Source organism: Semicossyphus pulcher, unplaced genomic scaffold, assembly GCF_022749685.1.
Source record: "Semicossyphus pulcher isolate SPU_LCO1_2020_fin unplaced genomic scaffold, fSemPul1.0.p SCAF_5, whole genome shotgun sequence".
NCBI classification, from domain to species: Eukaryota; Metazoa; Chordata; class Actinopteri; order Labriformes; family Labridae; genus Semicossyphus; species Semicossyphus pulcher.
The window spans coordinates 13276748-13849062 of NW_027211726.1; the positions used below are offsets into that span (position 1 = coordinate 13276748).

Sequence of the window (572315 nt, forward strand, 5' to 3'; positions counted from 1 at the left end):
CTCAAATGAGAATCTGCTAACTGAATCATGAGAAATAATGGATTTTAAAGGGGAGTTATCATGCTAATTTCAAGCTTCATATTTCACTCTGTGATACCTGTGGAGTAGCTTAGCATATATACAGTTAAAAATAAATCTTAATTTTTCTCACACTGGTGCTCTGTGCAGGCCCTCATACGGCCTCTGCTCTGTCCCTTTAAGAAACACCGCCCCTAAAAGCCTGCTTTCTCCTGATTGGCCAGCTCTCTGAAACCTGGTGAGGCTGAATCCTGGGCATTACTCGAACATACTTTTACCTACAGATTTGAAACTTTTAGTTTAGTCTGGATATCCAACATTGTAAATTGTCTTAAAATATGAAACAGCATAATACCCCGGCAATTCTGTGTATGTAACTACTTTCTGTGTTACCCACCATGCTACATGTTCAGCCTACTACTGACAGACGGTTGGACGATTGGACAGTAAAGTACAGTAATGGAAGGATCAATTTTTTATCTGCTTCGCTGTAGCCAATCCATTAAATAAGGCTGGATTGGAAAATCAGCTTGGGAAATCTCTAATTTATACAAAGTACTTGAATGCACATTAACTGTAAAATACTGACAGAAAATCTTTTTCTCCCTGCAAAGTCAGTGTAACTGGTCCTTTGTAATTTGCTTTTTCGATTACTGTACATTTTCTCTTCTGTTTTGCTTCCTTGGATGTAAACTTGGAAAGTGACTTGTTTTCTCGCTGGCCAGCGCCCCAAAACAGACATTCAGTTAGACCTTTTTTAACCCCGTTTAAAATATTTCCCCTAAGAAAACAGCTCAATGCGACTCCGTTGTAGCAGGGGTTATGTAAGACGTTGTTGTGTTTGAGATACATAGTTAAGGTTGTGTGCATCCTGATGACGACTTACAAATTTTAAGCCCAAAATCCACTAGTACAACGCAAATCCTTGCAGCTTGTTACTTGTACTCTCTTCTAGTCGGAATAAGTTGAAGAGGCTCTCGTCTCACACTCAGCTCTGCTTACAGAATGATAACTACACACACATGCCAAAGGCTGAGTTAGAACAATATACTGACTGCAAGATTGTGTCCTCTGTGTGCTTGTCTGTGTGTGGGTGTGTGTGTGTGTGTGTCTGAGGTATTACTCCAGACATGCTTGGGAGGTTTTCATCTGCTCAAGTCTGTTGCCTAAATCCTGCCGAGAGAGAGAAAGGGGAGGGGGGGAAGGGGGAGAAAACGAGAAGGTGAAGCGAAAAGAAACACGACAGTGGGGGAAAGTGAAGAAGAGAGAGGTGGAGAGAGGTGTTTTTTGTGGAATTAGATTGTTCCTGAGTGTGAGTCAGGCTCTGTGCTTCAGCCTAATGGTGATGGATGGTACACCACTTTGAAACAATGGGACACACAAAGATGTACAGCACAGCGAGGCGTACACACACACACACACACACACACACACACACACACAAGCAATACACACTTTTACAACGTGCAGGTTTTACCACTGAGATTTTGTTACCTGATAAGGGTCGAAGAGTTGGGTTCTTCCAGGCTTGATCTTTATAAATCAATCATAATGACAAAATTAAGACATTAAACAGGATATTTGAGACAAATCGTGAAGGAAGGAGATCCTGAAACACTTAGAGCCTATTGCAACTCTCTCACTCTCACATTGAGTTTGTAGTTTACTAATCTCTATTTACAGATTCTACATAAAAAAGGACAGCATCTGTAGGTGTGCGACTGGATTTTAGTACAGGAAGTGTTCTGGTTTTCCGTTTGTGGTATGTTTCTAGTCCGAGTAGTATTAACCAATCACGTATTAGCAGGCTTTGGCGTATGCAGGAAAAACAGTCCATGTGCAGAGCAAAAGCAGGCATACTGCTGTAATGCCACCCGGCTCCAATCGGCGGTCATATGTCAGCGATTTAGCTTTATATTTATCTCTATAAACAGACATCTGCATGCAAGTTTGGCTAGTAATCCGTTCTACATCAAAAATTTCGACTTCACACTTTTGCTGTGATCAGTGTTCGGATTTCCAGACTTCCCCCGAATGCATCAGAAATTATTGATCCAACCTCCGTTCAATAAACGAGCATTTTAGAAGTAGTTTTCGACTCCTCTTGAGGACAACAGCTTGCATTTTTACTTTTTACAAATCTGCATCGTGATGTTGTTATTTCAGCAAAGGTAAGAATCATTAATTGCAAGTAAATTACAGAATATCTTTTTCAGGTTTATACCCAAGAAGTAAGCTAGAGTGCAGCCTCTCTGGAACTTTTCAGTGGAACTGAGACTCACTAGAAACAGATTAATGGGCACTGTAATGAAGCAGGAAATGATGGCGTTTATTTTGCCGAGATATCTGTAGGGGCCAAGTTGCAAATTGGACTGTAAACAATACAGCACACGGAAAAGGAAGTTTTGACTGGAAGTCCTTATTGCTAACCGCAGGCTACACTGGCATGCCCATTAAACTCCCTCCCAGAAGCTATATCATGAGACAATAGCCAATAGGTTCAGAGACTTGTGTGTCTAGTCTGTAAAATACCAAAGTACAGCTGATTGAGATAAAAAGCAATGACTCCCAGGATTAGTCCAGCTGAGGGTAATTTGTTAGCCACTACCAAACGTTTTCTGTTTGCATGTAACTCAACCTTTGTCCAAACCTGCTTTCACTGCGACTACCTACATCAGGGGTGGGCAACCATGCTCCTGGAGGGCCACCTTCCTGCATGTTTTAGGTTTCTCCGCACTCTAACACACCTGATTCCAATGTTTCGCTCGTTAACAATCCCCTGAGATGCTTCAGTTGGTTGATAACGAGCAGATCATTCAAATCAGGTGTGTTAGAGTGCGGAGAAGCCTAAAACATGCAGGAAGGTGGCCCTCCAGGAGCAGGGTTGCCCACCCCTAACCTACATCCTCTCTCTAAACTTCACCAGAGTTGGTTTTTGGAGGCGTAGTGTAAGTCAGATGTTCATGTTGCATCACCTTAAGCTAACCTGAATGCCAATGGATGGAGTTTTTCTTCTGAAACATCCAGCACAGACTCAGATATTACTTCTGTAAGGTTTAAATGTCAAAACCTTGCAATCTTTCAGACACTGGTATTGATTCATACTGGGGGTTGCAAGGATAACATGTTCTATTGTGTGCCAAGCTGAAAACCAAAATGTACCATTTTAGATTTTGCTACATTTGATAAACTGGTCATCATTATAAGTGTTTCAAGGCCAGTTAAGTTGACAAAGAGAGGAAGTGCATTAGATTTATCGTACATTGAAATCACAAGGTTTTTAGGCGACAGAGCTGAAATGAATAAGAACGCAGTCATAATGATCCATTAGTGTAAGAAAGAAAACAAAGAGCTTATTTCTATTGCTGCAAAATCCATTTGTATGTAAGCATATACAGATACAGGCTTCTACCTGTATACCCTTGAGGATTTCTAAGTACCAAACCAAGTAGCAGTAGTTGGGTAAGGGACCAGGTCACATAACTTACGCGTATCCTACAATGGAGACTCTATTCAAGGTCTAGTGTGTACGTTTTTGAGTCATTGTTTGAGTAATGTAACATTCCTCGTGCACCCACGCATGGGTTGTTTCCGGCTTAAGTATTTTACATGCACCATGTCAGCCGTGACCAGGAAAAGTGATGTCTGGAAGTACTTTAACAAAAAAGACAACGTGCTGTGCAAGATATGTGGTGTTAAACTTGTAGATCATAGAAATACTAGTTTGATGCTTAAAGCACACGGAGAAGCCAGCAGAGACAGACGGCAGGCAGTCTCCCATCACATCATTTGCTGGCCCTGTTAGCACACTCCGTTGAGATGATACCAGAGCGGAGAAGATTAGCCTGCTAATAACGGACATGGTGACTGGAGATATTTGCTCCCATTAAGTTTTGTGGAAGGAGAAGGCTTCCGTGAGTACAAGCCATCATCACGCCGAACAACGGCTACGAGAGTTGAAAACGTGAGTTACGTGTGAAGCAACACAGAACAGAAGTCCATATAGTCTGCTACCGCTGTGACATTTGACAATGGCATGTTACGACGTTAATTGAAGGGCCTGTTAGGGTTGTTCAATGCATTTGTAATTGCACTTTCTTTCTACTGTTGGCAATGTATTTACATTAATGTGAAAGTGTTAGATGGTAATGTTCTCTCAGGCATATAGCCTACTATATCCGGGCTGGGACGTCCATGTCCAACATGTGTTTTTTTAATGGTAAAAAATATTTAATTTGCGAGCACTCAATTGCTCGAATATTGAGATTACTGGAAATGCCCATCCCTACTCCAGGTCAGACAGACACCCACTACTGTAAGGGAATTTCACCAGAGTAGCATCCTGCTATCTGCTTGAGAAGTAAAATACTTCTTAAATCTTGCTTGATTGTATTGGAAATAACCTGATCTGGCTTTTGCAAATTCGCCAACAAACAAAAAAAAATAGTGCCCAACTTAAAAACCATTTTCCAAATCTTTAAGTGTTTTTATTAAAGCTTGGGCATACTTAAAAGCATCGATCCTTCTCAGAATTGGACTGATACTTTCAACAAAATGGTCTTGTTCATCCTTGGGCTCTTGCCTGGCCTGAGTTCTACCCAACACACTCTCCTCAAACCTGCTCTCTTCAGCAGCTGCTCTCTTTTATCTTTTTTTGGTCTTTCTTCGGGGCTGCTGGAGGCAGGCCTAAGGGTCTGGGAGTCCTCTATCTGCCTCACTTCTATCAGTGAATCCTGTATCTGTGTATCCTCTACCTGTGTTTTCTCTTCATCTGTCTCCTCCATGTTAGATGAGGGTGGGTATCTCGCAGTTACAGCAGCAGGAAGGACATGATGTGGAAGTACTTCGCTTACAGTGAGTACCAGCTGCTGCCCAAGTTTTCGTTCCTTTCTCGTATTTTATCTCTGCTTTTGTTAGAAAATGTAATACATTCAAAAATTGGCAACAGGAAACTCTTTTACCACCGTCTCCTCAAACTTAAGAGTGAGAGTGTAGACGGTGAGCAAAGTCGTGGTGGAATTGACTCAGGCTATCTTGGATTTTCTTCTAAATGAGCATATGCAACCTTCCACCAATGCAGGCTGGAAAAATTTAAAATGTGTCACGGGTGGAAAAGCATATTAAACAAGCTCCAGCACTATCCGGTTCACTGTATTACAGCTCCAACACTGTTTCTAGAGTTTGGCATTAAGCAGTGGTTGATGAAGACTTGTTTCAGTACCCAATGGATGGACTCAATTACAGAACTGCACAACTCTAAATTTGGTAAGGCACTCGGAGACGGGACCTAGGGCCTATTCATCATTTACTGATGGACAGACGAAGCAGCATTCCTCCTACAAACTGGCTTATTGAGACCCAACCCAGGGCAACCTGACAGAAAGAGAGCAGGTCTTGATCAACTGCCTGTCAAGAGCGTGAGGCATTGCGGAGGATGCTTTTGGGATCATGGCCTCCTAACATTTTTTCCACAGGCAGTTGCTATGGATCACACCAGCAAATATAGACATTTTTAAAGGCTACACAAGTTTACTTATTTGCTAGGAGGCTATTCTCTACTACCACAATGGCTCCACCAAAAAAGACAAATCCAGAAGGGGCTTTTCAGGGTCCAACAACAGGGGGACGTATGATTCAACAAGTACACCCTCGTGCACCCTGTTGGAATGAAATATCCGAGAGCCGTTTTCAAGCTCCTAAATCTTCTTTATTCTTCTTCTTTTCATATTTATTTTTTCCTACAATCACCCGCTCCTATTCCTCCAATGCCTGCCCCCTTCTATTTGAAGGCACTGCTTGCCGTGCCTTATCCAACCCATGATTCACATTGGGGGCATCTGCTTCCTACCCCTAATGCCATGATTGAAACAGATTCCCCTCGCCGCCTCCTCCTCTTTGAGACGACTTGGAGTGCAATTTACCACGTGGCTGTGTGAAAGCCCCTGTAGACATTGTGGACCTTCATCCATTATCTATACCACTTATCATGTTCATGGTCGCAGGGGGGCTTGAGCCTATCCCAGTTATCATTGGGCGAGAGGCCAGGTACACCCTGGACTGGTCGCCAGTTAATCACAGGCAGCCTTCTCACACTCACACCAACAGTCACCAATTAACCTTACGAGCATGTCTTTGGACTGTGGGAGGAAGCCGGAGTACCCGGAGGGAACCCACACATCGTCCGAACAGGGATTCAACCCAAAATCCTTCTAGCTGTGAGGCGACAGCGTCAACCACTTCACCAGTGTGCATCCTCCATGGTGGACCTATTTGCTGCAAAAACACACTTGCCTGTTCCACAGTAAGAGCACAGTAATCTCCTAGACAGTTCCCAGGACAATGAAGATAAAGAAAAAGTTTGGACACCAGTCGCCAGAGACGATTCAAAAAGTTAGACTCTCAACAGTATCTCCAATATATTGCATTCTATAGGTGCATATGAAATGTGAAAAATCATGATACTGACAATAGAGGGCTGTATTCAGTGGAAGGACAGAAGCATCAGTGTTATGAAACCAGCTAGGAGAAAAACGGCAACACAAAGTAAAGCTCTCTGACACAAAGGTTCATGCCGTCCCAATCATCTTCACACTGTCTGCAAGAAACATCACCGCGGTGGAAAGTTTATGAAAGGTATGCATGAAAAGTTACTGGCCTTGCTCGGTTTTTATTGAACTCATAAATGGTAATATAAGTCGCATAAGCTGTTACCTTGATGTGGATAGGTCGTATTCTCTCTCGAATGTAAAGATGACCTTGGTTCAACTGCCTCGCTGTGCAGTTTCTTTTCATGAAAGGAAATCTTGCTACATAATTGTACAGTTCAAGTAATATAACAAGCTTTTGCGTGGATAAAATTTGCAGAGCTAACGTATCAAAAAAGCAAAACATAATCGTCAGTGTTTTTAGTTGTTTCTTATGATTAAAAAATGGAAAATATATGTGCAGAGGAGGAGAGTTTATTGCCTCTCTGTACCTGTTTGATGGTAAACCCAGACTCAAGTCCCTCAGAAAGTCAGGACATCTTCCTCCTTCATCATTCCGTGGTAGTGCCGCAATAACGAGAAGAGCAGGGGTGGAGATACTTGCTGAGCTAAGAGCAAAAAATAAAAATATGAAGCTACACAGACAGCATTTTCCACATTAGTCATAGTTTCCATTTCAGTAGCTGACATTTACTTCACCTGAGAAAGGTTGTGAGGTGAAAATATTTTAGTGATTCAACAGAAATGTAGTCACTTCAATCAATTATAACAACAAAGAGGCGCCGAGCATAAAGAACATTTTCACAGCTTGAGTCATGGTGGGTGTGGGAGAAATCGCGCATTAAATTATTGGAAACAGTCGGCTGAAGGCTGGGCCGCTTTTGTTCTTGTATTAATATTGATTTATGACACTTTCCAAGAAGGGATCTTGGTAAATAATCTTTCAGTACAATAAAAGGTGTGCTCGTGTCTGCACAGCTGCATAGTTTTTATCTGTGCGGTGCTGGAAAGTTGCAGGACAAATTACTGTGACAGTGCTATCGCCCACCAGTCCTCTGTGAAGTTTTCTCTTTTTATACATGAAATGAAAAAATATAAAGCTGAAGCTCAACTTGGGTGTACTACTTTGATACTTTTCAAAACTCACCATTTCATAGAATCAGTTAACCTTGCTTTTCATGTTGTCTTTGTGTGATATGATAAAAAAGGTATATTGGTATGGAACATTTAGGACGAGGAGCGCTGATAAAGAGTATAACGGCACTGGGACTTTTAACTTATACAACAGTAAGCTCCAAACGAGTACATTGATTGGACAAGAAGCTTTCCATGAGTGCTGATACCGAGTAAAACAGCCAGTACAAACTACTTTATATAACTTTTAGACCTGTTGTATATAAACAATATCACACTCAATGTCGTGCTGTTATACTGAATATAAGCACAGCACCTCGTCGCTATGACCGAATCACATTCATGCTGATATAACTGCACTCAGTACATACAGGTATATTAATGACAACTTTACATTGTGTTATGGATATTTCAGATTCCAGCAGACTTTTCCCACTCAGCTGTGAATGTGCTGTTTGTGTATGCATCATTTTTTTTTCCTCCCTCAATTGTGTAGAGAAACACTGTCTCTCAGAGGATGCTATCAATGTCATAGCTTCCACAGATGTTAGCGCTGGCTGACGTCCTATCTGACACGGTGATTCCGCCTGGCAGGAGATGCAGGTATTGTCCTGGCTTCTGTCGATGTCGGCTGAATGTTCAACTGTTATATTATCTCATTGTTTGTTTGTGTTGTTTTTTCGGGTGAGTTTTGCTGTTTCAAACTGGATATTTCTTGTATTTTTCTCTTTGGATCTTTCCGTGTCTTCTATGTGGGTTTGAGGTCCTTTGTGGATTACACTATATTGCCTATATTTCTGTCCTGTGATTTTTTTTTTTTGGTAGGGAAATCCGTGTTGGCAGTTTTTGAGATGAAGCAGGGACTTTCTTACACCTTTTCTTTTCCAATTTGAGTACTGTCTGGCAAGATGGCGCCACGGATGGCAGCTTTGGTACTCCACTCTAATACTTTTTGTGTTTTTGTTTAGTCTTCTGCTCTCCTTCTCTGGTCGCATTTATCTGAGAGGAACTGCTAAACATCGGGTTTTCCTCTGCTAAAACTTTTTCTCCAGCTTTCTTTGAACCGGAACGTTTTACGAGATTCTTGTCGTAGGAGCAGTAGCTCTAAATGGAATCTGCCCGGAGACGCCGACTGGGGGAAGCGAGCAGGAGCGCTTATGAAACTGAGGCAGCAGGGATTACGCACTGCATTTAGTATGTGTGTCTGTACATTTAGAGCACAGAAAACCTGGAGTCATCCTTGTATGTGCCCACATGGTTGGCCAATAAAGCAGATTCTTATTCTGATGCAAGCCTCTCAATAGGTTACTCTACCTACCAACAATCTGCTCAGCAAATCCCAAAATGATCTGCGTCCCACTTCTTTAGATATATGTCAGATTACAACACAATGCAAACCAGCCTCCTCTGCTTTCCAACATAATAACATCAATTGGCGAAAGCCTTACATTTAAATATAGTTCCCTAATATGTCCATAGGCAGCTCAAGCAAGCCGTCCGCATGTGTTAAATTTGGGCCTTGATTCTACAGACACAAGGCAAATTGGTAATGCGCCCTCCAGCAAAGTACACTTTGTTTTAAGGGAATGTCTTGTTCAGTACATGTTATTTGCTGACTGTTCGTCTCTTTCTCTCAATCTCTCACTGCAATTTATTTTCTGTTTCACTTGCTTCTTCATTGATCCAACCCGACCGTAGGGTCGGCTAAGTAGATGCCCATGCTGTCAGTCACAATATCAGATCTGTGACAAACCTGTGTTGAGAGATACAGAGGCAGATGCATGCATTATTCTCTAAGCCATTTCGCCAGAGGCTATGTAATGCGTAACCTGAATGTGCGTCTGTGTGTGTGCGTGTGTTCTGCCCTTTGCAAGTGTATGTCTTATGATTAATTCCTGTCATTCATCCCCATATTCCCAAAACCCATTCTCTGTGTCTGGCTCTTTATCTCCCTCTCCGTCTCTCTCCCTCCGTTTCTCTTTCTTTTTTCACACTCATTTGCGCTCATCAGTACCTCAGATTCTCCCTGACATTTTTCCCATAATCCTCCAGTACCAGGAAGTTAAGCCCTGCAGGGGCCAGACTGACATTTAGGGAACTGCACTCTAAGCAGGATAGCTGAAAACTTTTACATAGGGAGGCACACTCACATTCATGCAGACTCACAGGCGCATACTTTTCGAAACATATAGCCACATATTCACACAGATATATGCAGAGGAGCTTAATTATAGAGCCACATTAGAAAACACATGCTTGAGGAAATGTAAGGAAGAATAAGTTCCTAATGGTGCCCATTTTTCTCACAGTCCAAACCCCAGACAAAGACAAGCTGTTGGCAATATTTAAATGTGAATCATTAATTCAGTGATTCATTTATCCGTCCCCACAAGTGAAGAGTCGCGTCCCTGTACAGTGGGAAGGAAAGCAACAAGGGAAATAGGTCAGTTTGTTGGGTATTCACAAAAAACACGCGAGTTTATCCTCTGACATTGTTGAGAGTTTGTGAGCCAATATTAATGTTATAAATTCTTAAATGAGTTTTAAGCAAGATTATAATCAAAGCAAATTACATTTATGCAGTAAAATAAATCTCTAAAGGAGCTATGGCTGCTTATGAATCAGAATGTTAACAAACCAACCATGCTGCGAAAAGTCCAAATGTGTCTTCCTGCTATTTTCCATGTTTTTGTAATTTGGGTTCACAAATAACGATTTAGACATTTCCTCCTAAAAGCAAATGGATTGCACGTCCTGTGAAAACGAGAAGTCGCCTCTCAAGATTACTTACAGTGTTTCCTGTTGAGAAAATCACAGCAATGTTTAGCCTGAATGGGCTCACAAGACATCGTGTATTGAAAAATGGTAAATGGACTTAAGACCGCTTAAAGCGCTTTCACACTACGTGTCCCATTCACCCTTTCATACACTTCTGTAGAGCCATGCCAGGCAACTGATCTGTTAATCATTCACACACATTCACACACCGCAGGATATGCCCCGGGGAGCAATTGGAGTCTTGCGTCTTGCTCAAGACTACTCGCCATGTAGACTAGAGCAGGGGTTCTCAAACTTTTAATGGGCCAGGGACCCCTTACAGGGGAGAACATTTTCCAAGGACCCCCTCGTAAGCGTAACACCTTACTGCCATCTGCACTCTTAGATGCCATTAGAACAATTTTTTATTGTAAAACTGATCAACCGAAACACTTCAGACCTGTTTCATAGTGATTAACAGAAAAACATTTCAATTTGAATCATGGTAATACCACTTATAAGCTTTAAAACAGAGGGTCATTTTATTCAAATTGCTTGTGGACTCAACTTGACAGCTTAATACTTTTTAAGTAATTGATCTTAATAGCTTTCAGAATATTAACAGTAGCAAGACAGCCACAGGAACGGTTCATTGCGACGTGAGTTGAGTGATTCATGACCACAGACTGTATAAAAAGTTGGACGACATGACAGCTCCCTAAAAGTGAAGCCAAAACATTTTGGGCGCCCCCTGCTGACTGGCTGCAGTATAGGTCATAAAGCCCTCCTCCTCCATGTCAACAGATGGGACATGAGTCAAACTATAAAATCAAAATACACGCCCGATAAATTTCTCAAACATGGTTTCTGTCATTATAGTTAGTTCTTAAGTGTAAATTTTTCTGACAAGTTTATTTTTAATTAGTTATTTGATGCTGCAAAAATGATGATTGACAGCTCCGTTAACAAATTCAGCTCCTGCAGCCGATCTGTTCCGGGTGAGCAGAACGGAGGACGATCCGCGAGTGGAAATGTAACTAAAACAATCACTGCAGTCATTGAAGTTTCCATACCTGTGAACGTTAACCTCAGACCAACACAGAGAAGCTGTTCTGCTGTTAAACACGCCGGCATGCGGGATCCTTGCTGTTTTTTCGGGAAGTTAAGTGTGTGTTTGGGTTAGCGGAAGTGGCTACCACGGCTCCACCCGCCGATCTCTACTGCGCAGACTCTGGCTCCATATGACGTCACCATCGCAAGATGGCAGCGCCTATCACAGGGACTATTTTGGCATCAATTACATACAATGGGAGCAGATGGAGATGCGTTTTCCATCTATATATACAGTCATTGTTCATGACATATTGACTTGATGTGTCACAATCAGTTTCTATTGGTCCAAAGCTAACGTGGGTGGGAGTAATGGACACAATATGCTTGTTTCATTGGCGCAAATGGTCCTCATCTGTAGACGTGCAGTTTTTAATGCTGCAGCACAATTTGATCATTTATTATAATTATTTCGCGGACCCCCAGGCAATGGTTCGCGGACCCCCTGGGGTCCCCGGACCCACTGGACTAGAGGAGTCAAGACATTTCAAACATCAGAGAAAGAAACCACCAACGCATCCTTCACAATCAAATCCTTAGACCACCGTTGACCAGAAGAGAAATTATAAATGGTTAACAAAAATTCAAGCAAACGTAACCACGTCCATTATAATGTTTATTCGGGCGATTTTATTGAACATGCAGTCTCCTCAATCTTACGGGAAAATGGGACTAACTTTCCCCGTCATCCAAATCAAACAGCTCACACAACAGGTTGTCTTTATTCTTTAAGAAGCATCCCTCTCCCATCCATCACCTCTTGTCCCTACTTTGAAAGTTTGTATGTTTGTTTGTAATTTCTAATAGAAACTCTCTACAAAGTGAATTTTATCTTCTCAAGTTTAAGAAAGGAATATCAAGTCTTGAAGCTTGATAGAGCCTGATTGGGGATTACGAATTCTGTGACGAGCTAATAGAGACTCCACGTTACCCGCCTGTCTGGCAGTCAGAGCCGTGTGGTCTCCTGGGACCCCAAACAGTGTTAATAAAGGTGCTGGGTTACAAATCAATTTCTAGACCTTTCCAGAAACAGCAGCCCCAAAGTTATTTAAGTTTCTCACAAAACAGGACATGTACACTAAGACTGCAGAGGCCGTTGTTGTAACCGTTGACATTTGGGTAGATCATGCGTCGCTAAGGTGGGCACACTGCAGGACTTTAAATTGTATAAGCCCGAGGCCTGAGCGGGATGTTGAGAAATATATCCTCTTAACTGCTACATCCCAGAACTCATCTGGAAGTTTTGACCCCAATTCAGCTCCCTCCTGAATATTTCTGAATCCAGCAACCTCAGTGGCCAGGGGAAGAATCCCAGCTCTCAACCGCGTGACTAAAGATCTGCGGCTTCCAGATGGACAGGGTGTTACTTATGATTCAGGACCAAACTTCACTTTTGACTTTGACAGAATGTTTTGGGAATCTTTCAACACAAACTTTGTCCGTAGATGTACAACTTGTCTTCCTTTTTTACCCATGGAGAGCTGTGTGATTTACTCCACAGAGACAATTTCTTATTTATCCATCCTCTGACTGGTACTGATCCTGGCACCCAGCCCATACCTCCCTAAACTGCTGAAATTGGGGTAAATATCTTGCCCACAGAGAACATCATATAGCTCTATTCTCAAAGGCGTCCACAGTTTTTGGACTACTTTAAACCCCATGTCTCTACATTTAAGTATGTGGAAGACAAATGCATCTTTAAGTCTGCTACATCTAGAGATCATTCTACATTCATTTTTACTACTTAGGACTAAACGCTGACACAGTAGGGAAGAATCCAGGAGAAAATGACACGAAACTTGGAGAAAATGTGCAGCAGAAACCAATGTAAAAGACGATAACAAAGATGAACGACCTGTTTGAAAAGTAGAACAGTGTAGGGAACAGTACAAAGAGCAGTCGCAGGTTGGTAAAGAAGGTAGAAGCAGGTGAACATACAGAGTGGAGTGAAATGTCTGCACAAATTAATTCTTAAATCTATTGAGCTTGAAAAATGATGTTTTTTCACAAACTCTAAAATGTGATTTGCCTCCACTGTTTCATTTATTCAGCTGTGGTTTAAGAAGAAGCTTTCGGCACCAGCTTTACTGGGTCAGATTTTCTTGGCCGTCTTGCCTCTGTTCTCAGAAATCTTTAAAATGTTTGTCCCCTCCTCGCTCTCCCTCTCAATCCATCCATTCATCCATCCTCCCCAAATCCCCTCAGCTTTTTTAGTGTTACCCTTAAAGGCTTATTAGCGCTCCTCCTGTGTGTGTACTTGCCTGTTTGTCTCTCATGCACCCTATCCTGCCTCCTCCTCCTCCTCCCCTCATCTCGCACACTATCTCCCTGCCCATCTCCTGTACCCCCCTCCCCCATCCCCCCAATAATAGCCTCTGGCCATGAAAAGTTTTACAGATGTGAGTTGGCAGACCTTGTGTGGCTGGGTTTGTGTGTGTGCGTGCCCATGTGAGTGTGTGCGCATGCTGGCAGACCTTGAGACCTGTCAGTGTTTCACTGTGTCAAACGAGGACGCTGGCATCCTGCCGACCTCTCATCCCCCCCCTCGCTCTCTAACACTTTCTCACGCGCATACACACACACACTGCACACACACACACACGATCGTGCAAACTCACAGACAGTGAAGAAATCCCTGCCCTGTGGCCCGCACTGGGCACAGATCAGAATGTTGCAAACTAGTTGCTAACTACCCTGCAGATACTGTTTTTTCATACAGGCTTGGGTTGGCCCTAAAAGCCTGTTTTGCTGCCTGGCTCTTACTTTGGATGCACCACACGTCTGCCATAGCTGCCTGGAAGACATGCTAGTCAACAAGTTGCCCATGCTCTGTATTTTAGCCAGGAGTTAACTCCTGTTTGTTCTGCACGCTAATTCACGCTAACTTTTACCTTTAGGCTCGCTGTACAAACCACCTCGCTGTCGAACCGCTTCAACAGAAGTGCATGTTAGAGGGTCTGAGATCGTGTGAAACCTTCCTCCCCCAAACCTTTTCCATATCGGAATCAGGGGCACTGTGTTTGTTGGTTTCAGGGAAGTTACAAAAACTTCCAATCTGACACGCACGCCAGCTAAACGTGGTGATTGGGCCGGTGTGCAGGCGGGATTTGAACTTCTCTATCAAGCTCTTGAGTCACATTTTATATGTGCAGCGTGCAATGCCATTTGAAGAGCACTGTTACCATCACGTATCATCTGTTTGACTCTGTCCACTCAAAATAGTACAAAAAAATAGTATATGAATGCCGTGTAAAGTTTGATCACAGTTGTTTTGGTTTTGTTTATCATTTAATTTCATTGCTGTTGGTTTTGGGTCTTTATTCTTACTTGCAGTAGTCTACAGTCACAAAATGTTAAGTCTATCGCAGATGATAACAGAGAATCAAAGCTGTCAATCACCTGGACCAACTGCTCAGCTCCTGCACAGCATCAGCCGAACACGACGCCTCTCGCTAACCTCAGTGAACACAACATTTCTCTTTTCCTCTCCCTCTTAATGTGGCTCTGCTTTACTGTCATAACAGGATTGAACTTGTCAAGGTCCATGTGCTTTGTTGAACAAAAACATGATCACCACCACTACCGCTGTGTTAATCAAATCAATGGAAAGATCTTCATAGATTGACTTGGGGGAAATTAACCAGGTGCTTCTACCGACCTGCCAAGCTTCGCTCTCCATGCCAGGTGAGAGACGCTTCAGATGGCGACCAAAATGTGCTTGCACAGCTGTTCTTCCAAAATTTTTACGAGCTTTAATTCAATATTTTTTAACCTGTAGCCTTTTTAATGTGTTTCCAAAATTAGCTTTTATGTGTTTTGGACTCGTGTGTGAGCCTGTGCACCTGCCAAATTAGTACATTAGGATATTTTACAGCCTTAATATGCAGTATACACACTGCCATCCTCTAATGGTAGAGGCTGAAGAAGTGTGCTCGCTTTAATGGGATCACATAAAGTCGATTAACCCCTTCAGAAGTGATGTTCCTCAATGTCAACAGGTCTTCCGACCTATACCAGAACATAAGTTGTTTGTTCCTACCCTCTAATAGCACGCATTGGAGCTATTCCTAAATTAGCGCTCCAACTTATAAGAGGCAACATGTCCTTATATGTCTCTACCAGGACATGTGATTGGGTTCGGGCACCAGAATTGCTCAGACAAGTTAAAAAATATCATGTTTTGGGCAAAAATAAGCAGCAAAGTTACATAAATGGGTTCATGTGTGCCGTAAGTTACACAAGGTAAGAAATCAACAATACCAGTTGTTGCATAGACAAACTAAATGGACATTTGTTTTGGTGTGAACATTCATTTAAAGGAAGGATGTGGCATAGTGATAGAGCAGGATGTTTCCAGTTGGTAGATTGGAGGTGCGATCCCCGGCTCTATAAGTCCACATAGGCAACCCCAACTCAATCCCAATTGCATAGACGTCATTTGTTTGAATGTATGTAATCTGTCTTTACACGCGACCTGATTTTAGGAAGGCAAGAGTTCTGGTAGAGTTCCGCTTGTAATACGGGAGTAGTCCAAGTAATACTGACCAATCACTTATCAGCAGGCTTTGGTGTAAGTAGGAAAAACGGTCCATGTGGAGAGCAAAAGCAGGCTGAATGCAATCCACAGTAACTCCATCCTGGCTCCCATTTGACGACGATGTAGCTTTGTATTGATCTCTATAAGCAGATATTTGCTAGTATTCAGCTAGTATTCTATTCTAGATCAGAAATTTCAACTTGAGCGGCATTTCCCTGAGCTCTGTGTTTATTTTGTGGGGGGGGTGAATTTTGCTTTGCTTTTGATGTGAACACGGTCGCTTCTCAAGTAGCTAACAGGAGTGTAAACAAAGCAGCGCACTAAAAAGAAAGCCTTGGCTGGTAGTCTTTATCGCTGACCGCTGGCTACACCGGAATGCCCAAGGTTTCGCCGTCACTACTAGAGGGTATGTCTTCAGGAGACAGCCGGTGGGCTCCAAGATTGGTATGTGTGTGAATGTGTGTGTGAAAGGGTGAATGTGAGCGATCGAAAGACCAGAAAAGCACATTATAAGTGCAATCCATTTACTGCTAACATCAGTGTAAGTTTCTGTGTGTTGACAACAGACTGGACACTTGCTAGCCACCGGTGCTGCTAATGGAAGAAATACACATATGCAGATTTCTGTGCAAGGAAACTTAGCCGGTGTATTTTAGCTGATGAAATGCGTACACTTACATGAGCTTGACCTTTATTGGAGATTAAAATGTTATACACTTCAGAATGTAATTTATTCTCGACAAGCTCCCCCTCACTCGCTTACTTTAACATCATGTGACGTCTGGACAGTGATGTGACCTTCCAACATGAAACAGACAGTTGCCACGGGGAAAATAAATTTATAGTCATCATTCTCTCTTTAAATCTACTTCTCTCTCTACAGTTTCTCTCGACTTTGTTCTCCAGTCTTCCTCTTATGCGTATCCCTGTCCCTTTCGACCTTTTTCTTTGTGTGCCTGTCACCTTATCTCGCTCTGTCTCGGTTTCTCTCGATCTGGCTGCAAAGGGAGCAGATGGCACTGATCCATAACTTAGTTAAGTGACTGACTTTAATGAGGAAGGACAGACACGCAGAAAGAGAGAGACGGCGAGAACGCTGGAGATTAAGAGGGGAAACCAGTTGATTTTCCAGCGTGTGAAGCGAGGCTTAGGCAGGAGACAAGTTTCAAACGTTCTATGTCAACAAATGGAAATGAAGAATTACCTGTCCTTCAACACTTTGCTCTTCAGTTTGACGCACACAAATCAAGCAGCTTAATGAAGACTTGGCAGGAAGCTGCGGTGTGTTTGTAACTTTTACACTGTCAATAACATCTTCACAAGGCATGATAAGAAAAGACATCATTCCACAATGAGAAACAACACGGTTAAAAGGTTAATCAAATCAGCTTATGTTGTGAGGTAAGCTTCGGCAGTGTGCAAAGTATATTTAGAGGCTGCATCCGCTCACTGTCATCCCCTAAAGCCAAAGGTTCCCAACTTTATTGATGGCTCAAAGAGTAAACAGTGCTTCCATGCTCGTTTCTCAGCAGAAAACTGTCATCACTGTGTCATTATAGCTTTCTTGAAACTGTATTATTCACAATGGAACTTGTTTATTTTGGTATTTGAACACGTAATTCAAGTGTTGTCATGAACGTCTACTTTCTCCTTGCATTTTTACCAACAACACATTCAAACTGGGCCCCTCCTCCTGGGCTCTTTGACACCAGAAGCTCACTCTTGCTCTCTCGTGTGAGAACACGCCCACCCCGCTGAGCTAACACCGACATCACGGTTAGCTCTGCGTTAGCATGCTTACGCCGGTTAGCTTGTCCTACCCGGTTTGAGTCACTTACCTGTCCAACAGAAAGAAGGCCAACTCTGCATCGCTCTTTCACCGTGTCCGCAGGTCTGAATGGGGCCCAGTTGCTAAATTGAACCACTCCCACACTCACCTATACGCTGTGATTGGCTCAGGGAACCACAACAGCGCCCCTACTGAAAACATCCCGTGCAAAGCAAAACAACAGAACAGATGCGGAGGGAAGGGTCTCACAAGGGTCTGCACACACACTCACCAACACACATATATAGAGGCCCATAAGTGATGATTTATATTATATTGTATTTGTCAAGGTCTATATGAAAATCCTGCTTATTATTCATTTAAGTGGATGTCCAAGCTGCCATAATGCAGTTATATTAACCAACCTTTGGTAAAGAAAAAGGATTGTAGAGAGGTCAAGGAAATGCTTGACCGATGCATGATACAGGGATGTGCATTACCAGTGTGTTCGATATTCTCTGGAGACATCATAGAATGAATAATTTCATACCCATGATAACAATCATACCTGGAATGTTAATGTTCATGCAAATGCAATGAACCATTCCAATCAACCCTCCCTCAGACATGTTGATGAGGGTTCAAGATCATTTCTATTTGCAATTTGTTTGCATATGCTTGATGTTTGAAATGCATTGAAGAAAACTACATATACACAGTATTGGAATTTTCCATTAGTTTTAATTAGGTGTGCTGAAAAAAACTGCCCTTAAAACCGCCACAGACTCTTAGAATTCTAAGTCAGTTGAATTGAAATTAAAAGTTTTCTGCTCTCTCAACTTTTTGCCAAGAAGGACCGTTAGAGTTGATTGTTTACATCAGATTGGGCCAGTGTGGAACTGCTCAAAGCCTCTGAAGATTGTGGAGTTTGTAGCAGCTTCACATGCTGCAGTCTGGCTTCCTTTGCTGGATACCACGGTTTAGTTTCGTCTTCCCCATTCTGCTGCAGAGATTTACAGACCAGCGTCCCATGGGGACCAAACAGGCAGGGGCTAAAACACTTTCATTGTGGTGTCTTTTTTTTTTGGATAATAAGCCTGCTGTGTGTTCTTTAGATCTGATGTGCTAAATGTACAATAACTGTTATGGACCCAAGCTGTTTCTTTGGGATTTGGTCAAATTCCAGTCTCCATTATCTGATCACAGACAGGTCAATACTTTCATCGAGACATTAGACAATGACTCTGCCTCAGGGGGGCCACCCGGCCTTCGGGGGGGCGCTTTCAAATGTACTCCAACTAATGCGCAGACTTTTTCATTTCATGTTATTCTCATATGGGCTGACATATTGCACAGTTTTTCTTGCCAGGTAATAAAAAAGGCAGAAGGTTGCCGTAGAAAAGCTGTTCTTTTAAGCCTTATTTTCTGTTTTTCAGGAAGTCTAATCTAATGAAGACAAGGATCAAACTTCATATCGCTGCAGAACAGAAGATTAAATAACAAAATGTGTATTTGTTGATTCTTATTGAAATATCTGAGACACAGTGGTCACTGTGTGAGCTCTGGATACATGAGTTTGTCAAAAAGACTGTTTCTTACCTTTTCAAAGATGTTTAGAGGGACAAGAAGAGTGAACCGCAAACATTTTGCGATGCAGAGACATGATAGAAAAGTGAAAAGGTGTGCTGATAGAGTAAATGAGGAGCAGAGAATTAAGAAACTCTGTTTCTCAGGGAAGAAAATCCCTGACCAAACTGAAAACATAATCTTCTTATCTCTTAATTTCCTTTCTTGCCTGTTTTTACCATCCATTTCCTCTTTCCGATCAGTTTTCTTTCAGTGTCTGTCTCGCTTCTAACTTTTTAATCCCCCTTTTTCTGTTTTTACTCATTTTCTTCTATTTTCCTGTCATCCGCCACATATCCACAACCCTTTTTCTTCCTTTACCCCAACAATTGGTAGTAAAGTCTTATATATAGGTCTGTATATCTAGTCTTAGCTGTAAATTGGGAGCCAACAGCTGTTCTAACCCTCTGTGTCAGCCCGTCTCAGTACAAACTTGGAGGTTTTACAATCGTGGAAGGCTTACCTTACGCTAACTCACCACCAGCTAAAATAAAGCAATACATTTCGGATTGAGTGGCTTTAGAAATAATTATCTCCAGGATCGAATGTGAAGCAAGGATGAAGATGTAATGGTGCTTTACCTCAGCAAAAGACGGCGGACATGTCAAACACAGATATAAAGATATTAGACTAACGGAGAGCCGTTTATGTTCCGATAAACACTCCAATTTACACTCGTCGAGCTTTCACAATAACTTCATCTAAGTCAATTTGAAGGGTTCTTGCCTTGTGTGAGTCCATAATTTGTTCACCTCATGTCAGGCGTGTTCAGGCTGAAGGAAAACAATTCAAACCCAATCTATGGCAGCATCATTTCAGCAGTTTGAAAAATGAAACATCTTAAACTCAGGAAACGCTAACTTTTCCCGTTGCTGTATCAACATCGTCATTCGCAACCCAAGAACGCAGTTAAAATGTCAAAAGGGTGCTCAGTAGATGCAGTCAGGCCCTAAAGTGGTAAATGGTTGGGGTTGGTTATGCATACAAAATATTTCTGAACACCCTCCAAGCTGGCAACAGCTGATGCAGCTGCTGATTTGCCCGGGAGGAAGTATTGTCGGGTTAGCGGGTAGTTGGCAAACTCATAACCTGATGGGCTTTTTGGCAAAGCTTTGTGAAGCGCGTCTATGGCTGCAGGTCCTGGACTGGAGTGACAGAGTGTCATAGAGAGGGGTGGAGGTCATTGCATTATAACGGAGTGTATCTAACATCCTTTCTGCCAGTAAGTCAGGACTCAGTCAGTTCATGCGTCCCCTGAGTTGAGACTGCCAGGCCTGCAGCGAACAACAGCACAGAGAAGGACACTGGCTGCAGCAGTGTGATAGAACACGCACCGCAGAGCAACAGACGAGTTATGACAGGAGCCTCCTTCAGAAGACCGTCCTGGTTATTCGTGTAATCCTTTTTTCTGTCAAACTGCAGCTCGCTTTCACTTACTCTTACCTTGAAAGTTTATCCTCAACTTTCTTATTTCGTATGCAAATCAGGTTTGCACAAAAACTTAAAGACAAGTATACACAGTCTCCGATGATATTGCTCTCAGCTGGGAGAAGCTTACTCCAAGGATGTCAACAGTGATAGATAAAATCCTGAAATTTCATTTTAAAGCACTACCCTTTCATAGGAATGATAATATGTGCTTCAGTGTGAACACTAATATTGGTCTGCCCATCCTGTGTACCTAACAGGGAGACAGAAGATAAGAGGAAGAAGAAACTTGTTGGATGACCTTGATGTACTTGGTAAGTCAAAGAGGAAGGCACAGTAAAAAAAAAATGTGTTTGCTTTTGGTGTTTAATTTGCTTTTGCACTTTCTTTGTACATCAGGAACATAAGCTTGTACAAAGGCTAAGACACGCTGCCTTTCCCTTTTATGTAAGAAGTTCTTGCATTGGAACCATTCAGATGGCCGCTGCTGATTTTGAATGACTCCAACTGGCTATGGCGTAAGTACTAAACAAAATGGATTAAAGTTACTTGTTAAAGGTAAGTGTCTTCTATTAAGTCCTGTCATGCCAAATGTCAGTGTATTTTCTTAACTATAAGAGTTCTGTGTTGGCAGGATAGATAGCTAGCCTAGCAACCTAATGCTACATCACATGTTTCTGAACTCATCAGTCACGCCGCTTGTAAATCAAAACTGAACTCATAGGTTCTGACTAGTTAGCATTTGCATGTTGATCTGACAATGTCAGACTAGAGAGGTTTCGTCAGTCTTGAGTATTTTAAGAGAGACAGTTGCTGTGTTCAAAATGCCATACTGTATTAGCAGTATAATTTGGCCAAAGTGTAGTATGCAGTCGGCAAACAAAAGCAAAATTTGCAGTGTGCCAAAAATACCCAGATGTTGTACTGATTGGGAAAAAATCTCCAGAATCGGACCAGTCTACCTCGCCTACTGTATCCCACAATGCAAAGCGCTGAAACGTCACAACAGCACTTGAAATGGCAGACGGCAGCAGAAGAGCAACAGAGGGCGCTATAGCTAAAGAAGCAGCTTTTTGCTACTTTGTTTGTTTACTTCCGCTTTCCAAAACCAGAAACTGCCGCCTGGCGTTGCTGACTGCAAAATAAATTTGAACAGCTCTGTACTACATATTACCGCCTAACGCAGTATGCAGTATACAGTGTATAGTATATAGTATGGCATTTCGAACACAGCCAGTGTCGTTGTGTTTGCATCCACCATTTTTGAATTATTCTGATTCATGACTCCTGCCAACCGCTGAGCGTGTTTTTCTTTGCCGATGATATCCTGAAGCAGATGCCACTACACAACAGACGTGTATTGGACACTCTGCATTACAACGATTTCCTTGCACCATATCTGCCAGAAATGAAATTCATTTGAATAAGACGACAAATCCTGTTGAGCTAACAGCATTTACACTTTAAATCTGCATATGTTTCAGGGATGTAGACTCTGCCAGAAAAACCTGTAACAACTACATTGTGTAGTAGACATGATGGCTGCTGCCTCCTACATTTCAATGCCAAAAATGATTGAAGGTTTATCCTGGATTCATAATAACGATATTGCACAGAAGGAGCACACAATTCATTTGCATTTATGGTTATTCGTGATTTCAAGGTTTTAAACCGTTTAGATCTCCAAGCTTTGAGTCAACAATGAAGTTCTTCACATTTAAGGACAGAGATGGAGGTTAGTTGAGGTAAGGAAGTGAATCCATAGTGAATTAAGCCATGAGTGTGCATAACCAAAGGAATGGAGGCATTATGCTCAACACACAGATTGTTGTTTCACCGAGTGAATGAATAATGGATCCGTTTTAGGAATTACCCTGACGTGTTTTTTGGTTTGCTTGAAGTTATTGCTTTTATCAGAGAAATATTGTTAATAATATAAAGGACTTGATTTATTTTTATGTCTTAATTAAACCCCATCAATCAGGGGAAATGAAGCATACACTGTAAAAAAAAAAAAAATCAGATTGTATTTTGTTATGTGAGAAGGTAAGGAGTTGTTTTATTCACCTAAATGGCACTATTTTGATCTCAGAAAGAGCAGCAAATACAGTCAGCTCCTAAATGAAGAGATGGTTGACCGCATGGATAGGATAAATATTGGATTCGAAGGCAGTCTGAGCGAAGCATTTGAAATATGGACAGATGGCTGGATGTACGGGTGGATTGGGCGAGGAAGCGAGCTGATGAGGGTAAAGTAGGGATGTATGAATGAAGGGATGACGTCAGATGGTTAGAAGCCGGGGAGATCAAGACGGAACCACATCAGTGGAAGAAAATACCCTCCGTCTGATCGCTGCGTCTCACATTCCTTTGTTGAAAGGCTGACTTTAAGATTTGACCTCTTTAGGAGTCAAGAACGACATGAAATATCAGAGGAAAACTGCATTTGTTTGAAATACAGGGTCGGTATCTCTCGACGAAGTGGTGTAATTTTTTTCCTGCTTTTAGTAATCATTAAACTAGTGCGGTTCTTGCCTTACAGGAGGAATTTTACAGTGTTTTCCATCCAGGCTAATGAAAAATAACTCAAATGCATGTTTTATCCTCGCATCTGTGTTAAATTCAGCTTCAGAATAAATTGAGAAAAAATATATTTTCACCCAAGTTTGAATTTAAAGTCACAGAATGTGCAGATTATCGTCTGTAAATTATAATGTGATGCCTACATTTTTATATATTGTTGCAGCTTTGACATGCTATTTATAGCATTGCTCTGCCCATAAGGGCAGACAGCCGACAACCTTCAGCATTTGTATGAATTATTAAAGGGTGGAAAGAATGAGAGACAGCGAGAGAGAGAGAGCGAGAGAGAGAGGAGGGAACATATTGCAGACTGTGATGAGGTTCAGTCTCTAGAAAACACATAGTTATTCCAGTAGACGGGTTCTTCAGCATCTAGGACATCACTCAGTAACCCAGTGTTATGTTTTTTTAACACAGGATAGCTGTGTTACAGTCTACTCTAAATATTTAGTTTTCTAGAAAGAGAATGTGCTTCAAAATTATGCTCAATTATCAGCAGCAATGGTTCGGAGACAAAGGGTGGCCGCCATTTAGAACTTCAAAATAAAAGCTTGTTTTATTTTTATTCTGGGGAAACTGCTTAAAGCACTGTTTTTGTACACGATGATATTGTGCTTTGTAAGTATACAGAGGGTTTACGGTAAATGATCCTTTACATTGAGATCAATGTAAAACTTTGTGCAAGGTGAAGCTACAATCCGCACCTTTAACGAGCGCCCCTGTTGCTAATTACATTTATGCCCAGGGCAGCTTTTTGTAATTCCTGCTTACAAAAGTAGATTCTGTCTCTTCATACTGCTTTACAGAAAAGTCACTGAGTTTCCACACGACTTGCATCTGGACCACGCAGTTTCATCTCTCGTCGTTCTATTATAAGCGGCCTGCATACTAAGGCTTCAATCGAGATTGAATGCACATTGATTCTGAGTCTCGTATCATCTGAAATAAAACATGAAAAACATGAGAAACAACTTGTGGGGGGAAATATAAGAACGGATAAATGGTTTCTGAGGTGTAACAACATGAAAAGAATGTTTAAATGGGTTTTGTTGCGGCCAGGAAGGCGCTGAAATGGAAACCAAGGTACAACTTTGACACCTTGCAAACCGAAGCTTGGATTCAAATGATTTCATTTATATGCTTGCGTTACATTGCATTGTGTCAGCAGGTATGTGAGGTTTGTTAGGTGTCGAGAATCTCTGCATCAGGTGCCACACAATGCTTGGACACACATACAGGTCCCCTGGCTTGACATAATAGCTGATATGCTGGGTCACGTTCAGTAGACACTGCGAGAGTGTGTGCGAGTCTGATTTTGTGTGCGAAAACAAGTAGAGGACATGCAGCCTGGAGCAATGAATTCCAATAGGTTCCTACCCCAAGGATACACATATACACACCTACGAACCCGCACACACAGACTCAGCACACACGCTTGTATACAGCTGGAAACGGAGGAATGTATTATTCAGAACAATGCAGGAGCCTAAAGAAAATGCTAATGAGGAACTTTAGGATTTCTTACACCCCGCGCACTCAGAGATGAATTGATTTGTTATGTGAGTTTGTAAGAGTGTGATTTTTTTGTGTGTGCCTTGCATTATTCAAAGCAGAGCCAAAAACACTCGAGAGGGGCTGCAGGACAAATAGGAATCCATGACATTGCTAAGAAGGGCTTTGGCTTTGTTGGAGTCATCGGGGTTAGGTTCTTTGCTCAAGGACAGTTAGGGGAAACTTGCTAATACTCTTAACCTGTCTGACTACAGGCCAGGATTACATTTCAGCTGCTGTCATTCCCAATAAATGTGATAACAGCAAAATAAATGTACTTATATGCTCAGGTGAAGCATAAAGACTTATATATAATGTTACAATGTTGGATGTCCAGACTAAACGTGGGTGAAGTTTCAAATCTGTAGGTTAAAGTATGTTGGAGTAATCCCCAGGCTTCTCAAGCTCAGGCTGCGGGCTGCTGTGAACGCCGGGTTTCACACAGTTTTTTCTATACGCTGCACTTTGTGACATCAGCAGGCTTCAGCGAGCTGGCCAATCAGAAGAAAGTGAGCTTGTAGGGGACGGGGTTTCTTAAAGGGACAGAGCTGACAGGCAGAGGCTGTATGAGGGCCTGCACAGAGCACCAGTGTGAGAAAAATTAGTTTTTTTTAACAGTAAATTATGCTAAGCTACTCCACAGGTATCGCAGAGTGAATGATGAAGCCTGAAATTAGCATTATACCCCACCTTTTAAGCAAAAAGACATTGGAAGTGTCAACTACAAGGTAAGAGAGATTTTTTTTTCCTTTATGTAAGTTGTTTTTTAAACTTTTCATTCTGTCTGTTTCTTTACCTCAACTTGCATTTCAGCATTCTTTGTTTGGTTTTAATTAACCTTCATACAGTACAATAAAAAATGACCACTGACTCTGACAGGCAGGCAGAAGGCCAATCAGACAGATACATGTTCAGACGATCAGACACGACCAGATCAGCATCATAACTGTCCCATATGGAAAGCTGGTGTGGGAGGCCTCACCTTTCCATCACTTAGATTTATAAGTACAGCGCGGGTAAAGAGGTTGTTTTAAAGGTCAGTTATTGCGGGGCTTGGGTATGAAGCTGTGGTTACAGGCGAACTTAAAAGGTAGGTAATGCATAGATGATCAATGGTCTTCATAAGTGTACAAAAACAGACGTGTGTGTGTGTAAGTGTACGGCATAAGATCATACGGCTTGAGTACCTCAAACATGAGCTTAACCATGATGCTGATTTTATTTCAAGCTTCTTAGGAGGTATTTATGTATGACTCATTAATCTGCTTTAAAGTATACAACCAGGAGTCACGTACGAGTTTGATTTTCCATTTTAACACGTTTTCACTCACATGCAAATACAGCAAGTACTAAACTCTGACACTGTAAGTCAATGTTAGGTTTTGATCTAAGTGTTTTTATTCCAATTTGCTTGGCCCACAAGCTTGCCGACAGCAGTGCCTCCAGCTGTGTGCCTTTGATTTAAATGAGGCATGCTAATAATGCCAAGAGGCCATTTCAGGCAAAGTGAAATGTCAATTTTTTCATGACTAAAACAATTTTTTTGTGAGGGTATTGTGCATCTCCTGCTGCATCCTAGTACCCTGCACATCTTTGCACGTACCAGCCTGTATCTGTGCGTATGCTTTATTCCCCCCTCCGAATACAGTCTGTACCCACAGTATTATGTAACAATTCAAATCGAAATGAAGTTGATTTAAAGAGAAAGCAGAACCTGTCTTACAAACACTGGCGTTCATATACAGTATGTCTTTTCTTGTATGCGTGATGACTTTAACTCGTCTCTTTCTCTTTGCCAACGCAATGGAACATAAACTTCCCAAAGGTGTCATTTACCTGCTCAGCGCATACAGGTATGTTTTTAAAATGAGCACCCAGCCCAACATCCTCCCCTGCTGATCCCTTGATCTCTAACAGGATGCATATAGAGCTGCCTCCACTTCAGCCATGCTCTGGTCTCTCAGAAATGTTTGCCACTGATCTTTGCTAACATATTCAACTGCCTTGAGGTTTCTGCTTTTGACCACTGCTGCACAGAACTCCCCCCCCCCTCCAAGGGGTTGTCTCTACGGGATGTGAATCAGCCACATTTTTTAGTCAGCTGTCTGTCTGTACAGAAGCACTTTCATTTGAACAAATGTTGCTGTCTGCACCCGCTCTGTGCCGGCTGGAGCTTCGTCAGCTTCCATCACTCATGCAACGGTTAAACGCCGAAGCATTGTCCTATTCTTGAAATCTAGTTCTTCTTTTGCTTGTACTCATAAACCAAAGGCTCTGACCTTCATTAATAAATCAATATTCTCTTACATGAAGTTGATGCTGTAGAATAACAGATTTCAGTGTGTCATGGTGAGGGCAAGTGGGAAAGATGGAAGAAGAAAAGAAACGCAGAGAGAAGATGATTGAATTGCTTCTGTGTTGGTCCTCAGTGTACACTGCAACGGTAAACACAGAATGTGTGGCTATTGAATTAAAAATCTGCCCAGCTTTTCTGCGCTGAAAATCTCAGTACAATGGGATTTCCAAAGCCAGTTGACGTCAACAAGAGACACCAGTGATTCAACAGGGACCTTGGTTCTGCTAGCTTACATGTCTGGATGTTCTTAGAGTCTTTAAACCACAGATACAAGGCTTTATTGGATATATCGAATGGGAAAGATCCTGAGCAAAACATAGTCGCTGTCTGGACACTAAACCGGTCAAATCATTAAATCAAAAGAAGTCAGTATTCATGAATCAAAAACTCAAGGAGGTCACAGCCAACATCAAAGGGCGCTCTGTGTCTTCCTTTCCCTCGCTCGTCTCTGTGAAGTCGTAATGGCTGTCCTAAATCTATGTCCTAAATATTTGAGGGACCAGGCACACGCTGCTCATTCCTGCTTTCATTAGGGCGGGGTAACACACCGTAGAAGTTAATTATTGCATGATATGTAAATCTCTTGTAAATCCGGGAGTATTTTGAAGGCCTTGTTCCCAAATCCTTCCAAATTGCTTCTCGGTCAAGAAGTACCTATTGCCTTCTCACAATTAGGTGGCACAGTGTGGCCACTGCTGATGATAAGTAGATTAAATCTGCTTGAATTGACTGTAGCAAGATTGTGAATAACAGACCCTTCCTTCAGCCTGCTTTCTAACGTCATACAGATACCAGCAGATATCAGATCCAAGCATTGAACGCTGTACACCTTTGCGATGTTTTACCCTGTCAAGTTACCTGAGACATGCTGCTGTTCCAGGTCTAAACCGCAGGTCATCGTCAGCAGTGCTGAGACATGTTCTGCCAAGTCAATACCTGAGCGGTAGAACTGCCTGAAGTATTAAAGTCAGTGTCTCTCTTGCACCAGCCCCCTGCCCTCGTGTACTGGCAGGTATAAGACTGCTCTCTTAAGACGGTCTCTGAAGCCTGAGCAGGAGGGTACTAGTTGGAAACTGCCAGCTGTTGCCACAGTGATGTTGCTGCCAAATTATTAACAATCTGCACTCATCCTCTCTATGACATTCTGGAAAGCAGCCACTTTCATTTAATAAGTTAGGAATCCAGAGGCTGTGACAATCCTTGTAGTTCTCTTAGATCCAAGCCCTTTAAGCACTGGTGCAACCCAAGACCCTTATCCCCTCTTTATTCAACTCTTGTCCTATTGGTATATCAGGCACTACTTAGTCCGACTACCTTTGCAACCTCCCTCCCTAAATGCTTTACCCCACCTGAACAGACCTACTTAGCCTCCCATTTAATAGACATGAGCAGCATTCAATAATTCATCCCATGCAGTGACATATTTGTTCTTAAACCCAAAATAAGTCGAACAGCAGAATAGGCATGTTACACTCTGTTCGTGTTACACTTGGTCAGCCCGTGAGAGTAACTTTTTGAAGCAAAATCTTTCTGTACTTCCTGTAGCTGTTAAAAGTAAACAGCCTGCGGCACGTCCGCTCTGTGAACGGTCTGTTTATGTAGCCGCAGCGCTAACGTGCACCGGGACGAGGTGCCGCTGATAACGGGAATACACACACTTATTTCCACCTCACGTAACTGCCCCTCTGCCTCGATCATCCCGCAGGCGCATCTGTGGCGGCAGGAGCATCATGTACAGTTAACAGGCAGGTGACACACAGACTTTGCATGCACACAGCGGTCAGTTCACTCTGTGCTCTCACAAAAAGCTGCACTTATGTGATATCAAACGGACTTTTAATGTTGTTATGTGTGTTGGAAACGCTGCTATGGGTGTTGCGTGGGTCATCAGCGTTGGGGGAAGTAAATCTCCCTCGCGTGTGTAAGAAAACTAAAACGTGTGTGTTTATACTAGTCCCCGGTAGCTTGGTAACGTCAATTAGCGTGTTCTAGAATGAAAGCTGCTCTGTCGCGAGTGCAGCGAGTAGCGTGTAACGTGTTGTTAATAGCAGTAGCCACAGTGCCTGCAGTGATGCTGACATCGGATGGAGATTACCGCAGGGTTCAGCGATGAAAGTAATCAGTTCCATCCATTGGGACTGTGAATCTCGGAAGGGCTACTATATTGTTTACATTGTGGGCTTGCATGTATCGCAGAAGATGATACATCATTTACTGTAGGTTGAACCTAAAGGTGGTCTAGATTTCAGCTTTAGGTCTGGGATTTCACACCTGGGAAGAGTCAGATAGAGCCCGCTGGATACATGACGGGAACAAGAGAGCTCATTAGCCAAAGCTTTGCCTTCAATTAACAATGGGCATGAGACATTACAACTTTGAAGCTGGAGCAGCTAAATCTGATGCCAGCACAGATATTCCCTGCTTTGAAATAGAAAGTGAAAGTGTTTGTCAGTTGCCTATAACACTACCTCTTTTGTAGCATGTTAGAGGCCATAAAACACCCTTCACCTTCACCTTGCAGGTTACATCAGTGTACCACTTAAACCCATATACCTGAACACTGTAATTCCGTACGTACAAACTGGATCCAAACCGTGGAAGGAGATAACACAATTCCTCCAAAAGAATGGTAGGGATTGATGCTTGGCTCCAACATCAATGGGCACTAATTAACTCCATCCTCCACAGATGTCTCTCCGCTCTAATACAAGCGCTTTTATTGAATGATACCTGGCAAAATTTGTCATCAGTCATAGTGTCTCTGTCTGGCTCTGTCTCAGGAGATAAAAGGTAAAACATTAACTGCAGCTGGAACACGTGACCTTTCAGTAGGAGACTCCCCTCATCCATCCATCATCTTCTTTTCAACCTTCTGCTCCACGCTTCACTCCCTCTCGTCTCTCTCTCTTTCCTAGCAAATATCGAAACATACCTGGAGTAAAGCCTTATATTCCCCCTTTCTCCTTTGTCCTTTTTATGAAGCTAACTGTTTACGAAAAATGGGTGATTTATCAATCTACAGTTTCATTTATTTTTTAAGAGCTTACTTAAAACGTAAGTCCTCCAATGCTACAATTCAGTGATCATTCTTCCCTCTGTGGAAATGAAACGCTTACATAACAGGAACTAGTGTTTCCCTACAACTTTTAAATCCAAGTAGAATTTATAACCAATAAATGGACTGTACTTATCTCCAATCAGGATCCATAGACACTGAATTCGGGGTTTGTCTTTCCCAAAGACACTTTGACGTCGACTGTAGCAGTCAGGGGTCGAACCCCTCAACCATCTGATTGAGAGGCGACCGACTCTACCACTGAGCTACAGTGTAATGTTCTTTTACTTTCTGTTTCTTCAGATATTAATCTGATTTATTGCTCCGAGTTTAACATCCAGATGGAAAAAGCACATTATGTAGTAACATCAGTCTTTTTTGTTTATGTGTTGGCTCCCTTCATTTTACTGAGAAAACTTCTGATTGCTCCCCTGATTGCCAAAATGTAATTTCCATTGTTCCGCTAAGTGACACTAACTGAAACGGAGAAAGCTATCTTCATTTCCTCGGGGCTGTAAGGGGCTCCTGCTGAGTGGTACATTATCGCTCTGCTGACCACGTATCTATAGGTGTACTTAACATTAGCAAGCCTTGTAGCGCTCCAAGTGAGACATCAAACACTTTTTTTCGTCTTGCACATTTGGCCATATTTGAGGAACGTAAGAGCCTGCATTCAACATTGAAAGCTTCTCTAACAAGAAAGATAAAGGGTTGGTACTTTTGCATCCATTTGCTGGATTGAATTGTTCTGAATTTCGGCACGAAAGCTGTTAAGTTATGAAAGACTTTACCCATATTTTACAATTCTGAATTACTAGTCTCACACAATTTAGCTCAAGGTCCAAGCTCTCTTAACTTCTACGATAGAGCTTCCCCGTTTTTATTACCCAAGTTCCATTACCAGACTGGGTATACCATCATGTTAGCCATTCATGAACTTGAGCTAAGGGTCTTTCTCAAGGCCCATTTGACGTTAAACACGGTTGTTGATGGATACCAGGCATTTTTTCTGCGATCAAACCCACGACCTTTCAGTGATTGGATGGTAGCTTAAACAACTAGGTCAACCTGCCTCTTTGCCCATCATAATACCCTCTGTCACCTTAAGCACTCCATCTTCCTTGATATAAATGTCGCACAACGCACGAGCCAACGAAGAAAACATCAACTCTCAAGTGCTTTTATGCACACTCGTTCGCCCCTAACATCCTGTTTATTACACTCTCCATCTTCCAATGTTGCCTCCTGACACTGACACTGAGATGATGTTGCCGTGGTGTTTAGAGAGCTGTATCGACTGGTTTATTGCATAAAAACATGCAGAATCTTGACCTTCAGAATATTTCAGGTGTTTGTGAATATTGTAGCACGATGCCTTCAGGCTTCTCAACGTGCTTTCAAGAGGTGCCCTCAGGAGAAGCTGTAGGTTTCTTGTCTTTTTCTGAGACATGTACATCTAAAATATTCAAACCTACACGAATCTCTCTCCATTTTCTTTCTCATTACGACACATTCACACCGACTCCCTCCCGCACATTGCGTTCATTTGCAAATGAACGGAGAGGCTTTGATTAAATGTGATTAGGATAGTATTTCCAAATGTCATTCGTTTTATCCCGGCTGTGTGAGAAGTGTGCTGTTGTGAGATAATTAGATCAATTATGTGTACTCTAGCATTAGCCGGTCAACATTGCTGTCCAACGGCGACACCGAAACGCTGAGCACCTGCCTCTTTTTTTTGCCGCTTGTGACTTTGTTCCTGTTTCGCCGAGCTGCTCCTTTTCCGTCAATCACAGACTCAACTACTCCACTCCACCGCGACACTTCATCTACTCCGTTTCCCTCTCCAGATAATTCTCACAAGCCCCTGACACAGATACAGTAGGCCTTAGTGGAGGACAATTCAATGTGCACTGTCCTTCACTTGATTATGTGCTCTCTAAACAGTACCGCCAATGGACACCATAAACGAGTGTAAAATATATGTGACAGCAGGCCTCAAATCGGTGCTCAGCAACACTGGATTTCTTCTCTTTTTTGTGATGTTTATGGGGGACTTTTTGGAGCTGCAAAACAGTTCCAAAGTTTTGTGTTGAAGGCACAGATCCAGATACAGATCCATGATGGCATTGTTTATGGGATTGCAGGAACTATAGGGAAAAGGATTCTGTTGTATTACACCACAGAATAAAGTGATTTAGTTGCTGCAAAAGATATGTACGACACAGAAAACTAGCAACTTCAAAAATTAACTTTACAAACATCACAAGAAAACAAAGCAATTGCAGCGTATCGGCATCTCTTACCCTTCTCAAGAGTACAAAAACCACATCCCAACATGAACAGCTTTTCATAGGATTCACCACACGGTTCCTTATCGCTGCCTGACACATGGGCACACTTATGCTGACAATCATGGGAGTCGCAATGCAAGATCTTTGCAAACACAGTAACGTCCTTGTGGCATCTTTGTAAGCAGCTTTAAGTCTTTGTACCTACACTGCAGCTGAGCAGGGGGCTACAGTAATCCCTCAACTGTGAGATCTTCACATCAGTTGAGCACCTAAAGTATGAAATGTATACATTAGCATATTGCCCTGAGCACATGCTGTATATTTTGTATTATTATTGGTATGTATTTCTATCACAAAAAACTGATCACAAGATATACAAAAAATATAAAAAGCCTGGTTCAACATGCAATTAACTACGTCTATACAAGTTAAACGTAAGTTGAGATAATATTCCACCCCTCCTAACCCCATTACTGACAGAGAAGGAGTCTACGACAGCACTGCCCCATTGAACCTGCGTGGCCTGATAAGCACACTCCGTTAACACTCATTTTACAGGAAAAAAAATGTCCATTATAAACACAACTCCTCTTTGAAAAATCTCATTATTAGGTGTTACAGAAAAGCTTAAAATGCATCACTCGGGTAGACGTACTGAATCCGTTCAGCAAACCCCTTGTGACACACCAGAGCTGTGGATAAAGTGCTTTCCATTTTCCACCGGCAGCATGTTGGCTCTAACCCTGCACCATGCCTGTTGCTAGGTAACTTGTTGTCCTGTGCCCGCTGATCTTTACAATGCTGGTCATCTGGACATGTGGAAGTCATTGTTGGCTGATTGGAAGTTCTTGGAGAGGAGAGACTGGACAGTGATGCGGTTTTCTACAGTACAATGTGTCTGATTCACAGAGCGTTCAAGCACACTAAAGCAGAGAAACCTACAGCTGATGAGCCTTCATGCGCGTGTAATGAGTGTCCTCAGTCTACTGGCTGAATCTGGTAAATATTCAGGCCTGGAATTTGGACCTTTCAATCAACTCAGGCTTAGTTTTTCTGTTGGGGCAAGATCAGGCCAAGGGATTTCATGCCAAGCCTGTAATGTGAACACAGGGTCTCGGTAATGAGCAGGAGAAGCTTTTTACTCTGAGATCCCCGAAAGAACAATCACCAAGCCAAGAATAGAGTGGGAACACTGGTTCTTAGTTATAACACACTGCTTCTGCTTCAAGTGCAAATTAAATTAGCTAAACACACTTTTTTATTAAGCATGAATCAAAAGACTTGAATTAGAAAAACGTCGCTTATAAGGAAAAAAAGACGACACAGTATCACCCAGTGGTGTGGCTCCCATCAACAGAGTTCAGAGTCTTTCAGCTCATTGTTTTGACTTAACCTGTGACTTGGTTTATTTTCACTGCTATCATCAGCTTCTTCTCTATCAGCAGCAGCAGGTCGCTGACATTCCATGAAAAAGCCCTGAAAAAGACGTTAAATGCTACCTGTCCATCAACATACACAAAAGAGATAAAGTCAGCGACTGGCTGATAAACATAGCATCAGCGGATATTTGATGGTGGAGAACAAAAAAGAGGTAAAAGTAGAGCTAATATTCAACTAACATAAACAAGGGTTGTAGACACATAGATTAAAATGATTGCCAATGTTGCTCTGCATGATTAAGTTGCCAAATATCGTATCTTTTATTAGACATGTTCCGATACTATTTTTTTTTATGGTATCGGAACATACCGTGACACCTGATGCTTACCTGATGCTGATTCCGATACACCAAGTATTTCTATGATACTGTCATGATTAATAAAACAGACATTACCACAAACATTACCACACACCACATCACATTATAATTTACCTGAAACTTGTAAATCAACCTGTTATCGGTCCCGATACAGATACTGATACTGGTACCGATACTGATGCCAATACTGGTATCGGTATCTGATACTTATATCAGTATTCGAACAACCCTATTCTTTTCATCTTTTTTTTAAAGACTAATTTCATCAGATTAATTTAAAAAAAAAAATTATTGCTATCAAGCTCAGATTTTTATTTAATGCAGACAACATATTGACAGGCATCTTCCCTTTTTCGACTTGGCATAATAGATGGACATGCTTGTAGTCCTCTGTGTTCACTGTCATCCTTCTTTCCTTTGATGATTTTCTAAGTGTGACCTCATTGTTCACTTCATTAAACTGAAAGCCATAAATTTAACCCCCCTCGTCCCAAACACACAGACCCACACATGATCTACAAACTCGCCACATGCACACACTCACAGGAGCTCCTTATTAATCAGGTGTGGCCGCTGACAGCTTCTCGGTTGGAGCTGGATTTACAACCCAAAAAAATGCCCTGCCTCTGAACGTGTGTGTGTGTGTGCTTGCAACCGTGTGTGATTGAATGTGTGTTTGTGTCCTGCTCTGATACTGGAGGGAGGAAAGAGGTAGTGAAAAGAGGGAATGAGATGTAGATAAATAACCGTTTTAGAAGATTCCTCCTTTCCTGCAGGCGATGTGTGAGACAGGGAGAAGAATAAATTGGTGAGAGAAAGAAAGAGAGAGAGAGCGAGTGTGTCGGAGCGGGCAGTACAATACTTAGATTCAGTCCATCTCTCTCAAAATGGCTGCACACCACAGTCCATCACTGCTTTATTAGAGATTACACACCGAACACCTCTGACCACACACGCATGCATGCTGCAACGAAGTGCAATAGATTGCATCCAAATCACCACTCTGTGAAAGTAATGGGAACTGGTTGCTGAGGGCCACGTTCGCTTCACTCCCCTAAAAGCCAGGCGCCACATCAATATCTCGCTTCTATGTGCAATAACACCACCGGGATTGCTCTCAGACCTGAGCCGTTAAATACTCCAAAATTCACATTTTCCGTGTCATTTTCTGTGTCACTTCAGGCCGAACAAACTTCTCTGATGAACCAAAAAACTTCAGGAAGATAAATGTCACTTATACACACAGTCAAAGGGAGTAAACAAAGTGAAGCTAGTATCTGAGAATGAAGAGAACTCCTGTCAAGTGAGCTCACAGTGCAGAGGAAATTCCCATTATGGCATAAAATATCACCGCTTTTACCATCATGTGACTTTTTGTATTAATAAATTACCATGTCTGTCATGTCGTGAAAAATGCTTCCGTTCTGACCAAACTAGGCCTTCAATTATTTACCGTAAATGTCAGAAGACATCTGTATCTGCAGCAGACATCTGCTGTACTACACTTTATTGCTTTCTACAAGTTTCTTGTTTTGACACACAAGTTTTCCTGCTGCCACGTCTGGGAGTCAACTTTCCAGGAATGAAGAAAAATGGGGCCATATTTTCTTCAATGCAGCCGCCGGGGGGACTTACTCAGCACATAAAGTACTATGGTAGCCTCGAACTCAACACCAACAGAAAATGTAACACACTGAGAAACCTCATATCACCGTTGGCTGCCTGTTGCACTTACAGGTTTTCTTCAGCACGCTGACAGTAATGCCATTCCTCCCCTCATCCTCTTTTCAATCAGGTGGCATCTGTACCCATCCTCTCAATAACCGGGGGTAACACTCCTGATGTTCTCTGCCATGTGTGAAACTAATCAGAGCCAAAACCCGGAGTGTGTGTTTGTCGGTGGGTGTGTCAGCATGCAACTGCCACTGGCATCTTGTTGTAAAGTCAATGACGCCGCTGCTTGTTGTACATTTCCCCCTTTCACAAAGACGGACACGCACACTCGGATATACAATCTGTCTATCTCCATACACGCCCCGCAAGCAGCATTGCTTGTAGACAGACAGCTGGTAGTGAACAAATATTCTCTCTGTTGTAAACGTGTGTGGTCGTAAATTTTTATGTGTGTGTGTGTGTCTGCAAAAATGGGAATCACTCGATTGTGTCGAAAGCAGCCGCCTTCCCACCCTCCGGCACTGTGGCTCCTGATTGGATATCTCGTTAGTCAATTACCTCATTAGAGCATATCCCATTGAGGGACCGTGCTACGTTGACAAAATAAATAAATAAATACGTCTTTTTGTTTTGCTTGAATGATTCTCTTCACAAGACTCCTGACAAAATGGGATTCTTATATTCCGCAGCCGCAGCTAAGCCGCCTCAGTCGTGACCGCTTTCTGCCAGTCCCAGAAGGGCTCAAGTCAAATAGTGGCAATCCACATCTGACAGGGTCTTGTCGCCACCCCATTGCGAGGATGCTGCCGTCCTGCTGTTCTCCAGCACAGCTGCTGCATCTGTAGGGAGTCCCCTTTGTGACAAATATGCTGGATGTTTGGATTCTGTCACTGTGGACAATGGCGGGGTAACATTCAGCAGTTTGTGAATCTGTGTGAGGCAACTACCTGAGTGTCTCTCTCCAGCATATCGGCTTTCTTCTCCATTGGGTGGGTGGATAAAAGGAGAAGAATAAAAGAAAGAAATGGAGCCGGAACAGGAAGAAATCATGATTTTTGGATAGGTGTGTAAACTTTTGCAATGTGGGACCCCGTGTACCTCACTGCTCTTGCTGTATGTGTCATATTTCAATGTGAAGAGGACAGTTAACATATGAATAATAACCATGGTTTATGAGCGGTGAGTCTTGTGGAGTCAGAGCGGTTCAAGAGAAGTGCTTGATTGACAGAACTGCAACAATCCCACACAATTCCGACACCTAAACAAGTGCCTGCATTTAAAATGTGTGAAATATTTTAAACATGGCATCCACTAACACCGCCTTATTTGCTGAGTGGGAAAGGCTACAATCGGCGTTCAGACCCGGGTCAAATTACTTTGCAGTAGACCCGGGTAATTATTGCCTCGGTTGGGTTGGTTGATTGGAACACAAAACCCGTGTCGACCTGCTAATCTCCGCCTCCTTTCTGGCGCGATGCTATGCTCCGTCGGTAACTTCTGCGACTCCTTGTCATCTCAGCTACAAATTAAGTAATAGATACAATAAAGACCTAACCACCGCAACATCTTCACTGTTTACTAACCCTGTTTCGGGCGTGTTTGTGACGTCAGACGGTGACGCAGCAGAAAAGAGACCGAAAGCAGTATACTCCACTGGCAATTGGAAAAGAGACAATTGGCGTCTCTAATAAGCGGGTCTTCCCAGGTCTGCAAAACCCGCGTCAACACGCTAATTTCAGTTTGAAAGGGGTAAAGGATTAGGCTTTCGATGAATGGTTGTCCCAGTTTCACAACTCTCTACGATAGTTGGATGCTTACCAATACACCTTCAAGAAGAGCCCTTTAGACCACCTGAGACTTTCAACAAATTGGGAAGACATGTCCTTCTAGTTCATTTTGAACACATTGAGGATTTTACTTGAAGTTTAGCCTGATAAGTGTACAATATAAGGTACCATTAATGGTTGTCCACAGCTCACACCTCTCTACGATGGCCTGCTTTCCAACCCGCCTTCAAGAAAAGCCATGTCGACCAGTAAGACTCTCTTGCGACTTGCAACAATGTGGGAAGACGCATCATTCTGGTTCATTTTGAGCGCATCAAGGACTTTACTTGAAGTTAAGCCTGAAAAGGTGTGCAAGAAAAGGTACCGTTAATGGTTGTCCACAGCTCACACCTCTCTACGATGGCCTGCTTTCCATCCCGCCTTCAAGAAGAACCATTTCGAGTGCAATTGAATTTTACCTGGTAAGGTACAACTACATGACAGTCCAACAGGTAAAAACAGTTCCCCTGACAACGTCTAGCACTAATGCTAAATTCTCCCTCCACTCATGCTGCTTTTGTCTCCGTCAGCTATTTCAGACTGAAAATACATCAGTGCATGTGGTTGCATAAAGACAGGACAGTCCTTCTCTCTTGTCGTCAACTAATGAATACCGTCCATGCTGTGCCGGCTGCACTGTGCGCTCTTGTTTCAGAAGAACTCACAGACATGACAAACACAATACAAAACATAATCTGTGCAAAAGGGTTGTTAAAGGATTTGGCATGTTCCATTGTGCCATCCATAATTACTTCAACAAGTATTGTTAGAGAGAAGAAATTGCAGATTTATTTAGGCACTTGTCAGCTCTTGGATTCGAGATCCAACAAGACGGGATGTGTCGTCTTATATCATAAAAAATAAACTGATTGCCGGGATCAGTAATGGATGTAAATAAATAGGTTTCTGGAAATCTAACGGAGTTTTATGTAACCTTGATTGAACCGGTGATTCCAACAGGGATAAGATGACAGGTTCATTCTGTCAGCATCATTACTTTGAACTACACGCTGATGCCTGTACCTGCTCGCTGCGCCAGATGAGGATTAATACATAGTAGGCAAAGTGAATGTGAACTTTAGTTTCCCGGGTTTCTAGGACATGCTGGAATACATTACATCCGCCTGTTCACTTTTTGGGGCGACTGCAAAGAACCATTCAGAAAAGTGGATTACTCATGCAAGTCCCTCCAGCTCGACCGTCTCATTCCTCTCTCCCCCTTTCACACATACAGTACATTTCCATTTTTTTTTGAGGGAACACACACGCGCCCCATCCCCCTCATTTGTCCTCCAACGCCTTTCCTTCACTCCCTATCTAGGACTCTCTAGCCTTAATGTTTTACATCTTGTACCTATTTTGCCACCTCCCTCCTTCCCCTTCTTGTCCTCTCCTTCCCTTACATCCTTTCGCCTCGTTTCCCTCATTTCCTTCTTCCCTCAAATGCTTCTCTCTTTTCTTGATTTACCGCCTCCTCATCCCTTCTTTCCTTGTCTTATCCTATATTCCTCTTCTTCCTCCTGCTGCTTTACACTTCACCACCCTCCTATATCTCTTACCTCACACCCTCTCCTCACATAGTCTCTCTCTCTCTCGTTCTTCCTGTCTCCCCCTCTCAGGACACCAACCTCACACATGGCTTATTGATTTCTGAAAAGCAGCCCTCAGACACACACACACATGCCTATGTTGGGCCCACAAAAATCAGCTTGCAGAGGACTCGATGCACACATGCAGTTAGGTACATGCAGACAGACGGTTTGTACAGCATGCGCGCTCCCAAGTCGTGCCGTGAATATTTAGATGATGCCAGAATGATTAACGCCGGGGTTTGTGATGGAAGGAGAAAGAGAGAGGGAGGGAGGAGAAGGGAGAGGAGGATGTGCCTGTAGATGGCAGAAGAGTGCTTTAAGGGAGCGTGTGGGAGCAGATTTCACACACACACACATTGAGGCACACTCAACCGCACATACTCTCATTAACCATCGCAGAAGTGTATTTATATAGCTACACCTACAAGGATAGTCCTCCGCCTTACAGAAATCCCCTATTTCAGACACGCAAACATTGCCCTACTGGACCTTTCAGCACACACAAACATGCAAACGCTGTAGTTTACATTGAAGCTGCCTTCAGACTGAGAATGAAGGATGCAGGAAATCAGAAGCACTGCTGCTAATTTGATACTTTGATTATGATTTTGCAATGAAATTGACCAACAACACGACTGGTTTTCCAAATGAGGTTTGCATATTTCCCTCTGGACCGCTTAGAGACGAGGCTTCTTGTGAAAGTCTCCAACATTTAACTTGATATTTATTTCTGTGGGCTGCATGACGGTGCAGTGGTTAGTGCTTTTGCCTCACAGCTAGAAGGTTCCTGGTTTGGCTATAAGGGGCTATATTCTGTGTGGAGTTTGCATGTTCTCCCCCGTGCATGCGTGGGTTCCCTCTAGGTACTACGGGTTCCTCACACAGTCCAAAGACGCGCTCGTTAAGTTCATTGTTGAATCTGAATGTGAGTGTGAAAGGTTGTTTGTCTCTATGTGGCAGCCCTGTGATTGACTGCTGATTGGTCCAGGTGTAACCCCACTTCTCGCCCAATGGCAGCTGTGATAGGCTCCAGCCCCCTGCGACCCTGAACAGGATAAGCGGTATAGATATTGGATGGTTGGATATATTCCTGTCAATATCGTGCTAAATTGCTGCTAAAATGGAAATTTGAGTGCTTGCATTTGTCGGTGTCATTAGTATGTTGTATCTGTTCCAGTTATTTCATTAAGTCCTTAAATGAACTTTACTGGATCAAAATACATTTTATTTTCATAAAGAGAGAAACAATATTAAAGATGCTATAGCACCCCTGTCTTACCTAAATTTGGCGTGTTATAAGGACCCGCTTATAAATGGCGATTGTCTCTGTTCCCATTGCCAGTGAAGTATACTCCTGTTGGTCTCTTTTCTGCTGCGTCAAAGGCGCGCCTAAAACAGGGTTAGTAAACAGTGAGGATGTTACGGTGGGTAGGTCTTTATTGTATCTATTACTCATTCAGTCTGTTTAGCAAACTCGGCACCGACAAATTTGGAACGATGTTCGAGCACTGCTCGGACGGAGACGGGCGGAATTTGTAGCTGAGCTGACAAGGACTCGCAGAAGTTACGGACGGAGCATAACATCGCGGCAGAAAGGGGGCGGAGATTAGCGTGTCGACCCAGGTTTTGTGTTCCCATTAATGCCGATCGGTCTACTGCAGAGTCATTTGACCCGGGTCTGAATGCCGATTGTAGCCTTTCCCATTAAGCAGAAAAACCGAGTGTTAGCAGTTTTTTTGACCAGTGGGAAAGCGGCTTATCATTAAAGATTAAAAAAGTCATTATTTAGATTTAATGATCACAAAATAATAGAAATACACAGAAAATTTCAGCTTCACTCTGGCATTCAGGGCACAGTACTAATAACTTCTTATAGCATAATTCCAATAGTTCTAATAACGTAACTTCCTCCTGGCCTGTATTGACTAATGACCAGCATATTTCAATTATGCAATAGCCTCAAATGACCTTTCCCTCTTAGAGAAGTAACTTCGTTTTCCTTTTCAGTGATGACAAAGCCGCTGTAGGTGATTCAAACTCTGCTTCTGCAAACAGCTTGATTTGATTATCTGAAAAGCTACGCCCACTGGCTTCCAGCTCTCAGACGGCCTCGGGACCGAGGACTCGTCGTCATATTGAATGCGAACACGGCATGTTCTCAACCTTGCGGGAAAAACCGCATGCCATGCGGCGAGAAGCTGGTAGAGGAAGCTGGGTTCTGAAGCGAGGGCTTCCTCTGAGGGTAAATAAAAAATGGATGTATGTGAAAAATAGATACCCCGACAGATGCCCATTTTTCTGTCTCTGTGAATGAAGCCGTGATAAGATTAGTTATGAATACAACTTGTTTTTTTCTTGCAGTTCTGAGAAGGAAATCCACACGTATTAAACTCAACTCGCTGCAACACACTGGAGGTCTTTGTCGTGAGATTGCATTCCCCTGGATGTTTGGTTCTTGTACAGGATGTTAAGTTCACCGCAGCATTTTAGCTTCTTGTTGCTATCGACTTTATAGCTAATGTATCATCGCCCCTTTTAAAAGATGAAAACCCATGTGCCGTTTAATTCTTTGTGTGAATATTTTTGAGAGCATAAAAGAAGTAATAGTCTGCCTGACTGACTGACAATAAAAAAGAAACAAGCCACTTACAACACTTTAATTGATATTACTTTCAATAAAAGTGAAATATGTGGTAATATTTTGAGTTGGAGGTGAGAGACGACAAGCTTCTTTATAGCCTCCATTATTGCTGCCGGCAGGTTTTAGATGAGATTTAATTTAACTGAATGAAAAAAAAAAACATCTTCCGATAAAACAAGTAGGATTGTGTAATCGCAGAAATTTCTCGGGTAACAATAGTGGCCAAGATGTGACATTTAGGGTACAACAGGCATATAGGACCTTTGAATGTCATATGAATAATTAATACTGTAATCATTCTGTGTGATTTTTTTTCATTTACCCTATGGACTGTGTTCATATCACGGCCACAAGTAACATTCGGCGCGCTATCGCTACTGGACATACACAAGTATTGGCGAGAAAATCAATTAAGCGCCATCAAGAACTCAACAGGACCGATAGATCCGCTAAAGTGTCGGCGTCTATCATGTGCCACCAAATCCCAAACTCGTCCTTGTATTGATTTCATCTCGGAGGGCAAGTGGAGCAATGAGTAATGACCCGCGGCGAGCCAGTATTGGTCGGTCCCGTGTGACGATTGGGCAACGCTCACCACGTCATGTTGCTCTGCTTAAGGTGAGGTATGACTTCCTTTTAGTTTCACTTTAGCTTCAAGGTTGATTTATAAGTTTTGTTTGCGAGTTCTCTTTGTTTTGATCAAATTTGGACATCCTTTAATAAAGTTTTGGCGAGCTCTCGAGTGCCAGAGGACGCCCCTGCATCTTGTCCTTCTTCTGCAGCAATCAGAAATACATGAGAGGATGGTCTGCGTAGCTTGTTGTTCAAAACTCAGTCCTTTTTGTGCTATTATTGTAGACCAATAAGCACGTGAATGGAAGCGGGAGCTTACGAGCAGCACTTGAAGGCAGCATCTCAGTACCGGCTGGGAGAAGGAATAGACGCACCAGCCGCTACACCGGGAGGAAAGAGCTCAGTGTACGAGGCAGAGGGGGTGATACATGTCTCCTCTGCTTTCTGACAACACGAGGGATTGTCATATTTTCTTTTTTCCCTCGTTGGACTTTATGTACAACTAAAGGAGGACGGTGTCATCGAACCATGAAGCTCTGGCTCGGCTTGTTTGGTAAGCATAATTAAAAGGAATGACTGCTTTTTGGTGATCATGTGGGAAAAGAAGTGAAATTGACGACAGAATAATGACAGTGGGTGATGATCTTTTTTTCTCTCTCTCTCTCTTCTTTCAGGAGGGGTAAAGATGCTTCATTTTCTCTGTCGTTGTTTGTGAGAGGAAAGGAGGAGAAGAGGAGGAAAGAGAAGAGGAAGGTTTGACAGACGCACGAGTCGAGAGACGGAGGAGAGAAGGGTTTATCCGGCCGGAGAAGAGATACAGAACAGATTCCCCTGTTTTTGAGAGGGGGAAGAAGAGGAGGTTTTTATTTAGAGGAGACAGAACGACACAAGAAGAGGGGGGGATATAAGAGCCTGTATAGAAACAGGATGAAGAAGGGATGCAGCCCGGTGGAAGTGTGGATTTCAAGCTCTCCCTCCTTCTCTATCACTCTTTTGCAAGGGGACGGGACGGAATAGAGAGATATTGACGACAAGCATCGCTAAAACCCAGCGGAGAGTGGATTTAAAGACAGAGAGGCAACCTGTGTGCCCGTCCCTTCTCCCCCTGTGTCTCTGCTTTTCTCCCTGTGGATGTTGACTGAAGTCATTTTTCGGATATGAAGGATTTATCTAGTCTATGTTAGAAGGAGGAGGCGAAGAAACCGCACGCGTCTCCCCCTCTTTCTCTCTCTCTCTCTCCCTTTCTGTCCCTCTCTCTCTCTCCCTCTCTCCCCTCTCTCTCTCTCCCTCCGTTTTCTGGATGTGAAGCAGCATGCGGCCCGGTGAGAGCTTAGAGGGCTCGCGCTCGGCTCGCGGAAGATGTATCGATGCTAATATTGTTACTCATAGCGGCACGGAACGCTGTCTCGCGCACCCCTCGTCGGCAAAGAGGAGGATGAAGAGGGGGACGACGATGAGGGGGACGAACGAGAGGATGACGGACGGAGGAATGACGGTGCTGCGCTGTTTTCTGTGGAGTCTCGTTCTCTGCTCGCTCTCCTCGCGCGCGCAAGGTAAGGGGATGCGACACGCGCACACACACATAGCCAACACGCAGTGACAAAACGCCCTCACTCACGCGCGCAACCAACGGTTTTTTTTTTGTTACTGGTTGCTGGAGTTGTTTTGCACTGCAGTCATGAGAAAGACGCTGCTTTGACTGTGGAGGTGGATTTGAGTGTGTGTGAGGGGTGTCTGCGCGCGCGTGAGGGGTGTCTGTGAGGTGTCTGCGCTTGTGTGTGAGGGGAGGGGGGCACGTGCGTGTGGGCGCGTGAGGTACGTGCGTAGTTGTGTGGTGTGTTGCGGAGGAAAAGCGGAGAAATAGAAATTGGCTTACAGGGAGGATGAAGGGAAAGGAGAGGAGGGATGGAGACGGCAACAGCCTCTTTCCCTCTTTTCTGCTTGCTTCAGTTTGCTCTCTCTCTCTCTCCCTCTCTCTCTCTCTCTCTCTCTCTCTCTCTCTCTCTCTCCCTCCTCTTCAATACAGCCATTGAGCCGGTAGCCAATAAATATTCTTGCGGTAGCTCTTGGGCTGTGGCAGCGAACGTGAGCTGCTTATACCAAAGTGTGTGCAGGAGTGTGTGTGTGTGTGTGTCCGTGCATGTGTGTGTGAACGTGAGTTGTTTATAGTGATTAGGCCTGAGCCTTACACAGCATTTTATTCCCAAATATCTACCACACATACGCACATGCATTCATTTTCTACTGTGTGCCAGTGAAGAGATGTCACACAGCGGCGGTGTCTCCCCCTCTCTCACACTTTCTCCCTCCTCTCCCTCTCCGTCTCCCTCCTCCTCCTTGAGTAAAATAGAATGTTAAAATATTCACAGTATAGCACACTCACTCCCGCTGTCTTCGTCTGTATCTTCCTCCGCCTCCCATTTTGAGTTTCTCTCTAAATGCTGGAGGAAGACACGCAAACGCACTCATTGCTGCACCACTTTGGACTTTTGGGGGTAGAAACTAAGTGACCATTCATCAGTGCGTCTTGGGGAAGCGGAAGAGAGAGGAGGATGGATAAGGGAAAGCGAAAGATGGATTGGGAGGAAAAGAAGGGTGACAGAAAAAGAGAGAAGCAGACAGAGTAAGCTTAGAGACACACGCAGGACTAGGTCTCTAACTTAACATCCGCCAAGGTCTCTGAGCTTCTGACAACACCAGGCCTGGCTGACTTTGTCAGAAACAATGTGGGTTAAGGTTTGACGAGCAGAAAGATGGAGTCTTGAGTTTGGAAATTGAGCATTAGGCCGAAAGAAGCCTCAAAGAACTAACTAGTGTGGAAGCCATTGAGAACCATTTGTCATTGTCATTGTGAAGTCTGCGTGATCCTCCAGCGTGGGGAGATCCTGACTGAGCAGAAATGCGTTGGGTTGCTACAGTGATTAAATAAATCAGCGGGAACGTCTAGACACGGCAGACACTTTAAAGAAAGAGTTTGCGTATCTTATTTTGAAAGGGTTTGTCCACGGTGGACACGTGGGAGATTGTGATTTGTAGGGTTTCCGCTGAAGTAAGACGAGGAAGGTGGGATTTCCTCAGGCGCGGAAGATCTAATTTTAAACCCTCTGGTGCACTGATCTCCGAGCTGTCAGAGGGACCTCATAGTATCAGATATTGTAAAAATGGAGGAGAAACTTTTGAGAAAGATCCCTTTTTAAGATTCATAAAATGTCAAAAGGCAGAAGTTGGCAAAAGGAAGCAAGCTAGCAAAACTTTTATTGTGAAAGGCCGGACAAAAATGGTGAATAAATGTGTAATTAAAAGTCCCCTTGATCAATGCTGACATTTTGGGGACCAAGGTTTTTAAAAAAAGGAGGCAGGGAAATTAAAAGCAGCCGCCGGCCAAATGCGGTCACACTTTGGCTGTGGGCTGGTATTGGTTACCGGCCATTGGCAGGTAGCCAATCATCGTATGGGCCTGTGATTCTGTTTTAATAACCAATCTAGGTGTAAAGTGATGGAACAGGCGGTAAGGATTCAAGTGGAGCCACTTCAGCTCTACTGTTTTAAAAGCATCTTTTGTTGTGATATAAAGTTCCTTTAAGCATTTAAACTCCTCGTGAGGGAGGAACTTTAAAAGCATAATTTAACGTCAACAAACTCCCCCCCCCCAAATGAAGTTCCCCTCTGTGTCAGCTGCTGAAAAATTGCCGCACTTGTCCTCTGCTCTCCCTCTTCCTTCCCCTGATCCCCTCCTCGTCGTTTCATCTCTTCTCCTCCTCCTCTGCTGCTCTGCTCAGCTTAACTCCACCTCTCCTCTCCTCTCCTCTCCTCTCTCTTTCCCCTTCTCCTGTCTCCTGCCCCTCTGCTTTCCCCTCTCTTCTGCGCTCTCTCTCTCTCTCGCACACACACACACACACACACACACGTCTCCTCTCGGCTCTCCCTCCTCTTCTTTCCCTTTTCGTCTGTCAGATTTGTCCCGTGGCTTGCAGAGGCTTAATTTACTCACCAAACATACCAAATCGCAACATGCACACAAGGAAGAAAACACAACCCACGCACATTTTTTTCATTTTTCACCGTCTCCCAGACTCTAAATGTATTCTGGGCTACATTCAGCCTGTCAGAATCCAACCTGGCAACCTGCACCTTTGAAACACGTCTACGTCAGAGCTTCTTTTCTGCTCGAACCTTGCGGCAGACTTTTTACTCCCAGTATAGATCCCATCCTCGCCCAATCAAAGGACTTCCTGATCAATCATCTCGCACTAGTTATTAATTAGACAGCAAGTTAATCTATTTTGGTCATCTTTGGGGTGATGGAATATCTGCTTCTCCTTAAGGCCAGTCTCCAGCACGGGACCAAGCAATTAACCCAAGAGGCTAAAAATAGATCATTAAATTTATATTGACGAGCCATGGAAATGCAGCGCTTTGTTCTTGCAACACGGCTAAATTGAAATTTATCAGTCGTCCCCCCTGGTGGCGTCCAGTAATTTAATGCTGGTCATCAGTGCTAAATTGGACGGGCTGTCGGGCGCAGTGAAGTGCTCCTCCAACCAGGTTTTATAACCCATCACAGGATATCAGAGATTGATTGGTGCGGTCTACAACTCTGATGCTCATTATGAGGCATTGATGGATGCTGTCCATTAATACGCCTCTGCTAATCATTTACCTCTATTAGTTATCGGAGTGTTTTGGTAATTATTCTCTGCTGTCAATTATCGATTTATATCCACGTATTGTTGAGCTAAAGAGGCCAAAAATTACCACAAACACAGGCGCGTAACGTCTCCTCGTCTCGTCTTTGATTAATACGCACATGCAGGCCGCAGCTCTATAAGTAGCAGAGGAAAACGGGCACCCTCGCGTTGAACATTAGCGCAAACCAGACTCTCTAACGCGCGTTTAATCCCGTGGCTTATGGCTGCTTTCTCAGGCAGGGAGGATGCGCCTGTCGCAGAGTCAGCCTCTTGATCATATAAATACTTTTTACTTACCGAGAGAGGGAGAGAGGAGACGGGAGCAGGGGGAGACTGAGAAGGAGAGGGGTGGGGTAAGAGGAAGGCAGTCGTGTGTTGGGGTGGGATAAGTGTGCAGTCGCAGTAGCAGCTAGTTAGCGTTTTGATCCCCAGGCTTTCATATTAACCACTTCGCACCTCTCACTACCTCACTCCCTGCGCTAATGTCTCTGTTCTTTATGCATGTACATACTTATGGTACTCATTTTGCACTGTTGCATCCTCAACTCTTTTCTCTCCTCATCTACACCTCTTGACTTTCTTCACCTAATCCCCTCCTGCATTTCCAACGTCTATTCAGTGAGTCTGTAATGACTTTTATTTTTCTCTTTGTTCTTCTACATTCCTCTCCTCTTCTGCTTCAATGCCAACATAAAGTATCACTCCCTGGAGTTGTGTGACATAACGTAGCGGAGGGGAAATGTAAATGTCTTTGACACCGGAGACCAGAAATCAAATACCAGGTTGTTTCTCAGGCTAGTGTTGACATTTTTTATATTTAACCCTTTCCCTAACCTTAACCAGGTGGTATAGCACCATAAACGTAAGCCTATAGCTTAAATGCCATTAACCCAATGCTTGAATCAACATTGACAGTTAACATTTCGCAGATATATTGTGTAGGTCCACCAAAACAGCCCTGACCCATCACGGCATGGACTCCATTAGACCTCTGAAGGCGTGCTGGCAGCAGATCCTTCACGTCCTGTAAGCTGCGAGGTGGGGCCTCCATGGATCGGACTTGTTTGTCCAGCACGTCCCATAGACGCTCGATTGGATTGAGATCTGGGGAATTTGGAGGCCAAGTCGGCACCTTGAACTCGTCGTGTTCCTCGAACCATTCCTGAACCATTTGTTGCAGCGTGGCAGGGCGCATTATCCTGCTGAAAGAGGCCACTGCCATTAGGGAATACTGTTTCCATTAAGGGGTGTACTTTGTCTCCAACAAGCTTTAGGCAGGTGGCACGTTTCAAAGTGACATCCACATGAATGGCAGGACCCAAGGTTTGAGCCTTGGCTGCCCATGACCCTGTCACTGGTTCACCAGTTTCCCTTCCTTGGACCACTTTTGGTCGGTCCTGACCACTGCAGACTGGGAACACCCCACGAGAGCTGCAGTTTAGGAGACTCTCTGACCCAGTCGTCCAGCCATCACAATCTGGCCCTTGTCAAAGTCGCTCAAATCCTTACAGTTGCCCATTTTTCCTGCTTCCGAAACATCACCTTCAAGACCAGTAAGTTCACTTGCTGCCTGACAGGTGCCATTGTAACGAGATAATAATAACAAGCAGAATAAGCATGTGTGAGGGTGTGTTGCTTAATATTTATAATGAATCTGAAGCCTTAGACGCTCTCCAACATTAGAGGGCATTGCACTTTCAGTAAGAGTTTATTTTAATTTGTGCTGTTTCTCACATTAAGCCTTAAAAGCACTACCGCTGTAGTGTTACTACAGTAATTGCACAGGAAACTCCCCTAATGAGTAGTGAGCAGGTAAGTGCTTTGTTGTGTTTATTAATAATCTTGATATTTAGCTGCTCCGCACTCACCTTTTTTCCCTCTCCATCCATCTGCCTCCACCTCTAATCACCCATTCCTCTTTTCTCCTGCCTCCTCCTACTGACATTCACCCGCCGTGAATTTGTTATCACCACCTTTCTCACATCCCACACCTGCCACCTCTCCTCTTCCATCCTTCCTCTCCTTTCTTTCTTTCATCCATTAGTCTTGCCTGTCCTTTTCTCTCCAGCCTCTATCCTTGGCGGATTTGTAATAAGTGTTAATTGTAATAGTTAGCAGCTCTGCGCGTCTCTGATGTGTGTTTTCTCTCTCCGCCAACAGACGCGTTACGCGTTTAATTCCCGCGCACAGACTGCCGTCCAAATGGTGTGTTTTTAAACCACCAGGGAGAGAGAGAGCCAAATCTACTCATGTATTTCACATTTGTGTTTGCCTTGCAATGATTTTAGAAACGTCGGCTCGCACATATTGAGCGGGCTGCTAAATTGAAAGAAGAGATAATTTTGTCATGCAAATTGGAATAAAGAGAGAGATGGCGCTCGGCTTTGCTGTTCCAGCTGTTCCAGGGGCCCTGTGGATCCATAGCAGCTTTTTTTAAAATATATGATTGCTTTTTTTTTCACCCTGCTTTGAGGTCTGCAAATGTGCATTTACAGACTGGTGTCATGAGGGTAATAAGTAAAATCATAACTCAGTGTAATTGAATGCAAAGACATGTTAGATTCCTGCAGGAGCCATCAGCACCGCGCTGGACTAACTGTAAAGAAAGTATGTGTCTAATTTATTCTGTCACTTTAACTGCATTATTTGTAGTTTACCCACACGTCCGCTAAATACACAAATATGCAAATCGAATGCAATGCTCAAATCACTACAAAGCATCCCAAATATGAAACAAGATTCTGATTAAAGGCCCGGCAAATTGGGAGAATCAGCTGTGTTTCTCGATTGCTCAGAAGGTGACCTTATGGAGCTTTTCTGAGGAACACTGCAATTCTCTCACACACACACACACAAATGCACACACACACACACGAGCAATCTGTCAGTCTTCCACAGGCTCTTCATTATTTCAAAGATGATAAGAAGTAGACATGACGTGAACATGTTGAGTCGGCAAGCGCACACACGTATACACACATGCAAAGCACACAAACTAATAAATACACAAAAATATGTTGGGCACACAAAGACAGCATGTGTTACCCTGAGGGTGTGACCGCAAACACGCGAATGTACAAGCACGCGCACACGTGCACTGGGACAGGACTCACACACACACAGAGTCTCTCTAATGCGTTATGTGAAAGACAGATGAGAAATTAACAAAGACAGACAGTCTCATATCCAGCTGGTGCTCCCTGTTTGTTTGTGTGTGTGTGTGTGTTAGATGTTCTAATCTACATAAAGAAACCTGCGACATGGCCAGTCTAGGAAGAGGTATTTCATCCAAGATGGAGGCCTGGAGTCAAAAGGAAAATAGCGTTTACAGCAATCCTCCTATATAGACGGATGGACACATAAACAGCCGTGTCGGTCAAAGGTTCGATCCCCGGTGACAGCCAGGGTCTGTCCCTGTCACCCCGCCCTTAAGGATACTGATGCCCTTAATGACCGGCTGCTCTCGGGGGGGGATACATAACAGTAGCTGACATGGAATTTCAACCAGGCCGAGAATACAACACACCAGGAGTGATATGATGCAAATAATAATAATAATAAATAATGCAGAGTAGAAGAAGAACGCAACAATGTCTAAAAAAAATAGAGGGTCATATGTTGTGCCCCAATCCAGCGGCCGCAGCTTTCAAAGGCCGCGTTTGAAGGCCGGTAGCATCACAGAAGCGCGTCAAAGGCTGTCCCAATTCGAAGGCTCATTCAGATGTGGCCGACAAATGCGTCCCCCGTTTCCACCGGCTCTATCAGATGCATCCTTCGCGGCCCACCGTATCTGGTGATGCATTGCGCGCCAATTCAAATGAAATGGTGGACTTTTACGCGGCCGAGGAATACACTTTAAAATGTCAACATTTTTGGTTTCAACTCAGTGGAAAAACTAGAGATACACATGTTTAAGAATACAAATTATCTTTGAAATAATAGCTTAACTTACACAACATTAGTTATGCTAGCTAGTTAGCCCGCTAGATACCTGTTGCTAGGCGACAGGAGCGGCGTTTGGTGACGCAAGGGTAGAACAGACCGTCTCATTTCAGTTTGGCTTTAACGGTGTACGCAGGCTATGAATGGAGCATCCTCTGTGGACCGCCTCCTTCGAAGGCTGCAGCCTGTGGATTGGGACTCAGCTATAGAAGAAATCAAGTGATGTCATGGAAACCCAACAATTTGCCAATTCTCAGTAAAGTCACTTCGCCTCTGATTTGTACCTATGTCGGTAATTTGCCTGCCTCTTTCTTCACTATTTTCTCTCTTACTCATGTCTGCTTAAGAAAACCCTGACAAAGCAAGCAACATTTCTAAAGCCAATTACTCAAATTATAAGCCTCAGCCAGTAATAATTATTCAGAGTCTATTTTAAAGGTTGCATCAAGCGATTTAAATGGGCAAGAAATGAGTCGAGTATAGTGTTTCTTCTTCCAGGGGGCTTGCAATGCCAATTTTCACAGCTGGCTTAAAAACACCTTTTGAATGCTTGTCCACAATAAATGTCAAAGCAGAGGCTGCTAAAAACCTGGCACGCTCTTTAACAGATAATTAAAACCCCACCAGGAAAACATTAGTTAATTAAACATGAATGCAATCTTTATTAACAAGTTATCATTCATCAGTCATTTTGTGTCATATCTTCACCTCGTTTTGGAGGGCGATAGCTGGGAGTTCTTAATGAAGGCGCGTGTACTCACAGATGTATGAACGTTTTTGTAGGAAATAGTTGTGATTATCTTTCCTCACGATGATATAACGTGATTAATTACATTACTAATGATGCGCCGTTCTCATTGAGCATGTGTAGAATCTGATTTGTTCTTCATTATTGTAATTTAATTCAACATTCCACAAGCTTTCTGTTTTCATTTTACAAACACTGTCTGTTCACTTGCTCTGCTTGTTGTTTTCGTCTCATGCAGCAGGATTTTATGGATATCAGATTTTTTGAACAACATATTATAATAATATGACCACTGACAGGCCGAGTGAATAACATTGATTATCTCGTTACACTGAAAGTGAATATTTTGTCCTCTTTGTTGATGTGTTGAAAGCAGGAAAAATGGGCAAGTGTAAAGATGTGGGCGACTTTGACAAGAGCCAAATTGTGATGGCGAGACGACTGGGTCAGAGCGTCTCCAAAACTGCAGCTCTTGTGGGGTGTTCCCGCTCTGCAGTGGTCAGGACCTACCAAAAGTGGTCCAGGGAAAGAAAACCAGTGGACCGGCAACCGAGGCTTATTGATGCGTGTGGGGAGTGAAGGCTGGCCTGTGTGGTCCGATCCAACAGAAGAGCTACTGTAGCTCAAACTGCTGAAAAAGTTCATGCTGGTTCTGATAGAGAGGTGTCAGGACACACAGTGCATCACAGCTTGTTGCGTATGGGGCTGCGTAGTCGTAGAACCGGTCAGGGTGCCCATGCTGACCCCTGTCCACTGCTGAAAGTGCCTCCAATGGGCAGGTGAGCATCGGAACTGGACCACGGAGCAGTAGAAGAAGGTGCCTGGTCTAATAATTCACATTTTCTTTTACATCATGTGGATGGCCTGGTGTGTGTGCGTCGCTTACCTGGGGAAGACATGGCACCAGGATGCACTATGGAAAGAAGGCAAGCCTTGGGTCCTGCCATTCATGTGCACCACCTACGTCATTAAAACAGTATTCCCTAATGGCGGTGGCCTCTTTCAGCAGGATGATGCGCCCTGTCACACTGCAACAATGCTTCAGGAATGGTTTGAGGAACAAGACGACGAGTTCAAGGTTTCAACTTGGCCTCCATATTCCCCAAATCTCAATCCAATCGAGCATCTGTGGGATGTGCTGGACAAACAAGTCCGATCCATGGAGGCCCCACCTCGCAACTTACGGGACTTAAAGGATCTGCTGCTAACGTCTTGGTGCCAGATACCTCTGCACACCTCCAGAGGTCTCGTGGAGTCCATGCCTCGACGGGTCAGGGCTCGGCGGCACAAGTTGGACAGACACAATATTGGGCAGGTGGTCATAATGTTATGGCCCACAGTGTATATTCAGATGTCCTTATACTGCATCACTTCTGCTACGAATATTTTAGAGGCAAATGAACACCAGTTTACTGTCTTATAATTGTAGCGTAATAGATTATGTAATATACAATATAGCTTGTAATATTGATAATAACAGGCAGTCATCTTCTACAAAAAGGCTCGTGAGTCGTGATTTGTACAAGTGTAGGTGTAAGAACACATCTCTGAAGCGTTCATGAATTATCATAGAGCCTGAAGGGACTTGTTACTAAACACTTCCGGGAGTTATTTTAAGTGTTCGATCTTTCCAGTAATTATTCTCATGTTTACAGAAATAAAAACAGTCGGTTCTCTAAAGACACAGACAACTGCACAACACACACATGCATAATGCACGCCGGCTCACGCACATTAAGGTAATTTGATTAGTCAGCTTGCTACACAAATGAACCTTCTGTGAACCTCACTGCTCTGTTCGCTGTGAAAGATCTCTCAACTTTTCGACAACTATAATTACCGTCAATTACAGATTCAAGTTCATGTATTTTTTAGGAGAATAGACTAATTGGTTCTGAGAAATCAAAAACAAGAAATGTTCAGTTTGTTGCTGCTAATAGACGAGGAAAATAATGTTTCTGGCACAACTGGGTTTCAGAAGGGAGAGAAAGGCAGGGAAACAGCGGGCGTGTTTTTGTGTGTGTGTGTTTGGGCCTGGTGTGTTATGACAGGTATGCCCATGTGCCCCAAACCCTCAGAAACATGGCTGTCAGCAGACATGACACACGCACACACCTTACTGTCTAAACACACACAATCTCACGCGCTCCTCGCCTCATGCTGCTATGCTAGGTAGGATAGTCTAAATATGCTTATACATTAAGTGTCCTTTGTTTGGAGATTTTCATGACATGTCGGAATATTTGCAAGAAAGAAAGTGCTCGGATTATCTTTTTACACGCTCAGTCATGCTTGTGTGTTTACTCGTTCTCACCTTCTCCTGCCGACTTATTGCCTGCGAGTCTCAAAGCTCTGCAGGTGATGCATTTCCTTCCTGAGTGATGATGCATTTCCTGTGTGAGTCTCACGCCTAGGGAGCTTCTTTTTTTTATTTCACTGTTTCCATGAATGTGTGTCTTTTTGTGCACTGATGCCTTTCTCTATTTGTGCATGCACGTGTGAAGAGACGACTCATTTCCCCAGCAGGCCCTGTCGGCCTGTTTCTGGGTGCACTCAGTTCACAGCTGGAGGCAACTGCTGTCACCTGCTTACCTTACTTCTCTTCCTTTCTTTTCTCTCATCAGTTCTCCATTATCTACTTACCTTGTATCCCCATACAACCCTGAACGATCCATTTTGGGACAGCTTTATACCCGAAAAAACGAAAGCAAAGATGAGCCGGTCCTTTACAGTTGGCAAGAACATTACTCTAAATAGAAGTCTGCAATCATAAGATTGCACTGAGTCCTATTTTAACGCTAGTATTTAGCACAAGTCCTCACTTAAATTGCTGTTTTCAAAAGCTTTCATGCTTGGGTGGGTACCAACATGGCCCAAAAAGGAGGACACCTCTGCAGGGCAGGCAGGGATGGTAACCAAGACGGCTATAGTCACCGCTAATGTCTGTGTGTGAGAGTGTAGAGGCGAAACACACACACATATACGACAAAAATAACTCAAAGGCACCAATTTAGCATCTGCATGTGGACACAAACAGAGCCCAAACAGCCCAGAAAGGATTTAAACTTTAGAAGACAGAAAGCAAATGTCAGCAAATAGCTAGCAATCAATAGTTTTTACTGTAAATATATGACTAAACTTTATTCTGAAATTTGCTGGCAGATACAAGCTGCATCCCAGGTGAGGCCATGCGGCCTCCGTCCAGCTCGCAGACAAAAGCTCAGCAGGGTGTTGCAGTGGACAAAAGTAATCGTTTTGATCTTTGACACGGGCCGTCTGCTTCTCCCACACCCTGACCCTGTCCCGCTCTCTCCTCCTCTCTCTCTCTCTCTCTCTGTCTCCCGTCCTCTCGCACTCAGGGTCACTGGGTCAGACAGAGAGCAGATGCTTAACCACGCGGCCGCAACCAAACCTGACACCGCAACACGCGTACTCCCATTCTGTCATTCCCCCCCCTCCCCTTGTTAAATGTGTTGGTCCCTCCGGAAGGTATTTGTCGTCTGTGTTATTGCTCCATCTTGGATTTTCATTGACACGGATAGAAAAACAGTGGAGTCTGATGAAACAAAAGATGGATTTTACGCAATGTAATCCAATTTGACTGATGTAATTGGTATGTCAAAGGCTTGTGTTGTCACATTTTGATTTGGTGTTTACTGGTGTTGGAGTTGTTGGGAAAGCTCCAGCTGGGATTGGGTGGTTGAAGTCAGTCTGGACTGTCTTGGTCACATGTTCAGCGTTGACTGATCGTAGCTGTACTAAATCATTTTCCAGCCTGCAGTGCTGTTATTATTCTTAAGCCTCATTGCCTTGACATTGATAAAAGCTTATGTTGGAATGACTAGACTGCTTTGTGGCTTTAACTTCAATGGAAGTCTTTTATTTGAGCTGTTAAATGTTTTTTGTCAACATTTTCAAATCTATCATCCAAGTCAGGTAGTTGCACTTTGGTTAAATCAAATATTTCCATCCATGACCTCTGACAAACCTCCTAGTCTTATGTGCAACTTTTTCATTTACTGGATTTTTTGTCTTCTTGAGAAATCACTGGCAAAGTTAAGGACATAGGTAATCATTAAGCAAAAAGAAGTCTCTGTCAAACCCTTTCCCTTTAGAATTTACCTGATTTTACAACAAAAAAAAAAACAGTAGCAAAGTGCCTCCTTGACTTGACGTCATGGCAAGCAACAGTGTTGTGACCAAGTCATCTTTGCTCAAGTCCCAAGTAAGTCTTGAGTCATTTGGTCCAAGTCTCAAGCAAGTCTCGAGTCATTTTTTCTTGGCCAAGTTAAGTCACAGGTTATGTCAAGTCAAGTCAAGTCGAGTCACTTTTTTTACACCCAAGATACAGCACTCTTACCTGTAGTATCCGGTCTTTATAAAGAGAAAAGACAAGGTGTTAGCAGCCCGTCTAATAATGATATTATTGGACAATTTATATAACCTGTTCAAAAAGAATGACAATGATTGTATCTGTATTATCTCGGCACGGACGCAGCCATGATGATGGTCTGCTCTGAGACCTTATTGAGTGGTAACGAGTACGACTGATGAGGCTTCTCTTTGGAGCTTTTGATGTTGCGTGTTGCCATATCGAGGAGTTTGACTGACAGCCAGTCATCCGATCAAGACAATCACATACGTGGGAGCTTTTTGAGTCATCCAATCATGATTCCCAGTTTGTGCTGCATACATACTTGATGGTTAGACAGAAACATGACAACATTGAATTCTACCATTTTATATTTAACAGCTAACATTCAAACTTATGAACACACGTGTCATCTGAGTCATCAGGCCTCAAGTCAAGTCTCAAGTCATTTATTTTTTGTCAATTCGCAAGACATTAAAACAGTGACTCGAGTTGACTCGAGTCCAGGCAACCATGCCTGATGAAGTGGAAGAAGCAAATGAAAGATTAAGTATATAAAAAGGACCATATCATTAAGAAAAGCCTCATGTCAACTTCTTCTCAGTTCTCACTTTGTCAGTTGCTTTCACCTTGCCGCTGCAGTCTTTTCAAGGTGATTTACCTTCAACAAACAAAGGAAGCAAAAGGCTATTTGAGTACTAGTCAAAGTCCAAATGCCTGGCAGAGGTTGAGCTGGAATGAGTTCCTGAGATCAAAAGAAACAGAACTATAAAAGGATAAAAGGGATGAAAAGATAAAGGGATTGGTGTCACCAGATCTGGATTGCACCTTTACAGAACGGGAATCAACAGAATTAAAATCAATTCAGCTAGAAGGAACACTGGGCTCCTCATCTGTCATCAAGGTCACTGTGTTGAAAAGACTCTCTCGACTTCACGCAGCTGATCGGATTCAGTTTCCACAAGAAAATATTTTCCTTGTGCTGTGGAGAAGCCTTCAAAGCTGCTGTCCACAAAGCATCTGGGCTCAGGCTATCTATCTGAGGGGGAAAGATTGCGCTGCTCAGTTGACATGATAGAGAAAGACGCGATGATGTCACACATGTTACAGGACTTAGCGACCTTCTTTTACAGCCAAATGATATTTCCTCTGCCATGTATTTATTATTCATAAGGGTAGGTTATACTGGCTGTAGTAACGCATACCTAAAGGCTACATTAGCTAAGAGTGAAATGTGAGTCAATCTTCCTCACAGAGAGGAAACAAGCTGGCGTCTCTCTCTGACCAGTTTGAATGCCACTATGGCTGTTAATTAAAGAGGCCGGGAACATTTGGAAAACCCTTCCCACAAGGGTTTAAATATTAATTTGATGCCCTTTCGCTACTTAACTGATTCCACACATTTAAACAGTCACATTGGTCGGGTTAAGCCATTAACCTAGGACAGTGATTTATTCTGTGTTTTCGATTACAGTTAAAAATACAAGCCGGCTTTTGTCCTACATAGTGTAATCAAGGGGGATTTTATGGATTAAATGCATTCAGTTGTTCGTTGGTTCTTGAAATGTATGTGACACTGCTAATTGGAGTTTGAGAGTGATGCTTTTTAATTTTACACAACTAATCCAAGAAGGGGCTACAGTTCAAACTAAACATGTACGCAGATGACATGTTGGTGTCGAGCTATGTTTGTTATGTACGATGATTAAGGTAGATAGATCTGTTGGGTTCAACTCAAAGACTTTTGAGCTTTAGATTAGTAGCCGACACTCTGTATCATATGATTCTCCATGATGCAAATGGAGTAACATTTTGCTGAACAGCCCGGGGAAAAAACGGGATAAATCTGCATCAGTTTGAATCTCGTTTTTCATCTACTGTACAGTATCTACTTTCTTCTACATAGCACAGTTACACCTTACTCTCTTTTTATAACCTTGATTTGTCAAAGGAGATTCATCATCTTTCATCATCATGTTTAAAACAACTCTTCATTGAGTTTGGGATCAACTATTGGTTAGGAGCAAGACTAAAGAGAATGAAAGCAAAGGTACATTGATGGGTCAAACCGCATTCAAAAATTGGGTTATAATTAAATAAAGGCTGCATTAACGAGTCACAACTTTATTCATAGTAATTAAAAAGGACATGAACAAAAATGATTAAGTTCAGTGAAGGAGCGTGAAGTAAAGAAGAAGGAGAAAGAGAAAAAGAAGGAGTCTACTCGATGCATCGTGTTGACAACTGAGCGTGAGCTTTGGGTAATCTCTGCTTGATCTGCAGACTTCTGAGAATCAGTTGGCAAACATGACATTTCCATCTTTATGCTGCTTAGTTTAAACAAATCAGGAAGCTGAGGGATTTAATGAAATGGCGCATGAACCATCAGGGCCTGAGCACCGACGGGTACATTTAAATCACATATTTGGTGGCATTAACATGGCTGGAAGTTGACCAAACTTTGCAAAATTTGGTTGCTGTATGTATCATGTCCAGACCGACCAAAAAGCCACTTGCACCCATACCTACAACCCCACAGGAAGTCAGTCATTTTGCTTTGAATTTCAAAATAAGGTGTATTTCCAGGGTCCATACTTTAAGTAACTCCTCCTGGGGGCTTCATCTGATGTTTTAGGCTTGTGATTGACAAAGACAGTCTATGGTCGGGGCACAGGTACGTGTGTCCATCCATCCGTCCACTGTTCACTGTGTGTGAACATACCACAGTTAGATCTGCTGGCTTGTTATAAAAGTGCTCTGGTGAAGTGCTTAGCATAAAACCAGTGATTTGAGTGCAGCCTAGTTGGAGACTCTTACCTGCTTTCATAGTGCATGTTTTTTCATTGCTCTTACTTTTAGTGTATTTGATTGAAAGAACATGGTCAAGAGTCGCCTTTTAATGGAGTACCTTCATCTTTCCTCCTCCTTGAAGCTTCAATTTATTTATGTTCACTTGGTTTGTTTGATCTTTTTCTCTATGAAAGCACAAGGCGCACGGGGAAAACCACCACATAACTTTGGACAGTCAAGAAACGCTCCTAAAAGAGGATGATATTCTTTGGAAAAGTCCATATGAAAACCAAAGGCTTCCAACTTCAAAACATGTACAAAACCTCCTCCAAAGAACCATGACACTGGCGACTGTAAATGTAATTGTGAGATGCAAATCTACAGTTCTCATTTTGAATCGAATGAAGCTGAACAAACAGCGCTTCCCGTGTGCTTGCTGATGGCCTTAGTCGTCCCGTCTTTAATTTGATCTACACGGAAGCAAATTGACTCCCGACGTTTCCGTCTGTCCCCCTTTGAGAGAAGAGTTATGAGTAAGAGCACCGGGGGAAATAGGTGTAGCGGGGTTCTAAGTAGCGATGTAACTGTGGTGGAAACAGTGGGGCGCCGAAAATTATAATCGCACCTCCTCTTCACAGCTCAGCAGGCTTTCAGGAACCTGCCAAGATCACATTTAACTCACACAGATGGATCGACGGACACACTTGTACACGGCAGACAGTCTCACAGGAACACGTGCGCACAACACTTGCACAGACTAAGACTTACTGCTCGATTGATTCAGTTGTTCTGGCATATATCTATTTATTTCATTCAATGCTGCCAATATGGCGGTAACTCTGATTACTCTAAGCTGATACATGCTTAAATCCCCCATTATAAATCTGTTTATTCCCATTATCTAAACCATATTGCGTAGGTGGATGTTTTTAACCACATTTTGCTTGTCAAATACATGTGTAATTGCAAAGTGCCATCAGACGCTGCTGTTTGCATTGTGGAAACCTGTCGGGACGACGTGTGCAGCTGTTGCACATCCAGAAGCATTTGGTGTAAGACACAATGGCGTAGTGGTGATTGGTGAGGGCGGGTGTTGTTGACGATGCAGAAACCCCAGTTTCTTCTGTGTAGCAGACAAACCATAAGCTAAAAAATGTACTGTCTTAATAATTATGTTTAGTCCTAACACAGCAGGCCAGTGGGGATAATTAATGTTAACATGAAGGATTAGCTGATAAGCGCAACGAGAGAGAAACATAAAGGCATCCTTTCCAAAACAGGACTATGTTTTGTCTTGGAAGGATATTATAGAAGCAACAATTGTTTTTTTGATTCCCTAAAATGAAACGAGTTTAGGTAAAACCCAATCAATACCAAAACAAAATTACCTGATGTTATTTACGACTGAAAAATAAACTGAGTGCTGCTTGTTACCACATCACTTCTAATCGCGTGTGTGCCAAAAACAGGCCTTAGTATTGATTTTCTCTAAAAAAGTGGAGTGTGTTTCTGTGTGAGTGGCTGCTTCTATATGTGTATGTGCTGGGAGTGTGTGTTTGGGAGTTTGTTTGTGTGTGTGTCAGTCAGGTGGTTTATCTCGGCTTTGTGAGAGAGGCAGCAAATCTCCCTGTAATTACAATCTGAACGGCCCTGACATTTTACCAAGACTCCCCAGGTGTGTGCATGTGTCTATTTCTGTGTGTGTGTGTGTGTGTGTGCTGAAGGCCTTTGTCTAGTGGGGCTGAAACAGCTGGGTGCTCCTCGCTAATTAACGAGAAACCTCATAATTACTGTTAACTGGCCTACTATAGCTGACAGAGAGAGAGAGAGAGAGTCAGGAGACCGAAAGACAGGAACAGTGAGGGAACGTTGAAATAGGCAAATATTTTAACAGTGAAGAGGCGGGAGAAAAACTACAAACCATTGAAATGTACCTGCAGCCATGTGAAACATTCCAAATTGAATTTCTGAAAAGAAGCAGAGTGGTGCTCCAAAAATGTAAGGCTTCAGGTTGATGAAACTCTAGAAATACAGTCATCACTCCCCAGGAAGATAGTTCCAGTTTAAAGTAGTGAGGTATGGAAGCCCTTAGCGGACATGCATCCATTCATTTTATTGACTCAGTTTTCCCGCGATAATGAGCAATTTTCAGTCAATTTTTTGAGACTTCTGGTCGGATCAGACAGAACGCGTTTTAGCAGCTTTTTTGTCATTGTTTTCAATGAGAGGGAAGCTTTGCGCGCTGCTTTTGCATTGCTGAGCACCCTCTTTTTTTTCCGCTCTGTGCGCCTCGAGTTGAAACATCAATTCAAAGCAGAAAAGCGCCCAACGTCATTGCCGTTTTTCCTCATTGTCCAATCGGATGAATGGAGGGGCGGGCCTTCTGTCAGTTTACAAAACAACGGTTAGGTTAATGACAGCCAGAGATTCGGTGGTTGCCTTAGCAACAGGCGAGCAGCGAGCTGCTCTTTTTTTAACTGTAGGCCTCAACAGAAAAGTGCGGCAGTGCGGTGCGCCTCGTGTTTTATGCGCAAAATGCGCTCTGTCTGATCGGGACCTTATGCTGCACCGCTGCAACGTCAGATGATCATAATTGGTGTCCCCAGAGTTGCAAAAGCAGAAAATGAACATATTAACAGGCTGAACTTACCTCATTAGTGTGGTCAATGGCAGCATGGCACGTCCTGGTCTGTAATATCACAGTGACCAGCGAGAAAATTACCCCGTAATCACGAGAAAACAAGCTTTGTTATCTCGAGATAATGGGGCATATTAATCTTAATAATATATAATGGGAAAACTTGCATTGTGATCCTGAGATAACGGGAAAAATATGTGAAGTTCTCGAGAAAATGAGAAGTAAAATGTATGGATGCATGTCCATTAAGGGCTTCTGTAGCTAGGATAACATCGTACTCTGCCAAGTTATTACAGAGATCTACAACATTGCTCCGTCAAAGTCAAGCCAAGAAGGAAAGGGGTCAGATGGTTTTACCCAAGCCACCCAACATGGTTGTATTATGTGTCCTTTTATTTTGATATTGAACAGATTTTGAGCATACCTGGTTTGTCCCTAATAATCCCCCACTGAAAAGGAAAACTACACCAAGGTCAGTAGGTCAAAGTTGAATCCGAAAGTCATTCTCAATACTGACACTTTGGTTGCTATTCAGTTCATGTTTGTTTCCAAATAATTAGAAACACAGGCCAGCCTCCACCTGGTGAAGATAAGCATCCAGGAAGTCGCTGCATCCAGCCAGGAAATAATACCCCATAAACCCACATGAGTAAATATTACACTTTGGCTTTTTTCAAAGTAAAGATATGTATGATGTGAAACTGAGAGTGTGAACATTTAGGTGACTAGAATGGTGTTGGTTAATTTCTTAACGTTTGGACAGCTAAGTTTGGCTAGCGGCGTCCATATTTTAAGCCAAGCTAAGCGAATCAGCTGCTGGAAATTTCGCACGCAGACAGGCGAGTAGAATCCCATGTGAACATGGTCAAAACAGATCAGTTAATACTCATGAGCGGGGTGCTATTTGTCTGGTTCTCTGTCAGCAAACTGCACCAAGAATATCTGAGACATTGTATTTACATCATAACTATTGTATAACTATCCAAGTGCAGCTGTTGTTGTGATGCATAAGGGGCGAATACAGTGCTGTAGAGAGAGAGAGTAATACATAATAAACAGACAGAGACAATTCTGAACATCGAGATGAGACACAGGCAGTGAGGACTGTTTCTTTTCCCATATGGACTAAATGTCACTGCTTCCACATTATTTTGGTCAGTTAGAGCACAATAGCTAACCTTTAGTGTGTGTGTGTGTGTAGTATGCATGACTGGGATGTATATGAGATGGCATGTCTATCTCACTTACTCTCTTCGGTTTACTCTGGAAGATTCTTAAACTCACGCAGATCTGCTTAAAGACACACACACACATGCACACGAGTAACAATAACCTCGCATTCACTTCTCTTGGAAGATAAACTCCACATACTGACAGCCGCGTCTAAAATAATGTACATTTTCCTTCAAAATAAGAGGCCTAGCCTTCGCTGGTTCCTGCTGGTTCACGTCAGTAATCTTAATTACTTCGTCGCTGGGGTCATGTGTGTGTTCTTTGTTTGTCTCTGCTAGAAGCATGGGCGTCGCGGTTCTTTGGGACGTCCTGGGGGGGAATTTTACACATAACATTTCACACAAACTGGGGAATTTATCAGCACTAGTTTGCACGTTTCTGACATCAATGTACCGTGTAAATGAGTCCTCTGCTGCTTTATGTTTATGGGTGGGACATTTGCATGCGCTGTAAATATCGTGTCCCATGAGTACCCCGAGAAGCTGTACATTTCAAAGGCGGTACCATTGCATTCAGTTTTACTCCGCCTGTGAACTGCATGCAAATTGCTACTGTTGTTGCGAGTCAAAGAGAATGCCTAATCATCAGTGACATCATGTATGTGTGTATGCGCTATACGTCAGTGTGTTTGCTTTTTCCAAATAATTTGCTTGGGGCCTGAGCAGTTGGCTATTGATCTGTGTGTATGTACGGTTGTGTGTGTGTGTGTGTGTGTGTGTGTGTGTATAATGGTCATGACACGCTGTGTTGATTTTCATGTCAGACAGCAGCGTTCTCTCCTCACTCCATTACTTCCCATTCTGTCGTGTCTGTAAGTGTGTGTGTGTGTGTGTGTGTGTCTGTCTGCGCCTGTGATTTCTCGCCCAGAACACTTCCTGTGCTTTTTTTTTGCTTTCTTCAAAGCTTACAGCTGTTTAATTGTTCCTTTACCCGAGTTCACACACACACACACACACACGCGTCTCCAAATAACAAGGTGATGAAAATGAAAAGCCAGAAACACCGCTGCACATCATTATGCAAGCGGACCGGGCACTGTCACTGGAGAGTTGCGAAAACTGCTGGATTCAAACGGTTCCCGGACAAAAAATAAGCGACTGTGCGCTTAAACAACGGATGAAACCTGCCACACTGTATCCAAACACAGCGTAGAGGCGTTTTAAAGCTTAAAATGATGCCCATTATTTTTTAACAACTTAAACTGGTTTGTCCTTATTTTCCCCTCAGGATGCAACATCCATTGCAATGTCAATTTGGAGATTTCCACTGATCTGTTTCCATATTTGAGGCAAATAAAATGGTCTCAAGGTGAGTTAGATTCAAACAAAGATTATAAACTAGAAGGATGCCAGCCGTTTGAAGAGCTACGGAAGAAATTAACAGATCACAGCAAAAATATGTTTTTCTCTCGCTCTATGATTTATAGGTTACAAATATTTTCATTTAAATAAATTTGCATAAAAAGACGACTGCTTAATAAAACCAAAAGACATCGTATAATCCAAAGAAAACACGCTCATGTTCATTTTTAAACAACAGATTACTCATGTTTTAACATGAGACATCAATATTTGGTGGGATAACCTGGTTTTTGATTACAGCGTTCATGCATCTTGGAAGACTGTCACGTTGCTGTGTAGTGTTGTTATGCCAATTTTTGCGCAAAGATTCAAGCAGCTCTTCTATGTTAGATGGCCTGCGACCATCCATCGTCCTCTTGATCACTTTCAGGAGGTTTTCAATGGGGTTCAGACGTAGAGAGAGATGCTGATTTAAGGAACATTTGGAGTGGTCTCAATTTTTCCCTGAGCTGTATATGATGTTGTTGGGCTTAGAAAACAAGCACGTTTAACATGTAACTTTTTGAACTTCCTTAGTCTACTCCATGTACATTTATACAAATTTTTATCCCAAAAAATATTTAATTTACTTGAACCGCAGTTTGTTTGTCATAACTACAATTCTTTACCAACCATATCTACCTTGTCATGCACATATATTGTAAAAAGTAGGAAGTTTAATAATGTTGGTGTGTAAAAAGAGTTGTTTCAAAAGTTGTCAGAAAATAATCAAGGATTAATTGAGTATTTCAATTTATATTCTAATGATTAATACCTGGATTTTTTTAGTGCACATCACTCAAAGGTATAATAAGTACAACACGTTCAAACTGGGTCCCTCCTCCTGGGCTCTTCGTCACCAGAAGCTCACTCACTCTCTCATGCGAGAACACGCCCACTCCGCCGAGCTAACACCGACAGCATCACGGTTACCTTTGCGCTAGCATGCTAACCGCAGGTTACCGTTGCACTAGCATGCTAACCGCTAGTTACCTTTGCGCTAGCATGTTAACCGCTAGTTACCTTTGCGCTAGCATGTTAACCACTAGTTAGCATATCCTTCCCAGTTTGAGGCACCTACCTGTCCAACAGAAAGAAGGCCAACTCTGCATCGCTCTTTCGTCGTGTTCGCCGCTCTGAATGGGGCCCAGTTGCTAATTTGAACCACTCCCACACTCACCTATACGCTGTGATTGGCTCAGGGAACCACAACAGCGCCCCTCCTGAAAACGCCCCGTGCAAAAAAAAACAGCAGAACAAATGCAGAGGGAAGGGTCTCACAAGGGTCTGCACACACGCTCACCAACACAGTCTGTATTTTATTTTCCTACTAAAATCCTACTTATTATACCTTTAACTCAATCCATCAAATTGGACCAATGTACATAGTACACAGAGATATTTTGTTTACCTTACATGGAAACGCCACATCTGAACTGAATTCATGTTTTGCTTTAGTCAAGTCAGTATCTTTAAACAAAACCTTAAATCAGAGCATCAAGTCTTGAATTGAAGAAGTCTTCAGGTGACAAGTTGGTCTGTAAACACCCGACCAGTAAATGGTTCATAGAGGGTTCATAAAGCCTTTGTTTGATGTTATACATCCAAATGAGTTTAATTTAAATGTACAGTGATGCTTACCACTGTGACTCATGAAAGTGGGCGCTGTCATTGAATCCGAGGACTTGATCCATTATTCACTGTCTGTGGAGCAGCTCCAGGATTTGTCTCAGGGCGACATCATCACCACCGTCTCTCTTTCTCTTTGTGAACTCCGATGCCTTTCAGGAGTTCTTTTGTGATGAAATGTTGTAATTTACTTTCATGGTGTACCTTCTTTCCCTTTACCGGCCTCGTCTACTTCCACTTCACTTAGTGATTGCCTACACTGAACGCCTTTCAACAGTCCCCAGACAATAGTCCTGAACGTCTTCTATTCAGCCGTGGGGTTATACGTGTGGGTGGAAGGAGCGGTAGCAATAGACTGCAAGTGTTTTTTTCCTTCGGTCTAAACAAAGCGAGAGTCACACCTACCATTTTTGATATGTTTCATGGCTGCGGTGCATTCAGCACTGTGCACACCAAAGTCAACGGGGTTGCATTTTCCTGTATGATTCTCGAATATTGGTATAAAATGATAAATCTAAGAAGAATAGGGCTGATGCCTCAATATAATGTTGCCCTTTTAACGTCTTTAAAAGCTAATGTCCTTGCACCTCTTCAGCTCCGCGGTGGTCGTGATAAAAACTCCATGTGTAACTTCTTACGCTTTCCATTTATTCAGAAATCAGTCGAGTTGAAATAAGACAAAACACCAAACTAAATGGATTCAAAAAGGCAATGTACTTCATTCAGAGATGTTTCTAAGAGCGTGCAAATGTTTTAGGGGGGCATTTTCTACGATAATAACCCATCCTATGGGTCTAACCCCTCTATTCACCAATTTGCAGAGCCCTGTTGTGGAATTTTAAAAGCCGACTCCTCTAAAACCTTTTCAGTCGGTATCCATCATCGAAGGGAATGTAAGGTCGCCGATCTTAGTTTCAGAAACTTTTCTAAGATATAGCGTTTCCATTTTTGCACTATTGACATCCATTTTACTGTTTGTGCTCCTTGGCCCAGCAATAAAATCTTGTTGTAGCGCACCTGAAAACGCTCTGAGTTGCTCTATACAGAAGATTGGTAGGGTTCCAACAAAAGTGGTATGAGTGTACTCGGATTATTAACCCTGGGTTCTGTTGCTTTCTGTAAACGTAAGCCAGAGAAAAGTGAAACTCCTCGTGGAAGTACTCAGAATTATGAGCTCAACATCTGCTTATTACCTGCGTAGAGCTGTAGTTAAAATATGATCCTGCACTTAACATCATAGCGCTTTTTTATTCGCCGCCTTTCTGACAGCTGTAAGGGATCCCGAGCACCCGCTCCAGTATCTATACACAAAGCACTGCTAATGTATAGTGATTCCTTCGCTAAGCCCTTTATCGCAGCAATTAGCTGGATGTCTCTTAACGGCCAGAGGAGAGAAGGGCTTTAGAAGGGCCGGCACAGGTGTGAGGGAGAGGAGGGAGTGAGGAATGGATGTAGGAAGGGATTCATTTCCTGGCTGACTGGCTGACTGAGTGATGCAGGAGCGGGCTAGCCGACTGACTGAATAATGAACAAAGTAGATTGCTGATTGTCTGCTCGCCTTGTGCTACATAGAGGTGCTACTAAATGCAAATACAATTTGATTCCGAGCAGATACTTTAAGCGAGTCAAAAAGGCCTCAGCCAATGGGAACATAAGAAGATGATATTAAAGAGACTCTCTGCTTTAGTCTTTTCTATGAAGTACAAACCAGAGCTCGACTGATATCGGATTTCTGGGGCCGATACTGATTTTAGAGAGAAAAATTCACTGATTAAGAATATGGCAGCCGATATCCTGATTTATTTATTTTTTTAGGTTTGATTGATAACAGATCTTTTTTATCTTTAATTGGCACCAATGGGACTTTGCAAAGACACTCAGAAGGTTGTTTTCTTAAGGAAGTACCGAAATCAAAGAGTATTTCATCTAGTGTGGACTAGCATCTGCTACATTTGCCGCAGAGATTTTTTTAAGTATTGATGGCAACGCTATGTTAGAACAGCATTTCTAAATCACTCCAAGATATGTTTTAAGAATTACAGTCTGGTAAAAACCTACCGATAAACCAGATATACGTATCTGTGGCCGATAACGTACACTGACTGATATATCAGTCGGCCTCTTGAACAAACAGGACACAGCACAGAAGGTGGAGGTCAGCAGCTTTAAGCGCATGGACGAATGGGCCAGTGAACTCTGTACATTACACGGGGATGAAGAGATGTGATAGAAACCATAAATGTACATGTACAATGATGAAATTACACTGCTGAGGTGTGCATTAACTCCCAGCATCTGGGTTCTATCGCAACCACACAAAGTATTTTTTAATATTTCAAAGGTTTTTGTTTGTCTGTTGGGAATTTTTGTCTGCATGAGTGAAGCACGGCGTGTGGGGGGGGGGCAAGTGAGCGAGCGAGGGAGTGTGTGCGTGCGTGCTTTGTTGGTATTGAATCAGGTTCAGCCGAGGGTAGCCGTTTTTCTGGGCGAAAGCACCCTTAAATGCTTGAAAACACACACACACATATACACACAAACATAGTCATTTGGTATACCGGGGGGACTATACTTGACTAAGAGACAAACAATGTTTTCTAAATGTGTGACACCACATTGCTGTTAACACACGCCCTGCTTTTGTACGTGTGTGTGTGGGAGTGTGTGTACTGCGGCAGACAGCTGATGTTTAAAAAGCTCTCTAATGCTCTTTCTCCAATCTGACAACAACATCAATGCAAATTGTCCTTGGAGACACATGCTCACACGCACACACACGCCGACACACACACACACACACAGGCTCTACTTGGGGATTTGAAGTGATTTGTTTTCACTCCACTTCTTGAACATAGACAGACACACAAACAGCCACCCTGAGTGAAACGCTTTAACCTACACACACGCGCAGACGGGCACAAAAGATAGACACACACACCCACTCAGCCAGACAGGCACACGGACCCACAGAAAGGAGATAACTTGAACTTAAAAGCGAGACACAAAGAGAGAGACAGAAGAGGGAAGGGAGAAGAAAGGCGAGACAGACAAAGAGGTGCGTGTGTTGTTAAACCACAGCGAAAGGAGGGTTATATTTGTGCGACGGCTGCGGAGTCGCGGAGGAGATGCAAACAACAAACAGAACAGATAAGAATGCAGGTTGACTGGTTATCTGTGGTGAGAAAGAACTCTGAGACAAAGGAAGAGACTTCTTGTGTATTTGCTCTGTCAGGCATCTGATGGTGCCTTCAGGTGACGTTCAGTGTCGCTGGCGGTTTGTCGTTTAACGCTGGCCTGCTGTTTCAGTACTTTCAAAGATCCATGACAACACAGTGACAGGCTAGATTCATGTCTCTGGAGTCAGTTTACTGCTTATAAAAAGATTAAAAGGGATTTTAAATGTGATTTATTTTAGTGGACGTTTTCAACAGATGTTTCCTCATTGCAGCCTCATTGTTAATTCCATTGAAGTGGTCTTGTTTGTAACTCCAGTCAGTATCCTATCAATCAAGCTAGTGTCAGAAGACACACTCATATCTCATTCATGTGGCTAAATCTTGAACAAGCATCACATGTCTTGATTAGGACTAAAATTAGTTTTATATTTAGTCATGCCGCACAGGTTCAGCTGAACTGCAGCCATTCTTTGTGTATAATGTTATCTGATATTAGCAAACCCACACACAGATGATTCATATAAATGCAGCAGAATAGAGCTGTGATTTCACCTGAAAATGACAAATAATGGATTCAGCTTCAGACTGACAGTCAAATACAATCTGCAGGTACTGGACTCGTGTCGCTGCATTAGTAAAGTTACAAATAATTTACCCTCTTTCTCCCTCGCGTCAATTCCAAATGAGGCAGATGCGACATGTAAATACACAACATTAAATTACTTGGGAAGTTACACAACGATAGTGTTGCCGTTATGATACCATATAAGGTCAAAGATGTTAACTTTTTTTTAGAAATAAAAAAGTTGAAAGTTTTTACAAAAGTTGTCCCGTTAAAGCAGCAGGTTCAAGTGAAACCCTCGATGCAGTTACAAGTTTAGAATAAACCACACATCCTGTCTCCTAAAAATGATTCTAATGTGAAACAAATTTGCAACAGCAAACTAGGTAGGAAACATACAAAACAACCACAACTCATTTTTAGGCCGTTACAACAAAGGGGCGGTTGGTGGTTTGATCCCCAGCTCCCGCAGTCTACATGTCCTCAGGCAAGACCCTGAACCCCAAATGTGATGACTGATTGACACTTTACGTAGCAGCCTCTGCCATCAGTGTGTGCATGTGAACGCTTTGAGTGGTCGCAACACTAGAAAAGCACTGTATGAGTACAGTCCATTTATAACACTTGGTTAAGGTTAGTGGAAGATTATAATCCTTGTTTAAGCCTTTGAACTCTGCAATGGCTGCAAGTATTCCAGTATCAACATTGGTATTTGTCTCTCTCTCTGGGAGTATTTCCAAATGCTTCCCTTCTATCTGAACAACCTACATTGATAGGTAATGCAAATCAATAAACCATTATAACTGATTAAATTGTTAAATTCGACATGTTTTCATCTGATTTAGCAAAAGAGCCACACACAAATAACATATTGACCCAAAACAATTCTCAGTGTAGAAGCATGAACAGAATATTTCTCGAGACGTTTTTTGATTTGTTTGACAATTTAATCTGCAAAAGCAAGACAGTACTCACTAAGTTGTATTTATTGTGATGTCATTTACTTCAAAGGGTTAATTCAGCAAAAGCTAATGGTGACTTTAAGCACAACACACATGCTTTTGTTTATTATAAAACGTTGTATCTTCTCAGGTTTAGACAGTATGGAAAGGGGCCACATTGTTCCATCGTCTGAGCCACCGTGAATAATACGATTTGATCATTCATATTATAACATAAAGCTAAGAGACGCTGTCAGGCTTTAAAGATAAAAAGCCTTAGTGCTTACAACACACCCACTATTAGAATACTGTCACCCTTCTGCTGGCTTTGTTTACATTGTGACTGATTGGATCGTCTCTCAATCGATTGTCTCATCTGACACCAGGAACAACAGGAAAGTCTTCTGAGAGCGCTCTGCATTGATTTTGAGGCTGTGCAACCTGTGACTTTGTCAAGTTTGTAACCTCTGGAGTCGAATGAACGTCTATTTCGAGCTTTGATTCGTTGCAAACATATGAAACGTATTTGGTAAACATTTGAAGAACATTCAGAAAACACACCTCAGATTTACATCTTATAATCCTGGATTTTCCAATTAACCAGAGCCATAAATACGCCGTTTATGTTCCTGTTTTCCTCTCTGTCCATCTGTCGACTGGACTTCCAGTTTTAAACTTGACCAAAGTCACTTCAATAACACAAACACACACATACACACACAGACACACACATACTCCCCAGTTACATCTTATGCCTCCTGCAATACACTGATAAGGCCCTCTCTGTCTCTCTCTCCCTGCCTCTCGCATTTTCTTTGTCTCTTGCTTTTTCTCCATCTCTTTTCCATTCTCTTCTGTTTTATTCCATCTATCTCTCTTGTTCTATGTCTCTCCGTCTGTATCTCTATCTTTGTCTCCCCGTTTTCCCTCCTCTCCTCTCTCTCTTTCTTTCCATCATTCCATCCCCAATGTACTATTTGTCCCCATATCTTGATTTTTTGTCGTAATCTAAAATCACCCCGTCCCCCTTTCTTCCTGTATTAAACTTAACCACATCCCCCATTATATTTTCATATATTTGCTATAAAATGTGCAATGTTCAGTTTGAAATTCCTTTAGGCTCGGGGCATGTCAGTTTTATGTCCATTAAGTACACACATATTTTTAAACATTATCTACTCTAGGAGTGGAATTGAGTCCTGTTGCAAAAAAAATGTGCTGAGCGCTATAGATTCATCAGACTGCCCTGAAGCACCGCATTTTAATCGCTGTTACACCACAAAGACGAAAGTACGTCGGCACGAGTGCTGCTATTTACATTTCAAAAAGGGTTTTACAGTATTTACAGAAGAGCTTTCAGATAAAGATGAGTCCTCCAAGGGCGTAAAGTCATCTCTGCTCGTGTGCTGTGCCCTTTTCCACTTCATTACAGAAAACTAGATGAGCAGAAGTCAAGACGGCATATTATGAAATAATATTTACACAGTGAGTTGATTCAACAAGGACACTCTTTCTCCTGTGAAAATTATGAAATAGAGATTAATCTGTCTTGGCTTGAACTGGAACAATGTTTAACACCCGGCGTGCACTATTATAATCACTGTTTCACTAAATATATTACTTTGAAGCTAAATAATATTCTACCAGCAGATCGCAGGACGGTGTTGTTAACCGTGATTATAGGTATTATAGAAGAAGGGGAAACAGGCTTTTCCGTCACTATGCTAACATTGGTAACACTGATGTCAATGTAGTAATACCTACAATTGCTTCTTAACTCAAATTGTAGTTCTGTTGTTTCACCTTCATACATAATACCTATAATCACCGCTAACAACACCATCCTGCGATCTGTTGGTAGAATGTAATTCAGCTGGATTGAGTGGAGCTTGCAGAAAACACATTTTAGAGCTTTGATGCACTTCTTTCCAAGTTAAAAAAATGCACTATTTTTTAGGCCCCAAAGATGACTCAAATTATTTTGACTACTCTGATTATTTTGTCTGCAAGGGGCAAGTGCTGGAACAAATCACGCCTTCAGTTAAATGCCAATATTTCGGCGTTTGCACATCAGTTGAAAGTTGCATAATAGTCCAATCCTGGCCTTGTTATAATGTGGAGTGTGTGTGTTTTAAGTGCATAAAGACATCAGGGTCAGTTGTATCAGTTTGCATGTGGCTTTAGCTGTTTAAAGTCCTTTATATTTGCCTTAATTTGAAAGGATAAAGTCAAGAGGCGCTGGTTTAGCTCAGCTGGTAGAGCAGGCGCCCTATGTATAGAGGCTATAGTCCTTGACGCACAGATCGCAGGCTGCCGATCATTTGGTGCATGTCATCCCCCACTCTCTATTCCCCACATTTCCTGTCTCTTCAGCTGTCCTATAAATAAAGGCAAAAGCTAAAAAAATCATCTTCATAAAATAATCTCTAAAGTCAAGATACGGAAAGGAAAAATTGAAAGACAGATGGGGGGTTATGATGCGAGACATGCTGTAAACTCTTGTACATTTTTCTTATATGAGGTAAGTAAAAAAAATCTGATTAAATTGAAAGCAAAAAGGCCCCTAATGGAGCTCTTTAAGTCTTCAATAAACTTCCGATGCACTTACATTAGTGGTAAAACAGGAAAGTATAAGAAACTTCTACCAGAGGAAATTTCAAGGACAAAGATGCCTTGTAGTGCACTGTGTGAGAGTATCAGATTTCTCATATAGGCTTCTTTTTTAATGGAGTTATACTGATATGGACGCTGGTATCGTATCGTGATCTTAGAAAAGAGCATTAGTGTTGGAGAATTTCACAGCTGTGAAATCAGATAGCAATCAGATGTAACAGAAAGGAAAACGAATGCAGCTGACTTAATTTTCTGTCTTTTTCCACAAATACAGAATCACTCTAATGTAAGAAAATGGTCATTTCAGACTAATCTATAAGCCTCTTAACAGTACAGCACAACAGTGAAATTGTGCTGTTAGTGCAGAATGTCAACCAGTGTAGAGATTACTATCTGAAATTGATATCATAAGTCATACAGTCTATACCTTGCAAGTAGGGGTATGAATTGCAGGGTAACTCAGGATACGATACGCGGCCTGCGATAATGATAATATCACAATACAGCTATTCTTCGATAGTAGATTTATTCCAATCATATAATGACACATCATGATATCTGATTACATGAAGAATACAAAAGGCCCTTAAAACGGTGAAGTTTAGGAGTGATGTATTTATTTGCTGCAAATTTGGTGTCACTTTCACTAGAGACGCAGGGAGTCAAAATATCAGGTGCGATAATTGTATGCCGACGATATATTGCAATATCGATATTTTGTCCCATCCCTACTTCAAGCACTACGTCGGTGTTTGCACATGGAAACAACATATGCAATTGACCAATAACGATGAAAAGCTACCACACTATCACACTACTTATCTTTGCCGCTTGCCACGTTTTGTATGTGAACACAAGCACGTCCTCGTCTGTATACCTGCGTGTGTTCGGATCATTCTTTGTCAGGTCTGCTCCTCTGAATGTTCCTACGAGCCAATAAAGTTTACTCGACGTTACGATGTTGCAGCAGCTGTTTCCTGAAGAGACGGAGTAAATTAAATGGGCCGGGTGACTCAGCAAAATGTTCTCACACCCTCTGACGTGCACCTTGACAGAGATACACACACACACACAGACAGACACACAGGCATATGCTGATGTGCTCCGATGTGTCGTCACTCCCACTCAAATGTTGCATATGCACATAAACAACATGCAGACACGGAGCACTGAAATACTGTAGATGTGTCGCTCTGCAAGACCAGGCACCATCTTTCTCTCTCTCGCGCTTTCTTACACACACACTTATACAGGTTTACCTTACCAACAGTGGACTGTCGGGCTAAACTGACGAAGTGGGGACGTCTATTTCTAAACATTTCAGGATACAAAAGTTGATTTGAACACCTACATTTTAGATCTTTAACCATAACATTACTTGGTTTTTAACACAGACACACTCACTTCAGCTCTCAATGTGGCTCATGGCAGTGAGAACAATGACGAGTGCAAAGAGTGGCATGTACGGCTTAACTTGAGCTTTAGTGTGTGTGCGTGTGCGAATGTCTTTGTGTGTAAGCGTATTTGATGTCAGCAGGGTTGATTCACACTCACTTACCCCCCGACAACTGGAATCATACCACCCGCCTCTTGATGAGCTCACATCAACACATACACACTCGCGCACACACAAAGCTAATTAGGGTTCTTCATTATTGTTGGATTATGCTGTTCAGCTCCGCAGCTACAGGCTTTTCTTTATGGCTGCAAAGGAGCTAAGGACTCTTAAGTACATTTAGCATACTGCTAGTTTGACTTAAATAATGGATTTGTGCTCAAGAATACCTAATGAAGGAGAGGAGTGTAACCCATATCCAAGGCAACAGAAGACTCCTGTCCTACTTGTGGTTTCTGTGTTGTGGTTTCTTCGTATTTTGATCGTAGTTCTGTGCGATGAGACTTTCACTTCACCTCCAATTAAGATCCCCCACAATTCATTTTCTACAGTTTAACCAGGTTGAGGTCGTGGTGCTAGCAGGCTAAGTAAATAGCAAATGGCTGGGTTTATATTGCACTTTTTTTTGCCTTAGTATTTTGGGATTCGCTGTCCTGCTCAAGGACACTTCAACATCTGGACAGCAGGAGCCGGGGATCATATTAGCGGGCACCCCCTCTGGCTTCTGAGGCTTTCCCCAGCCATGTGCTCAAGAGTTATCCTCAGGCATTCCCAAGCCAGATTGGAGACACCCCTCCAGTGTATTTCTGGGTTTACCCCAGGTGTCTTCCCAGTTGGATACAGAAAGACTTCAGAACGAGGAAGGAAGGAAGCATCAAACTGAGCCATTTTAACTGACTTCTTCCGGATGTCAACACCGCTAACTTTGTTCCTAAAGTAGTCCATCCATCTTTTAGAGGAAACTTCTCGCAACCTCTTTTCAAAAATAATGTCGTATTGAAGATCTGACTGAACAGTTGGCTTATTTACAGCCTGTCTGGAGTTCTGAACACTCTTTAAAAGACTTATTTGAAGAAAACTCAGCGAGTACTTGATGAGCATGATTATATAACCGTTTGAATTGACGGCCAAAAAAAACTATAAAAGCAAGTCCCAAGGTTAAGCTGGAATTTTTCTTGAAATCCCACTTAACGAGAACGATCATTAGCTGACAAATGGCAACTAAGCTAGAAATGTCCTTGTGTGCGTTCCAAGTTGACACCTACCTTAGGTGCCATTCCTCAAGGGCACTTTGGAAATATTTGGATATGAACCTTTTCATTATGTTGGCTCTTTAAACCAATCTGCCACACTCAACTGATCCTCTTATTGGCTCTTTAAACCGCCCCACTCCTCTTCACTCCTCTCCTCTCCTCTGCACTTCGCTCATACAAATCCAAAGTAAAGTATTTTGCATTTTGCGACTTCATGTGTGTACATGTGACAGTACGTGTTAGCGCAGATGTGTTCGCCTGTGCTTATGGCTGTCTGGCTGGCGTGTTTTGCGTGGGTGTGTTTGCGTGTGCACTTTCTATGTGAATGTATTTCTCTTGGTCACGAATCTCTCCTCTGCTGCCTGGTTGCTGCCTCCTTACATCATCAATCCAAAAGATCTTTAAATCTCTGCAGCTACCTTTTATTAAAAACGGCTATGCATGTAGCGCATACTGCAAAGGTTACTTCAAATCTGTCAAGACAAGAAATCCTCCACACATTGTGGTTTGTTTTTCTCGTGGCCTGAAGGTGGTGAGACAGAAAGGTGGCGAGTTCAACCAGACACTGACTGAAGGATGTACTCCAGCTGCATGCTGGGGAGGTGGCTGGTATTACACCTACGATGCTTACTACCCCTGCCAAAGTGCCCTTGAACAAGGTGTCTAAACAGCCGCTGCACTGTGGATGACCCTGCGCTCTGACGCAGAGATATTTAAACTCTCCAAACTCGCCTTCTGGGCTAAACAATGTGTTTTTTAGAGATGTAAAACAGCTTAATAGCACCTTACTTTATGTAACTGCGTGACTAACAATGCATGATAAACTCCAAACAGCTATTTTAGTCTCTGGCTATGATGACAATCAAGCTGTGAAAGAATGACAGCCATGCCGTGCACAGTCCAGCATGACTCTCAAGACACTAACAAAATTAGCATTAATGCCAACAGCAACATGTGCTTTGTTATGCTTTTGATTATAATCTTGCCAGCGTGATATTTTTATGGTGAAATATGCGTGCTGCAGTCTTTGCTAGCAGTGTGTGCCAAAAACAGCCACAGTAGAGAGCGAGGGGACGAGCAGCTGGCTGCTGAGCCAGATTCAATTTGGAGACAGCGGCGGCTTGAAGAAAAATGTCTCCATGTCGCTCCAATCGATGGACTGATCAGTCACTTTTTTATGCCAGATTCTGAATTGTTTTAATGGTGTAAGTGCTGTTCCAACGCCGTGCTCTGTGCTTATACCAAGTGTTTTGGATCAAAGTGGAAGAAGTGCTCGCTTTTGTTGAGAGGAAACTTATATCATGCGAAAGAGTCGGGCTGTCTCTTGCAGGATGTACTGATGCTGATTCAACCCAAAAACCCTTTAAGATCCAGCATGAGGGATTGCCACGCTCGCAGGGTGGATTACATTTTAAGACATTCACATTTACTTTAAACTTAAAAAAAAAAAAAAGAACCCCGCTTTGCATGTAGAAGTCATTTATAATAATATAGGATATTGAGCGTCAGGAGAATATGGAATAGTGAGACAAGCTTTCAGCACGGGCTGGGGGATGAAACATTTCCCTGCTGCTCCAGTGTGTGTGTGTGTGTGTCTGTGTTCGAGCCTCGGGTATCAACTACCCCAGTTTGAGGTGTGATGCGCACACAAGCAAGGCGATAGCATCGTTCCTGAGGGGCAAAGTTGTGCTGACCAGATGAGTTGTTTTTCCTTTTATGCAGTACGTGTGTTCGGCTGGTTGCGGTTTAGGCGGTGCTCGTATGATTTTTCTCCTCTGTGTGCATGTGTGCTTTTTCTTTCTGTTCCACGGGTCCTATAGGGTCGTGAAACTTTGAGAACACTCCTGCGAACTTCGAAAGGTGCTGCCGCGTCTTCTTTTGTTCATTTCACTTAGCCAGCTGAATACGATTTCCACACTTCTTTCTCTTCTAATCTTTTTGAAACAGTTTGAATCATTTTGCTAATGAATTAAAACTGAATAGTCCTGAAGTAATTTTCTCATTTCATGCTCATGAAGGCCTTTTTGCCTGAAATGCACTGATCAAAATTCCATTTTTTACTTGATTGTTAATTTATTTTAACTCCTTATTCAGGAGCTAAAATAACAACTCGTGGTCTTTCAGGTTCAGTTTATAGGGAAATGTTTCAAACCGCCTGTTTCTTCTGTATGATTTTTTTCCTCCACAGTATCTGTGTGTATGTCCTGGTGTTTGTGTGTGTTTCCTTTTCACTATGTCAGAAAACTGCCGCTGAGATGAAAGACATTAAAAGATGGAAGAGAAATATTCATTTAGTCCTGTCTCCCACAATCCCTCTGTCTGTTTCAGGCCCATTGCCAGCTCCCTCTCTCTCTCGCTCTCTCTCTGTTTCTCTGCTCCCCTTTCTTTGTGTCTTCAAGGTAAAAGCTGCTCCATCTCTCATTGTTTGTGCGACTCTCCATGTTTGAGCGTGTGTGTGTGTGTGTGTGTGTGTGTGTGTGTGTGTGTGCGCGCGACAGAGACAAAGAAAGATAGTTTGAGCCTGCGAGTCAATATTGCTGACCTCATGCAGTTATGCAGCTTCTCTTTTTTCATGCTCAACCTATTTACTGTGATACACATGCACATACAGTATATTCAAACACAGCACACGCATGCACTCATAAACAAGTCTGCGGCTTAAGATTGCAAGAAAATAGGTCTAAATAAATCTCAATCTTGAAGATTTTCATTTAAATGAATGTCTGTTAAGTCACCATCTATCGCATAATGAGGTAACACAATGGTGATTGAGCCTACAGCCCACTGATTTGCATTTGCAGTATTACAGACTTGGTGTCTGGTGCGACTTTAGCGGAAAAAATCCCAAGCGGCGCCCAGTTAGTGACGCGCTTTCCATCACCCAGCAGTGGTTGGTCTGCCAGAGAGGGTAGGCGGAGCTAAGCGGCTGCTTTTCCGGTCTCTGCAAGTGTTGCGAGTAAACAGTAATCTACTATGGCTGAACAAACAAAGAAAAGATCGATGACTACAGATACAACTTCAAAAATAAGTGAAAATCCAAAGACAAAGAAATACGACGCTCAGATGAAGGCAAACAGTCTGAAAAGGAAAGTGAGGAAAATCAAGAGTTACAACCGTGGACGTCCCACATGCAACACTGTCTGCATATCTGGAAGGTGGGCTCCCGCAATTACCGCTTATCGCCATAGGCGCCGCCAAAGAGAACGACACTGAGATCTTCAAGATTATAACTTTCATAAATGGTTACTGAAATCTAGAATACTTAAATGTTGGTGGTTTGAAAAGGAAAAATATTTTCAATTTTTATCAACTAAATACGTATATAGTGATACCAGTCTGGTATCTGCCTCCAATACAGCCTAAAATGCAGGATCGGTATCAGGGAATTCGCCATTCAATGCACGCATCAGATACCAGAATTTATAAGCCCTCCAAAATATGTATCGTGTAAATTATCATGTTAGTCAAAGCTAGCAAAATGTCAGCAATCTGTGTTTTTCCACCAATATTGAGTTGTCATTTTTCGCACAGGAATTGGTATCGGCAGATAATAGTCTCGCTAGGTATCGGAGCAGCTTTAATAGAAATGTCAGGGAGGAGCAATCCTTCATTTGCAATATTACCACATTTTAACAGCCTCTGTAGCATTTTTAGACACGAGAGGAAAGAGGTTAACACGATTCATAAGTAGAATTTATAACAATGTGGAGTAGATTTGTGCATGAAAGAAGGAAAAGGGCAGAGGGGGAAAGAAATAACCGAGGAGGATGCACTCCGCAGAGGAAGAGAACGGAGCACAGTGCAGTATACTCCAGAGAGAGAGAGAGAGAGAGAGATAGAGGAGATGGAGAAAGACCACAGTATACTCACGAGACAGAGAGGGAAAAAATAAGGAAGCAAGACGGAGTGCTTTGATTTACACATTTAAACATTAATGGCGATCTTCAGGGAGGAAAAAAACTCCACAATGCTGTTAACATGTTGCTCCAGAGAGAGAGAGAGAGAGGGAAGCCAGAGCTTGTACATACCTCCTGCTAGAAGCCCCCAGCGGCTCAACACATCTCCCACATAGGAAATCAACCCAATAGCTCCAGGCTGAAAAAGGATTGACAATAAGGGCTCTGCATTCTTCAAAAGCTGCTATTCACAGAATCTCCATTGGAATTGAGTTGGAAGAGCTTAATGTTTTTTTTTGTCGAATGTCTGAGAAAGAAGAGAAAGAGATATGAGCGGAGGGAGGGGAAAAAAAGAAAAGGTGAATGTCAGTGGAGGGAGACAACGTGCTTACAGTGCAGCGCGCTCCTGGGGCCTCGCGCACATTTGCATGTTTTGGTTCACGTGCACACGCGTGATCTTTGCAAGTATATTCACTCAAGTGTGGAGTGCTTCTCTTATCCGATTCTGCATTTTAAGTTGTTTTGAGCTGCATAATTTTTTGTGTTTGTTACCCAAGATGCAAATGGTTTTTTTTTCTGCTTCTCCGAGTATTTTGCAGATCACTGACACTCCTTCACGCTGCATTCGAGCATAGGTTGTTAATTTTTGACACTCTGCTCTCTCACGCCCCCGACATCCTCGCGCGCAACTTTCATCCCGCTCTGCACAGAGAATATTTTTTGGGTGTGCGAGATGACTTTTATTTTTTGTTGCATGCTTTGTACTCTAATACCGAGAGCTTCCTCATTATCATTATTTATAAGACCAGTTCTTACTACCCGTTTATGAAGCGTTCAGTCAACTTAGGGGCTGCATTGTGATCCGATTTCTCTTACGATCTATCTTCTATTTTTTTGTGCTGCGTTTGTCATCTTCCCTTCCCTCTCCTCTTCATGCTGGGAACTTGTTTCCTACCCAGCTCACACCATCAGTGCTTCTTAACTCGCCCTACCTCCCATTGTCTTTACCTCTGTCTCTCTCTGCATGACCTCAATTCACAAGCAAGCTCCCATCTATTGCTCTCTCTGCGTCTCACTGCGTCTCTTGCCAGGTGTAGCTGTGCTGAGCTTCAGGCTAATGTGTGTGAGCAGAGCAAGGTGCGTGTATCTGTGTGTGTGTGTGTGTGTGTGTGTGGCTTTATGATGCATGTTTGTAGTATGTGTGTGTTTGCAAGACCTTCTGTTTTCTCTCCTCTCTCTGTCCTCGATTCAGACCCCCGCCTTCTCTTCCCCTTTCTCCCTCCGTTTTGTCTCTTCCCTGCATGCGTGTGTCTCTCTCACCAGGTGTATGTTGTTATGAGCTCGAGGCTAATGTATGTGTGCGAGCCAGAGAGAGAGAGGAGAGAAAACAGGGAGAGTGAGAGGGAGGATGCCCTAGTTCTTGCAGTAAAACTAGGGGGGATAAAATAAACTGCAATAAAGGCAATAACAGTAAAAATCTTGATGCAGAAAACTGTTAAAATGTCTTATTTGTGTCTGCGTGTGTCTGTGTATCGCTGGGATCTTAATTGTGAACAAAGTGCACACCCCCTCCCTTCCAGCTGTCCTTGCGTCTCCTCCAGAATCACTCAAAGGCAGCTAGCACCCTAGTGGTGCAAAAGTAATTGAAAGAATTCAAATTATATTAATCAAATGATCTGCTTCCTGGTTTTATTTGGCCCCGTCTGGGAGGTGCTTCTGAAGCATTTCCCACCATATCTTAAGAAATCCCCTCCAGCAGATACATCAAAGAGTTGTGGAAGGGGAATGTAACGGAAGCAGTAGATGGAAAAGTGAAATTAGTGCCAAGGCTTCATGTGAGCCGTTTAAAAGGCCTTGTTGATATGTAAGAAAAGGAAACTCTACATTGGTTACTTAAAACCCAATTAGTTAGACTGTCAATTAAACCGGTGTCTTTGTTCAGTCATCAGTGGTGTCATTTGGCCTCAGCAGTGGTTTATGGATCGAGTGAATGTGGTTAGCTTGAAAATTAGCCGTCAGACGTATTTACTGACACTTTGTGCCAATATGTGGTTCATGACAAAACCATGGTCATTACAGAAGTGTTATATAACAATATTTGTTAGCTTTTTGTTCCTTGAGTTTGATAAGAAAATTACTACCACTCTCATGAGGGGTAATATTAAGTTACAGCCATGAGAGGGTTAGCTTAGTGTAGCTAAACAGCTGCAAACAGATGAACACAAATAGGCAGTTTCCGAAGGTAACGAAGGTAACACTTTAAGCTATCACGATTAGAGTGTTAGCCTAGCTTGTCTTATATGCTAGATGGCGGTAATGGAGGTAAATTGTTAGCGTGGCAGTTACCAAAGGTAACATTTTGGTTTGTACAGTTAATATTAAGCTACAGCCATGAGAGTGTTAGCTTAGCTTGTCTTATATGCTAGAAATTGAGTTACATTGTTAGCCTGGCAGTTTCCAAAGATAACTTTTTTGTCTGTAGGCCTTACTGTTAATATTTAGCTATAGCCATGAGTGTTAGCCTAGCTTGACTGTTAAGCTGTAAACAAAGGTAATCTAGCCTGGCAGCTTCTAAAGATAGCATTTTGGTCTGTATAGTTAATTTTAAGCTACAGCGACAAGCGTGGTTGCTTCGCTAAATGGTTGAAAACCGAGGTAAATCGCTAGCCTGGCAGTTTCCAAAGGTAACTATTTGGTTTGTACAGTTAATATTAAGCTACAGCAATGAGAGTGTTAGCCTAGCTTGTCTTCTATGCTAGAAACTGAGGTAAATAGCTAGCCCAGCAGTTTCCAAAGATAACTTTTTGGTCTGTAAAGTACATATTTAGCTACAGCCATGAGAGTGTTAGCTTAGCTTGATTGATAAGCTGTAAACAAAGGTAAGCTAGCCTGGCTGCTTCTAAAGATAGCTTTTTGAAGTTATCTGTACAGTTAATTTTAAGCTATAGCGACGAGAGTGGTTGCTTAGCTTAGCTTAATGGTTAAAAACTGAGGTAAAACGTTAGCCTGGCAGTTTCCAACAGTAACTATTTGGTCTGTATCGGAAATATTAAACTACAGCAATGAGAAAGTTGGCTGAGCTTAACATAATGACATAAAGGAGATAAAGTTTCCAAAGGTAACTTTGTTTGTCTGTATGGTAAATGTTAAGCTAAAGCTGTGAAGTTTTGGATTAGCTTAGCATTACAACTGAAAAAAGTGGGGCGCAGCTAGCCTGACAGTATCCAAGATAACTATTTGATGGGACAAATAATCCAACAAATCTTTCTAAATTACCTGAAATGATCTTTGACATGAGAAGTTTATTTACTTATCGGCAGACAAATGTATACCAATAGCAATTTATCAGCAAACAGCAGATATGAGTCTAGCTCTAGTTAAGACCGATCTGCTTGTTTTTGTCCATAAAGTGTACAGGGATTCTCTTCACCTTTTCTTTCACATCCTGTCTTGACAAATGCTTTTAAAAGCTTGGCAGAATGGCATTTATTCATTATTAAGGCTCATTTTGACAAACAGTGCAGACGGTTTAATTATTTACGCTTGAACTTTGATGACTCAGATTGCAACATAAAATAACTTTTTTGAACTCTCGTAAACACATCCATTCATTGTGGTTTGAAATGTGTTTCCTGTGAGATTTTATTGGTTTTTCCCAGGAAAGGTGCTAATGCACATCCACCATCAGCTGACAGGGGGGGCCGTGTGAATGATGCAACCCGGAGTAATATCAGCAATCTGGGGAAGCGGCTGTCTCTCCTTCTCCCTCTCTCGTCTCCATCTTATCGACTTCGTGTTCCTCCCTCCCCTCTGTGCCTCTCAATACTCCCAGTCCCTGCTCTCCCCTCCCATCATCTTGTCTTTTTCTTACTCTCCATCTCATCCATTTGTCCCTAAATACTCTGCTCTCGTTTTTTAAACCTCTTCTGCTCTCCTTTCTGTCTGTTTTTTTCCTCCCTTCTTCATCTTCTTTTGTTAGTCACTTCATAAAGCTTTTCAATTTCCCCGAGCATCTCTATTTTCTCCCCCTCCCCCCTTCTCTTCCTTGCGTCCCCTTCTTTCTCTCTCTCTGAGAGAGATTGGAAAGAAGATGGGATTAAAAAGAGAATGAAAACCTGAAAAGGATGGATCGAAGAGGGAGGGGGGGGGACAGTGGAGAAGGGAGGGAGGGGAAAGCGAGGAGATGATCAAAGAAAAGGAGACTCCAGAGAGAGTTCCTTGAATTAAATAGCAGATTAAATCGAATTAATATTGAATAGAGAGATAGGAAAAGAGAGGGAGGAAGACGGAGGGAAGGGCAGGTGGATGCTCCATGTAACATATTTAAAGTGACAGGTTAATAAAAACATAAAAGACATTTAGCTTCACGTACCAACAGGAATGACTTAAATAATGCACCCTAACGTCTTCTTAACTGATAGTAAATCAGATGTAAGCTGCTCTCTTTGGCACCTTATCATTTCTCGAGCAGAAAATGTGCAGTTAACGCGGGCAAAATAATTACCGAGCCGAGGCAGCGCATTCTCAAATAAGCATTTCAATGGCAGCCATTGCCAAAATTCACTGGCAATTTTCACGTGTTGAGAAGCCAAGTTTACATGCTGAGGTAGCTGGCAGAGTCAACAAACTCAGCTAGATTTTGCCAGACTTAATTTGGTGACTTTTGTTGAACTCCTACTCTTCTTTCCATAATTAAAACAGCTCATACTGAGAATGTAGACGAGCAAACGTCGAGGGAATTTATCACAAAATTTGCAGTTTACCGCAAGCCAGAGCCTATGCAGTAAAGTGCTTACATTTAATGGCTATAATCAGTATGTTTGTAACAACAATGGGCCACCTGACTTTGATGAAATTGGGTCACTCATACTGTAGTGATGAACTCCAGAAACTTTTTTCTTTCCAGCTAAAAAGCCAACTGTATGCTACACCAGCCCAACATCAAGCGGCAGATAAACACTTCTTGTGACTTGCGAGTTCATATAATTGAGCATTTAGCAGCTAGGGAGACAAATATTTCAATCGGTTGCTGGTGGAGACCAAAACGGAGATAAAAATGCTATTTACTGTTTTGATGAGTTAGTTGTTCTCATGCTTACATTAACGAAATGGCCAAAAATACATGTCTAAATAATCAAAAACGTTAAGTTAATTATATCAACTCCTGAAGTTAATGTCACTAATGTCCATCCATCATCTATACCGCTTATCCTGTTCAGGGTCACGGAGGGCTGGAGCCTATCCCAGCTGTCATTGGGCATGAGGCGGGGTTACACCCTGGACTGATCACCAGCCAATCACAGGGCTCACACATAGAGACAGACAACCTTTCACACTCTCATTCACACCTACGGGCAATTAAGAGTCAGCAGTAAACCTAACGAGCATGTCTTTGGACTGTGGGAGGAAGCCGGAGTACCTGGGGAGAACCCACGCATGCACAGGGAGAACATGCAGACTCCACACCAAAGTGACACTCTGTATTCTAATATAACTAGATTAATATGTTAAAGGCTACAAGTTCTCATGCCTTTCGGAATCTGGCACACAACAGGTCACTGCATCTTGCTGTAGCCTCATGTTTGATCTTTCAAACCGCTATGCAGTAAATCTCATCATGTACAGTTGAGATACGCCCCATGTGGCAGGTGCTCGCAACAACCGAGCCATGTACGGGCATCTAAAGAGGCCATGTCTGTCAGAGGACAACAAACGCCAGCAGTGTCTGTTGACTAGAGGTCGGACAAGTCGCCTCACCACCTGATAGCTGTCAGTTTCACAGCCAGACTGTCTGCAACAAAGTGAACTGTCTCACCTTTTTAACTACCTCTGTGGAGCGAGAAACTTCCACAAGCTTGCTCCTCAGCAGACAACAGAAGAAGACGTTCTTTTGTTCTTGGTCTGTCCCAGGGGTGGACATGTGTATCTCTTCCTGAAAACATTTCCCTACCCTTCAAAGGTTCTTACAGGACGAATCCCCCCAACGTCTTAGTAGGCAATCTCAAAGCGATTTAGATTTTTTCCTAAGTCCTTCACAATCAATCATGGAGTAAAGCCCTGATTGACAGCAGACAAACCCTTGAGATGTCAACCTGCCTGGAGTAATGGTCTTTCTTTCATGCTTGCCTTTCCCTTCCTTCGTCTCTCTCTCCTCTTTTCTCCTGCCTCGCCCGTTCTTCGTATTCCCAGCTGACAACCAGCCATGTAACCTCCACCTAGTCTTTCCCCATATGCCTCCATTTTAGTCTCCTGCTTTATGTAGATCCTCTCTCAGAGCATACATGAGCCCCTTTCTTCATCCTCTCTGCCCTCTCTTCTCTTCTTTGGTTTCCATCTTTCTGTGATGACTTTAGGGAGCATTGCTCACTCTTTGGCCATCAGATAAGAGTGTCCTTGATTGATAGATTCTGCGCGTGCATGTGCGCACGCACAAATATGTGTCTGCGGGTTTGTGCTCGAGTGTGCCGTCAGTGTGTGTGTGCTAAAATGTGTGTATAGCCTTTTAAGGCCTATCTCTTTGGGATCAGCATGTGGCTGAGCATTGAGCTTTTAATACCCTTGCCAAAGCTATGGGGGCCAACATTTCTCTCCGATCGGCCTCCCTCCCTCCCTAATTAAGCTTTTAATACAACTTAAAAACCGTAGAAGACAACATTACTATTCATGGAAAGAAAAAGGGAGGAAATGGGTGATGGAAAAAAAGGAGGAGGAGGGCGAGGAATTAGAAGGAGGGGAAGAAATAAGGTGAGAAATATTGGAAGAGGAAAGGATTACAGGAGGAAGAGATGGAGACAGTTGGCAGTCATACCGATTTAAAACAACGCACAGTATTTTCCATAATGCTGACAGTTTTGAAATGCTAAATTAGCTGGGAAAATGTCACAAGGTCTCAGGGGATTCTCTGAGTGCAGATAGACGGAAATTTTGACTACATTTCACTGACGCTGAGTAACTGACTAACCCAATAGACTTTGGGGATGTCAGTAGATCCCCCAGGATAATACTGAGAAGCAATACAGACAGCAGACGTCAACTAATCTCAACTATAAGTGTTGCGAATGTAATTTGACACGTGAATTACAGGTGTGTATTCATATTTTCGAAAGAGTCTTGGATTGAAATTGATTTACGGCCGATGAGAAATCGACAGCATAATTCACCTTCGCTGTAAAGTCACCTCTTAAATCACCAGATCAATCAATCATTTGGCACACTGCAATTACAGAGCAGGTTTTAAATTCTGAATTGATTGATTGATCGTTCGATGGATGGATGGATTGATTGACTTATCCAGGCGGAAGTCAGAGTGGTGCCAAATCACGGAGAGGAGGAATCTCCGAAACACATGGACAAAAAATAAGAAGAGCACTCCCTGGCTTTGGAAAATGATCCCCTTTCCGTGCTTGATTTGTTTGGAAATAAAAGTAAGTTTGATAAAGTGCAAAGTAGACAAGATAACACGATGAATCTCACCTCGAAGACAAAGTAAAGCTAACAGACACGTTTTCCCTCTGTTACTCGTGTGTTCAAGCATGCGCATCCATTAATGCGGATGGAAGGCCCGTGCTCGTGTGTGCGTGTGCGGTCTTCAAAGGGTTTCTTTTAGGTTACTTTAGCAACAACAGGGGGTAGACGAACAGGGTTCAACTTTCATCGCAGCTGGATGCTGTTTGATCAACTTACTCATCTGTCTGTCTCGCCCCCCTCCTCGCTGTAACATCAAAGAATGGAAGTGTTCGTGGAAGTGTTGTTTCCCCCCCGTGTGGGTTTGTGTTGCTGTTGTTTGTTGCACAGTGCGCACCAAAGGCCCATGGACAGCTGATAGTGGAGTCTAAAACACGACAAAGATGAAATGTGAGCTGTTCTCAGAGTAAACTACTGATAAACTATGCTAATCGAGTCACGATGAAATGCTGGATTTAGTTCCTGTAATGTCGCTGAACGGCCTTTCCTACCTCTGTGCATCACGTCTCACTCCGACATCCAATTTAAACATGCGTGAAATGAAGGAAGCAACTTGACTTAATTAAGGCAGTTAGCCCCATCTTTAATCCACAGTGTATTAGGGACCATATGGAAATTATCAGTGCAGGGAGAGGTGTAGAATCTTTAATTTATTTCCATAAAATAAGCATGGCTCTCCCCAGCTTTAGCCATCTCTTTGTTGGACCTTTTCTTTTTTTTTTTAAAGATTATTTTTTTGGCCTTTGGCTCTATTTATAGGACAGCTGAAGATAGACAGGAAATGTGGGGAGTAGAGAGTAGGGGATGACATGCACCAAATGATCGGCAGACCGGGAGTCGTACCTGCGATCAGTGCGACGAGGACTGTAGCCTCTATACATGGGGCGCTCTCTAAGACTAAAACATGCAATTACCTTTCCCTAACGCCTCAACACAATATGCACTCATCAAGAAAATTAAAGGAATAGATATAAATGTAAAAATGCTTCCCTTATTTATTTTATTTTTTTCAGTGGAATATAGATTATTGGCAAAAAAAGGCTTTGTCGGAATAAAACCTTAAACCAAGGTGGCAGAAACTTCCCTTCACCCTCCCTTTAGCACAAAAAAATAAAGTACCGAACCCTCCCCCTTTTCTGCCCGGCCCTCCCCTACAAATCATTTCTACACCGTCCCTTGCAATGTGTGACAAGCTGCAGGTATGGCGCCATATTCCACAAGACCTTGACAGGTATTTAATGTCATTTAATGTTGACGGATGGTCGCTGCAGCATTCAAACTTAATGCATAAGTCAGTTCGACCTTTAGGCTACTCGAGCACCGTTAATTGATCGAGTGTCCCTTGGTGTGATCAAATACACCTGACCGTCCTACGAGCTGCACACTCGACTCATTTTATCGCACACATTTATGTTACCTCTAAACATGACAAAGTTGTAAATAGATAATAATCTGTGTCTTTTATACAGTATATTCTTTTTTTTATTAATGACTTCGCTGTGATGCGGCCTCTGGGGCTGCTGCGGATGATAATGATGATTATGATGATGAGAGATGAGCAGAGCTGAAAGTAAAATTACCTAAAATGGGGCTACTTACTTTGGATACTCATCCATTATGTTACAGCTAAAGGGGGTCACACCAATGCATCATGAAGCAATGTTTTTAAATGTAATGATTTAGGCCAACTGTGAGTATTTTTTAGTTAGCTTTTAGCTTTTACCTTGGCTAAGATAAGGAGAGACTTTGTTCACAGGTGTCCTTTAAAGACAGGAAGCTAGGGAGGGACTTGTCGGGGATATTTTTTGATGTTTACAGCAGCCAATAGCACTGAATGTGATGAAAACTGAGCCCATAACTGCTAACTAGCTAAGGCCATGGGGGAGTGGCATATTTTTTTGGCCTTTTATGCCTTTATCCCCATTAAAAGTGAGGACAGTGGATAGTGTCGGAAACAGGGGAGGAGAGACACGCAGCTGGAGGTCGAACACGGGGGCCGCTGCGTTGAGGACGATGTGCCTCGGTATATGGGCCGCAGATTTAACCAATAAGCTAAACCAGCGCCCAAGTTTAAGAATATGTCTTTATCGGACGCAAACTGTTTTTATGTTTCCAAATAGTACATTTTAAAATATCATTAAGAATACTTACAAAACAGCTTTTTTGGACATTCCTCTTGCAGATACTGCCGTTTAGGTGATGATGAATGCAATGTTCCATATCAAATGAAAGATTGTGGCCAATTACTTGTAGAAATTCCCATGAATTAGGTGTCAATTAAAGCCATAAAGAAGACCTCGCTGTAAGAAAGCCACTTGTACGCCATAAAGACAATCTCATAACCCACAAAGACTTGAAAGCTTTTCTGACCTACAGGTTCGACCTCACTTTATCACCACGGCCATTATAACGGGGCAGATGCTTTGAGTCGTACTGAGAGGCTTTCCATTTAAATCATTCAGGGATTCAAGCCACCAAACGCAAACAAAGTTAAACAGCGAAGACGGGGGGGCTGTTTAATTATGCTTCACCGAAAACCTCCTTCCAGCGAGTTTCTCCCACAACGCAACAGATTAATTGGCCATTATTCAATAAACGGGCATAATGAATTCTTACTCTTGCCAGAGCCGTAGGTCCACTCGACTACAAAACACTTCAGTCAACATTTAAAGCTTTAAATGTGTTTTGCTAAATGCTATTTTCTTTATGTGTATATTTAACTCTTCTCTGGGTTGTGACCCTGCATCGAACATTATTGGCGAAAAAGAGCTGCAAGCTTTGGGCCACTTTTAAGACTCTGACTTGACACTAACCCCTGACATTTATCTGTGACAGTGACTCACGTTTAACACACGCACACACATGCTTGGTCTTTTTAAGGCCTTGTGGTCTAATGCGGGATGTCAGCTCTGCTACATTGTTTTGACTTGTTACAGCAGATAGCGCTCGAGGGCGGAGGCCGGCGTGTGTGTGTGTTTGCGTGTTTCTTTATGTACAAATGCGTGTGTACATTGTTTCCTGCCTGTTTGTGCGTGCAATGCTCGTCTATACGCTCTCAGGAGATAATTAATTGCAGAACCAGATAACATTATGTAATTGTGCACATGTGTGTAAGCTGGTTGTGTCTGCGTTTGTATTAAATGTTGAATGTACACAAAACTGTGGGTGTGCGTAACACTGCAGAAAGATCATGCTATCCATGCTCGCTCTCTTCATCCTGTTTCTGTTCTTTCCGCTGAGAACAGATTTGACATGGCCCGCACACACACATGTGCCCATATACGGTAAATACTCCCACACACACGCATACTCGTAAGATGCCTTAAAGGCAGATTATATCAGGTTTTTGATCGGTGTTTGAAAGAGAGCATACGTCCTCTTTACTGTAACATTCTCAGATTGGTCATCTCACATCTGCAGTCACCATCAGATAAATGCGGACGTCTTCCTGCAATCGCCTTCCTCCCAAACGTGCTAATTTTACAGTCTGATAAAGTCAAGCGGAAGGGGAGAAGAAGCCCTCGAGCGGGTTGTATCCATCTGTTGTCTGTTTCAACAAGCTTGTTGGATTTAAAGAGCGGGGACGCTTCTGTAGCAGCAGACTGAGCGACAAGTCGTGCAGATGTTGGCGCATGGCTGAGGGTCGGTAATGTTGATGTCTCAGGCCTGCAAGGTGGATGCCACTTTTGGGTTACATGCCTTTGAATGTCAGGAAGATCGACACATTTTTTTAAGGTGAAAGTGTTAAAAAAAATTCTATCTTTGGAAATACAAACATTTTTTATTCTGTTTTAATTGCGACACCTCCAAGGCAGGCAAAAGGGGAAAGGTCAGTCTGTGTTAAGAGGTGGTGCGAGGCAGAGAAGGACAGGCTCCTCATGCCTTCCTAAGGGCGGGAAATCTCAGCCATTTAATGTGCCGTTTAATTACATTTCTCTCATGCTAATCTGTAATTAGCCAAAACACATAAAAATGATGCTTCAAAAGAGGGATGTCCTCCCTCACCTATTACAAAATCAAATTGGACCAATAGTTTCCAAACTTCCGAGTTTGACAAACCTGCAGTCAAGTGCTGGATACATTTGTACAGTCGCCTATTTAAGAAAATCATGATTTTCTTATTGCAAACTACCTTTAACGTGGTAATCTCGAAGATGTCGGTTTCGTTCTCTTTGGCGGCTCCTATAGTGATAAACGGTAATTGCGGAAGCACACTTCCCAGATGTCAAGACAGTGTTGCATGTGTGACGTCCACGGTTGGCTCCGGTTGTAACTCTTGATTTTCCTCGCTGACGGTCGCTTTCCTTTTTAGACTGTTTGCCTTCATCTGAGCGTCAAATTTGTTTCTTTTTCTCTGGATCTGTAGTTTGCAGATAGAAGTTGTATCTGTAGTCATCGATCTCTTCTTTGTTTGTTCAGCCATAGTAGAGATTGCATCCATTGCAGAGACCGGAAAAGCAGCCGCTTAGCTCCGCCTACCCTCTCTGGCAGACCAACCACAGCTGGGTGATGGAAAACGCATCACTGACCACTTGGGATTTTTTCCATGAAAGTCGCCACAGACACCCCGTCTGTAATATTGCAAATGCAAAGGCTTTCATCAGTGGGCCATAGGCTCAATCACCGTTGTGTTACCTCATCCGGCAATAGATAGAGACTTAACAGACATTTATTTACTTGAAAATCTTGGAGATTATTACTTTAAACACAACACTTAGAAGATGACATTGTATTCATCTTTAGATTTATGTTTTCCTTTTCTATCAAGAAGTAGTGAGCACATTTCGTTTTGTTCTAATTTAACAGTTAGCTTGTTGAACCAACCCTGAAGCAACGGTGAGCTAACAATGGCAGCTAACGGTACGCTAACCGCAGCTGCAGGAAGCAGCAGGTTGTTGAACACTTGCCTGCTCTTTGTTACATCACTTTGATGAATACTCTCTCTCTATTCAGCCTGTACTGTTAACCTGAAAACAAAAGGGTTGAATAAAACAATGTATCACTGCTTCACTTTTTGTTGACGATAAGAGAGTCGAGATAAGTAGCCAACAAGTGGAAAACAACATGACAACATGGGTTGTTTTCCTGCTGTTCTTCCCAATTATTTGAGCGAACAGCCGCTATTGGTCAACATTAGATACACTTTGTATCTGTCAACTTATTTTAAGCTCTAAGATCAAATGAAACTGCAGCTCCCACCAAATCCAAGCTCCAACATGCGCTCATCATCAGGCCGATGATGCAAGACGTGTAAACCCTGCTCTGACTTCAGAGCGTGTGTGGGAGAGCGGCGAGTGGGTGGAACAGGCATTGAGAAAACTTGTGAATTCTTAAGGAGAGTGGGAAAATGTGGACGCGGCAAGAGTCACTGATCCCTTCCCTTACCAGTGACCTTCAATTCGCCGGCATGCTTTGGCGATGGCGTATCATTTCAAAGCGATGAAAACTGCGGTTCTACCGTGGAAATACCAGGTCTGAATGTATTAAGCCATATTTCAAGAGGCAGGGATTTGCCATGTAAGGGCACTCATGTTGAGCGAAACGCTTTTTGGGATAAGTAACACTTAAAAAGCAACTGTGCGATCGAGGTCAGGAGTAGAAAGAGATACCTGTGTGCCAAGGAAATGTTGGCAGCTGCGGTTTTGATTTTGCCCTCAGAAAACACGCTGACTTTTAAGATAGAAGAAGAAGTCGAGTCTTTATCTCGCGCTGTCACTCTTTCAGCCGGTCTCTCGCTCTCCCTCTGGTACTCTCATCATAGCAGCAGCGCCCTTTGCTATCTCTGAAGCTATCTGTAATGGGCGCAATGTTCAAAGCAAAGCAGTGGTGTTTGTGTCTGGGTGTTAAGTGTCTTGGCATGCCTGCCTGTGTGTATCATTGTAAAATGTCTTTCCCGTGGCCTTGCCTGCTTTCTCTCCTGCACCGGTCTCTCTCTTCCTCCGCCCTCCAGAGCAGTCGAAAGCTTCCTTCCAGTCAATTGAAGCAGTTTTCATGTCTAGCACCCCGCGCCGCTGCAGGCAAGTAGGCATGTGTGTGTGTGTGAGTGTGAAAGGGGTCTGAATTTTGTGTGGGTTCATGTGTGTGCTGCAGGGTAGCCATGACTGTGTGATGCCTTCATAGCGTAGAAGGAGTGAAGGCCAGTCCTACTGTCTGTGTGTAAGTCGGCTTCATGGTGGATGTGTGATTAACTGCATACTTTAGGGTACGTTTAATTATCCTGTGCAGCGCGTGTGTTTGAATAAGGAGCCTAATTAAAGCTGGTCATGTGGATCCTTATTTTCCATATGATGACTATATTAGTCTGTTTTTAAATAGCAGCATAAACTCATAATTCTGCCAGATTGTGCGCGCATGTGTCTGTATATTTGTACTGTTTTAAATAGCTCCAGTGACATTTGTAATTACAAGAACTCAAGTGAAACAAACTCCTCATATTAAACTTACATTTAAATATACTGCCAAGTTAAGCCAATTTACACCAACTTTTAATTCATCCATTATCTATACCACTTATCCTGTTCAGGGTCGCAGGGGGGGCTGGAGCTAATCCCAGCTGTCATTGGGCGAGAGGCGGGGTACGCCCTGGACTCATCGCCAGTCAATCACAGGGCCGACACACAGAGACAGACAACCTTTTTCGCTCTCACGCTCACACCTACGGGCAATTCAGGCTGCTTTCAGACCGGAGAGCTTTTAGGCGGACTTTCGGACTTTACTCGGAGAGGCCAGTACATTTGGACAGGTGAGAACACACGTGGCGATCCAAACCACCCGGCCCAAGTCCGCCAGAAAAAGACAGGGACTCGGTTCGTTACCAAGTGAATCACGGTCCGGTTCGACTCGACTAATATAGGAAGCAAACCAGAAAAATCGGTGCATTGTGGGTAGTTAACGGATGTTGAAACTTGCAGAGACAGCCACGCAGCGGGATGAGTAGAGGACAAACGTGGGGGAGTGACGAGGTGAGGGCTCTAATAGAGATATGGGCTGACAGTGTCACAAGTGCTGGTGAAACGGAGGTATTCAAAGTGTTCAGAGACAAACTAAAGGACAATGGAAGTGAGTGATTGAACTGTGGAACAATGTTGGTTAAGAGTCAGAAAACTTCAACAACAATTCATTAAACTGTGTGATTCTCTCTCCTCTTCCCACATGGAAATTCTGACCAATCAGAGAGCAGTTTCCTTGCGCATCAAACTTTTGGTCCGCTGGTAAAAGCTGGCGTTTGAAAAACAAATTCTCGGCAAAATGCAACATTGTAACAATTTGGTTTTTGATTCGGATCAAACTAACAGACTTTAGGTGTGAGAGTCGGCAATGAACCTAACAAGCATGTCTTTGGACTGTGGGAGGGAACCCACGCATGCACGGGGAGAACATGCTATCTCCACACAGAGAGGCCTACATCGTCCAAACCAGGATTTGAATTAGGAACCTTCTAGCTTCATGTGCATGAAATGTGGTCTAATTATGTTGCTGAATCTGCCTTTATCGTGGGTTTCAGCTTATAATACTGAGCATATACAAAAAATAAAAAGGCTGAAATGGGCCTACATAATGCAGAACAAAAGAACGTCACTAGAAAGTGTTTAAAACTGAAATATTTACCGCTCAGTAATTTCATTCAGTGTGTTTACATGCACCTAAAAAACATTTACAGTTGGCTTTCCCAGGTAGGTTGATCTCATCGCTGTCGGGTTAGGGAGAAACCTGTTTGTTGTAATTGAGGTAGGGAATTAAAGAACCTGATTTCCCCAGGTAGATTTCTCCCGGCGTAAAAAAAAAGTCTCTAATGTATACGCATAAGCAGTTTTCTCATCAGCTTTGTACAAGTGTGCATGTGCACAACAAAGGCATGAGTCAATGGGAGAGTAAGCGAAAAGATGAAAAGGCCGATCATGGCATAAAAAGAAGGTCGGGGTTAGGGGGGGATCTGATAACTGTAATTTTGCACGCATATATATGCGGATATTAACATAAGCAGGGATACAAAGTGCGTTTAATTGTTTTCCCCTATTACCCGTGTATGTTACTCATGGGCACATACAGTAGAATCAATATTCATGTACAGTCAGACATAGTTTGGCAGCATTTGGCAGCTATAGAGCCAGATTTTCCCACAATGTTGGATGTACATTGGCAATTTAGTCAGAGACGAGACTCCAAATATGCTGCATGATGTGTAAATAAGCAACTGGAGGTTTGACATTGCATGTTTGAGTGCATGTTTAAGCAATTTCAGCTGCACTACTCTGACATTGTGTTTCAGTTCACTCGGATGCATGTGTCAGTTCAACACGGTGCACTGTAGCAGTCATGTGAGTAAACCCAATCATGTACGAACAACTCCCATCCGCACTGCGCAATCATTTTCACCGTAATGATATTGGCCTTAGGTGTGGCATTTCACAGTTTACTTAAGTAGCTTCATCAGGTTATTAAATTAGATTTCAGGCATGTTCAGTGTCATACGGGGCAATGTTGATGCAGTTTAGTTCATTAGTGTTTGCTTAAATGAGGATTTTAAGTATCTCATTATCTAAATGCTATTTTGGAGTTATTTAATTAATATAGGAATCAACAGAAAGTGTAATGATCTAAATGCTGTTTTTGAGATTTTCATTAGCATTGGTGACACACACTCTAGCCTGAATGTCATTTGAAAGAATTTCATTAGTATTTGTTTAATGGGGGGTTTTAGTGTGTCTAAATGCTGCTTTTAATTGTTCCGACTGTAGTGGTTTCAGAGGGGCATTAAGGCGTCAAGTAAGCAGCTGGAAATTGCTACCAGCCAAAGGCTAGTCATTTCTGGTTTGTAAATCAGTCAGTTTATTTTTTCTAGTCCAGAAAAACCCACCAAGTTTATTAAGATAGAATAATTATAATTAAAAGGGGGGTATTATGCTAATTTCAAGCTTCTTATTTCACTCTGTGATACCTGTGGAGTAGCTTAGCATAAATTATAGTTAAAAAACTGATCATTTTTCTCACACTGGTGCTCTGTGCAGGCCCTCATACATCCCTGTCCCTTTAAGAAAAACCCCGCTCCTGCAAGCCTACTTTCTTATGATTGGCCAGCTCTTGTGACATCACAAAGTGCAGCGTGTAGAAAAAACTGTGCGAAACCTGCCGTTCACTGCAGCCTGCAGACTGAGCTGAGAAGCCTGGGGATTACTCCAACATACTTTTACCTACAGATTTGAAATGTATCATAACATCTTATATATGTCTTAAAATGTGAAACAGCATAACACCCTCTTTAATGTCAAACTGTAATACAACAGGATGGTGTCGGTCATTGCCAATGTTTAATCTTCAGTTAACTGTAGATAACTCATCGTTTGACTTGAAAACACATTTTAAATGAGCTAATTGGTTTAATTCCCTGAGATGCTCTTTCACAAGCTTTTCCAAGTGAGCAAGCATCGCATCAGCAGCAGGATGCTGGACGCTCATAAAGCAGGTGTTTCCACACAGGTGTGGTTTCTGACTTAATTAAGTTAATTAAGTTAATTGGATGATTAAACAATCAATTATCCCATCATCCCCTCCCGTATGCCATTCCGGTCATCACACTACACTCGGCCTCTGTCCAAATCCTCCACTTGGTTTCAGATGATTTAAATGAGTGCATCTGTCTCCAGGATGGATGGATGGATGAGAGGAAGGATTAAATGATGAAATGAAGGAGAAAATGATGGATGTGCGCGCAGAGGGAGCAAAGACGAACGCCCGGATGGCGAGATGGATGAATAAATGCATGGACGAAAAACAGCAGGAGGGGTTAGTTTTTCATGAAAGGCAGTGATCCTGGACCGATTCACTGAAGTACTCCCTGTGCTCATCAGCAGGCGGATTTACTAACCTTTACTCTCTTTTGATGTCACAGCTCCCAATTCTTTGCCATTTTTAGGTTAATTAAAATGCCGCTAGCTTTGTGAACATCAACCGTACTCACTCTCAAAATTATATATATATATATTTTTCCAACTGCATGCGTAAAATAGTTCAAATACTCTACATTTCTAGGTTTTGTAGTGTAGCTACCAGGAAAACGAGGGCAAAAAAGAGGAGAATGAAAATCCCCCAGACTACTGTGTGATGAAGATGATGGTAAAATTAGCCACGTAAGTGTAATTAAAAAGGATTCATAACAGATTTTGAGCTTGTGTTTTCAAATATAACCAGAGGGAATACATTTGATTTGTTTTAAAATGTTGAATGGTTAGCTTTTTATGAAACGCGATGAGTCACTTGTGCTATTTTTAAGCAGCATTCTACATGCATTTTTTCGAGGGAATCATCTTTAATCCTCTCTTTTTCTCTGCACCTTTTTCTCTATTTCCTCCCTCACACACGCAGACACACACACACATCTCACACCCTCCTCTCCTCTCCTCCTTCTCGGTATCACCCCTGTGGATATAGTCATGCAGACAGCTAATGTCAAACCACCAATTACACAGTCAGTCGCTTTTCATCCTCTCCCTCGCTCTTGTTCTCGGTCGTACATACCCACAACCACCCACTGGCACACACGTGGAGACACACGAGGAGACGCGCACAAACACTCACACATGGGTTCGGATGTCAGGCACTTCTGTTTATCACTCATGTAAACAACTGTAATAATATTACAGCATTTTAATTACCGACGGACCAAGACCTTCCTTTTGGTCTGAACATCAGCTTCAAAGAGGAGATTAACCCTCCATACATGTTGTATATGTTGCTGTTGTCATCATGAATAAAGCCTCCTCTTACAGTTCTATCAGTTCTCTCTATAACCCTCCCTCACCCCCTTCTTGTTGAGAAATACACATCTGAGTATGTGACAGGTATTCACATACCCAGCGGAAGAGGCGCCTTGATAAACATTAGAAAGTCTCCTTGTGATGATATTTCTGACTTAACAATCCTACATTTCAGTGCTCCTGTTATTACTTTGTCACTTGAACACATTTTTTATTCAATTAACGTCAGGCAAAATTCCCTCGGTGCTGGAGACTTTCTCAGATTCTTCTACTGCGTTAAGGCGGTGACCCAAACAACTATCACCCTACAAGCAAAATCCATTTATCACCAGATAACTCACAGTTACATGGCTTATTGGATGATACTAACACAGACTGTAACACAGCAGTCAGGTTTTAGACCTTGATATGGAACAGTTGCTGCTTCAAGTGCGGTTTTCAAACGGCATTGTGGAGTCACTTGAAACAAAGCAGCATTGTGTTGCACTCTTTTTAGGCCAATTCAAAGCTTTTGTTACTGCCGATCACACCATTTTCTGTGGGTTTTTACAATTGTGCTTGCAGCTGGTTGAGATCTCTTTGGTAGAGTTCAGTGAGTGGCAATGGTTTTACATCAAGCCCAAAAATGGTTGACAAAGGTGTCCCCCAGGGATCTATAGTAGGCCCACTGCTTTTTACTCTTTATATGAATAGTATTTGTTTTCCATCTCAGCTCTACATACCCTAAATTTACACTGGTCTGACTTTTCTGTATGCCCTAGGCCCTACTGCAAGCCAACCTTCCACATTCCAGTCTTTAAATGATCTCCAAAACTTTTCAATTGAGAATAAAAAAGACAAAATTTTACAAGAATATGGATGTGTGCAGAGTATATTTTAAATTTAAACCATGCTCTATATCTTATCTAAATGATAATATAAAGCTTTATGGAAACTGGGGACTTTGGTTAGACACAAGTTGTCTTGCTATCCGAGCATATTTATTAACTTTATTTGAGTGCAGGGCACCATGACACCAGATTGCAGAAGAAGTCGGTTTTAAAACTTCCTTATGCCATCATTGAACTGGGAAAGATCGGTTTTAATACACCTTACTACTGGAATAAACTGCACCACTTCTACAGCTAAAGTCTCCATTCCTTTTATGGACTTAAAAGCTTTAGTGGCTTATATATTTCGAATAATCATAATCATTTCCTGAAGCCTGTACATGTATTTATGTAAAGGTCGTTTTGAGTGAATATATTACCTTGTGAATTCAAGTACATGTAATTTATACTATATTTATACATTTGCAAAGAAATCTTGATCTCATTGAAACTTCCTGAATACACACAGCTTACCTCTCTGTCACACATGCTATGCTATCTCCCCCAAGCTCGCACTCCATCTCTCCTTCTCCAATACCATTATTGGAACCATCAGCCAGAGTGGTGGCATCTACTGGCCCTGACGCTCCCAGACACAGACACGCAAACACACACACACACATATACACATAGTGTCTACCCGGGCAGGCTGCCCACTGCATGCTAAGCTAATGAGATTGGCAAAGTGCCACCATACCAATATCAGCGGCAACCTTCCCTCTATTCTCCCTTGAATGCGCGCACACACACACATAAAGAGACACACACAGATTCACGCTCTGAGAGACAGAATCAAACGGACGCAGACACACCGACAGACACGGGTGATCACACAAGAAGAGAAGCTCAACCACGTGGACACAGCTAAAGCCCAAAAAGACAATTTTTGCAATTAAATACAAAACAGGTAGATAGAAAGGAGGCATAATTAGCTGGCAGCAGCTTTAAATGACAGGAAGGGACCGAGAGATGATGGATTGAATGTTTTTTACTGGATTCAAAACAGATTTAATGGATGTGGTGGTAAAAGTTTCAAAGAGGCAAGTTAATCAGGAATTTAGCAAAACATTATTCATACCGTCCATATTTGTTTTTTATTATACATTACCAAAATGAAACTTGGTCCCATATGCGCGTTTTATGTCTACATTTGCTGACGTTTCGGATTCGTTTCGTTTATCCTGTCATCTTTTGAGGAAGGTTTGTTACACTCTGCGGGTATCCTTCTGTCGCTTCTCCTTTTTATCCCCTTTATCCATCATTGTCGTAATTGGGACTTTAAGAAGTGCTCCATTCACATACTTCCACATATTTTTTATTCAGGTTTTTCAACTTAGAATACTTGGAAGTTATCAATGTCACATGATATTTAACTGTAGCTTTGACAGAGCGCCTTTATGAACTTTCTCTCCACAAACGACACCAAAAGTGGGTAGAAATCACTCTGCATCTGCTTCAGTGTGCCGGAAAAGCACTGAAATGAAATTTTCATGTAGTGGTGGCCCAAAATCTATTAAATTTTAATGGTGAACGATACACTTGTTATGGATACAAAGTGCATTTTGACTTTGAAGACGAACTAGGCCGATTTCCAGAGAAAAACTGAAGACCTGTCTGTATTGTTGTGTTCAGGTTCATCTTTTTTGTCAGACTTTTGTTAGTTTGTGTGTGTTGTTGTTCTGTGTGCATGCTCATATGTGTCTAAACAGTTTTGCAAAAGCTTTCTGCGATGTCTGTCTCTTTGGCCGGACCAACAAAGATTCCAGCTGGGCCATTATTCATAGCGTCGTTCATCTTTCGCTCAATGAAATGAATTTTTTTAGTTGGATTTTGAAAAAATAAAAATAAAAGTGAAAGTGTTCCATTTCTTCAGAGATGTGCGTGCAATTCTCTGAAACATGAGGTTGTGAAAAGACTGTATATGCCAGGCTTGTTCAGACCAAAACAAAGACGTGAGGTCCACACATGAACAATTTAATGAAGCAAGTACTTTTATCAGGACACGTCAGAGTAAAAAAAAGGTCATCTTTCAAAACATGAAGTGCAGGTGTTGGGCGCTATGACCACCGGCCTTGGTGAAGAAGGAAGAAAGCAAACTTGGTGGAAGGGTCCAGGCTGAAAGAGGGAAGTGAGGAAGGCTAAAGTCACAGGTCAAAGGTCAGGGCTGTACAGTTACATGTGCTGTGATTTGACTGTGAGGTGACGCTTTTTTCTCATCGATCACAAGCTCTCTAGCACTGCTCCCGAATGGTCGATGCAATGACTAAATTGATGTATGGAGTCGTAGTCGTGCCAAGACTTTATTTATCTGGTAATCGCAGTAAGTAACAAAATGTAAGATTCTTCCAGGTGCTGCACTTTGTATGTTGCAAGTGTCCATTAGACCTATCTGTTGTGTTACCGGCTGAGCCTTCCCCTTTAAGGAAAGGCGGCCTTGTGTATAAATTTATAGTTCTTGCAACAACCCTCCGTCCATCTTTCTCCCCTAACTCTCTTCATCTCTGTCGCTCCTATTTTTTTCCCCTCTCACTTTGGCAACCCAGACTTCTGCCTGTTGCTACGGTTACCATAGAGCAAGGGATGTATGGAGGGAAAAAAAAGAGCGAGGAAACCAGGAAGGAGAGAAAGAGACTTTTAAGAGGGATGAGAGATTCGGTGTGTGTGTGTGTGTGTGTGTGTGTGTGCAAAAAAAAGGGAAAGAGAGATATGGGGGATTTGAAATTGTCACAGCGTGGGCTTGTGCTTTCTATTTAGATTAAACAATCATGACAGTTAAAGTAACAAACTCTCAAACTTTGCTGTTTTTAAAAAGAGACTGAGTCATCAACTTCAGTTTAAAAACAGACACTCAAACCTCTGCCCTGAATAATTCTTGATATGAACTCATCTGCTTAGTCTGCCTACATTCTTCTGTCAGATTGTCTTTGGGGTTTTTCTTGACTGGGCTTACTTTGAAACACTTTCATAAATGTTTTTTTCAAGTTCTTAGACATCGCACGAATAGTGTGACTGGAATTTTCTAAACTACAAGACAGTAAAAGAACAGTAAATAATACAGTACAAAAAAGCACCTTGGGATGAATTGCAGCACCCACTATTGCATTCTAACAGCCACTGTTCTCTCGGTTGCTGTCCATGGTCCTGAAATGGCCTTGGCTGCATTCTGCATTTACATATAAAAGGTGCAATAAAACTCAAGGAAAACTCCACATTGCTGGGTCATTTCTTATGTTTATATGACTTTTTTTTTTAACTGGCTCATTAACAGGACCTTCAGCTGTACATTATTGATCAATCTTTTTGATTGATTCATTAATCGTTAAGTCCACAGCATGTCAAGTTAAGAGGGAAGTGCCTGTCACAGTCTGCCAGAACCCAAGGTGACACATTCGCATTGCTTGATTTGTCAGATCAATAGGTCACAACCAACATACTTTTAATTATTCGTCATATATGACATGCGTAAGAAGGAAATTCTCATTTCTAGCACAGTGGAGCCTGCAAATCTGTGGAGTTATTGCATGTAAAGTGGCTAATAGATATTTAATAGTTGGGGAGTGCTTTATTTTGTACTTATAGTGTCTTATTTGAGTGTTTCAGCTGCTCTGGTAAGATTTTGTTGTCTGTATTCCTGAGGTATTGTGAGGTGAGATGACCACATACATTTTTCTGTACCATTATACCTTGTTGTACTCTGATCTAGGTTATTTCTGCTCTCCTGTATTCCTCTTTCTAACACAGGAGCGACAGAGGTAAACATAATTTCCCTACTGAGATCAATAATGTCAAAGACTTCTCCGAGTTTGTAATGAGCTCCCTATGGCAGAGGTCCCTGGGGTAACTAAATTTGATCCGGCCCAGCGAATTGTTCAATTTCGTCGCTGCTCTCTACTCATTAACCATATCACTGTCATAATTCATCGCTTTGACATGGCTGTCTTCGGGTGTTCATTTTTTTGTATTAATCATTGCCTGGAAACAATCAGTCCTCCGTCTAGACTGTGTGTGATCAATCACATGGGCAATGAGTTGCTTTACCCATGTGCAATATGTACACAGTGATTGGTGGATGCCAAGATAGTCTAGCTGACGCCCCGATTGGAACTACTTGTGGTGTTGGAAACCAGAGATCAGTGGTCACCTTGTTAGCGAGACATCAGCGTAAATATGTTAGCCATTGCTGAACCTGTGATAAACCCAGGCGCGACATTGTTTTTGTTTTCGAACACTTTTATACCTGCGTTAGAAGTTGGCATCAAGTAAACAAGGATGACAAAATGTGATAAAAGTCTGGTTCACTGAGAAAACTGGGATGTTTTTGTGTTCTTAAGTTGATCTAAGAAGCATTGAAATGTCATAAATATGTGTCTTTCCCATCAGGCTGTCTTGCCAGAGTTACTTCTGCAGATTTTTTGAAACTTTCTCTCTTCTTTTTAACGGGCTTTCAGATCTTGCCAGGTTTGAGCTGAAGCGACAAATAAAAAAATCTCACAGAAAAGAGAACAGATCACGGGAAGTGCTAGCATGGCCTAATTATGCTTTTCAGTTGCCAAGAAAGACTTCTCGGAAACAGACCCAAATATAAGAAGATGATGGAAGTGTCTGCCCCGAATGGCATCGCTGGAAAGAGGCTGGGGAGTACAAATAAGTGTAGATAAGCGACAGCGCTGTAGGTGAAGTGGGGATATTCAGCTTCCTGTCCTGCTGAATCGTCCTTGATCAAAGCACTATAGTGGAACGTTCACTCATAGAGCATATTATGGTGAAAGCTATAACCTCATTCTCATTCATAAAAGGGCTTTGGACAAAGGTTGTCGGATGTATAATAGCTCTCATATGGTGAAACATGTTCTGCTGTGTCTTCACAGCAGATGTTCGGTGTTGTTAATTCTGCATGAGGTGTGTTGTTGTTGTTACAGTAAGTAGAAAGTACAGATGTACCCTTTAGTGTCCTAATCTCAACCCATCCTTGAACTTACAGTGGTTGTGTTTGTGTCTTTATATTTTGCCATGTCCATTTGAACAAAGCGAGTTCTGTCACTGTGCGTTTAAGTCTCGACGAATACGTGGGTGGTACGAGGACTTTCTTTTTATGTGCACACGCAAGAACAGGGAATATTCAGAGTGTGAAAATGACGGGTGTATTTCAACCTGTTCAGATGAATACTTTCTGTCTTCAATTTACCATATGTACCTTTACGTCACACTTCCTGCTGGCCTGTTCAAAGAAAAAGATTAAGCAGCAGAAAAAGCAGGGAGGAGAAAAGGAGTGGGTAGGTTTCCTAAATCGTTTTCGTGTATAAAAGGTTTAATTTCTTTCACATGTGAAATTTGAGTCTCTTAAGGCAACTCAAAGTTGGAACATTTAAGAAACCAATGTTAATCTATAGCGAACCAAATCTAATCAGGTATTTACAAATCATCCTAAAAAGTATCAATATGATGTATCCATCCATCTATTATCTATACTGCTTATCCTGTTCAGGGTTGCGGGTGGGCTGGAGCCTATCCCAGCTGTCATTGTGCTCGAGTCAGGGTACGACCTGGACTAATCGCCTGTCAATCAAAGGGCAGACACACAGAGACAGACAGCCTTTCACGCTCACACCTACGGGCAAGTTAGAGTCACCAGTGAACCTAACGAGCATGGGAACCACGCAACATGAAAGCTCCATTGAAAGGCCCTCTTCATCCGACTGCGTAGCCTATTTCAAATGTTCAAACTGAATGATGGATGATATTGGGTTTGATATGATGTATCGCTAATAATGTTATTTTTGTATATTGTCCAAATACTTGATCACTTCGTACTTTGACACTTGAACAAAAACATGTTCCTCAAAAATGGCTGATAAAGCCATCAAATAAAAATATACTTATATATATATATATATTCTATAGACAAGTCCATCAGCTGCGTTTATATTGAAAAAACTCTTTGGACACAATGACAGCACCAGCGGTGACTTTCCTGGCATATGGGAGGAAGTCCCAGCTGTAAGCCCCACAGTCAGAAACTGTACAACTTATTTGAAAGTATGATCTCAAAGCAGCATTTTATGAGCCCTCAGAATCAGTTTCCAATTCACTGTCAGTGGACCACCTCCAAAAACTGTCACTTGATGCGACTTGACAATGAATTTAGACTTCAAATATGTGGAACGGTGCCAGGTTAAAAATGTAGGATGGCAGTAGCCTGAAGATTAGAAGAATGGTGAGTGACACAAACCCTCCACCCACTCACGACATGCTGCTCCCTTGAGCTAGCATCTTACTGCTCCGGCAGATGTGTTTAATGGCAGTTATGACTCACCTGCTGGATGAGATTATGTGGAGCTGCCATGTGGATTTTTATGGAGGGTTGGTGTGGGGGAAACGTGCGCGTGTGCTCGGCTGGATCCCATCTTCAAGTAAAGAAAGACGGAGCTGTCCTGTGGGTGACACAATTTCGCTCTGGGACACTTTTCCATGTGTGCCACTCAGATACCAGTCAGCTAGCTTTAGCACTTTCACTTATGCATTAAACATTATTTCCAAGCAGCATCCTCAGTTGTCCTCGTATTGTGGCACAATGCTAAGGAGTCATATTGTTGTGTAAGATGCACAAGATTCTAAACTACAGATGGATTGCTTTAATGGAAACACTTGACGTGTGCATTAAGCCTCTTAAGAGAAGCCCGGCTATAAGAAAGGACAAAATGTCCCCTCCGTCTTAAGACTAAAAAGTTTAAGAGTAGCTGGAAGGTATTTTATGTCTTCCTATAGCTGTGTTCGGCTTTATTATCTTACTAAATGATCATGGAGTAGCACTTATTGGCAGCAGCAGCCAAAATGTTGTCTGAGAGGGAAAACCTTGGTGGACATATTCCATCTGCTCTGCATGATGCAACTTACAGTATAGGCCCTTTATGACTGTTGTGAGTGTGCGTTAATGTTCAGATTTATGCTGCAGTATGAAGGAGAACAAAGATTACAGATTTTGGCCGGGTTGTACCATATACACGGTGTTATTGTTTCTATTCTAATTCCCCTTTCCTAACTGAAATTTTGCGTTTAAACGCTGGTTTTTCAGACCTGCTTATAAATGCCGATTGTCTCTTTTCCCATTGCCAGTGAAGTATACTCTTTTCTGCTGCGTCATCGTCAAAAACGCACCCGCAACAGAAGTTAGTAAACAGTGAAGATGTTTGCGGTGGTTAGGTCTTTATTGTATCTATTACTCATTCAGTCTGTTTATCAAACTCGGCACCGACAAACTTGGAACGATGTTCGAGCGCTGCTCGGACGGAGATGAGCGGAATTTGTAGCTGAGATGACGAGGAGTCCCAGAAGTTACCGACGGAGCATAGCATTGTGCCGGGTAGGAGATTAGGGTGTCGACACAGGTTTTGTGTTCCCATCATTGCCAATCGGAGCCGAGGCGATAAATACCTGGGTCTGAATGCCTATTGTAACCTTTCCCAATGAGCAAAAAAGCTGAGTGTTAGCAGGTGCTAGTGGGTTTTTTGACCAGTGGGAAAGCAGCTTAAGAGTAGGTGGTGCTGATGGACCCTTTTTTTCTGCAGAATAAAGCATTTTTAGTGGATTAAAGTTCATGCTTACACCATGAAGAATTATCTTCTACAAACATATATCCCAGCATAATTCATACTTTATGGTTACAGGCAAGTGAGAAAAAACTTTTAAGTCCCATGTGAGGTTGTTGAAACAATGCCAAAGCAAGACACTGGATTTCTCTCAGCTCTGGAAGCAGTCTTCAGATTGAACAAAGAAAAAGCCTGCCTTTTGTATTAAATCTCCTGAAGTCCTTTAGGGTTCTACCAGCAACATTTATAGAATTCACAGAAAAGTAGGGCAAGGAAAATGAAGACACAACAAACAAAAGATTGGCCTGGGGCCTGTTTCACATGCCTGTAGTTGCTAATTTTGCACACTCTTGCCCTTTATGTCACTAGTGATCAGAAAGCAGAGTTACATAAAAGAGTAATATGAGGAGAACATGATTATATGCATAATTAGATTTCTGTTCAGCACAAATGACAATAATTTGATGCGTGTGTGTGTGTGTGTGTGTGTGTGTGTGTGTGTACGAGTTTGTGTTTCGGGATTGCCAACTTTGGTACTGAAGTGTTTCATTGATCCATTCTGGCAGGGAGAGGAGCTGGATTGCTGCTAATCTGGCAACCCTGGAAATGTCAACTGAGAAATCTGTGTGCGTGTTTGTGTGTTTGGCAGACTGAGAGTGGGGCAAGCATGCACCTATGGATATGTGTGGTTCAGAGGGCCTCCTCCATCTGCGAGATGAGCAGTGTAACTCTACACACACACACACACACACACACATACACACACACACACACGCAAAGACTAGCTGAATTCCACATGATTAGTTGAGTGGAGCGGCCTTTTGTGTAAAAGCTGAACACTCATCTTGACCGAGGAGATTGACAGGGCAAGGTCAGAAAACAGTTTGGAGTACTCGTGGAGCTTCGGTTAGATGAGTGCTCTCCACAGATGAATGTGAAATCAATGGAAGAAAACTGAATAAATTAGTGAATAATGTGCTGCAGTCACTATATCTCAACCCAACTGAGCTATTTGCTGTATTCACATGGCGGCCATTTTTCTCTGATGTCGCTCTCTCGGCGGGAAGCTCGGATACTGCTTTGCAGTTGTACTGTTGCAGTGCTTTGGTCCAGGTTTGCAGATAGAATAGCTAACGTTAGCTTATGGGCGTATTTAATTGGCCATAAGCTAACGTTAGCCTTCACCCACTTCCTTGCTAACCACCAACCACTTCCAGCTTCCTAGCTAATGTTACAGTTTTGTAGTGTTACATGTTTGTTAGGTAACAGAAAGTGTTGGGACCATCATCATCTTTACTCAAGTCCCAAGTAAGTCTCGAGTCATTTGGTCCAAGTCTCAAGCAAGTCTCGAGTCATTTTTTCTTGGGAAAGTCAAGTCAAGTCAAGTCCCAAGTCAAGTCACTTTTTTTCCACCCAAGATACAGCACTCTTACTTGTAGTATCCGGTCTTTATAAAGACAAAAGACAAAGTATAAGTAGCTCGTCTAATAATTATATTATTGGCCAATTTATATAACCTGTTCAAAAAGACTGACAGTGAATTGTATCTGTATTATCTCGGCACAGACGCAGCCATGATGATGGTCTGCTCTGAGACCGTATTGAGTAGTAACGAGTATGACTGATGAGGCTTCTCCTTGGGGGGGGAAAAACATCAGATAGCTGGGGGCTTTGATGTTGCGTGTTGCTATAGCGACAATGGTTGGACTGACAGCCAGTCTTCCGATCATGACAATCACAAAGTGGGGAGCTTTTTGAGTCGTCAAATCATGATTCCCAGTTTGCGCTGCGTACATACTTGATAGTTAGACAGAAACTTGACAACACTGAAAAAACACACACAAGTCCCAAGTCATCAAGACAGTGACTTGTGTCGACTCTAGTCCAAGTCGCCAAGTCTCAAGTCCACATCTCTGGTTATAGATTCCTAGCTTACGGTATTGTTAGCTAGTAATCGGTTGACTGCTAATGTTAGCTGTTCTTACTTAAGCTGTAGTGTTGTCTTAACCCTAAAATATGTTTAGATGTCCCTCCAGATTTTCACTTGTCTCTGCAGTTACTGATGATTCAGGAAGTGGCAAAATGTTAAAAGTCGCCAGATTTCCCAACAATTATAAGACTTGCAACCTGGAACAAAGCAGTACGACAATAAGATAGCATTTTAGCTTCCTGAGCTCGACGTTACAAGAAAATGGCTGCCCTGGGAAATTAAAAAATAGTCATTTATGACAGATTTTTGGACTACTTCAAGCAGTGTTCTTTAACTCTAGCATCAAAACGGCAAGTTTAAAAGCTTATCCCTGGATTTACAGGAGTAGACTGAACAGGATTTAGAACACATATTAACATCATCTTCTTATGGCCTTTTACCACTTAGAATGCCTCATGACAAGGACATCATTAGACATAGACACCATCATGGACCATGAAACTTAAGCTGGCATGCTACGTTATTACCCAAAGCTCCACTGGTGGGGTTAATCAGTTCATGTTTGAACATGAGGCTGGAAAGATGATTTTCCCTGGACGAATAAAGGTGACGAACTGTCGCTCAAAGCAATGCCAGGTTGTGGCGTGCCGGTCCCATGTCTCTCCATTGTTTTTTCATGGCCCATAATGAGACTTAATTTCCTGAATCCTCGTCTCTGTTTTTTTTTTTTTTATCAAAGGTTTGTTTTTATCCCCGTCTCCCCACGCTCCAAGGCCCCTCAGTTTGACAGAAAGTGTTCACTGAATATTCATGGACAGAAGCATTTGTGATGCACTTTTGCTGTTGAGAGTTGACTGGATGAATTCCAATGGCATTGCTTGCAGTAGCTATTTCATACAAGATGAGCCTTAACATGCAATACAACAAAGCGTGGCCTTTTAAATGACTTCTCAGACTGGGATTAAAAGGTTTTATACATGTTACATTTACTGCTACGTGTACTGTTTTTGTAACAAATGTATTCATGTGCAACTTCTGTGTTCAAATTTGAAGATATCATTGAACAAAAACGTATTTTTTTAGGTGTTTTTTTCTCTCTAAAGACGACAGGATTCATTCTTTAAAGCAGCCTGGTTGTTATATAACTGGTTATTCAACTAATTGAGCCTCCTCTCTATTAACTAAAGTCTCACAATGGCTTAATGAGAGTGACAGAAGTGTGTGTGTGCGTGAAGAAGAGTGTGAGGGAAACATTTTAAGTAGGATTTCCAGTCCTAACCTTAGTGACAAAAAGAAAGAAAGGAGGGGAAGAGAAAGAGATGAAATTCATCTAATGATTATTATTCTAATGAATAAGCAGGCGTGTGTATGTAACCTCTACATATGACCCCCACAGAGACAGATAAACGTTACACATCCCCTATTCGTTCCTGTGTTACATTTTCCAGGACACGATATTTTGTGGAGAAGCCAACTTAGAAATTTTGGAAAACACTTCCCGCTTTGATTGCTTTGTATGCATTCCTACCATGACATCCATTTCCACAGCTGGCCCACTTTACTGTGAAAGCACGGAATGAACTTAGCTATCAAAAATTCATAATCCAATATACCATAGCTACAGAAGATGTGAGGCTTTTTCTCACCAGAAACAGCAGCTGCACTACTCATGTGTTTGAATGGCCTCTATTATAACAATTTTCTTACAAGCACAAAGATGGAAGTGGCGCAATATTTTATGGAGGACGTCTGAGGAGGTGTTTGGGTCAACAAAGCGTTTGCTGGTTTCTTTTCACTTTGATCACGACCTGTCCCTAACCTTACCCGTATAGTTTTAGGTGCTTAGGTTGAAATAAATCTTTACCATGGGGGCAGCAGATACAGAATCGTCATTGAGGTTGCTAGCTAAAAGCGCTTATATAGCACTTTTCTAGTCTTGCAACCAATCAAAACGCTTTGACACTGCATGTCACATTCAACCTTTCACTCACACATTCATACACTGATGGCAGAGTGCTCAACTATTAAAGGGCCAGTTCACCGATTTTCAACCTCAGTCCAATCATGCTATTATATTGGGGAGCTAATGCCTTTATGGTTTAAAAGCACTTTGGTTCTGTGCCTTTGGAGGACGCTATCCGCGTCTCCAATGGGCCCTGGAAAACCTCCGCCAGGCTACGTAAAATGCGTCATCTGGCGGAGGCCAGGGAGCTTGCTAAACTACACTTCCTCAATCTAGGAGGCCCGCCTCTGATGTCATGTCTCGTTCAAAATCATCAGGTTTGAAATGTAGACGATCCACCGGTATATTCTCGTCATATTTCCGGATTCTGTACCGCTCTGACCCATTGCCTGCAGCGATCAATGTCCTTGACTGGTAGTATTTCACTCCAGCGTCTCTCGCTGGGCCGTTCCTTTCAGAGGCTGGGGCGCAATGCATGCTGGGTGTTGTAGATATGAAGAATGGGCAAAGCCAATTGCTCCTTTAATCAGTACGTATCACACTCACACACAGATGGCTATGCCACCGAGTGCAATTTGGGGTTCAGTGTCTTGCCCAAGGACACTTCGCTATGTGGACTGCAGCAGTCAGGGATCGAACCGCCAACCTTCAGATTGAGAGATAACCCACTCTATCACTGAGCCACAGCCGCTCCCCTAAGTTGTTCTGATTGGCTGGACACGGGTTGTGGCAGATGGCCATCCACCCGCTTTCACTAAAGTGCTTTCACTTAGTGCTTTCTTATTGGTGGATTAAGTTGGGCCTCTGTTGAAAATAAAGAGTACGATGTAGACCTGTTCAATGTGTATTGTGTCATGAGATAACTTTTGTTGTAGTTTGGCGCTTTATGAATAAAACACTATTGAATTATTTATTCAACAGGACACCATAAACATAGTTACAAACCCACACAATGTGAAAGATGCCATTCTTAGTAGGTATCAGGAATAATAGTTCAATGGTAAAGGTTTAAGGTAGGTTTGAGATGGTTGTTTTTCTACGGCCTATTAGCTTCCAGATGTTTAAGCGGCCTCCCCTGGGCATGGCAGGGAGGAAACACAACGGTGAAGACATAATGTGGAAATAAAACAATAACTGCTATGGGAAATCAGTTAAGGCGTGCCCTGCTGGCATTTTTTGCCTCCTCTGCTCGACCTCTCTGTATACACTGTATCCAGAGACAAGTGGAAATGAAATTTGAATCCTGAGAGTGAATCCTGTAATTGCCCTCTTAGTGCACTCATCCCGCTGCGGCTGTACATATAAAACCAGCTGTGGCTGCACCGAGGATGGATGATGGAGGGATGGGGAAAAGAAGAAAAAGTAAGGGGGGCTTTGGGTTTGCGTGTTTGGCTTCCTGTGAGGACAAAATTGCATATCCTGAGACAATTTTTTTCCTCCTGAAATCTTTTCTTTCACACAAGGACTGAGTGAAGAGGAAAAATGAGGGGGCAGAGAGAGACGACGAGAGAGGCAGTGAGGAAAACGAGGCAAAGCATAACAGAAGATGGAGAAGGAGAGGGCGACAGACGGAGAGAAAGAAAATATAGGGCAAGAGAGCAACAAAGGTGGGATGAACATGGAGAGAGTAGTTCTTCAAGTACAGTTGGATTCTCCTTGTTTCTACAGTAACAGACACAGACGGAGAGGACGACACTCAGCAGACACTAATCAATAGAAAGCCCCTTAGCGTTTGTCTCCTCTTTTCTTTAGCTCATTAATCCTTTATGCTGTGTTGTACCTGCCAATCAGTGAGGGTCTCATGTATCTACAGTGTTGTCTATGTGCATGAGAGAGAGCTCATTACATGCACTGAGTAATTAACACTCTACTGCAATAATGCTCTTACTGTCTATTTCTGTATTACTCTGAATATGTAAATACAGTCAATCTTCCTCACTCACTTCCTCTCTGCAACGCTCACACACACACCAGCTTGTATTTACAGGGGGGAAAATGCCCTCTGCTTAGCATTCTTCACCCGCTCTCAGTGACCCACTTTTCTTAGAAAGCAGATATTTTTTTGAAATTTATTAGTGAAAGCGAGAGCTTGCTTATTCCCATCGCTTCCTGTCCTCACTGCTTACTGCTCCTCTTCCCCCTCCTGTTCGCCGCTGTGGTCGTGCAAAGCCCGAGGTCTCTTAATCTGCCATGCAGGCAGACGCCAACGAAGCCAGCATGCTGCGCTTCGATACAAACCCTGCACATCATTGTCATTTTACGTCATTTGGCCTGTAATTTGATTTGCATAATGTTATTTCTTCCCAATGCATGGATACATAAGACGTCCAACAATCTAGCAATCCCTTTGTTTGAAGCATATTGACTCTTTTTAGCCTGGACCATTTCTAAGCTTGGTACCAGCTCTAGTCAGAGATGTGTGCAGACCATTTAGTGTCCTTGCTAAATTTAGACGTCCATCTTTGTGCACATGCTCACACACTCACCAAGCAAATGCAATTGGCAAACTGTAACTCCATACCTGGATGAACATTTACTCGAACAAAAAGTAATATAAAGGCTAGATGCTTCTAGAAATAACAGGGTTGGAAGAGAAGTAGAGGATCCATTCATCCATTATCTATACTGCTTTTCCTGTTCAGGGTCGCAGGGACTGGAGCCTATCCTAGCTGGCGTTGGGCGAGAGGCAGGGTTACACCCTGGACTGGTCGGCGAGTCAATCACAGGGCTGACGCATACAGACGGATAACTTTTCACGCTCACAGTCACACCTATATAAGAGTTTATTTTAGAGTCACCAATGAACCTAGCGAGCATGTCTATATGTCTATGGACTGTGGGAGGAAGCCGGAGTAGCCAGAGGGGGAACATGCAAACTTCTCACAGATAGGCCCACTTTGTCGGAACCGCGGTTCGAACTAGAAACCATCTAGCTGTGAGGCAACAGCGCTAACCACTGCACCACTGACGAGCCCGAAGTAGAGGATACCTGGGTATATTACATAAACCAGTAAAACAATAGAGAATTTCTGTAGTAGTCCTTGAAGCCCCTGGAAACCCAAATCCACAAAATCATTCTAACTATGTAATTTAGGGTCTTATGTACAGACTAATACGCATCTAAAAAGTTTTAGAAATTAGTTTCAATCCAAACTCGAGTCCAATCCAAAATGAAGTTTTATTTACATAGCAACAAACTTTACAAACGGAGCCCGTCTAGACTGTACTCTTTTATACTATTTAGTGAGACCTGACATTTATCCACCATGAGCAATTACTTGGCAAGTCTGGCAACAATGGCAGGAACCTTGAGCAGAACCAGGCTCATGGTGAACAGCAATCTGCCTTGACTGGATGGGCCGAGAAAGTGGGATAGAGGGAGAAGAATATGCGCCGCATTAGTGGTATTAGCATGAATTATACCAGTACATAAATATAAGGGGTTTGGTCCAATGCATGTATCTGAAGAAGCAGTTATACTAGCTTCACTTAGGCTAGTTGGAGTAGGCCTATTATCCTGGGGATATCACATCACTGAAACAGACTTCAGTCGCCCTAACCTAAAGTTTGGAGCATTAGTAACTTATAGAAACGCACCGGTTCAGGAAGCACACTAAAAGAGCAGGTCATCTGAGGATGTGTGTTTTGACTTTGAAAGCCTAATTACATTTAAAATGAAAAACCATTAAGGTGAAAGTAACAATGAATCTGGACGACGTGGTATAATTTATGGCACTTACATATAATTTCCTGGAAGGGTATAAGAGCCCTTCAGAATATTAAATGGCTTCAACTGTAAATCTATGTTTCTACAAAGCACTAACAGTATGGCATACAAATGATTCCCTTTTTAATTGAATACGTTTGTGCTCGACAGAACACTCAAATGCCCAGTCCTGAGTCAGAAAAAAAAGGTGGTATTTGCAAGTTAAGTGATAAATGTGCAGAAGTGTAGATGGCTGTTAAAGCTTTGTAAAAGGCTGGAGCAATATTCACTATGACACACAGTATATTTCCCGAGTATATTTTCTAACAAGAGCGTTATTCTTTTTAGGTCTTTTTTTGTAATAGCTGTTATTATGTGTTGCCTTTACTTTACTACCACAAAGGATGTGATGTAACTATCCTTTGTGCTATTACGCTACTATGGTTGCCCACATACTGCAGCGGGCTGGTTTTTAGAGCAAAGGGATCAGCGAGGTAGTGTATGCCACTGGGTTACAAAGGTCCCTCACATTTATTTTGTTGAGGAATTAAACTCCCACTCACTGTTCAACAGTGAATTCCTGGCATCCACAGACTCAGCTTCCTCCACATTTCCTCTCTCTCCCCGATAATCAGACGCGCCAACGCTGCGCTGCCGCCGCCCAGACACCGCACCATCACTTGGGCTTCAGCTTTACTCGCACCTCACTGATTCACTCCATCCATCAGTATAACTCTGTACATCAAATGCCTTATGTAGCAGCAGAAAGCAAGCAATTCAGAGACGGCATGTGAGGGAAAACCTTGGTATCACCTTGTTCACACCGTGGCCATTTTCCTCTGACATCACCCCAGTGGGGAAGCTCAAATGTTTTATTACAGTACTGCTGTGTTGTAGGTTTCCTAATGGTACAATCATGGGAAATTTGACAATATTTCATCATTTCAATGCTTCTCGAGTAACTGAAAGACAGCTGATAGCGAAAATCCGGAGGGACATCAGGATATATTACAAGTTAAAACAATAACCCATTAGCTAACATGAGACTACAGCTAATGTTAGCAACAAACCCTTTTTAGCTAACATTCACCTTTGAAAGTGTTACCAAATACTGTGTGTAAGTGTTACAACATACAAAAGGAAAGGCATACAAAACAGTAATGTAAGTAGCATTGAACCCTTTTTAGCTAACATTCACGCTTGATAGTGTTACCAAATAGGCTGCTGTCTGTGAGTGTTAGAACATACAAAAGGAAAGGCATACGTTCCTAGCTAACAGTAATGAAAGAAGCATTGAACCATTTTTAGCTAACAATACTGTTTGATAGTGTTACCTAACACTTGTATGTTGTAAGACTCACAGACAAAGGAAAGGCATACTTTCCTAGCTGACAGTAATGAAAGAAGCATTGAACCCTTTTTAGCTAGCGATACTGTTTGATAATGTTACCTTACACTGTCTGTGTGTGTTACAACATACAAAAGAAAAGGCATACATTCCTAGCTAACAGTAATGTAAGCTAGTTAACGGTAATGCAGAGAAATTCGGGCCATATTTCAAGGTAAAACTTATTTTGTAACTTAGCAGCTTAGCCACAACAGCTAGCATTTAACCAATTCCTAGCTAACAGTAGGCTGCAGTTTACTAGCTGACATGAAAAATAGCTAGGATTTCACTCTTTTCCTATCATATCATTTGACACTTTCAAACAGTTGTGTTAGCTAGGTAATTCGACTGAGAAGCTTCACAATTTTTGCAGCTGGTAGTGGTTGAATGCAAACTGTTTTCTAATCGTAGCTGGTGGGTTAACAATTATATTGTTTAACCTTAGAATATGGCTTAATGTCCCTCTAGATTTTCACAAACCATTATCGTTTCAGTTAGCCTACTGTTCAGTAGGGAATTGGTAAAATGATAATGACTTGTCAGATATAATACATTATAAGAACCTGGAACACAATAGTACAACATTATATTAGCCATTGAGCTTTACAACCTAACTCTGATGCCTAAGAAAAATGGCCACCGTGTTAATATGGTGAACAGAAAGGCTGACCCTGTTGCCTTAGTTATACTCCAATTGAATGGGTATTCTGTAAGATAACTGCTGATTAACAACTGAATTAAATGTTTTAAGTAAGCAAACAGCTGAACCATAGACTTATTGTTAATACCACGTATCAGTGGTTTATCACAAAAACAATCACTGCGGATCATGTATCTACTTTTTAGCACATGTTCAAACATAATCTGTGTTGGCACGAGCAGGCTCTCATGCTAAGCCACTATCTTATTTTCCTGCTCAGCCTCAAATTTCAATATAAATCTTTAATGTTTTACAGCACTGGAGTGTGATGGTAATTCCGGCTTTAATTTGATGTTTATCCCGGTTTTTTATTGTAGTTTTTGCTCTGGTGGAGAGGCACTAAAACTCTTTCTTCTCTGGACACTTTTATTAAATTCCGAATGCGTCCCTTTGTGTTTGGAGACAAGTTGGGATAATTAAAATGTCTTCTTTAGTATCTCACATTTCAAGTCACTCGAGGCTGTGTTGTATAATGAATTTAGCAATGAAAAAGAGATACAGAAAGCCTCCTGTATTAGATTTTCTTAAAGTAGGTGAGTAATAATTATAATTACAATATGTTATCCCTCCACCAGGCACTTCTAGAACAATGGTGCAGTGATTAGAAATGACATGTGGATAGCGGCTACAGGTTAGCTTATTAAAATTCAAGCTAATAGCTATGCAGTCGCAGCATGTGTTCGGAGAATTTAAACAGTGGCTTCAACATGAAACAGTCGATCAGTGGAAAGTCGTAGCCACCTGCAGTTGCATCACTGCATGTTTCAGAGTAACGTGTGTCCGTCTGCATCTTTCCCTCCATCCCTCTCTCCTTCAATACTTCTTCTCTTCACCTCTGATTCCCTCAGCGCACAAAGCGGTTCCCATCTTTCTCGATCAGTCCCATTTGTTTACCGCTTTCTCAAATCTTTGTCCTTCTCTTTTGTGCGTGTCTCTCTTTCTCACGCCACGCGCCTCCCTCTCTCCCTCTCTCTTTTTTTTCTCGCTCCTCTTATCTCTATCCCATCGTCCCGTTCTGCCTCTGACTGACAGTGTTATAAATTGATTTTCAGCCCGGTGTGTTCCCGCTGTCTCTCTCTAGGCATTTCCCTTATTTAGCCTCCACCACTCCAGGGTGTAGTCAAGACCGCAGGCCAACTGTCAGTCAGTGGCAGCGTGGAGCAGTCTAATTCTTGGCTGACAAGCGTTCCTGACAGCAGGAACCAATGGGACGTTTCAAACACGCTTACTCTCTCTTGGTCTGTCTCTCTCTATTGCGTTTTTTGCCCTTTGCTATCTCTCTTTATTCTCCCATTCTTTTCCTGTCGGCCCCCTGCTACACCTCTCTTCATTTGGTCCCCCTTCCCTGCTTTTGGTTTGTCTACCTTTCTGTCAATCTGCTCCCAATTCCCCCCCCACCTGCTCCTCTGCATTTCTTTCTTTCCTGCTTCAAAAACCACCTCAAGAAAATTAACAGATACTATCGTTTTCAAAACACATGGACAGCTTATTTAAATTAACAAACACTGCATCCATGCACACGAGCATGTCCACAAATACACACATCTCATTCCCCCCCCCCTAGAGCTCGAGTGCTGCTGTGATCTGAATACTGATTGGCTGGTTGTGTCTGTCTGCAATAATTCGATTGGTCAGTTTTCTCCGCCGGGAAAGCCATTCTTTAATCATAAATGAGAGCGTGTGAGATTAGACGGAATAGACCTTTAAGCGAATCTGGTATCACTGGGGTCCCCGGTGACAGGCCGAGACAGAGGGAGAGGAAGAGAGAGCGGCGGAGAATGAAAGGAGAGACGGACAAACAGAGCGAGAGGCAGAGAGATGGGAGAGAATTTAAAGTGTGTTTTTTTTTCTCCCCCTGAGTTGGACGGGTGTAATGTCATTACACTGCTGAGGATAAGAGGAATATTTAATATCGCAGTATGTGTGCGCAGCCACACAGATCGGTGTCATATAGAGACATCGCTGCCCCCCCAAGTAGGAACTGGGGACGCCCTGCAACCTTGAGGTGGCGCCGAGGGTCTCATTTCAATGAGGAATAGGGTAATTTCACTGTCCTCTCATGTAATAGTCAGCACCATGAGGAAATGGCAATATTGATCACGGGGTTCCCTGTGGAAAATGACAAGTTAGTAATTGATTTCACCTCCTCAGAATCATCAAGCCTGGTGCAGGACGTGTGAAGTCATTATCTTACAGTGCAACGGCAGATATTTATCGATTCATATCTTCACTTTGGTTGGGTTTTAATTATTTCTCTGGCTTTATGAGAATGATCTACTCACTGTTTTTAAAACATTATGCAAGAAATTGTGCTTAAAAACAACAGGGGCGCTGGTTTAGCTCAGTTGGTGGAGCAGACTTGACTCCTGGATTGCCATTTGGTGCATGTCACCCCCCACTGTCTCCTCCCCCAATAAATAATTAACCACTGAATCATCCACTGACAGGAAGTGACGAGCAAAAGGCTTGGACTGTTTTTTTTTTTTAAATGTCATTGGCAGGACCATAAATTGCACTCCGCAGCTGTAGGGGCGCCATGTCGACAAAATACCAATTCTAGCACAATGTTGCTTTAAAGGCTTTCGGGCGCTGGAGTCTGTCAGCATGTTTGAAGCTTTAGGGCATAAACAAAGGGCCTCAGCGTGGGTGTGTTGTTACAGGTACTTGGAAAATATTAAATGCACTCCAAGTCAATTTTGAAATCTTGTTAGATGCTAAAAGGCACCCGCTTGTGTGTATTACGCAACCTTTTTTGGGCCGGATGACCCTGCGTTTTATAGCTACATCCTCTGTGGCAGCTCCCATGCTGCCCCGTCATACTGCTATTGAAGCTGATGAGTGGCTCTGACCCAGAGAAATATAAAATGACTCATCGCAGGCTAACACGGGCTGTAAAATATCCTGCAAAGGTCAACAGCACACGTGGAGAGGACAACATAGACAGACATTCACATCCACACCTACTGGCAATTCAGAGTGCTCTTTGCATTATTGCACGGTGCATTTATGGTTTAACAGTTCCAATGATCATATGGCTGTGCAAAGTGTTAAGGGTGCATTGGTTGCTGAAAAGTTGCAACCCTAAAGTGCACTTTATCATGGTTAATCTAGCGTAGGTGCTTCAAAGAAAACACCATCATTAAAGTCATGACATTAGCCCTGAAAAGTTGTGCATGGACGCGTAACAAGTTGTACTGTAAAAACTGGACTCTCTTAAAAAATGGTGTGACGAGTGCCAGCATAAGCCACTTGTTAAGCTTCTGTTTTTTTCCCCCCTGCAGCATATTATTTAAGACATTCAAGATGAGATGCCGCTTTGATGAAAGAGATCAAGCCCATATAGCAGACCAGGGTTCATTAAATCCACTCAATTCAAGAAGCAGATTTTCTTCTTTGTCTTTAAGCTGCTTTTTATCCGGGGAAGGTTTTGCTGAGCATGCATGCTCTTTTCCAGCTAAACCCTGTTCCTCATTAGTACCAGTGCACATATTCACACCTGGGATCTACCCAGTCAAACCACAAATCCTTCACTGTTTGCCAATTAGCATCTCTATTTAAGTCTTCAGGGGGGGGGGAATGCCTTGCTTAAAGCGGTACTCCACCCGTGCAAAATCTTTTTTAGTATTAAGCAGACATGCCCTGTAGACTTAAGAGGTGGCTCTGCAGAGTTTGGCTGTCTTCTTTGTGGAGGGCTGCGGCTGTAGTCGTTTTGAATTAGCTCCATCTGTGGACTTCAAAAATATTTGGATGAATAGCATCACAACCACAGAATGTATACAATAAGTGGACGTAGCCTTGTGTTTTCAGCAGTGGAGCCAATGCAAAAGTGGATTACATCTGCCTCGTTCTTTTGGCCAGCTTGTTGAAAAAGGAAGTCTCCATGGAGACCCTACTTCTTGATTGATTTATACTCTTAAGAAACATTTTCCTATTGAGTTAACGGTCTCAATTACTTGTATCAAGTCTTCTTCAATTCAGCATGACGTCACTTGTGTAAATGGTGGTCCCATTTAGTGTAAAATTGACAATGCTCTAGGGCAACGCTGACAGGTCACTACCAAGGCAACCTTTAACTAGAATAGAGACATAGCAATGCCAGCCTGTTGCCCATATATGGTCACTTCCGGCTCCAAAAAACAAGATGGTGACGTCCAAAATGCTGAACTCAAGCCTTCACACTGGCTACGTCCACTTCTTATACACAGTCTATGATTTAAGTATTCAAAAAGCTACTATCTATGACACTGAATAAATACAAAGGCGCACAGAGGCTTCAGAGTGTGTTTTTATGAATGGGTTATGGAGCCCAGAAAGTTGTGTAATAAAAGGAGAGCAGATACAGTGGGTTCTTAGAAAGGTTTCAGCTATGACGTAAGAGTAAGCAGAGGTGAGGAGGGTAGGAAAGGTGGACAAGGCGAGTGAAATTTTAACAGCATGTTTAATAAGTGCGTTTGTGTGTGTGAAATTAGGCACGGACTTGTGGGCATAGCCTACTAAATGTGCCTGAATCTGTATGCGAGCATGTGTGTCCTGATGTGAGCGTGTCTGTTGGAAGCTCAGTGTGTGTATGCCTGGCTTCTTGTGACCCTGTGCTTTCCTGCGTGTGCGCGCGTGTGTGCGTGTGTGTGCAGAAGGCCTGTCAGTTTCGGTCTGGTAGTCAGCATAATTAGAAGTCTCTCTTTTACCCCTGTCTCCTTCTCACTTTCTCTCTCCTCCCCCTCCTCCTCCTCCCTCTACCTTCCTCTCTCTCTCTCTCTCTCTCTCTCTCTCCCTCCTACGCTCTCATGCCTCTTCCCCTCTGAGTGATGAGTTTTAAATCATCCTTTCATTCTTTCCGCAATGATGAACGAGGGGGAAATCTGTCCTTTTCTCTCTGTTTATTCTGCTTTCCATCTCTGTCCCTCTGTCCCTATTTGGCTCTTTATTCACCCGACCCCGTATCCTGGCTCTTCCGTTTAATGAAGTTACCTCATGTGGACTACGACACCCTCCAGTCTGTTGAGTGCAGATAAAAATGTGACGGACTTAGTCATATATTCCTGGGTTGACTTCAGGTAACAGATTGTCGGGGTTCTGTTTGCTGCTGAGGTTACACAACTTTATGGTGCTAAAACATGCCTTTTTGTAGCCTTATTGGGAACCAGATCACCACCAGGTATTTATGAATCAATGCCCTCTGCAAAAGTATACCCAAACCACTTGGGGGATCGTATATTTAAAAGACCGCGTTAAAAATACTCTGACCCAAGGGTGAAAGAACAGAAGACATACACCAAGCTCCCTCGTTAGCATTTTCTGATTTAATAAAAAAGGATGATTCATTTGTAAAAGATTATTCCAGATGACTTGCATAACAAAAATTCCTTCTGGCATCCGACTCCATCGCCTCAGATATTTATAACATTTGACCTCTGCCCCCCGTCGCTTTAAATGCAGTGTTACTACCACGCAGGTGGTGCCCTGGAATCACTGTGAGAATTGCACCATGCAGATATCATGTCGCTCAACCTCCCTCATACTGCTAATTCATGATTGGTGTAAAAAATATTGCTTTTCACAATATTCCCATGGTACTCACAGTGTTCACAGAATATTACCCATGGGTTGCCAAATCAACATGTCCTGTTTAGGGGCTGTAAATAACTCCTAACTAGTCTAATTGTGAGTGCATAACTAAAAGTCACCCATGGGAGTAAACAGTTAACACCTCATTTAGTGCATCATCACTCTAAATAAAGTCCCCATTGCACTTACTATTATGCTTAATTTGCAGCGGCGCTTCTTCAACATGACACAGAATAAGGCCTTTGTGCGAGTTCCTGGCTATTTCCTGGCAGAACAATTCCTTCTCCTTCATAATAAGGTTCCATTGTGAGCTTAATAGTGAGTCTTGTCCTCCTAACACTTAGTCCTGAGGCAATGCAGCATGTTAACAAAGAATATTGAGTGCCGTCACACATGTATCAGTCTGCATCAGTTGGAATATTGTAAACCATTGAGTGATATCCCAATCCAATCTGTGGCTTTCCCACAGGCCCAATTGCAATCCACCCTGTGGCCTCACCACTTTGCCCTCCTTTATTCAGGCTACCATGTGGGGTATAGGGTAGGGTCACCTAGCCTTGAATATTGCCCTACATTAGCATTTTACTCCAACAAGAGATTTCCCAGAAATCTTTGTGAACTTAGGCAGCGTAAATTGGAACATGGCTACTGGCAGTGGGAAAGAAGCCCATGTGTTTGCAAACACTCAGAAATGCTGAAATCCACTTGTACATCTTTGATAGTTGAATGTAGAAATTGAACTTTTTGTGCGACAGTGCAGTTATTTCTTTTCTCAAGATTTTGTTTTTAGCCTTTATTAGATAGGACAGTGAAGACAGACAGGAAAAGTGAGGAGAAGAGAGTGGGGTTAGACTTGCATCAAAGGGCCGCAAGTCGGAGTCGAACCCACGGCCCCATTCCCAATATTTTAACCCATACCATGGGCCACTTTCCAATGGAAGGCTCTCCTAAACTATGGGTACTGCAAGGGGAATTGGGATTGGGCCCAACAGATAGAAACGTAAGAAACGTTTTAAATCAAGTTTTTGCAGACGTAACACTTTGTTTTATTCACATAGGTAAAACAAGAATCCTAAAGCTCCTCTTCGAGAGGAGAATAAAATTATATAGTCGGGCGCTGGTTCGGCTCAGCAGTTGAATCGCCAACCATTCACAGATGCTATAGTCCTCGATGCAGCGGCCCTGGGTTCAACTCCCGCCCTCGGTCCTTTGCCGCGTGTCATCCCCACTCTCTCTTCCCCCATTGCCGCCACTATCCACTGTCCTCCCTCTAAATAAAGGCAAAAAAATTATCTTTAAAAAAAATAAAATGATATAGCCGATGTACCATCTGGAAGGATAAAAGTACAAAGTAAATGCATGGTTAGCTTCATGCAATCATAGCAGTTTCTCTTTCTGTCCTTAAGTAGACCCTTAAATATCGACAACATTAAATTCAGGTTATAAATGTAGTTGCTTCTGCTATAGGTGATATCTGAAAGTCTTCATGCTGGGCATTGCCTTGTAATGAGCCCACTTCAATAACTGAATGAACCACTACTTAGATATCCATGATTTAATTTGGAACCTCACCACTGTAACACCACAAAGACACTCGTTCATGTTTAAGTACACTGGACAGAGGGTCTGATATCTCTGCAGTTTTCTTGGTAATCGTCAGTATTTGTTGTCCTCAGGTGAACCACCTCTTCATGGAGCATAAATCCCACTTAACTTGGATCATAAAATTTTATTCCTGTAGGCAAGCACGTGGATCCTCCCTTTGTGAACTGGGCCAAAATGGCAGCAGGTTGTTTTCTTGCTGTGCTCTGCACAATTTCTTTTTTCTGCAGTGTCTTATAGAAGAGAGAAAGCAACGTGGGACGTGGACAGCTCTTGTTTTCTTACAGTCAATTTTAAAGAATCACAAAGTTGATATTGATGTTGAGTGTACATGTCAGTTAAGTTAGTTTTGTGGGTCTGTGCATGCACATACTATACTGTAAGTTTGCGCTCTCTTATGGCTCTGCCTGTCCCTTTAAGGTTCCTCAACATCTCCGCTCTGATTGGCCGTGAGCGGACGGAGATACAGGCCCTTAATTGCAGCTCAGTCTGCCATTGGTCATTACGTCTATCACTGTGATGGTCTTAGAAATGTGGGTTTAAATGAGGGTTTTGACAAACACACATATGTAGACACACACACAGTTTTTTGGGTTGGGATTTCGTCTTGGATAATTGGTTGGAAAAGCATCCAGCGGGAGGGCCCCCGCGGTCCCTGTGGCCCCGGCTGCCATGATAAATAACGAGGCTCGTGAACATGAAAGGCAGGGGGATGATCATCCTGATTTGAGCTTTGCACTCAGAGGAGATCAATTAAGGCCTTGGAGTCGAAGGACTTAAAAACATACAGTGAGAGCCATTTTGAATTAAACACTTAGATTTACATACACCAAAGGCACACTGCTTTGGCATCAAAAACTATTGTAGGGATTATCTTCTTTTTCTTTGTTTCTGGTGATTTAACGCTGAGTTGATACATTTTATTGTGCGTGATTAAAAACAGACTGAAGAAGATGCAGCTGAAAGAGAATGACAAATGCTCAACAGGCACAGAGGCGTAGTGATTTGCAGAACCGTCTCCCAGCAAGAAGGCGTAAGATCAAGCCCAATCTAACAGCGAGTTTCTTCCCTGCTGTAGTGTCCTTGTGCAGGATGATGCTAAATCCCTCCCAGCTCTGAGGGTTTCAGCGCCTTAAGCTGAGTCTGCAGTCCGACTCCCCCCGTGGAGTTGAAGAGCTTCTCCATCCGGGATCGATAAAGCATCACAAAAAACCGAAGTTCACTCCTGGACACTGCGAGGTTTTCATCTAACACCTGTGGTGTGTTTGATATAAAAGGATCATTAAGATCAAAGGGAGGAGATAATGATCCTGATGTGAACCGTGAAGTCCGAGGAGATCAATTACATTTACATTTTACAATTTAGGCATTTAGCCGGCTCTGTAACCCGGAGAGATTTGGAATAAGTACAGCAGCAAGATTAGCTCCACTTCTTTTTATCAGTACGAGCAGCCTGTGAAAGGAAGTTCAAAGGATAGAAAAACATAATCTACACACTCCTCCTCTTATCGACATAAAAGTTCCCTTTTAAAAATATGATCAAATCGATAACAGGCAGCCACAGATATTTCTAATCCCTGTTTCTTAATACTGTATTTTTGGATACTTTCCATCCACTGATTAGCAACAACCCATGAACCCATTTTGCACTGAAGCAATGACACAGCTTTGAAACTCGTTTCAGTCACTCGTTTTCCACTTTTTTTTTCTTACAATAGATCTGATAATGTAAACCATATAATCATCAGTGTTAATATGTCCGTCTGAGTTGCCTTAAAATTATATTGAAAGAGGAAATTGTGTTCAGGTTACAAGTTACAGATGTCTAACTAAGATATACACTCACCGGCCACTTCATTAGGTACACCTGAATCTAACCCAATACACCAGCTCAGCCATAAGGTTTGCTTTTATGTTGCCTGTAATGTACAGGCTTGTTTCTAAGCTGTCGATTCAATGATACTTCAGCGTCAAGGTCATACCTGGTGGTGGGGCTGTACTGAGCTGCGTTATATTCAGAGGTGTTTCTAATTTAAAAAAAATTAGAGACACATCTCAATATAATTGTGTTCAGTACAACACCACCTTTAACTACGGCCTCAGTAATAAACATCATTGAGTTTACACACTTTGACTCTCAACAAAACTAAAGTCAACAAAATCTAAACTTCATAAAAGCAGAATCCATGTCAGTGCTGTTGTATTGAATTGCACTAGTGCAGGTTTACCTAATGAAGTGGCCAGTAAGTGTAGGTTAAACTGCATATAAATATACTATATATAACCCTTACTCGATCCTACATATAGTGATGGCTCCATATGTAAAGTAGCCATGGCTATGTAAAATCACTGTATCGTGATAATATCGTTATTGTGGGCCACGTATCGCGTATCGTATCGTGTATCTTATTGTATCGTGTAATGTATCACGTAACATGTCGCGTATCTTATCGCATATTGTATCACATATTGTTTCGCGTATCATATCGCATATCGTATCGCGTATGGCATCCAGTATCGTATCGCATGCCCTGCGAGTCCCACCCTTATATTGAATTGAATTAAATTAGTCCTAATTATTCACACTAGTATTGAAAACATTGTGATTTATTATTCATTAACATTCATTAACATGCAGAACTGTTACATTCACTTAAAATACACTTATTTCTAAGCAGCTGAATTACTGTCTCAATTCAACATGTTGCCGATCAGTTAGCTGCTCCTCCTACACTCTTGCCTCATGTACTCCTCCACCAGCCTGCCACCACATACATGGAGCCATAATGAAGTATATACAGCAGCTTATTTAAATCTTTAGTTTTTATTGTCATGTCCTTGATGCTGCGTAGCAGATTTGTATCATCACTCGTTTCTCATTCACATTGACACAGTGGGAGTAGATATGTATCTCTTTAAAGCAACACATGCTGATGTCCTTCAGTTATAAATCGCTGAGTCATGTTCAAATGCAGCGTTTAAGCTGACTGACACGGACTCATTGTTGGCATGCACTTGACCAGTCAGTCATTGACAAGCAAAAACAAAGGAACGAGAAGCTTTTGATGTTCTTGACGTTCATAAGGTGAATTCAAGATTATTCTCCAGTATCACTTATTGATTTCAACGACTAAGTCAGCTGGAAGGAAGCTCACTGACAACTTAGTTTCCCCTCAGTCGGGGGGACGTGGGTTCAAGCACCCCATGCTGAATGTGAATACGAGCTCCTGGGGTGCTTCTCCAAAAACACACTCCGCCCTGTGCCCTCGCTGTGGGGGAGGCCAGAGAAGAGATTATGTTCCTGGATGCACTGCACACTAGACATGCATGGAGCTATAAGACTGTCTGACAAATACTGGATTCGCTGACCTATAGATCAAGCCTACGCTGATGTGAACATATCATTCTCTGCAGTACTAGTAAAGTACGCTTTTTTGGCCCTGTTACCTGTAAGAGAATATGAATAAAAAAACAGTTTGAAAAAGAAGTGTGTCCTTGGGTTTTGGAGGGATGCAGAGTAGAAGTGTGTGGGTGTGAAAGTGTGTGCTTTTGTGTCAATAATAGTGCCGGCTTTGTTTTACATAGAAAACCCTGCAGTCTCTGTTAAAGCTGCAGCACAGGCTTCTGGTAACACACTGACTGCATGCACGTAGATGCACTTGCACACATGATCCCTTTGTTTTGCAAAGATGCACACACACACACACACACAGACACAGATGTGTTTTTTACTTACTTTCTCTCATACCTTCTCTAACATTTACACAATGTTAAAAATACTGCAACTCTCTCCCTTCTCTCTTCTCCTCAGGTTTCATCTACACATGCGGCGGTACGCTCAAAGGCCGAAACGGCAGTATAGAATCGCCAGGCTTTCCGTACGGCTACCCCAACGGGGCAAACTGCACCTGGGTCATCGTCGGGGAAGAAGGAAGTAGAATCCAGCTCATGTTCTTGTCGTTTGCCATAGAAGAAGAATATGACTTCCTGTCCTTGTACGACGGGCACCCACACCCTGCCAACTTCAGGACCAGGTAGGATTTTGGGGGTTTTTTTGTACTCAAGTGGTCAAATTTTCAGAGCATCGTCACAATCATCATCGTGTATTGTAGAGTACGGCAAATTGAACCTGTTTTCACACTTTATTTAGACCTCTTTCGCAGCACATGATTTGTGTTAGTCATCCTCTAGTCTCCATGAAAAAGTAGCACGGCAGTCACAGCCCAAACACCTGTTATGGCATGCAGCCCGTTGCTTATTATTAGGTTACCATTGATGTGCAGCCAGTTTCCCCGCCTTTAAGCTGAAGCTATGAAAAGGTTCCTCTTTGTGTTTGTGCCAATCAATGCTGAGCTGTAACGAGCTAATATGTTTACATGATCAAATATTAGAGATCATGAATTCGAAAGGAAACAAGCGCAGACATGATTGAATCTCATGTTGAGCTTTTATTTTTTTAATTTTATTTAATATTGTTTTATAGCAGCATAAATTCTCGTCGTTCAAACATGCGGAGATTTTATCCACGCTGAGCTGGATTCTCTAAAGCAACTCCATCGCAGCGGAACAAATGACCCTTTATAGCACCAGGGCACCGTCCCGCTGTACAACTGCCAATTGCCGAGGCTCAATCAGCGGCACTGCGGCTCCTCTTTAGTTATTGAACTATTTCATTGAGCTCCGGTTGCAAGAAACACAATAGGAAGAGAGAAACTCATTTTCAGAGAAGCCATTAAACGCTCCTTGCCTTATGATTTTATCAGGCAATCAATAGCGCCTAATAGCATCTGTCTCTGACTCTATTCACATCTGACGTGTTCTTTTAACCCTGCAATTACAATATTATTAAGTTATTAAATTAGCTGTGAGACATGAGAGTGCTGGCTGTTGAATTTTTATATTTGTTGTCATTGTGAAACATGGAGATCAGGTTGAAACTGAAGTTTTGACAGTTGATTTAGCAAAACTTGCAAACAAAGGCATTTTCATCATCTCCGTACAAGTGGAAAAAGAAGGAATATACATGACTGCACAGAGACTTTACTCGCTTAATGCTCTACTGAAAAGCTTTTGGCCCCTTTGTCTTGCAAACATGTCGTTCTATGGAACAAGAGTATCCAATTTAAAACACAGGATAGTTTGATGAGGGATGACAGATCCTCACAACAACAGATAACTCAACTGCTAACACATAACTTAAAGTTATAATAATTCTTATTGGTGGCACCCATGGCGATAAACGATAATAGCAGGAGCACACTTCACAGATATCCAGACAGTGCTGCATGTGTAACGTCCACGTTTGGCTCCGGTTGAAACTCTTGATTTTCCTCGCTGGCGGTCGCTTTCCTTTTTGGATTGTTTGCCTTCATCTGAGTGGATTTTCACTTATTTTTGAAGTTGTATCTGAAGTCATCAATCTTTTCTGTGTTTGTTCAGCCATAGTAGATTACTGTTTACTTGCAACACTTGCAAAGACCGGAAAAGCAGCCGCTAAGCTTCGCCTACCCTCTCTGGCAGACCAACCTCTGCTGGGTGATGGAGAACACGTCACTAACTGGGCGCCGCTTGTGATTTTTTGCTTGCTTTATAACCCTAAACCTTGTTCTTATGTGAATGAATTGTACTTGTAAAAAGTGATTTGAAGTGGTCAGAGGAGGATTTAGAAATATGAGTTATCCCAGGATTTCTTCCCTTGAAATTTAATGTTGATTGCTTCCTAAAAACATTTAATGTTGTCAAGGAAAAAACATAAGTTTTTAAGGGCTCTAAAATTAAATCATATTTATATCTCAGCATTGTGCCTTTTTCAGTAAGGTAAGAGTGCACACAAACCTGTTGCACTGAGTATATCTCTGGGCAAAGTACAGCCTGACTATTCACTGTCACCTCAGGAGATTATTTTTAAAGCTTGAACCACACTGTCAACATTATGCAGGAGCTCCCTCTGTCGATGGGGTTCTGGCTAAGGTCAGAAATTATTTCTTTAATTACATCAGGCAGGGGTAAGGAAAAAAAAAACACTCCTGTCGTGCTCGGAAAGATAACCAAGTTTGCTGTGTTGAGGAAAAAGGACCCGGATCATGGAGAGGCCTCACAGCATTTCTACTGCTGTGGTGAATGAACAATATTCCTGCAGTTCAACGGGCATAATTTCCAATCAGCTAGCTTCCATAACAACCTTTTTTTTTCGGACAATCTGGTGTCTTTTGATGCTCAAATTGCCATGATGGGTTAATTAAACGAGAGGGCAAAAGAATGAAAAAGGGTGACGATGAGATTTTCCTAATTTTTATGTCGTTCTGAATCCTGCAGAGAAAAAGAGGGAGAACAAACAGATACGAGGAGAAAGAAAGCAAACGATGACCTCTACACTCTTTGATAATGATTTCCTGCTTATCTGAGATAACAGGAAAAGATGTGTGTGTGTGCGCATGCATACTCTGTGCACGTGTCTCTGTGTGTAAGATTTACGGTCGGCATAGTTACAATCGTCCAGCTAGTTAAGCCAAATTACCTCTGCTGTCTCCTTTTCTCTTTCTCTCCTTCACACACACATGCACACGGACACGCACGCGCACACAGACACACACTCACGTGGACTCAAACATGCACGCAGACAAAGGGCAAAATGGTGATTAAGAGGTCTGATCCATTAACAGGAAAATGGTAATTATAGGGAGAGTGATTAACATGGATCAGACACGGACACACACACATGCGTGTGCATACACACACATTACACACACCATCCAATCTCTTTCTCTCATTTTTGGTGTTATCGAAGGTCTTGTGTTTCCTTTAAGACTGTTCATTGCCCTTTTATGCGTAGATTAAATATGTTTCACAACATAATCAAGATTTAATGGTGATTTTTCCACACATTAAAGTGCTGTGAAATACCGATTCCTCACAGTCCATCCTTAGCTTATTTATTGACTGGTTCCAAGCCCGAGTCATTGGCTTCTACAAACAGGGTGTGTTGAACTTTGGGTGGTTCTTGTCTCACCTGTCCACCCTCTTTATGATGTCCTTGCACCAGGCAGATATGATAAATGGAGATGGCCTTGTTCGTACTCTCTTTGCCTGCAGACCTTGGAAAGCCGGGATCCTGACCCCAACGTCTGAAACACATTAATATTACATAGGTCTATAAATTACAAATTTCATGTGTTTCTTATTTTTTGTTCATCAATTATGTAACAGGAAAGGTCCCATTGAGATATAATTTTTCTTCTACCTGGGAGACCGGGTCAAGAAAAATTCAAACGAACAAATAAATAAATCATGAAACATCAGAAAAACATACCAGGGAGTAGAAAAAACACAAGTAGACGCAAAGAACACAGGGATCAGGAAGTATACAGGTGTAGTTTCAATAGGTAATATTTAATAAGTTAATAACTTCCTAAATCAAACTACCCGAATACTCAACCAAAATGTTTGTAATACCTGGAAGAAATATGAGCTAATAAATATTTAATCTGACTAACAATTTCCACTCTCCAAGGGCGAGTTTTCCCAATTAATTTCATAAAATGTTTTAATTAGGGCGATTAAACCAATAAATTATTTTTTTCTCTCATTAAAATACATATGTAATGGTTGTGTTCTTTCTTAGTGTCCTAATCATTATTGTATATAACTTATTCTACCTGCATTTATCAGGAAATCTTAATGAACAGAAAACAAAGCATTAGTCGCAGGTTAAAGACGGAAAGCGTGTTGTGACCATTCATTAGATCAATAGATTTTTAAATACATAGAAGTGTATGACCTGATTTTAACACTGACCTGTCTGTATTTTGTCCATATTGGATAATTTTGCAGACGTAATAAATGTCTTTGGTTTTAAATGAGTGCTAACACTAACAATTAAAAACTAAAGACAGGAGTTTTTCTCTCTGCTTTTAACCATTTTCTGCTTTAGACAGTTGTAAAATGGTAACAGCAGTACAAATGGTAACAGTAGGCAAATGGTAACAGTCGTGGAGGATGGTAACAGAAGTATAATGGTAACTGTAGTGCATATCGTAACAGAAGTATAATGGTAACAATAGTGCATATGGTAATAGTAGTGCATATAGTTACAGAAGTATAATTGTAACTGTCGTGGAGGATGGTAACAGAAGTGTAATGGTAACAATGTGCAAATGGTAACAGTAGTGCAAGATGGTAACAGTAGTGCATATGGTAACAAGTGTAATGGTAACAATGTGCAAATGGTAACAGTAGTGTAAGATGGTAACAGTAGTGCATATGGTAACAGAAGTACAATGGTAACAGAAGTATAATGGTAACAGTAGTGCATATGGTAACAGAAGTACAATGGTAACAGAAGTATAATGGTAACAGTAGTGCATATGGTAACAGAAGTACAATGGTAACTGTAGCACAAATGGTAACAGAAGTATAATGGTAACAGTAGTGTAAATGGTAACAGAAGTATAATGGTAACTATAGCACAAATGGTAACAGAAGTATAATGGTAACTGTACCACAAATGGTAACATTATAATGGTTACAGTAGTGCAAACTAGCAAAATACCACAGTGACCTGTGGATTTTGATCATGTTTCCTAGGCATTTCCTAGGATATTCCATTAAACAAAGCAAAATGTGACGCTAGTCTTCATGCTAGGATAATTATTAACAGTGAATTCAGAGTCACAAAAAGAAATGAAGTAAAACAGGAAAACGGTGTTAAGAGACAAAGTGAGAATGTGTTTGTATGTAATCCTTTTAAATTAAATAGCAGCCTCCTGAGGTGTGCTTGATTTATCCTGAGAGACCCTTAAACAAGACAGTGTGACATTTTGAAATTAAATCTGTTAATAGTCTTCATCGGCTATCAGCTTGTGGTTACTCTTTGGTTTGAATGCCTTTTCGTTTTTCATTTAATGGAAGTGCCAGCTGACTTTTTTTCATTTCTGATAATATATCAAGTGCTTAACACAGCTACACTCAAGAATGTCAAGGTAATTTATTTCCCGGCCTTAATAAATACTTACATAACCTGAGATAAATGCCGACTTAAGTGGTGGTTCTTTTCATGGATTATAGTGTGTTTGCTAATGAATACATTTAAATATGTCGTTACCAAAATCATGTTTATTTTTAAATTTGATTCATTATTGTTGTCTCATTTTTTGTGAGACTGACAGACAAGTGCTGATTGATTGGTTTGATGAAAGATTTGCATACACTTGCTCTCATCCTGTCACTGTGCTCGGTTGTAGCTGATGTCTTCCTGTTGCACAAGCTGCCGTTTGGCTTCTTGTCACTCATAGATGTGAAAGCCTGTTGAGGTAGTGGCACATAAATTGTCTGAGTAGAAGACGTGAACGGGACAACAAGGAGACTTCAGAGAAATTAACAGCTGCCTGAGAATTAATAATGTGTGAGCGCCAAGAGAGCATCTGAGAGATTTTGGGGTGTGGATGGAAAGATGGGTGAAATGCAAGTACTAAACGATGGGAGAAACAGTAGGCCATCATTTTTACCAGACTTTCAGGATTAAAATAGGAAATGACCAGATTGAGGATTTGGTATGTGGAACAGATTCCATTTCGCTTACAGTCAAAAGCTTTCAGACAACATGCAAAATAAAATCAAAAGGCATCATTTTTGGTAATTGCATCAGAAAGCAGGTCACAGAAATCTGATATAAAGTCATCATAGAGTTTTGGAGTGTGATGAATCAATCCACAGTAAACAAGGAAGTGTCTCAGAAGAATAATTGACAGCAATTCAAAGGCTTTGAATGCACCACTTACTGAAACACACTCAGACTCTTTAGCGAATAACACCATCCTCCCCACCCAGGCTGAAGAATCTGCTCTTATTTAAAAATGTATAACCAGGGGGTGATGCTTCGCTGCGCAGGTATTTGCAGCAACCCACATTTCTGTTATAAAACAAATTCAAGACAGCATGAGGAAATAAAATCATTTCACACATTCAGGGCACAGGGAGAATCAATGTATGAAAGGTTTAGTGAAGTGAGAGGCATAGGCTCTTGGACTGTTATAAAAATACAATATTAAAAAGAGAGTCACGACAGTGAGACGCTAGTTTATACCATAATATTTCAGGGAGATATACTGTAAAGTCCCTGCTAATTGTCTCTATATCCACCTTCATCATTATACTGTATGTCAGTCTCTTTGAGATTTGCCTAATACCCCTTTTATGTGAGTCCTTCTAATCTTTACTTATCATTAAGGCTGTGTTCAGTGAGGTGGGAATATCCATTGCTGTATCCAAACAGACGCCTTTATGGTGTTGGATCAAACTCATTAGAGGTTTGTGCTGACTTAAGATGCCATTATAACTGTTGCCTTAATATGTGTATAGTTTTCTTGTAAGTTTATGTTTTGCAGGAGGAAACTACAAAGTCATGCTTCCAAAAACAGCTACTGAAGCTGTGTTAAATCACTGTATGAATTTTTGATCGATGCAATCTGTCAATCTGTCTGTTCCATCCAGTGGTTTTATGCAAGCAAATCTTTTCTGAAACCATTTACTAAAGTAAACACAGTTTATGTGGATGCATTTCAACAGCCTCACTTGTTTAAATCTAGATCATCTCAGACTGTAATCATTGGTTAGAATGTCAGAAGTATATCTTTTACAAAGGTGAGGAATGAGGGGATATAAATGTAGCACATACAGTGAAGATTCACAATTTAATTTTAAATTCTTTAAATGTCTAATCTCTAAAATTTTAATGTGACTAAGCACTTATTTCTATTTGTTCATGCGATTCTTCCATTTTCACAATGTAAAAAAGTAGTTGCTGTCATTTATTGACAGCTGATGATGAAACATTACAGCTACTGTTATTTCTTAACTATAACTAAGACTAAGAGACCTCCCCAGAACAGAAGGTAGGAGGAAATGCAATTTTTAATATATGATTTAGATATTTGCTTTAAATAAAATACATTTTTGCATTTGTAGAAATTTCTAGAAATATGTCAATTTTCCGAGCTGCCCTGAATGCAGCATTAACGTTTTTGCTTGTTAACGTAATTAACAGCGCAAATTCAGGTGTGGAAAAACACTTCTCGACAGGAGGATGAATAAAGCTAAAGTTTGGACTTACGAAACTCTAGTAAGTACTGTTATCGAAACAAATTCCACCTGTTTGTGTTGTCAATACTTTTAGTTTCATAGTTAAGAAACTGCCATCCATAGATGTAAAACAGCATGCTAGGTCAGCTGCTTCTGTATCCTGTTAGCTATCTCTGTATTAGCTAATATTTGCTCGCTCAAGCTAGCGTAGCTAAGCTAGCTGTGTCAATTAAAAGGGGCTTATCAGATGTTGTATGCTGTTATTTGACCCTAAAAGCTGATGTAATAGTGACCAGAATCGTATTCTTCATATATTTAGTGAATTGTCAAGTGTGGTCAAGTTCAGGACAGAACCAACAAAATGATTTATTTCTGTGTCACAGTTGTAAAAGAAGAAAAATAGAGGAGGCTTCAGAAAAACTGGGGGTCTGGAAGCTTATTTTGTCAGGTGTCACTGGAACAGCGGTGCGTTTTGTGAGTTAGCTGAGAGTCCTGGGGCTAGTGGATGGACTGATGCAGGGGCATCTGCTGTCTTCAGGCGGGTCAGCAAGTGAGAGACCGAGGTTGCCATGGAGGAAAGCAGGACTGTAGGAGAGGTGAGAGGACAAGGAGACCTGTCAGGGCTCTGGCAGCCTGATCTCTGTTGCTTTACTCTGAACAAAGCATAATGCAGTGTGACTTGAGTGTAAGGCTTTTCTAACCCCGACATCACTATGCCAGAATTTGCTTTTATGGTAGTGAATAGGATTAGATTGACTAGCTCTTTGGGATAGTGTTTATTTGGTGTGGCAAAGCAATACTGCCGCTCTCTGGATGCTTTTTTCACCTGGTTGGAAATCACTGTTATTGTGTATTAAGCTGTTAACCTGATTGGTGCATCAATTTTTTTTTTTTTTTAATAAATGAGTACCACACCATACATGGAACATTGGAAAATAAGTCAATGTAATACTGTAGTGCTAATGTATCTCTCAGGACAGACCTAACATTTTGTTATTCTCTGCTTGAGTAATTCAAATTTGTTTTTAGAAACTAAGAATGTACTGTCGATTACACAAAGGTGCAATGCATATTTCATGACTTGTGTGAGCTTAAGTAAAATATAAATTTAACCTTCATTTCTTGAACTTTTTATAATTCAAATGCACCAAATGTAGCATATTTTTGTTTGAGACAAGCTTCATGTGTTCATTAACTTGGCTGATATAGATTTAGTATTAGCAACGACCTCAAATCCTTCATACGTTATACGCCAGATTGCAAACATAGAAATCAAATATAAAGAATCCTATTCAGACTCATAATCCATTGTTTTTAACTATAACCTTTGCAAGTATGAATCTAGGTGAGTTTGCAGAGGCATATAAAGAGGAGAGGAGAGGAAAGTCTGGAGAGTAGCCGAGGAGAAATAGAGGATAGAAGTCCCTAATGTGGTGAGGTGTCCAGAGGAGGCGGAAAATGGATGAGCTAACAGAGGAAGCCCCAGAAGAAAGGACAGATGCTCAGGTAACCAATGTAGAAGCAGTAGAGAAGCTTTCTTGGCAAACCATACATAATACTGATGTATATGACAAAACAATGTGCATAATACAAATGATTTATAAAGTTTAGGTCCTGTAAAGCCCAGCTGCTGGGGTCTAATATGATGATATAGTCTGCAGGAGTTGTGCCATAAAAAAGAGGGGAGAGGAAAGGAGAGGGAAATCGCCATACAGCTTGTAATCAAATGTTTGTGAACTTTTTAGGCAACAAATATGTATATAAATGTGTGTGGACAAGAATGAACTGAATGCACATGATTTACAAATCCTGCTACTGAACCTCAGACAAAGTCGCATCCTACATTGTCTCTCTGTGTTGTTTTGCTGCTGTTTGTTGGATTTTGCACGCAATTTGTTCGCTTGGGTTTTGTGTGTGTATTCACAAGTGTTATCGGAACAATCTGTGTTTCCCTTTTTTTGCACTTTAGAACACTAAACTGCTCCTTAGCAAGTGATGTGTACAGCTCGAGGCAGCAAGCAGCAAGTGACCTAGAAGGGATTTGGTTTTGTGAGGCAAGTTGCAGCTTGAATCCAGATCATTGGTCGCACTTCAATGTAGTCTGGCCCTCTGATGACAACTAACTCTCAGGGCAAATATGGCTACATTGAGAGCTGATCTTAACAGTAGTTACATTCTGTCAGTGACGTGTGGACCTAAGCATTACCACAGACATGTTCTTCATTTATTATACAGTTTTTGATATTTGGTTTGTTAATTTTGCAGTGGAGCTGTGTCTGTGAGATTTGTGGTGTTAACTTATGAAAGCACTTAAAAAACTGTGTTATACTATACTTTTTACCTGACCCTGGTATAGGCTATGAGTTCTGTAAGACGCAGTCTCTTTTAGGGGTATCTCAGAGGGAAAAAGGCTTTCTATAGCGATTTGTTAATAAAATAAAACGTGTAAGTTATTTCAAAACCATTTAAATTTATTTTCATTTAAGACACATTCAAAACACAGAAATTACGGCCTACCATCTGTTTTCGCCGTTTCGAGTTTGCAATCCTGCTAGCTACCAGTGCTGTAGCTAGCGGTAGCTGGCAGCCTACAGTAACGACAATCAAGCACTGCAACATATTGTAAATAGGAGACTTTGTCGCGCTTGGACCTGGAAACAGTTTAATGCGGAGGTGTTACGTCACCACAACCAACAACTTCAGCGAGATTATAGTGCCATCGTCTGAGTAAAATAATGTACAATAACATACCTCTCTCTGCATTTTATACTGGTGTATTGGTCGCACCGGTACTGTAGGACACAGCCCACTTTTTAGATGAAAAAAATACACTGAATTTTACGGTAGTTGAATTTCAATGAAAATCGCTCACATTTTTCTCACTGTGCTCACTTCTGTAATAGCATAAATTGAAATGCTTGGAACAACAGTCTACCAATAGAAAAGCATTACAGTATGTCACAACAGGCAGTGTCTGTTAAATCTATTTTTGGGGGGTTGCCATATACTGGCTAGTTTATTCCCGCATGCCTGTTACTGCCCTGACCCAGTTAGTATCTGCAATCCTCTACAGCACCAATTTTACACCTGGCTAAGTCACACCCACACCTCGTACACACATAGGAGACAAGCACAGAAACAGAGACACACACACACTCACAAACTAACACACATAAGCACACAGATCAGACATGCTCAGACTACACACAAGCACACAGAAAGGAAAACACGCACATGCATAAAGGGCCATGGGGAATCAGCAGTGTGTGATTGGTGTGAAAAAAAGCAAATACGGTCTTTGATGTTGGGACAATATTCCTGAGCGGAATCGAGTTCGCTTTTTGTAAAGAAGGCAAGAGTTGTATATGTAGATGGAGCTTATATGTGTGTGCGTGAGAGAGTGAGTGAGCGGTTTGTGCAAGTGTGAACTGAGGTGTGTTTACCCCTGAGGTAGTGGTATTTCATCTCTTCCTGCATCAGTTCTGCCCTGTAGGGGGTAAGAGGTGTGTGTGCGTGTGTGTGTGTTTTTGTTCGGAGAATAGCTTTGCTCAGGTTAAAAAGACAGGAAGGAAGAGAAGAAGAATACCTTCTCTTTCAGGGGCTTCTTTTTAAGGCGTCTCACCCTGCATGCTCATGTCTCATGTGTCTGGGGCTCAGACCAGCTTTTTCTAACTAAATCAGCAAAGAATCTTAAAGACCAGCTCCAGTCATGTTTTAAGACATATAAAATGCTCCGCTTGAAATAATAAATTGTGTCTGATATGTTTTTTTTACGCCAAATACATTTAACCTCCCAAGGCTAACCTCCTTCTCCCTCTTTAAAAATTCTCCAATCTGCATAGTCCCCGCCCACTATGTAAGTTTCCAACTGCCCGCACTGCCGAGAAAACAAAACATCTCTCTGCCATCAGTTAGTGGCAACTTGTTGAAACTTAACTACCTTGAGATTCAATAATTAGTAGTTGTAACGTTAACGTTAGTAGTCAGTTGTGAGTTTGCAAAAATGATGATGATGGTTACAGCTGGCTTGCGCATCGCTGAAGTGGTTGCCATAGGTTGCACATAATGATATGCATAGCGTCACCCCGTACATTAACGGGATTGGCTCCTGACGTCTCAAACCTGCCAATCTGAAAACGTGATGTTCAGCCTGTCCTTTGTACACTGCAGTTTAAAAGCAGCCATGGAGATGACTGCTTATGTTGTCCCTGATATGTCTTGTAGCACATGAAAAACACCACATGGAGATGTTTACAAGGTTAAACACTTGATTTTCACTGGAGGGGGTCTTTAGTGACTTCGTAGACAAACATGTGGTGCCTCAATTCATTAAACTGACTCCCATGGGAACATGACATAAGCTCTTGTACCAAGGGAGTTGGACAGGCGTTTGTTTTGGCAGTAGTCATCTGAGCGTACATACAGTATATGGTAAATTCATTCAACTAATTGTGTGCATTCTGTGCGTACATTTTTCTACATTACTGTTCAACATCCTTTTAAACGTAATACACACTCTGTCAACACATTTTTGCTGCACCAACTTTTAAAACAGTACACAACATTTTGGCACAGCCGATGTCCATCAGGTGTCCAATTTGTTGTAAACGATCCCTGTGAGAAGACTTTGAGGTGCGAGAATGTTGTGTGGACCTGCTTTGATTTGTGCATAATTGCTAAGTCTGGCACAGTGTGCAGGGACACGCTGTGGGTATGAGTGTATTTGTGCTTCGTAGATGGATGCTTTCACTGGAAGTTTCAAAGCTATTTTCAGACATTTAAGAGATCAGTAATGTTTCTATTTAATGTGAATGCAGGGCTGTGAAAAGGGCACACAGCATTAAATTTGCGGCTCTACAGGGATGCTATTCAACCATCTGAGACTACAGACACATTTTTTCCCAATAACACTTTGCTAAATGCAGTTTCTTTTGGCTGCTTTTTGTCTGCTTTTTATGTCAAAGTTTACAGAAATGCAAAGGAGGAAATAAAGACTTTTATATGTTCATTGAAATATCATTTCCTGATGGATTCAGCTCATCCATCATAACTTTTGTAACTCTTTCAGTTAATTTCTCTTTCCCCAAATATGTCTGTCTTCTGTCAATGTCTTCCTTTCTCTAAATGATTTTAATTCATTCTTTCATCTCTCTGTCACTTAATATCTGTCTCTCAAGCCTTCTCTGTGTCTCTCCTTTTCGCAATATTAATTCAACCCCCCTCTCCTCACCCCATCTGTTTCTCTCTCAATTCTTCCTATAAATGTCATTAATTCAGTGCCGATAACCAGCTCTGTTCTTTTCAGCTCAGCCTGCCGCAGATTATAATTAGAATCATTACAATAACATTAACAGTTCAGTACAATATTCAGGAGTCAAATCCCCCTGGTGATGTATCTCTCTTGAGTCTTTGGAGCTCCTGTGCTTTGTGTCATATTGTGGCCACCGTAGAGATTATGTCTGCGAGCAGTTAATACACCTGGGGCTGGCGTTAATTGATTTTTTCCCCCTTGGTTTCTTTGAGCTGTCTATTCAGTCTGATGAGAGAAAAGGGGTGCTGTTTTATAGTGTAACAATAACCAATCCATTACAATGAACATTTGACACTACCTACCCATCAGTGCTTGGCAAAGGTAAAACTTGTACATTAGAAACTGCCAGATGAAGAACTTCATGTGTTTGCTTTTGTGTTGTTATTTCACTGAGCCTAAAATCTTAATAAATATAAAATATAAGGTGAATCAGCCGAGAAAATCTTCAGCCAGTCTGCGTCAGGAATGTTTAAGAGGATATTGAGCCAGATAAAGTGTAACTAATAAAAAACAGTTCTTTCTTATTAATGTCTGTGCCCTTGTTTAATAATGGGGGTACACTTGAAAAAGTAATAACTGAGAGAAATGTTTTACTTACATTTTTACCTTCTTTTTCCGAGTCTTGTAACTCCATATTTTTTTATATTCTCATGTCAATGAACTATTTATGTCCAGTGTAAACAAGTCTTTGGAAGGACAAAAACGTATAGGCCTATACACAGCTCTTATAAATTTCATAGGTGGCTTTACATTGTACGAAAAAGGCACATGCTAACACCTAGAGCAGTTGGTATTGAAACCTTTAGCTTTTCATTGCATGTCGGAGCATGGCAAAAATGAAGGAAAATGTTTGTGTGTTGCCAGAAGTAATGCTCTCCAAACAAAAGTTCTTCTTGGCACCAGTGAGATGTGCCTTTATGATTACAGCAGCAGCACTGAACGGAACACAATAAAAAGACTTGCAATAAGAAACATTTGATATTAACAAACTTGACAAACTAGGATTTCAGTCCAGCATAAGGCAAGGCATTATGGGAAAAGAGATGTAAAGTTATAATCTTCAAGATCTCAGTTCTGTTCTCTTTGGCGGCACCCATGGCGATAAACTGTTATTGCGGGAGCACACTTCCCAGATATCCAGACAGTGTTGCATATGTGACGTCCACGGTTGGCTCTGGTTGTAACTCTTGACTTTCCTCGCTCGCTGTCGCTTTCCTTTTTCGACTGTTTGCCTTCATCTGAGTGGATTTTCACTTATTTTTGAAGTTGTATCTGTAGTCATCGATCTTTGTTTGCTCAGCCATAGTAGATTACTGTTTACCCGTAACACTTGCAGAGACTGGAAAAGCAGCCGCTTAGCTCCGCCTACCCTCTCTGGCAGACCAACCACTGCTGTGATGGAAAATGAATCGCTAACTGGGGAGCCGCATGAGATTTTTTCCGCGAACGTCACCACAGACACCCAGTACGTCACCACAGACACCCAGTCTGTAATACTGCAAATGCAAAGGCTTTTATCAGTGGGCCATGGGCTCAATCACCATTGTGTTACCTCATTCAGTGATAGAAAGTGACTTAACAGACATTTATTTAAATGGAAATTCTAGATTATTACTTTAAAAAACTAGGCACTCAGTCCGGCAGAAGGCATTATGGGAAATGAGGCATGATTGGCCATCGCTACACTATTTTTGTGCAATAAATCGGTGATGTATGACTACATTGTACTGAAAGGGGTTTCATTACTTTGTTTGTAACGCGTTCATGACACTTGATTGTTACATAACAGTCTGATGTTCTTTTCAATTTCAAATTGAACAATTGATACCCCAAATATATGGACCTTTCTTCTGTGTGCTGACCCTAGTGAGACCCACTTAGACTTGGTCATGGCTGAATCTGTTTGACCCTGTTTGTCTTGGATGGTATGCTAATAAAAACCAGGAAGGTGGAATGGGTCAACCAATACACCTCGGATGACTTAACTGGGTAATATTGACAGTCCTGCGTGTATATGTGGGTGTCTGTGTGTGTTTGCGTGTGGGAAGTTCCAGTAATCCCAGTGGCTTAGCTGGTAATCCCCTCAAGCTGCCCATTAGCCCCTTGACACACACATACGCAGACATATACACACACGCACAGCTCCTTCAGGGCAGTCACCCAGGTGTCAGGCAGACTGTTCCTCAGGGAGGGATCACTATGATCAGCCACAGAGCTGGCCCACTGCCCCTGGAGGGAGAAATAGAGACACTGGCTGACAATACATACAGATTAAAGTGAGGGAGACAAAGGCAGAGGGAGAGATAAGGAGAAAAAACACAGGGCATGGGGAGAGGAAGGGATGCCAGACTGGGAAGACTGGAGGGGAGAAGAAGAAAGGAGAATATTGGAAAGGGGTAAATGTGGAAAGAGCTGGGAGGTTGAACTGACGAAGACGAAGAAAAGAAAAGTTATATTTCTGTCACTTTCTGCTTTATTAACTTTGGTTCAGAAGAAGTTGAAACTTTGGGACAATTTCTTCTCCACAATTTGGACATGAACACCAGATTTCTGCCATGCTTGGCTGTTTTTTTATAGTCTTGCACAGTGCAGTTTTTCCACGTCTGTGCATCCTCTGTCGATGTTTCTGCTCGTTTCTGTCTCTGAAATGGCATCAGCTGATCTGTGCCGCACTGTTTCCTTTGAGTTAGGATCCTCAAACAGATGATTCACCTGAGCCACAAATGGACTCAGTGAAAAACACAAAGCCTTTGTTCATATGGCGTCTTTGTTCCTGAAATGCTTTTTTTCCCCTCTCTCAGTTTGCTGTGATAATCACTGTTTGGACTCCTGTAAAAACCATTGATAGTTCAAACGTATGCCTGTCAGTGATAAAATAAGCCTTTTTTTCTACTCTGTAAAACAGTTTTTATAGGTATGTGCTTTTTGTTAAGACAGCAGTGTCTTGCCGGAGTCTCGTAGCCTCCCACCTTCCCTCTCAGTTTACTCGTGAACTGTGTGGGCAGGAAGAGACATGCTTCTCTCATTATATGACGATTACCACACTGAAGCTGTGCTATTGTGAGTCATTCAGTCTGAGCACTGAACCATCAGTACTGTACGTTGACGTGGGACGACATAGGAAGGTTCCCTTTCTTATGTCACATAACACAAACGACAAGACACAGCATCAATGACTCATTGACATTGTTGGAATGTTTTTCTGTACTTCTTTCCTGTCTCCACCGCCATCTCTACATGTAATGCCAGAGATGGTTTTGCACTTGTTTAACAGTTAATCCAAACATCTTTGGTTTAGCATGCATGCCTGCAGTATTCTCTCTTCATGTACTTCTCTTAATACCTGTTTTTGCTCCTTATTGGAAATATGTGGCTTAACATTTTAGTTCTTCTGTATTGTTAGTCACAATAAAGCATAAAACCAATATTTAATAGTATATTTAATAAGTGATATGAATGCTTAAAATGAAAATCATTTGTCATCTCTTTTAAAGGAGACAGACAAACAGTCAGGGAGGAACAGGTATGCTGTTTCTGGCTGTCTGGACACTTAAAGGAGCAGTTCTCCCCTGGAAAAAGCCACTGTCAGTCAAAGCTGGTGTTCTCTGTAATCGACAGAAGCAATAATATTTGAAATTGGCGCCACAGATCGTGGTTTCGCCCATTCTACATTCCCACAACACCCAGCGTGCATTGCGCCCCTCCCTCTGAAAGGAACGGCCCAGGGAGAGATGCTGGCGTGACATACTGTTTTCGCTGCAGGCGACGGCTCAGAGCGGTACAGAATACGAAATACGACGAGAATATACCGGTGGATCGTCTAAAAACATCTTCAAGTCTGCAGTCTACATTTCAAACCTGACGATTTTGAATGAGACATGACATCGGAGGCGGGCGTCCTAGATTGAGGAAGTGTAGTTTAGCAGATCCGCCGATGACGTGTTTTACGTCGTCTGGCAGAGGTTTTCCAGGGCCCACTGGAGAAGCGGATAGCATCCCCCAAAGGCACAGAGCGACATTGCATTTTTTTTTCTACCATAATGGCATTAGCTCCCCATAATAGCATGATAGGACTGAGGTTGAAAATCGGCGAACTGGCCCTTTAGGCTACGTTCACAATTATTTTACTTATTAGAAGTTGATTAATTGACAAGTTTGTGACACTAAAGCTCTCAGCTTGCTGTCCTGTTTAATTTGATGAGATTTCTATTCTGCCTGAATACTACTCTGTATGTCAGGCTGTGAAATGCTGTCAAGGTGGGATCTTGTGCTGTGGCATCCTGTCTGGAATCTGGATTCTGTGCAATTGATCATTGGACTTTGGAGCATCTGTCAAGCTGCACCAACATGCCTAAAAGTTGGGAAACACAAAACTTTCCTAGAGAGTCAGATTCTGTGCGGATCCAGGTAATTGGGTGTCTGCGAACATGTCTAGCTGTACAATGTTACTGATCATTGCTTTTAATGAAAATGTTGTACGTGACGGCCTAAACTGCAAATTGACAGCCTAGTTATGGTAAACAAAACAAGAAAAGGTATGTGTGTGGCTTCAGGTAGCGCTTGGGCCAGTTTTCCCTTTCTTCTTTCTTTCCTACCTGACATTACAAGCCCATTCACCTGTGACGGCTGATTAAGACATCAAGACATGAAATAACCTGTGATTATTACCTACCTACAGTCTTGCGAATGGTGACTTATTTCATTTACATGTGTCTCTTCATCTTTATCCTTACCTTGCCTCACCTCGCTCTCCTTACCTTACATAAAGTATTCCCACATCTCTGAAATGATATTAATACAGCCCATTTGATTAATTACTAGTGTTCACACATGAACATGTAAAAGTACATGTTAAAAAATTCCATTTAGCGGCCGTGTAACTCTTTCAATGTCTCCCCCGCAGGGAGAGTCGGAGAAAAGAGCAGAGACAGACACACATAAGGAAACATAAAAGCTCAGAGGATGAGAGAGCGAGAGAGGGAGAGAACAATGTGTTTCTCACTGCTCTAATGCTCTCTCCATTATCCTTCAAGACAGAAATACAAGAATTCAATTAAAAGACCATGTAGTGACCTTAACACACATGCACATGTGAACACACACAGGGTTGATATATCAATTAATCACTGTCTGTCACTTGACCATTATTGCCTGTGTATCCTCACTGGACCATGGGCATTATATATAGTGTGTGTGTGTTTTTAAAATGTCACTCCACTCCATAATGACCATTGTTATTCCCAACTTTGAAAATGTTGTAAGCTCCAACAGGCTCTCTAATGGTTCTCTTTGAGTGGTTTTGAGTGTGTGTGACAGTGTGTGTGTGCGTTTCTAGTCATTAGTATGCAGTACTGTGTACTCGCCTTGTGTTATTAAACATTAAAACTAGATGACAGAATATGCCCTGAGCCCTGGGGCTAAAACTAACATAGTAGGACACACAGTGGGAAACACACACATACGCACTGCAGCCTGAAGACATTCACACACAAAAAGGCATTTCAATGGCCATTGGAAGCTAAAGCCATTTTATAGTTGAGTCTAAAGTATTTTAAATGACTCATTTATTCTCACACAATAGCAAATTCAAGTTCCTGACTCTGCTCCGTTTTTGGTCTTGATGTCATAGACGGCGAAGGACTAGAGGAATTCACTGGCTTTGTGCCAGATACTCACTTCACCTACCACTTTGTTAGGGTATAGACTCATTCATTATGTAGTGTGCTCCAGTACATGCAAATGCTTTAACTCAGTGTGTGCCCGATAGATTATACCTGTCGTGTGTCAGTCCAATCGCACAGGCTTCTAATGTATAATGCAGACCTGAGGATGTGCAGCTGTCTGTCTTTGCTTTCTGATTGAGTGATTTTCACACACGTTCTTAGAGTAAAATGCGTGCTACAATCTAGCAACTGATTCAGCATTGAGTCTGCTGTCAAGATGTGCTCGACATTACAAATAGATTTTGAAAGAACAACCTGTAAGTGTAACAAGAAGTTGTCTGGCTGCTTTAAAATAAATTAATATATATTATATGTGCATAAATCAATCAGTTTTATTGTATTTGTGAACAAAAGAGAGTTTCATCACAAAATATTACTAATATACCATTCCATTTAGGCTGAGACTAACACCTAAGTAACATCAAGTTTCAAACCATCATTTCAATGCCCTCTTAGTTTGTCTCACCTCTGAACTAGGGATGCACAATATTGGATTTTTTGCCGATATCCGAAATGCCGATATTTTACAACTCATTTAGCCGATTACCGATAACGATACCGATATTTTTTTCCCGCACACCTAATTGCAGAGATCATCAACTCTCTTCTGTATTGGAATTAGCGTACAGTATAATGGTGATACTCTTATCACATTTGTTACAACGGTTGGGGTGACGGGTCTTGAGATGGTTAATCAAGTTTGTAGTGTTGAAAGACTTTGCCTTGGCTCCTCCTCGCATCACCGAAGCTGAGCAGTCATTGCAAATAGCAGTTTTGCTGTCTATTTCGGACACTTTGAAAAACTTCCACACCACGGACATTTTGGCTTCTAACTCTCTCATGCTGCAGGTAGACACACGTGACGTCATCACGCTGCGCAGCGCAGGTCTTCTTCGCGCCGGGGACATTGCGCCGAGGTCGGGCATTTAATCAAGTATGCAGCAGCCCATTATTTTATCGTTTAATTATATCGGCGGATATCAGCGTGTCGGCCGATACCGATAACGTGCCGATAATATCGTGCATCCCTACTCTGAACACATGCAGCATAATTAGTGTGGTTTGGGGATGTGATGTCATAACATACAGACATACCCAGCAGTGAATTTCTACATCAAATGTTTAACCAAAAAAGAGCACAAGCAAGATTTTAAGGGGGTTTAAAGTTGGTACAATGTATTTTATCCAGAGGATCCACCAGGCTTTGGGGAGTATGCCTGTGGTTTTGTTGTCTTTGTTTTTAATTTAGATTTGTGTTTTCCATTAAAAGAAAAAAAGATTTTTCATGAACAGGAAAACGAGCCAGAAGCCTTCAGGCAAAGAGCCATGTTAACACACAACCATTTCCTCAGTGCATACATGTACATACGATTCTTTGCCAACATTTGTTGTCTCGCATGTGTATGTAGGTTTGTTACTGTGTGTTTGAGTGTGTGTGCATGAGTCTACTGTTTTGCTGTGAGGTTGTTTGTAGCCTCTCAGATGTCAAGGAGGTAGTTATTACTGCAGGCAAGGTTATAGACCTCAGTGCAAACAGACACACACACACACAAAGGAAAACAAAGTTGTTTATTGAAGTGTTAAACATGAAAAATTGATTAGATGACAGTGAGACCCCTAGCCGACCTCGCCAATCTAACATTTCAAAAAATACCTGACATTATCTTCCACAAGGGTCTCACTGAGAATAAGCCCCTTTACAGCAGTTGCCCAACAAGCTAGAGCTTGCCATCACTTTAGTCAAGCATGATTTATTGATAAATCCCATTGCACATTAATACATTATTGTTCGAAGGGTAAATAACCTGTTTCCAACACCAGAGTCGGAGGGCAAGGCGGGTATGTTTTGCAGGTTCAACATAAAATCTTTAACAAGGATTTCAGGCTAAAGGTTCAAGGTTGATTTATTTAACCTTGTACAACACAGCGTTGCACAAGAAAAGGCAGGCAGTAGTCCTTTTATGCTTCACATCCAAAACAAAACAAATCGAACTCTTGTATGGTGAAATACAGAGGATACAGAGGATGTATTTATTCCTCACAACCTGAGGAAAGCAAAAGCATCGCTTGCCATACAACTGCAGCGTGACCAGGCTGCTGCTGGGTTACATATATGGTATATATGATGAATTATGTGTGAGATATTTGTGTAGGAAGGTGCTTTTTAGATTATCATAATTTATTTACAAATCAATGAAGACATTTGTATATCTTGTTCTTAAAATACACATAGTGTAATTGGAAATTAGATCTATTTGATCGTGCTACATGCTTGAACCCATCTCCAAATTGTTGTTTATGATTAAGTTGAAGTTAAATATTCAGCATCGTAAAATTACATTTCCTTTTTTTATTTAATAATGTCTACAAATTTAATACACTCACACACAACTCGCACTTAGAGTTGGCAGCAGATTGAATATTGCTAACACACTAGACTTCTGTCTTATAAAACATTATACAACAGTCTGTGAACAATTAAATCAAGTATGTCAACACAAGTGTGTGTGTGTGTGTGTGTGTGTGTGTGTGTGTGTCCTCTCCCATCATATTTCCTCACCTACATCCTCCCTCTGTCTCTCCCCATCCCTCTCCTTCTTGTCTCCATCCATCCATCCATATATATCTCTCTATTGACTGTCCCTTTAAGGTGCTGTCAGCCCTGACACCTCCCCTTTAAATGCCCGCAGACATGCAATCTGTCTCCTCCTATCTGCAAAATACAGGTGCACTTGCATGCAAACACAACATTTTTGTGCACCCCGCATTAATGTGTGCGCCCCTTCCAATCTATTCCTTCATGTGTTTGTTTGCCCCTTTCTCTGTATGCGTGTCAGGTTTAATAGTAAGTGATAGGGTAGCCAGCAGCCTAAACAAGCTTTAGCTCAGGGGGGCAGCACTCACTATCTATCTAACTGCCTGAGAGATGGGAGAGAGAGAGGCTGAGAGAGACAGAGGGAGGGAGGGAGAAGGAGGTACACAACATTCATCATTTAATAGTGGAAGCAACAACTCCTTTTCCAACAATGGAAGGATACTGTTTACTGTTACGAGTGAAAGTCTCGTGAGATAAACCAAGTCTGAGAAGTTCGGCTTTAAAAATCCAATTCTGTCTCCAGCTAAGCCCAGCAGGCATTGGCTTGCGTTTCAACCAGTGACATGACAGTTTTATAAAAATGAGAGGATGGTGCAGGGCAAATATATGTGCACATATTGGTCTATATTGCGTAAGCATGGAGTCTTTTGCGTGCACTATATTGTTTCTTGCCTAGTTGATGCATATATCTGTGAAAATTACGCCTGATCTTTGCTTTAAAGTGTGTCAGGGGAATTTTCCTCTTAGATTTGATTAATGAAATGGAGAAAAAAAGGCAATAATGAATGTGAAAAAGTTCCAATGCTCCTGCTTGACATCAAATTATTAAATATATGTATCTTAAACATAAATGAAATACAATAAAACAAACACGAAGTTGATTAAAACCCTGCAAAATCTGCATGGACAGAACATTGGAGGAGCCAGTACTCTTTTCTGCTATTTCGGTTGCGCATTTAGTGTGCGTCAGCTCATATCAGTCCGAGTCTCTGCATGTTTGTCTTCGAACCTCTGGGGCTGACGGGGGTTAATCCACTGTTCAACCCCAGTCAGAGTGTCTCTCCTCGGGGGTGCACTGAGAGCAGCCATGTTGCCCCTGTCACCACCAAAGCTCTGAGAAACCCTCCCCACTCCTCCACGACGCACCACAAAAGGCCTTATCGTCCCTGGGCATCTCAGCAATGCTGAGGGGGATTGGAAGGGATGGGTGTTTGCACTGCTTGGTGCCAATAAGTGTGACAATGAGCGACACACAAACACACACACACACATATGAGCAGGTAGACACACACACTGCAGACATATGCCAAGATAAAAGGAAAGGCTGCTCAAACACACACACACACCCAGAAACACATGCACATTGTTGAGGACGCTTACGGACTGACGGACAAAGCCATGCTAGCAGCACTGAATGCTATCTGCGGGAAGGAAATTGGTTTTCTTCCATTCCGACCCAACAGTCTTGTGTGCATCCAAGCATATGTGCATGAGCGGTGACGAGGTTTACTCTGCTTTTTTTCTGAATCAATGCGTGCATGTTCATCTTTTGTGTTTATGCGAGGTCATTGAGTCGGAATATTTGTTCTTTGATTCAGTGCTACGGTTTAATATTTTAGCTTTCCCTCGCTTCAATAGATATAATATGGTTTTATTCAATTTTCAATTGTCAGTATTCAGTTACACATAATGATTCCCTTTCACTGGGTTTTGGTGAATTAAGTGTTTTATTCAGCTTATCATACATTTCCGAGACTTTAGGGAGCAAACGTTTCTGTCCGTCTTTCACTCCCCTCCCCTCCCTCCCCCTCCCCCTCTGTGATGAATGGAGCCAGTCAATGAGTGGGGTGTAAGGGTGACCTGGCCCATGTGTGTTTATGTGTATCAGTATCTTCTGAATTTACGTGCGTGTGACTAATGTAATGGATAGCATGCCACCATGGTCAAGGACCCGGCGACACAAAAGAACACACAAACACACACACACACAGGCACGCTGAAATACACACACGGAGTTCAGGGTGGGTAGCGAATGAGTGATTTACAGGACAGACCAGTGACTATTCACCACATATACAGTAACCTGAAAAATGACTGTGGTGTGTGTGTGTGTGTGTGTGTGTGTGTGTGTGTGTGTGTGTCACTGCGGCTAGTGTTGCTAATCAATCACTCACTACAGACCCTGAACTTTGGACATGAGTGGGGGAAATAAATCTTCTGACATGAAGTGGAGGAGTGGGAAGTGGGAGACCAGCTGTTTCTAACAAAGAGAAAGAAGCTCTTATATCACGTTAAATATTTCCCTCATGTTGACCTACATGATTTAAATCGGTTATATTTATGAATATATATATTAATTTGAATTTGGATTTAAAGAACCTTATTACCTCAAAAGGTCAGTAAACACTTTTCAACCGTTTTCAATCCATTCTTTGGACCGTGATATCTCAGAAACGCCTGGAGGGTACATTTCTAATTTGGCACAAATATCCACTCGAGGTGGGTGGAATTATTCGATTTTGGTAGTCAAAGGTTAAGGTCACTCTGAGCTAAAGTCCCTTCAGTTCTCGAGAATGCAGCGTCCCATCAATGCCAGGAGAAAGTTTTAGAATATCTCGTTAATTTTTTGTTTTTTAATCGTGTGAGAGTTCAACATGTGTGATCGTTTGTGGACAATCTCCCCAGAGAGAGCAAGAAAGAGACGTTCTCTTACTTCTTGTTAAAGATCCAAAAGGCAACTGGACTTGGTTGAATATAGCTCCGTCCATCAGCCAGTTTAGAACTGAAGAAGCCTTTCGGATGAGAGGTGAAACGTCTTGAAGAACTTCAGCCAAGTCCAGTTGCCTTTTGGATTAAGCTTAGAACCATCTCCATGTGGTGTTCTTCATGTGCTACAAGACACATCAGGGACAACTTAAGCAGTCATCTCCATGGCTGGGCCTGTCTGCTTTTAAACTGCAGTGTACCAAGGACAGGCTGAACAACACGTTTTCAGATTGGCAGGTTTGAGACGTCACAACCCTAAGGAGCCAATCCTGTTAATGGACAGGGTGACGCTATGCATATCATTATGTGTAACCTATGGCAACCACTTCGGAATGCGCGAGCCAACTGTAACCATCATCGTAATTTTTGCAAACTCACTTCTGACTACTAACGTTAACATTACTGCTACTAATTACTATATATCAAGCTGGCTAAGTTTCAACAAGTTGCCACTAAACGATGGCAGAGAGGTGTTTTGTTTTTGCGACAGAGGGGGCGGTTGGAAATTTGCATAGTGGGCGGGGCCTATGCAGATTGTGGAATTTTTAAAAAGGGAGGCCTTGGGAGGATTTTTACAAGGTAATTTGTATTTTGCAGACAAAACATATCAGACACACTTTATTATTTCAAGTACAGCATTTTATATGTCTTAAAACATGACTGGAGCTGGTCTTTAAAGATTGTGCTGTCTAATGTAGGCCTGCTTATGCTGCTGTTTTGTTATTTAAGGGTGTATTTCAAACTGTCAACCCCAACCCCCTGGCCACAGTCACACTTTCATTCTGTGGGAAACACTGATGGCTGTTATAATAGTTTGAGCTATTATGTTTGTTTTGTCAGGTCTCTGCTAAATTAGCTATTTTGTGTCACAAATACAGTATAATCATGGATTATACACAACAATAGAGGCTGAGAAGAGTGAGAGAGTTCAGTTTTGTTGTTCACATTGAAGACAAAGACTCTTTGTGATTGTGATTTATGTTCGGTCTAAGTGCAAAGACAGGTACAGAAGAAGTATGGAGAGAGGCAATAGGAAGTGTACATGTAGAAAGCTACATCCCTCCTGGGAAAGGGAGACAATCGGAAAGGGAGTAAATGGCCAGGAAATTGACACAGTTACCATCGTCCCAATGGAAAGAATTGGGAAGGTTGAGAGGAAGGGAGGGAAAGTAATGGATAGATAAGGGAACATGGGGAGATGCTGGTGGAGGAGGTTCAGAGCAGTTTGGTTTGTGGGGTCAGGCCTCGGGTCAATAACGACTCAATAAAATACACACACCCATTCACCCACATCCACAGATGTACACAATTTCTCTTGCTCAGAGACAAACACGCCCAGGGGTCTCTTGGTGCTGCTACTTTTGTGGTTTGGGACCGACAGACTACACAAAGTGACACTAGCTTAGGGGAAATAAACAGCTTTTAACTCTAATACTGAGCTTCTCTACCCATTAATTCTGGAGAGAAAATAAAGGACTTTGGCCTTAATTTGGGTGAAATCAGCTTAGATTAAGTTACAATGAATACAAAAATATATATTCAAGTATGAAAAGCTGTAATGTATCAGAAGTATTCCCTTGCAGCCTAACCTCCAAGACCTTGCTTCAAATGTCACTCTGCCTTGTGTTCGGCTTTTGTGTGTTCAATTGCAGTAATCTGTGCTTCTGCAAAACATTTGACTTAAAGTTTTTAGCTATATTTTGACCTTGCTGTTGTCTACTAGTGAGAACAATGTCTCAGTGACTCAAGACATAATTCAAAGAGTACTTTTTGTTAAGATTAAGGTGCTCCTAATTAGATGGTTTGGTTTCATTTGTTACACACCATTGATGACTGTTTTTGACCTGTGGTTGGATGCTTGGTTAGCCTGGATGCTAATAATTAATTTAAATAATCTAGATCCCTGGTTCTCAACTGGTGGGTCGGGACCCGCGGGGCAGTTTAAAGTGGGTCTACGCTACGCTTTTATTTTGAAGGACATGGGTTTCTTTGCTGTAGTAGTGTACAGTTCTTAATCTTACATTTACATTTTTGGAACTTGATGAGCCTGACAGTAGTTGCTTTAATGTTGCACTTTTTTTTGGTGTTTATTTCTGTTAAAAAAAGGCTGCTAATTTCATGGATTGTAGAGAGAATATTTTCCTCTTATGACCTGCTGGTCATTTTGGTCAACACAATACTGTTGTGTTTTGTGATGTTTCGCTTCAACTCAGGTCCAAACTGCACAATTTGTATTAAATAAATATGAGTGGTTAAAAAACTTCCTGAAGCTAGACGGTTGAAGCCACTGATCTAGATAATGCATGTTTTTCTTTGTTGTTTAAGTTAGTTTGAGCAGTACTCCACAAACACAACCAACCCAAACCAGCTCAAACCGTCTGGAGTTACCTTATTTAGGTTGCCAGACTGATGTCTAAAAGATGGAGATATTTTTCTGTATATATTATTATGTAGGGCTTCACGGTGGTGCAGTGGTTAGCGCTGTTGCCTCACAGCTAGAAGGTTCGAATCCCGGTTCTGACGAAGTGGGCCTTTCAGTGTGGAGTTCACAGTCCAAAGGCATGCTTGTTAGGTTCACTGGTGACTCCAAATTGCCCGTAGATGTGGGTGTGAGTGTGAAAGATTGTCTGTCTCTATGTGTCGGCCCTGTGATTGACTGGCGATCAGACCAGGGTGTAACCCCGCCTCTCCGACAGTGACACCTGGGATTGGCTCCAGGCCCTTGAACAGTATAAGCGGTATAGATAATATATGGATGGATTTTATTATATATACACATATGGGCCTGTTTTTTAAGATGTCATTTACATGATGTAAGTGTAAATCATATCCAAAAGTCAGTCAGTAAGACAAACCAATTATGCCAGAAATAGTTGCTGACAGTGAATTGAGCTGAAATGTAGTCGACATAACCCGAACATGAAACTAGTTAATTTCATGTTTCACTCACATGAATATTTCCCCTAAGCACATGTCAATGCACGCCGTATCACCGTGTCCGATAACTCATTGAAGCGATTAAAGAGTGCAGGTCAAATCGTGTCTAATTTGATCGGAAAATTAATTTCAACACAACACAAAACCTCAACCGTGGAAAAACTTCCTTTTGTTATATTTTTACAGTTCATCTCCTCAACTCAGTCTCTCCTCTTTCATGGCAGTAATAATAATGAAAAATCTCTTTTGCCTGTTGGCAATAAAGAGACCATCAGATACAAGAGAAGGAGGAAGAGAGAAGGAGGAAGAGAGAAGGAGAAACAGAGAGAGGGGGTCTGACAATCGCATTAGCCAGACTGCATGGTTGCTTTTTGGGAGAAAATAAAGAGAATGGCGTGTCTCTATGTGTGTCTCTATCTGTGTGTGTGTGTTTTGCCCTTTACGTTTGTGTGCGTGCGTTTTTTTGTGGAGTACAGAAAGCACTCTGCTGATATTAGCTAGATCTTCATTCACTTGCTAATGTGATTTCACTCTATACATCACACACACACACAAACTCCCACTAGGATAGACCCTGAACATCGGACTCCCTTTGTTCTATCCCTCTCTCATTTTATGTAAAAGAATTTTGGTTTTACCTCATAAATCTCCAAACACATACATCCAGAGATAAATGGCTTCACAGGAAATAGAGTATACAGAGTGTATATGTGTGTGCATATGTGTTGGAAGTTTGTTTGTGCAGGCGTGAAGCATTACAAATAAGATATTTGAGAGGAAGCGGAAGAGAGGGAATTATTCAAGGTTTATTTACATATCACAATATTTGCTGTTTTTGCGCTGGCTGCGTTTTATCAAGAAGCTTCGCTCGCTGTTTCAAAAGGATCTGTGTTTTGGAACAACACGTTTTGTAGGATTATGATTTCACAAAGATATGTCAAGCTGCACGCACAAAACTTTTAAAGCATTTAATATTAAAAAAAGTAGGTATGAAAAGAGAGACTAACCAAGAATAGGACGGCTGCAGAAACAGACAAATAAAGATCAGATTTAGATTAGAAACAGAGGAAGAGATTAAAAGAAATGGTTTGAGGCTTTTAAGAGAGTGGCTGCCATTTGTTCTCTTTGTTCTTTGTGTGGTATTGGACTATATCAGAGAGAATGAAGAAATAGAACGGGAGTAAATCAGTCGGGAAACAATCACGGCGGCAGGATGGGCCAAACAAAAGAAGATAGAGGAAACTGCAAACAATGGAAAGCAAATGTGTTGCAGAGACGGAGGCACGCATGACGGGCTGATGAGCAGCTTCCACCAGCAGAATGGAGCGATTTGGAAGAAGGGCACCTGCATGTTGGAATACATTCAAGTTGCGATTAGAGACAAAATAGGAGGCAAAGGGAAGATGAGACAAAGGGTCAGGAGGGGGCAGACAATGACCGCAATATGAAAAGGGCCATGTGAGAGGGTGAAAGAAGCAAGGAGGAGGAGCAGAGAAGAAAAGAAGAGACAAGAGCGATAAAATAGGTCTGTATAGAGAATAAAAGCAAGGTAGGAGGGAAGGATGAATAAGAGTTGAGAGGAAGAGTAGGTAGAGGTCAGAGAGGGGGCAGGTTTTTAAAGAAACTACCGCTGTTGGAGAGCTTTATAAATTAAAAATGTTGCTAGTAGAACATTGAAGACCTCTCCTCTGCCAGCTATTTTCTTTTGATTCCGCAAGTGTCCTCTTTGTAATATGAAATATAAGAAGAGAAGCTATAATGAGTGGAGAGGAAAATACACTTTAGAAGGCACTCTGACGACTGAGTTAGGATCCATCTAGAAAACACAGGCCATATAGAAAAAGGATCATGGATGGAGAGGAGAAATTAGGGGACAGGGTGGAAAAGGAAAGGATGTGAGAGAAGTGAAAAATAAAGGCAGGAAAAGGCAGGGAGATAAAAAGAACTGCATAGGAGAGAGGAGGTGCAGAGATTGAGGTGGATAAATGCCACGGAGAGAAGTGCAGGAAGGAAGACAGGGAATGGGGAGGAAGTATGTAACAGTAAAGAGCGAAGAAGAAGAAGAAGTAGTTGTGTGACTTAATGCCAGAGGAAAGGATGGAACAAGTGGAGTAAGGGTAAGAAAAGAAGGAGGAGGGATGAAAGAGGAAGGGAGGAAATGGAAGGAAGAAGGAAGGAAGAACTGTAGCTGCAGGACAACAACAAAATGTCGCAGTAGCAGGGAGAAGGTTTGGCTTTTTGCCACATCTGAAAAAAAGCACAAAAAAAAAAAAGCCAGCTGCCTCATTTCATTCAAGGAACCTCCGAGCTGAAGGCACACCTGGGCATGTGTAGGCTTACATTTGAAGGACACTCTCAAACTTGTGTAGTTCAGGTTTAAGGCACTCCTGCCTCCCTACTTGACTCCAGTTTTATTGTTCACCTGTCTGCACACAGACCCATTTCAGCAGCACTGCTTAGCTGACCACGGCTCACTATGCTCGTGGCTACGCTTTGATCCCGTGGCCTGATTTATTTAAAAGCCCCTATCGAGTGGTGTGTTTTAGTGCAGCCCTTCTTTATGTTTTCAAATAATGGAAAGCTGTTTGTGTTCTGCCTCAGAGGTCCCGCGGCAGCCAGTGGTAATGGGTGGAGGAAACATCAGAGATGAGAGTGTAATCAAGGAGTGTAAAAATAGTAGGAGAAAACACTGGGAGTCTTTCTGTACGGCTCACGTTGCACACAGCATCGTGTTGTCTGAGGCTTCTTGTGAAAACACAGCAAAGTTTTTGTACAAAGATTTACTAAATTAAAGACATTAAAAGTTCAAGTTTTGTTGTCTGAGTTGACAACAGAAAGTAAATGACTTAGATTGCGGATAATAGCAAAACTTTAACTACATAACTAGGCATAGACCGATTATCGGCCGGGCCGATATTCGGCATTTTGACGCATATTGGCATCGGCCATTTTTTTATTATTATTTTTTTTTATCCGACGGCCGATAAGAGATCAATTTAAAACTGGGTTATTTTGGCTCTGATGCATATGCTTAAAGGCATTTAAACAAAGTTAAGTGTTGGAGTTTGTATTATTACTAAAATTTTGACGCCAGTATTTTCACTTTTACTGCAAATGAATATCGGCTTCAAATATCGGTTATCGGCCTCCTTGACTACTAATAATCGGTATCGGCCCTGAAAAAACCATATCGGTCTATCTCTATACATAACCCTCATTTCTGTATGTATAACAAACATTTTATAACTAGTAAACAGAAGGTTAAAATACATAGTCAGTGTCTCCTATATATGTTTGTATTTAATTGTTGAATGTGTCGGTTTAACACATTAATATGCTGATCCCAAACAAACTGTAAGGCCTTTCATGCACTCAACAATAGAGCGGGCATTGTTTGTTTCCTGTATGTTTACTGGTTGATAATGTCAACACTTTTCTCCTCTGTGTTTCCACAGGCTAACAGGCTTCCAGGTCCCTGCCCCTGTCACCAGCACAGGAAACGTCTTCTCTTTGAGGTTGACCAGCGACTTTGCTGTCTCTGCACACGGCTTCAAACTCAACTATGAAGGTCAGAAAGTATCTTTGTGCATATGTGTGTGTGTGGGTCCTCAGATGGAAAAAAGCAATCCCTGATGATATTTGGTACACCCATAATACATAGAGAAGCAACATACCAAACATAAAACCTTTTTTACGCTGGTGTTGATATAGACTGCATCCTCTCCTTTCAACCCAATTCCTTGGAGAGGGTATTCAGATTCCGAGAGTTTTCAAGGAGAACTGCCGTGTGTTTGCCTCCTTTACATCCAGCACAGGAAAGGACTCCCTTATGGGTGACATGTTCATTCCTTTTCAACATTGGAGGCTGTCAAACCTACCAAATCCAGAGAGAGAGGAGAGCATGAACACAGCGTGACATGAAATGAGAGCATAACTCTTTGTTATAGCAGCGCAAGGATGGAGAAAGAGGCATTTTGTGGTGAAATCTATGTCAAAGGAAACTAATTTAACACATCTTGCAAGATAATCAATTTCGACTCTTAAGGCAAATGATTGGATCACAACTTCAGCTCAAACCATGTAACTTTTTCTCTCTGAAAAACGGGATGGTTAGTGCACACTGGATCAAAAAATCTGTTTTTAATATGAATTAAACTTATTAATGTTTTTCCCAGGGCACTTAAACATTTTATCAAACAAAATGTTGGGTTTGCTTCCGGAGGACTCTTGGCCCAATCCAGGGGTAGCTAATGCATCCCCCCTTTTGCCCTCTTCCTTCAGGGCCTGAGTAAACACCATGGTACCATTTCCACAGATGAAAGAAGAGATAGGGTTGGCTAAAATTAGGACCCACTATGTATCAGCACCATGTCCTGTGTGCGGTTAAGATTTCAGATTAGATTTAGATTAGAAAAACTTTGATGTCCTCATCGAGGCTGTTAGTTCCGGAGCATAAAACAGAGGAGCATAAAACTGTCTACCAGAGGCACACAGTACACATCAACCAACCTAACACAACAAATAAGTACACAGATGTATTTCTTTGCTGTTCACTGTGCATGTCTTTGTGATGTCAACAACTGGCAAGGTGAAAGAAAGGACTCCATGTTCATGATGTTCATCTTGGCTGTAGATGACACATTAAACATTAGGTTTTACAACAGGCACTGTCATTACACTGTTATTTTAATTATTTCGATTCTTTAATTCTAATATTCTAACAAAATAACCTCCCTCTGACTTTTAGCACACTTGGTTCGGTCCTCTGTCAGCCGCTGTCTGACACTGGCATGGGCAAATATAGAAAGAGGACAGGCACTGTACATGGTTTGCAGGTGTCCTGCTAAAAGTAAACACTCCCTGTCACGAACGCTCCTTGGACAGTCCTTATATGTACCAACATGGTGCCGTATATGTCGCTGATAACCCAAATACACTCACTCAAAAGTAGCCTTGCCTTCATTTACTTTTGAGTAGACGACATTATGTGACAGTAGCTGTGTCCCATGCACGTTTACAGGCACACAGACTCTGGCTGCACAGGTGGTGAAGGGCTGCACTCGTAATGACCTTTAAGCTAGACTTTTCTTCTAGGTTGTAGCATGAAGTAGGGATGCACGATATTATCGGCACGTTATCGGTATCGGCCGATATCGGCTTAAAAATGAACTATCGCATATATCGGCCAACATGCCGATATCCGCCGATATAATTAACCGATAAAATAATGGGCTGCTGCATACTTGATTAAATGCCCGACCTCGGCGCAATGTCCCCGGGGCGCGAAGAAGACCTGCGCGGCGCAGCGTGATGACGTCACGTGTGTCTACCTGCAGCATAGAGAGAGTTAGAAGTTTTTCAAAGTGTCCGAAATAGATCGCAAAACTGCTATTTGCAATGACTGCTCAGCTTCGGGGATGCGAGGAGGAGCCAAGGCAAAGTCTTTCAACACTACAAACTTGATTAACCATCTCAAGACCCGTCACCCCGACCGTTGTAACAAATGTGATTGGAAAAAAATATCGGTATCGGTTATCGGCTAAATGAGTTGTAAAATATCGGCATATCAGATGTCGGCAAAAAATCTAATATCGTGCATCCGTAGCATGAAGTGTTTCAGTTAATTTGACTGACATACTCTCATTACCCATCAGAAGACTCTTTTGACTAGTTTCACAGGGACACTGATGGTAAGAGTGATCTACTAATGGTCATTCACTATTTATTTAGTGGTGCACTGCTGCGATATTAATATTGAATGTGGATTATGGTTTATTACAGAATGTTCTGTTTCCAAAGTAGCACTATTGAAGTACTTAAAACTATTTGAGAGAGTGTGGAGAGAATATTCAATAATAGACACACATACTTAATTCACTATTTTGTATTACAGTCAGCCATTGAGTCCCGTAGTCACGAGAAGGGAACGTTCTCCAGAAAGAATTGGTGTCCTATATTCGGGCTTTGGTGCAGAATGTGTGTTAAATGTAAGCCTGCCGATTATACCAGGGGAAAGCAGTGGTAAGCACTTTAAGAATGGAATACACCTGGAGGCACCAAACATCACCATAGTGTTCAGGGTTTTTTTTGAGATATGTATTTCAAAGGAGCTACGGAAGTACAGTAACATAGCCTTTTCTCATAAAAGCAATTTTAGGTCAAAATGGGGGAAAAAGCTCAGGTGTTAGCAATCAAATTCATGAGGGCTAAATTAGTTAGTGAGTCTTGGTATTGTCCAAGCATTGTCACACTGTCATGGCTTATTGGGACTCTTGCAAACAACACAGGCATCGTTAACATGATTAGCAACACCTGCTACGACAAGTCTAAATGCCTGCTGTCAAAAAGGCCCGTTGAAAAGGACTTTAGCTGGTGTAATGTCTACGAATTTAATGCTTGTGTGCAGACTTCTAATCACTAACTTTCAGATGACAGCTTGTTTACATTCTCACTTACACACACACAAACAAACAACACAAGTGCCCAAACACACATTGTTAGTCCCAGCTGGTTGCTGTTGAAAATGATACACTGTTTAACAATCGCTCTGTGTGTCCCTCTGCATCCGTCTGTGGGCCTTTGTGCTGCCTGTATGTAGGTTGGATGGTTGGTGGGTGTTCATCTTGTTGATATGTGTGTGGTGCACTGATAATGACAAAACCACTGATTGCAAAGTGCCTGGTTTTAAGTCTGCACACATTTTGTGTCTAATTTGATGTCTGTGTGTGTGTGTGTGTGCGGCTTGCACGTCCAAGCAGTTGTCCCAGATTTATTCACTGGCATGAGTTTCTACTTTCTACTTAGCTCATGTTCATTCTGTGTGATTGTGTGTCTCTGCTGTGTGTGTGTGTCGGACGTGTTTTCTCTCGGTTAGAGCATCCAGGGAACTTATCTGAAGCCCCTGCTGCTGATTCATTCAGCTGTTTAACTAACTCTGTGCTTAAGTATGTGTGTGTGTGAGGGAGAGGGGGTCTGGGGGGGTCAGTAAGACAGAGAGGCAGACCACTCTTGGCATTTGCTAAAATGCAGCATTAAGTGAACATAGTGTCTCATACCGTCCACGACTCACAGCCAGGCTGTAAATTTATACAGCCAGCAGGAGATTTCCTCAGAAGCAGCGATCCACCCAATTTTTGGCAAGTCAGCCTTAGTCTGTGTAATCCGTCTGCCTAATCTTTCACTGGAGCCATTTCAGATTTGAGATTTACGCAGGTAATGCCTCAGCATTGTCATTATACATTTTTAGAAAGGAACACAGAAATAATACCTCCTCATCATCGATGCAAAAGTATTTTTTTGTTTACAGGCACAACTCAGTCCCTCAAACACACATTATCTACACGTTACAGATGCAAATACATTCGCTTTTGTTTTATTTTTAATGACTTTAAAATCTGGTACTATCGTTTTCATTAAATATTGGATTTTTCCAGAAAACCAGACTTAATTTACCTGACCTCTGTGGCTGATTATTTTAGACTAGCAAGAATAACATTGCGCATCCATTCCCGAATGTAAAATCAAGTTGTTGTTTTTTACATAAGAAAGATCTAAAAAAGTTGTAATCTCAACATCTCAGTTTCGTTCTCTTTGGCGGCACCTGTGGCAATAAACGGTAATTGCGGGAGCACACTTCCCAGATATCCAGACAGTGTTGCATGTGTGACGTGGGTTGGCTCCGGTTGTAACTCTTGTTTTTGAAGTTGTATCTGTAGTCATCGATCTTGTCTTTGTTTGTTCAGCCATGGTAGATTACTGTTTACTGGAAAAGCAGCCGCTTAGCTCCGCCTACCCTCTCTGGCAGACCAACCACTGCTGGGTGATGGTAAACGCGTCACTAACTGGGCGTGGCTTGTGTTTTTTTCCGATAAAGTCGCCACAGACACCCAGTCTGTAATACTGCAAATGCAAAGGCTTTCATCAGTGGGCCATAGGCTCAATCACCATTGTGACTTAACAGACATTTATTTACATGAAAATCTTCAAGATTATTACTTTAATGAGATAGTTTTAATGCTTTCTCGTGTCAATGCAATAACCCCGGTTCAGATGTCAAGATGTAAGAGATCAAGATGATGCAGATGCAGATACAGGCCCACATAGATGGATGTAATGCCGAGTTGGCAAGTTTAGCGTGCTTTCATTTAAATCTAACAAGGGAAGAACTTAATTTATTTCTATTTATTTTGACACAAAGATTCATCCTGTACCAGAAGAGGAAGGTTGGAAGACGAGAGCAATAAAAAGATGAGTGCAGCATGAGAAGTGATGCAGGCGTTCTACCACCTTGCTGTGTAGAGGGGAAACAGTGGAATAACCCTTAGATGGACGCTCCAACCTTCACCTTTGATCATGAGGATTGGGTGGAGACTGAAAGAATTTACAGCTTACATTGTCACTGGGCTTGGAAGGGGTGAGGACCTAAGAAATATGACAGAAGATCGAAGTCCTTCTCATAGAGAAGAGCTGACATCATTTGAAGAAATGACGAGGCGCCTGGACGTCTTCTGTGGGGTTATTATATGTAGGTAAAACCAGGAGGCGACCCTTGGGAATCCCCAGAAGATGCTGGAGGGCTTTCATAACCCACCTGACCCGCGATCGCCTCGGGACTCTTACCTCGGGAGCACAGGAGGAGCCGGGGGACGTCTGGGCTGCCCTGCTTTGCCTTCTCCTACTGCACCTCGGAGCTGGTGGATATGAATTTGAAAGATAGGGTGAGAGCGTGGGTGGATTAACATACTGTACTCTGGGATCCAAGACAAAACCAGCGGTACAGAGGTGTCATTATATCCACATAATACAACAAAGAGCCATGAAAAGAGTTCATTGTTTGACCGCTCCATAGGAAGGACGTTTGCATTTGGCAGGCAAAGGTACCGTGGTGTGACTCTATTCTTTTTAGTCTGTCTGCTCTGAGGGATTCACTTTGATGTGATTGTTGGACTTGAGCATTTCTTCCTCTTCCTCTGAAGACTGTCAGGCCATAACTAATTCATACTCCAGCGTATACTATACTACTGTGCATGTGTGTGTGTGTGTGTGAAACAGAGAGAGAAGGAGAGTGATGTATTATTTAGAATGATGTTGAAGGCAGTTTGATATTGTGCTGATGAGAAGGAATTACAGATTATCACAGCACTTAGACAACACACACGTGCACACACACACACGCACATACTGTTCTGTCTCAGCATGATTATTGTTGAAGAGCTTTTATTTTGTCACCTCTTCTTCTGTTCCTGCCTCCCCTTGTTCAGCTTCATTCATCATCCGTCAGTCTAAATTTATACAATTAGATTCGACCTTAATTGTTTATTATCATAACTGAATTAAGACAGAAGTAAATAGTAAATAAAATAGGTGTAAAAAAGCCAATAGAAAAATAGGAATGCAAGTGGAGGTAATGGGTTTCAGAGCACCTTTTTATATTGACCAATTATCAAAATGCCCCTGATAATCGCTCTTATTAAAGCTCCTGTGAGGAGTTTTTCACTGGTTATGAAACAGACTGAAATTAATTCTGATGACTCTATATGAGCTACAAAAGCAAACAAGACCATCAGCGACGAGATTGATTATTTCTGTAAACTGCTGGCGGGGGGGTAGGTGTCAGACGAAGCGATTAACTGCACGCTGCCTTTGTTTACATTTTCCAGGGTCAAAATTGAAAGTGAGTGATACATATGACTGTTAAAGAAAGCAGGATGAGGTTTTTGTTAAAAAACATTTTGTCTTTGTCATCATATGAAAGGTTTGTTGCTTTGGCTCAGGGCTCTGGCCATTTTGTTAAGAATTTTGCACCCCTCATTGCAATTGGTATAATATCATGTTCTTGCCACACAATATCATTGTTGTATATTGCATGCCATTATGCAACACAGTTATCCAGAAGAGACCTGATTATTAGATTAGCTTTTTTTTTTTGTTTTATAAAAAGCTCTATTTTGATGCACTCTTTATTTACATTCAAAGTAATCATTGAACATTTAAAAATGTGCACCTCAGCTGCTTTCATTTAACATTGAATAACTAGAGTTGGAAAAATGAAATTCATGTTACTGTTTGTTTATTAAAAGGGTTTTTCTTCATTTATAGACACTCACAATACACTTTTTAAGGTAGAGTTTTATGTACTGTAGTGCTGCACCTCTTACCATCTGCTACTCTCTCTCTCTCTCTACATCACATACTGCTGTCTCTCTTTCCCTCCCTTTCTATTACATGCTGTCGTTCTGTCTGCCCGTCTCATGCATGATTAGACGAGTAGCGCTAGCTAATTAAACAACAGAACGCACATTATATGTACGTCAAAAAACACTTCTCACCCTCCCCTCTAATAAAAGATCAAGTTTGAGTTTTTCCAACTGGACCTGAACGCATCTCTTCCTTCTTAGACTTAGACTTAGACTTAGACTCAACTTTATTGATCCCTTTGGGATGACTCCCTCTGGGAAATTCAGTCTCCAGCAGCTTATACAGTACAATACAATAGGAAAGAATCAGCACACAGAGGGTAAAAAATAAGGATCAAAATATATATATCTATCGATATATATATATATATATAAAAAAGTACAAAATTAGATAACAAGTGGGTAATAGTTCAATTAAACTAAATTAGGTTATTGCACTGTGGTATTAGGTTATTGCACTGTGGTGAGAGATTATTGCACATTGACAGATTTTTATTGCACATATGACCCTTTGAGAAATAAATAAATATTACTATTGAATAAAAGAAGTTAACTACTATTAACTTTGTGAGCTGAATTAGTGGCTACCGCTTGTGAGAGAGTCTGTCCCTGTTACCTCCTCCCCCTAAGTGAGGAGTTGTACAGCCTGATGGCATGAGGGACAAAGGAGTTCTTCAGTCGGTTAGTCCTGCACTTTGGAAGGAGCAGTCTCTCACTGAACAGGCTCCTCTGGTTGCTGATGACGGTGTGCAGAGGGTGGCTGGCATTGTCCATAATGTCCAACAGTTTGTTTAGTGTCCTTGTCTCTGCCACCGTCACCAGAGGGTCCAGCTTCATGCCGATCACAGAGCCGGCTCGCCTGATCAGTTTATCCAGTCTGGATGTGTCCTTCTTGGATGTGCTGCCTCCCCAGCACACTACAGTGTAAAAGAGGACACTGGCAACCACAGACTGGTAAAACATCCGCAGCAGTTTGCTGCAGATGTTAAAAGACCGCAGTCTCCTTAGGAAGTACATCCTGCCTTGTGTCTTCCCGTACAGGTGGCTGGTGTGTGTTGACCAGTCCAGTTTGTTGTCCAGACACAGCCCGAGGTATTTGTAGGAGTCCACACTCTCCACCTCAGCTCCCTCTAGTAGGACTGGTCTCGGCTTCGGTCTGGACCTCCCAAAGTCTATGACCAGCTCCTTTGTCTTAGAGGTGTTGAGCTCTAGGTGGTTTGTGCGGCACCAAGCAGCAAAGTCCCCCACCAGACTCCGATACTCCTCCTCTCTGTCGTCCCTGATGCATCCAACGATGGCTGTGTCATCGGCGTACTTCTGTATGTGACACAGCTCTGAGTTGTGACAGAAGTCCGAGGTGTACATGGTGAAGAGAAGAGGGGCCAGCACTGTGCCCTGGGGGGCTCCAGTGCTGCTGACCACAGTGTCAGACGTGGTGTCCTTCAGCCTGACGTACTGTGGCCTGTCGGTGAGGTAGTTGGATATCCAGGCCACCAGGTGGGGGTCCACTCCCATCCGGTTCAATTTATCCCGAAGCATAGGGGGGTGAATGGTATTGAAGGCGCTGGAGAAGTCCAAGAAGAGAATCCTCGCTGTGCCTCTCCCCTTATCCAGATGGGAGTGGACTCGGTGTAGTAGGTAGAGGATGGCATCCTCCACACCAACACCTGGCTGGTAGGCGAACTGCAGGCTGTCCTGGGCGTGCTGCACCTGGGGTCTGAGGAGGCTGAGGAAGAGCCGCTCCAACGTCTTCATCAGGTGTGAAGTGAGTGCCACCGGCCGGAAATCATTCAGCTCACTGGGCCGGTTCTTTTTAGGAACCGGGACAATGCAGGATGTCTTCCAGAGGGTGGGCACTCTCCCTAGCTGCAGGCTGAGGTTGAAGATCCGTTGTAGTGGTTCCCCCAGTTCTGCAGCGCAGGTCTTCAGAAGTCTTGGACACACCTTGTCCGGGCCTGCTGCTTTCCTGGGTCGGAGCTTCCTCAGCTGTCCCCTGACCTGGTCTGTGGTGATGTGAGGTGGAGATTGTGTTGAGGTGGGGGGGGGAGGGGGAGGAGGAGGAGGAGGAGGAGGGAGGTGCTGTGGTGTCTGGGGGGAGGTGTGTTGTGGGAAGAAGGAGAGATGGCTGAAGTGCGGGTGGGGGTGGGGGGGGCATGGGTTGGTTGAACCTGTTGAAAAAGTCATTCAGTTCGTTCGCCCTCTCCACTGTCCCCCCCACGGCTCTGGTCTTTGTGTTGTGACCTGTGATGGTCCTCACACCTTCCCAGACCTCCCTCATGTTGTTCTCCTTCAGCTTCTGCTCCACCTTTCTCCTGTAGCTGTCCTTAGCTTCCCTCACACGGTGTTTCACCTCCTGCTGTGCTGCCTTCATGGCCTCCCTGTCTCTGCTCCTGAAGGCAGCCTTCTTCATGTTGAGGACAGCTTTGACTTCCCGCGTTACCCATGGCTTGTTATTAGGGTAACAGCGGACAGTCTTAACAGGGGAGACCACGTCTGCACAGAAGTTCAGGTAATCTGTCAGACAGTGTGTCAGCCCCTCGATGTCCTCATCATGCTGGTTGATCAGCACATCCCAGTCTGTGGTGTTGTAACAGTCTCTCAGGGCACTTTCCATCTCAGGGGACCATCTCCTGCTGGAGCGAGTTGTTACCGGCTGCTTTCGGACCAGGGGGGTGTACAGTGGCTGTAGGTGAACCAGGTTGTGATCAGACTTCCCCAGTGGGGGGAGGGGTGTGACTCTGTATGCATCCCTCACATTAGCATACAGCAGATCAATTGTCCTGTTGTTCCTTGTAGGACAGTCAACAACCTGGTGGAAAACAGCCAAAGTAGAGTCCAAAGTTGCATGGTTGAAGTCCCCAGAAATGATCATGAAAGCCTCGGGGTGCTGTGTCTGCAGCCTCGCTGTGACAGAGTGGATTTTCTCACAGGCAGTGGTTGCGTCCGCTCTCGGAGGGATGTAAACACAGATGGTGATCACGTGACTGAACTCCCTCGGCAGATAATATGGCCGCAAGCTAACAGCTAGCAGCTCGAGGTCCCGGCAACACCACACCGTCTTCACAGAGATATGTCCTGGGTTACACCAGCGGTTGTTCACATACATGATGAGTCCCCCACCTTTGCTTTTCCCGCTCGCTTTCGTGTCTCTGTCGGCTCTCACAGCAGTGAATCCCAGCAGGTCCACGTTAGCATCCGGTACGAGGTGGTTTAGCCATGTCTCCGTGAAGATGAGCAAGCTGCTCTCCCTGTAGATCCGCTGGTTGTTCAGTGCGGACAGCTCGTCGATCTTGTTCGGCAGCGAGTTCACGTTCCCCATGATTACGGAGGGAATCGTCGGTTTGTAGCGCCTCCGGTTGTCCGCTAGCTTAGCCTTTAGCTTAGCCCCGGCTTTGCAGCCCCTGGTTCTCCTCCTCAGCTCCGCCGGGATGGGGTGTCGTGTCCCGGCTCGTCCCTTTGTTCGTAGAGCCAGCATTTCCTCTCTCGAATAAGTGAGAAAACTGGCTCCTGGTCGCATATTAAAGTTAAAAATATCCATGGGATAAATAAAAAAAAGCACACAATCTCTTCGCAAGAAGAGCAGAAAGTGAAAAGAGCGATTAAAAGAGTTAAAAGAGCTAAATAACTGAAGAGCTACTGGAGAGGCAGCCGTCTCCCACAGCGCTCAACTACGCAAACTCTCTCGTTGAGAGTGCACGTTGAGAGGTTGAGAGTGCACGTGTCTATCTGGCAGTAGGCTTGAATTTAACATCGAGGCTTCATTAAAAAAGTTTATCTTTCTCTGTAGGTTGGTAGTTTGAAGAGAGTTATTGCTTTATTTAAAGAATGTAGCATGTAGAGTAAACATGTTACTGACACCTCACAGGCATATTTCTTATAATAATGCAAGCCTGGAGAGTGGGTGCCACTTTGAAGTGTGTACTTGTTTGTGCAACAGAGAAACATGGAGTAGCATCACATAAACTTGTGTTAAATATAGATATACATCACCCACATTCATACAATATACATTTAGACACATCCATGTGTTCAGAGGCACGAGCGTGCAACGAGACGCATACAGACATGAGGATTCATACTGTACACACGCAGACACACAGCTCCCAGATGTAATCATTTTCTTCAGAACATGGACCAGAGAACATGTTCTTCATCCGCGAACATGCTGCCATGTGACTAACAAGTCAGCTGAGATTTCACTTCACTCCCCTCAGCCTCAACCTCCCCTCACTCCTGCTGGATTTTCCTCCTATCCTCTGCACCCTGCTTATTCCCCCCCCCAAACAAATAATTACTGAAGCAGGGATGGAGAAAGTTACACTCGTCTTAATGAAATGTGTTGAAGGGGCGATGACCTTATTTCGATCTCACCGCTCTTACCTTTCATCTTTTGGGAGGTTTTTTAATTGTATTTTGTTAACAGACACAAGCTGGTGTCAGCAGGTTAAACACTCTGTGAGCTCGGAGTGGCCAGATGTCAGTGGCATCGCTGGTTCACTCTCCATCTGGGCATTAATCCATCCGTTACACATCACGAAGAATGTTACTTACTCTGCCGAGGCTGACAGTCAATCCACTGACCTTCTGGTCACACTTTCCTGAATCTGCTCCACCAGCATCTCGATATAAATGTTTTAGAGGTTCTAGGAGGGAGCAAGTAGAAACCTTTACTTCACTCAGAGGTCAGGGCTCGCTATATCAGCTATATCAGTACAACAATGATTTAATGTAAGCAAATACAGCATGTCAAATATATATATATATTACTTGAAGTAATAATCTCTAAGATTTTCATTTAAATAAATGTCTGTTAAGTCTCTATCTATCGTTGAATGAGGTAACACAATGGTGATTGAGCCTTCGGCCCACTGATGAAAGCCTTTGCATTTGCACTATAACTGACTGGGTGTCTATGGCGAAAATCACAAGCGGCGGCCAGTTTGTTTTCCATCACCCAACAGTGGTTGGTCTGCCAGAGAGGGTAGGCGGAGCTAAGCGGCTGCTTTTCCAGTCTCTGCAAGTGTTGCGAGTAATCAGTAATCTACTATGGCTGAACAAACAGAGAAAAGATGGATGACTACAGACACAACTTCAAAAATCAGTGAAAATCCAAAGACAAAGAAACAAATTGGACGCTCAGATGAAGGCAAACAGTCAAAAAAGGAAAGCAACAGTCAGCGAGGATAATCAAGAGTTACAACCGAGGCCAACCGTGGACGTCACACATGCAACACTGTCTGGATATCTGGGAAGTGTGCTCCCGCAATTACAGTTTATCGCCATAGGTGCCGCCAAAGAGAGCGAAACTGAGATCTTCGAGATTAGCACTTTAAACTTTTTAGGGGCTGTACCTGTAGATTGCAGTAACTGTAGAAATCATTGAAAGGAATCCTCATTTATAACGGTGCTGATATAACACCATGGGTGGAAAATATAAACAAATCCACAAACCAAACTTAGGCAACTGCAACCGTACAAATCAAATTCACGTTTGAAGTAATTTCACATTCTGCAGACAATTTAGAAATCTTATTATGGTGACCATTTGTGCGTGAGAAAATACAAAACAAGAAGGAGCTGTTGTTCATAGTTTGTCAAGATTAGATTTTTTTGACAAAAAGATGTAATGCAGACACTATTAGATAATTGTCCTGCTTATTTCTACAAGCCCACCCTCCTATAAATCTGAAAGCTTTGGCTCCTCCTTTTGGAGTCACTGTTTAGCCTCTAAACCTTGTTTCACAAATCGCACCAAAGTCACACCACAGAAAAGCTAGTGTTCATTTTTCATGATGAAATAGAGAAAACAGAGTCTATATTCAGTAGGGTCAAAACCTCAGTAAAAAACCTTAGAAGTAAGTTTTTAGTACAGCGCTTGCATACGAAATGATACAAACTGAACAGATAATGACCCCTCGGTGTAGTAGGAGGCCAAGAAGAAAGGGAATAAAGTGTACTGTATTTGTGAGCAACATAAACACAGTTGACTTTGTGCAATTTCGTACTTTTTTTTCTAGCTTTTAATGGGATCTTTTGTGCCTTGCAAACTTTGTTTTCTCTAAATACAGCCATGGCTAAAGCCAAAAGCTTTCCCTTAATGTCTAACTCAACAGCCAACCTCAACAAGTTACAGCATTCATTTGTGATCTGTCTTTTAACGTGTTTAGCCACTACTTTGTGAGCAGCAATGAAGTATAGCACACTTGATTTGCTCAACAAGCAGCCCATGAAAGTAGGAATAGACGACCAGGCCAATATAATGGCAAATTTTGCAATTGGCCATCACCAATCCCTCTAGCTCCATAAATGACGTTAGCAACAGCCACCCTGGTCATCTGACGATAATCAACATTAAACTAAATCTTTTAGTTAGTACAGTGTTTAATTGCTTTCCACATTAGGGATTCATGTTTCATTGAGAAAGCTTTCATAAATATTTCATCTCCTGCATCAATTATATTCCAGACTCAATAACTATTTGCCAGTCGCAGCAGTAAACACTAGCCAACAACATTCAATCCTCACATTAATGAGCCTAATCAGCCTGCTGCATGCTCCGTCACAGAAAGCCGCTCCTCACAGGAAACACTTTGTGAAACGTGGAATTTGAATGATTGTGCTACTGATGGCCGAAGTTCCGGTAAAATCTGATCAGCTGCTTCTCATGGGGCGAAATCTCAGTCTGAAAAGTGTTTGCATCCATATTTAGAGGCAGACATTCAAGGGCCATTCAGCCATTTGTTTCTCCGGCGCTCTGATCCCTTATCAGCACTTGATTGATTGATTTTGACTCAAGGCCCTTCGACTTGAACATGATCTGAGTGTAAAAGTCAAGTTTGATCTTTATCAAAAAGACCTGAGGGGACTGACGATATCAACTCCTCTATCTATCATCCCTCCATCTGTCTGTCTTGTCTTCTTTTTCATTCACTCTTTCTCTCCATCCTTCAATTCAACAAGTAAGTTAATGGTCTTGTGGCAAAGAGAAGGTGACCCTAATAGTTGACGTTGGTTACAGCAGGTGCAACTTAATAGGAAGGTAATAATATGTAAGGGATAATGTATAGTGAGCAGGTTGTTATCGCGGAATGGAACCCCGACAGGGTGAGCAGGACGGAGGGGTCGTGTCTTACCCTGTAGGGGTGACCTTTGTTGCTTTCTCTCCTGCTGTTTTGTCTCTTTTCCCCTCTGTCAACAGGCAAACGTCTAATTTACTTCTTTCAGCGGATTGAGATGATTACAGTTGGTCCTCCCGATTGTGTGATTAGAGCCGAATCCCTAGCAACGGTCTGTTCTTCATAGCAACGGTCTGTTATCGAGAAATAACAGACCTTGGAATGCTGTAATTGCAATATATAAAATAAAGTATTTAACACAGCCGTGTAACAAGTGGTAACATAACATATCTTTAATATAACATATCTTTTAATGATGTTCTAGATGTATAAATGCTTTGCAAGTGTTAAACATCCCTGTGTTGTTTTATTTGTAGCATTTTGTCCTTGCAATTTGTAGGATTTTTGGAAGAAAGTAGCAGGAGAAGCTTTAAATCTGTCTGTCCTAGTTTGTTGCGAGAGTATAATCCTCTGCCTTTGCACAGTTGTTTATTTTGACGCTTCTTTTTGTGTGTGAATATTAATAGACTTAAAGTTTATATAAAGCACTTTATTTTAACATCACAAATGAGGCCCTGTCTTTATTTATGTTTCCTCCCAGAGGTGTATTTTAAATTTCTCTGGAGGGCGTTTTAAAAAGCGTTTGAAGATTTTTGTTGTCTGATTTTTGTTGATTGAAACCACAGAATGTATTAAAAGTAGAGAGAATGATTTTTATGTCGGTTTGTGGAGGAAATTCATCTTCTAGAGGCAGTGAAAATTATACCATGCAGCTTTAACAGCACTATCCGCATTTTTTTTTTATACTACTTACTCTATATCTGTATTTATTTCTCTCTTTTCCATTCCAGCCTTACAGATTGTACACGGCTCAACACATACTTAGCATCCACAATCCACCCAGCGTACAAGTAAATGTGTCTGTACCCACACACAGGGCTCAGTTCATACATTTTAAATGAGCAGGAATATTTCAGCTCTGTCCCTGGGGAAAAATTGTTTTACAGGCCTGGAGAGTCATATATGAATGTGTCTATACTTTATATATATGCATGTGTCCTCCCTATTCCCATGTGTATATAGCAGGCAAGTGTGAAGTATGTAAGATTTGAGGGGGGATGAAAGGGGTAAGATGGAAGAGGCATAATGGATATAAGGAGTAATGGGAAGCAGCAGAGAGGAGAAAAGAAGAGAAGAAATTACAGGATGAATGAAGGGAAGAGAACTGTAAGTTAGAAAAGAAGAAGAAAAGATGAGAACAGCTGAACTGTAAGGAGGGAGCGGAGGAGAGAAAGGAATGAGAAAGAAGAGAAGAAGAGCTGGCTGTAATAATGTAATGTGCTCTATGCTTTCTGGTAGAACAGCAGAAATCAATGCTGCTTTAAAGGTGTGTGTGTGTGTTTGCGCCTGTGTGACTGAGTGGGTGACTGTTCATTATCTACAGTGTGAATGCTCCTCACTGTTCCAACTGCTGCAAGGTCAGCTTCAACGCAGGGGCATCAATCAAAACAATCACACACACACACACACACACACAAACGCACGCACGCGGCCACAGCAGATGTGGGGAGCAGATTGTATCAAACTGAAGTTTGAAGGAAAATATGTGTGTTTATATTCCTGTCTTGTCTAAATATCTTTTAGTTTTCAGTTCGTTCACTGCAAAGGACATCTACCATGTCTCAAAAGCATCAAAACACAATAAAAAATCATGCATTATTCAGAAGCCAGTCACCACCAGTACATCCTGTACCTATAAATTAATGAACTTGGATTTCTTACAATGTTACTTCCTGAAGCTTAAGTGCTATCAAACCTTTGTAACCCGCCGGAGACAAAAGGAAGCCTCGAATTATGTAACAAAGCACAAGTCTGTAGACAAGACTGTCAGACAGTAATATTTCTCAGTGTGTAATGGCTCTCTATTTAATATTTTACTTTATAGTATTGAATTCTCTTTTCACATTTGATGTGCTCAGTCCCAACATCATGAAAATTATAAAGCACTGGGGAATCCACCCTACATTTTGTTGCAAGTACAGAGAGCGTCAAATTAATGTTTTTAGCACACGATACAAAAAAATATCATCATCCTGACTCGTGCAGTACAATTATCGATAGGCTGGCGCCAAATATCGATATTTTAATTTACAAATATACGAAGCTCGAAACAGATTTCCCTGCGATTTTGACTCATCATCTCACTACTTCGAGACTTCTCGCGGTGTTGCTTATGACATGAATGACGGTAACACGAATGGAAGTTAATCAGATATCGTAATGTATCATTACATAATTGTCTTGCAATATATCAATTATTGCAGAATCGCTGTATCGTGATATCGTTATCGTGGGCCATGTATCGCAAATCGTATCGCGAGTTACCCTCCGATTCCCACCCCTATCTAGCGTCATGTTACCCTGAATTACCGTTAAATTTGGTGTATGAGGCGCACTTTTAATACATTTTTTTAATCTAAAAAGTTGGCTGCGTCCTATATACCAGTGCGATCAATATACAAGTATAAAATGCAGAGAGGTATTTTATCGTGTTACGGTGTTTTACCCAGACGATGGCGCTCTAAGCTAGTTTTCGCTTTGTCAGGGACATGCGTCGTCACGGACATGCAACGTCATGACCACAACAATCAGCGTTAACGAAGGCTGCTAGCTATCACACTGGTAGCTAGCAGGATCGCAAACTCGACATTTCGAAAACAGATGGTAGGCTGTAATTTGTGTGTGTTGGAATGTGCTTTAAATCTAAATAAATTGAAATAGTGTTGAAATATCTTGTATACATGTTTATATTAATAGCTATTGAAAGGCTTTTTTCCCTTTGAGATAAACCCAAAAACAGACTGCGTCTTATATTCCGGATTTTACAGTATATTGTTAATGACACGTTATGCCAGATCTTTAATTGTCTGGATACACAAGAGGTTAGTGACATTAAACTTACCAAAGTAACCACCTAAGCATTACAGTAACCCTCTTACACTTACACTGTTGCGTCTAACAAGAGGTGATCAAAAAGTACAACGTGTAATTCCCAAGGTTACCCAGTGATGTAAAAAGCAAGTGTAGTCAGCCTGTTACCATGATCATGGTATCTAATTTTATAATGGTGTAGCACAAAAACGCTGCCAAATCTCCCAGTGTCGGGCCCTCATCGACTGTCCACACAAAGTACCAATTTGACGTCTGGATAATGTAATTACAGTAAATGCCTGCCAAACACCTCAGTATCAGGATATTGTAGGTGCCTCACATCACAGAAGTCCAGCATATGACAAATTAATGTGATAACTGGATGAAATGAACTAATCCCATGATGGATTGATGTTAGGAGGCTGCCAACTGTTTTAGTACCTGGAAGGGATCGGTGTCTAACATCAAATATTCTCTAAAAAATACCCATCAGTGTGACACCTTGATAATCTAATCAGAGTAAAGTCTTTCAGTGCCTGGATTGGCAAGATTGGAGTTTTACACTAAAGAAGTCCAACAAATGATATATTGACCTCATACCTGGATGATATTAAATACTTTTATGATGGAATTACAGCGAGGTACCAGCCCTGTCTGTGCCGGGACAGGGTAGAAATTACATCAAATGATATATTGATCTGATATTCAGGTCTGTCAGACAACTGGTGGCCACCTGACTAAAATATAGGCTCTCTTGGTACACACTTAAAATCAGTGTGTGTGGAAGTGTGTGCCGCAGCAGTGTGTGTGTTTGTCAGTATGTGAGTGTGTTGATAATAATACAGCCTCCTGGCCAATGTCAGTCCATTATTCAGCTTTATATCAGCCAACCAATCAAACGGCCTCCCTTCAGGGTCACCACCTCGGCCCATCCAATCAGCTCCCCCTGCCAAGCAGGAAGGAATGTCACCTGATTAGCATAACCAGAAAATGAGCAGGGTCACGCTGACTTAGCAAGTTTCTGATGCCGGGATTCAGACATCGCTCGGAGGCAGCATTTAGACAAAACGTATCCCTCAACACTGTCAGCCAATCAAAGAGGGTTCCCACCAAATGTAACACTGTCCCATAAATGTGATAAGAGATGTCGACAGAATGATCTCTGCCCCTCATCAGCAGGTTTTATTATTTAAGGGTGTTCCGTGGGGTTCCTGTCTCAATATTTAATGCTCTAATTAATTGTTAAAATGACTGTCAGCGTTGTATTCTCCAGCCCTTGTGCTGTGCTGTTTTATCAGCACATTTTTGTTTTTTCACTTTTAGATTGCTTAAAGTGTCTTAAATAAAGTCTCTAAAAAGGAGAAGTGCAGTACAGTTGTGGAAAGTTTTAAAGTTTAAGGCTTAAAAAGTTCCTTCTCTGTGAATGTCTAACAAAAGGTATAATAACCTGACTACTGACCTTCTCCTTAATGAGACAGGGTTTCTGTGTGTTGTTAAATTGGCTTTTCCCATTTATTTAACACTTCTTCTGGTTGAGCTTTTCCAGCTTTATGAATAGAAATTCCTACTTTCAGATGAGATCAACCTCAGACCCTATCGTCGTCTTCTGAAGTTTTCAATTTAGTTTTCAGTTGTGGATGGTCTTTTATTTAAAGATGACTTTTTGGGCCATTTGTGCCTTTAATAATTGGACAGCTGACGTGTGACAGGAAATAGTGGGAGAAGAGAGTGGGGGATGACATGCAGCAAAGGGCCGAGGGTGGGAGTCAAACCTGTGGCTGCTGCAATGAGGACTGTAACCTCGTTTGGCGCCTGCTCCACCCATTGAGCTAAACCAGTGCCCCAGGAGAGGCCTCTAAACATATATCTAAGACATTCCTATAAACGTCTGACCTCTGATTAGGGATAGACCGATTATCGGCATTTTGACGCATATCGGCATCGGCCATTTTTTTATTTTTATTTTTTTATCCGAAGGCCGATAAGAGATCAATTTAAAACTGGGTTATTTTGGCTCTGATGCAGCCGCACCTCTCTGTCTGCAGTCACTACTCTGTCTCCAGCATTGTCCCACCCACAGCACTGATTGGTTACACGCAGAGCCATGGCACGGGTAACAGCCAATCAGCAGTGAAAGCTGTGCATGCAGAGTGCTCACACACGGCGGAGAGGAGAAAAAGTTAATTTCTTTGCAAATTTTATTCAAAATTTTGACGCCAATATTTTCACTTTTACTGCAAATGAATATCGGCTCCAAATATCGGTTATCGGCCTCCTTGACTACTAATAATTGGTATCGGTATCGGCCCTGAAAAAACCACATCAGTCTATCTCTACCTCTGATAGAATAGTTTTGTATGTATGTATTATGTAGTATGTAAAAATAAGTTCGACACTAATACTGAAGAGCCAATATTTCTTTGGGAACCTTTGGGGAAATATTAACATTGCATTTGTTGCTGCTCAAGGTGGATTAAGCTGGATCTCTCTCTAACAAATATAACAAAGAGTACAGTCTAGACCTGCTCTCTTAGTGAAGTCACTTGAGATAACTTCGGTTATGATTTGGCGCCATATACCGTAAAATCTGGAATATAAGTTGCACCGGAATGTAATACACATCTTTTTTTGGGGGTATCCCAGAGGGAAAAAGGTTATTTCAACACTATTTCAACTTATTTTCATTTGAAACACATTGTGCGGTAGTTGAGCTCAGCCTACGCTAATGTTGATTGTTGTGAGGGTGGTGGCTGCACGAGCGATTACGACGGCGCATGTCCATGACGAAGCGTAACAATATAAAATACCTCTCTCTGCATTTTATTCTGATTTGAAGTGTGTCTTATACACGAATATTAGAATTGATTAAAAATTGACTGTGGAATGAAATCAAATAAATCTCCTTGACAACACTCCCTTGCTTTGCAGACTGATTTTGGTTTTGTGATGTCTGAGTCTGCCATGAAAGATAGTTGCATTTATTGAAGTTGTCCTGTGATAAAAAGAACAACTTCTATAGAAATTGATTCCCTCGTGACTGCGCAACACCAGCTACACATGAATACACAAACAACACACACAATGAAATATGCTGGTGCAAAGTGAACACTTGTTGGGAACTAGTTGATGCACTAATGGTACAAAGACTGGTGACAGAGGACGACAAGAGAGGGATAAGAGGAGATTTAAAGAGACAGGAAGTTGAAAGAACTGAAACAGGACAGAGGCCAGTTTTGAAGTCTTGAAGTATACTTCAGCTTTAAGGCTGCTGCCACCAAACTGTACATTTTGATATCACTTCAACAAGAGTGATTTTGAAAGCCGATGTTAAATCTTCCAACGATCAGCGTTTGGATCAGGGCCTGTCGGGGAATTTAACCCGATCAACTAAAACAGCTTTAGCAGCTTTTCTGATCCAGTCATAAAAGAATACTTAACCTTGTTAAACCTCAGTGGTAAAACTCTTGAGCAATCTGTTCATTTAGGTGTTTATTTTCCTCCACATTTGGAGTAGCATTAATGCTAATACAAACCATTTGTGTTTGGCTTTGTTGTGGTATTCACATGTTCATTCAGTTTGTCTTTTGTCAAGGAGAGTAAGAAGCTGCAGTATTTCTGCACCGTAGTTTGTTTGATTTTCTTGCACTATATAATCACCGCCTTTACATGTAGCATGATTACTCAGCTGTGTCTGTGCTGGTTGGTTAGTTCCTCAGTTAAGGTGAGCTTTGGTAGCATTAAATTTGAGTGTGTTTGTGTGTGAGTGTGTTGTGTACTGGTATCTGTCAGTCAGCTTTCCAGGGGGTCTCTTGATGTTAAATTTAATAAGTCACGCTACAGTAACCACAGCTATTAGATATCACACCCATTCTGGCACACACACACTCACACACACACGCAAAGCTAGCTAGCTAACTCACCTCGACTGTGCAACCAAGCAATACACACACAGATGTTATCAGCCGAGATTTGTGACTCTCACACACACACACATGCAGAGGAAAGCAAAGTCGATGCGCTTTTATTAAATATTCACAGTATATACACCAGAGTGCGACTGAAGTTGTCAGTCACCGGAGACGCACACACTCATATGGACAATAACTGTCTCCACGGGCAGGAATAGGGACATGGGTTGCTGGCTAATGTTTCATACACCACTTCACAGCATTAACCTTGCATGGCTCTGGGTTTGCTGTGTGCTCGCTCGGTCTCAGTTTGTTTGAGGACAGGCAAAAGGTCTCTGTGAAGGTGTGAGAGATATAGGAAAGTGACAACAGCGAGAGCCCCGCTGGTAAACCCCAGAGACAGCAACGTTCATTACACCCATTATACTAACCGTCAGACGGAGCCATCAACAGCATTAACAGTTGCAACCTGTCATGTTTGGTCCTCAGGACGGAGCTGGGGGAAAGGCTTTAGGGTCATAACGAGAAAAAAAGAGGAGCTTCTTGGTAAAATAGTTAGAGAGCTTAAATAGAAAACAGTTCATCTTTCACCCTTTTAACTCAGTGGAAATGAGACCCCAGTGCATGCATTGGTGTTTGTGCTTATTGTGATGTAATTTCTTGGAGTAAGTTATGCTTAAGCTATCCCGTAAGACAGGATTATGCAAACAGGCATCGTCCATGGCTGCCTTTTTGAGGACTGTTTTCCAATGGTCCAAAAGTGTCAGCGGCGCCCATTTAGTGACGCGTTTTCCATCAGCCAGCACTGGTTGGTCTGCCAGAGAGGGTAGGCGGGGCTAAGCGGCTGCAAGGCTAACTTAGCTCTTGCTCTTAGCTGTTACACCGATCCAACGATAGAACCAGCTGCGCCCTGATTGGACAGTCAGTTTAGCTTCCTCTGATTGGATGGTCAGTGGACAACGTGGAGGCGAGCTGATTGGCTGGTTGGCTGAGGCGTCAAGAAACGGTCATAATTCGTACTCGTAATTCACAGCTCGTAACTTCCACAGAGGAAATTTGTGTGTCCGTAACTCGGACAGTCTTTAAATGTGGCACAAATTCTAAGTACACAAACACAAATAGTTTCTCCAGCGACAAAAATTTTTTACACATCTGCAAATCTGTGAGCACAAAATATTTGTACACCTCCAAAACCTATTGACACAATTTTTTTTAACATGCACACAAAACATGAAATAAAACTATTATTTGTGAACATTATTTTACAAGCACAAAATCATTTTACAAGTACAAAATCTTTATGACCGTTATTTGACTCCATACAACCAGAGCCAACCGTGGACGTCACACATGCAACACTGTCTAGATATCTGGGAAGTGCGCTCCCGCAGTTACCGTTTAAACCCCATGGGTGCCGCCACAGAGAGCAAAACTGAGATCTTCAAGATTACAATGTGTTCATGTACACATTTAGATTAGATCTTGGCATTTACAGAAGGATCATAGGGTCAATAAAATCAATGAATTATTGAGGTACTGGGTGGGGATCAAGAATCTGTACCAGATTTCATGTCAACAAGGCCAGTAGTATGTAAATACATTGGATGGACCAACTTGCAAAGATGAAGAGAGCATTTTCTCCACGACTGACAAGATAAAGATAGATGGATAAAGATTTAACTTAGTAGCGATTTGGTTTCTGTTTTGAATGTATTTCCACTCTCGGCAAAAGACAGACAGAGCGTTTGAAGGAGTGGAGTGGATGTTTTTCTTCGGGACAGTTTAATACAAAAGCACTTTATATTTAAGGGGTTGGGTGACATTTGAGTTATGTTTGGGCATGATGGTGGAGTAGTTTGGGTGTGTTGACCATCCCTTAGGGTAAACCATCAGATCTATGAAGTCCTTTCTACATTGCAATTCCACCACAGCGCCTCAACAAAGCTCCGCCGTTATACCGCCATTGACATTTTACACTGAACTAAGCAATGCCGGCGTAAAGTGACCCCAGTGTGCGTTTTTTACCTTGCGTTCTGGCACTGTGGAAGCAAAAGGTGTAAACGAGCAGCGCAAGCTTCACATACATACTCACGGTGCTGTTATGCCCTGCGGGTTCCGCCATTTACACCGACGCCTTTTCGCCTCTGTTACTACATCTGATGCCGGCTCAGAGGAGGGACAAGTTCACCCCACCATTCCGCCTTCGTGCGTTTTACATAAAAGACGAGGGGTAACAGAGGCGCAATAATCCCGCCTTGAACTGGCAGTGTAAAAGGCTTGAGATTCCTTGTGTGCTATCCTCTTCTTTTCTATGGCCTCTCCCTCTCTTTTCTTTCCTTCTCTTCTTAATAATAATCAATACGAGGTCAAGGATATAAATGTGCTCATAGTTATAAACCTGCCCTGATATAATACTGACAATGGCTGAAAGTAGGTAGCCTTAGGCGAAAGAAAGAGGGTAATTTGGAAGACAAGAGAGGAGACAAACAAACGGGGAGGAGGGAGCGCTCGGGTATCGATCAGCACAAAAAGGCCTTCTGAGAGGACACACTCGTTTACTCAGCCCTCTTCCATGACAACTGTGGCATCTGAACCTTCTCTGTAACCCCTTCTCTCCCTCTCCCTCTCTCCTCCCCTCTCTGTATCTTGCCGCCCGTAATGGATATTGATTTAGCTTTAGGAACATATAGTAACTTTCTATCTATTTCTCCAGTTGCGTCTTGCTAACCTCGACTGCTCTCTCATAACCTTTGAGGTCTTCCTAAATGACACAGTGTGGGTGTCGTACAAACCTGCTTGTGTGCATGTGTCACAGTGCACTGCAGCTTTAGCAGAGTGACAGTGATGTCAGACACATAACGATTTCCTATTGGCTGTTGGCCCCTGAGGCCTAACGACCCGTTATTGATCGGGCCAATTAGCATTCACACCTTTAATTAATACTGAAGCCTGATGTGCACACACAGGCACGCGCGCACACACAGAAACACGCACACACATCGAGTTTTAATTAATAATGAAGAGAGGGGTGGCTGTGAGAAGAGATAAGAGAAGAAGAGAGGGAGAGAGGCGGGAGGGAGGGAGATATGGATGTGCGAGACGGAGAAGAGAAGGGTCAGTTAGAGAGGGAGGAAAGCGAATCAGGAGCGTGACTTAAATCAGCGCAGCCCTTTGATATAAACACTAATGGTATCCCAGAACTCAATGGGATAATGACTTTTCAGAATTAAGCACGCCTACCTTTGTGCTTTGAAAAGACTGCTGCTAGCTCCACCTTTACAGGCATAATCTCTGGTGTGATACTGTTGACGTGATGGAAACCAGTTCACCTAACACACACTCTTTGGTGTGGAGTAAAAAGATGCAGAGCTGCACGGAAATCAATTAAAACCAGCTGAATTTAATTGCCCAAAAACCCCAGTACATTCCTTAAATTTGACCATCATGCAGTCGGTCAGTGTAGCAACAAGCTGCCTGCTTTTGCCTGTAAGCACTGGACCTTGCAGCAGTTTGTTTGATCAAGGAGCTGATTTGTTCTGCTCTTCTGAAAGATGGAGGTGGCCCTTTCAGATCAGATCAAACGACAAAACATATTTTTGTTTTCTTTTGTACGTATGTGTACGTGCGTCTAATGAAGCTCTGATGGCAGGATGTCTTTAGGGGAGAATCTAATGGTTTATTGAACCGGCGCTCAGAGAAAACATTGATCACCACATCAAGGAGCTGTACACACAGACACAAACAAAACACACGCTCTCGCCTTGTATACGCACAGACATTGATACTCGCACACTCACAGGCACTAGAGCGTACACACACATAGGTGAAGTGGAGGTAAAGGGCTGATAATTGACAACCCCATGTTTCTTTGTGAGCAGTCAGTCTGCAGTCATTAGCTGTTCATTCAATTACATACAGGGAAATTGCAAGGCTGGGAGAAAACGGAGGACATCTTTTCAACTAACGATCTTAGATGGATACTGTATCTGAAAAAGAATGAGGTAATTGTGTCAGACCGGGCTCTTCATCCTCCAAATAATTAACTCTCATTAAATTGTATCCTCACCCAGAAGACTCTTATTTTGTATTTCCAGCACATGGAAGCTTAACTGCACTATATTTCAAAGGAGGATGTGATGTTCTCTTGGATTTATGTCAATGTGCGTCCTTATTAGTTCTATAGATGAAATAATGCTGCAGGTTTAATGATGTATTTTTGACACTGAGCCCACCAGTGTCACATTAAAGTAGAAAGTAGTTGAGAAAAACAAGGTTTGAGGAAATAATATCCTAAAATATTACGTCAATACTTGGCTAACAAGTTTATCTGGGTATTCCCACTCTACCTTGGCTTTCATCTCAGCCAATCAGTGATCATTAGTGATCACTTTGAATCGCAAAATAATATGGCAGTAATTAATAATCCAGTTCGAGCTTGCAAAATTCTCTATTAGGTAGCAGGGCTGCACAATTAATCGGATATTAATCCCGATCACGATCGTGGTTTACCCACGGCATATCAAATCAAGTGCTCCTTAAACTAACAGCCTGTCCCTTAGGGGGCGAGTGCCCTCACTTAAGGGCAGTGGTTCTCAACTGGTCTCACCTCAGGACCCACCACCCCCTTCTTAGTGACAAATCGTGACCCAAATTTTAGATTTTTTCAACCACTTAAATTTATTTAAAGAAAAATGGTGCAGTTTGGACCTGAGACCGAACGTATCATCACAGTATCCATGAGGGGAAGATATTGCCTCTACAGAAACTGCAACATAAATGCAACTACTGTAGGACTCATCACGTTTCAAGAATGTAACTGTAGCTGGGATTACCCAATCAGTGGATACATGGAGTGTGACCAAACTGCTCTACAACTGCACGCACATCAAAGGAAACCTGTGTCCTTCAAAATAAAAGCGCAGCATAAACTCTTTTTTTTTTCAAGCACACGTCCGTGACCCACTAAAAACAGCTCTGCGTCCCACTTTTGGGTCCCGACCCACCAGTTGACAACCGCTGCTATAGTGGGAGCTGGCATGTCATGTCATGACCGCCTGCCCTGTACACCGGTGTTTCGGTTCAATGAGTGACCATGTCAACTGGGGATTTTCACCCGAATGCGTTGGTGGTTGTCGTGGTTACAGCAGCTGTTGAAAACAGGAAGATAATATGTAGCTGTCGTTGTGAATGCCTCTTTGTTGTTTTTCAATACAACCTCTTTAAAGTGTTGTTTGTGCAAACGTGTCATATAGGCGCTGTACGGTACGGCATTAGCTTCACTACACCAAACATATACCGTCCTGCTTATATACTGTAGAAAGGATCTTCAGTATGTACACCAGGTTGTTTGGAGCTACCTCATTACAGTATTGAATATAGATAATTATTGTTCACACAAGGCAATCCTCGGGACCGTCTCTACCTTCAGGGAGAGTGGTGTGTGCGTTTGATTGTCTGTGGCGTGGCATGTAATAAACCCACAGAGACATTAGTGGTCTGCTGCTCTGAGTCCATAATGTTTGATCTCCACTCCAAGCCACGATCATTAGCAACACGTTGTGTGTGTGTGTGTGTGTGTGTGTGTGTATTAACTAATCTTCACAGCTGCCACATCATCTAATACTTTGAACGACCGTCACTCTATCTGGGAGCTCTCTCCTCTTCCCTTTAACTTCTCCCTCAGTATCTTCACACTTGCACACACCTTCTGCCGCCACTTAGTCCTTTCTCCCTCCAATAATGTTTTCATAATTAATCATAATTACTTGTAATTACACCAAGCATGAGTGTGTGTCTGTGTTTTATTAGTGACGTTTATTCCTGTCCTTGACTTCGTGGAAAGGGTCATTGAAGACAAAACAAACCCAACCAAGGACAAAATGTTGATTTGGACGACATCTTTGCTTTAATATCACTGTTAGAATTGGAAATAGAAAGATAGCTGTCATTTGTAAGATAATAAATAAGACATTGATTTGTAGACAGACCACAAACTGGGGTTTTTGGCATGAAAGTCTCATGCAGCGCTCAGATATGCAGAACCCTGACTGCTGCATCTTTCACTTTCCCTGTCTACACACAGGATGCACTACTTCCTGCATCAACAAGATTAGAGTAGAAGGCTTGCTAATTGTTGGAAATGCTGACCCTTACTCTGTAATTTCTCAAAGTTAAGCAACAAGAGGCAAACAAAAATTTCTCTGCTCTGCAAAGTTGTATTTTCCCTTTTATCGCTTCACTTCCTGTCTGAATTTATGACCTGGTACGGCTCTGGCTCGGTTCCTTCGGGGCCAATTAGGCAACTAATGTTTTTTGGCAACGCGATTAAAGAGGACTAATTTTTCCGGCATCGCCAAAAGGCAGAGTTATGGTGTTGCATTTTGGAACTTGCAGTGTGAAGTGGTCATGTAATCACAAATCAAGTGGATGATTGGTGCAGAGAGGAAACGCAGTATAAACTACGCTGAATCCTTTTGCCTGCTGTAATCTGCAGAGGTGGAATACGGCCATTATCTTTACACAAATACTGCAGAGGCGTGCTGTTTCTAAGTAGGCTACTTGTGTCTAAAATCAGGCATTTCCACTATTTTAGAACTACCAACATTACCTTAGATACCTGCCACATTGCTCTGACAGTGTAATTGATTGAAACTCAAATAACAGACCCTCACTCCCTTGCTTCTATCATTGGCAGCTATCTCCATGAGCTTAATCTAACCTCAAAGATCAGATATTTTTGCGAACATCTCTACCGAGTAATTTAAAGACACTTTTCAGCCCAGCACATGACTGAAAAAAACCCACTGTTAACTGAGTAGTAATGTTGCTGCTGCTGGTGTCAGCAGTGCCTCGCAGCAGGGAGTCCACTTAAGACTCAAGGGGAATTTGTCTGGAGTAGAGTCAGTCGTCTTCTCCCCTGCTGTTCCTCTCATTGGACTTAGTATTGTAACCGTTGGAGGAGGCCAGAACTGTGGGTGCTCCTTGTACCGCTTGCTTTACTGCTTATCCTGCATGCTGTTTTGTTGTGTAGTCGTCTCTTTCAAAGGCAAGAAGAGCTAATATTTGTATCGCCATTTAACGTGCAGGTTTCCACCGCCCTATCTACTCTTGAACACTTAAGAACTCTCCTTTAATTACCACCTTTCTTCTCGCTAACGCACTTATTTATCGTCGGTATAGAAAATATGTTTAAATCAGAACATTGCACTCTTTCCTCCCTTCATATAACTCCTCCTGTCAGCGTCTCCTCAGCATGATCCTTAATAATAGGCTTTCCAGTGCCATTTTACATTTTCTACTGTTAATGCTTTTATGGAGAAAGGTGTCACAATTTTCAAACGGCAGAGATCTCATCTTGGCATTAATCTTTGGGTATTAAAAAGCACACAGCCATGTAGAATAATTCCATATTATCCCGTCCGTGATTGCTGAGCTGTCATAGTTAGAATTTGAGCAAATCGCCTGAGTCCATGAGTGACAGCGGCTTGACAGCTCTGCAGAAACTTCCTAACAATGGAGAGAATTATTTCTGGGGGGAAAAAAATCATTGCCAGTATTATACAAATATACGGATGTACTGTAGTGCAGCAAAATGGGCTTATTTCTTTTCCATAATATAACACTCCAGTTTGTCCAAACTCATAAACCTTTTCAACATCAGCTTAACTTTTCTGAAGAGACCTTTGCTTAGGAAATCTGTTCATATTCTAGTCAAACACACAATCCTGGTCATTTTATTCAAGTATGTATGTAATACTGTATGCATGGACAAACAAAGGTTTACTGCTGGGTAGATACCGAGAGTCCAGCTACTTCTATTTGTATCTACTGTAGGGGTGGGGATCGCAGGGTAACTCATGATACAAATACGATGTGTGGCCCACGATAGCGATGATATGGCGATACAGAGATTCTGCGATAATTGATATGTTGCAAGACAATCATAAAATGATACAGCACCATATCTGAAGAACACAAAATGTGCCTAAAAAGGTAAAGTGCAGAACTACTGTATTATTCACTGCAATTGGGTGTCAGTGTTACAGAGTTTGACACAAAGTTTGACACAAAGTTTGACACAAAGTTTGACGTTTTTTAAGTTTGAGAAAGATCTTTTTATTGTTGTATTATATTCTATTCACCCTTATTTTAAAATGAACACTAACAAAGTAAAGATTTCTTTCTTTTTCCATCATGTTTACATTCAGTTCCAGATGACATTTAAAAGCACAAACTCCAGAGGCGTCTTTTCACAGTTTATCATTATCAATCACTGTGAGCAAGAAACTGCCAATGACGCCCATACAGCTAATTACAGGTTGAAAACCTTATTATTGTGTTTAGACACATCTAGGGATATTGTGAGAGCTGAAATGAAACAGGAGGATGAATCTAACTATCATATCGGCTTGTCAGACCTCTGTATGACCCTCTCTCTTTACATAAATCATTCAACTCAGAAGCAAATAATCCACAGCAACTTGTAAGGAAATCTAATCTATTTTTCAGTGCATTTCACATGTGTTTAATAATGCTCTTTCACTTAAAGCACAGATCACCGTACGAAAAATTAATTTGAAAAACGTAACACTGCCCCCCTAAAGTCAGTGATAAGAATCACCAGTCCTTTCGCCTTTTAGCTGCGTGTTTGTACACAAAGCAAAGAAGGGACAGCAGCCTGGCCGGCTGTAAACTTTACCAGCCCAGTTTCAAAATGACCCGTCTGTGTTTATTGTTGAGAAGGTTTTTTACCAGGGGCAGAATTGTCCTCTTGAACAAATGGACACAGAGATTAAAACCAGTAAAGAAACAGAATCAAGCACTTCCTCGTAAAAAAGAAAACTCAGTGTCTGTAAGGGGCGCAGGTTAAGCTCAGTCTGTAGAGCAGGCGCCCCACGTACAGAGGCAAGCCTTTGGTGCATGTGTACCCCACGCTCTCCTCCCCCTTTGCGGTCACTCTTCTTTATTATTGAATAAAGGCAAAAAGGCCAAAACAAAAAACTCAATCAAGCTAAAAATAAGAGTCTCTCCGATGCTTAAAGGGGCCATATCTGTTGAATGGATATTCTCATATTTTGCATGGGTTTCACATTTTTGGGTGTTTATTGTTCACAGTGAAAAAGTGTAAAACGGTCGCCTCTGAAATGGGCCGTTCCGATCAGCTGCAGGTTTCTATGTAGAACCTTGCTTTTGCTGAAATCGCCCAATCGTCATTCACCATCATTCACCTCAGACTGCCTTCTTTCACTAGCTTGTAGGCAAGTCGTTTGATTCTCGTACATGTAAGGCTGAATAACCGATCCTAGAGCAGCCATGTTTTCTACAACTTTGGAGTGACAGTGCAGTGTGGGATCGGACAGGTGAGGGAGGGGCTACACGGTCACTCCATATGCTGTCAGCCAATTATGGCTAAGGTCTAACCTTTGAATGGCAAAACAGCTTGTCCGCTTCAGGAGGAAGGAGAGGCTCGGAAAAATTATTAAATAAAAATATCTACACAATTTTTAAAACGAAACAAACTTTTTAATGTGACTCAAAAACACATTTGAACAAGAGAAAATTGATTGCAGAGCTAAAATATGTCCCCTTTAAGTTAACTCAACTCTTTTGATAACTTAGAATCCAAAAGTCTGTCAACTTAAACCTTTAATTTACTCAGTTAAAAAGGGCTTGTATCTCGAAAGTGACAGTGAATAGATGTAAAAAGAATGCACCAGGTATGTTTTAATGTCTTGTGGCACGATCAATCTCTGTTACAAGAGACTCACGTTCAGGCTGACGGTGGTGTTTTAGCGATAAAATACTGACGCTTCTTATTGAACAGACAAATCTTGTTGGTCAGGTACAGCCTTTGAAAAATGAATGTAATCTAAACAGTAAAAGTGTTGTTTTAAAGAGGCCAAAGTCATTGTAAAACTTTATCAATGCCTCTGATGTTGTCAGTTGGAGGCCACCTGACCAAAAGAATAATGTACAGCTCATGGTATAAAGTTTCATTCACTTAAAGAACTCAAAATGTTTTATGACACAACTTCTCCACACGTCTATAAAAAGAGTTGCTCTAAGTGTTGAATAAATCAGACTGACAGGCAACTTGTTGGGAAGTTGTTAGCAAGTGAAACCCTTTATAGATCAAAGAGCCCCAGAACACATATCTGTTAGTGACAGACCTCAGGAGCCATTTGTTTGTTCTGTTACAGGCCTTATAAACCCTTCACTTAATGGAAATCCATGTTCATGTTTTCTTGTAACAGATTCTGGGCTTTATTTTCCCGCGTTTCAGCATCTTTTATGTTCCGGCATAAAACTTGCTTCATCTTTTATCAAAGTTACTGCTGACGGAGGTGTAAAAACCCCCCGCACTCATTGAATCATCGCTCTGTAGCTCTTACCTTTTTTCTGTCTCCCTCTCTGTCTCTGTCTCTCTCCGTCTTCCCCGTCCTTCCTCCAATTCTTCAGCCCCGCAGTGTCATCCGTCTCACTAAAAACTATGAAAGCATGGCAGCTTTTTTTTTTTTTAAGCGTTGTGCTCTCGCCTTTTACCCACCAATCAGTTCTTTTCTCCCACCTCGGCTCTTCCGCCTTGCGCGCCCTGTACCTGGACTCCGCTGTAATTGCTTATCTAGGGAGAAATAAAAGCCAGGTAAACGGTTATGTGTGTGTGGCAGAAAGAGAAGCTGCGTGCTGGTGTCTGCTCTACATGCAGGCCTTTTTGTGCCCCTCTGTGTGTGTGTGTGTGTGACGAATGCAGATAGTTCTACAGATGGCCCATAAAAACAGCAGCTTGTAATGAAGCGACTGAGACTGAAATCATGGTTATGGTAAACCAGGGAGAGACGGAGACAGAGGAAGAGACGCAGACAAAGACAGATAAAAAAAGAGAGAGAATAAAGAGGAAGAAGTGAGGGTAGGAGAGAATAAATGAGAGGGGGCAGGCAGCAATAAACCATGAAGAGGAGTGCGGTCTAGCCGCCGGCTACTGAATAAACTAGTGTAATGAAACTATGTGATGTTCACTATAAACTAGGGGGAGAAAGAAAGGAGGGAAGGAGGGATGGACAGAAGGGGGATGTAGTGGGATGGATGGCGGAAGGGAGCTGCTGGCATGTCATCAAAGATTTTAGGTGAGGAGGAGGAAGCAGTAGGGAGAAGGAGGGAAGGAGTGTGACAGGAAGAGACATTAAGGGAGGGATTAAAAAAAACAAACAGGGGTTTGGGGAATAAAGAATAAAAGATGGAGGTGAAGAAAAAGCGACAGATGGAAGAAGCAAATTTATGAAAAGAAGAGCAAAGATAGGCCAAATAAAAGTATGTTTTTACGTCTCCAATAGCAACCTTAACCACCAACAGAGCGGCTGTATGTGTATGTGTCTACGTGTGTGTGTGTGTGTGTGTTTGTGTTGCAGCGTAAATGTGTGTCTGATAGGACACCGAACAACAAACACCCCGACACTGACAAGGGGCCACACCGCCTGGCAAAATCGATAGGCCAACAGGTCGCAACACTAGGCCAACCTGACACCCAATCACAACGCGGCGCAGGGGGTCGCCACGGTGATGGATGACCCTGGGTTTGTGTGGAATGCGTGCTGGAGTGCGAGCGTGCCTTGTCAGTGTGCGTTTCCCCTGTAAGTGTGTGTCTGCGTGGAGATAAGGAGGCCGGTGATAGGAGGAGGGGGTCTATCAGGGTCTTTAGCGGAACGATTTTCCTCTCTCTCTTTTTTTATTCTGCTCCCCGAGCAGCAGCAGGATTAAATATACCCTCTAGAGAAATCCTTCAGCTGGAACTTTATATTTTTTTTTACATTTCTAATTACAGCAAGAGGGCATGAATGTGTGTATTTATTTATGTTATGAAGTTATTTTTGTTGTAGTTCTCTCTATTTTTAAATGATCTGCGAGCTTTGGTGTAGTGGACTGGTCGCATTCAAGAAGGCTGCTAATAATAAAGTGTGTTTGTGTTTGTCCACCTAATCCTCCGAGTAATCACCAGCACTGTGGAGGCACAGAAGGTGGAGAAAGGAAGGAGTGTGTAATTGAAAAGGTATGACGATAATGTCATTGCGTAAACTAATCAGCCGACCAATCTAAGACTCAATCGGTCCATTTGCCGACATCAAATCTTCTCCGCCCACTGTCTGCTTTGTGAAGGGTAATTTCTGGTTTTTGCTTCCCCCTGCAGCCGTATTTAAACTTTTTCATTCAGACATTATTACACAAGCTTGAGGAGCGACGCGCTGCGAGGGTTCTTGTGATATTTAAAGAAAAATCGCGGCTCCAGTTTTCACTACTCATATGGGAGCATAATCTCTCTCGCTACAACTGCGGATTTCCTCCTTACTCCCATTTTTCTCCCCTTTTTAAGTCCCTCCATTCCCCCCTCCCTCCGTCTGAGCAGTTTCATATTTCTATCTATCACGTTGGGCATCATCCGTCTCTCATTTCTTCCCACCTCCCGCTCTTTCTGTCTCTCTCTCTCTGCTCTCGCCTCCCCCTCACACAATCTGTCTGTCTCCCCTCCCCTCCCCTCCCTAACCCCCTATCTGTCTGAACAGTTTCATAGTTGTATCAATCAAGTTCAAACAATAAGACCCGAGTTGGTCCCCGTTCTCCCATCTACTTCCTGCTTTATGGCTTGTAATACCTCCTCCTCTCTCTCTCTCTGCTGTGTTTGTGTGTGCGGATGTTTATGTCCTCACTTGTGCATACGTCTTCGGCACAGGACTGTATCTAGAGGGAATAATGTGATTAACTATAAAACACTCTGGTATTGTCTCCCTGTTTTTCTCTGGGGCTGAGTTTTGTCTTCTTTGACTTGGAGTGCAGTCAAAAAGTACTTTTACAGCCGCCATGATGGCCAATATGCACCATAAAGAACCCCAGGCTTTATGACCCAGCTATATGTGTGTTTGGGGTAAGATTTTGAAAGAGCCTGTGTCAATGTGTAGGTATTTAAACCTCATAATAACAATGCGAGTGTCTTTCTCATCTGACCATGAAACTGTGTTTTTAACGGTAGTCTCAATGTGCGGACTGGGGCTGTACGAGCTCCAGAGCAGCCCCCGGATTGCACACCTCACTGAGCAAGAGCTGGGTATATTATCTGGTTGAGTGACGGATGAGTTAGGGGAAATGCAAAGTTAAACATTTTAGTACAATTAATTCCAAAAAATGAAATCGAAAAAAAACCCCTTAATCCCGCTCCTTTTTCTGTCTCCGTCTGCAGAACTCCACAGTTCGTCTTGTGGGAACCCGGGTGTCCCGCCCAAAGCCGTGCTGAGCGGCGGCCCCCGGTACGCCTTGGGAGACAGCGTGCGCTACAGCTGTGTTCCTGGTTACGTCTTGGACGGCCACGCCACGCTCACCTGCATCACCAATGCCGGGAACACCGCCGTCTGGGACTTTCCCGCTCCGATTTGTCGAGGTATGGGCGACTAAACCTGTATGTGTGTGTGTGTGTGTGTGTGCACGACTGTATGTGAAGGCTTTTATTCCAAATTGAAAATCCTTTGAGCCTCTGCTGTCTCCTTTTATTACCTCCAAAATGAAGACACATTCTGGAAACTGAAATTAAATTATTTAAAACATATCTATGATAGAAATTTGGAAGAAAACCTTCATATAATCGATGTCTATGTGTGTTTGTGAGAGACAGAGAGACAGACAGAAATTGTGTGTGTATGTGAACGTGTGACAGGCAGGCTACCCAGGAATGCTTGTGCATATAGCGTGTGCTATCTTCTATTCCTTACTTTCTAATTAATGGTGTGTGTGTGGGAGCGACATGCGGATTGCGCTGTATCCTATTGTCTATTTTTGGATTCTGGGTTAGGTGTATACGGTCTGTATTTGGTGTCGTTTGGAAGGCAACACTTCTGTAAGTACGCTGAGGAAGAACACTGTTGTGCATCCACCCCTGTATAGTGTAAGGGGATGCAGATCCAGGATCGTGTGTGTGATTATCGCACAACTTTCTTTGATATCAAGTTTGAAGTAACACCAAAAAGCAGCATTAAAAATAAACAATGCATTATTAAATCCTCATTGAAAGGATTCTCTTGTCCTATAGCGAATGTAAACATTGTAAATAACGATTCAACAAAAGATCTTTATCCTTATATTCATACCTTCATCCATTTTCTTTGTAAATAACTCCCCGTTATAGAGAGGGCTGCTTGCACAGCCAATCCTACTGAGAATAATCCCCACAATCTGCAGATGCTGCTCTCAGCAGCTGACAGCTCATTGATTTACTTTGCCAGTCCATATGGTTGGGTCTCAACGGCTCTTATTGGCCCCTGTTAACAAAAATGTGTTTGTGTAGCCAGTACACAAGCTCTCTTTTAAACCCAGAGAGTCAGAATAAATGGATGACTGGAAAGGAGAGCGGAATATCTAGCAAGCTGGAGCGACACAGAAAGCGATCTGAGGTTGTTGTGGAACAAACCAGGAAGTGGGATTACAACAGATGGCAGCAAAGTACACCTGTGTCTGTTAGTTTGTGGATGAGGCAAGTAATTGCTAACCATAATCATAACTATAAAGGTTAGGTAACTTCATGGTATCTCCCTTTGTTGCCAGAGAGGGGCTGTTCTCCAGTCACATGTTCTCCAAAGATTCTGAGATGACTGTTACCAGCACGTATTGAGGCCTCAAGAAACATCCCCTTGATTTTATGTGATGTTTCTTCCAGTGTCCAACAGCGCCTCTTTCCTCCTCCTCCCCGCGTGCTATTCTACTCTCACGACCTGAACTTGCCTAAGCAGAGACAGTGCGTTAGTTAATATATTGAACTTTGCGGCTCCACCTGAACGCATCCCTGTTGTAGATCTGATAAGCAACACAGAAGCAGTCATCCAGAAGCGCGGCATCCTTTGACACACAGGAGAAGCCTTTTACACTCCTCAGAGGGGACCTGAACATCACCTTCCTCCCAGGAGAGTGGAGGCGGATGCAGTATTGAACTTAGAGTACTATCAGTTCAGGCTATGTGCTCTCCTTAGTGATGCAAGTACAAGTGATAAACAACAGAGATACCACCAGCAGCTACAAAGAAAGAAGGCAATGAATTGCTTGTAACCAATTGAAGTAGAAGGTGTAGATCACTGTAGAACCAGCCTCGGGGAAACAGCTGAGGAGATGGACTCAGAATGACTGTCAGCGGCAATGATTTGAGCTACTCTGTTAGCGAGGTTCAAGGACACACGCGGGATGCATTCATGCTGAGATTCATGCGTAATGGCAGTGGACAGGATTATGGTGGCAACAGCGGGAGACCAACACAATCTAACTAGCAAAATGTGAGGCAGAAAGACACTCCTTATGGATCTTTGCTTGAACCTTACATCGTCTGTACATGGAGGACATGGTGGGGAAGGCTGGATATACGGAAGTCAAAAGAAAGCAGGTGTTGTCATAGCTCACCTTTGAGGAAACTAGAGACAAAGAACAAACAAAAGGCTACAAGCTTACCAACATAGGCCCTCTGTCTTTTTATTTCTACCATTCCCCTGAACGAGAATAAGCTAAATAAAGACCCAAACTCTCCAAAAGATGGAACAAAATCAGATCAACAAACACCAGAAGTTGCTGCAACTGAGATTTCATGAAAGCAGCGTGAAGTTCCACAAAGACCACCTGTTCAATAAAAACAGAGACGGAGCCAAAACGTCTGCTGGTTAGCAGCCAGACTTCAGGAACTCGCAGAGATTTTTATTTTTTTGTACTAAAAACTGTATGCTAGTATAGCTAAGCAAACCCTTATAGTTAGAACTTAATCTATAGTGTACACTCGTCTGTGCAGCAAGAATATACATCTCTGAGGTTGGTAGCATCTCTTATTTTAAAGGTTTAAGATGGCATTAAGAGTATTTCTCACTAAGGGAAGCTGAGAACTGCTTCCTCACTTCATATGCAGTCCTGTCATAACATGGGAAAGAGATGTTATCATAAGGATGCAAAAGGTGTTTAGCACCTAACCTAGGCGGTCTCAGCTGTTCACGCCTCTATTCATTCCAATTAAATTATTTTTATGACTCGTGAAACTTTAATCTTTCTCAGACTCTGAATGTGAAGGAAAAGGATTTCCCCTCTAAAGTAGAGCTGCATCTTCCTTCGACTACAAGGCCTATCGGCGTTAGATTGTGTTGTGGTGAATGTTTGTGAATATAATGAAACAAAATCTTACAGGAGTCAACCAACAACCGATTTTTATCCTTTATCATATTGTTGACACAGCCAAATAAATGAAGTGTGTAATTCCATAGCAGAGAATAAGCAGCAAAATAGACATGCAAATTGCCCTCACTGTTATTACAAGGGCACTCAGTTCGCAATCCACATTTGAAGTGTGATAATAATTGTGCATTTTCCCAATTAGCCCTGCCTTTTGTGCAGAACAACGGCAACCAAAACCAGTCTAATAAGTGCAACAATGTGCTGAATTATTGTACAGCATTACTCACTGAACTGTAATTTTAGTTGGGGGGGGGGGGGGAGAAAGGGATGAGAGAAGGGAAGAGAAGAGAGAGAGAAGAGGGGGAAATGGCAACTTGTCAGTGCTGGATTAGTAATGTCTCTGTCACTCCGTCAGTAAGGCTAAGAGGAGCTAAGCTATTAATACGTTCACACAAAATCAGAAACACACACATACACAACCATTCGCACTCCCCCCTTCACACACACATCATGCAAAATAATATACCCACACAAAAACGCTCACACATATGCATGCAGAGTCGTATCCCTGAATGTGTGTGTGTGTGCGCGTGGTGACACCTAGAGGCATTCAGACCAGCCGTAATAGCTTTCTATCAATTATTCAGCCTTGCAATCAAAGGCCTGAAATGCAGTGCTTTTAATAATATCACCGGAAATGTATTCCTTCTCTCTCTCTCTCTCTCCCCCTTTCTTTCTCTCCTCTCTCTTCGACTTTGTGTGTCTAATCTTTAACCTTCAATCCTACAATTACATTAATGTAAACCTGAGTAATCATACATACACACTGTGCTTAAATAATGATGCTTTTACTATGAATAAAGATTTAAATGACCCCTGGTTGTAAATATGAATGTTGGAACCTTAATGGAACCGTACGAAACAAGGCAACCTAATATAACAATCAAGTTTTAGTTTTATAAACCAATTTTACATGGTTGAATAAATGACATTCTTTCATGGTGCTGGATCACATTATGCTGAACAGGTGTTGCTTTTACTGTTCAAGTAATGCATTTAGCGTGCATTGGACATTTTTATTTTCCATGTTGGGATATATTTGCCACCACTGAGCTATCACATTGCAAATTAGTTAGACATAAAAAAGGCTGCCATCACTTGGAACGTATAATGCCATGCAAAATCCCTGACTGTGGTTCTAGTAGCATACAGAGACATGGTGATGATGTGATGCTGTGGAGCGCTTCTCTAGATTACTTTTGATATACAGTATATACAAGCGGTACTCAATCTTTTTGGGGCCAGTGACCCCTTACAGGGGAGAATATTTTCCAGGGACCCCATCCTAATTGTAACACCGGTCAAGCATATGCTTACTGCCATTTTCACTCTTAGATGCCATTGGAACGATTTGTATTGTAAAACTTATCAACCTAAACACTTCAGACCTGTTGCATAGTGATGAACAGAAAAACATTTCAATTTGAATCATGTTAATACCACTTATAAGCTTTAAAACAGAGGGTCATTTTATTCAAATTGCTTGTGGACTCAACTTGACAGCTTAATACTTTTCAAGTCATTGACCTTAAAAGCTTTCAGAATATTAACAGTAGCAAGACAGCCACAGGAAAGGTTTGTTGCAACTTGAGTGATTCATGACAGATTGATGTGATGTGTCACAATCATATCAGTTTCTATTGATGCACGATATTATTGGCACGTTATCAGTACCTGCAGATTATGGCCCACATCAGCAGATATGTAATTTTTCTGCTGATATTCTCCGCTGATAAAACAACGCTTTAATTCTGCCTAAATGCTCGACAATTTCCTAAAAAAAGCTTGACGTAATGCTACGACATGAACTTGGTGCGAGTGTGCGTGAGCACTGCTTGCGCAAGGTTATCAACAATATACAAATAAGGCTTAAAAGTCACAGAAACTCGAGCCAATGAATAGAAGTTAAACAACTTTAAAAACTAGCTTGCATTCTTGTTATTTAACCGGACTTAACAACATCAAACACGCTGAAAATACACTTGCGGCCAAAGCCGACGCAAACAGTGTGTAACATAAACATCTGTGCAAAACTAACTTACATATTCATGGACACACACATGATAAAAAGAGTCCATCGGCGATCACTGATGTCTCCGTAGTAGGTGCAGTAAACAAGTCCGGGCATGTCTCCCTCACTGCTGTGTTTTGGGGGGATGCTGCATTCAGGTGCGCTCTGAAACGTGAGTGATCAGACACGTGACCTTTTGTACCTTCCGTCAAGGATAAAAAAGGGTGCAAGATGTCTGCTTTATGGCAGTTTTTGGCTACTACAATAAGAGTTGGCATGATATCAATTCCACTACAGGGGAAAAAAAACATGTGCCTAATATATCGGTATTGAAATCGGCAAAAAGGGTTGGAAAATATCGGCATATTGGCACAAAATCCAATATCATGCATCCCTAGTCCAAAGCCTAGTGGGTTGGAGTAAGGACACAATATGCTTGTTGATGCAAATGGTCGTCATCTGTAGACATGCAGTTTTTAATGATACAGCACAATTTTATAATTTATTATACATTATTATTATATTATAATTATTTCGTGGACCCCCAGGCTATTGTTCGTAGTTGAGAACCACTGGTCTATACGACCCTAAATCGATACAGATTACAGAACGGATATGTATTTGCTCAGTAATATTGAAGGCTTTGTAGTAACAGTCCTTGACTATCATTTTACACTTAGCGTGAGGTGTTCCTCAGGTGTTCCTCAGTTAATTGATACTCCTTGTTTGCTTTTTCTTGAGACTTGAATCCTCTCTTTTTAGTGCGCAAACACTTCACTTTTTCTTCCTTTGTTTCCTTCTTATATATTGCATAAAAAATACAATATCCTTATTTGATGTATTGAAGCAAACCCTGTTGGGAATAGATATCAGTGTGCAGATGAAAGGAAAGAGACTACAATAGAGGCCGGAATATTCAGTAATCCAGGGAATTGGAACGGGTTGGGAACCATTTTGGACATCGTGTATGTGATTTAACTCATACAAATACATTTCACGTGACTTGACGTGTAGCAACAGCAGAAGCAATCTTACAAACACCATTTGAAATTTGGCCAGTATTGGTTGGGCGCTGATTCAGCACACTTTTTATTGTACTCAAACAGTAGTATACAGTTCCATGAGCAAAATATAATGGAAGAATCATTCTGCACTGCAACAGCATGACACGTTTATGCAGTGGGAAAAGCATAGAACGGTATAAAAGTGTTATGGAGGAATTATCTGAGTGCATCTGTGCGTTTGTGCGTTTATTTTACTAGTGTCAGTGTGTGTTTGTCGACTAAGTTGCTGCAGAATTATTTACAGGGAAGAAATATCCTTCAGCATTCAAGGCATCCATATTCTCACAAATACGCACAGATAAACACGAGCATAGTTGGCCCTGAGAAAATTTCATCATGATATCACAGACACAGAATCAGCTTATGAATATTCATGCGTTGGATGAATGTGTGGGAGAGGGGGTGGTCTGATGGAAAGAGAGGGAGTCAGAGCATCAGGGAGCGTGCATATCTCTGTGTTTGAGCTGAAAGTGTGGACATTTTGGAGAAACTATAGTTGACCCTTTGCAGTTTAGTATGCACCTCTTACCATAAGCGCACATATATTTCTGAACATTTTATTCAATTCACAATCAGACCATTCGTAGGAGAGAGAGAGAAAAGGTGAGAGAAAGAGAAAGAGAAAGGAACAAAAGAGAACAAGAGCAGGCTGAAGAGAGAGAGAGGGTAAGAGCTGGAAGGAGAGGAAAGTAGGGGGTTATTGTTGGAATGAAAAAGTAATAATGTGATCCGACAAAACTCAAAATTAGACCGGCCAAGAAACGGAAATGAAATCAATGTGTGGGTGCTTGTTTGTGAGTGTGTGCTTGTGTGTAGTCCGCATAACAAGATTTGGGCTGCAGCTGTTTTTGTGTGCTAACAGGGGTGTGCGCATTATTGGTTGAGCTCATGGTACTAATTCTTCTGCAGTCTGATCAGGCAATACTTGATCGCCCCCCAGGTTGTGAGCAATAACACTGCAGTCATACAATGTCCCAAACAAAAGCTGTGCTGTGTCAGAATGTAGCTTGTGCCCTTACACAACCCTCATGGTTTAAAAGATGAGGCTAATTGTAGGGCAAGATGTGTGTACGGTGCACACAGGTCGAGGCAAAATAGAAGAGAGGAAAATACATCAATAGTGAAGATTTAGGACTTAATCATCTTAATATACATTAACATGAATTTCTTACAGGTTTTTAAGACCAGTCCAAATGTACAGTATACTGTCACACACAGGAACACACACAGGAACACACATTGTGCATTGTCAGCTAGCTACAGGCTAATGTTTGTACTTTTGCTGCCTTGGCTGTTTTTGCTGAATAAAACAGACCTCAAATCACCGTATCACCGCCATCATATTTGCGGTAAAGAAGCGAGGCTACAATTTATTTTATATTCAACTTCAAAATCCCAAACGTTATAGCTTTGTGATTTAGTTATAAGAGCTTATGAGGCTCCACCACTGGGGAACTTTACAAATGTTAAAAAAGCCTTAAAGAGGGGGTATTATGCTGTTTCATATTTTAAGACATATATATAATTTTACAATGTTTGATGTCCAGACTAAACGTGGGTGAAGTTTCAAATCTGTAGGTAAAAGTATGTTGGAGTAATCCCCAGGCTTCTCAGCTCAGTCTGCAGGCTGCTGTTAACGCCAGGTTTCACACAGTTTTTTCTACACGCTGAGAGCTGGCCAATCAGAAGAAAGCGGTCTTGTAGGGGCGGGGTTTCTTAAAGGGACAGAGCCGACTGAGTCGTTTGAGGCAGAGGCTGTATGAGGACCTGCACAGAGCACCAGTGTGTTTTTGTAATTATGCTAAGCTACTCCACAGAGTGAAATATGAAGCTTGACATTAGCATAATACCGCCCCTTTAACCTACCTGTTTTGTGCCCGGGGGAAAAAATGCGCCCACATCTACATTGGCAATTCTCTGTTTGAGCCTCGCTGTTTACATCACGACAGTTACGCTTCCTGATCTAGCTGGCACAGGGCTAGCATACACTGCGTCAAAAACATCTGTCAAGTGTGGAAGCCAACTCTCTGGTTGTGTGAGGATGTGTCTGACAGTACAGCTTTTAAACAGGTGTTTGCTTAGAATCCGAGTTGTCTCTCACTGGCCTGGAAATCCACAACATTTAGGAAAACTCCAGTAGAAGGTGTTTCTATGTATGGAGTATTTAAGTCAGGCTTTACAAACTGCCGCATCACATGGTGCATGCCCCTTTCAATTGAAAACGCATAATAATAGTGTAAACCAGGTGTTGGGCTGTCAATATTAGATTATAGTATACACACACTCTCCTCAGCATAAGCTTATTGAGGATGCTCGCTGTCTTTTTCAATAACATTCTGCCAGAGTCAGTACTTTAAAGTCTGCTGAAGTTGGTTGTTTGACTTCCACATAAACTTTGTACGACTTTCACAATTCACTTTACATCTGTTTCTGTGTGTGTGTGTGTGTGTGTGTGTTTATTACAGGGGATGTGAGTGACTGCTGCTGACAGTGTGCATGACTCTGCCTTGGTGTGTATCTGAGCGTGTGTTTTGCCCAAGGCTTACTACATTTACTGCTTGGTAAATGGTGAGATCGTCATGGTAGTGTTGTTATCATCGTGACAGTGTAAGTTTCCAGGTGGCATCATTTATTCTTTCTTCCTCTCTCTCGGCCTCGTTCACCTCTTCCCTTCCACCCGCTGTCCTCTCTTCTCAGTTTGCTTTCCTTTTTGTTACTTGTCAGGTAGAAGTGGAACGGGGGCTGACGCACATCCCGAGCTGTTCTTTTACTCGGAAATGAGCTCTTGTCTCATGTACAACTGAAGCATTTCTTTGTAATCCCAAGCTGGGCTTGGTTGCCGGTGTTAGGCGTCTAATAGTGTTATCAGGCTTTGCTAGACTGATAAAAAGAGCAGAAATAGTTTATTTAATGAGAAACTCCATCTCTGAAAGCTTTGGCAACAAGTCAATTAAACCTTGTGTTGACAAGCTTTTTGTTTGAGAGATATAATGTTCCTGATTAAACTAAAAGGTAATTCAAATTGTTCGCATGGCAGTCATTTTCTTTTGTTGTCACACACAGGATGGAAAGCGCTAATGCTGGTATAATTACTTTTACTGCTGTGTTCCAGGTTACAAGTAATAAAAACGTTGGCAGCCTGACAACTAGTTTTCATTTCACCACTTCCCAATCGGCCAGCAACTGAAAAGACGGAAATCTGGAGGGAAATTGAGTCATGTTTCAAGGCAAAACCAACCAAAACAGCTAATGTCAGATAATGTAATTAAAACATTTCCAAGCTAACATCACTTTAATAGTGTAACATGTAAGAGTAGGTAACGCGCTTCTGTGACGCCTTCAAATACGGCCTTTAAAGGCTGCAGCCCCTGGATTGGGACGGAGCTACAGTGAGAACAGCGTCCATAGCAACGGATTACTTTGTAGCCTTCTTAAAATGAGCTAATGAGCTGTTATTACTCACATTAAATGGAGACATGTCCACTGATGGTGAAGTAAGACACGGTGAATAAGTGCAGCACCTGATTGAGGTTTTCTGTCTTGTCACTGTCAGAGTCTGTTGACATTTTCTTTTACATTCACCGTCTTTAAAGACCGCTGTATCCCAAACTGTGTTCCTTTTTAAGGTTAACTTCATGTGCCGTCTTCAGTTTTGTAGATTTCTCTGTTTTAGCCGTCAGTTTTTGCATCGTTTAACCTTTATTGCTTTCTCTCCACTGTTTTGTCTCTTTTCTTTTGCTCCCTCTGTAAATAAGCCAATGTCAAATACCAGACTTCTTTCGGCACATTGATATGATTACAGTTAGTCCTCTGGATTGTTTGATTAGAGCCGCATCCATAGCAACAGTCTGTTCTTCATAACAACGGTCTGTTATTGAGAAATAACAGACGTCAGAGTGTCCTGATTAACAAATCAGATTCAAGCATTTAACACAGCCGTGTAATAATAAAATGTTAACACTCATATTGGACACATTTATTTATGCCTAAGAGTAAAATATTTTTTAGCTTTATACACTTTAATACTATCAAATGGGAATGTTAGAAGAGGAGAAATGCTAACAATATCTAGGTTGTTATGAAAATATTGTCTTGAAATATGGCCCAGTGTCCCTCCAGATTTACAGTTGCCGATCCAACAGGAAGCGGTGAAATGAAAACAATTTGTAATATTCCCAACGTTTATATGACTTGCAACCTTGAACCCAGCAGTGCCATAATTTCACAGCATTTGGGCTTCCATCCCTCAGTGCGATATCAGAGGCAAATGGCCGCAGTGTTAATATTGTGAATGGAAGGAGAAGTTCTGCTATCAATTCTCTGTCTGCTGCATTCTCTCAGTTTTAGTCCGTGCATCAAATACCCACACAAAGAAGGAGGAGAGAGGGACGACTCTGCCAATTTGACACGCTGTATATTCCTATGTCTTTACGTTGGTGTGCTTCTGACAAGTTGTACGAGTAAGTTCAGCCGAGCTTTGACAGATTACAGTGTTTACGCAGGTACCTTCCTGCAACCTGACACACACACACACACACACTCTGGCACATTCACACTCACACCTCTCGCAGTGCAGGAGGCTCAAGCTGAGCCGTCATATTGAGTCAAACATGTTGCACATACTCGCAGACAGATTCCCTGCATGTTCATGTATTTATGTTTGTGTTTGCATGTGGCTGTGGGCATCTGTGTATGCAGTTTCTTCTTTAAATCAATGGCAGAAATCTCCAACAAGTGTAACTTTGAGAAAGAATAAACTGGTCATTTTTTCCTATAAACAACGAGGCAAGAACACCGACACAGGTCAGTGCGACCTTATTCAGTTATTATAAGAAGTAGGGCTGTCGATTGATTAACATATTTAATCGCGATGAATTAATGGTTGTCCATAGTTAACTCGCAATTAATCGCACATTTGTTACCTGTTGTAAATGTACCTTAAAGAGATACGTTTTTAATCCTCTTATCAACATGGGAATGGACAAATATCCTTTCTTTTCTCAAATCTCTGTTTATTATTATGGCAACATTCCAAAACAATTCTACAGAATAACCTCAAAGGTACTGCACACTCTAAAAATATGCTGAAAGCATAACATGGCAATCATCGCATATATCAATGATTTCTGTAAGAAGCACATCACATGTAGACTTCCTCAGTCTGGATTAGCCTCTTTCTAGATGCTTATTTCTTACTTCCACAGTTTAAGTGTACTCCCTTCTTCACCTTAATTCACCTTTGACTTCACAATCTACTTCAATCTGATCACTTTGCTTTGCTCCATTCCCCTTAGCACATCTGCACCTCTGCTCTCTTCATAGCTTCTGGCCCCGCCCCCTCTTTCTGTCCATCTCTCTGTCTGCTGTGTTGACTGTCTTCATCAGTCTGTTTAATAAAGTCACAAAAGTTAAATATTTTCTCTCACAATTCAAAACGATCAATCGTTACCGAATGACATCTGTACCTTTTAAAGCTTTATAAACAGCGGGCAAACGACCGTTCATTTGGAGCGGAGTCGTTAATTGCACAGATATCTGAAGCAGCCGCGGTGCTGCGGCAAAATGTATGAAGCGGAAACACTGCCGGTGGTAACTCAGTTCACATCAACAGTACATACAAATAATTTTTGTCTTGTCCAGAGAACCATCAAACAGGGCTTTGAGGCTGAACTTGCCATTTAAAAGACCCTTTTCTTTATCCATTTCTGCTCATGGAGGTTTGGTTCTGCATGCTATCCACAACATTGCTGCTGCATTGCTTCCTGATTTCTCAAACTACGGGGCGGGCGGAGGGTCGTAATAATAGAACGTGCGTGTGTTAATCGTGCATTAAAATAATTAGTGGCGTTAAAGGGAATGTGTGTTAATTAACGCGTTAACTTTGACAGCCCTAATAAGAAGTCAGTGGATGCAGTCAGTCATAACATCTGTGATAGTCAGCTTGTCATAGTGGTAACAGGTAGATCTGAATCTGGGCTGGGAATTAGCATCAGAACAGCACTAATTATATTGCTTTACATGTGACGCATCTCCCTCTCTTCTCCGTCAATTAAGCTTTTTTAAAGTGCATGTCTATTCATAGGAATATTTCAAAGTGTACATATATGTATTAATATATATATGCTTTAAATAACAAGCCTTTGAAGCTTTGAATTAATTGCATGTTTGTGATTAAAATGTCATGGAACTTGTTCTTTAAAACATCTCAGATAACACCTTTTCACTTAAGAACAAACAGTCCTTAAGATCTAAAGGAAATTAAACTTAACTTAGAAAGACAGCAATACTACAGAATACTTTGAAAAGTAGCAACAACAGTGTGATATATTCATGTCTTACTTTAGATTCAACCCAAAAGTCCTCAAAATCTACAAATTTAGCGTTACTTACGCTATGAGCATGTTTGCTTTTTGGTATATCAAGTGTTAGGGTAGGATAGTGGATTAAAAAATCAGCAAAACTGTAAGACTCTTAATCTACACTTTAAGTTAGCGATAGGATAAGTAATAGGATTTAAGTAATAAAAATAGAGCTTGTTGTAATCTGTGATGAATTGCCAATAAAGCAAATTTCAGTCCTCTTAGGAAGCGGTTTGTTTTATCCGAATCAAAGACCAAATTCCGAGTAAAGTCCGGACCAAAGCTGTCAGCTGTGAAAACACCCTCAGGCTAAGTTTCGAAAATGAAAAACTTAAGCATAACTAACCTGCAAGTGGGTAAAAAACACAAAAACAAATAATATGAACTTGGTCCTTTTATTAAAAAAATCACTTTGACAAAACGTGAGTAATCACCGAGGAAAATGACGAGGAAAAATATTTGTTTCTAAAAGTCAGACCGCAACAGATACGTAAAGAACGGTAGTTTAACTTTCAAATACAGACGTCCTGGCACTATTTTCTCTCATGACAACAACCTCTCTAATGACTCCTAACTAGCATAAAACACACCAGAAAAAAAGACTTGCTCGTCATGTTAGTGTCTAAGACTTAGTTAGTATCTCTTCCTCTCTCTCTCTCTCTTCACACACATACACACACCTCTTCCAGCTTCTCCGTGGTCTCATTATTATATTGCTAATGGTTCCCTGTGGATGTAAAGCTCTGCTGATCCAAGCAGCTGGAGACTCATACACACACACACACACACACACACACACACACACACACACACACACACACACCACCAACCAGACAGACACACTGTACACCGCACATGCTCAGGTAGAGAGTAAGATAATCCGGGACCATATGTTCCCACCAGAGCAAAAAATTTGACACATTAAATAATTTAATACGCTGCCCTACCTCTCGCCACGCACACACACATGCTGTCCATACTGCTAATCCCTCTCTGCTGAAGTCAGTATGGAGACTTAATTCTGTAATACATTCTTGTGTGTTGATATCCTGAAGTGCAATTAAGAAACCAAATGTAGGCTATTAAACTTCCCACACTTTGCGGGGCATGTTTTATCCTTCATTTCCAAACGTGTCCCTGTGAGGACCGGGCAAAGTTTGTACTTTCAAACACTTTTTTTTTGGCTGACACTATTAAAACACGGTTTCATTCGAATAAAGATAAACTGCGTGCGATTATTGAAGCGCAGCTTTTATGTTGTTCTCGATTTCCCGCCACGTTTGAAGTGCGGATCTTTTATTCAATTGCCAGCGATTAATTTAGTTTTAATGTGTGAACTAGATTTGGTTTGAAGTTGTTCATTGTACAAACTGTTTTGACATTTCCAAGACAGAAAATCTATTATAACGTAACATATTTGGAAACAAAATAAGCTGTTGTGTCATATTTTAGCACTCACGCCGCCCGCTGTTAAACCATGGTGGGGGGGGGATATTTGTGACAACTCAACTTTCAGATGCACTTCTTATTCCCCTCACTGTTGACTTAGCGCTCCACATTAAAGCTCCTGACTTCCAGACACCCAAACATTTCTAATATGTAGGAATATTAAGATGCCGGCTTAGCAAATATGAAACAAATATGACAGGTATTAACCATGTTTGTTTTTCTCATAACATAATAACAGTTCAAAATTTGAAATTACATTCAAAACACTGTTCACAGTAATGAAACTCTCTCTCCCAACCTCTCGTCTCTCTCCCCCTCTCTCTCTCTTAGATCAATGTACCAGTCTTGTAGTGACACTTGAAGTACTCTTATCTCTCCTCTGCAGACCTGCTCAATTCCTGCTACCTCTCTCCTCTCCGCCCCTCCACTTCTCTCTCCTCTCTTTTCCCTTCCTTTCTTGTCCCCTCGTCCTCCTCGCTCTGCACGTACTGTACCTCTCATCGCCTCTCCTCTCCTCTCTCTCATAACATTGACGCTCGTGACGAGTGCTGTCTAAACTTTGGTGAACAATGACATACGAGGTTGCTGTTGCAGGTCATCTACAAGCACTCTGCACTGCTAACATGCATGTATTTCTTATATGCACTTCATTTTGCATACACAGAGATGGTTTGCAGAGTAGCTCCCATAACCCCTGAGGCTGTGGCTCTCTTAAATGCTTTTCAACATGGTTACACAATTGCATTGCATTGCAGCTTATGTTGTCGCGACCATTCCAATGCCAATTTTAAGCCTGCCCACAGCCGCTTCTCTGTATATGTATAATCAATCATAGGACACAGCGTAACAGACAACTTTCTGTGTGAAACTGTGCAAGTACAGGGACTGGAGAGTCATGAGCCACGTGAGACGAGGAAAATATATTTGTGATTCGCTTTTTATCCCTGTTGCTACAAGTTGTCCCTGTCGGTCACAGGCATCATATTCCCCGGACGCCTCGTCTCTAGGATCCACTTTCGTCTTGTTGTCTTTCACGTCATTTCCTTCATGTTTGTGGAGCGTAATATAGACTCGTAGATAGGCCAGGGAATTGTCCGGTACTGATGTTGAACAAGACGAGGTCAAAACCTAGTATGTGGTTGACCGCATCAGGTCAATGTACGCTTTTATGAGCAATGTGTTACAAGGACTGTCCTTATGAGGCCGATGACAACGTGTTTGAAAGCAGGTGCCATATCCAGAGCCGTATAGACAGAGAGTCGCGTCAGTGGAGGTCCAATATGCTCCGTGATCCGCCTTTGCGATGTTGCAACTCTCTTTCTCTACGGCTCTGAAAGTACCGTCAGTCAGTCAGTCAGTTACTCAGTCAGTCAGTTACATACAGACACATGTTTAGGGCTGACCCCGGCGGTCAGAAAGCAAATTGCACTCATGATAATCAAGCGCAAACACGCCCATGACGTTTCGTACATCCGTGCAGTTTGCTCTTGTTGTGTGTCTGATTGTGGCGAGAAGCTGTCTGCACCTCCACTCTCTGCTGCGCAGTGCTGCGCTCTCAGGCAGCAGTTGAGTGCACGCTGACAGATCTCAACTCAATGCACATATCGATGATGAGCAGGGAGAGGAAGGGGCAGCTCTTTGAACAGTTTATTGTAAAGTCCAGACTCAACAGGTGTTTACTAGTTTAACTGTCTGTAACACGGCTGTATTCTTTTGTAAACAAGCCCGCAACAGCAGCTCGCCTCGCACAGCCCCGGACTGATTTGTCTCCTGATTATTATAATAATGACAATATATTATTTACAAAATGCATTTACAGACAAATACATTTGTTGATCACACAGAAGGTGGAATTGTCATCATGGTCAGTGTGAACTCAGAGCGTGACAGCCCTTATAATACTGCGCTGCAGTTGCCACCAGTTCTCTGCAGGCGGTAACATTTTCACTCTAACTGTGCGCTGCTGTTAGCGCTGGTGTTTGAGAATCAGGTGCTTTTTGCCAGGAGTCTCATTTGCATAGAAAGAGACCATATCAGACTTATCTAAATATGTGCAGACAGCACCGCAGCACAGAGACGCTGTTTGCTCTGCAGGGCACTTTGGGGTGCATTTAACCCTCTGCATGTGCTTGGAGAATGAGGCGGAGTCTTTTTGTGGCATTTGTATAGGTTTAGCGCAAAAGCTGCACAATCCTTCAGTTAAGTCCCCCCCTTAATGCATAATTCCCCTTAACTTCATTAAAGCTAAAGCAATGAGCCGGTTTTAAAATAGAAGTTGCAGAAACACTGATATTAGTGTCATGTATGGCGTAAAAGTTAAAAGAGATACACAAACATGTATGTGAAAAAAAAAGTACAATAAGTTTAAAAATATATTTGTACTGTTCTGCAGCTTTAACACAACCTGTGGTGCCAAAAAGATCCCACTAAGACTATTCATTTATTAATCCAGCCTCTTAATTTATTCATCAACATGCCAGTACTTGTGCTTGTAAGCATCAGTGCTGCTAACTCGCACGGCGTCAGCACTTGGCAGCGCGATCAGCCGCTTTATGGTTATTTATTTAAATGTACGACACCACAGATGCCGGTGCAGCAGTAGCACACCTGTGGTGTGGTTGTAAAAGCGTTCACCTGGAGGAAACTCATGTCGCTGTTCAAAGGGTACAGAGTAGCTGAGCTGTCTGCGTAGATGAGTAAAGATGGCTGATATAATATTGCATGCTGTGATTTTTGTGCTGTCACACCAGAGAAGAATCATCTACCATGTGCATGATCAAGAATTCCTTTGCACTTCCTCCTCATCAATAAAACAACGTCCAACTTGGTTTTAAGTTATTGGCCTCTCAGTTTATGATGTAACCGAAAACACCACCCAATCTAATGCAGTACAATAATATCAAAATCTATCATAACAAAGATTGCTGCAGAGATTAGCTCCTCTTAATTACACTCGATGTCTGTTGGAAAATGAGAAAAGGATGTCGAATATTCAAAAGGCAATAGATTTATTCACAACATCAGACCGGTGCCAGCCTCTGTGTGAAATTTTTTTGGAAAATTAATCAACTATAGCTGCCAAAAAAGGATGTTGGTCAAATTCCAAGTTAGTAGTCAGAGTGTTCCTGTATACCTGGTGTTTGTTGGGCTCTCGTGCGACAGCCCCTCCCCAGTGACGGAACAGTCATCAACCTCCTTAATAAATACTACACAGGAAACAGTGCCAGACTTCACTGTGTACACCACAGGCTGGAAACCTTAGCAAAACAATTACAAGACATGTGGCAAGACGACATTACAATAAACCAGCGTCACCAAATCACCACACAATTGTGTTACCTGCAGGAGCGGTCGACCAGAAGCAGGTAAATAACTGTGGCTGTGGCTCAGTGGTAGAGTTGTAGTTAACTATTAGTTTGGGGATTTTTTTGCCTTTATTTAGAGGACAGCTGAAGAGAGACAGGAAATGTAGGGAGAAGAGAGTGGGGAATGACATGCACCAAATGACCGTCAGACTGGGAGTCGGGCCTGTGATCAGTGCGTCGAGGACTGTGGCCACTGCACACGGGGTGCCTGCTCTACCAACTGAGCTAAACAGTGCCCCTCAACCCATATCTTAACTCATTCATCTGTGTTTTGAGATGTGCCAAATGGATAGCGATACACCCAGTCAAGTTTTTATGCAACAAATTTGAATTTAGACACCAAGTTTTATGAAATAACACGTTTGCCGTGAACAGTTATCAGCAATTTGAACCCACCACCTCCCTGCAGCTGCTTCAAGGCATCTCCTGTGTTATTTTAATACAATTTGAATAATACTTTAAATGTGTCTTAGTTTTGTAGTTCCAGAGAGTTTTTCTCATTTTCTGGAAACTTCCTATTTTTCCTATCACTACTAAAACTATGTGTATCTCTCATAGTTGTCAAAATGTTCGATACTTTTCAATACCACTTATTTTAAAATGATACAATCTGTCATTTTTAGGTTCGATAGTACCGAAAGTTACAGAAGCTTTAAAAACAACAGTCAGAATTTTAACCCAAAGCTGCCGCAAGCAAAAAAGAGAGAGCAGCTGTGGTCGAGCGACATAGACAGGAAGTGAAGAGAGCGAGTGGCATTAATGTAAATAAAGCAGTGAAACAGAGAAATAAAGCATTATTTTCCAATATGTTCACAGCGGTTACGCTCTAAGCAACAAATGAACACGCCTACACCTCTGAACAACCCCGCAGGAAGTCACAGGGCTTTGTTTTTATAGGCCGAAGTCGACTGTGTGTGTCTGTCTGCTCCGCCCTCCGTCACACCTGCAGCTCTTATACAGCAACGACACAGCGGACAGTTCTCATTCACAGGTAGGCGAATTAGGACGTTTTGTGAAGCCTCTTTCACGTTTCATAAAGATACAAAAGTTACAATAGTGTCTGTGTTTAGTGACAAGAAAATTACTTCATTTTTTCTTCCTAGGACTTGTATTTTTGTTGCCGTGGTATCAAAACAGGTATCAAGTATTCTTTTTTTACTACTACAATATCTTGGTTTAAAATTCTGGTATCATGACAACCTGAGTATCTCTTCTGTCTGAAAAGAGTTTTATTATCATTTTTGGTAACTTAAGGAAAGAGGTTTGGCATGCAACAAAAAGTTGCCACATGACGTTGTGCTCATGTGGCATGCAGTGCTTAACAGAGCACTCCAAAATAAAGTCATTTTCTTAGAATTAAACTTTCATATCCCTGAATAATTCACAGCGCACATATTTTGGCGGAGCAAAGTTGGTGTCGGCCAGAAGGAGCTTTGTGTCAGGTGTAATTTACTGAACCACATGTGATTGGTCCAAATGTGTCCCTTATTAATCTGCTGACACTGCAGCAGTGCAACACAGCGACACACACACAATGCAGTGCACACCACCAGCACCCAAACACTGTCATCTGCGCTCAGACAGTACCAGGACACAAGACGCACACACTTTTCTTTCACGCTTCTAACACACACGTACACTCACACATACGACATAGTGGCAGTGCTGTCGTCAGCAGGTCCTCATTTAGCCTCTAAACGACTCAGGATGTTCGCATTGTCTGTGTGTATATGTGTGTGTGTGCATGTGTGCGTGAAGGCCTGTGGCCAACAGTGGCATGGATTTTAAGGACAGCAGGTTTCTCCCTCTATCCAAACAACTCCCTTCTGCTAGCTCTCTCTAAGAAGCACTTTTTTAAGCTTAAATCGTATTATTATTATATTTCTTACGCCCCCACACCCCCTACCCATATATCTCCTGATATATGAAGCTCATGGTGATTTGTAAAGGAGTAGTCTTATTAGATGGGATCATTAACTGTCACTTGCGCTCCATCAAACAGCCTTAACCCAGCAGGACAGAAGAAAAAAGCCACCCTGACAAACTTAGCATCAGAATTAGCCCTCTATGACACGTCGTCATCCATTAAGCCGACCCTCAGCACCCAGAAACCTCGGCACAGCCTGGTCCCCGCATGATCTACCAGAGCGGTCAGTCAGTAAGCTGGCTCTGTCATCGCATCAGCGTTACCACACGCAGCTGTGCGCAGCCACATCGCCTGTTCAATTCATACAGTACATCTCATTTTATTCAATAAGCCCCTCATGTTGCACTTGACCACTCGAGTGTTGGTCACATCCATAATTTGCTCAGTGCTGCAGCTGCACTGTTTGCGATAATGGTCAAAAACACACAGAGATAGTTTATTTGAATGTCACACACATGCATAATCCGCTCCCTAATGCGTGCCTTGTTGCTCTTCTCTCCCCCTGTTTTTGTGTGAGGCTCTGCTGTGTGGATTTGTGTTTGAACGCAGCTGTTTGTGCAACTGTTTAAGAGAGAAAGTAGTCCTCTTTCAGTGCCGGGGACGTGTATTTTGAGCGTATTTATACGAGAAAGTATGTGCAAACTGTGTATGCGTACTAAATTGTTTGGAGGGAATTAAAGATTCAAAATGAGTCATGGCTGCTTAGTCACAACTAGAAGATACACATGGCTGCTGTGACAACCGAAACATTGTTTAACACGGACAAAAGGACAATGATCATGGCTGCCATGACAGCACAAAGAGGCTGCTGTGTATAGAGACACATTCAGTAATTACATCATCACAGAGGGAGAGATCTGTTCGAGCCGTTCTGTTGTTTGAAGATTTGGATATCAGATTATTGATTAACAAGTGACATGTTTTGCCAATATAGTTATCAATAATGAGTATACAGAGTGTAGGATATCTGCTTGTGGCAGCAGTGGAGTTAACAGTACATGTGTGGTATCTTTATTGTTGTTTGTGCGCTAAATGGCAAAATATCTACAGTATAACTTGCGTCCTGGAGTATTTTCAAATGCTTCACATCCCTGTAATCGGTTCAATTTCAGCTTAACGGTCATGTGAGCCAATGAACCATTATTATTGATGGATTATCTGACATGTTTTTTCATCTAATTTTGTTTTAAGGTATAAAGTAAGATCAACAACACATTCGAACTGTGCCCCTCCTCCTGGGCTCTTCGTCACCAGAAGCTCACTCTCACTCTCTTGTGCGAGAACACGCCCACCCCACCCCGCCGAGCTAAGCATCACGGTTACCTTTGAGCTAGCATGCTAACCGCCAGTTAGCTTGTCCTACCCGGTTTGAGGCACCTACCTGTCCAACAGAAAGAAGGCCAACTCTGCATCGCTCTTTCGCCGTGTTCGCCGCTCTGAATGGGGCCCAGTTGCTAATTTGAACCACTCCCACACTCACCTTTACGCTGTGATTGGCTCAGGGAACCACAACAGCGCCCCTCCTGAAAACGCCCCGTGCAAAGCAAAACAGAACAGATGCAGAGGGCTTAAGATATCATGTTGTCACTCCTCAAATTTCTTCATGTAAAGTAAATCAGTGAGGAGTGATGAGGAGGAGCCGAGACGCCAAACACAAGCTGTGTTCAAGCTCTGTTTTTTCATGTTGTACGTCTCTATATGCTCAATTTGCATATACACGTCAATACGCAGTAGTTTGAGTGCGTGTGTGTAACAAGCAGATTGTATGTGTGTTATAGATTCAGTAGAGAAATGTTACCATGGGAACAGAACCACCTCCACTACCTTGGAACATGTAGAGTTTCGGAACTGCTGACCCGACTCCTTCTTCTTTTCTCCTCTGTCACTCCCCCTCCCTCTGTTTTCTCTCTCTCTCTCGATACTTTGACAGGTTAATGCTCAGCTAGCGTGTCTGGCTTATACACACAAACACACACGCACATACAAACACACACACACTTGCACTTACACAGCCCGGGGTGGTGTGTAACAGGGGATTTCAAGGGGGACAGCGGGATAGACAGTTTAATCTGAGAGAGAAGGAGGGATGGTGAGAAAGCAGGAGGACGAGGGAGACGCAGAGAGGTAGAGTGAGCAGGAGAGAGACAGAGGGGGGGAAAGGTTACGGCCAGGACATGTCTGTGAGAAACAGAGAGGAAGCGGAGGAAGGGGAAAACTTTATTACTCTTCCACTCCAGAGAGAAAAGGTGAGTGAGAGGAAGTGAGTTGTCGAGATTCGGGGCGAAACTTTTTGCTTTTTTCAACATTTCACTGCGAGTACATCGCAAGGCAACGGTACAGCAGGGCTCAGAGTGGAGTAAGCTCATCCTACTACAAGTTGTAATGCTGTCAGTTCATTCTTTTTGGCCCCAGGAACGGTGCCAGCGAGGTAATAACTAAATCTGAGCTAATAAACAATATGGACACTAAGCTCTATGCTGTTACATGGGGGTTTGAGCCAAAAAGAAGCTTAAAAGAAAGATAACAACTTCAGGTTTGAAATGAAGTAGCTGCTGTTTGAATAGTGATCGAGTCCCTGTAGAGACCCTGAAGATGTTTGCTGTGTTTTTCAGTGTTTTCCAGCCATCTGCTCCGGGGCCCCCTGGTGGTAAAGGGTCCCCGTGCACCAACCTGCTGCATGACAGTTGATGATGGATTCGGCTTTGCCCAACTTTAATGTCTGTGTGCGACGGTGTGTGTGCAGAAAGTTGTGTGTAATCGCACAGCGGATCTGGTGTGATGGTAAATACCCTAGACGACATGCTTTCTGTGTCTGCTTGTGTCGTATCTGCGTGTGTGTGCGCGTGTGCATCATTTCGTGAGCATGTGCATGTTCAGATGTGGGTGTATAGCCTTATCCCAGGTTCTCTTGGGAAAGCACTGATTGACAGCTCTATCCCTGGTTGTCATGGTGATGATGATGGATGTGTTTTCGGTTACCACGGAGACCGCTGTTTAGGCGTTCCATCTGCATGCATAATGTAGTTTTAGCATAAAGAGATTCTGTAGCTGACAGAAAGACGGAGAAAGGGAGACACGAAAGGACCAGGGACTACTTTAATGGCGGACATTGCTTCATGTAGCCCTGAATATAACCTTAAGATTCCATTTTAAACAGCATACATAACTGTATAGCTGGCCTGCATGCAGATAGAGAGATGGCAGACAGGCACACAGTCAGAGAGACAGGCAGGCGAGTGTTGAAAACAGCGCACGTCCTCTGATAAAGATGAAAGAGTCAGTGCTGTGGAATTATAGAATTTTAACTATCCTCCACCTGTAGTGCTGAATTTATAACACCTTCATCTGCAGAGTTATCCACTAGTTCTACTTTTTGTACAATGCAAGCATAGGAAAAGATTCCGACCCCCCAGTGGGTTCAGAGACATGAGATGTGTTGGAATGAAGTTGCCAAAAAAAGTTACAAGCAGTTCTCAGGGCTCAGCTTTCATGACTGGGTAACAAACAGAGCAGTTTTTCTTCTTCCTCGTTTGAATTATTTAAAGTGCGGGATGCAGGGATTTGAGTTCTGGTTCCACTGTTGCCGCAGTTCTGATTACTGTACAACTTCCAAAGCTGATACAATATCACGCTTACAATATCTACTCATTGAGAATATCAAGCCTTTAAATCTGCAGAAATTCAACATTGTCTCTATTACTCGTCCCATTGCTTGTAGTTTCTCTTTTGTTTTGTGTTTCCGTGCGGTCCAGTCTACAAAAGTTGCACAGTTGATGGTGTGTGGCTTAATCAGCAACGGAAAGGGGGACACATATGGCAGTTGTTGCCACCTGCAGGGACTTAAGCCCTGAGGTGATTTCCTCGATATCGTGCGCTCGTTGCTGTGGCTGGTGAAAGAGCGGTCAGAGAGGACGGCAACGATTACCCACCACTGTTCAACAAGGCGTACAAACATTTGATGAACGGAGCTCCAGCGGGTTTTACAACACTGGATAAAGCTGTGCTTTGGGAGAGCCATCTGATGCTGCTTCAGGTGGAGAGCCTGCATCGACAGGGCGCTGCGGTGAACATGTGCCACAAGGCGACTAGGCGCTCCCACGATGCGCTCTAGGTTAGGGACATGATGAAACCATCATTAATGGCCAGCTGGAGCATGTCAGCCAAGCAGCTGACCGACTCCCTGTATTACCATGCAGAGCTTTTTTTGCCGCTATCAGCCGTGGTGTCACCAGCAGCTTTTAACTAAGTCTTCACAGGATTCTTCAGCTACAGCCAGCTGCGTGCGGTTCCTTTGACATCATCGCTGAATTCACAACGTTGCCATGGGGATTATTTTTAAAACACAGAAAGCAACAAGCATGATAGCTTTTTAAATAACAATTATAGGCCTACGTGACACAGGAAATTCACTGGGATAAAATGGAGAAAGAATATAGGACTACAAAAAAAATATCGATGACATTTTTTTGTAACCGGTTATGATATATTTAGCGACTAATTGTTTGCACCCCTATTTGCTACAACTGTTTCTATCTATTGTCTTACACATGCATGATCTTGTGGTTACAGCCTGACACTGCTAAGCTAGTACATACTAAATAACTACAGCGACACTGACATGTAGCATTGTCCTAAACAGACAATTTACCTGCTCCTGTTAGCTTCCACCGCAGAATGAAAACAGATGAAATGCCACTCTACGCCGTGCTGACATGAATTTAGTCATTCATATTCATTTTCATGCACTGACACCACACGTGCTGTATATCATGGCTAACGCACAAACATTTACACAGACGCTCCCTGAGGAGACGCCACTACACATGCATGATGGGCTTGTTTAGTACAGCTTCAGGACAAGCGTTTAGTTAAACATGTCTGCATTTTACATGCTATTCATAAACAAACACATGCACGGACATAATAGCATGATCAGATTCAGACGTGCACACGCGCATACAATATAGTTTGCACACAAAAATAGATGTTACTGTGCACATGCACCTCCACCGAAACAAACACTCAGATACATCCACATACGTATGCACACACAAACACACACACACAATCCCCACCGGGTGTTGGTGTGCGTATCGGCAATCAACATGCATGACTGGCTCATTCACAATGTAGCAGGCAATCAGGCTGTTCACCTAAGCATGACTAGGAGATACACGCCCTTTATCACACACATATTATTGTACATGCAAATACAACTATTTGTGTTGATGAAACAAAGATCACACATGATCACAATTACACTCACGCTCACAGAAAGGTCACTGTTTAGTGCAAGCTAATACACACAGATACACATGCTCATCTATGCCAATGAAAGGCACATTGTTCCAAAGCAATACTCATGTACACAAATATAGTCGTGTGTAAATGCATACAATCAGGCAAAATTACACAAGGAAATATTCGCACAAGCATGAATAATCACGACACAGCCTTTTGGTTTCATGCCGATCTCATTGTTAACAATAAGAAGCAAAAATGGCCGTGACTCTATAGGCCTTGCATAAAGGTGCATGTACTGTTCCCTTACAGACATGGGTGATGTAATTTACATCACATGTACCCTTACTAACCGGACATGGAGTGTATAATTGGGCCTTCTGTTGCCAGCTGTACTTTATAACATGCGGTGCTTATGCACGCAATGTTCTCTAAGTAATGTGAGTATGAAAAATTAATTCTGTTCAGGGACAAATGGTACATCCAAACCCATATGTTGTCATGCAACCATAGCTGTGTGCAGAATCTAAAGGCTATAATAACTACTTATGTTCCCTCGTGATCCCAGATGTGTCCCTCGCTGCTGGACTAATACATGAAGTGATGGAGCCTTTCACAGTCAGGGCTTCTGGTTTTAAAAACTTTATTTTTTGTTTTACTCTATTTGTATTTTATGGCTTTTAGATTGTTTTACTATTTCAGTGTTTAAAAATGCTCACAGTTTGAAAGGTGCTATATGAATAAAGTTTATTATGAAAATGAGTCCATGCCTCCTTTGGCCGGTTGCTACCCCCATGGTTCATGTGCAAACCTTGCAAGACGGCCACATAATGTTAAACAAAGTGGCCATGGATTTCCGTAAAATTCTGTGTATAAGATGCACTTTTATTACATTTTTCATCTAAAAATACCAGTGCGATCAGTACACCAGTGCAGAGAGAGGTATTTTATCCCCACAGACATGCGCCGTCACAGAGGTGTGACAACATGACCGCCAGTGCAGCTGCTACCCTCACAACAATCAACGTTAACGTAGGCTGCTAGCTACCACACCAGTAGCTAGCAGGATTGTAAACCTCGACATTAGAAAAACAGATGTTAGGCTACAATTTGTGTGAGTATTGAATTTGTTTTAAAGCAATAATCTCAAAGATTTTCATTTAAATAAATATCTGTTAAGTCACTATCTATCTGACTAGCGGCGCCCAGTTAGTGACGTGTTTTCCATCAGCCAGCAGTGGTTGGTCTGCCAGAGAGGGTAGGCGGAGCTAAGCGGCTGCTTTTCCGGTCTCTGCAAGTGTTGTGAGTAAACAGTAATCTACTATGGCTGAACAAACAGAGAAAAGGTCGATGACTACAGATACAACTTACAATGCAATAAAGTGAAAATCCAAAGAAAAAGAAACAAATCTGACACTCAGATGAAGTCAAACAGTCTAAAAAGGAAAGCGACCGTCAGCAAGGAAAACTAAGAAACTGTAACAAAGCTAGCCAACCGTGGACGTCACACATGCAACACTGTCTGGATATCTGGGAAGTGTGCTCCCGCAATTGCTGTTTATCTATCGCTGCCGCCAAAGAGACAAAACTGAGATCTTCGAGATTATAACTTTAAACAAAAATAAAAAATAAAGTAAACCTTTTTCCCTCTATGATATCCCCAAAAACAGACTGTGTCCTATATTCCGGATTTTACGGTAAAAAACATAACTCTTTTACTGACTCGTACAGCATTACAGAATGCACTAAGCTCTTATATCTCCCATGTACCACATGCAAGTGCCAGAGTGAGACATAGAGTGTATATGATTCACTATTTTGTAAGCTGCACAACAGCAAAGCAAAGTGAGCTGTAAAGATTCTTCAGAGATGTTGGAACGGATTGCACAATGTCCACTTTCAAGGTTTGAAAACTTAAATCCCAGCAGACGATGCATGTTTTAAACATAGACATGTTGTGAATAAGATATTAGAAGCGTGTTGCATCGCATCCCAGAGGAGCACTTTAACCTCATGAATAATTCAGACACACACTAACTCACAGACACTCAGAAACGCACACTTCCCACCAACAGACATGTTCAGACACACACATCTAGACGCTGGGAAGTCCTTGCATTGATCTCTGAGTATTTAGAACGGCTCGAAATGGACTTTTCCTAGAAGAGGGTGGAGTGATTGGTGGAGTGAACACTCGCTGGTGGAAATAAGGGATGAGCAGAAGAGGATGTAAAGCAGACAGACAAAGACAGCCGGAGATTACTTGTGCCCGATCCTTTCGCGGTCTTGCATGCAACATTCATGCGAAGTTGCCGCACTGAATAAGAACCGAGGAGGTGACGGGTAGGAGTAAAGAAGAAAAATCCTTAAAGAAAAACAAAAAAAAAAAGGGAAAACAAGGTGCTTCAGGGAGCAGAAGCAAGAAAGTTTCCAGCACTTTGTTCTCTCTCCTTCCATTAAACATTCAAGAGAGACAGAATGAGACAAAACCACGAGCCAAGAGGAGCTGGAATACTCCGACACTTGGGTATCAGGCGGATACACGCATGCACGGACCAGACACACCGACAACATCACACACATATAATCCTTTGGTCTTCTGTTGTGCATGCTCCTTTACATTCCTGTTACAAATGTTGTGTTTTAACTGTGTTTCCGGCTTCTACAACGAATCATTCCCAAACACAGGAACTACAAATCTGAGCAAAGTAAGCGTGGGCGAAATATCCTCGGATTTCTCCATCCTTGAGCGAATTTTTTACCATTTTGCAGCACGTGTGAGCTCCTTTCCTTGCTCACGCACACATAATAACGCTCATTTCCCTCTATTTATTCATCTAAAAATCTTCAAATCGCTTTATCGGCCTATCTTTTCTCCCTCGTCCTTGTCTCCGTCTGCATCACATTCCCGTCTCTCTGCCCCTCTCTGCTTCTCGTCTTTGGGCTTGTGTTTTTTTATCTGTATTCATATTCCTCTATCTCTCCCCGTATCTCACCACTGTGTCCCCCCTAATCCTCTCAATCGCTGTCTTGATCCATCTCTATCCAATATTCATCCATCTTCCCCTCCCGTTTCTTTCTTTTTCCATCTCTCTCTCTCTCCCTCGTGCCTCTGTCTCGTCTTCTAATTGGTTTTCTTTGCTTCCAGCCAGTCAGTTCTTCATTAAATCATCTGTCATCATCTGGGTTTGGTCTGTCATCTGTCTCTCCCTCAGCTAACCTGTCTCCCTCTCTCTCCGAGTCGCTCGATCCGGCTCTCTCACCCACCTTCTTTCTCTCCCACGTCTTTATCAGTAGTCATCGGAATTTTATGACAGCTGGATAATAGATACCACATCTCAAATTTTAACTTAATCTGTATAGATGGCTCTGTAGTTGCTGTAGTTTGCAGCGTTGAGTGATGGGATGGATCGGAACATGTCACTTTTGAAGAGGTTCTTAAATACAGCTCTAAACTCTCTCATTTACAAAATTACCTCATTGCAAAAGTACTTTATACTGTATTAAAAATCCCACTCTCATACTGTAGCACGTGTACCGAACAGCAGTGTACAATCGTTTTGAATATTCAAGTTACAAAGTGGACGTAAAAAATGTTTTATGCCTGTTATTTTCACTCCATTTTCCCACGGGTCAGGTTAAATCATCTTTATTCATGAGGCTCTTTAAAAGCCGGTTCATAATATGGCTTTAAAAAGCAACATAAGTACAGATAAAAGCAGACACACAGTAATAACAGGCATATCACTAACATCTCTTTGTTTTCCAGGTGCTCTTATTCTGTTACTTCCTATTCTCATCAATGAAACACTAATTGAATGTGAGTCTCAAAGTCATCAGAGATGCTGCACTTTCCTCCCCCCCCTCCTCTCTCGGCTCCTTGTCGTTCCTTTCTATCTCGGTTTCTCTTTATCTCGTCTGATCAGTTGTTGTCCTTTCTCCTCTTCTTGTTCGCTTTTATGTGGCAAACATCAATTTCTTTCCTTTTGCGTGGAAGGCTTTTGAACACGACTGAACGTCTATGATACATTTTTATTAGCTACCTCCTATGGGATTTAGGGTTGTCAAAATGTTTGATACTTTGATACGTTTCGATACCACGTGTTTTAAAGCGATACAATCTCTGTTATTTTTGCCTTTGAAGACAGCAAGGTTCACATTCTGGCCAGAGAAGACTGCTGGTTTGAAAGAGGTGTCAAGGAAGCCATCTATGTTTAGCTGGAAAAAGCATCCCTTAACAGAGGTGGTGGCCGCCCTAAGAAGACCTGCTTATAGATTCCGATTGTCTCTGTTCCGATTGCCAGTGAAGTATCCTCCTCTCTTTTCTGCTGCGTCACTGTCTGACATCACCAACGCGCCTGCAACAGGGTTAGTAAACAGCGAAGGTGTTACGATGGTTAGGCCTTTATTGTCTGTTTATTAAACTCGGCGCGACAAATTTGGAACGATGTCCAACGGGCAAAATTTGTAGCCGAGATGACAAGGAGTCGTTGAAGTTACCGATTGAGCATAGCTTCGCGTTAGAAAGGGGGCGGAGATTAGCGTGTCGTTGCGGGTTTTGTGTTCGCATCACTGCCGATCGGAGCCGAGTCGATAATTACCCGGGTCTACTAAAGTCATTTGACCCGGGTTTAAATGCCGATTGTAACCTTTCCCATTAAGCATAAAAGCCGGATATTAGCAGGTGTTACCCGTTTTTTTGACCAGTGGAAAAACAACTCTGCCCGAACAGCTGAGATCACACTCAGGATCATGTGAGCCTAACGACCCATCAACACCAGAGGGTACTAACGACTCAGTCATGCTAGGTCAACAGCTCAAGTTAACGGTCCACCAGTCAGTTTAGAAATGATGAAGCCTTTTGGATGAGAGGTGAAACGTCTTCAAGAACTTCAACTTCAAGTCCAGTTGCCTTTTGGATTAAGCCTAGAATTACTGAGGTAAATGTAGTAAATGTAAAGGTAGCGAAACGTAAAAAACAATAACGGGTTTCCAGTCAGATTTTCAACCCAAAGCTGCACCGAGCAAAAGAGAGAGAGCATCTGTGGTCAAGCAACATAGAGAGGAAGTTAAGAGAGCGAGTGGAGTTAATGTAAATACAACAGTGAAACAGAGAAATAAGACACGCCTAACACCTCCGAACAACCCCGCAGGAAGGTACAGGGTTCAGTTTTTATAGGCAGAAGTCGACTGTGTGTGTGTGTCCGCTCCTCCCTCCCTCACACCTGGAGCTCTTATACAGCAGCGACACAGCGGACTGTTCTCATATACAGACAACAGATGAGGACGTTTTGTGAGTCCCTTTCACATCTCATAAAGATTACCATAGTGTCTGTGGCAGTCAGCAGAGAGACAGCCATGTTTTCATTCAGTCCCGACTGTTGGCTGAGCTCCAGACCTCTGCCCAGCGATGGACGTCCAGAAATGTCCCAAACACAGCAGAATAATAAGAACAATAGAAACACAGACAAAGGGCAGATACAGACACCACCTCACCCTTCGACTGGATTATGAGTAATGAATAAGAGGGAATATTTGAATATGGAAAATCAGGCTAATTAAGCCTTTCATTACCATTAACAGTATGTCAAAATAGCTGGTCTGTGTTTAGTGACTTTCTGTTCCTGCACTCCTAGGACTATTTTTGTTGCCGTGGTAACGAAACTGGTATCGATTACTGTTTTCTTTCTATCAGTATTGTATCGAAGTTTGAAATTCTGGTATTGTGACAACCCTAATGGGACGTATCCAGAAAAACGTGCTAATTAGGGCTGGGTATTGATAAGGATTTCTCATTTGATTCGATTGGGGTATTTCAGTTACAATAACAATGCACCTCCAACCTGGTGCATCATAAAAAATTTTAATGTTGACAATGAGAATTGACCCCAAATAAGTTACATCATGTCCTTTTTATATAACATGACAAACACACAGCAGTCAACACAATATTAACAATTTTATTAATAAGACAGTTTCAGATTTTCAGTCTGTACATCTGGCTCGTGGTTTTGATTAAACAAACTGGGGTTCAACTTTCAAGATTTGGCCACAAGATCTCATAGAGTGAATAACAAACCACACAAGACTAAGAGATATGGGGAAGGCATACTGTGCCGGAAATACACTCACAGCCAAAGCCGACGCTAACAGAGAGTAACATAAACATCAGTGCAAAACTAACTCACAGATTCATGGACGCACACACGATAAAAAGAGTCCGCTGGCGATCACTGATGTCTCCATAGTAGGTGCAGTAAACAAGTCTGGGCATGTCTCCCTCACTGCCGTGTTTCGGCTGAATCGTGCTGCGTTCAGGAGCGCTCAGAAACGTGAGTGATCAGACACGTTTTTACACATATTTTTAATTATTTAATTAATCGATATTGAGTCATTAAAATGAGAATTGATTCGAATCGAAAAAATCGTTTCTTTAAAGCCAGCCCTAGTGGTAATATAGACATTTTTTTAGATATCAGAAAGAAGTGTCACACAATTTAGGATATATCATAGTTTATAGTCTACAAAATAATCCATACATCTTAGTAAATAAAATATCCAACAGGGTCACAAACTCATCATCCTAACAAAAAAAACCCACCCACATTTCTACACTGATATTCTCATAGGCAAGTTACTTAGAAAAATAAAGTGAAAGTTATCAAATATCAAGTGAAATATGTAACATAAACTTTCTATTTTATCTTGTGCAGCAAAGTTATCACTTCGAGTTTGACTGAAGTTAGTTTTGAGTCCCTCTTTGTACATAAAAATCCAAATTATTGAAGGCAGCACTCGATGTAAATGCAGGTCACCTTTGTGCTGTTGAACTCTTGCAGCATAACTTCTTTCTTCCACTATTGATTTCTATTTAAATGTCCAAGTATTGATTATGGAAAGTAAAAATAAGGTCAAGCATATACATTGAGGAGGAGTGCAGCGGTTTGGTGGTTGTTTGCGCGTGTGATCAGCCTGCTAACTTTCCCTTACTTCTATCGATCAGCATCTTTATGTCTATATGTGGGGGTAAATGTCAACTGGATGTAGACTAGCATACTGATCTCTTCATGGCTGTGTTTGATCTATGTCAGGGTACATTGCTGTTGCCTTCTCCAGTCCATACAGACAACAGATGGCCTGTCAGAAACCATTTGGGAGTGGCCGTGAAAAGTTCTGTTTCATGAGCATTTTTCCGAGACATCACCGGAGACGTGTGGCATTTTGCTATCAAATCCTTCCTGACAGTACCTTATTACTGCGACTATGGTTGGTGACAGTAATCTAATAATTCTCTTTTTAGAAGGACACATCACTTTTCAAAGTGTGTCATCTTTATTTCATGTTGTCGCTTTGTGTGTCTCTCTGTGTACGTGGCCTCTGTTCAGCAACAATTATCTTCTTGTATTATTGACACTCAATGGAAGTTAAAGGTACACTGTGGAATCTTCTTGTAAACAAACACTTATGTTTTCATACAGCGTTTCTCACCATAGCTTTGTGTATATCCTCAAGGCCTAACATAACATATTGATGGCATTTCCTCCATCATAAAACATCTAAACAATGTAAAGCTGCTTGTGAAGAGTTCAGAAATGTTCTTCCCTGCCAGTCGTAAAGGGATGTCAGACAGTCACATGCATTAAAGATGTACTCCAGTGCAGGCAGGGCACTACATTTGCCATACCAATTGCATAACCCCTCTCTGATTAATACTACTAATGCCAAAGTATTACGGCATGTTTTGCTAGTTGCTGATCTGTAACATTCAATCCAGTGTGCTCGGCAGCCTTTTTGTTAATGTCAGTTCTTGCTTTCACGACTCCTGCCTGCACTGCTTGCTGCCAAAACTCCACCCGTCACAATCATTACGTGATTTAAGCCTTGGTTTTGTTGTCTTGGTAAGCTTAAACCTCAGTGTGTGATTTCTCTGATTCTGTACCATTCAAATTTGGGGAGGATTAGACGGTCATGTCCTTGGCATGTCTCTTAATGAAGCTCAAATTTGCATTTTCCCTCCTCTCCCTTTAGCAGGAACATGTATCAGATCATCTGCATACAGGTGTATTTTTGTCTGTGTGTGATATCTCCAATTCATAATGCACACTACAACAACCACTAGTTACCTTTGTAAAATAACACTCATTTTAGCATGTCAAGTAGCATGGCTGATGTAGCTTGCTTTTTCAACACATTAGGATCCTGAAACTTTTAGTAAGTATCGTATTGTTCTGAATATAAGACGTCTTATAATCGGGGTCTAGACTTTTAAATGTCAGTATACATTTACAACAGTAGACGGCATCACTTATCTACACCTCCTGACTGAGGCCAGCCATCTCTCACAACTACAGTGCCAGGGGGATGAAAGATGGAGAGACACGGTGATCATCCGGAACAAATGGCTTAAAAGTCGAGCAAGTTAACCAACAACCAAGGCGGAGTAATGACGTCAATCTTAAGATAATTGTTGTCAGAGGCCACCTTAGCGCTGCATAGGCCTAAGGCTAGCCGTGGAACTGCGTTCCCTGTCCTCTTGCGCTCTCACTGGGCTTAGCCGGGCCCTCCGCACCTTGGTTAAAGCTCCTGTGAGGAACTTTTGGGTTGTGTTGATTTTGTCGCCCCCTGTGGACAAAGCCGTCCCTCGTATCTCTTTCTCTTGTTTTTAACAAAAAATCTCATCCTGCTTCCTTAAGTGTAGGCAAAATATCAGACCTATCTCTCTATGTTTAGCTAGGTGTACCGCAGGCAGCTTGGTGGAGTTATAAAAGCTGGCTTGTGTGAGCGTGTTTACAGTGTTGAACACATGCCCCTCGAAGGCCGCACAGAACATGGACAGATGGAGAAGGAAAGACGGAGGAGAGACAAGAGTGGACTGTATCTGGTCAGGGCTGTGATGCGTTAAACTCTCGGTGTGCAGCTATTTGTTTAAGGTGTCAAGGATGACATTTAACACTGAACGACACCCAGGTCCCTCTCCCACCCACACGAATGAGAGCTCGTTCATGTAGGCATACGAACACAAAAACAGGGACAGACAGAGGTGAGCACACACACACAAACGCTGTCAAACATGCACACAAAGACTCTCAGAATATAAGGGAGAGGAAATATGATACTATCACCCTCTGAAAAACCTTTAGCTGGGGTCAAATGAAATCAATAATGCAGTATAATGAGAATCATATTTATCTCTCTATATCTGTTACCAGCATTCTCGATATGATGAGAGGGTCACAGGCTACAGTCGGAATAATAATCATGATAGCGATCCATCTATCAATCAATGCCTCCTCTCTTTATGTCTCTATCTGCCGATCCACCGTTAAATCGCTCTTCTGCCCTAATTGGTCTAAATGTTGCGCTGTTAGTTGACTGGCAGACAGCAGCTGTTCTTTGATTTGTCGACAGATGGTGGGAGGAGCTGAAGGTCAGCATGGTGACTAGTTGTGTGTGGGTGTGTGCGCGCGCGCGCCCTAAACTCTATGACTGATCGTCAAAAATGCAGCGCTGGCACGCAGAGGGCAGCAACCAATATGTTTCTAACAAGGTTTAAAGGAGCGATAGAAAAATGTGACGGCAGTATATGAGGGAAAGAAAGAGTAATGGGAACACCACTTAAAAAAGATGGATTTGATGTTTGGAAAGTTACAAAGGCAACGGCACAGATAAGTTGATATTTGTTTGCTTTAAATTCAGTCTGACAGTCATGAAAATTTACTTCAATGACAAAACGACACATTTTAGGTCTGACGAGACGAAAACCTGCCAATGTTTAAAAGTAACACCGCATATCATAATTCATTCTGCATCCAGATGGGTTTGCATTTGGCAAAAAGAAGGTTTTAGCCCACATGTCTCCTGCATGCGCGAAAAGCAGCCAAGGAATATGTTGCTGTTTCATAAGGCCAGATGGCGCAAACACTGTTCTCTTTATTCATCCAAACTATTCAATCGACTGAAAAATACTTTCCTGAAAAGCTAGATTAAGTCGGAGGTCTTCCCTGGAGGCTCCTTCGACGGCTGTCAGCGGAGACACTATGATGACACGCTGTACTTTTCCACTTCTAAATATCAGATCGGTTTGGTTTTGAGAGGTGGTGACCTCTGCGGATAATCCACCTCCCTGTGAAACCCTTGTAAACTAACTCGACCAGCTGGGAACCCCTTGAGTCCCCAGCTGGCTGCTTTTTTTCCCACCCAGCTGGACGTTGTACGCCCTGCTGGAAAACACTGCTTAAGGTAGACTTCTGTTGTATTTGCACTTCAATGAACTCGAGCCTGCTCTTGAGGAAATGTCCAATATTGCAAAACGACTGAAGTATCATTAATGACAAATGGAGGCAAAACTTCTCTGCTAAAAAATAATGAAAGAGCATTTACAGCAAATGGGCAGACTAATTAAAAGTGACTAAAAAAGAGCATTCTGCAGTATAAGCCAGATCATTGGTATTTCTAAAACAAAGGATATACTGGGCCTATTCCATTCCTACACCTCAGTTTGTACCTTTAATGATGGAGAGATAGCGCTCCCATTCCAAATGGTACCATTCCACTCTGTTCATTAGTCTATATGATTGACCTTCCAGCGCGGCTAGTCTACCTAAATGAATATGTCAGAGATTTACAGGGGGGAGTGGAAGGGGACTTCCATTCTGAGAGATCTAGCTTACACCCCAGCATCAGTGCAGTCTGCACCCATTCTGCATCAGGGGAAGAGAGGTGCTTAAAGGGCCAGTTCGCCGATTTTCAACCTCAGTCCTATCATGCTATTATGGGGAGCGAATGCCTTTATGGTAAGAAAAAAAATGCGATTTCGCTCTGTGCCTTTGGAGGACACTATCCGCTTCTCCAATGGGCCCTGAAAAACCTCCAGGCCAGGGAGCTTGCTAAACTACATTCCTTCAATCTAGGACGCCCGCCTCTGATGTCATGTGTCGTTCAAAATCATCAGGTTTGATATGTAGACTGCAGAAGATTTTTCTGATCCACCGGTATATTCTCATCATATTTCAGATTCTGTACCGCTGTGAGCCATTGCCTGCAGTGATCAATGTCCTTGACTAGAAAACGGTTGTATTTCACTCCAGCGTCTCTCGCTGGGTCGTTCGTTTTAGAGGGAGGGGTGCAATGCACACTGGGTGTTGTAGGAATGTAGAATGGGCGAAACCACGAGCTGTTTGTACAACTTTCTCCTCAGCTATGGCGCCAATTTCAAATATTATTGCTTCTATCGATTACAGAGAACAGCAGCTTTGACTGACAGTGGCTTTTCCAGGGGCGAACTGCTCCTTATAGGGGATATAACACCTTATGATTTGTGTGAGAGTTTCGTGTATTTCAGACCAGAAGTCTTGTATATCAGGGCAGCTCCATAGCTTATGAGTTAGCGTACCTTCCCCATCCCTACATCTCCAGCGTTCTGGGATTTGTAGCTTTGATGGGGTCCAATGAACTCTGTTCAGAATCTTAAATTGAACAAGCCTGGTTTTAAGTTCCCGAGACATCTTTATAGAGAAACAAAGTGTTTATTCTTGAAACACTGATTTCTACCGGCTTTGGAAGCCATGGATAAATGATGTTGTCCTCAGATGAGACTTATATGTGTCAGGTTGAAAGGCAGTTCAATCAGTTTAATCTGATTTATGAGTCACAATCCAATTTCTGTGTTTTCCCACCCTGTCTTTTCCTTTGCGTTGCTTGTGTGCACTTTGGTTCTGGACTTCTTCCAAAAGCAAACTTTGATTCTGTTCACAGTTACACCAATTCCATCACTAGTTAGAGATCTGTCTGTACAATCCCATCTTTATGCATCCATTGCAGTTACTTAATGCATCCTGGCATGACAGGATTGAGCCCACATATGAAAATGCATTCTCTGTGCATTCAGTTAGCACAGCACAGAGGAAGCTTGTCGAGTGTCCAGTAACTCCTCCAGCTATGAGGAAATGTATTAAGAATAAGCCGATGCTGCATCATTTGTGCGTGCATGTTTAACATGCTTCCTCCTGCCTATTCAGTCAATCACGGCAGGTAAACTGAGGTATTAAATGCGCGGGGCGAGTGATGAGTGAGGAAGAGTCATAGCTGTATATATTCAGCTTTACAGCATATGGGGGGCAAGAGGTTGATGGATGGGTGGGTGGATGTAGATAAGGGTGCAGAAGGGATGGATGGATACAGCCTGAAGACAGAGGAGAGGAGAGGATGATGTAGATGGCCCATAATCCTTAGAGGCTGACAGCACACTGAGTCTTCTGTGATTGAAGTGTGCGTACTATGTGTGTGTATGTGTGTGAGTGTGTGTGTGTACGAATCTGATAGTGATAGGGATCTGCCTATCAAAGTGATGCAGGAAAGGAATGGAGTTATGGGACAGGAGGAAGGAAGAGGGGGAAGAAACGGCGACGGGAAAAGAGGGGAGAGAAAGAGACGAGGCCAGAAAAGCCATTAAACAGAAAATCAATCAACAGAGAGAGAGGGAGAGAGACGGAGAGTGAAATGCAGAGAGAGTAAGATCTTAAAGGAAGACACAGCGAGACAGAGGAGGATAAAGAGGGAATCCTCAGATGACTGTGATATTGATGACAGCACAGTGGGGAAGAGGGGATGAACGGATGGGAGAGAGGGAGGCTGGCTAAGGAGGCTAAGAAGGAGTGATCAAAGCACCCCGGGCCATGAGGGGGAAGGAGCAAGGGAGGGTGAAAATGGGGGAGTTAGGAAGGGCGGATGATGAGGAAGACAGGAAGAAAAAAATGACAGGATGTGCAGAAAGAAATGAGAGGAAAGAAGAGGAAGAGATGTGATGTTTTACTTAATGCGGAAAGGGATGAGCAGGGGTGCAGCAAGCTAAGACCAGTCGGGAAGACAAGAGAAGTGGTACAACAACAACTAAAAAGAGTGCAAGAGAGCAACAAAAGGGCAACACTGGCTCAGTGATGTGATAACAAATGAAGGCAACATGGCCAACACTACCTCTCTCTTTCACTCTGTCCTCCTCTCACACATAGGTTCACTCTCAATCTCCCTCCTTCGCACACACTCTCCCTCCTCCTGTGGGTCAGGCACCGGGGCATGAGCATGAGTTCAGCCTCCCCAGGTTGCAGACTGAAGTAAAAGCAGGGAAGAGAGCACAGCAGAGCCGTGCAGCCAGACAGCAAAGCCCCTCACTTACCTAAAGATTTACTCAGGTTTGCACGCATGATGAAATAAGAGCAGAAACCCTCATGTGCAAAAATATTTTTGCCCTCGTTTATCTTCTTGTTTTCTAAACCTTTAGGGCCTGTGTCCACTTACGGCGATTTTTGTCGCTGCGCTCACATCGCCTTTAGTTGAAAATAGGAACACTGCTGCACTCGTCACTGTCACCAATCAATCTAAATCAAGAAGGGGCGGGACTTACAATATCAACTTTGTCAACAACAATGGCGGAGGAGAAGCTAATCCTTTTGTTTTTTCAAGGCTACAATTATCAGGTCTAGAGCTGCTGCTAATGACAGGACACAATTCCTTTCCATTGTTGTTATGTTTTCTTAGTAAAATTTCCTTGAATAAAAGCAAATATTAAAGTATCTGGAAGATTTTAATTTAAATACATTTCTGTTAAATCACTATCTATCACTGAATGAGGTAACACAATGGTGATTGAGCCTATGGCCCGCTGATGAAAGCCTTTGCATTTGCAGTATTACAGACTGGGTGTCTGCTGCGACTTTCGCTGAAAAAATCACAAGCAGCACCCAGTTAGTGACGCGTTTTCCATCAGCCAGCAGTGGTTGGTCTGCCAGAGAGGGTAGGCGGAGCTAAGTGGCTACTTTTCCGCTCTCTGCAAGTGTTGCGAGTAAAAAGTAATCTACTATGGCTGAACAAACAAAGAAAAGATCGATGACTACAGATACAACTTCAAAAATAAGTGAAAATCCAAAGAAAAAGAAACAAATTTGACGCTCAGATAAAGGCAAACAGTCTAAAAAGGAAAGCGACCGTCAGCGAGGAAAATCAAGAGTTTTCAACCAGTGCTGACCGTGGACGTCACACATTCAACTCCAAAATCCAATTACCGCCAAAGGTGCCACCAAAAAGTAAGAAACTGAGATCTTCGAGATTATAACTATAAGCAGACAAAGCAATTTAGAAAAGACTTACCTGCACCATCAAGGGAAGCGGAAGTGTCGCCACACAACATTCGTAACCTAGCAACAGTAAGCGCCGGTGAGAAGCGCTCTGAAATTAAGGATAACCTTATCCCTAAGAATGCGTGTCTATATGTACTTGAATTGTACAAATATTTTTGGCATGTTTGCCTTCTTCTACAGAGCCCCAAAAAACTACATATGTGATACAGCAAACGTCTAACTTGAAGAATCCATCCACAGTGAAGCATAGACTGTTGTGAGCCAGTACAAATAATGCTAATGATGGGTGCAAGGATGGAAGTATTTAGCATTATAACAGCTCTGGGAGATTTTGCGATAACCTTTAGCTATACTACAGTAGCTCGAGTCCAGAGGGAGCACAGTGCTGTGACCTCAGCACTCTTTAGTTGTTAGCCACAAATTAGTTTCAATGCTTATTGGATTTTAAGATTTCTGCTATAAGCTAATCAGACTTGTATGTAATAGTTTATCATTCTTTGACTAAGTTCAGATGGTCTGATATTCCTTGAATGAAAAATTCTATACACTATGATTAACAGCAAGCCAGTTTTTATGAATCATGACTTAAAAAACAAACACAATGAAACATTCAGCTGTTCACTTTGACCTGTTTCTAGTGGTATATCCATTTCTTCATGTACTGCAGCTGTGAGGCAGGAAGAGACGGGACCACTAAATGATGCGAGGTAGAGACAGTAATATTTAACACTGTCACACAGATGTCCCATCATGATTGATGGAGCAGGAGCGAGCAGCATCCAGAATCAGCAGGTGCAACACAGAGAGCTGACTGGTTCCATGTCTGAGGCGCACACAGTTAACAGAAGGTAATCAGTGTTGGCCATAGGTACGTGGACTCCTCACCCATCCCATCTGAACATCCAACAAATGTCACTTTTTATTAGAGCAGCTGCTCCTGAAGCGGTCTCTGCACAGCCCTGCCGTTACAAAATGACACTCAACAGAATTACTGAGGAGCCTAATTGCATCATGTGTCATCTGAAATTATCACACGGGGTCCTCATGGCTTTTAGGTCCGCTTCGGTTCTGCATCAGTATTCAGGCCGGCTCATTTGAAAAGTAATGATAAGGTTTTTTTCTGTTCTATAAGTTGCAGTAATGGATTTTGAGTGACAACAAGCCGGAGCGCAGTATGGCTGCAGGCGCTTAATGCTACAACATCATAATGTCAAATTCACCAAAGGTCCAGTGCACATTCAAGCGCCGCTCACTGGTTTAGTAATCTCTCTATTTTACAAGTTAATTTCCTCCTCTTTAATAACAGCCACACATCGGTGCACCTTGAGGCCTTTCCACATGTCAGTCAAGTGTCAGCGCCGCATCAATAGTCTGGAGGGCTGGGAGAGGTGTGTGTGTGTGTGTGTGTGTGCGCCTATGTGTGCGTGTCCACCAGTGCTCGCGGACGTCCTGTTGTCATGATAAACCTGTGACAGCTGTCATCCTGGAAGCAGCTCTCTCTCTCTCTCTCCCACGGTGAAGACAGAAACACACCCACGCATACACAGACTACTGCATCATTGCCCTCCTGTGTATATGAAGGGCTCTCAGCGGGTCCTGCTTGGCCGTGTTGGGTCATTTCAACAAATATCTTCAACTGTCTAGATGCAGAATGGATGTCTATATGGATAAAGGAGCGGTCTGTCTGTCTGCCTGTCTGTCTGCCTGGCCTTTGAGAATGTGTTGATGAATACAGAATGTCTGCACTCTAATCTTCAATACATCAGCACCTGAAGTTTGGGACAATGCACGTCTTGTCTCGAGCTTGTGTCACTGCATTCTGACACAAGCATAACTCCTCATATGAGAAAACCAATGAGAAAGTGTGTATTGTTCTCCACTTCACACTCTGGTCTATTGAAAAGGGCTCAGTCTATCTTCAGATTCTTTTCAAACCACTTCTTTTGTTTCATCCTGTTCCTTATCTGATACAGTTCGCTCTATTTCAATCCCCTTGTTTTATATTTTTGTTTCACTCTAGTTCTGTTTGTCTCCGTTTGTTCCTATCTATTTATGTTCCCCTGTTGTGTATTTCCTGTCTCTACTCAGTGAACCCTGTTCCATCCAATTCCTAATATAATTTTTTGCCGATGTTTCTATTCATTTCTATTGGTTATCGTCTGTTTTCTAAATGTAAGTCTTTGGACCACAGTGTTTCTCTTTACCCCTCCTGTGGGTGGAGTCTGGCTTGGTCCCCCTACCTTATCTCTGTCATCTGCACATGCATCCCCCTTAAGGCAGCAGCGCCTGGATGAGCCCGAAGGACGTGCATGTATACCTGACAGCGCCTGTCTACACTCTTATAAAGGATGTGCCTTTTGCAGCTTATCAGTGAGTGCAGTTTGAGGACGACGCGCGTCTTGTGCTGATTATATCGACATGTGACATGTTGCAGAGTGAAATAAATCACGTGTCACCCCAAATTGCACTCACTGGTGTGTTGGAAAAGGCATGTCTGCTGTAAGAGTGTGTTACATACAGTATTGCCTCTTTTATGTATAACTATAAATTATACAGGTATAATTTATACCATGTTTACAGTTGGACGTTTACACTCTCAGAAAAAAGGTTCCACGTTGTATCTTGTGTCACTGGAGCGGTGGATTTTTGACGGGGCTCAATTTGCTTTCATTTGATTGGACATGAATTGAACCAATATTAACACAGTATTCGCAAAGCAAATTGAGCTCAGTCCTCTTATTAACTCACACAACCACTCTCCCGGCGACACAAGGTGCAATGTCGTATGTTTTTTCTCTGTGAGTGTATCTGTATAAATTATATGTGTATAATTTATGCCGTGTGCACAGCGCAATCCATGTGTCTTTATCTGTTATTCAGTAATCAGTACTACTATCAATTCCTACCAATCAGATGTGAGTAACAATTAAAGACAATTAGGCAAACCTACCATCACATCTGGTCTACATGTTCTGAAACTAATTAAGTGATTGACTGACGACTAAACCAGCCAATTGGGAAACAGTCGAATTTAAAAGTTCCTTGGTGGCGATTGGAGGAGACGAGAGTGGTGCTCTGTGATTGGAGGAGAGTTTAAAAAAAAAACTTACCTTGCTATTGGAGGAGAGGACAGCAGCTCTGAGTGTGACAGGAAATCCCACTCTTGATTTTAAGCGACTACAAGAGAATAGAAATACTTAATGGCACAGAGAGTTTTTAGAGCTCCATATTTTCATGATATGGTTTTATAATATAACTTGACAGTTTATGTGTCATGAAAAAGTCATCCATTTCTAACATTCAAGCCACAGAATAACAGTTAGGATCAAAGAGAGTATGTTTAATATACGTTAATTAACATACATGAGAAGAAAAGGGAGAGAGGTGGGGAGTTGGGCGGGCTTACCTATGATCTACCAGAGTGCTTGAGAAAGTAATGCTAGTTCTACTAAGATCTAAATTGCTAATTGGGTAAATAAACTTTAGACCGCCCCATCTCATTTAGCCATGAAAGCAAAATAATCGACCCCCCAAAAAAAGCAAGAAATTAAAGTTAAATAAAAGTCCGCCCCTCGGTCCCTCCTCCTCTCCCTAACCCAGGTTTTCTATTTGTCACTCTGATTTGATTGACAGCTGAGGACACATGTGGGGGCACTGTGAGGGGCGGCAGTGGGGTGGTGACCAGTCCCGGTTACCCCGGCAACTATGGTAACCAGGCCGACTGTACTTGGATCCTATTGGCCGAACCTGGAGACACCATCTCTGTCATCTTTACAGACTTCCAGACTGAGGAGAAGTACGACTTCCTGGAAGTGGAGGGGTCCGAGCCACCAACCATTTGGTGAGTCGCTTTAATCATACATTCGTTTGTGTGTGTGTGTGTTGCGGTCGTTGTGGTGCTGGTCAATGTGATATTGTGGAATTTCAGTGGAGAGCGGAGTCAGGGTTCGGGGTAAATTGCAAAAGCAGGTCTGAGAGACGTACAATTAGCCGGATGGTGAAAATGTATCATCATTATTATCTGAGGCCCAAATGCAGCTACAGGTTAAAGTTCACGTATCAAAACAAATGTCGGAAAATTAGACCCTGAAACGATGGAAACAATGTGTTGAGCAGCTTAATCAAAGGACAATAGAGCCCCTGCAGTTGTGACATGGTCCTAATCCATACTCTGGAACAAAAAGGCTTCAGTTGACCTTTTTGACCTGGCATTTCAGCAAAGATGGTGCAGTCGCATAACTGCTGAGTTTATGGAACAATTTAACCACACTTGGAGTACAGTAATAAAAAGTTAGAAGAGGCGATAAAACTAAGTTAGGACTCAAGTAAGAACAGGTAATAAAATGAAAACGTTATTACAGATATAAAGCAGACTTTTTATCTCTTGTCCTTGAAGCAATCTCTATGGAAAAATATAAATAAGACCAAGGCGTGATGTGTGTGTGTCATGTTCAGTCCTTCTGCATGGGCCTCCTGTTTTACAGACGTGATGTGTGCTTCTTGTAACTTCTCTGTTATCTTCTCCTGTGTTTTTCGGTTGGTTCACTCATCACAATATTTTACTGCGCCGGCTGCTCATCGATTGTTGGTAAATTAGGCTATTGATCACGCATTGCTGTTGCTGTAACCAATTTGTATCTAATCATGGTGAGGGATATTAGTGTGGGTGCGTGTGTAATTGATCTGGAAGTGATAATGTCCAGGAAACCGCCTTTGGGAAAGTGTCTGTACAGGTGCACTGCATCCGGTTCATTAACTTCTACCTGTGTGTGTGTGTATGTACTAGCTATCATGTTGGGAAAAAAGCACCGAATACCAAAGAGGAAACAGTGAAGTGCTGCTCAGCAATAATTGAAAACTTAGTTGTGCACAGCTGGCCACTTTTTATCACATGCACTTTTCACACCTTCTCTTAGTTGCTAGATTAAACTTGTTTCCAGCTTTTAACACTGCACCAAAGGTGAAGTCTTTATGCTCATTTTGAAAATTGTGAGAATTTTTCTTGTTGGCCAGAAAATCCACATTTACTTCCTTTTTTTTTTTAGAGCTTAATGGTCTAAACCATCATTGTACATAAGCTAAATTAATCACAAAGACATGATCACAAAGAGGCTAAAACAAAAGGTCAAACTTATATTTTTTAATGATTTTATTTTACTTTTTTTTTTTATTGACCTTAATACTGTAAAGAGTTTGAAATCCTTTTTTTGGGGAAATGGAAAATGGAAGTACATTTGTTATAATAGTAATAATAATAGTTATAACAAGCTAGGGCTGCACGATATTGGAAAAAGCTCACATTGCGATAACTTTCTGTTCAGCGATATTTATTGCGATTTAAAAAAATACAGGAATTACACCAGATAAATGCAGGGTGTTTTCAGATTAGATAATCCGTTATTGATTCCCAGGGGGGAAATTTTCATGTCCATATAAACAATTAACAATCATACTTGTTATTATTTGGGACTTTAAAGTGGTAATCTCAAACGTTTTTGTACTCTTTGGCGGCATCTCTGGGGATAAACAGTAATTGCGGGAGCACACTTCCCAGATATCCAGACGGTTGTAACTCTTGATTTTCCTTGCTGACGGTCGCTTTCCTTTACCTTCATCTGAGCGTCGAATTTGTTTCTGTTTCTTTGGATTTTCACTTATTTTTGAAGTTGTATCTGTAGTCATCGATCTTTTCTTTGTTTGTTCAGCCATAGTAGATTACTGTTTACTTGCAACACTTGCACAGACCCGAAAAGCAGCCGCTTAGCTCCGCCTACCCTGGATGGTGGAAAACGCATCACTAACTGGGCGCTGCTTGTGTTTTTTTCCGTGAATATCGCCGCAGGTCACGTCACCTCGGCTCATTGAACTGTTCATTTATATGGCCACAGCTTTAACCAGCACCGGGACGAGGCACTGCTGATAACGGGAATACACACACTTATAAGCCACCATGCGTAACGGAGCCTGGATCATCCCGCCAACATGATCTGTGACGGTAGCAGCGTTGCAGGCTTATTTACAGGCAGGTGACAGACAGAGTCTGCATGCACAGCGGTCAGTTCACTCTGTGCTCTTGACGTGTCTCACCTAATTTGCTTCTCTATCGCATGTCCAATTTTGATTGTTAAGCAATATATCGTGCAGCCTTAGTACAAGCCATCATGCATGCAAAAAGGAACCAATTTCAGTAATTTGGTAGTTAAAAATCACTAGTAATAATTTTGGCCTAAACGAGCACGTGTGATTAAACTTTACAATTGTGAAAAACTTTACAATTTCCTATTTGTGACAAGCTTTTTGGAAGCAGAACGAAATTTTAATCAAGCTTTTATTTTGAACTAGGGGCCAGTACCGACCCTGCTGTGAAAAACCCTTCTTAGGAGTATTTACGACCAATATTTATTGCTCAGAGCTCCATTGTCGGCCTTTGGGGTGTAATGTGGTGACAGGCAGTGTGTGATTGAGTCTGACCGGTGTCTGGGCTCGTGTTAAATATTGCTGTGTTGTTATTTACTCACTGAATGAACTCTGGAGTCTCATACAGCACACTGGGGTCAGTGTGTTAATGCTTTTCATACCATGGTCAGGGGTGGTAATATGGTTGTGTTTGCACCGAGAAGGGAGCAGTGACATTCAGAGGCACAGCCTGGAGCAAGACTTAAACCAACATGCCCTCATGTTACGGACAACTGAGGATGCTAAAGTGGCGATTAAATCGAGTCAGTCACAGACGAAAGGCTTCACATTTTTCCCCTGCAAACATAGAATTTTAGTGACTAAAAAACACCTTAAATACCAGAACATGTATCAACCTTATTATGCATGTTTCTAATCATCCCGTGTTCTCAAAACAGCTCGCTCTTTTCACCGCGGCACACGCGTTTCTGGAAGTCACTTTTAGAATGCACGAGACACCTGGGAAGAAAACAAAGTAGTCCTGTGGGCAAGACTGTCTTGTTCTTCAGAGATGTCAGAGGAAGTCATGAAACGACTTGTTTAAGATGATGCAACGCTCAGAGGGACGTTGCAGAAAGCACAACTTTTTAAAGCCTCGCAGTGGATGTGCAACATTGCAAAAGTCAGTCCGTGGTTCCAGTCCTGTCAAACGTGAAGATGAAACAACATAATTTCAGCAAAAAACGGAACCCCCTAAGGAGCGGATAAACTCTCCCTGGGTTGAAATAGCCAGTTTATTTCGAGGCAGCCTGATGACAGGGTCAGAATTTGGAATAAACAGCCTGATCCCAGGGACTCTTTCATCCTGTAAATAGTGCAGGTTGGTGGTGGTGTTGCAATTGTCTGGGGGATGTTTTTCTTCAAACGTGAACTCAGCTGCACTCCAGAATGCACCTTGGCGTTTTCTATCCAGGTGCCTCCCTTCATGACTGCAATTTGCCTCCTTAAAGTTGGCTACTTCCAAATCAAAACACATGCATCATCTCCGGACGTCTCCGGGGGTAATGACAATGATGTTTGTTTACTTAAGTGACCTCGTATCTCAGTGCTCGACATCAGCATGTCTGGAATCAGGCTGAGTGGTGTATTTGGAGAATAAGTTGGCTGCAGAATGCTGCACATGGATGTGTGCTGGAAACTCAGCAGGGACTTATTGATGTTTCGAGTTGGACTAAGATCTCAGGGGAAGTTCATTGATTCCCTGACTTGAAGAATTCAGACTGTTCCAGAAGCAGAGAGGATGCAACTCGCTGCTGGCTGGGTGTAAGTGGATGGTATAATCTGTGTTTGTATTTTGACAAAGCATGGCATTCATGGAAGTATGCCAGGAGGAAGAGCTGGAATGAAATAATCAATGGCATTTTTGATCTTGGTTAGTCATGTAAGGTTTGTCAAGTAGTATCAAGTAGCCTTGAAATGTGAGGATTTTTCAGCTTTCTGCATCATTTTCTGTCCGGTGCTCAGACGAAATAGCAGTTTGAATTTAACACCACGCAAGTCACACCTCTTCATGATATACAGCGAGCGAACGCCAGCAGATGGAGCGTGAAAAAACTGTCCAAATATACTTCTAGGACTGTCGCAGTGTGAGGAGGGGATGATATTGTCTTTTGGAAGCTGTATGCAAAATTTAGGAAAAAATAGAACCCCGGCAAGCAGTTTGTCAAACAAGCGACACGCGGCGTTGCTTGTCAGCTGATGCACGGAGCAGGTTTGGACATTTTGTTGGAAAACACGGGTCGCTGGTTTGCACTTCTTCCAGTCGCGTGTCGGTGTAAATCAGTAACCTGTCATGAGCCTCACTGGGCTGGGAAAGTTAACCCTGTGCGTGTGTTTGCATGCATTTATAATTACGTGTGCACGTGAGCAGCTTTGGTGTCTGTTCTCCTCCCGTGTACATACAGTAGCATTAGTTGGCATTTGTCCTCTTTGTCCTACTGAAAACTCCTGAAGCTTGATATTGACAACAAGTCTCTCTGTCAACAACACTGTTTCCATTCCCCGTCTCTGTAAACAACCTTTATTTATCCACCTTATCAGAATGATGATGATTATGGAGGGAAGAGACACATTGAAATGACATTAAAACAGTTGCGCGGGTAGCATACTAAACACTTTGAATGACAATTTTTATCAGCAATGAGAGATTTCCGTGTAATCGGTTAAAGCTGCGGCTGCCCTTCCTCTGTAACAAAGAAATGCTGTCATCGGAGAGCAAAGTGAAGCACAATGTAACCTTTAATGTAAAAGAAAGGATTAAAGCGACATTCTTTTTAAGTTGATCTTGACGCCAGACAACACCGATGTGAATGCCATGAGCTCTGTTAGCATTTGGCAGATGGTGAATCAGGCCCAGCTGTTTCTGTTTGAACGAGCAGAGTCTCTTTTTTTTTTCCTCTTTGTAAATTGTGTGGACCCGAGGCCTGCCGGGGATATCACATGCACATTAAAAATCCTGGCCAGGTGCTGTATACAAAACAAGAGACAATAACAACTGATACCAATGACAATTATGTTTTAGATTGGTCTGTTTAATGTATTTCACTGGTATGCATTTATACTTGCATCAGGTACTTGCGTTACAGTAATTGAGCAGCTTTTTTTGTACGTCTTTGAGTCAGTTATTTTACTTTTACTTAATTATGTTTTTAATGAAGTATTTGTACATCCATGCGATACTGAGTCAAATATTTATCTACGGATATTGCGACCTAAAAGGAACAACTGACTTGGACCAGACACCAATCAAATCATCGCATCAGAAACAGGCCAATCAGATTGAAGTCTCATGCATCGCGACATAACAGCGGTGCCACTTGAGTCCGAAGCAAAGAAGGAGAGCTGAGCTGCAACTACTAACCCGACGCATAACGTTAGTGAACCATGATTGGGACGGAGGAGAGTTCGGAGGAAACACCACCTTTGACACAGACTGAAGGATGTTTTTTGTTTCACCAGAAACAACTGTTAGATCGCTCTCTTCAAACCCAGACAGTAATTTTACCTCGCAGAACACGTCGTAACACATATTAGTTCGGAACCGAACTAAACTGTGGTTCTCAACTGGTGGGTCGGGACCCAAAAGTGGGTTGCAGAGCTGTTTTCAGTGTGCTTAGAAGATGTGGCAAAAAGTGGATGCTGCACTTTTATTTGAAGGACATAAGTTTCCTATGACGTGCATGCAAGTTAGTCACACTCCATGTATTCACTAATTGGGTAATCCCAGCTACAGTTACATTCATGAAACTTGATGAGCCCGACAGTAGTTGCATTTATGTTGCAGTTTTTAGCATATTTCTGTAGCGGGAATATTTTCCCCTCATGCGCTGCCACCACTCTGGTGATTTTACGGTTGTGTTTTGTGATGTTGACATACGGTGATGTTTCGTTCCGTCTCAAACGGTCCACACTGCACCATTTCTCATTAAATATTTTTAAGTGGTTGAAGAAATGTAGAAATTTGGGTCGCAATGTATCATTAAGAAGGTTGTGTTGGGTCTAGTTGAGAACCACTGCTTTAAAACACAATAACACAAACTAACTAACCGATGAAGGCAGCGGTAGACCATCAGCAGCTCCTGTGTTCTGCGAGGTAAAATGACTGGTGGCTATGAGAGCTGTACAGCTGCTGTGTCTGGTTAAACAAATGATCTTACCCTTTGACAAAAAGGTCAATCTCTCATCATTTTGAAGCCAAAACATGTAAACGTAGGGCCCAGGTTTGAAGTTTTGTCCTTCTTAATCATCTTCATTGTTATTAATATTGCACTCAATAACACTTATGCACTCTTAATTGGCATTTGTCTTTGATTGCATGCCTGATGCGTCACGATACATAGACTGTCACTTGGAACGGCCGAAGCAAAATTCCAAAGGAGAAAAAAAAAATGGAGGACAGATAAATATTCAAAAGATTACCTGCCAACTTAGGGATGCATTGGAGGATGACTCTGCTAATGAGAGTGTCCCTGAGAAGTCCCAAGACTCATAACAAACAGCACTATAGTCTATGTGAACGTGTGCAAATGAAATCTTTATTTATTGTGGGCGCGATAAACAACCAGACAACCTCAAATTAAAGGCGGCTTTCTTTCATGTGCAGTCCAACGCTTGAATATTCTTTTTTTTAAGTATCAATTAACCTCGAAATTAGTGAAAGAAACATGTTTTTACTCAACAGAATCCAGCACTTGTTCAAAAACACATGAAAGGTCTTTTTCAGCTGAAATAGCTGCACTAGTCTTTGCAGGATGTAAACCACTGACCCTTTCGTTGCAGAGTAGTCTCTCAGAAAACAAGGCCACTCTGCCTCATTCCTTAGCAATGGCCTCACAACACTAAGTACTAATATCCTAATTTCCCATCGGCAATTTGTGAACGAAGCTAATAGCTAGAATGCTAATTTCCAATGGCAATTAGCAGAGAAAGCTAATGGCTGATTTGCTAATATGTGAGTGTGTGGAGGAATTTGTTATGTGTTTATCAGTTGCTGCAGGGCTGACGACAGCTTACACACACACGCACACACACACACTGATGTTGCCCACATCCATGTTCACACCCACACACACACACACACACACTCAGGGAGACTCTCCGTCTCACTCAGACGGTTGTGTCTAATCAGTATGCGGAGAGGTGTGCTCGCGCCTATGAGAGTAGTATATCGCTGTGAGCTAAGTGCCTGTAATCCTAGCCTAACACCGCGCACACTAATACACATTTACACACACAAACACACACAGGTTTTATATTTTGTTGTTTCAGAATCAGTTGCCCTTGAAACCAAGTGGAGCATCTTAAACAGAATGATCTCTCCCCCACTTGCAGTCTTGTCTGTCTATCTCTATACGTCTGTCTCTCTCCCTGCCTCGCTGGTCTCTCTCTCTCTCCATGACTCCACAATACAGGACGCTGTGTTTGGTGCTCTAAGGTGCACACACTTGACAGCCCATCACCAAATTCTCAGTAATGGTGGACCAGGCTATTCAATGTCTGTCATTTACCAACCTCCTACATGTCAAAGATTTGTTTTTTTTTTAGCAGCACTGTAGATTTATGTTGTCAGGTTTCAGCTGGAGTTGAGGACATGTCGCCATGCGCCTCCTGCAACATCACTGTAGGTGCATTTGTTTTGCAGATGCTGAATTCTGTCCAGATGCTTCAGTACAACACAAGATACTCACGTGTGTTCATAGTAAAAATATGAGCTTAAATCATCCTGCATTTTGGCGAAGATAACCGCACATCGTTACGTACATATTTAAGTAACATCTGGCAGCTATAGAGGCTGTAGGCGTCCCCTTGAACCATTCACATCCATGGTCCACCCATAGTTGAGTTTTCTCTGAATAGACTCCTTGTTCAATTCGTTAACCAAAATTATGACAAAAAAGGTTCGGCAATGATCTTTTTTTTTCATTTTTCATTTTTCAAGTAGTTGAGGATAAAAACTCTGACGACACGTATGTTTTGTTTTCGAGACGAGACGGGACTTAAATGTTAGGACATTCAAAATGCATATTTTCCACCACTGTGCGTCTAATCTGTCTGTCAAAATACAAGCATTGCATTCCTGTCACTGGGTTGCCCAGTTGGAGATAACATGTATCCCGAAGGTGGTTGTGAACTTTCTCTGTTAACCCACGCTTTCTGCGAGGAGGAGCGCTCATCGGCCCGATCAGACAGAACGCGTTTTAGCAGCTGGGGCCGTTTTTTTGTCATTGTTTTCAATGAGAAGGATGCTTTGCGCGCTGCTTTTGCGTTGCAGATTGCTCGCATTTCTTTCCGCTCTGTGCGCCTCGCGTTTTTGAGGAAACGCTCTGAGCGCCTCGAATTGAATAAACTCAAAGCAGAAAAGTGCCCGACGTCATGGGTGTTTTTCCTCATTGTCCAATTGGATGAAAGGAGAGGCGGGCCTTCTGTCAGTTTACAGTATAACGGTTAGGTTAATGATAGTTAATGATTCGTGGTTGCCTTAACGAGCTGCTCGCGAGCTGCTCTTTTTTTAATTTGTAGGCTTAAACAAAAAAGGCAGTGCGGTGCGCCTCGCGTTTCGCAGGCTGTATAACGCTCTGTCTGTTCGGGCCCTGAGGCTGTTTAAATGAGAAGCGATGATGAAAAGTAATCATTACTGTATGGATGATCTGCTGAAATTTACAGTGTTAATTTTACCTGAAGCAGAAGAGAAGAGGGAGACTGGAGCAGGGGTCAAATTTGGTCAAGAGAGAAAACGTTTTAAGGAAAAGTAATGACTAAAATGTGATGACTAAAACGCTTTGAATAAGCATTTTTGTCTGAAGACTAAGATAGCTGCCAAAATGAACACTGTTCTATATCACCAGCATTTCTGTTGCACCTGTATCGTTGGTAGAAGTTCCTTCTGCTGCGCTTTTAACCCACACACAGTTGTGGCCAACCTGCTGATTTAGGATGAATAATTGGAGAGAATCAGTTCTGTTCGATTGGAATGCTTCTGGGTTTGTCCCCAAATATGCAAACCTAATTTCCTCAAACATCATCAATCAAAATGTCCTAATTTTACTAGATTTGAAATTGCTTTGCTCTTTTGCTTGGCTCGTCTTCTCACTGTTCTGTCTTTGTCGGTTCTTTCCCTCTACAAATATCATAACACATCACATGTTGGTGTGTAACTCTGCATGATAAATTGAACTCTGCTTAAAGCATTAACTTTAGTTTGAGAGATGCAAAAGGAGCTGCGTGAGTTTTAGTGTGTGTGTGTGTGATGTTATGCTTACCGAGTGCTAATCAATGCTTCTGGCAGGGAGGATGTTGGGATAGCAGCACCATCCCGAATAGGAAATGGAGCAGTGACCTTGAACACCAGCACACGCCCGTTTCCTGTTTCTCCGGCACAAACAAACACACATCGGAATATGTACGGATATGAAGCTAAAGACAGAGTGATGAACAAGCTTATAACACACAAACACGGAGGCGGGCTAGCCTGGTTTCAAACCCCTGAATCAGACATCCTAAATCTGTCTAGTGCTGCTGTCAGTACTGCCTGTGACCCTGTTGTGAGAAACACCTCAGCAGTCAGAGCCTTGTTGTGCGGGGTTTAAAGGTACCCTGTAGAGTTCTGACCTCTAATAACATCGAGACCTCCGTTTTGATGACTGGGCCCCTGGTTTGTTTGTATCTTGTGCAAGCGCGCCCGAGGACTCAGGTGTACAGACACAAGCAGGTGACACAACACACGTTCCTGCCAATGGTTTCACACCACTCGAATGATTGACGGGTTCGGTAATGCGGCGAGAAAAGCAGCCATGTGCCATCAAAATGCTGGGACAGCAAGCTAACAAACATGGATGTAAATAATGCAGGTCTCACATTTTTCAAAGAAGTCGGCTTTGCAAATGTTTCATGAGGAAGGAAATGTATTCAACGCATTATTTGGGCCTGCAGGATACACACAAAGGTTTCTGATGACAAAAACAGAATGTGAGCACTTCAGTTCTAAACTGACTGATGGGCAGAGCTTGAAATATAAGCCTCTGTAGGTCATTAGTACGCTAATAGATGTGTAATCAGGGGTGAGTAACTCGGGTTAACCTGAGCTGTCGACCTAGCATCACTAAGAGTCGTTAGTACTAACTACCAACTCTATTCTATAAGCTAGAATTACCTTGATGACTGAGAACCTTTACAGACGATATGTTAGGCAGCAGGTGAACCCCTTGTCCTCTTCGTTGATGTCTTGGAAGCAGAAAAAATGGGCAAGCACAAGGATTTGAGCGACTTGACGACTGGGTCAGAGCGTCTCCAAAACTGCAGCTCTTGTGGAGTGTTCCCGGTCTGCAGTGGTCGGTACCTACCAAAAGTGGTCCAAGGAAGGAAAACCAATGAAGCGGCGACAGGGTCATGGGCGACCAAGGATCAGTGATGCGCTTGGGGAGCAAAGGTTGGCCCCTGTGGCTCGATCCAACAGAAGAGCTCCTGTAGCTCAGACGGCTTAAAAAGTTAATGCTGGTTCTGATAGAAAGGTGTCAGAACACACAGAGCATCGACGTTTGTTGCGTATGGGGCTGCGTAGCCTCAGACCGGTCAGGGTCGCCATGCTGACACTGTCCTCCGTCGAAGGGTCTACAATGGGAACGTGAGCATCAGAACTGGACCACGGACCAATAGAAGAAGGCGGCCTGCTCTGATGAATTTTGTCTTCTTTTACATCATGTGGATGGCCGGGTGCGTGTGCGTCGCTTACCTGGGGAAGACACGGCACCAGGATTATGGAAAGAAGACTTTGACATGTACCTGCTACCTAAACATTGTTGCTGACCAAGTACACCCCTTCATGGAAACTGTATTCCCTAATCACAGTGGCCTCTTGCAGCAGGATAATGTGCCCTGCCACACTGCACTGCAGGACTTAAACCTTCAGAGGTTTTGGTGGAGTCCATGCTTAGATGAGTCAGGTCTCTTTTGGCGGCAAAAAGTGGTTCTACACAATAGTGGTCATAATGTTATGATCTGTGTATGTAGTTTCCTACATAATAGCTGCCTAATAGGACACTTGTTTACTCCCGCTGAAGGGCAGTGGTTTCTGTCAACATTTGTGTCACCAACGTTTTACACCTGTATAACACCTCGGACATATCGCAGACACAAACACCAACACATCGCAGCACATCACCCAACACTCCCTGAATATCTTGCTTTTGCAGACTTCCAGTGGTTCTACTTCTCAGAGAGCACACTGTGACATCACTGTTGCATGCTGTTGCACCTGTAGCAACACTAAAGAGGTGAAACAGGCTTGAAACTTCCAACCCGAGAAGACTGTAAAATACTGCTTTCCAGCCTGGGGTTACTCTTCAGGAAAGCTCGAGCCGCCTTCCATTAAGTTACATTTTTAGGTTACAAATACACACGCCATAGTAAAAATGAACACAGGTCTTTCAGAGTCATGGAGGCCTCCCTAGAATCCATTACCAACACATTCATTGGAGAGCTCACGAGCAGGCTCCTGTGGTATGCAACACTGGGGCTTATAGGTTATACCTGTGACCTTCATACTATTTCTCCGGGGGCATCAATTTTTAAATCCAATTTCTGCCGGCCCAAAGCATAATTTAGGTCTACAAGTCTATCGCCTCTGCATGTCTAAGCAAGTTTACCCCATTATAACCCACACCTGTTGATAGCTTGTGAATCAAATTACTGAAATATTTTGGGAACCCACCTTCGTATTTGTAGGAGTCAGGAGAGGACAGGAGAGAGGGGGGAGGCAAAATGAGAGGACAGCAAAGAGAAGCGCCGCGGTGTTTTTGTGAGGCAGGTCAGGTCGCGCAGAAGAAGACAAAAAGAAGACAGCAGACAAAAGAGGAGCAGGTTGAAAAAAACGGAGCAGAAAAGGGCAATTGGGGTGACAAGAGGAGCCGGGAGAGACGGAGTGGAGATTAGAGGTAAGAAGGTGAGGTAAGGGAGGAGACAAAAGCAGGGGTTCAGAATTAGGGACGGGGGGTTGGGGGGGAGATGAGAGTTGACAGGAGAAGAGAGGTGGAAAGAAGGAGGCGGGCTAACGGGGGGTAGAAAGCCATCAAAGAGGCTCATGGTTGAGGGAAGAAGTTTGTTAAAGGGGAGAGACGGACACGCTGGGAGGGTTTGGGAACGATAAAGAAGGACTGAGTCGGACAAGAACAAAGACTCTCTATCTGACGGCTGCAACCTGTATATCAATCAGTACTTAGTCAGTGGAAGCAGATTTAGCTGTTGAATACAAAGCCATAAGTATTTGGTCCTTTTTTTTTAATCCAGTGCCACGATAAGCAATATCACATGTGAGGGAGCGATGTACTGAATATCATCATGGCTGTGATTCGGTTGTAGGCACGAGGCCTCACAGCCGTGCTGATATTCAGTATAACATCACAGCCTTGAGTGTGATATTGCTTTTATACAACAGTTATACAAGCAACAAATAGTCGTAAACAGTAATAATCAACAACAGATTATTTTTTGCTCCACCAGCTCAACGAGTTCCACAACTTAACTGAAACTGGACTTCTGTTGCCGAGCAACCCAAACATTCTCCTGCACTCTGTGTCTACAGGTTATGTATGTGTTTTATATTTTGATTTATCATCAACCAGTGAAATAAGAGTCTGCTGTGTGATTCAGAGGTACCAGCCTGATTAATGTAGACGTACACGGTCTGCTGTGATGTTAATTAACAGTATAAGGAACACCTGGCTGAGGCGGAGTGATACACAGAGTGAGAAAGTCCCAAGTGATGTTGTACTCTATATCAGCACTCATGGAATGCCTCTTATCCAATCAGATCACTTGGTCTGAACTCACTGTTGTATAAAGTTTTATATCAGCATCTCATGGTTTCTAAGAGTTTCTCATTAGCGCCGCTGTTAGCCCAACATCTTAAAGTTTCCTGTCGACTACTTTCTTATCATTTAACCGGATGATGGGTTCTGATCAGCTGGTGAGCTAATTTAGCAGAGGCCCAGTTCACAGCCCCGCAGAAGAAACATTTAACATGAAACTGTGTTATAGTGTGTTTATCTGGTTTTATTCACTACTTCAGTCTGTTTCAGAGAGGAGGAGACCACTGTGAATAAATCGGCTCTCAGAAAAATGACATGAACACTGACGGTTCATTTGAGTGTCTGTTTGCAGTGTTAACTGCCTGCCATTCTGTTTACAAAATGCGAGTTGAGCCTGGCTCTTTTTAACAGATGATTTGAATCGTCGACTTCCAGGGGGCTGCCCCGGAGAATACTGCAATTAGTTTAAAGCCATGTAACAACTTAATCCCCTGTTTCCTTAACTTAGGTCATAAAAAGTGTTCACTGTAGGATTAAAACGTGTCAAGAAGTGTGAAATTAGAAGCATTATAGGGAGATTATTCCGAGATGTAAACACCATACGGCCTGTAAGCCTGTCCATCTGAGTTTACCCAAGCTGCGCAGCTCGTCCAGTATATGAGAGCGTCTGTTGTTTCATGGCTGGATTTAGCCTTATGTCTCTAATACGGACAAGCTGCAGAACTGTTACATAGGAGCTTCTGGAAAAGCAACCAAGAAGACAGGTCGGTTATTTGCATTTCACGAGGGCAGATTTTGAATGCATCACCGTTGTTGCCTTTAAGGGGGAAAAAAGGCGAATGACAATAAATTCAATCCAAACTGTGCAAGATTGCATTAAGATGGGCGTATTAAGATAAATCATCCTCTGCTATGCATGTAAACAGCTTAATCAAATTACTCTTAGATTCAAAGTAAGGTTGATAATTAGATTAGTGTATGATAATGAGATTACGCTGTTTGTGCAAACAAAGTCACTTCATACACATTGACTGGGAATAAAAATAACAAAATAGGTCACTTCTACTCAAGGGCTCTGAGGCATCTTCAACTTTTGCACCTAATTACTCTGAGCACCATGACTGAGTCTTGACAAAGTCTCGATTATTTCTGACGCATTTGATCTTTGTATTTTTCCAACTCTCAACCAAACAGTCGCCCGTGGCTTAGAGAGAATCCAAAACACATTTCAGTGGGTGAAAAAAACACAATCGCTAATGTTCTTTTCGCCGCTTCCTATCGTCTCCTAACGGCCTGAAAGACTGATATGTGCACTGAATGGAGGCAGCACAGTCTGCTTTTGTTTGTGTGCACCTCAGCAGCACTTTTTTTTTTACCTCAAATAACAGCTTTTTATCATAGAGCATAACTCTGTTGACTCTGCTCATATTTACCATTCCCACAGCAAATAACCTTTCCATGTGCAGCCAAACCCCCGAGATCAGGCCAGAGGTTGAGCACCACTGGAGCACACTATGTGTTTGGGCCAGCCCTCTGCAAATTAATTCTAGCAGCATAAATATGCTGTCATTGTCATTCCCAGCTCTGGACCCTGTGTGCGTGTGTGCGTATATGCATGTATTAATGTCTTTGTTTGCTTGTGTTAGCACGTATGCCCTGATGTGTGTATTAGTGCATGTGTGCTTGGTTGTTGTGTGTTGAATCGCAGTGAGCCACTGGTGGTAGCAGCAGCCAGGGTGCTGAAATTATAATATAATGTAATGTAATAATAATAACACCAGCTCCCTCCCTTGTCTCTGTCCCCCTTCTCTCCCATTCTGTGACTCTGCTCTGATTACGCCGCTGTCCCGCAGGCTACACACACACACACACACACACACACACACAGGAAAGAGGGTTTGAGAAGAGACAGGGAGCCGCCCAGAATCGCAATGGCTTCTGTTGAGAGAGACTGTGAAAGAAAGGAGAGTGAAGGAGAGTACACCCTGGAGAGGGGTGAGAGGAAGCTAAGACGCAAAGAGAAAGAGAGTCGGGAGAGGAGAGAGGGAAGTAATGAAGGGAAGGAATGCTTTTTGAGTCTGGAGTTTGGGGTATTTATGGCATTATCAACCAACTCTTCCTTCTTTTAGTCATTCTTGAAAGAAGGGGGCTGTACTTTCTCGCATGTCGAGCCAATGCGTGAACATCTAACACGCAAAACCGATGAAAAACATCATGAAATCACGTTTTAATCCGAGCTATCGAGGGCCAAAGTCTTTGTCACGGGTCAATTTGCTTCCACGCCTTGTACGCGATCTACAAAGACAGATAGGCAAGTACAAAGACATCAACACGGTAACACGTCAAGAAATCATATCGAGCCTGGTGTCACAAGCCCGAGCCAATTATTATCCTTAGATGTATTGCACTGTTTGGCTGAGGCTGTGTATTCCACCACATCAACAAGTAGAAGCTAGATTTGTAACCTGCCTGCTCTGCCATCACAAGCATAAATTACACCCAACAGATGGGGTACAATGTTTTACACAGAGTACTTCCCTCCATAATAAACAAAGCTCAGCTGCTTCTGCCTCAAAAACTACATTGTTTAGTTTAGTTTTAATTTATTTCGCAGTAAAAATCTTAATCAAGTCTTTAAAGTAGTTCTGCCAGAGCTTAATTTATGTCGGTATGCTCACTGTGTTAAAGAGCCTCGCAGTCCCTGCTATGGGACATAGACATGATGTTAAGCAAGTTAGTTATTTAGATGCACTTTAAAGATACAGCACATAGCCAAACGTATGTGGACGCTCGATTATTACACACATATGGGAACATGGGTGTCTGTTTTCAGGCTTTGCAGAATATTTTGGAACGTCGCTGCAGGGATATTAAAGTTGCACTCTTGAAGATCTTGAAGGTTTCGTTCTCTTTGGCAGCACCTGTGGCGATAAACGGTAATTGTATGACATCCACGGTTGGCTCCGGTTGTAACTCTTGATTTTCTTCGCTGACGGTCGCTTTCCTTTTTAGACTGTTGGCCTTCATCTGAGCGTCGAATTTGTTCTCTTTTCTTTGGATTTTCACTTATTTTTGAAGTTGTATCTGTAGTCATCGATCTTTTCCTTGTTTGTTCAGCCATAGTAGATTACTGAGACCGGAAAAGCAGCCACTTAGCTCCACCTACCCGCTCTGGCAGACCAACCCCTGCTGTGATGGAAAGCACGTCACTAACTGGGCGCCGCTTGTGATTTTTTCCGGGAATGTCGCCACAGACACCCAGTCTGTAATACTGCAAATGCAAAGGCTTTCATCAGTGGGCCATAGGCTCAATCACCATTGTGTTACCTCATTCGGTGATAGATAGTGACTAAACAGACATATATTTAAATGAAAGTATTCGAGATTATTACTCTAAGCTACTAGAGCATTAGCTGGGTTTATACTTTGTTGTCATTCTGATTGAAATCTTTCCGATTGAAGATTTCTGGTCAACTGTTTACATGGCGTGTGATCCATTACGATCTGGTGTTTACATGCGCCGTTAGTGGGTGAGGCCGTGTTGTTAGATAAACTAACCAGAAACGCGAACATCATCCAAAGTAACGTCAAAAGCTAAAGTCTGACACGATTCATCCTCAAACCTCACATCCACGCCGTGGTCAGCGACGTTTCATAGTGGTCATCCTTCCATTACCTCGTCCATAATGTCATAAAACGGAAAGTTGGTGGGGTTGGATCCACTTTTATTAATATGGGATTTAGCTTTGTAGTACGCGGCCGTCAGGGATTTCCAGCTGTTTTAATTGGGTCAACGTTTTGGTCTAACCTGCCTTCTTTCATTCTTTCATTGACTTGTTTGAAACGTTCAACGTTTCGGACTTTTCTTCTGTCTTGCCGTCCAATGATATTAAGGCCTGTTAATGTTTGAATTAAAAAATGCTCTCCGACGCATTCACGTCAAGGCGGAGGGCATGCGCAGAAGAAAGCAGTCAGGACGTGATTGGGTCAAATCGTTTAGGGTACAATTTTCCATTTGATTGCTTTATGGACAGGTTTAAACCGCCCTCTGCAACAGATTGAAATTTCAATCGGATTGGGCCTTTTTATTCTGACTGAGGTGTTTATATGGACCATCTCCCTATAAAATGTTGTCCACATTTGCATGCAGTTGCATTAAAAAGTCCTGTATTTGCAGGTACATATAAGGAACATACCCCAAACTGTGAATCCACAGTTCTCGCTCAATTTATTAATGACCCAGTTCAGAGTGATGTTTTCCCCCCAATTTGTTCCACAGTCACCCACTCATGTTTCGCCTCGGCCCGTGTGAACAAGCCTGTTTAAAAACACCTTACTGCTGCACGATGAGGCGAGCAAGAGGACGAGGAGGAGGAGAGAAATTTAGATGAGATAAAGGGAGGGGAGGGAGAGACAGAGCAGGGTCCTGTTGTGAACACTGATTACTCTCTGCTCACTTGAGATTGATGGAGAGTGACACAGCAGGCCCGCTCTCTTCCTCTCTCTCCTTCTCTCTCTCTCGCACACACATAAACAACACATTCACACCTCTACATACACAATATATCCAACAGCACAGACACACACACACACACACACAGAGGACTTCTCTGTCTCTGTATGCTGATTGATGATGGCTCCACCTAGACAGCATTCAGCCCAACACTCCTGCAGTGTGTGTGTGTGTGTGTGCGTTCATTTTTCTGTGTGCACGGGCATTTCTCTCTCTCTGCATGTAAGTGTGTGTTTGCAGGTGTATGTGTGAGGCAGATCCCTCCTGTCTTAATTAGTGGAGGCTATTAAGACAGATTGCCTGATTAAGGAGCATTCCCCCACTGTCTTACAGATAGCCACACACATACACAGACATAAATGCACACGCACTTAAATTAGCGTTGGCTGCGTAACGATGGCGCGTGTGTGTGCAGAGCCATTCGTTACGCAGCAGGTAGAACCTCTTAACCTCTTCGCATGTACGATCTCACAAGTCAGATATCAAATTGCCAGCGTCGATTGTCCATCTGTCTTTTCTCTGCAAGATGCCACTTATGAGATTAAATTCCTCGAGCAGAGTGAACAATGCCGCGGCTCACGTACGAGCGAGATTGCACAGGAACGTTCCAACTTGATAGCTATGATTGCATTTCGCACCAAAGAGTAGATTTAATAAATCTGATGATGAAAGGTTCTATTCATTTAAAATACATTTCCATGCAGCAGAGTGGAGTCAAAGCAACAGCAGGGGGCTAGGAGAGAAAGGAAGTTGTGAGAGCTTCTTACATAAGCAAGGGGGTGAATAGGACTAAACTGGTACACGCTGTATTAAAATAGATTATTTGCAGGTTTTATAGATGCTACAGCTAAGTACAAATTATTGCAGGAAATATGCAGTAAAAGATTCAACATTTGTTTTAAAATATGTTGAATTGCTATTAAACTCCATACTGTATCCGACAAATAAAATATGGACTACAGAGTTCAAAGTTATGTAACCACATGACCGCAATACCACGGTGTTGTATGTAGGGCTGGCTTTAAAAAATGTCTTTTTCCGATTCGAACCGATTCTCATTTGAATGATCCAATATCGATTAATAAATCCCATAAAAATATGTGTAAAAACGTGTCTGATCACTCACGTTTCTGAGCGCTCCTGAACGCAGCACGACTCAGCCGAAACACGGCAGTGAGGGAGACATGCCCGGACTTGTTTACTGCACCTACTATGGAGATATCAGTGATCGCGTATGGACTCTTTTTATCGTGTGTGCATCCATGAATATGTAAGTTAGTTTTCCACTGCTGCTTTGGCTGCGAGTGTATTTTCGGCATGTTTTATAGTATGCCTTTCCCCATAACTCTTAGTCGTGTGTGGTTTTGTTCTTCGCGCTGAGATCTCATGGCCAAATCTCGCGCAAGTTGAACCCCAGTTTGTTCAAAACCATGAGCCAGATGTACAGACTGAAAATCTGAAACTGGGAAGAAAGTTGACTGCTGTGTGTTGGTCATGTTAAATAAAACGAACATGATGTAACTTCTTTGGGGTCAATTCTTATTGTAAACATTAAAAACTTTGATAATGCACCAGGTTAGAGGTGCATTGATATTATAACTGAAATACCCCTAACCAAGTCGAATCAAATCGGGACCTTCGGAATCCGAATCGAATTGAGAATACCCAGCCAGGGACGCAGTAAACTCACTATCCATACGTCCCAGGGAAGCACCTCATCCTTCGCGTACAGAACGAAACATTATGAACAACAAACTTAAAATCACAGTAATCAGCTAAAGACACCTGGCTGTCAGAGCACAGCTGTTTCAACCCTCTGCGCATCTAAACTGTGCAGACGAGCCTGTGTGTAGTCTCGCAACTTGCAAGTTTAGCCGCTACAACAACAACTAGCCCGTCGACACAGGTTTCATTTCAACATAACAGATACAAACTTAGTAGTGGTTAATAAACTCGCATTTCCACCGCTGCTGTGTTCACTGAGGTCAATGATGTCTTACTGTCTGGGGGTCGCGTGAGTGTTTCACCGCGCTTCACCACGTTTAGAAAACTTCAGTACCGTGACTGCCCTATGTCCAATGACATCAGGGATCATTGGCTGCAGGCCCCCCATGACCCTGAACAGGATAAGTATAGTATAGTAGTAAGTATAGATAATGGACGGATGGATGTTGCTGTATGACACATTCATCTACAATCACAGCATCCCAATAAATGTGTTTATTCAGATGTACTTTAAAGAGACAATGCACAGCTAAAATACTCTGATAATGTGCAATCACAAAAAGTTGGTGACCTGCAACCGAATTTCCCAAAGTGAGGCTCTTGGAACAAAAGTTTGCAGGCCTTCGTTCTATCAAAATAAAGTGTTTCCTGTCGTGTGTTCAACATGGCAGAAAATGACCTTTTTAATTGAAAAGTTGTTTGTTTTATTCATAAATTAACCACATCCAAAGCTGCTCTGAAGTAACACTGCTCTTGTACGCGTGATGACATTCCTCTTAAATGCTAAAATGAATAATTAACAAGTTAACAAATAAATCAGTGTACCTCTGTCAGCCTCTGTGTCTTCCTCCCCTCCCTCCCTGCCTCCCTCCTGCTCTCCCTCCATGTCTCCCCGTACCTCCATCGATCTCTGCCTCCTTCCGCCCTCCTTCCATCCCATGCTTCTTTATTTCCTCCCCCTCTCTCTCTCTCTCTTTCTCTCTCATCCCCTCACTGCCGGTGCAATAGCTGGCTTGTATTTCTGTGCAGGAGGAGGAGGAGGAGGAGGATGGATGAGAGGATGGTAGACAGAGAGATGGAGAGAGGAAGAGATGCTCTTTTGGTCTAGTGTATTTAATCAATTATGTTCTCTTGCTCCCTCTGGCAACCCTCCACTTCATTTTCTCTCTCTCCTGGAGCCTCAGTATTTATTTTTAATACAGTATATGCAGTTGCAGTTAAACAGAGAGCATGTTTGTCGGTATGAGGCATGATTTTCAGAACTCTTTTCACAGTAACAAAACAATAGTTGACGTCCCTGGACACTTTCAGGAACAACCACCGTTGGCGTCTTATGCTGAAAGCCTCCTTTGAGGTTTTGAGCATTTATTTTGAAACACTTTCTCCCAAAAGTAACCACGGCATCGGGATCTACTTTGCCTTGTATGAAAGTGGTTTGGGGAGAGGTAAATATCACAGGGCAAGTCATTTCTTCTGATTCTCCGGAGAAGGACACCAGTTGTCTCAGCATATTCCTTTTAAGGGAAGATGTATAATCTTTAACCATCCATCCATCCGTTATCTATACCGCTTATCCTGTTCAGGGACGCGGCGGGGCTGGAGCCTATCCCGGTTGTCATTGGGCAAGAGGCGGGGTACACCCTGGACTGATTGCCAGTCAATCACAATCACTGACACATAGAGACAGACAACCTTTCAAACTCACATTCACACTTACAGACAATTTACAGTCAGCAATGAGTCTAACGAGTATAGCTTTGCACCCAAAGGGGATCCTCGAATGCCAGGAAGAACATGCATACTCCAGGATTCGAACCAATGACCGTTAACCACTGTACCCATAATCCTTAAAATTATACACCATAACTTAATTACAATTCACAGATTATTTATTTGGCCTTATTTTGAAGAGGATAGCAGATGGTGTTGGAAACAGGGGAAGAGAGAACGGGGGATGACACGCAGCAAGGGGGCCGAGGGGGAGAGCTGAGGCGGGGGCCGCCGCATCGAGGACTGTAGCCTCCGTACATGGGCCGTCAATTTAACCGCTGAGCTAAACTGGCGCCCAACAAGATGTACTTGCCAAAATGCTAGCCCGCCTCCTTCAAAATAAAAGTCTGCTCCAATCGTATCAAATCTACAACGCCTCTCGCTCTTTCTTCTTATGAAATTGAATGAAACTCTTCCACAGGCTTTTCTTATGGTCCTTTACATCTTCCTCTTTTACTTTATGTCCAAAGTTTTAAAGCGTTAGCAGCCCTTCATAGCAAGCCCGACTTCACCCAATCTATTTAAAGCTTTCGTCACCGTCAAATCACAGAGCAGGACCCCCCTCTCAGACCAAGGTATTAAAACGACGGAGCCTATCCGAAAATGATCTATAATACCTCTGGGTAGCTCTGAAGTGCTTTTATAGCAGATATCTGGGGAGAACACTTACTAGTCACGGAGAGAAGCCATCAGCATAGATGAATGATTTAATAATGCATTACAAATTGTCCACATGGGGAAAATCAACTAGCTTCAGAGCAGTTCAGAGGCTGATGTGTTTTTGGAAGTATTAGGCTTTTTGCTGGAAGCGTCATTTTAAGCTTTAATTATCCATGTAAGTAGTTGCCAAGCACACATAGTTTTTTTCCAGTATGATCTTCCTTAATGTGCATTCATGCCTTGGACCCATGCAGTATCTGCGCCGCTTATTAACAGCACTTGTCAAGACAAAGAGCCCTATAGGAGGTGTTGTTCCATGCAGCACGGGGGCATCCAGATCGGTGACCTTTTTCAGTCGCCAGCTTGTCTCTCAAACCTCCCAGCGTCTTGCTTCAGGAGAGCTTTTTATAATTATACCTTCATTCTGCAGCTCCGAGTTGTTAAGTGCTTCCTGAGCATGCGGTTTAATATTTTAACGTCACACACACGGGCTCTCTGTACAGATTTATGATTTAATTCCTGTTTTAATATTGGAGCAGATTGAATATGCACACACTCTTCCCTTAATGATGCACTCGGGTAATGATGTCATAGCAGGAAGTGAATTAAGAGCTGTAAACATGAATAATATGTGTGTGGGTGCACATGTGAAGAGACACAGGGAGGAGAGCGGTGGAACGGAGAGATAAAGAGGAAGGAGGGGGCAGTTTGTAGAGCGGAAAGAGCTGACCTGCAAACAGAACTCAAGCTGAAGTCATGTTCACGGAATATAAGAGTATAAAAAGACATTCATAGAGCGATAAAAGAAGCAGGATTTGTCTGTTAGCATGTGTTAGCAGCACAATGTACATTCCTGGAGAACTGCTGCATTGTTATCTAAGTGACACAACTTGTCTCCATTACAGTATTTCGTGTAAGCCGAGTTCTTTCTTTGGAAAAGGTTAATCTATTTTTGGCACATGTGGGTCCCTCGAGAGTTAGTACTCATCTTTTTTCTATGCCTGCTGTTATGATTATAATTAAGTATGCATCATAAGCTTTTACAGTCTGCGCTATTCTGAAAGGACAAGTATGTAATGATTTACCACACTGAGGTGCAGAGGTAAAACAACACTCACAGTCATCATAAAATACATCTGCTTTTAAATTTCAAAATATCTCTGCTCCCATCACATTTCCATCCAAGCAGTAACACATGAAAATATATTGCACTAATTTAACGTCTCTCTTCCAGCTCTCTGACTGAAACATAAGCCGGGTTTACATGGAGCTTCTTATTCCGATTTTAAAAGCACAAACCGCTCTAAAAAAAAAATGCTCAACATAAACACCTCAATCAGAATAAGAAGGCCCAAGCCGATTAAAATTTCAATCGGTTGCAGAGAGCTGGTTTAAACTTTAACATAAACAGAACAAAAGGAAAATTGTACCATGTAAACGATTGGACCCGATCGCGTCCTGAATGCGTTCTTCTGCGCATGCCCTCCAACCGGACGTAAATGCGTGGTGATGTACGTTTCAAAGATGGCAGCATCCAAGATAAACTGGACAAACATTAAGAGACTTTAATATTATTGGCTGGAATTTTTTTGTATGTGTTTCCCACACATAGACTATACCTGGTGTAGTAACGGCCGCCCAAGTATATTTGACTAATTCTATCATTACGTTTCTTATTTTATTTTATCATCCATGATTGATTTACATCTGAACATCCTCTTCTCGTCACACTCAGAAGCTTGTCACAGAAACACACACATACACAGAGAGAGAGAGAGAGAGAGAGAGAGGACTTCTTGTATGTCCGTGTTAGAGTTGGACCTTCTTATGCCAGTATTTTAAAAGCTTTTAAGTGCAGCTGTGTAGTTACACACGCGCCAACCCGAATGCAAACTGTGCGCATGTCTCACAGTTGTTCCGATTGAATGCGTCGCTGCACTAAACACCAGATCGTAATGGATCATGCCCCATATAAACAGTTGCTCGAAATCTTCAATCAGAAGAATCAGAATGACAAAAAAGTGAGCATGTATACCGGCTATTGTTGATATGTCTTAGTTCACTATGTGAAACAATAGTAGAAGTTCTTCAACTGAAAATGTTGCGCCAAAACGGTGTGTAATGGCGCTTCAAAGCAGTAAAAATAGTCCAGATTGATTAGCTTCCATGTTGGTATTCCTATCAGCTTCTTCAAACTGGGGGCGAGCTGACTGCCATTTACTCTAGGTGTTACATTGACCACGGATAAATACCTCATACAACCCCATCTTAAAATATTCAACACCATTTTAGACATCAACCGTGGACTGCAAAGCTCGAGTCTGACTGTGAGTTTGTATTCATCTCATCTCTAGTTCTCTCTGTACTAGCGTGTAAAAAAGGCTACAAACAAACAGCAAAAGTCCTTTAAAAAATAAATAACCAAGTTAGCATATTTAGCAGTTTGCTATTACAGCGTTACTTTCCGCAGGAAGGTCTAAAGAATATGATCATGTAGGCGCATACGAAGGACATTTCTATTTGTATTTATGTCGTTAATCTTCATTCACCACTCAGTTATCGTATTATTGTGCTGGCAGTGTATCGTCTATGTTAATCAGGAAGTATGTGTGTATCTGGGCCTGCGAAACCACTTTCCGTGTGTGTGAGAGTGTGTGTGAGTAATAGCAGACAGCAGAGAATCCTACTGATCTAGGGCACAAGGTGACCCTCTCTCTGTTTCCCTCGCACGCGCACAAACAAACACACACCTCCTAAAACCCCTTCTCAGCATTCTTGTGCTCCACTTTTAGCCGCCGTTATTAGAGGCTAGCTTGGTTGGAAAGTAGCATATACACCATAATGACACCGCGCCCGCGTGTGTGAGCCTGTATTTGTGTGCCCGTGTGTGTCTCTGTGTTGATATTAATGGACTGCGAAGGTTAACAGCGGGGGTTTATAGAAGGAGACCGGGCGAGCATGAGAGGGCAGCTCGCTTCATACTCGTGTTAACGTGTGTGTACCTCTGTCTAAAATGTTCCAACCAAGGTGATATTGTGAAAATGTAATGGGGGGAGAAACAGCACCTGTTGTTTGTCGCTACATGATGAAAGCACCATACATCAAAGGATGGATGTATAGAGGGAGATTATTAAAAGCAGACATTGTATGTGAGCTGGTTACACAGGAACAAGGCTGTTTATTATCCATGTGTTAAATGGAAAGCAGTCTCCCAACCAAACGCTCTGAAACACAAGAGCCTTGTTCATCCTCTCGGCCAATTAAACAATCTTATCCTCCCCACTTGATGAAAGAGTTGCAAATGTAGTCCTATCTTCTGCGGCTGTGCCCCCTTCAAAGCTGCACTTCATAAGCTGGACTTCAATAAGCAAAGCTACAATGCTTACACTGTAAAAAGTGTTATATAGCAGTCTGACCATCCCAGGGTTGATCATATTGTTTTTACACGTACAAGTGTGTTGCCTACATAGGTGGCAAAAGAACACACACTTTTTACTCCAGTAGTAGTACAGGTGCTTAAACAATACTCAGCTTTCAGAGTAAGATTCACAGATGTCACATTCACAAGATGCCTCGTCTCTGCAGTTGTGTTTCCCTCCCTCGTCCATGATGTTGCATCTGTTGTGATGGATACGGCAAGAAAACTGTACCTTCCATGTGTTATTGCCTCAATCTAGTAATTTGAAATTAAAAATGCATTAAATAATAATAATGATAACAGCAAAGCCATCACACACAGAGCACATATCATTGCACATGACCCCAGACACCCTTCTGTAACTCATCCTTCACACTTCTTCCATCAGGTTGCAGATACAGGACTCGTGCATGCTACGGCAGGAGTTTTGTTCCCTCCTCCTTAGCATTACACAACAACTGATCCCGTTCTTGTCAGGACAGCTGATGCTGTCGATGTTAGTTGCTAATTTGAACCACTCCCACACTCACCTATACGCTGTGATTGGCTGCGGGAACCACAACAGCGCCTCTCCTGAAAACGTCCCGTGCAAAGCAAAATAGCATAATAGATGCAGAGGGAAGGGTCTCACACACACTCACCAACACACATGTATAGAGGCCCATAAGTGATGATTTATATTATATTATATTTGTAAAACTTTATATTATATTTTTCTAGCAAAACCCTCCTTATTATACCTTTAACAAAACATATGAATTGGTTACCTCCGACTTCTTAAATAGGGGACAGAATATTACAAAAAATAATTTGTCTGACTGCAGTTCCAGAAACTGCCATGAACTTGTGAACAGAGTGGCTGGGTCAAACTCCCAAACAAGCTGGCAAGATCTGGCCATCCTGACAGGAACAATGAATAAGAAATAGCATTACCTTCTTCATTAACAGCGGATGATGCACCCTTGAGCATGCAGCATAATCCCCAGTTACTCCAGCGGGGCTGCACAAACCGTCTGGTTGCAATGGGCGGAGAAGAGCTGACACTCACTGTGTGGTTCAGTCTGAGACGCTGCAAACAGACTTTGTTCTCATTCATTTCAGAGCAACACACAAGCACACACACTTTCAAAGACACTGGAAGAAGAAGATGGCGATAGTTAAAGACGTCTAACCTTTGAAACATTTTTAAGTGTCTGTTGTTACAGTCACTTTGTTTTATAGACTTTGCTCATTTGCAGAAAAGTTCGCAGATTTTAAGTGTTTTCCTTCTTCCTTTAATGCAAGTATTTTTGTATGCACTCTCACATGCATATGTGCGTGAGCATGGTCTCCACTTCTTTAAAAGAGCCAATTAAAGTTTAAGACCTTCAGAGAGAGGGCATTTTTTGCAACACTGGCTCATTCCTCCTGATCCTTAAGGGCCTATTGTAGGATTGGCCATAAAAAAAAAAGGAGATAAAGGCCGAGGTTTAGTAAGCGTGTTTGTGTGTTATTTTTATGTTTCTTAACAAATGTTCTCTCCGTCTTTGTTTCAGGTTGTCAGGCAGTAATGTCCCCTCTCCCATCGTTAGCAACAAGAACTGGCTCCGACTGCATTTTGTGACTGATGCCAACCACCGCTACCGGGGCTTCAGCGCGCATTATCAAGGTAAGATGTGATTACATGAGCGGACGCAGGCTTTTTAATGCACACACTTAGACTTACATGCTGGTAAATACATAAAGATGTCTTTTTGGAGTTCTGTTTTTGCTTCTTTGCTCTTTCCTTTGTTTTTCTCTCTCTATGCTGTTTTTTTCCTTCTTTTCCAGCTGACAGTTTTTCCTCATCATCTTGCCTCTAACTGCCTTTAATTACGCTTGTTGACTCCAATCTTCCTGTCTTTTCTCTACTACAGTTTTCTCTCCATTCTTCCAGATCTCTCTCTCTCTCTTTATCACCCCCCTCGGCCCTGTTCTCTCCCTTATACTCTCTATCTTTCTCTAGGGTAACTGTTCATAGGAGTTTTGTTAGATTTCTTTGACACGTCCCCAAACTGGTGTAAAAAACATTAGGAAATTCATTTGGCTTCGTCCGTGTTTCCAAACGGTAATAATGAGAGCTGAACGTGTAGAACAACCGCACAGACAGGCCGGAGCAGGCTTTTTATACTCTTACACGTTTTATTTTAGTCTCAGATAACAGCTTGTTTGTTTTTTAAAGGCAGTCTACTTTAAATAAAATGTTCTCTAATTTTGTGAATCACTCGTGCCTGGCGCATAGAGTCAACAAGGTACACAAACACACAGCGAGCTCCGTGTGGCATCTCCTGTAGTCTCCCTCTACATGTTTTATTCCTGTGAAGTTAAACTACAGTCGCAGAAACAGTACAGTGTACCTTCCTCAAGTCTTCGTCGGTGACCTGGTCTGAGTAGGCGGGCATAAATCACGGTCATGCTTGACACCAAAATTGCTCGGTGCCACTTGATTATTACTGACACGCTCCCCGCTGCGCCTCGCCTCTCACTTCAGCACATTCAAGTTCGCAGCAAGTCATCGACATATCAAGCAGACTCCGGCAGGAAAAATAAGGTGTGCACCCATCCAAAGTGTCACCTTGTTGGAGCAGAGACTGCGCCGTGTGCTCTCCTGTTTGTTTTTCATTGGTTGTAATTGGACGATTTATGTTGTGTTTAGAAATCATGATTTAATTTCATGTTGCGTTCAAAGACGTGTCAGAAATGACACACTCATACACAGAAACAAAACAAACAACTGTTTTCTTCTTCTCTCACTCGCTCCACTATTATTACACTTTTTTTTGTTTTCCCACACACAATTGTGTAATTGTCATACACATTGTTAAACTCTGTGGTGCCCTCCCACGGTGTGGGCTGCTCATTTCTGTAGGGCTACTGCCAGCTGTCACTGTCATCACTGAGAACCTTTTCTGAATATCTCTGAATTGATATTTATTTTTCAGCCTTTTATACATGAAAGTTAGTGTTTGAGAAGATGGCTAGCATGGGAGAAATGTGTATCATTGCCTTGAGCCAGTTTAGAGATTTGGTCAGAAAATCACTGTAGAAATATTGTTTTATTGCTCGTAATATTTTTTTGTCCAGCTCTTTATCTAAATATTTAATAAATTACATAGTTATATACTAGGGATGCACGATATTGGATTTTTTGCCGATATGCCAATATTTTCATACCCTTTGTGCGACTGCAGATAATTGCAGAGAACATCAAGTCTCCCCTGTAGTGGAATTGATATCATGCCTACTCTTATTGTACATAAATAACATAAAACAGTGCTTTTTAAAATGTACAAATTCACTGGGCAATATAAGAAAAACTACGTAAACTTAAAAAAAAAAAAACGTACATCAGCAGAAAATATGGCAAATAATGACATATCTGTCGATGCCGATATGTAATTTTCAAGCCATAATCCGATAACGTGCAAATAATATCGTGCATCCCTGCTCTATACATATAACCTCTGAATGCATTAAAAATATAAAAATACCGTAAAATTCGGTGTATAAGACGCACCTTTAATACATTTTTCCCATCTAAAAAGTGGGCTGCGTCCTATATACCAGTGTGACCAATATACCAGTATAAAATGCAGTCATGATCGCAAGTGCAGCCGGCACCCTCACAATAACAGCAAACTATCAAAAGTCAGAGAAGCATTAATGTTAATCATTTTGCGATTTAGCCAATCCTTGTAACTGTAGGCTGAGCTCGACTAACGCACTGGTAGCTAGCAGGGTTGCAAACTCGACATGGCGATTTGTTTAACTTTGTTAAGTTATTTGTTTAACTGATAAGGAAAAAGCTCTTAAATTGAAAATCAGCAAACATCATGAAATGCAGGATGTACACATGTTCAGGTTGGAAAGAATGCTAATGAACCTCTGTGGTCCTTTGACATATTGACACATTTCAAGTGATAAATATACAGTTACAAATATATTAAGTGTGATCACGGTTATGGTTTGGCTCTGCCATTGTTTAAGAGGGGTCTTGAAATCAGAATATGTGGGGCCACTCTGAATGGGGACCCAGATGAAGAACACAGACTCTGAGGTTTTTGGATAGTAATGAGTTTTATTGCAGGGACAGGGAGATGGAGATGGGTGGAAGTTGTCCAAAAGGCTGCAGAGAGAGAGGAAAGGTGATATGGCAGACCGGGGCGAGGCGAGGTTGTGAGCGTGGCTGGTGGAGTGGGGGCAAGGTGAGGAGATGAGCATCCAGCGGGCAGGTTAAGGCAGATGTGGAGAGTGGTAATCCTTCGGCAAAAAGAGAACACGATGAGAAACCAGAGTCGAACAGTATAGAGCAATTAACTTCTTCAGCATCAGAAATCAATGAAAGGCCTGAGACGTATTCTGCCACGGTGGCTGCAACAACGATCTGGCGATGAGTGGATGGAGAACTGGGGTAGATATGCTGTTGGGTTGATGAGTAGATGGAGAGCAGGTGTGCAGGTTCGATCACGTGTATTGCATGAGCAGCATCAGGAGGGAGCTGGAGATTGTTATTGGAGGAAGCCAGCCACACAGACGACAGGGGGAATCAGGGAGGTAAAAAGAAACAGGAGAAACAATTGGCGGTATGGCCAGAGCCAACAGAGCACTACCTTATTGCTTGTGGTAGGCTATGCCAATATTTAGTTTGTCCAAAATTGGTGCACATGTGTGGCACCTCAAAGTTTTTTATTATCTGTTTTATAACTAAATAAACGGAGCGATTAGTGTGTTTTACTCTTGGATTCTACCTGTTTGCCTCTTTTAATGACTGTTCGTACTCGCTGAAATACCAAACATCACATTTTAGATCTGGTTCCTTTATGACTCTGTGAATGTTGCATTGGTCCCATGTGCCACTTGCAAGGCTGTGGACAATTAAGCCAATTAAGTAATAGAAACTGCAGTTAATTCAGTCTTGATTTAATATTAAGTGAATAATTTCCCAATCTGTGGGTGTGACGAGCTTATTAGGTTAAATATGACCCCAGATTACACCCCGAGGCCAACTTGTGCTTGGTTTTCAAAGAATGACCACCATGGAAAGATGCCTGTGTGCTTCTCTATTGAGTCTTTCCCATCCAGTAAAGGCAAAACGCCTAAAATGATATGAGGAACAATGAACTAAAGATTGGATTTATACTCGATGTACACATGCGGTTTACATGTTAGAAGGAGCTCTTTGAAATAAGGGCTCAATTCTTTCATAAATCTCCTCCTATTTTACCCCTTTGTCTTTCTCCCTCTCTCTCAACTGTCTCCTTTTCCACACTTTTCCTCCTCTTTCCTTCCCACATCTCTGTGCTTAATTACCCCTCTCTCTCCACATCTCCGCGGCTCTCTCAGAAATTCTCCTTGATTGATTGACGGACAACCTGACCCCTCCCCTCGAGATTTGCTTTTAATTGGAAATAATTGATCCTAATTGATCTTAATTGGTTTAAAAGGTTAATTAACATGTTAATGAGGGGTGTCAGTGTGATGGGTTAGTTGATTAATTAGTGGAGTTCCTAACAGGCTTGTGATTGATTGGCTACTTCCTGTCAGCTGTCAGTCATCTCTATAAGCTTGCTGGTTCTTGCACATTAGCAGAGGGCCTGAAAAAACCCTGACTGCTAATGGGGTGTTCATTTGAAAAATTCACACATTGTTCCTTAAAATCTTGCAGATCAATACCAGAGACTTTAAAAACTTGCACTACATGAATACGCTCCCAGACTTCTGTGAAATATAGTTTAATTTAAGCGTCTGTGAACTTTCAGTAAACTTAGCAGTGAGAAAATGACTACTTGTACTGTATTTGTTGTCATTACTTCACTTCACTTTACTTGTCTTACTTCACTGTAAGTAAGGAAATGTGTGTCAACAGAGTTCGGTGAGGATTGATCTGTATTCTGACTGCTACATTGCCAATGGCACTGCTGATATTTCAATTGATTGATAGATCTCCTGTTTGTCGCACCACTTGCAAAGCACCGGAAAAGAGCAGACGTAAACAAACATATTCTTTTAAACGTGTTGTCCTTTTGAAGACCCGTTAAGATTATTTTATTTTGTTTTTTGCAATCCCACTGCATTTAGAATATTCTACCCACTGTCGATATTAGGGGTGGGACAAAATATCGATACAGCAATATATCGTCGTCCTGACTCGTACTAAACAATTATTGATTTGACTCACCGCGTCATTACTTCATGACTCTTAGCGGTGGCGCTTATGACATGAATGAGGGTAGCGTGAGCGGAAATTATTAGGCGAAGAAGATATGGTGATGTATCATTAGATGATTGTCTTGCAATATATCAAGTATCGCAGAATCGTGATATTATCGTTATCATGGGCCACGTGACGCGTATCGTATCATGAGTTACCTTTCCATTCCCAGCCCGAGTAAATATACTTTCTCTTTGATTAGAATTCTTAAGATGATCACCTTTCCACTTTTATTATAAACAGTTCAACTTAAACTTTATTTTTTTTACTGTGATGTTAATTCTACCCTTCAGGCCATGTGTCGTTCTGGTCTACTTAGGTCTTCCTGTCTCTAGGAGAATAAATTACAACGGCAAAGCCCTCCGGCATGGTTAGTTTAGTGGAAACAGTGTATGCAAACAAATTCCTAATTTGTCTCTGAGAGACTAAATGAACAAATATGCCTTGGCAGGGTTAGTTCAGTTTATAAGACACTGTATGAGACCTCTGAGGGAGAAGCTTGGCTCTTGGCGCTGCCAGCTAGCTGGACAGACTGTCTGTCTGTTTGTCCGCGTGTGTGTGTGTCTGTGTTTGCGTTATAGGTCAGCCACTCAGCTCATAAAACCCTCCTTCTCTGGCTGCTGCCAAATTATGAAGTTTGGAATTGATAATAATCTCCTAATGATTTATGTCCAAGTTTGTAGAGGAGCAGGATCAGGAGAGGCAGAAACAAACAAAGAACATCAAAGAGTAATAACAGAGAGAAGCGAGCTGGTGAAACTGTAAGGAAAATAAGAGAGGAGATAAAAAGAGGAGGAAACCAACAGAGATAAACAGAAAACGGCAAAAAAGAGGGGTAGCTAGCCAGAGAGGAGATGGGTGGTTTGAGGGGACAAGTCATTTGGCAGTAAAATTTGGCTAAATATTTAAGTATTTACATGAAGAGTTTTAATGTCCCGCTGTTTTAGAGGGAAGGGAAGTGAATGTGTGTGCGGATGGCTGGCTTGGTTCTTGGACACAGGAAAAGCCCGTCGGTGTAGTCGTGTATTTAGAACAAAAAAGCCTGCAGCTCCTCTGCATGGCTAAACAAAATTTACCGAGTTAATTGTCCATTTGAATGCTTAATTGATGCTGCAAAATGATTCACAATTGCAAGGTTAGAAAACATACTGTAGGCTATATGTTGATAGACCTAAATTAAAGGAATTAACCTTTTCAATTCAAATATCTCTCCCTTGAGGGATACATCAATGTGCTTTACATAATTTACATTTAATTGCCAACATCAAGCTGCCCTCTATATATTTATAGAAATACTCAAATATTTATAATGGTAAATTATATTTATTCTATACTATAAATTAAATAGTATAGTATAAATTGTATAGTGATAGTATAAGGGAAGTAGAATTGCCGTCCTTGGTATTGGTGTCCATATATCCAGAATTTATACGAGCTAAGTCATATATTATCTCTATACTCCTTTACAGTTTAATACGAGCATAAACATTAAGTGTCCATTAGCATGTTTAATTCAAGCTCAGTAATGATTCACCCATGTCAGCATCCCTGAGCAATAAGAGTAAATGCTTTTTTAATCCGGGTCAGAATGCGTTTAAATATTCAGCTCACCCTACGATAGAAAGCTTATGTGTGATTTCTGAACATGTTTGGAAACACGCTGTAAAGTCTAACAGGAGGACGTCTGCAGGCCGAGATGAAATCAGAGCTGATGTGTCGTCTCTCGCCCTGGGAACGGCTGCAAGTTTATTTAATCATCCTTGTACTCACAACATGAGGTTTGGGGACTGGAGCCAAGCTATGCAAGTGTGGTGTCAACCGAGGGTCGCTGGTTTACTGAAAGATTAAGCTTGGATACTAGGGGGGAATCGCAGGGTAACTCATGATACGATATGTGGCCCACTACAAAAATAATATCATGATAACAATAATATAATGATACATCATGATATCTGATTAACTTCCTCGGCCAATTATTTCCATTCACGTTAGCCTTATTCATGTCATAAGTGCCACCGTGAGGAGTCATGAAGTAGTTATGCGGTGAGTCAAAATCACAGGGGGAATCTGTTTAGAGCGCCGTATATTTGTTAATTAAAACATTGATATTTGGCGCCAGCCTACTGATAATTGTATTGCATGAGTGTGCGAGTGTCCTGACCAATGACTGTATATATAGACGGACAACGCGTCTCCATCTGCTCCCTTTGTACGAAATTGATGCCAAAATAGCCCCTGTGATAGGCGCTGCCATCTTGCGATGGTGACGTCATACGGAGCCAGAGTCTGTATGTAAACTTCAATGACTGTAGTGATTGTTTTAGTTACGTTTCCACCTGCGGATCGTCCTCCACTCTGCTCAGCCGGAACTGATTGGCTGCAGGAGCCGTATTTGTCAACAGAGCTGTCATTTTGACAGCATCAAATAACTAATTAAAAATAAACTTGTCAGAAAAATGAACACTTGGATGTAAATCAGCATGATAATAACTAGCTATGATGACAGAAACCATGTTTGAGAAAAATGTATCGGGCGTCTATTTTGATTTTGTAGTTTGACTCATGTCCCATCTGCTAACATGGAGGAGGCGGGCTTTATGACCTATACTGCAGCCAGTCAGCAGGGGGCTCCCGAAATGTTTTGGCTTCACTTTTTATGTCACTTTCACTTTTGTCATGTCGTCCATTTTTTTATACAGTCTATGGTCCTGATGTTATATTGTCATATCGAGATTTTGTCCCACCCCTTTTGGATACTGTTGGTTGGTAATTTGGACTGTTAGCCAAAATGCTACATGGGGCTTTCCAATAAATCTGCTAATTGTTTCGTCCGATTATTATTAATGTAGACTGAAAGCAGCTCTTTCATAAAATAATATAAGGCACTAATATTATCTGTGTATACTTTTCTCTATTTCCCCTTTCTTTATTTTTCAGACTTCGGTAATGATAGCAAAACTGTCACACTGTCAGTTCTGGTGTCCTTGTCAGTATCTTCACCACAAAGTCATTGGATCTGTTCCAACTGTAAACAAAATGTAGATGTAGAATTGTTAATAATTCATAAGACTTTCGCATTGACCCTGTCAATTAGATCAATTTAAATGAGGTAAAAACCCTCAATAAATGGCAGCCATTCTGACACATGACTACGAGGGTATAGATGGGGGCATTGGCTCTGGTGGTGGTCGGATGATGGGGTGGTGAAGTGGAAAAAGACAGCTTTGACAGCTGAGAGACAAAACAGGTAAAATGGTTTAAATGTCCTTCAGTCGGGATGATCATTTTTTGACAGGAAAGCCACCAAACAAGCCCTAGTAAAGTCACTGAATCAGCTAATGACTGAGGTGGATCCCTAATGTGACGATCAAATTAGAAGGATAATTGTCTTCCTGCTTAAACATTTGCTTAAAGCTTCATTACTGTAATTACAGTTTGAGACCTAAAGCCATTTACATTGAAACAACAAATGAGACTGGATCCTTTATGGCACAAGTAGATGTTTTTAAGCATGTAAAAAATGGACTGGTAGCTTAAGTAGCAGAAGCTTGTTACCGTAACATACTGTAGATCACAACTTTGAATCTGTTGACAGGTTGGCAGGCTGGAAAAACCATGTGGCGGTCAAAGAAGAGTGATGAACTTAAAGTTATGTTAAGCAAAGTACTAAAACCCAGCTGTTACACTGCCATGTAAAGTGACTGTGTAGAACAAGCTAGCTTCCAGATGTGGCTACACTATTGTCTGACCCCGAGCGAATACACCCCCAGGCTGCAGCTGGAAAGGGGAACAAGTCATCTTGCCTGTTAAATAAAAAAAGAGCAGCTCTCCCCTTTAGCGAAAAAACTGTGATTCAGGTTGCCAAATAAACTCTTAGGCTACAGGAATAATATATGAGAATATGATTTTACATTGAATTTGCCCTTTAAATAGGTCAAATTCTATCATTTTCAGCATCACGCCACCTAAAACATTCTCTCTATGTAATTATTTATAACAAGAAACAGGGAAAAAGCCAGTGGACACTTTGCCAGCCGATGAGACAAGCATTCACTCTATCCAACCACCGGTAAGCTACAGTAATCCATTTAACTGCTCCTCCATCTGGAAATAGATAATCACTTTGCCAAAACCCAAAACGCAAGAGCAAAACATGCTCTTGCAACAAAGCCTCAAATGTTAGCATGTGAGCGTCTGTAGTAGCCTAGCTTGACTTCCGAGTTAGAGTAGTAGTGCTAACAAAATTTTAGAGGTTACTTGAAAATATAAGTTCACAGCTAGCACATCTGCTGTGGACTGCCGCTGTGGACTGCCGCCATGTCCACATTGTTTGGAAGATGATTGTGGATACTATCAAAGTTTTAAGCTAACGTAAGCAGCTCTGTTCTACTATTTCTTGGATTTGGGTATAATTACCCTTAAGCTACTGTTAGCAACACTAGCCAGCATAACCTGAGATTTAAGCGGTCACATGTCAACCTCATCTCAAAAGCCTTTTTGTAATTTTTTTTTACTGCTAAAGTAAAATCATAATGTTTGGCAACACAGCACGACCAAAACAAGTATGTAAGCTAATCGCTAAGCGGCTAAACAGAACAATGTAAGAATGAGATGAGTCTGGCTTTACAGAGTTCCTTACAATACTAAAGATGATACAACTTCACTGGAAATACAAGGACAATGCTTTTTCTTTTTTCTGGGATTTGTAGCGTTAGCCTCAGCCTTTTATAAAGGTAGTATGTATGTTGCCACCAAGAGCATATCTAGAACCGCTTCGCAAAATTTTCTTCTTACAAGTCATTCCAAAACATTAAAAAGTCGGGCAAAGGAAAACAATTTCAACCGTCTTGTGGTGCTATTGTTAGCTTCCAAAATTAGCTTCTTAGCTAGCTACAGCTAAGCATAAATTCTCACTGTGGTAGTTGTCAATAATACATCTAATCTGATTATTAATTATGCTAAAATACATGGTATTTAATTCCATGTTGTCTTCGCCATCACTGGACTCACCGAGGGAAATGCATCCATAGATTGATTTTTATTCCTTCTGTCTTGTTAGAACTCTCTGATACGGAAGCCCTTAGCGGACATGCATCCATACATTTTATTTACGCAGTTTTCCCATGATAAGGAGTTATTTCTGGTTTTCTCGAGATCTCAACTTATTTAAATCGTTATCACGAGATAACGACGCGGCACCACCATAACGCCAGATGACCATAACCTGTATCCCCAGAGTTTTAAAAGCACAAAACTAACATAGAAACAGGCTTCACTTCCTTCATCAGTGTGGGCGATGTCAGCATGGCATGTCCTGGTCTGTAATATCACAGTGACCAGCCTGTTGTTTTGTTCTATAGATGGCCGGAAAATTATCCCGTCATCACGAGAAAACCAGCTTTGTTATCCCGAGATAGCGATATAAATAAGTCGAGATCTCGATTAAACGACCACAAATAACTTGTTATCACGGGAAAACGGGGTACATAAAATGTATGTATGCATGTTCGCTAAGGGCTTCCGTACTCTGATGTAACAGTTTCATCACTTTTCTTTCAATATATTCAAATCCAACCCCTATAAAACCACGGCCAGTCAGTTTGCCAGACAGCAATGCAGTTTTTCAGCTGGAGCCTACTGAAACAAATTGTTGTGCACATCACTACACACGAGAAACCAACTACAATCCTCAAGTATAATTGTCTTTCACAAATCTTTACATCCAGTCAATCAACTAGTCAATCTGAATTTGACTACTGTAGCACTTACTGTAAGTAGCTCGGTGAGAAGTGTTAGGCCAAAGCCCAGAGTGTCCAGTCAGTCAGCCAGTCAGTCATCTATTCTGTCTGGCTGCTGGCCAGTTAGCGGGCCAGCCATCTAGTCAATTGAATGGTTGCCAGTGGTTCCATTTACTGTTCAAATTTAAGTATGAACCCTGAGAAATAATGTCTGGCTTTTATTAATTACCATTAACGTTACAGAAAGTGGAGGTGGAGGGAGCAGACGAATTAAGGGTGGAGAGATCCTGCCTACACTTCAGGATGTCACAATTTACATGGAAACACAATGATTAAAAGCACGAAATGAACTTTGACCTTTCTCGAATTCCTGTCTTAATCTGTTAAATAGACTTAAGAAAGAAAACTTGTGGGATTTGAAGCAAACAGGGCGGAGGATTAAATATGACTGAGAGGTTATGATCCAGAGAGAAATATACAGGCTCGTCCATAGTTGCTGTGATATCCTGTCTCGTAAATCTAAGGTTGTTTTTGTAGTGCATAATTATAATCTGTTACATGTCAAAAAGGACCTCTTAAATATGTACTGCACTTTAAATCAACCTCTGTAATGTGTTTCACCATAAACTATCTATTTCCATCTGTATGCTGATCGCGAAACACGCACCACCTTTTCATACTTCACCGTTGATGATTGTCTTGACATGACAGCGCATCCCCTGATTTAGCACATGCTGAAAGCCAAGCCGGCGCTCTGGGGAGATGCATCCCGGCGTTTCACAGCATATTTTGTCTCTTCACACGTTAAAATGGAGAATAAATCCAGAGGTATCACACTGTGCTAGCAGGTGCGTTTTCAAGGTTTAGCAGTGGCAGATTCCAATCAGCCAAATAAATGGCAGCCATCCACAGAGGCTTTTTAGAACAATTTCACCAAATACCATATTTTGTTATGAACGCCTATCACCACTGAAGGTTAGACAGTATATTTCCAGTCTAAGTGATAATGCCTCCAAAATCCATCAAGCATCATTTATTCATCCCCTCTTGGCTCAAACAGTAGTTAAAAAAGAGCAGCGGCTGCAGCCAGATTGAATTCATGTCTACGACAAAGTTAGTAAAAACAGAGTAAAAGCATTCTGAAACTTTTCTTCTGTAGCATATTCCACATAAACACCGTCTGTAGTTTTAGCCAATGTGATTCACACTCATATTTTTGCTGACACATTTTACTTCTGTCGCTCATGAATGGTCAGTCGGTTCTGACAGAAAGACGCTGCTAAACAAATGGTCCGGTGCCAGAGACAGCTGTTGGTGGCACAGTCCAAACCACAAGTAACAAAGAAGTCTGTGAAAGGCTCGGCGAGATGAGGATGGCTGATCAAATATAATTATATTCTTGCATTGTGTTTCAGTGAGCAGTCTGCATTGTTATGGAAAGACGCAGGATCTTTCTTTGAGCCTGCAGGAAGTTGCATTTAAACTGGATGGCACGCTCCCCCTGACAAACTGGTTGGACTGACCTTCAGTGGTCATCCTGTTTGAATTCCAGGTATCACCTCCCAAATCAATAGACTCTTTCAGCATCCAAAATTTAAAATGTTTAGCAGGCATTTTTCTCTGCCTGATAAAATATGTCACGCCTATCTTCTGACGGCATGCATCTTGACCCTGACCCTAACCTGCGACCCGTTCACAAAAAATGCAAACAATGCAACACTTTTGAGCAGCCTTCCTCTTGAATGCGAATGAAAAATCACCTATAAATCAATTCTATGGATGTAAAGAAGATCTGCAAAGCCTCAGCAACTACACTCAGCCACTTACTGTTAGCCTGTCTGCCCCCGTGTGGCTAACACGAGCTATGTCAACGAGTATGGATGATGTCCTTCCCCTCATTGGATTGGGCGTTTACGGTGCCGATGCATCCGTGATTCTTTCTCCCTGCTCAGGCACCGTGTGCAGCCATAATTACTATGCATTGCAGGCTGACACACACTTAAATGCTGTTCACATAGTGGAAACCTTTCATTTCATCAGTGAAAGATAAGATAAAGACTAAGTGCTCTTTAGCTATTACTACTCTCTCTCTCGCCTTGAAATTATCCCACACTTGTAATATGTCTCTGTGATTATATGTAGTCTGTCGTCTTGTTTTGCGTCATGATAACATGTGGAGAGTCCGTTCTTTCTCTCCTGGTTCTGTCTGAATACAACTAGAAATAAAATCTTTAGCATGGAGGAGGTTTAGCACCCACCGAGGGTCACGTTGATAAGATATTCTGTCCACACTCTGCCCTGTATGGTCCTCTGCTCTAATACCCAACCCTACACCCTCAACACCTGGCTGTGAATGTGTGTGTTTATCGGTTGGGTAACTGTGTGTTACTGTGTGCCAGTGTGTGTCTCATAAGGAGTTGTGTACCCACATATCTGTATGTGTGTCTAAAGCTACTGTGGTCTACTTTTCTGTGTAAAGTTTCTGTATGTTGTCTATTTAAAATTGATGAATCTAAGAATACGTATGTTTCTTTGTATATATGAACAGCTGGGTTTATTTGACTCAGTGTGTGTGAGTGTGTGTGTGTGTGTGTGTGTGTGTGTGTGTGTGTGCCTGTTAGCCCCTTGTCTACTCGTGTGTGTCAGGTATGAACAATCTGTTTCCTTCCCTGCGGCACAACCTACCAATCACACCCCTCCATCATCTCTCTTCATTACGTATTCATGAGTTTCTGTGTCTGCAGGGCTGTGATTGGCTCTTAATGAACAACTGACGGCATTATCACTCAGCCAATACTATGGCAACAAAATAAGTCAGTCAGTACAAAAGAAACACCAGTCAACCACTGGTACGGAAACATAATTCAACCGGAGCAGTGAGACAGTTTATCCCTCAGGGAGGTTGACATATTGGATATTGTCGACTGCATGGTACCTTTGATATGACTTTCATAATGCCTCAAACCTGCATGTGATCAAGTGCACACGTCGTGAAATGCTCTGGATAATTACGGCCAAGTGAGAAGAGATCATTTAGCACATGCTGGAGTATTATTAGTTTTTTGTAAATAAATCCCCAAGTCTTTTTTCTTTTCAGCCTTGGTTTAAGAACCATCAGTCAAACTGAGAACAGAGACACTGTAAGCCTCAGGGGGTTCAGATGAGCTCATAAATCTATGAACTACCCCTTTATCATCTTTTATATTATTTTGGAGTTGCATTTCACCAGTTCTGGCTTCCATTGTTGACTCCTTTTTTATGCTCTTGCTATATCAATAGGCCTGTCAGCAGTGGGATTATTACAGTAAGTGTTGCAGGGGATGAACTGCGTCGAAATTAATGCAGCCAGTTTGCATCGACACAATCTGGTGATGTATGATTGCAGGTCTGTGGTTACAAAGCAGCTCATCACATGTGGAGGATGTCTACGGCTCTGACAACTGTTCTCATCCACTGATTGCACACACTAATTGTATATATTAAAACAGTATGTAATTCAACATAGGCTTTCATTTATATTTCTATTAATTCAGTCTGCCTAGTAATAATAACATAATATATTATCATCTGTATATTTTATTTAAACTACATGCACCATTATATTTTGTTGCCGATATCTGTTATATCGACACTTTCCAACCCTTTTTGCCGATTGCCGATTTCGATACCGATATATTAGGCACATGTTTTTCTCCACCTAATTGCAGAGAGCATCAAGTCTCCCTGTAGTGGAATCAAAATCATGCCTGCTCTTATTGTAGTGGCCCACTGGCAGATGCAGAAATAACATAAAACAGTGTTTTTTATAACGTACACATTCACTGGCCAATATAAGAAAACTACTTACCACCATATTTATTTGTATGTAACATCTTTTCTCATTTTAGGGAATCATCAAGCATTTCAGCATAATTAAAGCGTTGTTTTATCGGCGGAAAATATCGGCAGAAAAATGACATATCTGCCGATGCCGATATCTCATTTTCAAGCCATAATCTGTAGATACCGATAACGTGCCGATAATATCGTGCATCCCTCATTTTGTCTATTTTGTAATAGGGAAATTTACAGCACATTTCATGTTTCCTAAATTAATAATTTGAGATTCTAGGAAATATTCTCATATGAGTTCATTAGCGCTAAGCTTAGCTTAGCATAAAGACTGCACATAGGGGGAAACAACAAGCCTGGCTGTGTCCGCTTATAAATAACCAAATTATAATACAATTAAAATATTTCACACTGAAGCAACATCTCTACCAGAATGGACCATTATATTTAAATGGACTGCATCTTGCGACCACTTAAAGCATTTTTACACATCATGTCACATTCACCCTCTCACACACACATTGACACTCTGATGGCAGCAGCTGCTACGTAAAGTGCCGAACTGTCAATCAGTACTAATGACATTCACACACTGATGGCTATAACACCGGGAGCAAGTTTGGGTTCAGTGTCTTGCCCAAGGACACTTCGACATGTAGACTGAGGGAGCTGGGGATCGAACCTCCAACCTTGTTGAGAGACGACTGACTCTACCACTGATCTATTATCTTTACCATTTCTTTAAAATATACAGCTTAAGGATCCAATCCAAACTACTTTAAACCTTACATTAGCCAGAATCTGTCAAGATAAACCAATGGGAACAGTTGTCTTAAACCACCTATTAAGCATATTCAGTGTAAACAGTATGTAAACATGTAATAAACAGTTTATAACACAAGATAATTTAGTTGTACAAAGAAATAACAATGGTTTAGGTGTTTATTGATGTACAGTATATACTCATATTGTCATTTGTTACCTGTTTATACACCAGCAAAACACTAAAATAAGGTAAAAATGACATTAAAATGTGTTGTAGAGCATTTACTCAATGGTTATGTTAGAGAACAGTCTAGTACTGCACTACTGAGGTGTCTAATCGAGGAGTGACCTGGCTAATGCGCTTCGCCGTGGTTTGCAATCAATGTTTAATGATGATCGGCAGCCAAACCAACAAACCAAACCAACAAATCAACAAAAACACAACACTTAGGCTGATAACAAAACTTTGCGCTTCACCTGACCCTGACAGTGAACTTACTACACAGCGACCCCCACGATTCAAACCAAAAGTCACAATTAAATGAGGGCAATTCCACTTCACCTCCTACAGGTTATATCGTGCTTACAGATGCTAAATTGGGGGAGTGTTTCACCACTTTTGCTCTCATGTGCTTGCTGTAAAACTATTTATCCGTCCAATTTCAGAAATACACGTTTATGTAAGGAGCAGATGTCTAAAAGTCTTCATTGATAATGAATCCTCCGTCTGGATCACGTGGATTTATAGATAGCAGTGGATATTTTTCCAGTGTGGGTACATTAAAACATCATCTAGCCAAAAGATCTGGTGAGTTCAATCGCATCACCTCCTACGACAAAGCTCCACTGATTCACACTACCGGTCTTAAGAAATGTGAAATCCAGATGCTATTGTGGTTAACAAGCAAGTATGACTAAAATAATGATTCATGGTGCTTGAACCTGCCGTGGGTATCGGAGTACAGGTAGCTTTTTATCATAGATTTTAGTTCTGGCTTCCAAAACAAGCAGACTCATTGAGATGATTCAGGGAGAAGATGGTTTGTAACTAATTTAACTGTGTTTTAAATATTCTCCTGTCCTACTGCTGAACTCTAGAAATTCTTAGAAATTCTGTTGCTAGTTAAATATAGTTTTGTTAAATATGCAATGGTGTAGTTCATAAATACGGTTTACTTAAATGCAGCTGCCCTTCCATCTGTTGTTTGCACTAGAGCTGCTGCTTGTAGGCCTGAATACTAACATGGGCATATTTAACTTTGATGCATATTCACACAGGACAGGTTTTATGATGCATATTAACAGGGGCTTTATACTGTGAATGAATTTGCTCTGGCATAAACAAATTTGACTTTTACCCCTTTTGGCCCTGATCCCCTAATTTGGCAGCCTAACTAGGGGGGAGATACATTTCAAACCTGGTTGTGAGACTTTGATCCAGATCACAGCTTCCCCCTGTTGTCAAAAATAACGAGTGTGTGTCGATGAATTTTCTCAATTTCTAGCAATTGGGAGATTTTCCCAAACGAGTTTAATCTGAAGGCACCGATATGATTATGTGTTACAATTATGTAATTCTGTTCTGCTTTGTTATCAGCGCAAATATTTAATATTCAAAACCACAGAATGTCTGACGGACCAAAGCCTATATATATGTGCTGTCAGGTCTGCAATGCAGTGTAATTCAAAATATCACATATTTTTGTGAGATATATTTTTAAACACAGCTGTCTGTGGTTGATCCAAGCTGTTTGTGAAATGACCTGAATGTGGTAAGCAGGGGACGTATGAATCCCCGCTCCTAAACATTATACATGAAATGCAGTGAAAAACAGTCATCAGCAGTCTAACGCATTGCAGCTTACAGTATCAGATATCAAGTGTGTTCCTCCTCATTTTAAATAGCTGTGACACCGTGGCAGGAAAATCAATTTCATTCCTTGTGTAGGTGGATGCTGTAAAGTTAGTTGAAGTGTTTTTGCATTTTGTTTATGTGTTTTCTTTGCTCGGAGGACGCCATATAATGTTGTTATTGAAATTGCTTTAAGCACACTCAATGGAGGATTTATGAAAATGGGTGGAAGGTGAATTCATATTTATTGCAGACCTAACCTTCCCATAAACGCAATATGCCTAATGTTTAGTCATTACAGTTGTGAACAATAGGGGTAGGACAAAACATTGACGCGTCACTACTTCATGACTCCTCGGGGTGGCGCTTATGACATGAATGAGTGTACCGAGAACGGAAATTAATTGGCCGAAGAAGTAGTTGGCCGCAAGATAGAAGATGAAGCATGTCGGACAAGAAAAAAAAGAAGTTAAGAGATGCGCCAGCCACTGTCAAATCTAAAGTCCTAATTGGTTGTACAGTTCTGTAAATTTAATTTACATACTGAAAACACGTACATTGTTTCATCTCAGTTTGTGTCAAATTATGTGAAACTGACACCAAATTACAGTGAGTAAATTCGTCAGTCCTGCGCTTTACCTTTTTAGAGCCATATTGTATTATTCAGTTACCAGATATCGTGATGTATCAACATATGTATCGCAATATTATCGTCATCATGGGCCACCTATCGCATATCGTATTGCGAGTTACCCTGCGATTCTCGTCCCCAGGTGAACGAACATTATAAAGCTTCAAAATACATAAACAAGTCTTCAAGTTTCAATTCTTCCAAGCCAAACGTGAAAGGGAGTGAATGGGCTGCAAAAAAAAAGGACCAGAAGATCATTCAAAAGCTTTTACTGTGAAATACACTGCTCATGATAAGCTGACGTTGGTGAGTTTAAACCACAAGCGAATTTTCCACGACAAGATTATAAACATAGTCAATTGCGAGACGTGTAGTCGCCCCCAGGGAAGGTAAACATAACTAACGTGTCATTAAACTGGGCACTGTGCAAAGGTGGTGAAATTCCTCAAACTGTGTGGGCCTCCATGTGAAGTTATAGTATGTTCCCAACATGTCTGGAAGGACACATTTTGTGGGTCATGTTTAACCAACACAAAAATAAACACAAATGATGCACTTGGGGTCAAACTAGTGCGAGTAATGCAAGGCAATTATTGTATATGTATCACTTGAGATTGTTTGTCAGAGCAAATGTTTGTTTGGATATTCAATCGATAAATGTAATGCAAGTACAATATACGTTATCTGTCTAATGTAGCAAACGGGTGTGTCGACAACATATGTGATGCATGTTTAACAGACAATATTGATGTGTATCAACTGTATGTTAAATATATAGTGCTTTAACATACAGTGACAATGCGTTGATGTGTTAACAGTTAGTTCCACATAATGATATACAGTACTGTCACCACTAATGCAGCGCTTACAGAATACATTTGGACAAGAAATGGCCGTGCTAAGCAGAAGTGTTCATCTTCGGCTTTGTATTAACATCTATTTTGCAAGATTAATTCAGTACTTAAGACGCATTTTTCACTCAAATTGAGTCGTATCTGACGGGGGTCGGTATCTTTCACCCCTGCGCCACATACACACACCGTACTTACACATGCAGTTTGTCCCACATTCAATTATCATGCTGGTAAGTAACACAGTAATGAACGAAGGGAGCTAATGTTCCTCCACTGTATGTAAGATTAATCTTTAGCACATTAATCACCTTGGTTTAATGTAAGCAGGATAAGTAGAGTACCAGTAACATATGTGCATGTGTAAGTCAACATTATGGGTGCATAAAATACACATGATGTAATTTAACCATGTCTATTATAATGTTACTGATGTATGAGCGTGTATGTCGCAAGGGGATAATTGTCGCACATTAACTCATCTCACATTTGCCACCATTCAGTGGATCAGCCGACGCCATTATGAAAACGACGCCTGTCAGACATTCATTACACTGATCACAGTAAGCTGTCATACGGGACAATACATGTTTGTGTTTATGGTTATTTATGTCAGTAGTGTGTTCATTTATTTTTTATGGAGTAGAAATGTAGGGTGTTTTATTTTATGATAACTGCACAGATTCCTATAATGTATATAGTACTGTATCTCTGTAATTGTGTTAGTTTAAAAAAAAAAAAAACTTACAATCCAATAACTTACGGTGTCTTATTTGAGTGCTCTCGGCAGTGGTGGTGGAAAATCTACAAATGATGACTTTGACACAGATTTGTCTTTTGATTTTTTTTATCATAATTATAAAAGACTTCCGCAAAGGGGTCAGAGCACCACAGAGACGCAATGTTTTTATTTTTTATTTTTTTGTAACCGCTCAAGCACGCGGGAGACGGGCTGAATGAATGAGGAAGTCGAATGAGGGTTTTATATTCTAGAGGGAGGAGACAGAGCGAAACTCTGAGTTTCCTGAAGAAAACCTGCTCCCGACCAGGTTAGGTTCACAGACACAGTTACCATAGTAACCAACTCAGAGTTAAAGTTACCTCTCTGTCTGAAACGGCAAACCCGAGGTTTCCCTCATTTCAGGGTTAACAAAGCCGGGGTTTTCACTTTCACTGTTTATGGTTATTTATGTCAGTAATGTGTTTTTTATAGAGTAGAAATCATCTGTAGGGTGTTTTATTTTATGATAACTGCACAGATTCCAATACAGAATACAGTATTGTATCACTGTGACCATGCATGCTGAGCTGTTGTAACATTGATCACAGTACTTTGTCATAAAGGAAGATAGATGTTGGTGCTTCTGGTTATTTATGTTGGTACTATGTTAATTTATTTTTACACGGTAGAAATCTGTATGGTGTTTTATTTTATGATAACTGCAGAGATTCCTATACCGTATACAGCACTGTACCTCTGTGAGCATACATGTTGAGCTGTAGCAACATTCATGCACAACATTGCTAACTCTGTAATGAAATGATGTTAGAAAACAGCGCTCACGCTGAAAGGAATCCGTCCGTCACTTTGTCTCCTCTTGTCGCCGACGTCCTCTGATTAAAGCAACCATTTATTTCCTAACGTGCCATTATCTGAATGCTGTGATTACAGAGCTGCATCACTGTCATTTTGATTAAAGCTGCAATTTCTTTCACCAGCTTGTTGTTCAGAATATGTTGGAGCAAAATCCCCCAACGTGATGTATTTGTCTGAGTGACAGAGGAAGGGAAAAATTAAGCCTCTCGTGAACAAATGGCGCTAAATGATGCTATTGTTGAAATCATATCTCCTATTTCTTTCCTCTGTCTGCTTCTCTTATTGTCTCTCTCTGGCTCTCTCACTATCTGTTTCATCATTTTAAAATTTAATTTGCCTTTTACGACTGTACTCTTCTCTCTCTCAGCATTGTGAGGGAGAAGAATCTGCCATTTAAAAAAAAAAGAAAGAAAAGAAATGCCTCTGCTAGGTCTTATTCTTTGTCCACTTTATGCAATATGTTTTCAGATTTTTCCTCTGTTTTCTGTTCTTCCTCTGCAGTGAAGCGATCAGTAGATTTTAAATCGCGGGGCGTTAAATTATTCCCTGGCAAAGACTCCAGCAACAAGTTTTCGATATGTGAGTTCACATCTTAATGTCACTTTGGCTAATGAACTAACGTGTGATGGCTTTTTCTTTAGATTTCCGTCTCCTAAAAAGGCTGTTAGTTCAACACTTTTGTGCCTATATTTTATACAACAGAAGTATGTGTTACCTTTCAGCCACATAGTGCTAAAACTTGACCGACATGTTAAAAATGTGTCATTTTTTAATACACAAATGTGCACAAACAGCCTTTATAGGAGCATGCTTTTTGGCATTCTGCTCGCCTGCTGTGTTTCTGTTGTTTGATGTTTTGTTTATGTGTTTGCTTCACGGTGTCTTGGTTTATGCATGCTTCTTCATGGCTGGCTTTGATATATTTAATCATGGCTTGTTGTGATAAGGTTTATCATGGTTTGGCTTGCTTTGGGCTTGTTTGGGGAATGTGAATCAGCTGTTGTATTATTGTTTACCGCCCCCCCTCCTGCCTCTTCTCCTTTATTTCCTCATCCCTCTCTTCTTTCCTCTTCTAATCTGAACACACACTTTCTTTTAACTTAAAGAGGGGGTATTATGCTGTTTCACATTTTAAGTCATATATATATAATGTTACAATATTGGCTGTCCAGACTAAACGTGGGTGAGGTTTCAAATCTGTAGGTAAAAGTATGTTGGAGTAATCCCCAGGTTTCTCAGCTCAGTCTGCAGGCTGCTGTGAACGCCAGGTTTCACACAGTTTTTTCTACGCGCTGCACTTTGTGACGTCACAGGCTTTCATAGAGCTGGCCAATCAGAAGAAAGTGAGTTTTTTTTAACTGTAAATTATGCTAAGCTTCTCCACAGGTATGTGAAATATGAAGCTTGAAATTAGCATAATACCCCCCCTTTAATAAACAGGTCATTTTGGGCATCAGAACAATTAGTGAGTTTATAACAGCATCCATCTGCCATAGAGTCCATTAGTAAAAACAGGAAGTATGATCTTTTGTATCCCTCCAGTTTTGGAGTACAATGATCTAAAGCCTGTAACAGTTAGCACCAAATTAAATCACCACTGTGGCTTCATTATTCCAATTTTAACACACAAAATCGAGGGCACCAGCATTAACAAGTACAAAAAGTTTCCTGCTAATTTACTGCCCTGCTTTTAGAACTACCACAATTTCCTTCCCGAGATGTGAGAATAAGTGTCTTCAGAATCCAACTCTTAAATTAGAAACCCCGAAGTAAAATTATTAACTTTAAGTGTGCTAATGGTGCATAAGTCATTTGATGCGCCGTCATGCAAAACGGGCCACATGAATTTGATTTTATCCCGTTCAAAGCCTTTTCAGCTCTCTGATATTGAAAGAACACGTTAAAAAAAACATGAAAAATCTCTTCTGAACAGAGCTGCACCTTTGTAAATGAAATTCCACTTATTGAAGCTGTAAGCGACCACTTAAACCTCTCATATTTTAGAGTTATTTTACAACCACCTCCCTCTTTATTTCTTTGTTTCATTATTACACCTCTTCTACTCTCTCTTTACACATTATACTAATAATGGGGAGGATATTCGTGTACTTTATTTTCCCCACCTACGTTAATCACAGACGCCCCAGCACGCATATATTGCACACCCAGAGGTTCCTAACGCATAAATACTTAACATGCATATGGATATATTTGCATTAACATATGTTAGCACATACATATGCATCGAAGCAAGGACACACTAATACATACAAAACAGTTCACACTCTTACTGATACGTGCAGGCCTTGCTTGTCCATGTTGTTATTTGCTTTGCATGCTTACTCATGATGCATTTTTTAACAGTTTTGTTTTATTTGCTTGTTTTCTGTATATTTTGTGTGTATGTATTTGAATATCTTAAATACTGTATATGCTAAGCTAGGCATAGCATCTGGTTTCCTGACAGGTTGGACAGTCATGGTTTGAATGTACAGATGTGAATTTGTATGTTAATTAGTCTGGCTCTGATTGGTTCCATTTTAATTTGCTCCGCTCTGATTGGTTTACCTCTCCAGTGAAGCGCAACACTTAACGTGTTCCTTCTATGTGAACATGATTCTGTATGTGCGTTTGTCATGTCTGTATGTGTGTGTAAGAATGTGACTTTCTTTGTGTTTTGTGTGTGAGTGTGTTCACACGATTCTGATACTGTTACCAGTCCCTCTGTTATGGTGTTAATAGTCCAGATGGTCAAATTAGCCGCTCCAACAAAGCAACAAACTATCTACTCACACACACACACACACACACACACACACACACACACACACTCACACACCAACCACCTGCTGGGTTTGTTGATAGGAACGGAACATGTACATGCATGTTAGTCCGATAGTCCGAACAGCCTGGGTGATTGTGTGAAATTAGAACTGGGCAGCATTATCGCTCGCCTTGTAGGAGTTCTCTAGTGTCTGCACAGGATTTAAGTTAACTTAGTCTGAACAGCATTTGTTTGGCAATCAGTGCTACAAAAACACATAAAAGCATAAACAGTAAAACCCCAGCCTAAGTTTTTATCCTGAAAACAGTAAAATATTGGATCGTTCCTTTAAAGTTGGGGGTGTTATACTAATTTCAAGCTTCATATTTCACTCTGTGATACCTGTGGGGTAGCTTAGCATAATATACAGTTAAAAAACACCAAATTTTTCTCACACTGCTGCTCTATGCAGGCCCTCATACAGCCTCTGCCTGAAACGACTCGGTCAGCTCTGTCCCTTTCAGAAACTCCGCCCCTACAATCCCACTTTCTTCTGATTGGCCAGCTCTCCGAAGCCCGCTGTGACATCACAGAGTGCAGCGTGTAGAAAAAATTGTGTGAAACCTGGCGTTCACAGCAGCTTGCAGACTGAGCTGAGAAGCCTGGGGATTACTCCAACATACTTTTACCTACAGATTTGAAACTTCACCCACGTTTAGTCTGGACATCCCACATTGTAAAATGATATATATGTCTTAAAATATGAAACAGCATAATACCCCCTCTTGAAATGAAAAATGTAGCACTCAATAGTAAACCTTTGTTAATGCAATTTACGTACTTATTTGGTCTTTTTGCAAACTCAGCTGCTCCATTTTCTTCCCTGTTGTTTTTAACAAGTGAGCCTATTACAGCAGCAAAAACTTTGAGACATAAAAGCCAACATAAAATCCAGGCGAAGAGAAGTTTAAACTCATAAACATGAAGATGAAACGCAAAAATAATGAGTCACAAGAATATTGTAACCTCCGTCTATATAAACAGAATAATGTTTTTTCCATGATGAAACATAATTAATTTATACTAAGCGATCAACAGAATGCCGCCACATTGTGCTGCTTTAGAAATCAACTGAATTATATTCTACACGAAACTTCATGATTAGTTTTTTTTCCATCTCGTCAGAACATGAGTCCATGCATTTGAATATCAAAATACACCATGGGGCATTTTGTGTGCTGTATAGCTGCAGCAAACAAACACACCAAGACAGTTTGTCCCTCTACAAATACTCCACTCTCATCACACATTAGTGACGGATGAACAACTGAGAAAACAGATAAAAAAAAACTCACATTGGCCCTAATTTTACATTCATTGGTGTAAAGGAAAGATGAGAGGAAGTCAGAGATTATTCAAATACTTTTTACTCTGACTCTGATCTCATTAAAGGGCCAGTTCGCCGATTTTTAACCTCAGTCCTACCATGCTTTTATGGGGAGCTAATGCCATTATGGTAGAAAAAAAATGCAGTTTCCCTCTGTGCCATTAGAGGAAAGACTACGTAAAACGTGTCATCTGGCGGAGTCCAGGGAGCTTGCTAAACTACACTTCCTCAATCTAGGACGCACGCCTCCGATGTCTGCAGTGTTTGAATACCATAAAAGATAGATTAAGCATGTGTGCCAGTAGGATCCACAAGCCCACAATGTAAACAATATAGACGTCCTGATATTCACAGTCCCGATGGACAGGACTTATTACTTTCTACGCAGAATTACTACCGCTGTCAAAAACACGTTACACGCTACTCGCTGCACTCGCGACAGAGCAGCTGTCATTCTAGAACAAGCTAATTGACGTTAGCAAGCTACCGCAGACTACTATAAACACACACGTTTCATTTTTTGTTCACACAAGAGGGAGATTTACTTCTTCCAACGCTCACGTAACACCCATTGTGGTGTTTCCCACACATAGAAAGGAAAAGTCCGTCTGATATTAGTGCAGCTTTTAATTAGAGCACAGAGTAAACTGACTGCTGTGTGCATGCAGAGTCTGTGTGTCAGTCACCTGCCTGTGAACCGTAAACATGCACGTGATGCACCTGCCGTCACAGATGCGCCTGCAGGGTGATCGAGTCAAACAGTTCAAAAGGTGACAACAAGTGTGTGTATTCCTGTTATCAGCGGCACCTCGTCCCGGTGCACGTTAGCGCTGTGGCTACATAAACAGACCGTTCACAGAGCGGACGTGCCGCCGCAGACTGTTTTCTTTTAACGGCTACAGGAAGTAGGAGACGGTAAAATTTCGTTCGTGTTAGAGAACCTGAACCAAGAGTGGTAAAAGAAGATTCTTTATACCCACATGATTATTTTGGTCTATTTTTTATGAGTTTATAAAAGTTCCACAATTGACTGAACACACATTCAGTAATAAGAACCGTTACATAAGAAGAAACTGAATTTTACGTTAAAATAATACCGACATAACAAATTATTTCAGGGCCAGTGGTTTTAATGGCAGGGCCAGTGAATTTGAAAAGTTACCGGCCTGGAGTGCCAGTGGAAAACCCCTGCATTTGTTCCGTGAGGTGCCTATAAACACCTGCTCTCCTGTTTTCCCTCCCAGGCATTTATTACCGAGTCATGTCTCGTTCAAAATGGTCAGGTTTGAAATGTAGACTGAAGAAGAAGTTTTTTAGGCGATCTAACCGGTATTTTCTTGCGTATTTCGGATTTCGGATTCTGTACCGCTCTGAGCCATTGCCTGCAGCGAAACGGTAATATTTCACTCAAACGTCTCTCGCTTGGGCCGTTCTTTTCAGAGGCAGGAATGTAGAATGGGCGAAACCACGAGCTGTTTGTACAACTTTCTCCACAGTTATGGCGCCAATTTCAAATATTATTGCTTCTATCGATTACAGAGAACACCAGCTTTGACTGACAGTGGGTTTTTCCAGGGCCGAATTGCTCCTTTAAGGAGCATGGGACACTTAAACTTTTGTTGTCTGTGGCACATAACCAATCCTCCTCAGTGTCGCACAGAGAAAAAAGTGTTCTGAATTGGAAAGATTTGGAATTGAAAAGCTTCTGAATTGGACAAGAGTTGCTTGTGTTTTGCATTCCTTCACTCACCTGACAGCTGCGTCTCCTTGGCTTTCCTCCGGATGACACAGAAGCTTTTTGCCTCTTCTCTTTGCACATCCATGCACGCACGCACTGTCCGTCGCTCAAAGTTAACCCGGTAGCTATGTGTCTTGAAAGTTTTTAAACTTTTAAATGCTCAGGAGAAAGAAAAGACTCTGAATGGTTTAGGTTTGTGGAATTCTATGCTGTCGTGTCTGCAAAGGAAAGCCAATGAAACATAGCTGAGGGGTTCTTTATGTGGAAAAGGAGGCAGGCGAGACCGAGTGACAGGAAGAGATTAAGAAAGCAAACAAGCAAGCAAGAAAAAAGGAGGAACACAAATATAACCAAAATATAAAGCTGCATACATTTCCTGTCAAAAACAGTATAGTAATTAGAGACAGAGTCGAGATGCATCATGTCAGTCTCAAAGTATTTCTGCAGTTCTTTCTCTTCTCTCTGCTGTGCCACTGTGAAGTTTGGAGTGTTACTGTCAAGATTAGCTCTTGTGTCTCTGTGAGGATTAAGATTGTATCTGGCGCACCGTGTCGTTTGTGTCTGCCTACCTGACGTCTAACCACCCCTTCTCTTTATATCCTCGTCTGTCGAACCTGTTTCCACCTTCCACCTGTTTCCTGGAGAGAATAAGTGACGAGGCAGGCAGGCAGGCAGGCAGGCTTCCAACAACCAAACTTTAAGTGTAGAGCTGGAAATTAGCTTTAGAAGTCCTGTGCTTAATGCTCTCAGTAGAGTGACTGACAGATTTAGACTCACGCCTGGGTGCATTGAAGCTGTTCTGTGGTGATTTGGCAAGGTTTTTTGTACAATGTCGACACCAAAAGTGTTCTTAATCATAATTATTAACATAAAAACATCTGCTTTCACATCATTGGCTGATTTAAAAGGGACATTTTGCTTTCTGGAGCCAGTCTAGCTTTACTCCAAGCCTTGTTGGTGCCTCACTCTTAACATTTCCTCCCGTTACTCTCCACCTGTCTGTCTCTGTGTAGTAAATGAAGGTGGTGTGAGGCAGGCGTCTAACTCCTGCCCTGACCCTGGAGAGCCAGAGAATGGAAAACGCCATGGGAGTGATTTCAGGTGTGTTTTGTATTCACAAACATGCACTGACAGACTTTAAATTACATGCTTGTATTCCCACATAGATGCACAAGCATACGTGCCCAACATTTTATTCCCATTTTTCTGTATGTTTCACTTCCTGTGTGTGTGCTTTGTTTGCGTGTAGCATTAGTGGTGTGGTGCAGTTCAGCTGCGGAGAGGACTACGTTCTTCAGGGCAGCAAAACCATCAGCTGCCAGCGAGTGGCGGAAGTCTTCGCGGCCTGGAGCGACCACAGGCCTGTCTGCAAAGGTAAGAAAAAAAATCTCCCAGCATGCAAATACAGGTGGTGACAGAGTTAGTAAACAGAGATCGGAAGGTAAGAAGCCAATCAAGCACAACAGTGTTATAAAATGTTACGAGCGTGTTGGCCTGGCCTCTCCTCGGCGTGGCTTTGTGTTCATCATGGCTGAGTTTATTGTGGAGGAAAAATCACAACTCAGCTCCAAGCCTTTGGCTATGAAATTATAAAACAAAGCACTCTATAATCTAATGTTTGCAGTGCAGCACCTCACCAACATGCTGCTGTGTTATGCTTTCATAAGACTTTAAATTACACCCTCTATCATCAACACAATATACTCTATATGAATACTCCTGTGAACAAGCACCTGGTCTGAGCATTATTGCAATTTCCAATGCATTTTTTTTAAGGGACTTAAGATCTGCTCCTGAACACACCGCCACAGTGAAGGCGACGTACATATTTTATAGCTGTTTATGGGAGGACAGTTATGCGTTTTTCATCATTCCTCTAAGTGCTCTGATAATTAACACGTTTCAGACATTCACTCCGCAGCTCCCGCTAACTTGTTCCGGTTTCACAGCTGGCACCGTTTGCAGTCTCAAGACTTGCAGCGCACACATACATATGCACACAAGCGCATGCACAGAGCGAGCGAAACCAAGAGAGAGAGAGAGAGAGGGGCCGTCTGTCGTGTTAAATGCCAAAGTCGTTTGTCATGTCTCCCTTCAGTAGGCTTCAGACTGTGGCCGGAGACACATACTTTAACATAAAAACCAATATTCGCCGGGTGTGGGTCTGCGCTGAAAAAGAGAGAGCGAGAGAGAGCGAGAGATGTATTTTAACACCCAACTAATAACCACTTGAGATGTAAAACCGGAAGTTCAGAAAAAAAGCAGGGAAAGAGAAGTAAGAGAGGGAGGTAAAAGCTGAAAAATGTCACACCTACTCTTTCTGCTTAAATTACAGCCTCTGTGAAAGTAAAACCAACTCTATCCATCACAAGACATTAGCATATGAACACCAGCTGAAAAAAACAAGTAATGTACATTTTTAAAGAAGTTTCTGGAACATAACTTATAGATTGAAACTTTTATGTTTCTTTCTTTCCCGTTGGGAGAGAGTGCGAGATCAGCTACACTGTAGCACCCTGGGAATCCATAGGGAAACCATATGCTGCTCGGGACACCTGACCAGTGCAGATGCTAGTCCGCTGTGGGTCGTGCACTCGTGCCCTGTGGACAAAGGACACAGGTCTGACACAAGCCTTGGCTGCTTTCCCCTCTCTCTCATGAACCGGACACAAAAAGGCGCTGACCTTCATAGGCCTCTCCTCAGCATGACGGCACACATCCTCGTAAGCAGACAGGAAATAACCTGGCCAATACAGTTTGGATACGGCAGCCTCTCCGGGGCTCTGATTGGTCCCTGCCAATCAACCTTATTATCCAACTCAATTATCAGAGATATTATAGCGCTGATACCTTTTGATTGGCTCTCTAAGACTGCTAATGGCTGTTAGGGATTCATCATCGCTTTAATGAGCTATTTAATAAAGCTACTAACATTAGGCCAATCAAGTCTTGCATTTACCTGCATGCGATGATGGCCTAAGCCTCCCCAAAGGGAAGCAGCCAATGACATTAGAAATCGCGGATGTTGTCCCTTGAGGCAAGGAGCGGTAAAAACGAATGACCTCCATCATTTGGAAACAGAACCATCAGTCCGCAGTCAGCGGGGCCCTTTGAAGGGAAAGTATGTGGGCAGGAGGAGACACTTTCACCCAGCTACTGTAGCTTCCGAGTAGCAGGTGTGTGCATTTTTAAAGCTCTCTTGAATTTAAAACAGAGCTGCTGGTATTCCCAGCACGAGCGGCTGCTCGGGGAGGAACTTTTTTTTTTTTTTTTTGACAAAGCCATGACAAAGTGCGCCGTCCTGCTCCGTGGGTGTTGCTAAGTAACAAGTGATTCTGTGCTAGTTGATCTTTGTTATTTAAAGCATCTCGCAATGGAGGGCACTGTTACTCCAGCATGGTGCCTTAATATAAGCTGCATAAATTCAATTTATGCTTCCCTGTGCTAAAAAGCAAACAGCAGGACCATCTACTCATGGTATTTATTGTTCGCACTTCATGACATGATCTCTGACAGATCAACCTTTAACCATGAATGCCATTAAGTTACCCACAAGTTTTTAAGAGAAAAGTCTTTGGAGTAGAAGAAAAATATTGTTTACAACGGTGGCATTGTTATTCAGCATGTCTCCGTCCTACTTTTGTCAAACAGAAAGACATCCATCTTCAAAAACCCCATAAACCCCAGGATAAACACGCCGAGGTTGCTTGAAGGACAAGATTCATGTTACACTGGATTTTTTTAAGGGGGGGGGAACAATGCTGAGACTTTATTTGAACTATACGCCAGGATCACTCAGAAGAGGAAACAAAAGAAATAAACACAGTATCTAGCGTCTGCCTGCTTCTCAAATATACATTTAAAGCTTGAAAAAGGAGAGGTTTGGTGTTGGTGGCTTAGCTGAAAGCACAGAGAAGAGAGACTACTTCTCTATTTTTAAACCTATTCACAAAAATCCATATCCCCCAAGGGACAAAAATCCAATATTGAAATTCTGAAAAGATGATGCCTCAGAGGCATGAGAGAGAGAGAGGCTAGTTTAGAGCTAATAGACTGTGAAAAGAACCAACTTCGCTGTTTTCTAGAAGTGCTCTGTGTCTCTTAATTTAACGTTTTTAATTTTTTAGTGCTCGTGCCGGCGCCCTTTTGACCAGTCAGCCGCTAGGATATAGTATTGATATCATTAAGACATGTCTATCCCAGAAGGGTAGGGCGTGTGGAACCTTACTTTATGATTTGCCTTAATTAGATAGGACAGCTGGAGAAGAGACAGGAGAGAGAGTGAGGAATGACATGCAGCAAAGGGCCAAGGACGGGAGTCGAGGACTGTAGCCTCTGTATATGGACCGACTGAGCCAGCGCCCCGAACCTTGCTTTATTACACTGAATGTATTTGGTTAAGAAACAAGCAGGTTTAAGCGTGTGGGAGATAAGACAACATAAGATACGTTTTGTTGATCCCCACAGGGGAAATCAGGACTACAATGTGAGGTTATACTAAGTATATATTTGTCCGTTCTTCTACAACCGTAGTACAATAAGTATAATATCATGTCTCTAGCATAATTGTCAGAAGACCATTTTTCTGTTTACTAAAGGGAATACTCCGAGCAATTTCCGCTGTATAAACACGGAACCCAAGTGGCTTACCAGCGCGAGGAAAAGTACAGAAGGTTGAGTACCTATTTTGATAGAAAATATAATAAAGGTGTTTGAAGAGGCAGCCTGAGCTGGTGGGAATGCCAGTGCAATTTCATTCCAAAATGTGTAGGCCAACAAAATATATTGTGCTGCATCTGCATAAACACCACCTGATCCACACCGCTCCATCCGCCTCGGGGAAAAAAAGCGTGTTGATTTTAAGCCACAGAATCACCAAACTGAGATTCTGAGTGCCTCTGTTTGCACCTCCGCTGGCTGTGCAGGAGCAGGAAAACAAATAAAATGTTGGAATTACTTCAACAGGTGAGCTTGTGCGAGACAGCGGAGCGGCCATGGTGGTGTTTTATGACATCTTCAGTGAGAAGGCGTCGTGTCCTCTTAAGTATGGTGTCTTTAAGCCTGCTTTGTTTCATCCTGTTGGACAAAAATGGAGCGAGAGAACGCCTGTGTCTAGCTGAGCACGGCTCAGATTTGACCTTTCCATCCAGACCAGCCAATAGCTAAAGTGGAAGCTCATGAATAACATCGAGAGACAGGCAATCTGTCAGAAAGCATCAAGCCAGCTGACTTATTAAAGGGTCAGCTCTGTCACAACACCAAATACAGCTAAATGTGTCTTTTAGAACATTAGCGAGAACAAAGTGAGTGTTTCCTGAAAATGTGTCGCAGCAGAGAACCAATAGAGAGAAGCATAAAGATGACAGGGAGAGATAGACAGGGATGGTTATCGCTTTATTAGCTCCAATTAAACAATTAAAAGCTAAATAAAAATAAACTACAAAAACAGCCATTACACTGCAACGTCCTTCTGTCCACTTTTACGATACTTTATGAGGGAGACAGACAGAGAGAGTGAGAGAGAGAGTCCATGTGGCACCTTGATTAATGGACAGATGGCAAGGCCACAGAGCCAACTCTCTGTGCGTGTGTGTGCGTGTGCGTGTGTGTGAGTGTGTGTGTGTGAACTCCAGGGGGGCTCAGTTGATCTGCCTGAATACACTGACTCAAGGAAGGGTGCTACATGTCAACTGAACACACACACATACAAAAACGTTCACATATGTTGACTTCAAACAGGAAAGAAACCCGAGTGTTCGACAACTGTACAACAACTACACTCAATGACTGTCTCTGTACGTGTGTGTGTGTGTGTACGTGTGTGTGTTTGTACCCATTAAAGCTCCAACCAGAGCGAGGGCCATTGGAACGCTGTGTGCCAGCTTAATGATGTCATCAATCATTCTCCGTGTCCATTGGTCAATCTATCTGCTCCTGAAGGCAGCCTGTTAACACGGCCAGTTCTGCCATCCTGATGGAGCTTCTGATCTCGAATCTCGACTCTGTGATCTCTTGTGAACTTTCTGAAAGTTTTTTTTAACTGAAAATTCTGTTTTGGAAATGTAAGTTTCATTTAAGAGCTCATAATCCAAACTCATAATTGCCAGACTTTAAAGCTGTCAAACGCGCTCCAGATTGGGGGTATCTGTCCCGCCTAGCTCTCTCTGTCAAAATAACGGTGTGACGTTTTCATTTTAGCCCACCTGTCTGGTTGGTTACACATCATCCATGTCAAATCTCCCCTAATAAGAAACTTCCTTTTATGGGGATGTTCCATTAATAATTTGTGTACTCTAATCATAAAGTTCATTTGATGACGAAATTTCCAAAGAAGGGAGTTTAAAAAATCACTTTACACTTAGCTTGTAGGCAAGTGTTAAATTTGGTAGCTATTTTAGATTCAGTCTTCAAATGAAAATGCTTGTTAGTTTTAGTTACATTTTTACCCTTTATAGCTTTAAACATTTGAGTCCGGTTTTGGTCAATAAAACGTCATCACATTTGAGTCATTTCTTTTAGGGCATGACTACACGTTCAGGGGTTTTTCAAAACGTAGCTTTTTCTCTGCCTTTTGGCCTTTCATCCACACAAAAAACGTCGTCTTAGGTCACTGAAAACAGATCTTTTGTAAAACTCCGGCCAGGGTGAAGACTTTTAGAAACCCCCTTTCCACTGAGACGTAGACGCCGTTTTTGGCTCGTGACGTCAGGCTGTGCGCCGTTATCTCCTTTGTGAGGCGTCACAAATAATTTCAGGTAAAATGAAGACTTTAAATTTTAGCAGATCATCCATTCAGTAAAAGAATGATGAGGGACACAGCATCTAAAGATTACTTTTCATCATCTGACTGAAGCAGACAGCCGATGATCCTTTTTCCTGTGAGCGTGCACAGAGCCTGAAGCAGGAAGCCTGGGTGGCATAGAGAAAGTTCACAACCACCTTCCTGTTATCTCCAGCCAGGTTACCCAGTTACAGGAACCAATTGTTTGTATTTTGACAGATTAGACGCCGGCGATGGAAAATATCATGCATTATAAATGTCTGACAGCCCTCCGCTAACAATTTAGTCCTGTCTCGTCTCGTTAAGGTAAACAAAACAGAGTTTTTATCATCAATGATCTATTTTTAGCTCATCAATGTCTCGTCTTCATCATGGAAAAAAGATTGTACACCAACAATTGTCATTATTTTCGTTAACGAAATTAACACTGCTTGTCGGCATTCTTATACTATACAGGTCTACTACATGATAGCTGGAATTATCCCATAGGATAATGTCCACTTAATACCTGGCATAAGCCAAACCAAAATGTGCTCAAATGTGCAATAATATTTATGCTCAGCAGTTTAAAATCCAGCACTGGGACCAAAGAGGTATTTTTACCCAAGAGCACATTGCCAGTCCAGTGGGATGCCATTTCCCAAAATGACTATGAAAAGTGTACTTTTGCAAACTCATCCATGTGATTCGATTTTATTTTCTACTTTATTTACCTTCCCCCCAAAGTCTCTGTACGCTCTCTGTTCAAGGGGCAGGGTCGGGCAGTTAATCTGGAACAGGTAGGGGTTAAGTATCCTTGGTATGCTCCAGCAGCTACTACTGTATGGGTGATTGAACCTGAGGCCTCCGCTGGGAGGACGACTCACTAACCGCAAAAGGCCATCCTGCTGAGAAAGCAGCAGAGTTGTGGACCTTGAGTGTAAGGCCGAGATCAAACTGAAGGAAACTGTCATGAGTTTACGCTCTGCTAGAACGGAGATCCGAGTCAAAACATCATGAAGCTGAACAGCGTTAAAATTCTGAATAAGAAACCATTTCCCCTTCGCAACCTTCCCAGTGCTCACGGGGTGCGTCGGTTTTGCTCTGAAGCCATAAAACAAAACTGGGGAGAAGTGTGAGCAAGGGCATCGGAGCTGCAGAACCGGCTCTGGCGGCGTGATCCTCGTCTGAAACATCATTTAATTTTGGTCCACATCCCAACGGATTCTATGAGTGTGCATGTTTGTGTCAGAGGGAGAGAGAAAGCGAGAATCCTGGGGGAATCTGGTTGATCTGAATATTAACTCAAGAGAGGCTGTGTTGTTTTACACACATACACAAGCAAACACACACTCGCACTGCGGCTCCTGTCAGAGGCGTTCAGTTAATCTTGCCTGTGATTCCAGCAATATGCTTTTAGTAGCAGATAGACCTCATCAAAATTTTTAATTTGATCTGAATTCATTATCGCTTCAATGATAGTGTGGCCCTTCTGGCTTCAAGCCCTCTATAACGTGTGCCAGTGTAAATAATGATGAGAGGGAGGGAAAGAGATACGGAGAGACACAGATAGAGGCAAAGTTACTCTTCAAAGTAAAAGTTCTGCATTTAAAATTATTAAAGCTGCACACTCGTCTCTGTTACTGCCAGTGGATCAAATTACTATGTGTACTGTCCAAGGTATCAGGTATTTTTTTGAGTCCTTCAGAGGCTAACCAACTCCACATCTCTACTGAGCTTCTTCGCATCCTCTTGCTCATTGTTTTGTTTTTTCCAACCCCCAAATACACTCCTAACAACCTTTTTTCCGCCTGCTGCAAACAGCTCTAATAAAAAAAAAAGATACCACTCCAGATTTTCCTTAAATCAGCATCTCTCTCGTCATCCCAATCCATATCTGAATCCCATTGAAAACATTCTGAATGTGACCAAGAGGAAGATGGATGGTCGCAAGCCATCGAAGAAAGCCGAGCTGCTTGAGTTTTTGCACCGAGAGTGGCTTAACGTCACACAACAGCAATTCAAAATCATATGGTTATACCGTCATATATAGGTTTTTGAAGTCTTCCTTACTGTTGTTTAAAAATGAAGATTAACTTTTATCTTCGCATTATTCAAGGTTTGAAAAACATCTTTTTATCTTTTTGTTTGGAGAAGAAGAAGACTTACTTTATTAATCCCCGAGAGGAAATTCAATTTTTTCACTGTTAGCACAAACCAAAGACTGTATAAAAAGATGGACGACATAACCGCTCCCTAAAAGTGAAGCCAAAACCTCTCTGTCTCCCCCTGTTGACTGGCTGCAGTATAGGTCATAAAGCCCGCCTCCTCCATGTTAACAGATGAGTCAAAATATAAAATCAAAATTCACACCAAATAAATGTTTTTCAATCATGGTTTCTGTCATTATAGTTAGTTCTTATCATTCTGATTTACATCCAAGTGTTCATTTTTCTGACAAGTTATTTGATGCTTTAAAAAGGATGATTGACAGCTCCGTTGACCAATATGGCTCCTGCAACCGATCTGTTCCGGATTAGCAGAGTAGAGGAGGAACGGCGAGAGGAAGCGTAACTAAGTCATTGAAGTTTCCATATCTGTTCTGCTTCAGACCAACACAAGAAGCTGTTCTGCTGTTAAATTCGCCGGCGTGTGGAATCCTTTCGGTAATTTAAGTGTGTGTTCTGGTTAGAGGAAGTGGCTACCGCGGCTCCACGTGCGATCTCTACTGCGCGGACTCTGGCTCCAAATGACGTCACCATCGCAAGATGGCAGAGCCTATCACGGGGGCTATTTTGACATCAATTCCGTACCATGAGAGCAATTGGAGATGCGTCGTCCATCTGTACAGTCATTGGTACAAATATGCTACACACATAGGCCTGAAATACACACATGCACAGACATGCATGAACATGCATTAATGGAGAGATGTCTCTGTGGGGGGCTGCACATGTACACGTGCCCTGAGCAGTGGGGGATTCAGTGCCTTGCTCGAGGACACCTCGACAGTGCACCTCTCCAGCTGCTAGCCCCAACTCCATGGTTGGTCCGTTCCAGGGACTTGAACAGGCCACCCTCCGGTTCCAAAGCCTTACAACCTGAGCTACCGTCTACTCCCTGTAATGTGAAATGTTGTTTTCAATAAAACCAAATTTCATTTCACACCAACACAAACCTATAAATCGTAGAACCAGAGAAAAACAGATTTTTGCAGTGGTCTCTAAATTTTTTCCGGAGCTGTATCTAAAGTCTGCCCTACCTGCCCAGCAGTTATCTGCGTTTCTTAAGGTGGGGACCAAAACGGAGCTTAAAGAAGACAGAATAATGTAAAGCATCAGATTGACGGGAGAACAAAACTGTAATTGAATAGTAATGTCAGCTGAATGTGTAAATAGGTAATTGTTGAGTGAGTTAAAAAATACTTTATATACAGTCATAAGTGGGCAATGTTTTGTTTACAGTTTGTTCCTCTTCTCCCAGAGAGCCTGTAATATAAATCATACAGCTAAACAAGCGTAAGGAAAATACACAGATGTATTTTTAAATACAATTAAAACAAGATAAATATTTCACATTATGCAGAAACGTCACCAGTATAAAAGGTAAACAGTTAAATTATTGAGTTCATTATGTGATTGGTGAATTATTTATGAAGCATTATAGCATTTTATTGTTGCTGCAGGGTGAGTAGCGAAGTTAAACTACTGACTGGTAGTTTAATCTGTAACATATAACATCAAATCTTCAGCAGCAAAGTAACAATAAAGGCCAGCTTAATACAGTCAGGTAAAAACGTTAAATATTTGAACTTGTGAAGTAATGGGATTGGATTATGAAGAAGACAAGAGCAGAGGGAAAATGATAAAGAAAGAGCGATGAGCAGCCTCTAAGAGCAAATGAGGGAGGGCACAGATAGCGGAGTCAAGACAGCGTGGAGGGAAAAGACAAAAAGACGGACAGATATGGATGGAGTTTAATCTAAATTATGAGATGTTAGCTCCTCCGGTAATTCTGGTGATAACTCTCCGTGCACTATCCCTATAGCAACACCGTGCCCATTCTGCTGTTGGCACGATGATGCGCCGGCCATTCGTTCTGGCCACGCTGATTGAGCTGTCACCGCCCACGCATACACACACTGTTACAATGACATACACACTCTGTGAGACATGTAGATAAATCATTTCTCATGTGCTTCCCAAACACGCACACACGCTCGCACACATTTCATCCCTTTGTATCTATCAGTTTATAAATTGCAGCGAGCTGAACACAAGAGAAGGTCATGCGAAGATGCATGGAGAATTAGAGAAACAAGCATCAACTGGGTTCATCCAGGGGGAACTCCGGCAGCGATCCAGAAGACAGAGAGACAGGAAACAGACAGAGAGAGAGACAGGGAAGATATAGGGTTGTCTCTGAGGGGTCTTGTACTTGTTCTGACACTCTCTTACAGCACCGCGCGGACACACCCCATTACACACACAAAGAGACGCACACACAAACATACAGCAGGGTTATAGTTTCACTTGCCTTTTGCTGGCTTTCCGGTCACAGTGGCAGTCAGGAGTGTGTACATGTGAGTGAATTGTCGTCCAAGTCTGCTAAAACAATTTAACTTGTGTGTGTATGCGAGTCTTATTTTGAAATGCTGTTTCTTCACAATAAACTACCTCTATGTGCCTGCATTTGCAAGTCTTTGTGTCTTAAGCATGACCATACAAGCATTCATACTTGTGTGCTTCTGTTTCTGTATTTGTGTATGTGCGTGTGTTAACTGTACGTCCTGCCGCCTACCGCTGAACAAACTAATTAAGGAACAAACACCGCTTCAAACCAACCAGAAAATTACCTCCCGACTCTAACAGGACAACCCAAGGACAGACGAGCAGGTTCTCTATCACATCCAGTCGGAGCACGCTGCCTAATAACGGCTCGGTTGCTTTATCGAACAGCTAGCATGTGTCATTCCAAACACCCTGCTGAGTGTAGCTTCCAGGGTGAGGGTTTATGAGCTTGTGTGACTCTCTCGCACAAGTGCTGACACACTCGGATGGATCGAGCATCTCCACTCATACCACATAATACACTTTTACAACACTAAACAAACAAATGTAGCGTCATTCCTCAAGTAGAACAAAGCTAAGTAAGTTGTCCTAAGGCGCAGTGTAGATGTTCAGATGCATGTAATTATAACCAAGCTAGCAGTTGCAAGCAGTTGACTTTCAATAGATTTTGAGAGTGAATTGCTGGTGAGCGTCTCTATCAGTCAATGCGAGCTAATCCTGTGGTATTTCACAGCCAATAGCTCCCAATTAAGCCCGGCTATCCGGGGAGATGTCGCTGACAGTATCAATAACATCTTTCTGACCTTCTGTTCCTCTTTCTGTTGTTGTGTGCGCTTGAGTATTCTCTCCTCCTCCTGTTGTATTAATGTCATATTTAATTGTTTTTACTACACTGCTGCTGTGACCCACGAGTGCTTTATTTTGCTGTTAGAGTTCTTCTGAGAATCTCTGGCAAAGTTTCAGCTAATTTGTTTGATTATAAAAAATTGTTGTGGCGCATTTTGCTGTTACTAATTCCCCCTGCTAACTCCACAGTTGCTGATAATAACGATGTCATTGTGTTGTTTTTCTGTTCACAGTGAAGACGTGTGGCAGTAATCTTCAAGGGCCGTCAGGAGCCTTTACATCTCCTAACTTCCCAATTCAATATGAGAGCAACGCGCAGTGTGTGTGGATAATTACTGCGTCAAATCCTAATAAGGTAAATCTCCTTCTTTGTTTCTGTCTCCGCCTGCCAAACAAACTTTCATATTCAAATTGTTGGCTGTAATTAACACATATTGCTTGTAATCATTGTGGAAATAAGTGGAATATTTAATTATTACATTTCCATAAAGGAGTTATGTAAAGATAGATGGACCACCAGCCTTCCAAGTTTTGCTTTATTTGTAAAACAGATACTTATAATGCGTCAGATCAGAAATATACTTATTGACAGGGCTTAAAGTGAACACTTAAAGATGCATTTATATTGTTAATTGTATTTTAAAAGTGCTTAAATCAACCAACATACTTTAAATATATATAAGGGATAATGTATAGTGAGCAGGTTGTTATCTCGGACGTGCACGGACAACATGCTCACTATACATCATCCTGCTTATTACACAGCTTTTCACTCACACATAAATAATTTGACACAAAATATTGATTTGGAAATAATTGTAATAACTTAAAATGAGCTAAGCTAGCTGTTATTACTCACATTAAAATGAGCTAAGCTAGCTGTGATTTCTCACATTAAAATAAGCTAAGTTAGCTCTTATTACTCACATTAAAATGAGCTAAGCTAGCGGTGATTACTCACATTAAAATAAGCGAAGCTAGCTGTTATTACTCACATTAAAAACAGCTAAGCTAGCTGTGATTACTCACATTAAAATGAGCTAAGCTAGCTGTGATTACTCACATTAAAATGAGCTAAGCTAGCTGTGATTTCTCACATTAAAATAAGCTAAGTTAGCTCTTATTACTCACATTAAAATGAGCTAAGCTAGCGGTGATTACTCACATTAAAATCAGGGAAGCTAGCTGTTATTACTCACATTAAAAACAGCTAAGCTAGCTGTTATTTCTCACATTAAAAACAGCTAAGCTAGCTGTTATTTCTCACATTAAAATAAGCTAAGTTAGCTGTTATTACTCACATTAAAAACAGCTAAGCTAGCTGTGATTCCTCACATTAAAATGAGCTAAGCTAGCTGTGATTTCTCACATTAAAATGAGCTAAGCTAGCTGTGATTTCTCACATTAAAATGAGCTAAGCTAGCTGTTATTACTCACATTAAAAACAGCTAAGCTAGCTGTGATTACTCACATTAAAATAAGCTAAGTTCGCTCTTATTAGCTTAGCTTACTAGCTTCTCACATATAGTATGGTTTGTACTCACATATGGAAACATGTCCTCTGATGTTGAAGTAAGAAAAGTTGAATGGAACCGCAGGAATCAGCCCAGCACCTGATGGAGGTTTCCTGTCTCGTCACTGTCAGAGTCTGGTGACATGTTCTTTTCTATTCACCGTCTTTAAACACCGTAGTATCTCGTACTGTGCTCCATTTAATGTTTACTTCATGTGCTGTCTTCAGTTTTGTAGATCTCTCTGTCATAGCTGTCAGTTTTTGCATCGTTTAACCTTTATTGCTTTCTCTCCGCTGTTTTGTATCTTCTTTTTTTTTCCCTCTGTAAACAAGCCAACGTCTTATTTCCTGGACTTTTCTCGGCAGATTGATATGATTACAGTTAGTCCTCCGGATTGTGTGATTAGAGCCAAATCCCTAGCAATGGTCTGTTATCGAGAAATAACAGACCATGGAATGCTGTTATTAACCAGTCAGAATCAAGTATTTAACACAGCCGTGTAACAAGTATTATTATGTGAATGCATATTTGCAGTATGTATAAAGTTGATATTTGCATGTATGCTGTGACCTCATTAGTCCCTGCCAGTGTACCAAAGCTATACACAGAAAATTAGGGGGTGATGACAGTACCTCCAGTACCTCCAAAGGGGAAACTAAATACAAGCCAATGATGGGACAGAACTGGAGCTTATAAAATGTTAAATAAGCAAGAACAACATTGGCAGAGCAAAGGCGTGCAGTGCATGTCATCTTAAAGTCTGTCTGACTGCAAACTAAGAGTGTTGGGTAAACTTCACGGTAAGCTGCAGTGAGACGGTGCGTGTCGTGTGTGAGTGTAGCATCCCAGCTCAAGTCCTGGGGTGGCTCGCAGGCTTTGTTCCATTTGAATTTTATGCATTCAATACAATTTTAATTGATATAATCGAGCAGTTCTTTCGGGCATTTACAAAGTTAGTTTAGCAGATTTTTTACATAATTAAAAATGAGCTGATAATAATTCATGTTGGAGGTGCTGCGAATTATATGCTACTCACAGCATATCAGTGTCTAATTCCGTGTGATTGGTTAATCCTGCGAAGGGGCAGGCGATTGGTCGCTTTACGCCCCAGGAGAAATCTGATCGGTATTCAGGGGACGCATCCTTATTCCACTCAGGGTCACTGTGGTGACCGCTCTGTCGTCAATGGCAACACCTGCGTCAGCACCATGGGGACTCACAAACACATATGCGCACGCTCTGACACAAACAAAGACACACTTTTACATACAGAACATGTAAGCTCCTATACACGCGCACACATACACTTCGCTCCTGCTCAAAACCTTTGTCTCTCCTTTTCTCCCCCTGCTCTAACAGCTCTCTCTGTCACTGCCCAAGGCCTTATGGTTTATGGCCTAGAGCGATACATTCTCACCTGAAGGCTGCAATGTGTATGTGACTGTTAAAGGCTACAGCACTAATGCCCTTCTGCACCCAGTGGGGCGCCTGCATGCATGCGTATATGGATTTGAAAATAAATGCGATGTTTTATGTATGATTATGGACATCGCACAACATGTTACCCTAAATGAACACCAGATCAGCTGAGGTTACCTTATGTCTGTTTAATGGCCCTGTTGGCCCGGAATGCCGTAGCGCATCACAAATACTGTATGTCATACACCATATTGAATCACATACACGTCATGTACTACATTGCATCACTACATCAAACTGGAGGTCTTCAGGGTCCTGTAAATTTGTACCACTCACCTGAAGAGGATGGACACAGACGGGGATGCCCTCTGGGATAAGACACGTAATACATGAACCACTTTGTCCCTGGTTAAACTCTAACCCCATTTCCCTTCCTTTGAATAGGCGTCATATCTAAAAAGAACCTTACATAAACCTTTCCTCAAGCTGACCTGTGCAAAGTGTGAACGCCTCTGTCACTTTATCCAGTTACAAACTAGTGTAAGTGGTTATGTCACATTCTAAAATTTAACTCAATATTTTGTGTTCCTCTTTAAACTGGGCTATTATTGTGTAATGGCAGAAATTCTCATGGAGACAGTCCAAGCGCAGACACGTACGCATTCCCACCCTAAAACATGACTATGGTGAATTTTGTGACGATGCTTCACGGGAAAATGCAGCTCTATAGAAACTATAGAAACTATAGAATAATAATAGCATGATCTATGACATGATCAAGCCTCATTCTAGTAAGTTGTAAAGGCTTGGGCTCTTTAAGATGCATTACATGTTGCTGATGTTACCAGGTTCCTCCGTAGGTCCTGCTGCGGGTCTGGATCTCAGATTAGCAGAGGTTGACCAGGTCGTGGTCGGGGTTGGTTCAGAGGTTAGCTCTTCTGCAAGAACTCTATGTTAACACTATTTATTACATGTGTGACCTGCTTGTCTTTGGAAATGTTGGATTTGAACCCTTGATCACATGGTCGCGTTCATCAGTCGGGTACTTTTAGAAATTGTATAAGACAGAAGAATGAAGGATTAATATATACTAAGCCCATTTAAATAACCAGATGAAGTTACAGTTGTAACCAGACATTTACACTAGCATACAATAGCAATTTATGCCTAATTAATAAATTAATTCAACATAAATTAATTAATCCTAAATGAGTGTCTTTGCATTTCATTTACGTTGAAATAACTTTAAAATAAGCTACATGAAGAAGCTACAAAACCCAAAAAAGTTCAAGTTTGTCAAATTAGCATTTCGGTCAGTTAGCGACAGGGTTTCATTGAACAGAACTCGTCCATTGCTTTTGCAAAGTTGAAGCCATCCAACCCCCTGGGACAACTTGCAAGTTATTAACCTTTTTCCTCAGTGAGGCGGCTTCTCAAGGCTGTTTTTATATCCACGCTCTGAAGCCACACTCGATGCAGGAGCTGTGCTGGCAATCTTTACCTGCTTTGCCCAGTTGGAGTAGATTTCCCCGGATGATAGTTTCACAGGCTGCGTGGAATTTCAACCCACCAAAGCCGCGCAGCGGCGTCATCATCGGCACTGCATCTCGGCGAGTACCGAGATGCAAATGATGGGTGGCACTGTGTCTGTCCATCTCTCGATGTTTTAACAGTGGAGGCAAAGGCTGTATATGTTCATGTTTGGGTTCTCTTGGTGACACATCTTTTAATTAACAGTCTTTTTAACAGCCATTACTTTATTTTGCATATTTTTCCATCTGACATTTTGGCCTTTGATATCTTTATCTGCCGGACAACTACATGGGATACTGGTGAAAAGCCGGTACATACCGGCTCACGCCAACGCTGGCTTTAACCATATATCACCACGTGACTTTGTAACGGTCACTTTAAAGGGTGCAAAATACATGATTTGGTATCCAGACATTTTGGCACATTGCAGGTCAGGCTTACTCACAGTTATTCTTTGTAGTTTCATGTTGGTTTAAGAATTCCTTTTCTGTTGTGGTTAATGATTAGTTGGCAACAGGAAATCACACATTCAGAGACACATCTAGTGGATTCAAAGATAAATGTACTAGTTCAAAAGCGGGCTTCTGCTGTGCAGGTGGTGCAGGCGAAAACAAACAGTGGGGAATTGGCAGGTAAACATCAGGTTACAGGCAAGAGCAGAACGAGCGCGCTGATGATCTGGCGAACTGCAATAAAAACCTGTCCTCAATTAGGAGGCTGATGAGGGAACGAGGGGCAGCTTAGCTTAGCCGTCAAGCGAGCGGTGAGCTGATCTCCTGAGGAAAGAAGCCAAAAAAAAAAAAAATACACAAACATACACCGGGACGCAGAACAGAGAGTCTGAAGCTGATAGGGGGGAAAGGGGGTCATGGTACAGGCAGCACAACACAGCCAGAGGAAGGGAATAGTCCCTACTGAGCGTCTCTCCCACTAGCAGAACATCACGTTTTATTGCTTGCACACGTCTCTCCTTATTTCATCCTTTACTCCCTTTCTCCTATTCCCCTTGTCTCATCCTTCTTTTTCTTTCTTTTTCAACACTGCCCTCCTCTCCTCCCCCTCACTCCCAGAGGCTCTGTCCTCAGAATTACCCAGATTCTTCATTAAAGAGCTCAGCCTGAAACCATCAAATTACTATGGAGGGAAAGGAGAAGACAGAGAGGGATGATGTGGACACTTGAGGGGGAAAATCTGTTTTTCACTGTTTCACTTGTAACGCTATCTTACATTCCTCACTGTCTCCTGCTCATACTTCTTTTTGCCTCTCCATTTCTCCATCAGCTGCCTTCCCCTCTTTCCTTCTCCTCCTCTTCTGTCTGCCCACCCCTCTGCACCCTCTCTCTCAGGTTAAGTGTTAATGGGGTTCTATAGCTCTCTGATGTTATTGCTTCATTTAGTTTTGGCAGAATGAGCCTTTAGAGCCAATTCATTCCCCCCTGTTCTCATTTAACCTTGGGGAAGGCATGACGGTGCGGCCATTACTACACTTCTCTTCCATGTGAAATCAGCCAGTCCAAGCACTTTCTTCATTTCTGTTTATGATGCATGAGATAAGGTCAAAACTCGTCGCAACTTCCTGCCCTCTTTTTTTTTAGGTCACTAATCCAGCTGGACACAAAGCTAGCACATGCTAATGCTAGATCTCGCTCTGATATGTAAATCGACAGCATTAAGTATGATCTGGCTTTGCATCACTTGGTTCACATTTGCATGCACAGTGTAAGGCATAAGCAAGAGGACTGCTGCAGTGCTGCCGTGCTGCATAACACCAGTATGACAAACACAGAGGGAAAGCGATACAAGAGCATTCAGTAAGAAGGGAGGGTTACGCTTTAGGTAGATGTCTGTGTGCTTATTCGCAGGAATTGAATAATGCCCTGTGGACCTACAGGAATCAGATAACCGTCATGTTTATATTTGGTTGTTCAGTTATCATTTCCTGCTTTCTTTCGTGTTGCTTTACTTCCTGCCTTTGTTTGTTTTCCCTCCTTTGTGATAAGCTGTGTCTCAATTCTGGGGCAGCATCCTTCGAAGGACGCGGAGGATGAGTCATTCGTAGCCTGCCTAGACCGCTAAGGCCAAACTGAAATGAGACAGTCTGGTTCTAGAGAGGATTTCCTGTTTGCGTCACCAGCTGTTCCCGCCCTTACCCTTGCGTCACCAAACACGTCTCCTGACGCCGAGCAACAGGTGGTTGGCGGGCTAACTAGCTAGCACAACTAACGTCACCTAACTTTGTTTCAAGGCCCCTTTCGTTATCTTTAATATTTGCATCACTAGCTATTTGATTGAGTCGACAAAAAGCGTATTATTCGGCCGTTTAAGAGTCTGCCATCTCGTTTGAATTGGCATGCAATGAATCTTCGGATACTACAAAGGATGCACCCAATGGTGCAAATGTAACAAACGTGACAATAACACACGTAAACCATGAGGCAGACAGGCAAACAAACAAAAAAGGCACTGACTTTTTTGCTTTCTTTAAGTAATTAAAATAACATGCTTTTGCATCTTCTTGACCTTTTGTTTAGACTCAGGTTTAAAAATAGTTAACATTTAGATGTAAACACATTGTGCTTTTTTCAGTGCAGTAGTTGCATAGCAACAGTAAAAGATGAAAGAACGCCACCTTCAGCTCAGCCTATCCAAGACTGAGCTCCTTGTCATCCCAGCCAGTCCCTCTATGCAACCACAAATCAATATCCAACTTGGACAAACCAAACTCATACCTACTAAGTCTGCCCGGAACCTGGGCGTCATGTCAATTTGCCCTGTACAACATCAGGAAGATCAGACCCTACCTTTCAGAGCATGCAACACAACTGCTGGTACAGGCTCTCGTCATATCACGCATTGACTGCTGCAACTCCCTACTGGCAGGCCTTCCTGCATGCGCATTCAAACCTCTGCAGATGATCCAGACCGCAGCAGCGCGATTGGTCTTCAATCAACCCAAACCGGCACATGTCACTCCTCTGCTTATATCCCTCTCAGTTGCTGCTCGCATCAAATTCAAAACCCTGTTGCTTGCTTACAAGACAGCAACAAAAACGACTCCTGCCTACCTGAACGCCCACATCCAGGTCTGCACTCCCTCCCGCAGACTACGCTCCACCAATGAAAGGCCTCCCACCACAACAGGGTCGCTAACTAGACTATTCTCCTCTGTAGTCCCCCGGTGGTGGAATGAGTTATCAAACTCCATTCAGTCCGTAGAGTCCTTTTCACCTTTAAGAAGAAGCTGAAGACCCAGCTCTTTCATGAACACCTCTGCACTTAACGCCCTATACACTGCCTGTCGGCACCAGCGTCTGATCGCACTTGAAGCTGTTTGTTGGCACTTACTGACTTCGTTCCCTCCTGTCTTGATCGTTGCTTGTGTTGTATTAACTCTCAGACGTACGTCGCTTTGGACAAAAGCATCTGCTAAATAAAATTGTAACATTGCAAGTAAAAGGCCTTTCCCACAGGTTCCTGTTCGGAGTTGGTATCTAAAAAGGAGATTCCTTTTGGATTCAGCTCAATGGAACTGAAGTAAGAGGAAAAACACGTTGGAAAGCGCTCTGGCCATCAATCTTCATCAGATAAAGCTCGGCTCTTCTCACTATGGCACAATTTATGCCGTCTAGGCAAAAGCATGTTCAAGGGGAGCGGAAGGCGAAGGGTTTACAGTTATACTGTCACACGCAATCTATTATTCCCCGACTCTATCCGTGCCCCCTTTACATCACTGACTCTGTGGCTCGCCAGGTGTTGCAGATATTCCTACAGTAACTGTATCTTCAAGGTATCCCTAGATCTTATTATGGTATGGGTAGGGAGGAGCCTCCCTCTCCTTATTGTCTGCACGACGACCAAGGGAAGTGCTTTATCAAGCAGAAATCCAATTCTGTCGCCTCATTGGCTAGAAGCCATAGATGGATGGAAAGAAAGAATGCAGCAGCCAATTAGAAAGAGAGAGACAGAGAGGGTGACAGCAAGAGAGAGAGGGAGGCAGGAGAGATGGACGGAGGGAGCGAGAAAGATGGATGTTTCCATGAACACCAACCTATTAAGAGGAGAGGAGAAATATGTAGAGTGTTCACTTTCATCTATTGCACACACAGAACAGTGAAGGGGATACAGAGCGCACACGTAAACACTCGCACGCACACTGTCAGTAATGAGTTGACTTCAGTACAGTCTGTTCACATTCACCCACACACACACACACACACATGGGCACAGTGTGATGTAGTTATATTCTCGCTGTGTTTAATGCTGTGTGAACTGTGCTGATGTGGCATTAGGGTGTTCTTTAAAGGACGCATACGAGGAGATGGATGGACCAGTTTGCATCACCAGAACACGCAGGCCCTCCTCTGTCTTTACGCACCGCATGGCCAAACAGTTCTCGTTCTCACTAACAAGGCGTCGAACATGGCAGCTTGGTCAGAGGCCCAACACATTAAAATACGACACTCTAGGTGCCTCTTTGAAGACATTTCTAGATACTGTGCTCTTGCTTGTTGTTTTGATGTGGGGTGAAGCTCAGGTAACTTGCATGAGAAGCATGAAAGTCCACTAGGGGTTGAGGTTGGGGGCAATAGATGGCTAAAACAAACGCAATGCTTTCATCCAACAGACCGGGTTCAATTCCCGTGTAAGACAAAGTCTCAAATCTCATGAAACATAGGTGAGATACAAATGTACATGCGTTAGTAATGTCATGTACTTGCGTAGAAAAACAAGTACTTTGTTAAACCCAAACCTAGAACTTCCCTAAACCTAACCAAGTAGTTTTCCACTCTAAACATAACCAAACTGCAACTGATTCAAACTTTAAACATGATGATTCCTGTACATTCAAAAGTCTTAAAATGTTCGTCAGTGAGCTTTATTTTGAAAATCCAAACGCATGTTGCTTATACACTATCACCTCCTTGACTGCTTTGTTTTGAAAGTCGTTCCATTCCATTGTTGCTTACTTGACCGTGGAGCCATGTGCGTGCAAAACTGATACATAAGCTGTGTCACAGTTCGGGGGCTGCATCCTTCGAAGGACGTGTTCTGCAGAAGATGAGTCATTCGCAGCCTGTGTAGACCGCTAACGCCGAACTGAAATGAGACGGTCTGGTCTCTGTAGGATTTCCTGTTTGCCTCACCAGCTGTTCCCGCCCTTACCCTTGCGTCACCAAACTCGGCTCCTGTCGCCTAGCAACAGGTAGCCAGCGGGCTAACTAGCTATCATAACGTAGCGTCGCGTAACTTTAGCTATTATTTTAAAGAGAATTTATTTCACGTCCCCATTTAGCTATTCAATTAAGTTGAAACCAAAACTTTTAAATTTAAACGTGTATTCCTCGGCCGTTTAAGAATCTTGTTTGAATTGGCTCGCAATGAATCTTGGCTACGTTGGGCCGCGAAGGATGCACCCGATGGATCCTTGGCTGCCCGGGAAAAGGAGGATGCATTCGTCGACCGCATTCGAAGGAGCTTTCGAAATGGGCCTGTGACGTAATCGTCCTTCAAATTCGCCCTTCGAAGGATGCAGCCCCTGAATTGGGACAGGGGGATACAAAGCTCATCATATTTTGAAGCTAAGGGCCGTAGACGCCATGTTCTGACCATACATGTTGGTAGTGTAAACATGTTGTCTGGTGTGTTTCCACCACAGATCCAAGAAAGGCTGTACATTCTCAGCCAATATGCTAAAGCATTCCCTGCATGTGCCGGTGTAGGTTATTTATTGTCAGCCTTGCTGTTGTATTGAAAGCCTGCTTTGAGCTTATAGGAACATTGTGATAAGTGTGAAAATGGTGAGTATGTAATCACAGAAATAGACACATTAATCTCCATAAAGCCATGCCTGTCTAAGTGAGTGTGTTTCTCTTTGAGTGCTTGTGCGTCTTAGTGCGTGTGCGTGCTTGCCAGGGAGAGTTTAGCAGGTCTGTAGGTGATGCTTTAATCCAATCTGCTGCCTTACATGCAGATAAGACTGAGTCAGCATAAGGGAATGGGCAGATCACTGCTTCATCTCTGTAGCCCCTTCATTTAACTCCACATCAGGTGATGGCTTACTAGAACTTAATTCAGTTATAGCTGCATCAGTTGTTATAATGTCTTTTGGAAATTGCCAGCAGATACGCGGTTGGTGAGTGGAACAGCATGGCCACTGTGTTACTGTTTTTGTTCTCCCTTTATAAACAGATCCAATGGTTAAGGTCACGGTGAGGATAAGCTGTTTATACTTCAATATGCGCACCAGAGATATCGTGTCCCCAGGTCTTCAGGTTGCAGATAGTGAAGGAAAAAATAAAACAACTCAATTCATGAAGTCTGAGTCAAACAGAATGTTTGAATACAGACTACAAAAGCTCATTCTCAGAAATAATACAAGAAGGATTTGCACATAAATATGCTCCCCGTTAAGGCGCCAGCAGACAGGAGACTGAGACCTGGATGTTTTTGAAGTCCTGCAGCAGAATATTGAATCTGGAAATCTGAAAATTCCTCCAAGGAAAGTGGAGGAAGGATAGGCAGAGTGGGTTTTCAGTCTTCCCCTTGAGGGTCAAGTTCTAACTCTGTACATTGCTAGCATCAAAGATGCGCTCGTTATTACCCCGCCACACTCCTTTCTGTTGTCTCCTTCTGCACTCTACCCTTTCTCCGTCTGCCTCCATCTTCTTCCTCGTCTTTATCTGCTCTTCCCTTTCTCTCCCTTCTTCCCCCTCTTCTTTCTCTATCTTCACGTCTGCCAAACGTGTCTCTCTCTGGTCTCAGATGAAACAGAAAGTGTTGGTTTAATAATTCCTGATCAGAGATCCCGGCTTCCAGCGCAGCGCGGGAGGTGTTCCTCGTGTCTCTTCCTAGTTCTTCTTCTTGCAACGCTGAATGAAAACACACCACACTGTGTGACGGAATAATGCATCCTAATGATTCACCTTTGGTCAAGCATAATTTGACGTGAGGGGGAACTATGTCTTTGATAGGGTCAGAGGTGAAAGTCTGGACAAAAAACCTGCTGTGCAGCATGTGTTGGTTATGATTTGGGTCAATGGTATGGAATGGATTAAATTTGACATTATTTACTGTTTTATCTTTGTCATTTCTTTTACTTTTATCAAGAACAAGCTTTTACATTAGAGGAATAGAGTTTGGATTTCATTACAAAGGGTAGTTATTGGGCAGAAGCCAACATATTTCAGAATTGTTAATTAAAAGTAAAAGAAATTGTAAGAATAAAGCTGTTGGGAGTTTCCTGACACTGGCTGTAATACTTGTTCTTTAAACGGATTGATTTTTAAAGTGGGATCAATGAACAGGTCTCTAATGTTTGGCTGTTTTTATGAGCTGCTTCTTCTTCCTCTTCTTCTTTATTGACTGATTTACCTGACTTTTTTTAAACCTTATTATTTAATTTGACTGGGTGGAGCTGGAACCGTCTTTAACCTGACTCGTCCGTGTTTTTGTGCTCTTTAGGTGATCCAGATCAACTTTGAAGAGTTCGACCTGGAGATCGCCTACGACACTCTGACTATAGGAGACGGAGGGGAGGTGGGAGATCCTACGACCATACTACAAGTGTAAGTGTTACACTATCCTTCTTCATACTCTTGTTTAGTCTTCACCAACAACCCCACCTGCATCAACAGAGAAGCTTTGGAGACGGTGGAGTGGTTCAAATATCTCCGACTCACCCTGGACACTTCACCAGAGTCGATGCCGACAATGCTTTAGCTTGTAAGGGCGGACACACGAGCGATGTCTGGCTGTCTAAAGTGCCTCACATACAGGCAGAGACACGCGCCACACTTCTCACTGGACGCTGCTACCCAGCAAACTTAGTTCACGTGATGAAGCGGATTAATTGATAAGCCCCACCCACTACCAGCCAGCCATATTTGTTTTATACTTCCATCCTCACAACATTGGAGTCTATAATAGTGATCTGTTCTTAACATTGCTGTTTCTTTTGCTGTGAATTATTGTTTATTTTTACATTTCTGAAAATAACTCAATCCTAAATCTGTTCTTAATTTGTTTTATTTTTTTCTCTTAAAAAACCCGCAAAAAGAACCGATAAGAATACCGTTAAAGTACCGGATCGTTAAGCACATTCAAGCACATTATTCATGTACGAATCAGATGAGTGAAATCTAAACTGTATCATATTCTAACAGTGCTAACAGGAACGCTGTCACATAGTCGTATAAAAATCGCAAGACAAATATCACATTATAACTTAAAGGATTTGTTTCTTAATAATAAAATATTAAAGACCTAAAAACGACAAGTTCACTTGTTTTCTTCAGGCTACACTAGTGAGATATATGCAGAGCAGCAATGTAAGGTCCTTAAAGATGAACGTAATAACTTTCAGAAAATGATGCTGAGCTGCATTTTGCTTCATGATTCCATAAAGCAGATTGTGCCACACTCGTGCTATTTCCATAATGGCCAGCTGCCCTTATGAGCAGCACTGCTTTCTTTTCAGTCAATAAAAACGCTTCACAACACAGTTAACAGGCTCCACATAAAGGCTAAATCATCAGAGGAGGAACAACTAGCAAATTTCCTTTCTTGTTCTTGATGTTAAAGCCACCGCCTGCCAGCTGAGTCGACGTCCTTCATCTCCTTTTTTGCAATTAGTCACATCGTAGAACAGAAGTCTGCATTATGTGCGCTCCGCTTAAAAAGATGAACGGTGCTTGAATTTTGAAAACACTCCGCAGTGCCCAAAAGGATGACAGATGTAGAGCTTTTACAAAGTGGATGATTTCCATTCACTTTGGAGTCGGCCACTGTTAACTTTCATGCCTAAAAGGCGCTGGCGGTCTGGAGGAAACGCTGGATGGTGTGAGCGTTCTCTGAGCAATTTGTTTTGCTGCAGGAGCGATCTGCAAAACCAAAGCATTCAATTCCAGCCCAGTGTGCTCCAGCAATTTATTCACACTCAAAGCACTCGAACATTTGATTATAGCTGTGATTGAAGTGATGAAAATTACACTTTTTATAATGATAATTATGATTGCATTGAGTTAACGGTCATGTGTTTTGTGCTTCAGCCTGTCAGGTAGCTTTGTTCCCGACCTGATCGTCAGCATGACCCACCAGATGTGGCTTCACCTGCAGTCGGACGAGAGCGTCGGATCTATAGGATTTAAGATCAACTACAAGGGTAAGAAATAGAAATAGAAAGATATTGTGTTTCTCAGTGCTGAAGAAGGAAACAAGCAGAGACTTTTTTTGTGAACTTTATTTTGAAGGGTTTGTCGACAAAGAGCCTCCTCCATGTGTTTGTTCTAACGTAGCCTACAGACCTTCTCTCTTTTGCTTTGTAATCCTAACCAGTAAAACTCACTCTGACTGAATTCAACACACTCTGGGATTTTAGAGCTACACCTTCACTTCGGTTGGACATTGGTGTTGGATACTGTGTTCAAAGATGGCCTCCCAGTCATTCCTATGAAATTTTACCACTGCTTGTTTACGCAGCAGGCTTCCTCCCACTTCTGTTTTATCTTCACACAAAAATGAGACAAAATAATTGAATCATCAATCATTTTAGACTTTCCAAATCTTACCAAATTCTGCTGATAAAAATATTCATTTTGTTCCCGTTTTGCCGATTAACTGACACATTCCTCCTCGATTAGGCCTGTCACATGTCAGTGGAGCAACCACAAAGACAAAACAAGAACATCAAGAGACGTGTTTGTTGTTCCCTGCTTGTCTTATCGTTCCGCCCACAGTCTGTCAGGTTACCTGCCTTAAAAGGAAGCGACTCAAGAGAATCTTGGGAAGTGAATGGAAATTGAATGGGCCATTATCCTGTAACAACCACTTGTGGCCTCGGTGAACACTGCCCGGCAAACCTGCATGGCCTGGCTTTGAATCCAGCCTCGCTCTGTGTATTTGACATGGGATAAAAGAGGCCGAGAGGTTTGGAGAAATGAATGTGGAGAGTATGACTCTTTAAGTCTTTGTGTGGATAGTTAAAATGTAGGTCCACTAACAGCGCCTATTTTCTACACAAGACCAATGCAGTTCAGCACTCAAAAACGCCCTGCACTCTCTCTCTCTTAAATTGAACTATTTTCAACTTCTGGAACACCCGCATGATCGACACTTTTACTCACCGACCAATCAAAATCAAGAAAGGGCGGGTACTCTGATATCAACTTTGTCAACAACAATGTCGGAGGAGAAACTAATCCTTTCATTTTTCGAGGGTGCAGTTTCTAGGTGTTGCTAATGCCAGGACACAATTCCTTTCCACTGATTTATTTGTGAAATTTCCTTGAATGAAAGGTAATGCTAAACACACAGAGCAATTTAAAACACCCTTAAGGTAAAGCGGACGTGCTGCCGGACAACTTCCGTAACCTACCAACAGTAGGGGCGGTGAGAGGCACTCTGATATTGAGGTTGTGTGCGCTGCCAGCGCAAAAAACACCGCTAATGGAAACAGGCCCGTAATCTTTGGGTACTGTCTTTCTAATTGTGTGATATGTTTGGATGTGATGCAATATTTTGTTGTATTAAACCACTGGGGCTCCACAGATTATCGCATCACCTGGAATCAGTCGAGCGTTACAGAGAGTTGTATTTGCAGCTGATTTTCTTACAGCATCAAAAGTAGTGATGACTCAGATGCTGTCTTCAGGATTTGGAGTCCAGGGATGATTCTGATGCCTGTCGCATTTATGATTTCTATGTGAAGGTCGTTTAAATTAAAGAAGCTTTGTGTAAGTGTTGCACAAGTCTCTTGATCTTAACACCCTGTCTTGATTTTGTTTCTGTTTCATTCGTTTTTTAAGTAAATAATTATACAGCAGCACCTGACCTTTTAATTTAATACCAATTTAATAAAGCAGGTTTGATCCCACACTAAGAAACCTAACCTTTCCAAAGTTCTGTGTTTGATCGATGTAGTGCGAATAAGATTACAGTCAATGAAACTTTAAAAGGTGAGCCTTGCTGCAGAGATAAACCTTGTCTGCTTCATTTGGGTGCCGTCATCTGTGGATTTATTGTCATAATGAGGTCACACTGCTGTGTCTGGGTTCCAGAAATGGTGGGACCATCTCTCACATTGTTTTGATATATCTTTGCCCTTTGTCGCCCTTGAGTTTCAAGTTCAAATGATCGAGCGGCTAAATAACGTTTGACATTAGAATTGAATGAAAATGTAGTATTTACTATCTTAGATGACTTTATTTTGACCTGCGAAGTTGAACAAATCCAGGGTGTCAAACCTGCATGAAACCAGAAGGGGGCTCTGCTGAGGGGCTCCACAGTGGCTGTTCACATCCTCATACATTCAGCTGAGTAATGTCCCCACAGAGATCCATAGAGAACTTAATGGCGGCTTCCACCGTTTAAATGCATTCATGCTTATAATAACACTCTGTTGTAAGAGCATGCTGGTCTGATGTTCTATTATTTGCAGGGGCTCAGGTGTCTGTATTCATCGCAGTAGCCATACTTAAGAATACATTTATTCTACAGGCATAATAAATTGACAGAAAATGCTGTGCAAGTGTTCATTGGATGGCTTAACCCTGTCACGGATATAAGTGTGTGATTGAGGGAATGATGATGCCATTAGAGTCATTTAGTCAGACTCTAAATAAGGCCCTCCAGAGCCACACCAGTTTGTATTATTAAACAGTGTTACAGGCTAAAAGCTACACTTACCTAATGTGTAAAATTGGTTGACTACCCCTTAAAGACAGCAAATAACCTCCATTAAGATCTGATTAATGTTACTGATAATAATGCGCTCCTTTGTGCCTAACCGCAAGAAGGTTCCTGGTTCGATTCCTGATTCAGACATAGCGGGCCTTTCTGTGTGGAGTTTGCATGTTCTCCCCCGTGCACGCGTGGGTTCCCTCCAGGCTTCCTCCCACAGTCAAAAGACATGCTCGCTTGGTGACTCTGAATTGCTCGTAGGTGTGAGCGTGAAAGGTTATCTGTCTCTGTGTGTCAGCCCTGTGATTGACGGGTGATCAGTCCAGGGCGTACCCCGCCTCTCGCCCAATGACAGCTGGGATAGGCAAGGGTATAGATAAAGAATGGATGGATTAGCATTAGCTTGTAAGTAATTATAAGTTTATCTTTAACTTTTCTGTCTGTTATCCTGTAACATTCCAAATACATGATGTAGCTTTCCAAATTGAATTCTTTTAATGTTAAAATTTCATACATGGGGGCCTTCTTAGCTGAATCCAAAAGGCAACTGGACTGGACGAAAGGCTTCTTCAGTTCTAACTGAAGCTGGTGGACAGAGCGAGAAATTAATTATATTTCTAGCTCCGTCCACCAGTCAGTTTAGTATTGCCATGCCCTGGATGACTGAGAACCTTCACAGATACATGGGGGTGCCGATTTAGCTCAGCGGTTAAATCGCACGTCGCATGTACAGAGGCTGCAGCCCTCGATGCGGCGGCCCCCGGGCTTGACTCCCTTCGCCACGTGTCATCCCCACTCTCTCTTCCCCTTTCTCCGACACTACCCACTGTCATCTTACTCTCTTAATAAAGGCATTAATAAAAAAGAAACCAACAATTTCAAAATATTTACAAAAAAATCAGTAGAAAAAATCACCTGGATGTGCTGTATATTCTTAAATGTCACTTTCTCCCGTCAGCCCAAAAACACTGAAGAGTCCAGTCGATCCTCAGCACAAGATGAATGTGTTTGTCTGCGAGTTCTGGCTCCGTCACCCACAGGATTTACTACAAAGGTGTGTGCTTGTGGTATTAGTGAACAGCTGCGTGACATCTGTGTGTGTTTTCCAGACAGAAAAGGGAGAAACACACTCTGTATCTGTGTGTGTGTGTGTGTGTGTGTGTGTGTGTTCCTTAAGATCCCTCAGACCTTGGCTATGAAATATAAACATTATCAGTAGCTCTAGCCTTGCTGCAAAGTCACCGATGCACTACACAATGTATGTGTGTGTGTGTGTGTGTTCGACAGGTCCTCCATCAGTGAGCCAACGAAGCTCCGCCATCAAGTCACTCACCTCTTTCGCTCCTCACATTCTCTCTTTTTTCCCCTCGGTGTCTGTCTCATTTTTCCTCATTAGCTGTCTCTCTGCCCCCCACTCTGTCTCTGAAACCACAACATTTTCTCTCTCAGCTGCTCTCTAATGCACTGTTGTTTTGGGTCTTCTGCTTCCCTCTCTCTCTCCCTGGCCATTTCCTGTATCAGACACCCCTCATCTCGTCTCTTGTGTTTCCTTTTAGCTGACCATTCCTGCTTCTCTTCTTCTCTGTAACAACCTTTCGCTCCTCGTGTTTCCCTGTTTCTCTCTCTCTCTCTGTGTGTCCCTCTCTTTTTCTTGTCACCATTCATCTATTATTAAAGCCAAGGTCAACAACCTGGCAACACTTTGACTCCACTCCCTGTTGCAAGGCATACAAATCACACACAAACACACACACACAGTCACCCACACATATAGAAGCCAGACTGCCTGAGCAGCAATCCTTCCGTCTGCTCTGAATCATTGCATGTCAAAGCTACGGATTTAAGGAGGCGCTGCGACATTATCGACACACTTTCATCAAAGTTTCAGTGAGTTTCTGTCTGTTCTATGAATAAATGGAATTATCATAAGCTTATATATGTGCCTACACAATCCATAAAGAGGTTTCACTGACGTATTAGAGCATAATATCTCAGCCTGTGTGTGTTTATTTGTTTGTGAATGTGGCGTACGAGCACTTCCACAGCACAATATTTGCTCTAAATTGGTTTTATTCTTTGAGTTCAGCAACAACAAAACGCCGCCATGGTGATTTATTTTCATTTTCTCTGATATGAAAAAGATATAAATGCGTGTCTGACCCAAAATTGGTTTGAAAATAGAAGTTTTGGTTAAAACCAGTCAGTCTATAGGATTACAATGCGTATCTCAGGATATTTCCTGGGAGTTGTTTTTGATAAATTACTATCCTAGTATTTTGTGTTGTTTGTGTCAGTCTTGAACACAGAGCGCGCACAGTTTAACAGCAGAGAAAGACGAGAAGTAGACAGAATTTTCTTCTTGGCATGGATGCAGAGAGGCCTTTCAAATTCTGTCTCCTAAAGTGATGCGTTATTAACTTTACCAAGGTTATTGTTAGTCCAAGAGCAGGTTTGGTGTCTGTTTATGTCTAGTCAGATCATCGATATACAGAATGAACCTGTTTCAGGGCCTGTGTCCACTATCAGCGTTTTTTTTTGCACTGGCAGCCTTCAGCATCCCTTAGCACAAAAACGCCCTCAGCGCCACCTGTTTTTTTGCGCTCACAGCACTCAGTTAAAAATAGTTCAACTTTTGGAAGAGTCAACTCAGTATGACTTCTCCCTCACCGACTAATCAAAATCAAGAAGCGGCAGGACTTCCAATATGATCTTTGTCAACAACAGAGTTGGAGGAGAAGCTAATCCTTTTGTTTTTTCGAGTGTAGAGCGTGCGCATGATGGCCACCACGCGTTCCCTGCATCTGTTTGGAGCGTCGGCTGTGCACATCCTCAAAATTAACGAGACGCATACGCAAGATGCAGTATGTAGAGGCAGAGGGGATGTGACAGGGTCAACACAGCTGCAGGGACAAGCTGATAAACCAAGTCCGGAATATCCACATCTGTACGATGTGTTGTTGCCACTGCACAGCAACAAACATGACTGACAAAACAGTGACAGATAAGTTTGATTTCAGAAGTCGACGTGGAAACCTGTAAAACTAAATGGAAAGTCTGGGACTGTTACGTCCGTGCACGGAGGAACATGTGGGAGAAACACAGTAGAGACGGTGCACACAAAAGCTGTCACTTTTTCTGCCGTGATCTCAGAAATAACATTGTAGTAACCTTTACATCCCGCACATATGGTAGTTGCATACGGCCTGAGCTCTCTGGTGTGCCCTCCAGAGTATTACGTTAATGACGCAGCCGGTTGTGTACGCAAACGCGAGGTGAAGCAGCGAGTATATCTCCGGCTTAACATTGTTTTTACGTTTGTTTTATTTCCTTGAATAAAAGCAGATATTAAGCCTGAAGAGCAATTTAAAGTTAACGGTCAAAGGGAAGCCGAAGCAACAGTAAGTGCCGGTGAGAAGCGCTCTGAAATTGCGGTCCTGGACACAAGCCCTCAGTTCCCCTCCTCTTATTTTTTCTTCGTTATGACGGATTATGTTGCGAAGCCTGTTTAAATTCTTCGGTAGGTGTTTGACGGGCTTCTGCTGTATCCCATCACCAGCTCATCTTATCTGTCATGAGGGCTGCAACAGAGAGGGATTTTAAAGCACCGCTATCCCTTTCTGTAATTCAAATGAAGCAGCTGCCAATTGGATTGATGCAGGAATCAACACTGGACACCGAGCAAACCGTCTGTCCCACTTAGGACTCGCGGCTGATTCCTGCCAATTGAAACAGGCGCAGGTGCTCATTTGCCCCCGCGCTCACCTGCTGCTCACTAACGCTGCATTCTGACCGTGGACGTGGCCAGTTGAGACGCCTATTCATCAGAGTGATTGAACTGTCAGAGGGTTGTCTGTTTTCTGAGCTTTGAGCTTGCCCCAAGTGCAAACCTTAATATAGTATATAATTCTGCCTGCAAGATAAATATCTGTGTGCATAATTACAGCGTTTGGGATATGCAAACCTTAAATTACACCAAACATAGTAGAAAAAAGTGCAAATATTTGCCTCACCTCTCTATTTACCATCATCTCCTCTCACTGAAATTCATGTGAATGATGATTCCAGCGATGACTCATTCCTCAAGCTTCGGCTTGTTTAAAGCGCATCACTCTATCCCATCATCCTGCGTTATGTAACGCGCAGCTCGGAGACTACACACTGCAGCATAAACATCAAGTGCCTGCTTCACGGCCGGTCGTAAAACAGGTCTAAGAGGCAGACGTGTTAATCTCATGACATCTACAGTGCTACACGTGCTAGATGTCACTTGGTTTATCTCATAGCACGTATTAGCTTACCTGCTATTATTCTGCAGCCAAGGCTTCAGCATCAAACACATGATATCACAGCCTCTGTGAGGGAGAAGACAAATGAAATCCTTGAATGTTAATTTGTCATCGCTTCCTCTCCTCTCTTCTCTTCCTTAGCTGGATCCCATCAGCGAGTCATAATGTCAGCTCTTACTTTTGAGATTTTATTTCAGATTTTTCATCTGCTTTTTTATGGTTTTTAATATGTGATGTGTTTTATAGGAAGGAGAGATGTCAAGGTGGGTTTTTATAGCGCGGTTGACCTCTGGTGCGATGAAAGCGTGCATGAGAGAGAGCAGTGTGTGTGTGCGTTTGTGCACCAATGTTTTTTCTGTGCGTTACTGTTTTTGGATGGAACTGTTTATTATTAGATCGGATTGAATCAAAGTTTGACATTTGGATACAAATATTAGAGTATAATAAGCCTAAAAAACAGCCGCCTGTCATATCTCATACACAATTCCACTCTGCAATAGTAATGCCGACCAGCTGCTCCGACCACCATCCTAATACATATATCCTGCACCCGTCACACAGGACCTCAACCCAGTTACAGCACTGTAGCCCAGGTCCGGACCCTTTTAATCAAACAGCGCTGAACAGATTTTCATTCAAAGCTGCTGAAAAACAGGAATTCATGAAATATTCATTCACAAAATAACCAGAAATATGCTTCAATTTTACACTCAATAATCTCAGTATTGGGTTAGTGAGCTGTTCGCTTGCTTGTGTGTGTGTGCCTGCAGATACATGCACGTTTGCCTCAGAGCTAACCTGTGAAGGGCAGGGCTTTCCTAATGACACTGTAAACAGCATTGCATTTTCAAGTCATGAATTATTGGCTCATGTAATGTTCAGTCGCCTCGTATCCACTGGGGTTACTGATATTGAAAAACTATATGTGTCAAACATCATTGTGAAAAATGGATCGCAGCTCTAATTAGGACTCAGTAATACGTTCTATGCATTTCAAATCATGTATGGCGTCGGGTAACCGGGCGAGCGCTGTGACTTTGAAGTATTGTCCCAAGTCGTTTCCAGCTCCAAAAGCAGATTCCCTAACAGAGGAATCTCCTATGAACGGAGGCAGATTAAACGGACAGGGGGAAGTAAACAATGTTGAACACAAAAGATGCCGTTTTGGTCTTCATTGGTCATAAAGTCATTTGAAAGGCTCGTGAAATAGCAGCTCCAGATGGTCTACAGCTCATTAGACTCTTTACAGAAGAGACGTTTGGAAAGTGGCGCTTTAACCTTTCTTAAGTAGCGTCTTTGGAAGGCTGTTATTGGTTTTTCCTGCCTTGTTTTGATACCACAGCGTATTAAGATGGCGTGTCAACTCATACAACCTTTGTTTGGTTGTTAAATGTACATTATGTCACATGTTGTCAGCAGGAGAGAGGAGGCAACAGTAATGTCTTAGAGGAACACAAATTGCCAAAAAAGCCTGTGAGGTTCGGCGCCCTGCTGTGTCACCTGTACTTTCTGTACACAGATTGCAAGTTTGTGTGTTTGTGAGGACCTGATGATGCTGGAATAACAAGCTTATTACAGGGTCATGAAACAGTCTGGGCCTGTAGCGGAGAAGTTTTCACAGCAGACTGAGTGATGTGTTTCTACCCGGTGATGTGTCCAGATCAAAGAAAAAACAGCCCAATTATTATCTATGATCCTGAGGACCAATTTGCAGAGAGTCGTAGGTATATGGGAGTTACACCGCCGAGTATAAAAAACACTTTGTGCGGCGCGTGTACTAAAGGGCAGACAGAGTTTGTGTGTTTTAATGAGAGCGGAAAGTTGATGTCTTTCTTATGCACGTCTCCCATCAAATCAATCCTCAAAAGCTCCTCAGTGGCCTGGTTTGGAACCTGAGAGAGGCAGAATAAAACGTCAGTATTCGGAGTGTAATAAATGAGATCATTTTCATTCAGCAGGCGGTTCGCGCTGGTGTCTACAGTGTGAACAAGTCAATTTGAACCACTCCCTTTAGGTCGCACATTCAGACAACCAGGAGCTAATTAGACGGGCTGGATTTCTAATTGCTTCCTCCTACTGCAGACCTGCTCGAGTGTACGAGACCTTGCACTTGATTCCTCTTCGTCCGTGGCTCTTAGAGCTAGTTTAATTATGATTTGATGCAGTTTGATCTGCTTCATGCATCTTGTTTTTCTATTTGAGGCATTGCTAGAGATATATGTAACGAAAAATAAAGCACAAGGATGGTAAATAGCAGATGGATACAGCTATACATTTAGCATTCACTATTAGCAACCTAGCCGTGAAATCAATTTCACAATGGTCAAAAAAGAGAAATAGCCAATCAGCCTCTTTTCCCCCCTCCAATCTCATCCCGACAAAATCTATATCCTTACTCCCTCTTAGATCTTTAAAAGTAGTGCATGCACACTCCTTTTACGTGTGTGTGTGTTCGCATGTTTGTGTGGGCTATATGTATTCCCATGAACTATATGGTGTGAGCATGATGCAGTATTACAGAACAGATGAGAACGGGGCTCAATGTGCAACCGCAAACATAATATCGACACACACAAACAACGCACGGAGCGCACACACTTTAAGGAGCCTAATCCCCTTTGTGAATCTGTCAGCCTTGTTGTTACGAACACAATAGGATTATTTGTGTGTGTGTGTGTGTGTGTGTGAGCGTGAGAGAGAGAAATGTCTGTATGTGATGCTCAGGGAAAGACTGTGGATGTGTGATTGTGCACGCGTGCATGCGTGTGCAGGAGTAGTAGTACTAAAGGAATGTTCTGACTGTTTCCCCTCCAAAGCAATTTGTTCTCTATTCTCCTGCTAGGTGTGTGTAGGTCCGAGCGTGTTTATGCACGAGCGCGTGTGTTAGGCAGGCCGTGATTGGTCGAGTCTTTGGGTCTCATAAAGACGATGTCATGATGGAAATTAATGCAATACATCACAAACGCGCGCACGAACACACATGCATTTACTTGCGGTGAAACCCACACACATACACACCTTTGCTTCCTGCCACGGGGCCACTCCTGTAAATAAAACTGAAAATAGGAGAAGAGAGCCGGGGAGCGGAGGAGAGGACGGCTGGGGAAATGGTGGGTGTATTTCCAGGCATACTGTACATGAAATTTTAAAGAGAATTATGGCGACACAGTGGCTCCTTTTATATGGGATCAAAGACGGATATGTCTAACCCTTATGGTCATGTGGAGAAAAAAAAGAGGTGTCGTGAATACTTGCAAACTCAGGGGAAGGAGGCATACGGAACGAGATGGATGCAAACTCGCTCCGGGCTACGCGAACAAAGAAATAGAAGCATTCGAGAAATTTCTCCTGACACAGCAAAACAAGGGCCAATCAGCTTCAAGCAAGACTCTGCTCTGCTGGCAGTATGTTTCTGTTCAAAATGGATGATGAGCTCTGGTAGCGAGACACAGTGGAACGCAGCAGAGAAACATGACCACTGGGAGTTTGAGGCCAGTGACACACAATGGAGACCACAAATAACACTGAATAAGCTAGCTGACAGATATATTCAGCGGTCTTACTTGTGTAAATTGGTCTCTAATTATCTTTTGCATAAAATCCTTGATCACATCAACTTCACTTTGCACATGAAGTTACAGTTATTGTTACTTCTCTAAATGGTGATTGCAGAGTTTGAATAAAACATCTCTGTAGTAATCACTGGCATCATACATTTGCAAACCAATTATAAGTGTTTAAAAGCCTTCTGTACTTTGTCTCATGTGTATCATTTTCTACTTGTGACTAATGTTTTGTTAGCTCTTAAGAATCTCATAGCTGAATAGTGTTGCTGCCACAATATAATCCACCTTCATGCCTGTGGTTTTAATTGAAACTAAGATGCTTGATTTCTTTTATTTCATACCAATGACTGTATATAAAGATGGACGCGTCTCCATCTACTCTCAGTGTACTAATTAGAAGTCATATAGCCCCGAGGCGGGCTCTGCCATCTTGCGCAGGTGACGTTATTTGGAGTTGCGGTAACGATGACCCGCCCCTTCCGCTAACGAAATAACACATTTAACGTCGGCGTATTTAAAGTTGTAATCTCGAAGATCTCAGTTTCCGTCTCGCCTACCCTCTCTGGCAGACCAACCATTGCTGGGTGATGGAAAACGTGTCACTAACTGGGCGCAGCTTGTGACACCCAGTCTGTAATACTGCAAATACAAAGGCTTTCATCAGTGGGCCATAGGCTCAAGCACCATTGTGTCACCTCATTCAGCGATAGATAGTGACTTAACAGACATTCATTTAAATGAAAATCTTCAAGGTTATTACTTTAACTGCAGAACAGCTTCTTTGTGTTGGTCTGAAGCAGACGTTCACAGATCAGATAAACTTCAATGACTGTACTGATTGTGTTCGTTACGTCTCCTCTCACCGTTCCTCCTCTACTCTGCTAATCTGGAACAGAACGGCTGCAGGAGCTGTCAATCATCACGTTACACCCCCTTTTTATAACATCAAATAATTAATTAAAAATAAACTTGTCAGAAAAATGAACACTTGGACATAAATCAGCATGATGAGAACTAACTATAATGACAGAAACCATGTTTGAGAAACATTTATTTGCCGTGTATTTTGATTTTATAGTTTGACTCACGTTCCATCTGTTAACATGGAGGAGGCGGGCTTTATGACCTATACTGCAGCCAGTCAGCAGGGGGCGATAGAGAGGTTTTGGCTTCATGTCTTCTTCTTAAACTTTGTCCTTCCAGAAATAGACAAAGAGAGCTGTGGCGACCCTGGGACTCCTCTGTACGGGATCAGAGAGGGGGACAGCTTCTCAAACGGAGGCATCCTGAGGTTCGAGTGTCAGTTTGGCTTCGAGCTGATCGGAGAGAGAACCATCTCCTGCCAAGACAACAACCAGTGGTCAGCCAACATCCCCATATGCATATGTAAGTATCAAAGTCATTCATAGGTGATACACGGGGATGCTGCTGTGGAGCCAGGTTAAAACATGGCATGTGCTCTGCTGTGATGTTGTTAACATTCAGTCTGACCTGTCACTGTCGTGACGGTACAGTGTTTATTATGGCCTGGAGCGGAAGATGACCGATGATGCTGTGGCGATGAATATTTCTCTCTCTGCATTACTTTCCCTCCCCTCTCTCTCTCTTATTCCTCCACTCTCTGTCTATATCTGTCTTCCTCCCACAGTCCCCTGCATGTCCAACTTCACAGCTCCCTCAGGAACCGTCCTCTCTCCAGACTACCCAGAAGGCTACGGGAACAACATGAACTGCGTCTGGCTCATCCAATCCGATCCCGGCTCCAGAATCCATTTGGCCTTTAATGACTTTGACCTCGAGGCCCCCTACGATTCCCTGACGGTGAAAGACGGCGAGACGAACGACGCCAGCGTCATCGGGAGGTTCTCTGGCGCCGAGAATCCCTCCCATTTGACGTCCAATACCAACACACTGAGGCTGGAGTTCCAGGCTGATCACTCCATGTCAGGAAGAGGATTTAACATCACATACAGTTGTATGTTATTTTTACCTCACATTTTACACTTTCTAAACTCGCTAAAAGTTTCATCAGACTTGAGGCTTTAACAAACACAGAAGACAAACTTCATCGATCCAAGTGGGGTCATGTGGCTAATGCAGCAGCTAAGAATAGAGGTGCAGGGTGCAGAACAAAGAGGATAATAAAGCATAGAAGATATTAAAGGCAGATTTTTGGGAGATGAGAAGATTGATATCACTTTCATCCTTTTTACATCCAGCACAGACGAAAGGTACAGGATGCATTTTAACCTCACTTAGCACAAAGCCTGGGAGCGAGCGGGGAATGTAAGCCCGATTCTGTCTAAAGTGGAACAATAAACGTTTCCAAATCTCCCAAATTTCCTTTTTTAAACATCATACTTTGTGTCTTTAACCTGCTTCAGAATAGAAACCAAGACTCTGAGATGCATTGAGGATAGACAAAAGGAAACAACATGTACAGTGCATGAGACATTTGTTCGTATTTGATGGTGGCAAACTGTTCGCCCCTTGCCTGCAGTCTTTGAGCTAATTTAGGCTAAACACGTCTCCATACCAGGCGAACAGAAATGGAAATTGATATTGATCTTCACATCTGACTGTGAGTCTGATGGCAAACAGACACATCTCCCGAAAATCTCGAAGTGTTCGGTCACAGTGCAACTTTGGGTCACTGCATTTGTCATTTTAGAATCTCTTTATCACCTGATCAAACCGGATTGCTTCAACCGGCAAAAACGTGGACATTTGAAGGCTGGACTTTACAGCTGTTTAATCTCATGAAGCAGACGTGAGCGGCAGACATGCTCACATGGCTTTTATCAGGAGATACACCGCTTTGATCCGACATGAGCAGTGCAAATATGCTATAGCATGAGAAATGAGTGGATGAGCAAAGATATAAAATGGCAGGGCAGGAAATATAGAGGAGACAGATTACAGGGGGAATTTATAGACGCTTTCCTGGCAGGGAATGAACACTCAAAGACGTCACGTTGCAGCAATATATCCATATGATTGGTTCTCTGAAATTTCATCAGAATGAAGAGCAAAATGTAGCCTGTAAGTGCCCGTTAAGTGTGGTTCTCATATAACTTAATAACCTGTCGTGTGTGTGTGTCTGTCTCTTTCTGAGAGTCTCCAATATCTTCCTCATCACATCTGTGTCTCCTTGTAACTTTTTTTTAACCACAGCTTTTGGGCACAACGAGTGCCCGGACCCTGGCATTCCAATCAACGCTCGCCGCTTCGGAGACAGCTTCCAGCTTGGCAGCTCCATCTCGGTGGTCTGCGAGGACGGGTTTATCAAAACCCAAGGAACCGAGACAATCTCCTGTCAGTTAGAAAGAGGGAAAGTCATGTGGAGTGGGCCCATCCCCAAATGCGAAGGTAAATGTTGTCTGATTAATCTATTAACTCGGGAACAATATGTCATGCAAGGTATCATCATTACTACGACCCAGGAGGGGGAAATTATCTGCTGTCAGCTCGTCAGATGGAAAATATATGGAGGTGGCCAGTTAACCTAAATATCCAGGGAGAGAACTGTTTATACACTGCTAAGGCTTACAAATATACTGTGACAGTTGTGTTATGTCAGACTATAAAACCCTTTACCGTAATATCTGGAATATAAGTCACACCAGAACATAAGACGCAGTCTGTTACTGGGGTTTCCCAGAGGGAAAAAGGGTTTCTATAGCTATTCATGAAATTTTTTTTTTATTATTTTATTATTATTATTATTTTTAATTTAATTTTTTAACACTATTTCAATGTTTTTTCATTTAAAACACTTTCAAAACAGCTCAGCCTTCAGTAACATACACAATCTCTACACGATCACAGACTTTGAAGCTCGTTCCCGATAAGTGTGTTAGTGCTTAGTGCTGTCCCAGCGTCAAATCAAAAAGTGCACGAGAGCTCTGATGCGGACTTTTCAACACTAAATTGCGGACTTTACGTGAGTCCGTATATCTGCAGGCTTTCCTTTGATAGTTACGCAGAGTTCATAGCTAACTTGGTGACGTATACAAACGTGATTGTCCAGCCCCACACTAAATATAAACAAATGTTCGTATATAGAGGTAGTGTTCAATAAAGTTTGAACAAAGCAAGCGTGGAAGGTGACGGGAACCAAATACTAAATAATAATAAAGCAAATACGTAAATCTGTAAATGACAACATTTAGTTAATCACTTTTGTGGTTATTTATTAACGTTTTTAGAGATGTTCAGTTAAATATTCACAAAGGTTTTACATTAAAGGAGCAGTTCTCCCCTGGAAAAAGCCACTGTCAGTCAAAGCTGGTGCTCTCTGTAATCGATAGAAGCAATAATATTTTAAATTGGCGGCATAGCTGTGGAGAAAGTTGTACAAACAGAACGTGGTTTTGCTCATTCTACATTCCTACAACACCCAGCGTGCATTGCACCCCTCCCTCTGAAAGGAACGGCCCAGCGAGAGACGCTGGAACCTGAGGATTTTGAACGAGACATGACATCAGAGGTGGGCGTCCTAGATTGAGGAAGTGTAGGTTAGCAAGCTCCCTGGCCTCCGCCAGATGACGTGTTTTACGCAGTCTGGCAGAGGTTTTCGAGGGCCCACTGGAGAAGCGGAGAGCGTCCTCCAAAGGCACAGAGCGAAATTGCATCTTTTTTCTACCATAAAGGCATTAGCTCCCCATAATAGCATTATAGGACTGAGGTTGAAAATCGCGAACTGGCCCTTTAATGCCTTTCTTACTTTTGATAGTTGTTGTGAAGATGGCGGCTGCACTGGTGATCATCTCTCATGTCTCTGACGAAGCTAGATTATAGCGCTATTGCCTGGGTAAAATACTGTTACCCAATAACATACCTCTCTGCATTTTATACTGGTATATTGGTCACACAGGTATATAGAACTTAGCCCACTTTTTAGATGGAAAAAAATGTATTAAAAGTCCACTTATGCCCCGATTTTTAATTTCCTTGGGGAACAATCTGTGGAGACAATCTCTAACCTTAATGTAGGGTTATATCTGATATGATTATATCAGTGGTTTGATATTAAAGTCAAAAGAAACTGTGAACTCTTCCTTAAGAAGGCAAGTGAAGTCACAGCACCACTCCACTTTGACTGCAGTTATTTCATGCATATTTATTGGATCCATTTCACACAATAAAATAGTCATTTATCTTCTGTTTTCAGTCTCAATAAAGATATTGCCGTTTTGAAATGTAATCCTCTGTCATGGTTGCATAAGCACAGCCGCTTGTACAAAAGAAGGAGAAGAGAGAATAACAGAAATTGACCCGTTAATCTCAGATGAAACAGATCTGACGCTGTATAAGAGCTTCAGATATATCTCCAACAACAGCAGGTGTAATTAGCTTAAGATATTTCTGTCACAGCGACTATTGTTAGAACTGTTGATGGCGGTACAAAGAAAGGCCGTGCTAATTGTGCTCCAGGTAATTTAATATCTCAGGAGCCTTTGTAGCTAATGTTTGTCTATATCTACTTCAAAATACACTCACTTTTATTCAGCAGGATCAGACCAGAACCAATCGGGTTCAGACGCTAAGTTTAACTTCAAACAAGCTCAGATTTAAAAGAGCACTGGAACAGAACTGCTCCTGGCTGATTTAACTGTGTGATAACAGTCAACATTAGGCTTAAAACTCTGAATTGTATGTAGACGAACATGTATGGTTTTTGACGGTATGTCATCTGCCATTTCTAATGAGGTCCAAATTTATGTGTAATCAGCGTGACCAGCCCGGCAACGGTATCTTTTGGAAACGAAAACTCCTACTTCCTGTCGGCACACACAACCTCACACCGTGTGTGCGCTGCAGGTGTAGCCGCTAAAATAAACAGTCATGTCTGCTCCTTTAACAGCCTGTATATGTAGCCACAGTGTTAAGGAGCATTTGGATGAGGTTTGTGTTAATGACTCTGGGCTTGACTGAGTACACAAACTGGTGTAGATTTAAATGTAACATTTAATGGGGTTTTTTGACTATTAAACATACATATGGATGCATGGATATGTTTGTGCACACGTATGTTCTAAGCAGCAATACCGTACATAAAGTGTCAGCAAAGGAAAGAGGAAAAACTTTCTGTGTTAATAACTAACTGGCGGTAACGTGGCGCATTTGTCTCCAATACGCCACTAAAATACAACAGAAGAAAAAGACCAGTAAAATCAGTGGCTAATGTTGCCAGCTTCATCGTGCTAGTCGCCAGCCTGGGAAACTAACGACCAGCCTAGCCAGTAGCCGATCCAATGGGTTGCTATGTTAGACACATGACTTGCCGCCCTGGTCGAATGAATAGGCGGCTTCTCATTTACCACCGCCGGCCTCTCAGTTACCATCATTGGCCAGATCAGTAGCTGGCTTCGGCAAGGAAATAGCCTCCTTCGGTTTCTCAATTGTCTTAATCTTGTCCCTTTCCCTGCACCATACCTATCAGCCCTATGAGGCACTTTACTTTCTTTCAGTGATTTAGTTATGCTTTCTCACCACTGTTTAAACATTGAAGCTGCTATTTTCAGTGAGAAAGCTCTAAAGCAACTGCACACAACCTGACTAGCAACGATTGGCAGATGGACAAATTTGGCAACGATCTAGAGAATAATTACCACAACTAAAGAGAACGCTTTTTCCCTCAGGGGTAAGGCCCAAAACAGAACTAAAAGAAGAGTAAATATTGGTCCTAGATTGATAATATCCATCAGGTGGCCAGAAACACAACTCCAAATCCCTGCTAATGTTTCTCCATGTCTGCTCAATGTGCAAATAATCAACAGTTTGCAAACATACTCGCCAGTAATGTGTCTACAACTTTTTAAACAGTGAAAAATGAATCATAGTAAGACTTCATGTAATGTAACTGTAAAGTCACGGTCTGTTGTGAAGTCAGAGCACGATCACATGATTGAACATAAGGCCTCTTCAGGCAGTTTACTGTCACAGCAAACAAGCTCTCAGACAATAATATTGATTGAACAAAATATGCACACAAGTTGCCTTCAAGGATGCTGCTACTGGAGCTTATTCACAAGCCGAAGCTACATGTTCGAACCACATCATCTCTCATCTTCCCTTCTTTTTGTCCTCCATTTCTTCCCTCTCTCCAACCTCTCTGTCCCCGCTCCTCCTGCAGCTCCGTGTGGGGGCCACTATTCAGCCCCAACCGGGGTGATTTTGTCCCCCGGGTGGCCTGGTTACTACAAAGACTCCCTCAGCTGTGAGTGGGTGATTGAATCAGAACCTGGGCGCTCCATCAAAATCACATTTGACAGGTGGGTGGCATAAATCTTTGATTCTGCGTGTTATAAAAACTCTGAGCTCTGAACAGGCAGGACTGTGCAGATTTATCAGATTCCCCATCAGTTTCTTCTGACAAGCAGAAATTTACAAGATTTTTAAGTTTATGGGGATTCACCAAGATTCTCATACTCTAAATTTCACAGGCTGTATACTTAAATAGGGAGTTGTATATTGATTAGAAAGGCTGGGTAATATTTTGGTTTGAACTAGTGATTGAAACAAGACTGTAAAGGATCTTGTAAAATAATTTTTCATTCGTTTGAGTTTGTATTTTAACTTTATTTCATTGTAAATTGCTTTTAACACTTCTGGCTCAACAACCTGTAGAGGGATTGACGGCCCGGACTTCCAAGACTTCCTGTCTCTCTGTTGCATGCAAACTCGATGAAGCAAAGTTAAACCACACATGTACAGAAAGTTTGATTTTCAGGGCTGTTATGGTATCAGATCAAAAGTCATAAGCCGCATGATGAAAAATCTAGCAGGTTGTAGAGACAACTTGGCCATCAAAGTGATTCAATTGCAGCATTATCTTGACTCAGCCATAGTAGATTACTGTTTACTTGCAACACTTTCAAAGACTGGAAAAGCAGCCGCTAAGCTCCGCCCACCCTCTCTGGCAGACCAACCACTGCTGGGTGATGGAAAACGCGTCACTAACTGGGTGCCGCTTGTGATTTTCGCACCAGACACCCAGTCTGTAAAATTTATGATGTTTTGATGTTGCTGTCTCACAGGTTTCAGACAGAGCTGGGTTATGACTTCCTGGAGATCCATGATGGACCAAACCTCCTGTCTCCTCTGGTTGGCTCCTTTAATGGCACCCAGGTGCCCCAGTTCCTGTTCAGCACCAGCAACTTCCTCTACCTGCTGTTCACCACTGATAACAGCCGATCTAATGCTGGCTTCAAGTTGTTATATGAAAGTAAGTCAGACTCATCAACTCATAGATTCAAAGACGACTTTTAGATATTGACAGTTACAGTGAAATCCCTTTTCTTCAGGCGTTACAGTGGACAGCTACTCGTGCCTGGACCCTGGTATCCCTGTCAACGGTATCCGCTACGGGCAGGATTTCTCCATCGGGTCCACCGTGTCGTTTGGTTGTGATTCTGGCTACAGGCTGAGCCACGAGGAGCCGCTCGTATGCGAGAAGAACCACTGGTGGAGCCACCCTTTACCTACATGCGACGGTAAATAGGAAAACGATCACCTCTCATAAATATAAGTAATGTTCGGTTCTTTAAAGGTGTGCCTCGCTCTTCATCATAGCGCGTTTTTATCGCAGCGCTGATGAAATATTATGTGGGAGCACATTCTGACGTGACACGGCGCAAGGTCAAGCTGACTGCAGTCTTTCTACTGATAGTACTCTGTTATGTTGGACTACAAGAGCCTTCTTCTTACACACTTACATGTCCACTTCTCACACATGACATTCCCTCTCATTAAATAAGACATGTAATAACATTATAGTAGATTTATATTACAAAAGTATCCACTTAATCCATTAACAAATACGCACAGAGGAAAAGATCAGCAGTGGAGCCCGCCGTTCCTGTACGGGGAGCTGAGTCATGTTGTTCTGCGACAAAACCACTGGTTGAATTACACACACGCACACACACACACGCACACACATACTCACACACTTGGGTATACGCTGGGGCAATTTGCAGTGAAGGCTGCTGTGGCTGATAGGGGATGATTTGAGGAGAAGATTAGAGATCTGTGGGCATGTACAGTGTGTGTGTGCTTGCTCTGTACGTCAGCACTTATATATGTGCTTGTGCCTTTATGTGTGTGTGTGTGTGGTGTGCTTTTATCCATGTGCCTCCTGTCACCTTCTCTCCCGTGTGAACCGTGAACACAGGACGGTTTGAGGTAAGGTTGACGAGAGGCTGTGTTGCCTGTCACCTCCTCTCTCTTCCCCCTCAAATCAAGGCGTGGGGGTTGGTGGTGGGTGGAGGGATGAGGGGTCTCTCTCTCTCTCTTCCTCTCTCTCTCTCTCTCATTCCAATCATGGGGAAGAAGTATGGGAAAGGAGGTAGGAGAGATTCATCAGTTTTGCGGCTGCTTTGTTGCTTCGGCTTTTTGGCTCATTCGCTCGTTAACCACATTTGAATTGCGGTCTCCTCCGAGGACGCTTGGGCGTATCAGCATCAAGCAAGTAGCCTGGGATTCGCAGGCTGAATGCCATTAGGCTGTGTTCATACAGTATGTACCCATACAAATATAGGGACTATTTGCTGCTGAGGTTGGTAAGAAATGTTGTGATGATTGACAGCTAGTACAGGACAAATTTGAGCAAGATGCTGCCAGAAGCAGCCGACTCAGCCTTGGGAAATGCTGCAGAAATCCGATGCTATCCATCGTATGTAAGAGAAGATAAATCAATCCTTTATTGATAGACAGATTTAATTCTTTCTATATTTTCAGCTGAAAAACTGTCCAGAATAATCTTGTGTTTCACCAAACTGGAAGATTTCTCAAGCAATTAAAATAGAGATTCATGAGGGGCAGAGGTGTAATTCAAATGGCTTTTTACACCTTTTTTTTGAAGTCCAAAGATTGACTGTCTGAATCCAACTTCATTCAAATAAAAAAGAAAACAGATTGGAAGACCAGCTTACAGGCAGAGGTGGAGAAAAAGGCGAGATTAAAGGAGATCTTAAAGAAAGATAGAGAGAGGAAAGAAACTGATCGCCATAAAGACGTAATGCAGTGTTTCAAATTTCTCACACAGCTCAGCATTCAACATTAAGAGCTTCCTTGCAGAAAAGTATCAATAATTAACGGCACTTTTTTCTGCGCGTGCGTGCATGGAAGCTGTGTGTGTGTGGTACGAGCGTGTGCCCATGTCTGCTTGCATCTGTGTTCTTGTCTTGGTTAGGAAATATTTTCACTCCTCACCCTTGTTTCAGGGTTTGCTCATGCTGTAAGCGTGGGTAGATACTGATGCTCTGTTGTGGTGTGAGCACATTTTCAATGCCTGACTTGTGTTTAATGTGGTTGTGGTGGCGGTCTGTAGTGATTGTAGTCTCAGAGTTGATGGTTCTAAGCTCTGATTGAGCTGGTTAATTGTCCTGCTTGAGGAAACTTCAGCAGAACTTTCAGGTTTGACCTTGTCCCGGGTGCTCTGCCACCGCTGCACTTTTGAGGTAATGTTATGGCGTTTTATAGGTTTATTGTAAGAGGAAATGACAGGCCGGTCGGCCAACTGTAAGATGAACCAACTGGAGCGAGCAGAAATGAAGCACCTTGCAACACATGCATGCATTAGTATGCATAGAACGAGCAACAGATTTTGCCGAGCTTTTTCTGCAAACTGGCTCTCTTACTGCATAACAATGTGCACAGCTAAACCGTGAGCAGAACTCGCAGGGTCATCCTGAGGCCGTACAGTGAAACGTTCAAAATGTTTTAAGTAGTCTCTAAGAAACATTTGCGCCGCTTCACTGCTTTGAATGTCACTGCTTTGAATCAAACTGTATTAACAGAAAAAGTTTTGTTTCGGAAACATAATGCATTTTACACTTCTTGCACACTGTGCCATTGCACAGCATTAATGTTGTGGAAAAGCAGCTTAAATTATATTCAATTTGATTATGAATTCGGAGCTCAGAGACTGTATATCCCTCAGTCTTACAGATGGGTTCCAAAACTATCCAAAACTTCTCATAAAAAAGAAAACATTATTACCCAGATGGTCACTACTTCAATAACCAGCAAGTTTGCATTTTAGCAAGTTACGCCGGTTACTCCGATAACTTTTTCCCTATTCTTTTTTGGGCTGACCACCGGGGTCAGCCCTACACACGGGTCTGTATGTGTAACTGACGGACTGACTGACTGAGTGAGTGATAGGGATGCACGATATTGGATTTTTTGCCGATATCCGATATGCCGATATTTTACAACTCATTTAGCCGATTACCGATACCGATATTTTTTCCCCACACACCTAATTGCAGAGATCATCAACTCTCTTCTGTATTGGAATTAGCATACAGTATAATGGTGATACTCTTATCACATTTGTTACAGCGGTCGGGGTGACGGGTCTTGAGATGGTGAATCAAGTTTGTATTGTTGAAAGACTTTGCCTTGGCTCCTCCTCGCATCACCGAAGCTGAGCAGTCATTGCAAATAGCAGTTTTGCGATCTATTTCGGACACTTTGAAAAACTTCCACACCACGGACATTTTGGCTTCTAACTCTCTCATGCTGCAGGTAGACACACGTGACGTCATCACGCTGCGCCGCGCAGGTCTTCTTCGCGCCGGGGACATTGCGCCGAGGTCGGGCATTTAATCAAGTATGCAGCAGCCCAATATTTTATCGGTTAATTATATCGGCGGATATTGAATTGTTGGCCGATATCCGATTTTCATTTTTAAGCCAATATCGGCCGATACTGATAAGGTGCTGATAATATCGTGCATCCCTAGTGAGTGACGGCACTTTCAGGGCCGTAGAGAGAGAGCGTTGCGACATCGTAATGGCGGATCATGGAGCGTATTGGACCTCCAAGACGCGACTCTCTGTCTACTTTGTTCGGGGAGTAGGTGGGGCTGCTTGTCCGCTGTCCTCACCTACATCCACAGCGCGTGCCTGCTTTCAAACACGTTGTCATCAGCCTCATATGTAACACATTGCTCACAAAAGCGCACATTGACCTGATGCGGTCAGCCACATACTAGGTTTTGACCTAGTCTTGTTTACCCACATTCCTTAGCTCACAGTCACAATACACTGGATATACTTCTGATTATATGCAGGACTTGTAACAGCACAGTTAGACATTTTAATTACACCTTAAATCAGACAAAACAAAACTCCAACTAGGCATGCATTTGTTGGCTTTCAAATAACAATTGGCCGTGCATAATGCAGTAATGAGGAAACACCAGAAGTTTTGTTAACTAAGTACATCATGACAAATTTGCATCATAGATTATGAAGCTTAATTATCCCAAATCAGAGAAGTTCTGCTGGAGAGAGGTGCCATCATTTCCTGCATCAGAGTCAGAATACATAAAAGTATTTATGCACCATCTGTCAGCACCTACAGTCTGATCCTACATGTGCTTTCAGAAGCCCATAGGAAGCTCATTTGAGCTCCAGAAGCCAGAGTGCTCTCCTAATTATGTGAGAGATGTTCCACTCTGGTGAGCATGCCACGCTTTCCACATGCAGGGGTCACTGTGGTCACTGACTGATGACAATGCTGCCACATATTCTGACCTGAAAGAGCAACTTACTTCTGTGCAACCTACTGCAGGAAGTTAATAATGTGCATAATTGAAACTGGTTTATTAAACAGATACATTTCTGGAAGAAAAATAAATGTAGTTTTAACTTATTTCTCAGCATTATATTGCTCTGTAGAATAATGAGGAATGAGTAGAGAAGCTCATGTAGTTAATAATGATCAGCTGTTTATTCATTTATGGGAAATGTAACCATGTAAACAACAAATTTTTATTATTTATATTTCTGGTGTGTTGCGGATTTTTTGATTTATGTGATTATTTTATGTCTGTGGAAGAGTGGGAGGAATACATTTTAAAAAAACAAATTTTGCCACCACAAGTTTCTCTTTTCTCTCTCTCTGAATCTATCTGTGTTTACCTCTCTCTTTCTTGTGGCACTTGTGTGTGTGTATACGTGTGTGTATGTACTATAGAAGTCGTATTAAAGGTCCAGGGGGAGACATTATCTGTTTTAGCCATCAACGATCTGATGCTAACCTCCCTCTGCTCTGCACATCTCTCCCCCCGCCTCCTCTGCCTCTCCGTCTCTCCCACTCCGTCTCCCTCAATCTGTCCAGCTCTCTGTGGCGGCGATGTTAGAGGTCCCTGGGGAACCATCCTTAGTCCCGGTTATCCAGACAGCTACCCTTCATCACTCAACTGTACCTGGACTGTTGAAGTCAGCCACGGGAAAGGCAAGAGACGCACGTAGATTCACACGCCCTAATAGAAAGAGACAGCATACACAGCAGTGCAGCTGCTGCTTGAATACAACCACAAACTTCCATTGCATTGGATTCCTAGAGTGTTTTGTAGATTGTAGCACAACTAAAGGGGCCTTTATGTGGCTGTAGTCAGTGCGTGTATGAAGTCAGTTTAAAGCTACAATAAAGTAAAAATGTTTTATTCAGTTTGTAAGACATCATGGTGTAAAATTAGTGATGCATATTGAATAATTTGGATATTAGTGAGCTGATATTGAAACAAACTCTCTCTGTTATCTCTCTGTGCGTTTGTTTGTGTCTCCAGGAGTCCAGTTTCAGTTCAATTCTTTTCACCTCGAGGACCAGCACGACTACCTCCTGGTCACTGAGAACGGGAGTTTCCTGCAACCGCTGGCCCGCCTGACCGGAAACGAGTTGCCTAGCAACATCAATGCTGGTCTCTATGGCAACTTCAAAGCCCAGCTACGATTCATCTCTGACTTTTCCATCTCATACGAGGGCTTCAACATAACTTTTTCTGGTAATTGACTGTACAGTTTTGTATTGTACGACTGCACTCCAGCAAGGTTTTAGATCTAATTTACCCTGGATTTGGTCATTTTAATAAGTCATTTTTCTTACTTTTCATACTGAAGTTATAGAAAGTTGTACAGAGCCATACCAGGCCTTTCTTAAGCAAGGAGCCAATTACATACTTTTCAAAGTTGTCCACAGTGTCCAAAGGCTTAAGGTCTGACAGGTCACATCTACCGAAGCACAAGTCTCCTTCAGTTTAAAAGCTTAAGTAAGGTACAACCTACAGGGCCTGATAAGAGGCTCTCGGTGACCTTCCTCTGATATAAGGCTTATGTAGCTCTTTAATGTAGGTGGGTGCCTGACCTTGCAGTGTGATCAAAGGGATTTGAAAATGGATCATCCAACAGACGATGAAAGAGACGCTAGTTTTTCTTCACCTTAGGGATGAGGCTAACTGGGGAACAATAGGAACAGTTTAAACGCTCTAGGATTAAATTGCACCAGAAATTCAATAAGAAATAATATAGCTTTTTCCACTTTATTTAATAATAAAACAAGATGTATAATTGGATCTGCATAATTTTAGCACAACATACCTTTTAGGAGTAATAAGACCAGTCCTGCAATGCAAATAAAAGGGGATCCAAAACAGAGCCCTGGGGAACGCCAACAAGTAGGTGACACATGGATCACCCAGAGATACCAAACCACTTAACACATAAGTTAGCTTATACATCAGTCAGCACACAATGATCAACAGTTTCACTGAGATACAGCAAAACCAAGCTCCTGCATCACAAGATGTCATTCGAAAGCTGTTTCATGACTGATGATACATATTTTAGAAAACGTTCATGCTTTAAATGGCAGTTTTAGTATTGACACTGCTTAACATGGAGTCCTGGGTAATATTTGTTGGCTTTAGACAAATATGTATAAAAAAGCAGTTCCCGTGTTAAGTGACTGGCTTGCTCACTCTCCCTCAAAACAGATATATTTTAGCACTTGCCTTGAGGAGTAGCCATAAAACCTTGTGAATAACTAAAGAAAAAAGCAAAACACAGCCCAGAGGTTACACAACATTAAGCAGAATGTAATCCCCCATAAAACAATACAAGACGAAGAAAAGAATGAAGATGAATTCTTATGCGTCGTGTTACTTCCCCGCCACCCTCATCGAAAAGCAAGGAAAGGGTTAAGGGGCAGGATTACGACACAGTCCAAGGCCACATCTGCCCCTCATAAATCAAGATTCCCCGCCTGCCCTTTCAACGCTCCCTCATTGACTCCGGAATAAAGCAGCACTTCAATCTGAGTCTTCACTGAGGGACGTTTTACTGCCTCCCAGATGGCATAAGCTGATACTCAGAATGTAACACATGGGAGGTGTCACCAGAGATGTGACTTGCCAATCTCAACATGCTCAACAGGCTGTGTCATCCTGCAGCACACACTCAAACACACATCACATCATCGGTCTTAGCCCACTGAAAATAAATCTCCCGCTGCGCTGAACACAAATTCAGCCGGTGCATTTCAGGACACAGTGGTGTGAACTCGGACTCGCAACTTCTGCGCTAATTGCCGCAATTAAGCAAGATAATATTTGAACAAGAGAGAGAAAGATTAGGAACATGAGGTGTCTGCATCTTTCAGTTAACTTTTAATGGTTTTGTTGTTTATATAATATATGTATACGGGTGGATTTTCCTGCACTTTGAGAGTGATGGGTATTGATCTGTTGATTTAACACCATTAGTAGAGGGCACTCTAATTTAATTTCACCACCTCTCACTTGCTCTTATGCCACTTACGCAACACTCAGCAAAATTGAGTGTTGCTCAAAAAAACACTGAAATAGGTACACGCTTTAAAAACATATTTACATTCACTGATATCCTTACTGGTACTGTAAAGGATTGTAGTCTGTACCTATTTTAGAGTATTTTTATTCATTCACGGGTATTAATTCAATTTTGATTTATTTTCTGCAGAGTATACGTTGGAGCCATGTGAGGACCCCGGGATGCCTCGATTCGGAAGGAGAAACGGCTACAGTTTTGGCGTTGGAGACACTTTGTCTTTTTCCTGCAATATGGGATACCGCCTAGAGGGGGCGCCAGAGTTAATCTGCCTGGGAGGAGGGCGGAGAATGTGGAGCGCACCTCTACCAAGATGCGTCGGTATGTGTTAACTTTACTGCTGATTATATTTGACTACTATCTTATACCCCTTTCCCACCGAAATGAGTGCGTTAACGCGGGTTATCCAGACCCAGGAAGACCCACTTATAGATGCAGATTGTCTCTTTTCCCATTGCCAGTGGAGTATACTTCTTTCAGTCTCTTTTCTGCTGCGTCACTGTCTGACGTCACAAATGCGAACAAACAAAAAAGCAGGGTGTTAGCGGGTGTTAGTTGATTTTTTGACCAGTGGGAAAGCGGCTTTACCTTCTGTCTCGCTTCAAGCGCAAGTGGCAGTGGAATTTCATTGACCAAGTAGCATGTAGCATTAGCGGGATGTTGGACTAGATGATAGACTAGAACAGTCGTCTTTAGCTGTTTTGCTGCGGCTGTCTTAAAGTTCCTTTTAAAGGGGAACTTTTGTCCATATTGTGGCATGAAAAACACCTGAAAAAAAGCTCTGAATGTTTACCCCTTTGTGCACCTGGGCATCTTCATTTCAAAAGCTAGCAGACACTCAAGGCCAAGTTTGTTTGCTCTTAAAGTGAAGGAGATTGCACCAAACAAAAGGTAAATGGAGTTACTGGAAGAGAAAAATGCTTTCTGGATAATTTAAACCAGAAAAGGAGCATATGATTCTGCTTTCACCTTGGAAGTAGATTTTCAAGTGTATTGTACCTCTGTCCTTGATTACCACTAAGATCCTTTTGAGCAGTGTACAAAACCTCGTATTGAATGAGGAACAAAACTGGCTCTGGGACTGAATGGGAGTTCTACAGACAGTAATCTGTGTAAAAGCCACATTTACACACGCCAAATTTCAGCTACTGAAGGAACAATAAATGTCAGTGATATTTCTTGGAGGTGAGTCACCAGTGGGCAGAGAGTTTTGGCCTGTTCACAATCTTGTAACACCCTTTTTAATTATGTGTTGCAAAATCAAGGACGTTATTAGAAATATGACTAAATTTTTTTTAAACCTGAGGTGGGAAGTTTGGCAGTTTCACGCAGAGTACAATATTAAAGAGATATAAAGATACTGTATGACAGGCTAATACAATTACTTTTTTAGAGGGCCAAAAAAAGGGGAAAGTTGTTAGAACATTTAGTTTCTGTCGCACTTGTAAAGCTTTGATTTTAAATGCGTGAACACTTCAGCTAAATGCCCTCCGCTCAAACAGCTCGGATTGAAACTTTTTAATATAATGTGAAGTTCTAAGCTGAATAACAGATATAACTAATGTATTGACTGAATAGCCTTCTTATAAAAGGATGGTCTTTTATTATTCAAACAACGTACTGAATGAATGATGAATGAACGTTAGCTCTGTATGGGTGCGTCAACAAGGTAAGATGTGACGTTTATTCTTTTTCAAATATTCCGCAAAGAGGGGATTTTATGCTGTTTCACATTTTAAGACATATATATATAATGTTACATTGTTGGATGTCCATACTAAACGTGGGTGAAGTTTCAAATCTGTAGGTAAAAGCATGTACAATATGATCACATCTACAGTAGCTGCTTGCACCACATTAAACTCATATCCATAAAGATGCTGCAAACAGCCCGTCAGTTACAGTGGAGTGTAACATGCATGATGGTACAACAGGAAGTGAAATGTAAATGCAGTGAGAATGCACACACATCAGACAATGAGGATGTACTCTGTGAACCATGCACTCAAAGGACCAACTACATGACTCATCCATTAGAGGTAAAAGGAATTATCTTGCGTGGAAAATGTGTTTATGTCCTGATTTGTATCACTAATTAATTCATGTATAGATTTAAGAGCACAAACAAAAGGGCCTAAAGGGGAAATGCGTGAAATAAATGGGTTTTGAATACATGTAATAACAGTGTTGTTAGATATGAGCTTGCACATACATCTGTATACAACACTTGCGATCAAGTTGACTTTCATGAACCAAGAAGAGAGAGAATAGTAATAAGACAAGAGAAAAGGTGTCAATGAGAAGGCTGGGTATTTCTCAATGTGATCCTGATTCACAAGGTCCTGATTTGATTCGATTTCTGATCCGATATCGTTTTGATTAGGGGTATTCCAGTTACGATATCAATGCACCTCTAACCTGGTGCATTATCAAAATGTTTAATGTTTACAATAAGAATTGACCCCAAAGAAGTTACATCATGTACTTTTTATTTAACATGTCAAACACACAGCAGTCAACACAATATCAAAAATTGTATGAATTAAACAGCATGGTTTCAACTTAGCGCGAGATCTCATAGCGCGAAGAACAAAGAGTTATGGGGAAAGACATACTGTACAACATGCCGAAAATACACTCGCAGAGAGCTAACAGAGAGTAACCTAAACATCAGTGCAAAACTTAATTACATATTCATGGACGCACACACGATAAAAAGAGTCCGTCGGCGATCACTGATGTCTCCGTAGTAGGTGCAGTAAACGAGTCCGGGCATGTCTCCCTCACTGCCGTGTTTCGGGGGCATGCGCTAAGTCGTGCTGCGTTCAGGAGCGCTCAGAAACGTGAGTGATCAGACGTGTTTTTACACATATTTTTAAAGAGCGATCTCGTGATTTATTAATCGATACTCAGTCATTCAAATGAGAATTAATTCGAATCAGAAAAATCGATTTTTTTAAACCCAGCCCTATCAATGAGTCATTGTTTTCATTCTTGATAGTGTTCGCTTACTTTACTCCTTTGTGTTTGGTTTCTTTAGGTGTGTTAGCAGCTCTTCGGTCAAGAGCTTGGTCTTAGAATCGTTCCCACAGAAATGCTAACCTACCGTCTCTTGATAGTTAGAATAAGGCCATGTCCGAACGTACACAGGTGTTTCTAAAAACGTAGCTTTTTCTCTGCGTTTTGACCTTTCGTCCGCACACAAGCGGAGCTTTAGGTCACTGAAAACAGATCTTTTGTTTAACTCCGGCCAGGGTGAATATTTTTAGAATATCCGTTTCCACGAAGACTTGACTCGTGGCGTCAGGCTTTGCACTGTTATCCCCTTTGTGAGGCGTCACAAATGAGGCGACATTACATGCATAATGACGGACGTGACAGGACTTTACATGTTTACACATATATGTATGTACAGTTATTATTCCACTATATTGATGAACAGAGGCGTTTGCATTGCAGCCCACCAGGTAGTCTTCCAGCAATAGATTTTTCAGACATTCTCATGGCAGCGCCTGTTGTATTTTTGCATTTACGTTTGAAAAACTCAGTTTTGAAAAACACCCGTGTATGTGCAGACATGGCCTGAGTCTAAGGGTGTTTGTAAGCAGGAAATGTGTCCAATAAGATTTGATTTTGGTGCAGATGCAGAATCAATAGAGGGCAACAAGAAAAGCAAAAGAGACAACTCTTCGGCACTGCTTCACAGGATTGTTTTCTGCACTATGAGAAGCGTGGGAATACACACCGCCATAAAAGACAGGCGTTACCATCCAGGTCGAGTTAACCAGAAGATACAGTTCATACGTTTTTAATTTTAGAGTCCTGCCAAGAACATTTTACTTATTTTCAGCTTTGCGTGATGTTTGCAGCTCCAGCGTTTACATCTGTTGCTCTTTGTCATCAAAGTGCAAAGACTGATAATGCAAAGAGGTGGAAGTGGTATGTCGTGCCGGTGGTGTGCGGTCTGCTATATTTAGTTCCTGTGTGTTGTGTTGCATTGATGCATGATGTGATGCACATCACAAAGAGGAGTGAAATAGAGGAAAGAAGTGATTAGAACGCCTACATTATCTCAGCTTGTTTGGTTGCTTTTGTAGCTGCCTCTGTTGTGTGATGTGGAGTAAACTTATCATGTGAAGACATTTAGAACCAAAAGTGTGTTTTTTTTTTTTGGTGGAGGGTGAAAGAGTTGTACTTTGCAGGCTCAAAGTGTTGCTGTTGGCGGTTTGTGTTTCTGGTCTACACGAGGTTTTCTTTCCCTCCCTGAAGGGTCAAAAACACAGAAAGTACGGACGAGGTGTCTTTGCTTTTCAGAGAATCAAACGTGCCTTTGGCTTGTTTTTTTATCCTCATCTTCTATTATTTCTGGATATTTTCTTCTATTTAGCACTTTTTGCTGAGGCAAAGTAAACACAAGCAGGAGATAAAAGAGGAGCAGGAAAAATAGGAGGTGGCAGAAGCAGAAGAGAAAGGTTGATTGAAGTAGAGGAGTGCAAAGGAGGCTCTATTCATAGAGAGGGAGACGGAGAGAGAGAGCGAGAGAGTTAAAGATTAAAGCGAGAGAGAGGGTGGAGAGGTAATTTTCTAAATGGAAACTGTAGCAGCGTGATTTATTGACGATATGACAGCTGTAATATGACTATTACACCAGTAGAGACACAGAGAGGGAGGGAGAGAAGGAGCGGAAAAAAGGAGAGGAAAGGGGACATAGTACTGTAGATAGAGGGCACGTGTGAGAAGTGCAGAGTGGGGATCTTTAGGTAAATTAGTTCCTGAATTTTACTACCTGCCCATTCCCCTCAACTGAAGTAGATGGCCCACTACACAGCTGTTTAAAAGGGTTATTAAATTACACGCACACATGCACACGAACAGACATTCAAGTGTCCATTTATAGCGGATAAAAGGAAGCAACATCTTTAAGATGAAGACGTCTTTACAGGACAGGCTGTGCTCTCTATAAGGGCTCGTACTTTGGGATAAAACTTTCAAACTGCTGGACCAACTTTTTAAATTCTCTTCTTTCTGCATTTGTCATCAGCGGAGTGCGGCTCTTCAGTTATAAACAATGAAGGGATCCTTCTCTCTCCGAATTATCCAATGAACTACGACAACAACCACGAGTGCATCTACAGCATCCAGGTAAAAACAATCTGTACATCCTCTCTGAATATAAAAGACTGGTATAGATGTAGAAGTGTTCACTAGAAGAGCACTCAGAGATATGAGACCCTGCCAAGGCCGACAGTCCCGTCTTTATTATAATATGCTAATGTAATGAAATCAGGTAAGTAGTTTCTCTGAATCCTGCAGCAACAGACAAACAGACACCGAAAACATGATCTTCAAACATATAGATATATATATATATATATATATATCTATATGTTCTCTCCTTTTTGGTCCAAACACCTCATTCTGATTTCCCTTTGACTCTAGGTTCAGGCTGGGAAAGGCATCAACATCTCTGCTCGAACCTTTCATCTTGCACAAGGGGATATACTAAAGGTAAACACACAATGACACACAAATAGTGATTCCTCTTTAAATCCCCTTGCCCGACACTCTCATCCAAAACTGACCATCATGTTGTATTTGCATCTCCGGTGCATTGTGCTATTATGGCTACAGATTTATGACGGTAAAGACAACACAGCCCACGTTCTCGGAGCGTTCACGGGATCGTCTATGTTGGGCCTGACGCTGATCTCCACTTCAAACCACGTCTGGCTGGAATTCTACAGCGATGAAGAAAGTACAGGGGAAGGATTCAAGCTAGTCTACTCGAGTAAGTACACAGAGCTACATAATGCATGCACACCACCTAACCTTGTCAAAACCTGAATGTGCCTGGTTGGCTTTTAATCCAGCCTACAATATTCTGTATGCCCTGAAAGACTTAACCATGAATGTTTTATTGTGGGTACATTTCAATACAAGTAAACATTTAAGTACATAAAAAAATAATCCCACTGTTCATGAGCATGTAGTTTGCATGTATACAAGATGAGAACGATGAGTGTATAAAGGCACGCTTTGTTTGCCACGATTGTTTGTATGTATGCTCTACAAACTGTTCCATTTTAAACATATCTGCATGACTTCCCCTGCAACATGGCTCCTCGTGTTTTCACTTTACGCTGGATTGCAGTATGATCTATTTTCAAATCCTTAAAGACCCCCTCCAGTGAAAATCCAGTGTTTAACCCTGTAAACATCTCCATGTGGTGTTCTTCATGTGCTACAAGACATATCAGGGACAACATCAGCAGTCATCTCTATGGCTGGGCCTGTGTGCTTTTAAACTGCAGTGTACCAAGGACAGGCTGAACAACACATTTTCAGATTGGCAGGGTTGAGACGTCACAACCCTAAGGAGCCAATCCCGTTAATGTACGGGGTGATGCTATGCATATCATTATGTGCAACCTATGGCAACCACTTCGGTAATGCAGGGGCCAGCTGTAACCGGCATCGTAATTTTTGCAAACTCACTACTCACTAGGATTTCTCAATTGGATTCGATTCCGATTCACAAGGTCCTGATTTGATTCAATATCGATTTGGTTAGGGGTATTGACCCCAAAGAAGTTACGTCATGTACTTGTGATTTAACATGACCAACACACAGCAGTCAACACAATATTAACAAAATTATGAATTAGACAGCTTATGAACTTTTTTTCCAGTTTCAGATTTTTAGTCTGTACATCTGGCTCATGGTTTTGATTAAACAAACTGGGGTTCAACGTGCGTGAGATTTGGCCACGAGAAGAACAAAACCACACAAGACTAAACGTTATGGGGAAAGGCATACTGTACAACATGCCATAAGTACACTCGCAGCCAAAGCAGCAAACCTTAGCGGAAAACTAACTTACATATTCATGGACGCACACGATAAAAAGAGTCTATCAGCGATCACTGATGTCTCCGTAGTAGGTGCAGTAAACGAGTCCAGGCATGTCTCCCTCACTGCTGTGTTTGGGGGGGGATGTGCTGAGTCGTGCTGCGTTCAGGAGCGCTCAGAAACGTGAGCGATCAGACACAAGACACATATTTTTAAAGATCGATCTCGGGCTTTATTAATCGATATTTGATCATTAAAATGAGAAGTGATTCGAATCTGAAAAATCACATTTTTAAACCCAGCCCTACTACTGACTACTAACGTTAACGTTATGACTACTTACTAAATTTCAAGCTAGCTAAGTTTCAACAAGCTGCCACTAAAAGATGGCAGAGACGTGTTTTGTTTTCACGACGGAGGGGGCGGTTGGAAATGTGCATAGTGGGTGGGGACTATGCAGATTGGTCCATTTGTAATGAGGGAGAAGGAGGTTAGCCTTGGGAGGATTTTTTTTACAAGGTAATTAAACGTAATTTGCAGAACAAAACATATCAGACACAATCTATTATTTCAAGCAGAGCATTTTATATCTCTTAAAACATGACTGGAGCTGCTCTTTAAACATATCTGCATGACTTTCACCATTGTTAAACAACTGCAGTGCAAACACATGGCTCCTCATGTTTTCACTGTATTGCAGTCTGATCTGTTTTCAAATGTTTTCAAAAGTGTACTGTACACGAGTTCTTGTGATATGAGATCTTGTTAAATCAGTCAAAAATAGACTGGATGATGACATTCAATGAAGTTAGTCAGTATGGGAGTCACGTCAATTCAGCAATTAAACCCCACGTGACAGCTGCACTAATTCCTGACAAGTGTAACATACTTGCTTAATCAATTTAACTCTAAATGGCTCTCATTTGAGAAAGCATCACAGAAGTGATTGTAAATTCCACCACCATCATCACACGCGGCTTGTCACGTCCGATTAACCAAGCTTTCAGAGAGATCAGATTTCAGTGTGGGATCTGATGTTAAGGGTTGCGTGGTGCGGTTCACAAAAGGCACACCCACATGAGGCATCGCCTCTTAGATGCACGGTCGGAATTAGAAAATGTAATAGTTCAAATGGAGTCGTGCAAAGTGATTTGCATAGTCCTTTAATGTTGCATTGTCTCTGCTGGGTGAGAGTGGGTTTAACATTTGTTACTCCTCTGCAGCTATGCTCTCTCATACTGAACTTAGCTATACATTAAAGAAGACATTTGGAAAGTACTGCATGCCTCCACTATGCATATAGTTTAACATGAAGGCTGCAGTTCTATAAATCTTGCATGTGTATTTCAATGAATAATGCATGCTGATTTATTTCCTAATACATGTCTCAGATACAATATCAAATGGACAACCGCACTCGATAGATTTCAGGATGATGGCAGATGTGTTCACACTGCCAGGTGATGAAATAACAGCACTTTAAACGGCCATTTTTGAAGGATTTAGCTACGCACCTACTGCAGTGTTCCAGGAGATAATTCAAATCCTGCCTCACCTCGTCTTCCAGGTAATACCGCAGATCAAATCCTGGTTAAGGTCTTATAGGGATAAGCTATTTATATACCCCGTCATATCCCCCCCTTTCAAAACTGTGCACATGAATAAATAGAATATTCTGAATATTACCATGGTAACGGAGCTTACACGCTGTGGAAAACACAACATCAAATTGGATAAGGTGTACACATCCTCGAGTATCTCTCCTAATATTGGTATGTCTCGTGTGTCTTTTGCTGCTTTTTTATTGAATCGGTGAGAGCTTAAAAGTACGTGTGATCTCAGCGAGCTCATAAACAGAATGCTTAAGCGTGCCAGATATAAAGGGAGTATCACTGTGCATCTAAACAACACTAATTCTGTTTTCTCTAGTGGCTCTTTCCGGGTGCCTTAGTGAGTGTTTAAAAAAGTACACATAGTAAAAATCTCCTTCTATTCCTCTCTCTAGGTTTTGAGTTGTCTCACTGCGAGGACCCCGGCGTGCCTCAGTTCGGCTTCAAGGTCAACGACCAGGGTCATTTCTCCGGGAGCAGCATCACCTACAGATGTGAGCCCGGATACACTCTGCACGGGGCTTCCACGCTGAAGTGTATGACAGGCGAAAGGAGAGCCTGGGATAACCCTCTGCCCTCTTGTATCGGTATGTCTCCTGCTGCGTCAAGGACACACAAACAGATGTATACAAGCGTACAAAAGACACGTAGACGCAGTGGCAGCACTCTTTAATAAGCTTGAGAGGGAGAGGTGAGGAGGGTTCGTTGTTGTATTGGCTCTCACTGGTATTTGTGATGTGTAATGCGTGGTCTGGTACAAATGTATTTATTGAGTAGCTGCACAGTTGGCCTAGAAATGTCAAGGTGTTGGTAACATTTTAAGAGTGTTTTTCACAACGCTAATCTCTGTTTACAGATTCTACATAGAAATGTTGAATGGGAGGGCAAGTGTTCTGGTTTCCCTTTGTAGTACGCTTGTAGTATCAGCAGGCTGCGGCGTATGCAGGAAAAACAGTCCGAGTGGAGAGCAAAAGGCTCCCATCACCTGACGACGATTTAGCTTCTTATTCATCTCTATAAACAGATGTTTGCATCCAAGTACAGCTAACAATCTGTTCTAGGTCAAAATTTCAACTTGAGACAAATTCGCTTGACGCTGTATTGCGAAAGCCGTTCAGCTTTTAGATATTCCGACTTCTTTAAATGCATCAGAAATGATCGAGCCGACCTTCATTTTTACTTTTTTTAACAGAGAAACGATTTCTTTTTCGTGTTCATCCCAATTAAGTAAGTCAGAGTGAAGCTCTGTGTACATTTACAGAAACTAAGGGCGGGTTCACACCAGCCTTGTTTAGTCCGATTGAACTAAACCCTGAAGCGTTTGTCCCCTCGGTGCGGTTCGTTTAGGTTGGTGTGAACTCCAGAATTGAATTCTGGTGCGGACCAAACAGCCAGACCATGGTCCGCTTGAATAGACGGGTCTCAGTCTGTTTCAAAATGAACCAACTGCCGGGTTTGATTCTGGTGTGAACATAAATGGACCTAAAGTAGGACCAAATACAGGAGGCAACCCAAAAAAACCTTCCCATTGTGGGTTGTTAACGGGTGCTGACACTGGCAGAGACAGACACGCAGCCAGGCAGCAAGATGAGTAGAGGGCAGACGTGGGGGAGCAACGAGGAATATGGGCTGACCAAACAACTTCACAGATGCTTGTGGAAACGCACAAGAACACGGAGGTATTCAAACTGTTCAGTGAAAAACTCAAGGATGGACCTGATCGAGCTGTGGAACGATGTCGGTTCAAAGTTAAAAAAACAAGACATTAAAGTCCGTGATCGTGTTTAGTGTGATTGAGGAGTGTGCTCTCTCTGTTTACTTAAGGGAGTTTTCCCATGTGGGAATTCTGACCAATCAGAGAGCAGTTTCCAAGCGCATCAAAACTTTTGGTCCGCTGGTAAAAGGACTGTAAACAATGCAGCACGTGGAAAAGGAAGTCTTCGCTAACCACCAGCTACACGGCCGACATGTTCACCTTTGTCTCCGGAAGCTATATCGTCTCAGACGATAGCCGATGGGTTCCGAGATTTGTGCAAGGCTGAAGTGAGCAGGATTAATACACTGAATAAATACCATCATAATTAGGCTTTTTTTTGGCATCATGCTTCTCTCTAATTTACCCAAAACTCAGCTAGTGCACTTATACCTTTTACAAGCATTACTATACTAAGTCTTGCTCTACAATCCACTAAATAGTCCCTCGCTGCTTTATGCAAAGATTCTGCTTAGAGGACATTCATTCAATAACCTGATGAGAAAGCAGCTGGAGGCCAATTTCCTGTGCAATGGCCTTCTTGATTTCGGTGAAATCACACTCTGCGGTAGTTTTGAAATCTCAATAAAGAGTCTATTTATTCAGCAGAGTTTACCACCTGGACTTCCTCTGCCAAATTGATCCATTTTCCTGTCTTGCGCTGGGTGATTTGCTCTCTTCTCCTTGCACTCAGACTACCCACACACATGTACAAACACACACAGATCTCGTTTTATTATATTTGCTCCTCGGATTGCTCCTAACAAACTCTATTTATGTCATTCCGGCTCTATAAAGCGCTAAGTGGCAAACCTGTTCGTTGGAATCGTTTCATGAACGCGTTTTAATCGATTTAGTTCTGTCGGAACGCTGTATCAAATCAGGGGCAATTTTAGGGAAACAATAAAACCTTCTGGGAAGCGACTTCCCTTTGAGTATCGACAGGTTCCCAAATATTCCATTAGAACATCATTGCCCTCTTAATTCATTTTTCATGGCTTCAAACTGACGGGAAAAGACAAACCACAGCTCTGAATATTGATGTCAACAAGTCAATAACGGCCTTCTGCTGGCTCTTGCAATATCACGGCTCCTGAACACACATGCAGACGTACACACACACACGCCAACACATTCATCAGCGTTTGGCCTAAAATGCTTTAATTTGAATAGAATGTGAAGATTACTCGCAGACTTGTTCAGCCCTTCCCAGTAGGTATCTGCTTCAACGACTGCATCCTCTAATTAAACCCAAACAAAAGCTAAGCCCAGACAGAGTGACGCACGCAGCGGCTGCTGCAGCTGTGCCCCAGATGGGAGATATAAGCATAACAGCAAGTCCGACGTTTTAAGGACCTTTTTCTTCCATCATTGCTGCCTCTGAACTTTCTGATTCTGGATTCAGCTTAATAAGCCTCTCTCTTTCTCACTATCAATAATGAAAGGCTCATAAAACGAGCGGCTGATATTCTCTGACTTCATATTTTAGCAGTGACACACGGTGACCTCTGCTAACCTCCAGTCTTAATATTATATTGCTTCTTATTATTACTTGTAATGTTTCCTTCTTTACCCCCCTTAGTCCGCTTCCCTTTTCTTTCTTTTTTGCCTCTACTCTCATTTTTTTCTCCTTCCCAACTCTTAATATCGCTCCTATTACCCCGAGATAATATATTCCAGTGATGAAGAGAGGGCAGCCTGAGGGAGGAGGAGCATGGGGAGGGATGAAGATTGTGAAAATATATAACTGAGAGAAGGGGGAGTTATTTTCTCTTATATAATATTTTGTGGTTTCTTCAGGGATGGCTGCAGGATCAGCACTTTTTCTCTTCTTTGTCCTTTTCTCTTCTTTCCCTGTGCGTGAGACAGAGTGTTAACTTCTTTCTTTATCCATTTGTCTCCTCTGTGATCGTTTAATCACTGCACAGGAGCTGCTGCGGTGCGCCTAGTGGCTCTGATTGCCTTGATAAACAATCGCCTCGGACAGATAACCGGTCGGCTTGTCATACATCTAGTGCATTGACCATCTGATCGACTGACCAACTGGTGTTTGTGATGTTGCCACAAGTGTGCTAATGAGACAGATTTGTGAGTCTAAATGTCTTTAATGTATTTTACCTGTGTGTGTGTGTGTGTGTGTGTGTGTGTGTGTGTGTGTGTGTGTGTGTGTGTGTGTGTGTGTGTGATTTCTGTAGCCGAGTGTGGTGGCCGTTTTAAAGGCGAGTCATCAGGGAGGATTCTGTCCCCTGGGTACCCTTTTCCTTATGACAATAATCTGCGCTGCACATGGACCATCGAGGTGGACTCAGGAAACATTGTGAGGTAATGAAAAAAAAACTCCCCTGTTGTGAAGTTAAAATATCAGTCTTGTTTATTTTAATGAATACTTCAATGAAAAATAAATATGTAAGAGCTTAACTGGATATGTGATCATGAGGTTAAACATGATGATATAAATGCTCTGTATGATTAAGGCCTAAGCTGATATTGCAGCTTGAACTGTAAAACTGCACATATTTTTTCCATTTAAATTAGGGATAGACCGATTATCGGCCGGGTCGATTATCTGCGCCGATATTATTATTATTTATTTATTTTTATTATTATTATATATATATATTTTTTTTTTTTTTTTTTATTTACTTTATAAAACTTCAGGAAGTTATTTATTTATTTATTTATTTAAATCATCAGTTAACTTTATAAGAGATGCTGCTGACCCTGGGAACTCCCTGCACTTTTTGTTTAACAAACATATGCTTAAAGGCATTTAAACAAAGTTAAGTGTTAGAGTTTGTATTATTCAAAATTTTGACGCCAATATTTTAACTTTTACTGCAAATGAATATCGGCTCCAAATATCGGTTATCGGCCTCCTTGACTACTAATAATCGGTATCGGCATCGGCCCTGAAAAAAACATATCGGTCTGTCTCTAATTTAAATGAGAGTGAGAGGCTAAAACAAACACTAGTTACAAATTAAATGTTATTTGAATATATGTTAGCAAAGGGATTTATGTTAGCAAAAAGCCGTGTCTGCAAACCTCCAGTCTCGAATCCCCACTGTTCAAGTTCAAGTCACCAAAGAAGAATCCAAGTTTAGTCCCTATTACCTAAGTTTGAGCAAAAATCTGAGCCGAGTTCCTTACCTTCTCTATCACAATGCACTTCGGTAAAGTGATAAATAAAAGTTAGTATAATCGTGTATATGTACACCAACCTTCACCAACATGTTTTCAACCACCAAATATGGCAGACTTCAACAGTATGATTTTCTGATTTAATCGAGTTAATTTTTTTTCTCATGTAAACTCCAGCCTTCAGTTCCTGTCCTTCGACACGGAGGCCAGCCATGACATGCTGAAGGTTTGGGATGGACCACCTGAGAATGAAATGTCCTTGGCAGAGCTGAGCGGCTCTCTGCTACCTGAGGGGATCCACTCCACGCTGAACACCGTCACTGTTCAGTTTGAGACGGATTTTTACATCAGCAAGTCAGGATTCGCTATCCAGTTCTCGAGTAAGTCATGAGTTTATCCTGTTGTTTCTGTTATTGGACTTTTAATGTGTGTCGGACTGAGCTAGGTTATCAGGGTGAGAGGGAACAATACTGTTTTCTAGTGGATGTTCATTTGACAAAGAATCTAAGTATCAACATTTTACATAATTAAGAATCCAAATCTGCATAATTGTTCTACTTGAAAATATCACTTTGAATAGCCAGAAATAATTTAACCGGTACTTCATAATACAGAATAGTAAACAGTCCTTTAATTAGCACTGATTTTATGCACTGAGTTAATGCATTAGCTTAATAGCAGTAGATATCTAATGTGACACAGATTTTGTAATTGCCCTCTCCTCTTTCTCCTCTTCCCTCTTCTCTCTCTCTGTCCCCTTTTTGTCTGTCCAGGCTCAGTAGCCACAGCCTGCAGGGACCCGGGCGTACCGATGAATGGCAGTCGTAGTGGAGATGGCCGTGAGCCGGGGGATTCAGTGTCCTTTCAGTGTGACCCTGGATACGAGCTCCAGGGGGACGACAAAATCACCTGCATACAAGTGGATAATAGATACTACTGGCAGCCCAGCCCGCCTGTCTGTATAGGTGAAAAGTCCAGCTTCTATATAAAAATATAGGGACATACAAAAGATGCACTGCATACACAACTGCAGTTTCTGAGGGCTCAGTACTTTGCTTTAGTGACTAATGGGAGGGTTGTGTAAATTAAAAGTAGGATAAGATTTAATTATCCTACTGCTGTTATCAATAAAAATTTGATAAGATTAACTAAGAATAATGAAAAAAGATCTTTACTTTAATGAAATTATTTCTTATCCTTATTGGACGAGCTTGAAAAAAGACTTTATTTTATGGTGTTTTAAGACTTTGTGAAAATCAATGTAAACTTTGCTTCTTTTTCCATCTAAGCTCCCTGTGGAGGAAACCTCACCGGCTCCAGTGGATTTATACTGTCACCCAATTACCCACATCCCTACCCTCACTCCAAGGACTGTGATTGGCTCATTGCTGTTAACTCTGACTATGTCCTGTCACTGGCCTTTATCAGGTAAACTGCTTTATTTCTTCCCAATCCAAGTCCACGGACTCTGTAACTGTAAAAATCCATCCAGGGCAATAATGTTTTCCTGTGGAAACCCAATCCTTAAATTTCAGTGTTGACTCATTTTGTGTGCCCTTGTTCTCCCTTCCTGCTTCCTTTCACTCTATATCTATCTCTAGCTTCAATATTGAGCCAAACTATGACTTCCTGTACATCTACGATGGTCCGGATAGCAACAGTCCTCTGATTGGTAGCTTCCAGGACAGCAAACTCCCAGAGCGGATAGAGAGCAGTTCCAATACCATGCATTTAGCCTTCCGCAGTGACGGATCTGTCTCTTACACTGGCTTTCACCTGGAGTACAAAGGTAAAAATATTCTGCCTAGGGATGCACGATATTATCGGCACTGTATCGCCACCTGCAGATTATGGCCGATATTTTTTGCCATAAAACAACACTTTAATTCTGCCTAAATGCTTGATGATTCCCCAAAAAAGCACGATGTAATGCTACGACATTAACTCGGCGCAAGTGTGTGCGCGCACTGCCTGCGCAAAGTTATCGACAACATACATATAAAGACTAAAAAGTCACAGAAACTCGAGCCAATGAATAAAAGTTAAACAACTTTGACAACTCTTAACTAGCTAACAGTAATTTTACCGGACTTAACAACATCAAACACGGCGAAAATACTCTCGCGGCCAAAGCCGACGCTAACAGAGTGTAACGTAAACATCAGTGAAAACTAACTTACTTATTCATGGACACATACACGGTAAAAAGAGTCCGTCAGCGATCACTGATGTCTCTGTAGTAGGTGCAGTAAACAAGTCCGGGCATGTCTCCTTCACTGCCGTGTTTCATGGGGATGTTACACTCAGGTGCGCTCAGAAACGTGAGTGATCAGACACGTTACGCCTCTTCCGTCAAGCGTAAAGAAGGGTGCAAGAGGCAGTTTTTGGCCACTACAATAAGAGTAGGCATGATATCAATTCCACTACAGGGGAGACTTGATGTTCTCTTTAACAAAGAGGGTTGGAAAATATTGGATCCAATATCGTGCATCCCTAATTCTGCCAACACTCATCCTTATAATCTGTATACTTTATACTGTTTAGCACTGGAAATGTCCCTTATTGGTCAAAGTAAGGCTACAAGAGGCAAACAAACAAAGATTTTCCATCATCTTGGAGATTGATGTTTGTTTGAATATTTTTCAGCAGAGGGACTTCTTATCAGACAAATTTCTCTCCATTATAATAAGTAAACACGTCTACAATATCATCACAGTCAGCTAAGTTAAAGCAGCTACTTGTCATTTTGTTTTTACAGCCTTTTTGTAAATGTCAGTTGTTAAAGAAGAATTTAATATCCTTTGCTTGTTGAAATTGCAGCAGTCTATGTTTTCTGTCTCATCTCATTTTCATAAGGATGGTAACTTGGGAAACGACTCTTAAAGGTTTTCAAAACTCAACATGTCAAAATGTTTTAAATATCTCCTGTGATGGCAGGATGTTTCTGCAATATGTTCAGAAATGTTTAATTTGACAGAGATGAATCCTGCATTACCCCAAATCATCAATACAAAATAAGTCTCCCACACTGCTGTCAGTGTGCATCACGCTGATTTTAAGATGAAAAGAATGATTGCCCTCCCCACAAAGTCCCCTGTTGAATACATGTCTGTTGAAATAGTCCGTCGGAGGGGTGAGTTTGATTCACTCGCACAAAAGAATCAACACTGGCTTCATGTGGACTCAGGAATTAAGTCTTAAAGTTGATGCATGGTGGCCGTAGCCGTAATTTACAAGGTTCATGTACCATTCATAAGCCGGATGATGAAGTTCTGGGTCCTTCCTCTATCTTTGGCAAAGACAGCTAAGTCAAACAGACTGTTGAAAAGGCCAACGTAATTCCTGCCTCATTTGATTATAGCAAGGAACTTAGTTATTATTAATTTGACTCATTATTTATGTGTGCCTGTCGCTTTTTCTTTGCCTCACCCTCTCTCTAACTTACTCCCCGTTCTCTCTCCTCTCTCCTCTCTCTCTCTTTCCAGCCAAGCTAAGGGAATCCTGCTTTGACCCAGGTGTGGTTCTGAATGGGACCAGGCTGGGGTCTGACTATAAGCTAGGCTCGACTGTTACCTTCTACTGTGAGGCCGGATACGTATTGCAGGTACAAAAGTAGATGGATGGATGAATTTATGGGTGGTGATAGGTAGTAGGTTGGTTGATTGTATGGGTGTTTGGTTTCTGGATTGGTTGGTCAGATTGGCATTTTGGTTGTTGGCTGGCAGCTTGATTGGTTGGTTGGTTGGTTGGTTGGTTGGTTGGTTGGATTGTAGGGTGGATGATCAATTGGTTGGTTGGTTGGTTGGTCGGATTGGTGGGTGGATGATCAATTGGTTGGTTGGTTGGTTGGTTGGTTGGTTGGATTGGTGGGTGGATGATCAATTGGTTGGTTGGTTGGTTGGTTGGTTGGTTGGATTGGTGGATGGATGATCAATTGGTTGGTTGGTTGGTTGGTTGGATGGTCAAAAAAGTGGCTGGTTAGCTCAGTGGTTTAAATGGTGGTTGGTTGTTGGGATGGGCGAGCTGTTGAATGGTTGGATGGGTGAATGGTGGACTGTTGATCGTGATTTGTCGGATGGTTTGTTGATCAGTTTGGGGTTGGTCGGTTGATGGGATTGTTGGTTTGTTGTATGGTTGGTTTTGTGGAAAATGGGGGGATGGTTGGGTCCTTCTAAACGATCAACCAACCTACAAACAAACCGCACATCAACCAACCACCCACAAACCGGGCAGCTGTGGCTCAGTGGTAGAGTTGGTCGTCTCTCTAAAGGAAGGTTGGTGGTTTGATCCCTGACTGCTACAGTCACATGTCGAAGTGTCCTTGGGCAAGACACTGAACCCAAATTGCTCCTGGTGGCATAGCCATTAGGTATGAATGGGCATAGATTGGAGATTGGCACTTAGGCCTTTGCCATCAGTCATCACCAAACCGACCGACCACAAGCCGGTCGGTTTGTGGGTGGTTGGTTGAAAATTTGGTTTGTTGTTTGAACAGCTTGTGGATGGTTAGATGGATGAGAGGGGTGTGAGTTGATAGATATGTGGTTGGTGTGTTTGTAGGTTGGTTGATCGGATGCATTGATGGTTGATTGAATGGTAGGTTTGTTGGTTTTATTGGATGGGTTATTTTTCTCACAATAACATCTTTTTTAGGGCTATTCTACCCTCACCTGCAGTATGGGAGATGATGGCAGACCTGGATGGAACAGGGCATTGCCTAGTTGTCAAGGTAAAACACACAAAAGCACAGAATGGAATAGAGCATCCCTGCATTTGTAACTGTTTGAATCCAACATAGTGCTATTGTTGTGTATGTGTATGATTATGTGCCTCTTTGCCTCTATGTGTTCTGTCTTCAGCTCCCTGTGGAAGTCGTTCTACGGGATCAGATGGGACTGTTTTATCTCCAAACTTTCCCAGAAACTATACCTCTGGACAGACCTGTATCTACTCTATATCTGTACCAAGAGAGTTTGGTAAGTCCTTCCACTCAAACACATAGAATACCATCCAGAAGCATTTCCCTGAATTAGGCTCTGTAGCTGTATGATTGCACTTTGTGTGATTGAGTGTAAATATAGAATAAGTGAGTATGAAAGGAATTCATTCTTTATACCTACAAAGATTTCACATGCAAGTGTATAACACTCTGAAGCTTAGGTGCAAAGACAACAGTTGAGAATGAAACCTGTGATCATAATTGCCTTTGACATGTATTCTCCGTTTGTTCTTTTACTTTGTAGTGAAACAAAGTGACATTAAAACTTATTTGATTTTTAGTGGAGAAGCCCCCTGAAGGACCCCTTAGGGGTTTTAAACCACGGGAAAAAAACCATGAGATATTACACATGATCAAAAGACGCTCGCTGGCCAGTTTTTGTATTCCAGGTCAAGGTTTCATTATTGAAGTGACATTTAAATATGAGGCTGTTTCATCTTTTCACATTTGATCATTGTTCCTCCAGTCAGACATAAATGACACATCATAAAGATATTAATATTGCAGAGGATTCTTCACATTAAATAAGGCTGGGAAGGGAATCTAGGGACATAAGAGGAAGTGTAAGTCTACTCATATTTTCTCACACGCATTTTGTTCCTCTGACTCTCACGGGTAGAGGTACAGTAATGCGCTGTCAGTCACTAATTATAGTCTGTAAAAGTGTAGATCTGCGGAATAGAGGGTTGGATTTTCAATTTAATCATTTGAATTGACTTAAACAGTGTCATCACTTCAAGTCCAATGTCCGAATCCATCGGCTATAGTATGACGACAATATAGCCGCCGGGAGCAACGGTGAACATGTCGGTGTGTCCGGTTTTGCCAGCAATAAGCGATAAGGACTTACAGCCAAGACTTCCCTTTTCCGTGCACTTCATTGTTTACGGTCCAGTTTTGAACTTGAGAAGCGACCGTGTGTTCAGATCAAAAGTGAAGCGAATTCCCCCCCTCCAGATGTGTCTGCAAAATATGTCTAAAATTATTTCTTGGTTCATTCAATCTGTTTCTGGTGAGTCTCAGTTTCACTGTAAATAGTTGGTTAATTTTCATTTAGTTTTTAAAATGCTCATATGTTGAACGGAGGTCGGATCGATCATCTTTGATGCGTTCGAGGAAGTCGGGAAATCTACACCGACGGCCTTCGTGACACAGCGTCAAGCAGATTTGTCTAAAGTTGAAATTTTTTATCTAGAGCAGATTGTTAGCTGAACTTACAGATGTCTGTTTATAGAGATTAATAAGAAGCTGATGGGAGCCGGAAGTCATTACGGTGCATTATGTTCCATATGCTTTTGCTCTCCATGCGGACAGTTTTTTCCTGCGTACGCCGCAGCCTGCTGATACTTTATAGGTCAGTACTACTCGGACTACAAACCGGAACACTTTGCGTACTAAAATCCGGTCGCTACAATTTTAAGTAGAATCTATAAATAGAGATTACTGCAAGTCGCTTTCAAAATATGTGTTGAAGTTATATCTTGACCTTTCTCAAGGTCCACTCACCAGATTTTTTTGGTTTTTTGAGCCATCAACTATATTATATTTTAATATATCATAGCACACAATAGTTGTAATTGAACGAACATCTGTCTGTCTAATATCCGATCCAATCATCAAATACTGAAATATGAATTATTGGTTTTAACGACAATTTGTAATGGGTAAATGAGATGTCCAATTAGGCCCTGTGGTGTCATGAATAAATAGGAGCTTTCCCTGAGGCGGTTGATGGTTGCTGTCTCGTTGTATTTGCCTAGCAGCTTTTGGAGTGTCAGCTCAATGTAGAGGTTGTGACTGAGAGGAGCGAACATTTGGTCGGCCTACATATTGAATAAGACACACAGACAGTCTCCCTGAACGCCCTGAAACAGAGGGACGGGCTGTTTTGTTGAGTTGCAGTGTGGCATTGTTATACCATGCCCAGATTTTTCTGAACAGCTGTCATTCTAAAAATAAATAAAGCAAATGTTTATGAGCAATTGATCCTTCGCTAAGCCCCTCCCTTGAACGGCCAATGTCCAATCCTACGTTAGCAACTGTAACTACGCACGGGAGGCCTTTCAATCTTTCAGATGCCGTAACGTTGTGCATATGGAATCTGCTAGTCCGACAAATAGAGTCCGACAGCAGATTTCCTCTAAGTTTAGCGCGGGGTGCTATATTTTTTAGCTTTTCCTTAGCCAAAAACTCAAGAGGAGAGAATATCAACAAAAACGTTGATCCAAGGTAAGACCCTAACTAACTTTGCTAGGTTAGCATGTTAGCAAACAAAGACGGTTGAATATTAATTATTAAAGGTTTATCCAGATCCACTGTGTGGATCAAGCCCACGATATGCGAGCAATATCCTGACATGCTTTAAACAACATGAACAAGTGCGATAATTACATATTAGATAATGAAAGTCATAGAGAGTCATCACTAAACGTTAGCTTACTATACTAACTATTTTTTCCAGAAATTTGCTATGAGTTACTGCTATAGTTGAAAACGCCATAATATTCACATGCCGGTGCGAAAGCTTGACAGGCGTAGCAACAGTAACCAAGGGGGGTGGGACTTAGCGAAGGGTCAATTGAAGGTCACAGGCAAAACTTTTTGACGATCAGAGAAGCTGAAATCAAACCTCCAGACTGGCTGACAGTTTTCAAACAAATGGTTCCTTCAGTTCTAACACCAGGTGGGGAAACCCTTGGCGCTTCCCACTGTGGAGACACCAAACCTCCCTGTTGAATGAGGACGTGGCTGAGGACACCCACTCGGGCGGCTCATCAGGAAGCATGGCAGCTCCACGGGGATCAATACCCAGGTTTTCTCCATCTGATGTCAAGAGCTGAGGAAGCCTTTCAAATGAACAGCAGTGATTTCAATCGCTTCATAACGAGCCCAGCGGACTGATTCACTAGACATGTCATAATCCTAGACGTCTAAACATATCCATCTGGTGTATGTGACTGTGGTGCTGAGGGATTTCGCCACCAACAAGCCATGTGGTTATCACAGTGTGTGGCATCATTGCTTTGATCATCACTGTATGTATTAATCTGTGTGCCTATATTGTTATCTCAGTGTGAGTAAGGTCGGCTGTGATACCTTGAAGCTATTCCCTTTGTGTGTCAATGCTCACTGAATCTAAGCGTGTTTGTTGGTGCGTGTGTGTCTTCCTGCCTGTGTTAAAGCAGTGTCAGCTGTGATCTCCTCCACCTGCTCTGCGGCATGTCGATACCGTAGCCAGGAATGATGGAAACCATAGTCACTCTGATTTCCTTAAAATCCATACACGGTGGGAGCTTTGTAAGTGTTTCTGCTGACAGGCAGAATCTCGTCATACTTTACGACCGCTCGACAGCACGCCCTTAAACACATCCTCATGAACAACGATGACATGGCTGTAAGTGTAAGAGGTTGGATCCATCTACCCTGCAGAGCTAAACTGCTTCTTGATGACTTGGTATTACTGTCAGAATCCCTCTCACACCTGTAGACACCACTCATCTGCATAGCTTGGTATTATCTTAACATGAAATGAGGTTTAATATGAAAGCAGACGGGTCGTTTTTTGGTGAGTCACAGTGATGTTTAAGTAACATTCTGATCATGTTTTAAAAGGACTCCACAGGGAGGAACAGCCTTGTACAAAGTGACCAGTGACCTTCTTATAGCCGAATATCCTTGGCAATGTTCTGATTTAATCCTTTACACCTCCGCCTTCTGGGCCAGGAAGAGTGGTGGGGAGAGATGGAGAGGTGATATGTGTGTGTGTGTGTGTGTGTGTTGAGTCAGGGAGCGGGCTTCACTGAGGCTGAAATAAATTTAATTTATCCTAAAGGACATTTTGTCCATGTGCTGCAAACAAATTTCCTTTTAAACAACTACAGATTTGTGTCTTAAGGCAACTTATGATTTATTTCAAGATGCGGTGATCAACCTAGACAGCAAAAATTGTCCTAGTTTGAGCAAACACAGCGCCTCAGTCCTCCTGAGGGCTTTTTAATGCTACCTGCCAACACAGCTGCACTGTAAAAAAAAAACACATTGTTAAGCACAGGAGCTATTGTATGGGAGGCCTGGGTTTAATTCCTGGGCACTGCAGCGGACGCTTTAGCCTTCCAGAGGAAAACCTAGGGACCACTGATTTGACACTACTTGTATTACTGTAGCGATAACAGACAGAAATATCCTGCCCTACTGGCACATGTTGACACAAGTGAGTCAGATTAGTCCAGCATTTCACAACACTGATGCAACCTAGCCAGCGCAGAGTGGGCGGAGGGTTAGACTGCAGATAAGGTCATCTTTTGACTGTTAACTGTTTTGACTGTTAACTATCCTGATATGCAACTCTGTGCCAGCCGTTTGTTTCTAATAGAAGTTGACACTGCACCTTACTGCTATTTAACTTTGGGGTTACAGGTTAATTTTGTGTAGGAAGGTCCGGCACAGACAGCGGAGTGGAATAATAATTTGATACCATTCAAGTGTGGTTAACTCATCTCTTTATCTGTCTGCTTTCATCCCTCTTTTTTTTCTGCAGTGCTCTTCGGTCAGTTTGTGCTGTTCCAGACGTCTTTAAATGACGTGGTGGAAATCTACGATGGACCTACTCAACAAAACACGCTCCTGTCGTCTTTGTCCGGGTCCCACTCTGGTAACGATGGATGGATTGATAGAAGTAGATATCTTGAGACACACATCTACGTCTCTCTCTTTCTAATATTGTGTCTTTCTGACTTCCTCTAACTAGGGGAGTCTCTTCCTTTGAGTTCGGGAAACCAGATCACGGTCAAGTTTACCACAGTCGGACCAGAAACTGCTAAAGGATTTCACTTCGTCTACCAAGGTCAGCCCACCACAAGTAGCCATTATTGTTCTTATTGTCAGTATGTGTAGTTTACAGGTTTGCAGAAGTGGCTTGCTTGCTACCCCATGAACCTTGGCTTTCTGGAGTTGTTATGCAATATCTCTTGTGTGTTGTACAGCTTGCCATTTTACACACAATGCCACATTTTTATTTTCTCATATATTTCAACTTTATTTATCAAAAACACCCTTTTTAAGAAGGTCTGTCAAAGACAGAAAGAAAAACATTTGCTGTTCATATCTAATCTAACATCCTTTCAATGGTTGTCTTATTTTTCCTTGTTCCTGCAGCTGTACCGAGGACAAGCTCCACCCAGTGCAGTTCAGTCCCCGAGCCTCGCTTTGGGAAACGTCTCGGTAATGACTTTGCGGTCGGCTCCATGGTGCAGTTTGAGTGCAACCCTGGTTACGTCCTGCACGGCTCCACTGCCATACGGTGCGAGAGCATCCCAGACAACCTGGCACAATGGAACGACACCCTGCCTACATGCATAGGTAAATGCTTTGCTGCAGATCAGCCACACAGCAACTCAATGTGGCCAAACCCTAAATCTTACTATGCCAGAGCTGTGGCTCAGGCTTCAGGCGTTTTGCTCTCCTCCCCTGCAACACACTTTCTCTTTCCCTGTTGCTTTTCGACAAAATGTTGTTTTAACCTCAGCTCTCCTCTGCTTTCTGCTCCGTCTCCTCTCTCTCTCAGTTCCCTGCGGGGGAGTCCTGACCCTTCGTCGCGGGACCATCCTGTCGCCCGGATATCCAGAGCCCTACGACAACAACCAGAACTGCGTGTGGAAGGTCTCTGTACCAGAAGGGGCCGGAATACAGGTACTACCTGTCGCACACCGGCTTCCTGGCTGACCTGTGTATCATTGGCTTAAAAGCTGAGCAGGCAGGATGTCAAGGAAGATAAGATTATATTAAAAGAGTGAATGGATGGATGGTTTGTGAGAGACGGACCATCCAGAGATAACTAGATAGGATCTAATCGGGAGAGATGATGCCTGATTGCATGTAAGCTAAACCGCTCTCACGGACAAATACAAAGGCAAAGATGCCTCTGACACAAAATAGAGTCTGTTACAAATATTAGGCAGACACCCCGTAGCATTTAGCAACTTAGCAACTTAGCAACTTGCCTAACTGCTTCTTTTAAATTGAATATTTTCAGCCATTCAAAGACTTTCTTTCTGATTTCAGTTATTGAACGAGCTAATTTATAGTCCATTGTACAAAATACAATCGTTTGACAATTTAGGTGCTTCTATCGAAGACAATGAAACAATAGCTCACAGGAACACATCCTGCCTCTCCCTCCTTCCCTCTTTGTCTTTCTCTGCAGATACAAGTTGTGAGTTTTGCCACCGAGCATAACTGGGACTCTTTGGATTTTTACGACGGCGCTGACAACCACGCACCGAGACTGGGAAGCTACTCCGGTAAGCAGTTTGTTTGTGTGTAGTTGTAGTGTTACGCAAAGGTTACACATAGCATAGCGGGAAAGTAATTTGTGTGAGACAAATTGCAATAAATTAGCAAATAGGAAACTTATAATAATCATACAGTTTACAATTAAATTGCTGTAGTAGTTATCTGTGAAGACACTATTTAAGAACATTTATTTAACTTTTCTATAATAATAAAAGGCCTGTCACAGCTGCAAAGGGTAGTGGTGGTTATTGTAAGATCTTAGAATTTAGGGAGCTACGTAGCAAAATAAAGGAGAGCTCTGTTGCCTTGTGACCAGATCTCGGCAAATACAGCTTGACAGTTTAATGCATAAAGTTAGAAAAACATTGCATGCTGTCATGGCGTATTGGGGCATACAAGATGCTGACCCTGTGACTCCCTGCTAAGAGTGCAGTTAGAGTGAGACTGACTCCCCTCTGAGTCTCCCAGCAGGAGCGGAGAAACACACTCACTCACACCTGCTTTTTTTATCCGCGATTCCTTGAGAGACATATAGGAAATAACTGTGGCAAAGCGAATTGATCCTCTTACACACTCATTCTTCACCAGGAATAGATCATTTCCAAGCAACCCATGGCATGCTGTGTCAAACACATTAATCCAAAATAATGCAGTTATTAGCATTTGTAAATGCGCCCCAAAAAATTCTGCATGATACAGCTAGCTTTGCCAAAAGCTCATTTTAATGATACAGGCCAGTGCATTTTTTAGTAGGCTTGATATTTACAACTGATCACCAACAAAAAAGCCGTCACATTTACCCCATTTTCAAGTTTTATTTCTATTATGAAGCTCAACAGCATAAAAAAAAACTACTGCTGTTATTCATCTTACTGCTCTGCATGCCTGTGATGCTGGGCCATGTCAGCGATGTATCACAGCCGCAGATAACCACAGCAGTGCTGATATTCAGTACGACATCACAACCTCGAGTGTGATATTGCTTTTAACACTTATACAAGCGGCGAATAGCAGAAAAAAAACAAAAACGAATTATAATTTTTGGCTCCAGCAACTCAAACACAACTTAACTGAAACTGGACTTTTGTTGCCAGGCAACCCAAACATTCTCCTGCACTCTGCAGCTGTGTCTGAATCCAGAGGCGGTCTGCGCCATGCTTTGCCTGCGTAGAGCGTTAAAGCCGAACTGAAATGAGACGGTCTGGTCTACGGAGGATTTCCTGTTTGCGTCACCAGCTGTTCCCGCCCTTACACTTATGTCATCAAATGCCGCTCCTATTGCTTAGCAGCAGGTATTTAGCAGGCTAACTAGCTAGCATAACTAACGTCACATATTTTAAAGATAATTTGTTTCGGGGCCCTTTTGTTTTTTTTTACATTTGTAACGCTAGCTATTCGATTGAAGTTTAAACCCACAACTTTTAAAACATTTAAAAGTGTATTCCTCGGCCGTTAAAGAGTCCGCCATCTCGCTTGAATTGGCGCGCAATGAATCTTGGGATACGTTGGGCCGCGAAGGATGCACCCGATGGATGCTTTGTGACCTGGGAAAAGGAGGACGCATCTGAAGGAGCCTTCAAATTGGGACAGCCTTCGATGTGTCGCTGTGATGCAATACGTCCTTCGAAGGATGCTGCCGCTGGATTGGGGCAAGGCTCATGTCTACAGGTTATACTGTCCAAGTAATGTGATTGGATAAGAGGCATTCAGTGAGTGCTGATATAGAGTACATAAAGTGGGACTTTTCACAGTGTGTATCACTCCGCCTCAGCCTGGTGTTCTGATACTGTTAATTAGCATTACAGCAAAACATTTATGCCTTATTATCTGCTGCATTCGTGCCTACGACCGACTCACAGCCGTGATGATACTCACTACATCACTCCCTCTCATGTGATGTCGCTTAATTATTTCTATTATGAAGCTTAAAAGCATAAAAATCTACTGCTGCTACTCCATCTTACCGCTCTGCATGACTGTTCGGCTGGGCCATGTCGGTGATGCATCTTTTGTGGAGGGTAAAATCTTTCATCCACACACCAGCAGCAGCACACGTGCTGTGTCAATATGCTGCTCACCGCGTGCAACAACGCAGCTCTTCACACCTCACACTTAGATAACGTCTGAAAACTGACAGAGAAAAAAGAACATTTTAATTTTATATTATGTGTATTCTAATTTTCTCTGAAGCAGAAGAAACTTGTTGAAGAGGAATCACTAAGAAGAGTATTGTGCATTAGTGTACCATTAGTGTGTCTGGAATATTGGCACTTGCAATGGAAGCTCCTCTGCTTCGGTGATCCAGCAAGTCCAGGGGAAGCATTACTATAGATCTATTCACTCGTTTACTTCGAGCAGTCGTCCAATTACTGCAGATTCTTCTTCTGCTTTAAGCGAAGCTGATCACCTGATTATCTGCTTGTTGTGTTGAGTAACGTACGGACGGTTTGACATTTTTATAACAAACTAGATTTTATTGTAAGCAACCAGAAGAAAAGATCATGACATTGACTCTTTTTCCTTATGAAAGGTTATTTATGAGTCAATCCATGCGGACTGGTTTACGGGTTAATTACAGCTATAATGAATACTGTCATACATCTCAAATTGTTATCGTTAAATCCATGCAATTACTAATTCATCACCATTCATCATGTGTTATTAAGGAAAAATCATTTCTTATTTTCTCTTACGGTAATGAATGAGATTTTCTCTGGAATGTGAAGCGACCAGCGGGGGGGCGGCACACTGCTCAGAAATCTGCTAATTAATTCCCCCTCACAACAGGCAACCAATAACATCCGCTGGCCTAATTCACTGTTGATTCAGAGGAACGTCTGTGTAACTTTGATGAATTTCGACGGCCACTGAACAAACAAAAAAAAAACCATGTAAATGAAAACTTTGCTCACAGCTCTCTGTGGACGTCTGAACAATCAACAAGTGGCTGTTAAAGGAAGATGCTCGTACAACTGTTGCATCTTCAAACAACATTTTCCTTTACATTAATGTGCGTCATCTTATTTTGAAAAGGCCCTGACAGGATGACACTGTTGTGCTCTCAGTGCAGCACCTTATTTCTTATTTGTGCTTCGCCTCTCCATGCTAACTAGGTCAAGCCAACATTTACGAAGTGTCTTCAAATAAAACAGATGTCTCATATAAAAGTAATCCCCCCTTTTTCTTCCTTTGAGAAACACATCACAAAGCAGTGAAATTATGGGTTTGGGAGGCCTTTGTTGTTCCCTTTGCTGTCAGATTAATAAGATCATTTGCTTTCAAGGCTCAGTTGAAAGATTTGATTTTGCTCTTCTGTTGCTCTCTTCCTCTCTCCTTGACTTCAGGCACCACCATCCCTCCTCTGCTGAATAGTACATCTAACAACCTGTATCTCAGCTTCAGCTCTGATATCAGCGTCTCAGCTGCTGGTTTTCACCTGGAGTATACAGGTAACTCTTTTTTTTCTTGTTTACACTTTAACCCGCTTCATATACAAAATATCGACTGAACGCTTTTCTTTTCAGCTATCGGTCTGGAGTCGTGTCCCGAGCCTCAGACTCCGAGCTACGGAGTGAGACAAGGAGACAGATTCATGGTCGGGGACGTGGTGCAGTTTTCTTGTGAACAAGGATACTCTCTTCAGGTAAATAAACAACATGCATGTGTGTATACAGTCTGTCTTTTTGCTCCTACTAACTACTGTGGAACTGACACGGTTGGGAGGGTTACTTTAAGAATATATTCCAATGCAGTTACTAATTACCTGTTAAAAAATGTCATCAGTAACCTAATGTAAGTATCACAACTTTAAAGTAACTAATTGCTTTCAGTTACCTTTGGATTACTTCAATACTAAATGTAGAAAAAAAGACAAGAGAAAAGAAATTTCAATACTTTTGTAATGTGCAAATGCCCATTTAAATTAATAGAGGTAATTATGCTCATTTAAATGTAGTGGTAGAAGACGAATTCTGTGCAGCTGACGTTAGCGGTTGGTCTTACCTGTAAATGTTTCTATAAATTAGATGTTGAGTCGTTGGATGATGACAGCATCATAACTTGCGCTGTACTGCGATGTTACTCCTATTTTCTCCTTTGAAGACAAAATAAAGCCATGGCAGCCATAGACTGTTGATGGTAACTTTGAGGAGAGGTGTTGTGAAACCTGTGTGTCGAAACATGTGCGCGCAAGTGCATGGCATTATCAGAGACAGTCAGACGGACAGTTTAGAAATGAGATGCCGGATGTTACAGCGCATCTTAGCTGGTATTATATCATCTTCATTAGGGCCCGAGCACCGATGGGTGTGAGAGCCTTTTGTCTTTGGATGGAATTATTCTTCTTTTTCGTTATTTTCGGCCGTACATGTTCTTATATGACCCAAACGTTCCATGATTAAATAAAGATTTTGATTGAATTTTAAAATGTATTTTAAAATTGTAATCGTGCTAGTAATCTCCATTTTAAATTAATGTATCTGTAATCTAATGACCTCTTGTTTGGAATGGAATACAGTTGCCCTTTTTTTGCATCCTTATTACGTAATGACGTTACTTGTATTCCCCAAGCCTTGGGACTGACAGAACATGTAGGAAACTCATTTCAGGTACAGAGAACAAACTAATTCAGTGCTGGTTGACTTTTTTAACTTCTAGATGTGAATGTGAAATTCTTAAAGGGTATTCATCTTTTCCAATGTGCTACCATTCACTCTTTTTATTCCCTGGCTGCACAAATGAAAAACGTGTTTAATATGTGAATCAGAAGGAACCCCCGCTTTCGGGTGGTTTTCCCAGCTTTTATGTAAACATACAACTCTGTGGTTTACACAACTCGTGAATTATGTATGTCTCTGCTGCGGTCTGCCCAATTTCTGTGCAGTATACAGCGCTCATGTAGGTTTGATTTCTAATGCTGAATAGACAGATCTACATTACTACACCTTTACTGTATTTATGCAGATGACTTGTTGTTATCTGCAAAGCCTGAATATTATAAATAAACAATAAAAACGTTGTTTTTCCATTTCTAGGGCAATGCCCACATCACCTGCATGCCTGGGCCTGTGAGAAGATGGAACTACCCTGTACCACTATGTCTTGGTAGGTGATTATACGCACACACACACACACACACACACACACACTCACAGCATCCAGTCTAGATGCTCTGAATTACATGCAAAACTTCAGCGCTGCAGATATGATGCAACCCGTCTGCACTGCCTACCCTGACTCTCTGGAAAATAAGCCGTTTGATCAATTTACTTCTCTGTGATGAGCTGATTATTTAGTATGCTGTGCAGAATATGATTAAGCTTTTACACTGATGCAAAGCTCAGTCAGACTCTGTCATAAACATGCAGCCTCTGCCAAATCATCAGCAGGCACTGAGGCAAACGGAAAGGGAAACAAGCCCTGGACACACATCTACATGCACAATGGTAATTTATTCAAGAAGGGCATTTATTAAAGATTCAGAATATTAATGTTTTATTCAAAGTGATGCATAATGTCAGGGTGGAGATACTCAAGTGTCCAGCCAGTAGCGGCGTCTTATAATAGAAGAGTTGCTGCTTTCAGCACTTAACCGACGTTTCCCTTTTGGCTCTCTTTCTGTCTTATGTGTGTAATCTTTGTGTGTCTCCAGCCCAGTGTGGTGGGTCCATGACAGATGTAAGTGGAGTGATTCTCAGTCCTGGTTACCCCGGCAACTACCCCAGTGGATTAGACTGCACATGGACAGTCAACTTACCTGTCGGCTTCGGTAAGACACACAGTCAACTTTGAAGTTGCTGAAAAAAAGCAGTGTGTGGTTCTCTCTATATTTCCCTTTGCATGTGTTTGCTCTGTCTGTTTCGGTTTCCTCCTTCATGTATCTCACTCGCTCTCTCAATCAGTGATGGGTACCTTTATTTGCATTGTTCTCGAGTGGCTGCGTCTGGCTTTTATTACTGGCCTCCCTGTATAAATCAGCGATGTATTTTTTCTCAGGTATCCATCTCCAGTTTCTGAACTTCTCCACCGAAGCGATCCACGATTACTTAGAGATCCGCAGTGGAACTCTGGAGATGGGTTCAGTGATTGACCGGTTCAGCGGTCCGGTCATTCCGAAGCCTCTGTTCAGCACCACCCACCAGACCAGCTTCTTCTTCCACAGCGACTATTCACAAAACAAACCAGGCTTCCACATCACGTATCAAGGTAAATGTTGTTTCTAAAAGTTCCTTAAGTGTTAATATCGTTAGAATTATGACGATAGGAAGATGTTTTGTTTTCATTAACGAGATGAGACGGCACTAAAATGTTCAAAATCCATGATATATTCCCCCGCTGTGCGTCCCATCTGTCTGTCAAAATACAAGCAAGGCATTCCTGTAACTGGTTGAATTGGTTGAGGGGCATGTGCAGATCCCCCTGACTCCGACCCAGCCGTACAGGTGATGATGTCCCGAAGCGACAGTTTGACAACAACACACGCAAAACGAACATGTATCACGAAGATGGTTATGAACCCAGGCTTTCTGTTTCAGGCTCTGTGCGCGCTCACAGAAAAAGAGCCGTTTTTTTACGCATCATTTGACGATTCTTCCGCACAGAAAAAGGAGCGATCAGCTGCTGTCTGCTTCAGACAGACTGTTTAAATGAGAAGCCATGATGAATACATAAAAGTTATGACAGTAAAAGCCAACACTGCTGCTGTAAATAAGGCAAGAAAGGAATTTGCAGAAATGTAACTGCACAGTTTCGTTCTGTGGCTTTACATGCGTAACGTTATGTTCCAGAAGTTTCCATATACATATAACCTCAGCTGAGGATCTATATTACCCCATCGTAATCGGCTAATTCATCAGCTAATCGGCTAATTGATTTAGTTTAAAAAGAGAAAACGTTTTGACTAAGGGTAAAAATGACTAATATGTAAACATTTTTATCTTCAGACTAAATCTAAAATAGCTGCTACATGAACACTGGTTCCTTTCCAACACCGTGTTCACTGGGGTTATTTGCTGAGCGCAGACAACAAGAGCAGACCCCTGACTGTGCTTTTTTCTGAAAACAGCAACTGTTGCCAGTTTGGAAACTTGGTTAGTAGATTTAAACAACCGTCTGGGTCTGACTTTATGTCTCAGGAGCGTCTGACAACAAAATGATCAACATTCAGACGACGAGAAAATACGTGTCTTGAAGCGCACGCCGTTACTCATTTTTGAATACATTTCCCTTTCAAGAAATGGGATGAGCTTTATATGTATTCTAGCTGGCAGTAAAAGGGTTTGAGTCGTTCCATATTTATTATGAGAAACGTACACTCATTTCAGCTAATTCCATTAATGTGCAAATTACAGTGGCTGATGAATAACAGCGTTTTAAAACAGGACTATTAATGCGACTCATTTCTCAGCCACGTCTTTCCTCATTCATGCGAACCTTTGACTCTTGTAACTTTGGCTGTGAAAGTCACTGTGACTAAAACGTCTAAGTGGCAGACAATCATATCACATTTTTGCAACAACAAAAGAACAAGTATAAGCCTCTTTGGTGCATGATGCCATTGTCTCAAAAGTTTGTAATCTGTATAATTATCTAGAAGTCTGCAGCTGTTAGTGTTTTGTTTCTCACCAGCATTTCATATTAATTAAACTGAAATTGTGTCTTCAACATGCCAGACTAGTTCTTTCTATCAATGACAAAAAAAGCACATATCATACTCTTGGTTTAGTCCATTTCCAAACTCCTGTATTGTTATTTTCCCGAACTAATCTGGATAATCGTCTCTCTCTAGCCTACCAGCTCCAGAGTTGCCCAGACCCTCGGCCTTTTCGAAACGGCATCGTGATTGGCACGGACTTCAGCGTCGGGATGACGGTGTCGTTTGAATGTCTGCCTGGATATTCTCTGATCGGAGACGCCTCGCTCACATGTTTACATGGAATCAGCAGGAACTGGAACCACCCACTGCCAAGATGCGAAGGTAATACAGATGGCCATCCCTGCACCTATTCCTATGTCAGTATGACTGTATCTATTTGTGTGTGTCGTCTATACCTAGACATGAAATTGCCTGTTGCTTTATTGTGAAGGGAATAGAAACTGTTTGTCCCTTTATTGCTCACTTTCTGAGACAAACATCACTCATGTTTATATGTGTTGTGCAACATGGGACTTTCATGTGCCAAAGACTAATTAAAACATAGATGTGTCCTTGTAGGGCTACACGGTGGTGCAGTGGTTAGCGCTAGAACGTTCCTGGTTCCAATCCCGGTGTGGAGTTTGCATGTTCTCCCTGTGCATGCGTGGGTTCCCTCCTGGAACTCCAGCTTCTTCCCACAGTCCAAAGACATGCTCGTTAGGTTCATTGGTGACTTGCCCGTATGTATCTATGTGTCAGCCCTGTGATTGACTTCCAATCAGTCCAGGATGTACCTTGCCTCTCGCCCAATGACAGCTGGGATAGGCTCCAGCCCCAACGCGACCCTGAAGAGGATAAGCGGTTTAGATTATGTATGGATGCATCCTTGTAAACTATTCCTACCATGTGAGGAGTGTTTAGACACCATGTATTCCCCTGGCTACACCCACACTAGTGACTGCTTTTTTATAGCATCTCAACATTACTGTTGTGAATGTTGACGATGTTATATAACTGATTACATTCTTTGTTCCTCTCTGTCATCACTACTTTCTAAAAGCAAGCACAGTATTTTCCTGATATTTCTTCCACAGTATAACCAGTTGATATAAATTGTTGCATTCAGCACAGTGGAAAAAAAACATATAGAGCAATTACAAGCAAATGCAACTGGTGACTGAACACAAAAATGAAAAACACTCTCCTGTAAATTAAACAAATGGGAGCCCCATAATTAAAAAGGAAAGGAGGAGTATAAAATAACACTGGAGGAATAGAAGAGAGACGTCAGGCAGGTTGTTATTGTGCATTTCCAGCCGTGAAATTATCATCATTAAACGATATTATTCCAACTTTATGACAAGTAGCTGCACAGTAATCTAATTATTCTTTTTTTTCTTATTCCGTAGCCTCCACTCCCCAGCACAAACAGTCATTCAAGGATCCTTAAATTTGGAAATAAATGTCAATACCCGGCAATGAGCTGCAGCATCAGGGCTTTGAACTGCAACACTGACACTCTGGAGCGAACTAAAATAAAACTGTTAGGACCATTTATTCTGTTATTATTCCATCTCACAGCTCTCTGCGGTGGCAACATCACATCTCTAAATGGAACCATTTACTCTCCTGGGCACCCTGAGGAGTACCCCAACTTCCAGGACTGTGTGTGGAGTGTTCGAGTTCCTCCTGGACACGGGATTTACATCAACTTCACTGTCCTGAGCACTGAGCCCATATATGACTACATCACCGTCTGGTAGGTGTTTTTTTTTAGCTCTTTATTCTCTTATTTTACACATCTTTACACTCCTTAACTGACACTATATATCCTCATGACTTTTTACGAGTGTTTCCTGCTTCATTAGGATTTATTTCACTCATAAATGTTCTTTTTTTTTTTTGACTGATTTTAGTAGTATCACATATTCGGAGAACTTCTGCCACACATACACACACTTTCCCCCTCAAACAGGATGTCATGCTCTTTAACATTTTTTCAGAGCCGGCCACTAATTGGCTAAATTCCTGCAAGGGTTACTATGACTACAGACGTCTCTCCTTGAATATAAAGTTGCTCTGACATAATTTCCTTCTTGTCATGTTTTAGCCGTCTCTCCTTACCCAGAAGTCCCTCTCTCTCTCTCTCTCATTGCCTCTGTTCTTCTCACTATCACCAAGTCCCAGTCTGCCTCTGTGTTATATATATAATCCATCTTTCTGGCCCTGCCTGCCTCGCCTTGACTTCTCTCCTCAGCATTCTTCTTCAGCAGAGCAGCCATTGGCAGCAGCAGACGTTTTGTCAATGCAGGTGTTCAAATGGCGCTTAGACACCATGTTACATATTTCTCTGCAGGAACAAGGTGGCAGCAGAACTATAAACAGACTGTATACTTTTTCTCTGCGGATGACATGTTGCTACCCCTTCTCCATAGCTAAAGCCTGTTTTCTATAAATAGGTGGCAGGGTGTAGCATCAACAGTTTACAAAGAATCGCCTGGCACACAGACATGGAGAGAATGGGTTAGGCAGGGAGAAGACACAACAGTGTGGTAAGACATGGCGGCCTGCAGATACATCCCCCCTGCAAATTATGAAACCAACACAGAAGGACCAAATGTCCGTTTTAGCCCGTCTTGATGTTTTCAAGGTTTGGCTGTTTCCAATTCCCTTAGGAAACTGTTATAACAAAAAACCATGCTATCTATGAGGAAAGTCTGGCTACCTTTAACCCACAGTTAATAGGATGATAAACAAGCGTCTAATACCGACAATATCAGATAATTACTTTGATAGTCGCCTTTCTGGATAGAAAAACAGGTGCACAAAGAAAAGAACAGTACCCTTGTACTCTATCAAAATGAAGATCCCATCATGTGACCTCAGGTCTGTTACAATGACGTCTACCTCTATTTCCCGAACTCCATTTAAGTCGCGCTTCCCTATGGGAAACTTTAGGGGCTCAAATTTAGATGCGAATATAAAGGTTCACTGTCAAATGTACCGGCTAATGTCTAAGACTTATTTCTGGAGTTGTGAGTCATTGGCAGCCAGTCTGAATGTTTTATGTTTCACTATAACTTCACAAAAATGATGAGGAAAGCTTTATTATTATATGACATTGTTTTAGGTGAAACAATCTACTGTCTCTTTAACCAGCTTACAATATTTGGAAAGATAATTTGAACCATTAATCTCACTTATTTTTGCGATTAGGGCCTGTGTCCATTAACAGCACTTTTTGCGCTGGCAATGCCAGTTTTTTTATTTCTATACAAAATCAATGCAGTTCAGCGTTTTCAGCACTCAGTCCTCAGTGCAAAAAAACCCTCTGCATCAGCTCTTTTTCTGGAATACCGCCGCGCTTGTCAATGTCACTTCTCCCTCACCGACCAAATCAAAATCAAGTAGGGGCGGGACTTCTGATATCAATTTTGTCAACAACAACAGCGGAGGAGAAGTGTGTGTTTTGTTTTTTCATGGGTACAATTTCCAGGTCTATAGCTGCTGCCAGGGCAACGCCAGGGCACGATTCCTTTCTATCGCTTTTACGTTTTCTTTGTACACTTTCCTTGAATTAAAGCAAATATTAAGCATACAGAGCAATTTAAAACAGACTTACCGAGGGGCGGATCCAGACTGGGGTGGCCCAACTGGGGCACTGACTTATGCAGGGGTGGCATGAAGTATGTGTCACACACACACGCAAATGAATAACATTTAATTAACCTTTCCTTCTAAGCTTAATTCTTTAAGGACTCAAACAGAAGATGTGTGGTCTACACAAAGAGAAAGCGACTAGCAGCCTGTTGCAATACAGCCCAACAAGTTAATTTTAACACAAGTCCCGCCTCTGACAAGGCAAATAGCCAATCCTAGTTAAGGATTTTGGGGTGGCACTTGGGGTGGCCAATCAGATTTCAAGGGGGGCGCAGGCCACCCCTGACCACCCCTCTAGATCCGCCCCTGGACTTAACCGACATTACCGAGGGAAGCGGAAGTTCCGCCACACAACTTCCGTAACCTAGCAACAGTAAGCGCTGGTGAGAAGCGCTCTGAATTTGAGGTCCAGATACATTTTCAACCAAATAACTATTCCCCTCATCAGAATGCTGTTAAACAGTGTAAAATTAAGTCATAAAAATGTGAAAACCTGTTGAGTAACGACACCATCTTGAAGTGCTTGTTTTTAATTGCTCATTACATCTTTTAACTTAGTGCAAATGCCACAAAGAGCAACAGCTTGTGTGTATGCATGAACTCTGGATTGTTAGCGTAAAGGTGTCTTTAGTGCATAGATGTAACTCACAACTGCACAATGCAACCCGCCTTCCCCAAACCAAACAGCACAACACTGTTGAGCCGTGTGCCGTCCACCCTCTGCCGTTTTGTGAATTCCACAAATTGGCCGCCCAGCATGTCCCTGACCCTGCCATCAGTCGGAAAAATGAACAAAAAATGCTGAACTCACAAAGCAAAGACAGCAACCCCACGCAGACACACTATAAAACTCACACACAATCTGAGTCACACAGCTGCAAAGTTAGTTTCCTGTAGAGAGCACAGTGTCAGTGGCAGAGGTGTGATTTTCACAGCGGTCTCCTCAGTCCGCATCCAGCCAACCTGACAGTCAGTTAGTCCACTAATTGGTCTCATACCGAGAGGCTTAGTGCAGGATTTCAGCGTAAGAATTATCATATATGTCACAGATGTTACCTTGTGTTGTGCTAACCCGTAAATGCTGCGGAGGCATGTGGTGCGGAGGTGGCACCAGCCTCCGTATCGGCTCTGTTCTGCTCTGCTCGTTTAGCCTCTTTCTTTCTCTCTCCAGATTACTGTGTGTCTGAGGACTACTATCATTAGGACTATCTGATTTATTGGACCTAATGGAATATAATGTGCAAGAATAAGTTGTACTTACATTATTAGAGTTATTATAGGTAATATAAGTCATTTTTTACCATTATTATTGGCACTGCTACTATAGGTTTCTACTATTTGTTGTTATTTTTGTTGCTGTCTGCGCATCTTCCTGTCTGTTTGACTCTAACCATCTCTATCTTGCTTACATATATTTGCCACTACTCATACATATATCGATCAGCCATAACATTATGACAACCTGGCTAATGTTGTGTAGGTCCCCCTTTTGCCGCCGAAACACTTGTCAAGGCATGGACTCCTCTAGACCTCTGAAAGTGTGCTGAGGTATCTGGCACCAAGACGTTAGCACCTGTCCTTTAAGTCCAACTCCATGGATCGGACTTGTTTGTCCAGCACATCCCACAGATGCTCGATTGGATTGAGATCTGGGAAGGCCAAGTCGACACCTTGAACTCATCATGTTCCTCAAAATATTCCTGAACCATTTCTGCCGTTTGACAGGAGGCACTGTCGTGCTGAAAGAGGCCACTGCCATTAGGGAATATTGTTTCCATGAAGGGGTGTACTTTGTCAGCAAAAATGTTTAGGTAGGTGGTACGTGTCAAAGTAACATCAGCATGAATGGCAGGACCCAAGGTTTCCCAGCACAACATTGCCCAAAGCATCACACTGCCTCCGCCAGCTTGCCTTCGTCCCATAGTGCATCCTGGTGCCACTTCTTCCCCAAGTAAGCGATGCACACGCACCCGGCCATCCACATGATGTAAAAGAAAACGTGATTCATCAGACCAGGCCTCCTTCTTCCATTGCTCCGTGGTCCAGTTCTGATGCTCACGTGCCCATTGTAGGCGATCTCAGCGGTGGACAGTGTCAGCATGGGCACCTTGACTGGTCTACGGCTACGCAGCCCCATACATAACAAACTGCAATGCACTGTGTGTTCTGACACCTTTCTATCAGAACCAGCTTTAACTTTTTAAGCTGTATAAGCTACAGTAGCTCTTATGTTTCTGCCTTTGCTCCCCACGTGCATCTATGAGCCTTGGACGCCCATGACCCTGTCGCTGGTTCACTGGTTTTCCTTCCTTGGATCACTTTTGGTGACCACTGCAGACCGGGAACACCCCACAAGAGCTGCAGTTTAGGAGATGCTCTCATTCAGTCATCCAGCCATCACAATTTGTCGCTGTGTCAAAGTCGCTCACATCCTCACACTTGCCCATTTTTCCTGCTTCCCACACATCAACTAAGAGGACAAAATGTTCACTTCACCTGTCAGGGGTCAGAATATTATTGGCGATCTGTGTATATCTGCAACAAAACAAAGTTCTTCCTTGCTTTTTATTATCTTATCTTGTATGCTAAGCCCTCTGTTTGCTGCGTGTGTTGCCTCTATGTACTCATAAATGTCAGCGACTGTTAGCCTAAGCAGTAATCAGCAGTGGGAGTCAATGAATGAATCGACTCTGATGACTAAACCACTCGATGTGAATCAGAGACGAGGATGATTCCTTACACAACCTGACAGGTATAATTGGCCTCATCCAAAAACACTTAACAGCAGGAAATAATCATTTCATTTAACTTCATGATGATACTTTTTAATCACTGATAATGAGCTCGCTATTGGTCGGTTCCAGTCTGACAGCTGGTGGCTCTGGCATTAAAGATGAAATATGCTGGTGACATTGCGCAGAGGCGCTGACCTGCCAGATGACGGATAACTTCCTGTCTGCCTTCAGTGGAAATTGTTTAACTTTTCATGAATGCCAGGCTGCTATTAGTGGCAAAGCTTAAGCCAAGTCCACAACAGGATTCACATTTGTTATTCTTATGATCTGACGACAGTTCAATCAATATTTATGAACTTGAGCGTCCCAAAGCGAGACGAAGATAGCCAGGGCTTTAAACTGTGTTGTTATCAAGAGACAGAAAGGAAGCGACTTGGAGTTTGTGAAGGATCTAAATGAGCTTCGTGACATTCTACTTTGGATTGTTTGGAGAAGGAAGATGAGCCCGTAGCACAATCACTCCGCGCTTTGTCACACGATGTCCGACTCCATTCGCAGTCAATGGAGCAGCTCCTCGTTTTTTTCTCCCATCACTCCTCTTCTATCTTTGTTTCTAGCCTCGGAGAAACAATTTCCTGATCACGAGTAGCTATTTAACTGTCAGAGATGCCCGCAATAACTTATTCAAATGATGTTTTAGGTTGACTTTTCTCTCCTATTGTCCTATAAAAATAGATCAAGTGCATCCATTTATGGGTCTTCAGTCTCTAAGTGCCCCCGTTTTAACTCCAGCTTTCTTTATGTGTCTGTTTCTCTATAGGGATGGTCCGGACCAATCATCTCCTCAGATCGGCCAGTTTAGCGGGAACACGGCGTTGGAGTCCGTGTACTCGACCTCCAACATCATCCTCATCAAATTCCACTCTGACTTCTCTGGAGCCGGCTTCTTCGTCTTAAGCTACCACGGTAAGACGGCAGCAGCATTATTAGTTGCACAGAGCCTGTGATCATATAAAAACATCTTCATTAACCGTTGGCTCTGCAGATGCCTTGTTGTCCTGAAGCGGTAAAGCTATAATGTTATCATTAGTTGTAGCTGCTGCGAAGGCATCGGTCTGTTTGTTGAGTTAGACCCTTTTCAACTTCATCCTCATTACGTCCCACTCAGAGCTGCTGCCTCTGACTCACAAGGTTTGGACTTCCACCGGGACTTTGTCACAGCCTTCAACAGTAATGACAGATTAGTCACAGTGGTGCTATTGATAGTTTTCATATTACCAATTGAGTTGGTATTGTCTGCCAAAAGGTCCTCCAGCTGGAGTTGGAGTTATTGAACACTAAAGTTTGGTCAACAGTTAATAGATCCTTTCTGTCTTTGATTGTTCTTCGGGGCTTTTGAATGCCACTCCTTCTGCTTTGTTAACAAGTTACTATAAATGAAAATAGACCGCCTTCGAAATGAGTCATTCAATACTTGCGCAAACGCTTAGATGTATGACTCACTTTGTGTGGCATTGAAGCCCTATTGTCAGGTCTGACTTAGTTAGTCATATAAATAAGTAGACCACTTATGGGGAATTCACTAAAGGATTGCGCGACTTAAGCACACGCAGAGGGTTGGATGCACCCCAAAGTGCCCTGCAGAGCAAACAGCGTCTCTTTGCTCTGGTGCTGTTTGCGCGTATTTAAATTAGACATCATGCAAACATTTGGGGCAAATTGTCCCCCTTTTTTTGACCCCAACGCCTGAGAGCGCAGCACTGCGCAGCAGAGAGTGGAGGTGCAGACAGCTTCTCTCCACAATCAAGACACACAACAAGAGCAAACTGCACAAATCTGTGAAACTTTATGGGTCTGTTTGTGCTTGAATATCATCAGTGCAATTTGCTTTGTGACAGACCTTGAGACGGAGCAGATAGCGGGTGCATATGATGCACAATTTATGGTGCTATCCATTATTAGCAAATTCCCCCTTAGTTTTTGTCGAAATTTGTGAATTACCTAGTGCAGTGATGCTTCGTATCGGTGATCAATGTAAGGTAAGCTAATGGCTAATGTCAAGAAAACATATAACCTGCGCTATATGCTACACAAATGTTATTATAGGTGGAAGGAAAGTGCAAAGTTGGTGTTTCTCAACCACTTAGCAGTTAAGACGCACAGTAAGTGAGAGGTCCTACTTTCTTGAATCCAGCACCTTCTCCAGTCGTCTGCAGTGTGTTGTAGCTTTGCTGTTCTTGGAAGCAAAGCAGCATTTCACAGAGATGCGTTTGTGAGAAAAAGAAAGCAGCTTTCGCTGAAAACTTCATTAATCTTTCAACTAAACCTCAGCATGAAAATGAACCTGGTCCTGTCAACTTTGTTTATCCCCACTTTTAAATTGCTTTGTTCTCCAGAATTGAGATCAGAATGAGAGAATTCTTCAACAGCTTTATTTCCCAACCAGACAACACAAACACAACAAAATCTAAGGAAAAACTAACCTCTTGGCTTTTCCAAGTACTTTCAAATAATACTCAATTAGTTTCCTTCAACACAGAAAATCTTTCTTATGTGACCACTTTACACCCAAACCGTCACCTTCCCTCCACACTGTTGTGGAGATTGTGTTTTATTGTTTCTGAGCTGCCTGTTCTCCATGTCTAAACTGTCTATGCCAACCAGTTTTTCATTTCAATCCTTTGCTGTGGTCCTTCACTGCACTTAGATTTCCCCTTTTCTTTTATTTTAAAACCACCACTTAAGATGAAAACCTCACGGATCTCTTTCTCGTTTCAACTGTCTGCCAGCAACCATCACTCTTTAGACACTTTGTTCTTTTGTGGCTCTTTCCATATACTGTCAGGTCAAAACATTTAACCCCAATCGTCATGCTTTTACATCCTTGATCATTTGTTGTGTCTTAGGGCGCGTTCACACCTAAAGTCCGTTTGTTTGATCTGAATCAAAGACAAAATTGTTGCAATGTTGCATTTTGTCTCGAGTGTGGTTTGTGTTCACACGGCAGCTTTTACCAGCGGACCAAAAGTTTTAATGCGCGAGGAAACTGCTCTCTGATTGGTCCTAATTTCCATGTGGGAAAACTCCCTGAAGTAAACTCAACTCAGCTTTATTTATAAAGCACTTTAAAACAACAGAGTTGGCCAAAGTGCTGTACACACAGATAAAAACACAAACAGTTAAAACAATAGAAGACAATAAAAGCCAGCATCTCAAACTGAGTTAAAAGCCAAAGAGAAAACTGTGTTTTAGGAGAGAGGATTTTAAACAGGAAGTGAGTCGACCTGCCTAATGTGCAAAGGCAACTCATTCCAGATTAAACAAAGAGAGAGAACACAAAGAGAGAGACTTTATTGTAGCCTGTTGTTGTCGGAGTTTTCTTTACTCTTAACCGACATTGTTCCTCAGTTCAATCACTTCCATTCTCCTTCAGTTTTTCACTGAACAGTTACCTCCTTATTCTTGTGTTCATTTGGAGGGTGGTTGGTCAGCCCTTATTTCTATTTCCTCGTCACTCCCCCACATTTGTCCTCTACTCATCTTGCTGCCTGGCTGCGTGGCTGTCTCTGCAAGTGTCAACATCCTTTCACAACCCACAATGCACAGTTTTTTGTTTTGCTTCCTATATTAGGTCCTACTTGAAGTTTAAATTCTCACCTGAATCGAACTGGACTTTGGTTCGTTTGGAAGCGGACTGAGTCCCGTCTTTTCTGGTGGACTGCGGTGCGGTGCTTTGGTCCGCACCAGAGTTCAAATGCGTCTTCTCACCTGTCCAAACTAACTTACTGCAAAAGTCCGGACCAAAGCTGTCAGGTGCGAATGCACCCTTATAGAAGAAAGTTTGAAGAAATAGTCCCTTTGTTTTTCTTTAAAAAAAACACCAGCATAAAGGTAGTGCAGTTACATGAAGAAGACGCACTCATGTTGTTTTTATGAGCATTATGTAATAGAGATAGACCGATATGGTTTTTTCAGGGCCGATACCGATTATTAGTAGTCAAGGAGGCCGATAACCAATATTTGAAGCCGATATTCATTTGCAGTAAAAGTGAAAATATTGGCGTCAAAATTTTGAATAATACAAACTCCAACACTTAACTTTGTTTAAATGCCTTTAAGCATATGCATCAGAGCCAAAATAACCCAGTTTTAAATTGATCTCTTATCGGCCGCCGGATTAAATAAAAAATTCTTTAAAAAAGGCCGGTGCTGATATGCGTCAAAATGCGGAATATCGGCACCGATAATCGGTCTATCCCTATTATGTAATCTAAGGTCTAACATTATGATACTGTAGTGAACCTTGTGCTTACTGTAGGTATGTCGCACAATGTCTATATGTCACCATCACCTGTTTTTTGCTCTTAAATACATTTATTTTGTAATGTCCAATAAATGTAATCCTGTAATGTTTTTATTTCTAAGAGAAAACGGTTTCCAGCTGAACTCTTGTCTCAAAGCCATCAGAACGCATCAAACCAAAGAGGCCTTTTATTTTGGCACTGCCATGTTTTTCTACAAGACAGGAAAGAGCTGCTGTTTATATTCCTCATCCTCATCAGCATTAAGTTCCTGCAAAGTCGCCGTTTTGGATGAAGTTTTAATTTGACAGAATGGCTTCTAATGAGTCTCAGTTTATGTACTCTTCTTACCCTCCAAAACACAGTTTGTCATTGCCTGTCTAAACCCCCCACCCACCTCTCTCTCTCTCACACACACACACACACACACACACACACAAGTATACACTTTTATATCCGCCCTCTCCCTCACGCAGCTTATATTTGCTTCTTCTTAAAAGTTTCTGTTCAGTGCTCTTTAGCGAAAACACGTCAAGTTGGGTTTTTTTTTTCGCCGCCTTCCCTTTTTTCAGGCAGATGTCACGCTGCTAATGAATTTCTGTTGGCAGGTTCTAACTGTCAGCTGTCACACTCACACAGGAACAGTACCATCTGATGGATTCAAGTTTGTTCTCGCTTTCTGCTTTTATTGAAGGGTATACAGCCGAGAGTGACAGGGGGAGCCGGATAAGAGGGAGAGGGGGTGACGTGCACGGCAGAGGTTGTTAGCATTATTTTGTCACTTTAGTTTTAATAGACGGTATATTAAGAGGACGACAGAGACAGGCACGAATGAGAGGTAGTTGGAAACCATATTTGAATGTGTGCAGGTGACTTGCGGGACAAAAAAGGGCTCTACATTTCCTCTCCTGTGACACAGCTGAAAACAGAATGTCACCGCTTGCATCCGAGGCAGCTGCTAAAGTGCGCTTTTATTTTGAAATGCCAAATAAAACCCCAAAGGAAGCATCAATCCGCAGTTCGGGGGGATGTCGATTTACGTCACTCCCCTCCCCATTTGTTTATCTCTAGGTCAAGAGTGCCAGTCGCTTCCATCCGGCGATGTGCACCACGCACAGTTGGATAATGTTGTCATGGACGTGAGACTAAGAAAGCAGATGTGACATGAATGCGAGAGCAGCAATAAAAAAGTGGTCTCGGAGCTTAGTGAGATCAATGACTGCTCGCACCGAACCTCTCCTCTCGCGCGCAGACACAGCTGCTGCATCTGCACACACACACACACACACACACACACGCAGACCACAGGGCTTTGATATGCATGAGAGCAGCAGATACTATTGGCAGGTCTCATTTTCATAGTCAATTTCATCCTGACTTACAGCCCTCAGCTCTGCCTCCCTCGCTCTCCCTTATTCCTCCTCATCTCTGTCCGTCTGTATTCTCCCTCTCTCTCTCCCTCTCCCTCTCCCTCTCGCTCGCTCTCTCGCTCTCTGTTAGTGAGTGATCTATGGTCATGCAGTAATATCGATTACAGCCTTCAGCTCAGTAGCTCTGAAGTCAGTTCCTTTTTATGATTCAAGGCAGTGCTGTATCTGTGTAACTGCGCTCTGCTGACCTGACCATCTGAACTTGAAAAAAGTGAAGTTAAACTGAAACAAGCAAGACTAAATAAAATCAGATTGTGTCACCGTTTGTAAACATTTTTTACAGAAACTCGTCAGGCATTTGTTCAAGTGGACGCTCACACATTCATGAAGTTGTAACGAGGATTTATGTTTGAGCGTTCTCGCCGAAAATTGGGCGTATTGTCCACACGACGACCACATTTCCTTTCGCACATCCTCGTATAATGGCCCTCTCTTTGTCCTCTCTCCTCTCCTCCGCTGTGTCTGTTCTCCTAGCCTACCAATTAAGGGTTTGCCAGCCGCCGCCAGAAGTGCCCAACGCTGACATGCTGATGGAGGACGGCGAGTTGGAGATAGGTGAGTTGTCTGTCTGCCTGCAGTGCACCTAGATGTGGCGAACTTGTAACTTTCCAGTTCCTAAAGTACTTTTAATTGTCTCATTTTATTTACACAGTGATGCTGGTCTGAATTCAGACGCTTGTGTTTTAGGTTTTACATTTTATGTTTGTATGGCATCGGTATATATATTGCACAGTTAATGGTGGTGGAAGAAGTATTTATCATAACTTGAATAAAAGTAGCAGCAAAGCAAGGCTTAAATAATTGATTGCACGTAAAAGGCCAGCATTAAAATGCTTCTCTTAAAATACTAAAGAATTGTTGTCCATAATAATATCCATAGACCATATATTTTTTAGATTATAACTACGTGTGGTTTAACTGTTGGAGTTCAATCAGGAGAGACAAGTAAATGAAGTAAAGATTTATTTTACAATCATGATGTGGGAATGAATCATGGTCAGAAGTCCCCCCCATGGAGTCCAGACACAGGTGGTGGAGGTGTCGGCTGATGAGGTGATGAAGCTGATGATGGAGACTGGGAGGTGATGGGGAGGTGGAGGGTCACGCATTAGGACGGCATGAATGAACAGGAGGCAGAGAGAAGCAGAAGAACCTTTAATGATCGTTATATAATTTGTAAAGTAAGTAGTTAGTAAAATAGCTGAGAATAAATGTAGTTAAGTACAATATTATCCTCTGAGATGTGTTGGAGTGAAAGTAAAGAGTATTGTGAAAAGGGAAAACTCAAGTTGTATGCCTCAAGTATACTTGAATTTGTGCTATAGTGTAGTACATGAGTAAAAAAAAAAAAATATATATATATATATATATATATATCGATATACATTCCATCCTGTAAAGTCAAAGGCAATAAAAGTATAGCTATCATTTCACAACTGACTGTATGTTACGTCCTCACTAACAAAAGAGAGAAATAAACCTCAGGCTCAAAGTGAGGACAGCAACATATCAAAAGAAGGAGGCAAGATAATAGGCTTTATTTACCAACAAAGTGTTCAAAATATCAGGAACTAACTCAGAGAAAGCAAGAGGGAAGATGCTGGGCCAGCCACGCAATGGATCGTCACTCCCAGCACCTCCCCCTAAAATATCTATAAACTAGAAACCTAACCTGTAACAAAAGACAAATAACTGAAAGGCCGAGATCTCCGGCCCAAATTAAAACAATAAAACCCAGCAAACTAACACATGCTGGGGAAAAACTTGTTAAGGGAAAAAGAAAGAAGGATTAACGAGGAAAACCAAAAGCTCCTCACCGCGTGTTTGCTCTCCTCCTTCTCCCTGAGCGCTCATTGCACTCAGGGGCACAGCAGGCAGAAGGAGGAGCGAGACCAGAGTGACAGGGAGAGAGGACAGGCCAAATACACACAACGCCACACATAACAATGTGTACTACAGGAGCAATCATGTTTCCTTATGCCTGTGCTTCTAGGTGACATCATCAGGTACAGATGCCATCCTGGATTCTCATTGGTTGGCAGTGAGATTCTAACATGTCGCCTGGGAGAAAGACTACAGATGGATGCGCAACCTCCAACATGCCAAGGTGTGTATGTCACTACAGAAGTGCTTTTAAAGAACATCCAAATCCAAATGTTGCTGCCCGCTAACAAAAGGGTAGTCACTCATCTAACAATTTCCCTTCCTTTACTTTCCATCCACAGTCCAATGCCCTGCGCATGATGTGCGATACGACTCGTCGGGTGTCATCCTGAGCCCCGGCTGGCCCGAAAGCTACCCAAACCTCCAGATGTGTTCATGGAGCATAACTGTAGAGAAAGGATACAACGTCACCATCACCTTTGAAAGTTTCCACACTGAGAGGGAGTTTGACGTGCTGGAGATTTTTGATGGTAAAGAGCACTCTCAGAAGGACACGGTAGACTTGAAAGGGGTCTAACCTCGAGCACCATGGACAAACTGGATCGTCCAAATACAAAGTATTTTGCTAAAACAGAAAAAAAAAAATCACAGTTTACTTCTAATATCTCTTTTTTTCCCATCTTTCCCTCCCTCCTTGTCTTGACCCCTGTCAGGTCCGACACCCAACAGTCCCACTCTGGCAACGTTGAGCGGTGACCTGCCAGCACCCTTCAACCTCACAACCTCGGGTCATCAGTTCCTGGTCCGCTGGTCTTCAGACCATGGCACAAACAAGAAAGGCTTTAAGATTCGCTATGTTGGTGAGTACCAAAGTATGTATCCCAACTTTATTTTACTACTACTTTATATTATCATAATGCATGGAAATAAAGACAGAGGTAGACGGAGACAGACAGAAGGACAGAGGGACACTCTCTTTGTTCAATCTTTAATACTGATTATATATAAATAAAAAAGATATTATTGATATTTTTTTAACATATATTTAAAAAGTTTGGCCTCGCATTTCACCCCACTTCTGCCTGTCTCTTTAAAAAGTTTACTAAAGTGCATTATGGGTTTGTTCTTAACTTCTATCACATCAAGGAAAGCTCCGCGAGCACAGATGCTGTCTTACAGCAGTCTCCACATTCAGACCGTCTTACACCCGGGCCTGCTAAGTATAATTTTTTGACTGCTGGGCATTAAGCACCTTGACTTGGGTAATGAGGCTTGAGCGCTTCATTCAAGGGCATTTTGTGACAGCTAAGGGGGAGGAGACAGTGTTACCTGTTTAATTTGCTTGTTCATTCCACACCGACTATTCAGGAGGCTGCTTCTTTAACCTTTAAAACACCGCTGCTCTGTATGATGAATTATACGTTGAATAATAACAGGAAAAAGCCTCCCAGGACCCTGACACTCAGTAACCTTCTCTGTAAGCTGTGATTAATGTGAACATTTGCAAGGATTGTTAAACATATGTTGTAAGGCGACTAATATCAGGGTTCAACTTCATTAAGGTTTTTTTTTTTCTCACTTGCTTAGTCAGGTCAGGATAAGGCGACGTCATCCTGAAACCAATTTCAGACACATAAGAGCAAACTTCACATTCCCATACGTACATTTTTTAAAGACAAAATCATTGTCATTATAAGAAGATATGATTATATTTATGTGTGATTGAACTTTGCACTTAAAATACTATTAATCTTGCAAAATTACTTAAGGGGAAAGAGCCTGGAGATTGTCATCTGGCTGTTCTACCGGCCCTTCCCCTGGCCATCAACTCTAAACGTTCAGTAGCTCTGTGAGGGGAGCTTTAATTAGAAAACACAGGCAAACTGTGCAAAGCAACTGCTGGCATTGGTTCTGTGTTTTAAATGCAAGAAAAACACAGTAAAAGCAACAAAACTCCCTCACTTACCCTTAAGCTGAAAAACCCCCAGCACACAGAGGATACTGGGCCAGTGGCTGACCACGGGGAAATATAAAGCAGCCTTATCACTTATGCATAAGGCCAGTTAAGAACTTATTTTTGGGCCCTTGTCAAATTGAAGAGTTACAGACCAGGCAACTTGCCCAAGTCAACTTCCAACTGGACTCAGGCCTAGGTGCTCTTATGCCATGTCTGAGGAACATAATAAAAGTGCTACTTTTAAATTATCACATGAGATCCTGACATCATTTGCAAGAACTTATATCTACTTCCTCCTTCCTATAGCATGCCAATTATCTATAATTACCAGACAACCTTCAATAATTCTGACCTTGTTGCCAAGTTGTTGGCAGTTACAGCAGGATTTCCACAGCTGCCAGTATTGTTTGGAGTAAATCTATCACGATGTAAAAATATGATGTAATTGAATAGTGATATTGATGAATTTGTGGGCAGTGTGTCCGCTAATGTCTGACATCTTCCGTAACAACACCCATTGACTGTTCGATCCAAAATCTCTGTCAGGAGAGAGACGTGTTATTTGTTTAATTTAGCACTCAAACACAGTGATCCTAATTGGCTGAAAGGTATAATCGCTAATATCGATGTGCTTATTAATATTTGTGCCAACAGAGTTTTATCTTTGATTTAGTCCAAATTATTTTTGACATATTGTACTTAGAGTGATGGCAACTTTCTCCATTTCAGCATTGTTTAGATTATGAATCAAAGCCATAATGTGGTCACTTGATAAAACATATATTTGCCTTTAGTCTGTTTTTGGCTAGGATACTTAGTGTGTCATAAATACAGCCGTAAATGTTGATAATAGGAAGGAAAGGATCCCAATATCTGCCATTTCAGACATTAATGTCAGTGACTCTAAAAGGCTTGCATGTAAAACTTTGATTATAGTGATGTCACTGGTTATGACACTGTACAAATGCATGATTTAGTGATTTACAAGTTGTGAAGTTTCAGATCTGTAGGTAAAAGTATGTTGGAGTAATCCCCAAGCTTCTCAGCTCAGTCTGCAGGCTGCTGTGAACGCCAGGTTTCACACGTTTTTTTCTACATGCTGCACTTTGTGACGTCACAAAGTGCAGCCTCAGCAGGCTTGGGAGAGCTGGCCAATCAGAAGAAAGTGGGTTTCTTAAAGGGACAGAGCTGACTGAGTCGTTTCAGGCAGAGGCTGTATGAGGGCCTGCACAGAGCACCAGTTTTTTTAACTGTAAATTATGCTAAGCTACTCCACAGGTATCACAGAGTGAAATATGAAGTTTCAAATTTGCATTATACCCCCCTTTAAGTTCAGATTTTTGTAAAAAAAATATATTTCTAATTACTGCTGCCATCTGCTTTCATCTTTTTTTCTTTTTTTGCTTGGTTTAATTTTCCTGGTTGCTGTTTTAGTGGCAGTAGACCATCCTCTGTGAAGTCTTCTCAAATCTGTCTTTTATTTGTTTTTTTTCCCACTCCAGCCCTGTACTGCTCAACACCAGACTCCCCGCTCCACGGCTCGATCTCCTCTCAGAGCGGCGGCCATGTCAACAGCGTGGTGCGCTGGGCCTGCGACCGTGGCTACCGTCTCATAGGCAACGCAACGGCAACCTGCCGTCGCTCACCACCTGGCTACCACTCGTGGGACTCTCCTGTACCTGCCTGTCAAGGTTTGTTTGTTCTTCTGCTAATTAATGGGTTTTTTATTAGCTTATACTAGTTTGTGACGCTAACACTGAAACTAGAAAACACAACTTCGAGTTAAGCTTGAGCTAAATTAATTCCTGCTATTTAAACCTTGAAAGCGTTATTTATTTTTTGTGCTACTGAGAAGAAAAATTCAAATTTAAGTGAGTAAAAGGCCACATGCATTGTTCATATATAGGGGCTTTTAATTAAAGAAGGCCAAATATAATTAAAATCCATTTGGTAAGGGAAATTAAACATGTGAATGCTCATAAATGTCCTTTATTTCCATGCAAGTGCCTTTTTTTCTCTCTTTGTGTATTTCCAGAAAACACAACAATATGTGCTTCAAAGATTGTATTACATTTTTATGTTGTTCCTGCTAGTGTCTAATCCCACACATCAAATAACAGCAGGCACAGCATATAGCTCGTATTGACAGAAAGTCAAATGAAGGATGTATAGCAGATTGTCGACACTGTGTAATTACACGGTGCGGTGCTCTACAAACCGCTCTGTTTAAAACCACGGTGGACTGTAGAGCAGCATGTTGGATGGTGTATCCTTTTAGAACTGATTGGTACTATAGATCAACTTTCTCTTGATGGTATATTTTTGTTTGATGGCTTTATTGAGGAACATATTTGAGTGAGTGAGTTTACAAATATGCTTTGAACTCAGTGGCTTTGAATCCATAGAAACATCTCAACGAGGTCCATATCAAACCTGCCCACCTGCCAGACACAAGTGTGCAATAGGGCCTCTGTGGGCGTCTGTTTGCATGTCTGCTTTACCAGCGTGCATCTCTGTATCTGTCCTCCCCTAGCTGTCTCATGCGGGGCACCCAAGGCTCCTATAAACGGCGGCGTTTTAACAGCTGACTACTCCGTCGGAACGAGAGTTTCCTATTTTTGTAACGACGGGTACAGACTGTCCAGCAAGGAGCTGACGTCAGCCATCTGTCAGCCTGATGGAACGTGGAGCAACCACAACAAGATACCGCGATGTTCTGGTTAGTAACACATTCAGTGGATGTCAGTTTAATTTAGACATGCTTAACCACAAATGTAAACACTCTATGAATGTAAATGCCAGACTCCTTCCTGACATTTACTATAAACAAAAATAAAACACATAATCATCTCCCACTGAGTAAGATATATATTCTAGTTTGTAAGTAACCCATAATTAAGGTATATGAGTGGCAGGCTTTTTTTACTATGATATTATTATTTAAACTGAGTCATCATTATGTTTTCTCTTCACGCACTCTCTCCAGTGGTGGTGTGCCCCAGCATCGGGTCATTTTCCTTAGAGCACGGCCGCTGGAGGATTGTCAACGGCTCGCACTACGAATACAGAACCCGCATCGTCTTCACCTGCGATCCGGGATACTACAGATTAGGCCCCGCCCACATCCAGTGCTTACCCACCGGTGTGTGGAGCTGGAGAAATGAGAGACCACACTGCCAGGGTGAGTAACAAGTCTTTGAATTAAGACACATATTTATGTTATTAGATCCTACTGCACCAACTTAAGCCATGTTAGCTCATTGTGTATTAACTGTGATATCCACACATACATTGGGAATCATTTACTCTTGCATACACTTAATAAAAGAAGGGTTTATATGGGCTCTAAGCTGAAATTAGCATAAAATCTGCAAGTTTGTGAGCCAAGAATTTAATGACACCAGGCAGCCTGATGCTACCATTGGCACTTATAATATGAACAGTTTGAGTAACAGATGTGAGTAGAGAAGGAGAAAAACATGTACATTGCTTTGATTTATATTTGGAAGGTAACCGCTGCCATTATATGTATGTCAATATACAAAATGTGGAAACTTGTGGCTTAACAAAGACTTGACTTCAACATTATGGAACAGCTGCTAGCTTAGTGACAGTGAGTCAGTGAGGACCTAAACATAGCTTACTTACGTACACAAACATAGATGACAGTGACAGACTTAAATGTCACTGGATGCTAACACCAATCAGAGCAATGAATCGTGCTCTGTAGCTGTTTACTATGTTTGAAGTTCCCGAATCTAATTCATATACTGTAGTTACTAGTTTACCATTATATATTAAAGAGGGGCTATTATGCTGTTTTACATTTTAAGACATATATATAATTTTACAATGTTCAGACTAAACGTGGGTGAAGTTTCAAATCTGTAGTTAAAAGTATGTTGGAGTAATCCTCAGGCTTCTCAGCTCAGTCTACAGCTGTGAACGACGTTTCACACAGTTTTTTCTACAGGCTGCACTTTGTGACGTCACAAAGTGCAGCCTCAGCACTGCAGAATTGGGTTTCTTAAAGGGACAGAGCTGACTGAGTCGTTTCAGGCAGAGGCTGTATGAGGGCCTGCACAGAGCACCAGTGAGTTTTTTTAACTGTAAATTATGCTAAGCTACTCCACAGGTATCACAGAGTGACACATGAAGCTTGAAATTTGCATAATACCCCCCCTTTAAAGTTTGGCATGACATGATTCAATTCACCATTTTTACATAACGTGAACAACTGCCCCAGTGAGTATAATACTGAGCCAAAAGCAGATTTTGAACTCATCTTGATTGTTCATAAAAATGCAGAGAGGACATTTAAACTAGTTTAAATGGTTGTTATTGGCTCGACCTGAATTAGGGCAGAGCAAAATCCGTCTGAATGGGACGGAGACCAGACATATCTGTCAGAGTAAATAGAAAATTAGCTTGTTCCCAGGCTACACTTAAACTGTTAAAACTCAAATATGCAATTTTCTAATGGCAGTTGTAAATCCTAATTTAACTTTAGTGTATTTAAATGACATTTGTGCTTACTTTATTAAAACTAATAATAACTGAGTTACTCTACAAGTAAATCAGTTTGTTTTTCCGATCCATGCACTAACCTTTTTCTTTGTTATTTGTTTATTCCTGGAATTACTTGACATTTGGATGTTATTTTTTTACCAAGAAAACTGTGTGACATTTAAAAATGTACCGTCATTTTCTCCACCATTTCAGTCAGTCTAGGGGGGGAAAAACAAAATTGGCACCAAATTTGTGTGATAAACAGTGCGCTCCAAACCAATGAGCTCTGCCAGCTCCTCAAATTAACTCGGTGCTAAATTGGTGCACAAGTGCTTTTAAATTGCTCGTGTCTGCCTGTGTGTTTCAGTTATATCCTGCGGTGAGCTGCCATCCCCGCCCAACGGGAAGAAGATTGGTACTCAGACAACATTTGGTGCTACGGCCATCTTTACCTGCGATGCCGGCTTCATGCTGGTGGGGTCAGCCGTCAGAGAGTGCCTGTCATCTGGGCTTTGGAGTGGAACGGAGACACGGTGTTTAGGTATATGAATACTGGAACTAGTAATGCAATCGGACATGCAGTATATATAACTGTATATCTAGGCACTGTAAGGCATTTTCTGACTTTCATTTAAGGCTTAGGACATATATTTCATGTTAGAACCCGCATGCACTGAGAGCTCGACCATTAGAGAAGTTTCGAGGTGATTTTTCAAGCCGATCTAATGAGGACAGGTATCAAAGGTAGGAAGAGTATGTACCCTACAACCTTCGTCCGGCTGCACAGCTGCTTCCCCCTCGCCCTCATCCACCTCACAATCAAGACTATCATAAGGAAGCTGCTGCTGTGCTTTCAGTTTGTTTTTTATATATTTATATATAAGCAAGAAAAAAAGCAGCTACCTTCTACTGTCAGTGAGCCAGCCAGAGTTAACAGATGTTATGACATGGTGCTGTCACTACTCCATGAAGCCTCAGTAGAAAAATTGCTTCCCAGAATATTTTACAGGCTGAGGCGGATATGAGATGCAATTTATAAAGAAAATTTTCAATGACACTTAACCTAGAATGATGAGGAGGCATCATTCTGTCAGAAAATGTATAAATTGTGCTCTAAAAAAAGTGCTATAAACAGCATTTTCATTCACTTGCTTTTCTTATTATCCCTCCAAACTCAACTGGCCTTACTGTACTTCTCTTGCTTGTTTAAAATCTAAACTAATCTTATAATACATTTAAAACAATGTATTATAAGATCTTTTCAATAGCTTGCTGTAAATACGTTGACTTCCATGTAGATTGGAACTAATGTCCTTTCCTGCAACACAAAACTTTCTGCAACATATTCAACAAAGTAAAGTGTGACTCACTTGAGGTGTGCCCTTTAACTCCAGTAATCAACACCTCAAAGACGGCGTGAAATGACAAAGGTGATGTTAGGCAACCTTTTCTCTTCTCGTTCCCTCACACTTCCCTGCCCGCCTTTGAAATTCTAAGCAATTGCTGACATCAGGGCCACAGTGCAGGTTTTATCTACTGTAAAGGATGAAATCAATACTTAATCCAAACTCCCCGAGAATAGAAAATACACATTTCTTCTCTCCACTTAACAAACGCTCATACATTAGCAATGAGCATTTATCACACCTCTGCTTATCAGTCTGATCGGGGAGTAAAGAGGTTAGCTGCTACCAGGTAACCTTTGAAAACAAAGAAACATCATTACGATTTTTTTAAGGTGTTGCGAAGAACAGTGACTCATCTGTGAGGAATATTGAAGGCGACAAGTGACCATCTGAGCCTTCGCCATAAATGACAGCTGATCCGATTTATGACACAGCTCCTGATATTTTGTGAAGATGGATTGCTAGCTGTGCTCTCACTTTGATGTTTAACGGTGTATGTTTGGTAAGAGCCACACGTCTCACATGCAGGGTAAACCTGATTTCAAACTGCAATTGCCTCCTTTTACAGGCTTGCTCCCAGACCTGATTAGAATCTTACTGCTGGTATTGTCCTTGTACCCCTGATTATAACTCAGGGAAAATTCAGGATGCAAGGTTAATGCAGGATTGATGAGCTAGGTACCAAAAAGAAGAGCCAGGTCTTGGATAATAGGGAAACATATCAATAGATCCGAAACATGTATAAATACTCAATGGATCAAGGTCAGAAAATCAACAGTATTCTCTTTAAAGCAACATATTCTAACTCATCTGTGTCTGTGTCTTTCAGCCGGTCACTGTGGCATCCCAGAAGGCATTGTGAACGGTCAGGTGATCGGGGAGAACTTTGGTTACCGAGATACGGTCGTGTATCAGTGTCTGCCTGGCTTTCGGCTAATAGGCTCGTCAGTTCGGATCTGTCTCCAGGACAACCAGTGGTCTGGACATCTGCCCGTCTGTATATGTAAGGAAAACACACATTTAGATTTTCTTTTCTTTGTTTATATAACCTTTATCTAACCTGGAGTGAGGCCTCGTTAAGAATAAAAATAGCTTTATGGAGAGTGCCCCTGGACAAGACAGGCAGCAGTGCAATTATACAGTTGCAGACATAAAACAAAACATACTAAACCTTAAAAACTGAAATAAAGAACAAATTCAGCGAGACCTTAAACGTTCTCCACTAAGCTAAAAACCTGCAGGGAAAAAATCTTTGCATGCATGTGTGTACAAGCATGCAGAGGATAAATAGAAGCACATTCAAATGTCCGAGGTCAATATGTTTTGATACCCTACACTGGCATACAGAAATGTAAGCCTTATTAAATAGAGGCCGTTCCAGCGCGAGGTTTTCATCAAGTTATCAGCATTTGAAGTTTGGATGTTTTATCGGCTTGTTGAGTGGAAGAATCAATATCATACATCTTACAAATAACTCTGCAGGCGCACAAATGAAAAAGGCCTTATATTTGACAAATTAAGATTTACTATGTGATACGATATTTGTAAGGTGTTTTAGTGGAATTGGCATTTGGAGGCAACAAGATTGAGACCTGATTTAGCAAAGTAATTCAGCCCAAAGAGGAAAATGGACTAGGTGGGAAAAAAAAAACCTTAACAGTCTTTTACAACAGTAAAAGTACTCTTAAGAAGTAAGTGGAATTCAGTTAGAGGGGTAACATGGCTTTCATTGATATTTAAGGGAGGAGAGTAGATCAAAGTGCCTTGAAATTTGAAAGATGAACACTGTAAGGCATGTTAAGCTGTGTTTAAATGTGCTACAGAAATACACTTTGCTCAATATTATTGACAAAAAAAAATATATGCAGGATGAAGTTAGCTCCAGTGTAACACTACATATAATGCTTGTAAAAATAAACTAACAAGGCATTACACACCCTTATTCTGTGTGTATGTCTCATTTAAGTAGCCACAGGTAATCACAGCCGTGATGATATTCAGTCCAACATCATGACCTCGAGTTTGATATTGCTTTTATACAACAGTAACACAAACAGCAAATAGTATCAAACAGTAATCTTTGTCATTTTTGCTCCACCAACTTCACTGAAACTGGACTTTTGTTGCCAAGCAACCCAAACATTCTCCTGCACCCTGTGTCTACAGGTTACCACAGATTTGCTGTTTTTATCATGTACATTTATCTGTAGGTTTTAATTTATCATCAACCAGTGAAATAAGAGTCTGCTGTGTGATTCAGAGGTAACAGCTTGATTCATGTAGACATACACGGTCTGCTGTTATGTTAATTAACAGGAGTCAGAACACGTGGCTGAGGCGGAGTGATACACAGAGTGAAAAGTCCAATTGATGTTGTACTGCCTCCTGTCCTATCAGACTACCTGACTGGAACTAACTGTTGTATAATACGAAAGAAAAAGTTAAAAAGTGTTGCAATTAGTTCAGCAGAGCTAGATATATGTTCTTTTACATTGTAATTACTTAACTAAACCTGGCGCATACATTACCCACAATGCATCAAGAATGTCAAAAGTTTTGGTGGGAGCTTGGTTGTGTTATGATAGTTTGGAGTTAACATAGCTGCAGAGATAAGAAATGGGCTGGGGATTAAGTAAGCTCATGTCTCTAGAAATCCACACCCTTGGATATTTTGTCATTTTCATACCTGTAGACAGACAGAATACTAGGTGGAGTTCTTCTTTAATTGAGTTATGCTAGCCGCTACAGGAGCTCTTTTCCTGTATAGTGGAGTGTTAGCTTTAGAATGATGTATTTTTTTTATGAGGGATCAGTATAATAACAAAAAAACAGGCCTTAAATATTCAGTAACAACATTGAAGCTACTTTTAACCTTGTTTATGAGCAGAGCGCTAAGGTCTCCTCTGAGGGAGTTCGTCTGCTTGAGCTGATAAACCCCAGCCAAATTTCATTCAAGGGAGGAAAAGTCCAAATTAAAAACCAGAAATAAAATCATTCAAAATAAACAGAGTGATCCCGTATTGAGCACAGCCAGCGTAAAGTTTGTATTTAGAGAACTATCCCTTTCTTGATGTAGTCACTCTGTCCTGAGATCCACCTCGGCAGTCTTACATGCAGGGCCAGAGGGTTTAAACTGCCAGCGTGGTCTGGGTGAGATAAACAGCTGGGCTTCAGAATAAAATAGGAGGCTCTGACATGTCCAGGCTACTGTGAACATCTTCTAAAATTGCTGTTGCTCAGTATAAGTGTCCTGAATGTTTTTAGGCAGCAGGCTGGCACGGGAAAGGTGGCGCTGATGAGTGCCATCTTAAGCCAACTACACGGATGCAGTTTACTAAAAGTGACAGCCGGTTTGTTGCCTAAATTAGAAGCGTGTTTAAAGGATGGAGGTGGTGACGTAATGTCTGCATTTCAGCTGTGGAGAGGGCATGATATGAGATTTTAAGTATGTATGTTTAGGTATTGCATGCATCTGTGTCTTTGTGGTTAGAATAGTGTGTGTATCTGTGCTCTGCTGTTTTTATTGAACTTATTCATGCAGGAGTTATTGAGCAAAATCATCTTACAGCCAAATTGCACTGTAATTATGGAGATGAGAGGCTCTTGTTTAGAGACACAAAGAATGCTGATGAGAGTATGATGTGTGTGTGTTTGTGTGTGTGAAGCTGTAGCTGTAGGGCAGCTGACGGTGTCAGATAAATTTATATGTGAGGCAGGAAAAACAAAACTTCAGATTTTTACTGATTACGTGAAAAAAAAAAGATCATGACTTCTCCCCTTTCTATCTCGCATCCGCTTGTCTTGATCATCTCGACTCTGCTCTTGGTTTCGTCTCATCTTCCCTATCTCCTCTCCCCTCCTCCCTGTAAAGCATTAAATTTAGAGAGAGGGAGAGATTGAGAGGCAGATGAGAGGGGCTGGCAGTAACTGTAAACTGTCTGTTTACACCAACATCAAAAGGCTGGCGTCAGCAACAATGAGGACAAGGGACACACACAAACTTCTAAGTAGCCTCGGTGAAAGAAGTTAACAGGATGAATAATTATGACGCACAATGGCAGACAGAGGACACTCCACGCTAACAATGAAGATGGAAACACCATATATTTCCAACATAATGACCCTAAATTGGGAAAGCAGCTAGGCCTACTCAGCTATCTGACATGCTCATAAATATTTCCGAGTGACTGTAAGAGAGGCGCCTTAACTGGTACAAATATGTGCTCCTGGTGGTTCTTCTAGACAGTGAACTACATTACCTCCTATTTTCAGATCTGATTTAAGTCATATGTTTTTATCACATTTCAGTCAGACAACTCACATTTGTGATAGTTTGAAATGTTTATTGCAGCAGCAGAACATCGCTTGTGTTTGGCATCAAGGCACCGACCTCATCACTCCTCGCTGATTAATTTTACATGCAGAAATTTCAAGAGTGATGAGATATTTTAAATCCCCCCAGCTGGAGCCTGCAGGTGGATGCTGGGGTTGAACGTATGAGCGCAGTACTGGTGCAGGGCAGCCGGTGGTAATGGCAGAGCAGAGGGAGAGGCAGACCGGTAATCTTGTAGCTTAACTTGGGAGAAAGTGTTTGTCAGCTGATTGTGGAGAATGGCGCACGTCAAGTGTGAAATCAGCGCAGCTCGAGTTGTCTGCCTGAACTGGCTCGCAAGCGTCGCTCCATTAGTGGCTAGCTGTAATTATGTGGCACACACACTGTGCTCTCAAACCATGGAAACAATTGGCACCATAATATTCAACTGGGCTGAAATGCTGGCAAAATGCCTGTAGACATGTAAAAACATTGTATTTCAGCATGTTAAATAATTATCTTTACGCTCTATGTCTACAGAAGAGTAGGGATATATTGCCAAACTTGGTGTTGTCGGCCTATCTCTGTGGCTTACATAACATACTGAAGTATTCACAACTAGATGATCAAATCGTTCCTTCTAACAAGTGTTGCCAGTATACATGCAGCCAGATATAGCATATGCTTTTATGTCATGGACCTCTGCTTGTTGCCCAGGCAACAAAAAACACACATCAAAGAGCCACACTTGTAGACTTAAGATGAACATAGGCACTGTAATTCATTTTGACTTAATCCAACAAACACATTTTTGGTTTCTGTGCTTTATTGGGATTAATATGATTGGCTAATATGTTATGGACAATCTTAATTAGATTAATAATACATATATTATGAAATCCTAATGCAGGTTTGTCTTTTTTGTAGCTGTCAGCTGCGGCCATCCAGGAAGTCCCATATATGGTCGCACGGTGGGAAACGGCTTCAACCTCAACGATGTGGTCAGCTTTGTTTGTAATCGGGGTTATGAAATGGAGGGGCCCGCACGCGCTCAGTGCCAGGCCAACCGCCAGTGGAGCCACCCGCCCCCAACGTGTAAAGGTGGGGAGAAAAGTTAAGTGTATTCACCCCTAACCTTATTTATCCCTGAACTTTAAAATCACCTCAACTCTTATCTTTATTTACTTTTATTGCCTTTCAATACAGAAACCATCCCTATTTACCTCTTTCCTTTTCATTTCAATTCTACCTCTAACTTTAATCAACATCTCGGCCACCATGACCCTGAAACTCATTTTTACCTAAACAAAAAAACATTTTTGCTAATTTTCCGAAACGTTATGAAGTTTTGAGGTGGATTTAAAACTTCACATCCCTCTTTTGCTCTCCTGCCTCCAGCCTTGTGAATTTTGTTTACAGTCAATAATAAAGAGTCATGACAACGAGACTGCATGAGTGCTGGACCCAGGACACGTTTTTTATGCCTTCATCATATCATCACATTTCATTTGCCAACCCCAACACCAACCCTTACCAGTTATTCCTTCATAACCACAACCACCTTATTATGTCCTTTATAATTTTATAGCGCTGTGATCCCAGTGCAAACCACGTGAGAAAGGACGAGAGGGGAGAGAAGTGACCCTCTCTGGTTCATGCCAAATAACACATACTTTTCTATGTCTTTCTTCTGTGTTTTTGCGTGTCCCACTATGTCTCTCTCTGTGTATAGTGGTCAATTGCTCTGATCCAGGCATCCCGGCTAACTCCATCCGGCAGAGTAAAATCGAGCACGGGAACTTTACCTTCGGCACTGTGGTTTTCTACGACTGCAACCCGGGATATTACCTGTTTGGATCACCTGTGCTGACCTGCCAACCTACTGGACAGTGGGACAAACCTCTACCTGAATGTATAGGTAAGTTTGATTCTTGTCCTTCTGTCATTTTAACCTGACAGTGAGTGGGACAGATTATAATGGAATTGACAGCTTGCAAAGCTACAACCCCCTCAGTTACTGTTGCTACGTCGAGCTTTTGTTGTTCTCGAGAGGCACACATTCAGATTTATAACCAGAAATTCTTCTTTTTATTTTTTAAACAAATAGGTCCTTGATTTCAGACTGAGGACGACAAAAGCAGGCTTCTATTTTCCAACTCTTGACTGTTGATTTTACTGGCTAAAATAACAGCTGTAGCACGTTTTATCAACTGTAGCTTGCTAGCTAATTAAGCTAGTTAGCTTAAGTTAGCATCATGAGTTGGTTGATAACTCTGCCTGGCAGCTTTTAAATGTTCCTGGCTGTGTTGTTTAAAACCAGAAATCTGACAATAGAGTCTTGAATATTTACTTAATGGATGGATTCTTATTAAGTATGATATGGAATCAATGCATTCATTTTAGGTTGAATCAAAGGCTAATACCGATACTGGTATTGATATTGGAACAACTCTGCTAACTGTGTGTGTGCTAAATGTCATGCTTTCGGGAAGACAGAGCTGCTTTACAACCATAAACTCTAATGGCGCCCACTAGTTTCCACACAGTGCTAACAAACTACACTTTGAGTGTGCTACCTGTGGAAAGGAGATTTTTTTCAGTAACCTAACAAAGAGATTATGCTGTTTCACATTTTAATTTTGCAATTATATTAGCACTTTGTGACATCACAAAGTGCCGCCTCAGCAGGCTTCGGAGAGCTGGCCAATCAGAAGAAAGTGGGCTTGTAGGGGCGTGGTTTCTTAAAGGGACAGAGCTGATTGAGTCCTTTCAGGCAGAGGCTGTATGAGGGCCTGCACAGAGTTTTTTTAACTGTGAATTATGCTAAGCTACTCCACAGGTATCACAGTGCTTACACATAGCTTTAAATTAGCATAATAAACCCCCTTTAAGTTCTGATTTTTTTTAAATAGAATTGTATAGTTGTAAAAATGATTTTACTGATTACTGCTGCCAACTGCTTTCATCTTTTTTTCTTTAATGATTTTTTCCTTGACTTTTGAATTAATGCTTTACCGTTCTAGGTGTTCAACTAGTTAGCTATACGTGCTAATATTTGCTAATCATGTTAGCATATAAACACACGGTTTAATGTCTCTTTCCTGTGTTATCAGTCTCACAATCCCTGATCCTACACCTACCTTTATTCTGAGTCTGTACTTCCTGTTCCTGACAACAGTCACTGCAGCTCTGATGAGTCGAAACGGACTGTCCGTCCTTCCTTCATCTCTCTGCCTCTCTCCATCTCTCTCTGGCTCTCTAGTTGTAGATTGTGGTCATCCCGGCTCTCCCCCGAACGGTGTGCTGAACGGAGATAAGTTTACATTCGGTTCAACGGCTCGATACTCCTGTCTGGGCGGACGACAGCTGAAAGGAGAATCATCCAGGACTTGTCAGCTCAATGGGATGTGGAGTGCCCCCATGCCCTTCTGCTCTGGTAACCATTTTAACCTCTATTGAATATACAGCCATCTAAGTCCACTATGTTTGAAAGAAAGATAGATGGACAGGACATGTAGATAGAAAGCAAGAGGTCTAAAACATGCGGTCTCAACAGCGTGTGGAGCACTTCATGCCTTTACATCCTCTTGGCGCTCTTTCTTAACCCTTTTGCACTCTGGGGATGGAATAATGGGAGCGATAGATAGGTAGGGTTATCACATAAAAAGAGGATATATCAGTATCAGTCTGTTAAAAGGGCCGTGGAGCATAACCTCCCCATACACCCACATACACACCAACCCTGGACCCTTAACCATGTCCGTTTCTTTCTGCTTCCCTTATTTCAAGTGTTTGGAAACTGCTTTTAAGTGTTATATCAGAGTGTGAGGCTTTCTTTCTGTGATGTTTTTAAACTCCTGAGGGCTTCTGTGAACTGAATAAAAGGACTAAAGACAAAGATGAAGCAATGACTACTTAAATACTTCAAATATGTTCTCTTGCATTTTCTTTACGTTAGCTGTGTTGTCTCTCTGTGGTAAATGGCTTATAAGAGAATATTGAGTGCTGTTGATGCACCAGTCATTGCTCTGTAACTGCTGTACACAAGTATAATTCCCCCCTGCTGGATTGAGTGTATATGCATATCTCACCACTGATTGGACTAGATTCTCTCTCCAGACGGAAAGCCTCCATACCTTCCATCATGTATTAACAAACCGTCCAGGTTATATGGTCCTCAGTTGGCTGATCGGGGACCGAGGGGGCTCCCAGTGGCTGCTTGTATAACAAACGGACTGAAAACACATTCCAGACGAGTTGACAAAGAATACATTGTTATATGCAGCGATTGCCAGGGGGAGACGCAGGGTGAGGGAGGGTAATAGTTTATGAAGCTGTGATTCATGGTTTTTACCTGCCAGGTCTGCACCACAGCCCTGCAGAGATAAGAGTTCCCCCCCATGGAAGAAGTGCCAGGTCTGCAATTTTCTGATGTAATGTTGGTTATGCTTTCACGTTTTCATTTCAGGGGCAATAATACACTCGTAATACTCAAGAAAGTCCTGTGGTTACTGTGTCTAGACCCCAAGACTCAAACCAATCTCCTCTGGTGTTTACTCCATTGGGAAATTGAATTGCCTCAGGCAACTCAAGTCAGGTGTCACAAAATTTAGGATTTTAAATTTGTCTTTTGTCGGAGTGCTTTGAGCCTCGAACCAAATCTGATAGAAAGAAAATATATATATATGTACACATCAGTCACGAAAAATATAAAGATGGACGATGCATCTCCATGTGCTCTTATTGTACAAAATTGAAGCCGAAATAGCCCCTGTGACGGGCGCTGCCATCTTGCGCTGGTGACGCGCAGTAGACATTGGCAGGAGGAGCCGCCGCAGCCACTTCCGCTAACCAAAGCAGACACTTAACTTACCAGAAAAAACGGCAAAGATCCCACACGTTGGCGTATTTAACATCAGAACAGCTTCTTTGTGTTGGTCTGAGGTTAACGTTCACAGATATGTAAACTTCAGTGACTGTAGTGATTGTTACGTCTACTTTCACCGTTCCTCCTCTACTCTGCTAATCCTGAACAGATCGGCAGGAGCCATATTTGTCAACAGAGCTGTCAATCATCCTTTTTGCAGCATCAAATAATTAATTAAAAATAAACTTGTCAGAAAAATGAACACTTGGACGTAAATCAGCATGATAAGAACTAAATAAAATGACAGAAACCATGTTTGAGAAAAATGTATTTGGCGTGTATTTTGATTTTATAGTTTGACTCATGTCCCATCTGTTAACATGGAGGAGGCGGGCTTTATGACCTGTACTGCAGCCAGTCAGCAGGGTGCGCTCCAAATGTTTTGGCTTTACTTTTAGGGGGCTGCCATGTCGTCCATCTTTTTATACAATCTATAATGTCTAATAGCAGTTTGCCTGGAATAGCCACATGAAAATCAAAATGTTTAATACTTCATCATTGTTTTGTTCAGCACTTGGAATTTGTTAATGAAGACTTGGGACTTGGCAAGATTTAACTTAAAAAACCTAAGTGGAATAGTTCAACATTTTGGGAAATAAGCTTATTTGGTTTCTTGCCCACGTTAAATTAGTTAAATGATTATTACTACTCTCATATTCCCTTCAATCAGGAGGTCATTAGTGTAACTTAGCACAAAGGCTGTAAATGCTCGCATTGGTCCCCCCAAAGGTAAAGCACAATCCACCTTCCAGCTCCTCTAAAACTCACTAATTAACAAGGTTTGTTTAATCCGTATGAAATCCAGAGCATTGAAACAACATGTTGTGGTTTTATCATGTGGAGTTTTGCCATCTCCATGAGATTGCCTGGCAACTAGCAGAGACACCAGGAGGTCATGACCCCTTCTTACACCTGAGTTTTATGCACATCTAACAACTAGTTATTATGTGTTGATTAGTGACCTTTTAAGGTGCAAATATAGGTGTAACTGGCTGCTGGCTGTAGCTTCATGTAGAGAACAGTAGAAAGAGAACAGTAGTAAGCAAAAAACGTGTATTTCCAAAAGTGTTGAATCATTATTTTTATATTTTATTGCTCTAGGCGAGGTTTCTACTAGTGGTGTTTTTAAAGAAATTACATCATGCCCAAGCTGTTTGATTTGTCCACCGAGCCGTCCCTGCTCGACCACCTGCAGTAAAGTCCCTGAATCAGACGGGTGAGAATGTTATAGCCTTGTACCTTTTCTGGTCCAGCTTTATGAGATCTTCTGCAAACCTGAGCAGAGGAGCTACAGCTCAGTAACCCGTGAATTTACCCGAGCCTGAGCACAGCCAAAATCTTTCTATCAGAGAGATGTTGTGTGTGTGCGTGTGTGTGTGCGCGCAGATGAATGTGTGTGCGACCGATTAGTGGTTGTTCCAAAGTCACCTGAGGGAAACGACTGAGATTAGTTTTCACTACACTCTGTCCCACAAACTTACACACATGCGTGCGCACGTTCAGCTACACACACATGCACCAGTGACATCAGGTAGATTGGTTGTTCTCCCTGTTGAGACCAGATACACCCGAGGCTACATGGTGACTTTAGAGCTGTGTGTGTGTGAGTGTGTGTGTGTGAGTTCGCCCCATGGGAGCTGTGTAGATAAGTGTGCAGGGTCTCTGAAGGTTTGTGTTGTCTGTCCCCTGACTGCTTTTTGATCTGTTCCCAATATTCATCAGTAAACGTGAAGCTTTCAAAGACAAATATCAACGACACAATTTGGTAAAAAGCTTATTTATGTGCATCTGAGAAACACGGTCTGGCATCACAAAGGTGTTATGTCATTATATGTTGCGTCTGTGTTGTGTGTGAGCTCAATTTAGCAGCAAGCCTCTAGATATTTAGAGTGTAGTACAAACAGAGCCAATTTGAAATTAGGCTATTCACAAAACATTGCAGACGCATTTGGGAAATTCATCTGAAATGGTAGCGGAATATTACACGGTATTTTGTTGCACAGCTTGAATTAAAGGTCAATAACGTATGTGAATGTGGGTGAAATATTCCTTCTGTGTTCTGTTTATTATATGCACACATAAAACAATGCATTAGCAACATTAGCAAAAAAAAAAGGGAAAAGTTCCAGATGTGTTTGGGTAACAATTTATTTGTAGATGTGACTGACAAAGTGTGTGTGAAAGTGTGTGTGCATGTTCCCAGGAGCGTGCTCTGTCTGTCAGGCAGAATTTGCTGACCAGGCTGCTCCACAAGGGCAGAGCGAGGATCACACACATACACAGAGCCACTCATCTACCCATAAGCACGCACAAACACGCTGGTAAGGCGAACATATGCCCCCTGTCACCAACATTTGTGTGCTGTCCACTACAATTTGTAAGCATCCACACTTGAGTACACTGAGGACGTTTAATATAATGTCTCAATAACTCGACTATACATGGTTAAGGTTTGAAGGACGTTCTGTCTTTTTGTTTAGAGGATACAGCCTGCTTTGTGGCGATTCAAGGATTCTAGTTTTGATGTCTGGGGCCTCACGCTGTCTCCTTGTTTCTCCCTCTGCAGGCGACACAGCTGGTTCCTGTGGCGATCCTGGCATCCCCTCTCACGGCTCGAGAGAACAAACGGATTTCAGGATCCGCTCCAAGGTTCACTTCAGCTGCTCGGAGGGCTACGATCTGATCGGCTCTATGGAGAGGATGTGCTTCCCTAATGGGACCTGGTCGGGCACGCAGCCCTTCTGTAAACGTAGGAGGACACTTTGACTCAATCTATACCAACCCAGCACTTTGACACTTCTCCAGTTATAGATCCACCGATGTTCTGCAGAGTCTCCTTTAATAACCGCAGTCATCGTGTTGAAACTCATTGAGATGCACGAGGCCTTCTCTCTCTCTTATTCTCTCATTTTTCCCCCGCAGCTGTCCAGTGTGGTAACCCTGGCACCCCCAGTAACGGCAGAGTGTTTCGTTTGGATGGAACAACGTTTTCTCACTCTGTCATCTACTCCTGCATGGAAGGCTACTTGCTCAACGGCGCCACCACCAGGCTGTGTCAGGCCAACGGGACCTGGACAGGAGCACAGCCAAATTGCACAAGTAAGCGACCGATGTCACTCATGGGATAGTTTATACATTTGTTTATTGGTTAAGTTAGTTATTGCTCTGCATGTGAACCCACACTTAAGGTGACTTGGAGGCTAAAGAGCAGACTGTCAGCTTTATGTATCACTAAGTATATATAATCTGAGCATTAAATCCTTGCTTTGCAATGACGTCAAGTCTGCAACCCATAAACATTCCCAAACTCCTGATGTGTGATTATAAGGTTCCCTTATGCGACCCTATTTTATGCCCTGCTTTAAATTATTTTGCGACAGTTTAGGGTCTGAGTAATGAAGTAAGCCTCAAGTCTCCGCGCTCCTGCTGCAGACTTTATAGGGTGACATGAATAACCTTGATTGTTGTTTACTTAAGCTAATTTGCTTTTTGAACTCTGTGGGAAAAACCCCCAAGAGTAAATACCCATAAAATATAACATTCTGTTATACACAGCGTAATATGTGACCCAAGTCATGGTTGAACAAGTGCTAATCAGTGCTGCATGTTACACAGAGTGCACAGTCTGCATGTTAAGATGAATGGTGCTACAGGTGGCAGATGTTTATAAACAGTATACTCGATAAAATATACCCTTGTTAAAAACAATTCTTCATTGTGTCCAGAGATGAAATTCACTCACCTTGGAGCACACATGAAGAGAGATGTAGCAGTATGTTGTTCTATGCAAACATATCCCCTCCCCTGTCACATGTCCTCAAACAAAGATATCCATAAACACAATGATAACAGCATATCATAAAATGACATAGAAATATAATGTACAACATAGATAAATTAAACCGTATGAATGAATATAAAAGGCGTTATCGTATGGTTATTAACTCTTGACCAATGACTGCATATAAAGATAGACGACGCGTCTCCATCTGCTCTCATTGTACAAAATTGAAGCCAAAATAGCCCCCAAGGCAGGCAATGCCATCTTGCGCTGGTGACGTCATTTGGAGCCAGAGATGCGCAGTAGAGATCAGCAGGGGGAGCCGCCGTAGTCACTTCCGCTAACCAAAACACACACTTAACTTACTGAAGGGACTGAAGCCACTCAGCAGGGGGCGCTCCAAATACTTTGGCTTCACTTTTCAGGAGCTGTCATGTCGTCCATCTTTTTATACAGTCTACACTCTTGACCATGATACTAACTAGGCGAGCTAAAAATATAGCAATTCCCCCACCGCCACCCTTTTTATTTAAAGGTGTCAGGTGTTATCCTGGGGAAGAGAGAAAACAATAATATAGTTCCATTATCATTAAGTCTTGTAATCTCAGTGAGTAGTAATGTGTTCATCTTTCTGTGCATAGTGCCTCGAATGAATTATTTGAAATGTCCAGCAGTAAGAAAGAAAGACATAGAAATGCTGAGAGACCACATTTCTTCTGTACGGGGTCCTGAAAAGAAAAAAGATTTCAAGATCCCCTGACTTAAAGGAAAAAGCTTTTACAGTAGATTACATCTATTCACGGGCCATGACAGTATATGGGGGAAGGTTTGAAAGCATTAAAACTGTCTATTTGAGTATGAACGACATCAGTCAGGGGAATCCTAATAATCCATCAAAAGAGTCCTGGGACAATCTCCATATTTAATATCATAATGTTTCACTGAAGTCCAAACAAAGATTCTACCTGTTGTGATGTCTACAGCTTAAAATACACACATATAGAAGTGTAGTAAAATGAATATGCAGTTCAAGTTAAGTAATCTCTACTGCAACTTTGTTGAGATTCTTGTAGGCGTGGATAGTTTTGAAATGCAGTGTAAAGAACTGCTCTAATACTCTTCGACTGATCCTCTGTCTTTCTGGTTCTCTATTTACCTCTCCTCATCATTTTCATTACCTTAATAAAAGCAGCATATGAACTTTATTGATAAGCAAATAAAAACTCCAATATTCTCATCCCATAGCGTCGCTTGTAAAGTCAACTTAATCATCATTCCGTCTCTTTTAATCCAACTCCTCTTGTCCGTCTCCGTAGTGATAAACTGCGGTGATCCAGGTGTGCCGGCCAACGGCCTTCGCTACGGAGAAGACTTTACGATTGGTCAGAATGTTACCTTCCAGTGCCAGCCGGGATACAGGATGGAGGAGGATGGATCACCTGTGAGGACATGCACCCAAAATGGGACGTGGAGTGGGAACATGCCAATATGTACAGGTACATAACTCTTTTTTAACACTGCAATACTTCTGCTGGTATTAAAACGCTCCCAACTGAAATAAATGTGGATATAATAGAGGAGCACCTTAAATGTGGGTGTTATTTTATTCATAAGTATAGTAAATACAATTGATTATCCTTTGTTTGTGCATCATTCTTTTACACAGACACACTTACAGTATACTAAATGTAAATGTTTTATTCAATATATTCCCCATTAGCTGTATGGAACATTAAAAAATGTTTAATATGTATCATAGTACTGTAATCATAATGTAAACTACTGAGATACATGCCTTATTTTTTGATTATAAATGTCCCTATAATAGATTGTACAATAAGTTAACAACTAACACTACTTTGTACAATGGATGTGACTTCTACAGAAACAGGTAGGACAATATTAGTATTACACAAACTCTTGTAATGTCACTAAATATACAAAGACTGGCACAGCACATTTTGCTCCTCTTACAGTCAGTGCATCAAGTGAGGAAAATCAAGAAACACAAATGAGTGTGTATGAGTCACATGTAACATCCTGGTACTGCCATGATTAGTTTAAACTCTATCTGTTAACCAACCTGATTGAAAGTGTCTCCGCCATAATTGCATTGTTAAATTTTAATAGCTCTAAAAATGACAATTAACATGACAAGTGATTTCGACAGAAACAGCGGAAACACCTGCAGCTGCTGAAAACTGTGCAGGCTTTTATTCTCCCTTTCCCTGTTACCTAACCCCTCTCTCTCCCTCTCTCTCTCTCCCCTGTAGCTGTGACCTGCCCGGCTCCCCCTGCCATCAGCAACGGGGTACTGCAGGGCAGTGACTTCGAGTGGGGCAGCAGTGTGAGCTTCAGCTGCTCACCTGGATATGAGCTCTCGTTTCCAGCTGTCCTGACCTGTGTTGCCAACGGCACCTGGAACGGCATGCTACCACAGTGCTTACGTAAGAGCACACACACACACACACTGCATTTGCACACATGCATTACCGGGAACAAGCACACACATTTCCTGTTATTATTCTTTACTAATCATCAGTTACAGTTAGAGGCAAAATCTACATTTGTCCTTGAGCTATGCGCAAAGCGCTTGTCAGCGATGTTAGCAACTCATACTGAATTGGGATTGTGTGTGCTTGTGCGTATCTGTGTGTGTGCGCAGCCAAGTTCTGTGGTGACCCTGGTACAACAGTCGGTGGTTTCAGAGAGGGACGGAGTTTTATCTACCAATCAGAAGTGTCCTTCACTTGTGCTCCACCTCTTATTCTGGTCGGCACAGCAACCAGGCTCTGTGAAAGTGATGGTACCTGGAGTGGCACGCAGCCGCGCTGTATTGGTAAGTCCTATCCTTTATTTATTGTTATTATGTTTACATTTAAATATGTGTACATGGGTAATTCTGAATAAATCCAGTCAAAAAAGTTCCCGGAATTATGTTATTCAACTAAGTCTCCAGCCTGTTCAAATACCGTACCAACCTCTACCAAAATTGGATCTAAGATTTTACCGATTGCCGTTAAATAGTTCCTGACTATATCCTCAATCATTTATCCCCACATGAGCTGCAGCACATCCTGGTATCCCCGGGCAGGGGTGTCTCACCCACTTCAAAGCCTGAGTTAAATTTAAAGGCAGTAACGGTTTGCCCACTAGAGCCCCCGGACTTTTGAATGATGTTCCTTTGGAGGTAAAATAAGTTGTATAACTTGTAAAATAAGTATGTCTCCTTTTGATTATTTTATCATTTATCTTGTGTTGTATTTTTAACATCTTAACTTTCCTGACTAAATATCAGTGTGAGTTTGAAACTTCTGAACATGATTTAGTTTATGTCTTCCTTCCAGTTTATTATCACTGGTTTGTGGCTCAGCGGGGAGCATGCACTGGTGTCTGAAACTTTCCGGCCTAATGATCAGGGCAACTAATGACCCATCGTTATGGAGTTGACAGCAGCATTGCAGTTTACTCACGGGGTTGCCAAGCAGAGAAACTACTGTTCCTTCAAAGTTTAAATTACAAAGAGTTATTGAAATGATAATGAATAGTGACTGCACGCTTATCTGAGACAATCTTGTAAATGAAAATGAGCCTTAGGAGGACAAGCCTTAAAGGACTCCAGTGATGTTTCCAAACTGACGAATGCTGCTGCTTCACTGTGAGGCAGAATTAATAGGTGTCCAGCATGTTACATACAGTAATTATTTAGTTTGAGCTTCAACTTAACTTGTTTTGTCAACATTTTTTTTTAGTAAGCAAGCAAGCTGAAAAACGTTAACAGCCAATTTATGATGAATATAGTAAAATACTTTTTGGTTTATTTAAAAGAGGGGGTATTATGCTGTTTCATATTTTAACACATGAATGCCCGCATACCTGGATACTTGAAAAGGTGGTCTCAAGTACGGTTCATGTGTACTCGGGTATGGTATGCATCAGATGTGAAAGCTAACCGTACCAAACCATGGAAGTGGACTGCTTTTTCATAATGTCTCCTCCGAAATCTGCGTATGCGTGCAGCACCGCCGATCTCATCCTCTGAACTGGATGGCCATGGCTGGTTTCTTCAAAACTGAATAATAGCACGCATTGAGCGGAGGTCAGCTCCATTGTATGGGCTTAAGATCATGCGACATAAACCATAAACCATCGTCCGAAGTTGCTGATGCTCTTCTTCTTCTCCTTGTTTTTGAGGTGCATTACCGCCACCTTCTGAGATCTTCACTTAATGTGAAAACGCCCTCAGACAGTTTTTCTACACGTTGCACTTTGTGACATCAGCAAACTTCGGCGAGCTGGCCAATCAGAAGAAAGCGGTCTTGCAGGGGCGGGGTTTCTTAAAGAGACAGAGCTGACTGAGTCGTTTCAGGCGGGGGCTGTATGAGGGCCTGCACAGAGCACCAGTGTGAGAAAAATGAGGAGTTTTTTTAACTGTAAATTATGCTAAGCTACTCCACAGGTATGGCAGACTGAAATAAGAAGCTTGAAATTAGCATGATACCCCCCTTTAATTTTCAGCCTTTAATGGTGTCTGTCTTTCCTGAATTGTTTACTTCTTTAAACAGAAAACATACTTTAGTATTCCTACTTCTGTTTGACAAACTTTATAGAACATGCAAAGTTAGTTTTTCTTTATGCAGCACTGGAAATACAAATGAAGTATATATACAATTATACATTGATTTATTGTCCATGAATATACAACATTTATATGCATTTAGAGGTGGATTTCATGCTTCAAGGCATGGGAGGAAACCAAACAATAATAAACTAAGTGAATGAAAATAGGGAAATAAAACACTACGCATGGGCTGCAGTTATACAATATAAATACAGAAATACAGCTGATAGTTCATCAGAAAACCTGCTTTGCAAAACTATTTCCAGGCAGTGAAGGACAGGAAATGATTGTGAGGCTTTCCTCTGAAAGTACTGAGATATTAGATGTAGGAACATTATGTGCTTCAAATACAATTCCCTAGCCTCTAGGAGAAAGTTCATACTTTGTGACACAAGATTATAAGTTGTAAAACAGTTTACATTCAACAAGTAAGGTCTTGTGTACTAAAAAAAAGTGTGAGATCCTATATGGGAAGCCCTTTTTTCGAGAAAGTGCTTCCTCACGAGCAAGACAACACCAGCGCAGGCAGCAACTTACATTATTCTTAAAGGCTGTCAGGAACGGGGATCCACATCCAACTTCAAACAAGCTGATGCTAGCTGGGGATTAAGAAGAAAACGAGGAGGGATATTCACCACACATTACACATGCTCCCACAGGGGTCCGTACACAAGCATGTGTGATGTTCAGAGCACCACTTCACATGTCTGATTCTGAGCAGGCTCTTAAACATCAAGTATGCTAATGAATTGTAATAAATGAGAGGAACACTTGACTGTTCTTTCATAGCATTTAATAAGGAGCGCATATACGCTACTTTACAGCCTCTATAAAGTCCAATGCTGCATGTGGATCTAAGAATAGAAGGTCGGCTCTGACACGTTATAGAATCGATATGTAAAAGTAGTTTTAGGTCTTGTATATCATGGCCAGCCTTTAAGTCTGAGACTAAGAAGCAAACACAAGCATAAACACAAATAAAGTGCCGCTTTGTTTTCCTCTATGATGGAAGTAAAGTGAGAATGTAATGCCGGCTCCCTGTGTGTGCGTGCGTGTGCTCGGGTGATTTATTAGTGTGTGATTGCAGCTGTATGTTAGCGTGTGATGTGTATTACTGTGTGACTGAAACAGAATGAGTTTTGAGCCGAAGCAGCCTGCTCTTTAAATAAGACAGACGAGGGAGGGAGGGAGGGAGGGAGGGGGGCGACGGTGGTGGTGGTGGGGGGGGTAAGCAGAGAGATATACAGTGACATGGGAAGATAGGAAGAGAGAGGAAGAGGGAGCAGTTAGAGGAGGAGAGGGGGAGACAGAAGGGGGGAGTTAGAGAGGTACAGGGGGGAGAGAGAGGAGAGTGAATCTGTCATTTCGGAAGCTGTATTGAATCGAGCTCTGCGTCAGGATGTGCTCTACATGCTGATGTTCCTGCCACACACACACACACACAAGCGCGCGCTTCTCTCACACACACAAACCGGCCCTGCTTCGTATTCCGACAAAGCACTACTGCCCCCTGGTGTCCCGCCGAGGGTACGCACCCAGCTGTTACCATGACAACAGAGGAGAGGAAAGGAGAGTAGAGAGAGGACAAATAATGCTGCCACTAATTTATCTTTCTTTTAGATTCTGTGTGTAATTACTTAGAGGCCTGTGCTGCTCTTGTTTTCAGAACCGACCAAAACCAGCTGCGATAACCCGGGAACGCCGCGCTACGGCTCCTTGAACAGGACCTACGGTTTCAAGGTAAAGTATCTGACAAAGTTAACTCCATATTACCTTTATACAAGATATGTTCACTTTCTCCTGGCTCCTTTGGAAAGTAAAATGCAGCTTAACAATGTAATTACAAAGAAAGAGTACAGGAGGGTAAAGAAGGAGAAGAGGAAACATTTGACAACTGTTGCTCAGACAAAACAAGACATTTAAATATGTCCACTTGGGCTTTTGAAAATTGTTATTTTGAACAGTACTCGGTTATAAAAACACTAATTAGGTAGAGGCAGCAAAATTGGTGAATAATACATATGCATTGCCTCTTGGTCAGTATCTTAACTCATCCATGTTAAAAGAGCTCCTTGCTCTGTGCAAAGGTTCAGCCAAAGCTAATATGAAACCGTGTCTTGGCAACACATCAACATGCAACTATTAAGATGTGTCCATCCAATGCGACTCAGCAAGGCAACGCTGCAGACAAACAATAATAATGTTAAGATTTCACTAATTTAAACTGCTGAAGTCTAGTCATATATATATACAGGTGTGCAATGGAAAAAATCTTTGTGCAGACTGTTGATTTGATTCCCTTTTTCTTACAAGTCAAGTTTATTTGTATAGCTCATTTCAGCAGCAAGACAATTCAAAGTGCTTTACACAAGACAACAAAGAAACACGATTTAAAACAAGACATAAAAAAACAAAACAAAGATACAATATAAAGACTTAAAACAGACGCTTACATTTAAAAAGACAGGTATAAACTACAAAAATAAAAGTTGCAGTGCAGATATAAATAATTAAAATTGTTATCGAAATAAATGTATCAAAATAATTCAATAAAAGGCAGATGTGAGCAGGTGAGCCTTCAGCCTTGATTTAAAAGAAGTGAGTGTTTCAGCAGACCTGCATGTTCCAGATATACGGAGCATAAAAACTGAACGCTGCTTCTCCATGTTTGCTTCTGACTCTGGGGACAGAGAGCAGACCTGAGTGGTCGGGATGGTTCGTACTGTGTTAGTTGATCACAAATGCATTTTGGCCCTAGACCATTCAGTGCTTTGTAAACCAGCAGTAGTATTTTGAAATCCAGTCAATCCAGCCAGTGTAAAGAACTGGAGTCATGTGATCTACTTACAGTGTAGTTGCATTAGGAAGGAATTACTTAGAGTTATAATTGTAGTAAACAATGACTTCCTACTTGATTTCTGACCAATACTCACATGAGAATTGTATCAAGAAAGACTTGAAAACATGATGCGCTGGTTTGATTTAGTTATACACTGTTACGATCTTTGAAATGAAGTCCTAATTTTTGCTTCAATGTCTTCAGGACTTCAAAGTATTCAGAGCATACTGTCATTACACATTCTATCTGTATTTAACCGAGGCAAACTCCTCAAATGCTCTTCATAAAAAGACATTATGCAAACTATATTTGCATATGTATGTAGCCTTACTTCGCTAAGAAGGTCCTCTGAAGGTTTGGAGAATGTTCAAACGTTAGCTTTTTTTCAGTGCGTGTGCTTTCGTCTCTGTCTCTACAGGTGGGCAGCGTGGTGTCATTTCAGTGCCAGCCAGGACATCTGATTCAGGGCTCCTCCTCTCGAACCTGCCAGCCTGATCTGACGTGGAGCGGAGATCAACCTGAGTGCATACGTAGGAAACATACATCCTATCAGCTTGTTAGCATATCGCCCCATCCATGCTCTGACTCTAACTCCAGTTTTCCTTCTCCACCCTCCAGCCCACGCCTGTAAGCAGCCGGAGAGCCCGCTCCATGTGGACGTAGTTGGTATGGATCTGCCTGGGTTTGGCTACACCTTGGTGTACAGCTGTCAGCATGGCTTCTTCCTGGCGGGAGGTTCTGAACACAGAGTCTGCAAGAGTGACGGCACTTGGACGGGAAAAATGCCTATATGTCGAGGTAAAAAAAGACAATGATGTTTTTCTCTCTGTGTATATGTAGTGCGTTTAATTTAAAGATCTGGTCCAGAAAAATTCAGTATAATCCATTAGTGTGGCTAAACAGGTAGAAGACGTCAGTACATCTTGATAAATGACACTTTTTCAGCACAGATAGCGGAGCAAGCTCGCCATCTGGAGTGGGCTGAGATTTCCTGGTTGGCTGGTCAATCTTCTGGCAGCACTGTAAAAAAAAGATAATATAATATCCCATGGTGGTGTTTCATCCTTCATTAGATGAGCCCGGTCAGATCCTTACAGGTCAGGTTATGAATTCATCACATCTCGAGGGTCCATTTTTCTTCCCCGACCAACTTTACTGCAGCTGAAATTGACAGAGTGATTGTCTTGAGCTTAAACAGTGACCTGTTGAACTGTAACAGGTGTGTGGTGGAAACAACAAACTTACAGGTACAAGAGACGGAGCATATAAGTGGATCAATGTGGGACAAAGGATGTTCTCTTTGATCACTAAACGTGTATACACTACCATGTACGTGTTCTGCAACATAAAACTCCTTAAGCTTAAATTTTGTACATATTCTGAAAATGCATGATGTGATATCTGTGGGTTAATTGCGATGCTATTGTTGTCTTGTTTTATTCCAGTCCAGTGCCTACTTGTTATGTTTATGTCATTATTGACCCTTTAGGTGACCTTATAAATTCCACCATACCAATACAAAGTGATTAAACCACATCGACACAATCCCGCAATATTGTCCTTTGAGGAGCTTTCGAGCGTATCCCACAATCTTCATCAACAAACAGAGTTTTCCCCGCTGCAGGGAAACCGTAGAAGTTCTGCTTTTCTGAGCACTATAAGAGCGCCTTATCTGAGTTTGTCTAAAAGTTCCGATTGAAAGTGCTTTCCTGGACTTGGAAACAGTTGTTTACCAAACAATCTAACCACAAGCAGCCTTTGCAGCCTTTGATATTATCCAAGAAACTTCCATCAATGCTATTAAAAGTAGCTAATTTTATGCATCTTTTGGACATTAGCTTTCGCCATAAAGAAGGGATAATAATGAGATTTTTAAATCCACCTTTATGCAAGAAAAAGTCTTCAACTTCGAAATGATTCCACCCAGGCCGATTCAACCTCTCGCCCTGAGGTGGCCTTTTAAAATTGGAGCACTCTCTGATCCAATTTGAGATTCTAGGACAAAAAGCCCTCTCCTTTGCTTGCCTTTCCTTGTTGGCAACAATGGCTGCATCTTGAAGTGACGATAAGAGGCTGCTCTGAATGGTCAAAACCCAAAGTGCCTTCAGGGCACTTTTAAAAGGATCTAATATGCGCCACAATTATTGGTCAGGAACTCTATTTGCATTGCTCTGCCTACAAATAACCATTAGACGGGTTTATTTTGGGTGACCTTTTTCTAAACTCTTGTCGCTCATTATGCGCATGTGTGACTAACAGTGACCAACGCTGCATTCTAATTAGGTAATAAGGAGAGGGCTGTCTCCTGGCTAGTTTCAGGGGATATCAGATGATGGCTCTGTAAGTTAAACAAGAGGCAAACATCTGAATATCCTTTGAGTCCCTGCAGCTCTGCTCGCGCTTTTAACATCGCATTATCTCTCTCTTTCTTTGTGTGTAGCTGGAGAGAAGAAGAAGCCTGTAAAACCAGCAACAGGAACGCCCAGTCCCAAACTGAATGGTTAGTTCTGTTACATTTTATTCTCTTACAGTCGAGTACAGTCCTGTTGTTTCTTGTCTACTCTTGACTTGTCCTATCTCTTGTATTTTTTTTTGTTTTTGTGTGCCATAGTTTAATAAATTCTGCCCTGCTCTTTTCCGCTCTGCTCTGCTTGCTCCACCGTCTTCTGTTTCGTGTCGATTTCATTGTTCTTTACCGCTTTCCGCTGAGAATAATTTATCTCGCTCACTACACATAGAAAGGTGAATTAAATACTGTGATGTTGCGCTTTCGTTTGTGCTGCTTTCAGATCTGCTCTGTTGTGATTTATCTTGATGTCATTTCATAACCTTCTCATAAAGTTCCTGCAACTACCAAAGCAGGAAGCAGCCTTTAAATATACAGAAAATGTATGGACATAAGGTTATAAGTGTTCTGTTTATTACATGTTCACTCTGAGTAACAGCACTGAGGCTCATCAGAAACCATTTGTGTTTGGTGTCAAAGTTTATGTTTATTTCTAATCTAATGATTCATATCTAAGCTCTCGCCATACATAGCCATGTATAGAAAGATGGACGACATGACAGCTTCCCTAAAAGTGAAGCCAAAACATTTGGCGCGCCCCCTGCTGACTGGCTGCAGTATAGGTCATAAAGCCCGCCTCCTCCATGTTAACAGATGGGACATGAGTCAAACTATAAATTCAGAATACACGCCAAATAAATGTTTCTCAAACATGGTTTCTGTCATTATAGTTAGTTCTTATCATGCTGATTTACGTCCATTTTTCTGACAGGTTTATTTTTAATGAGTTATTTGATGCTGTCAAAGGGATGATTGACAGCTCTGTTGACAAATACGGCTCCTGCAGTCGATCTGTTCTGGATTAGCAGAGTAGAGGAGGAACGGCGAGAGGAAACGTAACTAAAACAATCACTACATTAATTCAAGTTTACTTATCTGTGAACGTCTGCTTCAGACCAACACAAAGAAGCTGATGTTAAACACGTTGAAGTGTGGGATCCTTGCTGTTTTTTCTGTAAGTTAGGTGTGGGTTTTGGTTAGCAGAAGTGGTTACGGTGCAGATCTCTACTGGCTCCAAATGAAGTCACCATCGCAAGATGGCTACGCCCTTCACGGGGGCTATTTTGGCTTCAATTCCTTACAATGAGAGCAGATGGCGACGCGTCGTCCATCTTTATACACAGTCACTGGCTCTCACTGACAGCCCTCTGAGACTCAACCAGCTCTTCCATAGAAGAGAAAACAACAATAAAAAGCTGTTGTGAATAAAGTTTAGCAGCTGACTCTTAGCTTTGTTTTCTTCCTGTTGTTTTCCATCCTGATGTGTTCTGTTCTTTTTCTCTAGTTCCAGATGACGTCTTTGCTCCTAACTACATATGGAAAGGTTCCTATAATTACCGTGGGAGGAAGCAGCCGATGACGCTGAGCATCACCAGCTTCAACTCCACAACAGGCAGAGTCAACGTCTCCCTTAGCAATGGCAACATGGACCTGCTCCTATCAGGCATGATGGAATAAGATAATTATACCCTCCATACTGTGCAGTACATGTTCGGGTCATTCTCTATGTCATGCAGTACACAATGATGTCGATGCATTGGTGTCACAACACAAGCACTACAGAGCTCCTACCATCCACACGTTCACTGAGCCTCTTTGAATCACTGTGCTGTTCTCTACCCGTGTCTGTATCTCTCTACTCTCCTGGAGCTGCTATGCTTATTTTAATGTATCCGTAGTCCACTTCAAAATCCCCACACATACACTTCCCCACACAGAGACCTCCCAGGGTCCTACAACAGCGTCAGCAGGGGGTTAAGACCCTATTAAAACACAAATCCTGTTGAAGCTAGAATTGGCTCCTGGAGTTACAGAGAGCACAAACCTCATATCACGAAACCACGCAGCTCTGAGACTTCTAACATGCTTCTTCTGGCCTAAAGGAGCAGCTTTAGATCAATAACAGCTAAAGCTGCACTCATGCAGGCACCAAAATGCCATCGCCTAGTTGCAATAGACTTGAATGACTTATTTTAAGATATTTATTGAAATGTCAGGTTTTTCTTTCTGTCTTTTTTTCAGAGAATAAAAAGAAAAGATATCAATCTTAAGTCAGAGCATGCAGCACGAATCTGGAGTCCAGATGTGTTCAGCCTAGCTTATCATGTTTGTTTAACCCGTACATGACCTGACAGGTAGAAATAGGGATTTGTGAGATCTAACAGTGCTCTGCAGATGCAGCTTGAAAGCTTCCTTCTTATCCTTTGAATTTCCAGTTGCAAATCAGAAACCTAATGATATCTATCAACCCAGCCGTTGCACTCTGATGTGTTTCACTCTGTTATTTTGCAAACCAGTTATTTTTCCTGTCCTCTCTAGGAGTGTATAAGGCTGCTGAGGCGCGGCTGTTACTGCTGATGTACCAGGTGAACTATGTGAACCAGGGGAACCAGCTCAAAGATTCAGCCATCACTCCGGCCAAAATCGTGGAAGACTCCTGGACCATGGATGGATTCGTAAGTCTCAGCGGATACAGAGCAATCGACTTAACAATTTAGAAGGGCTTTTTTAGTTAATCATAAATACGAGAGATAATTTAACTCTTATTTAACTCGTCTCGTGTTTTTTCTCTTTCTTGATCATCTCCTCTTTCCTCCGAAGGTATCAGCGGAGCCTGACGGTTCTAGCTACGTATTCCAAGGTTTCATTCAGGGAAAAGACTACGGACAGTTTGGGCTGCAAAGACTGGGTAAATCTCTCTTAGGCTTATTATCTAATTTTGACCTTAAGTTGAAAATCCTTGTCAACTGCTTGAAAGAACCTCACTAACGGAGAAAGTGATCAGGCAGCATCTCGTTGCTGGCAGCAGTGACCTTATTGCTCACGCTGAGTCAGCCTCGCATGGATTACCAGGAGCAAACACTGCTCTTCAGACTCAATGTTATCTAACAAGGGCCAAAGTCCGTCATCATGCACCCATATATGACGTAATATCCTGTAAATAGAGCCAAGAGCAGTCCCTCATTTTACGTCATCAGTGACGTATATATGGAAGGCTGCGAAAATTGGCATTTGGCACAAAGAAAACAACGAAATATTTTCAGGATAAAAGCAAATCCTGGAAATATGACAAGACAGATTAGGACAGTTAGATTGTCCTGCATACATATTGTGCAATGCCAGTACAACTAATATGAAGTGCAGCTGTTTCAGGTAGACTTTTAAAGAGGGGGTATTATGCTGTTTCACATCGTAAGACTTATATATAATGTTACAATGTTGGATGTCCAGACTAAACATGGGTGAAGTTTCAAATCTGTAGGTAAAAGTATGTTGGAGTCATCCCCAGGCTTCTCAGCTCAGTCTGCAGGCTGCTGTGAACACCAGGTTTTTCTACACACTGCACTTTGTGACATCACAAAAAAGTGGGCTTGTAGGGGCGGGGTTTCTTAAAGGGACAGAGCTGACTGAGTCGTTTCAGGCAGAGGCTGTACGAGGGCCTGCACAGAGCACCAGTGTGAGAAAAATGAGGAGTTATTTCAACTGTAAATTATGCTAAGCTACTCCACAGGTATCACAGAGTGAAATATGAAGCGTGAAATTAGCATCACCTTTGAGCAAATAGTTTTAGAGTTCATTGCATTTCTATGTCCTCCATTCTTATTATCTAGTCGATGGCAATCCATTTCCTCTTGTGCCTCAGGTCTGAACATGTCAGAGAGTCAGAACTCTCCGCCCCCCCAGCTCGGTACCAACAGCAGTTCTGTGGCCATCGCTATCCTGGTGCCTTTCTTCGCTCTGATATTCACCGGCTTCGGCTTCTATCTCTACAAACAAAGGTACGTGCTTAAAAAAAAAAAAGCTGAAAGGTGTCCCATTGAAGAGTATCTCTGTTAAACTCCGGCAATAAAAAATAATATTTTCCTGTCACTTCATTGTTCTGTTTGTCATTATTGTCATAAGAACTGTAGAGACAGTCTTGTTAGCATTTTAAGAAGCTGTCTGTTTGATGAAAACAGTACCTGCCTCAGCGCTTCGGCTGTTGAGGCGCTGAGAGAAAGTCAAGACACTGTCTGTTTCAAACTGCGCCGCAAAACAATTCTGTTTAGGAGGTGTTAAATTGGATTTTTCAGAGATATGATTCAAGCACAATTGACTGGTGTTCGCATTGTTAGCAGATGCAAATAACTTCTGTTCTGCTCTTGATACCTAAAAAAAGAACCTTGCAGAAGGAATTAGTTTCGGACGGGCTGATTGGAATCTCGCTTGGCTTCCCAAAAAGCACCACGCTCTCTCTAATCCTTCTTTAAGCTTGTTTACTCTGCCTCTATTCCCAAGACTGCATTCGCCGTCGTCCACTGGCTACCTAGTTATTATTAAGAAACAATTAGTACAATTTTATCGCCCTAATTGTGTACTTACGTGTCTTTACTGTTGTTTTCCTTCACAGAACCACACCAAAAACACAGTACACAGGCTGCTCGGTCCACGAGAACAACAACGGCCAGGCCGCCTTCGAGAACCCCATGTACAACACCAACGCCAAGGCTGTGGAGGGGAAGGCGGTCAGATTCGATCCCAATCTGAATACTGTCTGCACCATGGTCTGAGGATTGATTATCCTCGCTCGAACCTAATGACTCAGATATCTAATGGGACCACAATCGGTGCGAGGCCGCGGAAGCCGAATGCTTTCGACTAAAACCTCAACACCGTCAGCGACACGGTCGACACATTGATTACTACAGACCTCCAGTCCCCCGATCAGAAGCCTAAAACCCCCAAGCGGAGGGGGAAGTGTCCCCTTGAAGCCGCCGTTGGTTTCTTTGTCTCCACGAGTTAAATGCAAACAAATGTGCGCACACAAAGTCCAAACCACACACATTATCCGTCTCTAACCCCAAAACTCAGCTGGTCATGGATAGATTAGAATTTGACTCCAAACCACACACAGCTATTATACTCCAACCTCTAATTTAACTCCGCCAACTCTCTAATTCCAGTAGTCCTGATTAAGCCATGACCTGCTTGTCGGATTTTATGACATGTCACCGTAACCTGATGCTGAATTTTTCTACTTCACGCAGAGCTTTGGAGGGAAGGAGCCTCTCTCCGCTCTGTAAGTAAGCCCCTGCCTGGAGAGAGATGAGAGAGAGAGCACATTATCAGTGCTCCGACCATGGTTATACATCATGGCGATAAACTGCACTACAAAAAAATGGGCTGATATTATTTGTGCCATGTCTTCTCCCCTCCGACTGTACTCAACAAATCCTTACTGTGAGGAAGCCGACACAGATGGGAAAGTGTGACATGAAGAAGATGTCACAGAAGACACTGTGAAGGAGACAAATTGTTTTTTAATATTTGGCTTCAAAGCTGGCAGAAAGAAACACTGTCACCAGTCAGTAAAGCAGACTGACTACTTCTAAGTAGGAGCCTAAAATGACGATGAAATTCCCATAGTTACACGAGAGGCTGGAGCTACTACTCTCTCGTCTTTTTCTATTAAAGAGGAATCTAAAACTGCTAATGCTAGCAGACAGAAGCAAGAAGTTGCTTTGAACAGAGCCTTACTCCTAAGCAAAAGGATAAGGGCAGCCCTGGAGACGGAGCTGTAATCCTAACTGAACTGGGATTAGAGCGAGAGCCAAACTAAAAGGAGTCTAAAGGGGAGCTAGCACCGAGAGAGCAGATGAGAAGAGACGGACTCATCAAATGGATAAACTGCTCCCTCCCATCCAATGGATGAGAGAGGAGGCCGAGGAGACCGAGCCAACCCCTAACTGAACTGGAAGTAGGGTGAGGGAGTCGTCAAGAGGAACGATGAGGTCTTTAAAATACTAACACAGCCAATCAGAGCCTGTCTAACCTGAAATCAACTACAGAGAGAGGTCGGCCTTCCCTCTACATAATGAATCAGATCAGACGCGCCTTGAGGAATCTGATCCAGTGAATTTCAATGGATTTTGATGAGAAAGACGGGCGAACGGATACAGAGGACTCTGACGGACTTCCAAAGAAAAAAGACTTTGAGAAACAGAGAAAGCTCTGGCACTAAAGCACATTTTACAGGAACACTACCTGTCTTACCCACCGAGAGATGGACTGACACAGGGACAGATAGATGGAAGGTTAGAGGGGAAGCTGACAGGATGAGTGGCAGACAGAAGAGATGACAGGTACACTCACTAACAGAAGTCTGAAGAGACAGAAAGACGGAGCTGACAGATGGTATTAAGAGTCGACGGAAGCAGATAGACGGGTTCAAGAGAGACAAGCAGGGTGTTAAGACTGATGCAGACCATCGCCCTGTGTCTCCGCTCCGCAGACAGACAGGTTTAAACGCAGATTAACCGGCTTACAGACGCAGAGCCAGACAGCAGACACAAAGTGATAGAGAGACAAACAGGGTCGTAGCCCTCGTTGTGGACTCGGCTCCACAGTCATTCTGCACTCTGTGAGTGCTTATCTCCTTTCTTTGTTATTGCTGCAGAATCTTCTGATCTGTAAATCTATTGCATATATATTCGGGAGCATTCACCACCTATATTTTTGTGCTATATATTTACCACAGGGGGGGCCGGAGGGAAAAATTGGAATATAGCGGAGAGAGTTTTTAGAAAAAAAAACAAAGAAATATGAAAATAAAAGATATTACAACCATGTGCTGTTCACAGACGGTTCACACGGTACTTTGGTTCCTTTTGAAACGGAATTGTTTGATTTTTAATTTCTCGTGTGACGTGAAATTTCCTCGCACCATCACTGTCTTTTTCCCACTGAGGCAATCACGAGTGTCGGTGGTTCTGTTGTTGTCATTGTTGTCGAGATGCAAGGTCTGCCAGCAACAATCACGCTGTTTAAAGTTAATGTTTAAAACATTCATCGCACATTTCTGCGTGTTAATTGATGGAGTTTGTTGGGTTTTTTTGCAGCTGTTTCTTTGCCCCTTAACTGGAGCGGTTACACATCTGTGCTCCATAACGGCCCCTATTGTTACACAGACAGCTTCTTAATGATCTGCTGGAAGAACGGCACTGTTTTCAGAACCTAACTGGTGATATCATGTCACAGAAATTTGCACATCAAAACTCCTAACTAATGTTGTTTTTTAGCTACAGTTCGGAGAAGTCAGCGTTGTCAAAGCAACACAGAAATAACAGCTCTCAAAGGCTCCCATGTGGCCAGACTTTCATCCAGCTCCGACTATGGTTGAAGGTAACGATTCCATCGTCTCTAACAAAGTCTTGGTTAAAGAATTTAAATCATTTTAAAATTGGTAATAATTGCTGCTGAACTGCCCAACACGAAGTGTGCGGATGATGATGTGTGTACAATGTTTCAACCACAGAATATTTGTGTTGTTTATTGTCATGCTAGTTCATGTTTGTATTCTTGTGTGATACATTAGGAGGTTAAAGTACAAGGAGAAGGGTTTTATTTTGAAGGTTTTAGGATGTTTGTGACTTGAACTCAAAATGATGGTCATGTTTAGTTTCAGAATATAAAGGTATTAACCTTATCTGTTTCTAAAAACCTCACAGACAAGATGACTAAATTGTAAACAAGTTCCCCTCCAGGTTTTACACCTCTGAGCTGTTTCCCCTCATGTCAAAAATCAATACTGAAAAGAATTGTGTTTTTTTTTGGGCCTGATTTTAACAGTTTATTCGCCCTTGTTCTGAAATCCACATAAATTATAAATGTGTTCACACAGTTTACAAGCCTTTAGTTACAGCTTTGTGCAAAGTCTGTACTACCTTTGGCACTCCTTCAGAATCATACGCACACCGGATTTCAATTACAAAACTTTGCTTCGTACATTGTGCATTTTAAAAGCATAAAGGCCTTGAATGAATCACTGATGCTCTTACCTTTTGGGAGAGGATCGTAAGAGTGCAACTTGACAATTTAGTAAATTCAAACACAAAAACAAGGCCATTGAGATTCCAAACTCCCCCTTGCTTTTTGCTTTGCATACAAATATAGCCTCATTGTTTCAGCTCAATGTCCCCTCGCGGTGGCTATGTTGCAGATCTGATCTACCACCTCTTCTCTTTATTATTGTACATCAGGCAACCTTCGCTGTATGTAGCTCCTGTGAGCCACTGGGGGCTGTTGTTGCACATGTTTATTGGCCTTCTGATGGTTTCATCTGCCATTAACGAAACACTACAGAGAGAAGATTGTTATGTAACATCCATTAAGTAGTGCCATATTGTCAGGGTTGGGCCTTAAAATACACCATATAGCACCATAGATATATTAATAGGTCCCCATGTATCAATGAGCATGAGTCACTTTTTTAAGGCAGTTTGATTTAAAGGTTTGAATCTGTCCACACTTCTGATGTTTTTAATGAGCCTGGATGTCAGATTGAGAGAAGACAAAAACCCCTGCTGCCGCGACCACAGGCACCGACCGCAATCAGCCGACAGAAAACTCCTCCTAAAGTCTTTAATGATTTAAAAACATTAGTTGCTGCAGCTTCTTTGTTTACCAATGCCGCATCTGTCCCGCACTGCATCGCTATAGTAACATCATTGTTTCTTACTACAGTTTGGATTGATCGTTGCTGCTGTCGTCGTCGTCGCTGTCGTTGTTGTTTAATTTTTTCGGTATGGATCTGACACAGTGCCTACCAAAAACCATGGGACCCTCCCTGTCGCCCCCACACACACGTTCTTTCAAACACACACACACACACACTTAAACATACAAACACACATGTTCCTGCCCTCCCCTCCATCAGAAGTGATTTTTTTCTAAGCTTCAGTCTATTTTGCCACAAGCTTTTCCTACTGACTGACTGCAATAAGACCCATGTGATTTGAAAGACTTAAAAGCTGTTCCTGCCTGGGGACGTTGGAAATATTCACCATTTGAAAAAAAAAAAGATGAAATATAGAATAAAAAAGTGTTTTGTACAGAAATATATTTTTATGATGAAATTATTTGTAAAATGTATGAATCTATTATGTAAATTTTCAATGCAATGTAAGATTAAAAAAGGCTAATTGCTTTTGTAAAAAATGTGTCTTCCTTTGCTGTCTGTTCTGATTTATATCAAGTGACATCACACCTGAACATATTGCCGGGAATGAACACCACAGTACAAGCTAATGATAAAGATTATTCTTCTAAATGTGGAATCTAAATTTGCTTTAGGCTCTAAAGTGGGGAAAAAAAATAGTTTAAAGTCAGGGGTGCCTTGTAGGGGATTCTCTGCTGGCTCAAAGTGCATTAAAATATATATATAAATATATAGTGTAGTTCTCACCTCAAGATGAACTCCTTTAACTTCTTTCTTTAGTTTGCAGAAGAAGTCTTCATCACTGGGACTGCAACATTAGTTCTGCTCCTGCACCAGCGACTGTAGGTCTCATTTTCTGCAGGAGAAGCAGGTAAGAGTAAAGCAAGAGGTTTTCATATAGGACAGGTATCACACGATTTTTATAGTAATGAATGAACTGGTATACACATGTATATTTATAGTACATTAAAGTGGTCCAAATGGTCTGTAAGAATACAACAGAGCAGGTCGACCTTTGCATCGAGCCTTATTATTAAGCTAAAGCAGCCTCTGTCATTCGATTGGAAAATAAAACCTACCTTCAATCAATCATATTTTACAAACCCCAATTCCAAAAAAGTTGTGACATTGTGTAAAATGTGAATAGAAACAGAATACAGTGATTTGCAAATCCTTTTCAACTTTATTCAGTTCAATACAGCACAAAGACGAGATATTTAATATTCCAACTGATAAACTTTATTGTGTATTTGGAAATATATACACATTCTGAATTTGATGCCAGCAAAACGTTCCAAAAAAAGACAGAGACAGGAGCATGTTCAACTCTGTGTTACATCACCTTTTCTCCTAACAACACTGTGAGCATTTGGGGACTGAAGACACTAATTGTTGAAGTATTGATTCCCACAAATTAATATTTGTCACGAGATTTGCTGCATTAGCTGTTCCGACGAGAGAGTGCACAGATACCGGAACTGGAAATTGCTTACAAAAAAACGTAAACCACCTGCGTCCTTGTTTGCACTAAAAAGAGGTTTAATAGGCTTAATGCTGCGTTCAAGACAACTCAAAAGTCGAGTTTTTCTGACCTCCGACTAGAAAAATTGCTATGGAACGCCATTCAAAGGCAGAGGTCCTACGTGTGAACTCTTGCCAGATTCATCTACCCCAACTACACAGAGAAAGTCATATAGAAGACTGTTTTAACCACCTGTGTAACTAGTCAGCACTGCTCATCTCTATAAATAGACAAACTACATGCAAAGAACACATATTTGTAAATACATTTTAAACTGAAATAGAAAAAAAAAGTTCTGGTTTACACAGTTGTCACTTTTTTTCTGTACTTAAAGCTCCTGTGAGGAACTTTTGGTTTGTGTTGATTTCGGCGCCCCCTGTGGACAAAGCTGTACCTCTTATCTCTTTGTTGATTCTGTCCTGTACATGCTTAAGTGGTGGTTTTTAACAAAAAATCAGTCAAAAATCAGTCATATGTATCACTCACTTTACATTTTTGCCCTGGAAAATGTAAATAAAGGCAGCGTGCAGTTAATCACTTCGTCTGACACCTACCCCCCGCCAGCAGTTTCAGGCATTTAAAATAACTATATCTAAATAATCAGTCTTGTCTCTGGTGGTCTGGTTTGCTTTTGTAGCTCATATAAAGTCATCAGAATTAATTTCAGTCTGTTGAATAACCATCGAAAAACTCCTCACAGGGGCTTTAACTGCTGTGGACATTTTTCTGTTTTATCTTTTATATTCTTCTATTGTACTCAATTTGTATTTTTATTTTGAAACTTGCTATGGCAATGTAAACATATGTTTCCCATGCCAATAAAGCTCTTTTGAATTTAAATGAAAGTTGAATTAGATTTCTGACATCGCACAACAATGGCCGCACCCATGCACATTGTTAAAGCTGTAGTAGGTAACATTGAAACTAACTTTTTGTCATATTTGCTCAAACTGTCACTTCTAACATGCAGTAGTACATGAGAGAGATAATCTGTGGAAAAAAAGACGTTACTCTGGCTCCTCCTACTGCTCCTGTTTCCCGAAACACAACAACCAATCAGAGCCAGTCTCTCAGGCTGCTGTCAATCACACCCAGCGCCGCACCACTCCTCCGCGCATGCTCACACGGTCAAGCTCAATATGTTCAGTGTGCGCATTGTCAGCCGGTTTGTGTCCAAAAAGGCTTAAAAACAACCACCAGGAATTAAAAAAACTGCCCATCCCTCCATTGCCAACAACAGCTTACACTACAGGACTGTTGAACCGAAGTAGACACATGAAGAGAAGCAAGCTAAAAAGTAAGAGTTGGACCGAGACAGAAACGAAATGAGAGTAAACATCAGAGCAGCATTTCCGAGGTGGAGAGAGCTACGGGACCCGAAAGGATTAAAAGCGGTGCTGAGTTAGACAGTTCTGCTTGACAGGTAATTTTCCCAACTTCATTTCTGCTGTATTTGTTTCCAAAATTTGTTTCCAAATTGCAAAGATGTCTGCGGTTAGTGTAAAGTTACCTTGCTGTTGAAGCCGGGCTAACGTTAGCATGTTCCCAATGCGGCTGCTGTTCAGCGTTGTTTCATGGCTGAGCGGCTGAAAATATCTCCGTGAAATGCCCAGGCAGTGTTACCGTTTCGGACTTTCTCCCGATAGTTCTGTGTGCCTGTGCTCTCACAGCAAAATGTTCTCAACATCAGTGTGTCACTGCATAGTTGGCTCTGTTTTTTTCCCCAGTCTCTGTTAAGTGCTGGTGGTTTTGCCGACAACACTGATTTCCGCTGGTTTGATGTGTATCTGCTTTGATAGTGTTGCTGGTGTAATACAACGGCTGCGGTTGTTGTCATTTAACGTTTTTACCAATGACTGTATATGTAGATGGACAACGCGTCTCCACCTGCTCCCTTTGTACGAAATTGATGCCAAAATAGCCCCTGTGATAGGCGCTGCCATCTTGCGAAGGCTACGTCATATGGAGCCAGAGACTGCGCAGTAGAGATCGGCGAGTGAAGCGGCTGTAGCCAATTCCGCTAACCCAAACACACACTTAACTTACTGAAAAAACAGCAAGGATCCCGCATGCCGGCGTGTTGAACATCAGAATAGCTTCTCTGTGTTGGTCTGAGGTTAACATTCACAGGTATGGAATCTTCAATGACTGTAGTGATTGTTTTTGTTACGTTTCCACTCGCGGATCGTCCTCCGCTCTGCTCACCTGGAACTGATTGGCTGCAGGAGCCGAATTTGTCAACAGAGCTGTCAATCATCATTTTGACAGCATCAAATAACCAATTACAAATAATTTGTCAGAAAAATGAACACTTGGAAGTAAATCAGCATGATAATAACTGACTATAATGACAGAAACCATGTTTGAGAAAAATGTATTGGCCATATATTTTGATTTTATAGTTCGACTCTTGTCCCATCTGTTAAAATGGAGGAGGCGGGCTTTATGACCTATACTGCAGCCAGTCAGCAGGGGGCGCCAGAAATGTTTTGGCTTCACTTTTAGGGAGCTGTCATGTCGTCCATCTTTTTATACAGTCTATGGTTTTTAACGGTGTGTCCGCCATATTGTATATCTGGCTTCTTCAGTTGCTTTTTTTTTTTTCTCCATAGTGTGTCTTTATTGACAAACGTACATATACAAGTGTACAAGGATCAAACAAACAAGGAAAACAAACAGCAATGCCAGGGGGTTTACATACAGAGTATTAAAGTAAGAAGTCACAATTTCAATTCATGCATATTTTTAACATCGTGCATAGATTGGAAGTTTTATTAGCTTTTTTATTTTTGGAGTAGCCAATTAAAGAAATGTATTGTTTGAATTCATTTTTAAAGCACAAAAAGGATGGTTCATGGTTTGAGAACTTAGATTGGTGGATATGTGATTTAGCAAATAGCAGGATGAGGTTGATAATATGGTATTTATTTGTTTTAGAGGGTGGATAATTCAAAAAAACAAACATTACATATTCATATGACAGTGAAAAATTAGATTCAACATGTTGACATAAAAGGCTTCTTCCGTTGCTGTGGTTACTAGCCTGCCCGTGCATGACAGCCTCCTCTGCAGGGGAGGGCTTTGGAGGCAGGACTGAGCAGCGTGGAGAGAGAGGGGGAGGGACCGGGAGGTTGTAATCTTTCAAATTTTGAAGCAAAGTCCGCTCTATGGAAGCAAATCTGTCTCACCACATTTTTAAATTGTAAAGCCTTCAAATTTCAGGCACTGCATTTTCTTGCACTGAAATTATGTGTCTGAATTTGCCTCTGAATTCAACTCTTATAATTTTCAGTGACTCATTTTCACTTTCATTTTTCAATGTAGAAAAAATTCAAGTTATAAAAAATGCAAACAATAAAAAAAAATCAGGTGCTCAAATTCGGCGAAATTCATATCCCAAAAAAGACACATCAGCTCGTCACGGTCGGCCATGTTTTTTATTTACGTTTGCCGTCGTGCACCTGGAACGAGTTCGGAAGTCGGAAATTTCTCCAGGGAAGTTTTGAGTTTTCGAGTTTTGGGACGCTGCATTAACCACGTCAAAACTACGCAATAGTGGTGGCTACAGGGAAGTCAGTTTAATTGTGGAGGCCAACTCCGTTGAAGAGAGCTATTTCTCAAGGGGACATATCCAATTGGTGAGTAATTGATGACATTTTTTTCTGCCTGCTGTGGCAAAAGTTGAGGACATGTTTTGTGTTCAAAATTATTCGAGCTCTTCCCCTGTTGCTCTCGCTGCATCACGCTGTATTTCTTCTGTGTTGAAGAACACTGTTGTTTGCGTCGTTGTGCTGCATTGTGTTTAAGTGTGCTAATTTATTCATGGCGTGGTGGTTCACGTGTCAAATATGGACACACAGTGCTGCGAGTTAGCTACTAGTATGTTGTTTGTTGGTTTTCAATGAGATAAGCCTGGCACCAAAGTCCAGGCACGGGTCTTCTTTATGCTACAGGATACAAAATATATTTTAGCCTATTCCAATTTTGTAGCAACAGCTTGGAGATGCTCTTCCACAAAACTGTGCCCATGTACCCTGTAAGGTGAGCTCTGTAAATGCTTGTTGAGTTTGTTGTGGAGGAACTAAAGTGGCCTGCACAGAGCTCTGCCCTAAACCTCCTTGAAACCAAAAACTCCACCCAAAGTGGACTTTCTTTGTCTTCGTACGATGTCACAAAGTGCAGAAGTCTCAGCATCTTATATTGTTACAGCAGGAGCGTGGTGTGTCTCATAAAGACACTGAAGGGTACCTTGTGTGTTTGTATGAGATGCTGAAGGCTGTGACAGAGCATCAGGCGCCTTGAGGATAAGAATGGTTCGACTTGTTCCTGTTAAAAATATAACTTTTTTTGCTCATATTTGAATTTCCTTACGTGTCAGGATAAATAGATCGAGACTGATTAACACATCTGTCTTGTTGGCTGAACTACATTTACACTTTTCACAGGAAAGTAGAGCAAAGCTGTCAGTGAAAGGTTCACAGGAGTGGGTCTTGAAAATAGGTCTGAATGAAAGATGGTTGCATTTGTCTGTCAATCCTACTCATGCACAAAGACAGAGTTATGTGTTGAGCATATTCAGGAAATTATAATAAATTGCAACAACGTCATTAATAACGTCCCTCGTGCACACGCAGCTCACGTGCTGTTTTGAATTGCGAGAGAAAATATCTGACTTTTGTAGCTTAATTAAACAGACTGCTGATGAAGGCAGGTAGTTAACACAGCAGACAGAGAGACAGACAGAAAGAGGGGGGCGGGGCCAGCAGCTGTGCAGAGAGCAGAGGTGCAGGTGTGTTGTGACTGAAGCAAAGCAAAGTGATCAGGTTAAAGTAGATTGTTAATTAAAACTTAATACAGTGAAGAAAAGAGTACAATTAGAGTGTGGAAGTCTACATGTGATTCTCACAGAAATCATTGATACATGCGAGTAATTGTGATTATTTAATTAACCCCCCGCCCGCTGCTGAAAAAAATCCTAGCGGAAACACTGAAGTGTAAACTTGTAAGTATGCATGAGTGCGCCGCTCGTGGTCAGCGAGGGTCAATTAAAAGATTGCAATACAATTATTCACGGACACACGCCAGCGACATGCGCAGTCGTTGCAAAACCAAACTGGGAGCACCCGCCCCTGGCGCCCGGCCGCACATATCCAAATTAGATTTTTACCCGCATTTGGCGAGTGGCGGGTGCTAATTTTGGACCCTGTGTATATGTTCATAATGTACATTATTACAATATTGTTGCCATACTTTATACTACATTATACTATATAATTGCAATTTTTTATCGTACACCTTAGACCTCATACCATACTGTATTAACTCATCTTGCATACCATTTCACTTTATCCCATAACTGTCACTCCAACTTTATCTTGTCACTTACTCCTCCTTGTATAACAGTTGTATATATATTTATTTTTATTTATTTATCTATTCTTATTTTTATAGTGTATTTACTTACTTATTATTTTGTCTTTGTACTGCTGCAACACCTGAATTCCTCCCCCGGGGATCACTCAAGGACTATCTTATCTTATCTCATCTTAGACTTGTGGATTGATTAGAGTTGTTGGGATTTGGGATGCACAATATTATCGGCACCTTATCGGTATCAGCCGATATTGGCTTAAAAATGAACTATCGGATATCGGCCAACACGCCGATATCCGCCGATATAATTAACCGATAAAATAATGGGCTGCTGCATACTTGATTAAATGCCCGACCTCGGCACAATGTCCCCGGCGCGAAGAAGACCTGCGCGGCTCAGCGTGATGACGTCACGTGTGTCTACCTGCAGCATGAGAGAGTTAGAAGCCAAAATGTCCGTGGTGTGGAAGTTTTTCAAAGTGTCTGAAATAGATCGCAAAACTGCTATTTGCAATGACTGCTCAGCTTCGGTGATGCGAGGAGGAGCCAAGGCAAAGTCTTTCAACACTACAAACTTGATTAACCATCTCAAGACCCGTCACCCCGACCGTTGTAACAAATGTGATAAGAGTATCACCATTATACTGTACGCTAATTCCAATACAAAAGAGAGTTGATGATCTCTGCAATTAGGTGTGCGGGAAAAAAATACCGGTATCGGTAATCGGCTAAATGAGTTGCAAAATATCGGCATATCGGATATCGGCAAAAAATCTAATATCGTGCATCCCTAGTTGGGATTGCAGTGTGTCTGGTTTAGTCTGTGTGTAATGGTTAGAAGATACATTGACGGGTTATATTTTGAGGTTTTGCCTAAAATGATTGGTCACAATATCGGTCCGTAATGATATTTACTACAGTATTGGTAAATAAACTTGGTCTGGACATCCATCAGTGCCTGTGCAGTGCAGTATTTCTGCCTTTATAACTGATGTTCCTCATACGGCCACTAGATGTCACCATCTGACCTCTGTAACGTCTGTATAACAAAATGCAGTCTGCCTGTGCTTCATCATGATGCGCTGCATTCAATGATTTGGGAGGATGATGCAAAATAATGTAATTTTGGAACAGGTAATTTAGCCAAAGATCGAGTTGTTGGAAAACACGATCTGGACTCTGAAAAAGCTGCAGTGTGCTTTTTGTTTCTGATGTTTCAGACACTAATTGATGGTGTGGTTCAGCCGGAGTCTGGATGAACATCAACACTCTTCATCTCTCCGTCCAATTTGGCTTGTTTTCTCCTCTCTGCTCCAGATCTGAGCAAACGAGTCTTTAAAATCAAGATGATTAAGAAAGGTCTTTGAAGAAAGTCAAGTGAAAAACAAATTTACAAGCGACAACAAGAAGAAACTCGGTAACGCTTCCAGTGTTTGATGTTAGCGATCGCCCTGGATTTTTCTCTGGCCTCGCTGCTCAGTTTGTGACGAGCCGACTGAGCTTCTCCAAGTGCTGGCAGCCTTCAGTCTTTCTCTCCTACATGCTGATTGGAGTGTTTGGACCTAACTAGTCAATGTCCAAAACACATGCGGCACTTTGAGGAATTATTCTGGTTTGGTATTAAATCTAATTTTTAAACATGTGATTAATGTTACTCCCTTAATTAATATAACACACATTTCAGTGCCTATCATGACTTTGTATTGTGGCGCTGGGCACTTCCTGTTTGATTGTATTGGTCAGGATAGACCAGCAGATGGCGCCAGCCAACCTCTTATTGCTTTCCCAGCTTTGTCAGCGTGCAGCTCTGAGAGGTGAGTAATGCTGCTCAATAAGTTTATTTGTAATTGGGAATACAGCCATTATTCAGATCAGGAGAAATGTATTATTAACATATTAAAATAATAAACACATTAAGACTTAAGTGAAATAGAAGATGGTTAAACGATGATGCTATTAAAGTAAAGATGGAGCATATGGACACACTCGGACATTCCTGCGTCAGTAAAACATGCTGCTGTGTCTGACTGTTATATATATGGTTATATATACTACCACGATTGATCCACCAGTGTCACATTATATGGTATAATGTGTGCATTTTATTTTTACTGCCTATGTGTCGTCAATAGATGGAGCTGGATGACCTCTGCTGCAGATCTGTGTCTCTGAGTTTAAAGCATAAAACAACAGAGATGGCGTTCCTGAACTTTAGTGCCTTTAGATGAAAAATACTTCCTCCATTCATTTGTTAGTCTGATGTAATGATGAGAGAGGAGAGAAATGTATCCTCAAAATGCAGTTTAAGTTACCTAGTAACCTAGAGCTGACACTTTTAAAAACATTTAATTCAGCTCTGAAAACCGTCTGGATCGCGTCCTCTCTCCGGTTCGTGACAGCGACGGGACGAAGAATAACAGCCAGCCCCGCTGTGCGTTAGTCAAACTGGGACGAGCTTGAGGCTGCAGGCTCCGTGGGAAAGGATAATGATGCAGTGAAGCTCCCTCCAGAAGTCCTCTCGTGTATGAAGCCCTCGCGTAGCCGTGTGAGCGTAGAGGAGAGAGTGTCGAGAGGGTAATTGCAGCAAAGACAAAACAGACAGAGGCCATAATTTGTCCCCACAGATGCACTAATGGAGGGAACGATAGGAGATAGATAGGGGAGCGGGTTGTACGGTTTTAAGGACGTGGATTAGGATCTGTTTAGGGTTTTATTTTGAGGGGAAATAACCCCCAAATTATCGTTAAATGCTGAAAGAAGATTAGCATGTTACGATGCATTTCCTCCGTCACTCTCATTGCCTTTGAAATAGTGTATCTGTCGACTATATGAAACATACAAACAAACATAAAAACATGACAGAAAAATGTTTCTTCTTTCACTGCCTGCATTGTCTCTCATCTCTCTCTCAGCTTTCTGTGCTTGCTGTGTCCCTTTTATTTTCCTCCTCTCGATGTTTCCTGAAATCTGAGCTTTCCTCTTTGTGCTTTTCTTTCTCCCTGAGAGAGCGCACAGATTCAGGAACACTAGAATATACACGCGAAGAACAAGGCATCAAATCAGCGTGAACGAGCAGAGTAGGACAACGCAACTATAGCTCTGAGAATCTCTGAAAATTTCAGATTTGCGTTGAAATGTAGCAGCTTAAACAATCAGCACTTTTCCTTCTATTTTCCACAGCTACTCTTTCTCATCTGAAACCTCTTAAACCGTGTCTTCCTCCCGCCCAGCCTCCCGCAGCCTTCCTCCTCCTGTGACAGAGAGCTTTCCCAGATTCCTCCAGCTTTCTGTCTTTCCGCCGCTCCCGAATCAATCCGGGATTAGGCTTGATTACACGGGTACCCCTCTGGGACGCTTTATTTCAATGAATTAGTTGAGTGAGTGAACAGAAGTGCAACAGAACGGTATTTTGTACCAGCCACATAAATTATGCATCGTCTGTGGATATCAACCGGCCTTGATCATCTTTTTTTACGCTTTGCATTCAGAGGGAGAGAAATTGTTAATTGCCAGCCTTGTCACATGTAATCTGGGCTGTGTTTGATGTACAATAGGGATGCACTCTATATGTTGCTTATTTATTTATGCGCTGATGGAGATGCTGTGTGGGATGAAAAAGAGACCTAGATAGAATGTTTGTTGTTTTATGTTTTATGTGGTTAGATTTATGCCGAGCTCGACAAATAAGAAAATCCATTGATAGCGCAGAAATCAGCGACTTTCCTCGCTATGTTACTTTAAAACAGATCTATTATAATGTTGCGTATTAGAGGTATTTCTTTCATCTTAGCTGAGTTTATGTGTTGTAATATTAAGAAATAATTGTGCAGAAAAATGCTAAAACAAATCTTGCACACTCTCAGTTGAATTAAAGTGGCTTCATATGGAGGATAAGCAGCGCTAATGTGTTCTAGTTAATGCATTCTTATGAATGAAAGGTGTATTTGTGTAGCTAAGGACCGCACAAAAGCCGCTACACAAATACGTTTTCTCTAATTTTTCCCACTGAGGGCGTAATTAAATTTACACACACTCCTGAGTTATTATTAAACACATACAAACGATGAAGTGTGATTGACAGAGGTGCATAAATTTGAGATCAGCGTGCCCCCGTGAACGCAGAGAATCCAGGGGCTTGATATGTTTAAAAATGCAAATTGCATGCAACACTTTGCATATGGCAGTATTTAAAAACCAGTGTCCTTGCCTAAAGAGGGGTTTGCGGAAGACAAAGAGAGGGATTACGGGTGGACACCCACCCCGCGTTCTGATCGCAGCACCATTGCACAGTCCCATTTCTGTAAACAAAAGGCTGCTCAAGAGGCTTGATGGAGTATTTAGTCGAACATGTACGCTGCCTTCAAGTGCGAAAGGACTAAATGTAAATTATCATCTGGATTAGAGGATTTTGCAATAATGTAATCCTCATCTGCTTTGCCCTTGAAATCAAAAAGATACAACTTACTTATGTTGTAGTTGAACAAATACGAGATAGATACTTCTCGTCAACAGAGCTAATCGATTAGCATGACATGCTCAGCTGTGTCCTACAGCGAGGGGCTACAATGTTAGATTAAACGCCGGCCAGATCCTCATCAGGAGAAAAATCAATGGTTGTTGTTAAGGGCGAGTAGTGTCCAAGGGGGGCTGTGGGGGGGAGGATGGTAGAGTCACTTTACATGGCGTGTCCTGGGCTGTTTACACTGTGGCGCCTGCTTGTATTGACCTGGATGGGAAGCCAGGGTGAGGAGGAGAGAGAGGGAGAGGATTTGTCACTGCAGTTTTTCCCTTGATTCCCAAGTCCCCGTTCACTTCAGCTGAGGTTGGATCAACTTCTACTGGAGCAAAGGCGCCACAAAAACTGGTTGGAAATTTTAACACTTTGTCATCTCAACCTTAAAATTCAAATTTAAGTGTAAATGTAGAATTTCCAAGACATAACTTTTTCTGTTCTAGAAAATCGATAGCCAATCAACCACCTTTTTTTTTTAACTGAGCACATTTTTATTTTATTTTAACTTAAGCACGACACATGTTAATTCCCTTATTTTACACACAAATGATCCCCTTCTGTTTCATTGGGAGTTATTGCGTAATTGAAGTTCAATGGCACCAAAAAACCCATCCAGTGCGCTGCCTGCTGTGCACAGCTGAACATCAGACGCATGGAAAAACATGAACGTATTTATGAGCGTTTTGCTGATGTCAGAACAATAAAATATTAATTCTGTACTTTGTGCCTGTTTATGGAAAAAAAAGGCTCCTTGGTTAAACACTAAACAACTAAGCATCTGTTTTTATCCTATAAACGGCTCCTGTCCTACAACAGTGTTTGCGCTCAGTTTTTAACACTCGCACACCTAATAGCAGAGATCATCAACTCTCTTCTGTATTGGAATTAGCGTACAGTATAATGGTGATACTCTTATCACATTTGTTACAGCGGTCGGGGTGACGGGTCTTGAGATGGTTAATCAAGTTTGTGGTGTTGAAAGACTTTGCCTTGGCTCCTCCTCGCATCACCGAAGCTGAGCAGTCATTGCAAACAGCAGTTTTGCTTTCTATTTCGGACACTTTGAAAAACTTCCACACCACGGACATTTTGGCTTCTAACTCTCTCATGCTGCAGGTAGACACACGTGACGTCATCACGCTGCGCCGCGCAGGTCTTCTTCGCGCCGGGGACATTGCGCCGAAGTCGGGCATTTAATCAAGTATGCAGCAGCCCATTATTTTATCGGTTAATTATATCGGCAGATATCGGCGTGTTGGCCGATGTCCGCCGATATAATTAACCGATGTCCATTTTTAAGCCAATATCGGCCGATACTGATAACGTGCCGATAATATCGTGCATCCCTAATTACAGGATATTCAATCTGCAAGCTCATACTTCCAAACCTCACCAAACTAGTCACTAGACACTGAGAGAGACCAACAGAAGGGAGGGGATTTGATGACATCATACACTTTACAGTATTTAGACACTCAACTCCTAAGCCTTGTAAAATCTCTTTGACGTAGGCTGTTAGATAAGCGTTGTTGCTCGCGTTGATCGATAATCGATTATGTCAACTAGCTTGACATTCTCAATTTCAAACAGGGGTTATCAATGGGTGTAGACCAAGTACTTCTTCTAAACTCAGTTGGGTAGACCAACAGCCAATGAGAGCAGTGAAACATGTAGCAGTAGACTGCTGGGCTAACTAGCTAGTTCCGATATCCAATACATATGGCTTCTAGTTCGAGATAATACACAGCCATTTGTCAGGACATGATTGAGTAGTTTACCTTAACAGCATACAGTCAGCCTTTTTAAACCTGCCCAAAATTAGATGAACAGTTCTGATTGGCCCGACCTGAATTAGGTCGGATGGAAATCTGTCTGAATGTGAAGGTCACTGGACTCATTGACGAGAGCAAATACAGCCTGAGCTTGCAGACACATCTGTTTTCCTTCCATGCTTGATTTTTACTATTTCCAGTAAAACACAATTTTCAAGTTTGGAAACTCGTATAAAAACTCAAGGACAGGAGCGTTTCATTCAGGCAGACGTTTTACTGAAAACGAGTTTTTAAGTTGGTCACGAGCTTGATCCAATCGCCTGCAATCTGCTTTTGGTCTACCACCATTAACACCCCTAATGTGAGCACAGTGAATGCCCGCTGAGTCTAACCAGACCACACTGAGCACAGTGACATTTCTGGTCTGGCATGTGTGAGGATATTCTCTCGCAGCTACAGTGTTTTGAACACTTTAGTCATGTGTAGTTTCTGCTCGGTACTGCCTGTCATAATGTTGTGTCACTTCAGCGAGTAGACACAGCTAGCTTGGAAGCACTAATTAGGTAGTATAAAACAAAATAAACAGGAGGAAAAAAATCAATACATTTAGGCTTTGAAAAAGGCCATTCTTTAGTTAATGCGCTCAACATGTTTGTTTTAGTAGCCTTTCAAAAAGCAATGCAGGACTATTTGAAATACTTTTTAATGGGTTTAATTTGGCTTAGTTTGCGCTTGACAGGCAGAAGTGTTGTCCACAAAACTAAATGAACAATCAGGAAGACGTCAGTTGAAAGAGAACGGAGACATTAGCAAATCTTTTTATCGTTGATGACATGTAAAAGTTCAGCAGTTTTTCTTGCGCTCCAAGAATTATACGGCCTTCTGGTGATGCACCAATCGTGTGGTTTCTTACTCGACCGTAAAGATACAAAACAATATTTATAAACACAAATTCTAAAGAAACTTCTCGAGCTGAATTCTGGTGTATAAAAGGGGACAGGAAAGATGACTTGTCTACTTTGCTAACCCTTCCCTCAGGTTTCCAAAGCTACGCAGTCGCCTTTCTGACGCACTTCAAGTCAATGTACCGAGATTCTGTTAAAATGAATATTGATGCAAATCTGTTGTTACTGTTGTTGTACATATTCAATACAAATGTATCAGATAAAAAATGTTACTTTTAAATATTTAAATATTGATTCCTGCCAAACTTCAGGTGACGTCCTCAGAAACTTTTGCTCAGCTAAATGCTGAATACCTTTTATATCCAGCACAGACATTATAAAGCTCCCCATAATACAGGTATTCCTACCACCTGTGTAAATGTTTCCAGAATGATTTTCCCATTTATACATTGTTCATCATTATCTCTTTTTTAATATGTCATTTTTAGATCCTTTGTTCTGTCTGACACCATATTTAAATTAAAATAATGTCCACAGTTGGGCTGAAAAATTAATTATTATTTTATCGAAATCGCAATATGGGCTCCTGCAATTTTCACATCGCAGGAGGAGCAGTATTTATAAGTGTGAAATGTGTGTTAAAACACCATTTTGATTTAAATGTTGTGTTGCAGAGATGAAAGTATCAAATATCTTCGCTTGGTACAGATCCCTGCAAAAATCACACCATAATCACTCATTCATATTTTTCACTGAAAATGAGAGCAATGATGTAAAAATGATCATTCCCTTTAATATCGCGAATCATATCGAAATCGCAATACGTCAAAATAATCGCACAACACCCGTCTCTCCTTTAATCAGCCCTAGAAGCATTCTCATCCCACAGAATATATAATGATTTGTGAATCCTCTACAATAGCTCCACTTTAGAGCACGCACACACTAGAGCACATATCAGCACCTGTTGAAAAAAAAAAATGGCCTCATCATCTCACCGTGTATTTTTCTCTTACCCTGCTTCACACACCTCTCCCCCTCTCGACTCCACGACTCTCAAGGACACAGAGGGAATGACTTCAGTGTTTTGTCGGTGTGTGTCTTGTGTTTCTGGGGCAACGGGGAGATTATTACTGCAGCACGAGCCCGAGGTGCTGCTGGCGATGCCAGATAATTATGCAGAAACAAACCAACCTCCAGAAAAGGTGTGCTGCCAAGGCGCTCGGGCCATATCACATGGCAGAGGAAGGAAACCGTGCAAACATACAAATCTGCTCATTTGTTGGAGTTTTGTAACAAACTTATTTTTCTTTAATAAGGAGAAATGTTCTTTTACACTGGAAGGCAGCGTCAGCTTTCTTTATAAGACAGCATACGTATAATTGTCAAGCGTGTATAACTTTGTTTTACCATTATATAAACTTATTACAGTATCACCCCCGGCCTTGTCACCTGTTAGGGTCATTCAGGTGTGACGAGGTGTATTCTGGACAATTTTAGAAGCTTGTAGATTAATTGAACTTCTCTCCTAATTTGTCTACTTTTTATATTCAAACTTAACTAATTACAAACTAATTTTCTCTACAAAATAAAATAAAATAATGATAATTCACAAAAAACAACTCGACAGACCGAGAGTTGTAATTTTCCTGAGGGAAAAACTAACTAAACTGATTTTTTCAGTAATACAGACGGGGCAAATTCACAATGAATGGCAAATAAACAATACAGTATACAGCGGTGATATAGACCCTGAAGTTCTGAGGAAATGCTCGTTTTTATGATGGTTTAAAGAGATGATAAAAACGTTTCAGTGTTTACATGTTTGAGTTTAAATGTTTGATATCTTTTTGATTCACTTGAATCTTTTGCGCTTTGGCTTCTTCACGTTTCTACAGGCTCTAAAGGAGTGTTTCAACCTGCGACTTACCTGAAACTGCTGTGAAGCTAGTTAACCAGTGATTGATGAGTGCAGCTTATTACTGTGAGATTTCCCTGATTTGTGGAAATTGCTCACCCGCAGTTCCTGTGTGTTTTTCACAGTAGAACTCTGCAGGTTGGTCAGAACTGATTTGTTTAATATTTGATGCGTTGTGATATAAATCTTGCAGTCACAAACAGACTGACTCTGCAGTAACACTACCAAACAGACTGTAGAAAGCCTTAAAATCATCTCCCTCTTCTCACTTTGTACCCTCCAATTTCCCCTCGCCGACTTCATGCTTGCTTTGTCCGGAAAAACTCTTCCCTTCATCGTAGCGCGGGGGGGGATCTCCAGATAAACCAAACGATAGGCGGAGAAGCAGCCGCTGGGGTGTGGGATTGCTTGTAGAGAAGCGCCCGAGCGCTCGTCTGCAGGATTTGTTTGACTCGGGTAATTGAAAGTGTTTTAAACTATTATAGCAACTGGAGGGCTTGTTTAACTGTCGAGCTGCCAGTCAAGCGGGTGGGCCAAAAGCCCGAGCCCGTCAAGGCCTGTCAGTCAGTGGAAACGAGAAGTGTCGGCTTAATGGATTTCTCCACGCCGCTCCGTCTGCGCGCCCAGCAGAGCCAGGAGGAGGAGGAGGGGGCAGAAAATAAAAATCAATGCATTGTCATGTGTGAGAGTGTGAGCCATCAAACGACCAGGTGGATTGGAACTGTATTCGCCTCGTGTCGATGTAGAGATGCTGGAGGTGTGGGTGTGAGTGCTTTGCCTGTATCTCTTACACCAGCCTGCGTGTGTGTGTGTGTTGCAGATGCCTGAGAGGAGCAGGCTCTCTGAGACAGACACACGTTCTCATGCTGTCTCCAGAGGCTTTTGTTGTGATTCGAGCTGTAAGAGGGGTCACGTCACCTTCAAAACAAGTTTGCTTTTCATCGTAGTCTCTCTACAGGTGAAAAACTGTCTTTTGTCTGCGTTTTTCTTCTGTGCTTTTCCCAATGTCCACTTACCAGCACTGACACACAACACTCAGTAAACCAGACCTTTTCTTCCTTTTATCAGCTGACACAATCAGCAGATTCATTGAACAATTCTGACATTTTCAAGTGCTCTTTATTTCTTTTCTGTTTTTTTAATATGGCAAAAAACCTGCTGCTACAGCTTCTTTAATGTGAGGATTTTCCCATTTATTTTGTTTATGTGACATTAGACTTTTTATTAGTTGGTGGGACAAAACAAGACGATTGCAACAAAAGTTTGGACTCTGTAATGGATTTTTCTTCCCCAATTGTCTGATATGTTGTGAATAGTTGACAGAATAATCACTTTGTTAGCTGCAGCTGTAAACATCTTGGGACTCCACTAAACCAGTGGTTCTCCACCTTTTCAGATTAATCACGTTACTGTTCGCACCCCTCCGCCCCCAGTTAGTTTGCTCCAGAATGTTTAGGGATAACTGTAATATATTAATGTAATATAACACATGAAAAGACACCAAACTCACACAGTTGCTTCGCCCACAGACAGAAGAAGGTAACTGGTCCTGTTAACAAAAACAGAGTGTATAGCCTATTGTTTAAGAACAGTTAGAAGCTTGGTTAAGCACGATACTGTGGCACAAAGTTGCCTGAATGAGAGTTTTTTTTTGTGTCCAATCAGGACTGATGGGCATACTCTGACTCTCACAAACACACTAAATAAATTCTATTCCAACACTAATTATGTACCGTAAAATTTGGAGTATAAGACTTTTGATACATCATCTACAAAGTGGGCTGCGTCCTATATACCCGTGCTACCAAAATACCAGTATAAAATGCAGAGAGGTATTTTACGTTGCCATGGCGCTGTCCGGTTGTCAAGTGGTGACTCTACATCTCCTTAAACTGTTTCTGGTCCAAACCGCTACGACGTCTCCTCTTTTTTTCCTCGCTGTTTTAAGCGAGGAAAACTAACTTTATTGTTGCTGACGCTTCGTCACGGACATGCACTGTCATGATCACCATCGCAGCCGCCACACTAACATAATCAACGTTCGTAGGCTGCCAGCTACCCAGCTAGCAAGTGCAAACTCGACATGGAAAATCAGATGGTGGGCTGTAATTTTTGTGTGTTTTGAATGTGTTTTAAATGAAAATAAATTGAAATGATGTTGAAATAACTTGTTTCCATGTTTTTGTTAATAAATAGAGTAGAGATAGACCGATATGGTTTTTTCAGCGCCGATACCGATACCGATTATTAGTAGTCAAGGAGTCCGATAACCGATATTTGAAGCCGATATCCATTTGCAGTAAAAGTGAAAATATTGGCGTCAAAATTTGGAATAATACAAACTCCAACACTTAACTTTGTTTAAATGCCTTTAAGCATATGAATCAGAGCCAAAATAACCCAGTTTTAAATTGACCTCTTAAAAATAAAAAAAATGGCTGATGCTATCGGCCAGGCCGATAATCGGTCTATCCCTAAAATAGAGATAGAAAACCTTTTCTCTCTGGGTTACCCCGAAAAACAGACGGCGACTTACATTCAGGTGCGACTTATATTCCTGATTTTAGAGTATGTGTATAATGTATAAAAAAAGACTCCAGTATAAAATGTGTTTATATGAAATATTATTTTATTTTTTCTCCGCTACCATCTGGCGACCCCCTTTTTATCTCAGGCGACCCATTGAGAACCATATTTCCGTAGGATGTCCACCAGACCTACAGACACTACTAATGAGATTTTCACCACTGACCTCTTAAAACCTTTGTTTTACTTTTTTTTAAGGTTTATGCAAAATCAGAAAAATCTTGAAAATGTCCTTCACTGTTTCCCGTAGCACATTGTGATGCTTTTAAAATAGCTTGTTTTGTCAGAAACTAAAGATATTGCAGTTTACCAATAATGTTTGCAGCACTTTAGCTCAATGAGATAAGGAAAATCTTTTTCAATTGACTTCCTATTAGTCACCCTATTGTTTCAGGAATATGGTTGTCTACGTCCATGCTTATTTGACAGAACTTTCCTTTACCCTCACAAAATATTGGTGCCTTAAAGACACTGTTAAAAGAGGCCATTTCTGCCTGACACTGCTCTGAATGATTGCTCTCATTAGCAGCGGTGATATGTGTTACAAACCACAGAAATATGTAATGGAAACCACAGGCGATCAGACAAAGAGACTCACATTTAACCCTTTAAATTTGGTATAATTTCCCAAACCTGCAGTCTAATCTAAACCGGTGTGAACAGGAGAAAGTGGCCGGCTGATGGATGTCGTTCCAGTATTACACGGCACAGACACAACACAGCTGTAGCACTAAGACACCTTGCACACAATGCCCCACCTCTGGGTGCCTCGCAGATATGTTTATGTTATCATTACTCCTCTCGGTCGCAGCGAGAGGCTGCCGTGGCACGTATACCTTCACTTCATCTCGACACCACCTTGTGTGATTTATAGCCGGGCAGATCCGGCTCCAGCGGCGTCATTTCTAACCGCCCCGTCTTTTATCTCCACCAAATGATCGTATTAACCGCCGCCAAAGACTAACACGAGGCAGAGGGAGATGTCTGTGTTGAGCCTAACCAGACTCCCCTCTGAAAGGCATCAAATCATTTCACCATGTTGAGAGAGAAAAGTGGTAATTACTCGTAATTGGAGCTTCAAATTTTGCTCTCGCTCGTCCCTCTTTTTGCTAAATTGGATGATTTCCTTTTTTTTGTGTGTGGAGGGATGATAGATACCTCAACACGTTTGAGGGGGGACAAAATTGAAAACAGTTTTTGTTCCATTCGAAATGTATCATTGTTACTGTTACACACAGACACACACAGACACACACTTATCTTGCACCTCCTCTGAACTCTTTGATATGTTTGAAAGAAACGCTGCCATGCTGCTGCACTTTCTTTAAACGTATGAATGCTTTCTTGTTTGTTAACGTGTTAAAAATGGACACTTGTTTGTCTGTCTGTCTGTTTGTAACCATGCCTGAAAAAGGAAAGTCTCAAAGTCAGTCAAACATCACCTGAAAGGATGTGAGTAATAATGTGACCCAATGGCAGGGATGGGCCGATTATCGGCGCCGATATTCGGCATTTTGACGCATATCGGCATCTGCCTTTTTTTTTTTTTTAATCTGACGGCCGATAAGAGATCAATTTAAAACGGGGTTATTTTGGCTCTGATGCATATGCTTTAAAGGCATTTAAACAAAGTTAAGTGTTGGAGTTTATATTATTCAAAATTTTGACGCCAATATTTTCCCTTTTACTGCAAATGAATATCGGCTTCAAATATCGGTTATCGGCCTCCTTGACTACTAATAATCGGTATCGGTATCGGCCCTGAAAAAAACATATCGGTCTATCTCTTCTCAATGGGAATGTTTCTTGATAATTGGAAGACTGGTGCAAATCTTGTTTTTTAAAGTGTTTGAATCCAAATAACAGCGCAGAAACTATTATTATCAGCGATGAATCTTTATTTTTATTAATCATAAGCAAAGTCTATAAAATTACTTTAAAACTACTTTGTTATTCTTCCCAAAGTGACGTCTAAAAAATGCTTCTTTTCTCAAACCAGCATCCAAAATCCATAAACTCCTCATTTACAGTCATAAAAATCAAAGAAAAGAACAAATCATCACTTTCAGAATCTGATACCAGCAAATGTTTGACATTTCTGCTTCAAAAAAAGGCTAAAACCACGAATACTTTATTCAAATATTTGGCGATTAATCGATTAATCGTTTAATCATTCCAAGTCTATAATGAATATTTGAAAATTTTCTCATGGATTTATTGTCTTAATATTTTATCCCTTTCTTTCTACATTCTAACTAACACTAGATGTGAAAAATAATCTCAATAAAAATAATCACCGCCTGAAGAGAATGACTACAACTCGATGAAACGAGACTGAGCAAACATGCTGCATTAGTCGTAACATTTTGTACCAATAACCCAACTTCTGTCTGCCAACACAAGTTTTTAATTAAGTCAAACAACTTAATACAGCACACAAAACAGATGGTTGGGAATTTGCAATGCATGAAATGTACACAAACACTTGTAATTACTGTGAATTCGTCCACGTTCTAACGCATGCATAAATAATCAAATTATTGAACACGATTCTGAGTGGGGACTGGCTCTTTTTTTTCCCCAAAAGTCTGGGACTAAAATAACAACATGAATGTATCTTGTATTGCTCATCGTAGTGTGTAAAAAGAGACAAGGGGGGAAAAGGAATGTGTGGCGAAAAGAAAGCAAGTAAAGAAGACAGGCAAAGATTCGACACAGTGCTGGAGGAGTATTTCCTTCTTGTCTGACTGAATCACGTTGTGATGTCTCAGCAATATTTTAATCTCGCTCTCGCATGGAGTTTCTGCTGTTGATCCTACATGTGTGCTCCTCTGTTCCACACACACACACACGCATATTAACACACAGAACAGGAGGGCTTGCGAACAACTGACCTTGTGTAACGTTTGTAGTTTATGAAGCTGAAGCTAGAGGCAGACAGTGCTCTGCTCTGGTGTTAAGCTAATAGTAAAGAACACAGAGGTTTTACACTGAGTAATCCAATTTGACCTTGTCTATGAGATGACGGCCCATTGAATAACGCTCTTCTAAGTCTGGCAGAACATCTCGTGACCCACTTTTAGGGTGTCACCAGCTGAAAAACACGGCTCAATAGCATCCAAGAGGAAAAAAAAAACATCAAGAGAGGAGAAAAACTTTCTCAAATCTCTGCGAAAGAAGCACTAAAGCAGATTTATCTCATCTAATCTGCCTGGATGATGTGGCGATAAAAAGCTAAAAGAGAAACCCCCCATTCAGGGGAAATCATCGTCTCTCACTCTCCATATGCTCCCTCTCACTTTTTCCTCACGCTGCAGGACTGCGTGAAGCCGAGGGTAAAGAGCTCGCCGTGTCCTGCCAGCAGCGGAGACATCAAAAGGGGCTATTTGGCTGGATTCGGGGGGCCTGAGCACATCGGAGTGCGGCAGGAATAACACAGGGTGAGATGGTGTTATTACAAGGCTGATTTAGGACTATTACAGAGACGCTCTGTGGGGCTTTTTCAGCGCTAACCACCGTGACACATGTGCAGACCCACACACATAAAACATACATCATGTACATTCAGATCTCTGGAAAATACACATAAAATCCTGCTATAGAGGAAATGCACCGACGAGCGCACACACAGGACTTGGAGGGAGGGGTGTAAGGTCCTCCGACGGCGAGTAAATCACATGTGACAGAGCCCAAACTCAGCCGAGGTGTGTCTCCTGACGTGGTGTGATGGGGCGCGCCCTAATGCATTACTGTCCACCAGGGCTTTGTGCATGCGGACGCCCATATGTGTATCCATGCACATGCAGGCGACTGTGTGTGTGTGTGTGTGTGTGTGTGTGTGTGCGCATTTGGGCCCCTCTTTACTGCGATGTTGTGAGCAGCCAATCATTTCTTCCAGTCTAATTAGCACACATGTAAATGCAGGGGAACCATGGAGCTCATCCAGGGACGACCCACTGCGACGTGGCAACGGTTCACCATGAGGGGGGGTGACTCTGTGTGTGTGTGTGTGTGCATGTGTGTGTGTATTTCACCGAGTTTACACAAGATAATACAAGTGTAAGACGGGTGTCCACTGGTGACCAATGAAGGCCAGTGTGTGTTGACACAAGCGCTCGTGTTGGACCCCCACTGCTGACACTGTTCAGGACATCAGCAGCAGCAGCAGCAGCAGCCAATCAGGTTTCACTTTCTGCCTTGTCAGACATACAGGAGACCGGGGGAACATGCGAAATGTGGTGTTGGAGGTAGAGGAAGTGAATTAAAGAGTAACCTGAGAGAGTCAAAGAAGAGATGAAACAAACGGAGAGAAAAAACACAAAAAAAGAGGGAAAATTTCAAGGTATACATGTCTTAAGTAAAGACTCATTTAAGGATCTATAAGACGTACACACTTCTTCCTTATCAGATAATGTTAAGGACACACAACTGCAAACAGAGGTTCGGGGGTGTGTGTGTGCGTATCACACCTGATGTAACGAGACAGTGTTTCCTCGTTGGCACCTGGGGGGAGGGGCAGGAAAGGACGGAGGGCCGCTGGATCGGAGGGGATAACGACAGGAAGAATAAACACATGAATAAATAACAGCGAAAAAAGGCAAACAGAGCCCGGCCATCAGTCCGATTTGGCCGAGCCTCGTCGCTCGCTTGTTCACCCACAGCTGGGAAATTCACGGCAACTTGGTTCGGTCGAGGAGGGGAGGGGAAAAAAAGAAGCGTCCCTGAAACGTTGGGATCACTTCGATGTCGTTGGGCAAATGCATGTGGCAGATGTCGACATCAGAGTTTTTTTCCCTTAAAGTGTACTGCGGCAAGGAAGGAGCTGTGGAGTGGTTTAAGTGTATATGTTTGTATGTGTAAATATGTGTTTACAAAGGAGGATAGAGAAAGGATCAAACATCATTTTTTTGCAGCGGAGACTGATCGTAAAAAAACTACAATAATGATTATCAGCCAGAAACATTTCATCCTTCAGTTGACGGAAACTTTAATCTCTTTACCTTCAAACTTTACAGTTGACACTTGAAAGCAGAAATGAACGAGAGCAGAGGAAGCGCAACGTCTAAGTCAAAGATGGAGAAGTGCTCTGTAAGGCCGGTCGACGGTCTGTCCTCCATCTTGCAGGATTAAAGCTTCTTCTTTGTCACATTGAAGAAGAGTGCAGCGGGCAGATTAGCGCAGAGGATGCAACAAAACATGCCCCAAGATTTAACCGAGATTCATCATTTTTAAACCTGTAGATCGTCGTGCTTGTATTGCAGAGCACACTGCGTGTGTGTGTGTGTGTTCATATTATCAGCATTCACTCACAAGTTAGCAGAAACATTTTTTCTTCCAGGATCTACCCGACAGTTCAGGCTCTCGTATGTAACTCCCAGAGGAGAGCTATAGGGATCTTTTTCTCTGTGCGCACAAGCATTAATAAATACACAATCTTATATATGTGTGTGTGTGCGTCTGTGTGTGTGTGTGTCTGCATGGCTGACTCAAAACCGACCCTTTGAAGTGAAGTAACGATGAGGGGAAGTTAATTACGTCCCATTATGCAGGCTGGGCGCGACCATGCACCAGTTAAGGCCATGTTTTTCCCTTTAATTAACTAGAAAGCCGAGCGCTCGCCTGTCAGGAAGCTGCTAAAAGAGCATTTCAGAGGAAGAAACCCTCGGGGCGCTGATGAGAGGGCGCTAGGACTGGCCACATGTTAATGGCGAGGTGTTAGCATCTTAAACCGCGTTATCACTCGCCTGCTCTCAGTAGTCTTGCGGATAAGCGCAAAGGGAAATCTCAGGGACGGTCTCCAGGGGAAAAACTAGCAGAGCTCCTTGACTTTGAGAGTTGATGCTCCGGCACTACAAAGTGTGCAGGACCGGGGGAAGTTGGGGAACTTTTTTAAGTGCTTAAAAAAGGACCAAAAGTGCCTGAGCGGTAACTTCTTAATTAGGAAGTCCCTTGGATGGCTTGTGGAGATGTAGCCAAACCGGAGAACTTTGGAACCCTGATTATCATCTCCAGGCTGAGATGAGTTGTTTTTTCAAAAGTGCGACATCCAGGTTATAAACGGCTCCATCAAAGCTGCAGATAGATACACTCACAGATGCAGGAAGTAAACACATTTAAAAGTTTCAGTCATCAGCGCGTGTACACAGATGTGTGACAAGAGCTTAATTTAAAGGGGGAAAATATTTTTAAATATTTTTAACCCGTGTCTGAACACATGTATTTTCAAAAAGAGCAAACGCATAAACAAATATTTCAAAGCTCCAAAGTACATGGAAAAGTGATGCTCGGGTGTCATTATGTAAAAATGTATAAAAAGGTCGGATCCCAAACTTTGGAGTAAAAACTTTTTCAAAAACTGTGATCATATTTTATAGAATTTTTTTGTTTTTTTTGGTCAAACTTTTAAGAGTTGTTGGATGGTCTTGTGAAGTTTTAACATGTTAACATATTCTAATTTTTTGGATGGGGATGTTTTTTTTTAATAGATTTAACTGACCATAACTTTTTCCATTAACCATTTCCGTTAAAAATTTTTGATTTTACTTTTTAAGAAAGCAATTCCTTTATTGGACGTTTTTTTTTTGTCAGAATGCTTAAAAATTCTAAAAAAAAAAAAAAATTCCAAACATCTTTGATGTGGTTCGACCTTTGAAGTCATTTATAGGTCTGATTATATTTAGATCTATTTGTTTACATTGCTAAACAAGTGGACACCAACGGTTAGTGTTTGATCTTTATGAACACATCATTGTTTCAGCCAGGATTTGAAACACGGGAGAAATCAGACCCTCTCACACGCCGACACCTCACACTTACATTTACACTAATTTCCAGTCTTAAGCAGACAACAGCTGAACACGTCCCCATCTTGTAACTTCACAGTGTTCGCCTGATAGTTTCCACAAGTATAATTGAACATTGTTTTTGCCGTGTTCACTCGCACAGTAAACACACGCAGGCCTTGTAATGTCGCCTGCTTGAGAAATGACACGAAAGCAAAGAATTAACTTGTCAGGTGCTGCTGGTGCAGGTAAGTTAAAGCAGCACTGCTGTCTCTTTAATTGGTGTGTGTCTGTCTTGTGCGCGGTAGGACTGTCGGCGAGCAATTAGACAGGAAGTGACAGCGTGAAATACTGTGTGCAAAAAAAGGCACATTTATCGAAATAAGGTGCTTTTATTTTGGTCACTCAGCTCATACTCTGATCATTCTCAGCAAACATTCATCTGTGGTTTTTGACAGTAATTAACCCATAAACAGTTTGGGTTTATACAAGGTAAAATCTCTCGTTACTTTATCACATTTAACTTTAGACAATCAAATCCAGTCGAACCATTGGTGAGTAGTTTCATCTCATCAGGCAGGATTCATTCTTGTTTTAGATGCTCACGCAGAGAAAATAGAGCCGACCTCATGTCACAAATCTTCATACAATGAAGGCATGGCTTCACCAGCACATGTACTGTGCTTTAAATGAATGCATAATTCACAAAGCCTTCATGCGAAGAGGTTAATTAACATGATCCACACATGCAAGCGCTCACAACATACAGTACTGTGCACTACCAACGGGTGGTGCTAAGCACAAACTGACTTCTCTTTCACACACATGCAAACACATTTAAATCAAATATGCATATATTCCATATTTATATACATTTAATGTGAGATTTTTAAAACAGCAGCTGCAGATTTAGCTCATGTCACTGCACACGCACACACACACACACTCTTCTCCCTCACACTCTCCACACATATTGACCGGTCTGGGGGTCAATGACTGTGCAGATGACAACTGAGTTGTTATTAATGGCCACTGCGTTCCAATATATCCGTATCTGTGCTGGGAAAATGGTCTGTAGCCTACTTCCCCCCACTCGGGGCTCCAGCTGTCTGGCTCCACTGTGTAAAAAGATCCAGGCTCGTCTCTCCTCTTTAGCCTCTCACAACCTCTTAAAACGGAGGGAAAGCCGGGGAATCAATAATAAAAATGCTTTTGGAAGTTTCAGACATGTTGATAAATGTCATTACAACACAATACATTTATTAACTTTTTTTTGTAAGCACGAGTAGGCAGGGGAAGATGCATCTTTCCATCCACTCCGAGTTCAAGAACTTTCCCGTTTGCACGAGCATCATTCCATGTTAGGAATGATTTCTGTTAAAGGCAAAAATCAGGGCAGCGTTTGATTGTGTCTCCTTGTGTTGGTGCTGGAGGAAGAGCCCGCAGCTTCACACGCTGACGACTCCTGAGCATAAAATAGCTGGCTGGAGTAAATGGACACAGTGCAGCCTTCTCTTCCCTCTAATATCTCGCGGCACCAACCCTCCTCCTCCATCTGATCATCTGTAACCATTCTGCTTTCTTTCCCACTTCTGTTTCCTCTCCCGACTGTCGGGACGACTGCGACCCTGTCGCCACCCTCAGAAACCCCTGTGTCGCAGTGCATCCTTCTTCCTTGCCGTTTGAATCAACCTACATTTTGTTTTATTGCTTTAATTGTTTTTCTTCCTTCTGATATGTTTTTCCTATCTTAACTAACTAGAGATCGACCGATATGTTTTTTTCAGGGCCGATACCGATACCGATTATTAGTAGTGAAGGAGGCCGATAACCGATATTTGAAGCCGATATTCATTTGCAGTAAAAGTGAAAATATTGGCGTCAAAATTTTGAATAATACAAACTCCAACACTTAACTTTATTTAAATGCCTTTAAGCATATGCATCAGAGCCAAAATAACCCAGTTTTAAATTGATCTCTTATCAGGCGTCGGATTTAAAAAAAAGAAGAAAAAGGCCGATGCCGATATGCGTCAAAATGCCGAATATCGGCACCGATAATTGGCCCGGCCGATAAGCGGTCTATCCCTATAACTAACTGCTCATAACTCGCCTACAAAGAATACTTCATTTACATCGTCTGTGTGCATAAAATCAAACGAGCGAAGATCGAATTTGAACATTTCTGAACTAAAGATGAAGTATTTCTAAGGTCTCAATTTTTATTGAATGAATAATAAGATAGATTGTTACTTGTAAAGAAAGAACTATTAGCCAGTTGATCGGAGAGATGCACAGAAAAAACTGATTGTTGGACTCCTTAAAGACATCAAATATTCTCTTTGGATGTAACTGACGGGTAAAAAAAGACATATTTGCGCCACCTTGAGACATTTGATAAATTAGTTAATTTAGAAAATGTTTGGCAGGTTGAAGCCTGATGACAATAATGATACATTAGTTCTGTATTTCTTACATTTAGACCTGGTAAAGTTTAAAACTGTGGCACTATTAGAGTGTGTGTTAAAAGATTTCAGTGGATTATGCAGCGTTAACTAACCTTGCTGTTCCTTATTACTCCCTCCCTCTCTTTTCCTTTGTAAGTGCACACACACACACACACACAAACACACACACCAGCATCTATTTCTTTGAAACATACCAAGTCAGTGATGGTGTTATGAGTTTTATCATTCACATTCTGCTCATTTCTTTACAAACAAAGCACTCTCCTTTAAACTCTCCATCTTGGTCTCCTCCTCCTGTCTTCTCTCCTCTTTCTACTCCCTTTGAACTTTTTCCAATCCTCTCCTCTCGCTCTCCGTCCCCCCCCTCTCTCCGTCCGTCCCTCTCCCCGGATGGGTTCCGGCTGTTGAGCTGGTGCGGCTGGTGGCTGGTGTGACGGCTCGGCTGTCTGGTGTCGCGTGCGATCAGGGCGGACGTCGCGCGGCGAGGACGATCGGAGCTGAGCGCCTCCGCCTCACCGCGGGTCACCTTTCACGGGCAATTAGTGTCGGAGCAGAGGCGCGCTCGCCGCTTGTCGGCCCCGCTTATTGTGAAGATCAACGGCAATCAGTCTCCACACTCCACTCTGCACTTTCTCCTCGGCTCCTTTCACATCTCTGCCTCAGACCCTCACTCTCTCTTCCCCCTGTCTCTCTTTGTTGCCTCTCTATCTCTCTGAGTTTTCCCCTGATGTGCTTTTGCTGCTCTCCGGCTAATGGCTTCTGTCTGCAATATGTTATCCAACTGTTCAGCTCTCTCTTCATTACACACTCATTCACTTATTTGCCATTTATGTTGAACTGAAGTCATCCAAACGCTCCTTTTCCTCTTCTCTACTCATTTTAGTCTGTTGGACTTTTCTCCATCTTTCATGTTGTTTTACTTTAAAGTCATCAGTCTGTGGACGTCCCTCAGTCGCCATGTGATCCCATTTCAAGGCCTCAAACATCCTCCTTGTGACATTAACTCTGTGTTCACATCATTTTGATGCAATAGTTCTGTGGAGTCCAAGATTTCATCACTTGTTCAGGTCGGTCTAAGTTTACTGGCAGTCAAAAGCAAATACAACGGGGCGGCATGTCTGAAATCAACATCACAAAACTGAGGCCAGGGCTGCACGGTGGTGCAGTTGTTAGTGCTGTCGCCTCACAGCTAGAAGGTTCCTAGTTTGAACCCCAGTTCAGACGAAGCATGCGTGGGTTCCCTCCGGGTACTCCGGCTTCCTCCCACAGTCCAAAGACATCCTCGTTAGGTTCATTGCAGACTCTAAATTGCACATGAAGTGGGTGTGAGCGTGAAAGGTTGTCTGTCTCTATGTGTCAGCCCTGTGATTGACTGGTGACCAGTCCAGGGTGTACCCCTCCTCTCGCCCAATGAGGTCAGGCCTGCAGTAGTAGGGATAGACCAATTATCAGCACCGATAGTCGGCATTTTGACGCATATCGGCATCGGCCTTTTTTTTTTAATCCGACGGCCGATAAGAGATCAATTTAAAACTGGGTTATTTTGGCTCTGATGCAGCCGCGCCTCTCTGTCTGCAGTCACTACTCTGTCTCCAGCATTGTCCCACCCACAGCACTGATTGGTTACACGCAGAGCCATGGCACGGGTAACAGCCAATCAGCAGTGAAAGCTGTGCATGCAGAGTGCTCACACACACGGCGGAGAGGAGAAAAAGCTCATTTCTTTGCTAATTTTATTTAACTTTGTTTTATTTACTTTATAAAACTTCAGGAAGTTATTTATTTATTCATTTAAATCTTCAGTTAACTTTATAAGAGATGCTGCTGACCCTGGGAACTCCCTGCGCTTTTTGTTTGTTTGTTTAATAAACATATGCTTAAAGACATTTAAACAAAGTTAAGTGTTGGAGTTTGTATGATTCAAAATTTTGACGCCAATATTTTCACTTTTACTGCAATTGAATATCGGCTCCAAATATCGGTTATCGGCCTCCTTGACTACTAATAATCGGTATTGGTATCGGCCCTGAAAAAACCATATTGGTCTATCTCTATGCAGTAGGTAAAGTCGGATGCTGGACAGGGAATGTCTCTGCAATTGTGTTTATGAATACTCTTTTTGTACGGCAACACAATGCTTAAAAGTGCTGCCTGTGTGTTGTTGAAATACAGAGCGGTGTGTAAATAAAGATGTGAGGTTGTTGCCGTCTTGCATGATGCGCCTGTCCGTCTTTAGGCAGCAGTTGCGTTGCAGTTCATCTTTCATTTCAATATTTCAATATTTATGACTCCTTTACAAAAGGGAGTCAGTTTTGCTCTTATGTCAGAAACTAGTGTTACTTCTCGAATCTGATTTGATTTTTATTTATACTTTTTGCATAACTTGTGGTACAAAAATGACCACAAAAAGTCAGTTCATTTCTTTTAATTTCTGTCGAGTAAGCAGGCCTTGCGTTTGTTTTGATGACTGGATGTTAATGTATTGTAAGCTCATCTCTCGAAGAACTGTTAAAAAGAAGCAGTTCTGGCTCAATACCTGGTGTGCCATCAGACAGACCCAACAGCATCAGTGAGTGTGATTCTTAATATATACATTGTGCCCTCCATACATACATTATCCCGTGAATTTATAGCGCCTGTGCCGTAACATTTCTGCCACATTGTAACGCCCACTTTCCCACATTCAGCTATAAACGCGGACGAGGGGAAATCAAGGAAAAAGGGCAGCTCATTTGCATATGGGTGCTTCATTAGATAAAGCTAAGGACAGGGAAGAGTGCATCTTCAGCCACAGTGATGAATAGCTGCTGCATCACAAAGTCGCCTCAAAGTAGTCCTGTCGTAACCCTCATTTGCATCCACGCCTGTTTTTTTTATATATATATTTATTAGCTCACTTAATAGCGGACACTTACTGTTATTCCTGTGTCCTCCTGAGAAAACCTGTGCTGGTGTTCTGCTATTTAAATAGGTTACTTTTGATGGTGTTACAGAAGCTGTGATTTAAGAAAAGTTGTGACGATAATGACGATCAGGAACTTAAACGTGCAGGGGAGGTGTTAATTACATGAAGATTTAATTGAGAGCCACTGGTGTATAAATTATGAGCTCAGATTTAATCACACGAGACACTTCCTCTGGAAGGTTTCCACCTCCGTATACACGAATAATATGAATCATAAAGACTTTTATTTTGAAATTGTTCCGTTTAAGGGAATTTTGTGAAGCTCATATGGGTGTCCAGGCAGTGTTGGTAGTTGGTAGGTCAACTGAGGAGGCAGGTTAAAAAAGCTGAGTGGTCCTGCTAGTGTAGCCGTGTCGATAGTGCCTACATATACCATGATGCATTGCGTGCAAGTAGCCGCAGCTTGGACCTTGCTCTGTCGCATTTCTTCTGCTGTATTCTGGCTCGAATAAATAGTGACTAAGTTAATGTAAGTAATGTATCTTTGTCTTTAAAATCCAGAGCACTCATATTATGGGATGTCGTTTATGCCTAGTTTCATTGCTATTTTGCAAAACAAGGGACAGAGGGACATGAGCAAGCTGAAATAACCTGTAGTTTTTAAGGGCAGCTACTGTACGTCCACGATGGCGCTGATGGTCGCAAAAACAATAGATTGCATGAGCGCACTGACACACGTGCTGATGTTAAGAAGGTGTCATCTTGGTTTATTTTGTTTGCGTCATTTTTTATGCAACATTTTAACATTCAAAAGTGAAGTTATATATTTAGTTTTGAAAAAAATGTATGTAATTTTGTGTCTTGTTTTGTAACAAAACTAAACTAAGTTGCTGCAAAGTCACGTCTTTGATGTCTGACTGATGCCTCCAAATGCTTCTGTTGACAGCGCTGCACTTTAGCTTCTTAAAGCTGCTGTGAGGAGTTTTTATCTGGTCATGAAACAGACTGAAATTAATTCTGATGACTCTATATGAGCTACAAAAGCAAATCAGACCATCAGCAACAAGACTGATTATTTCTATATAGTTACTTTTAATGGCTCAAGGCTAAAGGTGTCAGACGAAGCGATTAACTGCACGCTGCCTTTGTTTATGTTTTCCAGGGTAAAAATTTAAAGTGAGTGATACATGTGACTGTTAAAGAAAGCAGGATAAGATTATTTTTTTTAAAAACACCACATCAGCAAAGAGATAAGAGGTACGGCTTTGTCCACAGGGGGCACCAAAATCAACACAAACCAAATGTTCCTCGCAGGAGCTTTAAGCTAGCAATAAGCTCACTTACTTCATGTTTGACAGAACTTTGAACTTTTATTCTGCTACCTCATTCTCATTTATACCCTGGAACTACAGAGTGTCTACTAGCCACCTGTTTGAGAGAGATATAAAGCAGTCACATAGATCACCAATCTAAAGCAAGAGGCATAACTCGCTAACGACGCCAACTGTCTCCTTTTTCAACCATCAATGTTTTATTTGACAAACCCATGTTTGGACAATCCATTTAATTTACCAGATACTACTTTGTTTGGCTAACTCACAATCACAGAATTAACACTAATAAGCTAGATGTGAATAAATTAACCCATGACAATGTCACTCATTCTTATTGAAATGGTTCAGCACTACAGTTGTCAGATATTAGGCGACTGTTTTCATCAGCTTTCATTCATTTCATTAGCTTCCACTAAAAAGCCACAATTTTGAGTTTGTTCTATCTTTAAAGAAATAACTGTGTGATTATACTTCAGTTATATATTTTGTTCGGGCCTTATCAAATATAATTGCAATCAGAGGAAGCTTCGATTATCACCTCGAAGAAAGAACCTTCTGACTCTCTGCCTCTTTTATGGTGAAACTATCGGCTAAATACAGAAACTAGAAAAAAGCATTTACCTCATCATGAAGGTGAACGATATCAAAGTCTGCCTTTTTAAAAGGTGATCAGGGCTGAAGTCAAATTCCCCAGGAATCTGAAGTTCACACTTCGGGGATTTCAGATCTATTTTTTGTTTAAAAAATGAATCTGCTCTCCAAGAAAAAGCAAACCGTAAACATGCTAAATAAATCATATTTTTCTTTTTTCCTCTCCTCTCCGCTTGTTTTTTTTTTTACCCTCTCTCTTTTTTATTTATTTTTTTATAAACGGACCCATGGGCGGCTGCGTCTCCCAGGCCTCATGCCATGCTGTCTTTTGAACGCAAACCTATGCGGATGGGCCTTGAACGGCTGTTTCATCTAGTCATCCAGGGCCTGACGAGATTTGACTGGTCCAGTCCCAAGTGAGTCCTGCATCTCAGCGGCTAGCTATCACACCACATAAACAAACCCGGCCCAAACAATGTCAGATGTTGGCTTGCATTCAAACGATGGGCATTCTGGGAAAGGAGGGGGGTGGAGGGGAGAAAAAAAACAAGAGATCATGAGCTGAAACCCAAAAAATCTCAGGAGGGTTGTTTCTGCTCTTTTAAACATCAGATTAGTGATGATAGTTTGAGTCTAAACTGCTGACACACGGATGCAGAATCATCCTCAGAATCCTCGTTCCGTCTTTATTGGTGGTGATATTTAAAATTGATCGACTCTCTTCAAACACAGAATCTGTTGCCCGGGAAGCTTTTTATTATTTAGCAGTTACACTCATGTTAAAGCTGTCGATAAGAAGCTGCCAAACATTTTATGACTCTACGACGGCAGAAATTGAAGTGTCTAATTTCCTCGTCTAAATGTTGGCTGTTCACGACTGCTAACTCAGACAGTTTGTATTGTATGTTCAAATCTGTATTGTCATCTATGTGTCTAAATATGGATACATGTCTGCTTCTTTCCCACCAGGATGTCCCAAATATCTCCCACCTCTATTCACACCTCTTTGTCAGTGTCTTAAGTGAGCCAGTGTTTTCCTGTTCTAGTCAATACCAGACAAACTGAAGCAGAGATTATCTCAGAGCACCAGCATTCAGGTCTCTCCTCATTGTACCAGAACCCGAGGGTGAAGCTAAGCCGGCCTTCAGGAATTGCGCTGCTCTAAATCTTAAGTACCGGTCTGCTTTTGAAAGCACGAGTTGGTGCGGGGGGGGAAAAATCTTCCCAAGAGCGCACAGGCAGGACTTTTAATTTCTATTCCCGGGCGCTGATTTATTTGATTTTTGAGGAAGTTTTGCTAAGCGGGCTAATGAGAAGCACAGCGCTGTTGAATGATTTAGTAGGGAGATGGAGCCCTTACACAGACAGATTCTCTCTATATTCCCTAATTGGTGAGAGGAGGAAGAAGGTAGTTAAGCAATAAAAGATGAAGTTGCTTACTCCAGTTGTTCTGTGTGTTTCACAATTAGACAACAATGGTGAATTATGTCATTGCTTAAAAATGGTTTCATGGACAACTTGAACAAACTGGTTTCACAGTAACAAGTCTGACCTTTGAACTGAATGTTAGTCTGCTGGTCGGGGCAGAAAGTAGAGCACCAGTCGGCAACACTGGAGGCCTGTCACATTAAAAAACCCACCAAAAGGAAAAACCTCCTTTATATTTAAAATGATCTTACATATTTTTATCGATTTGGATTGTAAATAGATGCTTTTGTCAAAACTTATGAGACTTTCCAGTCTTAGTGGATTGGGCCATCCATCCATTATCTATACCGCTTATCCTATCAACAGTGATGTCAATGAACCTACAGGCATGTCTTTGGACTGTGGGAGGAAGCCGGAGTATCCATAGGGAACCCAAGCATGCACAGGGAGAACATGCAAACTCCACACAGAAAGGCCTACTACGTCCAAACCAGGGTTGGAACAAGGAACCTTCTAGCTGTGAGGCGACAGCGCTAACCACTGCACCAGCGTGCAGCCCTCCACTAGACCAAAGTTTAAATGAAAAATATGTTATACATTTTTTCATCATAGGCACATAGGCACCATGGCTATCTGACAATGAACTACTATGGTGTAAAGTAAAAAGATTGTGGTTGGTGAATGTTGTCCACCATCACTGATGTTTTTTAATCACAACCAAACGTTTTTACTAACCATAACTAAATGGTTGTAACCCAATTGTTGCAATCTCAGAACTCATCAGGTTGTGCATAATTGTGCACAGTAATGCAAGATCACTCTCGACCAGCCCCTGAGGGGCATACACAATGCTGTGGCATATAACTGCACGTAGGTCAAATTAATGTTGCTGATTTGTTCCTTGGTTGTAAAAACCTTTACCGAAATTGTACACTTCCATAACTAATGTCTCTTTAAATCCCTGTATTGTTCAATGGACAGGTCATCAGTTCTGTTAGATAGAGGTATGTTTTCTTCTCTTCACACTAGTCTTAAGTTTCTGTCATGTTTCAGGTCAGTTCTGCTTCAGAGACCATGATGCAAACCACATTAATCACTGAAATGCAATAAGTGACGAATCTCGCTCTGACAGTGGATGCTCCTTTGTTTGTTTTTGCGGTATTTCTTTTGTCTAACTTGTCGCTCTATCACTCCTTACATCCTAAAGTATCCGATATATATTCTTCCAAGAAAAAAAAAGTTTGTTTTAAAACTTTAGTTTAAAAGATAATTCTATCTTTGATGGAAATAGTGAAGCCTTAAATGGTCAATCCAGTTCCACTGTTCAGCCATTTTTAAGCAAAGCACAGAGCTAATTGGCAATAATGTTCCTATTGCACGTACTGCACTAAGATTGTTCACATGGTAATACTGGCAGCTTCTTTATATTGTGTAGGTGGATAGCCAAAGTCTTAAGGAGGGACGGGGGGCTGATTAGTGATAATAATGTATGCAATGTGAGTGACACACACCTAAGTCATAGAGACGTTCACTTGGATGTAAGGTAGTGTATGTACGATGGGCGATTCTCAAAACAGGTTTTGATTGTAAGTGGATTTGCTGTTCTTGTAAATATGACCTTTGACCCCTTACAAGTGTAGCGGAAGGAGGATTAGGCTCATGTTTATTCAGCATGTGTAACAGCCCCTGGGACAAATCACACTCAAGAGTGGCTGTCGCCCCTGGAGACGGAGAGAACCACCTAAGGGTGTGGAGCTAAATATGGAAATTGCGAGACATGCTCCGATATGCATATTTACTAATGTGCAGTCCCTCAAAATACAAACACCATCCATTCCTCCGCCTGTCTTTTGCAAATACTACACTGTAAGAATTTAAGTCTGCCGTTGTCTGAGGCATCGTTTCATTGATATAAATAAACACAATCATGTTCTTCTTAAATTTCATCCCTTTTTGTCTCGTCTGTCTGCCTGCAGAGTGACTGAAAGCTGCGTCTGTGCGCTGCCTGCCGTCCGCCGTGTTCTGTTTGCTCAGGTCTGCTTAACTGCAGCTGAAGTTGTCACTGTTAATATGCGTTTGTATTCAATCATCCTGTCAGCTTCTGAGAGGCATGTGAGTGACAGATTTAAGAGGCAGCCGATCTGGGGGCTAAACTCAAGGAGGGCAATTTCTTTTTCCTGCAAACGTAAGATCTCCGACAGACGGGCGTTAGCTGCCGAAAGTTAGACAACAGCGTCTGGTCCAGTAAACGCATTGACAGTGATCAACAAAGAAGTGTTGTCTTACCTTTTTTTTAAATCGTCTTCCTGCGGTCTCAAAGATCAACTGCTCAGTTTTTTCTCTCCCTGCGTTCGTCAAATGTTCACTGTCTTTTTTGGTGTGTAAAGCTGTTTAAGTAAATGAGATTTCCCACAGAGCTGTGTTCGCAGAGAAGCGCTCAAAGTGATATTGACATGTTGTCAAGCTGGTGCGTCTCTCTGAGGACGTCTTGGCTTGTTGACGGGCCTGAGCTGCGATCATGATTTTTTTTTCCCCCTACCGCTGTTGAGTAATTTCAGCTTGTCTCACCAGAAATGATTTGTTGCTCCTATTTTTAGTCTAAACTCCAGTCTCCCTCAGTCAAGACAGTCAGAAGTTGTCTAGAAAACACCTGCTGTGAAGTTCCTCCAGAGATCGCCTGTCTCAAGTCTGGCCAGTTGAGGATTTCTTGATTGAGCTGAAAATGATGATCTTGACGGGGGATTAAGAGGGAAAGCGAGGTGAGGAGAGGATTGTTATTCGGGAACTTGACTGAAAGATTTCTTGGTGTTCAGTGATCCTTTAGCGCGATCATGTCTTCCTGCTGTGAGTATGTGTCGAGAGTATCCTCCATGGGTCTGTCTGTGGGAATAGCCAAGCATATTGAAAGTGCCCAACAACACGCGGCTCAGAAATGAGGTTATCACTCAAAACACAGGCAGCAGATCTGCCAGATCTGCTGCCTGTGTTTACCTCGGGCTGTCACAAAATTTGTCTAACCGCAGTGAAACACTAACGCCCCCTTGCCGGAGTATGTTTTGTTTATTCCCCCAAGATGGTAAAATGTCATCGACATAAGTGAACACAGCATGAGCGGTGGAAACGCGATTTTATTAACCACTCCTAAATTCCTGTCCCTAATTGTTGAAATTAAATATGTGGTGACGGGCTAGTTGTTGCTGTAGCGGCTAAACTAGCAAGTCCCGAGACTGCACACAAGCTCGTCTGCGCCGATTAGATGCGCAGAGGGTTGAAACAGCAGAACTCTGACAGCCAGCTGTTAAGTAATAACAGTTCCTTACCTGTCGGAGGTGAAATACTTAAATTTCACAGTAAATATCCCAACCGTTTATCTAATATTTGGTGGCTTACAGCGCGGTTGAAGCATTTTGTAAACAATGAAGATGGCTGCTGCTGTCGTGGAACTCTTAATCCACTATTGTCAGTATTACACAAATTGGTTGAAGTGTTGAAATAGAAGCCACATGCATGAATCGGATGTTTGAACTAGAGATAGACCAATATGTTTTTTTCAGGGCCGATACCGATTATTAGTAGTCAAGGAGGCCGATAACCGATATTTGAAGCCGATATTCATTTGCAGTCAAAGTGAAAATATTGGCGTCAAAATTTTTAATAATGCAAACTCCAACACTTAACTTTGTTTAAATGCCTTTAAGCATATGCATCAGAGCCAAAATAACCCCGTTTTAAATTGATCTCTTATCGGACGTCGGATAAAAAAAAAAAAAAAAAAAATGGCCGATGCCGATATGCATCAAAATGCCGAATATCGGCCCGGCCGATAATCGTTCTATCCCTAGTTTGAACTAAATACCTAGTATAGCAGGCTATCGCAAGAGTGTTTTAGCCTATGTTCACCAAAAGAAGAAAATTTGCAGCATTAGCATTAAGAAAATAATAGAGGTCAAACATTCACTTCCTTTTAACTCTGTTTTTGGTCGCCACCAACTCTTTAGAGAAATATAAATACATATGGCTGTATGGTTGTTTAGTGCTGCTCTGTGTTTACCATCTTGTGGCTAGCTTTGTTGAGCTTGAGTTGAGGTGATGTGCGATTGGTGTACCGCAAGCAACTGTCTGCTTCATGTGCAAACCTGGTTGATGACATTGAACCAAAATGATACAGTTGGAAAAGAGAAACTGCAGAAGAAGAGTTCCAATTGATCAGTGCCGTTTTTAATCGAAACAATCACCACATTTGCAGGTCAGGCTATATGGTGTTAGCCTGTTTCAAAAGCATTCTTATGGCAATTCAGTGTCTGAAATTCCAAGACATGCCCAAGGCAGGCGTATTGGTTTGCCGACTTTGTCATAGACCTATATGAGAATCATGTGATAACAAAGTAGGAATATCTCTCAGTATGAAAAAGATGTATTGCTTTGATTCAGCGACTCCCCTCAGGATGAAGACGCGCAGTCAGAGCCCTGCAAGGTTGAATGGTCGAGGTCATCAGGCAGCTGGGTGACATATTGTTCTGATGTTGGGCTGTATGGGCACCTCGTGGGCCCTCACCCCCTCATCTACTCATCCCCTCCTGAAACACATGAGGCCAGACCAGCTCAGATGAGGAGCTCGTGGCTGTTGACCATAAAAAGAACATCAGGGCAATGAGCCACAGAGAGAAGAGGGGAAAGTGGAATAGGGGTGTTGGTGAAAAAGGGAGGTGGATGAAGATGGAGGAAAAAATAGGGTTGGTGTATGACTAAGATAAAAGTGTGAGAGAAAGACAAGAGCAAAGGATGAGATAAAAAAGAGCGGGAAAAAGAATAAGGCAGGAAAAGATGGAAGGAGAGGGATTGTGCGCTTTGGGCCAGATGGGAGCTCCACTGCTCCAGCTGTGACCATAAAACAGCAGGTGGATGCCATCATTAGGCCGGGCAGATAAAGCAGAAGTCCCAGAGTCCCAGCTCTCTCTATGTGTCTCTCTTGGTGCCAGACACTCATCCACTCGAGGATCACATGGATGCCATGACATAAAAACATGACTGTCAGGAAGAGGAAAAAGACGATGAATTTTTACAATGACTCAACTTTAATGTATTGCAATTGATGGCTGCATACATATTAACCAATGTTGGTTATCAGTCTGTTAACTGGTTGTATATGTGGTTATTTGTTGTACAGATACAATGTAGTATGGCTCTTCTTTACCTTCACTTCGGCTGAGGGGGGTGTTATCATCTACTGTTACGTTGATAAGGCTTTCATTTACACGAAGGCGGCTAACTACTAATTGCCGTAGTAATTATGACGAGAACAAAGCAGAGGAGGAAGTCACGTGACAAAAAGTCTGCGTCCGGAGGTGGTTGGTTGGGGTGGATGTAGGGGCCTGTCAAACACATGACAGGTTATCTTGGAGAGCAGGCCTGGGTCTTAATAACGTTAATAACTATTTTTATTACACGCCTGTAATAAATATTTTATTCTGATTGGTAAATTACAGCATTCCGAGGTCTGTTATTTCCGTTGCTATCAATAACAGACCGTTGCTATGAATAACAGACCGTTGCTAGGGACGCGGCTCTAATCACACAGTCCGGAGCAAAGCAATAGAGATTAAACGATGCAAAAACTGAAGGCTACGACAGAGAGATCTACAGAACTGAAGGCGGCACGTGAAGTAAACATTAAACGAAACAGTGTGCGATACGGCTTTGTTATCGCGACAGGGTGAGCAGAACTCTCAACCTGCTCACTAACATTATCCCTTACTTACCGTGATGGTAAAGGTCCACTGACGTTCCGTTATACACGTGTTATTAAGAATAGATTGGTGTGCACTCTGGTAGCTGTTTGCCTGGTCTGCATTATATTGGTAATGGTAAGAACTGATAGGACATTAAATAGCCTTATCATCTAACATCTAAAGCATGTATTTTTTAAATCTGACATGTCCTAATGAGGTGATGACTTGTGTTAGTCTTGTGTTAGTAATGATCTGAAATGTTTACAATATCGTACACTCCTCCTCTCATGTCCTCCTCTGTCTCCTCTTTTATTTTTTCTGTTTGAGTGTAAGCTGGTGTGAGAGTTATGAATTTAGCTGGGAGTGTACCTAAGAGCTGTCATCTGGGATGATAGTTTGATGGCGGATGAGAGCTGCCATGTCGGCAGCCTGCAGGTGCCCTCGGGGCTAAATGGATGGCTGCAACATGGCACTTTGAGAAGGTGCTTCTTCGCTCGGATTTGTCTTCACTGCCTGTGTTTTTCCCGCTATTAGAAGACATTGAATGCTTCGTTCTTTTAAACTTTTCATCCCAACTTCTCACTGACCTTTCACTGTTAATATTCCCTTGTTCCTATACAGCAGTCACACACAAACTTCAGCTGTAACGTTAGCTGAAGAAACGACTCCGAAGATGACTGACACGCTTGAAATTGTTGAACTCTTCACTCGACGCTTAATGAGAGATAATTTCTTGCTGAACTTCTTTGTGTGCTCATGTTGTTTTTCTCCTTTATTCAATATATTCATTCCATTAACTACTTCAGACAAGAGGAACTTGTTAAATTGAAATCTACTCAATCAGTGGTAACAACCGCTCACTGAGCATCGCTGTGATGTGGATGATCTCCCTGATTCTGTTGTTTTGGCTTTGGCAGCTCCTCGTGCATCCTTCCACTTTTTTGATTGGTCTTTCGCCGGAGTTCAGTCTTTTTTTTCCCTCTGTGGCCTCAGCGGGGAGCGAAGTGCTGCGCGGAAGCATGTCATCCCCCTGATTTTCCTTTTAAAAAGCCGACCCCGATGCTTTTAAATGCATCATCAAGGCAATGGGCTGTCCAAGTCGGTTACAAGTTAACCAAATAAACACTGACAATGAAATTAATAATGCATATTGTTTGCGAATGCCTCAGCTGGATGATTTGACTGATGTATGCAAGGATGGTAATTTATTGAAAGTAAATTCATGTAATTGTGCAGCGGAACTTGATGAAGCAAAAGAAGGTGTCAGCACGGCTTCCATCATCATCAGAAGAAAGAAATCATTAAAGAGCAAAAACAAATCCAACTTCAAAGGACGGTGCAGAACAAACACTTATTTTATGGATGTGTTTCATTTAGTCCAAAGTTCAGAACGGCTGTTATGGTAAATATGTCAGATTTGTTGTCGGTTGTTTGCGGATGTGATACTTTTGGTTTATTTATTTCCCTCCCGGTCCGCAGGGATGTAAACACTCACTCTGCACGTATCAAAGTAGTCAGTGTAAATTTAATCTGAGGATGAGGAGAGAACACGAGCTGAAATGTTCTTGTCATTGTTGAGACACGTTTGCAGGATGAGGAGCTCGACTGGCAACGCGATCCCGGCGCCCAACTTGGTAAAAATAGTTTACAACCAAAGTGGCTTTGTAATAATTAGGATGTCGGCAAAGTGACGTGATGTGAAAATGATGCATTTGGCTCACTGGTTTCAAGAGCACACGTGAGGAAGTGTTCTTTCAAGAAGTCAGAAACTGTGAGAAGTCGGCCTGTCGGGAGTGTGTGATGGGAATTAATGCAGTTAGGGAATTATTGTGTACTCTTTTGTGTACTTTACATTGCTAGTGCTAATATTGTAATGTGGGCCCTGACCGACCTGTGTGGTTCCTTTATCTCTTTATCCCAAAATGTCCCTCTGTAGGTGTAGCTGATGGTTTGCCTGAAACCAGGAACACAGGCTCCTACCTCGACTCTTAATTGTGCCTGGTGTTTAAAGCTGTAAATCATTGCTTCAGTGTTACATTTTGAGAAAGAGGAAAGAAAACAGCGTTTGTGTCTCTATAAGCGGAAACAGAATCTGGTGATGAAGGTGAATGATGTTTCCTATTCCTATTCTGGTAGGTCGTCAAAACCCCTCTCTAATCATGTCACACTATGTAATGTGAAACTAGTTGTCAAATCTTACCAAATGCAGTACCTGAATTGCGCTTCCAGCTGTCATTGAGTGGTACGCAGGGAACACCCTGGACAGGTCATCAGTCAATCACAGGGCTGACACATAGAGAGACAACCTTTCACACTCACACCTACGGGCAATTTTAGAATCACCACTGAACCTAACAGGCATGTCTTTGGACTGTGGGAGGAAGCCGGAGTACCCGGAGAGAACCCACGCATGCTCCACACAGAAAGGCACACTTCATCCGAACCAGGATTCAAACCAGAGACCTTCTAGCTGTGAGGCGACAGCACTAAACATTGCACCACCGTGCAGCCTTCACTATATTGTTGTCACCCTTTAAAATGGGGAGGTGGGGTTAGAAAATATTTGTAATAGTGTAAAGATTTGGTTTAGTTGTGTTTCACAGCTAATGTTACTGGGGCTGTGGTTTTACTGGGAACTGAGCTACAGTTCAGATAAGGTTACATATACAGTATATTTTACACAATATTTAAAGAATGGAAATGAAATGCATATAAGGCTTTTCACGATGAAAACATTTCAGTGTGGCCTAAGTCTATAAATGTAAATGTATATCTATATCATTATTTCTGAGAGCTCAAAGTAACATCTTCAATTTTTTATTTTGTTTTGCCATGCCACCATTTTCAAACCCCAAAATCTTCATTGACATAGATGAAAGTCATAAATGGGGGCACAGGTTTAACTAAGTACAGATGCTATAGTCCTTGTTGCAGTGGCCGCTTGTTCGACTCCCTCTCACTTGGTAGTAGTGGGCCCAAAGTGTGCCAAGACAATACAGTTTCACCGTTACACCACCACTACCAGCCTGAACCGTTGATACAAGGCAGGATGATCCGTGCTTTCATGTTGTTTACGCCAAATCCTCTCAGCTGACAGGAGTGGCACCCGGTGCGGTCTTCTGCTGCTGTAGCCCAGCTGCTTCAAGGTTCGACGTGTTCAGAGATGCTCTTCTGCACACCTCGGTTGTAACGAGTTACTTACTGTTGACTTTCTATCAGCTCGAACCAGTCTGGCCTTTCTCCTCTGACCTCTGCCATCAACAAGGCATTTCCGCCCAGAGAACTGCCGCTCGCTTGATATTTTCTCTTTGTCAGACCATTGCTGCCATGTGATTGGCTGATTTAAATATTTGCGTTAACGAGCAGTTGAACAGGTGTACCTAATAAAGTGGCCGCTGAGTGTATGTGTTCAATATATCAATGAGCACTTCCAGCACACTAGACTACGAACTAGTCGGAGAACCAGTGACTGAGCACAACTCATAAGTTTGGCCCTCGCTGCTCTCCCATCAGAACGTTGTGTTTCTGAAAGGGCCTGTCACACACAATGTGACAACTGATGCTGAATATTAATAAAGAGCACCATATGTTCCGGGGAAAAGATCCATGCATTATTAAATGTGATTGACTGTGTCAGCCATTAATTAATGCTTGTTAAAACATAATAAAAGACTGAGATGTTGGACATGATTAAAGAAAGTGAAGTTTGTTGTAAACAGAAATCATATGAAGGGTAATGAGATAAGAGAGAATACATTATTGTCAGCGTCTTTTACATTCTTTGTGGGTAAGAGAGCTTCTCTGATTGATACGAGGTCTTTGTTGTAACTCATTTGAATATTTGAATCGTTTGCATATTAAACATGGTGCTGTTTAAAAGTGTATGATGGTGCCGTACGACTGTACGTCAGTCTGTATCTGTGTCTGTATTACAGCGGGTTAGCGAGGGCAGCTCAAGCAGCGCTGGACGCTTTTTCTTTTTGCTGTCCGACATCGGATCACGTTCATGAAAGGAAGAACGCTTTGGAAGTAGGATGTTTAAACTGTCAAACATGCTAAGCTATAAACTTTAGAACATGTTACTGTTACTTATAAGATAGTCTTTACATTGGAATGTCTGTTTAAGAACATCTGGGTGGATGTGCTGTAATTTATACTCTACAGCGGGCTTGAGAAGTGCAGGCATAGTGTCTATCTTGCTCTCCAGGAGGGGGCATTCTTTCAATCTAGTTTTGTAATCATGCAAATCTTATGAAATCAGGTGAGTTTTTTAAGGCTATTTAACATACATTAGAACATTAATAAACATTAATTAATATATGTCTTAAATAGTGTAGGTGATATGGCCAAAAACAGATCTTTCACACCAAATCCCATTCACGATTTTACCATTTTAAGCCATTAGATACCACTGATGCTGCCTGACCTTCAGCAGGTGTTTACGGACTGCAACTTTCCTGTGCAAGCTGCAGAGTCCTCCCACTCTGCTATATGTTTCTGTTTAAGATGCTGGAATAAGAAAAGTTAGAAGCAACTGCTTTCTTTTGCCACAGACGTAAGACGTAGCGTACTTTGGTCTACTCAAGGTTGGAGGCAGCGAAACTAAACCTCTTCCACCGTCTAAGTCGCCTCTTTTGGGAACTAACTGTTCACTTTTATTAGCTTTAGGGCATACCTTAAATTATACCATTTATACCATATATAATTTACCATAAATTCAAATTATTTGATAATAGTCCTAACTAAGGCTGTGACGTTGCGGTGAGACACTAATGCCCCCTTGCGGTTTGGTGGTTATCCTCCAGCCCAGCCTGTCACATCCTTCTCGGACATAGGTTAAAGTTTGACTTCTTTCTTTCACTCTCTTGGGGTCCACAGAGAAGTGTCTCACTGCTGCATCTCCTGATTTTTGTTCTGCAAACTTGACACTTGACAGCATTCAGGTCCGACTGTATTCTCTGTGCCACCACTGCAATCTATATGATGTAAGTGTGGTGTTTGAGTGAAGGGGGAAAAAATCTGCGCTTCACTGCTAATGTTGGACCTTTTTTTATTAAGTTTACACACTTTTTCAGTTTGAGTTCATTTACTTAACCTGGGATTTTAAAGTAATAATCTCTAGACCTATTTGGCGGCACCTTATGGCGATAAACAGCAATTGTGGGAGCACACTTCTGAGATAACCAGACGTCTCTGGCTGGCTCCCTTTGTTACAGTTGTAACTCTTGATTCTTCCCTGCTGACGGTCGCTTTCCTTTTTAGACTGTTTGCTTCATCTGAGCGTCAAATTTGTTTCTTTTTCTTTGGATTTTCACTTATTTTTGAAGTTGTATCTGTAGTCATCCATCTTTTCTTTGTTTGTTCAGCCATAGTAGATTACTGTTTACTCGCAACACTTGCAGAGACCGGAAAAGCAGCTGCTTAGCTCCGCCTACCCTCTCTGGCAGACCAACCACTGCTGGCTGATGGAAAACGCGTCACTAACTGGGCGCTGCTTGTGATTTTTTTCCACGAATGGTGCCGTAGACACCCAGTCTGTAATAATACTATATACTGCAAATACAAAGGCTTTCATCAGTGGGCCATAAGCTCCATCACCAATGTGTTACCTCATTCGGCGATAGATAGTGACTTAACAGACATTTATTTACATGAAGATCTTGGAGATTAGACTTTATTGTGCAGGCTATAGGTGTCTGACATAAAAAGAAAAGTTGGTGATGACGGTCACTGGGTCCACCCTGCGGTTGACGTCACATAACCGCGGTATTGCGGTCATGCGGTTACCATCACAGCCCTAATCCTAACACACCTAAAAGCATCTATTCTGTCTGGCTGAATACAAAGGCTGAGTCATCCCCCCTCTCTCTCTCTCTCTCTCTCCTCCCCACATTTCCTGTGTCTCTTCAACACACCACAACCACCATCTTTAAAAACAAAAAAGGTTGACTTTACAAACTTACAGAACCAGAGCTGAGAGCGTTGGAGCATCGAATCAAAGACAGGTGGCCCTGATCTCCATCAACCTCCTTTTTCCCATTACATTCGGTGTTAATTTCAGATGCTATTTTTGTACAGCCTGTGTCGCTGTTATTTAGTGATTATTTGTGTACAATGACGCTGCAGAGATGTGACTGACATCAATGAGATTCGAACCAGAAGCTGATGATTTCAATCCTTTCCACTTAATCTCCAGTCTGAATGCACGACTGTATGAACGCTCTCGTTCTCACTCATCCCAGCCTGACTTCGTACACAGTGTCTTTGATGAATGGCTCGCTGGTACAAAGAGTAAAGAAATGATAATTAATAAAGTGAGCCTTCACACATGATGGCGCGACTCGGTTGACAATACAAGCCTCTAACAACTGAAGTGTTTGGCTTCAGACTCCAAAAATTCAGATTCTCTGCGTTCCTGTGTCAGATGAAGAATTGCAGCCAAATCACCCATCACTTCTTCTTCTGTGTCTTTTGGCGTGTTAATTTGATTTCAAACCGCCAAACATGGTGTCATGGTTTTCTGACAGGGCCTTGGGAGAGAGTTTATCTCATCATTAATTAAGTATCATATTTCCCTACATGCTGCCTGTGCTTAATTAGGAAGAGGGGGTCATTTTGGAGGGCTTATTAACTGGAACAAATTTGTTAAAGGAAGGAGAGCGAGACAGATAAAAGAGAGAGGGGGGGGGGGAGCGAGGGGGAGAGAGGAGAGGAGCGCCTCTGGGTTCACTCGTCCCTGACAAGGCTTGGCTCTGGTGATTGATAACTGCACCAGTCACGGCTCGAGTCAAACTGGGAGAGACGAGGGAGTAACTGGGGGAAGAGACAGAGGGGAAGAGAGGGGAAATCTGGGGAGGAAGGAGCAGGCGACGGGGTGGGGGCTGGGAGGAAATGATTGCAGACATATGCTAGCTCTCAAGCAAGATAGAGTTAGACAGAGAGGAGGGAGATGTAGGACGGAGAGGGAGGGACGGCGAGATATGAAAACAAAGAGAGAAACGAGGGAGAAGGGGATGCTGGGAGATTGATTGCAGCGCCGGGCCACGTCATAGAGACTTTATTTATCGTATCCCAAACCTCTCCTGCAGTGTGGTGTCAGATTCGTGGGTTCGACTGTTTCCTGTTTCCCTAATTCACTGCGACAGATTGGGTTCGACCAGGCCGGTAGAACAACAGATGTTTTGCTCCGATGTGACACCCGGGTTGCCAAAAATTCCCAGTGGCAGCGCGTGTGGAGCTGACCGAGCACAAGTTCTGGCAAACGGGAAATAGCAGGGGAGGAGAAGACTTTCAGGCACAACAGACTCACCATCAGAAGTGACGCGGAATCTCAAGACCGGAAAAAAATAGGTCTTTAGTAGTTATATAATAAGAATAGGACAGTATAATAGTATAGTGCCTGTATATAATAATAACTTTCAGCCATCTTCAGTGTATTCAGTGATAAATCAAAAGGACATATAATTTCAATCCATCACTCTGCTTCCTGTGGCCTCATTATGAACTACTGATGGTCGGAAGTCGGACATAGTGCGTTTTCATGCTCATCATTATGTTGGTTTTGAGCCTCATCCTGTTTGTGATGTTAGTCCTGATGTGATGTTTACATGGAAGATGAGACACCTGGTTATTAATATCCCTGTATACACGATCATGACAGCATCCAGGTTTGTGATCATCTGTCTGCAGGTGTGTCTTGATTTCTCACAACCTCAGCCACTTTGTTTTGTACCAACAAAGAATGATCAGAAATCTGGATACATAACAAGGAGAATTCAAATATCTTACAACGAGAATACTAGTGCACATGCATAAACACTTTTTGTTGGGGAGGCCCGGGTATGGTAGACTTAACTCCCTTGAGGTGTAAAAGGGAGAAATACGCTCTCCTCCTCTCCCGCTTTAATTGTGCAGTAAATTGAATTGTAACATAAAAGTATTTTTGTTTTCAGAAAGATTTTTGTTAGGCTGTGTAAGCACTGAAACATGTTTGTACTATGACCAGGTGATTCTAAAACAGTCCTAAGAGGCTTTTCAAGATTAATTTTATATGAAGGAAGTTTAAATAAAAAGTATTGGGAGTTTGAAAGATTGAATTCATGCTCTCTCAAAGAGTGTGATTAAGGCCTGAATACATACATTTTTGTATAATTAAAGTTATTTTTTGCCCCTTATCCAGATAAGGGCATTAATAACTGCAAAAATTACAGTCATTGAAAAAAACATCGCTATCGTCCATCTGCAAAATTGTTGTTTTAAACATCAGTATCATATCAGCCCTGATTTTCTCACTGTTAAATCTTCAGACAAGAATTGGACGAATATTCCAAGTGTTCATATTACAATAACATAAAGGTCTTAATCCTTCATCTAAAGCTGTTTAAGTGTGAAGCAGGGTGACTGAGCATGAGTATACTGAACTCTTCTCTACTCTACTCTGCTCAACTCAAATAGATTTTTAAAGCAACATTCACTCAAACATGCAGCCGAAAATGCTTCACGTAGCAACAATTTAAACGTCAAAAAAAATGACGCACGATTTTGCTAAAAAGTCTAAAAAATCACATCAATGAAACTCTAAAATGTTTAAATCTAATACATAAAATCGATAATAATAAAAGAGATAAATGCCAGGGATTAGCATAAAGTCAGAAACAATGATTAAAACTTGGACTGAGGCTTGAACACTGTTACACTCAGTACAGTCTACTCATCTGTAGAAAGGCACAAGTATATCAAGTTAACTGTAAATCCTCATGTAAGGATGGAAAACTACCACCAAACTAGGAAATTGTAGACATCCCAATAATTTATTAGCATTAGAAGTAATTACATTTGCTACATACAGGCTAACACATCCTGCATTTGCCATAGGCGTAAAAGAGTAAGTTTTTCATCTATGTGACTATAACTGTTGTGTTAAAGGAAACCCTGTAGGCTCTTATCTGTTGTCTGGTTTTAGGCGTACTAAGCGTGTTCTTAGCGTGTATTACATGACGAATAATATGTCCCATAAAAGATTCCTTCTGTTTTCCAAGTGTCCATATTCTGTTTAAACTCCTGTAGGCAGGTTTGAGTGTTACATTTTATTTAATCATATTTCCCCTTTACAGGAAAGAACACAAAGAACAGATGTGCTGCTTCGATATTTTGAATCCAGACAAAACAAACTTTATTAGCCCGAGCAACATTATCACTTCACCGCAGCGAAAAACTTCTGAGAGCCATTAAATCTTGAGTGGTCCGTCTTTGAAGGCGGGGGCAGACGCCGGCGCCTTGATTGACAGGGTTGGCCTTGCCTTAATAGAACATAATTGGGCAATTTTGAAGGGTCTCTGAAAAATGACCAAATAATAACACATGACTTATCTTGAGACTTGTTTTCTCAGATAATTGTGCAAAAAAAAAAAAAAAGCATCTGGCACACCATTAGTTCCATTTTCACATTAGAATAATAATCCTTTCCAACTAATAAACTCGCTCAAACTGTCGGCGCCTGGGTGGTGGCGACGGGTAAGTAAATACTGTATGTTCCACAAAGAGTGTAATTCAGAGGTCGTAGGAACATTAACAAGATGTGGAATCTTTCCACCGTACATATTTCAAAGTCATATATGCAAGTTAGATGCTAGAACTCATTTTTATACCACTTACCGATGGATATATGATTCATGATTGACTTACAATAAATAAATTATCAGAGAATCGCTGGATCATGATATTATTGTTATTAGGGATGCACGATATTATCGGCACGTCATCGGTATCGGCCGATATTGGCTTAAAAATGAACTATCGGATATCGGCCAACACGCCGATATCCGCCGATATAATTAACCGATAAAATAATGGGCTGCTGCATACTTGATTAAATGCCCGACCTCGGCGCAATGTCCCCGGCACGAAGAAGACCTGTGCGGCGCAGCGTGATGACGTCACGTGTGTCTACCTGCAGCATGAGAGAGTTAGAAGCCAAAATGTCCGTGGTGTGGAAGTTTTTCAAAGTGTCCGAAATAGATGCAAAACTGCTGTTTGCAATGACTGCTCAGCTTCGGTGATGCGAGGAGGAGCCAAGGCAAAGTCTTTCAACACGACAAACTTGATTAACCATCTCAAGACCCGTCACCCCGACCGTTGTAACAAATGTGATAAGAGTATCACCATTATACTGTACGCTAATTCCAATACAGAAGAGAGTTGATGATCTCTGCAATTAGGTGTGCGGGAAAAAAATATCGGTATCGGTATCGGTAATCAGCTAAATGAGTTGTAAAATATCGGCATATCGGATATCAGCAAAAAATCCAATATCGTGCATCCCTAGTTGTTATCGTCGGGCGCGTATCGTATTGCGAGTTACCCTGTGATTCCCACTCCTAATGTGTCTACTCGAACAATGGCTACTTTTATTATTGAAAAATAATACATATGAATCTTTATGAATCAACACTAAGATATTAAACTGAATTAAAAATACATCATAAGACCCCAAAAATAATGAATCAATCTTTTTTTAATCAATTACTCATGTTAATCGAGCTTTAGACAAATTCTCCTCCATGTACAAAAGTAGGTTTATAAAAAACCTAATAATAGGTCTCATACTTTGCCTCCACTCTTACCTTTCATGTGCAAAACAGTAATGTTCCCCAAAGGCACCCTTATTGTTGGCGTCCTTCCTCCAATGAGAGATTGCACCAATATCACGTCCTCAAATTAAAGGATAATTAAAAAATGTTATTTCCAAGTTATTGCCGTCCATAAAACTTTGATTAGGCAAACATTAGCCACATTAGGGCTTAATGGCCGTTGCCCCTGTGATTACAACAACAATTTTATGTACTGCACAAAGCATATGAAGAAATGAATAATTAAGAATGCAGGAAAAAGGAGGGTTTAAAACAGCAATAACACGGCTAATGTGGGGTTGGTGATAAGAACAGCTTGTGGTAGGTACAATGAGTCTGTGTGGTTCCAGCAGCAATACACTCAGATCAGATTGTGCTGGAGAATGACAGCAAGGAACAGAGGAAAGGAAACTGGCAAAGGACACTAACTAGGACACTAAGGCTTCACCCAGTGAACAATACTGTCTAGATATTTACAAAGAAATCCCAGGAGTTTCAGACACGTCTTAGTTCTTAGAATTATGTGCTGACAAGACCGGGATCTTTCACTAAAGTTATGGCAAAACAAACAAACAATAAAATAGTGCAACTACACTAGGGCTGAAAGTTAGGATCAAACATAATCAAACATAATTTCATATTTTTTTCAATAAACCAAATATTTTTTTCCATAAAATGACACAAAATAATAAAAACGTAATATCTCAGTGTAATGTTGGCACCAGATTTTAATTTAGTTTCATGTCTTTTGAGTAAAACACGTGTTAGTTACATTGATTTGGTTTTGATTTTAATGTATTTGAGTCAAGTTTTCTTTTTTATTGAACTGATCTTTCCCAAGCTGGCTCACTCACTCGTCCCTAATATACTGTTTATTGTACCACAGTGGTAGTTAAACAAGACTCCGTCAAAACCTAGTATGTGGCTGACTGCAGCGGACTAGCAGCGGAGGAGCAGCTCCGCCTACTCCTCAAACAAAGTATCCAGAGCCCTATAGACAGAGAGTTGCGTCAGTGGAGGTTCAATACGCTCCATGATCCGCCATTGCGATGTTGCAACCCTCTCTCTCTAGGGCTCTGAAAGTACCTTCACTCAGTCAGTCAGTCACTCAGTCAGTCAGTCACATACAGACCCATGTGTAGGGCTGACCCCGACGGTCAGGCAAAATTAACATAGCCCACTGAAAGACATAATAGCTCATTTTCGTTAGCTTCCCATCTTTAGCATTTGTATGTTAGCATATGCTGCTCGTTTTTGTATTTTTTTTCTAGCTGTTTTGTTGCTTCTTTTCATCTTCTTCATGTCATTTAGGCTGCTACTGCAAAGAATTGTTGACATAATGCAAAAAAAAAAAAACAAGATGCCTCTCACAACTGTTGTGCAAGTCAAGTGGATAAATCAGCCTTTGAACAAGGGATCATTTGTGTGCCATTGGATGCTGTTTGCTAAGGTCTGTGATTCTGCAGAAGAAGGCAGGTCAGTTAATGACAGAATCAATGGTACTTTTAGTTCTTTTGTCCATAGTAGTCCAAGTAAAAAATAGAATGCATGCACCTCACCTTCAAGGGGCACTTTATAATTTATGTTATTTTTATTTCGTCTTTGAAAAAGTGTTTGATCAAGAAAGTCCAAGGATCCAAGATGATATCTCAACTTCTCTTTATTTGTTTGACCAATAATGTAAAACCTAAAGATATTCCGTTTGCGTTCCAGTGGAAAGTTTTTTCATTTGGTGGCGTAACAAAACCTGCAGTAAGAAAGGATTTCATGTCACAAAACTCATCATAGCACCTTCGCTTTGATTTCCTAGTAGCAGTGATAATCAAGCTGTGTGTGAGAGATTTACAAGCACGGTTTGGTAAAATGAGACGAGTCGTTAGCGCCTGAGGTTCTGTTAAATTCAATAAACATTCCCACCTTTTTTATAAAAGCAGTTTATGGCAGTGCTGCACCACACGCCTCCTCCTCTTCCTCCCCCCTCCCTCTGTCTGTGTCACAGAGGCTTCAGTCATCCTGTGTACCACTGTTTATGTTTCTGATAGCATTTATGAGCTGTGTCAGAACGACACAAGTTGTCGGTTAATATTTGTTAGTGTGACGATGTTGCCAATCAATCTCTGGGAACGTCTCAAAACGAGAGTGTTTTTTATTAGATAAGCTGGGATGTGCTGTTTAACAGTGAGGAGGGGAAGTAACTGCAGATGAGTTGGAGTTAGTGAGTATGCTTTAGACACCTCTTTCATATTGAAATCGTTTAAGTTTGACTTTTTATTCATTCTGGGTTTCTGAAATATTATATGTTAGTTTATGTAGACATATGAGCCAGGAGCATTCACTGAAGCAGACCGCTCTGGAAAACTTATAAGTGGAAAGTTTAAGCTTCATTATTTTTCTATCACAAGCTTTTCCCAAAACCCAGGGATGCTAACCTGCTCAGATATTATATATTTAGATTTTACTACTTCAAAAAGGTTATTATAATTGCCAATTTATCAGTTATATGTCTGAGTATTTACATAACGGACAAAAGAGGGAAATCTTATTGAAAATGTCCTAAAATATAAAAGTTTAAGCTCACAAACGGTTTTCATTTTAGCAATTTTGACAACATGTTACTATAAAAAGTCAAATGTCTTTTAAAAAGTAAAAAGTGAGATCTACGGAGGTCAAAAGCTGCCGAAAACAAAGCATGAAAAACTTTTTGTCAAGTTGCTGTTTTCAAAGTAAAGCTGTGCTACGTTGCTCGGGTCTCCACACTGCAATCTGCACTGGAGGGAAATATTAATTTTCCTGGAATGCATTATTAATTGCGCCTTCATGTTTCTCCACGATGCTAATAAAGCAACAATGCTCCTCCAAATCACCTGAAAAATGAGTCCAAGGACAGCGGGCCTTGCGCAAGAGAGGCGTGGCTGTCCACTTTGAGAAACGATGCGACTCAACAACCAAGATTAATGGATCTCAGATGGCTTTTAATTAGTGCAGCTGTGCTCATTAATTATCTGCCCACAACACAAATGTTTTTATATTTGGGCAAAGTGTTGATTTATTTGATTGTGTTTGCCGGCCGATGTAGATGAATGACTCCTCATTTTACATTTTGCCAGCAGTGGAAAGAGAGCAGAAGAAGTCTGGCCGAGTCTGTTACAGAATCATGTGATGGATGACGGGGTGTGATATGACAGCGATCGTGAACATAAAGAGCAAATGTTTGAAATGTTGTAAATGAATTGTATGCCCGTTTAATGTTGTTTCCTGCATGAGCAGCTAACTTGTGACTCTTGAGGATAGCAGCCGCTTCCTGCTGCTCTGTATGAGTACTGGTTTGCTGTTTTGTGTAATGGCATTGTTTCTGTTGGGGAAACTAACCTGTTCCAGTGTTTTCATTGTACAATATGAAGTAATGGAACAGGTAAACCAAATACCTTTAAAGAGGTCAGTGTACCTTCCATTCATTACTCAGTTAGTCTCCGAATATCTGAAGGCAGCCAGAGAAATATTGGCTTAATTTTAGTTTTATTTTGTCACTGAATGAATTCAGCTCTATTCAAAAGCAGGGGTGGGACAAAATATCGATACGACGATATATAATTGTCCTCACTCATGCAATAATATTATTGATGCGCTCACGCCAAATGTCGATATTTTCGTTTACAAATCTATAACGCTCTTCAGGATAAAAGAAGGTATAATGTCAGACAGCAGTGAAAAGAAGTTAAGACACGTGGTAGCCACTTTCACTAATTTGTTTTTACAGTTGTTCTATAGTTCTGTAAATCTAATCTACAGACTGAAAATGTGTTAAATTCTGTGAAACAGTGAATAAATACATTAATCCTGCACTTTACCATTTCATGGGCAATTTGTACTCTTCAGTTAATCAGATATCGGCGCCGATATTCGGCATTTTGACGCATATCGGCATCGGCATTTTTGTTTTTTTGTTTTTTTTCGACGGCCGATAAGATATCAATTTAAAACTGGGTTATTTTGGCTCTGATGCATATGCTTAAAGGCATTAAAACAAAGTTAAGTGTTGGAGTTTGTATTATTCCAAATTTTGACGCCAATATTTTCACTTTTACTGCAAATGAATATCGGCTTCAAATATCGGTTATCGGCCTCCTTGACTACTAATAATCGGTATCGGCCCTGAAAAAAACATATCGCTCTATCTCTAATCGGGATGTATTGTTTTATGATTGTCTTGCAATGTATCAATTATTGCCCACTCGCTGTATCGTGATATTATTGATATCGTTGCCCACGTATCATGTCGTGAGTAACCCTGCAATTCCCGACCTTATTCAAAAGTGGATAAACAAAATGCTTTGGATGAAGAAGAAAAACATGCTTATATAGAAAAAGACCAGAAGAGGGAATGGGTACATATCCTACAAAGTGAACGTTCTAAAATAAATAATAATAATTAAGAAAACTTTTAGAAGATGTGCATTAGTTTGACTTCTCTAAATCAAAAATATATCGATATTTTTTAAAGAATATGTTCCTGGTTACAGATAAACCAGCAGTTACCCAACCCTGAGACCTTCAGCATGCGAGTAAGGCACGTCTTACAGCATTACAGCTTCTGGTTGGACAAGCACACAGTACAGGTATCCATTCTAATGGAAACCTGTCAGACTAGAGTGGCTCAAGTCTGTCAAATGTAAAATAATAATTAGTTATGAAGTGATGTATTTAAAAAGACTCAAACTAATTCCAATAAGAGAACTTGTTCTACAACTTATCTAGTAAGAAAGCTTGATAACAGATGTTTAACATGTTCGTAATCAAGTGGCCCTGAGAAGACATGGAGTCGCCCCTTTTACACTGCCAGTTCAAGGCAGGATTATTACGCCTCTGTTCCGTCTTCTGTGTAAAATGCACGGAGGCGTAACTGTGGCGAGACAGCGTCAGTGTGAATAGCGGAGACGGCGTTGTTGCGACACACGTTGTTTGTTTACACCTCACGCCAGAACACTTTGGGGCGGCTTTACGTCGGTGTTGGTCCAATGTAAAATGACAAAGACTGCATGACGGTGGAGCTTCGATACGGCGCTGAGGCGGAACCGCAGTGTAAAAAGGGCTAGAGACAGAGATGCTTGTCTTTATGTTGAGGACACAGATTGTGAAACTGTACTAATTGTGACCTTTGTGATGTATGTTTTAACCTCGTGTTGACACCAATATTAAAGGTCCGACAAGACTTTTCGGCCTCAGCAGCTGCCTATCGGAAAGACAGATTTGTTATGAAGATGGTTCCATGTTTTTAAACCACTTGGCAGATCTCACTTTGAAGTATTTGTCTTCATTTGGTTTGAATTTTTAACCCCATCCCTAATCTTTTAGCCAATTAGTGGTCATGATGTACACATATTCCATCTCCTGTCTGTTTTCTACCCCTTCTCTGTCTCACGCCCCTCACTCCCCTCCCCCCTCACTCCACTGTCATATTTCTCCTCATGGCCGCAGTAAATTTCTTTGAAACATTCATCTGAACATGAATGAGGAAAACGCAGTGGCAAGAGCAGAAATTAAAATTTCATTATTTACTGCGCTGGAGTTTGGGAACGCAATTAGTATGTGCACTGTGTGGCCCAGGGATATTTACTGCTTTGGCCTCTCCTGCCTTTATTGTGCCGTTTCTTTCATCCCGTCTCGCAGACTGTGATGCTATCGCTTGCTCATTACCTCTGGCAGTCTGAGACACAGCGGACAATTACTGCATTTCTGAGGGTCCAACATGTGATGTTAGGATGGACAGAGATAATACATCATGCAATGATTGCATTTCTCCCACCACTGTCTTGAAATGTAATCATGTTCACCCCCATAGAAGGTACATTGTAAAAGAACCAAAGAAAGATATTTTGAGAGAACTAGATTTCCTTGTAATCTTGACATGTTTAATGATACATATATTATCCCACATATAAATATAGGTCAGAATAAAGGCAAAATATGTTTCTTGCAAACATCATCTCTAACATTTACTAAGCAAGCTACACAGCAGCCCAGTTATACACACGTCTGCACACACTCCTCCTGTAATAAGAAGTTGCAAAGAAATAAACTGCAACTCTAAAATGTCACCATGATATTCCACTGACTTTACACAACATTTGAGGAACTTAATTGACTTTAAATAGCAATGAAAGTGGGAGGAAGTCGGAACCCACACATAAACGGGGGGAACATGCAAACTCCAAACAGAGAGGCCCACTTCGTTCGTTTCCGTCTGTTCCTTTGTGAAGCACTTTAAGTTGCATCTTTGAATGCAAGAAAGGTGCTATATCAATAAAGTTGAGTTGAGTTGAACCGGGGTTCAAACTAGGAACCTTCTACCACCATGCAGCCTAAAATGCGTAACCTGCCATGGAAAATACAAGAGACAAAAAGGAAGCAAAGCTAAAGACGGCGCTGCCAAAGCAAAACGTAAAAAGTTGCTTTTCTTGCCACGAAAAACCCGGACATTTTAACAAACATGTCAACAGAAAGAAAGCATGCTTTCGGAAATGCTGACCTGCCACCTTCACAATAAAAGTTTGCTTCGATCCATATAGAACTCTTTCCAAATGTATCATATACTGTTCAAAATGCCGCGCAGCATCAAACTACTCCACGCGTGTTTTGTGGCAAAAATGGTTTTAACTATTTGTGATTGATGCAAATTTTGACCATATTGTGAAATATTGCCTGTTTCGACTTTTCTTAAATTAAAAACAGGAGAAAAATGTCAACATGTTTCTGTTCTACAGGTCAGAAGGTGATAAATGGTGATGATGAATAAAAGGAAAACTTCCTGTTACAGTCTGCTCCTTCTGCAGAGTTTTTGTAGCATTAATCTGCACAGGAAGAGAGACACAGGATCACAGACGCTTGCACTATATTTTTGCAGACATGGTCTTTGTTAAACCCTGGACCAAAACACCGTATTGTACTCTGAATATGTTTAGAAGAACTTCCCGTTTCCTGGCCTCAAGATCTGTACAAGAAACTGCTTTGCATGTTAGTGCAAGTAATTAAAATATGCCGAGTCATTGATCTTTGGTTTGTATATTTTAAATTGTTCTATGTAAAGTACGGCTGTTGTTAAGGTTTTTAATGTGAAATTTACTATTAGCAGTGTATACCCAGCAGTATTAAATAAGGAAAGTACCTGTTTTTATGATAAAGCACCAGCAGCAAACAAAACCAAATGAAGCCTTATTTACATGCAACGCTCCCCGAGCCGCCGCTTTCCTCACATGTGCAATTAAGGACGACGCTGCGAGTTAATTTGCTTGATGTGCATTTCTCCCAAGCAGCTAAAACAAAGCACCACCAGCAACAACAATAAGAACCGCACAGTTTTTTGTGCAAACACTCCCTCGTACGGGGACAGTGTTTTTCCTCTCCTCCACTCGCCCTGTTCCTCGACATAATACGCACACGAACGCCGCAGCCTGTCGGATGTAGGAGATCAGACGGATCGCAGCGGGGGATCAAAGGGAGCCATCTGATCTCGTAAAATAACATTAAAAACCGGTCGCCTCGTTCCAAGACGGCGCGTATTGATCACAGAGGAGACAAGTAGGAGTGTTTGCTACTAAATAAAAACTGGATCGGGAAATCTGCGCGTGCTGGGGGTCATTAAAATTGCATGGCACTCTTTGTGTTCCACAAACAATTCAGATGGTTAACTGGAGGGCAGAGAGGAGAAAACAAGAGGAGCGTATGTTCATAATAGGACCCTAAAATCCCCCGTCCTCTCCTCCCATTCACGCTTCATTGTATTTATTTCATTTGTTGATGGCGCCATCTTCAATATAAGACAATAGGCAGGCAAAGTATCAGTAAAAATAACCCTGCTGTCACGGTTACAAGGTTGGTTGCCCCTCAGATGCAGCTAGGTGTACGGAGTGATTTGATTATAGCGTGCGGGTGGCGCCGTCGTTACCCAGTTTGACTAATAAGTACTTTTCAAACCTGCCCCTCTCCTTCGCATTCAGCAGGAGAGCTTTGGTTTCTCCAGGAGTTAACCTTCACACACTATCATTACTGTCACTCTCAGCTGAAACTTCACAGAGACGCTCACTTTCTGCACCGTGTGTGTGTGTGTGTGCGTGTAACACTCCCTGTTTGTCTTTAATTCCTCTCAATTACACGTTCCTCTGATGGTGAAGCTGGCGGTTTCTTTGAACCGTTTCGAACAATTTGTCGCATAAAAGTAAAAAGCAGCCGTTAAGAAAATTTAATACAATGTTTTTCATTTCAGCTCTTAAACTTTGCTGATCCATCAACAGGATCTCACGGTGGGCTGCCAAGCTTTGTTCAAACCCTCAGGACTCCCAAAGTTACTGGTGATACCCGTTTGAGGAACATGATGCACAGGACATCGTAATTTGTCCTGGTGATATTTCCAGAATATTTAACACTTACTACAGCTTTAGTTCCAATGAACACGTTATGTTTTACACATCGGAGAGATGCTCTCTAAATTTTGAGTTTTTAGGAAAAGTCAGGGCAAGAGGGAAACGTATCACACATAATGACGGAAAAATTGAACTTTGCTACCACAACTTCTTATTCATTTAATCTTTAATTAATCAGGAAATAATCCCTTTTTACAGATTCTACATAGAAATGTAGAATCTGTGCGCAGGGACGTGGTTTTTCGGGAAAGCAAGTGTTCAGGAAAAACAGTCCATGTTTAGAGCAAAAGCAGGTGGAACGTAATCCGCCATAATAATAATCCAGCTCCCATCAGCGTGATCTGATGATGATTTAGCTTCTTATCAATCTCTATAAACAGACATCTGCGTGTAAGTTCAGCCAACAATCTGGTCTAGATCTAAAATTTAACTTGAGTTCCCTTGACGCTGTGTCACGAAAGCCGTTCAGCATTCAGATTTCCCGACTTCCTCAAATGCATCAGATCGATCCGACCTCCGTTCAACAAACGAGAATTTAAAGTTTTCTTCTCCTCTTGAGGACAGACCTGACTAAGCTTGAATTGTTACTTCTTACAAATCTGCATCAAGATGCTGAAATTTCTGCAAAGGTAAGACCCGTTAATAACAAATAAAATCACCATAAAATATTTTCTTTTTCTGTAACAATGCAGCATGCGAAGAAGGAAGTCTTGATTATCACTTACCGCCCGGCACGTTTACCAGTGTCCCCAGAGGCTTTATCGACTCAGACCGTAGCCGATGTGATCCGAGATTGACCAGGAAATAGTTCTTGAGATTAAAAGCCCCTCTTTCAAGAGTGTCCAGGCAGCAGCGCATTAACAAAGTTTTTGGCAAACAATGAGCAGACGTGAAATAACAAGTAAAACCAGTCAAACTTCATCATAAATATATCAAGCAGAACATCTACAGCCAGATGTACCTGCCTACAAGTGATTCAAAATCGCCTGAAAAGCATCCAATGAGACAATTTCCTTTAGTTCCAGGTCTTTTTGTGATTTGTTCCATGTAAAGGGAGCAGCAAACTTTTTCCCCAGTTCAGTTCTGACCTGTGGGACAGACAGTAAGAACTAAGGAGATCGTAAGCTCCTGCACTCTTCTGTCTGATGTAGGTTAGAAGGTATGAGGGAAGCATACCTAAAACAGACTTGTAAATAAGAAGACGCCAGTGTTTTGGTCTACGTGTGGACAAGGCAGACCATCCAACACGTGCATACAGCAAACAGTGATGAGTCAGGGCTTAAAAATTGGTGATGAACCGGAATGCTCCATGATATAGTGTCCAGAGCATGTAAGCTTTGGGCATGCATGAACAAAACATCACCATAGACCAGCACGGACATAAAAGTGGCAATGAGGTCGTCTGTGGCGGTTCTTGTGTTAAAAAGTCATCAGGAGCTGAAGTTTGAAATGCTGTACAAAAAATGTCTCAAATTAAATGGACTGAATAATACACGTACTATATCTGTGTTTATTTTGGGTTCTCCTCTATAGATGTGTCTACAGATGTATGTAGATGTATCTAGTACACAAATGACTGAGTTGCCACCAGATGCTTCCTTGACCTCTCCCATACTGCCAGGTGTACATTGGTACACTGTATATCTCTTATATAGGTCTCTTAGGACTCTGCACTACCTGAATTATTTGTATCATAATTCCCCAATGCACACTAAGTTAGAGAAAGCAGAACACATCCAATAAATGCAGGTGTCCCAGTTCTCATAAGTTGGACTGTCTGAGCTTATAGCAAAACAAAGTGTTCATCTGGAAAGTGGAAGTTATTTCTTGGTCCATGATGTGGTTTTTCAGAGGATAAAAAGGTTGCACCAATATAGGAAAGTGAATATGATTGGGCAATCTTAGCCAATTAGCAGGTCTCTACAGCAAATATCATCAGTTTAATCCAAAAAGCAAGCAGAAGAAGCCTGCAGCCAAGCCGGACAACGTGATGTAGTTCTTATTTTCATCCTTGAATTCTTCACTCAACATGTGAAGTCACAACGTCCTCTGAAGTTACTCGTCTTTGTCGGTTTTCATCTCAACACACGATATGACTTAGCTGCATCCTTCTTTGAATGTAGTGCTTATAGTGTTGGTCACATTCATCATTGGCAGTTCTATGAAGAATGAAGCAGGAACTATTTAAGGGGAACTGATTTTACACATCAAAGTCTGTTAACGGGTCTCGGGGAGAACTTTTACAGAAGTTACAACAGTTGCATGAAGCCTTTGGTTGCATCCAAAGGGTCTTATAAATTGCCTCGAGTGATGTCACTGGAGTCAGCGTCGGTTGGGGCTAGAGATTACAAGTTTGAAAAACTAAATACATTTTCAGCTGTTGAATATGAACGAAGTGAGCTTGGCAGACCTCTGTAGCCTGCTGTTGATCTCCGTTTGAGGCTACACTAGCAGATCACACCCACAACATGTTGCATTATGGGTAATGTAGGCGCTAGGCTTCGACAAGGAAGAACAAGTGTGGTAAAAGGGCCTGCTGTATTTGAATTAAGAAATCTGTGCAGAAGCATTAGTAAACAGCGAGTCAAACTCAAGTCCATGATTTTAGGGCATGTCAGGACATGTTCCCTCGCCATACAAAGAGATAGAGCATGAAAAACACTTAATTTTCTCGCAGCTCATACATGTCTTTCTTTCATTTCTTGTTTTTCCTTCTTTCCACTTATTCCTTCAAACACCTCCTATCCCTTTCTCTCTCCTTCTTCCAGAGTATCAGTCATTCCTCCTCTCCTCTTATTCCTCCTCTCTGCGTCTCTCATCCTCCCTCTCCTTCCTCAGTATGTGTCATTATCCATCCAGTGTGACTTCACCCGTCCTGCCCTCTGGTGACACGGCCTGCCCTTGTTAAGTGGCTCCAGTCCCTTTCCTCGTTTACAGGTGAAATCTATTCTCACACACAGGCCTCAAGGGCCCGACTGGACTGTAACAGAATTTCTCTCAGCCCCGCCGGGCCCCGACCACAAAGCTGAGAATAAATGGCTGAGGTGCCAGGGCTGGACAGAAAAATCAATGCCTGTTTATACAGACATGACAGTCCCGGCGCCCGGGCAATTCTCCTGCTTGCTTCTCTAGACGCTGTGTTATTCAGTTTTCTCTCTCTCTCTCTCTCTGCTGAGGATAAAATGTGTGCCCTCTGGAGAGGATGAACAGTAGGTGATGCGCTGTGGCCATTTTGTCCTCAATTTGTTCTCACCGTGTGCTGAAGGATTGCGTTCGGGTCAGCTGAATGCTTTTGATAGACCGACTGTCATGCAAACTGTTCGGGCTATGCTGAGCAGGTGTAATGCAGACAGCTGGGGTCGTGTGTTTGTGTAGCTTCTCAACTGCTGGGTCACAAGTGTGGAGCGTGCATGTGCTGACACGGTCAAACAGAAGACATGTTCATATGAAAACAATTCGAGGTAAAGGTTTTTATTTCCTGTCGCAGACACAATAAACTAACAGGTTCAGCTGTTCTCAGGAGCTTAATGGCGCTCAGGTTGTTCGACCTGGTGTCACCTCACCTGAGAGTCCAGCTCATGTTGACACATTTACTTTCTTGTAGTCAAAAGTTTATTTCTTCTTTTTAACAGAATTTTATTTCATTGTCCTTTTTCTAGGCGCTGGAATCTAATCAAGTCTGGGTCGATGTTGACACAAGGTAAGCATCACAACCACCAGACCTCACTGATGTTTTTATGGTTTTTTTCTGTGGTTAAAAATGAAGTACAGAGAACTACAAAATGAAAGAACATCTGACCCGTTTAGACCCGGAACTTTTTATGAACAATGCAAAGGTTTGCTGTGACAACATGTTTACAAATCATAGTAAGGGACTGCAGATGAAATTAGCTTTAAGCTGAATTTGGTACAACACATCAGCTGTGTCTCAATTTGGGGGCTGCATCCTTCAAAGGAAGCAGCCTACAGAGGATGAGTCATCCGTAGCCTGCGTAGACCGTGAAAGCCAAACTGAAATAAGACGGTCTGGTTTACGGAGGATTTCCTGTTTGTGTTACCAGCTGTTCCCGCACGCGTCAACAAACGTGGCTCCTGTTGCCTAGCAACAGGTGGCTAGCTAACTAGCTATCATGATTATTGATACCTTATTTTTAACATTTGTATCACTAGCTGTTCGATTGAGTTGAAACCAAAAACTTTTACATCTTAAAGTGTATGCTGTTTTAGAGTCCACCATCTCGTTTGAATAGGCGCGCAATGAAGCTCCGGGCCGCAAAGGATGCACCAGATGGATCCTTCGTGGGCCGGGAAAAGGAGGGCGCATTTTCCGGCCGCATCTGATGGAGCCTTCGAATTGGGACAGCCTTCGACGCACCACTGTGACGCCTGTGGCCTTCAAATACAGCCTCCGAAGGATGCAGCCCCTGAATTGGGACACAGCTTTTAAATGGTGTTTAAAATTGCAGTTGGTCCCTTTAATACATAATAATCAGATACACAGAGATCACATTAAACCTTTAACATTATGTCTGAAGTTAACATTTTTCATATTTATCACCATATTCTGACATTTTATTGACCGTTCAATTGATCTATTTATCATTCAAGTAGTATAAATAGTATGCTCCCTAATTAAATACTAAGTAATCTAAACAAAGCTGATGCCAGTACAGTAACTTTTTTTTGAAAGAGAAGTAAAAAAAAAAATCTTTAAAGCTCTTTTGTTTTTTCTAAAAACTTAATCTACATCGTTCATTCTGCAGGGTTTCTTTTTTTGTCTTCAGTTGTCGCTGTTTTACGTCTTTTCTTCTTTTATTGATTTTTCTGTGGTTTGATTATATCTAACACATTTGTGCGTACATGCATGTGTGTGTGTGAGCTTCGTGTGTGCTGCATACGCTTTGTGCAGGCGGTTGTGTGACTCTGCAGGGGGAGGCAGCCCCACACTTGTAACTCATTCTGATTTATGCCCCCTGTCTAAATAAAAACATAAATCACAGCACCTGCCACAGAAGTCACTCTCGCAGTGGTCGAGCTCGTCCGGCCCTGTGCCGGGTTTGCGCCGTCGCACCCCGGTGACAGAAACACAATTGATTCCCTCATTGCATCAATTTGTCGCCTAATCTGGTGATATGTTGATAAATTTTACAGCTTTGTCAATTAATTTTCCTGAAAAATGGGCCCGGCCGTGGTGGACACATCAATACCGAGGCAGTGGAAATATCAGTGACAAAATTAAGTGATAAAATTAATTGCCCCCTATCCCGTCTTGTGAAAACATAACTAATGAGGGAGGCAATTATAGTTGCATGTGGCCTCCTTCGGGGGAAGATGGAGGGGGTGTTTGAAAAAAGACTTCTATGGTAATTAGACAAGTGGGAGAAGAGGGATCTTGGGAGAATGGTCAGCTGAAATAGAGGGTGACTTCAGGAATATAGCCCAGTGGAGAGGTGGTTGTTTCAGGCAGGAGAGGTATTAAAGCCTTTGAGTCAAATCAAATGATAGTAACAGTTAATTCCTCCTGCACTGTGACAAATGTCTGCCAGACATGTTAGCATCTTGTAGCTAACATCTCGTACACATTGAAGTACAGACAAAAATCAATGTCAGTGTTTGTGGAATAAATTAGCAACACGCTCTCTTGTCAGTGTTTTCTCCAGCTGGGACGAAGGGTTTGTTAGCAGGGTAGTTAGACGCTGTTATTCCCAGAAGAATGACATGAATATTGTGCTTTATTATAGCATCAGTAATGTGTCTGTTATCTCTGAGCGAGTCGTTTGTCTGACATGCGGTACAGGATGTCTTGAATCAGGAGCGAGATCAGTTCTTTGGTTCAAGTTTTCAAATTTAATATAGTCCACCGTCCCGATGGGAATGCAAATCACAGTCTCACAGTCGGCTTGGTCAGTGATCAAGGTGTTTAAATCATGCAGAGGATAAATAATGATGTTACTGCAAACATCAGAAGATAACTGTTTCCACCGACAACAGCCTCTCCATAGACATCGTGTAAAGCAAGCAGGATGAGCAGCATCGTATAAATACTTCATATCAAATTTTCTTTCTTCCCCATTCATTTATTAATCATATACTAATAATTAACAATGCATAAGATAAATTCTCCTTCAAAGGATGTCTTTATCAGATATTTGAAAACTATAATTATTTCACGGCTGTGTTAAATACTTGATTCTGATTGGTTAATTACAGCATTCTGAGGTCTGTTATTTCTCGATAACAGACCGTTGTTATGAAGAACAGACCGTTGCTAGGGATTCAGCTCTAATTACACAATCCGGAGGACTAACTGTAATCATATCAATCTGCCAAAACAAGTCCGGTAAATTTGGCGTCGGTCTGTTTACAGAAGAAAAAAAGAAAAGAGACGAAAACAGCAGAGAGAAAGCAGTAGCAGTTAAAAGATGCAAAAACTGTAGGCTACGACAGAGAGATCTACAACACAGTACAGGATACGGCGGTGTTAAAAGACGGTGAATGGAACAGAAAATGTCAACAGACTCTGACAATGACGAGACAGAAAACCTCAACCAAGTGCTGTACTGATTCCTGCGGTCCGGTTCACCTTGTCTTACTTCAACATCAGTGGTAATGTTTCCATTTATTGTGAGTAATAACAGCTAGCTTAGCTCATTTTAATGTGAGTAAAAACAACTAGCTTAGCTCATTTTAATGTGAGTAATAACAGCTAGCTTAGCTCATTTTAATGTGAGTAAAAACAACTAGCTTAGCTCATTTTAATGTGAGTAATAACAGCTAGCTTAGCTTATTTTAATGTGAGTAAAAACAACTAGCTTAGCTCATTTTGATGTGAGCAATAACAACTAGCTTAGCTCATTTTAATGTGAGTAAAAACATCTAGCTTAGCTCATTTTGATGTGAGCAATAACAACTAGCTTAGCTCATTTTAATGTGAGTAAAAACAACTAGCTTAGCTCATTTTAATGTGAGTAAAAACAACTAGCTTAGCTCATTTTAATGTGAGTAAAAACAACTAGCCTTGCTCACTTTAATATCAGTTATAGCAGCTCGGTTAACTCATTTTAAGAAGGCTACAGAGATCACCGTTGCTGTGGATGCAACTCTCTCTGTGAGTGTAACAAACTATTTTGAAATGGAAAATGGTTATAATAATCATTCTTAGATTAATAAAATCATTTGCAAATCAATATTTTTTATCAATATTTTTTATTTTAAGTAAAAAGCTGTGTAATAATGTTTAGTGAGCAGGTTGTTATCACAGAGGAACCCTTCAGGGTGAGGCAAGACCTGCGTACCTGCGCTCTCTGTCGTCGGGGTTCCATTCCACAATAACACCCTGGTCACTATCCATCATCCCTTACATATTTGAAGCAGGTGTGAAACCTGTGACGTGGCCTTACGTGACCCTTAAATGTCAAACTTTTCCGTGCACTTTCTGCTACATCACTTGCAGCAAACTGAGAGTTTTAAAAGACGATATCGCAGCACACTTGGGAAGCATTAAGAGAAAGTCTGTTAGAAAGGAGAGTTCATTTTAAAAACACTCCAGTGCCCACAAACAACCCCGGAAAGTGACTCTCAGGAGCCGAAACATCATTAATACATTCATTAGTAATAGGTTAAGGTATTGGAGAGCTTTTTGAATGCTGTGATAGGCAACATGGGAGGAGCATTAACGTTTTCTAATCACCACCTCTGGGCTGCTGGTGTTTGTATCCTTTGTCCAGGGTAATGAGATCCCTCCATCAAACAGATTCTCTGTGCGGAGGAACTATTTCTCAGAGGGGCGATCCCGACGGGTGAGAGGAGGTGATCCTCTAAACATTTGCACTTTTCCTACCCTCCACTTGTGAAGGTTTTACAGTCTTGAATATTCTACTGACCTAAGGATCCAGCCTCTTCTATGTTTAAAGCATACAAATAATAAAATAGTGTTTTTTTTGAAAAGCAGGAAGCTCTAATTCCACCATTTATTTAGTTCTTCTAGAAATTGTTATGTTGCTCTTCGTGGCAGCTTTTGACGCTGTTCTGTTGTATTGTACATGTGTATGCTCATGGCAAAGTGAGACATCATACAGAAGGATCAAGAGGAGATATTACAGTTGTGGTCATTGTTATTGAACAGAAATAGAAGGAAATAGAAATGTTTTTTAAATCCAGATTTGGTCTTGTGAGTTCAGCAAAGTAATTTAAAAACTGATTTTAATGGATTGTGTAGTTATGATCCGACTCCTCCAGAATCACTAATAAGTTTATGAGAATAACCAATACGGGGCGCTGCTTTAGCTCAGCCTATTACTCGCGCGTACCACGTACAGATGCTCAGTCCTCGATGCAGCGGCCCCAATTCGACTCACACCCTCGGCCCTTTGCTGCGTGTCGTCCCCACTCTCTCTTCCCCTGTCCCCGACACTATCCACTGTCCTCTCTCTCAAATAATGACATAAGAATGACAAAAAAAAATCTGATAGCCAATACATGTTTTTACTTTAAAAAAAAAAACAGAATACCAGTTGTATTTTGGGGTCCATTATGATCATTGGGTGGAGGAAAGAATGTCATTAATCCACTCAAAAACATTGTCCATCCCCAGCTTGGCTTTTGATTTTACCATCTTGCATTTTAAAGGTTTTCCAACTACTTTTGAATAATTTACCAGATATTTTACAATAATAAATTTTCCTAAAGGAGCATGTTATCAACTTAAAACATTACCCCTAAAAGAACATGAAGGTTTTATCCCACAGTGTGCACGTCTACATTAATTTCTCTAGCTTTTGCTCCAACCTGCAGCTTGCAACATGTAATGAATTTGCAAGTTTTATTTTGAAGGCACACATTATAGTTACAGTATCTCACTTAAGCTTAGCTTGGCCAGACTACCTTTATAATGATCTTTTTTCTCATTGTGTCTAAACATCGCAGTGAATCTTAAGTGCTTTGTATGTAAATGAGCCTGACACGAAGGTGTCTATGCTTCTGACTATCATCGGTTTATCGGCCGTGTATTAATGTGCCGCTCGGGGTGTGCATGTGAAAGGTTCATGTCAAGAGAGAGAGACAGAATCTCTCCTACAGGATTAAGCAGGAGCTGCCATTAAGACTAGGTGTCTGTTTTAAATATAAATCAGCTCCTTCTAGTTCAAGTTGTTAACTAAATAATTCAGTAACAGCGGTGCATTATCGACTTGATGCAAATGTGATATGAGTGGAAATCAGGATGTGTGACTGAGATGATAATTGATATGATAATGGAGTTAGGACAAGATGGAACAATAGCAACAAATAATAATGAAAGGCTAAATAAAAGATGGGGGTAAAACTGTTAGTGCAGCCGCCTGACACGCTAGAGCGGATTCAGCGAGGGGAAGAGGGGGTTAGACAGGAAGTGAAACGCACCCGAGATACTCGGAGTCCTCGTGCAGTTCCCCACAAGTCGTGCAAATGAGAGAATATGTTGAAATGTGCTCTCTTGTTGTAGGGCATCAGCTCTAAAAGGGGATGAAACAGCTGCCCTCTTACCCTCCGCATCTTTAACATCACCAACTTTTTGATTTGCGTGCGATTAGGGTTCACAATGGAGGCCAGTATCATTAATGAGATCAAAAACTTCACAGCTGATGTGGCCCTCAACTCTGCCACAGATATCAGCTCCCTTTTTTTTCTCTCTCTCTCTCTCTCTTCGCCTCAGCGTGGGAATAAAGGGATGAAAAAGACGATGTGTGTGTGTCTGTGTGTGTGTGTGCGCTGCATAAAAACTGCTCAAGTGCAGAGAGCAGCCCCATCTGGAAGACATCGGACCTAAATGAAGTTGTACAAAACCATTCCATTGATAATAAAGCTAATTTTTATGGCTCTGACAAGTATGTAATTATGTGCAGTGGTGCTTTTCAGATTTTATCACAGTCAATAAACTACGGCGCTAATTTCATTCCTGTTTTGACATATTTACATGGAAATATTCGATTTGGGGGGAATTAGAGGCCTTGAAAGGCGCTGATAGATGGCTTTTAATGATCTGTGACCCCCGGCCTGTGGGCTCATCTGTTTGTCGGCCCATCGATCTCGCGGGAGATGTGCTTGGTGTTCTGATCTCTTTAGACGGAGTGCCATCCAGATAGTGCCGGCCTGTAAGCCCCGAACCCTTTTCTTGTTTGGCTGATTTGTCAAGCCCGCTGATGTGGAAAGATTAAGAGGAAATAAGTGCTCCTTTTGATCTGTTATTTATACATCATAGATATCATCAACACACATTTTTACTGACCGGCCTGACAGTTTAGGACACTTTGATATTCAGTGCACATAAAACTAAACTGCTGTGTATTTTCCCAAACTTTGCCCTCGCACCCAAACACACACACGCACACACACGAGGCGAGGTCATGGTTCAGTCGACCCATCTTCAGCCTAGTGGTGCAGATAAAGTACAGCTGGCCTCACTGTCCAGACTCATCCTGCTGAGAGAACGCCACAGGGGTCACCAGTGATGACAAGGTCCACTTATGGGAGGTGGGAATTGGTGTCAAAAGTGGGAACTGCTGCCCCGTCCTCTTGTAGCGAAAGAGCACGTACGGGCGTCTCACAGGAGGGGAGCCGGTGTCATAAAAAGTCCATCAAAAGCTCCAGTAATTACCCAGGAAATTGACAGTGAAATTGAAAAAGTTTGTGGCCAAGAAGACGGCCGCCCATCCCCCACCTCCTCCACCCCCGAGATTCCTGTTGTGTGACAGCAGCACTTTGCGGTGGTGATGAAAGTGCGGAACCAGACACCTGAGTGAACACATAATGTGCTTATGACATTGTTTGCTACAATAACTTTCATTGTTATAGTTCACCAGCCTCTTTTTGCAACCATGTTTTGGTGTGCGTCCACAAGTGGTCCGGTAGATGTAAATGCCATTTCAATCCGGCCACAACATGATGATCTTACAAGACTCAGATTAACATTTAAGTGTTTTATTTTTCTAAAATAAACTAATATTTTCCAAAACTTGAGCAAGAATATTTTGTACCTAAGCCTCATCAAACTTCACATCATACAACTGATTTGTATTCAACATTGATTTGTTGCCTTTTTTACAATCAGAGACGAATTTCAACCTGCCATTACGTGACAAAAATCCTTCTCTGTATCGTCTATAGGCCGACCGATATGAGATTTTGAGGCCGATACTAGTGGGGGAAAAATTCTATGCTATGGCAGCCGTTAGCTGAACTTTTGACCTGGAATTAAAACAAACTTTCCTATCTGGATTGTACTCAGGTTTTGTACAATAACAGTGAAGCAAAGGTACTCAGAAGGCTGCTGAACAATAGCTTTATTTTAGGACAATATGTATTATATATTGTAAACCAATTCTAGTTTGGACCACTGACTGCTTAGCTCTAATGCTACATTTGTGCAGACAGGGCTGAGAGTTTAGTCAAAGTACAATTTAAGACCATTTCTAGATAATTAGTTTTGTAACAAAAAAAGGTTTCATATCAGAATTTATACATGCCGATACAGATATATATCAGTGATAGACCCATATCGGCCAACTGATATATCAGTCGGGCTAGCAGAGATAAATGTTATTGTGTAAGTCATGTAGCTGTCATTCAGCCAAACAAAAGAGTATTAGTATTTTCAATGACAGACATAAACGTAGTTGACCAAAAGAAACCAACCAGACAACAATCAGACTCATATTAAAACTGTAAATGTGCTGTGAAAGTCCGTAGAAGTGACACTTTTGTCTGATCTTCTGCTACAAGAAACATATTTTATATGTAGAATCTGTAAGATCAAATAAAATGTTTGTAATTATTGCCCTTTATAAATCTCAACTCTTAAATTAAATAATTTAATACTGAATTAAAAGTGTTTGACTATTGCATTAAAGATCATTTTTAATTTGAAAGTGCGACACAGTTGATGTTTATAGCCTACAAAATGAGGTGTATTTTCTGGAGGGCCCACATTGCTTCCAGCATTTGACCCAGCCCCGATAAAGACGAGGACGACACATAAGTACATTATAATGCAGCTTGTCAATAGTAATGAAACCGTGACATGCTCAGGAACGGCCATGCGCGAGGAGGCCGCATTGTTCCTCTGATTTTAATGCCAATCTCCATAATCAAGATGAAACCACACACCGTCCAAACTGGCAGGGTACAGGCGCTCGCCGATGAGTGATTGATTGAATATGAAATAATGAGGGTTTTCTGGTGCTCTACTGGTCATCTAAAATTCTGAATACAAATCAAATGGAAATTTTATGCAATGAGATGTATTAATGGGATTCCGGCAGCGTTTTAAGCTCCTAATGTACAGCAATAAGCAACATAGGTTGTCTCAGGGAGATGAACAGTTGTTGCTGTTGATAGGCCATTTTGGTGCATTACTGTCAAAATAATGCATGTCTGTCTGCATATATTCCAAGGCTAGCGAGCTTAACTTTGGACAATTACAAGACGACTGGTTTCGTGTGCAAGGATTTCCCTTTTAAGCTAATAAATAATGGTTAGCGACTTTTCCATTAATGCGAGACAGTAATCATAAAAAATGGTTGCACCTTTTTCCAACACTTGTTTATGGCTCAGTCAATCTCCAGGCCTTACCCATGACCAATTTCTGTGTTCAATTTTCTTTCTTTTTTTCTGTATCTTCAAATATTTAAACATACAATTCTAATAATAAAGTTATAATCTAGTGAAGGATCATAGGTCATTTTATGGGGCAACCATTATTATTATCAGTGTGAAGTAAAACCAAGGCCAAGAGGTTGGGGCTTCCCCCTGCTTGGTTTATCCCATTGATGATAAGTGATATTTACAGATTGTGGCCGGCAAAATTGCATATTAGAAGCCCAATTAACATTTTTGTTGCCCAGGGCACCGTGGAGTGGATCGCAGCTGGTGGAGGAGGCCACTGTCAGGTCCCCATATTGTAGCTGTGTTGGGTTGTTCCCATGCATTAAGAGGAATTTATGGTAGATGGAAAGGACAAACCCCTCATCATGTGATTAGTGTCCCTGTTAATCTGTCTGCTTTCGTTTAGGTCTCATTTAAATATCCGAGCAATTAGATTGAGTTGAGTGGAATAACATTGTTGTGATTGCAAAATGGAGTGTCATATGCACCAGCTCCGGTCTTCAAGAGGCGTGGCCACTGTACAGTTTAAAACTGCTGGATCAAAATGGACAACATCGTACTATGCTAGGAGACAAAAGCTCTATCATTTGGAAATAGAAACCAGTAACAACTAACGCAGCAAAATAATCCATTAGTCAGGCCTAATAAGAACCTCCAGTGTTGCTACGCATGGTGTAGAAGCTCATAACTCAGTGGAAGATCGTGATGCTTTCCTTGCGCTACTTTTCTTCACAATACCGTCTTTTGTTGGGCTGTTGAATATTTAACGCAAGTACATAAATATAAATTATGCATCAGAAGAATTGAATGCCCCTCCTCTGTTATTCCCATTTGTGCAACATACAGATTGTGTACACTGAAGAGGCGGACCAAATACAGACATGCATACAGACATGTACTGTGAAAATGGATGGAGAAATTTAGTTAGTGCCTGTTGTCTCTTTTCTTTTTTCCCCCACTGTAAACAGAATTTTACCTGACTTCTTTCGGCGGATTGATTTGACTACAGCTAGTCCTCCAGATTCTGTGACTAGAGCCGCATCCCTAGCAACGGTCTGTTCTTCGTAGCAACGGTCTGCTATCGAGAAATAGCAGACCTCTGAATGCCGTAATTAACCAATCAGAATTATTGAGTATTTAACACAGCTATGTAATAAGTATAAACCAACTTGCTTTATTGTTTGTCTTTATCTTTGCTAACAATGACACTATTTCTTGTGTGCATATTAAAGGGACATCAAGCACAATTCATATTTTTCCTGCTGCTTTGCAAAACCAAAACAATGTCCATGAATCTGTCGTAAAATCTGTTATTAAAGCTATTCTGCCTGGTTTCTCCACTGACGTGGATGTAATCTGTTTTGTAACTTAAAGGGAGTTATAATTTATAGTGTAGTAGCTCCAGTCTTGCCCATTACATGTTTGTCATTGGAAATTATCTGTGATGCTGTCCAGCGTTTTTTTCAGATTGTGGTGAATATTCACTGATACAGACTAAACTGTCTTGAGGGCATGATTGTTATTTGAAACAGACTTACCTGTTCCTAAATATCATGTAGACTATACATTGTGTAAATTCATTGAGTTTGACTTTAACTGCAAACATCTAAACGTCTTTCCTTTTTTCTTTTAATCATATTCTGTAATAGTCAATTGTGTCCTCATCCTCTTCTTGGTTATAGAAGCAGTGCACTCAGTTGGCCTCAGTAATATTTCTTAGTGCGTCCAGCCTTTATGATCCTGACGTAGTCTGACTCTTAAATACTCTTTAATGTATGTTTTATGAGTGTGACGATTACAGCAATTCCACTTGCAGGTTGAGTGCCAGTGATCTCAAAGGACGTATTCCACTCTCACTGGAATACTCACGGTGACTTTACCTCAACGTGACACTGAGGGAGAGACAGCTGATTATTTTCTTTCTTGATTTTTTTCATTTTAATATAACTGAAAAATCTAAGAGTTTTAGCCACACCATCTGAAACACAAATCCAGTAACATAAAAACAGTCAAGTCAAACCATGTAGCTGCTTAACCTGCAGGAGAGTCGACCAAAATCTCTCAACTGTCCATGAGTCATGTTGTTGTAATTAATGTATGTGATTATCTTTTTAGTCCTGTCCCTGCTGTCACTGTGTCGGATTCAGAAAGAGCACCTTGAAGCATCTAGATCAAAAGGGGTTTAGTTTGATATACTTCCAGGTGAAGTTTCACAATGAGAAGTGGGTTAAACCATAAAAAGGAAGCAAGAGGAGATTTGTCTTTAGCGATTACTACGCATGAATGACAGGACCAGCAAGGACCAGCAATGATGTAAAATGTGTCAGGTTGTCCGCTACGGCTGTCATTGAGTATTCTAAAATTGAATATATAACCGAATTGTGACAAAAACTGATATTCAATAGCTCAGTTGGTAGAGCGGGCGCCCCATGTGCAGGGGCTGTAGTCCTCGTCGCACTGATCGCAGGTTCGACACCTGGTCTGCCGATCAATTGGTGCATGTCATCTCCCACTCTCTATTCCCAACTTTTCCTGTATATCTTCAGCTGTCCTGTCAAATAAAGCATCTATAGATGCACACAGTGTCACTTTATACTAAGGAGGCTAATGATGGCGGAGAGAGAGAGATCCCCCCCCATCATAACAGACAGGTTTAGGTATGCTGATTTTTTTTAAAAGGCATGTTTATGTTTAAAGAGTTATACCTGTCACAGCACAGCTCGCTCAGAGCGCTGAATGCACGTTTTACCATAACTGAGTTCTTTTGTTTATTTTGCAATGTGTAGGAAGCCTATTTTGATCATCTAAAGGGCAAGTTTATGTTTGCAAGTAGGTTTGACAGCAATACAACGAGATACAAAACTATGTGTTTTTTTTTTAGAAGGATTAATCAAACTGCATTTTTGGGAAATTTTGACATCACTATTGTCCACAGGGTATTACAAAAATCATCATAAAGTGAAAATTCCTCACAGCTGCTTGAAAATCGTGACTAATCTGTACTGTGTCTCCCCATTAACAGAATGTTTGTATCCATGTTTTTGGAGGTTTTTCATACAGAATGAAGCCCCTTGTAAGATGTCGGGGATGCTACTACCTATACCTGAATCTACTATATAGGTAAAAACATGATAGTGCAGAGAGGAAACTGCATTACGTCACATTTTATCTTCTTGTACTGTGTGGAGGCAGCACTCAAAGTTTCCACTTTTGAATCTTTAACAAGTTTTGACTGAATAAAAGAATCAAATATAAAATCGGAATGAGTTGTAATAGTAAAAAGATTAACAAGATAGATAGTGCCTTAACCCACGTGTGATTGTGTCCTGTCAAGATAGCACTCGAACGTCCCGGTGAGAAGCGAATGATTTCTGATGGCCATCCAGGCTCCCTCCTCTTTGAAAAGCCCAGATCAAATAGGCTCACTCTTGTCAGCGCCTGAGCCGGAGAGCTTCCCATATGAACAAACGATTGATTGACAGGTACACATAGGCTCGCTTTTTTAATTTCCGCGCCTCGCTTCGAATTAAACCTCCGCCCAGGATAAAAGCAGAGGCTATCCTGCATCGAGAACACCCAAGTGATAGGAAATGGAAATTTTGATTAGCAAAAGGACGAGGGATTTTCATTCAGCCTGATCTCCCAATAGTGCTGATGGATGACACTTTTTAGAAGCAGATAAAATAGTGATGACAATAGTCTTTTTAGGGATTTTGTCAGTATTAGTGGAGCTGATAAAACACATATGGTTTGGAATGAAGTAGTGCCATTTGTGCAGCTGTGATCTGACAAATACGAATCAAAGCTAAAAGTGATGCAAGAGAAAAGTCGTGAAGTTAAAAAATAGCTGCAAAAACAGCATAAAAATTACAGTATTTTCAAAGAAAACATTTTGTTAAAAAAAAACATGACATTTTTTGGAGCAACTTTTAATCCGTTAGGTGCTACAAAGAATAAATTGTAGGCATTATGCTCTATTCTAAAACATACATCGCCTCAAACAGCAGTTTGTTGTGGAGGCCTCATGTGCGACAAGACTGAATGCCCACAAGAGAGTAATAGTAAATGTGCTGCTGCTTTTATTGTGTGTTTTTTATGAGACAACATACATTAAACCCGGCGTAGCAGCAGTAAATAAAGCGCGTTGTAAAGCTGTGTTCGTGAAAGAGCTTGTAAACATAAACAGCGGCAATGAGGTCAACATCAAAGTAATTGTAATGCTGTATGAGCTATGAAATACAACTTGATGCTGCGGGACAAAATGGCTCTGCGGTGTACCTGAAGAGGCCGCACACACATTGTAGTTGGCAACGGAGGAAATGTGTGTTGGCTGTAAAACTTTGACAAACACATGCTTAACCTAGCCCTGTCCGGATTTGACTTTCTTATCATGTGAGGTTAAAAATCCCACAGTGCGAATTGTGTTGATTTGTAGCTAAAGTAAAATATTTGTAATTCTAAACCCAGTAGAATTATATTCCCATAGTATGTTGGATAATTCCACCTCACAATTTATGTCCAATGGCAATGTTAAATACCAATTCCTCCTATTCACAGAGCTTAGAGACGGACTTAGAGAAGTGCAGAGGAATACACTTTTAAATGTAAAAGTTATATTAGCCAGCTAGCTACCTGTTGCTAGGCTGCAGGAGCGACGCTTTGTGACACAAGGGCTAGGGCGGGAACAGCTGGTGACGCAAACAGGAAATCCTCCGTAGACCAGCCTGTCTCGTTTCAGTCCGGCCCAAGTGGCCTATGCAGGCTACGAACGACTCATCCTTTGTAGTTCGCGTCCTTTGAAGGACGCAGACCCTAAACTAAGACAGCACTTTTTGAATGTATCGTGAAGGTACAGATGTTTGTAATCGCTTAAACCAGTAGCATTATTACCTCCCCATTGTATGGGATTGTATGTATTGGATAATTCCACCTCACAATTGATTTCCACTGCCAATGTTGAATAGCAATTCATCGTATTCACATAGCAGCTGTTTTTCTTAGACTTCAGCAGTGCTGTCATTTGATATGGGAAATGGACTAGTTGTAATCACTTCACTGGTTTCAGATTGATGACAAAAGGAAGGGGCAATGGATAGTGGAAATACAGAGGAACATGCAGCTGTCTTTCAGAGTAAAACACCATATTTGACAACCCATTAGCTACTATTAGACAACAGCTAACGTTAGCATTTAACCACATTACAACCATTAGCCAGGAACTTATACCTTTTATATTGTATCGTGAAACACTTTCAAACAGTAATGTTAGCTAGGTGGTGAATGAATGCTAATTTTAGCTGTTGTAAAACACTAGCTATGAGGTAGCTGATGTAGCTAAAATTTAGCTTAACAACAGTTGCCGTGCTTTAAAAATCTGGAAATCTGTTAACACTGGACAATTTTGCTATACACCCAGATTATAGTTGATGGCAGTTCTTTTACAATGCTAACGTACGTACAGTGGCTACAATGGGCATAAGCTTTTTTAAGTTGCTAATCTGATCATATTAAAATGTCTGCAAGCAATAGTTTAAGCTGAATAAATGTCTCTGCATAGATTGCAGGAACAGATGTACCACAGTGACTTTGAAGTGAGGCAAATGGAAATGTGAATATCAAAATGTTTGTTTTTTGAATATTTTTCAAAAGAAAAGCTTTTTCCAAAACCCTCTAATTTATCAAGATGTTACCCAAAAGTCAGCCTTCAGCAAAAGAACAAGTTGTAATGTTCGTGTGATGCTAATTGAGGTTTATTGATTAATGTTTTAAAGCTAAAATCCACTTAGCTGTTTGAAATGAACCTCAGAAAAAGTTACACTTTTGAGATCAAGGAATTCAAGCATTTTGATTTGCAGCAACTCACTTTAATGTATTCGTCCCGACAGAAGTGACAGCCAACTTTGAGATTCCTTTTACTGATCACGTTTCATTATGTTTGGCAAAAGGGCCTGTACCATTACCACGAGTAATATCATAAGTTATGAATGAGGCAAACGGCAAATGGCACAACACATCAACACTCTGGGCATCAGCGCTCATTTGGAGCTGTTTGAGTGTCACTGCGCGCTACATCGGCCCAGACAGCAGCAGACGGAGAGCAAAACGAGCCTGACGTACACTTCTCTCCCTTCAACATGACTTCATTTCATAATGTGACGCCGGCCTCGCTGCAACCCAAGTCATGTCAAGCTGTTCCGGACGATCCGACTTCTCCCCTACACACACACACTTCCTCGGATAATCAGTGGAAAAGTTGACTCGGCCCCATCAGCATCAGATGTTTTGTTTCTTTCAAGCATGTTTTAAGGATTAACACATAAAAGGAAGTAAAGGGCCGCGGTCTGTCATGAGCGCTGTGGGGGGATTTGTGGATCATTATGTGAGCCGCGCGCTAACACGGAGCTTTAGGGAGAACGCCGGGCCCCCCTGCCAGGGAACTTTAGTCAAGGGGCTGAAAAAGTTTTGTCATTTGATGTTTTACATTTTGTCATTAGCAGACGTCTTTTATGATTAACAGCGTTGGCCCTTTGGTTCACCCCGTCCTTCTTGCCTCATTTAACTCTTTAAACTCTTCCCATATAATGCGGCATATCACTTAAGACTTCCTATAGCCTCAGACGGCTCAGTCAACACTTACAAATATTAAAAACATCTTCTTAAAATGACTGAATATCCACTCGGTTACACCAAACAGTTTTTTCCCCTTTGAGTGAATCTAAGAGCAAGTGGAGTAGAATGGGACAGAACAGTGCTGTCACAACAAATTCCAATATTTGACTCGTGTACACATCTAAAAAAGACAAGTTGTTTACCAAACTGCTCACTGGATCGTTTATTGATTTGAGGTGAAACCTCAGCAGCAGATCGTGATGAAAGAAAACATCCAGCCCGATGATGAGACGACTAGTCCTCAACTTCTAAGAGGGAGTCTGGAAGGTATTTGGCTTCCATTCATCAGTGAAAGATTCAGGAAACGCAGGTTTGTAGTTGTGGATTTATAAGCAGTTTAAGTGCAGGTAGATAGTTCAAAGAGCTCGTGAGTGAGTCAGAGTCAAGTGCATCTAATCAAGCATGCATGACACCATTTACTCTGTAGTTTTCATTTCCTTCTTTTCTTCAGTGAAAAAAAATAGCAGCCACTTTTATAGGAAAATTCTTTCTAAATTAGTATTGGGCAGACTGAAGATGCTATCATCCAGCGCTGATGGCTGACAGTCCCTTTACCCTCATAAATTTGTGATTTAAATATCAAATTTCCACACAGAAAATAAGGTGCACCCTGATCATATTCAGCTATAAAAGCCCACCTCACTCACCAAATGTGTTCTATTAAAATAAGCTCAATGTTTGTCTTATACCTGTATTTTTAGGGGGGAAGTGATATTCTTCTAGAAGTTTCCTCTTGGTGCTTTTTGACATCGTGTGCTTTCCACTGCCATGTTTGATTCCATACCTGAAACAACAATCGTGACTTTGGAGACAATATTTAACAGCTGAATATCTGGGAACAATCTGGACAGATGTTTTTGATGTTTTGCAAGAGTTAAGACAACATGGAAAAGGTTCTTATTTCACCTACAAAGGTGGTTTAACATTAAGCAGCAATACAGTATTTAAAAACGTATGCATTGGTTGTGATTTACTTTTTGACTTCGACATAAACTGTTGGGTTGAGTTCAGCTCGGTCACAAACAGATATACATGCGCAAAAACCACATACACCAATATACTTGATAGTAGGGATGGGCATTTGCAGTGATCTCAATATTCAAGTAACCTAATTACCTTATGAACAAGTCATCAAGTACTCGCAAATTATATCTTTTTTTACCGTTAAACATATGTCAGACACGAACCTCCTGGCCCGGATATACTAGGCTATACGCCTGTAGGAGAACATTACTTTTACATGAATGTAAATAAAAAGCCAACAATGGAAAGCAAGTACAATTTCAAATGCATTGATTGAACAACCTTAACAGGCCCTTCAATTAACGGTGTTGTAACATCACGTTGTCAAACGTCACAGCGGCAGCAGACTGTATGGACTCCTGTTCTGTGTTGCTGAACACGTAACTCTAAATCAACAGCCTCGTCATACATTCCAAGTTACATAAGACTTACTTAACTTAATTTACGGCAGTTTTAGACGGCAGTTTCCCTTGAAACATAAAATAAATAACATCACGCAAAGATGAGCCGTGAATAATACGTTCAACTTAATGAATATGATGATGATAAAAACGTTTTCCTCATGCATTTTTTTCCACTCTCTTAGCTGTTGTCCGGCGTGATGGTGGTTTGTACTCCGGCTCAACAAACGCCATCAGCAGTATTTCTATGATACACAAGTTTGACACCACATATCTCGCGCAGCACGTTATCGTTGTCTTTTTGTCAAAGTACTTCCAGACATCACTCTTCCTGGTCACGGCTGACATGGTGCATGTAACTGAGTTAAACTACTCGCTGAAAACGAGTAGTGTAACATTACTCGAATAATGACGTCAACGAGTACTCGAGTATTCGTCCCATCCCTACATGATTGTTTTAGGTAAATGCCTGTTAGATAATGAAACAAGACAACTTCTGTTAAATTCAGTAGGATACTTATGGTTAAGTGCACTGGCATTGGCAGAGTCAAAAGACATACCGATAAGCACGGTATGGCAAACAGGCACCAACATTTAACCGTTTCCATGTAATTATTAATAGTAAATTAAAAGAGATTACTTTGAGAGGAAGCCCGACACTTCTCCAACATATTTAATGAGTTTCATGTGAGGAGATGTGTTTATTCAAGAACAAATCTGTAACTAAAAGTACTCACTGAAAGTATAACCTGTCCACATGGGTCACAGTGGACTGTGTTTAACAGCCTTCACATGTTAAAGACCTTTTAAAGAAGACATAAGCAACATTTACAATAGTGAATACACTTTATTTCATTTCGACGGTGTAGATGAGACATAAAGAAATAAATAACTAATTTCATTTCCTTTCTCAGGCGTTATGATCTGAAGCAGACATTTCTGTCAGTCTGTTTGGCAAAGAGTCACCTGCACAGCTTACCAATCACTGTGACTGACAGTTCTCAAGTTGGAGACTCTAATTTCTGTCTGTGTTTGATTGGTTTGTCAGCTTTTATCTTGGGACCCTATTTGGTGCTTTTTCTTACCCTGAAAGGACATGTCTGTCAAGATGACTGACAGGCCTCAGGCCCTGTGTGGAAAAGCAGCGATTCCCTGAAGCTCTCTCCGCAGCTGTCCTCCGGAAAAGTGTAAATCAAACCGTGTTATCCACAAAATGATGCACAGTTCATTGTCAAAAGGCTGGAGGTGATTTTTGAAAGGTTTTTATATAAAGTTTGTACTTTCGGTTTGTTCAGTAAACAGCTCTACTTGCGCAGAACTGAACCGTACATTTTCCATGATCTTATATTTTAAAATGCAGACAGCTTCTCCACATGGTTGCGTCTGTATTCACAGAGTAAAACACTTGACTAATGACTAATAACATCGTCAGACTTCATGTTCTGGAAATACATCTCTAGGAACTGACAGTACGCCATGCTTAGGAATGGTGTAAAGGTCTGTTAAAGCTGTACAAAATGAAGATGAATGGATAGTATGGATGGTTATTATTACATGGCTATGTTTAAAACTCGATTGGGTAATGCTGGCTTAGCTCGTTCGGTAGAGCAGGCGCACCGTATACAGAGGCAAAATCCTTGGCATAACGGCCACAGGTTCAACTCCAACTCAGGGCCCTTTGGTGCGTGCTGTCTCCCGCTCTCTCCTCCCAACATTTCCTGTCTATCTTCACAGTCCTATCAAAGAAGGCAAAGGCCAAATTTAACAATAATAATGAAAGAAAACCTAGTTTTGGATTCAATCCAATGTAATTGTTGCGCGTCGGATGGTTCTGGTCTCTGTGTCTTCCATTATTTCCTAATAATGGACACCTAGTTTGGGCATTATCCCATACATAACAACCCACTCACTGTACATTATCCCTCACGTGTGAAACACATATTATTCATAACAAGTTTTCCTATGAGTGGTTGAATATTCACCAAGATGTAGTTTTGAAAAGACCAAAGTTAGTTGTAGTCATCCTCTGGAGACCATAAACATCCATCCATCCATCCATCCATTATCTATACTGCTTATCCTGTTCAGGGTCGCGGGGGGCGGGAGCCTATCCCAGCTGTCATTGGGCGAAGGGCGGGGTTACACCCTGGTCTGGTCGCCAGTCAATCACAGGGCTGACAGACAGAGACAGACAACCTTTCGCACTCACACCCACACCTATGGGCAATTTAGAGTCACCAATTAACCATAAATATCTGCAAAAAAATTCAAGTCAATCCACCTTATAGTTGTTTGGATGTTTCAGTCTGAACCATATTTGTAGACCAAATGGCTAACCCATCAATGAAGCGACAGACTGATACCGCTAATGATAAAATCAGTACATTAGTGCATCACAGCTGTCTTCTCACCTGACATGATTGGCCAAAATTAAGATGTAACACTATATAACCAACATTTGGTCTTTCGTCTTTTATTTTGATAAAATCAAATATAAAACGTGCACTAAGCTGCGAGCACTTTGGGTCAGAAGGGTGAATTTGAAGGTGGAAGCTTTGCAGTTGGAATATGTCTATTCTGATGTAAGAGGCCTTGCTTTCATTATCAAATAGGACCATATTTTTTCTGATGTATTTTGTGATTTTAATTGTTATCGCGAAGGTTGAGCCGCTTTCTATTTTATGCTTTTATTTTGTAATGTCACCATTATTTCTGTCACAACAAGCTGAAAACACGTAGCAGTGCCCTTCCCTGTTTCCCCCCCTCCTGTCTGTTCCCTGTTGTTCCAAGCTCAGCAAAGCTGTTCATTAGTGATCTAGTAGGATCATTAACATGGTGACACTATTGGACCTTGCTGTTAACATAGAGCGTCCAAGGTGAGCAGGTACACGGCGTTCGATTTCAATTAATATGTTGCTCAACTTGGATTTGGGAATGGAATTGGAGCGTGCATCAGTGAATGAATTTAGTGGGACACCTTGAGACAGATGAGGCCGTCGATGCATCGAATTCCTTTCTGTTCTTGGCGTCAGTGACTCTCAGAGCACGGCGTGCCACTTGTTTGTGGAGCTTTTGAACTATGCCGAACATTCTTGCACACATTGCAACAATGTATTAGTATACTAAAGTATTAAGTTGCATTTTCCATTTTAAATCATGTTATTTATGGGACAGTCTAGATATGAAAAATGACTATTGACCAATGTAAAAGGGATCTCCAACGATTAAACGCTCTACTGCAGAAGTGAAAAAACGAGGTGTATGAAGCCTTTTGTAGCTGCAGAATAAGCTGAACAAAATCTTTTAACTGCCTTAAGTGATGTCACTTGAGTCGGCATTATTAAGGCCGAAGATATCAGGTTTAAAAATTATACCAATCTAATCAGTTCGAGTTAGAAAGCATTGACCCTGTCAGACTTCTGTAGCCCACTCCTCATCTTTGCTAGGGGTTCACAGTCCGAGGCTACATTAGCTGCTATTAGAAAAAACTTGTTGCATTATGGGTAATGTATGCACGAGGGTTTGACTCATAAGAAGAAAAAGCAGAATTAAAATATGATATCTCTGAATTAATACGACCCGTCATCAAAGCCCCAACAAGTGAATGTGTGGAAGGCTACATCGTGGACGACTGCAGCAGTGCTGCAGGTTTAAGCCTGACTACGTTTATTTGCAGGTGTGTGTTTATTTATCTTGGTTTCAGTAGGCCAATGACAGCTTGCAGGGTTTTAGTACATGATTGTATACATAAACTACACTTTACATGCAGCGCAACCGTGGCTATACTTGACACGACAGTCCTGAATAAACATTCAGATTATGATCGATCCAAGTCTGTTATCAGCTAGTTAGTGAAGCAAGAATCTATTCTATTGAATACATGATTAAACTGAATTACTGAGATAAATTTCAGTATTTTACAGCTTCAGTGATCTCATGGATTGAGCACCATTACTCATTCCTCTGTGCACGGAGAAAAAAGAGCCTTGTAGCTTTTGCAGATAAAGATGCTGAAGCTTTGGGATGAGGTAAACGTTTAGTGCAAACTGATTCTCCTCGTCTTAACAAGGGTACAACTGACTCCAAGCTCACCCACAGCTCTTGTGCACTGTCTGCATGTACTGATTTTTCTCACTAAATGCCTTTTAATGCGTTTTTAATTAACCTTTAAACAATTAGACAATTACATCTGGCTTTCTTGGAAGAACACTGTCACCAAAGCAGGCTATTGTATCCTCACTCCAGCGTCTCATTTGAGCCTGTTAGTGCGTCCATTCATGGGCGCTTACGATGGTATTTAAATCCCGTGTGAAACTGTTCTTCAAAACAAAAAGGACAAATCTGCCGATGAACGTGTACACCCTTGTGTGGCAGCCTTATCTGTTTGTATATATGAGCGTGTGTGTGTGTGTGTGCTTGTTCCTCAAGCAGCAGGAGAGGACGTTCCTCCGTGTGACCCGCAGCTCCACAGGGCTTTATCTCCGCCGGTGTTCCACATTATTGATAGCTGCAGTGATATTGACAGGCGATGTGCCGGTCGGAAAGGGAAAATAGGAGTTTGATATGACATATTGTGCTTCTCAGCAGGTCCCATAAATAACTCTGACACGTTTTTGTATGCATGGGAAGGCCTCTGATTCAGCCTCCCATAAAAAATAAACTTCTATTATGGAATGTATTTGTCAAGTGGTGCCGTGATGGATGGACTCGTGTTTAGCCCCTGGCAGGTGGATGGGACCCGCCACAGCAAGCCGCAGCGAAGGCTTGTGGGGAGGATTTGCTAAGCAACTGTAGGAGGGAGGTGGGAGGGGGGGGGGTGTGGGTGCAATTATTCAGCATGAAAGGGGATCATTTCAGCACCTGCTTTCTCTTTCCCATCATGCATTATTGCGACAGGATATTTTCCCCTTGTACAGTGACAGTAGAGTAGATGAGAAAGGAGCGTTAGTGAACACTAATGCAGCAATGTGACAATACAGTTAACTGATTTACCAAACCAATAACAAGGGGGGATAAATCTGAACGGTCGTGACATAATTAATGAGAAAATACTGATTCTAAAAATAAATCTAATTAAATTAAATTGTTGGAAAATGTTTTGCTGCTACTTGAGTGGCTAAAATAGGGCTCACCATATACATACATTTCACAAATGTTTCTTTATTTTGCATTTAAAACGAGGGATGCATGATATTATCTGCACTTAATCGGTATCTGCAGATTATGGCTTGAAAATGACATATCGGCATCGACAGATATGTCCTTTTTCTGCCGATATTTTCCACCGATAAAACAACTTTTTAATTCTGCAACAACATACAAATAAAGACTAAAAAGTCACAGAAACTCGAGCCAATGAATAGAAGTGAAACAACTTTCACAACTCTTAACTAGCTAACTGTTAGCTCACATTCTAGTCATTTTACGGGACTTAACGACATCAAACATGGCGTAAAATATACACTCGCAGCCAAAGTTGACGCTAACAGATTGTAACATAAACATGAGTGCAAATCTAACTTACATATTCATGGTCACACACACGATAAAAAGAGTCCGTCGGCGACCACTGATGTCTCCGTAGTAGCTGCAGTAAACAAGTCCGGGCATGTCTCCCTCACTGCCGTGTTTCGTGGGGATGCTGCATTCAGGTGCGCTCAGAAACCTGAGTGATCAGACACCTCACGTCTCTTCCGTCAAGCGTGAAGAAGGGTGCAAGAGGTCTGCGGTATGGCAGTTTTTGGGCACTACAATAAGAGCAGGTATGGTATCAATTCCACTACATGGGAGACTAGATGTTCTCTGCAATCTCTGATAAAAACAGGTGCCTAATATATCAGTATCTTAATCGGCAATCGGCAAAAAGGGTTGGTAAATATCGGCATACTGACAAAAAATCCAATATCGTGCATCCCTATTTAAAACTTAGTAATCATTTTATCGAAAGTTTACCCACATCCTGCTCATTCCTACCACTCTTCATCTTTGACTATACCTGTTGCACTGACAGTGTACATGCTACACACATGTTCCTTTGCATACACGTCGCAGCATCATGCTTTTGTTTTCTTCAACAAGACAGTGAAAGGAGAACAACATCCCACACGCCCCCTTAAGCCGTTCTCGCTTAGCGTCATTGATTCATTTTTCTGCCTCGGGGCCCCACGGGGCATGTTCAGTTTTCATTTCATGACTGGAAATGTCTTCCACGGTCGTGAAGATGTCTTGACACACATGGAAAAACATGCACGCAGAGATGCAGCAAAATAACCTGATTCTGCTATGCTGGATGTGGGAGATTTGAACATGTAACTTTGTTGCTGCGAACGGTTTTATCCAAGGTTTCTGTGTTTGTGCAGCGCTAGAAGGCACAGCTCAGCCTCTAAATTGGCACCTAAACTATGCTTTCCAATGATAAAGTACTTTTTGCATAAGGTCATTTTTGGCAGTATTTATACCATCATTTTCTACTATTATTTCCTTCCATTCCTGCATTTTGTACGTATTTTTTTAGATCACTGATGACTATAGCAAGGTTGCTTAAGCTAAGTCTTTTCTCTTCCATTCCTGCATTTTACAAGCATTTTAAGCACCTAGTGGGCCGCCCGGCCACCAGAAATATAGGGGAGAAAAAAACGACCGGCTGTGGCCCACTACTCCAAAAAGACACCTCAGTTCAGGCTGGATTATAGAGTTCTTCTGAAAGGGATATGATCGCACCGATTGCTAATTGCAATCGTGACATTATTGATTCAGGTACAAAGCATCAAAACACACACATAAGCTATCTGCTCCTCTCCGCGCTCATGATAACTACGTGTGGATCACCTCCTGCTCATCTCATTCACAGCTTGTGTATACTGTGTATTTTATTCTTTATAAAGGTTGTTCACGGAAATACGGGAGCGAACGTGACCCTATTGAGTCAGGGGCGGAGCATGAGCATTGATAGGCTGCCACCGCATATCAATATTTTGATTTTAAAAAAAAGACACTGCACTCTAAACAGATATCCCTGTCAATCTGACTCACCGCGTCAATACTTCATGACTCCTAGCAGTGGCGCTCATGATATTAATTAGGGTAACGTGAACAGAAGTTAGCTGGCCGAAGAAGAAGTTGACAACGGGATTAAAGAAGAAGAAGAAGAAGAAGAAGAAGAAGACAATGGAATAATGTCGGACACTGGTGGAAGAGATGCACCAGCAACTTTCAAATCCAAAGTCTGGACCCACTTCTGCTTTGACAACATTTATGGGACAAACAAAAATTATCGCTGTATTGTGATATTATCGTTATCGTGTCGTATCGTATCGGGAGTCACCCTGCGATTCCCTCCCCTATTACAAGCATCGGCTAGACCGGAAGCCCTGAAGAATCAGCAGTCACTCCTAGTGGGTAGGGTGTATTGTCAGAATATAGACTATGGGTTCTGAGATTGTGTGACCCTTAAGTGTCCTGGTACTATTCTAGATGCCCCTACAATTGCCCCTCTGGGACAGATATAGTGATTCATATTGAATTGAACTGAATCCAGTAATTATTCCAGTTTGGCAAAAATAAGTGGACCATAAAACAGACATTGCTCTTACCAGACAACATACATTTTCATCATTTCAAGGGGCTTTTTTTCTTTCTTATTATGTATTTAAAAGTGTAAGTACTGATTTATTGAGATGGTGATGGGGCACGTTTGAGAACAGCGTACAAAGCCTGTATAACTGCACACTCATAGCCAGACTAGTGGTCCAGTAATAGACTGTTTTATTGTCTCTGAGTTGTTGACATTTGACCCCGGCGCCCTGCAGCATTACTTGTGTACACGAGGACAAACCGTCCTCTGAACGCCCCTATCACATAAATGGCTCACCACTATTACCTCCACTTACATGCATAGCAATCAGATGATATAAAAATCAGCTAAATCTGTGCGCTGGGACTCCTTTTTGAGCAGTCGCCCGTGAACTTGCTGAACCAGAAAGCGTGTGATGGAGAACACTTAGACCCTCTCATCCATTTCACATTTGTTCCAATCAATTATTGAAGTAGACAGCCAATTACAAATGAGAGGATTTGAGTGCCCGGCTTTCGTTTCCTCCAAAGGCTTGCATTAAATGTCTCTTGGTGGTGAATAATTGGTGCGATTAATTTACTGTTGGGCGCGAGAGGTGTTTTCATCTGTCCGTCGGCAAACGACCCTCCCTTATATGATTTAAAGTATTAAGATCGGGGAGGGGGGCTGGGCTCGTCAGCCGGCTAGAACAGGTTGAGATGAAGTTTTAATTGTGTTTTGATCCATGCGATTACATATAGCATTCTAGTTTTTAATCTGCAATTACCTCCTTCTTTGTAGCCCTAATTGGGACGGTTGAGTAGCATTGCATGCAAATGAGGACAGTTGTTAAGGAGTTCAGTGCTCAAAAAAAAGCATCTACCATTTGATGTATTCACGCTACAGTGGGACGTACTTTTCCTCTTCCTGTCGGCCATTGGATACAAATACAGTTGGTTTAAATTGACGGCAAAGTAATTCATCAGTCTGCGCTGAATGACAGGCCATAACGGAGCGACAGTCCATGTTGACGATCCAGCTGAATAATTTCCAGTCGTCAGGAACACCCACATCATAACGAAAGCTTGAGAAAGGCCCTGCTAAAGCTTTAGATCTCTCTTCAATCACAATAAAGCTTTAAGAGATGCTGTATCTGTTTAAATGCTAATGGAAAGCCCCGAACATCTCTTCAAGTCGATCTGAATTAAAAGAGCGAACGACCGCAAAACTCTTGTGTTCGTGATCCTCCCCCCAGCGTGAAGAGAAGCACAGGTGCACGAGGTCAGCACCCGTTTCCTCTGCAGACTCCCTTAAGGGTAAAAGCGTCTATGATGGAATAGAGTGGCAACAGAACAGACGGGACGGCTGCTGCAGGCCCGCGGCACTCCATCATTCTCCCCCGTCCCACAATAGAGCTCCACATCGCCATTTCCCTGCAGACTCCGGCAAACACAAGTCCACCTGGTAACTTCGTGAGGTAGAGATACTTGTGTTCTTACTGTGTGACTCCAGAGACGAGGTTTAGAAAAGCAAGCTCATTGTCTTTAAAGCATCTTAGAAATGACCAATTTCAGTGTTTGGGTTTTTATGATAATGCTATTAGCTATTATAAAGATATAAATGTAACTTCATTCCCATTCACAGAGGTTCAGTAGGTGTCTTCCATTTATTATCTATACCTGAAGATAAAAAGAGCCCCTATTTAAGCACATAATATTTAAAGTTAAAATTAGTTGGAAAGTGATTAATTTCTTGCAGCAAGCCTTACAAGTCCTAATATCTTCTGTTAACACACGTCTAGGCCGCTCTGTCCTGCTGTATATGCAGTATATGAATATCTGTTGTTCTCCTGAACCTATTCATCTCTTCTTTCTGCAGACATTCTCTGCTATTGTTGTATTGTAAATTATCTTCGTCCCCTTAAAGCTCCTGTGAGTAGTTTTTCATTTGTTATGAAACAGACTGAGATTAATTCTGGTGACTCTATATGACCTACAAAAGCAAACCAGACCATCAGCGACAAGACTGATTATTTCTACATAGTTATTTTTAATGCCTGAAACTGCTGGCGGGGGGGTAGGTGTCAGACGAAGCGATTAACTGCACGTTGCCTTTGTTTACATTTTCCAGGGCAAAAATTGAAAGTAAGTGATACATATGACTAAGATTTGTTGTTAAAAACCACCACTCAGGCATTTACAGGACAGAATCAACAAAGAGGTAAGAGGTGCGGCTTTGTCCACAGGGGGCGCCAAAATCAACACAAGCTTAAAGTTCCTCACAGGAGCTTTAAGCTTGGATATTTTAATCATCCTGTTACGTGACGCTCTTCTGGTTCTGCACCAGTCGCCTGATATAAACGTCATCTCTCCTCCCACTCTCTTGCAGCGAATGTTCCTGCTGTGTTCACACATCCGCTTATCTTGGCTTCCTTTTTGTTTGTTTGTTTATTTATTTGGACTTTTATGCCTTTATTTGAGAGAGAGGATAGTGTTGAAACAGGGGAAGAGAGAGTGTGGATGACAAGTGGCAAAGGGCCGAGGGTGGGAGTCGGACCCGGGGCCGCCGCATCGAGGACTGTTGCCTCTCTATATGGGACGCGTGATCTAACCGCTGAGCTAAACCAGCGCCCCTCACCTGGACTTCTTGTGGACTTTGTACTATGAGGCTGGTCGGGAAAATTCTGCATAAAGTCGGGGTGAAAAATTTGTCCGTTTCGGTTGACACATGCAGCCACCTGGAGAATGTCGGGAAATTTTCAGGAGTGCGGTGCATGTGTGGAAGGGGCTCATGTCAATCATCCTAATGTGATGTTTCAATAAGAAGATCTGCTGACTCTGGATGATATTTCCATATGGACTGCACTATGCTACTTACTCAAATACTTCTTATAAGCTTTGGAGTGAAGGGTGTACAGCATCCTACAGCAAGACGGTCAAACCAACCTGCCAATGTAAAGATGCATACGTGTGTTACGGAGAAAACCTTGTGTCGTTCAGTCTCTGTCTTGCAGGTTGAAAGAGTGTGATATGTGTAACATATGCAGGGCTTTACATGCAGCTGTGACGCCGTATGTCCTCATTTGACAGAAGGTTGACTCTCCGCCTGAATCATATCGTACTAATTAGAGTATTTGGTCCCCACATGTGCAGAAAGATGGCCAGCAAGATGTCTTTGTTTTGCATGTGTGGAGTAAGATCTATAGTTTGACCCCACCACGCCTCCACCATCATAAGAAGTACACACACGCACACACACTTGACATGGACCCTCGCCTACTTGTTTTATTCTCCTCCCTGAATCCAGCTCGTATTCAATCACTTTGATTAAAAGACTGATTTTGTCCTGAAACTGTGCCGGAGTTTGGAGCCCCAGCAGCCAATGACATTTGAGGATTCATATATTTTCATAAACTTTTAACAATGTCAATGGGACATGTCTTCAATCTTAGCCTCACCATGGCAAAGGCACTCAATCTTTGTTACGCTCTCGACAGAACATTTGAATATGAGCACAGGATTATTAATGTGACAGTTCATCGTGGAGACATCATGGGGAGACTCGGGGAGAGACGGTTTCTTCTGTAGGTACGTTTGAACATGACAGTGTGAAATTTTTGCCATCTGGATGTGTTTTTCTTAAACTCTTAAAATGACTTGTGCTATGCTAACTCAAAAAAAAGTGCATAAGCAGTTATAAATCACAGCTGTAAGAGAAACATACACTTAAACTTAAGGACATCCGAAAAACAAGTTATTCAAAGTAGAGCAGGAATGCTAAATATTAGCATTGCTTATAAAAGAAAAAAATCACAGCTGGTAATATCTGTGCCTTTAGGAGTCGGCTGTAGGCCTCAAACCTGCTGTGAACACATCTATGGGTCTGTAAAGCGCATCACCTTAAAGAGCATTAGGAGATTCAACCAAGAAACAAAATTAACTCGGGTCCAATTGCAAGATTTTTGGGGAGCTACAAAAGGCCGTCGTCATGATAACCGAGTAATCATCAGGAGGAGGAAATATAGGCCTTGAAATGAGTTTTCCAAAAAGAAAAACTGTTGTTTCAAGGATCAAAAATGAACTTTTAATGCTAAAAAATTCCAATATAATTCAGCATTTGTTTGTGTTTTTAGTTTGGTGGTTTCTAAAGCTTCTGCCCAATAACTGCCCTCGTTACTCTTGTTGCTTTATTTGGACTAAGGAAACTTTAGCTTTGACTGTAGGCATTTTATAAAGTAGGAATATCCCGATTTACACAGACCATTACAGTTTAAAATTAGAAATGTTACTGGCGGTAGGTCCGATCAGCTGTCATTAAGTAAGGGCTAACGTATTGTGAGCAGGTTGTCTTCGTCCGCAGCAACGATTAACTCTGTAGCCTTCTTAAATGAGCTAACCGTGCAAATATTACTCACATCAAATGGAAACATCAAACTGTCTCGTCACTGTGAGCCTGTTGACATTTTCTTTTCCATTCACCATCTTTAAACACCGCTGTATCCTGTACTGTTGGACTTCTATGTGTACTTCATGTGACGTCTTTAGTTCTGTAGATCTCTCTGTCATAGCCGTCAGTTTTTGCATCATTTAACCTTTATTGCTTTCTCTCCGCTGTTTCGTCTCTTTTCTTCTTGTTTTTTCCCTCTGTAAACAAACCGACGCCAAATTTATCAGACTTCTTTTGGCGGATTGATATGATAACAGTTAGTCCTCCAGCTTGTGTAATTAGAGCCACATCCCTAGCAACGGTCTGTTCTTCGTAACAGCGGTCTGTTATCGAGTGATAGCAGACCTCAGAATGCTGTATTAACCCATCACAGCCGTGTAATAATTAACTTTGAATCTGTCAGGCCAACATATAACTGGTCTGTTGGTGGTTTGTGTCCTCTCTACAAGCAGGTATCTGCACACTGCTAAAGATTGTTTAGGAGGTAAAGAAGCGTCACTATGTAACACCACTGTCCAACCACGAGTGGAATGTTAACCATCTCCAGCAGAGTGACACATCTTCTCTCGAGGAGTCTCATTCTCCTGTTAAACTTTAATCCATATCATATGAATAATTTAAGATTCAAACTTTCCAGCTTTGAACCAGGACCTCGAGTATTGGATCAAGAGAAACTTGATCTGAGCATCAGTATTTGATGTGTTAATGAGTTCTATAGGTTTGTACTAGAAATATTTGTATATATTTGAGGAGTTACTGGCTGGTGGGCTCCCTTCAGGACGAGCCAAAAATAATTTTCTCCATGATTTGAAGTAAATTGATCAACTGCTCTATAGGTGGAGGTTATGGGAGAGTCCAGGTGTGTTAGAATAATGCTGTTGATTGCTGCAGTTCAACTCAGCACAGCTATAAAATTTACAAAAGTCCATCATTTGCCCAGCGTAGTCCTCAACTCCCTGAAGCCCACCTCGCTCAGCTGTTTCTACTTTCTGTCTTATTTTTACATTCAGCAAGTTTCTGCTTCTCCCTCATCTGTTTGTCTCCTCCCGACAGTCACATCTTCCTACCTCTCCACCTCCTGCATCCTGCCTCCTATCTCCTCCTCCTCCTCCCTCTCTTTATTCTCGTGTATCGCAGCTTTCTTGTCATAAGAATGAATTGAATTTGTCCCCTTCAGTGCAAACAACAATAGACAGAGTGGGGACCTTCAGGAAAACAAATCGCCCCCCTCCTGTCCCTGCTGGGGATTGGATGCACTGTGTGTGTGTGTGCATGTGTGTTGCTGATGAGGCTGAGGGGGCAGATGAGGAAGAGGCCTATGCCAAAGAGGAAGCCAGGGTCATTTATTAACATGTCATCCTCACAGTGTCTGTTGAAGCAGCAAGAGATGCAGACAAATGATGTTAATAATAATAAGTCGCCCTGCGGTGAGGCTGGGGGGTCTGCAGGCCTGTCCGTGCCCGGCACCTGATGCTTTGTATTAGAATAAAAAGGTGATACGTTAATGTCTGTAGCACTCTATGTAGCTATGCAAAGTCCTTCAAATGCCAAATTAAGATGGCATGTGCTCAAAATAGATGCCGCTGTCTCTCTTTCTTTTATGTGTATTTTTTCCTCTGTGCCTTAAGGCAGGACAGTCTGTAGGTGAATTCCCAGGGCCGGAGAACGTCCTCTTTGTTGTGTGAAAAGCTTAAATTGAAGGTACATACAACTTTAAAAAGACGAGGACTTGAGGACTAAGATGTCAATGATCCATAACCAGATACTTCATCACCTTGTGAAGGATGACTAAACCAGAACACTGAGTGTGACGCATTCTCATTCAAGGACGCTCCTTATATCCTCATTGTACATCATGAAATATGCAACGTTCAGGCGTCCTGGAATCTCAGATGGGCCTGTTCAACTATTGTCATACTTTAAACACTTTGCTTCTTAAAAGAGGGGGTTTTATGCTGTTTCACATTTTAAGACAATGTTGGCTGTCCAGACTAAATGTTTGTGAAGTTTCAAATCTCTAGGTAAAAGTATGTTGGAGTAATCCCCAGGCTTCTCAGCTCAGTCTGCAGGCTGCTGTGAACAACAGGTTTCACACAGTTTTTTCTACACGCTGCACTTTGTGACGTCACAGAGAGCTGGCCAATCAGAAGAAAGTGGGCTTGTAGGGGCAGGCTTTCTTACAAGGACAGAGCTGACTGAGTCGTTTCAGACAGAGACTGTGGGGGCCTGTACAGAGCACCAGTGTGAGAAAAATACTGAGGTTCAGTGTCTCGCCCAAGGACACTTTGACATGTGACTGTAGGTGGCCGATTTCCAACTTCAGTCCTATCATGCTATTATGAGGAGCTAATGCCATTATGGTAGGAAAAAAAATGCAATTTGGCTCTGTGCCTTTGGAGGACGCTATCCACTTCTCCAATGGGCCCTGGAAAACCTCCGCCGGGTGAAGCGTTTGACGTAGTCCGGCGGAGGTTTTCCAGGGCCCCTAAACTACACTTCCTCAATCTAGGACGCCCGCCTCCGATGTCGTGTCTCGTTCGAAATCATCAGGTTTGAAATGTAGACTGCAGACCTGAAGATTTTTTAGACAATCCACCAGTATATTCTCGTTGTATTTCCGGTTCTGTACCGCTCTGAGCCGTTGCCTGCGGTGAAAACGGTAGTATTTCACTCCAGCGTCTCTCACTGGGCCGTTCCTTTCAGAGTGAGGGGCGCAATGCACGCTGGGTGTTGTAGGAATGTAGAATGGGCAAAACCACGAGCTGTTTGTACAACTTTCTCCACAGCTATGGCGCCAATTTCAAACATTATTGCTTCTATCGATTACAGAGAACACCAGCTTTGACTGACAGTGGCTTTTTACAGGGGCGAACTGCTCCTTTAATTAGAACTGAATATCAGCTGATATATTAGCTGATATCAGCTTTACTGCTTACTATACCATTGAGTACAAATTTAATGGGGCTGATGCTTTTATTATAAGACTGCATAAATCTTAACTCCAAGGAGCGACTTTGCTCCGGCCTTGCAACTCAAACAGACTTGGCCTGTTGGTATTTTAGTTTATAATAACTGTTTACTGCAAAGCTTTATGAAGAGACTGTCCTTTATGACAATATGAATTTATGTAGAGCATGAAGTCATAAGTAGGCTGTAAAAATAGAACAAATCTACAGGACTGTAAAACATTACACACATCCTGAAACTAGTGTCAAACTGTACTCCTGTGAGTAATGTCCCACAATGTTTGGTCTGCATTTACATTATATTAAATGTAAATAAACAAAAGGGAAATTAACTACACCAACCTTCTGTCATTGACCATAAGAGAAACCAAGGGTGAACAGACTAATTAGATGAATCACTGATGAAGTAATGAGTGAATCGCTTTAGAATTGAATTAATAAAACATTAAAACATGTGACCAGGTTTCAATAGCGTTTCATTCCCAGCTTGTAACATTGACTGGACTCAGTGGTTTTCATGCAGCATTCATAACGCTGTCATACAATAGCATTTTGTAAAGGGGGCAAGCTCACACCTAATTCTCACATAATAGCCTCATTGACATCACACTAATTCAACCTTAGCACTCGACCGGTGGAGGTCTGTTGCAGGCTTTCAGAGCGCGGGCGTATTCCTTTTATAACCACATTTAATTAATTGCTGAGGAAGAGAAGACACAAAGACAAAATGGCTCCGCTTTAATTGGCTTGAGCGAACATTTTCATTACAGGGAGGGTATATCTCTCTCAGACACTTTCAAAGACCAAAGTTGGTGCCTTCAGGAATTATGGTGCTTTATGGGAAGTCTGGGTGATTTGTTCCCTTTTTATGCATGAAATAAAAGGGAGGAGAACAAGTGGAGAAATACAATATGTGTCATTGAAAAGGTTTGCAGTAATGAAAGGTAACTTGAGACTATTCTTTGTGCTGTTTTATACTGTATGTTTAGGAATTTATTAGACTTCAACAATTTAGTATATCTGATATACATCTGTGATATTGTTAAAAAGACAGCTGTAAGATTTGATTCATTAATTTACATGCTGTAAAATGTTTTGATCTAGTGGATCTTTAAACTGCACAGATACTGTAAGAGCCACAGAGACTTATTTCCTTACTGTATTCAGAGGTTGTTTGAAATGACAGAAAGCCAAGGTTAGGAAAGCAGAGATATATTTCTGTCCGAAGGGTAAACGTGTGGAACAGCTGTGTGTGGAAAGCCCTTTGAGCATTTATTCAATATCCTTGATATCAAGTATCATCATATACTGGGTCAGTCTTTAACATCACTATATTACACTGTACTGTATTATCACTAGTGCCACTAATGCTACTAGTACTACTATTAAGACTTGTTGTGCTATATATAAATATTTATTAATTAATTAATTAAGTTTTTTTCTAAACAGGATATATTTATTAATATATTTTTATTTATGTATAATATATATATTTAACTAGTGCGACTAGTACAACTAGTGCCGGAACTGGCACTAGTGCGATATAAATACATTAGTTTTTTTTTATGTATTTATATATTTTTATTCATTTATACATATATAGATATATATATATATTTATGTCTATACAAAGATTAGTATTACCATTAGGTTTTTGCCCCTACTGCTTAAATTGTATTTCATTTTGAAACAGACCCTAACTAGTGTTACTAGTGGAAATGTGGCTCTTACTAGTATACTCATGGACATTTCAATCTCACTAGATAACTAGTAAGGTCATAATAGCACTTACTAGTATAACTAATGGATATTTTGGCCCTTACTAGTTAACATGTCAGCGCTTTTGCTGCCTACTAATTAACTAGTAAGGCTTTCAGCATTCAGCAAGTGAACTAGTGCTGTCAAAGACTGAACTAGTATGAGTGACTGACTCTTAATATCAGGGATATTAAATAAATGCTCAAAAGGCTTTACATAGTTGTGCAAAGAATTAAAAATGTGTACTTCACTTTGTGCATTTAAAAAAATGCTAAAAATGGCGATACACAAATATAAAAGCCTAGTATTGAAAAGGCAACAAGAGAGGAGGTATAATAAGCTTTGTCAGGCTACACATTTACAGTTATTACTTAAAGGTATAATAAGTAGGATTTTTCCTTGCATTTTGTTAACAACACATTCAAACTGGGCCCCTCCTCCTGGGCTCTTCGTCACCAGAAGCTCACTCTCACTCTCTCGTGCGAGAACACGCCCACCCCGCCAAGCTAACACCACCAGTATCACGGTTAGCTTTGCGCTAACAAACTAACCACTGGTAACCGTTGCACTAGCATGCTAACCGTTGGTTAGCTTGTCCTACCCGGTTTGAGGCACCTACCTGTCCAACAGAAAGAAGGCCAACTCTGCATCGCTCTTTCTCCATGTTCGCCGGTCTGAATGGGGCCCAGTTGCTAATCTGAACCACTCCCACACTCACCTAAACGCTGTGATTGGCTCAGGGAACCACAACAGCGCACCTCCTGAAAACGCCCCGTGCAAAGCAGAACAACAGAATAGATGCATTTATATATGTATATGATATATTTGTGATTTATATTTAACCTCTATTTGGGTTTGTTTAGGGGGGTAGAAATTGTTAATACGGACCTAAATAAGTGACTACTACTACTGTCACTGTGTTGGTATGGTGTGTGTGCATTACACTGAAGTGCTATAGGAAACTGAGAAATCAAATGGATGCTGTTTAATTCACAAGAAAAGCTATAATCAGTTACCCGCTGTTTTATATGTATATACTGTAAATATAATTCGCCGGTGTCAGCTGCCTTTATATGCAGGCTGAGTTTTGTTTTTGTGCTTGTGCTCTAAGCTTTATCAGATATCCGTTTAATTTATTAGGTAAAGGATGCGGGTGAATCTGCATTTCCCGAGGCCTCCTGAGTGAATTTAACATCCCATTAGCTGCTACATTTTACACCTGTCATTCAGATTTACCTGTGGTTATGAGGAAAATGTGCTACACTCCTATTGTAAGCCTCATCCCACAGCAATAAACTGTGTGTTCATGCAAATTCGGAGCCGTTCAATGGTGATTATGATAAGTGCGGTAATCTCCTTATCTCATCACGCTCTCTTTGGTTACTGAAATGTGCTGTGAAATGCATCAATACACACAGAAATTAAGCAAAACTGCAACTAATGCCGCAGTCTTTCTGCCTCATGTTTCCCTCCCAGCATTATGCTGATGGCGTGGAACTGCACCCGCGACATCAATCACAAAGTTGCTAAAAGTGCAGTTAGCGGTGCGGTTATTTTATCGCAGATGCAGAAGAAGAATGTGTAAGGCTTGTGTCACACTTGTTTTACCAGCTGGCTGCCTTATATTTCCGCACAGCCTCGGTTATGACAAATATTTGCACGGTTAAAGAAATCTTTTGTCAGGGGCCGCTCTGATGTGCGCTGCCCGGAGAGGGCAAATCTGCCCGGCAACAAACAGACAATGATCAACATCAATTTTTCAGTCACAATCTTCATATTTAATAGCCTGTCAGTCAATGCTTATTACACGCTGAAGTAACTGACAAACAAAAGCGGATGATACAGTCTGTTATTTGCTAGTGAGGCACTCTGTAACCTGCACGACCTTGCAATAAATCACACCTTTCCTTCAATATATGAACAGATATCTGTTCTATCATCTGTGCAAGGACACTGGCTACAATAGCAGCAGAGTGGCAGACGCAATAAATATTATTTAAGGACTCAACATGTCACCTGTAAATACCCATAAATGCCATTACCTCACTTCATAGCATGTAGCCATAAACAAGTGATGAATAGAGTCTTCCAACAGGTTTCTAAGAGCCCATTGATTTTGGATTTGTGTGTGCGTGCGTGTGTGTTAGCGTTGAGCACTTACAGCAACTTGCTGACAGTACAGCAAACACTCCCACAAAAAGCTATTAGCGCCTTGTTAATGCTTTCAACGCCTTTTCACGTAAGCCAAGGTCGCATATCCTCCTCAGCTCTGTCACGTGTCACAAACAGTCAGAGATTATATAAACGGAAAAAAAAGAAAGATGCTGAGATGGAAGAAAAAAAACAGAAAAGTTTTCTGGTTAATTATGCCGCATAATTCAATTTTGATTAATAATTAATGTCTCCTTTCCTAACTAAATATCTATAATTAATCAACAAGTCATAGCGAGAGAGTGGGCTAATTGGTTTGAAAACACAAACCTGAATGCTTAATTCAGAGAGGAGGTTGACATCGCTAATTGCGGGAGTAATCAAAGCTCCGCCCTCTGGGATTTGACGAAGGGATTGGTAAATGGGGGTTAGCGTGATCCTTCATCGCATTATCCTGACAGCTCCATTTATAACTGGATGAATATCAGCAATGACAAAAACAGTAAATGGCAAAAGCTGTGCTGCATTAGGCTGTCTGAATGATAAACTCCACTGATGGAGTCACTCGAGGAGTTTCACTTAAGACGAGCCTGTAGCCGTTTCACTCCGGTCTCTTAAGCAGCATGCGATCACTGTAACGTCTCTGTTAGCTCAGGAATACCTGTGCGTGTGCGTGTGCGTGTGTGTGTGTGTGTGTGTGTGTTACTGAGACATTTTGAAGGATACAGCAAGTTTTATACGTGTGATATTCTATTCACCAAATCCCATAAATGATTTGATCACACTAACAAGTATCACCTTTGCAGCCCAAGCCTAATGGCGCTGGTTTCTCTGTAGGGATGTGTACCGGGGATCTGTCTTACATTAGCACTCACTTTGTATTTTGATGAGCTGTTGCAGCTCTCATTCATTCATTTTAATATTCAGCATTTTCTCTCTTTTATGTTAAATTAAACTTTTCCCAGTGTATAGCCATCCACCAAAGATGATGCATTCAATGTCCCTCAACTAAAACACAAAACAGTTAGTCGTGATTTAATGCTGGAAGGAAAAGGAAGGACAAAACAGATCTAATTTCCCCTGCCTTACAATTCATTGAAACAAGTGTTCATTGAAAAAAAGAGAGTTAGAATTTGTAATAATTGACAGAAGAATAATTGACAGTTTTCAAAAGTCTGTGTAAAATGTTGAAAATATAAATATAAACTTATGCTCATAGATTTAAGCCCGGAGTAGGAATGAATGAGCCTGGGCCTGAGAGACATGGACAGTGTTGTAAAGTTGTAAAGTATAAAACGAATAAAAAAAAACAGAATAATGACTTAAACATTGAAAAACGAATGCACAGAATTGTGAAAAATACAATAGATGCTATGTCTTTGAAAGTTTGAATATATGGCCGAGCTGTCGTCTCTGATGGACAACACGTCCCGTCCCTTGCAGGAGACCGTAACACCTCTGGGAAGCTGGTTCAGTGACGGGCTCCTGTCTCACGGAGAGAGACCTCTTCCTGCCGTGGTCAGACTCTATAATCAACCGCTTTATGGCAATTTTGACATCATTTTGACTTTACGTTCTGATCCCTGCATCCAGTCCAGAAAAGGACTGAAAACGGACTCTCAGTTCTTTTTATTTGTCAAGTATTTAATTCAAACAGGATTATCCAAACATGGGCTTTACCGTGTGGTTTTTTCATATAGACAAAAATGTGTTAAATTACCAGAAAACATGATCTATCGTGATATTGTTATTGAGATATGAAAAATCCTACATCCTGAAATAGGATTTTGACCGTATCGCCCAGCCCTATCTCGTGCCTCATACACTGTATTATCTCGTACTGTTAAAATGCTGCTGCTATTAACATGTCACTTTAACATGTCACTTACTCCTACCTCCTAACAGTCCTAAATACCTCTTATCTTTATTTTATTTATTTTATCTATTCTCATTAGTATTTACTGACTTGCTATTTTGTTTTGAATGTCCCCTCTGGGGATCCATAAATGATTATCTTATCTTACCTTAAATAATATGGCTTCACCAACATACAGGTGATGTCACACCTCTCTGACATGTGCGCGAGTGAAATGTATTGTTCACCTTCTGTCTCTGCTATTTCAGATGGCCCAAAGTTTCTCTCCAGAACAGCTTTACGACCTGTTCAGACGAGATTGTTTCTCAGCATCGTGTGTGTGTGTGTGTGTGTGTGTGTGTGTGTGTGTGTGTGTGTGTGTGTGTGTACCTGTTAACACATGACTTCTGTTAATGGATAATTTGCACTGGATTAGTGTCTCCCAAATTTGCGCGATGGGAGTGTCATACTCCATTTATGCTTTGTGATCGCACTAAAAATCGCCCGAGCATTACATCTGAGCTCCAGCAGCGAAGCACTAACGTTCTAACATGGCTGCAAACAGAAAGTCACAGTTCCACAGAGCTGAGACTGTGAGTGTGATCTCACCTCGAGGTGAAAGCTGCGTTCAGGTGCAGCTTCACCTCAAGGATCACGAGCTTAGAGAGAAGTGTGCAGAAGTTTAACAACAATTTGAAGAATGTCAATTCGGAAAGGTTATTTTAAAAGGGAAAAGCGGCATAAATGTATGATTCTGGGTGTAAACATGTTTAAAAAATATATTTGATAACTCTAAATAACAATGCAAACTTTTATTACATGCCATGTTGTCCTTGAAGTGGCATTTCTTCTTCATTTTCTTCTTTTTGTGTCAATTTCTTCTTTAATTGGACATCTATTTTTGTCACCAAACAAGATTTATGAGCAGCGTTCAGGTGAGAGTGAACTTGGCTGAAATTAGACGACTCTCTGTCCATGACACGGGCACGTCCGCTGAGGGGCTGCGACCTTGTAGGTTGTTCCCCGCTGAAGGGGAAGCACTGTGTGTATGTGTGTGGTGGAGACATACAGTTTAAATGTATAGAGAGTAAAGAGGAAGTCAGAGTGAGAGTGAGGGAGTGAGTTTAGGGGACACTTCACTGATGCGTCTCTGATGGCCTGAATTTTATCTGCTTAGCAGTGCCACCTTCATTTCCACCTTCACTTCAGTGCAGTGTTGCAGTGCCTTCAAATGCTAACCTGAGAAGCCTTAGTGCTTTTGATGTTAATATTAATCTTGTTAGAGTTGGCATTAAAGTTTAATATGTTATTCCTACCTGCAAACATTGTCACCACTACGCTCCCTTAGTCTGTCTTCGTCATTTTGAGGGCTGCACCAATCAGATTGGTTCGGCACTAATAGCAATTAAGGAAAAGTGTTGTTAGCAGAGGATTCAGGACAACACAAGCTACAGTTTCTTGTCAGTGTTAAATTGAGTTGAAGAACAATTCTGCTGAAATTGTCTAAGTGACTCTGAAACATTTGCACAAGCTAAAAAAGCTGTGTGTGTATGAGTGTATCCCCTTTTGGTCGGGAGTGTATGCATCGTCTCAGCCTTGTGCTATCTTTCACAAAGAAGAATGATCTTACAGAGAAACTGTGGGAAAAGGAGAGCAACGGTACTCCAAAGTAGTACGTAGGTATATTTGATTTCTCTCTTTACACAGTTTGGTCTATTTAGTACATGAAGTGGAATTTACTGGCAGTTTTAATGTCCTGTATTTAACCTGACTCTCCAGAATACCGATACATCTAATGCAACAGATGCCAAAACTCGTCCTGACTTCTGCTTGCTGGTAGATCCGTGGTTTAAAGGGCAACTATTGCCCCTTTCCCACCTAAATTTAGCACGTTGACGCAGGTTTTTCAGACCCGGGAAGACCCGCTTATAAATGCCGATTGTCTCTGTTCCCATTGCCAGTGAAGTATACTCCTGTCGGTCTCTTTTCTGCTGCGTCACCGCCTGACGTCACAAACGCGGCCGAAACAGGAAAGATGTTACGGTGATTAGGTCTTTATTGTATCTATTACTCATTCAGTCTGTTTATCAAACTCGGCGCAGAGAAATTTGGAATGATGTTCGAGCGCTGCTCGGACGGAGACAGGCCGAATTTGTAGCTGAGATGACAAGGAGTCGCAGAAGTTACCGACGGAGCATAACATCACGCCGGAAAGGGGGCGGAGGTTAGCGTGTCGACCCGGGTTTTGTGTTCCCATCAATGCCGATTGGAGCCGAGGCGATAATTACCCGGGTCTCCTGCAGAGTCATTTGACCCGAGCCTTTCACATTAAGCAAAAAAGCCGGGTTTTTTGACCAGTGGGAAAGCGGCTTAAGACGCAACCCCAATGGCAGTAGTGCAAAATAAGCAGAATTCCTGATTGTGATAGTATTGCTGCTTTCTGAAGAGTTGACGCGACTTGACGCTGAGATAAAGGACAGTGGCATGTTTCTACAGAGCCGATTGGTGTGGATAAAAATCCAGCATCAGTTGCACTCTTGATGCAAGGCTCATATTTGAAGAAGGGACTTTTATTTCACGTCAAACTCCTCTGGCTCACTTCCTGTTTCTTGTCTCTTGAGCTTGTTCTAAAACACAACCTTTAAACAGTTTTCACTCCCGTCTCTGATCAGCTCCATAGGAGTCTGAGTGCGTTCCTTCATGCTGTCCATCATTTGAGGGTTTGCGTACAGTCTGCAGCGCCACATGGGGGTTAAGGGGCTAATTTCGGTAATTGATTGTAAGTGTTGTATGACAGCTCCCCCGATGCTGGTGAACATGTGTGACGTGGGCTCTTAGCAGCCGGTGATTGATCCGTCTGATCGATAGCCCGGTCGGTGCACGTAGAGGTTGTCTGAGAGAGGGTTCACGTCCAGTGCTAATGGTGAGCGCAGTGTGTGTGGCTCTCCCACTGGTGTAATTATTCTCCATGCTTAATGCTTTAGCAGTTAAACCTATGCTACCTATTGGATTTTTGCTTTATGTTTCTTGCAGGCAGGAAATGACATTTGGGGCCTTCATGGAGGCAAAATAAGAAAAAAAAGGCTGTTATTTTGTTCGAAATTGGTTTTATTAATGCAACCCAAACCCCCCTCAAAAAGCCGGCCCACTTTCTGCCGTCTTGTTTACAACCTGTAACCTTCCATCAGAGCTGTAACATGTCCAGAGAGTAGCCATTAATCTCTTCCTCTACCCCTTATTCCCTCTCACACTTTACCTATTTGACCATTTCCCATCACCGCCCAACTTCAGCAGCATCTGATTACAAACAAAAAAAATCCGCCTTCGTCACAGCTGAGGCTCGTTCGCAGCGGGTTGGCAGGCGACGGCGATGGGCGTCGTTCGAATGTGTCCGCTCTGATATTTCCCCTCTATCTCCCCTGACCTGATAATGTGAACCCTCTAATGAAGCTATTGTGAGCCTGTCCAAAGCCATTGTCTTCCAGAGGGAACTTTCTTTTCTCTCTCCGACACGCGCTGCCCGCCGTGATGAGCGCACCTGTAATGGCCACATCTCTCTGTCTTCTTCCTGTTCCTTTTCTGTCCTTTTCTCTGCCTTATCAGTGTCCTCACTTTGGTCAGTTTCCCACCATCTACATGGGCTATTTATTCTTCTCTATCTTGGCCCCCTATTATTTTTGTAATCGCAACCGAAAGTGTACAAATATAGATGTTTGCAGCCATTATATGATTCAAAACATCTGAATCAAATCCTGAGAAAGAGATTATCCCAATATGTAAGAAAACAAGAACACAGAGGTGCTGAAAAATTATAATCAGTTAATGTTAACACTACACACATCTAAATTGCTACTTCAAGCCTGGCTTTGTGTTTATTTGAGCATCTTTTGGGGGGTCTTTTGGCCTCAACAATCATCCATCCATCCATTTTCTTCTGCTTATCCCGGCTGGGTCGCAAGGACAGCAGGCTAAGCAAGTTAACCCAGACGTCCCTCTCCCAAGCAATGTTTCCATCTCAACCTGGGAGATCCCGAGGTGTTCCTAGGCCAGGTGGGATATATAATCCCTGCAGCGAGCTCTGGGGTCTCCTCTTAGTTCAACGCACCCAGGAGGTATCCTTATCAGGTACTTGAACCACCTCAACCGGCTCCTTTCGATGCAAAGGAGAAAAGGTTCTACTCCGAGTTCCCTCTGGATGTCCGAGCTCCTTACCCTATCTCCAAGGCTGAGCCCAGCCACCCTGTGGAGGAAGCTCATTTTGGCTGCTTGTGTCTGCAATCTCATTCTTTTGGTCACTAACCAACGCTCATGACCGTAGGTGAGGGTTGGAACGTAGATCGACTTGTAAATCGAAAGTTTCGCCTTATGGGTCAGCTCTCTCTTCACCAGGATACTCGAATAACAGCAAGTTTACAGGGAGGCGCCCAGGACGCTTCCTAATCAGATGCCCAAACCGCCTCAATTGGCTCTTACCGATATGAAAAAGTAGTGACTCTACCACGAGGTCCCTTCGGATGTTTGAACGCCTTACCCTATCTCTAAGGCTGAGCCCAGCCATCCTGTGGAAGGAAACTCATTTTGGCTGCTTGTATCTGCGATCGTATTCTTTCGGTCACCACCCAGAGCTCATGACCATAGGTAAGGGATGGAACGTCGATCGACTTTTAAATCGAAAGCTTCGCCTTATGGGTCCGCTCTCTCTTCACCAGGACGCTCGGAACAGCGCCAGGATTACTGTTGACACTGAACCAACCCCTATGTCTATCTCATAGTCATTCACTTGTGAACAAGACCCCCGAGATCCTTCAACCCTTTGGGGCAGTACCTCTTTAAACATGTTATTTTAATTTAGAGTTGTTTGTATTCATTGATTTACAGTAGGTAAGCAGCTAGCTAGCTATGCAGGAAGATGGTCTTCTGACTGAGTTCTCTTGATCGCGTAGCTATGTTGGCAGTGCCTGCATGCTCCAGAATGCATTGCACGAAAGCAGCCACAGCCTTTCTGCTGTCATCTTGTGCTACAACCACTGAAAATGATGCTGCGACTGTGAGAACTGTTCTTTCAATTACCAGTGCTGTTGATGAGAACTGGAGTGACGCCATCAGTAGATATCCACCCTTCACTGAGTGTCTGATGCAGTTATTGTATATATATTATTGTTAGCATTGCCGTCTGAGCTCTGAACTCGATGTGGAAAGAAAACATGTAGAACTGATTTATATTCATGTGTAACACACCTGTCACAGAGCGAACTCACTGCTCACACTGGTGTTTAAATGTCATAATCCACTACATTCCCCCTGACGAAGGCAGACATGTTTTTTCTTTACCTGTGAAGAAATAACAAGAGCGAGGATGAATGTGTGACTGCCATCTTTCATTTTTCATTTCCTTATGTAAACATCGTTGTGTTGGAGGAATATCACTTTTCTCGGATACAGGAGTAAATTTTTCTTTCATGCCAAGCTTTCCTGAAACTCATACCAGGCGTGACACACCCGCGGAGCGCTCGCAGACAGTGAGAGCCGAGCGCGAAGACACCTTTGATGAAACGAGCTAAAGAGCCTTTGATGTTGTTGCGAGTTTATGAGGCTGATTCCAGCTGCTTTGTGCGCTTCAAGGCCGTCCTCCTACGGCCTCTCCCACCAAATTAGAAATGGCACCTGTACACCTCTCTTGTTCTGAAACAATCAGCACTTCCTGTTTTCTTCTTGTTTGTCTACCACATTACATATTTGTTCCATTATGTACAGTTACTGAGGGGGCTGTGGGAAACTGAGTAGTGGCAAAGAGAGAAGCATACTGATATGTAACAGTAAAGTAAATGTGCTGCAAAGTCCTATTTTGTTGAATTATACTTCTTATTATTACTAAGTTAATTAGGTGCTCACATTTAAAGGGAACCAATGACCTTCTGTCTCTGCTACAATGTTTTTTTTTATGTCCTCTGTGTTTCATAGCAAACGCAGGTCTAGTTTTACCATAATCTATTATTTACACAGTTGGAACTGGTGTTCAGGTCCTTTACATTAAGTTTTAATCCTGCAATGTAAGGCATTCTTTGAGCTAAGTGTGCTTCAGTTAAATTAATCTTAAATAGACCTTAAAAAGTAATACTTAAATACGATCGTCATCTTGTTGCTAGTACATTGGTGGCAAGGTCGTTTAGATCCACAGAAGAACAAGAGGGCTCTTGCAATATCATCGTATGACCACTAAGTCGTCTAATATGACCCCACAGGTCGTTTGTTTATTCTCGCTTATTCAACCCACAGGATCGTGGGTTTCTATTAGAGCTTCACCTCGTTGCTTCCCCACCTCTATCCTCTACTCATCTTGCTGCCTGGCTGTGGAGCTGTCTCTGCATGTGTCAGCACCCGTTAACAACCCACAACACACCAGTGTTGTGGTTTGCTTCCTTTATTAGGTCCTACTTTACAGGTATGATCTCAAACTTTTTCATCTAAATGTCTGTTAACTCACTATCTTTCACCGAATGAGTTAACACAATGGTGATTGAGCCTATGGCCCACCGATGAAAGCCTTTGCATTTGCAGTATATCGCATTTTTATGGACTGGGTGTCTGTGGCGACATTCGCTGAAAACATCACAAGCGGCGCCCAGTTAGTGACGCGCTTTCCATCAGCCAGCAGTGATTGGTCTGCCAGAGAGATTAGGCAGAGCTAAGCGGCTGCTTTTCCATTCTCTGCAAGTGTTGCGATTTAACAGTAATCTACTATGGCTGAACAAACGGAGAAAAAAATGATGACTACAGATACAACTTCAACAATAAGTGAAAATCCAAAGAAAAAGAAACAAATTTGACGCTCAGATGAAGGCAAACAGTCTAAAAAGGAAAGCGAGTAAAATTAAGAGTTAGAACCATGACAAAGGGAGCCAGCCATAGACGTCTGGTTAAATTTGGAAGTGTGCTCCCATTATTACCGATCATCGCCAGTGGGTGGCGCTCAAGAGCACGAAACTGAATAGTCTAGATTGTATCTTTAAGTCCGATTATGTTCTCACCTGAATCAAACCGGACAGAGGTTCATTTGGAGACAGAGTGAGTCCCATCTTTTTCTGGTGGACCGTGGTCCGGTGGTTTGGTCCACGCCAGAGTTCAAATGCGTGTTCTCACCTGTCCGAAGCTGTCAGGTCTTAATGCACCCTTAGTTTGGTTTGGTCCAAAACTACTTGTTTAACTTGAGGAAAAATTGTGGTTTAGATGCTTGTTCCAGAAAGCCTTCCCATGTGATCACTTTATATAAACTATTTATTTATGATTCTACAGATAATGTTCCATAACGTGTTATGTATTGTTTTACACATGGGTGTAAGATTTTGGAGCAAGTTATGGCTTTTGTTTAACTACTTAGAAGTTTAACATATCCATTTTTTATTGGCTGAAGTCACAGGATGTTTATTTGTGTGTGTTATATGTTATATATTCCAATTAGTATTTGTTATTGTCAGTGTACATATTTTTGCCCACCATGAGTTTATCTCTGTGACAGGACTCTTTTCTTTGGTATTTATATTTAATATGTAGACTATTAGTCAAGTATGACAGGCTTGTGTTTTCTTCCATCTTGAGGGCTGTTGTGTATTTATACATGTAAATACAAGTATTTCAGTGCTGCCTGGTCTCTATTGTTGTACACTGACATAAAGCAGCAGTACAACACAGTGCGCACAAGTGTTGGAGCCTTTCCTCTATTTTTCAGGTGTGCGTGTGTGTGTGATGAAGCCACTACAGGAGCCTGCTACTATCAGGAAACAGCTGTCCAGCTCTAATCTTTTTATGAGCGATATGCTGTTTTTAATGAAAGCCCTCGCAGCTCTCCACAATCAGCTAGCCATATCACAGCTTATATTTCATCCTGCTATTGTGATGTCATCACCGGGCGCAGCCATAATACATAATTCCCTGTGTTATGACAAACTGTGGCCTGGGGCCAGAGAGGTATATGAACGCTTTTGGGCCCATGTCAAGTCCATGCCATTTGTGCTGGAATAATCGCTGTGGGCTCGTTGGTGGATCGTATGAAATAAGGGCTGGCGTGGAACAACAAATAGGTCAGGGCGATTTGAATAAAATGTGAGGAAGTCAAATGAATGGCTTTACAGCTGCTCAGACGCTGGTTTAACACTCTTTTTTTCTCACTCTTTCACTTCACATACTGCACTCTCTTTAACACACACATGCATTTAGTATCAAAGTATTAAGACCAGTGATTCACCTACTTTACACTGGAATGATATTGCTCCAAACCACTTCTCATTTGCTTTTATATTTGATTTGATCAATGATGAGAATTAGTCTGACTAAAATCTAACTAATGTGGCCATAGTGAGGGGATTCATTTTCAGCTGTTTAAGTTTTAAAATGCAAGTTACAGACAATTTAATGTCACAGCTGTATAGCTACTAAAGGTATGTGTATTGTGTATGTATATTGTGTATGTGTGTGTATTTTATTTTTATATCAAAATATATATAAAAACTGATAATAAAATAAAATCATCCTACGTAAAATGCTCTGTATGTTGCATAATCCTTTACAATTAAAACATCATCAATTAGCCACACCGTTGCACTAGCTATCATGGTCGTCCCCTACGATGAACCTGGATCCATTCACTTTATTTTAGCGTAATACTACAGTGTATGATAGTGTCCGGTTGTAACTTTTGTTTTTCTTCGCTGGTGGTCGTTTGCCTTCATCTGAGCGTCAAATTTATTTTTGTTTTGTTGTATCTGTAGTCATCGATCTTTTCTTCGTTTGTTCAGCCATAGTGGATTACCGTTTACTCGCAACACTTGCAGAGACCGGAAAAGCAGCCGCTTAGCTCCGCCTCCCCTCTCTGGCAGACCAAACACTGCTGGGTGATGGAAAACGCGTCACTAACGCTTGTGATTTGTTTTCGCGAAAGAACAGACACCCAGTCTGTAATACTGCAAATGCAAAGGCTTTCATCAGTGGGCCATAGGCTCAATCATTATTGTGTTACCTCATTCGGCGATAGATAGAGACTTAACAGACATTTATTTAAATGAAAATCTCTCTAAATGAAGATTCTTACTTTGATAGCGCGATTAAAAACAGTCCCAAACTGCACCATTAAGTCATCTGCTGTTTTTAGCTGTTTTAGTTTCCTGCTAAACATTTAAAATAGTGACTTTAAGACACTTTTTTTTTAGATTCACGTCTTCAGTGGGAACAAATGTGCCAGCAGCTGAGTGCCACGGAAAAGGTGGTGATTAACCCATCGTTGATGTTGGTGTTTTTATGGAAAAATGACATATAGATGGACAAATAGTTATCCTTTAAATTAGTTATAAAATGTTCAATGTTTGTGCAGAACTCCATCGTCAACTTAGATTCCTATAATTCATGTTTCACGTAGAATCCCGGTGATGCACTTTATCGTATAAAGACAGACGGATGGTGGCTCCAGAGACTCCGTGCTGCTGCTTGCAGAGAGCCGGCCCCCAACCTCCACTCCCTCTCCGCCCCAAAAATCTTTATCTGCTACATGATGCATGAAAGCGCACTGTCTTCTCATACAAGTTTACATGACCTCTGACCCCATCTGCACAGATGCAATATGACCCAGCTGCCACCATCCATTTTGGCCTGTGGAGGAGATTCAATGAATTTTGATTATGCTGCATGTGTATGTCACTCGCTTTGGCTCTTCCTTCTGATCCTCATCGCCAGCAGAGTGTGTGTAAAATACATCCCTGCTCAGAGGAGAGCTGAGCCACTACAAGAGAGATATTTAGTTAGTATTATGTTTGGACTTAGTTTTCTGCATCTGAAGTATCTGCACAGAAAATCTCACATATTGAGTTTGTTTGTTTGTTTTTTTATTTAAATTCCAACAGGATTGTTGCGGCAGATTTCCAACCGCGCTTCCTGGCAAACTGAAATGTAACTGGACATTTGAATTTGTCTTTTATAAATGCTGGCCGTCTCAGTTGGCATTGTGGCTTGTTAAAAGCTTGCATGTGTTCAGATTTGTTCTTTCCATCAGTTTTGGCTGATTCTGCCCGAGTTTTGGAGGCTCTGCAGTGGGTGTTGAATCCCACTAGGCTGAACATTTTCTATAATCTCGGGGAACTTTCAATTTCTTTTTCATTCTTTTTGAACCAACTCGTTTTTACAACAATTTGCACAAGTGTGGATGTGGATGGACTGTCTGTCTTCCTTCTTCAGTGTCTTCTTTTTGTTTCCCTCAGGAGCCTCTCAAATTGTCAGTGCCAGGCAACAACTATCTGTTCCCCAGAGGGAGCCCAAATATCCAGGGAATCAGGCGTCATTTAGCCTGTGAGAGCCTCTTTCTTTCCCTGACGCTCTGTATCGCCTTTTATTTCCCCCTCTCTTCTTCTCCTCTCTCTTTCCTCGCTGCCTCCCAACAGTTCAAACACTCAGCCTTTGATTTCTCCTTAGGTGGTCTCATTCATTCTTTCTCCCTCCTCCTCACCTCCCAGCCCATCTTATTGATCAGTTTTTAATCTTTTTCTGTCTTATTGGACAATGACACATTACAGAGTACAAGGCAGGGCTACGGCTAATGATTACTTTTAGAATACATATGGATACCAGCAGAGACATTTTTGTCATTGATCTTTTAAGCTATCTTTACCACAGGCTTCACCTCCATTGATTTATTTGTTTTATGGAACCATTTCTTTAAAAGCTCAATATTTCTCCAATTTCCAAAATAATCACGGGCCTATTTCCTGAAAATAAGTTCTCAATACACTCCTTAAAACCTGCTCCAACATTTAATATCTTTTGGTTATGATTTTACAGCTATCATGATGAGTCAACCACATATTTCAACCATTAGGGCCTGTGTCCACTAACGGCATTTTTATTTTGCGCTGGCAGCACCCACGACCTCACTGTCGAAGCGCTTCTCACCGGCTCTTACTGTTGCTAGGTTACGAAAGTTGTCTGGCGTCACTTCCGCTTCCCTCGGTCTGTTAAGTCTGTTTTAAATCGCTCTGTATGCTTAATATTTGCTTTCATTCAAGGATATTTTACAAAGAAAACATCAAAACAAATGGGAGGGAATCGTGATTAGCTTCTCCTCCGCCATTGTTATTGACAAAGTTGATATCTGAATACCCGCCCCTCCTTGATTTTGATTGGTTGGTGAGGGAGAAGTGACAAGTGTTCCAAAAGTTGATATATTTTCAAACACTGTTAGTGGACACCGGCCCTTACAACCAAGAAAACAGGCATGAAGTGAGATAAATAAATAAAAAATGTATCCTAACATCTCTAACAGGGCAAACATACATTTTTACACTGGCATAGAGCAGTGCTTCCCAACCTGGTGTCCTGCCCTTAGGGGGGCGCCAAAGATCGCTGGGGGTGCGCAAGGCTTTGTCAGCAATGAGATTGTCCAGATCAGATTTGCACATATTAATTAAAATCATTAAAAAAGCACTTAATTGATAATTAAAAGTCTGTTCAACTATTTAAAAATATAATTTATTTTGGTCCTCATATATAGTAGCTACTTTGTAGGCCACACCTCTGCGAACTATAGGCTGATAGGTGTTAATCTTATAATGCCAAAACAGATTTGGCGTGAATCACTTTATTGTTTTGGTGTACGTGTGTGCGGGCTAGGGGGGCTCAGCCTTTCTTAGATACAAGCAGGGGGGCTCCAAGGAAAAAAGGTTGGGAACCACTGGCTAGAGGATGGTGTAGAGCAGGGATAAACACAGTACTGTAACATGGTGTTATGTGTATAGTTGCAATAGATGCACTTTTCTGCAGTTTTATACTGTACACTCGGACAACTGTTTAAGTTGAATAAAGTATAAACATGGTTGTTTCAATATATAAAGAGATGCTTAATCATTGCTTTCTCAGCCAATCACATCACCCGTCTCATACCTTGTTTCAGCTGTGTCACTGACAGCAGCGTATAACAAAAATTGGACAGCAGAAACCAGACCATCCTCTCCTGGAAAAAGATATTGTTGTCTGGAAGGTGGATGTGCCAGAGCATGCGGAGATAGCATCCAAATATAAAGCCAAATGCAGACGATGTTCCAACGTATCTTTGGATGATGTCTGCATTAAAAAAAGGTTGCTGGGACATATTATTTCTAAAATGAAAAAAGAGGAGAGGGATTTTTCAAAGGGTCCTCAGCATCCTCGGCATATCCAAAACTTTACGTGTTTAAGTCATATAACCAGCTACTCTGATGTGACAAATCAACGCAACTTTGGTGACATTGAGCAAACCATTGTCTAAATGTTGACAGTAGATCATTGTGTGTAAAAGCTCTGGTGTACACAGTGTGTATTTGTTTATTCATGTGAGTAAATGAAGTGATTGGTTGCCATTGAAACTCAGCTATTAATATCCACAGAGTGCGATTTGTCTGTCAGAAGATCAAACATGAATATGTCATATCCTTGTTTTCATTTAGGTATAATGTTTGTGTAATACATTCATACATGCCCTTCATGTAGGTGTGAGTGTGTGTATGTGTGTGTATGTGTGTGTGCGTGAGTGTGCGTGTGTGATAGAGAGAGAGAAAAGCAACAGCTGTCAGGGTGTGATGACTCAATTTCTTGACAAGCCTGGCACTGAGCAGCCATTTGGAAAGTGAAGGAGAAACTGGCTGATGAGGAACTGCCACTGTCTATTAATTCAAGCAGATAGAGGGTGTGTGTGTGTCTGTGTGTGTGTGTGTGTGAGGAGAGCACTATTCTGGTGCTTTTGTAGGTGAACCCATTAGATCAGCAGTGTGTCAAGAACTGGTGAGTCATTGGCATTACATTTTCTGTGTATCGTCGTCTTCCAAACAGTAAAAGTGAAAGTAAAGTCTGAGGAGCTTTTAGGGAGTTTCAAACTGTGCAGTATTTAAAGTGACAGTCCAATAATGCCAGATATTAAGTTTCCAAAGGATTCTGTTTAAAGTTTGCACTTTTTCTCAAACTGATTTCTTTTAACCATCATCATCAATTTCAATTCGGCCTTATTTAGGTCCGGCCAATTACAGCCATTTTTCTGTGTGTGGCCTGTTTGATGTGGCAACCCAAAGCTACTAAGGCATTTCATAAACAATAAAAATGGCTGCCCCAGATGTGGAACATTCTGAATCTGCTTGTGTGTCAGACTTAAACTACACAGGAGTTTGTGTTTCATATACAGTATATATTAAGACTTGGCTACTAAATCAATTCCAAACATCTGAGGATTATGTAGCATTAAACACTATGAATTAGATGCTGGAATAGCTACCTAGCCTAGCAGCCCACACTGACTAATACACATGATGTTGGGGTGTATCTGTGATACTCTTTGGCCACTTATCAATTGGAGTAAGAAAACACAAGCACGCTCATGTTTTACCTACTCTGGCGGACGTACCTGGTTCCCCTCACATTCATATGGATTTCAGTTAGGGGTTCAACAGTTAGTCGACATTGTCAACAAAAATCGATGACAAAATTAGTTGCCAAAGAATGTTATTGTCGATAATAGTCGCTTACGTCATGTTTTTTGGTTTTTGGGGCTTTTGCCTCTATCCGATAGGACAGCTGAAGAGAGACAGGACATGTGGGGAGGAGAGAGTGGGGGATGACATGCACCAAATGACCTGCGGTCAGTGCGTCGAGGACTGTAGCCTCTATACACGGGGCGCCTGCTCTACCAGCTGAGCTAAACTAGCGCCCCATCACGCGTGTTTTTCATGCTGTGCGCGGACATAACACCGTTACCGGGTGCCGAGTTTCCTGAGGGGTGCAAAACAGCGACCAGGAAGCGAGAGGTAAACACAGCAAAATGGCAAAATTCACGTTTCATATAGTAAGACTTGGCTACTAAATCAACATCTGAGGATTATGTAGCACTAAACGCTATGAATTAGATGCTGGAATAGCTACCTAGCCTAGCAGCCCACTTCTACATTGCACATTTAGCTGCTCTGGTTGGTGGCAGCATCGAGAGGCTGTTTGGTCTTAGCCCAATGAAAACGCCACTTGGAAATCCAGAATGAACTCACAGGTTTCAGACTAATTCACATTTCAAAAAGACAATATTGTGTAACTCACGGTATTATACAGCGTTGTAATGTACTGTATGTGCCTCCAAAGATATCTGATCAAGGTCGTTCAGTGGACATAATAGTGTCCTCCATGGCTTATCTTCACTCAATCCTTGTCTCACAACTGATGGAGAGAAAATAGCTGCACTCTATGTACAGTACACACATCCACACACACACACCCTAATCTATTCCTATGAGATATAGATAACCCCAGAAACCACAGGTAACACACAAACAAATCATAAGAAGTTCACTTTATCAGCAGCCAAAGGAGACCTGGCAACCTGTCTCCTGCTATTGTTAATCGCTCTTTCTCTCTCTCTCCAGCCTCCATCTGTCTTCCCTCCTTTTCTTCCTCTCTCTCTCTCTCTCTCCTTTTCTCTCCTTCCCTCCCACTTTCTCTCTCCCTCTCTCACTCTTTTCCTTGAAGCCCGCAATTTAATAACCTCAAGTGCTGTCAGAGGAGGCATTGAAAAATGGCTTCTATAAAACATAACGGCCTTAATCAGAGTGCGCCGAGGATTCTCCCCGCTGCTGCTGATTTCACCCCCCCCCCCCCTTCCTCCCTCCCTCCCCCCAATCCCCGCCTCTAATGAATTAATGTTGAAATATGCAGGGGCTCAGTAGTCATTAGATGTGCGCCGTGAGACGTGATTTAAGATGGCCGCCTTTATGTGTCTGCCAGGCAAGATGGAGCGGGATGGGCCTGGCTGGACAGTGATTGTCTTGGCTGACTGAGTCCAAAGTGCTCTAAGATCACTCTTTGGAGAGGGCGGGGGGTTATCATGCAAGTATTTCTCATGGAGTTTTGTTCTGTGTCTTATTAAACAGGTAAATGTGACAGTTGTCTCTCACTGTGAACATGGCCATGTGTAAGGTCAGGTGTTTAACACCCTTTATCCACTGGCTCAGTATAGAAAGCTCTAGCCATGACACATCGGGGTTTAACTTCTCTGATACATGTGACACGCTCGTCATAGTAAACACTTGCCAGTTAGTTTCACCTCATTATCACTTGTTAAGTCTTGTTTTTGACCCTGAAGAATCGCTCACTCTCTTTTAGCTCTGTTTTTGGTCTCTACCATACAGTGGCCGACAAGGGCCCAAACCATTAGACGCGTTTCACACACACGTTTCCATTAGGAGAAACAGGGTGCCAATTCAGAAATGATGCGAAATCAATCACACACAAACCAAGAAAACTCATGCAAAAGAAAAAAACGCTGCAAATCCAGTCAACACAGCGCTTCCTGTAGGGGCATCGTTTCTGAATGTGCAGCCTGTTTCTTCTAAAGGAAACAGTTTGGGCCGTCGGCCACCATACCACCAGCTCCTGAAAGAAATATGCTCCACTCCATTCTAACGTAATCCAAAAGTAACATAATTAGCATACTTATGACCTACAGAGGCTTTCTAGCTCCATCCACCAGTCAGTTTAGAACTGAAGAAGCCTTTCAGATGAGAGGTGAAACGTCTTCAAGAAGAAAGCCAAGTCCAGTTGCCTTTTGGATTAAGCTTAGAATTACAATGACTGAGAACGCTCACAGATATGCTCCACAATGTTGACTAGCCAGCTGCTAATGTCTGTCTGGTGTTTTGTGCTGAGCAGGTAGTGTAATGCGTTGGCTAATAACAGCTGCCGTCTTTTATGGAATGTATAAAAGAATGGGGCGTAGCCACTGTGGTTTTTGGAGCCAGAAGTGACCATATTTGGACGACTGGATGGATGTGCATTGTGATGTCTGTATCTTGGTAGCAACTTGTCAATGACAAGTCAACTCTAAACGGCACCATGATTTACAAAGTGACCTTAATGCTGTATTAAAGAAGTCTTGAGGAGAGGAATCTTTGTCCCATGTGGTTCCAACAACCGCACTTCTTATTGCAACCAGTGATGTCGCCCCTTGTAACCTGACATTAGGTGTCATGTAATCTCTATTTACAGATTCTACATAGAAATGTAGAATGGGGACGTGGATTCCTGGGACGGCAAGTGGTTTCCGTTTGTACTACGCTTGTTGTCCGAGTAATATTGACCAATCACGTGTCGGCAGGCTGAAAAACAGTCGGTGTGGAGACCAAAAGCAGGCGGAACGTAATGCGCCGTAATGACATCCCGGCTCCCATCGGCGGCCTGCTGTGGTATCACTGAAGTCGTTCAGCATTCAGATTTCCCGGCTTCCTCGAATGCATCAGATCGATCTGACCTCCGTTCAACAAATGATCATTTTGAAAGCAGTTTTCTCCTCTTGAGGACAGACCTGACAAAGCTTCATTTTTACTTCTTGAAAATCTGCATCATGATGTTGAAATTTCAGCAAAGGTAAGACCCGTTAATCAAAGTAAAGCACAAGAGAAACGATTATTTTCTGTAAATAATGCAGCACTCGGAAAAGGAAGGCGTTTATTGCTACATGCCCTGGCATGTTCACCAGAGTGTCCAGAGACTATATCGTCGTCAGACTACAGCCAAAAGGATCGGAGTTTGGTGTCATGTAAAACATACTTGTTCACAGTCTTTGCTTATACGTTACATTTTGAGGCATCTTTTTCGAATACGGTGATGTAAATATAATATAACAATCGGTTTCTGAATGAGTAAACTTAAAACGTCCTCATCTCATCAGCGAGCTCTAAAGAATTCAGAAACTCCATAATTCTCTCACTAATACAGGCCTTACCATCAAACAATCTTCAGACGTGTATTAAAAAAGGGAACATCAAAGTGAAGCCGCTGTAACTTTTCTGAACATTTTTGACAATGTTTCATTACCGCTGTGAAGGTCTATAATCTATTTCCTTTGAGACTTCCTTCTTAAGTCGAGATCACACGTTGGTGAGAGCTCTCATTCTGACGGCAGGGCGGAAATTAATAAATAAATAAACACTGCATTTTTACATTCATCAACATGCGGTAAGAATAGCTCTAATTATCACAGGTGAATTAACACTTTCATTTTTGTGTCAAAAAATTAATTGTCTCCCTTAACAGCTATTCCCAGGGGGGAGTTAAAGAAGAGGCTGGGGAAGGTAAAAGGAGGAAGAAACCATCAGTGTGGACCACCAGGAGTGCTAATTGCTGCTTTCAAAGCCTTGCGTCAGTGTTAGCGTCTTTCCACAGGAGTGCTCGGTGTCCCACAGAGAGGTGCTGGAGGTAGAGCCTTGTTACAAATACACTGATGTCAAGTCTTGATCCTCGTGACCTGGCAGAGAAGTTTTCTTCATCTTCACTTAACCAGGCAGGCTGACCGAGAACGAGCTGTATTTAGAGACGCCACACTGGATTTAAGTAAAAGTGAGAGAGAGTTTTACTGTCTAAGTTATGTGTGGGATTTGTCTTGTTAGTGCTTCCCAGTTATAAATCTTGAGTTTAAGGGTTGTTTACCTTAGGATTCCTTCAGTGGTCATCATTCACAAGCTTTTAAACAGAAGCTGAATCTGTACAGGCCTCCCATTCACGAGCACAACGTACCGGAAATTTAAGCCACTTTAAGACATTGAATAACTCAGTGTTTCTCGGACACTGGGAGCCTTGCTGCTGCTAACATCAGCTCATCTTGTCTCAAGGAACTCGGCATTTTTTAGTGTTTTTAACCACAGCCAAATTATTCCAGAGGTCTTCTCTGTTCTTGTAAACAAGTGGATACAGCAGCGAAAAACAATTTCATGTTAAAAGTCAGTGTTTCTTCCACGTTAGTCAGCGTACATATTTTCCCATGAGGGGTCTTCTAGCCAAGCATCAACTTACTTCCACATAATTGATGTCATTTACCATTTTTTTCTCAACCACTCCCCTGCTCCTGTAAGCATAGCAGACGGTACCCACTCCCTCCACCGCCAGCTAAATCAATGGGTGAGTGAATGGAGTGGGCATATATTCCAACGTGAAAGTTTACCGCAATTCTCTATTGAGATCATTATATAGCCCGGCTCTATTTTCATTGCAACAATCTGTCAATTATTGATGACAAATATGCATTTGCATTTTAAATTGTTGTTTTTTCCAACCAGCAGTTGGAAAAAACAACAGTTTGGTGGCTCACTCTTGGAAAGCAGGGAAAATGGATTATTTGGCATTTTACTTGACAAATGAGAGAAATGATTCATTATAACAAAGTAGTAGCAGATACATTTTCTGTTGATCAACAAATCAATCAATATACTTATTAAACACTGATCAGCCATGACATTTTGTCCACCTTATATTGTTTAGGACCCCTTTTCGCTGCCAAAGCAGCCCTGACCCGTCGAGGCATGGACTCCACTAGACCTCTAAAGGTGTGCTGAGGTATCTGGCACCAAGACGTTAGCAGCAGATCCTTAAAGTCCTGTAAGCTGCGAGGTGGGGCCTCCATGGATCGGACTTGTTTGTCCAGCACATCCCACAGATGCTCGATTGGATTGAGATCTGGGGAATTTGTAGGCCAAGTCGACGCCTTGAACTCTTTGTCGTGTCCCTCAAACCGTTCCTGAAGCATATTTGCAGTGTGACAGGAAGCACTATACTGCTGAAAGAGGCCACTGCCATTAGGGAATACCGTTTCCATGAAGGGGTGTACTTGGTCTGCAACAATCTTAAGGCAGGTGGTACGTGTCAAAGTAACATCCCTATGAAAGGCAGGACCCAAGGTTTCCTAGCAGAACATTGCCCAAAGCATCACACTGCCTCTGCCGGCTTGTCTTCTTCCCATAGTGCATCCTGGTGCTATGTCCTCCCCAGGTAAAGGACGCACACACACCTGGCCATCCACATGATGTACCGATATTCATTAGACCAGGCCACCTTCTTCCATTGCTCTGTGGTCCATTTCTGATGCTTACCTGCTCATTATCGGCCCTACAACAGTGGACAGGGGTCAGCATGGGCACCCTGACTGGTCTGCGGCGATGCAGCCCCATACGCAACAAACTGTGATGATGCTTTCACCCACTGAGAGGTGTCATTATAACGAGATAATCAACGTGTTTCACTTCACCTGTCAGTGGTCATAATGTTATGGCCGATTGGTGTATCTGCTCCACTGTGAGTAAGTGTGTGTTCTTTGTAAATGAATACATATTTTTTAGAGGCAATAAGAGATGAAGACTGACTAACCATTTGACAAACTGGATAAACTCACAAACCTCTTTAAACGTCTGAGTGTGTATTTGTTCTCCTGACTGACGGGACGGCTGAGTGTTCATGTCTCTCATCGGCGTCTGTAACTCTGTGCCCACTTTGTGTGTTAATGTCTGAGTGAATATCTGTGTACCTCAGCTGTGACTGGATGACAGAGTGAGTGCGAGCGAATGCGGGGATCGCTTCATGCGTGCGTACTGCGTGCATGTGTGGTCAACCCACCGGTGAATACCACTGCATTAGCTAGGCCATTAGCACATTTAGCCGCGTGTAATGCCCGAGTGTTAGTGACACGTTTGGGTCCCCCGTCCACTTAGGCTCCATGTTTGATAGACAGGGCTGACATGCCAGGTGACAGTAATGTCAGTGTGTGGCAGCGAGCGGTGCCAACGCCCCCGAGACCTCATGACAGGAGGTTTGTTGGGTCTCCGTCTCTAAAAATGAAATCGGCACTACAGAGGAAAGCAGTATATCTTGAGTTGATCCCACATACTGTTTCTTTTTTTTTACTTTTTTAACCAAGTTTTTGACAGAAAATGCAGTCTGCACATTTTGCAACCACTACTGTTACATATTAGGAGTGGGTTCATGGAGATCAGCAGAGTGGCATCAGTCTTCAAGTCAGATGCCATTACACCAGTGCAGAGAAAGAGATCTTAATGAGCTTATCAATATGGCTGAATGCTGCATTTTTGTAATGTTGTAGTTTTCAGAATGCATCCCCTCTTCTGAATGGTGGAGATGAAATATGTTCCTTTATTCACGGCGGGCAACTGTCGCAAAGCACTTCCTATGCAGCCCTGCTGCTCTTAAACCCCAGAGTGCGTATTTTCAGGTCTCCGTTAATCCGTTAAATTTTCCTTACATTTTGAGATCTAGTTTCATGATCTGTTGATGGTGGAAATCATCGTCCCTTTTATTTTGTAAAGCTGGCATTCTTTGGCTACAATGAACACAGCGTTTTTCGACCATTCATCAATGTGCCACAGAATGTACTCCTCTCCACGTTACGCCACACAATCCAATGTTTTCATTTATAGAGCTTTATTACACGGCTGTGTTAACTACTTGATTCTGATTGGTTAATTACAGCATGCCAAGGTCTGCTATTTCTCAATAACAGACCGTTACTATGAAGAACAGACCGTCTCTAGGGATTCAGCTGTAATCACACAAGCCGGAGGACTAACTGTGATCATATAAACCCGCCCAAAGAAGTCTGGTAAACTTGATGGAACCCCGACAGAGTGAGCAGAACGTATCTTACCCTGAATGGGGTTCCTCCGCGCCATACTCATACCAGGGGACATTAAGTCACATGATTCATGTGGATCAAGACTAATGTGCCAATTCTGTTTCCATCGAAGTTTGTCATTCTGCAACCCACAAACTTTTTTACCTCAACCAAGTGTTCAATCTTCACACAGATGGTTTTCTGATTTCTTAACAACCTATTGATTATGATAGGAGTTTTGCACAATTTTGCAAATATTACCATAAATAAGCAAATTAGTCTGTGTCTAATGAACAATTTCAATAATGGACATTTCCTTGGAGTAACTAAGAAGATGACTACCCTGCTTACAAAGGAACTACAGTTTCTCCTCCAGTGTCTGACCACTTGCTCTCAGTGTCACTGTCAGATTAATCTGTAAGAGTAAATCCAACTGAGGATGATGTGAAGTGCTCTTCAATCTTGCCTCAATATACTGCACACTGCCAGTTCTCCATAAATGAGGCCATTTGATGAGCTAAGTTTGGACACAGGAGCCTAATGGCGGCATTAAAGAGGAGACCTGGGAGAATAGATGGCCGGACATCACTCACTTTAATCACCTGTTTCATTATTCAGTGGATGGGTGCCACCTGGTCATACATGAAGGGTGTCAATGGGATCCGGGGTCTGAAGAGAGGCGTGAGACATGGTACAGGAGATTCGGCGAGTCCAGTCCAGAGAAAGAAACCTCTTCTATTTTCAGCAGAGGTAGAAAAAACATTTATCTGGCTCAGACTGTGTGTGCGCTTTTTGAAAGATAGGAAATAAAAGAAATTGATTGTATCTGTGTTGGTCCGATTTATCTTTGGAAATTAGGTCATTTTTTATACCTGTTTCACTGGAGATTGCGTCATTATGATGAAAATCCAGAGAAACTGTGTTCACAGGGGTCTGAAGGTGCAGCAGTGTTACAATCTGTTACTTCCAAGTTCTGCTTTACTTTATGTGTTTGGCTGACTGAATGATCGGGGGCGGTCACGTGCAAGCTGGAGTTTCTTTTTCAAAGGTAGATCACGTGTAAAGCAAGACAGTTAGAGCTACCTTATACCACTGCTTCTGTGCAGGGTAAATTATGTAAGGGATAATGTCTTGTCTTACCCTGAAGGGGTTTATTCCGCTATAACAACCCGCTCACTGTACATTATCATGCTTATTACACGGCTACTTCCAAAATGAATTAATAATATGACACAAAACTGTATTTTGGATATTATTTTATTGATTTAAAGTTCTTCCGCTGCCTTACACACGAAGGATAGAACTGCTTGAAACGTAACAGTCAACTCTGGAGCCTCCACAAAATCAGTCTTAGCTGTTATAACCGACATTAAACTGAACATTTCCGGTGATGGTGAATTAGGACAAGGTGAACCAAACCACACGAATCACTAAATAACCTGTTTGTTTTTAGCCGATTAACTGCCAAAGTCTGTTGACATTTGGTTCCATTCACCATCTTTAAACACCATTGTATGTTGTTGTGATCTGTTCTATAAGCAGTGGTCTGTTATACAGAAATACCAGACCTTGGATTGCTGTCATTAACCAATCAGAAACGAGTATTCAACCCAGCCGTGTAATAAAAGATTGAAGAACTGACATTACAATGTGTAAAAGAAAAAGAATGGACCCGTGCTTTTGTGAACAGTTTGACCAGTGTGGTTGAAGGATAGCACTAGCTAAACTGACCTCAGCTCCAGTTGAAACATTGAATTCTGGGTAAAGGTCAGGATGCAGGAAAGGTGTCTGTAGGATGATCCACACCCTCGCATCTCAATGCAGTCCTACCGTCCACTTTTCACACACCACGGAGGAGATAAGAGAGAGAATAAGCTGTCAGCGGGCCGAGTGCGCCGGTCCCCTCTATATTCTTCACATTACTACAGAGGGAACAATGTGTCTGCGGTGGCAGGTGGCCATAGTTCATAATGTGCTGATGCTGACCAAGTGTCAGTTTGATCCATGGGATGGGTGAGCGGGACGGGGCTGTGGCTCCTGAATCCTTAAGCAAGCAACTGTGTGGTGCTCCTGTGGGGACGGTGGGAGACACGATACAGATGAGACCTGCAACTATCTGCCTAATGTAAGACAGATACACGGCAGAGAGAGGGGGGGAAAGAGGGAGGACGACAGAAGAAGGTTTGAGCGTCACGTTTGAAAAAGGCACAAAGGCAGATTCTGCACTTGTCATTTGGTGTTATTTGTCATCACAGGCCTGTAACTGTGAAACTAATGTACCGAATCTGACTCACAAACAGTAAATGTAAGTGTTTGTAGGCCGTTCAGTTTTAGGACAGTCGTAACATTTGATGTGTGTTTGAATGGACTGCTGAGGCTGAAGATTTGCCTCATTAAATAGTCCCTCTGTTTGGTGGTTAGAAAGTAAACAAAGTCCTCAGCACTGTCTGAAAGTACTGGTACTTATGTATGTGATAATGCACAATGAGGCGTGCTGTTATAAGATCGTAATGGATGAGGTGGCGACAAAGAGGGCCACAATGCCAAATAGAGGTCATTTATTTTGTCAGATTGGTTATTTTCTTGGTGCAGTGCGTATCAAACCATCTTTGAGTGCATGATAAGCAAAAGGAACGAAGGGAACAGTTGATTGTTGTTTTCGAGACCGAGCGCATTACAGAGTACTGGAAAACTATTTCCAACCAATCATGTCACACTCCTAGGAATGGCCCAGCCCACTTCCAATAAAAGTCTCAGCAAAAGAGTGAGTTCAAAAACACGCAAAATGCTATTGTTTTGGTGTTAAAAATCATAACATGAAAGAGACGTTGCAATCTTTATCGTAACAAGGTTGCCAGACGCTGATTAGATATTTAGGCTACTTTAAGCCCTATTTTGGGGCCCACTTGGCGCCTGGCAACTAGAAATAGACCGATATAGTTTTTTCAGGGCCGATACCGATACCGATTATTAGCAGTCAAGGAGGCCGATAACCGATATTTGAAGCCGATATTCATTTGCAGTAAAAAATATTGGCGTCAAAATTTTGTATACAATACAAACTCCAACACTTAACTTTGTTTAAATGCCTTTAAGCATATGCATCAGAGCCAAAATAACCCAGTTTTAAATTGAGCTCTTATCGGCCTTCGGATTAAAAATAAATAAATAAAAAAAAGGCTGATGCCGATATGCGTCAAAATGCCGAATATCGGCGCCGACAATCGGCCCGGCCGATAATCAGTCTATCCCTACTGGCAACATGGCGTCAGATGCGATGGAGATTATTACTGTATATCTGTTCTTTAGAATCTATTTCAAAGAAGAATACTATAAAATAAGTCGTACAGACACAGTAGTAAACATTAAATAATGACTATTATTTTTTCAGGTTTGAATCTCCAACTGCTTCAAATCTTAAGGTCGACAAAAACACTACGTTATTTAAAATTATTTCATACCTACGCCAAAAGTTACATTTGTTAGTTGACTGGAATGTTTAAGGTGTCCTGATATTTTACTGGACACCTACCAGCCAATCAGAAACAAGTACTTTCTGTAGCCATGGTATATGCAATGATATTTATGTACCAGTAATTCAGGCTTCCAGTCTGTTGGCGATACATAACAATAAACACTGTGTTGTCTAGTGTAGAAGTGGATTTGTATAGACCACAGCAGCCTAGGTAGAGAGATGTACTTTTTGTCTGTCGCTCTGACAGAAATAAACTCAATTTTGGAGGGACGTAGTTAGGACACAGTTGTTTACACACACACACACACACACACACACACACACACTCCTTGAGGCAGGTTTGCAGTGAGCGATGAGCCGAGTGAGCGTGATCAAAGCGACAAAGCACAGCGGAAGAGACACACACACATCTTGAGCAAAAAAAAAAAAAGTGTTACACACACACACATCGACAGAGCTACTTTATCAGTCTCAGGATCTGACTCAACTGCATTTACATATTCAACAAACTGTCACATCCACACATGCACACCGGAGCCCTATAGGCATTTGTTTGAAATACATTAATTTAATAAGTGATGAGTGAAATATTTACAGAGTGACAAAGTAATCATGTCAGCTACACAGTGCGCTGTGAAAAGCTGCAATATGTAACTCAATCTCTGTGGGTTTGATAACGTTTATACTCAGCAAAGCTTCATTTGGTCACTTTTAATTTAAAATGAGGTGTTTTTAGTTACAAAATTAATGAGAAGTCATATTTTTTAGGGGTTCATCTGGTATATTTTTGATATACAAATAAAAATGACAACAAATTTCTGTTGAAAAATCATTTTTTCCATGTTAACATTCAACTGAGTGTCGATGGATTTGCCCTCCACAACATCCCTGACCTCGTCTCATCTTCTCTCATTGTCTTTCCTTTCTTCCTCCCTCCTCTTTCATTTCCAGCTACTTCCTCTCTCTCTTTTTTTTTGTCTTCCTCTGCAATTTATTGCACAGGGCAGGCAGACAGCAGAGAAACCTCCCTGTATGGAACGATCTGTCATCCCAACATTATCATCCAAACACACCGCCTTCCATATTGTGCTACAAGGGCTTGGGCAAATTGCTATTTTTATGGGACATGATAAAGGAAATGCTGCCTTATGTTCACATTTTTTACTGCCCAATGTTGGAGCAGGACGTGCCATGATTCACCGTATTGGAAAGTAGTTTGTGTTTGGTGTGACGTGCGCGTGTGTGTGTGTTGCCGGGTAGGTTAAAAGAGAGAAAAAGAGCGGGAATATTGTTGTAAAATTGTCAACCGTTAGACAATCGTTCAGAGGTTTGATTGAGTAAATTGTCAAATCATGTCAGCGTTACGGCAACAGGGTATGTTAGGGATAAAATGACAAGCCTGGTTTAATCCTGGTTAAAAATGGCGGCACTATTGTATAAAGAAGATGTTTAATCATCATTTCAAAGTGAACACAATAATATAGATTATTTCTAACCTACTTGCATCAACTACTAGTTCTTTATCAGAAAAGGTCCGGGAAAAGGGCAGAATAAATGTGAGCTAGGAGAGAGAAAAAACAAATTTTAAAGGCAAAAGCCAAACCTATTAGCATGTTCGGTGGGTAAAATGAGTGCATGTTGACTTCATCTGTCTTCTCTCTTTTCTCCTCTCCTCTCTCTTCTCCTCTCCTGTCTTTTCCTCGCCTTCAATCCTTCTCTCCGCGAGCCCTCGGCGTGCCTGACAGCCAGCGCTGCACCAAACTGACAGGCCCTCAAACCGTGGCCAAGAAAGCGAGCATTAATTAAGTCATTGCCGGACTGTAATTTCCTTGAGAAGTAAAAAAATTTCCTCACACGCGAAAAGGTTACCAAGACCTTTTCTGTGTCAAAATTACCATGCGTCATGAATATTAATGCGCTTAATGAAGACAACCTTTGGTTCATCAAGAATGTTCCAGTAGCAGGTGCCAAGCTGATAAACTCACTCGGTGAAGGCTGTGTGTGGTTTTTTTTCAGTTTTTCCTCTATCTCTTTCTTCTTTTTCCAGTTTTATGTCAGCTCCTTAGAGAGTCGGTTATTTAAATCAACATCTTCCTATCAGAATTTACTCACTCACACAATAACACACACACACACACGCACATCTAAACACCTTTTCCTCTTGTCCTTGGGTTTGTTTCTCGGGCCCGCTGACTTTGGTTGTCAGATTTCCAATAGAATATTTTTTGGGTGTTTATTTCTCCGTCTGTGTGAGAAAAAAAATTAACTATTTTCACAAGTGACCTTTACTTCTATAAATCTAAAATGTGTGTGTGCTTTTTGTATACCTGGATTAATTCAAGCTCCTCAGCAAGCCAAGTCAATTCTGTTAAAAAAAGGTTTCATACAAGCTTTCACTGTCTATACCTAAGTGAATGTTTTGATATCCCAAAAGGCAAATGAAAATCCTTCCTTGTTCTTGGATTTTGAAGGAATTTTTCAGTTTGGGTGAATTTGTCTATTTTATTTTGGAAAAATTCTAGCAAGCAGCTAAAAGCTAAAGCGATTGGTACGGTTAGCTTAGTTTAGCTAAATGACCGAATATGATGTAAAGTATGACAGCATGTTGTCATCTTGTATCATTGGTGTAGCCAGCAACAGTTTTTGGTCCTTTTGTAGCTGTAAAGCATTCGCTTGCTAGTTAGCTGACTAGCTCACAAGTATTTTGTATACAGTATTGGTGTCAGTTGTCAGACATTACCCCAATATGGGCTTTTGATGCATTCCTGCTAAAATGTCCAGTATTTAGGGACAGAGAACCATTAGCTTGCTAGTTAGCTGACTAGCTAACCTGTATTTTGTATATAGTATTTTTGTTCCAGTTTGGTGACAGTAGTCAAACATTAGGCCTGCACCACCCTGGACTCATGACACGTTCCTGCTAAAATGTCAAGTATTTAGTGGCAGAGAACCATTAGCTTGCTAGTTAGCTGCCTAGCTAAAGTGTATTTTGCAGTGTTTTTGATAAGTTCCAGTTTGGTGCCAGCAGTCAAACATTACGCCACTCTTGATTTTTGGCCATTTCTGCTTAAAATCAAGTATTAAGTGGCTTACTAAACATTAGCTTGCTAGTTAGCTGATAAGCTAACATGTATTTTGTATACGGTATTTTCAAGTTACAGTTTGGTGTTAGCAGTCAAACATTACATCACACTGGACTTGTGACACGTTCCTGCTAAAATCTTAAGTATTTAGTGGCAGAGAACCATGAGCTTGCTAGTTAGCTGACTAGCTAGCCTGTATTTTGTATACAGTAGGCTATTTTTGGTAAGTTCAGACATTACACCACTCTGGAATCCTGACATGTTCCAGCTAAAATGTCAAGTATTAAGTGGCTAGTTAGCTGACTGGCTAACGTGTATTTTGTATACAGTATTTTCCAGCTCCAGTTTGGTGCCAGTACATCAAACATTACCTCACTCCTAACTGTTGGGGTGCTAACAACTAGCTTAAAAGCACTATAGAGATTGTCAGGGCATCAACCATCACACCCTGGATAAGTTGGAAGCATATCTGTGGTGATGTTACAGTCATGCAACCATGGTTACATTGTTTTTACTATTGGCATTTTCATTTACCGTTTTCTACTTCTGACAACACTTCCGTTATCACTCACTGACCACAGTAGACACAAACGGTTTTACATTTGTAGAAAAAATACCTCTCATTTATAAACACTGATGTCCATGCTACATTTTCTTGAGTGAGAACAAGTCACCGAGTGTCACAGACGGAGCCTTTGATCCCTCTCCTCTTGTAGATGAGCGGCCCCTGTACTCCTCCGCCTTCTCCTCCACCACACGGCTGCCTATTATTCCTGTTGTGTAATTGAGATGCAGAAACATTGACAGAACTCATTTACTGCGATGGAGAACTGTGTAATGTGGAAGGGAGCACAGATTATTACATCAGCACGCACGCACACAAAGGCAGGCCGACACACACGTGTTGGTAAAAGAGAATGTAATTTGGCACCATGTTTGAAGAGCCTCTTCAATTGTTCTGTGAGGGTTTGTACCTGTGGTCTCATGAAGCCGGGGAGCCGGAGGTGATCAGAGGTGAAAACACGTCGGGTGATTGCTTCCTGGACTGAGTGTGTGCTCAGGTGTTTATTATGAGAATAGCATGTCAGTACGGCTGTGAGGGTCTGGCTATTGAAATGGGATTGCTCTGTTGTCTGGTGCTTTCATTATGCCAACAACACACAAACTTAAAGAATAACACACAGAAGAAACATAAAATCTAAAAGGTTTATCTATGTGTAATAAATTTGTCTCTCCGGCAATTTTGTCCAATGACCGCAACTTTGTTTTCTTCTCTTTCAGGTGCATCCTATTCCAGCCTCTAAATATAGTGTTATTTCTTCAGAAACTTTGTACAGTACATCCATGATAATGACTCAAATACCCAATGTCTTCTTGTAAATGGAATTCTAAATGGAACAGGAAATGGCAAATGGACTGTACTCATGTAGAGCTTTTCTCGTCTTCTGACCACTCAAAGCGCTTTTACACTACATGTCACATTCACTCATTCAAACACACATTCGCACACTGATGGCAAAAGCTCCAATCTCCAATCAGGAACTGTGCACATTCATACCCCATGGCTATGCCTTCGGGAGCAAATTTGGGTTCAGTGTCTCGCCCAAGGACACTTCGACATGTAGATTGTAACCGTCAGGGATCAAACCCCCAACCTTCCAATTGAGAGACGATCAACTCTACCACTGAGCCACCGCCGAAGCCGACCCTAGTGATTATGTATTAATTTTTCCATGTTAAAAATGTTAAGCTGTCCACTTTGAAAACCAATGGCGCCTTGTGTTGACTCCAACGACCAATCAGAGGCTGCGTTCCTGACCTCCAGCTAACGAGAGGCTCTATTACTAATGTTTAGGTCGATGCTGATCTCAGAGTCATTATACAGTGAGATAGTACTTCCCCCCTTTTTCTAATCCGTCATTTTATACTAGCAAACAACATGAATGTAGCTAGGGATGCACGATATTATCGGCACGTTATCGGTATCGGACGATATTGGCTTAAAAATGAACTATCGGATATCGGCCAACACACCGATATCCACCGATATAATTAACCCATAAAATAATGGGCTGCTGCATACTTGAGTAAATGCCCGACCTCGTCGCAATGTCCCCGGCGCGAATAAGACCTGCACGCCGCAGCGTGATGACGTCACGTGTGTCTACCTGCAGCATGAGAGAGTTAGAAGCCAAAATGTCCGTGGTGTGGAAGTTTTTCAAAGTGTCCGAAATAGATCGCAAAACTGCTATTTGCAATGACTGCTCAGCTTCGGTGATGCGAGGAGGAGCCAAGGCAAAGTCTTTCAACACTACAAACTTGATTAACCATCTCAAGACCCGTCACCCCGACCGTTGTAACAAATGTGATGAGAGTATCACCATTATACTGTACGCTAATTCCAATACAGAAGAGAGTTGATGATCTCTGCAATTAGGTGTGCGGGAAAAAAATATCGGTATCGGTAATCGGCTAAATGAGTTGTAAAATATCGGCATATCGGATATCGGCAAAAAATCCAATATCGTGCATCCCTAAATGTAGCGATATACGCGTAGAATCTTCTTTGAACATTAATAGGCTAATGGTATTTAACAATATTTCTTAAACTTTTATAATTTTGTGCTCACTCTTTTGACTCATTTGAAGTTTGAAAACAGATTTTTGGTGCTTTGAGGAGTACCTCCGAGATGCTCTTCTTCATCTACAAATAGTCTTTTTTGGTAAAGTTACTAAGAACATCAACCATAGTTGCAACTAGGCTTCAGCTTCAGCACTTTCATTGAAATAAAGGCCTCAAAATATTGCAATAATTTTTTAAAGCTTCCATGAAATGAGGCATTTAAGGTCTCAGCTATCCTTAATAAAAGGCCCGCTAAACCTTGGAGGGACTGATGAATCTCTTGAGTGTTCTTATTGTCCCCCTCTATCACTCTCACTATTCTTCCTGCATCAGTATGACAAAGAAGGTGGTTCATCCTCTTGAGACAAAGGACCTCCACTCTCAAACACACACACATATACTGATAAAGCGCACATACACAAGAGCACTGAGGTCTGCTGTCATACACCTCTCATTAATTCCTACCTGTCAGCCGGCTCCCCCTACCGTATCGGCCCCCCGAAAGGTGACAGCTTTCCAATGACTGACAAAGGCTCTTTAGGTGATACAGAAGATCCCCAGCAACCGCCGGCTTCTGTAAAGTGCCCCTCAAATGTCACTTTTGCTGCTCCGAGACGTGCGCACACACACACCCACACGTAGTATTTTTAAAACAGAGGGCCTGCTCTCAAGTCTTCAACCATCTTTGACATCCAGAGGCTACGGGTGTCACCGAGGCCTCAGCTCTTAAAGCTTTTAACATCCGAGAGAGATGGCGTTGTTTGACAGTGCTATTGGTGGATGCTATTGTTGCGTGTCGTTTTGCCCGCCGAGTGCATTGGATTTGCTTGTTTTTTCGCTTGTAAGAGGCGGATAAGGAAGAGAGAGAAACAGAACCAAACTTTCGCTCCGTGTCCAGTCAGCTGTCACGCTTTGAGTGGCAACGACGAGCAATATTTGTGTCGGCTCGTACTCGTTCAGAAGGGGTCAAGTACACAGAAATGTTGGCTGCTTGTGTTGACGTCATTCAGCTGTCGAGGATGATTCCAGAGTGCAGCCGCACCTGTGGGAGTGTTGTCTGTGTTTTAGAGCTGGTAAAAGTGGGCAGAGATGTGTAAAATATTCGACTGTGGAAAAACTTTAAGGAAGAAGAAGACAAGTGCTTCTTTTTTCTTCAGGGCCTTCAAGCTTGTACTAAAGGCCTTAATACTAAGGGTGGTAACCAAATACCAATAGGCTACATTATTACAGAGATAACACTCTGAACTGACAGTAAAGTTTGCCCCCCATTGCCGGCCTCCCAGCTGACACGGAGCAGCCTAACTTCATGATACAGAATAACCCAAATGTGAACATTGGTTGTACAAGGCAGAAAATTCTTGACTGATGCTCCACAGGTGTTATTTAACCTCTTAATCTGACATTGACGCCAAACTGAGGCATTCACTGTCAACATTCCTCTTTTACTCTACAACATCCCGTTCTCATCAGAGAAAGCATATTTAACATTTTAATAGTTATCATAAGCCACTAGGGAATGGGGTGGGAATCACAGGGTAACTCACAATATGATATGCGATACATGGCCCACGATAACGATAATATCCAGATACCGCGATTCTGCGATAATCGATATATTGCAAGACATTCATATAATGATACATCACGATATCTGATTAACTGAAGGCTACAAAATGCCGGATTAATGTATTAATGTAGATTTCTTCTTCTTCTATCCTGCTGCCAACTTCTTCTTCGGGCCAATTCATTTCAGTTCACGTTACCCTCATTCATGTCTAAGCGCCACCCCGAGGAGTCATGAAGTTGTGACGCGTTGAGTCAAAATCGCAGGGAAATCTGTTTAGAGCGCCGTATATTTATTATTGCCCTGTCCATATCGATGGGTTATGGATAGCCGAACCAAAAGTGTTTCAGTAGCTAAGTAGCTCTTTTCTTTTCCGTCTAAAGAAGCAATAAAGGCAGAAGTTACTTTACATGATTGTTACCTTATGCTCCATTATGTTTTACCCAAAACATTCAAACTAGTCTCCTTAGAGTGTCTACAAAATATAATATATGATATATAAAAATATTTATAAAGATGTCTTGTCCAGATATTGAATTATTGGCAGTTGGTATGCAACCATACTATGAACCAAGAGAGTTCAGCGCCCATCTCCAATCAGGATCTATGAACATTCATAGTGGAGAAATTGGGGGTTCAGCGTCTTGCGCAAGGACACTTTGACACGTGAGTAAGTCAGGAACGAACCCCCAACCTTCTGATTGAGAGACGGCCGACTCAGCCTCCCCGACTTAAAGGAATCATATAGTTAAAAAAAGCATCATCTGGATGCAGGTTTAAAAATGGGAACGTCTGTGTGAGTGAGTGAGAGAGAGAGAGAGTTTATAACATTAACAAGTGTTACACACTGTGACTCGAATGAAAATCACAACAGGGTGTCACAGCTTAGAGAACAGCAGCCTGTTGTCTGTTGGTACACTGTACACTTTAAACCACACTACACAGGAGATGAATGTGACGCTCATGTTTAACATGTATACAGTGAGGGTACAGAATGTGTTCAGGTGGTTTAAGATTTGGACTTGTTTTTATTGGACTGATGCACTTTATCCCAGGCTGTAAGAGTAATGAATGACAGCAACAGTCGACTGATAAAGATCGACACATCTGATTTTAATCATCATAATCACCTCATCACATGTAAACCAGGTTTTAAGAGCTTGTTAAACAACTCAAACGAGTCCTGAAATTTGTCGTCCGTCACGTGAAAATCTTTCTGAGGAGCAAAAAAAAAAAGCTGAGAAAAAAAAAACAAGTGATGTTGAGATATGAAAACATGCCCCAGAAAGCAATTATCACACGAAATGGAGCAAAATGATTTCACATCCTCGTGCACGCAGAGGATGTCGTGCAGGTTTAAATTAACTCCATCAGTAAACCAGATGATTACATTCAGTAAACAAGCGCGGTGTGGCGAGGGCTCCGAGCAAATAGCCAGCTTCTCTCTGCAGATTGTGTTTCCTACATTTCAATGCAAACAGATTGGATGTGCAGGAACACATTTATAAGACTGACAAACATCTGCCATCTGAGTGCTTCTACACTGACCTTCCTTGTTCCTTAATTATTCTCATGTTGGTCCCAGTGGTGAAAATATTAAAGTCTTCACCTGAAAACTTTATTTATATCCCTGTTTTCTGTTTAACTTGAGACAGAAATATCAGCTGTTTATGATACAGTTGTGCACTAATACTGTTACCACAAGTGCAGAGTAAACCCAGCGGGGAGAATCAGCCTTTAGTTTTTGTGCTCCAAACATGTGGAATCATTTACAACACACGATCGACGATCTAGTTTCAACCACTTAACCTTAGTTTGCAACTGTTTTCGCTCTTGTCTTTTTTGGTTGTTCTAATTATGTAATTTTCTGTATCTCAACATCATTGCAAATAGTTTTTTAAATATTTTTTTCCCCCTTCTTTTACGTTTATGTTTTGGCTTTTGCATTTATTCGTAGGACAGCTGAAGAAGGACAGGAATGATCGGGTGCACAGACTGGGAGTCAAACCTGCGATCAGTGCGTTGAGGACTGTGGCCTCTGTATATGGGGCAACTGCCCTACCAACTGAGATAAGGTTCGACTCCCGGTCTGCCGATCATTTGGTGCATGTCATCCCCCACTCTCTCCTGCCAACATTTCCTGTCTATCTTCAGTCCTATCAATACAGCAAAAGGCCAAAAAAATAATCTTTAAAAATAAAAAAGAAGACAAACGGCTCGCTCAGCGTATCAATGGCTTTTTTTGGAGCATTTGTCCAAGTCGCTGACGGTGGATGTGTCATGTGTTACACATTCAAAACATCACAGCCTGCATTGCAATTGTTTTATATAAAGCTGCAGTGAAATCAGGCATTTCAGGCAGCAACAATCACAGAGAAATCCCGCGAGATCCTGGAGCGACCGGTTGACCTCCAACCTAAACTCTTCAGGGTCTTTGGCAACAGATGAACGGCTGATTCGACAACGTTTGCGTCATTTGCCTTCAATATTTCATTCTAACAGTGGTTTATCTCCTTGTATCCGTCTTTTAATCTGTTTCCCATTCTCCAACACCGAGCCACTACCTCTCTTTAATAAATGTGGAGGATATATGGCTCTGGGATCCCTGCAGAAATTAATTATATAACCTATTGTAGCATACCTCAAAAGTTCACCGTGCATGAAAACCTTAATATGCATGGCCTTCACCTTTTACAGGCTCATAAAATTCCAGAGTTGTGCTTAATTTTTTTCTAAGATAATTTATTAAGAGCGGCGTATGTTAACAGCAGTGTGCGCGGGGCGAGACTCTAAAAAGTTGGGTTTGATGTCCACTCGCAACCACGGAAAGGTCAATAATATTTTTTAATTCGGCTTTAATGATATTCCTGTTCTTAGTCGACACTTTTAAATTGGACTTTGTGGAGAGCAGAGGAATTAATACTACTGTTAGAAGACCTGTGAGAGTGGGCCACATAAAGGAAGCATAATTATACCCAGGCTTACAAGAGAACTATCGGATTTTACTCCAAAGCATGCAGCTTTTTTCACAGGAGTAAACTTTGTATATGATGTTGTCATTTATACATGGTGAGACTGTTATAACCAGGAAATTGTCAATTAAAGTGTTGCTCAAGTTTCACATGAAAATGTATCTAAAATCAAGTTAAATTTCATAATTATTTTATACGTAGTTTGTACATCTGTTCATCTTATTTGTGGCTTTTCTCATTGACCTGTATTTGTTGTCTGTGTAAAAAACAACCTGACTATGACTGAGGGTTAAAGTTGCCACTTCTAAATCCCACTTCACACACGTGTATCAGCTGCTCTGCTCTCGTCCTCAGACCGCAGCAGGTCTTGCGGCGCTGTTACTACCTGACTCCTCCACTCTGACATTCCGGCAGCCTGTAAGGTCAGAACCTACAGAGTGTCAGAGAGGTGGATGATGATGTATCTCTGTGACGCCTCCGTTTTTCACCTCCTGACTTTGTTGTTTTTCTCCTTTGCGTCGGTGTCAACTTTTCGCCCATCTGCCGGGGACGTGTCTCCCATCAGAGCTCGACAGTCCGACCGTTAACCCTCCGCGTGCCGTAAAAAGTCCTCTTGAGCTTTCTGTTGGCTCTTCTGATCGAGTACAATTTTACTCTTGAGCACATTCTGACAGTACAGAGGTTTTACATCCTTGGTTACTATTTGTCAAACAATGTAAGAGCTTCAATCTGATCAGGCCGCCATGATTTTCATCCACATTATGTTTCCACTGAGCAATCTCGACAACCTTACTTTTCACTTGTACCTGAATGCAGCACACTGAAATCATCACTTAATGTCCTCTGCTGAGCTTAATAATTTTAAAACGTGATGCTGGTTTCACTCAATACGCACCAATAGGACATTGACATCATGATTTAGTGCATAGAATAAATCACAATAAATACAATGGACTGTAATGTTACAAAGCAGTGATGCTGCTAGCCTGATAATTGCACTGAGTAGTCTTTCTATTTCACTTTAGATATTATAACGTGTGCATTATTTATTTGCTGGAATATTAGAAATGTGTACAACAATTTAAAGGAGCTTTTTTAATTGTATGTTTTATTGACATTCAGCATAAAACACATTTCCACATCATTAGTTTCAAGTATCTGTAAATATAATCTATTTGTGTTCGTCTGAAATGCTCCACTTTAAATACGTGACAAACCTAACAAATAGGGAGTGATCTGCTCTTTGCCGCGTACATCAGACATTTGCAAAAGTAAATTCTGGCCTAAGAGGCGTTGCATGGTTAACCCAGTTTTCCCAGTTTAACTTCTCCATTTTGTAACTGTCCATTGTAATGTCCATCCACGTTCTTAAAGTTAGGCTCTCTTGTGATAACCATTTCTTTATGAGCGCCTTTTTACCAACAATATATTTATTTGTCTCTTTTCGACCATTCTTGAGGTTTAAATACCATCTTAAAGGAGCTTTTCTATCTGAAACGTGCCTCCATGCTTGAGATTTTTTAAACTCAGGAAAATTGGAGAGGCCAGCTGGATAGAGCTGGATGCAGAAAGTTAAGATTCAATCCATTTTTCTTTACGATCAATTTGATACCATTTTAGCTTTTTGACCAGAATTTCATTGGATGTGCAAAGTGAAAGTTAACACATTCAGGGTCAGAGTTCAGTTTGCAGAATAAGCTTAAATATAAGAGAGGTGGATGCAGTTATGGCTGCTCTCTCACACACAATGTCACACTCTTGAGTTTGGCGTAAAGGCCCTTTTACTGTGATGTATCGCAAGCGCTTGTGCGTTTGCTACAGTTATCTGGTGAAATTATTTCTGTCCAAAAAAAACTATTTTCTTTTTGTTTAAAACTCCCACAGTGGGCGTCGGTTTAGCCCATCAGTTAGCCCACGTACGGCGAGGACAGTCCTCGATGGGGCAGCCACGAGTTCAGCTCCCGCCCTTGGCCCCTTGGTGCGTGTCATCCCCTTCTATCTCCTCCCCTGTTTCCAACACTATCCACTGTCCTCTCTATAAATGAAGCCATAAAAGGCCCCAAAAAATCTTTAAAAAAACGAACTCCCACAGTATTTACTATCCATGCTAACGACTGAATAACAGGTCTTGTTTTTAAGCGATGTGTTATTCTGTCATGCCAACACTTGGATGGAGAAATAACAGACAAAAACAAAGCTTCACATCCAGCTGATTTTATAGCAGCGCAGCATGAACAGTTTACAGACACACTGTTATTTATTAGCTCGCACACGCTGCATTTTTACCAAAATAAACACTGAGGTGTTCTCTTCTCCAGGATGATTGCACATGGCTCCTCGGTGACACCAGCCGCTGTGATCCGGATGTCTTCGCCCCGAGCCTCTCGTCCCGCCCGCGTGGAGACGTCGCTCGCTGTTAGAGCGCAATAGTGGATATTTCACCTGATAATGTTGCAGACGTCGCTGGAGAAGCAGCGGAGGTCAGTGAACGGGCTATTCTTAGCGTGACCTCGGCCGTATTTTCCATTATGTCTGAAAACAAAATGTGTGTAAATCGGCTCGGATCACGGGAGCAGAGTGTAACCTGTGGGATGAAACTCACTCTGGAAAATCTGTGCGTTTGTCAGATAATGTGAGTCAGGACGACACAATGGGATGCTGCTCTGCCAGATTTCTCCCTCCCGGTGTTTGGTGTGTGTCTGCGTCAGCGTCTCTGTAGAGGGAGGGAAGAAGTGTGTGTGTGTGTGTCGGTGCTCAGGTGGCAGATACCCTAGGTAAATCATTTCAGATCCATTTATTCAGAAGCCTGTGTGCAGACGACACCTGCACGACGCTGCCAAAGAAGTGCCACCGTGTCAGCGACTTCGTTTGCAGCTCTGACCCCCCGCGTGCACGTGTGTGTGTGTGTCGCGTGTAAACATACTTATGCTGTGTGTTCATGTGTGTATATAGTAGCATTCTACGTCTCAGTCAAATGTCTTATTCAGCGGGAGAAATAACAGCAGGGGAAGCGTCTCTGTCATCCAAACCGCTGTGTTATTGCTGTGTTGCTTTCAATAAATCCTGCGTTAAATCTCGCTTCTCTCCCGAGGATGAGCACTTAATTTAATTACTCTAATGAACAAACTGATGCTAAAAAGGAGGGTTCTTTTGCTTCCTAAATAGCAAATTAATATTTCAAAACACCCAAGATAAATTATTTTTAATGCGGATGAATTGATATTTTTTGATATGACAGCTGTCTTATATCTGTGTTCAAAATGAGGCTCGTTTGCGCGTGTCATTTGCGCGCTGACAGTCAGTTGTGACAGTCGTAAAGTGTTCTTGAAAAAGCGCCCGACGTGGACACTCAAGGCAGCCAGACGAAAGATTTGCCGGGCTGTGATGTCTGCGTGTCAAATGACTTATCTCGCTAAGCATATGCCGCCACTTCAGAATCATATACTTCAAACCCCGCAGCCTTCAAACGCGTCAAAACGGACTTTCTTATTCAACACATCAGTCATGTTGCCACCAGCAAAATGAGCGAGATGTCATTTGCACTCAACGGAAAAAAAACAAAAAGCTCCCGGAGACGTTTAAAAGACACTCTTGATGACTGTTTCAATTTGGAGAGACTGTTAATGATATCGTCTCAGCGGCCGTTTGCGCTTTTTTTCCCCTCCTGGAGATACAAGTGAGTGACAAAGAGTACTTAGATGTGCACTTGTGCTAAAGCTTTGCCAATTATTAATCTGAATCCTGAAGACAATTAGTAAATCACTACGGCAACCATTATCCAGCTGCTGCCCCGGATTTCGGCTGTTTTTTGAAGTGCGAGCCAATCTTAGGGTCAATTTAAGCTGCCACTAATGACAACACATAAAATAATGATTCTCTCGATCGGGCTTTCACATGTTTAGTACCAAAAACAAAGTCTTCTTCTGTGTGACGAGCCTGAAATAAAATACAAATAAAATTGACCTCATAATCGAGGAAAAACACAAAATATCCTCCCGCTGTGCTTCAGTTTTTCTTTTGTTTCGCCCCCCTTCTTACACCTCAACACACACACACACACACACACACACTGACGCATGCATGCAACACACACACACACACACACACGTCCTTGAGCTCGGAGCAAATATCCCACTTGGCTTGTGCTGTTCCAAGTGTTGGAGAGGGTTAAACTATTTCATTGCACTAATTGGCCCGTGTCACTCCTGACGTTTGGATAAACAGTGGAAAAAGAGGGAAAGCTGAGACAAATGATGGCTAATTAAACTGGAATGTGTGTGTGTATGGGTGTGTGCGTGTGTGTGTTGGAGGGATGGAAACAAGCTGACAAAAAAACGGAGTGACGAAACAACCAGCTTGACAAAAGCAACAACTACCTCTTGCGACGGAAAAAAGAGACAAATCTACTTCCTGCTTTCTTTGAAATCCTCTCTAATTGGGTCTTTCATTCGACGCTGACAAAGAGGGACACTTTTACTTTACTATTCTTTACGAGGAACTATGATATTTAATCTGGTTTTAAAGTTTGTCCTTTTTACAGTTTCCTATATTGAATGAGGATTTTCATTAAAAAGCAGGTAAAGGTGTTACATATAAATCTTTTTCTTGTCCTCGCTGCTGCATGAGATCAGATAAACTCCGATAAAAACTCACTACAGAAGCGAGAAAAAGGGAAGATAAAGAGAAAGTAAGGGGAAGCAAACTCTTAAAAATGAGCTGAGGTATGTCTGAACTCCGACCCTAGGGGGACATTTGTTTTCCGAGGTAGCGCGTCATCCCCGGGGAGATATCTTCCTCGCCATTTCTCTGCTACTCTGCGGCACCGTTTCACCTCGTGTTACAGCCAGCCTGACTGACTCACACATGTGGTCGCACACACATAAACACACAAATGCTCGCATACAATCCCTCAAACCCCTCTTCGCCCAACCCCCCAACACAGCCTGGCTCGCGTTTGACCACTTGTCAAGGGATGTTTATGGGCCATTGTTTGCGGTGCTGATGATCATTGTCACCGGTTGATTCCATTACCCAGAGCTCTCTGATGGATGGGGCCCACCCTGACGTCCACTGATACGGGTGTCCTTGACCACTGGGGCAGACGCACAGAACGGAGGGGGCAGTCGGGTGGAGGGTTGGATTGTCTTTTTTTTTTTATTTCAACAAAAATAATGTTTCCGGCTTAAAAAATTATAAGATGCATTTTTCCTTCCCAATCCTGAGTCTGTAACCTCAACTTAAATATTGGCAGATACTAAGAATCCCTCTGATCATGATATGTAAAAAAACAAACATATTAATATCATTATTTAACAGCTGTATGCTATACTACTAACCCTGAATGTGATCATTTGTACTCTCTTTCTTGTTGGGCTCAGTACACTAAAGGAAACCTTCAAACAAGCAAAGCAGCTAGAAACAAGCTAAGCCTAGCTACGTTAGCCGTTAGCCTCTCCTGATGTCCTGTGTCCACAGAAGAGCATCAGAGAAACACTGATTTCAACATAAAACTGCTTTATTATGTATTTTAACTATCTTAACTTATATTTGAAAAAAATTTGTCTAAGAATATGAGACTGGAAACTCTTACCGCTGACATTTTGCTAGCTTGGACTAACGCGACACTCTATGCTAGCAGCCTGTTTTTCTGCTCTAAAACAGCGGTTGCTGGTCACACAGCCATGATACACATTATGTTTCTGAGTAGAAGAAACTAGTCAGTTTCGACATATGGCCGATAGGTCTACCAAACTAAATAAATAAATGAGATATTTGTAACTATGTTTTAGACAGACTTTAATAATGCGACGCCCCAATCTGCAGGATGACATCATTTGTCTGTGATTACAAAAGCACAGTTAGCTCTGATACCAAATGGTGCTTCCTTCATTAGATAACATTTAAGTTTTTTTTTATTCTTTAATGAAGACTCACATGTATCCTGTAGTGTTTTCTATGTGTTTAATATGTTCGACAAAAGGCTGTGACCATAGACTGTATAAAAAAAAAGGCAAAACATTTCGAGCAGTGTTGCCAACTGTTTTCCAATGAAAGTAGCTAGTGCTAGTTCCAAGAGTAGCTAGAAGTCGCCAGATGACGTCATACACTAATTTGCATATTGGTGAGGCTTCGTGGTTGTGAGGCTGCCCCAGGCCAGCCCCGCCCATCCCTGACTGCTTGTGCAGGAGAGAGGCGAGAGAGTAACTCGGAGCTGTTGGTTGAGGAGCCGTGAATTGCGATTACTCTGTGCAGCATACATGGAAATGAATTACAGTATAATATATTTCACTGGTCTGAAAAAAGTCACTAAATTTGTCGCTAGTTGTTTTTTAGAAAAAAAGTCACAGAGGGGGTCTGAATAGCCGCCGAATCTAGAGAAAGTAGCTAAGTTGGCAACACTGATTTTGAGCGCCCCCTGCTGACTGGCTGCAGTATAGGTCATAAAGCCCGCCTCCTCCATGTTAACAGATGGGACATGAGTCAAACTATAAAATCAAAATACACACCAAATACATCTTTCTCAAACATGGTTTCTGTCATTATAGTTAGTTCTTATCACGCTGATTTACATCCAAGTGTTCATTGTTCTGACAAGTTTATTTTTAATTAGTTATTTGATGCTGTAAAAAGGATGATTGACAGCTTTGTTGACAAATACGGCTCCTGCAGCCGATCTGTTCTGGATTAGCAGAGTAGAGGAGGAACGAGGAAGGAGATGCAACTAAAACAATCACTACAGTCATTGAAGTTTCCATATAGGTAACACAAAGAAGCTGTTCTGCTGTTAAATATGCCGACGTGCGGGATCTTTCGGTAAGTTAAGTGTGTGTGTTTTGGTTAGCGCAAGCTATATTTCTACATACATAAAAAGCCTGATACTGTACATACAATAGCTCACTTTTATGATAGCACATATTTACATACTTTTTTTCATAGATGATGTTCAGCATGATTTGAGGTCACCTACGAGATTGGTAGGAAATGCCATATAAAAGGAAACGCAGTGTCCTCAACTGCCTCATGAAACGTTGTAATTTCAGTGATGGCCGTCCGTCACACGCACCGCCTCAGACAAACCACTTTTCATTCACTCTATCGATAAAGAGATCAAATGACAGGACACATTTAAAAGACATGTTTAATTAAGCTCTGTTAATCAAGTTTTACATCCTCTGATTACCTCCTTAATTCATATAATAGAGCTTAAAGAGTTACCATGATAGATAGATGGTAATTTGTGTTGCTCTCCTCCAGTCTTAATCACATTATTACAGTGCATGTAAACACACTGAGGGGCTGCCTGCAGTCCGGCCTCCTGCAGTGCTCAAGTGTCACAACATTATTTGGAAATTTCTCCACCATCTCATTGAATTAGCGCTCCAGACTCACCGAAACAGATGAGCTTGAAGTGAAGGAAGCGCTCAGAAGTCGCACATCACGAGCAGACATCTGCAATTACGGATGAGGGAAGATGTGCCGGGACTTAACCCGGGCGAGGCCGCGATGTAGTGTCAGTGAAGGATCGGCCGTGGTGTTGTGTGACGGAGGATGAAGCGGCGTTGATAGCTTAAACATTTACAGCGTCTCCGGCTAACGTGATTCCTCACAGAGCCGGGGCGTCATTGATCAGGATGATATCTGGCGGAGGGGACTGTGTAGTTAAAGGCACATGTTTAACAAGCTCCTGCAGCTTTTTCCCAAAAATTGTCACATAAAGACTTCCCATTATCACTGCGAACAAAGACAGAGTCGTTTTCCATCCCTCAGATCTGTCTTTTGTCAGCACAGATTACTTTTCTTGGGAAATAGCTTCCCTGGATCAGACAAAATATTGTCCTCAGATAGAAAGCAGGCCAGATGCTCCACTTTGAGGGAGGAATTAGCCTCATTTTGTTAAACTGTCTTAATGATTCTTTCCGTTTCTGTTACTCTCCAGTGTTTCGTCCTTGTTGCTTTAAAACATGCGAATAGCAGGAAAACCGGAGCCTGCAATAAAACTAGCATTAATGGCGTTGCAATATGCAAAGCTATGCTAATTTTATGCACACTGTCAACCTACATAGTGGCCGTTCTGCGTTCATTTCAAAAGATATGACTGCAATTAGACGACAATTGATTGAAATCATTTGCGTTTTATGATTCGGTTACTTTTGAGCGCTGACAGGGCGCTGTACAATTCACTGACAGTATATTTCCACAGCGCGGGGAGATTAACTGCTATTACTGACCCTGATGCAAAGCTACGGGTAATACATTTCAAACAAACTACTCACTATCTGGCTGATTTGCATGTGGTGTGTCATTTACCATATTCCCTGATTACCTAATGATTTATGCTTTAATATAAAGCGCGGGGGCCTTTCAAAGCAATGCAGCGCACCTGTACGGAGGCTTAACGTGTCGGAGACGGAGAGAAATTGAAATGATAGTTTAAGGGCTGCGGGGAAAAAGAGAAGTCTTATCAGTTAAGACTTGCTTTTGTATGTAGGCTCTCCTTGGAAGGCAGGGGTGCAGTTGATGAATTCTTAAGCAGATCTGGCTGATAATTGTATTTCATAACTGTCACACAGAGAGGGACTGTCCGCTGAGAAGCTATTTGTGTCACTGCCTCTCTCTCTCTCTCTCTCTCTCGCTCGCTCGCTGCAGCCTCTTCAATAAAACTCAAATCACGACAGAGATTGTTAAGTCTACCTCCAAGATTATTAAATCCAAATGGAGAATTTATGGGTGACACTTCATAACAATTAATCTGAGATGCTTGATTAATAAAGTCCCCCCCCCCTCCTCCTTCACCTCCCCCATTCCCCCCCCCCCCGTCACTAAACTTGTCCTGTGTGAGTGGGATGATGAAGGAGGAGGGGAGCAGACGTACGGCTGGCAGGATGGTTGTCAGAGACGACATGAGTGTCATTCTTTTTGATTAATGGAGCATCGTGACCCCGCCCCTAACCCTCCTTCTCTCCCAGCATGCCCACTCTCACCTCTGCAAAGCCCCCCCATCCCACCCCGCAACACTCCCCTATAACAGGTAAAAATAGATGTGGGCCAAGTTATGCTCCCCCATTTGGAGTCAAACTAGGAAAAAGACAGGACAGGAAGTAAGGAAAGAGAGGGAGGCGTGTGGAAAAAGTGGAGGAATTGTGGCACGAGGGAAAGACAGAAGTTGAAGAAGAGGAATACACGGACAGAAATATAAAAAGAAAGAAGAATAGAAAGATAAGAAAGAGAGAATAAACTGAAGGTAGGAGGAGGGCTAGAAAAGGAGCAGCAATGAGGAGGCAGAAGACAGATTTTTGGAGAATGTCACCTACGTAACCTTGTCACCATGTTAAGTCAGCTGTGATTAATTAGTTGAGTGAGACTGAGCAATTAGGTCAGGAGTTTGGGTGTGTGTGTGAGCGCAAATGTGTGTATGCATGTGTGCTTTATCAAGACCCTTTCATTAACCAAACAGACTCGACTACATCATGAATTCACCTCACTACATGAAAAAGAATAGAAGCAATTCAGCCAGACAAGAGGCCAAATAATAGGAAAGAGACATATTTATAAATCTAAAATAAAAATAAAAATAAAGAACGGGTATGACATGAAGAACGAGGACAAAGTAGCAGCAAAAAATAAGAAAAAATTAGAGGTTAAAGCTCCCACGAGGAACTTTTGGTTTGGGTTGATTTTGGCGCCCCCTGTGGACAAAGTGGTACATCAGTCTATTTGCTGATCTTGTCCTGTACATGCGTAAGAAGTGTTTTTGAACAAAAAATCTCCTCTTGCTTTCTTTTAACATTCAATTTGGCAGTAGTAATCACCTAGTTAATCGCCTCATCTGACACCTACCCCCCTGCAGTGGTTACTTGTATTAAAAATAATCAAATGATAAAATAATCAATATTGTTGCTGATGGTCTTGTTTGCGTTTGTAGCTCATATAGAGGCATCAGTGTTCATTTCAGGCCATTTTATAACCAGCTGAAAACTCACAGGAGCTTTTAATCGTCAAGTTTAACGCTTACCGTAAAGTCTGGAATATAAGACGCAGTCTGTTTTTGTGGGTGTCCCAGAGGGAAGAAAGGTATTCTGTAGCTTATCATAATTATTATTTTAACACTATTTCAATTTATTTTCATATAAAACTGATTCAAAACTCACACTAATTACAACCATCTGTTTTCACCATGTCGAGTTTGCAATCCTGCTAGCTACCCGTGCGGTAGACCTACGTCAAAGTTGATTGTTGCGAGGGTAGCGGGTGCACTGGCGGTCATGACGACACATGTCCGTGACGCCCCATGTCCGAGACGAAGCCTTAGCTAGATTATAATGCCATTCGTCTGGGTACAATACCGTAAATAACATACCTCTCTCTGCATTTTATACTGATATATTGGTCGCACCGGTTTATAGGACGCAGCCCACTTTTTAGATGAAAAAAAATGTATTTAAAGCACGTCTTATACAACAAATTTTACGGTAAATGTTTTCAAAAAATGTTAAAAATGGCCGCCAGACAGCAAGGTTGTTCTCCTCTAATTACATGTCACTCATGACCTCCCTAAACAAATGCCTGTATTTATCTTGGTTGCAGCAGCTCCTTATACTTTAAACTAATGAATACACGTACATGTAGTGAGTGGCAAACATAAGCATCACTGTGTCCTGAGACCCACATGTGAACATCCTGTCAGGTAAATAACTCGATGATTTTTGTTACAGGTATATTTTGAAAAGTTGCAAAGCCGTTTCCTGTTTGCTCTAATCTCACACGATCTTAATAAAGCAGATGTACAGGTTTGAACAGCCTGTGTAAGACACACTGAGGACGAGTTAATCTGAATTATTTTCGGCCTCGAATCCTCTGAGATTTGATCGTTTATTTTTACCTTTTTTGGGAGGTGTTAATGTACGATCAGTTTGATAAAAGACTCCACGTCAGATCTGAATTTACAGCAACATGCAAATGTGTAAAATGCCGTACATTCGCAGTTTTTGCTTGGTATGCAGAACAGAAAAGCAGGCGGGGTAAAAATAAGTGTTTTTAAAAAAGGGCCCTGTGGTGCATTAATCGCAGAAATGTGGCTCCAGATTCCTTTGAAAGCGTCTGCGGATAAGAAACCCTTAGACAAATCCTTGAACCAGTAACGGCTTACAAAAGATCATATTTAACAATGATGGCTATATATTTTCCTTTTTGCAATTAAAGAGTCCCTCTGTGTAATTTAATGCTTCTTTTCAAGTGTCGGCTCCCCCGAGACTTGGCCTGTAGCTACGCCATCGCTCTTGGTGATTATCATTAATGAATGTCGGCGAGGACCATCCCTCAATGTGACTAGGGAGGAAACACAAGCCCTAATTAAAGGTTCCTATTCATAAATATATGCCTCAAAGTACGCGGATCGACATGCGCTGTGCACACAAGTCATTTTAATGTCACCAAAGCACCTTTTTAGGAGCGTTTTCGCCCTTAATGTACAGCGCAGCGGCAGCAGAGACAGATTTCTGCTGCCACAGCCTTGCAGCGAGGGATCTGTACAGTTTGAGATGCGCAGATTTACATTTAGGAATAAAGCTGAAGATTAGGACGCGCTAATTTGACGTGTAAGAGGACTGATGGCAAAACAGCTCGACTTATAACCGAGTTAACTTTAAAACGGAGCGTTGTGATTCAGGTGCTGCTTGTAATCCTCACGAGGCTTTTGTGTTTCAGCGCTAAAGGTTAAAGGAAGCTCCTTGTTCTGAGGAGTGAATGGAAATGTATTCCTCTATTTTAGGGATGGAAATGTTTACAAAATGAAAATGTTTAACTGATTACAGGATGTCACAGAGGAAGAAAATAATCCCCCTGCTTGTGTTCTCTCATAAAAAGTCATTTTAATCATTTTAATTGCTCCAAACGCAGACTGACAACAGCTCCGGTGAACGCGAGTGGCTGCATTGTCACGTCAGTTTCCCACACAAAGCTACTGCTAATTGTTATGTGAAGAAGATCATGTTAACATTGAGGATAATATTGAGTCTGTCTCACTGCTTTATTTATTTATTTTTCAGAGCAGGGGCTCAAAGAGTCTTGTCGGAAAAAGGAGCTCGCTGAGACAAACATTTGGCTGCTCCTCTCTCCTCCTTAATGGCTGAAAAATGCTAATTGGAGTGCACGTGTCAGAGAAAACAAAAGGCAAAGGGAGGAGGAGAGGGAAGGAGCGTGCATGTCAGGGAGGCTGGGATTTTTGAGATGTGAAATATGTCACTTTATTTCGCCGAGTTGGGGAAGATTTTAAGCGAGGAAGGAGGAAATCTTGGGTAAAGTTTGGCCTTCTCTGGTGTGTAATGTAGCGGAATAAAACAGGACGAATGCCTCTCTGTTGCTTTGACGCTCTGTGTATATTCTGCTGAACAATTATTTCACAGTTCATGTAAACACGCCGAAGCTTTTTCCTCTGCTTTCAGTTTCTTGATGCCATAAAGTAACAGCCCCCCGGATCCCTGCGAGACTCGAGTCCTTTAATAAACCTGCATCTGTCGCCGCAGCAGAAGCATCTCATCACATCCTTCGTCCGGAGTGACAGGATCACAAAAAGCTCAGGTGGGGATTACAAACCTTTAATTGCATTGTCAAAACTACACATTAAAGAAGTGGAGGGAAAGTAAATCTCTATAAAATATCAAACCCCTCTCACTCTTTCTCTCCGCGCACTCACTCCTGGCATTTTAATTATGCAGTCTTATCTGATAGATGTGGAGATAGAGCTCGTGTCAAAGTTAGAGCCTCTTCTTTATTAATGTTTTATGATATATTCTTATATTCAGGCTGTCAATGAGTGTCTGGAATCTGATAGGACCCATCATTGATTGAAGATTACTCCAGATTATGCAGAGAGGCATTATCATAATCATACTTCTTTAAACGACACTAAGGGAAAAGATTGTTATTCCGGCGCACCGAGGAGAAGTTTATACAGAAAATATAAAGAGGGAGGTTTGTCAGAAAGAGACGTTAACCACCACAGACCACTTACAGAGAATGTGCGGTGCTTGCATGCCAGAGGAGCTCGTACCTTTTGACATCGGAGGTTTACGGCAGCGAAATAGCTCGTGTGGTTAGCCACAGGCCAAAATCTGCAACACAGCGTTAATAATTCATGAATATTAAGAGGTGGGCATTAAATTCTTAGTTTATGTCATCGTGAGTTTTGTTGATACACTTTGCTATAACTAAGATAAATCAAATGCATCCCTTAAAGGGGTAGGCACACATTTTATCATGTAAAACATATTGACAAAGCATCATATTTTTATAGTCATGTGTGCACTTATTCAGTTCTAATACTTCATAGTAAAACACTGAACTGAAACCTGTTTTCAGCTCATGTAACGGTGTCAAAGTCATGCTACAGTATGCCTTCACATATGTTATAGGACAATGTGATGATGAAGATAACACAAGGGAAGGGGACAAAAAGATACAGAGGTGAAGGTGAAGAAAAGTGAAAAGAAAATAAGATAATAGAAATCTTAATAAAAGTAACCGTGGTCGTGGCTCCAGACGTTTTTCAAACGACATGATATTTTGTGCTCGATAGGGAAGTTACACTCTCTGACTCGTGTAAGGATTTAAACAAAATGAGGACTCACAAACCTCAAGGGAAAACTTTTGTTCTTTTATTCTTTACAAAAACTGCTCGTTAGATTTAACACAACATTTTTATATTTGTTAGATGGCAAACAGACAAAGGTTAAAAGTTACAACTTACAATACAGCTTAGTCCAAATCATACATGAGTTCTTTATTAAACTGGTCTAATGGTCATTATCAAACTCGCTCGAGTGATTTGCTAATGCTCGAAATTCCACTCGTGGAACACTTAACTGATTACTCAATACAATGTTTACCTAGGGTCAGTTTAGGAACACGATTACAAATTACTCCGCCCATGACTGTAACTGTTTTTAACTGACCTCTGCTTTCTCTACTTGTTTCCTTTCCTGTTACTTATAATTATTTAACTTTTTGTTGTTGTTTTTCTTTTATTGTATTTTAATTGTACTCTTGATGTCATTGAAAAAGAGGGCATGTCCTCAATGATTTCTTGAGATTAAATAAAAGTTGAATTAATGAAAAATGTAAAAAAAAATATGTTAATTGTGTGAAAAATATACAAATATATTTTTACATGTACGTATGATAGTGTTTCTATCACTATAAAACTTATTATCAGGGTTATTTAATCACCTGTGAAGTA

At 41.9% G+C, this 572315-nt stretch overlaps 1 protein-coding gene across 1 annotated transcript; it reads left to right on the forward strand.

Annotated features, from left to right (window-relative positions):
- The first annotated feature begins 44122 nt into the window (after positions 1–44122).
- csmd3b (CUB and Sushi multiple domains 3b) lies at positions 44123–424069 on the forward strand. The gene is made up of 72 exons (XM_069681472.1): positions 44123–44323; positions 127322–127544; positions 157375–157487; positions 191295–191492; positions 233487–233694; positions 260232–260344; positions 280692–280769; positions 287093–287180; positions 287329–287453; positions 298490–298611; positions 310184–310287; positions 311770–311882; positions 323454–323636; positions 323899–324225; positions 325425–325619; positions 329389–329527; positions 330293–330480; positions 330560–330748; positions 335389–335505; positions 335840–336055; positions 338046–338234; positions 342955–343055; positions 343353–343421; positions 343545–343701; positions 346769–346960; positions 350322–350448; positions 351445–351647; positions 352041–352232; positions 352557–352695; positions 352869–353056; positions 354753–354871; positions 355921–355996; positions 356127–356243; positions 360804–360917; positions 361014–361109; positions 361421–361624; positions 361830–361954; positions 362469–362565; positions 365902–366006; positions 366082–366200; positions 367591–367660; positions 368208–368324; positions 368552–368761; positions 370344–370532; positions 371772–371949; positions 377406–377551; positions 382791–382871; positions 384310–384423; positions 384542–384730; positions 384914–385060; positions 387660–387848; positions 388691–388876; positions 389144–389338; positions 391034–391207; positions 392902–393075; positions 397312–397485; positions 398117–398302; positions 399647–399820; positions 403878–404060; positions 404234–404410; positions 406409–406588; positions 407366–407539; positions 407758–407931; positions 411380–411453; positions 412971–413082; positions 413171–413350; positions 414993–415052; positions 416404–416562; positions 417438–417574; positions 417720–417807; positions 418762–418897; positions 419509–424069. Exons 1-72 carry the CDS (start codon positions 44206–44208, stop codon positions 419666–419668), a joined length of 10773 nt encoding a protein of 3590 aa, XP_069537573.1. The 5' UTR covers positions 44123–44205; the 3' UTR covers positions 419669–424069.
- The last annotated feature ends 148246 nt before the right edge of the window (positions 424070–572315 follow it).

Bases quoted from the DNA above. Each gene is read 5' to 3' on its own strand.
- csmd3b (XM_069681472.1), top strand. From the start codon at position 44,206: ATGAAGAGGGGGACGACGATGAGGGGGACGAACGAGAGGATGACGGAC. The intron at 338,235-342,954 runs GTATGTGTTAAC...ATTTGTCATCAG, and splicing joins ACCTCTACCAAGATGCGTCG to CGGAGTGCGGCTCTTCAGTT. The intron at 417,808-418,761 runs GTAAATCTCTCT...CTTGTGCCTCAG, and splicing joins GTTTGGGCTGCAAAGACTGG to GTCTGAACATGTCAGAGAGT.